The sequence below is a fragment of the Rhinolophus sinicus genome, linkage group LG05 (genome assembly GCF_036562045.2).
Source record: "Rhinolophus sinicus isolate RSC01 linkage group LG05, ASM3656204v1, whole genome shotgun sequence".
Classification (NCBI taxonomy): Eukaryota; Metazoa; Chordata; class Mammalia; order Chiroptera; family Rhinolophidae; genus Rhinolophus; species Rhinolophus sinicus.
In genome coordinates, this window is record NC_133755.1 from 124,333,066 (window position 1) to 124,909,781 (window position 576,716).

Below are 576,716 nucleotides of genomic sequence, written 5' to 3' on the forward strand. Positions count from 1 at the left end.
TTAGGGTAAGGATAGAGTGATTATATATTATACATATGGTATTTAGGGTATATGTAATGCATATGTTGTGAAAGGAGGCAGTATTATACCAGGATTACTGTAACATATAGTCAGCTAGCTACAGAAGAATAAAAGATTTTAAGCAGGAATATATTGAGATTAAACTTGCATTTTTAAAATATCAGTCTGGAAGCTGAGTAGAGAATGGATGGAAAGATAAGACAGGTGGAAGTCTTACAGAAGGCACTAGAAAAAGAAGTTAGTCTAATCTGGGTAGCCGTGAGTATAGGAGAGAGAAGAGAAGATGTGAATATTTTTTAATGGATGGAAAACAAAAGATGAAATTATTGTTTGAATATATAAGAGTGGGGAGATGGAAGCATCTAGGACCAATCCTGGTTTGGGTGACTAGATAGCACCACTAGACAAAATGGAGAAAAGAGTAGAAGGAATTGGAAGTTGGAGTGATGCTGTAAACAGAATATTTGTTTTTCTCTCAAATTCATATGTTGAAACATAATCCGTAATGTGATGGTGTTTGGAGGTGGGGCCTCTGGAAGTCATGAGGGTAGAGCCCTCATTAGTGGGATTAGTGCCCTTACCAAATAGACCCGGAAGCCTTCCTCTTTCTATTTGCCATGTGAGGACCCGGCGAGAAGGTGACTACCTATGAACCAGGAAGCAGGCGCTTGCCAGATACTGAATCTGATGGAGCCTTGATCTTGAAATTACCAGCCCTCAGAACTGGGTGAAATAAATGTTTATTGTGTAAGCCACCCAGATATGGTAGTTTTGTTACAACAGCCCAAATGGACTAAGACAGGTTGGGAATGGGCCACGCGGAAAGTTAATAAATTTGGTTCTAGCCATATTGTTCCTCAGATTCAAGTGACTGAGAGATATTCATGTGGTGATATTTAGTAGAAGTGGGATATAGGAGTCTGAGTCCAAGGGTGATATCTATGCAAAAGTTACAGATAAAATATTTAAAGCAATGCGGTAGATGAAATTGACGGGGGAGATTGTACAGAATGAGAGAGTTGAGGACAGATTCCTTGGGGACACAAATGTTTAGGGGGTGGCTTGAAGAAGAATCCCTCAATGAAACTTATAAACAGAGTCCAGAGAGGAAATGGTATCCGAGCAGCAGCAGCGAGCTTGGAAGAACAAGTGTTCAAATGGAAAGACAGCAGAGTTTAAGCTATGTGATGTGTAGAAACTGTTCACTGTGTTTGACAATTAGGTGACATTAGCAAGAGGGTGGATATAGAATAGCAGTAAGTTACGCAAATTGCTCAGTACACATTGTAGGTTAATAACAAATCAAACTCCAACCCAGTGTCTCTTCACTTAAATTCATCCTTGCTGCGCATATCACATGGAGGGTATTCTGTGTGACATGGATAAGTGAGTCCTCATGACTCATCGTCGCTGATCTCAAGGAACATATGTAATCCCGTTTCTCACATGGGGATAACCTTCTGTTCTTCTCTGTTGCTGTCATTCTAGAATGTCTAGTCCAGACCAACTCCTGATATGGCATTTACCTTATAATTAGGAAATTAGAAGCTGGAAAAACTAGGTAGTAAAATAGAATTATTTGAAATATTAATAGTCATATATTTTCAGTTGAAAATGTAAAGAACAGTATTAGAGTTGGAGTATGCTAAGAATAAATATTTTCTAATATGGTATTTTCTCAAGTTTAAAATTTCCTTAATTTAAGTTCCTTGGAGATAGTAGGTGATACGGCCACCTGATAGTGTATTTTTAAACTCATTGTTAGACAAGAGTTCCGCTAACCAAAATTATTTTCCCAAATAATGCATGTGTTTCAGTGTTTCCAGGTATAATGCACAATATATTGCCTTTAATATTGGTTAGGAAGTTTGAAAATGAAGTTAGGTGACTGGCTAGAATACATACTGGGAGCCAAATAATTTTGTTTTGTCTCTTGTTCCCTTTGGAACAATCCTGGGCTTTTCTACATCTGCTTCCTCATCAATAAAATCATAGTGTTGAACTATACAACCCTTAAAATCACTTCTGGCTCTTGACTGTGTGATTCAATTGTAGACTAGTGTCCACAGCAAAGAATGGGAATCAATAAATGTATTTATTCTCCTACTGATTATATACTGTTAACCTTCATTGAAGATAATTGTTCTTGCATGCTCAACAACTCAGGTCTACCAGTTCCTAAGTAAATATTTTTGTCAATGAATGGATGGATGTGTCCAAACTCAGGAAACCATTTCAATTACACTGTAAAAAGTAACTGCAATTCTGTTCCCTCTTGAACTTTGGCTGCCCTCACTGGCTAACCTCCATCTCTTGGTCAAACTAACCATTTGTTTTTTTCTGAATAAAGAAAATCATATCTCTTGGTTTCTTAACTGTGTACTAATTTGTGATTTTTAAACTTGATTGAGCTTTCAGTATCACCTGCCAATCTTATACTTATCTCTAGGTGATCCGACAGCAACAACTCTACATTTTTAGCCCTCTTCCAAAGCTCCAAGCTAATTACTTTGACCTTCTCTTTCCCTGAGAAGACAGAAGCTATCATATGGACACCACTCTACAAATTCTTCTTTTCCTCTCACACCTTTACCTAAGATTTCTATCCATCTTTCTTTTCTTATTTCTTCTTTCCCTTCTCAATGGAAAACAAGGATTTCCTCTTTTCTGAACTGTCCTGATCCACTTTTACTTTTAATTTCATACCAACCTGTCAACTTATAATTTTGCTTCATCAGTTCTTTTTTTTCCTTTCTTAAGCCATCCAGTTTGTCCCTCCACACTCTCCTTCTCCTCAGCCCTCAAATCTACTCATGTCCACATCCCAGCAGACCCTTCCTGAGGCTCTACTCCCGCCTTGAAGTAATGGACTCTCCATTCCCTAATCCCATTCCTGACATCCCTATCTGAGTGTTCTGACCATATCTGTCCTGTAACCTCCATCGACTTAAGCTGACTGTAACATTATTCTGACCAAACTGTGCTCCTGAAAGTCACTAGTGCCTGAAACTGTCAAAAGGCTTGACTTTCTTCACTGTATTCTGGATGACACATCTGAATCCTTATATACTTTGAAAATCACTTCCTTGAGTTTTTTTTTTTTTTTTTCTTTTGGTGTCCAGAAACTGACTTCTCCTTGTCTAAACTTAGGATTCATTTCTGATCTACATTTTACCCAAAAGTTTGAACTTACAAAGCTTTGCTGTTTCTTTGTAATGACTCTGTTGAGGAGTAATTCATATGCAATATAATTATTTACAATACCGTAAGCTACAGATATGTAAAGTGTCCTATTTGATAAGTTGAAATATTTGTAAACTTGGAAAACCATCACCATAATGAGAAAATGAACATATTCTTCACCACCAAAAGTTTCCTCACCCAGCTCTGCCCTTTCTTTGCCTCATCTTTATCCCCGGGCAATCATTGATCTGCTTTCTGTCACTATAGGTAACTTTGCATTTTCTGGAATTTTACATAAATTCATACATATACAGTATGTATTTTTTTTTTTGGTCTGGATCTTTTACTCAACTTATTTTTTTGAGATTTGTTTGTATTGTGTATATCAATAGTGCATTACCTTTATTGTTGAGTAGTATTCCATTTTATGGGTTATCAAAATTTTTAAACTATATTTAGCTGTTAATAGACATTTGGGTTATTTTCAATTTTTGGCAATTACAAATAAAGCATCTATAAACAGTCATGTATAAATCTTTATAATCATTTGATTTTATTCCTTTTAGCGAATAACTAGAAGTGAAATGGCTGGGTTGTGTGATAAGTGTGTGTATAACTCTTTAAGAAACTACCAAATCCTTTTCCAAAGTGGCTGTACAATTATGCATTCCCACGTGCAGTGTATGAGAGTGTTAATTGCTTTACATTCTTGCCAACACTTTTCATGTGTTTGTTATCCATATATCTTCTTTGGTGAAATTGTTTTGAAATTTTTTGCTGACTTTTTTTTTTTTTTAAATAATTGGCTGTTTGTTTTCTTGTATTGAGTTTTGAGAGTTTATATATTCTGGATACAAGTCTTTTGTCAGATATACCATTTGCAAATATCTCCCAGTCTGCTGCGGCTTTTCTTTTCATTCCCTTACCAGTGATTTCTTTTTCTTTTATTTTTTTTTAAATCAAAAGTTTTTTATTTTACTGAAGTCCAATTTATCCCCTTTTAAAAATGGATAGTGCTTTGCGTATTTTATCTGAGAAATCTTCATCTAAACTCAAGGTCACAAAAAATTTTCTTCTGTATTTTCTCCTAGAAGTTTTATTGTTTTAAATTTTAAATTAAGGACTATAATGTAAAGTATGGATTAAAGTTCATTTTTTGAATATGGATATCTGATTGTTCCAGTATCATTTATTGAATAGTTTATTCTTTCTCCACTGAGCTGTCTTTGCCTTTTTAATGAAAATCAATTGACAATATCTGTGTGGATCTATTTCTGCACTCTTCATTTTCTGACCTCTTTGTCTATCTTAATACCAATACTGCGCTGTCTTGAGTGCTATAGCTTGTAATGTCTTAAAGTCAGGTAGTGCTGTCCTCCAACTGTGTTCTTCTTTTTCAGATTGGTTTGGCTATTCTAAGTCCTTTGCATGTTAGTATGAACTGTAGATCATTTTGTAAGTAATGGATATGGTGTATCTCTCCATTTATTTACGTCTTCTTCAATTCATCTCAGCAAACTTTTATAGTTTCCAGTGTACGGATGTTGTGTATCCTTTGTCAGGTTTATCTCTCATTGTTTTAATTTTTTTGCTATTGTAAATGTCATTGTCTTTTTAATATCCTCCCCAATTTTTTGTTAGCAGTATATAGAAAGACAGTTGATTTTTGTATGTTGGTCTTGTATCCTGCAATCTGTCAAACTCATCTTTTAGTTTTGTAGCTTATTTGTAGATTCCATATGATTTTAAAAAAATGTCACATCATCTATGTCACATCATCTATGAATAAAGACAGTTTTATTCTTCTTTTCCAATATGGAGGACTTTTTTCCCCCCTTGTTTATTGCACTGGGCAGGATCTCTAGTACAATGTTGAATGGAAAAGATGATAAAGGACATTATTGTCCTGTTCGTGATCTTAGAGGGAAAGTGTTAAATCTTTCACTGTTTAGTATGTTAATAGCTGTACAGTTTTCATAGATACTGTTTATCAGGCTGAGGAAGTTCCTTTCCATTCCCAAGTTGATGAGGGATTTCATTTTTGTTTAAGATTAGGAATAGGTGTTGGATTTTGGATCTTATGAAAAGCTTTTTCTGATCTAGAGACACAATCATATTGTTTTTCCTTTTAGTTTGTTAATGTGATGAATGACTTTTATTAGTTTTCAAATGAGAAACCGACCTTGTATAATTTACAAAGCAAATATTGTAATTCTTATTTCTAGAATTTCAAATTGAGTCTTTTTATGTCTTTGATTTAAATGTTTAATCTTTCCTCTGGCCTCTTGAATACATGAAATCCAGTTATAATAGTACATTTTTTAGTGCCATCTATATCTTATCTGGGTTAGTTTTGATTGGTTGACATTTTTTCTTCTCATTATATATTGTACTTTCCTTCTTTTTTGCACACTTGATATTTTTTTTTATGGATTTCAGGCATTGTGAATGCTGGGTATTGTTTATGTCTAAAAAAATATTCTCGAGCTTTGTACTCGAATGTGGTTAAAGTACTGGGTAATAGTTTAATCCTTTTGGGTCTTCTTTTAAGCTTTGATAGGAGGGACTAGAGCAGTGTTTATTTGTCCCTACTCTTGAAGCAATACTTTTCTCAATTCTTTAACTGATGCTAATGAATTTTGAGATTTTTCATTTTGGTTTGGGACAGACATTATTCCTGGCCCTGTATGATCTCTGAATACTGTTACCTTTAATTCTTCTGGGTGATTCTTTTCATGGCCTCAGGTAGATTCCTCACATGAATGCACTGGTTGCTACTTAACTGAATACTCAGTAGTGGTCATCTGCAGACTTCTGGAGTTCTCCTTCTATGTATCTCTCTTCTCTTCAAATATGCAAGTATGTATATGAGTATACATGAGTGTGTCTGTCTATATCCCTTACATTGCACTTACAGCTCTGGAATTGTCTTTTTTTATACAGCTGAGAGATGCTTAGTAAAAGATTTTTACAGCAAAGAAAGGTTGATTAGGTTTTACTTCAACAAAATGAAGAAGATTGATGCTTAAAACGTAAGGTGCTACCTGCCCAGCCTTTATTCATTCTGAATATTAATAAGTATATAAGTATGATTGTTGAATATTTAAGAAAAAATACTATTTCTAAACCCAGAAAGGAAAAATCTACAATAAATGTTAAATATCTCATGTATGTTTCTTTATAATTTCATTATGAAAATAAAATGTATTTTGCAATTACTTTGCAAAATAAGTATGTGAAACACATATATACCATGTTTCCCTGAGAATAAGACCTATCCGGACAATCAGCTCTAATGCATCTTTTAGAGCAAAAATTAGTGTAAAATCCGGTATTATATTATATTACATTACATTATATTATATTATATTACATTACATTATATTACATTACATTATATTATAGACCTGGTCTTATATTATAGTAATATAAGACTGGGTCTTATATTAATTTTTGCTCCAAAAGACGCATTAGAGTTGATTGTCCGGCTAGGTCTTATTTTCAGGGAAACACGGTACTTGTATTTACTACCATCACAGTTGGAAAGAAGTCTTTAGAACAGTTATGTCTGCTCCTCCCAGCTGCATTCAGAGTTCCAAGAGACAGGCCTGAGAGAGAGCAGATCCTTCTCTAGCGAGCATGAAATTTGGTAACCTTAACTCTGACCTTTAATCTGCTAAAGCAGTGAGACAGAGACATTTCTCTGGGACACTTGAGAGGATACAAACCATTAAAATTAACAGTGGATGAACTCGTTCCATTACTTTTAATAACATTATATCTGTGTTTGTCTGCTCAATGTAATGATAACTTAGTGAAGGAGAATTAATTCCACGTATTATCTACATAAAGGATAATGAGGGAAATCAGTTTCCTCTAAGGAACTTTCATTAAATTTGGGTATAAGCCAATCTACTTTAGATTGGTCCCTGGCTTTTGGATGACTTTCAAGCCTTGAGACTATGAGAGAACATACAAGGCCATTTTTGAATCTCAGGAAAGCAGACACAGAAGTTTTCAGAAGACTGTTGTCACTAAAATTCCCTTCCCTTCTGGAAAAGCAAACTGCTAGTTTGTTGACCATCAGGTGCAAAATACAATTTCCCCCCATGTATCTACATTGTGTCTGCTGAGATAGTTTTAATTCATATGATTTGTGCCTCAATTATTTGATCTGTGGGTATGATGGCTCCTTGAGGCATTTCAACTAATGAAAACAACAAACAAGCCAATAAATAGTGAATTAATAAATATTCAGTGTCAATAAGGAGAAATATTTTGCAATTTTTTTTTAACACAGGAAGGTTAAAGCAATGTCTTTCAAGTTAGTTACTGCTGCTGAAAATCTATCCTTGTTGAACTCACACTAAATATTGACATTGCATATAATGCTAATGATTCTTGCAGTAAAATATAGAATATTTAAAATAGAATAGAATATAGAGCATGGAAGGAATAGAATATTTCTATACCTATTTGTTCATGTAGATATAGAATCCAAAATTAACTGAGCAAACAATTTGATGTGTCAAAAATAACAAAGCAAATTCACTAAAATATGTTTACTTTAAATTGAAAACAAAATTTCATCAAAGGTAAATTGCACTTAAATTATTTTATTTAGAAAATGTTTATGATCCCTAAACTATCTCCTGTGTACATAATATTCTTATGTACTCAAACACTACTAACTCAGGTCAGATGGGGAAGAGCAAGTCTAAAATAGCAAGCATGTTGAATTAAAGGATTTATTTTAATGGTAATTCAATTTATTACTTCTCAACTCTAGCCATGCTCCTTATAACGACGTTTGGTTAAAGAAGGACCTCACATATGAGAGTAGTCCCATAAGATTGTAATAGAACTGAATTTCCTCTAAGAAATGGAGGGATAGGTAGTTCAGGAGGAATTTTTTTTTTCTTCTCTGATGGGAACAATATCTGTGTGAATAGATTCCTCTCACTCACAGCACCTCCATTTTGAGTGCTGTCCCAATCAGTCAGCCACTCAGAGGGTGCTGCAACCCTCCCAGATCTAGCTTGATGATCTTCAGAGTACATTGCTGTAAATTCTTTGTTGAGGACCTAAGATCCTGTACAAGGACACAGGTCCACAGGAGCTACCTTAACAAGTATTAAGTGTCACTGCCACTTTATTAAAAGCTTTCTGTGGCAGTGTGGAGTCAGCCTTTCCCTGTACTTTGCAAATATGTTCAGATTGTAATGATATAAAGCAGAGATAAGTTTTATTTCTTCCATCAATTCAATGTCAGAGAGAGCTCGTAAAGTTAAGGGCCGAATAAAGTTAAGGGAACCAAAAACAAATTTCCAAAGTCAAAATATTGAGTAGTCAGTTCTACACTCTCTCTATGTTAAACACCCTCTTTTTAAATGGCTACCACAAAGTTTCTTAATCTGACCACTGCTCCAACATGCAATAGCCAAAACCTCATTGCCGTGACAATCCCTATGTTCCTGTATCTCTCCATCTTGATTTCTCACTTCTATTGATCCTCAGGCCACCTTTCACTCCCTCCTGATGGTGCCTATTAAGGTGATCTACACCTCACTCAACCAGTTTCTCCTCAATATTTCCAATCAGTCCAGCCCACATCCCTGCTCATGGAGCAGCATGGATAGCTTCTACAATCTACTTCTGACCCTGTTGGAAGGAAGCAGGGAGGGTTTGTAGGACAGTGTTTATAAAGTGTACAGTAGTGTACAGTAATGTTCTAGGTCTTCACATTCACTCACCATTCACTCACTGACTCACCCAGAGCATCTTCCGGTCCTGCACGCTCCATTCAAGTTAGTGCCCTGTACAGGTGGACCATTTTTTCTCTCTCATACTATTGTTTTACTGTACCTCTTCAATGTTTAGGTATATGTTTTGATACACAAATATTTACCATTGTGTTATGTGTCTACAGTGACATGCTGTACAGGAGTAGCCTAGGAGCAATAGGCTGTACCATCTTTGCTTGTGTAAGTGCACTCTGTGATGTTCACACAATGATGGAATCGCACAAAGACACATTTCTTAGGATGTATCCCCATCCTTAAGTGATGCATGACTGTACTATTACAACTAATATAATAATTATAATTCAGTAAAGGCTACAGGGTTAGTGTGGAGTGGAAGTACTTATAGAATAAAATAATAAAATCAGACTTGAGGGAACCCCTGAATCAGAGTTGAAAGAATCCTGCTATTAGGTGGGATGCTTTGCTAAATGACACTAAAGTAACTGGATGAATATTTAAGTACTTTTTACTTTATAAACAAAACAAAAGATTTCTTCCAAGTAGTTTGTCCTCAAGGTTTTTTTTTTCTCCTTATAGTTGGTTACAAAATTAATTGCTCCAACCTATTAAGAAGGACATTCTAATCAAAGATTACCTTTGCCTTTCATCTTGTGTGAATTTCTTCAAATTCCAAAGTGGTGGAGCCCACATGAATAAAGTCTTGTTGTATTTACAATTCCAGAATAAATAACACAGCAATGGAATGCGAGTTTCTTTGGGGACTTGAATTATTCACAAAATGAATGATTGAGCTAATATGCTATGTAGATTTTAAATTTACAATTATTATGTGCTTAGTTGCTATGGTTATTTAGGAGCAAGAAGAATTTACTAAAAGGACTTTATGAAAATGAAGCAAATGTGGAGGATGACATAATATGGCTAAGAAAGGGTTGTAGTCCAGTAAGTCCTGAACAAAACAATTGTTGATTGATGGTGAAAAGTTTGCATTATCTCTCACATTGGGCTCGTATGGCTGAAAACAGTCAAATAGGATCCAGAACAGAGAGGATATTAATTGTTTTTTATATGTACTATATGTTTTTGTGTGTGTAAAGAACAATACAAAAAAGATGCCAACATATTAGATAATTATATTTTGGGGCTAAAAAATTCAGTTTCACCATTCCTAAGCCAGAGTAACTATTATAGATTATCTAAAGGATGATAAAAACATTTTTTTTCCTGTGCTGTCAGTGTATAGTACTATACTCTATTTGCCTTAAATATCCTCTTTCTCCTCCTCATTGTTAATAACTATTAAATGGGTAGAAAGAGGTCTTATCGCTAGAAAATTTGCTGGACTGACTTCTGTATAAATCATGTGACTACAAATCTATGGACACTCAGAAGGAAGCAGAGATTTATGTTTATCGCCATGCAGTCACCACATATATGCCACCAGCAATGAACGGGCACATACTTCCCCTGAGGAAGGCCCTGGGGAGTGGCTCTGAGAGACAATAGTGATGATAATGATGATGGCAACAATGAAAGTTATGGAGTAGTTGCTCAATAAGCATTTTTTGAGCACCTACTATGTACCAGGGATACTTCTAACCTCTGGGTGTATACAGCAGGGAAACCCCATGAGACTCACATTCTAATGAGGAGAAAAAGAAACCATAAGTGAATAAGTATATCCTAAGCCAAATAATGATAAATGCTTTGGAGAAAGAGGGAAAGATGGATGCAAAATGTTGAGTGTTTTGTTTGTTTGTTTGTTTGTTCATTTTTTGTAGGAGAATTAGTGAAGGCTTCCCTGTTTATGTGTAAAATGAATATCATTGACAAAATGAGGAAGAAAGCCACAGAGAAATTTGGGAGAAGACATTGTCAGGCAGAAGAAAGAGCCAGCACAAAGGTACTAAGGGAAGAGTGTGCTGGGCTTGTCAGAACAGCCAGAGGGCCAGTGCAATTGGAAAGAGGTGAATGAGGGGAGATGAGGTCAGAGAAATTGGGTGACGCAGGAGTAGGGTTAGAGTATGGGACCTCATGGGTCACTGACAGGATTTTGGTGTCTTGACAGAGCCATGACAAGGGCAGATTTAGTTTTTAATGGGATCATTTTGCCTCCTGTATAGATAAATGATTCTGTGCAGGCCACAGAGAAAGCAGAGAAACCAGTGGGAAGACTTTACAATTACCTAGGATAGAGTGCTTGAGACCAAGAGAAGCAGGATTCTGAAGTAAAAGCCAGCAGGACTTGCTGGATGACATATGGTGTGTGAGAGAAAGAGAAATGTCAAGGAGGACTCCAAGGTCTTTTGGCCTGTACAGCTAGGAGGATGGAGTTGCTTCATACGGATAGGAAGGATGATGAGGAGTTTGACTTTTATGCATGTTAAGTTTGAGATAGTTAGTAGTCATCCAAGAGAAGATGTCAAGGCAGACGGAAGAAATGTGCCTGGATTCAAGGGAGAAGTACTGGCTAGAGATGTAAGTTAGGAAGGCTTATCAGCATATCAATGTCTATTTGAAGAGAGGACCTAGGATGAGATCACCTTGGGAGTGTCTGAAGATAGGGGAGAGTTGCGAGGCCTGAATCTGGGCCTGTGCAGGTTGGAGGGATGAGGAAGGAGCCCCCAAGCTTCTGGAGAAGGAGTGGCCAGTGAGGTAGAAGGACAGTCTTACATTTGTGCTGACCCTGAAGCCAAATGAATAAAGCATCTCAAGAAAGGGCAAGTGAAGTTGAGCCTTAGAAGGAGAGAGTGTAATGGTGGTTACCAAGGGGTGGTGAGTGGGGGAAATGGTGACAACGTGTCAGTTATGCCAGATGAATAGCTTCTGGAGATCTAATGTACAGCCTGGTGACTATCGTTAGTAATATTGAATTGTGTACTAGAAATGTGCTGACAGCAGGTCTTAATTGTTCTCGTCAAAGAAAGATAACTACGTGAAGCAATGAACACATTACTAATTGACTGTGGTAATCATTTTATAATGTCTACATATATCAAAACATCACCTTGAGCATCTTAAATAGGTACAAGTTTTTTTGTCCGCTGTATTTCAATAAGGCTGAAAAAAGAAAAGAAAAAAAATGGCAAGTGATAACCGTATCATGTATTTTTTATGATTGTAATACCTGAGAATTAACTATTTAGCAGTGAAGACACCATAGAAGACCTTGAGGAGCCACTGGCAATAAAAGCCTGATTGGCCTCAAGACGAGGAGGTAAGGTGCTAAAGACAAGCAGAATAGAGAATTCTTTTCAGTGTTTCGTTATAAATGAGAGCAGGAAAATGTAGCCATAGCTAGAGGTGGATGTGGGATCCACTGAGAGTTTTTTCTTATTATTCATTGAAATCAAAGCTATAGCATGGAAAATTCTGGCATATTCATGTATTGATGGAAATGATCCTATAAGGAGGGTAAAAACTGATTATCAAAATGGGGGGAGTGGTTGCAGTGATGTACTTGTGTAGATGAGCAGTGATGGGGTCTGGAGAATATGTGGAGGGGCTGTCATTAGATGGAAGCATGGACCCATCCCCAAAGTAACAAGATGGGAAGCAGATTCCAGATGTTCTGATGCATGGGGAGGTAGATACAGTGGTTGTGTGAAGAGAAGTTGGTTTGTGCTGCTTCCACTTTCTTAGTAGACAAGGAAGCAAATTTATCAGCTGAGAGTGAGGAGAGACACATATTGGAGACTGGTGGCTGGATAGAAAGATGTAACATAGTCATCTCAGAGAGAGTAATGAACTCTACTGAATGAATGAGCTGCTAATTCTTTAAACTTATTATCTCAGTTGCATCCACACAATGCCCCTGAAAGGCAAATGTATTTATCATTGTTTACAGATAAGAAAATATGGCAAACTGACCTAAGCCTATATGTGTATGCTAAACTGTTAGGTTCTTTTGGTGGAAAATGGTATAAAATTAGTCTGTAAACTAGTCGTAGTTTGAAGTCATAGATAAAGATATTGAAATGCAGTACCCCCTTCTGGAGAGTGGCCCTTTGGGTTAGAATGGGAACTGACCACTCTTTGATGGCGCTTTCTTGATAGCATGTTAGCTGTCCATTCCTTGAATTAAGTCTTAAACTATTTGGCATTTACATATTATCATGGTGATAACCTGAGGTGCTTTAATGAAAATTACAGACATTATCATATTAAGCATCTCAGAGAGGCACAAGGAAGAGTCCATGGCTATGAAGGGGAAGCCCTGGGATTTGAACCTAGATATGGCTGACTTCAGAGCCCGTGATTTCCATACAAAGCTATGTTGTTCCACGTATAAGATACAGCTCCTGAACTTCAGAGCCTACACTTGAAACAGACAGGCAAGCCATGGACATAACTAACAATCTCACAAGGTATGACGTCATGATTTGTGTCTAGTCAAGGTTCTTGCTGTCCAAGTTTGAGGGAAAAATATTCACTCTGGCTAGTATGCAAGGTGGGCTTCAAGGAGGAGGAAGGACTTACACTGCATTCTGAATGATGACTGGGACTTGAAAGTATAGAGCGAGGAGTTGCATTTTAAGAGGGAATAAAACTCTTCATAGTGGTATTACTCTAGGAAATGACACTGCATGGAGGCTGGAATTCTTTATTTACCATTCGCCTCTCTACATTTTTCTGCAAAATTTGCATTTCTTCTGGTGGGATTAGGGAGACAGTGTTGACATATCTCCTTCTGACCTTGTTTTCCCGAAAATAAGACCTAGCTGGATAATCAGCTCGAATGCGTCTTTTGGAGCAAAAATTAATATAAGACCCAGTCTTATTTTACTATAATATAAGAACCGGTCATAATATAATATAATATAATATAATATAATATAATATAATATAATATAATATAATATAATATAATATAATATAATATAATATAATATATATTATGTAAGACTGGGTCTTATATATAAGACCCTGTATTAGATAGTATAATAATAAGACCAGGTCTTATATTAATTTTTGCTCCAAAAGATGCATTAGAGCTGATTGTCCAGCTAGGTCTTATCTTCGGGGAAACACGGTAATTAAGTATAGCATTGACTTCCTTCTATTAAGGAAACACAGTGTGTCTTTCACTTGCTACCCATGAGATGGTGGGCAGAGCTCTGGGAATTGAGTTTCTTCATCTATAATACAGGGATCTTAATACATTTCTCACAGAGATGCTCTGAGTATTAAATAAAATAGTACATAACAGTGCTTTGTAAAGTGTAACCACCCTATAGATATATTTTAGATGGTGTTATTCAGTTTCATCAAGTACAGCAATGCTTGAGGAAAAGACAAAACAAAAATAAGAAATAACATTTCCTTTGGGGTCTTCGCTTATGGCCCTGTACCCTAGTTTGGCTGAAGGATCTTTTGTATGTTAATATAATAGCTTTGAAGAGATTTGAGCCCTATCACTCATATTAGACATTTCTATCCATTTATGGAAGCACTGTGCTGTATCCAACCCAGCCGCCAGCTGGCCCTATGGAATACAAAATAGTGATAGGACCCCAGAGCTATTCTTGATTGACCAAAAGACTTCGAAAATAAAATAATTCAGTTCTGTTATTTTTCATTTCCTGCGGAACATGAAAGCTAGCAAGTTTGGGGCTTCCTTGCTATTATAAGGAAAGTCAAGTTGAATAGTCCCTTTAGCCAAACACAGAGCAATCCAATAATTTTTGTTCCAGAAACCTGCCACTTACAGGTTAAAGACTCCTTCCTCAGCAAAGGGTTCTCTCTTTGGGGGGGCTTTCCAGAAACGCCCTGCTGCATGATGCTGACCAATTTGATCTCCAACATTCTTCACGTGGCACTTCACCTTAGTTTTTAGGAGAGGCAGAAAGTCAGCATGCTATCCACTTTTAAAGTTGTCTAAAGAAGTCCCTTTAGCAGCCCGGAAATTTAGTTGTTCAGTTCAATCGGTTAAGAGGCTCTCACGGTCATGATTAATCTCTAAAGAGGACACACATGGTAACTGATCTCTCAGTCTGTATAACCAGAAACTTCACAAGTGCCTCAGCAGTCAGAGTCCAAATACTGTTTTACTTCTCCTCCTCTTCCTCCTCCTCCTCCTCCTCCTCTTCCTCTTCCTCTTCCTCCTCCTCCTCCTCCTCCTCTTCCTCCTCCTCCTCCTCCTCCTCCTCCTCCTCCTCCTCCTCCTCCTCCTCCTCTTCCTCCTGTTCTCCTCCTTCTCCTTCTTCACTTTTTGGTTTCTCTTTGCTTTAAATATTTCATATTATCCTTTGTACGTAATAACTCATTCTTTTAGTTTTGATATTCTCTAAGAGACCAGTGAAGTCAATTAGAAATGAATTGGATCATGTTCGCTAGAAGCCATGAGTATAAGTAGGGTGCACCCAAGAGCTGATAAACTTCCGAGTCTCTAGCATTCTGCTCTGCATACCACACTTATTAAGCTGCTCTGGGTCAATTTAAGGATTTTCAGCATAAACCGTTAAGAGGCTCTCAAAGTTGTGATTAATTTGTTTACCAGGCTCTCCTTTCTTTGCATGATCCCCTGTGTGTTTATAGTTCACCAATAATCCATGACCCACTGGAGTCATTTCAATTCCAGCCTAAGACTACTAGTCAATGCCAAACTACCATGGAAAGAACTAGAGGGAAGAGATGTGAAAAAACCTGGTTCCTTGGTGGCCACATCCCTTTCCCTCCTGCTGCTTACGGGATTCAGCCTGTGGCTGCCACTTGGTTTAAGATGGAAAGAGGAGTTCTTCTCAAACTTGAATGTGCACAGAAACACCGGAGATCTGGTTAACATTCAGAATGTGCTTCAATAAGTCTGGGGTGGGACCTGCGATTTTGCATTTCTAACAAGCTTCCCTCCCTGGTGGTGCTGATACTGGGGGCAAAGGACCACATTTTGAGTAGCAAGGAATTAGAGGACGTATTTGTCATGGAGGCACTTAACATTCCAATTTGACTCAGGCTCCAGTAACAGTACATGGCCTAATATGATGTATAGCAAAGACATACTGTCTTTTTAATGGCATTTTTTTTTTTTTGACGTGTCCTCTGGGATCCAGCATAAAATGATTTCACTATATTTATCAAATACTCTCTGCAAAATGTATTGCTATAAAAATCAGTTAAGCATTTGTGACCAAATAAAATGACTAAAGTGCTATAATTGTCTAAAGAGTGATATACGAGAAATTCACCAGCGCTATCAGGGTGCACAGGATCTTATAGCCTCTTTCATCCATCAAAGGTTTTCCTCCACAGATGTCAGCCAGGAGGTTATCTGTATCATAAACACTATGCAAAGCTTTTTGGATCCGTTCTCTGGGACAGGTTGCCTCCATTGACTATGTTATCAATCAGGGTATAAACCACAGCCATAATGTTATCTGAGACTCAGAAGTTCACCGTGGCACACTAACTGCTGAGGAATTAGGAGTCGTGGGATTGCTCTAACATAGAGAGTATTGTGCTGTGAAGATTACGAAATCTTATTAGAAAAAGCTCTGCCCCAGATCTGCAGCAGTTAAAATCAGAGTATTTCTTTCAGATACCTTAGGGAAGATGAAAAATGTTGGAACCTGTTTATATTTACTCATATATACTCCCAGGATGCAGAGCCGGCAGCAGGAGCTCAGCAGTCCTCACTTATTAGTACGAATTTCCCCTTTGGGGGGTTATTTAAAAATATTTGTACATATTTCAAATACCTCAATCTGGTTTGTGGCAAATGGTTGCTTAAGCAGCTTCTTAATTATTTCATTTGAGTTTTTGTAGAAGGACTGTTGCAGATATTTGGCACAAAGCTTAGGTTTTTTAAGGCCTTTTACTACCTCCTGAAGAGATTTCAGGAAAAGGAAAAAAAAAAAATCAAGGGATGTTAAATTATTACTCTCTTTGTGTAGTGTGCACAAATAGAATTGATTGTGGACCTTGGTACAGGAAAGAAAGGCACAGCTGCAAGGTAATAATTTTTATGTGTGTTAAAATTATGTTCTTGCTATTTTGTCATAATATTCCAGAGTGAAGCTTTGGAAGAATGGCATGGTTATAATAGTAAATGGAGTCACTTCTAGATATCAGGTAATAAATTATCTCATGAACTTGGGGATAAAATGTAAGCAAAATCATTTAAAATCTAGGGTAGATAAATGGGAACAACTAAAAGTAAGTGTTATTTTCCAGTAATATCAGGTAGAATTATTCATGAGGGGAAGCAAATGAGTCAGATGCCAAACTTGGACTTGAGCAAATTTAGATAGCAAATGTATGCCCAGGCTTTGTTCCTGCCTTTATATGTGAACTAGCACGAGCAGCTGGAAAGATGTGCAACACGTGTGGAGAGATACAGCCTAGTAGAATGTATGGACTGAGGATGTCTCAGACCCTGGGTCATTCTGGATTGTCACATGGACAATTTATTCTTTGTAGCCACGGGGAAAATGAGATGGTGTCACACCCTAGTTGATCCGATGGTGGCCCATTTGACACTGCTGGGCTAGGTACAAAGAGATAACCTCAAAACTATCTCCCTGCTTTCCTAGAGATCTAATCATGCAGCCTGTTGTTTTTCATTCTCTATACTTATGCATATCCGTATGATTTATAAGTATAGGAAAGACCAGTAATACGAGGCGGGATCAACACTCAGCATTGTGGAACTGCCTTCCTCTCACAGGTTGTACAGGATACAGCCAATTAGGAACTATAATAATGCAAGCTTCACTTATGCCCTCTGTCTTCTCTCACTTCACATTGTGTATTTTGGGTAGATGTGGCTGTTCAGGAAGACCACTGAGTATTAGAGTTTAGGAAGAAACACGAAGTTTGAGTGATTGCAATGCCAGGATTTGGGTCCTTCTGATTATAATTATGCTGAATGATGCTCTCAAGGGATTAATGGTGCTTTCTGGTAAATAAAGTTTTCAGGGCAAAACAAAGTGAGATTACACATACATGTATGTGTATGTATGTATGTACACATGTGTATGTGTATGTGTGTGTACACGTGTGCATGCGTATATGTGTGTGTGTGTTTGTGTATGTGTATATGTATGTATGTGTGCATTTGTGTTATGAGTATATGTGGGTATATGTGTGTGTATATCTTGCACCACATGAGCACCTTGAAAACTATCTCATTGACAATGAGGAACAAGAGGTCCAAGTTCCTGAGCTTGGGGAGGAAAGGAACATCAGGGAAGGCAAAGATAGATGAGACAACAACGCCAAAATAACATTTTTGTTTTGCAAAAAAATCCACCATCTCCATCCTGCGCAGATCATTTTGTGGTCACTGCTTTGGCAATGACAAACACAGCTCTATGCCAAAACATTTTCACGGACCTCAGTCCATAGACATCAGCTTTATACGGAACATCGAATGGTCTTTGAACACCTAGTGTGCACTACATTCATTTTAAAGGAATTAAACAAAATCCCATAACTCCAAGCCATGGACAGAAACCCCTGTCTGGCCCAGTAAGAGATTTAAGTTTAGTCTAAGCAGAACATGTCTTCAGGTAGCCTACAATCCGGTCAAAAGCTTAAAAAAAACAATCAAAACCAAATAGCAGAGCTTGGAGTTTTCATAGTACAAATAGTTCATTTCCACAAAGATGGAATCTGAAAGACAGGCTACGCCAATTTCCCCAAGTCACACAGTTGTTAAGTGGCATAGCTGAGATGACAACCCAGGCATTGTGACTCTACAGTTTGTGTCCTTGAGCTTATGCAATATCGCCTATCCCATAGAAGCCATGAGCTATAGGAGTTTCTTTGAAATTTGTTTTAAATGTATGCTGTTTCTTCCTTGCTTTCACAATTTGGCTGCCTCTATATGTAATTCTTTCTGCTTGTGGGGTAGGGGAGGCAGTCATGAATCAGTCAATTATCCAACAAATTACTTATTTCATTATGAAAAATACTTGGAAGCAAAGGGGACCATGAGAGTCAATGACAGGGGTGGGGGTAGGGGGTCCTAACTAAGGCCAAGGGTTGAGGAAGGAGTCCTTGAGGAGGTGATATGTGAGCTGAGTACTGATGGGTGAGGAGGCATTCATTGGGCGAAGGGGCTGTGGACAGTGTAGAGGAATAACAGAACTCCGCGAAGAGGGAACAGCTATGCAAAGACCTTGAGGCAAAAGGAGCATGGGAGGGTCAGAAAGAGGACCAGCATAGCCGGTGAAGAGAATGCTAGGACACAAGGCTTACAGGCCAGTGGGAAGGGATACAGCAGGGCCTTGGAGACCATGGTAAAGAATTTGGTGTTTATTCCTAAGAACAGTGAGCTCTTGACACTCATTGAAGGGTGCTTTATCTCTGTCCACATAATAAATACTGCAGCAGGCGAGAAAAAAACTGAGGTTTAAGTATTTGGTTTTCCCTTGGAATTTAAACTGCGGATTCCCCCCCCCCCCCCCCAGATGATCTAAGGCAGGAGAGTCAGTGTCCTTTCAAAGCAAGGTGTGAAACTAGCACTTCCTATTATTCTGACAGAGAAAGGAAGGACCAAGCCTTAGAAGGGGCAAGATGTGAGCTGGTAGGTACTCAGGATGTTAGAAATCAGGTTCTGTGCTCTCTGGAATCTATCACCTGAGAACTGTAGTTCCCTTCTCCTTCCCCCATCTCACGTTTGAAGTTTGGTATAACAAGGTTTGCTTTCAGACAGCCCTTAATCTTTTATTTTCAGTGGGTTCACAGGGTCATTCAGTCAATGCCTAAAAGAAGTCCCCAACTCATAAACTTTCATTTTGAAAGTTTTGAAAGTTTATGTAACAGAAGGTGGGTGACCTTGGACGTACCCCTTCAATCACTGAATAGGTGTGCTCTCCCGGGGTGCCTGAATCTGTGCTCTAGGCATTGGCTTTCCTCCTAGAAGTGAGGTTATAAATGGCAGTTCCATTCCTAGGCAAGCCCACAATTGCATTAACAACCTAATCTTCTGAGCCCAGGGAAAACAGACGATGCAGCTCAGAAGGGAGGAAAAGAAGAATAGAATTTCCTTCCCTGTCTCCTGGGTGTGATTTAGAAAGAGGCACATTTTTGTCAAATTAGAGTGATAAAAGAAATCCTGCCTGCGTGGGGAGAGGGAGAGCTGCAAGGATAAGCAAAATCTCTGTTATTGAAGGGGGTCTGCAGAGTAGGACCTCCAAATCGGCTGGTGGCCAGCGTTGGAAGGGCTGTGATGGGCACTGCCTCTGGCTGCAGGTAGCCTGGTCCTGCCACTGCTCTTGGAACCTGTTCAGAGTCCCCTTGTGGAAAAAGGAGGGCTGGATGACAGCTCCTTTGTTTCCTGACTTTCCAGAACTGAAACTGATCGCATGTGGGTGACTGGGTTCTCTGTCTCTTTGCCTTTTCTGTGTCTGAGGCCTATTTTTGCAAAAAAGGTGGAATTATAGAAGCAGTCTTTACTATTTCTAGGAGAGAGAGTCACTGCTGTGGAGATGAAAGGGAAAACAGCAAAAATCACCAAGCACAGCTCCAGGGGTGGCCCCAGCCCTGCCCAGTGAAAAAGCCAGGACAGAGATGATAGTTTCAGGTGTGCCAGAAACCATGGGAAAATCCAGGGCAGAGCCACTGCAGGGTCCCTTGGGTGCTCCTTAGGGGGTAGGAGAACCACCATTGATCCTCAGTCCTTAAAGTCAGAGAATAAAGCCAGAGGCTGAGCCTATAAGAGCAATCTCAGAGATAAGAATCTAGGCTCCTTGGGAGCAAAGACTGTGTCTTATGTCTCTAGAATTCCCAGATCCTTTGTCCTGCAGGCAAAGGGAACAGTCAGATCCCAGAGACAGGAGGGGGCAGAGGGCAGTATACTCAGATGAAGTGAGGAGATGGAGTGAGAGATTGTTCTGTCTTGTCCACAGAGCCTTGAAAGGGGTCTCATTCCCCTGGGCTGGTGGGGCAAGCCATTAAGAAGGAAGTACCTGTAATTATACTGGAAGATTACAAGAGATATTTCACTTTCCCCAAAGACAATATTTTTGGAAGACTTGAATATCTTATGTACTGGTTTCTGAAGTTACCAGGCTGACCAGAATGGCCTGTTTGGAGGCTTTGTGACAAGCATCCCACCCACTCTAGGTCAGGGTTTTCTGTTGTGTGTCCCACTAATTAACTGTTTTACTGGGGGTTCTTCCAAAAAAAAAATAATAATAATAATAAAAAAAGAAGAGAAAGGGTCCTTTGCCAAATACCTGAGGAAATGGAGTGGACCACACCCATCCTTTAGAGATGCATCATCTGAACAGCATAGAAAGCTCTAGATTCAGCCAACAGGCTTTGTTTTGTTAAACCTAGAGTCTCCTAAGCTTGAATAAAGATAGGACCTCATTGCCATATAGCAAATAATTCCTACACTTTGGAAAATGTCCCTGCTGTGGCATGGTCTTAAAAAGCAGATTGGGGTTTTATCTCTTTGGGGCAGATCACGGAATCACAGGAAGTTGAAATTTCCCCTGAACAATCTGAACAACCTCTGGAGCACATGCCAGAGACAATGGCTCCCTTTCTTCATGGATCTGGCTCTAGAGACAGATGAAACCCAGTAAAATCTGTCATTTTGATCTTCCTGTCAATAAAGGAACTAAGACAAATTGCTTCCCTGTCCTGTGTCCCATTTCGTCACATGCCCTCTTATATTCCTTCCCTCGGAAGGGTGTCCAGAGAAGGAAAGCTGTGTCTCATTCAGTGAAGCCTCATTGAGGTTTGTTGTAGTTAAGCAGAATTAGCATTTCCTATTTACAAGCATAATCCTTCTTTGCTATTCCAAACAGCAAGTTCTGGAGAAGTCAGACGGCATTCTTGGCGTTTACAGATGCACAAAGCAGTGCACAGAGCATTTAGGGGGGATAACAGCGTTCCTAGCTGGGCATGTCCTTTCTTGCCTTCCTCTAAAATGGGTTGTTACCCTGACAGCTCACAGAATAGGGTCATGACCCAAGAGGAATACAGCTGAGCTCGCTTCTTGAAACGACTCTTCACTCGTAGTTGGGTTTGCCAGCTTTGTGGTGATTTGTCAGGAGTAGCTTCTATTTTCATTACCGTGCTCTTTGCACAACTGAAAGACAGGCCTTTTGAAATAAACGGAGACATTTTTCCACTAGGTGGCGCTACATCCTTTGTTCTCTGATGGATGCTTTTTTCCCTTAAGTGTTGGGTTGGGGTGAAAACTCAGCAAAGAGTGTACATTCTTCATTTCTCTCACCTTGTTACGGGAACTACAGTATTTTGATTGAAAAATGTATGGAGAATGGACTTGTTTGCATACTGGGAATAAGAGCTACAGTGCGTTAGGATGCCCTGTGAAATACGGCAGATAGCTGAGTGGAATCAGACTTCCTCGCTTTTGAATTAGTTCCATGACTTGCTAGAGCCACAGAAAATGGAAAGTTATTTAACCTGTCAGTCATTTTATTTCTTATCGGTTTCTTTATCTGCTAAATAGTTGCTCCATAAGGTTGTGGAGTAAATGAAACCTATGCAAAGTACTTAGCCAATGACTGGGGACATGTTAAGCCCTTGGTAAGTGTTAGTTGTTGCTGTTATATGTATTTTTGTTTTTCATTGACTCGATGCCCACTGACAGCTTCATGTTTTCATATGAAAATGGGAAATCCAGCAAGATTTGTATTTCTGACAGGACTGCCTGGATGCCTTTACTCCCCTTTGGGTTCCTGCACTCCTTTCACCTTTTTCACCCCTGGCATGATCTCTCATTTTCTAGAAAATGGTGTTCCTCAAACTTCAGTATCAGCAAACCACCTGGAAGGCTTGTTAAAACTCAGATTGCTGGAAGAGGATCTGATTCAGCAGTTCTGTGACGGGTCATTTCTGAATGTGCATTTCGAATAAATGTCCAGGTGACTCTGAGGCTGCTGGTGCCAGGCCCACGTCCACTGCCCTGGAATGAATTGTTTTCACCCTGGCTTCCCCATCCCGTGACAGGCTTTTTTATGGCAGAGTAGGCTGCTCCTGCCCCGGCTGGCTCCTTTTCTTAGCTTGTCCTCCTATCTAAAATGCACATGTGTATCCTTGAAAAAACAGATTAATCTCATTTATCTGCAACCCCTCCTTGTCATTTCTTATCACCACCTACCCCCACTACAATTTTGATCGGACTCGCATTAGACAAACACAGGGCTTCCCAACTGAGTGCTCTTGGTGGGGGGTGGGGGGGTCAACAGTCGGGCAAGAAATAACAGGTGATTCCTCTGTATTGAAAAATGACCTTTTGCACCACGCATGGTACATGGTTAATGTTCAAATGTATTTGCTGAATGAATAAATGCTCTGGGGAAGACGCGTATAGTCTAGGAAAGGAGACCACCAATCAGAGAGCTTTCCATTTGCCAGTTGTGTGGCCATAGGAGTCACTTTATAACCAAAACATGTCTTACAGATATTCGATGTTATTGTGAATTACAGCCACATATTGATCAGGATGACATTCTTTTAGGGTGAACCATATAATATGGACTCTCTTTGACCATCTTTGGTTTATAAAAATGGCAGCTTTACATGATTCAACCTAATAAAATTTCTGTATTTTAAATTAGGCACATGCTTGATAAAACTATTTTTCCAATATGCTTTTAATTCTGAGGAATTGCATTTTTGCTTCTCTTTCTCTCACCACACATACAAATGTTGAGGGAATCTTTTAAAAATAAGCGGGATGTTGGCACTGTAAAAATTCAGTTTTATTCCTGTCTAAGATTATCCTTCGTCACTATTTTCTCATTGGAGGAATAGTTCTCCTCCATTTGGAAGCAACTGGCAGATGTTCCCTGCTGAGCTGGCTCTGGGGTTTCCTGGAATGCCATGGTGTTGAAATTCCACTGTGCAGAATTCTTTCTTCACGCTTTCCACCCCCTGCCCAGAAACTGCCTCCATTGCCTCCACCCCACTCACAGAGTATTACTAGTCTTTGTTTTAATCTTCTGCAATAGTATCCATGCCTTTTCTCTCTCCCTTTATAAACAATAATTACAACTATCTTGAGCATAGGCAAGTGAGATTAGCCTTGCAAACTGTACAATATAACTCATGTTATTATTTAAGTTACGCAAGGACCAATGGGAAGGTTTTAAGTCTATCAGCTGCAAAATCCTAGAGCTTTTGGTGCTGGAAAGTCAGTAAGATACTAGGGGACAAGCAATGCCTTAGTACTATTCAATGGTCATTCAATAAATACTTACGGAGCACTGACTATATTATTATATGCTAGGATATGTTTATTGGAATATGTGTATTAAGTCATTTTTACAACTGACAGCAGGCTCTGTTAGGGAGAAAGGTAAAGAAAAAAAAAGGGGGGATAGTAGTTGCCAAAGGCTGTGGGAGGAACTCTCTAAGGAGGCTTCAGCAGGACGTAGGAAGCTACAAAGTAGACAAATTTCTGTATTTCATAATTTTGCCTCATTTGACCATGTATAAGGCTAACAATTGCTGAAGGCTGAATTAGCTGTATAATAATTTGATGTTTTAAACCAAGGTATTTATTACACAAATCTCTATACAAGAGTACCCATGAAGAAGCCCTACCCCCACTTTGAATCTTTCCACTGCTCAATTGCTGGGTGACTTTGGGCAAGTTACTTAGCTGTTCGATGTCTCAGGTTCCTTATCTGTAAAAATGGAGATAATAATAGTAATACTTCATAAAGTTGTTGTGAGAATAGCACAAAGTGCTTAGAGCAGTGGCAAACAAATTATAAGAATGTAAATATTAGTTATTTTTAGTTTCAAGAATATCCCAGAAGATGCTAAAAATATGTCTTAATAATAGCTATATTCTCCTCTAGGAGCTGTTGTAGCCTTGGCCTTTTTAAAGGTCTTCTGTATTGTTTTTTTCCATAAATACTCAGTTTCAAATGGTTTTGAAAGCATTATTTCTTTTAAAAATCACTCAATGCCCTAATCCAGTAGGTTTATTATCAGTCAGTTCTTTTTTCCCACTTGATAGTTAGACTAAAACTTCTCTCTTCTTAATTCCAGTCTATTTTTCCTCATTAACATCCTTATACTGTGCTGGTGACTTTTTTTTTCTTTCTTCGTGTTTACCTCTTCTTGATATTTACAGAAGTACAAGAGAGAATTTGTGAACTTAGGCAAACTCTTCGGCGAGAACTCCCCAGGGAGCTTTTACAGACATCCCAGTTTCCGTTATACCGTCTGTAGGCAGCACAAGCAGACAGCCATGGAAACTCTGGGGATTTCTCATGAATAAAAGCAGAGAAAAATCAAGAGCCACCCATTTGTGATTTAGGAAGAATGAGGTTCTAGCCTTTCTTTTGAATTTCTTCAAGGGCTTTAAATTATGAGGTACACTCACAAAATACTATACCGTCTTCAGCATTCTTGCTGCTGTGTTCAGAATTGGGCCAGGGAGGTTAATTCTAGCCGCGGTTCACCAGAAATTTCACAGTGGGATAATTGGGGGTCTCAACGATCCTACCGTCATTTAGATTTTTTGTGCATATTGAAACTACATTTTGTGCTTTGACATTCTGTGATTATTTCATTTAGTTGTATCAGTCATATTAAAAAAAGCTAAACTAAAACTTACAAGGTTTATTTATACTTCCTTTGCATTTTATACCATGGTTCCATTCTGGAGTCTTTTAAACCCCAAACGTATATCTAGACCTAAGCATTGAGCTTTATGAGACAAATTTTCATGTCTAGTGAGTTTTCATAATTTTCCTGTGTATCATATTGTTTATCAGAGTATTTATTTCAAGATGTCATGTTCAGAGTTTAGTGAGGTCAAGTTTTAGCATCTGTTAAGAAGTTAAATTTTTGTTACTTTTCTTAAAAAACAAAACAAAAATGATTTCTTATCTTTGATACCTTCAACAAAGGGAAAAATAGCACTGTTTTTATTCTATTACATAATTGACCATTTTAATTTTGAAGAAATCCAAGAATTTTGAAGAATCAGAAACTATGCAAGAGATGTGAAACTGGATTCAAAAGCTACATGTCGATTTATTCAAGCAAAAACTCTGACTTCTTTTATGGTTCAGTTTTTATTCTAGCTTCTCAATAAGTCTTTATCCTTAATACCCATCTGAGGAGGTGGCTAGGGTATGACATCAAAATACTTCCATTTGAAAGTATGAGATTTCCTTTTTCTCTCCTGTGCCTTCATTTTATCCTCTATTTTATGTTTAAGGCAAGTTGGGTACGTGAATTACACTTAGTGCAAAGAGGACACAAAGTGAATATCATGTTGGTCAAACCAACTTATCTAAGTCAAGGGCTACCAGCCTCTCTGCTCTGGCCCTGAAGTCTTGTGGCTCCCTAGACTGCAGTTAGGGGTTGGTGGTGATAGTGGAGATAGTGGTCAAGTAATGGACATGGGGCCTGAGGACACAATGCCCCCTGGGGTTACTGATAAGGTAGTAATTTATGGCAATGGCCTCCTCCATGAGAGTGTGGAAACCAGCAAGCTCCAGATTTTCTTTTCCCCCCAGCTATCCATACCACAGCTGGCATGAGCATTTGCAAAGCAGGTGGGTAGGCCATCTTTCCATTGTTCTGTCCTCCATTTACATGCGCCTGGCCAGGGCTTAAGTTCATAGATGTTTCAATGAGGTGCCAGATCAACTGACATATCTCAGTTGGTGGGATGCTTGGAGTGTTCTGATAAACCTGAAAGCTTAGTCTTGCTTAACTAACTCTAGGACCTTTTAGCTTAAAAAATGGAATCAGGGCATCAGGCAAAGGTAGGCAGACAGCTGAAGGAGGTATTGTGACCTTGGCCTTGTGATGTGGTTTGTTCATTTAACTGCCTTTTGTAAAATAGTGAACATCAATCTAATCAAGATTTTAGCACTAATGGAACAAAATAGCCACATCGTTATTCCTGTGCAAGGAAACACTGAAAACCAGACAACTTCAGCTGCTGCTTCATATCACAAACAGTAGAATAGACAAGGTCACACTTGGAAATCCCTCTTGCCTTGTTATTAATCTATTCCTGCAAGCTGCGGACATCATCCCCTTTAGGATATGGTGAAAAGAATAAACTATTTCCTGGATTTGCTATAAGATTGAAATAGATTTGATTGTCTAAAATATTTTTTCTAGAAGATCTGCAGCACTAGGATGAATGCTGAACATTTCTGAATTCTAATTGTAAGCGCTAATGTTGTGCATTAGCAATTAGCCTCAAGAAATTCTTACTTTGGGTGCCAGATTAAACTAATTTACACTTACTAACTGACTAAACATTTTTTTAGTTCAATGCTCACATTCCTACCATAATATTATACTTTACACTTTTCCTACTATTTTATAAAATTGTGGGAAGAGTGAAATATTTCAAGCTTTGAACCATAATTCTTCATGGCCTCCTGGAGGGCTGTGATACAAAGACCCTAAAAATACTAATACTGTCAGATGATACTATAAACTGTCTCAATGGATGGCATAACCTCCTGAGTAGGATGTCGCTACCAAGAGGAATATCCTGAAACATGACAATACGGTAACATTCTTTTTTCTAGAATTTGTCTATGTATACTATTGCTAATCTGTCAACCCAGCTACATGCGCTATGCAATGTTCTTTAAACAAAAAATGTCACAGAAAATCAAGCCAGTTATGTATAATATGGGGAGAAGTTCTGTATAAGTTGGTTTGGGAAGATCACCCAAAGTCTATCTATATTTAATCAGAGTCTCATCTAGATTCAGTATTCTACCCTATAATCTTATTTATTCTCAGAATGAAGCACAGTAAGCCTGCTTCTACTTGAATTTGAGCCTCTGAAGGTCAACTATAAGCTTCAGAAAGTGACTCAGGTGAACAACTAGATTGTGACTTTCATTCTGAGCTGGTGCCTGGCCATTGCTATGGAAAGAAAGACCACGTCTTGGTCATGAGTCAGGAAAGAGTAAAGGACCTTTTAGGATGATGATTTACCTGGCTGAGCATTAGTCACTCCATGCTGGACTTGGAACACAGGATGTTTCATTAGCTGTGGGAAGTATAGCATGTTTTCTGACAAATATCCCCTAGAAATCAGATTCCAAAGCCCCCTTTATCCTTGGGTGGTTTAACGCTCCACACACTCTCTGCCTTGCTTTGTTAGAGCCTGGACCTCTGCCATTCCTATGATAAAGGCAGTGGGGAATGTCTCACCTATCTTGGTAATTTGAGCTTTTGTCCCATTCTCCAGGCAAGATTTCAAACTTTTAATTACCCACTTAGTAAAACCCAGATGTCCCATTTCAAAGACCTATTCCCATTAGGGAATTTTCATTTCCAAGCAATAGTTGGATGAAATCCTAGAGTTTTACTGCATCCCATTTCCAGCACTTTAGCTTCACTTTTTTTCCCTGAGTAAATAGGACCCTAAACTTTTAATTCTAAAAACCCATTTTAGATAGAATTGGGAGTATACCACAATCCACTACACTGAAGCTTTCCATCTAAGCCCTAACTGGTTCTTTTCAAAATATTTCTTAGCATGCATCTGGTTCATAAACCTTCTTGGGGTGCTAAGAGGATAAGTGACTTTCAATTTGAAAATACATTACAAAGTGTTCCATCTCTTAAAGTTTAAGGAATACCCTAGTCAAGGTCTTAGAACATTTACCTGACAGTGATTTTGATAAACGGATTCATCACTGGGTTGGAAAAGGGCCAGCGTGAGATGGCTCTTGGACCAATTTACTGTGGTCATGTGTATTGGCAGAGAAGTATGCGTCTTGTGCGACCTTGTTTACACAGGATATTTTCACAGCTGTGCTAGCTGAAAGTCTCAGCTTCAATTGCTATCTCCATCGACCAAATTGGCTGGTCTAATCACCTGTTGATGGTGTTCTGCATCAAATAGCCATTTTCTAATTTCAAGAGAAGATAACTTGGGAATTTAAACTGGTTATATTGATGTGTAGGTAAAATAACAATGAAAGGATTTAGCGTTGATAATCACACTGAGATTTAAATTAAAGCAGAGATAATTAAAACTGCAACTTCGAGATGTCCTTTCTATGACCTAGGGATGAGTGACTGTACTTCATAAGGGCAATTTCAGGCTAGGATGCAAACTGTGACCATTTCTGGGTAAGAAGTGATATTGTATACTCTGAAAGTTGCTTGCATAGGCATGCAGGATCACAATAACTTTATTTCCCACAACTGGAATATGCACAGATATGAAGACCTTGAATAGCTGGCAGAACCACAGGTTTCTAAAGGGCAGGGTCATCATTCATGTTAAACTATGTGTAAGTGGTATCCTGGGAAGCACAGATGTGCAGAGGGCTAGGGTGGCAATGCAAAACTTTTCAATATATTATTAAAGGTAGATCAGAGTTACTAGCAAAATAAGGGAGTCTTGACCTTCTGTATACTTTATATTTTAAAAAGTCAGAAAATTTGCTGATTTTTACTCATTTCAATGGTGAATCATGTAACGTGTTCCATGGGTAGATAGGTAGGACTCTGATTTGGAATGGAAAGTTCCATTTCTATAGATGAAATCTAAAAGACCCTTACAGAAACCTGCAGGTCCTCTGTTATGTATCAAAGGACAAATATTTTCATGTGGAGACTTGAGACAAAACTAGTCTCAGTGGGCGTGGCAGCTTAAGAGTCAACAGTCTAATGTTATGGCTTTTATGAAAAATAAGATTTAACATGAGAGAGACAATATCAATTTCTCATTTATGTCGCAGATCCAGCCATTTTCATTCCTCTGATCCCAGGCTTTGCCTGCCTTCCTGCAACTGCACATGCATTGATACCAACTCACTTTATGGAATACTTTTGCTCTCTCCTAGAATATTGGTTTTGTGAAAAAACAGTACCAGTTTTGTCATTCCTTCCATGTGATAATTTAACATTGTTTGGCTAGATTTTAAGGAAATTCATGATTTGTAAAACAAATGTACTTATTCAGAAAATATGTTTGCTTCCATGGCATTTTATTTGCAGTATGTTTTCTGTAAATTATATTTCAAATAATTGATAACATGTGAGAGAAGCTATATATAACATTGTATGAATCTTCTGTGTGTCTTAGTTGTGAATATCCAAATATTCATTTTAGGGGGGTGACTTTTTTATCGATAGTTAAGCATCAGGAACATATATATGCTCTGAAATTGATAAATGTATATGTCTATAGAAAAAGTGAAAATAATGTTAAGCACTATCTTTTTTGTAGGTATACCAGCTTCTGAAGCTGATATCTGGCACTGTTTCTTTTATCCTGCTGTAGAAATTGAACCCTCCTTATATGATTAAGTTTTGTGGGGATGGGTGCTATTAAGGAACATGGTGTTTGATTATCACTTGCAGATTTTCTGAACACACTGGCAGAGGGGATGGGCCATCTTTAGGTAGCACGTGCTCTGGTCTTAATGCATATGAGTTTGCAGCATTTCTTTAATTGTCCAATTTGTTTTATATTACCAAGTGGTTTTGATTAATGAACCAAAACAAGTGAATTTGTGTACAGAAGACAGAAAGAATTATAACTCAGATGGTTGCTTTTAGGTCAGTACAAGTTACAATAGAAATACATAATCTTGTTATTGATGCAACATTAATTCCTTCCATATTGAGGGGGATGAAGTACCTAATTAAAATTCCAACATTTCTTTCCCCCTTTTTAATCTTCCTACACACTAGTAAAAATCTACAGAACCATGAATGAAATATTTTAGCTTCCCAGACACTGTGGATATTCATCAAAAACAGCTTCGATGCTACTAAGTACTGAGCGGTGTAAGCAACGAATGGCCTTTAATCCCACTTGTGCTTCTCCTGCCTTTTCAGGAGTGGAAAGCAGGTAGCCTCCTCTGCCCTGAAGTACAGGAGCTTAAATTCTGTGTCTCCCTATTTCTGTTGTTTTTAAAGACATTTTTATTTAAACAGCTTTTCTTTCCTCTCCTTATTTAATAAGCACAAATATTGTGCTTACTGTATGACCAGAGTGTTCTAAGTGCTTTACAAATATTTATTCTCTTCCATTCTCTTATGTGTTCTTTTGTCCCTTCTTATCTCTCTGTTTCAATTACATTTATGTGTTACCAACTTCAGAACATTTTTTTTCCCCTCTCAGCATCAGGTAAATTCAAATAGTGCATCACTTTCTCATAGGATGTATATAGGAGACAATGCAAAGGTATCTCTGTGTAAGGATGGTGGGAAGTTCTCTGGGGTCTCTGGATGCCAAAGAAACGCACTGATCTTTGTACGTATTTTGTATTTTGGTAAGATCAAGCTTTCTCTTTTCCCAACTGCATCCCTTCACTCAGTTTTACCTGCATGTTTAAAAGGCATCTAGTCAAATAAAGTTGGAGAAGCACTGCCTCTAGTAAGCTGCTTGCCTGAAAAATCATAATAAATGTTTGCTTATTAAGAGTTCCTACAATCAAGGGATCTGTTTGTAGTATGGCATTTCCTCAAAAAAAAAAAAAATCAAACACTGAATTACCATATGATCTAACAATTCCTCTCCTGGGTACGTACCCCCAAAAAAATTGAAACTAAGGACTCAAACAGATATTTGTACACCAAGTTCCATGGCAACATCATTCACAACAGCCAAAAGGTGGAAGCAACCCAGTGTCCATTGACAGAAGAATGGATAAACACAATGTGGTGTGTACATACAATAGGATATTATTCAGCTTTAAGAAGGAAGGGAATCCTGACACATGCTATAACATGGATTAAACTTGAAGACACTATACTCAATGAAATCAGCCAGTCACAAAAGAACAAATACTGTACAATTCCACTTACATTAAGCACCTAGAGTGGTCAAATTCATAGAGACAGAAACTATAATGGTGGCTGCTAGAGGTTGCAGGAAGGGGTAATGGTGAGTTATTGTTTAATGAGTACAGAGTTTCAGTTTGGGAAGATGAAAAATTCTGGAGATGGTTAGTGGCGATGGTTGACAACAATGTGAATATAGTTAATACCACTGAACTGTCCACTTAAAATGATTAAGACGGTAAATTTTATGTGATACATATTTTACCAGAATAAAAAAAAGAAAGAAATCTGTTTTAACCTAGCATTTCCCAGTTTATTTGATCATGAGACACTTTTTCAAGGAACAAAGTTTTTGGAGAAATAATAACATAGTTATGAAAAACCTGGTCTATATGCTCAGCATTGAACCGAACAAATATGAGCTGTGATAATTTTTCTACCATACCTGCAACTCTTCTATTCCTCCTTAATTCATCGTTTAAACTCCCTGCTTGTATACAAGCCTAAGTTATATCTGACAACACCTGTATATGTCCTCAACTTAAAAAAGCCTCAAATTAAGAGAAATGTGGCAGTTAAAATCTATACAGCTTGATGGTGGTGAAAGAAGAAAAGGAAATAGGTAGAGACTGTGCAGAAGCTTTAGTCTGGGTATATGGTAGGTGGGGGCTGCCATCATATAAAAGGGACCATAAGGGGGCAGAAGTTTGGGAAAGCAGGGGATAAAGAGATTGGTTTTGGTCATGTAGACTAGACATCTTGTAGGGATGTTAGAACTCCAGGAGAAGGGATAATATGACCAGGGTCACAGAACACAAGGCTCTTTGGAATCAAGAGGAAAACTGAAGGGTTAATCTTGGCAAAAGATAGAGGGGGGTCTCTCACACTCGGATATGAGTTATCTAAGTCCCCTTTTCTAAGGTGAATTTACAATTAATGAGATGAAGGATCTGGAAGTAGCAAAGAAAATAATGCATGGTAAGAGTGTCTGAACTGCTTCCTCTTACTCTGAATAATTTTCTGTTTTTGGAGGGCCTTTATTTTTCATTTTCAGAAATTCAGTATAAAGAATACATTTTAAAGGCTTTAATTGTGTCTACTATTATAAAGGCAGTACAAGAAATTAGAAGCATGATTTAAAAATAATTCCTCTGATTTTGTTCTCTCATAACAAAAACTACATCAAACAATTAGTCTTCAGATGTTAGGAGTTAAGAACGCAGTAGTTTATAGTCAGACAAGAGGACAAAAGACATCTCTGACCTCTGGAATAAAGTATACTAAATGCCCTAGCCTTGCACCAAATGAATTAAAATTGTCTAGTTTTCAGTCACAATTTGAAATATAATACTCGTTACATGAAGACATCATCAAGTTTTAAGCAAAGGAAAAAAATTATATTCATGCTGAGCCTATTGCTACGAGTGATGTGGGAGACAATAGCAGCGGATTTGGAATAGTGTAAATGAGGATAGATGACAGCCCTGTGTCCCTTAGGTTCAATGCCTAGCACAATGCCGAGCACACAGTAGGTGCTCAAAAATATTTGGCGAATGAATGGATCAATGATGGAATTGGTTTCTGAAGGTTAAGAACTGTTATCATCAAAGAGCTGAGCTGCAATGAAATGTGTTTCCTGAGTGCACTTTAATATTTTCACTGACATCTAAGAGTTAGGGGAGGGATCACAGGGTGTAAAAAGTGTTAGCACTCTGGAGAGAAAGGGATGGTTTATTGTACTTCCAACAAAGGTCAGTCCTGGGGAGTATTAATTGTAAGTGAAACTAAAGAACATTTGGGCTGAATGTCAGGGGGAGTTTTTGAAGAGTAAAGTGTGTTAAGCTTCATAACAGAGCCAGAGGTAGAAACTCAAGGGAACCGAAGGAAATCTCAATGTCTGGAGAATTTACAAGGAGACTGGACCAAGTCCTGGAGGAGTGGTGGGGGAATCCTGCCCCTCAAAGGGGCATGCACTAGCAGAGCTTTCAGGGTTTTATCTTGTTTCTCTGTTGTGTACTGCTGCACTGGAATCTTCTAATTAAAATACAAACAAAAATATGCATATGTGTGGTCTGGTAGAGGGGACTTAGCAACTTGGGGAATATCACAGTGATAACAATACTATAAAGAGTGTGCATTTGAGAAAAGACGCTATGATCAGGCAAGATTCTGAGAGAGTAAGCAAGAAGCAAATGGTTCATTCTGCAGTCCTTTGAAATGGTGGATTTATCAACAATTCATATGATTAAATGTAAATTTCTACAACAAAATATAGTATCCAATGCTAATTAGAAAAAGTGAACTAGTGAATTCCTTTTAGGTCTATGATTCTTGGAAAATTAAATTTGAGGACAGCGATGCCACATAGCTTAAACATGCTCAAAAATCTCTAATGTCTCCTGGAGCTAAAAATCTTCTAAAATCAGCCTACATAATGAAGCCTTTGTTATAGATCAAATTTGCTTATATTATATTGAGAGAGTGCTTTGTGCTACATATTTTGTATGTTAATTTAAAAATTTGAGCTATTCTCATTCAGAAAGTAGAAATTACAGGTCATTCCGTAGAACCCAATAAGGATTTTTATTATAACATCAAAACAGCTTTAACTAAAAAATTTTCAACTCAACCACAATATAAATCTGCTGCCTTCAGCTTCCTTGTGTTACTATCCAAGTTCACTTGTCATTATAAGAAGGTCTGCTTCAAAAGACACTATATCTCTCTTCCCGATTTAGTATTTTACAATTTTAATAAGTAAGACATGAGGCATGTGATTAATTTCATAAAACAATAGTATTTGTGAAAATAAATTTGGATGTCATTAGTTTTATAGACAAATAGGTATATAGATAGATATAGATACATAGATGAGAGAGAGAAAGGGAGCGAAGTGGGGAGGAGAAAGAGATATAACTGAGATCCCCTAATATATGTATCCTAAGAAAATTGTCATTTTGAATACAATAGAACCTTTCTACACTGGTTCATGATTTAACAGTCGGTTTTTTCATTGGTTGATAAATATATCATACCACATGGAGAATCTTTTTAAAAGACCAACTTTGCAGTGAAATATGCTAAGTAAATAAGACTAAGTATCTTATTTTAAATGTAGTATGTGGGAAAAATCAAGAAAGATTTTCAGCAACTCTAGGCTCTGTTTTAGATGGTCTGACATGAAATGCAGGTTACATGAAGTGTCCAAAATTCATGTTATGAAATCTGTACCTTTCTGGGGTGGGTAAGAAGTGCAGAGCTAGCGCGAGGGTGTCTGAAGGCGAAGTTGTATTGGTAGGAGGAGAGTCAGGATGGCTCAGCCCTCTTGCAGTTCCGACTTCCTGCGGGACGTCTCCTCTGGGATGTCTCAGTGGCTCCTCAAAAGCAATCATACTTCCTCTCCCAAACAGGCTGCTCCTCTTCTAGTCCCTGTTGTAGATAATGGGAACTACCTGCCAGGCGCCCAAATAAAAGCCTAATCGTTAAGGCAGATGTACTCTGAGAGGCTCGTGTCCCCAGCACTGATTGGGTGGGGGCTGCCATGCCTCTGTAAGTGCCAGAGAGGACACTGATTTCCAATACAGCCCTAGTGCACAGTCACTTCAGTTTGTAGGTGTTGATTTGAATACAAACGGCTTTGAACAGAAATGCAAATGGTATTTACAAAGTATCTACAGGGTGAAAATAGCCATTTTATTTTTTTTCCTGAACAAGTATACCATCTGTTGGGTGATTTAAATATTTTAATTATGAAATGGCAATCGTAAATGATATCAATTTTTACTAGTTTTCACTCTGCTTTTCCTTCTTTGCTTTGTTACCTTCAGTAAGCAATACAATTTTATGAGTTGAGGAACGGCAATATCTGTGATAGTTCCTTATTTCTTGACTGGCTTTGACCTTGTGCATCAAACAACTTTCCTGAGGATGCAAGTGACAGTAGATTCTGTGTTGAGATACCCCACAGACCTGTCTATGGCAGAGCCTTGGAGCCTGCGATTTAATCATGCTCATTCTTAATTTCATCAACAGTTCCATCAATGATTTGTAAGTCATCAGACTAGATACTATCAGCTCTTTACAAGACTGCTCAAGGTTGCCCATTTCAAAGGATGAGGTGACCTGGTTTTCTTTTCTGAGTCATGACTCCATATTTTAGATAATTTTGTGTAAGTGCTCAGACACTGCCAAGTTCCCTTTTGACATTATTTTGTATATAAAGAAATCTAAGAAGGTTGGTTCCATTGGAAACATACATTAGAATTATCCAACTCCCATACTACTCTCATAATACATAAAAGAACTAATAATCATAACACTTCATGTATGTTTCTTTGTAGCATAACCACAACAAAAGAAATAGGTCTCATGATAGAGTTCTCTTTTTAGCATTCTCCATAGAATACATCAGGAGTAGGCTAAAGCAGATCTCCAATATCCAGTGAAATGAATAATCTTTTGTGAACAAAGAGGGAAACATGCCTTTAGTTTCCATCAAATAGTTGGGCCTTAAGAAAAGCAAAGGCTATAAAGATGGCTCTCAGAAGCCTCATCTTACCCAAGGTTGTGAGATGGTAAAGGCATCCTTCCCAGCTTGCTTGGCAACCTATTTCTTAACAACAGTACCATGAGGCATGTCCCAAGGTAAGCCACGAGTCCCCAACCCTACCGCCCACTAAAATTAATTTCATTGCTGAGTTCAATGAGAAAGAAGGAATGGAAATGCAACAACAATATGAAATGTAGAGTAACTTTTTACCATCTACTTGTTGGACTATATAATATGTTTGTGAAGTTCACTATAACCTGATTCTTATCCTAAACATGTGGATTTACCACGTCTATGGAACAAGTTTAAGGACCATCCTTTCCCCGGTTCTGCCCCCTGGGTAGGCTTGCTGTCCCATTATGAAAAGTGCCTGTGCAACCTGGGGAAGGGCCCTTTGATCTTTCTTTGAAGCCCACATGAACCATTAGAGGAAAATCAAACTGAATCAACCAGTGCAGAGATACCTAACCGTCCCAAAAGGCTCTCTTCCTGCTTTCATGCTCCTGAGAAGCCCTGGCTTTCGGTACTTTTGGTATCCCATATTACAGAGCTCACAGAAAGATGGTTGGTCTTGAGAATGCTGCTGACAGGACCGCCCGTTGGCTGTTCCTCCAGGCCTGTCTTCACTCAAAGGCCTCCACTCTACTGCCCATCCACAGTCAGCACTGGGAGGCTCAATGGAATTTATCTCCCCAGCTTTTCTAGCTGTAATTATAGTTTCTCATTTACAATGGAACGTTACACTCTTTTTGGAGCTACTTCATATACTTGGCAGCCAACTAAGGTGATCATATGTCCTGTTTTTCTTTCTTTCTGTCTTTCTTTTAAAACCGGGACAGGTCTTTGTTTTTGCTGAAGTTTGCCGTTTTCTCCTTGTTACTGATGTGCAGCCTCCTTTGTGCTGACGGCCAAGAAAATTCTGGACTGCTGCCCTGTTTGCCTCCAGAGACTGATGCAAAGTCTTCAAAGTAAAGCCAGTGTTTTTTTTTTTCTTTTTCTTTTTCTTTTTTTTTTTTTCTTCTTCAAAATAGAGTTTACCAGAAACAAGACATCTTCATGCTTATGAGGACCTTGCTGTCTCCTGCAAAACTTTCAAAGACTGACAGCCTGGACGTGTCCTCTCTGAGATTTGCAAATGTTCTTGAAACCACTTGACAAAAAAAATGGTTTCAGCAAGGGCAACAATGAAGTTAAGCCTTCATTTTTCTTTATTTTATTTTGTTTAGTTTTTCATTTGGCACCAATAGAAAATGTTTAAACATATTTTCAGTGGGATGCTCTTTGGGCAGGTCTTGAAGAGGACTTTCTATCCGTTCTTAGTAAGTGTATGGTCGTGAACCAATTTGTTTAACCCAAGTTCCCCTAAATCTATGTGTGTTGCCACTGTCATGAAAAAGCCTATCAGATGCTGTGTGACAGGCTCTAGGTAAAAGAAGCATGAACAGTTCCTTCTCTTATATTCACTGCAAAGAAGGCAGGCCGCTGTCCTTTCCTGAAGCTGCACACGCTATACCTGTCTTATTTACCTAAGACCTGATCTACCTAATTACTGACATAGAAACAAACAAATCATCCATTCCTCTCCTCCAGACCATTTGAATACATTATCCATTTATTTGGTGTTTGGCTCGGGTTTTAATGAGTCATTTAATAACCCATTCCCAGCAAGTTAAGTCGCAACCAGCTGGCAGCCACCACTCACAGAGCTGTTAACTGTTGCAGCCAGGATCAGACCCCGCTGTAGCCTTCCTGTAGGGTATTATGTAGGTTTGTTCCAGCTATCATGGCAGGAGTTTCAAGCAAATCTGTGCCTTAGGTAATGAAATGGCCATGAGAACTATAAGGGTTTTGGAAAATAGGTGTCAGTTTCTGTTGTAATGACTGGAAAGGCTATTGATAAAGCTGTTTGAGGCCAATTATTGTCAGAGAGTGAGGCTTCAATCGACTCATGAGGACTTTAGGGGATCCACAAAAAGCTCAACCGTTTGCATCCACAGAAAGGTCATTTTGTATGGAAGGTCAATGGCACTCAGGAATGGAGAATAGATGACAGAATGGTCGTAAAGGAGGACAAAATGCTTCCACAGCAACTCTGTGCTCTGTAGTTTTAAGAACAGCTTTTGTTTAATGGCATCCCTTCTCTACTCATTTTTTTTTTTTTTTAGTAATACAGTTTATCATTTTTTACTTTGATAATTAATTATTTATTATGCTTATTGTTTATGGTCTTTCTACCACTTCACCCGCTGCCTGGGATTTCCAACCCCAATCTCTACCCTCGTTAGTCTATGCGGTACATAGGAGGCACTCAAAAAACAATGGTTACATAAATATGTGTAGTGCATATTCATTTTTTAAAAAGTTAAAAATGTAGAAACATATAAAAAAAGAAATTGCCCGATAATAAAAGCCATCCGTTTATGCTAACCCATTAAACAACATCATTACCATTGTGGGAAGGCACATATGCTTGCACCCTGCTACAGGGATCTAGGTATAAATGTGTGTACATCAAAATTAGTATTTTTTAAAGCTTCTCTCTTATTTATTTCTGAGAATTTCCAAAGGGGGTCTCAGTCTGGTTCCTCACCAATAAATCTACAACAGTGGATCTCAACTGGATTGGTTCTGCCCACCCCAGCCTCATGGGGACACTTGACAATGTCTGGAAAGATTTTTGGTTGTTGTTGGGGTCGGGGGTGGGAGTGCTACTGGCATCTAGTGTGTAGAGGCCAGGGATGTTGTTAAGTTTCTGACAGCATACAAGACAGTCTCTGCTCCCCATTCCCCCCACTGACAAAGAAATGTCCAACCCAAATGTCAGTGGTGCTGAGGTCAGAGACCCTAATCTACATTCTTCCTTTCCTGCTCTGCTCTCCTGGTCATGTCCCCAAATCCGTGAAGCCGACAAGTGAGGTCTCCTTTCACTGCTTCTCTGTTTATTGTGCCAAGACTGAGGCCTTTGCGGAGTGTGCCATCACCATATCCTTGCACTGGTCACTCACTGCAGCTGCTAAAGCTTCTCAGAGAAGTCTCCTCTATTGCTGGCTCTACTCAGTATAGAAAAAGCAGCTCTTGCCAAGGGTGCCATCTCCAATCCTCTCAGCATTTCCAGATGGCTGGTGCCAAGCAGGCACCAGTGCAAAGACAGTGAGAAGTGCTCCCTCCTGCCCCCCACGTCTGTGCTCTGCACATGGACACCGTGATTCATAGGCTACTGAACTTGTGCCAGAGACTCAGAGAGATTTGCTTCTGACCATCATTTATTGCTTATTTTATTAATGGAAACACCTTTTCAGTTAATTCTCTTGGATTTTCTAGGTACTTTTATATCATCTGAGAATAATGACAATTTGTTTTCTCATTCCCAGGACTGTGCTAGCCTATAAGTCACTTTTGTGCAGACAGGATAAAAAAGTACCTTATCTAGGTAGATGTCTCCACAAGGGTGGCTGGTTTGCTCCATGGAAAGAGCTTCTATGAAAAGTAGAACCAAGTGCTCCTCCTTTGGCAGATGCAACTCCCTTCCCCCCCCCCCCCCCCCTGCCCCAGGATACTGTGCATTGAGCAGAACAATGGCTGTATTTCAGCCCCTTTTCATCTCTGGCTTGAAATCCTAGTCAGGGAACAATCTGCTCACATATAGGAGGGGGTCCCACCCAGACCTCTTCCTTTGAATTTTAATTTCCCCCCTATTTCATGTGTTATTACTTTGGTCCAAAGATGTTGAACAAGGTTAACTAGGAAAGGCAATAACAATAATTAGCTATTTGTTTCTTTAAAGTATTTGAAACTGCATTTGTATTTCACCATTAAGTAGGTTGACTGGTGATACATATTTGCTGATCGGAGACAGGTATGGGTTTGTATTCACCTGCATAAATAAATCAATGGCTTTCCTATTTTCCAATAGTGACTAATTAGAAAATAGAAAATAGATCCTATCAATGACACCAAAAAAACATTAAAATAAACTTAACAAGAAATGTGCATGATATACATGAAAAAGATCACAAAACTTATTCAGAGCATTAAAAAAAGCTTTAATTAGTGGTAAGACATACTAATTCCTAGTTGAAAGGACTCCAAGTTGCAAAGATAATCAATTCCTCATAAATAAATATGTAAATTCAATGTGTCACAAATAAAAATCCCAGGAGGACTTTTATGTAAACTGATAAGCTGATTCTGAAGTTCTGGCAGAGTAAGTGCTCAAGTATAATTTAAAGTTGAGACACTTCAAAAGGCGGTACTTGCAGTATGAAGATCCAATGTGTATAAACTATAATAATTTTGAAAATGTAGCACTGGTGCAAGAAAAGCAAATATATCAGTGTTACTGAAATATTTGAGAGAGTCTAGAAATATGTGTGTGTGGGTGTTTATAAAATTCATATATATATACATATACATAACAATGTTAGCCTTCCAAATCAATGGTAAAATATAAACTACCAAATAGATGAATAAAGAATGTTGAAATAATTGTCTATCAATCTAACATAAAATAGACACATCTACTTCATATCACACACACACACACACAAAATTATCAAATGAATTTAAAACCTAAACATAAAAAATTAAAATTAAATTATAGAAGAATTAGAATAAAACATGAGAGCTTTAGAGAAACATATAATTTAGAATATGCTAAGGTTTTTTTTAAAAAAAGACATGAAATCTAGAAACAATGTAGGAAAAAAACCCAGAGTTTTATAAAAATGATTAAAATTGACTAGAAAAATGACCTGAAAATTTAAGGTAAGTGGCAAATTACAGATTGGGATTAAAAAATAGAGCACACATAGTAAGCAAAAGGTTAACATCATGTATATGACGTTAACATCATATATATATATATATATATATATATATATATATATATATATGAGCATATATTTGGAGCTCTCTCACAAAGCATGATGACAAGTACTTTAGGAATAATCTCTTAATCACCATAACAGATGAGGAACTAAGGCACAGAGGGGTTATGTAACTTGTTCAAGTTCATACAGCTCAAAAGTAATGGAGACTGGATTTCAATCCAGGCAGTCTCTCCACAGCTGTACTCTGAAATACCATGACTTCTTTCTCCCAAGACTGAAGCTACCAGTATTGTGAATTTAGGCTTAAAGGAATTTCTCGTATACCGTACATGAGAGTTTCAATCGACACAAACTTTTAGAAAGGAGATTTAGTAGTAGTTAGAAATATTTAAAACCTAAAGTATGTTGATCCTTCAAATCATCAGTTCCCCTTGTTCTCATCAGGGCACAAGGACATTTCTATACTGTGTTTATACTTGGTGTCTAATTTGATAATATTCTGTCTCTATCTGTAACTGTATCATATAAAGTTTTATTTACACAATGAAACATACTACAGATGTATATCTGTGTACCTACCAGTCTGTTTGTTTATTTCTTTAAAGAGTTCTGTTATTTCCTTAAAGAGAATACACACAAATCTGCTGCCAGTGCTTACCTCTTGGGAGGTGACAAATGGGAGATGCAGGTGTGGTTAGGGATGGGAACGTTCACATCTTAACATATAGATTTCTGCATTGTTAAATGTTACAGTGATGCTGTGATATTTTAAAAAAATAATTAAAAGGGACTCAATTTTTAGTCAAAGTTTTTAAAAGAGGCTCTTTTAAAATTGAGCAATGCATTTCACATATTATCCATTGTTTTTTCCCTCATTATCATGACATAGTTTTTCTTATTCGGCTGATTGATTTGAAATGAAATATTTATAGGTTTTTCTAATATTAGATGGTCCTCATATTTATAAGATAAAGTCTTATTATTTTCAGAACTTGATGTTCCACCAATATATGCTTAAATTTTATGGCTACTGTTTATTTAGAATTTTCAGATCTATTTTCACATACAAAAATGAGTCTATAATTATCTTTTATGTGTGATATTTTTGTTAGGTTGTTACAGCATTAATGCTGGTTTTTTAAAATGAATTTGGTAGCTTTCCATTTTTTTATACGCTGCGCCAAAATTTGTGTGATGATGAAATTAGATGTTACTTAATACTTTGAGGGAACTCACCAATAAAATTAATTTTTATAATTAGTCTTTGTTAAGTAAAACATTTTTTGTTTTTTTACTTCCAGTTTCTGGTTCTGCACATAAAGACCTTGGAAGTCACCACTTTGTTCTAACAACAGATACAAATATAAACAGACTAAAAATTCAACAACTCTTCTTGGATCTGTAAGAGAGGTGAGGACACAGGGCAAACTGCTGTCCCCAAGGTTAGAGAGACCGACAGGTGAATATAGGGAGTTGTGGTTTATTTGAGCAGAGACTCATGAACAGAAACTGTCGTAGGAACCAGTGCTGAGGTAGGAAAACCTGAACTGTAAGTGATGTAACTCTAAGAGTTAAAAACTTCAGGGGGACCCAGTCACAGGGCCCCCCATAATATTGAGAAATTTACTTCTAGGAGCTTGACAATATGCCCACAGTAAATATTGGAGGAAAATGCCCTTGGACTTTTAGCGGGTAGGGTCGGGGAGGAGGAGGGACCATTTTTCAACATACTAGAACATTCTGTTCTTCTTAACAAGACCTGCTTTCATTGTAATCTCATTAACCAGAGCCTAACCCATTGGGGTCCTGCCACAGCCTAACTGACTTAGGGAAAGGAGATACCCAACTCCAGCCAATGGTAGCCATCTCTCCCACCTAACGGAGGAGCAAAAAACAAGAAACACTTGTGAAGTTTACAATCCAAAGACACAGGGTCACTAAAAGACTGAGACCTAATCAGAAGACTGCGGAAAGCTTCCCCCTCACACACCTGATGACCACAGCACTAAAGTCCTATTTACAGCAGTTCCTTTTACCCAGTACATCGTGTCTGGATATTAAGAAAAAAATTACAAGGCATACCAAAAGACAAAACACATAATTTGAAAAATCAGAGCAAGCATCAGAACCAGACATGGCAGGAATGTTGGACTTATCAGACTGGGAATATGAAATAACTATGATGAATGAGGTAAGGGCATTAATGAACAAAGTAGACAGAATAAAGAACAGATAGACAATGTAAGCAGAGAGATGGAAACTACAAGAAAGAACCAAAAAGTAATAGTAGAGATCAAAAACATTGAAACAAAAATGAAAAGGGCCTTTGATGGGGTTATTTGTAGACTGGACATAGTTTAGGAAAGAATCTCTGAGCTAGAAGATATATTAATAAAATTCTCAAAAATAGAACAAAGAGTGGAAAAAAACAACAACAACAAAAAAACACAAACCCAGAACAATATCCAAGGACTGTGTGACAACTACAAAAGGTGTAGCATACACATAATGGGAATACAAGAAGGAGGAAAAAAGAAGATATACATGAAACAATAATGACTGAGAATTTCCCCAAATTAATGTCAGACACCAAACCACAGATCCAGGAAACAAAGAGAATAACAAGCAGGTTACATACTACCCAAAACTGCATCCATTTTCATACTATAGGACATCAAATATAAGAAAAAAATCCTGCAGGAAGCCAGAGAGAAAGTCACCTTACCTATAGAAGAACAAAGATAAGAATTATATCCACTTCTCTCAGAAATCATGCAAACATCAAGAGAGTGTACTGAAATATTTAAAGTGTTAAGGAAATAAAAATGCCACTAACCTAGAATTCTGTACCCTATACAATTATCCTTCAAAAGAGAAGGAGAGAGATTTCACTTTTCTCAGATAAAAGAAAAATTGAGGGAATTTTTTGTTAGTAGACCTGCCTTGCAAAAAACGTTTAGAAATTTTTAAGAGAGAAGAAAAAAGAATATAGGCCGAAAACAGATCTACATAAAGAAAGGAAGAGCATCAAAGAAGGAATTAGTGAAGGTAAAATAAAAAACAAAACAAAAAACGTTTATTATTCTTAATTGATCTAACACACAATTTGTTCAAATAATCATAGCAACAATATATATGCTTATGTATGCTTACTTGTAAGTGAAATGAATAACAGCCGTGACACAAGGGACAGGAGAAAGGAATTAGGATTATTTTATTAGTATGAGGTATTCACACTACATGTGAAGTGGTACAGTGTTATGTGAAGAGGACTTGGATTAATTGTAAATGTATACTGCAAATTCTAGGGCAATCACTAAAAACAGTGAAAAAATTAAGTATGACTGATACGTTAAAAAAAAGTAGAGAAAATGAAACTTTGATAACCTAGATGAAATAGACCAGTTCCTCAAAAGAGACAATGTACCATAACTTACACAAGGAGAAATAGACAATCTGACTAGGCCTTTCTCTATTTAAAAATTGAATCAATAAGTAATAACCTCAAAAACAGAAAGCAGCAGGTCCAAATGGATTCACTGGTGGATTCTACCAGACATTTAAGGAAGAAATTATACCAATTCTCTACAATACCTTTCAGAGGATAGAAGCAGAGGGAATACTCCTAACTCATTCCATGACATCAGCATTACCCTAATACCAAAACCAGACAAAGACATTACAAGAAAAGAAAACTACAGACTATACAGACCAACATCTCTCATAAACATGGATGAGTTCCTCAACAATAAAAAATCCTCAACAAAATGTTAATAAATTGAATCCAAAAAGTATAAAAAGAATTATACACCACCACCAAGTGGGATTTATCCCAGGTATGTAGGAAACTTCATTAAAATTAAACACTTCTGCTCTGTGAAAGATAATATCAAGAAAATTAGAAGAGAAGCCATACAGACTGTGAAAAAATATTTGCAAAAGACTCATGTGATGAAGGACTGCTATTCAAAATATACAAAGAAGTCTTCAAACTCAACCATAAGAAAACAAACAGCATGATTAAAAAATGGATCAAATACCTTAACAGACACTTCATCAAAAAACATATACAGAAGGCAATAATCATATGAAAAATGTTCCACATTTTATGCCATGAGGGAAATGCAAATTAAAACAACACCACTAGACACCTGTTAGAACGGCCACAATTCTAGAACACTGACAATACCTAATGATGGCAAAGACGTGAAGTAAAAGGAACTCTCATATGTTACTGGTGAGAATGCAACAGGATACAGCCACTTTGGAAGACAGTTGGAGGTTTTTTATAAAACTAAACATATAGGAATACTTCGGAGATAATGTACGTTGTGTCCAGAGCACCACAATAAAGCGAGTATCTTAATAAAGTGAGCTGTAATCTTTTTTAGGGTCTTGGTTTAGGGTCTTGCCTTCAAGTTGTCAAAATGAAGGATCTGTGAAGTTCAATAAAGGGAAGCACAATAAAATGAGGTTACATCTTGACTTTTACCATATATTCCAGTAGTCATGTTCCTTGGTATTTACTCTAATGATTTGAAAACTTATTTCAATACAAAACCTGTACATGGATGTTTACAGAAGCATTATTCATAATTGCTAAAACTTGGAAGCAATCAAGAAGTTCCTCAGCAGGTGAATGAATAAATCAACTGTGTTACATCAAGAAAACAGAATATTATTCTGTGCTAAGAATAAATGAGCTATCAAACCATGAGAAGACATGGAGGAAACTTAAACTCATATTACTCAGTGAGAGAAGCCAATCTAAAAAGCTTAGATACTGTATGATTTTAACTCTATGACATTTTGGAAAGGAAAAACTATGGAGACAAAAATGGCCAGTGATTTCCAGGGGTGGTAGAGTAGAGAGATGAATAGGCAGAGCACAGAGGATTTGAGGGGCAGTGAAAAGATTCTGTATGATATTATAATGATGGATTATACTTTTGTCCAAACCCGTAGAATGTAAAATACCAAGATTGAATCCTAAGGTAAACTTCAGACTTTAGGTTATCATGATGTGTCAGTGGAGGCTCATCTTTGGTAAAAAAAAATGGTGAGTGATGTTGATAACTGGGGAAGGCTATGCATGTGTGGGGGCAGGAGGTCTATGGGAAATCTCTGTACCTTCCTCTCAATTCGGTAAACCTAAAATTGTTCTAAAAATAGTCTTATTTTTTTATTTGTATTTTTTGGTATCTTCAGAGTGTCTCCTACTTCCTGAATTATTGATTACATCTATTTTACCAAAAAATTGAATTTAATTCAATTTTTTAACTTTTATACCTAGTAGTTCCTTATGATTTATAATTCTCTCTATATCCTGTAGCCCTTTGGGAATTTAATTTTTATTTGTACTCTTCTTTCATTAATTAGATTTTCTAGAGATTTGCCTATATTCCTTATTTTTTTCTTCCTAAGAACCAACTCTTATTTTTTTAAGGATTCAAATTAGAGTATTTGCTTTGATTTACATTTTTGGAATATTTAGTTTTTGACATTACTCATTAGTTTGTTTTCCTAAAATAGCATTTTTAGGAAATATGCCTGTGTTTTATTTTCCTCCCTTAGATTTGATATACAGACTTGATGTTAATAATCTCATTTTGTTTATGCAAAACTGGTCATCCACAAAGTTAAAATTGTGCCCTTAGCTACTGTCCCCATTTCATGTAGAGTGGCAATTCTAATGAATATGTAAATATGGTGATTACTTTTAGAACGAAATACATATATGTTTACAAATAAATAGCTCCCTTTTTGTTGTTGTTCTTACAGAATCATAGAGGCATTAAATGGAGCTGATTATAGAGTGGCAGATATAATAAAATAGACAGTTTACTTAGGGGGGGAAAGCATCTCAGTATCTTAATAGAAATTTCTAGACTGAAGGAAGCAATTCTTATCCCCAGCTAACACCTATACAGTGAGGAAGGCAAAGGGTATGCATTTACGTAGAATAAAAAGATAGGAATTGTGCATTTTCTTTTTTCTGAGGCAGCTCCTCTGCTACCTTCTTTCTCATGTGGTGGCTGATAAAACATGTCTGAGTATTTAGTTCTATTTAAATAGCTGAAGTTCTCGATGGTATTTCAGAACAACCTAGCCCAGTGTTTTTAATTCATTCAGTTAGGTGGAAAGATTTGGAGCGTGGTTTGGAAAAGCCTTTTTGGAAACATCCTGAATTCTAGATAAGAGAGAAATGCCATAGATGCTAAAAGAACAAATGAATTAGCACAAGGTTATGGGAAGGTTCTCAGATTGAGAGTTAGTCAGGGTTTTGCTTAATCCTGGCCCCTGGACTTTAGGACGATAACTACGGGCAAGATAGTGAACCTGAACTTCATCAGCTTCAACTGATAAGGAAAAGTACTTACCTTTCAGGGTTCTTGTGACGATTACATGTAAACTATATGTAAAACATTTTTAGAACTTTATATAAAACCCTTTTAAAACACTGCTGAATAAGTGTTTAATCTATTTTTACTATGATGATGTGACTATCTATTATTTCAAAAAACGAGATCCAATGTCTTTTGTGATTTCCAACTGAAGGCATTCCTGACATTCTTCAGTCATAGCCTTGGCACGCTTCTGTCATTCAGCCCTGTAATTACTTTTACAACACAGGCAATTCAGTTCCACAAACATTTACCAAGTGCCTGTTCTGCTCAAGACTAGAGTTTAGGTGGTAGAAATACGAGAGAAATGAGGCTCCTTTTAATAAATGTAGATTCGTATTCATAAATTCACACGCTGATTATTTGACCCATCAAACAATTCTGATTGGCAAACACCATATGTCCGACACTGTCCTCTAAGTTCAATTTGCCGGAGGCATTACTCCTCTGAGTACCACGGAATTTTCCTACTCTCATCCATTAAACTTGTCTTACTTTTATGTGAAATCAGATGTGAGAACAGGAAGAACCTGGGAAGAACTTTTGGCCCTTCAATGGTCCAAAGTGGAAACAGTTACATTTTATTAAAAATGAGGGAGTTTAGCAAAGCGTTTTAAAATAGAATGGTATGGGAGCTCAGCAGGTCATGGAAATGCTTTCAGAGGAATTTGCACAAGGACTCTCTTAGGGGGTAAAGATCAAAGATCAGCCATCCACAGCATAAAGGGTGCAGTGTTTTTCATCTTAGCCTGTTCAGTATCATAAATAAACAGGGATATTGTGTGCATGGCTTGGTTGCGGCTCTCTGGATTTGTGAGGTAAGGAAACATATAATTTCTACATATGAAAGGAATGTGAGGGGGATGTAATAAACTTTCAAATTTCAGGGGTGTACGAAGTGGGCTTCCACTCAATATTTATGTGTAATCCTCCAGGATTCTGTGAATTAGTCTTTCCTTTCTATTGTGACATGTTTGATTTAAAAGGAATTCAAGTTCGTGTATTTAACAAAAGTTACCTTCACTAACTGTTTTCTTTTCTCTGTCAGAAATTATTAAGAGAACCAGCTTTTAAAATGAGTTTATAAAATCAGAATTTTCACACATTCAGTTAACAGCTCCACACAATACAACATACAGTGATAATCCAAAATAAATATGAAAAGACAATTTAGGTCAGAACATTTTGATTTTCTTCTACGACCGAGTAAGGAAGAAAATACCAGGTAAGGCATATAAAAATCTTTGGTACTCTTTCTTAACTAAACTCTCCGGACAAGTAAGGGAAATCTGGATTAGACTATTTCCTTTCAGTTATCTGTGGGCATGTATCTGCTTGGGTTAGATATAATCTTAAGTAAATAGAGGCAAAAATGGGTGGGTGGGAAGTTTAGAATGTCTACTTACTCTGTCTGTATTATGCAAGTATCGAGTGTGCCAGTGTTGTGCAGAATGCTCTGTAAAACAGTATTTCTAAGCTATTAATTGGTATTAAATACCTCTAAAGGGTCTCGCTGTCAAATGAGTTTTAACTAAATTAAAGAGGTTTGATCAGTGTATTCAATATTCAATAAACCTTATGAATTTCCAAGAAGTCAATATAATATCTGTTATTTCCTAAATTTACTCAGAGAATTTGTGTGTATAATTTTTCTAGATTTTTTTTTCCAGGATGTGCTACTTGGAGACACAATATTACAGATACAATTCTTAAACTATTTACTTATTACAATTCTTACTTTTTTCTCAATGTTTGGCCTTCTCAATTTTGTCCTTGGTAACATTATGGAGTAGAGTCAGACCGTCTGCTAGCATCACATCACATGACTGATTAAGGAAAGTGTTGCTGTGGACTCACCCAGTGTTATTTGAACCATAGCATTAGTCAGAGGGAATCTATGGGAATACTCTACTCTATGTTAGTTGGACAACTACAGAGAGTTATATTTGTCCTGAGGAATGGATTTTAAGAGGTTTACATCTAACAGGAGTTTAAGTTCATAGAAAACAACATAATGATGAGTACCACTCAAAGCCTTCTAACAGAAAAATGTGGAAGGAGTTGGAAACATTTAACCTGAATACAAAACTACTTAAAAACTACTAAGTCTTTAAACACTTGTAAGAATGACATTTAGAAGAGTAATTACAAGTGTGTCACAAGAGACAAAACTTGATCTAATATGTAGACATTACCAGGTTGCAGATTTCTGACTTCTAGGTAACACTTGCTTGTTGTCAGAATTATCCAAGTATGTCTGTGTGCCCTTAGGAGGCAGTGTTGCTCAGACTTCAGCTGAATGAGTGCTCGCTCAGCAGGAACATTTGACAGGGACATGGGTGTAGACTTAGTTAAAAAACCGAAGGATGAGATGACAAATAAGATCCTCTTGACCTAAAGATTTTGTAAATTTCACTATAAATTGTCACATTAAATTAGAATCCATGTAAAGAGGAATTTTTCGTACCTCAATTCACAAGATTCTTATTTCAAGCAGTTTCGTAAAAACATGGTATTATTTCAACAGATGCATTTGAAGTTCTTTAGGACTCTTCTGTGTGTATTTTTGTAAATAATTTGGAGAATAGAACTTTTAAGTAAATTGTTCAGTCCTTTGAGAAGTAGAAACGAACTAACAAATGACTTCAGATTTGATAAATGTTTGATTTAGTGACAGAGTAAAGAGAGCCATGACAAAACCCAGATTATATAGCCAGAGCATAGAAAGACATTTTAAAAATCTGGTATTTTTATAAACTAAATTCAGCTACTGTCCTAATGTCATTAGTATAGTCACCTTGAAATAATATTGAAAATAATAGCTGTCTTTGTTTTCTTTTCAAGGCAGCTTACCCTGAGCCAGGCACAGTTGTGCCTCGTGGTAACCCAGTGGAGTAAGAACTATTATTACTACAAATTACGAAGCTAAGACTATAAGAAATGAAGCAACTTATTCAGTCACCGTAGTAGAAATTTCTAGTTGTTCCAGAAATATCGCTTTCCTCTTTGGAGTAAAAAAAATATTTCATGTTTTCCATCTTCCCTTGCAGTTAGATATGGACATGTGACCTAGTCTATGTGGACTAGAACTTATATGGACATAAGTTTTAGTCTATGGAATGAAAGCAGAATTGAATAGGGCCATCTACACATCATGGCTTTTCAAAAGCAGATTTTTCCCTCATATGTTCTTTCCCTTTCGAACAATCAATTGGGTACAAAGAACAATAAAGCCCTGAACAATTTGAATCCTTAAGATAGAAGGAGATGAATCACCACCAGGAGGAAGGCCACCCTCCTAACAAGCAGAAATATTTGCCTTGGACTATTACGTGAGTGAGAAATAAACCTCTGGTATACATTTTGAGGTCTATTTATTATAGCAGCTAGTATTACCCTAACTGATATGCCACATGGCTGGTAGATGGTGGAGACAATTTTTAGACCCAAACTGTGTGATTCAAACACCATACTTTTCGCCACTAAACTAGCCCTCTTTTTTCCTAATATTGATTGTGATTAGTACTGAAACATTGACATTTTCACCTTTTTGATCATCAAAATGCATTTTTAAGATGGCTGATCAAAGTGTACTTGTTAATTCTGTGATCACAGAACATATATTTTTCAGGACAATGATAACTGATCCTAATTCCAGAACTTTAGTCTCATTTAGTTTTACATTCAAGAAGTTGGAAAACCTTTATTTTATTGAAACAAACAAGTTATCCTTAGAAAATAAAAGAGGAGAGAATGAAGGAGATAAAATAAAGAAATGGATTAAAAATATAGCCCTGTTTATTATGCTTATGCAATGTTCATATATTATTCATAGTTCATAAATTTATTATTTAAAATTATAAGCACTTGTGATATTGCAATTTATAATAAAATATAAACATGCATGTTTGTATATATTTGGTCTTTCTCCCCTTTTCTGGCACAGGACCAATAGAATTTCCTAAGTATTGAGAGCCATAAAAGTGTTTTTTGTTATGTCAATGAGGTGACTTTTGAAAAGCACCTGAAGATGGGGTCTGGTTGCTAGGAGAACCACTTATGTAATTAGAGGATTAAACCATTTAGTCTCACCCCCCTGACCTCTGGGGAGGGGAGGGGAAGGAAGTTGGATGTTGAATCAATTGTTAATGGCCAATGATTTAATCAATAATGCCTGTGTAATGAAGCCTTCGTAAAAACCCAAAAGAAAGGGGTTCAGATAGCTTCTACGTTCGTGGACACATGGAGTTTTCGGGACAGTGGCCTACTCAGAGAGGGCATGGAAGATCTGCCCCCCTTCCCCATACCTAGCCCTATGCATCTCTCCCTTCTGGCTGTTCCTGAGTTATGTCTTTTTATAACAAACCAGATTCTAGTAAATACAATGTTTCTATGAGTTCTGTGAGGCACTCTAGCAAATTAATTGAACCCAAGGTGTGTGTGTCAAGGTGAGGGGTCATTGGAACCTCTAATTTATAGCCATTTGGTCAGAAGACCAGGTGACAACTTGGTCTTGAGATTGGCATCTGAAGTATGTGTGGAGGAGTCAACCTTGTAGGACTGAGCCTTAACACGTGGAATTGGATGCTATCTCTGGCTAGATAGTGTCAGGACTGAGTTGAATTTTAGGACACACAGCTGGTGTGGGGACGATGCTTGTTGGTGCTGTGGAGGCATGGTCCCCAACACCACACATTGGGAATTAGAGATCAGAATCCTCTAGCACCCAATAGGTGTACTATTATTATGATGATTAAAAGTGTAGTATTATGATGATGATTCTCATTTTATGCTTAAGAATGTTAAGGCACAGATTAGGTCATTTTCCCAAGATTATACCCAGATAATCTGCTTTAGAAGCTCTGGTCTCAAACTCTATGGCAAACTGCCTGAGATAAGTATGGCAGGGAAGTCAAAGTATTATGCTCCTTAATCTGGAGAGAAAAGACAGGGACGTGTCAATAATTCTCCGTTAAGTATGTAATAGATTTATACAAGGAGAGTGCTGACTCTTACTCTTCAGTAGGAAGTGACCTTATCATTCTTGTGACTTATTTTATAAAGCATCATCATATACATCTTTACATTAAGGATTGCTGAAGGCTGAATTAGAACACAGAGGAGATGGAAAAATTTTCTTTTCTGAAACACATTTTTAAGAGTAAGATAAAGAATAGCATCCTCATGTATTAGGTGGTTTATGTGTAGTTGAATTGGCAGTTTAGGGAATAAACTAGAGCTTTGGGTGCTTATGTGGGAGACCGTGTGAGATACCAGCTAATAATATTACCCCTTTTACTTTATGTAGGCTTTGTACCATGTTTTGGACCACATGATTCTGCCATTATGCCTGGCTAATTGAACAAGGACTGTCACCAGGGGAAGGTGTCTATGACTTGGCTAGTAGTCTTTCTACCTAAGAAGTTCTGTCCGATTAGAATACCCTCAAGTAAGATGGCATATGGTCAACCTAATGGGAAGCCTTTTTCATAGTAAATATAAATATGAGACATAAAGAGGAATAATCAGCAAATACTAGAGAAACAGATGCTGAGGGACTCATAAAAGCAAAACAGTAAGTGAAGCCCTGAAGTGGAAAAAAGAATTGTGACAGTGTTATATGACTATTAAAAAATAATAGCTGTCTTTCTTCATGTCCCCATGTTATTTATATATAAGCACCATGCTCATTAATCAACTATATTAGTTTTCTATTACTGCTGTATCAAATTAGCACAAACTTAGTGGCTTAAAACAATAAAAAAGTTATTATCTTACAGTTCTTGAGGACAGAAGTCTGAAATGGGTCTTATTGGGCTAAAGTGAAGGTCTCAGCGGGACGTGTTCCTATCGGGAGACTTTGGGGAGAATCCTTTTTTCCCCCCGCCTTTTTCAGCTTCTAGAAGATGTCCGTATTCTTTGGTTCATGGTCCCCTCCATCTTCACAGCCAGCAGTGGCTAGTCAACTTTTTCTCATGGTGCCATCTCTCGGGTTCTACTGTCTCTTCTGCCTCCTCCAGTTAAGGAACCTTGTGATTACCTTGGTCCTACCCAGGTAATCTAGGATGATCTCTTTATTTTCAAGTAATCCTTAGTTATATTTGCAACCTTAATTTCCTTTTGCCATGTAAGATAACATACACATAGGTCCTGGGAATTAGGACATGGATATCTTTGGGATACATTATTCTGTCTACCACTCAAGTATTATACAAGTGCTATTTTTTTGTAAATATTAAACTGCAAATATTAAATTCAACATCTTGTTTCCTTGCAAGTTTCTACCACTGAAACTTAGTAATGAGATTTAAGGCTCTATGATATAAGTGGTCTAATAGTTAACCTGTTTAGATAGACTATGGTGTTTAAGTAAGGAGCCCAAAAGGAGGAAGACAGTGGAGCAATCCCATCCTATGTGGCTCCAGTATGTCCCGAATTTGAGTATATTAGATGATAATTTGTCCAGTACTCAGAATGATGGAGTGTTATAATAAATTGAGCATCATTCAGATCTAAGTGACAAATAAGGTGTTATAGTTTTTTAGTAAATATTTTGTATGCTAGTATTCGCAAGAAAGTAAACATAAACATGATTATTCTAGTGCACACTCAGAAGCACACATTTTTTTAACAGAGTGTCATAGTGAGAGTTTGAATTGACTGTGTAATTCTCTACTAAATTTCCCAAGTGTGGCAGTGATTCCCTTATATGATTTTCCTAAAAACTATTCTCTTCTGATAGCATCTATCAATTAATGGGGGTCTTATTACCTTCATGAGTCACTGCAGTATTTTGATTGTTGTCTGGGGTGACTTATGCATAAACATATCTGATTGAACATGTACGTTTATCTCTGTTCCATCCCTAAAATGACAGTAAGAGACTAAAAAAAAAAAAGAAAAAAAAGAGGCCAACCCATAAGGATACACAAATGGAGAAGAAACAGTAGATAAGAAAGTAAACACAATTTTGGAAGATGAAGAATGAATGAAGAAGTGGCAAATGACTTAAAAGAAGAGATTGAAACAAAAGTGCCTGTAGAAGGTGGTGAGGATGAGAAGCAAGGTGATGAGCCCCGCAGAACTCCAGAAAAGCCCAGGACATAATGGCCTCTAGTATTATGAAAAGTGCAGGAGGCTACCTCATGGCAGATGGACTGACTGGAAGTTGTTTACAAAGCAGTTAGACTTTCCAATCCCCATTCCATGTTGAGTTTCTGGACTCAGTGACACCAGGCATAATAGAATAACTTGCCAATGACTCTATTCCAAATTCTAAAGTCAACATGCTCTGTCCATTCACACAGAGCTTTCAGTCAGGTTTTTAGTGTGTCACTCTTTATTTTCAATTTTTATTAAATTTATTGGGGTGACATTGGTTAATAAAATTATATAGGTTTCAGGTATACAATTGTATAAAAATATGTGGTACATATATACGATGGAATATTAGCCATAAGAAAAGATGAAATACCTCCATTTACAACAACATGGATAGATCTTGAGAATATCATGCTAAGTGAAATAAGTCAGATGGAAAAGTGGAGAACCATATAATTTCATTCATATGTGGGACATAAAACTGGAAGCAACAAATGAATAAGACTAACAAACAAACAAAAACTCATAGACACAGACAACATTTAGTGGTTACCAGAGGGAAAGGGGGGAGTGGAGTGGTAGAAAAGGGTAGTGTCTTTCTTTTGATTATAAACAGACAGTCACATTTGAGGAAATCCTCCACCACAAAACTTTGAGATCAAAATCAATAAAAGAATTGTGCACAGAAGACAGACTACAGAGAGAGTAGAAAACAAAACAAAACAAAAACTTGAGAACTACCATTAAGCTCAAAGAGAAAATAGTGTATCCAAGAAACAAGAAGGACAATTGAAGAATAGTAAAAGGCTCATGGAAATCATCGAAGAAACAAATCATTAACATATTCTAGATTACAAAGACATGAGCCTTGGATTGAAAGAGCTCACCAAATACTAGGCATGATTAATAAGAAATAAGCAAACGAAAACCCATATCTAGAAACGTCACAGAATTTTAGACCCCCAGGGATTAAAAAGATGATCCTAGGATCTTCCCAAGGGGGTGGGGTGGGGGGTAGGCCCCAAACATATGTAAAAATGAAAACCAAAATTGCAATAGCAACACTGGATATTAAAAGAAGGTAGATCAATGGCTACAGAGTTCTACGTGAGTAAGATTTATTTTTAACCTGAAATTCGCTAGCCAGTACTATAGCAGACAAACACTTAGAGTGGCTGCCATGATCCCTGACGCCTGGCATTCCTGCCCTTGTGTAATGTGTTTCCCTTCAGAAAGGGTAGGACCTGTGACTTGCTTCTAACCAACAGAATATGGTAAAAGTGATAGGATGTATATGAGTGCTTGTATATGTTCTACAGAATTGTAAAAACTGTCTTTTTTTTTGCTAGCTTTGAGAAACCAAGCAGTCATGTGGGGAAACCCATATGACAAGGAACTTCTTGGAGCTGACGGTGATCTCTGGCTACAGCCAGCAAGAAACGGAAACTGTCAGTCCTTAAAGGTAGGGACCTGAACCCCGGTAATAACCTGTGTGAGCTTGGAAGCCAATCCTTCCCTCATCAGTTCTCAGATGAAACTGCAGTTCTGGTTTACACCTTGACTGTAGCCCTGGGAGGGGCCAGTTAGTCTGTGCCCCAACTCATGACCTACAGGAACTGTGTGTTGTTCTAAGCTGCTAAGTTTGTGGTAATATTATTTCACAGCAGTATTGTTTTATAGCAAATTTATTTAAATGGGAAGGTAGAATTAAGGTATTTTCAGACATATTTGTCTTACACAATCTTAAACTTGACTGAAAGTCAACTCCTCAGAGCTCTACATCTGTCGAACATGGATGGTATTCAAGCAAATCTAAGACGTGAAAGAGTACTACAAAATAGGCAAGAAAATCAGACTGACAAGTGGTACTTATGGTGGGGAACCCTTCATCGTGAGCAATATCAGACTTCTGAGAAGAAAGTAAGAACCACACAATCTATTTCTTTGTAACAACACCACACTGTTCAGAGTACTGTGCTATGTAAATAGTACATAAATAAATAGATGAGTAAGAGAATTATTGAAATAGGACTATAAGAAACTCAAACCAACCAAGCAGACTGAATTTGTAATTATAAATATAGACTTATAAATATAGCCAACAATATCATAAGCAGTGGTACCTTGGACTTAAAAGAAGGGTATGAGAATATTTGTATGAATTCTAGTTGTTCCATGCTCATCCTGAATCCCTAAGGCTGCCCCCCAGCAGGCAGTGATGCTTCTTTGAATGACATGAATTACATCAAATCATTCCTCTGCTCTTAAACTTCCCAAGGGCTTCCACATTCCCTTCGCTCTAATCAGAGTTTGTTCCCTCTTTAGGGCCTTTGCTCTTACTGTGCCCTTTGCCTATACAGATATTTACACGGCACACTCCTTCACATCATCCAACTTTGTTTAAGCATCACCACCTCAGAGAAACTCTCCCTGGTTTTGCTGTCTCAAGTAGTAGCCACTTACCTTGATTTACTCATATTTTTCGTTGGTGCTCTTACCGTTATTTGTTAATCTGATGTTCCTTGCCCCATGACCACCACTAGATTGTAAGATCCCAAGGGAGGAATGTTTTTACTTTTGGTGATCAATTAATATTTAATGAATGAATGAATGAAAGGATTAAATTTCAAAGTAAAACATTCAGGTTTCTTCACGTAAAGATGAGATATGATAAGACAATAATCTAAACCAGGTTTTATTCTATACTATTAAAAGCTCTAAATGTGCACATTTGTTTCAAAAAATTAAATGCAAGAAAGCTGCTCATCAATTATAGACAGATACAGTTCTGAAGAAATTCAGCATACCGTGTTTCCCCAAAAATAAGACCTACCCTAAAAATAAGCCCCAGTTAAGATCGTCAGCCAGACGGTATGACGATGTTCCAGAAGATTACACGACTGTATTTGAATAAATGTAGATTGTTGTACATGAAAAAATAAGACATTCCCTGAAAATACGCCCTAATGCGTCTTTTGGAGCAAAACTTAATATAAGACCCAGTCTTATTTTCGGGGAAACACGGTAGTTAGAATAGAGTACATACTTTCCATTGTCTCCATAATTGAGAATTCATATTATTTTAATCATCAATACACTGGGACAACTATGTGATCTTATACTCATGAAACATGAAAATAAAGGCAAAGGTAAAGATTGGTGTTATGCTACTGTCTTTTGACATTCTGGGCATTATTGATTTGAAAAACAATAATGTTCTGTTTAATGTATTGGTGAGTTAGGCAGGCTATAAGAGAGAGAACATTTACTCCTATACTGACCATAACACTTAATTGAAATTAAGGCATTGCACTGTGCATAAGGAGTAGATAGAGCCTCTGAAGTAATTCCATCCCCCTCCTAGTTAATTCTTTTATTTTTTTTTAAAAGTTAGATCTCTACTTCATTGCTTGGAATTAATGAATTTTTAGTAATGTAAAGAGCAGATGAGAAGTGAAGAGCTAGATTTAAATGAGTCGAGAAGCCAGCAGGCCACTGAGGAGATGAGGTGAGCGTGTAAGCTCTTCCCAGTAGTTACAGCTAATAGGACACAACCAAGTGAAAGGAAGGGTGGCTTTTCAAGAGCCATTGTTAATGCCGTATAGATTCTAGATGGGCTTGGAGATAGGGCAGGCAGTGTTGCTGTCTTTACTGGTAATACTGGGGTCCTAATTCAATTCTTTCAACTCGCCTGTGTAGTTCTATAATTTAAAAAATGTGAGCAATTATACCCAACTCTCTTCAGTGTTGCAGTGGAGAAAATGTTGAAGAAAAGCATAATGATGAATACTATTATCATATTACATCATGTTACACTCATACAAAACTCAGCTAAAATTCCTGCTGATATTTTATAAACTCAAAGTTTAGATTTCAATTAGGGTGACCAACGATCCCAGTTTGCCCCAGACTTCCCTGGGTTTAGCACTGAAAGGTCTGCATCCCAGGAAACGTCTCAGTCCCAGGTAAACCAGGACAGCTAGCCGCCCTCAGGTACTGTCCTGAGCTCCAGTCTGGCAGAACCATCATTAAGGCCACGGTAAGTTGTTTGGAGTTAAAAACCCTGTAGTTTGTCCTTCCAGAAGATCCTCTTTCCATTCCAATCACCTTCACTTAACTCTTGCTGATAGTTTAACTACAAAGAACAGGTCACCACACTGCTTTAGCCTAAAGATGAAAATTCAACACTTATCAAAACCTTTTATCCAGAAATTCTTTTCCTAAAATTTAGAGGAAAAACAAACATGTACATATAAAACTACTCATTATGTTATTATTCATTTTTAATAGCAAAAATTAGGACTCAAATGTCCACAATGGGGATTAATTTAGTAAATTACATTATATTCATATAATGAAAGAATACATAGCCATTAAAACTACAATTTTTGCAAGCTAGCCAATGACAGGGGAAAAGGCTTCTAAAATAATATTAACATAATAATAGCTATAGAGTTGTAGACACTGTAAGAACAAAAGACTGAGAGGAAATATATGAAAATGTTAATAATAGTTTATCTTTGGATGGCCATATATATTTTATATTTTCTTTATAGTCACCATTAGAAAATAATTATTGAGAAAACCATTATCATCTAGATTAGCAGTTCTTCAGCTTAAGTTGCCTAAAGAACATCCTTTCTGTCATATTTTTTGGCTCTTTCTTCGAATATTCTGAATCGAGGTCTAAGCGAGGCTCTTGAAACTTCAGTTTAAAACACCACCCTGGAAGATTCTAATGAATGTGCCATGAACTACTTGGGGTAACACCAGCTAGAGTGTGTCTATCTTTAATCTACTTGTTGATTCTTTTAGCAAGTTTGTCTAACATGCAGGGAGAAGAGGTGGTTCTATAACTGGTGAGATGTCACGGTACCATTAGCTGCCCAATCAAAGTCACCCCAACCACTGATTAATGATTGAAGGTTTGCCATTGGATCTTCATCCCTTTAGCCTGTCATTTACCACTGAGGGGCTGCATCAGAATCAGTTTTGGAGATTTGTGAGTGCCTGCACACATGTGTGCATGTATACACACACACACACACACACACACACACACACACACAGTTTCCCAGGTCATAGTAAGGCCACAGTCGAACCTCTGGAATCAGAATCTCTGAGTAGGAGGCTGAAAGTATGTGTTGACATGGCTTCACACTTGACTCTGATATTCACCCCTCTTGAACAACTACTGTTGTGGCCTAAGATTCAAGTTGTTGTTAAAACACAAATACCTATAGGGTAGGACTTTGAAGCTGTTATTAATTATAAGCATCTTAGTAAAATGGAATTTGTCAATTCTGTTCCTGAAAGCAGATTATGATGAAGATAGAGGGAAAGAACTTCAGGATCTTGGTATATGAAGAAGAATGAAAATGAAAACCAAAAATAGCCTTAAAAAGTGGGTACTGGAAGTCCAAAAGATTGGCTAACTGCCAACCTCAGCATTTTGCATAGAGGAGCCCCTGGCACTGCAAGGATACTTTTACCAACTCCAAAAAGTAATTAGGTACTATTGGTGAATAAAGTTTAAAAGTTAAATTGCTCACGTTTTAACAATAGCTAAATAGTCAATGCAGCAGAAAGCAGCCATTTCATTAGTGCTTTTTGCAAGACCAGTAAGTGGTTCATTATCAATTATGCAGCACTTATGCAGATTTGCTTTAGACTTATACCTCCAAGGCCACACTTCCCAGTTCCTTAATTTTCTCCTGGATTTCAATGGCTGGTCTTCAAATCTGTGCCTCTGATGTGTTCTCATTCCAAAAAGGTGGGTCAGTTCAGAAGGGAAAGAGGCAATTTCTGCCACAAAAAAAACCTATTTTTTAAAAAATGGAATACATTTTAACTTCTTACCTGCTAGGTTCCAAAGCTAGTTCACTCTTTTGAAGAATGAGGTGAGAAATAGATAAGTTTTCTAATACCTGAGGTGGAGGTCATAGGAGCTTTTCATCAGAGAATAATGGTTGCCTCAGAACCAGCCTGGCATCCCCTTGGAGACTCAAGAAATGCTGCAGAAGCTCTGCATGTATGTCACGGTACAGAAAAATAGTGTGGGTGGCTATAATTTGTGCTGGGACTGTTCTTTATTCAGAAACTTAATCTACTTTCTCGTCTTTAGTTTGCCGAAGAATGGGGAGCAGTATTTTTCCTACAGAGTTGTTATAACACTGAGTCACTTAAGTATAAAAAGACAGAGGAGAAGGCTAATTGTTCCATAGAACATGTTCATTCTTAGGAATTGGAGTAATGAGAATAGGAAAAGGTCACTGGGAAAGATAGTGCATGATTAAGTAAAGAATTCATCAGTTCTATTCAAACTCGCCTTCCACCTTCCCAGTGTACACTGGGAAGTGACTTGTATTAATGGAACTAGTTAACAAAGCCAAATTAATGGGGAAAGTCAGGGAATCATTAAGTAGGGCTATAACTGAGTTATTTTAAGACGATACAAGCCTCACCTGAGAAGATTTTGGTAATGCATGTGTGTACCTGACTCTGACCCAAGGGACATTTTGTCGAGAGCACAACACTTGAAACTGCTCCAATTGCAGGAGGCTGCAGCCTTCTGTCTTCTCTGAATACCTGGAGTATTCAAGGTGGGGCACTCCACTTGTCTCGCTTTTCTGGGCTGGATCATCACCTGCCTCACAGATGCCACATAACCTGAGTTGGGCTCTGGATAAGCCTGCGTTGAACGAATGAGCAATTCTAGTAAGCCCTTTTTGGGAAATCACATTTGTAAGAACCTTACACACATAAAACATTCTGGGAAACCAAACATTTTGCCGATGATCTGACAGTCAGATAGCAAGTTAGAGCCGGAAAGGAACTCCTATGTTGGAGTTTGTTAGAGCTGGAACCATTTCACAGATGAGAAATCTGAGTCCTGAGAGGTTAAGATAACAATGTTGACACGGAAACTTAATGTATAATCTAAAATAGGATATACACTTTACTAGAGAATTGATTATGTTATCATTAACTTACAACAGTTTCCTGAGCGGGGTAAGATAATTGCCATTTTCATAAATTAAAACCTGGGGCTCAGAGAGAAGTCAAATAACTTAAGAGCGTCTAGAAAGGAAGTACCCAGAACTTGATGCTCCTTCTGTTTGTATCCAGAGTATTCCTTTCCTTCTGTGTAGGTGTTTCTTGAGGTTGGCTGATGTTCAAAAGCACCAGAGAGTATAAAGCTGATTTGGAAACACTGTCCTCCACTGCACCACCCCACAGCATTCTGCCTGCGGTCTGGAGGCATTTAGAAAGCTGGATAGGGTTTGCATAAAGACACATAGACTCCTGGACCTACTCCATTTCACACATCCTTTGTTTTGTGCTGTGCGTCCTAATTTATCTGAACTTCGACCCAGAGCCAGTGACCGACCTTCCATCTCTAGTGCGATTTGAAGTCAGTCTCACTCGGACCCCCAAACTCCAGGCCACCTTTGATCTGCTTCCTGTCTATAGATTTGTCTTTCTTGAAGTTTCATATAAATGAAATCATAGAACATTCTGGTCTCTTTCACTTAGCATAATATGTATTTTTTATTTTTTTATTACAGTTGACATTTCATATTATATTAGCTTCAGGTGTGCAGCATAGTGGTTAGACATTTATAAAAATGCACAGTGATCCCCCAGATAAGTCTAGTACCCATCTGACACCATACATAGTTATTACAATATTATTCACTATATTCCCTATTCTCTTACAGCCCCATGTCTATTTTGTAACTGCCAATTCGTATTTCTTAATCCGTCCCCCTTTTCACCTCCTAGTCTGACTGCCCTCATATGTGGCAACATCAGTTTGTTCTCTGCCCATCTATGAGTTTTTTTGTTTTGTTTATTTTGTTTTTCAGAATATTTTTAGGTTCATTCACACTATAGCTTGTTTCCGTGGTTTGTCCCTTTTCATGGCTGACTACTAATCCATTGTGTCAGTGCGCTTTAGGGAAGAAAGCCCAATGTCTTTAGCTCAAAATGTAAATCCTTAGTAACTTGACTGCTACCCATACATGTATCTCCTCCTATGGATGTCCTCCCACCTGCCCCAGCCTGACATTTTTCTTTAGCAACGCAGAAGTACTTGCAGCTTTCAAGTGTACTATGTTCTTTTCAATGTAGCTTTTAAAATAATAATAGTGATGTCAGCAATGTAATAAAGCTCTATCTGCTTTGAATATGCTTATGCTGCTTTTGCGCAACTCTAATCGTATCCTGCACCACATCTCTTTGACTAATTTTTTTTTTTTTTTTTTTTCAAAACTCAACGCAGGAACCACCTGCTCTAAAAAAGCTTACCTGACAAATAGCCATTCCCCTCCAACCATGGGCTGACAGACAATCGGCAGGTGCTCCAGTTTTCCACAGATTCCTCTTCATATCTCATCATATTACAAACACTTGTTCACTGGTTTGCTTTCCGAGGCTTGTCATTATAAGGTCACTGAAGGACGAAACCCTGTCTTTTTATCTTTAGCATTTAGCACATTATGGTACATAGTAGGAATATCTTTGAAAATACAAAAATTCTATTTGTTGTGTCTGTCTTGTGACTAAACATTCTAAATGCTCCTAAACCAAACGAGGGGAGACTCTGAGCCTCATCAACACATAAAAAAATGGCAATTATTTCCAAATGCAGTAATTTCGTGTAATATTAATAGGCTAGAGTTACTATAACCCGTATTGCAAATTATTTGTAAGCACTTCAGGGATTAGATTTTTTTTTTCATGAGCTTGTTCTTACTTTAATTTGAGTGATTATTAAGTTAAAAGGAACCTCAGGCATTACCTAATTCAAGCATCTTGTTTCGGTAATGGGTATTTTTCAGGTCCAGAGAGTGAAATGACTTGCTGAAATTCACACACATTGTGGCTTAACAGGAAATGGAAACTAGCTTCTGTGGACTGTTCTTTCCATGGCAACAAGCTGTACCCCCTTTCCAAAAGATGGAAACAATGAGTGTAGCTCCCCAGACGATGAAAGGATCTCTCAGGTCAGACTGCCTGTATATCCTCGCTCTCCCACTTACATGCTGTGAGAACTTGTGCAAGATGCTTTACCTCTCGGTTACCTCAGCTTCCTCACATCAAATGTGGGTTGTTAATTACAGCTCCTGTGCCAGTGATTTAGCTATTGTCTCCTGGCTGCGGTAGTCTGCTTTGGGATGTTGGGGCTAGGATATGTCTCCTTTGCTGCCTGCTCCGTTAGCAGGGGCCGTTAGAGAGAATCTGAGAGGCTGGAAATAAAAGAAGGGACACATCCCTGTTTTGATTTCCTGTTGTTACCAGCTTCATACAAGCAATATTTTTCACTCTAAGTAGCGGTTACTTCTAGTAATTTATTCACTGCACATAGTCATATATTTAAATTTTTTCAGCATAGTCAGAAACAACCTCATTGAGCCTCATCAGAAATATTAGCACCAGCCAAGCAGTGTCCCCCTCTTCAGAAATTTTGGTTTTTGCTCCACAAGATCCCTCCATCAAGTTTGTAAATTTTAATATTAATAATTGTAAACTAGTCTATCTGTTCTCACCTTGGTGGAGGTAGCTGCCTCCGGTAATTACTACCTCCCTGCTTCCTTCTGTCTTTTCAGTTCTTCAATCCCTAGTTAGCCATTCTTCTTATTAAATTCTCTCTGTTCAAATGCATGATGTGGTTTCTGTCTCCTGACTGATGTATCTTCTTCATAGGGTTGTTGTGAACGTAAGAATAATTGTCCATAGAAAGGGCTTAAGAGGGCCTGGTGCATTGAAAGGGTTCAGTGAATATTATCTATTGGTATTATTAATTAACTATTCCATTGCTTAATAAGAACTGTGTATCTATTGTGAGTTTTTCCTTTTATTCAGTTTCTTCCGCAAGGACAATAAAGGAGAGGCTAATCTCACAGGTCTCATGTTTGTTTTGGATTTTTCTATTCTCATGCATCCTTTTGGAATTATTTCAAGTTTGTGGGAGGCATGGGAATCTTGGTCTCCGATCAGCTTTATGGGCGTTACTTAGTCCTCACAATAGCATCTCTCATGCCACTAACTACGGCAAGAAAAACAATTATCTAGAGGAAGTGTTATGCCTGGGATTCATCCCCACTAATTTTCAACACAGCAAACTGAACAGAGAGGTGAACATATATAGAAAATTGGCTCATTCTCTTTGAGGTTTGTTTTTTACAAAAAATTGAATCCCAACCAATATTATGGTTTCCATATGCTCCCTGCTTCCTGGGTTCTTTGTAGTTCGTATACTGTCTTTTTAAAAAAAATTCTGTTTCACACATTTCTGCTAAACATTCTAACACATCCCTTTTCTTATGTATAGATGTTTTCAGGTGCTTCTCTGGTTAGACGAGAACTCTAGATTTTATTTCTTCATTCAGTAATTCCAATGGATTGTCCCCCAAATGCTTTGCTGTATAAGTGGTCAATGTACTACTTATACTTAAACCAACCTATAGAAAGAAAAACAGGATAAATTTGTTGATTATTGTTCATCTGAGAAGTACTAGAAATTGTCCTTTGTGTTATGGAACTATGGGAAAATAGATATTGAGAGGTTTGCTTCTATTTCTAGGTGTACTTATTATTTATGAGACTTATTTGGTTTACTAAGATATGTAAGTTGGTTCTGCCCTTACTTATTAGTCAACACATTAGCGTTTTAGCTAGAGTTTAGGTCCAGGAGATGAAGATGAAAGATGCTGCGTGTGTGTGTGTGTGTGTGTGTGTGTGTGTGTGTGTGTGTGTGAGAGAGAGAGAGAGAGAGAGAGAGAATGTGTGTACATATTTGAGAATGGAGGTGGGGCTGGGGGAGCAGTCAATGACTGACCACAGCAATGATTGCCTTGCATTTAATTCAGGTAGCCTGCTTTAGTCATACTTAGTAGCCAAAACAGGCCGTTTCAGCAGTATTACTAAATATGCCGGTGAGGCCCTTTGAAATGTTATACTTTAGCAGTTTTATCATACTTTGTCCAGCTTTAAAAGATACACCCATAACTATGAATCTAAGCAATTTCATTATGGAGGGAAATATAATTTTTTATTTCCTTCTGTCTCAAGTATGTCCCCATAATTGAGCTAAATCTAAACTGAAAGAAAATTAATAAAGTTGATCAACTTGAACTCAAGCCAATCAAAAGAAAGCATTTTCTCCACAATCAAGGTTTTTATCCCATGAAGGAATAGGAATATGTAAACAGAGATAGAGATAGTTAGAGAGAGAGAGAGAGAGAGAGAGAGAGAGAGAGAGAGACAGAGAGAGTTCTGCTGAAATTTTCTCCCTTCTCCGTAGATCCAGAATGGAATGTACCACAGTGGCCCTCGCAGGGTCTTTCTTGTACTCTTAATATAGAGAAAATATTTCACAGTCAAAGAAATGGGAGGCAAGCAAAACTTAATTTATATTTCTTAACATGTGTTCTTTTCTCCTTTAGTCTCCTTTGGGAAAAGTCTTTCCCACGGGCTTTTCCCCTTTCATTTCCCACACATTAAAGGATCTTCCTTCATTGTCTAGCCATGTGCTGTTTTGGCTCTTTTTTATAAGCTTGCCAATTTACTCCCACTGTCTCTTAGCATTTAATTATACAACTACCTCACAATTAAAAGTCATTCCAGCTGCTGAAGAATTGCACTTACTTCTCTCTCTCTCTCTCTCTCTCTCTCTCTCTCTCTCTCTCTCTATATATATATATATATATATATATAATATAACATATGACTAACGTCTAGGGCTTCCTTGATACATCATATTTTTAATTCCCTAGTTATTCAATACTAATTGTTGACAGTGGGGGAAACAAACAAACAAACAAAAACATTGTAATTAAATCATTGGTGACAAATTTTTCAAAGGTTGAAAATAATTAGAAAAAAAGAAAGATTTAGAAAACTAAAATTCAAATGGTCTGATAAACATTCAAGGAGAACCAACTGTTGTTATGCTAGTAAAACTTTTAAATATCTCATTATTGCATGATGGAAGAGTGAACTCTGAGGTCACAATTATTTAAAATATTAGGAATTTTAAGTTCTCTTACTTTCTTCTTGACAACACATGCCTGCACAATTGAAGTCTGGTGACATTCTGCCCTTGAACTAGTTTACAGTCTCAGTATCTCCAAGGTGTCACAGTGCTAGCCATCATCCATCCAAAAGCTTAATGATATTCTCTCTGGAGCCCATCTGTGAACCATTGTATCAGATGGGAGGGTCACAACTGAGTAACATGTTAAATTAGATTTTGCATAAAACATTCCATCTTTTCCAGGTTGAGCTCACAGTCTTTACTTGTTTCCATGTTATTTGTCCTGGTTTAGAATCATTTCTAAAGAATATCATTGGGTCACATCTGAGTACATAACACATCTTGAGATATTCTGCTGCTGCTCCACCCAGAGAGTTGAGTGTTCCTCTCAAGGATTGGCCTATCCCCCTCAGAGGAGAGAGGTCTGAGTCAGAGAGTTCTCTACCTCAACTGTTCTCCCCAGGGTGGGAAAGTTTGGTATTCTAAATCTGATATTGAAGAAGTCTGATCATGGTTGGCATTTAGCAGACTAAGGAGGTAAATGAGATACCTTAGGGGCTGGTGGAGAAGTCTGCTCTCCATTTTTCACTGAGTCCCCCCAGGCAAGACCCTTCAATGATTTTCTCCAAATTAAGAATCTTTTCTTAGACTAATTCTTGTTTCAAGAAAAGGATCTGCTGCTGTCTCCAAGCTGAAAACAAACTGTTAAGTACTGTAAATTGAGAGGCTGAAGTAACAGCTCTGGTCTCCTTACTTAGCAGTAAAAAAGAGTGAGATTTCAGCATTTCTCTAAATGGTGTACAGATGAGAGTCTGCTATCATATATTTCTAGGATTCTCATTTGTCCTGTTGCAGTGACATTTTCTAATGACCATAGTTTCAGTATGCAAAAGTTGAGATAAATTTGCCTTTCTTTGGTCATTAACTGCGTGCAAACAATTTGTACTTTGTAGGAGATCAAACGGAGTGTCATGCACAAACATTTCCATAAAGTTTTTTCTCATGAAACTTTTTCAGTAGTGGGAACAAATCAATGGTTGTAGTAGTTAGCAGAGGCATTCTAGAAATGAGGAAGAATTAAGGACAGTTAAGAGAAATTAAATGATAACAAGTTGTTAGAAATGGAATTTTAAAGATTCCAGGGTCAACTTACATCATTACTCTTAGACTATCACATAAATATTATACAATTAAGATACTTTTCCTTGATGTTTATAACAATGGAATATGAAATGACATTTGTTGCATTCCTAGAGGAATTGTTGAAAACTTATCCCCCTCAAAAAAAAAAAAAAGTTACTAAGAATGTTTTCCTTACATATGGAAATATTTTGTTTCTACAATAGACAATTTATACTAAAGTATTTAGTTTATTTCAATGGTGGTGGCAGGGACTTAGAACAACATGATTTCACACTGATATGACTTTTAGTGAACTTGGGATAACAGCCCTTGAATTTTGTGAAACCAGCAGGATAAGGCATCAAAGTACTTGTAAGTAATATATTTTCTCATCAATTGTAATTTATCGACTCTGAAATACTTTATAAAAATCAAATTATTTATTTTTCTCTGCTCTTAAATATATCATTTACATTTTTCTCTCTTTCCCCATACCCATAAAGCCAAGGCTAATATGTATTAATTTAGTTTACTCTATTTTGTAAGACATGTTAATATCCTTTTTCCCCCTCCTCTGCAGCATCTTCTAAATATTACTAGTTACTATATTTTTGAATATAGAATATTCGAATACCAGGTTTTCTGTTGTCTTTAACCAAATTAACACTACCTGGTAACCATTCCACAGATGGTCTAGAAACCTCCTCCAGGATGATTATTGCAAATGCATCACCTCGTAATCATTTTTCATAGTTCATGTGTGGCTTTGTGAACTACTCCTTCTTCTACTGAACATCTTCTCTTAATTTTGAAGTCATTGAATAGTAACTTGTCTACCCCAGTGCCACTGCACCTTTCTTTCTTCAAGATTATCTATGCGTAATGCAATATTTTATTCACATGTCAGCAATTTTTATTCATTAATAGCAGCCACACTTTAAATGGTGATTCACAAAGTGGATGGGCAATGATCACTGGGATAAATTGTGCGTGTGTGTGCATATGTGTGTGCATGTGTGTGTGTGTGTGTGTGTGTGTGTGTGTGTAGATGGGGTGGGTTGCATATTTTGAAAAAGCATATTCAATATATCTATTCTATTTTCTTCATAATATAAATTATAAAAAATAATGTTAAATGAAATTTTAGTAGGTGAGGATATTTAAAAGATAGGGTAAAAAGTACTGGATGGGATATGGATGAAAAAGAATAAGCAAGTGATTTGGGGCAAGAAGTCATTTATTAGTTGACATGGAGGTACTGGTGTGTGCTGCATATTGTTATTTTATGACAATTAAGTTTTTATTTTTACAACTGCCATAATTACGATGTATTTATAAATTTGTATCTGCAGGCACATCATTGGGAAAACAGAAATATGGTACAAATGATTTAGGTTGTCATATCTATTCTGTGACTATGGGGACAATTAATTCTCACTATGCAGATTTTTGGTTTCTCTTGGCTGACATCATATTCCTCGGTCATCTCAAACCAGCTACTGTGTGTTCAGAGAATATAAATCAAGGTTACTAAGAAGAACACAGTAAGAAGATAAATCTTCTTTAAGAAATCAGAAATACACCTGGAACTCATACAATATTGTATATCAATTATAGTTTATTTTTTTTAAATTTATTGGGGTGACAATTAGTAAAATTACACAGATTTCAGGTGTACAATTCTGTATTACATCATCTATGAATCCCATTGTGTGCTCACCACCCAGAGTTAGTTCTACTTCCATTACCATATATTTGATCCCCCTTACCCTCATCTCCCACCCCCCACCCCCTTACCCTCTGGTAACCACTAAACTATTGTCTGTGTCTATGAGTTTTTGTTTCTCATTTGTTTGTCTTGTACTTTTGTTGTTTTTGGTTTATGTACCACATATCAGTGAAATCACATGGTTCTCTGCTTTTTCTGTCTGACTTATTTCGCTTAGCATTATACTCTCAAGATCCATCCATGTTGTCACAAATGTTCCCATATCATCTTTTCTTACCACCAAGTAGTATTCCATTGTATATATATACCACAACTTCTTTATCTATTCATTTATCAAAGGACGTTTTGGTTGTTTCCATGTCTTGGACACCGTAAACAAAGCTGCAATGAACATTGGAGCACATGTGTCTTTATGTATAAAAGTTTTTTACATTTATTTTTACATTTATTTACAGATTTTTTGGGTAGATACCCAGGAGAGGATTGCTGGGTCATATGGCAATTCTATTCGTAATTTTTTGAGGAACCTCCACACTGCCTTCCATAATGGCTGCACCAGTCTGCATTCCCAGCAACAATGCATGAGGGTTCCTTTTTCTCCACAGCCTCTCCAACACTTGTTACTATTTGTCTTGTTGATGATAGCCATTCTGACTGGGGTGAGGTGATATCTCATTGTGGTTTTTATTTGCATTTCTCTGATGATTAGTGATGTTGAGCATTTTTTCATATGTCTATTTGCCATTTGTATGTCCTCTTTGGAGAAATGTCTCTTTAGGTCGTCTGCCCATTTTTCAATTGGGTTGTTTGTTTTTTTGTTGTTGAGTTGCATGAGTTCCTTGTGTATTTTGCATATTAGCCCCTTATCGGAGGCGCTATTTGCAAAAATCTTCTCTCATTCAGTTGGTTGCCTCTTTATTTTGTTGATGGTTTCTTTTGCTGTGCAGAAGCTTTTAAGTTTCATATAGTCCCATTCATTTATTTCAGCTTTTACTTCCATTGCCTTTGGAGTCAAATTCATAAAATGCTCTTTGAACCCAAGGTCCATAAGTTTAGTACCTATGTTTACTTCTATGCACTTTATTGTGTCAGGTCTTATGCTTAAGTCTTTGATCCATTTTGAGTTAATTTTGGTACATGGTGACAGATAGCAGTCCAGTTTCATTTTTTTCCACATGGCTATCCAATTCTCCCAGCACCATTTATTGAAGAGGCTGTCTTTGCTCCATTGTATGTTTTTAGCTTCTTTGTCAAAAATTATCTGTCCATATTTATGTGGTTTTATTTCTGGGTTCTCAATTCTATTCCATTGGTCTATGTTTTTCTGCCAATACCATGCTGTTTTGATTATTGTAGTGCTGTAGTATAAGCTAAAGTCAGGGAGTGTGATACCTCCAGTATTGTTCTTTTTTCTTAAGATTGCTTTGGCTATTCGGGGTCTTTTATGGTTCCAAACAAATCAGATGATTTTTTGTTCTATTTCTTTAAAAAATGCCATTGGGATTTTGATGGGGATTGCATTAAATGTGTATATTACTTTGGGTAATATGGTCATTTTAACTATGTTGATTCTTCCAATCCATGAGCACGGAATGTCTTTCCATTTCTTTGTGTCTTCTTTAATTTCTTTCAAAAATGTCTTATAGTTTTCAGCATATAGGTCCTTCACATCCTTGGTTAAGTTTATTCCTAGGTATTTTATTCTTTTTGCTGCAATTGCAAAAGAAGTTGTTTTTTGTATTTCTTTTTCTGAGATTTCATTATTAGTATATAGGAATGCACTGGACTTTTGTACGTTGATTTTGTAGCCAGCAACTTTACTGTATTCGTTGATTGTTTCTAATAGCTTTTTGGTGGAGTCTTCAGGGTTTTCTATATATAACATCATGTCATCTGCAAAGAGTGATAATTTAACTTCTTAATTCCCAATTTGATGCCTTTTATTTCTTTCTCTTGCCTGATTGCTCTGGCAAGGACTTCCAACACTCTGTTGAAAAGCAGAGGTGATAGGGGACAGCCCTCTCGTGTTCCTGAACGTAGAGCAAAGGGCTTCAGTTTTTGACCATTAATTATGAGATTAGCTGAGGGCTTGTCATATATGGCCTTTATTATGTTAAGGTATTTTCCTTCTATACCTATTTTATTAAGTGTTTTAATCATAAATGGATGTTGTATCTTGTCAAATGCTTTTCTGCATCAATTGATATAATCATATGATTTTTGTCCTTTATTTTGTTTATGTGATGTATCACATTGATGGATTTGCGGATGTTGAACCATCCTTGTGTCCTGGGTTGAACCCCACTTGGTCGTGATGAATAATCTTTTTAATGCATTGTTGTATTCGATTTGCTAGAATTTTGTTTAGGATTTTTGCATCTGTATTCATCAGAGATATTGGTCTGTAGTTTTCTTTTTTGTGTTGTCCTTACCAGGTTTTGGTATCACGGTAATGTTGGCCTCATAAAATGAGTTAGGGAGTACTGTCTCTTCTTCAATTTTTTTGGAAGAGTTTGAGCAGGATTGGTATTAGATCCTCTTTGAAGGTTTGGTAGAATTCACTAGTGAAGCCATCTGGTCCCGGACTTTTGCTTTTGGGAAGGTTTTGGATGACTGATTCAATTTCGTTACTGGTGATCGGTCTGTTTAGATTTTCCAGTTCTTCATGGTTCAGCCTTGGAAGGCTATATGTTTCTAAGAACTTGTCCATTTCTTCTAGGTTATTGAATTTGGTGGCATATAGTCCTTCATAGTATTCTTGGATGATCCTTTGTATTTCTGTGGTGTCCGTGATAACTCCCCCTTTTTCATTTCTGATTTTGTTAATTAGTGTCTTCTCTCTTTTTATCTTAGTGAGTCTAGCCAAGGGTTTCTCAATTTTGTAAATCTTTTCAAAGAACCAGCTCTTTGTCACATTTATTTTTACCATTGTCTTTTTGTTCTCTATTTCATTTAGCTCTGCTCTGATTTTTGTTATTTCCTTTCTTCTGCTGACCTTGGGTTTCACTTGTTCTTCTTTTTCTAGTTCTTTAAGGTGTAACATGAGGTTATTTATTGGGGATTTTTCTTGTTTCTTGAGATAGGCCTGTAATGATATAAATTTCCCTCTTAAAACTGCTTTCGCTGCATCCCAAAAATTTTGGTAGGATGTATTTTCATTGTCATTTGTTTCTATGTATCTTTTGATCTCTCCTCCAATTTCTTCTTTGACCCAGTCGTTCTTAAAAGTGTGTTGTTTAATCTCCATGTATTTGTGTTTATTCCTGCTTTCTTTTTGCAGTTGAAATCCAATTTCAAAGCCTTGTGATCAGAGAATATGCTTGGTATGATTTCAATCTTCTTAACTTTACTGAGGCTGATTTTATGTCCCAATATATGGTCTATCCTTGAGAATGTTCTATGTACACTAGAACAGAATGTATAGTCTAATGTTTTAGGATGAAGTGCTCTATATATGTCAATTATGTCCATTTCATCTAATGTGTCATTTAGGGCTGCTATTTCGTTATTTGTTTCTGTTTGGATGATCTATCCATAGCTATCAATGATGTATTTAAGTCCCCTAGTATAATTGTGTTTTGGTCAATTTCTCCCTTTAGTTCTGTTAGTAGTTGCTTGGTATATTTCAGTGCTCCCTGATTGGGAGCATAAATATTGATGACTGTTATGTCTTCTTGTTGTATACTCCCCTTCACCATTATGAAATGTCCATCTTTGTCTCTTGTTATCTTTTTCACCCTGAAGTCTGTTTCATCTGATATCATTATGGCTACACCTGACTTTCTCTGGGTACCATTTGCTTGGAGTGTCAATTTCCACCCTTTCACTTTGAGTCTATGCTTGTCCTTGTAGCTGAGATGTGTCTCTTGGAGACAGCATATGGTTGGGTTAGGTTTTTGATGCAAGCTGCTACTCTGTGCCTTTTTATTGGTGAGTTCAGTCCATTTACATTTAGGGTGATTATTGATATGTGAGGATTTCCTGTCATTCTATCTTTAGTTTTCTGGTAAGGCTGTGTCTCCATTGTTTCTTTGCCTTTTTGTTGTTGTCTATTATTTCTGTGTGGTGGTATTCTATGATGTTTCCCTCTGTTTCTTCTTTTATTTCAGTGTATATTTCAGTTCTGGATTTTTTTTTGAGTGGTTACCCTTAAGTTTATGTAAGACAAAGTTTGATATTTAGACTATTCTATTTTCTTCAGCACGCTTACTTTCTCCATTCCCATATTCCGGTTCAGGCCTTTACTCTCCTCCTTTTTATGTTTTGGTTGCCACAAATTGTCCCTGTTGATGGTGGTCGAATAGCCTCCTTTAGTATTTCTTGTAGTGCAGGTCATGTATTAGAAAATTCCCTCAGCTTCTGTATGTCTGGAAAGGTCTTTATTCCTCCTTCATATCTAAAGGATATCATTGCTGGATATATTATTCTTGGCTCATAATTTCTCTCTTTCAATAGTTTGAATATTTGGTTCCACTCCCTCCTGGCTTGTAGAGTTTCTGCTGAAAAATCTGATGATAATCTAATGGGCTTTCTTTGTAGGTTACCGTTTTCTTTTCCCTGGCTGCCTTGAGGATTCTTTCTTTGTCGTTGACTTTAGACAGCTTCAATACAATGTGCCTTGGAAAAGGCCTATTGGGGTTGAGGTAATTAGGCATTCTATTTGCTTCTTGGATTCGAGGATCCAGTTCTGTCCACAAGTTTGGGAAGTTCTCATCAACAATTTATTTGAATATATGCTCTGTTCCCTTCTCTCTTTCTTCTCCTTCTGGTATGCCCATTATTCTTATATTGCTCTTTCTGATGGAGTCAGAAAGTTCTTGTAGAGTTCTTTCATTTCTTTTAAGTCTCAAGTCTCTTTCTTCTTCCATCTGTGTAATTTCCAGGTTTCTATCTTCGATGTCACTGATTCTTTCCTCCATCTGGTCAACTCTACTACCTAAGCTGGTTATTTCATTCTTAATTTCTTCTATTGAGTTCTTAATCTCCAGAAATTCTATTTGGTTCTTTTTTAAAATTTCAATCTCTTTTGTAAAATGCTCATGTTGTTCTTTGATTGTGTTTCTGAGTTCATTAAACTGCCTTTCTGTGTTTTCTTGCATCTCGTTGAGTTTTTTCAGAACTGCAATCTTGAATTCTCTGTCATTTACGTCACATATTTCCATATCTTTAAGTTCCTTTTCTGGAGACTTTTCACTTTCTTTCTGAGTTGTCTTGTTGCCTTGGTTATTTGTGGCAATTACTGATTTATTATTTCTCTTCCTAGACATCTACAGGAGTGGCTTCTGCAACAGGTTGATAGGAAGAGGTCTTTCTTTTGTTTTCTAGTACTTGTTGGTAGAATGTTTTATTTTCTCTCTGACTGCAGCCTTTTTTTCTCTTTCACACGGTAGTGCTATGTTTTCTCTGCACTATTCCAGCTTCTCACACAATGGGGGGATTCCCTGGGAGATGGGCTTCTCCTCTGGTAATAGTTCACCTGGGTCACAGGTTGCAGTGTTTGTGTGGGTATGCAGAGAGCTTTTGAAGTTTCAAAGCTCTTCCTGCACCAGATTCAGAGCCCATATGTTTCAGCAGTTCTGTTTACTCCTGCAGGGATCCGCCCAGATAGGTGGGGCCAGGGGCAGCTGGTGAGTTGTAAGAGGTGGCCCAGAGCAATGGCAGCGACAACCACCACAGCCAGTCCAGCTTCTGCAGCTCCCTCCCCTTTGCCGGAGCTATTTGGGCTGCGAATCTGTGTCTGCGGTTGACAATTCTCAGAACAGCAAATATTCTGTTCTTTTGATCTGACACTGCTACTGTTCCACTTCTAGCACCAGGCTGGTGGGGGCGGGGTGAGCTCTGGGAGGGTAGGGAGGGGTGGCCAGTCTCAGTGCCTAAGGCTTCCGTTCTCTCCTCAGCAATGAGGGCTTAAACCACCGTTTTCAGCCTTCTTCCCTCAGTCTTTTCTCCGAGGTCTCTGCCATGAGCGTTGGGTTCAGCCGTGTTATATGCTGCCCCCTCGACCCTGTGGGCCATAAGCAGAGCCCTAGCAGTCCGAGCTCTTCCCTCTCCCGCAGCTGCGGTAGTTCTGGGATGCATCGAGATTGGAGAACTGAGCGAGGTCTGCGTCCTGTGCCTGCGGCTCTGTCTCCGCACTTCTCCCTTCCCTCCATCCCTGCTCGAGGGATTCATCCACCTTTAGGTGAATTCAGTAATGGGCCTTTTCGTCTTGCCTGTCTGCTGTGCAGGGAGTCCTTTGTGGAGTTATAGTTGTTCAATTAATTGTAAATTCCAGGGGAGATTTACAGACGCTCACCTCATACCGCCATTTTGATCACAACACTTTATATAGTTTAATTTTAAAAAGTAAAAAAAAATATATATGTAATTGGTCACTCAAAAGTAAAAAAAGAAAACATTTAAATTTATGTACTCCACTTTTCAAAAACATTAGAGAGAAAAATCTGCAATCAAATTTACTGGCTCTCCTTTATCTCAGAATTGACTGTTATAGCCCATTGCATCTTTTCCTTCTAGGAGCTCTCATTTAAGGTTTTTACCCTTCTAAGCATCATTAGTTAACACTGATCTGAGGCACTAGGAGAAGTAATGAGAGTTGAAACAAAATGGTTATTAGTAAGAAGCTATAGTAACAACAACAACAAAATGTTTTTGAGAGAAAAATTTGAAAGGATTTAAAAAATTACAATTTGTGATTATCTTTGATTTCTGCTTACCACTGTATTATATTATTATAATTCATGTAAGAAATTCACCATTGAAATTCCTAAAATTAAAATGTATGTTCTTTTAAATTTATAGTTTAAGACGAAACTTCAGACAAATGATCATATTTATTATACTTAAAACTTATTTTTGGATATACTACCCAAAGCAATCTACAGATTCAGTGCAATCCCTATCAAGATTCTAATGACATTTTTCTCTGAAATAGAACAAATAACTTTTTTATGTGTGTTTGTATGGAATCACAAACCCCCCTAATAGCGAAAACAATCTTGAGAAAGAAGAACAAAACTGGAGACATCCACTCCCTGATTTCAAACTATATTACAAAGCTATACTAGCTAAAAGAATATGCTATTGGCATAAAAACAGACATATAGATCAGTAGAACAGAATAAAGAACCCAGAAATAAACCCACACATACATGGTCAATTAACTTATGACAAATGAGCCAAGAATATAAAATAAGGAAAATATTCTCTTCAATAAATGGTGGTGAAAAAACTAGACAGTCACATGCAAAAGAATGGAACTGGACCACTATCTTACACTATACACAAAAATTAACTAAAAATGGACCTAAAATTCCTAGAAGAAAACAGGCAGTAAGCTCCTTGACATAGGTCTTAGAGATCATTTTTTGAATCTGACACCAAAAGCACCAGCAACAAAAGGAAAAACAAATAAGTAGGGTTCTATCATACGAAAAAGCTCCTGCACAGCAAAGGAAACCATAAACAAAATGAAAAGGCAACTTACCAAGTGGGAGAAAATACGTGCAAATCATATAGATGATAAAGGGCTAATATCCAAAATACATAAAGAACATATACAATTCAATAGTAAAACCAAACAAACAACAACAACAAAAACTGATTAAAAAGTGGGCAGAAGATCTGACCAGACATTTGTTCAAAGAAGACATGCAGAATACAAATGGCCATCAGGTACATGAAAAGATGTTCAACATCATTAGCCATCAGAGAAATGCAAATGAAAACCACAATGAAATATCACCTCACACCTGTTAGAATGGCTGTTATCAAAAGACAAGATATAACAAGTGCTGATGAGGATGTGAAAAAAGGGAAGTCTTGCACACTGTTGATGGGAACATAAATTGATGTAGCCACTATGGAAAACAGTATGGAGGTTCCTCAAAAAATTTAAAAATAGAACTACCATATGATCTAGCAATTCCACTTTTGTGTACTTATCTGAAGAAAACAAAAACACTAACTGAAAAATATATATGTATGCCCATGTTTATTGCAGCATTATTTACAATAGCCATGATATGGAAACAACCTAAGTGTCCGTCAATGGATGAATGGATAAAGAAGATGTGATGATAGAATATTATTCAGCCATAAAAATGAATCTTGCCATTTGTGACAACATGGATGGACCTCAGGGTATTATGCTAAGAGAAATAAGTCAGACGGAAAAAGACAAAAATATGCTCTTTCTTATATGTGGACTCTAAAAACAACAATAACAACAACAACAACAACAACAAGAAAACAAGCTTATAAAAAAGAGAACAGACTAGCGGTTGCTGGCAGGGGGATGGGAGGGTAGAGAATGGGTGAAGGGGTCAAAAGGTAAAATAAAAATCTAAATGAAAGATTATTTTACAGATATTACACAAAAATATACATTTATACAGAAACATATACAACAATATACGAATACTGAATGTGTATGTTTAGATAAGTTTATATACACAGTGTAAGTAAATATGTTCTTAATACTTGGCTCGATTTGGCATTTTTCCAGAAATACGTGTGTTTTTAAATTATCTGATTTTATGTTCACTTGATTGTCCCTTTGTTAATTTACCCAGATGTAATTTTAAAATACATTTGTATAAAAATTATAGTAAAAATAATTTTCAGGAACATATCTTTTGCATTAAGTTAAATTATTTGCTACTCTATCCTTTAGGGAGCTGTCTCCTTAAAGAATATAGTGATTAATAAATGGGCAAATGGTGATCTTTTGGTCTTACCAACTTTATTCATTATTCAAAAAGAATGAAGAACTGTTTTAAAAGATTAGATATACAGATCTCTAAAATCAACACCTTCTGCTTTCCCATCACAGAGACTGACCCATCGCATGATGTTAAATATTACCAGAAAAGGAAATATTTTTAGTGTAATCATGAATGAAAAAAGGAGAAGCAGGAAAGAAACTGACAGCCTGGCTTTTAGCTTTAGAAAAATGTCTCCTCTGTGACCTTTCAAGGACATTTTCTTTTGCTCCAAATATTTTGATAAATAAAAATAAAAACAGTAATTACCTACTCATGAAATAAGTCAGTTCTCTCTCTTGAGAAGTAATCACTGAGCCAGCAGGTTGTTTAGCTCCTCTGGAGGGGGCCGTGATTTAGGGGCCTCCAGTGTTCTCTGTTCCATAGGGGCATTTGTTCTGGAAGAGGGGCTTCTATTGCAGTTTTACTAGAGAAACAGCCCACCAAGTGGGTGCTAAAACCGCCAGCCTGCTGTTCTCGGAACGAAGGCTGCCACAGAACCACAACTGTTGTTGTAGCTGGAAGCTTATCCTGCACACGTGGGCTCATAAGAACTCTTGGCTTTCAGACTGCACCCAAAGGGCAGGGGCTGTAGACTACAAACCAACCAAGGACTTTAGAACCTGTCCCTTCCTGGGATCATACTTCCATGTACATTGTTCATTTGAAATGAAATGAAAGTTAATCAGCTAGGCACATCTATGTTGGAGACAGAAGTTTTTAATGTGGTTTGTAATTTTTTTTTTTTTTTTAAGTTTCTAGGGGGACAACGGTTAGTCAAGTTGCAAATGTTACCTTTTAAAACAAGAATTGCATTACAGTGGGAATGCAGTGCCTTGCCTCAGCCCCTTCTACATGGCCTTTCCTACATTCTCAGTCCCTGATGGAAAGGAATTAGTAAAGCACTCATGGTTTGTATCACATGGCCGCATCCTCTCGGCCATAGTTGACGCATGGTTATTCCACTCAAGCCCAGCCAATTCTTAGGCTGGCCAGCCAACTTTGGTGTTAACCAGCACACACATGTACACACAAAACTAAATCAATTTACACCAAGGAAAACCCTGGCCAGGAGTCCATTAGTAATGGGAGGCAAGGTTACACTGTCTCGTGTAGAGATAGGCAGGTGAAGCTATGTTGAGTGTATTAGTTTTCCTATTGTTGCTATTACAAATTACAACACACTTAGTAGCTTAAAACAACACAAATTTATTTTCACACAGTTTGGAGGTCAGAAGCCCAAAATCAATTTCACTGGGCGAAAACCAAGGTGTCTCTGGACACTCTAGGGAGGAATCATTTCCTTGCTTTTTCCAGATTCCAGAGCTGCAATACCCACCATTCCTTGGTTCATTGCCTCTTTCTCCGTCTTTGAAACCAGTACTGTAATATCTTCAAATGTCTTTCTGCTTCCATTGTCAGGACACTTTCTGTCTCTTTGATCTCCTGCCTTCCTTTTAGAAAGAGCCCTGTGATGATATGGTCCGCCTGGCTAATCCAGGATAATCTCCCCATCTCAAGATCCTTAACCTAATCACATCTGCTAAAGGCTCTTGTGCTATATAAAGTAACATTCATGGGTTCTGGGGATTAGGACCTGGGCATTTTGTCAGGCCATTATGCAGTCTGTTACCTTAGGTACTGTGTATAGCCAAGTTATAAAAGAGCCAAATTTATGAGTTAGCAAAATGTATGAGATATAACATACCAAGGAGTGCAGAGGAAGGAGAGCAGCTGTGTCAAGGGGAAGGCAGGCTGGCCTAGAGTGACAGTTCCTGGGTTCCTGGGGTTACAGTCCCGACAGCTGAGGAAACACTCCAGTGCTGAGAAGTGAAGGTCAGCTTTTTCTATGTGTGAATATCCTGTAAATAAACTGCTGCTGCTGGAGGTAACTTGAGGTTATCTCTATACTTGTAAGCAAAAGGACCTGACTAGTGGAAGAGGCATAGTTGTGATTTTTTCCCTTAAAAGTGAGTGGCAGGAGTTTGTGGAATTGTAACAGTTATATACGATGTCAGAGGGGTAGCAGATTGGTGGAAGGATTTTATCACTTTGTGAGGGGTGAAATGTCTATTATATTGTTTTGCATACCTGAAATTATTATTATTTTTTTTTAAGTGAATGGCAGGGAAAGAAATGCTTGCTCATTGTTTTGGCATGTTACCGAAAAATTATTATACCAGTTTTCTAAGAAAATTGGTGGGTTTTTTGTTTGTTTGTTTGTTTTGTTTTGTTTTGTTTTCCTTTTGAATTTTCACTGGCAACAGCTGTAATTTAAGGAGAAGAGCCCTGGCTATGGCCAAGAAAACTTGCCATTACCTAGACTTTGGCTCTTAATAGCTGTGAGACTTGGGAAAAATCAACTGGCCCAAATCTGTTTCTTGTTTTCTTTGATGGCCATAATGGGGAAACACTGTCTTTCCAGATTGATGTGAGCATTACATGTTGGTGAACACAGAAATCCTTTGAAACCATAAAGAGCTGCTCTTTATTGTGTTTGCCACAGAAGCCCAGCTGATGGGTTTCTCATCATTTCTGAGTATGGCAATATCTCTTGGAATGATATATACGTTTTTGATAAATATCAAGTAGGAAGTACTGTTGAGATACTGCAATTTACAAAAGAAGTAAAGTTTGTGGACAGACCAACTTAGAAATCAGAATAAGCGATAAAGTGAGAAAAAAACATATGTGGCAAAGGTCAAATTTGATTTATGGTATGCGATCATTTGCCAGAAAATTGTATAGGGACAGGTAAATGGGAAAAGCCTGAGGTCAAGACACAGGCTGCGGTGTTCAAGGCACTGGGGCTCCAATTACGGTTATTGCCAGTTGTCTCCTGTGAGAAAGTTGGAGGCTACTTAATTAAGCTATGATTTTATATCTAATAAAACACTGAAATTTCCCATGGCTCTTATTTTGCTTATATTTTGAAATTGAAAAAAGAATGAGAAACACTAAGGAAATAAGACAAAAGTGCCTTATCCAAATTGGGAAAGAGCAAAACACTTGGAAATGAATGAGACAATCTTATATCCTATTCGAAAAGAAATGAAAAGCATTTAACCTTTCTCTGTTTGTGAAAATAAGCTTCCAAGATATTTTCTGGTAGCATGAAGACACAGAACTATAGTCACCAAGCCCAAAGGAGGCTTAGCACATAAAATCTGTGATGAAAATTCTAGAATTTGCATAAAAACCTTTGACATAATCTTGGCATGAAACAAAACGTCCAGCTGAGTGAAGGCAGCAGGCCTAGGAGCTCTCAGGCAAAGTCTGACAGAAGAAAAGGCCATGATTTCCTTCTTATAGCAGTCAAACCAGTCCAAGCAGACCTCTGAGGAGCAGAAGCTTGACTGTATCGATGCTAACGCGATCTCAGGGTGGAAATGTATCTTGAGAGCGGTGGAACTCTGCTTTATATAAATTGCTTATCTTTTTTTTTTTTAAAGATTTTATTGGGGAAGGGGTACAGGACATTATTGGGGAACAGTGTGTACTTCCAGGACATTTTTTTTTTTTTCCAAGTCAAGTAGTTGTCCTTTCAGTCTTAGTTGTGGAGGGCATAGCTCAGCTCCAGGTCCAGTTGCCATTGCTAGTTGCAGGGGGCACAGCCCACCATTCCTTGCGGGAGTCGAACCAGCAACTTTGTGGTTGAGAGGACGCGCTCCAACCAACTGAGCCATTCGAGAGCTCAGCCACAGCTCAGCTCAAGGTGCTGTGTTCAATCTTAGTTGCAGGGGGCGGAGCCCACCATCCTTTGTGGGACTTGAGGGATTGAACTGGCAACCTTGTGGTTGAGAGCCCACTGGCCCATGTGAGAATCGAACCGGCAGCCTTCAGAGTTAGGAGCATGGAGCTCTAACTGCCTGAGCCACCGGGCCGGCCCCTAAATTGCTTATCTTTTGAAATACTAATAATGGCACACTCACTGAAAAATCACTCCACTAACCTGTCTTTAGCATTGTTTTCACAAAAAGGTATAAGATATAAAGTATCTTAGAAAAAGGTATTATCCTTACATTTTCTAAGTGGGTGTAATGGACTGCATGTGTGTGCCCTTCCCAAATTCATGTGTTGAAGCCCTAACTCCCAGTTTGACTGTATTTGAAGATGGGACCTTTAAGGAAATATTTAAGTTTAAATGAGGTCATAAAGGTGGGGTTCTTATCTCCTACTGTGTTTTCCTGAAAATGAGACCTAGCCGGACAATCAGCTCTAATGTGTCTTTTGGAGCAAAAATTAATACAAGACCCAGTATTATATTATATTATATTATATTATATTTATATTATATTATATTTTATATTATATAAGACTGGGTCTTGTATTATAGTAAAATAAGACCAGGTCTTATACTAATTTTTGCTCCAAAAGACACATTAGAGCTGATGGTCTGGCTAGATCTTTTTTTCGGGGAAATACGGTGGGACTAGTATCCTTATGAGAAGTGACACCAGAGAGCTTTCTCTCTCTGTCTCTCTACACATGCACAAAGAAGAGGTTTTGTGAGCACGCAGTGAGGAGGTGGCCATCAGAAATCCAAAAGGAGAGGTCTGACCAGGCACTAACCCTGCTGGGTACCTTAATCTTGGACTTCCAGCTTCCAGACTAAGAAAATATGTGTCTGTTGTTTAAGCAACTCAGTCTGCACTTATTTTGTTATAGCAGCGCAACTAGACTAAGACAGGGAGTAACCCCACTTGCTTCTTAGAAGGTGGGATATAAAAGTATAAAGTAAGTAACCTACAGCTAACTGTAAGCTAGAAGTCTTAATCTACCTCATTTCATTTTTGTAATTTGTGCCTATTAATAGTAGAATCTACACAGGATTTATTGACTTAAAATAGATAAGAATATTATGGCAAACATCAGAGACATTGCAAAATGTAACTGGTGTGGATTTGGATGTTTTTGCTTTTTTATAATTTATTTATGCTTGAAAATTTACATAGTTATTTTCTGACCCATTTTTTTTCTCATCAAGGAAACAGGAAGGAGAGGTACCTATGAAACATACATGACCTCCTGCAGAAAATTCATGTGAGTTGTCTAAGAAATAAGTGAGGGGAAGCTAGGATGTTCCCTCTCAGTTGGGATCTTTCAGGGAACAGAGACATCATCATACGACCTCCAGGTGATGCTTGTGCATTGTCCAGGAAATAACGAAGTGTGCAAAGCCTTGTAACAAATAGGCCTCCTGGAAAACTGGAGCATTGTTCAGCATCCCTCAGCAGCTCTAACAGTCTGTTATTCTTGTGCCTGATGGCTTCCTCATTCTATGTGGCTCATGTGTACCTCTTTCTTTTTTGGAGTCTTTCTGCTTTTCTCTTCCCCTTCCATGTGAATGTCTCTATTTGCCGTGCATTCTAGCTTCCAAGAAAGGACTTACTAGGAGAGTTTGTCCAGTGTACTCTACTCCCACTGGGTATGGTACTTGAGCTGGGCCACATGATAGACCACTGGCCTCCCTCATATCAAGCTTTGGAACAGGCTCTGATTCAATGTGGGCAAACCTGCATGGTTATATGACCCAAATCATGGCCATTTAATTGACATGGGTAGATATTAAAGACTTGCTGTTAAATGGACATATGTATGTAGATAAGGAGAAAATTATGGCTGTGTATACATACCAAGATCTGACTTCCACATCTCAATAAAAGTCAAGCCTATATTCCTGTCCATTTTGGGGCTCTGTACCCTTCACTATTGACTCTCGCTCTTAACTATAATGAAGAAATATTTTTTTTCTTTTTGTGCTTCCAATTTCATCTACTTCCTTTTCATCTCTGACATTATGGCTGGGCATGACCTGTTTCATTCTAGTAGCATGAACAGATCAGAGAGGACCTGGGGCAGGAGCCAGTTGGATCAGGGACAGGCTTGGAGACAGGAGACAGCGATGTGTGTGGGTGCAGGTGCCAGGAACAAGTCAATTCCCAGCAAGCTGAGCAGCCTTTTGGTGCCATACCAGAAAATAGTCAGTTGTTTAGCATCTAAGTACGGCTCCATCTTAAAGTAGCTGTGTGACCTCGGGCAGTACCCAACCTCATAAGCTAGGAGGAGGAGTTTGGATTTTATTCTAAGCATATTGGGAAGTCAAGGGGAAGTTCTAAGCAGAAGAGTAACAGATGTGAACTGTGTTTAGAAAAATCACCCACCCTGCAGTGTGGGCAGTAGATCGAAGGTAGAAAGAACAGAAGCAGGGAGAGCAGGTAGGAGGCTAGCGCATCTGGGAGGAGGCCTGTCAAGGGAAAACGGACACTTCAGACCCATCGGGAAGATGATGATGGCTAGCAACCCAGGTGTGTGGGCAGGAGGGGGTATCTCAAGGTAGATGGAGAGAAGAGGACAGATTTGACATATATCATGGGGGCAGAGACAGAGAGACTTTTTCATGCATTAGAATAACAATAGTCACAAAACACCTTCTTAAAACAGCAGCATGACCTCGGGGCAATCTGTCTTTCCATTCCCTGCTGCTTTCCCTTTCTCTACCCTTTGCCACCAGGCCCTCCATGCAGTTCCTAGGGGCCCCAAGGAGCCCTCCAGAAGCACTGCGTGCTCAGATCTTTCTGAATACACTTCTTGTGATCACTTCTTATATCTTCAAGTCTCACTTGGCTCTATGCAGTGACCAAAGTTTATTTTTTAGAAAGGTATTTACCACTAAATACTAATGATTTCATATACAGCATCCCTAAGAAATAAAATATCTGCATTTTAGCACAGCATAATTCTTGTTGAAAGGTCAGCCATGGTAATCAGGTCCTTAGGAGATTTGTGTAAGTGTGGGATGACCCTTTAGTACCCCCAGAATGATACTGTTTTTTTGTAAACTCTTACTCAAAGTAGTTCCAGCCTGGTATTGGGTATTGCTCGTCCGTGAATTCTGTACATCCGGTGTGTGTGTGTGTGTGTGTGTGTGTGTGTGTGTGTGTGTGTGTAGCTTATACAAAGAACATTCACCTGAAAAACATACACTCCTGAATCAGAATCTCAGGGGCAGGGCCAGGAAATGGTATTTTCATACGTTCTAAAGGTCAGGAGTCAGCAAACATTTTTTCCTCTCCTTTTCTTTCTTCCTTTCTTTTCTTTCAATGATTTTTATTTTATTTTTTAAATTTAGAAACATTTCTAATTGAGGTATAATTGACATGCAACATTATATTAATTATGTATTAGCAAACTTTTTCTTTAAAGGGCCAGATAGTAAGTATCCTAGGCTTTGTGGGCCATGTGGTCTCTGTCTCAGCTACCCAACTCTGTGGTGGTTTCTCGAAATAGGTCAACAAGTGAGTGTGGCTGTGTTTCCATAAAACTTATTTACAAATCGGGCAGTGGATGATGTGGCTGTAGTGTGCTGAGCCATTCAGGGGAGACAGCATCACATGGTTTTCCAGCCTCACAGGTGGCCCTGCATGTCTGATCTTAGTTTGGGAGATTTGCATCAATCCTTGGTCATCTGATGAGCCAACAATTTATTTCTTGAATGTTTATTATGTGCTTGACACTTAGAATAAAAGTACTGGCTCCTGCCTTCAAGGAGTCATGGTTGCTGGAGAAGGCAAAGACAGAGACAGTTAGAAATGGCAGGATAAGGGTAAGTATCCATTTCTATGGAGAGAGAAGGGGAATTAAAGCAAATGCTGGTGGTAAAAGGAGGCTTTCCAGAAGAGTTGACTTGTAGGCTCAGATCTGGCCCAAGGTCCCAGGGCCAACTCTGGCCCGAAGAACAGTTTTCTCTGAAGTCCTGGCCTCCGGCTATTGGACTCCTGCCTCAGTCCCAGGCTGTAGCCCTACTGTGTGCTTGGATCATTGAACTGTGTTCTCAAGTTCCCTCCTTTCTCTGGCATCAATGATTTGATGTAATTCCAGTTTCCTTACCACTCTCCTCACTCCGATAATGTAATTCACTGGGTCTTGCTCTCTATGGGTCCAGAGAATATTCTGGGACTCAGTGTCTAAAGACTGATGCCAATTTTCCTCGTGCCAGGCTGCCAGGGTCTGAATTGTTGCTTTTCCCTGAGAGACCACCTTCCGGATGCAGGCTGTCTGGACATCACCCATTCAATGTAATGTGCTCTTGTCTCCTTTCAGCCCATCTCTGCACTGGTTCTTAACATTTTGCCTATCACACTTTTTAAATTGTCTGCTTTTCCTTTCTGCCCATCCATCTAGTCCATTTTTAAGAACTGTTCTGTAGTCCTGCTGCAAGCATGGTTTTGTAGCCGTTACTTCTCTCTAAAACTCCTCAGCAAGAAGCAGTTTACCTTCTAGAAGTAGTGGCACCTGTATAGACCTAAATCCCATTTTACAAGCTTGAGAAATAATGATCCTTCAGTGATTATTTCTGTGCTTTCTATGGTTGGTTTTGAATGCTTTGCCACTCTTGGAACTCAGTAGTGGGCAGTTGTTCTGTTCTCTATGATGTCCCTTGATGTCTATGAAACTTAGTAACACCACAAACAGTACGGCCTCATTAGCTCTGGGTGGAAGCACCTCCAGGAAGCAGGCCCCTTGCTTACTCTTTTGGCCTGGAAGCCGTCATGGTGCACTGGCATGGTGAGCCTGGGGGTATTGCCTCTAATGATAGTCAGAGGTTGTCTGAGCCGAGTGAAACATGGCTTTGGTGCTGGTTAAAGCATCCTTCCTGACCAAAGTGTCAGCTAATTTCCAGAAAGATGAAACAACCCCTGCATACACAAATGTTCAAAATTCACAGGCCATCTGGGGTTCCTGCATCCTCACATGAGAGACCCCAGATGGATTGTAAATTCATCCCTGTGGGTAATATAGTACAGTCTCTCCTCAGTCCTCCTGCTTTTTCCCTGTGGCACCTGATACTATGGCCATGATGAGGTTAATTTATGTGGCTTGATACACTTCATCATCTGTCATTTGTACAGCTCTCACTGTGCCATCTGGTGTCTCAGAGGCGGTTTCGGGAAGCAGCATGCATAACAAGGTATCTGCATTTGTGAATCCTTTCAAGCATTTATAGATAATAGCTAAAAGATATTTTGAGAAGCCAGTACGCGTCTCTGCTGCGGATCAACACTAACATGGATAATCTGACATGAGGTTCAAACAAAGCCTGCTATGTTTTGCAGGACAACACATCTGAATTAGTCTGCAATCACCAATATTGATGGAACCTATTTATTTTGAGACCCTGAATGTCTCTATCAGGCTAAGAATATCTGACTGGGCTCTTGTGCAAATGAGTAAAAGGCAGAGGCGATGGCTTACTATCAAACATGACAGATGATGAGACAAAACAGCACATAGTAGCAGGAAAAAAAAATGGTTTAAATCAAAACTCCTGCAGCAAAATGCCTAAGTGCTCCTATTATAATGATTTCATATCTATGTCTCATTTTCAGCAATGTGTTGGGACCTCAAGAGAGCACAACAAGACATTAAATAGACAAAACATCAAGAAACAGACAGAAAATTTACTAAGGGGAAGTGGGAACGGTATTACTATACCATGTGGCTGTCCTGTGGGTTGGTCAGTCAGGTTGTCATACTGCCTGGTGCCACAGTGATTATGAATGTGAGGGACCTTGCTCTTTAGACATTACAATGCATTTTGGGAGAGTAAGCTAATCATATATATATATATATATATATATATATATATATATATATATGTATGTATATATATATATATGTGTGTGTATTAGGTTGGTGCAAAAGTAATTGCGGTTTAAAAGCTTAAAAATAATTGCAAAAAAGTGAATTACTTTTGCACCAACTATATATATATATTATATATATATATATATATAATATATATATATAATATATATAATATATATATAATATATATATATATGTATGTATATATATCTATATTGCCAAAAAATGTATACACGTTTTAAGAAAGGAAAAAAAAAACTTGTATTATTTGTAATACTCAATATATACCAATAACAAAAGAATTGCAAGTCACGTTTGACTTCTGCAATTACAAGAGGTGCTCCAAGTGGTTACCATCAGCGTCCAGACACTCTGATTATGGCGAACTACTGCTTGAGCAACGCTGACTAAAGTGTCCACTTGTATACATTTTTTTTGGCACCCCCACGATTTTAGTAAATACTCAAGTAGAAAAGAAGAAAATCAGGGGATATTTTGAAAGGGACATTGCAGAGTATGGCAAAGTTCTTGAAATAAGTTAGTGTTAAGCCAGGTACTGAAGGAGTGAAGAATGGTCTTTAGAAGAGACGCTGGAGAGTGTGCAAGAGCTGAACCTTCCCGTCCAGCTTACAGCCGGCCTTTGGCTTGAGCAAAGCACAGGAGTTGAGCATGTGAGATAGAATAGGTAAAGCAGAAGGGGGCCATTTAGTGCAGGTTGTAATTTAGGCAGAGATTTTGAAATTTAATTTAATAGGCATCATGTATCCATTATATATTTTCAGGGAGGTGGTGAATAAAAGTGGAATTTGAGGAGAAAATTATTCTAGCAGCAGTCTGTGTTAGTATTTCTAACATGACTTGGAGAATAGTAAAGACCCATTGAAGACCTCTCTAATTCTTGCAGCTGAATTGCAGTTAAAACACACTGGTAAGGTAGCTCTAGTGCAGGGGTGTCCAGACTTTTTTCAATGTTTTTCACAAAGGGCCATATGCGGTAAAATACACAAACAGCCGGACCACTCACTCGAGGTGAAGTACATACTGCCTCACTTGGTTTATATAAGTAAACTAAATACATTTTTGGAATTTGCTGTGGGCCAATTAACAATGGATTATGGGCCGCAGTTGGCCCACGGGCCACAGTTTGGACACCCCGATCTAGTGCATGGAATACCAAATGCAATCCACTGTTTGAAAAGCAATTTTTCAGCCCAGTAGTGAGTTTCCAAATATCATGAAGCCTTATCCCCTTCCTAGTCAATGTCTTCCAATCTCTCATTATGTCTCTCTGTATTAGAGGGCTAGGAAAACACAAAGCAACAGTATTCCTCAAAGAGCCAAAGACTGAAGAACTGTAGTATAAGGACAGGAATACATTAGTGAGTTCAGTTGGAAAGTCAATTGATTAAAAAGCACCCACTGAAAGCCGAGTCTGTGTAGGACCATTTCTTGACACTTTCTGACTATAAATTTCTAGAAAAGAAAAATCTAGATTTCCTGTTTGAGTGACACCTCTCATTGTGAAAGGCTGGCTGAGACAACACTGTTTCTGACAATGGCAAAAGTAAAGACTTTGTCAGGAAGAGAATGGGTTGCTCTTCATGTTGACCTCTAAAAGGGTGAAGAAGCGGCTTTTATCCCCCAGTTCTTCTGGATTAGAAATTTGTTGTAGCCATTCAGATGCCTAATGCCCACTCAGCCCAGCCCAGAGCTTGGAATACAGGAGGGGATCAACAAAAGTCTGTGAAATAACATATATGCTTATAATGCAGGACTTCCTGGGGAACAGACATTTCTTTCTCCTCCTGAACTATCATTATTCAGACCTCTGACTGTGCAGCCTGAGAATCTTGGAGTGATTGTTGGGGGGACTCATTCTTATTGTCAGATGGTTCCTCTCTGTGTATTCTGCTAATTAAACATGGGTTTGTTTTTGTTTTTGTTTTTTTCCCTGTTTTGTGGCTCTGGGTAACTCATTACTTTCTTTGGCAACCTTAGCCATTTATTCCTCTTTTATTTAGTACAGAGGTCAGCAAATTTTTCTGTAAAAGAGCAGGTAGCAAACAATTTAGACTTTGTGGGCCAAATGGTTTCTCATAACTATCCAGCTCTGCTGCAATAGTGTGAGTACAAGCCATGGATAACACAGAAATAAGGGGCATGGCTGTATTCCAATACAACTTTATTTACAAAACAGGAAGTGGCTGTACTTGGCCTTTGGGTTGTAGTTTGTTCACCCAGTTTAATCTCTATGTCATATGATTCTTAATTTTTTTGTGTTCTTGTATTTCTCCAACATTTATCCAGTGTCCTTTTCTTTATTTTTTTTGTACCAACAATTACTTTTGTATTATTATTGTGTCATTGATCACTTCTGCACTTGTGATCAAACAGATGGATGGGCTTTGCCAACTTTTGTTGTCTATACTCAGCTTTGATCACTCAGTTCTTTTAGCACACAACCTACTGTGTCCTGTGGAAGCCAGTTTTTTGTTTGTTTATTTTTTTGTTTTGTTTTTTCTGTTTTTTACAATAGTAGGTGATTCTGGCACATAGTGATACAGCAAAGTGCAATGAAGTTTGGTCACTTCCTTTTTTGGAGCTGTCACTGATCTTGTGAATTGTTTTAGCAGAATATTATCTTGCAATTTCATAGTCAGTAATTAAGCTTCACTTGGCTCTTCTGATGCTGTAGACTCTCTAAATACTCATTTTATCATATTTTTGAACTTCTTTAAAGAACTTAGCCCAATAACTGGCCATTTATCTTCTTTCGGTTGTTGTTGCTTGTCCCTAGGTTTTGCACTTTCTGAGAGAAGGGAAAATTATTCAGTCAGTGGTCATTAAACTATCTTTCATTAAGTATCAAGTTTCTTTGAATCATCTTCAGGAGGTTTTTTTGAATGCTAATTTGCTTATGAAAAATCCATTCCTTTCATTATCATCAAGATATGTGAGAGTGGGAACCATAGATATACACTGTACATCGGAAACTTCACAGCATGGAAGGCAGTTGGGGTAAGGGTTTTCTCCAGATTATATCAATCTTGAGACATACAATCATGACAAATGTTTTCTCAGGTACCTTGTGTTTGCAAGCTTTTCTTTGGTGCTGTTTTAATACTCTCACTTGGAAATATTGAGTTGTTACAAAAACCAACGTACACCTATGCCAGAGACTCCTTTAAAATGTTATCTGTTACCATATATTTGACCCCTTTTACCCACTTCATCCTCCCCCACTCCTCGCCCTCTGGTAACCACCATTCTGTTGTCTGTATCTATGAGCTTGTTTTTGTTTGTTTTATTGTTTGATTATTTTTTTTTTTTAAATGTTATCTGTACTCTTCTTTCTGTTTTTCTCAGGCAATCGTGGTTGATCCACTTCCCCCAGGAGTAAGAAGGCTAGATTAACACTGCCCAACTAATATGTTAAAAGATAGCTTATTAAATACAAAATACCATTCCCAAAGCAATGGTAGTTTTATTGACTGACATATAAAAAACATGTTGATTAATGTATAAATAAATAAAATATGAGGAGAAATTAAAATCTCTCTTTCACAATGGGGAAAAAAAAAGCTCTTGCTTTTAGTTGCTGAGATTCTCAGTGAATGGTTGTCTTGGCCAAAACAAATAAACAAATAAAATTTAAAAAAACATCCTCGATGAATGCAGCCTATAAAAATATCACAGGTCCCTGATCAGTGAGCTAGATAAACTCTGAATAAAGGATTTCGTTTTGTGTGTTTTCATTCCCAACTCAGATGCACACATTTCCTGTTTTCCACCTTTTAAAACCCCTAGACCTTTCTCACTTAAAGCTTATTTATAAGCAATGGAACCTGCATACATTCGCTCATGAAGGAATCTACAATTCTAGGTCTTAGGTCTTTCCAAATTTGGCCATGTTGTCTTACAAAGCTGGCCAATTCTACCAATCCCAAGAAACTAGCCTGAAATACTAGATTTAGAGGTGGCTGAGGGCATTTCCCATTTCATTAACATTTAAAACACATTAAGCACTAGTAATAAATATAGCATAGTCACTGGGTTTCTCTTCCAAGCTAAGAAGAGAGGAGAGTTTGGGGGAGACTTCCTGCTCTTGAAGAGTGATAAGGTAGAAGGGTCTTACAAATCCCAGATCTCAAAATAAGAACACTACACTGGGAAAAAAGTAGGAAAAAAAAAAAATCTTGTTAAAAAAAAGTCCTGCAGCTGATGGAGATGTTATCGTGAAAAATTTAGAGCTGACTTTTGGATGTGGGAGAGTGGGAAGGGAGAAATGTAGTAATCACCCTGCTGTTTCTCTTGGCCTTTGAGAGAATGTCAAAATAAACACGTCAGGGTCCTCACACAGAGGCTGTCAGCAGTCTGGGCACTCTGGGGATCACATGTAAAGGGAGCTGGTGGTGCACAGACGTGAACGAGTCTTTGTTTCTGTGATTCTTTCAAAGATGGAAAGAAAGGAGAAAAAGTGTATTCGTGCATGCGGGAACAAATGTAAAAGCTAAGAGTAGATACAGAAGCAGACTCTATGGGCAACATGATTCGTGTTTCAATTTAGTTTGATCTCCTTTTCTTAGCTACACGCTTCCATTTTTTAAACGTGGTGGGGAAACGGGACAGGGCACATAAATGTAGCCAATAGAGGAGAAAGGGCTCTTGTATTTTGTATTAACATTAAATCCAGGGTATCAACTCTATAAGTATCAAGTAATCTGTCTCTAAAGCAGAGCCAGGCATTGTGAGCAAGGTCGCAGGGTTCAGTGGCTCAGATTTCTCAGAGTTGTTTGCTGCCCAAGGAGAAGGAGGAGGCTCTTCTCGCAGCACCTACTAGGGAGCATGATTAGAAATGACAGGCAGTGAAATTCAAATGACCTGAATGACATGGTCTGATCTGATTTGACTAATCCCATATCCCATATACTCAGCAAGGATATACATATTTCATGGAAGAAAATGCTTAGCTAATTAGTGAAAACTTACTCAACATGCATTTCCCATGGAAATACTTTAATTGAACACTTTCTATAGTACTATGCTTCATTCTGATCTCCTGTGATTGACAATAGCTATCAGAAATAAAGGTAAATAGTTTACATTCATTTAATGAACTCCTTCAATGAGTTTGATTACATTTTTTTCATTTTTATAGGTTAAATTATATAACATACTCAAGAGCACACACAGCCAGTAAGTAAATGAAACAGGTGGAATTGGACTCCAGATCTGCCCAACACAAAACGCTTTCTTCTAATCACTCTGCATAGTGCCATTCTTCTGAAATTCCACTCACTCTTTTCTCCACCATATTTAAAGTTAAGTTGAAATTTCTGTATTCCAGATTGCAAGTGAACAAAAGACTAACTCTGTACATGTTCCTTGAGAAGTATTCCTCCATCCTCAGTGTGCTAATAAAAAGGGGCCGCTGCCATCTGAGTGTAAAAAGAGCTCGACTCTCTAATCCTCCTCCCTCCCACAATAAGATACATTTTTTATTTTTTCTACTTCTGCAAGCTGGAAAAGTGAGTTTGGCTAAATAGTGATTGAGTTCTTGATGGAGTTGGGGAACGTGGTGAAAAAGAATGGAAGATGGATGCTTCAGTGCCCTAGACAATATTATTACTATAGCTAGATATGATGCTGCAGTTATAGTTCCCATAAAAACAAAAACGAAAACAACAACAACAAAAAAATCATGCTCAAGACCCTATTGTTATAGATACAATACATCCTGACATACAAGAAGAGCTGTTCTTCCTTTGCTTGCCTACTTCTCACCTTCTCTCTTCTTGGCCGTATGCGTGGGGAGGCTTGTGGTGTATTGAAGGAGACGTTGCTGTGGAGCTCTTATTGAAGATAAAGAGCCTTTGGTTTGTGGCCTCTCGCTGCTAACAGTGCTGGGCATGCCCTTTGGAGTCCTGGGCCTGCTGCAATGAGAAGGCTGTCTGAATTCATTTCACCAATTCTCCCAACCGCTTCCCAGGCCAATTGCAGAATGACAGACTTGAGAAAGAAAAAGGGCATTCAATAGACCATGAGCAGTTGGATAGAGTTTAAAATTTTCAAAAAGATAATATGAGAAAAGAAGACAAGGAAAAGAAAGTGATCTGTGTTCCTATAGGTAGACAGTGAATGGGTCAGTGGTTCAGGCACAGTGGTAATTCTGGACAGAACCTACCCAATGTGTGATTTATCACCATCAGAAATAAAAATTGCCTTTGCATTTGTCATTCTACTTCCTTATTCTATTAGCTAAAGTCAACAGTCTCCTTTTTACTCTTCCCACTTCTATACTTTATGAGACCTAGAGTGGGTAAGCATTTTCCTCTATGCTGACCCCCAGTAAGTTGAGAATATACATGGCAGTTGGGATAGCAAAATACACAATTTTGCAATGCTAGTGATATCTGCGTATCTCAGCATCTTTGCAGTGACATTGAGCTACCTAAGGACCTGTCTTTGTTCACCCAGCTTTTGATTCCCTGCCAGAAGGACATTCCACCACATCAATCCCACAGATAGCCTGTCTGTGTAGATGGATTTTTAATCCATTGACTAAAAAACCACTAAAACTACCTAATAGTTATCTGTTGATAACCATTATATAATTCCATATTTCTTAACTCTTAGCAACATAGTTGACATTCTTTAAAAGGTACTAAAATTATAAAAAATATTTTTAATATTTCCCCTGTATAGTTTTAATATATTTAATTTCCCAATAATTAATTTTATAAATTAATAAAAATCATATGTATGTTAACAACTTTCAAGATCTAAACACATTAATTAAACAATAATATAGTTACATTTAATAAATTGTTTATTATAAGTGTTCAGATACAGGGAACCCTCAGAGTAACTGCTGAAACAAGTAACTGCTGAAACAAGTTTACAGTTTATCAAATAAGATTATACTTTATCAGTACACCATAACTGTCGAGCATTATGAAACATCCACCCCTAACTATGTCTATTTGATGGATGTTGCTTATATCTTAAGTGTGATTCTATTTTACAAGACAGAAAAAACCCATGCACCAACAGGCAAAATCTATATACAGGACTCTGACTCCTCTTAGTTAAAAAAACTTTGGGGAATAAAGAGTAGTAGAAAATGCATTCTGAGTCTATGCCGTAACTGTGAAAAACAGGGAGACTATTTTGAATGCAAACATATTTTCTTTCAGCTGTGGTAAAGAATGTCACAGTTGGACTGAAGTCTTGTTAGCTATTGTGTCAAACTGAAATACTGTTTCTATCAGACCATGTCTTATTTTTAAAAATATGCATTTTAACTGTAAATGTTGGCAGACCCATATCTCAAATTGGGCAATAAACTAGTTTTTACAACTGATGAATTCTAAGATTCTTTAGCAGCAGAATTTATTTTCTCTAATTTCTAGATCAAATAAAAATGTTTTTGTGAATTCTTTCAATGGTTTTAGGTTGTTTGTTTAATTAATATTCCTATTTTTCAGTTAACCAGAAGAAAGACACTTGAACACATATCTGGCTCAAAATGATGGTGGACAACCTAATAAGTGAGAAGTAAAGTATGTGAGAAAAGGTGGGGAGTAAAAATTATTTATTCTGCCACCAGTTTCATATGTGATGATTAGAAATTTATTAGAGTAAACTTTGACTTAAAGAGCAATAATTGGAGCCATGAACTGACTTCTACTTTAAATTTTGGAAGGAGGTCGTTAGAGGAGAAAATCTAGATTTGTTTACTAAGTACCATAGCTGTTCTATAAGTCATGAGTATGTTTTCTCTCAATAAAATTAAGTTAAATATCATGATTAATCTATGTGATATCATCACACACATACATTTGTATTGAGTACAGCGAGTGATGCTTGGTGATAAGCTGAATGCAAGTACATATCTCAATGAATTATCTATATCCTTCTTGCTAAAACCTTTCTTTGTTATATTAATTTTGTATGAAATTTATCATTAATTTATTTTAAGTTTTTTCCTAGCTCTGCATTTCTTTTTTCAAATTGTGACTAAGAACATGCCGATTTGAGTCTTTATAAAGAATATCCCGTTATACACAAAGAACTGAAAATGTTCAAAATACTTTTGAACTTAAAATGATTTTTTTAAGTGTCATATTCACTGTTGCGTGGGCTAGTAGACAGGAATTCCTGGAGGACAGTTATAGTTTCCTTCTACTGTACCTAAGTCTCAGCAGAAAACTACTTGGGAATTATTTTCCTGAGCCCTTTTTCTGAGCTGAAAAAGGTTTTACAGTGTGTTTAACTAGAACACAATCCGTTTATCCTGAATGGAATAACTATAGTGTTTTCTTTTCATGGTTTCTTTAAAATTCCTTTGCTGACCGCAGCAAAATTCCTTTGTTGACCACAAAGTTGAGAATGCAAAACCCTCCCCTTCTAGTGCTGAGCTTCTGATGATGGTACATTGTATATTGTTCACCATCCAGTTCTTAATGCTGTTCTTTCTTTCTTTCTTCCTCCCTTCCTTCCTTCCTCCCTTCCTTCCTCCCTCCCTCCCTCCCTCCCTCCCTTCCTTCCTTTCTTTTTTCCCTCCTTGCTTCCTCTTCTTTCTCTTCTTCCTCCTCTCTCTCTCTCTCTCTCTCTCTCTCTCTCTCTCTCTCTCTCTCCCACACACACACACACACCACCACGCTTCTTCTTGTCTGAAAATTGTGAATTATGAAGAATATAGATTTGGGTGCTGAAAGAACTAATTTCAATGAAGGTTCAGAAATTTATTGTAATTGCTCTTAAAATTATATTCTTATGTTTTGAGCTGTTGACTCTGTCTTCTTTACCCATACAAAATATGTTGTTTTTTTCTTGTTTTGTTTTTGAGGAACATAAACTTTGAGTTTTTATCATGAAAACTCTCCTTTATTTTCTCAATTAAAGATGTTCTATAGATTACTTTAAAATGAAAATGTTACCTGGAGGTATGGGCTGAGGGTTCTGAGTTTTCATCTGATAATAAACGGCATTACATATGACCTTAAAGAAGGACTTGACTTTATACTTGCCTATCTGTAGAAGTAGGGGTGATACAAATGCTTAATGATGATTAAAAAGCTTTGATGCTATGAAAGTAGGTAACTACATGCTTTAAAATTAAATACTTAAAATGGATATAATTTCATTACTTTTCATTATTTCTTTGTGAAGCAAATGTGTTTTAGGAATTATGAAACTTTCTTGCACACAGATATGATAAAGTGTAGAGTTGTTAATGAACTTCGGTAGGAAATTAATAAGGAGTCCATACTTAAACCCAGGTTTACTGACTTTTAATTCCTTTGGTTTCAAATATTCCTTATTATATATTTCACAAAGGGGAATAATGAGAGGTATTATTATTTACAAAAGTGGGGTGTGTTGATTTTGACTGTTAGGTCAAAATCCTTATCAAATCTGCCCACGTTCTGGTTCAGAAATGCTTATGTAACTTAAGAAAAATGCAAATCTTTTGATTCTTAGTTTCCCCATCTGTAGGCCTTTCATAGTTTATTAATAACACAGGACTATTAGGTTGTAATAATATCTGCATCATAAGGCATATTATGAGTATTAGATTAAGTAATAGATATAAAATGCTTCTGAAACACTAATGGATTATATAAATATAAGGCGTTATTTTTGAAGGTAGTGTGTGGCCAGAGTATAGAGGACAGTAAATATTAGGCTTACAAGTGTTGAATTACTTTGTTATGCTATGGAGAACGCTTACCCTTTTCAGAAAAGACAGTAAAAATCCAAGAGAGCTTGAAGATCTTGTAGAAGCCTGTGTGATGGCCCAAGAGATAAAAGAGATTGAGGGGTGTGGTGTGGGAATAGATATTAATAGAAGTCTAGTACAATAGTTCAAGTGAAAGTTAAAGAAGAGTCTGAATAGGATAATGACTCTAATACTAAAAACAGACAGAAGCAGATGCAAAAACATTTGTAGAAACAGAATCCATGAAATCAGTTAAAGAATGAGGATGGTAGGTAAAGTAGAGTGTGGAATATAGGTTTGAGGATTCAATTTCAGGTATATGAGAAAAAATTAGGAAACTTAGGAGATGACATTGGGTGTTTTTAACAGATGGAAAACTAACTTTAGCATATGCTGACTCTGAGGAATTGTCAGGGCATCCCCAAGGGTGATGACAAGCAGACATTAAGAAGCATTGAATTAAATCAGGAATTGGTCAGAGGAGAAAATGGTCAAAGTCATTTTCAAAGAAGCAATAATAGGAGTCCTGAGAATGGGGGACTTTGATGAGAAAGATGCTATTGAGACAGAGGGATATATACTCTCATATTAATTGACTGTAAGAACGGAGACTCCAGAAGGGGGCTAGAGGGCAGGGTCAGGGAAATAAAAGAACCAAAAATATGTCACATTATGGATGCCAAGAAATGGGAGAAATTGATATTTTCATGAAAATGGACTGTTCAATATTTTAAGGTATTCTATTAGAGGCCAAGAAGGACAGGACTGTGGATAATCATTAGAAATGCCAATTTTGAGGAGATGATTGGTGAAGCCTATGAGTGTAGAAATCATTTTTTTTTTCTTTACTGACTCACCATCACCTGGTAGAGGTCTCTTGCATGAGAAATTTAGTAAATATTTCTGTGAATAAATGAATCATGAAAACCAGATTTTGCAAGTTCAATTAAGTAGATTGGTAATAGAGAATTAAAATTAGAGACTGTAGACTGCATTTCTAAGTCATTTGCAGTGGTACAAAAGATTATTTCATGGGTATGTTACTACTAATAGCTAAGATTTATTTATAGCTTACTATTATCTCAGTCAATCATCTCAGAAACCCTATGAGAGAGGTACTATTATCATCTCCATTTTAAAGATGAGAAAACGTTGGCACTGAGAGATTAATGTTAGCTGAAAGTCACATAGCTGGTCATGGAAGGACCTAGGATATATCTGATTGTATCACTTCTCTACTTAAAATTCTGCAACAGCTTCCATATTGAATCTTTAGTGTCTACAACCGTGTCTGGCACACTGAAGTATTTATGACCTTCCTACTGATAGAGCGAGAGAAAGACATAAAATTATTTGCCCAAGATCACATATAGTCAATTAGTGGTAGAGTTAAGAGTTTAAACTCCGGCACTCCGATTCCAGAGCCCCTGTTCCTAATCACTATACAAGACTGCCTTAAATTACTTTATGTTTGACACGGCTCCTATGAGATTGAGCCTAGGTAGGGCATTAACAAAACCAGAAAAAGAGCTGGTAAATTGGGAGCAAAGAATCAAAGCATTTCATGATGAATAGGAAGTCTGGTAGGAGTGACAGAGGGGGAGAAATGGTAGATAACCAAGTTCTTGGAGGAACAGAGGTTCTCAGTGATGCTGAGCTCTGAGGTATGTGGTGCTAGTGGATGAATGAAGATGAGTAGAACTGGAGGTCACTGATGTTGAATATTCTAAGACTGATAAGATGAGGGTGTTCAAAGGATGAATGAGAAGAGTTTCAGGAAACAAACCTGGGCAAAGGAGACATCTCTTTTCCAGGCACAGTGTCTCAGAATTATTGATGATACACACGTTACATATCAATGGTACCCACAGGATGAGGTATGACACCCTTGGAATTCAACTATGGAAGATGTTAAATCCCATGTTTGCTTCATTCAATTCTAGAGCTTTGAGGCAAAAGACATAGAATTTGCTTTAAAAAAAATCTTCTATAGAACTTAATCCAAAATTTGTATGTGGTAAACATTCAATATATGTAGTAAACATTCAGCATGATGGAGATTGTGCCTGGAGAAAAGGCTCCTCTCTCTTCTGAGGAAAATATTATGTCAGGTACGCCTCCAGTCATTAATACTTTCTTAACAGATGCTGATGAATAATTTTCTGAAGGGAAATCACTTAGGGACATGTATTCAGTTCAGATGTAATGGATTCAGTTCGGAATTCTGACTGCCAAGTTTGAAGATCTCATGGGTGGGATAAGACCCCCTTATATTTTGGTGTTCTGTTCAAATGGGACTTTCCTAGAACCTATTGTCATGCTGAAGCGCTACTTTAAGACCCGGCTTAGAAAAACCAGAAGTTGTTCCCATTGTTTTGAAGTTTCTTTCCTACTTCTGTGGTGAGGCTACTTAACCTATTGGTATGGCTGCTGGATTATGGAAACGTAGCAAGGATTAGTAGTAGCTATAGCTGAGAAGACATAGCCTCACTCTAAGGGGAGAACTGCATTTGGGGTTCATTATTCCTGCAGGCTGGATTTCCCCCCTTTTACCCACACTGACACACGCACACGTGCACACACATACCCTCTCCTCCATGAATCTTCTTCTTAAAAACTGACATTTTTCTAAGGCAGGCTGCACATCAGAATACATGTAGGACCCAGCGAGATATAAAACATAATTCCCCTTTACCAGGAGACATTTCTTTAGATTCTGATTTATTACCAGTTCAGTAAGTTAGGGAAAGAGGCAATAAAAGGCAAAAAGGAGCCACATTTTCACATAACAGATAGTCAACTTCCATAGACTTTCGTGTCCTTCAGAGGTGTGTTTTTTTCTCCCTCTTTGAAACTTTTGCAGACACAGTTTTTAACTATGCTGTATTAGCCTCAGTGATAACCCAGCCAGGGTTAGTCTACCACCGCCTCTTGGGTTGCAAGAGAACAGAAGTTAGAGTAGGACTAATAGCAGGCAGCGAGTTCAGTGCTTTTGCTGCTTTGAAGTCTACCTGTCAATTTTTCTTAAAATACACACTGCCTTTGGTTCTTTCGCTGCCTGATTAATGTGACTCTCTTCCTCCAAGGCTAACACATGCTGCACTCGCCTTGTTTCTAGCAGCCAAGCCCCTCTAGCATTGCCCAAATTATACCTGGTTCTTTCCGACAAATTGTTGTGATGATTAAGAAAGTTTGATGATATATCATTTTTTGGATTCCAGACCTCCTGTCAGATAATAGAGTCAGCAGTGTGGGGTGCTGCAGTTATTCCATATCAGTGCTCCGAGTTCAAATAAAGTGTCAGGATGACTAAGTACAAGGGATTTGTGGAATGCTTTAATGTTGCCTCATTTCAAATCACTTCATAAGCAGCCTGGTAATGAGCTCAATAAATTCTGTTGGAGGAGGAAAAAAAAAAGAAAAAAAAGAGCCCTGTATTCACTACAGAAAAAGTAGGTTGCTATTTTATAATTAGGCCTCTGGGCTGGAGGGAAGGAGTTTTATTTCCTGTTTGAAATCCACTTTGTTAACTCTGTGATGTGGAGATGGCTAAATGAGTATGAAATATTATAATTAAGGACATCACAAGCTGTTTATCTTATCAGCAGTGTTTTCCCTTAAACGCTGCCTCGTTGACCACTTGTGTATTATAGCTGCTTTCTTTCTGGGCTTTGCCAGTTGTAACCAACAGAGGTTCTGGCTCTAAGAGGGAAAAGAGGAGATGTGAACAGCAACCAGAAACCAGAAGTCACAGGAGAGATCTAAATTGCTTTTATTTTGCCTGGATCAGGTATTCTTTTCATTAACTGCACTAGGCTGTTTGTTTATGGAAATAAACGAGATTATAAAAACTTGACTAAACCTGGTGAGAGCACGCTGTCCAGGGCTGGGCAGTGAGGTGCTGTCTCCCACAGCCTGCCAAGCACCATGTTTTCATTTGGAGACAAACAAAGAAAACCAATCCCGCTTTGGAAAATGAGAACTGGTTTATTATTGATTGGGTGGAAAGCAAGTGGCCAGATCTGTAATCTCCACTGTGCTAATTTTTTGACCTGCCAACTTTCTTGTTTTCATTCACTGCTAGAAAGTGAGCCCTGCTCCTTTGTTATAGACCGAAATGACAATTCTCACCAGGTTTTGCTGCAAAGGTCTGGATAGCAGTTATTTGCCTGGCAAGCCATTTGACTGAGCTCAAAGAACAAATCATAGAGTCACTGCACCTTGCTTGGTGTTGATTTCTAAATGACCCTAGTTCTCAAGTGACAGTCAAAGACTAATGTGTTCATAAGGTTGGAATCAGTCTACCTGGACACTGAATGTCAGTTGGCCCTCAGCAAGATGATGGAGGTTGAGAAGTTTTTCTTCTGAATTCTATCCAGAAAGCTCCCATGATCCTAGAATCTGAAAGTTTCTTCCATATTCATGCTGTTGCTATAATTTCTCCATCAAAATTCTTTTAAGAAAATATATCACAGACAAGTCCACAGAATAATGGTAAAGTTAGTCACGCTGGAAGGATTGAGGTGGTCTGCCATGGTTTGATAGAATGCTTGGGGCCATTGCTTCTGGTTATGCTCTTTGTGCACTGCCCACAATACCAAACTGAATGGTGAACAGAGAATGGAATCCAATCCACTCATTCACCCAGTCCTACCCCTTGGACACCTTTGGATTTGCCAGTAGGCATGGGTTGCTTTTTCTAATTAATTGCCTATAGAGGACATCTGTGGTTAATTTGCGGAAAAGCACCACATGAGTTAGAATTGGGCCCCATATTATTTCTACCTCCAAAGAAAAACAAAGGAATCTGTTATTATAGCCTTTCTGTTATCATAGAGGTTATTCGAATAATATGGCTCCTGAAATAAGCTCGTGTAGACAGAGCTGACTTTGTTCGCACATATAATTATTAAACAAACATTCACATTATTTGTACAAATTGCCAACATGTACGCTATGGAACTATAGCCATGTTCTAGAGCAGGTGTTGGCAAACTTTTTCTATAAAGATTCAGACATTAAATATCAGAAGCAGCCTGAGACAATACATAAATGAATGATCATGGCATTGTTCCAATAAAACTTTATTATTGGATGCTGAGTTTTAAACAAATCTCAGCATCCAATAATAAAGTTTTATTGGAACAATGTAATTGTCACATGTCACCATTTAAAAATGTAAAAAACATTTTTAGATCAAGGGCCACACACATATAGTCAGGCTGCGAGGGCCAGCTTTGGCCCATGGCCAGTAGTTTGCCCCTTGGCCAGTAATTTGCACATCCCAAGATCCTTATTCTCTAGTAGCTTTCGAGGAAGGTCTCTTTCTTTTCCGGGGCTGATGTGGGGGTAGGCTTCCACTGAATGAGTGAGCATTGTAACCCTACTGGCACACTTTAAGATACTGTTAGATTATCAAAGGAGAGAATGATAAAGAGATGAGATTTCAAAAAATCTAATTTTTGTTCAATTTTATGTTTTGAGATTTTTTAGGTAGTAAAGCATGTTAAATATTACCACTGAACTGTAAGAGCGGATTACCACGAATTGACACGTACCCATTTGGAAATCATGCTAATTGCAGTACAACTGCTGAGTCTTACCTGATGTCAGCAGGATTCTTTCACTCATGTATTCACTAATTGACTCAACAAATACATATTGAGCTCCTACTTTGTAGAAGGTCCATGAGATACTTCAAAGGAGGGAAATGATTTCATGGGATATATGTATGAAATTCTAAGAATTCCTTAAAGCGGAACATTGCAGAGGTGGGGTGGAATAGCTACAGAAGGGTTAGGAAACGGCCACAAACAGATGACTTGGCTTCTGGGTTTTCCCTGTGAGTGACTGTGGCACACACCTTAGGAGGAGAAGAGGGAGCTCCAAGTAACAACTTAAACAGCAACTCAAAGCCACCTACCAAAGCATAGCTTTCAAGTGTGCACATGCGGCTTTTAGCCACGGAAACAGATCTTAGCAGTTCAATCTTTCAGTATGAAGGAGTTATACCTTCTATACACATTTGTTGATGAAAATAGACTCAAATCTTTTGCTCTTTCATCCTGAGATTTTTATATTTTTAACAAGTACCTCTTTCCATCTGTAGTTGATTCTTTTTTGTTTTTTTCCAGTTATGCTGGATGCATTCCTTCATTGTTTCCAGGACAGCTAATCTGCAGTAACACCCTGTCACCCGCCCATGCCATCATTACCACCACTTCACACGCGGGTAGAATTCCCTGAAAGGGAAATTTATAATTGAACCTTGATTTCTCAATTGAAACATTAATTGAACTGAAAAAAGATAAAAGTTAATGTGACTTATTGTAGTCAGCCAGAATTCTGGCAGTCCTAACAGAAACGCAATGCGTTAGGAAGAAAAACATTATTCTGGCTCCAAAGTGACAAAACATCTGGTTGAAGCATGAAACATGAAACATGAAAAATGCAGTTAACTGTCCAGATATTTTGTCTTCTACATGACAAGCATGTTATAGTTACTGATTTAGCTGCCTTAAAACCTATATGAAAATCTATCTAGAATGAGGTAGTGTCATAAATGCATTAACTCTAACGTTTGTGGAGGTCTTCACATTTCTAAGTACTTTTTCATATACTTTATTTTACTAAAATTTTATAACTATCTAGTATAGTAGTATTAACAACAATTCCACATTACAGTTGTGGTGACCGAGGGTAAAGGTGTGCAGAAATTTACCCCAATTCAATCAGTCCATGGAAGTCAGACCTTCCAGTTATACTGTATTATCTTTGCATTTGACAAAATTGCAGCAAGGCTGCCTTTAGCTCCCTATGTGAGTGTAGTTAAGGAAACTAACCACAGTCTCTGATAAATTGCTATTATTTGCAGAGCCTTTTGTTGAGAACCCTGCCTTGGTACCCCACAGGCTCTCTGCTATGCTGGTCCCCCAAACGTGAAATCCTCGGCCAAGATTTCTAGTTGTTGCCTGATGCTTCTCTCTCCCAAGGACTTAAATGACATGGCATGTTGTGTAATGTTTCTAAATACCAAAACACTCAGCAGAGCTAAATGTCTTGCATAGTGTTGGGCAGACCTATCCTTTGCATTGGATGTAATAATTTATTATTATGGGAAGATGTATAATTATCATTCTTCATGAAACAGAGATGCAAACTGCATGTTTGCTGTGATTCAGCCAAATGACTTAACATGGTGCAGTTAAAAAATGACATGGATCAAATATTTGGTTAGTGGTCTGTGACGGAAACCAAAGTCTATCTGATTGCAGCCTCCCAATATTTACCAATAACTCGCCTCCCAATATTTACCAATAATATTTACCAATAACTTCTTAATTTGGTGCTCAAAGACTGCTTGCAATTAAATATCAGTGATTGCTTTTTAAAAATAAAATACTTACTTTTATATTTTTGTTGCTGATGGTTTCTATTTTCAAATATCTGGAATCCCTGGCTTGGTTGACTCATCGTATTCTAGATTTAATCTCTTTTAGGTCTTCTGAATACAACTGGGCACATTTTTGGTGCATAATAGGTATTTGTCAAATGACATTGAATAAAATTAGAAACTGTATCTGCTACCAGCTTAAACTCGTGTACTTTCAAGTAACAGATCATTGTAGCTCAGCAATGTTTTAACTACTAAATAGAAGCATCCAGCTTGGACACAGTGGCTGTCTTTTTATTATTTCTTGTTTTGATACTTTTCTTATTCTGTTGGCTATCTTATTAGTACCTCCTATTGGGGAATATTTTTCTTTAGCATAGTATCTTTATCTTAATAACCATCGAGGTGGCTTACTCGGGGTTTCCTAATGCTCAGCATGCCCAGGAATTGCAATGTGGTAAATATCATGTGGGTAAAGTGACTGCATTAAAAAAAAAAAAAAAAAAAAATCCATCACTGACTGAATTTTTTACCTATTATTTAGGCACATTGATAATATACAGATACAGTCACCCTTAGAAATATGATTTCTGATAGACAGAAAAATCTTTTCTTACATGTAATAATTTAGAATAAAAAATAAGGCTCTTTAAAGAAATCCATATCTAAAGTTGGAAGACAGAGTTTTGTAATTTCAAACCTATTAGTCCATTTTTAGCAGTACCTTGTTTGATTAAGCTCATTAGCCTGGGTATACGAGAGAAAATCATTGTAACTGAATTAATATTGTATAAAACAATTATTGTTTTTATCAGCTTCTCTTTCAATGTGTTCTCCTAAGTGACTATTTTGCTAGAAACAAATCCAAACACAGTTTTCATCTTGTGCAGTGTACAGCATGACAAGGTATATATTTTTGTTGTACTTCAAGTGATTTTTTATTCTTTAATTCCAATATAATTTTTACTTATACAACCATTATTTAAACAGTGTATAGTTATATTTATTTTTTCACCCTTCTCTCATTCCTCCAAATCTTTGAAGCAGCTTATGATAATACATACAATGGTAGGTGATACATACTTCATCACTGGGCCAGGTCACCAAGAAGCTGCCAAGTTAATTCAATGCTGATAAATTTTGGAAAGATAGTAAATACCTTTTACATTTAGGAATTTCTGCCATTCATAATTCTGAGATTTCAGGTCACTGTGCCTGTTTTTCCCCCCACTTAGATAAGAAATCATAGTGGCAGGTAAAAATTTGCAAATGGCTAATTATAGTCAATTCCTGATTATACTTGGGGGAGTCATTGCTTTCAAGTTCTATTGACATTCAAACAGAATGGGCTATAAAGTCATTTGTGGTTATTACTCAGTAGCTTTTGTCTAATTTCCTTTTCCCATGCAGCCTATCACCCAGCAGGAGATATTTTATACCAAAACACTTAATTACTACCCCCAAATCAGTGAAATTTAAAAACTAAACAAAAACAACAGAAAAAGCAAATATGGTATATTTAGAGTCTTTCATGATTTGTGTTTTCCTGTTTGACCTGAGGTTACTTGCAGAATAAAAAGGATACTGAAGCTGATTTGCAGGCACAGTGAGTCTAAAATATTACTTCCTGTCCTATTCTTGGGGCTTCACCATACTGGAGGTGGGGGGATTCATGAGACAATGATTTGGGGAAAAGAGGTACTGTGCCTACACATGTGCTACAAAACCTTGATGTGTGTGAGAGTGCTTCTGTGTATGTGTGTGTGTGTAAGGATATACATCAGAAGACAGCAAACATATCTTGTGTCTGTATATGTGTGTGCATTATATGTCAGTTTGCATGCATACGTAAAAATAAATACAAATAAATAAAATACGTCAATTAAATGCAATTCATGGCCTCTGTGTACAAGTGATGAAGACCTGTATCCCATATTCTCACATGCTTGTGTCTTTATCTAGAGCAGATAAAACCCAATGGATAAATAAATGTAAATCTTTATTCTCTAGTAACAGCATATTTTTCTTCAAAGGAATTTTTTTTTTTTCCTTTGTAGCTGTGAAGGTTTTCTGGCTAAAGGTCGAGGAAAACTTCACGACTAAAAGGTAAGCTTCTTATTTTTAAATGAAGATTTGCACCCCTAGCCCCACCCATGACAAAAACAAACTGTTTCGTGTTTCTCTTCTGTGCAATATTGCACATAGTGAATTTCCTATGAAAGAGGAACTTTCCCCCTTTCCTCATCAAGGCTTTTACTTACAGAATACATTGTTGGTTTGGATGCTGTTATTGTTGCCGACCTCTTCCCCTTGTTTTTAGAAGCACCATGTGACACCCCCCAACCCCCCACCCCAGAAAGCAGTGTTTTAAGTGTGTTTCTTCTTCACCTGCAAGAGGATCTAATGTATTTCATCATTAGACTCCTGTGGAAATATACAATAAAAGTAGGGGATTTGGTTAGCACCGGAGGCAAAGTACTACTAACTCATCCCAAAAGATTGCTTTTTGATTAAGGGGCTCTTGCTGTAAGGTGCTGAGCCTTTCTTGCAGCTGATATGAACTGCTATTCTTGGCTCTGTATCCTAAGTTGAACATCTGATTTTTTCTTTTTTAAAGAAACAGCAATTATATTAAGGAGTCCTCATGTAAGGTATAATTCCTTGAAAATTTCAAATAGAATTCAATAAGCAGACTCAACATCATGTCATAGAGTTAGGCAGAAATTCATAAGGCAGGCAGAGTTGTGGGGAAAGGTGGGGGTGATTCTGCCCAAAATGATGGGGCCATTTCGAAGTCAATTCAGAATAGAAATCTTCCCTACTTTAAGAAATTGAAAGGTAGTCAAATGAATAGCTGAGCTTAAAAAACAGATAACTTTTTCCTTTTCTCTCAGATAGCCTAAAAAGTTAAAATAGCTTACCCTTAGCTTTTTTTTTTTTTTTTTTTTTGAGGGAGAAGAAAGTGAAAGGGAGAAGGGGTAAGCCTAGGGCAACTATGTAATTTATTGTCCAAACTGGGACACTTTTGGAGTTAAAGGTACTCTATTAATAATTATACCAGAGAAAAGGCATAAATCGGGACTATATTGCAGGCAGAGATGTTTGGTGACCCCTGGGAAGTACAATTAATAGGGCTTTATGTCCCTGGTCTTGTGGCCTTGCTGTGACCATGAGCTCACAGTAGAAACATCATTTCTATTGATGGCTTTTTTTTTTTCAAGATTTCTGATCATAAATTGTCTGTGGTCTAGGCAATCTCAATTACACTTTGTTGTAGGATAGGTTTTCTGTTCTCGGTGTTCTGTTATTAGATTAACAAGCATTTTTTTTGGTTCCTTTTGTATATGGTCTTTTCATATTTGGTAGAATTGGAATGTGAAAAAAAGAAAACAACATATTTAATAGGACAGCTAAGAAAAGAACATCAAAGCCCACTGTTTGAATTATCTTTAATTGTTAGCTATCTTTTTTCTTCAGAGCCGTCTATCTTTGAATCCTGCCTCTTTGCTTTTTATAATTATATTGTTTTTTTCATTTTCACTGGGAAAAGAAGAAGGAAATTTGTGATGACTGTTTTATAAAAATCCTAGTGATTTTTTTCTCATAGTAGGGATTTTTCCAGAACGCCATGTATGGTCAGGAAATATTCTTAGCCAAACATGATAGCTTTGCTGCTTCTCAAAGTTTGAAACTGAAGAGATCAATTTTAAGCAAGAGTGATTATATACTAACATTAAGAAAATGTACTTTTTGATTCCATTAATCAGCTCGAAGAGCTTTTAGGTGGCAGTTTTTTGTTACATTTGTTAAAAATAAGATTTCCATGTAAATGACAAGGAAGTTCACTTGAGAAAAGGGAACTATGAATCAAGATAAGTTTTAATTTAAAATACTGTATAGTCAGAATTCTTGCAGGCATTTTAGACATTATTTTTGTCAGAGAAAATAATCAAGAAAATAATCAATAATCAATATTTCAAGCAAAACAATCAAGAAACCAAAACAGTTATGTCTACCAATTATTAAGAGCTCATAAAATGTCAGACCTTGTGCTAAGGGTTTTACACATCTATATTACCTCATTTAATATTTAATCCTTACACAAAACCTATCATAGGTATGAGATTAAAAAAAAAATCTCAACTTCCAGAAGGTGAATTACTGGACCAAGTTCACAGAGCTAAGAAGTAAAGAAAGCAAAATTCAGACTGAGGTTGTATTAAACTGGCACAACAATCTACTATTTATAAGTGAGAGGATTTACATAAAATTTTTAAAAGGCCAAAGTATGCTTTTTATGATTCATTTGCTATTCATGTTAATGAATACTGAATATGTATTTTAAACACTAGTATTTTAGTCATTTAAAAGATGATTAAGAAAGTGAAAGGTAAGAGAGGTTAGTGTGTCACTAAAAATTTCATTTATCTCCTTCTTTAGTTGCACAAACTTCTCCCCCACCTTCTTTACAGAGGATGTCTTTTCCTATTAGAAAAAGAATGATATCCTAAGACTACATTTAGCCTCTCTGTTCATTCTCTACTCTGTAATGACTATTCCCTATTCATCATTTCAGCCATCTATCTTTTTCCATGAAGATCCTGAGAACTCCTCCTCCTTCAAAGCCCCATTGGCTTGGTAACGCCCACCAATAAGTGAGTTTTGAATTACGTTGACTAAACTGATTCCCATCTTTCCAGACCCTAGTTTAGCAACTGACTTCACCATTTCCTGTATCTTATGTCTATTCTTCCCAGAAGAAAACTGGAAATCAGAAAAGAAAGAAAGGAAGAAAGAAAGGAAGAAAGAAAGGAAGGAAGGAAGGAAGGAAGGAAGGAAGGAAGGAAGGAAGGAAGAAAGAAAGAAAGAAAGAAAGAAAGAAAGAAAGAAAGAAAGAAAGAAAGAAAGAAAATGTTTAATAAATTCCTAAATCTCGTTATAGAAAATAATCACAATGTATTGATGACATTTGGGGCCGTGGCTTACACAAATGGCGACTCAGTGAGTGTATGGATTGCAAAAAGGTACCCCCTCTGGGCAGGCTAATTACAAAATGGAGCTTCCTCTAGCAGGATGGAGGCCAGGTGTGTTTTGACCCCTCCTCCCACCCCATAGAAGGGCTAATACTGAGTTTTGTGCCTTGGTGAGCGCTCTCAGGGCTATGGTGTCTGTGAGTACATTTTTAGATTTAAATATTAAATAATGAGGGTATAGAAGAAAACATTTTCATAGGTGACTAAAGAATGTTAATTTGTAAAGCCACCTTTTGCATTATTTATGTTTTGGAGAAAGATAATGAATAGAATTAATTATTGCATTATTAATAAGCATTTAGCAGTATAATTTTGCATCAGTCAGATCTGTGTTCAAATCCTGCCTCTAGCACTATTAGCTGTGTGACTTGAATATGTTATTTAACTTCTCTGGTTTCATTTTTACTCATCTGGAGATGGGATAATAAAGTTCTACCCCCAGGGTTGTAGGTGAGGATTAAATACATGAAGTTTCTTTCTGGCCAGGAGAATGCATTGTTTTTGCTTATTAGTATAAAATGTGAATATGCCCAGCTTCTGATTTTTAAGAATGTGCTTATGTCTTTCATATATCAATAAGCTCTATTAAACATATCAATAAGTATTACTAAGGAATACTTAGTATAAGTATTAATAAGATGGCAAAAAAATATTGCTAAATTACAGTTTTAGAGTGGTAGTCTATGTCACTTCATGATTTGTATTTCTTTTTGTCTTACATAAACCGAGGACTGTGAGTACTATTACTTCTTCATGATGAATGTGGTTCATTGCTCTTCATCATGTTTGGCATAGAGATATTTAGGTGGAAACTGTATTTCATATTATTCAGTTACATCTAACATGTCAGTTACACTTACTCAGTAAAAGGAACCCTCTTAATAAATAACTTTAAAGAACATTGTGTTTTAAAATGTAGTTATTAGAACATTTTCTGGGAAAACCTTTTGTTTGTATGTTTGGTTTTTTGTTGTTGTTCAAGTTAAATTCTCTCCATTTGTGATGAGCACTTTATTTGGTTTCTGTCACTTTTTTTTTTTTTTTTTTTAATATAGAAAGCCTTACTTGTGGAGCTAATGACACAACCAAATTGCATTCATAGTTAAGTGTTAGGAAATACTTCTAAAAGACTGCCTTTATGAAACTGCTAATAAGTTGATGTCTGTTTTCCATTAATAACCTGAAAAACAAGCGGAGTCTGTGGCATTTCAAACAAAACTGTGTTAATTACAGTATTTCTTGTATTTTATGCAGAAGAGAATTCCTTTCAGTTATCACATGTATGTGATTAAAATATGTGTAGATCCATTTTGAAATGTACACAATATTGTTAGAATTATTTGCTGGGCATTCTTTTGAAACTAAGAAATGGATTAATATAATTATTTAAAGAAGATTATGAAAAATGTATTATATCAATAGAGAAATTCTTAGCCCTGCCCTGACTTAAATGAGCAATATGACTTTTTATTAAAATAATGGGAATATGTTTATGGTATTGTCCTATAAGCTTATTAACATTACTACTTGCTTATTATACAATGATAAAAGTATTAGTTTATAAATGCTATTGTTTTACATTTGACTTTAGGGAAAATGTAGGTTGGATTTTTAATATCAATGACATTTCACACGTGCATTTTCCTACATTCATGGCTCCAAAATAAGTGGTGTGTAAATGCAAGAATAAAAGAGAGACCATGTCAGATTTGCAGGAGATAGACTTAGACTTGCCTGGATGACGGGTGGGAATGCAGCCATGGCTCTCTATAGCCTGACTTGCCACTCAGGGAAGCTCTATCATGGGAGTATAGTACTTTTTCAAGCTGTCTGATGAGGACTTTTAGCTCACAATGTCTATGTACTGCAGTGCCTTCTTCTCGTCACGCTTGCTAAAAGCACACATCCTTTTGTCAGGCTACAGAATGTTTTAATTCCCAATGCAAATCTGGGTGACATGTTTGTTATGCTAGCAGATATACCTGACAGACCTTATGCTGAGTTTTCCAGGAAAAAACACACGGCACCACATTTGTGGGATATCAGTTCTTTTCTGTGAGCATAGCATGCCTTTTAGTAATTGTGGAAACCATTTCAAACCGGAGTTGATTTCATATAAAAATAACTTGCAAGTTGTATTTGTGTAGTTCCTAGGGTAAGATCATTTTAACAGATCGAGTTGTTAGTTATAAGAATGGTTTTATGGTTTGCATGAAGCAGTAATAATAGTAAAGGCAAATAAAAATAAAGCTTTCATCACACCTTTGTTAGCTGTTAGAAATACATTCATTGAGTTTTTGGGTTACTGACACTTATGTATACAGGATGTGTAAAGAATTACAGTGTATGCATTCAAAAAACCTCTAAAACAGAACAATTACATACACATGTTTCTCAAACCATAAGTCATAGGTGTTCATTAAAGTACACTGAAGTGTATTTAATAGTCAATGAAAAATATAGATATCAAGAAAGCTTTCCTTGAGATTTAAACTCCATCCTTTATTTATAACGAGATGCATTGCCTGTAGCCACCAAAACACAGGTTCAAATTCTGGTCACTTGGATTTGAAGAAACCTACCTGAAATGAATTGTTGGTTACAATATTTAATAATGTTATGGGTTTGACTGTGAACACAGTGTCTCCAGGTAATAAAGTTCCTTGGACCCAAAAGCAGATTTTAGATCATATTACACAGTATCCCAAGATTATCCATTTCTGTTTTTAGAATTAAATGAAGGAAAAATGCAAGTTAAGCCTGCTTATGAAACTTTTTATTAATTTTGCTTAGTACCACCACAAAGATTTTAAAAGCACTTTTCTCAACTACAAAGTATTAGTATTTGTGTGGTTTCAGCAGTATGCTTACTTCCTTTCTTTTTCGCCCTTTACATCTTTAGCTTGCTTTTGTTTCTTTCTTATATAAGTACCTGTATTTTGAATTTATATTCCTCAGTTTAGTATTTATCTGACAGTTTCATACATGTAAATGTGTGAGAAGCTAGTACTACCAAAGTAGGTGATAACAGGTTAGAATTGAAGATAGTCTCTTAATCTTTTCATCAAAAATGCAAGTAGGTTATTTAGAGCATTTTAATATATTTGAATTTCCATACTCAAGAGCAAAATTATGATACAGTATTTAAATTTCTATTTGCAGCCCTGATTATGGTATGTAAAAAGAAGCGTATCTTGTTTTAATTTGCAGTCCACCGGAATCTATTTTCCTCTCATTGTAGGTACAAGAAAGACTGAGCATCTTGCCTTACTGCTAGAGAGAATATTCTTAGATTCCACAAACTCACTGAAAGAGAATGGTGAATTGACTATGGTTGTTCTGCTGTATTTTTACTATTTCACTGCCTTATAAGATATTAAAATATATTGTATTGTTCTACTGCATTATTTGCTGTTGTGAAGATTTGGTGAGTCACTGAAGAAATGCCTTTTGAGTTTTCACTTTTTCTTTCTTATTATAAAGTAACCACTATAGGGCTTAGGTATATTTAGGTTAATGTGTTCCTGTCTTGGTACCCCCAAAACAAACGTGAGATCTTGGAAGGGTCCTATTCACATCCTGGCTAACAGTAATTGCATGGGGTGAGCACCTGCTGAAGAGGTATAGGCTTCACGGTGGAGCAAGAATGGGGGGAGAGAGGCTTTAAACAGAAACTTTAACTGTAAAAGAAACAAGTTTTCTTCAGGGAAACTACTCAGAGTCCAATACAAGCATATTTTTCTAATTAAATAAATTAGTTTATGCCTTTGGCCCTTAAAGGAAAGTCCTTCGATTCACAGGCCCCTGAGGTATAACTACTTATATTTCCCAGGTTAATGCTCTGAAAATTAAATCTGGCTCTGTTTCTTACCATTTTGTCCCCGCCCCTTTATTTCCATTTCCATTTCTGTTTTCACCTCCAGTTCATTTCCTTTTCTCTGTTTATGATCTGCTCCCCTTTCTCTTTCCCTTCCTCAGTTCTCCCACGTATTGAAATGGGACTGGCACTGACATTCCCTCTCTATCCTGTCTCGCGTCAGAATGAAGCACTACATAGCCTGTGTTCCGTAGGACTCCTTTTAGCCCATTTCATATGTACAACCTTTAACTGCCTGCCTTGGACAACCATACTCATTCCTCTGACTGCACCGAGGGCATCTTGAAGGCAAAGGAACAATTTGTTTCCTTCTATCCCCCGAAGTCACACATAGGCTTTTGCCCAGAGCAGGTACTCCAAAGAGGTTGCACTTAATGTCTGTGGTTAATCCTTATCAGCAAATAAGCCCTTAAGATCTGTGAAGAATCATCTTCCTATTTCTTTTTAAATTAACAGTCTCCCTCTTTTTCTTTTTGTCTTTTTACATCCACCTCTTTATTTCCTGTTCACTCACTGAGATAACCCTAAGTGCCACTACAGAAAAGAGTAGAGATGTCTGTGTATTTGGAGTGTGTCTGCTGTGTGTGTGCTGCAGACACACGGGGATTCACTGGTCCCCAGAAGAGAGCTGAAGAGAGACCAGGACTAAGAAAGAAATTGTATTGTACTGAGAAGTAATCACTGGGAAATCATTTTAAGACTCTGACAATAATTTCCCAGCAGTTGGTTGTCTAGAAAAGGGAAGGAAAAAAGAGAGAAAGAAATAGTATTTTATACTTAATACCAAATAATTCCATACGACAATGCAAATCAAGTTTGAATGTCAAAAGCATAGAAATTAAAGCCCACTCATCCATTAGGTTGTCTGTCTTGATCAAGAAGGCATGGAGAGTCATTGCCTCAGAAAAACAGAGTGAACGAAGTGTAGAAAAGGAATTTGAAAGTGAGAGGCTTAAAATAAGAACATTTTGCTGTTTGTTCCAAATGAAAGCCACTGCGAGTCAGTAACACAGTGCTAATGTATCACTAAAATGGGTTAAAGTAAACAAAATGTTAGATCAGTTCCTGCCATTTAATACTGGGGAATTCATTTGATAAAAAGATGAAAAGAAGGAGGCATTAGGATCCCAAATAGCATGGCTTTATGAAATGGATCACTTAGAAGTGTGGTTTGTGGCTTCATTTTGTATGACACATTGGCATACGTACATAAAACAAATTGCTCTGAGTATTGTACCATGCAATTCCAAGGTCTCCTGCTTTGGGTTTGTGTTTTTCATGAGTGATTTCTATGTTTGTGCCTTTACTGATGGGAATTCATTTATAACCTGTTGCAGTGGACTTTTTGACTGTCCTTTTTGATGAACTGCTTTTCAGTTTGTAACATTTTTTGTTGTTGTTGAGGTTTCTGTGTCATGAAAGTCTTATTCAAATGATACACATTATATTGTAACAAGAAATTGAATCAAGGAAGAAAGTTGGAGTCAAGGTTAGATAAAGAAAAACAAAACATTTCTATTTCTTCCTCCCACATTTCTTAAGCCAGTTGATAATGGGTACTGGTTTATTTTGTAGTGTTGCAAAATCTGGGTCCAAAGGAAAATTTACTGAGAAAAGTAAATGGGAGTTTTCAATTTTTAAAATATTAATGCGGTTTACTAAGAGATATACATTGACTAGAGGTTGAGTGATTGGCAAGACATCAAGGCCAAGGTCAGAGAACCACTTTCAACATTATCTATAGGTCATGTTACAAAAAAACAACAAAAACAGTAACAACAAAAATGCGTGCATGTGTGTGTGTGTGTGCTTATTGAGGTAACATTGATTAATAACATATAAACTTCAGGTGAATGACATTATAGTTTGGTATCTGTATTTTCTATTGAGTCCTTACCACCAAAAGTCTTCTTTCTTTGCATTACCACATATTTTACTCCCTTTACCCATTTTGCCCCACCCACCTGCCCTTCTGGTAACCACTGCTCTGTCTTCTGTTACCTCTGAGTTTATTTTTGTTAGTTTGTTTGTTACTTTTTGTTTTCTATTTCATATATGAGTGAAATCATACAGTTTTAGTCCTTTTCCATCTGATTTATTTCACTTAACATAACACCCTCATGATCCATCCATGTTGTCACAAATGTCAGTATTTCATCTTCTTATGGCTGAGTAGTATTTTGTTGTATATATGTACCACATTTTCTTTAGCCATTCATCTATTGATGGACCTTCAGGTTGTTTCGATATCTTGGCCAGTGCAAATAATCCTGCAATGAACCTAGAAATACATTTAGCTTTTTGAATTAGTGTTTTCATATTTCAGATAAATATCCAGAAGTGGAATTGCTGGATCATATGGTAGTTCTTTTTTTTTTTTTTTAAGATTTTTATTAAAAATATAACTAACATACAATATTATATTAGTTTCAGAGGTACACCATAGTTATTCAACATTTGTATGTCTAAAGAAGTGATCACCATAAGTCCAACAACCATCTGACATCACATTATGGTATCACAATATTATTGACTATATTCTTTCTGCTATATATTACATCCCCATGACTTATTTGTTTCATACCTGGAAATTTGGACCCATTATTCCGCTTCACCTTTACCGGCCTTTTTACATTTTTTGTACCAGCCTGGAGCTAATTAGCAAAAGTCTCAGAGCACACCAAGGCCAGTTGCCACCTGCCTGGGGCCCATGGACTCTGATAGTTTTCCAATAAAGAGTGCAATGTGGGCAGAGCTGGCTGCTTGTGGAGAAGCTCCGCTGGGAGCCAGCCCCACCCACATTTGGGTGGGGCTGGCTCCCAGTGGAGCTCACCAGACCAATCAGATTCAGATTTGGCCGAGTGGGTAGGGCTCAACACAGAAAAGATGGTGCCCAACTGACTGCCGGCTGCATGGGAGAAGGTCCCCTCACAGGAAAATGGTGACTCCTCCAGCCCTCACCACAAAGCCACACACCTCAATCTGCACCCCATGCGCCTCCGATCTCCTCGTCACCGTCCGTTTGCTGGAGTCCAGGGTGAGTGCATGCGAGCGAGCGAATCTTTGCGCGGGCAGTTTAAGAGGATGTCTGGGTTCTTTGGCTTTCCATCCTACCTGGATGGCCAGAATCCCCACTGTTTTTCACAGCCAGATGTTATGAGGGTTCCTCTTCCCAGCACCCCAGGCTGGGGAGCCCAGTGTGTGGTTGCATCCCTCGCTTCTTTGAGGGGAAGCTCTGTGACTGAGATATCCTTCCTGATTCTCAGCCACCACACGGAGGTTTGGGACCCATTTCGTGTCTTTGCCCTTTCTACCAGTACCAACAGGGCTTCTTCTTTATATTTTCAGTTATAGTAATTCTGTTCTGCTAGACTTCAGATGGTTCTCCAGGTTGATTGTTCTATAATTTAGTTGTAATTTTAATGTGTTCACGGAAGGATGCAAGCACAGTGTTTTCCTACTCTGCCATCTTGGATCTCCCAGTAGTTCTTAAGTTTTAAAGATACCTCCATACTATTTTTCATAGTGGCTGCAACAATTTGCAATCCCACCAACAGTGCACAAGTGTTCCCTTTTCTTCAGATCCTCTCCAACACTGATTTCTTATCTTTTTGATAATAGCCATTCTAACAGGTGTGAGGTGATAGCTCATTGTGGTTTTGATTTGTAGTTGCCTAATAGTTAGTCATTTTGAACTTCTTTTTCATATACCTGTTGGTCATCTGTAGCAGTAAGGTGGCCAAAATGAGTCATATCCCAGTGTCTCAATCGTACCACCACATGAGAGCTACTTGAGAGAAAGAAAAAAAATGTGGTCTTTCCCTTTTTCCAATTGGGCATCAGAGGGAGCCCATCCCAGCTTTTGCAAATGACCCCACCATTGTTTTCTTCTTCCACAGCTGATTTTGTTTATACCTTTGCTTCAGCTTATCTCTGACTGAAATAGGTACCCATGCTCCTACCTCTTAGTAAATTCAAGAGACTCAGCTAAAGTCAAAGCTTTAACATTATGGTATACACTTCATTTATTTTTAATAGATCAATAAGGCACTATAACATCTTAATAAAGATCTATAGCTATATATTTTACATAAGCTCCATAAACAACCCATTTACCACGAGAGCTGCACTAGATACTTACGCACATCAACTGGGGGGCGGGGGCAATTCACATCTTCTCGGAAGCCTTCCCTGGAAACTGCCAAGGAAGATATTCATGAGCTATTCCTCCCCCCACCCCCACTTTCCACCCCCATACTGAAAGCCTATTGTGATATATTTGTTTTCTGTAGCACACAATTCATTATAAATGACCATGTATTCTTCATCTAGAGGTTTGACTTGCAGCACTAAGGTAAATCTCCCAGCACTCAGTTGATTGATTCCAGAAGAAAGGTGCATATTTATGTAAAAATGGAGGCAACATTTATTAAGTGTGCAGAGATTTATTGAGCACCTACTACATACCACACCGTAAGTTAAGTGCTGGGCATACAAATGTGGATAAAAACTTTACAAGTTAGTAGAGAGAACAGATTTATAAACAAATTTCCTTTACTCAATATACTATAGCCAAAAATACACCCCATACTGGGGTTACCCAGAAATATATGTGATGATTTCTACCCTGGATTCAGAAAATGGTATCAGGAAGTCTCCCTGGAGATTTTTATCTCTTGGTTTGGCTCAGAGAATGACAAGGATGTTTGTTGTTGTTGTTGTTTTTGCTGACTTTATTTAAGTGGATAAGTAAAGGAAAAGACAGCCAAAGCATAGCCACAGAAGTGTGAAACAGCACATTGTGTTTAGAAGCTAAATAGACTTCTGAACTCCTGGAATATAATTATAGAGAATGGCATTAATGGGAGGGAAAAAAAAGAAAACTAGTAGATGAAGCTGAACAAATAAGCCAGAGATGTGATCATGAAAAACCTTGCATGTCACGCCTGGGAACAGCAGATTACAATCAGCCGAGTCACAATGAGAGTAGCAAGGGATCACATCTGACAGGAATGAAGAATGCACAGATAGAAGACCCTTAGAAGTCTAAAGCCTGGGGCCACTGGTGTCCAGGCAGATGGCTTTCCAGGACTCAATAACTCCCACACCACAGTACAGTGATTGAAATGCAGAGTTGTGATCCCAAATCATCAAGGAAGGGAAAAAGTATGTGCAATAATCTACATTTATGAAATCAGAGAAGTGTGTAATAGAGTTTAGAATGCCATCAAACACCAAATATTAGAAATAATATTTTCGGGTGCTTAAAGATGTGTTCGTTTATAAATGTATGCATCCTCTTACTCTCTGAAAAGGCCAGCTCTGTTAAGCATTACTGTAGTCTATGCTATTTCTTTATATCCACATTAGGCTAGTTTTACCTTTGAGAATTTAAGTTCCTTGTTGACAGATTGCTTACCTCATTCTTCCCTACAGCTCGGAAGCCAACACTGTAGGTCTTCAATAAATCTTTTATGATTGTTTCTAGACCATGGTTCTGCACTTCTGTCCTGCCTTCTGTTCTTTGCGGACTCATTTATGGGACATTTCAACCTAGTCATTGAAACTTTCTGCCTTTTTTCCTACAAGGAAAAAAATCCATTAACTCTATCTTAGTTTGCAGAATAATTAGTGCCCACAAAGCTGACTAGCTGAAGATGACGTGATGAAAGGGAAAGAGTAGGATTGTCAATTTAAGACCCACAGAACCTTGGGTTTGGATGCCACCCACCATTCATTTGTAGGGTGGCCTCAGCCAAGATGCAATAGTCATAAGCCTCAGTTTCCCTTTTGGTGAGCAGACAATAGATGCAAACATTCTGCAGAACACTTATAAATAGCAGAAATTATTTCTGTAAAACACATACTGTTTAGCATAAAGTAGGAATTCAATAAAGAGTAGCTATTCGTATTTTAAAGTCACACTTAAAAACATTATTTTTAATAACACATCTAAAAGGTACATGAAATAATTTTCAGAAAGGTAAATAATATTAAAAGTAGTTCACTAAACATGAACCCAGACTAACCTATATTATTTCCTTTTCACCACTGACATTTGATACCAATGGCACTTTACTTTGCTGGAGGTCAACAGTCCTCTACAATATTCTGAATTAAGATAATATAGACTACATTTTAACTTTGCTTTTAGGAATTTTTAGATGTTTGACTATGACAATCCTGATGTAAAGTGAATAAAGAAAGAGACAGAACTAACAGACTAGCAATTTAAAATATAACAACGGAACCCAATGGAGAAGTAGATTTCTTAGAACACAGAAGAGCTGACAGAGGCTGAAAGGTCTGGAAGGGAAGGAAAGATATTGACTGTAGAAGCAGTTCTCAGAATATACATTCTGTAATAGCTAACTTATGCTAAACACATTTCTTACTTTTATTTTTGTGCTCTTCTTATTACAATTTCAAAATTTCCTGATCACAATCTCTCTCTTGAGTTCCAACCTCCCACTTTTCTATAGAAACACAGGATACTGTTTGTGAGCAACATTTGTCACTTTCTTTTCTGATCTCTTCACTGTAAATGCATTTTTACGTCTGCATTTTCAGAAGTGGGTGTTTTTTTGTTTGTTTGTTTTTGACATTGATGATTAAGAAATGGCAATATGACACCTGGGCTTCTTTCTCATGGTCAAAAAGAGTAAAGTACATATTAGAGTGACTGCCTATTTTAAATCCTTTTTTTCTTTGTCTGTCGAGCTGTCCGTAATCATCAGAGTGGAAAATAACTTTGAAAGCTCAAGCTCGGGTCAAAATAAAAAATAAACAAACAAACAAAGCAAAAAACAGCTTTAGTGCCTCAACATGGCAAAAGGACTGGCAGTCAGAAGAGCAGCTTTTTTGAAACGTAAGTTTGACCCAATGTCTGCAAAGTTCTACAAAATGCACAACCGCATAATATAAATATCATATTGGTCTGCTTGACCTGCAGCTTTTCCTGTAAATGTTGTCTCATGGTCAGCTAGGGAGAGAGGATGTGGTTGGTCATGAGGAGACAGAAGGAGAGGAAGGGAGGGGAGAGGAGAAGAGATATTTACTCCAAACCAAAAAAAATTGAAGGCAGACTTGCTTCTGGCCTCGGTTGGACGCAATTTCATAAGTGACCCTAGTCTGTTTGCCTCAGCAAATTCACCCCATATATTTTGTGCATGAAAAATGGTGCTTCACATTTGCCCTGGTTTGCTTCTCTTCAGTTTCCCTTCCATGGTGTTCATTCTGTCGTCTGTCCAGACACTGTGAAAATACATCGACATTCTTTTCAGGCATTGAAGACTTATTTTCTTATGTGCTGAACCTAATCTTTTCCAGCTCCTTTTCTATTAGGGTTGTACAGAGGTTTTAGTTATTTTTCTTTCTATTTCTTTTCTCCTGCTCATGCATTTGTAGACACACTGTCTCGTTGGTCTCTAAGATGTGATATATTATGCATGTCCTTTCTAGTGGACTGGAGTAGGAAGAGCAACAAAGAGATGGTGAGTTCTGAGAGGTGATATGAATTCCTTCTCCAAGGAATGCCCACTGACGACAATGCTGACTGACCACAATGGTGGAGGGGCTGGTGGGGGTGGGGTTCATTTTCTTTCATTCGGGAATCTGAATGAAGAACCATCTTTCTGTTTGTTACAGTGATGGGTAATTTGGAACACTTCCCTTTGCGTGAAGAAATTTGCTATTCTAATCAAAATCTCCTCCCTTTCTACAAACCATTATAAGATACTTATGAAAATAGGCAGATTCAGATTTCCTGTTTGAATTTTTGTCAGCTTTCACTTTTATGCTCATTTGCAGAATCACATAACTATGAAAGCCAATTAGCTCTAAGTCCCCAGAAAGTGACAGAATAAATTGCTTTCTTCCTAGCAAATCAAGAATAATATTGTGGGTGCAGTGTAAAAGTGTCCACCCAGAGATTTCAGTTCATTTTATCTAATAGAGCGGCTTCAACCCGCCTTCTGTGACTCATACTTCCAGTGTACACTTTCCTGTCAGAGCTTTTATATAACACTTTACTATTTCCATGCTAAGATAGGATAAATCTGTAAATTTGAGCAGCACATTGGTCAGGATGCTTAGTGTAGAATAGATCTCTCATTCTAGTCAAAGTTTATTTAAGTTAAATGAAGGAATTCGTAGAATTCTCTTTAGCAGGGTTAACTGTCACCAACTGAATATCCCTTAAAGCAGCATATCGGTCATTTTTTTTTTTTTTCCACAGAGGGTAGTTGGGAGAATGTCATTGTTAATTGCAAAAGCTATGCAAATGTGACTGGAGACCCTAACGTTATTGCAATTTTCAAAGTCAAGCCACCTCAAAAGAGATTCAGCCGATTATGGCTTTTCTGAGACTCTGTTCCTCGGAACATGCATATGTGAAAGTTGCCTCCTTTCTCCCTATTTCTCTCTGTGCTCTTCTTTATTTCTTAAACATCCCCCCCTCTTTGAGTTGCCCTGAGCAACTCTGCCATACTGGGGAAGCCCAGGGCTCCCCAAGTGAGAGAAACAATTCCTTAAGCTGTAAGGGAACCACTGGGAATGGGCTCTTACCATGGTCCTGAACAGAGGCCATGCTCAGCCCCTAAGAGGTGTAGGAGTCAACTTAAGTTTGGTCACTGAGGAAGCAAGTCATCTCTGTTGTTTCATACTCTCAAGGTTTTCACTGAAAGAAGCTTTGCTGCTTATTCATCATTGCCAAGAGTATTATTTTTGGTGCCTTATAAAGGAGAGCAGACTAACAAGGGACTTGACTTAGAATTAGTGTTGAATTATTTTGTTTTCCTAAGTCCATTAGCTCTTACTGAAAAACAGTGAATTGCTAATCATTTATTGTTCACATGTGGCACCTACGTTGGTATAAATGAATTGTATTCAATCAGCGATGTTATAATAAGTAACATATTTATGTACAATAACTGGGTATTTAAGCTGCAGACTGATTTTTGTTGTTCAGGAGAATGGATACGGAACATTTGAGCAATTTCGTTCTGGATTCCCATGGAGTTGCATACAACATTTAAATTAATACGCAATGGGTTTGACATGATTAGTGTCATTGTAATGAATTCCAAAGGGATTAATGAGGATTTGCTACTTGTAGGGAGCTGTTGCCGTGCAGACTGCCATTGTCCAGTTCCAGGGTGGCCTCATTTGGTCAGAACTTTTGGGTTAGAGATATTCAATAGAAACATATGTAAACTGTTATCAGATTTACATTTGTCTCCCGATTAGAGAGGATGTTGCTAACTCTGCTGCACCACTGGGGCGCATTTAATCTAATGGTCATTTCAGCAAGCATTTCATAAAAAGCAATTATTGAATTAATTGTGATGTTTCCAGTCCCGTATTCATTTATGATATCTTTCCACTTGTAAACCCCTCCCTCAGTTGTCTTGTATAGGTAAAACTGGATTATTTCACAGCGTATAAAATATGTGTTGTTTTTTTGTTATTATCACATTTATGACAAGAACTCTACTGGTAGAGAACATACAGTTCTGTGTCATTTTGTCCTGCTCTAGGGAAATAAAGCTTTGTCAATTTACCAGGAGATAAGTTCATTCAAACTCTGTGCCTACCTTTCAGCTGTCCTACCTTGAAAGGGCCCCTTCACACACCTTCCTGCAAAAATTCAAAAATTTGCTGAATGTTTTCTTTTGAGTTATTTTTAACTATATCAGAAAAAAAACACGAATATTCTGAAACTTGAACATATTTATAAAAAGGAAAAAAATATTTAGTTTTCCCAAATTCTTACACATTTTTTTTTTTTTTTGACTGAAGATTCAAAGTTATATTTTTGTTTGGCTTGTGTTATTTCCCAAAACATCACAAGGTTGAGCTGGGCACCTTCATTTCTAAAGTTTATATTTAAGCAATTCCCTAAGATGTGCACTGTATAAGATGGAAGAAAAGAGCAGCAAAGATGGACCAGTCTGGTAACGAGCGGTTTTGGAACTGAAATGCCTGAGACTGAAGCACAAGTTGTGAAACACATGAATAAGGGTCCTCATTTGATTTATATGTAACTAAGGCTCAGCATCCAGTGGCTCAGTATTTTCACGTCAGAGTTTTCTCTTGTACCTGCAGACCCCGTAGATCAATCATGCATCCGTTTTGTAGCTACACTACCAATACCACTTACCCTACTTACTTGACAGCTTAAAGTATAGATTAAGCATTCACTCATCCTAAAGGAATGTATTACTTCTTAAAATAGCACGGGTTGAGTCTAAATAGCACGGGTTGAATCTGAATGTGCCAATGTTTCAGGGGCTAGATCTGAAGTTAAACAATACATAGCTATGGAGTTCTGATAGAGGAAGGCGTGTATAAACAAACCTTGCAACTAGAAGAATCATACAAGAAGTTCTACTTAAACAGAATCACATTAGTATTTCAAAAATGTCAGTGAAGAGCAATACTTGGAAGAACTTTTTGAAACAATTCAGTTCACCTTAACCTTTGAGAAATGAATGGCCTCGCGGACAGCAACCTTCAGGAAATGAGACCCACTGCACTAAAGGAGCAGTGATCACATGAGTCGCAGCCAACAGTATTTACTAATTCTAGCTGGAATCCACAGCCAGTTTTCCTGTGGTTCAGAAGGGTTCCAGGAGACAACCAGATGGCTCCCTCACATGATTCCTGGTGGTGCTCAGTTAAAAATAACCACTATATGGGGGAGTTGTGGTAGTGATGAAATTGTTTTGTATCCTCATTGTGGTCATGAGTATACCAATCTCTTCATGTGTTAAAACACATAGAATTGTACATCAAAAGGAATGAGTGTCACTATATGTAAATTAAAAAGGAATAATAAGAAGAGTGATAGCTAAGTTACAGTTTAGAATTGTTCTGTTGCTTGTCAGAGAAGAATAAGAAGAGGAACTTGATTGACAGATTAACACATTAACATAAAAGCTAAGAGAAAGAAAATCATGTAATAAGATATAGTAGAAACAACAATTATATTTTCAAAGAAGACATTGAAAAATGACTAAAAATTGAATGTGCAAAGTTATTTGTAAGGATGCCCCATCGGCGTCTAACGAAATCTGACTCCCGTGCCAAGCATTCAGACCTCTTATATTATGCTCCCAACCCACCTTTCGGGTTGCATCTTCCTGTACAGACACCAAATGTTTAATCCACAATCCATAAATCTCAACATTTCTGAACACTGAATGTTTTTCCATGACTTATTTGGTGTTAAACCCTGATCTGACTGACATGAGGCTATTTTTGTCTCGTGTATGTCACTTTGCATGAATATTTGCATGTTTGATGGAGAAATATGACTGTTTGATTACTAGGTGCTGCCCAGAGCCTGCAGGGTATATTTTAATAGATAGTATATGAACTGCATTCCCTTTTGAAAGTCTGAAAAATGTTGAGTCCTAAACATATCTGACCCCAAGAGTTTTGGATGAAGTATTAGGGCTGAACAAAGCAGATGGTATCACCTACCTCTGACATGCTTCATGTGTTAATGCTAGACACCTTTGCTAATAATAGTACTGTCCCCTTCTGGATGTATGGTTCTCTTAACTGAGCCATGTGAAAGCCAAGTTTAAATGACACTGCCTCGAAGAAGCCCATCCTAACTGGGCTTGCCAACTCTTTTTTTCTTTCTGATTATATCCTAGATTGTAATTTTCATGAGGGCACAGACTACTCTATAGCCATGACAGTCCAGGGATGGTTATTATTGCAGTAAGGTTTGCACAAAGGATGTGGATTTATGACTAAGGTTGAGAACAGAAAATCTCTGGAGCTATGGTTAAGATCATGACCACCTGGGCCAGGATAAAGGCCAAAGCTCCTGGGTCAAGGCTAGACATAAAATATTGATTGAAGTTGGGAACTTACAATGGGGCTTGGCAGAAATAGGTTGACATAAACATGGTAAACTTGGTAAGGACACCTAGTAAAAAGACTAGCTGCCATGCACTAATGACTAAGTACCAGAGTCTTTGCAGACACTTTAGAGTCATTATTTCATTTAGTCCTCAAATATTTGAGTAGTTCTTAATATCTCCATTTTATAGGTGTGGGCCTAAAGCTTAGAGAGGATGAGACCTTGACCAACATTGTATAACTAGTAAAAAGCAAAGCAAAGATTTGAACTGAGTCTCTCTAACATCCCAGTCCTTTTTTTAACCACTCTGTTATACTGCCTTTTCAATTGGAGCAAACAGAGATGGCTATGGGAAATTAGATTTGGGTGATATAGCTGCTGGAGTTGAACTTAGACCAACATTTGGCATGGTTTTCAATGCATGCCATTTTACAAATGGTACACTTCAATTGTAACATTTAACAGCAATCAATTTTTTTTCTAATAAGCTCTAAAACTGCACATCTTTCTAAAAACCTTACAGTTCTCCTTCTATGAGGGAGGGTTCTATATTTGAGGCATCAAATATACCTAAGATTACTCTCTATATGACATCATAGGAGGTAAATGAGAAGAGCAATTAAGCCAGGTATGGGAGATTAATGGGAGACTGAATACTTCAAAGTCTTAGAGTTCTTTATAGGTCTTTTCTTCAGGATATTACCTCTTTTTGTGTCCTTGAACCTGACAGGGACCATATCATATTCATTCTCATCCCCATAGTAAATAATAATGTCTTGAATATAATAGAAAATACAGAATTATTTATGGAATGAATTACTGTTAGCAGATATCAGTGGAGTTGGAAAGCTTGATAGGAACATATTGTTAACACCTATTTTATAATCTTGAGACAGTTTCCTTATGTTTGAAGTTTTGGAGATTTCAGAGTAAAGTTAAGCTATTTATAAATGTTCAAAAAAGAACTAATAAATTTTATATTTCTTCAGTTGGACAAAATGTTGGAAATCATGTTAATTTCCCCCAGCATTATTTTATGGTTTCTGCAGGCTGGAGTATTTTTGATGTATTGGATCCAATGGGAGAACATCCCAGTAGTGTCAACAAAAAGCTGACATTCCATATTCTGCTCAGTTCAGCCTTTCATTCTGAATCCTATCTGTGCAATCAGCAACTTTCACTCCAGGAAAGGAGATGCAGATGAATTAATGAGAACGAACTTAGCATAGGTCCCCCACAACAATTTATAGCAAGTAAATTAAAATCACCTGTTGGTTTAGCGTGCTAGCGTAGCTGGCTCTTTGCTCAAACCCTTCAGGATTAGTTTAAGCTCAGAAGGATAAATAGGCATAAATAAAAATGTACTTTCTCCATCTCTTATTTCACAAAGTTATAGAAATAGTTGAGAACATTTCCTTTCCTATTATACTTGGCTTCCATTGTTCTTGAGAAGCAGAAAATAAAACGTAAAGAGGATAACAACTTCTACTGCTTTTGCTCTCTTATGTACAGACATACTCAAACACAGGTTGCTCCATTATTAGCCAGTAAAAATTAACAATGGAAATATTTTATTATGTAGCAATATATTTGTTACATAGTGGTTAGGAGGTTGACTTTGAATCTCATCTGACTTCTACTCTAGGAGCCAGCTAGGGAAAGACCCTGGATTCTCCACATTGGTATACCAACAACTGAGTGAAGATATTTTAGAAATCTCTGAGAAGGACTGAGACAATGGACTCTCCCAGCCTGTCTTTGAAGCATTGGGGGTTACACCAAGGGATATGAGTGTTGCATGTAGTGATCTGATTTCTGGTCAGAGATGGGGATCCTCAGGAATGTAAGACTCCTGAATTTTACATTGACCCGGCTGTTTCCAAGTGGAACCACTGAATCAGAAATATTTGGAATTGTTGTTAGAAGTATAAATTTGACGGCTCCAACCCATATCTACATTGTCAGAATCTCCATGTTGAGGCCAATAAACCTATTTTAAAATAAGTTTTCTAGGTAATTCTGATGAGCAGCCAAATTTAGGAGTCAATTGCTAGTCCAAACCATAATCCATTTATTCTACAGATATTTATTAAGTCTCCATGACTAATGGTCAGCCAGAGTCTGACTGGTCAACCAATTTGTATATCCAAGAAATCATCTGCCTGCGTCTCTAGTTTGCTCAAGGAAAGTGGTATTTAATATTTAAATAGAATACACTCAAACCTTCATCTTGCATATCTTGAGAAACCTAACGTTCCCCCACAATGTCTTTGAGGATTATGTGGGAATATATATTTAGCCTAGTCTTCTGTCCTTCAGGTTTCTCCATTTACTCCAGCTTAGTTTTTACCCTATATTTCCTTTATCCTTTCCTACATAGATCTTTTCTACATCTCATCACCCCACTATTTGTATAGAAGCTGCTATCCAAATCTGTAATTCTCCAAGTTACCACTGACAAAAGTCTGTGGGTGAATTCCTTCACTCTTTGTTATTCTGTGATATTCCATCTTCCTGAATCAATTAGTTTTACTTTGCTGTGTAAAACATTTTAATTTTCTTTGACTTCTCAGAGGCCTGCCAGTTCCAAGTGTCCTGGTTGTATCCTGCACAGCCATGGCAGGTGCCGTTCACATTAGAGTCTATTGAGTGGCAGCGCTGGCTATTGAGAAATTCTCAACCTCTTTGGGCTACCTTCCCACTAGCCTGCCAACGCTCCCAGGACTATTTTATCTCTCTCATGCTACGATAGCTAAATGTTTACCATACAATCCAGTTTGTCTATGTCCCAAGCAACACTGTGGGCCATTCAGTTGACAGGAGAATCTTTTGAAACCACACTCCTCGCATTATTTTCACAATGCTGTTACAGCTCTCTTCTGCATTGTGCCCTCTGACCACGTGATCATTAAGTTATTTCTGTCTCCAGGACTCTGTCCATTTGTATACCAGAATGTGATGCTTATCTTTTAGGAAATATCCTGGAGGTGGGCTCTTCCACCAGATGGAGATAGGTAAGGAATTCAAATGTGAACAATTGTCTGACAGTACAAGGGCGTAGAGGCTGGTGACGTGAACCCAGCAGAGACTGTTTTAGCTCTGTTGTCGCCTGCTCTGGCAAGTCCTGTAATCTTGGGGAGACTGAGGTATGAGGTGGGATCTGAATAAAAGAAACTTGTTGGAACTTGAGTCAAGGGTAGAACCAGTCTAACAGGAGATTGACTGTTCTAAATCACTTGAGACATACAACCTCAGATCCTAAATTTCTCTTCTCTGAAGAATGGATTTGTTCTAGAGCTTAATATTTTGATGAAAGTCAAGTGACGATACCTGTCCTCTTTAATAAGGTAGCCTGTAGCATATTGAGAACGTGTAATGTAGCTAGGCTGAATTGTGGTGTGCTGCACATGTAAAATTCACACTAGGTTTGGATAATTTTTTGGTAAAAATTAATGTAAATATCTCATTAATAATAGCTTATACCGATGATATGTTGAAATAAATATTTTAGATATATTGGATTAAATAAATAATTAACTTCATCTCCTTTTTTCTTTCTATTTTAATGTGGCCCTTAGAACATTTAAAATTACATGTGTGTCTTGCATTCTATTTCCGCTGGACAGCACTGCTCTATATTCAGGACTGAAGGCACAGGAAATAAGAGAGCATTCGATTTCTTTTAATCACTATTCAAATCTTTCCTTCTCCATCCCCAAGTATGATTTTTTACCAATTTTTTTTAACCTGGCATCAATTATTTGCCAGGTACTTTAAAAGTGCTATTTCAAATTTTCATAATAAGCCTCCCATAGATATTGCCATAATCATTTGTCAGAGGAGAAAACTGCTTCTTAGAAAGAATAACAGTAAATTGTAAGAGCTAATATTTATGGGATGCTTACTATGCATCAGACATTATGTTTATTATATATAAAAATATGCATTATGCCAATTTTACACATGAACAGAATGAGGTTGAAAGAGGTCAGTCTTTGTCCCAGATCATGCAGCCCTACGTCATTGCACCAGGTTCCAACTGGGGTTGACTCCAGAGCCCTTGCTCTTTCTACCATTTACACTGAAAAGCAAGTCCATATTGTTTTCTGAACATTATTATTTAACAGCCTGCACTACAAGTAGATAAAGTGACTGGCTTTCATTTGATCAAATATGGCATTATCCTTGGTTTGGCACTGTTTGAGATGGAATTAATATTGTTCTTCTCTCATTGCCTATCACATAGCACGTGCCATTTGAGACACCAAATAACTTCTTTGCCTTCGCACTCCCTTTGGCTGAATTAGGTTCTGATGAAAGGCTTATTCTGGCCTTGTGTTCATTCTGTCCCCCAACGCAGCTGTTGCAGGTGTTCAGCTGTCTTGGAATACAGTGTAGGTATGTGCTGGTAATAGCAATAGCCATGGGGAAAAATGCACCTATTGGTAACTAGCACGACTAACTAGTGTCCTCTGGATGATGAGTCAGTAATCCAGGGCCAAGTATTTGGATGAGTAATCTACCTGCGGGCCTCGGGGTAATGGTAGTGGAGTGTGCAGCTGCATGTGTGCTTGCATGGGGGTGAAGGCATCAGGAAAGTGGCCTTCCTGCTGGTCTGGATAGACCAGTCAAGGAGTCGTTATAAAATTGAGCAGTAAAAGAAATGCCTCTTTATTGTGGATCCAAGTTGGTGCAACAGGACCTATTGTTCATAACAATATACAGAATACAAATAGAAAGAATAATAGCGGATGATACATGAATACCTGCCATGAGCTAGCTTTTGTGCCAGATGCTTTACAGATGTCAGCTCGAATCCTCACTGTAACCTTGAAACGTAAATACTGCTACATCTAGGCAAAGTGGGATTTTTAGGCTAACAACAACAGCGATTCTCAGAATGGAGTTTCCAGCCTATTTAGAGTTTTGGAAATGTTTTTGTTTTTGTAATGCAATTGATTTTACAAAAAATGGAAACTGAAACAGTAGAGATTTAACGGTTGTTTACTGTTTTTACCTTTGCTTCTGGAAGCACAATGGCATTGTTATAATTTTCTGAATGTCAGAGTGCAATATATCTGAGTTGCTTTTGGGATACGAAACAAACAACGTTCAAAGAAAATCTAGTTTATTTTCCCCCTCCATAATTGTATTATGATATCTATACTTCATGCATCTTAAATGTATAAAAAGAGCAAAAATTAAATCTCAGTCCCCCATTTCCACCCACCTTAGTTTTATGTGCAAGAATATACTGTACTAAAAGGATATTGATTTTCACTAAATTTAGATTATTTTTTCTAAATTAAAGGAAACTGGCAAGTAGAAGAAAAACTTGGGAGACACTGTTTGGAATAAAGTATATGTAAGGAGTTAAATAATAACACTCTTAAAATAGCATTGATAAGTAGCCACATGATAAAATTGAAGACAGATTGTTATGTTTCAAAATGGAAGGCTGTTTCACATATAGTGTGAAACTAGGCAACTTTAAAATATATGAAACTCACAAACTTTACTGCAGTAAAATTACATTTGGGAATTCAAAATAAGTCCTTTGGCAGATATCTAGACCCCAAAAGTGACAATTATAACATATGAAGAACAAATGTGGGCTTTACTATGTTCTTAATATGCCGTAAATTAAATTTTCTAATGTGAGTTGTTTAATATTATAAAATTTGCTTTTCCTATGGGTCGGAAAATGTAGTTAGCATTGTACACATGTAAATATTAGTTACTGCAAAAGAGGAGACTTTAGAGCCAAGTTATTGAGGTTTCTAGAGGGGTTATGTTACATCAGTGAAAATCAAATCTCCATTTATCTGCCACTGCAGACTGGTGTAGCAGAAGGAGGTCTTAGGAGTTGGGTCTGCTTCTGAACCCTTACCCTTCCATTTTCCAACCGTATCATCAATGACAAATTGCTTAAACACTTTGAACCTCAATTGTTTGAAATGAAAAACGGGTATACTACACCTATCCTCTTGTCATGAGAGTTAAATAAGTTAAATGAAACTCCAGGTAAACAGTAAGAATATGAAAATAAAAGTAATTTCCCTCCTTTTTTTGATCAATTCACTTAGGAAAGCAAATTAAGATGGAAGTTAAAATATCTAAAGTTATTCTATTTCTTGTTATGAATTTCTAGAATATTTTAATTTTACAGTATAATTGGGATTATTTCTATTTCTAGAATGTTTCCCTAAAAGCAATATTTAGGGACATTTAATATCCTTGCAAACTGATTGCCATATATAGTGATTTGTATTTATATAAAAATGCTTTGTATTTTTAACTCCTGTTCTTTAATCAGTCATGTATTTGTAGTCATGTATCTTGTTCACTAACTAGATTATAAACTACTCACGGTCAGGGATTTTGCCTAGTATTCTCCTATAAGAAGTGCCTGGTTTATAAGCAAACACATTAATCATTTCTACTGGGAAAATAAAAATATGTGACTTGCACACATGTTTAAAACTCTGTTTTCTAAAGAAAACCTTTGAACATTTACTTCTCTTTAATAAATCTCTATTGCTCATGAGATGGAGTACAAAGCCTGATTGAAGACCATTTAGATTATGGATCCATAATCGCCTTTCACACATTCTTTCTTACAACTCTCATAAACATATCTTATTTGCTACAGAGAGGACTGCATACTGCTGAGGTACTATGTTCCATTACTAAAAGTTGTTGAATCTTTATTCAGACTGATGCTTTTAAAAGAAGTATCCTATCCCATTGCTACCAGTTGAAATCTTACCTCATTCTTCCAAGCCCATCCCAAATTTGGATATCACCTTCTCTATTTCTCTCTCTCCTCTGAAATCCCCTTCCACTTTGGCTATGTTTCTCCTCCAGAACTAACAGATCACATAGACCTATAATAGACTTTAGAGATGACTATTATAAACCTACCATAATCAACTAAAGCTATAGAAAGAGACATTCTATTTTACCTCTCACTTGGCAAAACAGGGATAATTCTATTGGAACAGGATTACTGCATGGTTGAACCTGTATCCTTCCCCACCCCTTCAAGCCTGGGTATGTGGGTCCTTAGCTGTCTGCAAACACCTCTGACATAACACTTGTCAGATGGCATTGAACCTCCTTGCTAGTTTTCCAGTGCTTCCATTAGTCCAGGGGCTCCTGTATGTCTTTTATTGCTGTCCACACATAGCCTTGCAAAGTGCCTGACAAATAGATGACACTCAATAATTGACTGTAGAATTACTGAATGCATCATCTGGTTATTGAATCACTCTCAAAATCAATTTGTCACCAACATGCCTCATTTAAATAGAATTAAAATGGAAAATGTATCATACTATATCTGAGTTTGATTCATAAAACTGTAAATAAAATTCTTTTGTTGTCTGTCTTGTTTCTCTTAAAAATGCAAAGGCAATTTAGCTGATTACTCCATAAGCCGTTTTTCTTCCCTTAGTAATTTTTGCTCTTGCTTCTGTCAATGGATGCCCAAAGAAAGTGTGTGTGAGTCAATGGGTGGTTTGAGGCTTACCTTTACAAGTATCAACAGAAGCAGTGCAATCAGTCAAAAATCACTGGTGTCTCTTAGAGTGGTTGGATTTTCATTTTATTCTTAAAATGCATATGTCTGTAGGAACTCAAAAAATGTTCTCAACTTTCTACAATGAAGAAGTTATATTTTTATAGTAAGAAAATGCCCGTAAAGTTTTTGTTTTTGCTGTATGAGATAATTAGAAGGTAGAATCAAGAAGACTTGGTAGTTGACTGAATATTAGGATGCAATATAGACACAGAGGAATCTAGAGTAAATTTCAGTAACTGTTAATTAATAAACATGTAGTTTCTACTTCATTATTTTTTCAATTAGATTTAAGTTAGATCTGATATTAAAATTTACATTTGTTGTTTACTTAAGACAAGCTTCATTCTGAATTTCTGTATAATATTTTATTAACATAAATCATATTATTTCAGTGATAATCATTACAGAAAATTTCATGTTATATAATAAGTATGTTTTTGTATTAAAAATATTTTTACAAATAGAACCACTATAATACAAATGAGTTCACTCTTTAAAGTAACTCTGAGCAGGAAGATTTATGAAATATGTTGCAGTATTAATAATGAACACCTTTATTTATCTGTAGAGCAAATTTAGGTTTTCATTGATTATAATTTGTTCCAGGAGTGTTGTAAAATGATTTTATTTTGCTGATATAATTCATTGTGAGAAGAAAGAGAACATTTCTTTGTACAATCAACAGAATTTTTTTTTTAAGATTTTATTAGGGAAGGGGAACAGGACTTTATTGGGGAAGAGTGTGTTTTCCCCAGGACCCATCAGCTCCGAGTCAGGTTGTTGTCCTTTCAATTTTAGTTGTGGAGGGCGCTGCTCAGCTCCAGGTCCAGTTGCTATTGTTTAATCTTAGTTGCAGAGGGCGCAGCCCACTGGCCCGTGTGGGAATCGAACTGGCAACCCTGTTGCCCAGAGCTCACTCTCTAACTAACTGAGCCACCTGTCTGCCCTCAACAGAATTTTTAAAAACTGAATTTTCAATTTTGTGGCTTATTATTGATCTGTTGATTGTGTTAGTAAATTCTCTACCTATTACTAATTACTATTGCAACTTTTTGGGTCCTCCTCCCAGTACCCACTGTTTTCAGAACTCTGGTCTAAAATGAAAAGTTATAAATTGTGAATTTCATCATAAGTTTGTTGAAGAATATAGCTGTTGTCATGTGCCACATAGTTGCCATGGAAACTAGGAATTAAGAAAAAGACATGGTCCTTGCTTTTTGAGAAGATATAAAAAAATATATATATACTATATCGGGTGGTAAAAATGAGTGTCGCAGTGAAATAGAAAGCAGGATAAAAGGCATGGGGAACACTGGTGTGGTTGGGGATTGATATTTGTATAGGATGTCAATAAAGCCTCACTCATACGGTGACATTTGAGCAGAAACCTGAAGGCAATTAAGGAGAAAGCCATGTAGGCATCTTGGGAAAAGAGTTCCAGACTGAGAAATTAGCAAGAGCGAGTGCCTTGATGTATGAGTATGCTTGGAGTGGTTTTGTCCACGGATTCCGAAACAAGCTGCACAGCCGGAGAAGAGTGGGTGGGAGAATGGGAGATGGGGTTAGAGAGGGAGAGAGGTGAGCCACACGTGCAGAGCATGTAGGGTCTGGCTGACTTACATAATGACAAACAGTTCATGTAAGTGATACCTGACGGCAGTGTGGGACTAAGAAGAGAATTGCCCTGATCTGACTCACATTTTAAATGGGTGGTTCTGTGTGCTTCTTTTTCAGAATAGATTGCTGGGAACAATGATGGAAATAAGGAAAGCAGTTAAAAAGCTATTTCAATAACACAGGTGGGTGAGAGATGATGGTAGCTCAGATCAGAGTGGTGTAAGTAGCAGTGGTGAGAAGTGCTCTGAATGCATTTTGAAGGTAGAATCAATAACATTTTCCAAACAGAAGATGAGAAAAAGACAAATCAGACTCCTCTTTGGCCTGAGAAATGGAAAGGATGGGCTTGCCATTTACTGTGATGGAGAAAATTAGTGAAGAGGAAAGACTTGTTTACCTGTTTGTTTTGGGGGATAATGAGAACCAGAAATTCATTTTTAGATCTGGTAAGTTTGAGAGTCCAGTTATATTTCCAGTTGGAAACGTCAAGGATAAGCAATTGAATGTACGTGTATGGATTTGTAGTCTAGAGAGAAAGTCTGAGCTGGAAATATACATTTGGGAAACATCATCATCATTTAGATGGATTTTGAGTCATGAAATTAGCACACATCATTGAGGAGGACACACTTGATAGAGGAGAGATCAGAGAATGCGAATTTAGACATGGCTTTCCAATGTTTAGAGAGCAGACAAAGAAGAGCAGCAAAGGAGCTAGGTAGAGAACCAGCAAGGATGTCATTCTGGAAGCCAAGTGAAGCAAGTGTTTCAAGAAGGAGATGGTAATGAAGTGTGTTAAGTACTGCTGTACTGACTATTAGTTATAGCAGGGGGATTAATTTTTTATTTTGACTAGATCTTTTTTTATAGTGGTAAGAATGACTGGAGTGTATTTCAAAATGTATGGAAGGAATGGGTTTAGAGATGGGGAGCATAATTAACGCTTTTGAGCAAACTCCTATAAAGTGTGGTAGAAAAATGAGACAGTAAATTAATATTTTTAGTCAGAGAGATTATTTTGTATTTGATTAATTATGGGAATCATCCCATAGATAGAGAGAAATGTATGAATCCGGAGGGAAAAGAGACTTGTTGGAGTAATGTACTTGAGAAGGCAAGAAGTGAAGGGTTGTACCTTGAAGGAGGAACCAGAGGGTTTGCCTTAGACATGGCTGTGGGGAGATCATCTACAGTAACAGGATAAATGCCTGAGTGTGTGGGTACAGAGGCTGGTCAGTTGGCAAATAGGACAGTGGGAGGTTATGAAATTGGAAACAACGTTGTCATCATGAAGTAAGACCTCGGAGGGAAGGGCTGGAGATTGAGGAGGGAGGTGAAGCTCTGTCATGTAGGAGGAAGTGAGATGGAATGGACTAGGAAAATGAATCAGGATTTCCAGGCATCAATGAGGGTCTGCTTATTTGTGTCAGAAATTGTTACCTATTCACCAAAATCCATGTTCTTTCTTTTTACGGCAGACAAACAACATTTCCCAAGCTCCCTTACAATTAAGCATGGCCTGATGATCAGAATGTGAGTGGAAGTGATGTGTTTTACTTTCAGGTCTAACTTCAATAGAACTCCCATGAGCACTCCATTCTGTTTTCCCCTGTGGCTGACAGAAGGGAGAGAAACTCCAGGATGACCTTAGAAGACCACAGATTGAAGAGCGCAGGGACTTTGTCAGCCAGGGGACCCAAAATGGGAGGAAAGTTCTCCCCACTGACCTATTCACCTAACTAGTATTGTTAGGTGAGCAGGAATTCAACCTCGGCTGTTGTTGAATGTGCCTTTATACATTATTTGTTAGGAAGTGGGGAATGGGTGTAGAGAGGTTCGTGTCTTACAGCAGCTACATAAAAAGGAGCTAATTGATCTTTATTATGTTTGATTCTTTCCTTGTGTTTCCATGTTTTATTCACTGATTTCATTTCTTCTTGTATTTAGATTCCTTGTCAACAAGTTAATTTCTAAAACTGTCTAAAAAACTTATTCAAATTAAATATAATGGAAAATATTGTAAACGTTTATAAATAAAAATAACTAATGCAAAGAACATATTACATTATATTTTATACATATTTGTGTTTTACGTATTTATTTTTCTATTTTAATGTATTAGTTTCCTAGGGCTGCCATAACAAAATAGCACAAATTAGATAGTTTAAACAATGCTTTCATTATCTTTGAGTTTTGGAGGCTAGTGGTCTGAGATGAAGGTGTGGGTTGGTTCCTTCTGAGGGCTGTGAGGGAGAATCTGTTCGTGCCTCTCTGCTTCCGGGGCTTTGCCGGCAATCTTCAGAGTTCCTTCACTTATAGACTCATCACTCTGATCTCTGATTTCATTTTCACATGACATTCTCCCTGTATGCATGTGTCTGTGTACAAATCTCACTTTTTAAATGAGGATACCAGTCACACTGGACTAGGGCTGACGTTAATGACTTCATCTTAATTACCTCTATAAAGACCCTATTTTCAAATAAGGTCACATTCTGAGGTAGTGAGAGTAAATACTTGAACTTGAACATACGTTTTTTGGGAGGGAAATGCAATTCAGTCTATAACAACATTATAGTAGGAAGTCCATAGCAGAAGGGCGGGAGCATGCATGGGCCCTTGAATTTCGTGGAATGAGGTTGGAATCCCAGCCCTGCCACTCACAGTCTTGTGACTGAATGCCAGTTATTTCAACTCTCAGAGCCAGAGTTTCTTCTTTTGTAAAATGGGGGTTGGGACACAAACTTTATGAGGGTTAAGTTAAATATTAGGCATTTATTAGGCACTCAAATGGTAACTATTATTCAGATAATTTTCAAATAATTATAGTGATATGTATCATAATAAATAACTGCTGTGATCCAAGTGAACATTATAATGCTCTATTGTTGCTATGGAAACATTATAATGGTAAAGGATGATCCTAATATCTTATAAAAAATCCAAGTAACCTGTCTTAATTTAATAACTATTAATGCCATCGTTTCAATATAATCTTGACTATGAGACTCACAATCTCAATTTATTCTTTATTAACTGACACCTGTACTTGCATGCTTGTCCTTAGCTGAGTTTTATTTGATACGAAATGATGGATATGTCATGGGATTAGCTACTTACTTCAAAGTCATGTTCTTTCGTGATTTGTGTGTTGAAAAGAATCAGTTGTTTGCAGTTGAAAAGCTAATGAACTGCTCACAGCACTGAAAAGTTCCCCCGAAGTTTAGAATTCTGAAAGTGGCCTCTGCATCTGTGGAGCACACAACCAGTTCCCTTGCAGATACCACCTTGTCCTTGAAATAGAGCACTACCAGATTTCACAATATAAGTGCATGCATGATTCTTTGATATTCAGACATTCTCTATTCAATCTCTTCCCAGAACAGTAGCTCTAAAAGCATGTTCATTTTTCCTTTTACCGTTCTTTTTTTTTTAAACTTGCAAAGTTTATGCACCAGGATGAACTGAGTAAGAGACAGCTGCTAGGCTAATAGTAGGAACAGCTGGTTGTATTATTAGTTCAGTTACTGCATATACCTGGGTCTGTTCACCTACAACCCAATAAGTTGTATTCTTAGACACAAATGCTAAATCAGAAATGAATCCGTAGAAAAGCAAAAGGAAAGAAAAAAAAATGAAGTCTCTCAACTTGGAAGTGGAGGTACGGGTAAGAGGAAATTGTAGAAAGCAATTGTAATACCAGATGAATCAGGATATGATTATCAAAAGGAGCAAAAAAAAAGGGGGGGGGGTGCCTAGGCAGTTAAAAGAAAACGGCTGTATTTTCAGACATTTACACTGCCTTTTGTCCAAGTGGATTAACGCATACTGTAGCCCCTGGCAGCATTTTTCCACTTACATTTTTCACCTGTCACTATACAATTTGTTTCAGACTTAGCTTTTAGAATTAACTTAAAATGGATTCTGGGGCTTCCAGTAAGGGACAAAAGAGAAAAACCAGCTGACATGAAAGTCGCCACAAATCATTCACAGCTGTAACTGTACCGCCCATGTCCCATTTTCTATTTACCAAGCTGTGTGCTAAGTACATTCACGTCCACTCTACACTCGTTCTTTATAAGGGCTGTAAAATGCTTGTTGAGCTATTAGCACTCACTGCAACTAGGGTTTCATTAAGGAGAATAGATACTGTACCTGGAGATGTCAGTCATAAAACTCTATTCAGAGTACAAACAGTGCTTAAAAGAGGCAGAAAGACAGCAAAAGGAGAAGATGGTGTATGGCCATTAGGCTGGGATTGGAGGGGGAGAAGCAGAAAGGAACTGAAGCAGAAAATTAAATGGTCTGATACTGACTTTGAATAATAGCTCTGGGTGCTCCTGAATCTTACTACTGGAAGTATGCACATATTAAAATTCTCCAGTTGTGATCAATTTTCTGTGTGCAAGATATTTCCCCCTCTAAATGTGCTGTTAGGTGAGTAGGAAGAAGTCAGTCATTTAAAAAACACAAAAAAACTCTTGGAGACTCTGCATCCATTTTACATCCTTGTGAAATCAGGAGATTTCCTCTCCTTTCATTAACTCCTCCAGAAACATTGGCCCTCGTGTGGGTCCTTCACTCATCAGAATCTAATTATTGTCATCCATTCTGGTTCGGCTGCCCAGACCTAGTGCTCTGAGCTCACAAGGGAAATCAGGGCTGTGGAGGTATTTGTTAGCACTGCCAGATACATCTCCATGGGGACGTTATCCCCCACCCCCCCTTTTTATTAACTCTTCTTTTGTTTTAAAACTTTCCACCCTTTTCCATCTTCGATTATTTTCAACAAATGATTAACCACAAAATGAACCCCCTCTTAATTGTGGAACCTTAGTATTTAGGTTTATATGCTTTATAGTTACATATTTCCGCTAAGAGTGCTGTTCAGGTAAAGACAGCTCATTGTGTCTATGACTCTTATACTATCTTAGATGTAGGCTTTGCTCAGCTATTCCTTTTATATTTAGGGGGAACATTTTTCCTGAAATAATATCTCTTTAAGATAATTTTTAAAAAGCAATTCAAGGTATCCCTGAGAAGAGAAAAATATACCTTTATAAAGAAGCATAGAGAGTGAGACCCTCAATTGGATTTTTAGTTTTCAGTTTACTGGGCAATAGAGTCCAGCACTGTACTGTTAACATCTAGCCCAAGTTATTTCAGATGAACTAGAACATAAATCTGGAAATTGAACATTTCCAATATTGAATATTCAAATCAAATATTTGAATATTCGAAAGGTAAGTAGAATACTGAAGCTGTAACCACAGTTTTAAAAATTGTTTTATATTAATGATTTCTAAGTATGCATCTCTTACTATTATACAGAATGCAAAAAATAAAGACAAAATTTTTCTTTATATTGAGATTAAGATATAAACAAGAAAAGACTAAACAAGTTATTAAATTATAATATACAAAAAAAAAGATAATTTTTTAACTCCCAAGGAGCCCAACTAATATCCTTCTACTTCTTTCTTCTTCCCGCCACTAGGTCTAGAATCACCACATATATGCCATTTTCTCCTTCACAGATGAGCTTCTAAGTCACATATTAAGAACAAGCTTCCACAGTCCCTTTAGAGTGTCTGGTTCTTTTACCTGAGTGGATCTAATTAATACCCACTGTATTAGTTTGCCATTGCTGCTGTAACAAATTACCACAAACTTTTAGAGGCTTAAAACAACACAAATTTATCATCTTACAGTTCTGGAGGTTAAAAGTCCAACATAGGTCCGACTGGACTAGAATATAAGTGTCAGCTCTCCTGCATTCCATTCTAGAGGTTCTAGGGGAGAATCTGTTTCCTGGCCTTTCTCAGCTTCTAGTCACTGCCCACATTCGTTGGTTTGTGAATCTCTTTCACCCTCAATGAAAAAATGGTCAGTCAAGTCCCTCTCTAATTCTGACACGTCTGCCTCCCTCTTCCCGATGGAGGCCACTTGTGTTTACATTGTGCACACCCAGATAATCCAGTATAATTTCTGCATTACGATTAGCAAATGTAATTTTATCTGCAACCTTAATTTTCCTTAGTCATATAACATAACACATTTACAGGTTCCAGGGATTAGGACGTGTACATTTTGGGGAGGTCGTTATTCAGTCTATTACACTCACCCACTTAGACACCTGAAGTAAAAGAGGGATGAAATTAAACCTTGAGATCACCCTGGAAATTTCCAATTACATCAACCTGAGAACTGTATTATTTGAAGTTAACAGTTATTCAAAAATTATATTCAGTACAATTTAAATTTATAAGTGACTTCTCCTTTAGTTCCCTGCTTTTAATGATGTGTCATGAGTTTGGATTGGAAACTCAATGTGATGTAAGGGAAAGAATATGATGCTTTGGGATCTAAAGAGCCAGTATTCAAATCCCTGCTGCATTACTCACTGAGCCTCGGTTTCCTCATCTTTATAAGAGGGACAAAGATGTCTATTTTGAGGACTGTGGAGAGGACAAAACTATGCATACAAAATTCTGCAAGTAAAATGTTGCAATATCTGTATTAATAGTGATGGACTACATAACTCCTTTGAAAAGTATCTGACACATGGCAGCTGTTTGGAATATGACATAGCCCTCCTTAGTGCTCAATGTATAAAAGAGTGCCACTCACCGTGTTTCCCTGAAAATAAGACCAGGTCTTATATTAATTTTTGCTGCAAAAGACTCATTAGGGCTTATGTTCAGGGGATGTCATCCTGAAAAATCATGCTAGGGCTTATTTTCCAGTTAAGTCTTATTTTCAGGGAAACGGTAAGTATCACCACATTCTGGAGGCCAAATCTGAACTAGTTCTCTCAGGACTCACGACACACAAATTTTGGGTCTGGGTTCCTACAAAAGCCTGGGGCCAATTCCAGCCTTTGGTCTCAGTTTATCGCATTGAGATTTTCATGGAGTTCAGATTTGCCAAGTATAGAAAAGTTCTGATTTTTCCCAAATTGCATAGTTCACTCCCTGGCAGTGATTTCAGTCAGGGAGCATCCAGCCATTTAAAATTGATAATTTACCCCTCCTACTTATTGCTGTATCTCTTATCCTTTTTTAAAATCCCACTGTTAAATATAGCATGAGGAGAAATTATCTTGACTGGGATACATAGGAGAAATGCTCATGTAATATTACATAATTCAAATTATTATAAACTGTATCATAATGTATGGAATATATAATCCTATATATCATATGTTATTTAATCTGTATTTTAGATACATAAACAGTATAATAGATCTAGGATAGTAACAATAAACTATTACATTCAGCTATAAATGATTACATGCCATGGTAAAGCAGAATAATAGTCCCCGAAAGATGTCCACATCCTAGTCTCTGTAACCTGTGAATGTTACAATTCAGATTGCTGATCAGCTGACCTTGAGATAGCGAGACTATTGTGGATTAGCTCGGTGGACCCAGTTTAGTCACATGACTCTTTAAATGGGGAAAAGAGAAGAGAGAACCAGAGGTAGTCATGTAAGAGGGACTGGACCCGCAGTTGATGGCTTTGAAAATGAAAATTCCATGAACCCAGGAATGTAGGTAGCTTCTAGAAGGTGGAGAATGAAGTAAAATAGATTCTCTCCTACAACCTCCAGATTGGAACACAGCTCTGCCAGCATGTGGATCTGAGTCCAGTGAGATCTCTGTTGGTCTTCTAATCTATATAACTGTAAAATAATAAATTTGTGTTGTTTTAAGCCATCCAATTTGTGATCATTTGTTAAAGCAGCTATAGAAAACAAACACATATACTATATATCTAAGTTGCTATAGTGGTTTATAGGCTAAATAATTTAAATAAATCGTTACATGGAAATAACTTTAAAAATATGTTCCATGTTACTATCCCATTAAACACTAGTCCACTATTATTTTATTTAATAAATTTCTTCCCAAATTATATACTTCATCGGTAAGGTTTTCATAAAATCATCCATAACAGGTTGAGGTATGATAGACATTTTTAAAGGAGACTGTGAAGCAAATGTACTAAATTGCAGGGCATTGCTATTACCTAATTGCATACAAAGAATTTTATTTTAGATCCTATGACAAATGAAAAACAACAATCACCTTTGATCAGGACAAGTGACATTCATGTTTTTCAGATGTGAGAAAAAAATCAATTTATCTTTAAAAGCTGTTTACTACTGCCTGTGTCTATCATACCTATGGTCTAAATTATTAAAGTTTTCAACTCTACAGGATTTCAGGAAAACCCAGATTACTGTCACGAATATACTCCCTATGTCATTAAGAGGTAGGAAGATAGTGCTTTCAGATGATTATACCATCTCACTATTCTGCCAACTCTGCTAAGTGGATGGCGAGTAGTTTGGAAAAATCAACATATGCCTCTCTCACCCCCACCCCTCAAAAGGGCGACGGGGTCTGGATCAAGATTATGTATATTGTTCCAGGTCATTGTAGAGGGCTGGGTAGGATGGAAAGTGAGCCTGTGTTTGCTAGCTCTAAGGCTCACATTTTCTGCTTTGCCTAGTTGTAGTGTCTCTTTTGTGAAATGAGTTCTTTCTTCAAGCTCTCATGCAATGGTTACACTGTTGTCCCTTCCCTTTTGCTTTCTACTTTAAAAAAGACAAATAAGGACATGGAGAAAACATAAGTAAGAAATACTTCAAAGTTAGTTTTCTGCTTGTCATAGCCTAAACTCATCTCTCCATGCCTGAGAGAGACTTGCTAGAAGACTGAGGTTTCACTTGAACATTTAAGAATGTTCCAGAAATGTGCTTTGTAGCAATGCCCCTGCAGAAAATGAATGCTCACTCTGCGAGCTGCTGTGAAGCAAGGCAGTGCACACAGAGAGGCATCGTTCATCTTCTTCTGACTCCAGGGACCCTTCCCACCAGCCTGTTTGACATATAAAATTTCCACCTCACTTGGTGGTAAAGCTGCCTGCTGCTGCCTCTGTATAGGGAAAAGTTGCCTGAGTTTGGTAAAGGTGAAGAAGTTTACTTCTGTGAAAGAAAAGTACAGAGAATGGAGTGGGAAGAAAAGTAGGAAGAGGAGAGAAAAAAGTAAACTAGGAACGAATGAAAGATGGGAATAGAACGAAAAGGGGATCACTGTGTAATCTTACAGATTTTTAGGGACCACATTTTAAAGTGTCTAATGATTGAGTTAACCCTCACCAACCAGGTTTCTATATAAAAGCTGTGCTACAATTCCTGCTTGTACATAGGCAGAGAATACAGCTTCCTGCCTGTTTGAGGTGCACTTCCTCGTGTATGTGCATATATAAACACTTTTACTTGGTAGTTATTTTTTATCATTATGATCACTGAATGCAGGTACAACTGGAAAGCACTTGCTGGTTTGAAATACTGATTGCATAATTAAAAATCCCTCTTCCATAGAATCTTTTTTTTTTTTTTTAATTAAATTTATTGGGGTGACAATTGTTAGTAAAATTACATAGATTTCAGGTGTACAATTCTGTATTACATCATCTATAAATCCCATTGTGTGTTCACCACCCAGAGTCAGTTCTCCTTCCATCACCATATATTCGATCTCCCTTACCCTCACCTCCCACCCCCCACCTCCCGCCCCCGTTACCCATAGAATCTTTAAATCTTCAAAGTCCTTTCCCTTCTCTGACCACCACCTGTGAAGTGGGGCTGTTTACATGACTGGAACAATACTAGTTTACATCACTAAGACTTGTGTATATTTCCTGGATCTAATCTATCACCTAAAAGATTACATATATATATATATATATATATATATATATGTGTGTGTGTGTGTGTGTGTGTGTGTGTGTGTGTGTGTGTGTGTGTAATCTTCTCTGAATCCTGGTTTTCTCATTTGCAAAAATGGTGGTTATGATTGGCAGGGTTCTTGTGAGAATTAAATGAGATGATATACGAAAAATGTACCATAATCCCAGGATTTAGATGCTCTCTAAATATTAATTTTATACCCTTTTCTACCTTAAAATCTTTCTGCTTTGCTGATGTGGTCCTTCTTTATTATGATTATCCTTCTCTTTGTCATCTCTTCTTAGTTCTCCCCCCACAGCTCTCTTTTAACTTGTAGCTGGATTTCTGAAAGTCCTGACAAGCTTAAAGTGGCAGGCTTACTGTGTAACACCCTAAAGAGCTGTTCTATTTATGGATCACTCACTTGAGAATAGTTCAAATGATGGACATCATCATAGTTCTAAATGTAGGTTACCACAAGAATCACCCCAGTCTTTGCCCGTCTTTATTTGCACATAATAGTCTGAAATAGAGAAGCAAAAATATAAAACCAGGGAGTTCTATCACTGTGTCTCTGACAGGACATGATGATAGTGAACTCCCAGGTATGACACTTACATCATCATTTTCTATTTAGTTACCAATGACAGAAAATGATACAACTCTCAGGAGCATCATGTGAGACCCACTCAGTTTTCAAATTAAGCGATGACTATTTATTGAATACATAATGTGTGTGTTAAAAATCAGAGATAGCATGGTGAGTAAAATGGACGCAGTCTTAAAGTTTAGATGAGCATAAAGAAACCAAAAAATGATGTCAATATATGTTTTGTGCTTTTTAAATTTTGTGGTAAAATACTAATCGCATAAAATGAGCCATCCTAACTATTTTTAAGTGTGCAATTCAGTGGCGGTATATTCATATTGTTGTTCTACCATCACCAACATCTATCTACAGAACTCTTTTTTTATCTAGCAAAATTCACACTCTGTGCCCATTAAACAATAAATCCCCATTTCTCTCTCCCCAGGACCTGGGACCTGCCATTATGATTTCTGTCTATGAACTTCACTACGCAAGGTACCTCACGTAAGTGGAATCATACGATATTTGTCCTTTTGTGTCTTGCTATTTCATTGAACACGATGTCCTCAAAGTTCATTCTGTTGAAGCATGTATCAGAATTTCTTTCTTTTTCAGAGTCGAATAATATAACACTGTATGTATGACATTTTGTTTATTCAGCCATCCATCAGTGGACACTTGGGTTTCTTCTGCCTTTAAACTATTGTGAAAAATGCCGCTATAAACATGAGTATGCAAATACCTTTTCCAGATCTAGCTTTTAATACTCTCAGGTATATACCCAGAAGTGGGGAAGGGGGATCATGTGATTATTCACCTTTTAGCTTTTTAAGAAACTGACATACTCTTCTCCATAGCTGCAGCCCTATTTTACATTCCTACCAACTGTGAAGGTTTCTAATTTCTCCATATCCTTGTCAACACTTGTTATTTTCTGTTTTTGTTTGCTTGTTTGTTTTTCTTGTTGATAGTAGCCACCTTGATGGGTGTGCCTTAGCAGTATCTCATTGCGGTTTTGATTTGCATTTCCCTGTAATCAGTGATGTTAGACATCTTTTCATGTGCTTATTAACCATTTGCATGTCTTCTTTGGAGAAATATGTATTCAAGTCCTTTGCTCATTTTTTTTAATAGAGCTTTTTTGTTGTTGTTGTTGAGTTGTAATGTTTATATATATTTAAGGCTAAAAAGATAACAAGATTATTAGTTCATTATGAAAGTGCCTTTTATCTACTGTTGTCGCAAACTTTCTAAAGTTTACAAATATATTATATTCTAGATAAATACCACCTAATTTGTAAATATATTTTATTTTATATGTTTCAGTTTAGTTTTATTAATATGATTTCAATAGCTCAGTCAAAACTAGGCCTTGGGTGGGATTTATCTCATTGCGTTATCTGGTCACAGAAGTTCAAGTTAGGTCTCTTTAGAAAGAGACCTTCTGAACCGTTCCTTTTTTATGCTCTCAGGTTTTGAAGGTGAAATTTCCCAAGCTTACTCACTGCATTAATGGAAAATCAAGTTCCAAGGTGTTTTGAAGGTGGATTAAAAAAATAGTAATTTCTATTTATTGGAAGATTTTAAAAGGTGCCAAGAAACAAATTGCAGACACAGATCCTTTAGGCCACTACACCACTTTTAAGAAAGAACATTGTTTAGATGTATTAGTCAACATTATTTTAATCTTCTGTTTTATGATACATCAACAGAAGCAATCAAGTTTTCACTATATCCTGAGCATACTTCAGGCATGTGGATGACTTATATATTCTAAGCCACTCTTCTGCCTTATGTAAATATACTTTATGCTATTTGCTTGCCCACAGAAGAATAAAATGTTAATGCTTTGGCGAGTCCCTGCAATTTTACTATCCATTTCTTCCTCGTTCTATATAACATTTAGTGAGCACTAAACCCTAAAATATTCAGGAAATTCAGTTTGAATAACCACTTAAAAATACATATGCTTACTTCAAATAGCTGAGCTACTTGATTCAGGAAAATGAAGTTGAAAGATCCCTGAAGACCAGACTCATAACATAGAAGGTTGCAAACTGACTTTCATTTGTATCCCTGGATATTTTTTCCCAGAAAACTACATTCACCTACATATGTCTTTACATAAATATTTTCTATTTTTCAGAAATGGCTAGAAACTCATTCAGGATAATTTAAGCGCCAGTCTACCTAGAGTTTAAGGGATTAACGTTTTATATTCTGTTTTATCATTCTATTGAAGCTTTGTCTGGAATTTCCTTCTTTACTCATATATACATTGTTAAATTAATTTAACTATTTTATAGTGAATATTTAATATATAATAGTACAGTAATTTATTTCGATGTACTTAACATACAATAATATATAAACTATAATAATATATGGTGATCAAATATTATACATTTTAAATACTTTTAAAATATTTATTGAATGAATGGTGTGCCAAGCATTGTCTTAGGTGTGGCATAGCCTCCAGTAAACGAGACATAAATTGTCCATGTCCTAATGAAGTTTTCAGTGGAGAGGAAAGACCATAAATGAGTGAAAAGGCAAACAAGCAAAGCACCACATAAATACATTTTCTTAAGTGTTACAAAAAAAGCAATATGCAGAGATGGAGAATAATGTTGGTGGAAAGAAAAGGTGGTTAGAAAGGCCATCCCTGGCTTTCATCTAAGATATGAAAAATGAGATAAGAACCAGTCATGGAAAGTGTGTGTGTGTGTGTGTGTGTGTGTGTGTGTGTGTGTGTGTTGGGGCTAAATGTTCAAGTAGTAGGTTGTAGTGTTTCAGAGAAAAGGTAAAGCATCAAGGGAGCTCCAAAGAGAGAAAAAGAAACCAAGATAACAAGTAAAACATAGATGGAAAGTAACAAGAGGCGAGTTGACATATGGACCATGAAAAGATGAGGCAGGGTCATGCAGATTATTGTAAAGATTTCATATTTTATGTCATGTTCAATAGGAATACACTGAGGAATTTTAAGCAGTACAAGGGCATTATCTGATACACATGAAAACAACAACAACAACACAACAGATTATCCTGATTGCTGTTTGCAGACTGGATTAGGGAGTAGAAGTGGAAATTGAGAGTAATATGAACGTTATTTTGATGGCTTGACCTGGAGTTTGCAGTGGAACTAGAAGGAAGTAGAAGAATGTCTATTGTTCCACTTTTACCTCTTCTGGATGAACTTCTTTTTGTCAGTGGTCCTCTAAAACTGAACAAAACACATGTAACTTCTATTTAGGATGTAGAAGGCCACAGAAAATGTTACTTCCTCTCTAAAAATGATAAAAAGCTAGATAATATGCAAAGCCATCATAGAGTTGAGGCTAGTTACGAGATGACCAGGTAAACTAAATTCTGTTAAACTCTTGGAGGAGAGTAGGACTTACGAAGTTTAGCCTTTGGGAGATCACAGAAGGAAGAGGAGGCAGTCAAACAAATATGAAGTTCAAGGAAACAATGGAAATTATAATTCATTTTAAAGGTGGAGTGTGTGGTAGCATGGCAGTTTGAATCTGTGGGAACCCCAGCTTCAAATAGGAGACAGAGGAGAATAGGAGAATCTGTAATTCTTCACCACCCTTTTCCATGAGCCTTCACTAGATATTAATGCAAAGAATTAGGGACAGGGCACAAGACCTCAGAAAGGTCCTTTCAGTGCTGCAGGTGGTAATGCTACCTAGTGGCGGTCTTCTATGGTTAACAGGAACACACTCCACTTGCATTCTCGACCCTTCTCTTACATGAGGCAAAAGCTGTTTGCTGCTGAGCAAGAGGCAGGAGGCATTCTGTTTCCCCCAGTAACACAAAAGGACTGGTGCTGCTGAGGGTGGGATAAAAGTAAAAGCTATCTGCCACTGAAAGTGGGGAAGAAATAATACCAATTTTACACAAAATTTATAGAAAATTTTAAGGAATCTACAAAAATGCTACCAGAACTAAGAAAGGAATTCACAAAGTTGCAAGATACAAGAGTAATGTATATATTGAACAAATCAATAGTATTTCTATATATTAGCAAATAACAATTGAAATTTAAATAACAAATTGAATTTTAAAACAAACTACCATTTACAATAGCATAAAAATATGAAGTACTTAGGGATAAATTTGGCACAATTTGTGCAAAGCTCGTATACTGAAAATTACAAAACATTGCTGAAAGAAATTACAAAAGACTTACATAAATGGAGAGGTCACAGATGAGAACTCAGTATTATTAGTTGTTAATTTTCTCCAAATTGGTCTATCGCACTCACAATCAAAATCCCAGAAACTTGTGTGTGTTTTTTTTTTTAGAAATTGATAGGATGATTCCAAAATTTATGTGGAAATAAAAAGGACCTAAAACAGTCAAAATAACTTTGAAAAAGGGACAAAGTTGGACAGCTCATCAAAACTGTGCTTTTGGTGTAAAGACAGACATATGGATCAATGGAACAAAACAGAAAGAACCACACACAAAACCACCCAAGAAATCACTTCTTCACTTCTTTCACTGAAGAAGTGAAAATCTTCATTTCTTCTTCATGTACATTTAGCCTACTGCCTTGAATTATGGGGTTTTTAAATATACATTTTATATTTTTGGATTATGAAACCATGAAGGACTAAGAATACTCTTTTGTATTTCTTGTATTTACCTACAGTGTCTTGCTTTACCATTAAAAATTCTGTACCATAAAGTTCAACCTTTTTTCTAATATTCTAATACTTGCTCAACCTATTTTATTAACTTTGTTAACAGCATGTCATCTGAAGCATAGTAGGTGATCAATAAGTATTTGTAAAATTAAGAAATGAAAAATAAAAATTATGTCTAATTTCTTGACATAGTTTATTTCCACTTTCTTATGTAAAAGGCAAGTGAACATGGCCTATTCATAAAAACAAAAACAAAAAACAAAACCTCTATATATACGTAAACTAAGCAGCATTCATTAACTTATCTGACAAGAATTTATGGAGCAACTACTGTCATTCAGAAACTTTTTAAATAGATGGAGCACAAAGCAATGTTGTCTTACATTGGTGAAACAGCCCAATCCCTGGGTTCACATTAAAAATTTTGTTTTCTTAGTGTTTAACTATTACATCACTTGGTTTAATGGATATGTGCTCATGATTATTATATTACTCATCATGTGTGTTCCCTCTTGGGTGAAGCACAGCAGACATAAACAACATGACATAAAAAACAAATAAGTATATAGATATATGTAATGTATGTATATTTATGTGTGTATATATAATCTAGAACAGAAAAAAAAACAGAATTAAAAAGTTTATTTGTTTATTTCTGCCTAAGCTTTTTAGAAACTAAAGTTACTATAGACCTGTGGTTAAAAATGTAAATAAAAATTGCTAAAACTAATACTGCTTTATAAATATAATTTATATCCTGCTTTATAAATGTAATTGCATTGTTAAAAGTTAATGAAGAATTCAGAAAAGATCTATGTTACCATATTTAAAAAATTATTCTCAAAACGCTCTTATTCCAGATTATCAGACATGGTTCATATTTGTAAAAGTGACTTGAGGAATTTAAAGTAGAACACAGAAAACATTTGCAAGTATTTACCCATCTGCCATGTCCTGTTAATCTTATCGAAAGAATGCATTTTAAAATAACTGCAATTACGTTAACATTTTTCAGCAGGAAAAAAAGGCAGAGATTGAGATTAAATTTGTTCGAAAACTAATTTTTCAAATTAGATGACCATGACTCCAAATTACATATGTAAAAAGGAGAAAAGATTGTTCTAATTCAGGAAAATACATTATTCATCAATTTCTATCACAAAATAGATCTACAATTTAAAATTTATTTATTGGGAACTTCTTTCAAACATTCAATTCACAAATACTTACTGAGCATCTATCCTATACCAGGGATTTGAAATATATCAGTAAACAAAATAAAGATTCCAGTTTGTGAAGCTTGTGTTTTAGCAGGAAAGAGAAAATTGACAATAAATGAAATTAGACACATGCGCACACACACATACACATACACACACACACACACACACACATCCACATGTTAGAAAGCAGTAAGTGCTATAAAAAAAAAAAGAAAAAAGCAAAGTTAGAACAAGGTAAGTGGGCATGGGACACTGTGTTGAGAAGGTACAGGAAGTGGCCATGCGTATGTCTGGTGGAACACTGGTCCAGCCAGAACAAAATGGTCCTGGCAGAGGGGACAGCTGTGCAAGTTCCTAAGGCAGGGCAGTGCCTGAGTTTCTGGAGTCTTTATGGATGAGGCCAACGTGGCTGGAGCAGAGTGAGCAAAGGGGGAAGTAGTAAAAGTGGAAGTGGGGAGGCGGAGTTGATCATGTAAGGCATTTTAGGCTGCTGTCAGGTCTATAGCTTTATCTTGGATGAAATGGGATTCAATAATTCTTCCCTCTTGTATTCAAGGAAAGTAATAAGTAAGGACCACCTATGGAATGGCCTCTGCCTCACTGAATGCCCAGTATGGCCATCTGACCCACCATCTGTCCCAGTTTCTCCAGGCAGCCTCTTGGATCTTCCCAGGCCTCCTCTGTACTCAGTAGAGTGTCCTGGTACAGGGATCACTTGATTTGCGATGCAGAATTCCCATTACATCTGCTCTTTATGCATTTATTTAGTATTGTCTTAAATCTCTACATATATTACACATCTCTTAAAGGTAGTGAATTTGTTATCCTTCTCAGTATAGTTGCCTTGCTCAAAAAACTCAATTAATAGTTTTTAAATGAATAGGGTCTCTTGACTTTATTAGAAATGTCAGTTTCCACACTGCAGGAGATACCTTACCTAGAACAAGCAACAAATAAATGTACCATCATCTTGAAATAAGTGTCTACCAAAAAGTGATATATTGCACTTTTAATTTTTTTCTCTGTTATAAGCAAATGCTTTCATGACATTTCTAATTATTGAACTTTTTTGTGAAATGAAAATACTTTTCTCATCAGATTCCCTTTAATCATATTGTTTAATAAACTGCTAAGTCTCACATTCCATATGGATCCTCACTCTTCCTTGAAATATAATACTTGCCTTTTAAATAGTTATGCTTTTAAATAAGATATAAGGTAATATTCTTATACTATGTCTACTATATTTTTCACATGAAGTTTTATGTCTGACTACTCCATTTTTCTCAATTATATATCTTTTCACAGAGTTTAATATTTTTCTTTTAATGAGAAGCTGGTGAAAATCAAGTTACCAACATGATTTGTTGTTCTACTAGGGGTACATTGTGGTAGGAAGTTCAATTATATGTCAATTCTATGTCTTTATCACAGTTTTTCCTACACAACATCCTATATTTGGAGAGTCATTCATGGCCCATTGGAAAGGTTAGAACTATAATTAGACCTTTTCTCTAGACACTTGAGCGATGGAATGCATGAAGGTTAGTAACAGCTTCCCATTAATTGCTCCCTTGTGATTTTACAGTAAAGCCGTTAACTTATGTATTGGAGCTGCTACCCACGGCATCCTTGCACTGACATTTGAAGCAGTGATTAGAATGTCATTGCTTTCCAATACTTCATTGTTATTCAGAGGACACATCTGATTTCTTTCCCTCATCCTGCAAGGATCACAAATTCAGACACACACAAAAAAATATCATCTCTGTTTCTTTATCATCAGAATAGGGCTTTTGAAAGTGGGTTTCTTCTGAATACAGTGTTCATACTGGACTCTGTTTTGCGCAGTGTCACTGTCTTGTCTTTCGAACTAATGGCAACAAAGCAGAATCATTCTTTATGTGTAAAGCAGTGCACCCGGAGGGCAAAACATCTATCAGTATGAAAAATAGTCAAGTAACAACCAAGAAATTGTGTTTTGGGGAAGCTCATGGGTTTTATTGTATGTTTGAGCCAGTGTACTGCCATGTTAGTTTTTTTTCTAATCTTTGAACTTAATAGTTTCTTATTCAAATGTCTTTCTTATCATTTATACTGCCTGAATTCAACAATTCAGTTTGTCCTCTCAGTACTCGCCTGTAACTCAACTAAGACTGAGATTTACTGAGCTAGAGAGCACAATTATCCTTCTGTCTCAGAAATAAATTACAGATCCAAAGCCCTGCTCTTTCTTCATTCCACCTACTCATTAAAAAAGAAAAAGAAAAATGCAACCTAGCTTCCCCTCCTCTTTTTTCTTTCCTTACTCCCTCTTAATGTGTGTGTGTGTGTGTGTGTGTGTGTGTGTGTGTGTGTGTGTATGTGTGTGTGTGTAGTGCAGGTATAATATGTATATGATTATATTTGTTTTATGTAATTCTCTTCACATTACAGATTCTATAGAGGCAAATGCCCTGACATTTCTGATCTTATAATTAAGGACATTTTAGACATTTTCTTTAAAAAAAAAGAAACAAAAAGGTTTTATATGTGTTATACCTTAATGTATGTATGTGACATATTGCATTCTTGTGAAAAAACAAACAAACAAACAAACAAACAAACAAAATTTTCTGCCATCAGAAGTGGTTGAAGAGTAGCTACAAAATTGAAATGATCATGATGAAACTCGGTAGCTCATGGTCAAGGGAAGTAGAAAGATTATTAAACAGCTGAAAACCTAGACTGAAGGGGAAAGGTCCCAGAAGTGAGATTATTGAGGGCATAAAAAAGCAGGTTGGAATGGAGACTATATTTAAGTGTCTCAAAAGTTAAAATTCAGAGTTTCTAAATAGTTCACAGTGTTCACCAGCTATGGACAAGAGAAAAATGGGCATAGAGTTCTTAGGTTGATATAAAATTATTCCTATAGGTCAACACTTAAAGCACTGAAATTTTTAATGTAATTGATGAGATTTTAAAGAAAATTCCTGTATTGAAATTATTTTTCAAACTTGCTTCATGGTTGTAAGATAAATAAGTTCCTTTAGTCATGAATGTATTTCTTATCAGCCATCAGTGTTGCGGTTCATGAAAGAAGATTGATTTTAGAGTTCCTGGAGACAAAGAGATAGGGGTTGTGGATAACCTTTATTGGCATGGGAACATGGACATAAATGTTGCAAACTACTCCATGTAAAATAGAGGATGAAGGGACCTCTCAGAGGAATCTAAGTAGTTGGGTGAAGGGATCAAACCTGTCATCCAGAAAGTGTAGATCAAAGAGGATTAATTAAGATATCATGTAATACTCTGATGCCATGTCTACTATATCTTTCACATGAAGTATTATACGTTTGACTACTCCATTTTTCTCAATCATATATCTTTTCACAATTTATCTATTTATTTATTTATTTATTTATTTATTTATTTATTTATTTATTTATTTTTAAAGAGAAACTGGTGAAAATCAAGTCCACTGTAATTTGTTCTACTATGGGTGCACTGCATTAGTAAATTAAGTTGTGTGTTGATTCTATGTCTTCATCACAGGTTTTCCTACACAACAGGGGGAGGCTGGACCATCAAGAGACCAAGGTGGTGGTGGGGTCGTGAGAGTTTTAAAAGGTGTGCCACGAAAATTAGCAACAGGGTCTAAGAGCCTTAGGATTCTTGGGGCATTACATTAATTTCTGGTCAGTGCTCAAAGTTTGTGCAAGCGATGCAATAGGCAAATGAAGGCACATGCACAAAAGTGCTTTCTCACAGAAAAACACAGGCAGATTGAATTGAAAGTGCAGACTCTTAGAATGAGTGTTCCAAAGGGAGGGCTCAGTGGGTATGAAACAATCAGTCTAGAAATTAAGATAGTCACTGATATTTCAGGCCTCTTTGATCTTCAGACTTGAGAGACTATCTCTTGTTTCTACATATTGTAAAGATAAAATAATATATAAGAATTATTGGAGGTTGAAAGAGAAATGTTAACATTCTTTCATTCATTGTTTATTTATTGAGTGCCTGCTCTGAGTACACAGTGCTCTTCTAGGTGCTTGGTATTTATCAATGAATAAAGAAGACCAGGATCTCAGGCTACCTGTACCTTATGTTCGAGTGTCGGTAGCATAAAGCAGTGAATAAACCAGGGCTAAGATAATCCACTCTCTTGTGCTCCCATTTATTATATATAGATGGGAAAGCTGGAGAGTGAAGAAGGATGATAGGAAAAAAGTTGATTCATTTGAAATGTGGTGTTGGAGGAGAGCTCCGTGGATGCCCTGGATCTCCAGAAAGATGAACAAGAGGGTTCTAGAGCAAATTAAGCCTGAAACGTCCCTAGAGGCAAAAATAGCAAAACTGAAGCTGTCCTACTTTGGGCACATCATGGGAAGGCAGGGTTATTTGGAAAAGACAATATGCTGGGGAAAATAGAAGGCTGCAGGAAAAGAGGAAGAGCAAATATGAGATGGACTGACTCCATAAAAGGAGCCATAGGCATGAGTGTACAGGAGCTGAGCAGGGCTGTTGAGGATGGGACATCAAGGACATCACTCATTCATGGGGTCGCCAGGAGTTGGAGCTGACTCAAGAGCGCATAACACAAGACAAACTAGTCGTGAGGAGGTAAATTGCGTAGTATATAGAAAGTACTGAGTGATACTGAAAACGTAAAATTAGAGTAGGGTGAGGGAGATCAGCAGTGCCAGGAGAAGGTCAGATTGCTGCATTAAGAGAGGGCTGAGAGTAGGAGTCACAGACGAGGTTCAATCTGAACAAGGACTTGCAAGAGGTAAAGGAAGTTAGTTTTATGGGCATCTATGGGAAGAGCATTCCAGGAGGAGAGAACAGCCTGCACAGTCTTTAAGGCAGGAATCTCTTTGAAGAAACGGTAAGTGTGACTGTTGCCAAATGACCTAAAGGAAAAGAAGTGGGAGACAATGCTAGAGATACAGGTACTTTCTCAAAAGTTTTAACCCAAGTCAGTCTTTCAGCTATTGAACTCTCAGAGAGAGAAACATTCAGAGAATTAAAAGTTTTAAAACCAAAGATTCACTATTAAACCGAAAAACTATTTCTTGAAAATAAGAATTACCTATCTAATATTATGATACAGCTTATTTCACAAAGGTCTGAGAAGATAACATTTTTAGATTATAACAAGAAAGTGAATTAAGAGATGCAGCCCTAAACTTTTTATGTTGCCTTTTATTGGTTTTCACACATAGATATTTTTTAATTCCTCATATTTAAATTCTGGATTTGAAATTCAACAGCCTACCCTATCCAAAAAAAAAAAATATATATTTTCTTGATATTGATTATTCCTTTTAGATAGCATTTAACATATCTATTTGCCACAACCCATTTTGCCATATTTTCATTTATAAAGTAGCATGATTGTAATTTCCATTCTCAGATGTGTAGAAATGCAACTTTATTTTCTGGAACTCAATTCAATTTGCTGTTGAATCACTATTTATAATGGTATTATTTTTCCTGATGGCTGTGAAAAATATTAAAAAAATTAAAGGTACCATATTCCATGCACCTTCAATATTTTATATAAATATTTGAATTCAAGCTTCTTCCCTTTCTTCTTTGTGTCAAAGGCAGGTACAGCTAACATATTTTTTCTACCCTCTCCATATCTTGTGCTGGTTTCTCTACTGCTGGTTTAACTTGTGGCTAGTGATCTCCTCTTAGTGGCCCATTCATCTCCCCATGTTGGCCAGGTTTCCATGTCAGCTCTTGATGGGAGTGCTTCCCATCAAGGAGCAGTCAGAGAGAAGTCACCTCTCTCCTGAGATTTATGTTCCATCCCACCACCAACCTGTGGTGACAAGTCCAAGAAGGAGGAGTAGGGACAGGTCCCATACTCACATTACAAATCACAACCATTTTGCTTCTTTCTCTTTCCCACTACCTGCTTCCCAACAGTTTTGCCCCCAATCTATCCCATAAAATTCTTATTTTACTTTCTCATAGGACAGGTAAAACTGCAAGTATTTTGCATCTAATATCTTCCTTAATATTATTATTAGAAAAACATTGTTCTCTTGGGTTGCCAGCCTCTGGTTCTTGATATTTAAAGGGAAGTTTCTGGAATTTGTCTCTCTTAAGTTTTAGCTCTTGCAAATAAAAGCATTGGCTATCACAACCATTGCAGCTGAAGTAATTTTTAATGCTCATTTTATAATTCAACCTTGAAATTGTAATCACGCAGACACTGGATGCTTCAGCCCCAGTGGGTGAAGGTCTATGAAGCAGCAGGACAAAACATAACCAATTTTTCATAAAACACATATTTAGCTGAATTCTTTGTTTATTGTCAGTGCTTAACAATTAATACTGACTGCACTGAAATGTACTTGATATGCTGTAAGGCAAATCACTTTACACTTAATCTAAAGAAGTTGAATATTCCTTCATAAATAGGAGATTAGATTGTCATTTTGCTTCTCCAAATTATTCTGAGATGGATCATTTGCAGATATAATTCTGCTAGATTGTGAATGTTTAACGAGGACAGATAACATAGTCTTATCTTCTTTTGGTTAAACTACCCTATGATCTGTACACCAGAGTTGCAAAACAAGTGATTTCTTTCAAGTCGATGAGGTTGAAAAAGAAGTATGGGCTCGGGGAGAGGGCTATAAGATCTGGCTTAGAATCCTGTTTCCTCATTAAAAACTGTAAAATTTTATAAAATTGTATATTAAGTCTCAGTTTCATCATTTCTAAAATGAAGCTATAATATCAATTGTATGTACTATTTGTGAGATTACCTAAGGTAATATATTTCACAGTTCTTTGTGAACAATTTGTAATACAATATGTAACCATTGATTGCTATGATTGGTAATAAAAACATAATTACCAGGTTAAAAAAATAATTACCAGGAAAGGTTACACTTAAAAAAAATAACAAGTTTGGATTTATGTAATTTTAGATGTGAGTTACTTACTATAATATAGCCTTGGAAATCGTCTGTTTTGAAAGGACTTCAATCCATTTTACTGAGGATCTACTGTGTACTCAGAACTCTGCGGTACTTGTCGAGTCATAGACACACCATACAAATTGTATTTATTTTTTTACCCTCTTGTGGACAAATAGTGTTTTTAGACTATAATAACTAAAAGAGAAAAAAATGAACAATGGACAATATCCTAGTCTAGAAAACAATGTTAATTTATTTGAACTTGAACTATAGAAATTGTATATCAATGAATAGGCAACTGAAATAATATCTATTTCTTTTACAAATCCTTTGTGAACATTTGTTGGCTTTCATAAGATCTGTTTCTCACTTATTGAGTATATAAAGTATAGAATTGTGTATTCCACTATAGTATAATTTATTAGTAGTAAGGAATACAGTCATGTGTCACTTAACAACAGGGGATATATTCTGAGAAATGTATTGTAGGTGATCTTATCATACACAAACATCACAGCGTGCACTTACACAAACCCAGATGGTACAACCACCACATACCTAGGCTAGACGATACAGCCTCTAGCTCCTAGGCTACAAACCTGTACAGCATGTTACAGTACTGAGTGCTGTAGGCAATTGTAACACAATGGGAAATATTTGTGTATAAACATATCTAAACACAGGAAAGGTACAGTAAAAATATGGTATACGTAGAAGATAAAAAGTGATACACCTGTATAGGGTACGTATCATGAATGGAGCTTGCAGGACTGGAAGTTGCTCTGGGTGAGACAGTGAGTGGTGAGTGAATGTGAAGGCCGAGGATATCACCGTACACTACTATTGATTTTATAAATGCTATACACCAGCATCCCCACAAACATGAGTGTAATGCATATGCTACGATGACAACGATACGATGACTATAATGTCCTAGATAATAGGAATTGTTCAGCTCCATTATAATCTTATGGGGCCACTGTGTATATGTGGTCCTTTGTTGATTAAAATGTTGCTCTGTGGTACATGACTGTGTAGAGTAAGGTGTTCATTATCTAATATCTTTATCCTCTTATTATTCTTTTAAAACTTTTGTAATGGTTCCTATAACTAGGCCTGGGTATAATTCTACTTCAGTGAGAGGCTCCCTCCCAAGACAAAGTTTTTAAAATTAACTGGACAATAGGGAAATTTTTCTGGTTTTTTAACACACATATTTGTAATGACAGGATATGGTTCAGACATATCATCAACCAACTACTACTACTAATTATTATAATTACAATTAATATTTACTGAAGGCTTACTATAAGAGTCTCTTTATGTGTTGTGCTTCACATGAAGTATTTCAGTTACTCTTTAAAGCAAAGCAAACCCATGAGATAAGTACTAACATTATTTGGCTTTCAGAGAAACTGAGGCTTAGAGATATGAAGTAGATTGTTTATATTCATACATTATATGAATTTGGATTTAGGTCTGTTTGACTTCAAAACATATTCTTAACTGCTATGATATATTGGCTGTTTTTTTCTCTTTGGTATTTGGGCTATCCAACAAAGTGAGAGCTACAGGTAATAATGCATTCTGAAGATATTTGGAAGGATATATATATAATGAGATTTTTTTCAGAATATTTCAGTGGATGGCACCATTCTATCATTGTCATGAAACGACCTTAACATGTAATTATTATTAGTTATTTTAACTCTTATTTTAAAGAGAGAATAATATGTCCATCATTTTTATGCCTGTGCTATAGGCTTTCCTTGATAACACATTCAGTAATGACTTTGGGGACATTCGGCAAACGTTATCTAGAATCCACATATCCAATATCTTTAGAAAGTCGGAGTTGTGAGGATAGAGTGAGTGTGCAGCTAGTCAGAACAATTATTTGGTGCTGCAGGCAATTTGTATGTATCTAACTGGAGAGCTGTTATCATAAAGCACCTCACTGAGCTTGAAAAGGTTAGAGGATGTTAGGGGGTTATCACACCCAGCTTCTTCTTCTTGCCTGAAGTCATGTTATTTGTGTCCACATAGAATAAGGAATGGAATGGAGAGAAAATGTGCTTGCTGGTTCCCAATGGTGGTCATTTGATTTATTCAATCTCTGTACTTTAATTCAGCGGGGGGACATCTTATGAGAGTCCAACCATCTGTGTTTTAGAGGTGTTACAGTATCAGCCTGGGTCGCATTTTCTATATCTCTTTTATAATCTGCCCGGCTTCCGAGAAATTATTGCTATTTCCTTCTTCCTACAATCAAAATGTCAGTGGCTCCCACCAAATAGTTTTCGCTCCTTGACTATGAACATGTAGACCTATAAAAAAAATTCATGTGAATCAAGTTTATAGTGACAGTGCAGAGGCCTTATTTTACATAAAAATACAAGAGCCATTTTTTAAAATAGATAAAAACAACACTTTTCAAAGGGAAGAGCAGAGTGTTTTACTCCATCAACAGATCACTTGCTACAGCTTTGGCACAGATACAGAGCAATCACTGTGTGCAAAGTGGGAAAAACTGTCCTATCATCATAAGGAGGATCAGGTTTTAAACAATTGTGTGCAGCTCCTTCAAAGCATTTGAGAATATTGTCACCCAGCATAAATGCCATTTTGTTAATTCTTCTTAGACACCTCTCTGCTCCCATTGTTGGGTTTTTGTTTGTTTGTTTGTTTTTTTCTCCCCAGTATCATCTTCCTTTGCTGTGAATGAAGGAAGCTGCAGCCAGTGGAGAGAAAAGAAGCAGAATCACTCCACGGTTCCCCTGTGTGGTGGATTCAGGCTGTACAGAGCCCTCACACAACAGCTAAGCTTGGAAATACCTTGGCCACCTTGAAAGAAGAGGATGGTGAGAAACTGGCAGTCACTATTCTAACATATTTTTAGGGCACTTGGAACCCAATTAGAGCAATTGAGGTTAGGCAATTGTATATAAAGGTTGGATTCAGTCTGTTCACTTTTCTAGTCATTAAATTTTAGTGAGCCTGTTCTCACTCCGCTTCTGACTTTTTTGTGTGTTTGTTTTTGGAAGTCATGAACAGTTTCTCTTCCTGTCACTGACCACAAGGTATTCACGCTGCCAAAAATAAGATTGTTCTTGTGTTTGTTAAGGGGACATGAATGGGCCTGGCCAGTAGGAAGACCTGATATTCTTATCAAAGTTCTTGTCCACTGACAGCACCATATCCTTGTAAATTAGGTAAAATGCTTTTATATTTTTAAGTTGAAAACTCACAGGCAGAAAAAGTTTGAAAATAATCAAAATCAAGGCATATTTCTTTCACTTACTGTAAATTTTCACTTGAAAACAATTTATTTTACAGTCCTAAGTGGAATCGTATTCCTGTTTGGTATCTCATCTATTAATCTCCAGGTACCTTATGGTATTAATAGCATTAATTTTTATGCATAATGTAAGTTTAATACTCTGATGTGTAAATTTTTAATGATATAAGTTAAATAGTGGCATCTTCAGGGGTCGACAGATGCATGCAAACTTGCTCAGGAAAATCATGGTGCTTCTTAGAGTGAGAATTATGATTATGAAATTTAAGGAAGAACTTAGAAATAAAAGGATTGAATTCCCATGAGCTTGCCTCCCACGTAATAAATGCTTGTGATTGGGTGGTAGTTAATCTAGTGATCCTTCTCTTGGTCCTAAGGTACCTATCTTACCGCTGACTCCTAGAGCTGTCCGGTCTCACACCTTTTACTCATAAGCGTGCCCAGATTCCCAACACTCCCTTAAGCCCATATATATAGACACACACACACACACACACACACACACACACACACACATATATACATATATATGTATATATATATATATATATGTATATATATAAACACAGTCAAAGGCAGTGTAGTCTGGTCAAAAAATGAAGGAACAATTTACAAATTAATGAATTAGTCCATGTTTAAACTTCCAGCAAACAAGGTAATTGTTTATTTACCTAACCAGCTGTAGTTTGATTACAGGCCATTATTGGCCATTACAAAAATGAAACTGTTTGTGTATCTAAACTAGTTTTGTATTTTCTGTTCTATTTCACATCAAGGAAACACTTTCCAAAGCTACAACTTTCATTAACACATAAAGTAGATTTTTTATAAACTAACATTTAACACGTGGAATTTAAGTATAGAAAAACCCATGTGCTTATTTATTGTTCTTCTTAGTATATAAGCTAGTGTAAAGCATGATATAATGAAAATACAGATGGTCCTTGGCTTAATGACAGCTTGACTTAATTTTTCAACTTTAGGACAGTGTGAAAGTGATAGGCATGCAGTAGAAACCAGCGAGGCTAAGTTATGATATTTGGTATGTTAGGTGTATTAAATGCATTTTTGACTTATGATAGTTTCAACTTATGAAGGGTTTATCATGACGTAACCCCATCGTAAGTCAAGGAGCATCTGTAGTAGAGAATCTGGATTGAGAAGGTCAGGATTCTTATTCTAGTACTACCACTTTACAAGCTATGTGACCTTGGGCAAATTAACCAACCTCTCTGAACTATACAGACTGTGCTATGAACTAATAATACCTGAGTTACCTGCTGTACAGGATTTCAGTCAGCGTCAACAAAGACTGCAAACAACTTGAGAACAAAGATTACAAATTAGTCAAGAATAACAAATAATAAACACTCAATAAAAATAATAAACACTCAGTAAAAATATAATGGATTGATGAGTAAATGAACGAATGAAATAGAAAAATGAGATAAATTTTTTTAATTCAATTCACTTTTTGCCTTTAACTTGTAATATGCATACAAATTCTTGATACGATAGTTACTTGAGGAAACTAATTAGGTAACAATGGTGGTCGATTATGGTTTCCAGTTTTGGTTATATACAGAATCACTGAGGCAACTTGCTGAGAGTACAGAATCTTCATCCTGTGCCACAGAATCTTATTTAGTGAGTCCAGGGTGGGTCCCAGGAACCCGTTTTTAGCAAGGACCTATGTTGATTTGTATACAATAATATGAGTCTAAAAACCAGTGTTGGGAACTACTTCATGATTTTCTTTTGAGTTCCTTAACATACTTATTAAATTTCATTTAACAGACACATATAAAACATTTGTTATGGGACAGATACTGTTCTGAATGCTTTAAAAATATTAATTCATAAATCTTCATAACATGAAGAGATAGGTACCGTTCTCATCATCCCTATTTTTCATATGAAGAAACCATGGCACAGGCAATGTACGTGCCATGCCTGCTTTCACACAGCTACAAGGCAGCAAAGCTGCCATTTGAACCCAGGCAATCCAGTTCCAGAGTCCTGCTCCAAGCCATTATACTGTTCTAACTCTCTTATATTGCTGTCTTATAATCTTCCTGAACAGTTTGTGAAAATCCTTTGACTAATTTGAATAAGCTTAGAATAAATTGTTTTGAATCGTAACTTTTGTTGAGCTCCTGCAGGTATAAGGCTTTATTCTAATTGTAGGGTATACAAAGATGAATCTGACTGTATCCTTCACTTCACACGCATCACAAGTTAATCAAGGATCTAGAGAGAGGAGCTATTTCCCCCACTGACCTAGGACGATGGTGTCTTAGCTTGTTTTTCCCAGGAAGCAGAGACTGGGACAAGGCGTTGCATGCAGGGAGTTTATTTGGGTCAGTGATCCCAGAGAACAGTGGGGGACTGGGAAGGGTGTAACAGAGAAGGAAGAATAAAGCGAGGGTATGCCACTGAGCTGGTCACCACTGTGGGCGGCCAAGATTCTGTTCCACTGGGACGCTCTGAGGAGGTGTGGAGAAAGCGCACTTGAGTGTAGGCAGAGGAGAGGATGTAAAGCATCCTCTTGGCTTCTGTTCCCATTGGTTGAGGATTATTATCTCAAGGAGTACCGTGTTTCCCCGAAAATAAGACCAGGTCTTATATTAAGCTGTTCTTCAAAAGACGCATTAGGGCTTATGTTCAGGGGATGTCATCCTGAAAAATCATTCTAGGGCTTATTTTCTGGTTAGATCTTATTTTGGGGGAAACAGAGAATTAATGCCCTGACACTTGCAGGTTTGTGCATGCATCAAAATGGCTGAATGGTTCCACAGGTGCCATAGGCAGAAAAAAAAAGTGGGCCTTAAAGCCTTGCTACTCAATGTGTGGTCCAGAGTCCTGCAGTGTCTGTGTCATTCAGACTTGTTAGAAATGCAGGACCTCAGCACCATTCCATAACTAGTGAGCCCCAGTCTACTTTTTAACAAGATTGCCAGGTGATTTATATGCATATATGAGTTTGAGAAGTACTGGCTCCTAGGATGTAAGCTGGGGCTCCAGAGGTGTCTGATATTTGCAGCCTATAAAGCCACCAATGATCCGGCTCCTCCCTTCTCCAGGCTCCTTTCTCGCTGCCTCTCCTAGAGCTGTGCCCCAGCCATACAGTGGTTCTCTGGTCTTACAACCTGTCAAATTCTTCCTTCGCTCAGGGCCTGCGATGTCCTCCCTCTGTCCTTCACAAGCCCAGCTCTTTTCTTATCCTTTGGGTCTCAGTTTAAATAACACCTTCTAAAGATCCTCCCTCTACAAGCCATATAAATTAGGATCTGCACTGTTATTTTCTATTTTAATAATTGTTTTTTTCCTAAATAAAAAAATAAATAAATTGACCTATATTCTCCCACGTTTTTTTCTCCCACATGTTTTTTGTTTTGTTTTATAGAATGGGAATGGGGGAAATATACACACCACATACACACACACAAGATATAAGCTGTGCCCTCAAGATTTTCACACTTTTTTTTACATGAAATTAGTGATTATACATCAACCGTCACATTGACAACAGTATTTAAACATGAATTAAAATGTTTGCAAATTTACCGGAAACTTGTATTGACCAGAGAGTTTGTGCTGATGAAAAGTGATTCAATTCTGAATAAACTCTTTGATAAGCAAATATAAAAGTTACTGGACCATATTTTTCATGCTTCATTTTCCCCTGGTTACTGAAGAGTTATGCTCAGCCATAGCTGTCTAAATTAGGACACTCACCGGATATGAACTTAATGTAAATGTGAAGTGTTCTCTGGAAAAATAACTTAGTTAACATGTAGTCATATTTTGATTTGGATTTACTATTTTTGTTATGCTTTTAGAATAAAAATTTGTTACAGATTCAGGAGAGATGGGGGCACAGACTAATGGAGATGTTTTCCAACTTGCCCACATAAGAATTTAACACAGAAAATTCAAACCCCTGGCTACATTCATTGACAATGACTAATGCCTTGACTGTGTTCACATATCTTCAAATCCAACTATTATATGTGATGCAGCCAGGGCTTCTTAGTACCTGGACTAGTTCCTTACAGCAACTCTATGAAGTAAGCTGTTGTCACTCTTTTTTTTTCAGACAAAAAGATTACTTCTGACTGATTTAAAACTTATAATAATATAAATGATGTCAGAGTGTGAATATGAAATGTGGCCTCCAAGTCCAGCCTTCTTCCTCTGTATTGCTCTGACCTGTCAAGGCGAGGTCATTAGTGATTACCACTTTCTTTATAAACTCTACATGCCCAGGAGTATTAGTAGGTTGGGGAGGAAAATCAGATAAATAAGCAAAAGGAACTTAAAACATTTTTAAATATTTTCTGTGAGAACTTAGATATTATAATAAAAGTGAGCAATAAATCCATAAATAAAACTACTAGTTTTTTACCGGCTTGACTCTAGCTCTGCAATTATATACTAGGACAATCATATTACTATAGATTTAACCACTAAATGTTCTTTAGAGACATTTCGTCTGTTTATCCTTAGACCATTTTCTGGGAAAAGGTTGGTAGCATTATTTTGAACCTCATGGTGAGAAAACAGGTATTAGTAGAGCACATATTGCCGGAAGAAGCAGGTTGTAACGAGTCACAGCCACAAGGATGTGCTACCTGGTAACTGTACCTTTTCTCTCTGTAAGTTACTTCACTTCTGTCCATCTAGAGTCTTTCATGAATAATATATCTAATCAGATTACATGAAATGCAGTTCAAATTTGTCTCACTTGTCATGCAAGTTATTTTTGTTATTTATAATTTTTCCTTTAAGTAAGTAATCAGCGACAATAAAACTAGTTCTAATGCATGTTTCTTATGCTGAGGTGGTCCTAGTGATAGTTTCATTCCTTCAGATACTGGCACAGTATGAAATTAAGGTTATCTATTAAAACGAATACAGCCCCTCTGTGTTTTTGTTACTTAGCTGAATATATTTCATGTGTGTCTGTGTGCGTATATATTTCCGTTATGAATGTTATATTGCTCAATCACTTTTAATCAGAACTGTTTGGTTCTCTATATGCTGCTACCCACTACGGCTGCCTGAATATAATGTTTCTTATAGTAAGTAAAGGAAGTAGACCTAGAGCTTTTTTTTTTTTTTTTCAGTATTTTTCTATCTTCACAACTCTAGTTTATTTCCAGGAAAAAATATAACTCTTTCCTCCTTTGTTTACTTGCTTTCACTACCTCGTTATTGGTGTAAAAGTAACTTTTATGTTCTCATTTATTAGCATTACAATACCGAGGAATACAGGCCAAGTAAACATTTGTAGATGGCTAGCTTTTTATCTTCATATTTATTGAATATTGCTGACCCAGGCCCTAAATCAGCAGGGTATGCAGTAGGATTTATTAAGATGTTAAGCTATTTTTTTAATTTTAATAAATATCCAGAGAATTTTTACCTGTATGATTAATATATACCCTTCTAAGTATCAGGAAAGTAAAGTCAGCCTCTCAGAGCCTGAGGATCATCATATTTATTATTTTAGAAATCACTCAGATGCTCAACTGTGCAATAGAGCAGAATTAATTCAGCTAGAAACAGAAAGGAACTGAGCACTGTTGCAGATAATCTTATGATTTCCATAGGCATAGACTGTTAAACATGACCCCGAAGAGATTTACACTGAGTCTCATTATGGTTCAGGAAGACGTTTGCATTCATAAAGATGAGACTTTTAGGGATGCAGTAATAACACCCTGCAGATAGATTCACCATCCATAATTTTCAGTTTATGTCTTGGTTAGTTTTCAGTTCATAACTGGAAATTCTCATGTAGATGTATAGCTAGCTGGACTCACTATTTTCTTCTAATAAGGACATTAAAGTTATCAAGTAGTTTATTTTATAAAAATAAAGTGAGGCACCTAGTAAAAAGATAGGTTATTAGAAAATATATTTGATTATTCTGATATCAGAGGACATGCTAAATTTGAAGTAATGATGGTTTATTACTCGTGATTATCAATTATTTAAAATGCAAAATTACTTTAAATAGAATGGTAATTTAAAGTTTCCTAAAAAAATATCAGAACTAGCAGTGCCACAAAATAATTTTTCAATGATTCATTATTTCATGATAAAAATAGATAGCCCTTCAATTTTTTACAAACAAGTGCACAGTGTACTAAATGAAGATTTAAACTCCACTGGAGTGTTTCATAGTCTCTGTAAGTTAATAGACCCTACAGGTAGCCTTCTTGGGCTACATATGCAGCTAGGTTGGCTCAGTATAGTCATATAGTTGTATTTGCATTAATAATATTGAACAAAAATGTAAAGGCAAGACTGATCAAATCTATTTGGGGGAAGCATTTGGAATTTTGAATGTGAAGATAATTTTTTCCCCTGGGGAGACAAAAGACTATCCTGTTAGAATGATATAATATACACCTCTGGTTTCTTATTACACATAGATACTAAATATAGTATAAAAATTTAGAGTCTCTGGAAATCCTTTCTTCAAAGCAAAGTCACTTAGTAGATCTCCATGCATTCTAATTGGATTATTGTGAATAATTTAAAAGGGGCTTACCTAAAGAAGATGCTCAATAAATACCAAAGTAATAGAAAGAAAATAACTGGAAATAACTTAATTCAAATATATTTACCATATCAGGAAAAGAGTTTCACTTAGTAACATTGCCCATCATTGTCACAAAGCCAAGATAGCAACATGGAAAGTTTAAACCCATACTTTCATGAAAATTACATATCTATATATCTACACCATAATTATAAAATATCTTAAAAGATCTGTACGTTGATGACATTTGTTACTTTTACTCTGAATTCTATTGAAATGGCTTAAAAATTAGCTGAATTATATTTCAGTTAGGACATAGTTATACACTTGTTCTTAATACAAAGTGATTTCTCTGTGAATTTACATAACTACATATTTTATTAAAACTGTAATTGTATGTGTAACTTGGGACATGATTATACATTTTGGTTATTTATTACTATTAGTTATAAGGATTCCACTCCTGATTTACTAATCTTTTCCCTTATTGACTTTCTCTACTGTTTGACACGCTCATCATAACCAAAATTACCCACATTATACTGACTCTGGCTTCTACTTAGATCTGAATGGCAACCTTGTTCTACATAGAAGTCCTTGCTTCCTTGTTCCATTTCATGTTTTCCCATCCTAGCCACCAGGCAGAATTTCTGTTGCTGTCAGCTATGGCAGGTTTATGGAAGTTTTGTTCTCTTCAGCCCCACTTCTCACTCATTCCTCTCCACCTCTTGTATAAGCAGCCTTGGTTTGCCTAGGCCTCAGCTGTCTATCTGATTGCACTACAATCAGGGATACCCTCTCTCAGCTCTTTCCCTGTTACCACACTCCTTCTCTCCTTCATGGAATGGCAGAGCCCTGCCTTTTCCCCTCAATAGATAGCAGTACCAGCTGAGATGTCGCACCATGAAGATGACATGCAACTGACTATATGGAAGGCTAGTGAAATCCACAAACATAAAGGAGATCTGTGAGCAGTTATTAAGTACACAGAAGAGCCCCAAGTGTGTGGTGATCTCCTAATAGTCAAACGGAGTCAAGTAAACCAGGTTCACATCCTAGCTTATATTAGTGGTACCACTCTAGACAAATTACTTAACCTTTCCAAGCTTCAATTTCTTAATTATAAAATAGAGCCAATATTTCCAATCTTTAAAAGTTGTTGGAGGCACTGTATCTCGGTGCCTAACACATAGCCAAATGAAGAGAAATAGACTTTCAGAATAAATTCATGTTCTTCATCTAGACAAAACTATTCCCAAATGAACTCAATTAATTATTTTCTTTGAAATGAAAAAATAATGAGTCGTAGCATGACCCGTTCAAGGGTCCTTGTGAAAACAGCTGTAATTGAAGTCATTGGATAGCTCCTTATTTGTCATGTCAAGACTTTTCCAAATAGCAGTAATCTTTTCATTTGAAGACAGATTGCACACTTAAAACACACAATCAAAATACTAATGCCTGCTTGTAAATTACCTAGCAATAATTCATTCTTCTTTTTCAACACGCAAAAGATATTCAAACAGATTTTTATTTTATATCCTGATTGTTTTCCCTAACTGCCTTCCAACCTCTGGTAGATACAGTGGGGTGATTCACCCAACTTCACTCCCACTCCCTGTAGCATGACTTTATGCAGGCCAAAGGCTCAACAAGACCCCTTTACAGCTCAGCTTCGGAACATAATTGAGCTTTCACTAAACAGAAAACCCATGGGGAAATGTGAAAAGGAGCGATCAGTGTCATGAAGCAGAGGCCACACTTCGTGCGCTGCTTCTGCTCTTGGCTGACAAATGACTGCATGGAGGGTTTTGGTACCAGCCATGGCAGAAGTCTGAATGCCCATCCTTTAAACCCATGGGTGTAAAGGAGTGGGGACCCTGGCAAACATTTGGCTGGCGCAGAGCCATAGGAGGGGTGTTGTCTTGGAAACAGCAGTTGTAGTGCCCCTCGCAACCCCCGTGCATCCAGATCAGGGCAGAGGCTATAGTTCTGTAGACCCTTTCTGGGTGTTCTAGCAATTGTTCGTTAAAGCTCAGTGTAAAATCTGCTCCCCCAGCCCTTCCAAATACTTTGTCACTAAACCCTGACTAATATTCCATTTAAGTGAAAAAACATTCTAGGATAGTAATCTTTTTCCCTCTAAAAACTTTGTAAATATTTGAAGACGTCAGAAATTGTATAGTCAAGTTATTTTTTGTATAGATGTACTTCACTTTATTTTGATTAACAAATTATTATGTTTAGTATTATGCTTTCTTTTTCCCATGTGTCTCTTTTAATAAAACATTTTAAGATATATCCCATGGATAGTATATAATTTTGAAGAAACGATTTTCCCTATCAAGAAAAACTTACTTAATTTTCACAGTAATTGTTTCCATATTCCTTAAATTATAATCAGTGTATATATGCATATATACTGCATATATATTGCATATAAACACTTCATATATATGTGTATATCTAATATTCCTTTTATTTATGTACTTGATACAGAATTTAAAAGGAAAATTAAAAGTGCATAAAATAGAGAAAAGTAAACATTATAAAATGGCAAAATTGAAAGGAGGTAGCCAAGAGGCTTTTTATCATAGGAGCCAGAAGAACTGAGATTGGATTTTGACTCCTTTTTGTACTGGCTATTTTAATGGAATTAAAATAAGTCAAATAATTTTTCTGAGACTAATACCTACATCAAAAAACAGTTGTGAGAATAAATTAGAAGACAAAAATAAAATGCATGGTGTAAAATGAATACTTAATAAATAAGTGAGTAACAGAATGTTATAAGAGGAACAGTTTGTCTCAGTTTCTACTGAGGTTCGAAATCCGTAAAAAATAATATACGTACAAGTATTCTAGCATTCTAACCTGAAGGACACAGCCCCTCTGTAGGCCATGCTGTAAGGTGTTATAAAACTATTCCTCCCAGTCTTAGTCACTGTTTTTCTTCAAGGGTATATAAGGGGGAGGCAAAAGACTCATGGCAGCTTAGAGTTATTGGAGGTTGTAGCAAAGACCATCAACTGTAAAACAAAATCGGTTCTTTCCTTCCATAAGGAGAGAACTGTAGCTGGGCACATGGCTGGACTGCGTTTCTCAGACTCTCATGCAGGTAGGTGGCCAAGAGGAGATGAGCAGAAGAGATTTGTGCCACTTTCCACCTAGGACTTTCAGGAGAGTGGATGTGTCTCTCCATTTCCCCCTCCTTTCCTCAGTCTGGATGCAAATGATGATGATGTACTAGACAGAAAGTGTCCGTGAGTGGTCAGCTGGAGAAGAGCCAGCCACTTACTTAAACCCCACCCAGGACCATTATAGGAGAGTGGGATAAATGTATTTTTTAAGCTACTAAAATTTGGTGTTCCATTTGTTATAATTTTCTTGCCTAACTAATAGAAAAAGCTTAAATTCTCTTGGAAAGAGTTGTTGGAGTCCTATTGCATTTCTCCTTTCCAGCTACTCATGGAGGTGGCCCGGGGGCATGTACAGCATCTCCAGTCAAAAGAGGGAGGGCTATGAAGCAATTCATTTGGAAAGCTTGCTTTATGTTCCCTGGGATCGGGACATACAGAGACTGTTGACCCTCTAAATCCTAGGGCAGATTACATGGTGACGAAAGAGAGAGACAGAGAGAATGAGAGACTGATTGAGAAGGATGAGGTGGGTTGTGTCAAGTTCTCTAGAGAGAGATGCACCCTCCACCAAGGGGAGCCAGCCTGCAGCCATCTCCATGGGGAGTCATACCAAATACGGGGTAAAGGGGTCAAGCGACCCAGCACTGGGCAGACTGCTGGAAGCCCACAGGCTTGTGTGACAGCGACCAGCCAGAAGCCATGTCACCCGCCTCGCAAAAGTCACGGGTAGTTGGAGGTCTGCACTGGAAGGATCTCAGAGGCATCCAGCAAAGTTCTGTAGAGAAAAATCAGCTTTCCATCTGCTGCCCACAGGGCCCTGAAGCCATGTGCTACCCACACAAGTCACGTGGTGTTTGGGAGTTTTCCCCCTGCCACCTCTCCTGTCTTTGCCCACTGCTTTGGAAGGGACAAGGGCAGTGGGGAGGGTGGAGTTAAGAATTTAGATACTAAGCATAGTCTCCTTGCTCTCTGTAGGATGAAAGCTGAGCCAGGCCCCAGCTGGGGAAAGATAATTTAAATTGTGTAATAGATTAAACTGTAAAGTTGGATTTGATGATGTTTTTAAATTTTTGAAATGAGGTGATCATTCTTTCTGAGAGGGACCAGGAAAGCTTTGGGCACCACTTGAGATTTTATCCTGGGGTGGGAAAGATCACCTTCAAAGACCATGATTGGAAGGAACTGAGGGAGGAGGATGTCTGCGCTCGATAATCATACAACTGAGTCCAACAATTTCAGTAAACTGACTAAGTAGCTTTAGTCATCGGTTAGAAGAAAATATAGTTGTTTACCGCAACTGCCTGTGGCCACTTCTGGCTCTAAAGGAGGGGCACAAAAATCTTTCTGGCATAGATGAACTTTCGTTTAGCAAAATGTCACGCTTATCATATGATGCAAAACCCCTAAGCTCTCATCCAGAACAATGCTCACAAAGTTGTTAACGCAAGCCACCTATGTGAGTCACATCCATCATTTAAAACTTTTAGTAGCAACATTAATTGGGTAAAGTTATCTTAATAACATATTTTATACAATATATCAAAAATATTGTCATTTCAACATATAGCCAATAAAAGAAATTGTAGAGATACTTTACATTTTTTAATGTTATGTCTTCAAAATCTACTATGTAATTTATATTTATAACAATCTTAATTTGAACCAGCCATGTATCAAGTGCTCAATAGCTATTATATTGAACAGCACAGAACTAGAGTTAGTTATCTCTAAATCTGCCTAAGAAAGGAGCAGAAATACTGGACTGCAGAGAAGATAGAAAAGAGGGCAGGGAAGAAGGAGAAAGAGTGAAAGTGACAGCAGGCAAATGTTGTTGAAGGAGAAATTCTGAATAGGTAAAGGGAACCAATGATATATAAAAACGGGAGGGTTTAGAATAATGTCTGGCCCATAGAAAGTACCCCATAAATGCAGACTTGTGTTACCTGAAAAATCCTTTCACCTTGACATTGACCTACATCTCAGCAGCCTTTAGGGTGGTGGTAACTAATTACAGATCCCTTTCTACTTTGCAAGTGTTTACCTTTTTAGCATTTTATATCCCGTCCATCTTTTTCTACTGTTATCCAAAGGCCTTAATCCAGACATGCCAGACCTATATTTCTGAGAATTTATTATCTAACAATGCTGCCAAAAAAAAATATATATATATATATGTTTGGTCTGATGAGACTTTTTATTAGTAAACCCATACTGTTTCCCAGAAGTTACTATTTTTGGTCTCAATTTTTACATCTTTCTAGTAATTAAATAAATTAAGGTCATTCAGAATATTTTATACTGGTATCATAGGATCAAATATCCTTAAAACCTTTAATCTCACAGATGCCATAATTTGATTTCTTTTTTTTGATAAAGTGTCGTAAATATGTAACCGGGCAGGATAGATAAAACATTAACCATCCATTGTTACTGTGCCCTGGAATGCCCTTTGCCATAGCTATATTCAGAGGTTCCCTTCCAGAAAACGTAATAAGGATCCACAGGATTATGTTAAATTAATATATAATGTTTCAGTTTCCCATGACTACTGTAAATAAATTACCACAAATCTGTGGCTTAAAACAACAGAAATGCATTCTATCACAGTCCTGGAATCTATAAGTCTGAAATCAGATTCACTGGGTCAAAATCAAGGTGTTGGCAGGACTGTGCTTCCTCCAGAGACTCTGGGGAGAATCCATTCCTTCCCTCTTCCAGCTTTGGGGTGCTGCCAGCATTCCTTGACTGTGACCACACCCATAGTCACATTATCTCTTCTTCTAGCTGATTTTTTTTTTCCTATGTCTGTGTGAAATCTCCCTATGCCTCTTTCTTATAATACAGGTCCTCCTAGATAATCTAGGAATATCTGTCTGTATTAGGTTCCTAGAATTGCAGTAACAAAGTACCACAAACTGAATGGTTTAAACAACAGAAATTCATTGTTTCACAGTCTGGAGGCTAGGAGTCTGAGATCATGGTCAGCAGGGTTGATTGCTTCTGAGGGCTGTGAGGAAGAATCTGCACCATGTTTCTCTCTAGCTTCTGATGGTCTGCTGGCAATTTTCGGCATTCCTTGGCTTGTAGACATCACCCTGATAGATCTCTTCATGTTCACATGGCATTCTTCTTGTGTTCATGTCTGTCTCAAAATTTCCCTCTTTCATAAGGACACCACCCTACTCCAATATGACATTATCTTAACTAATTACATCTGCAACAAGTCTATTCCTAAATAGGGTCACTTTATGATATATTATATGAATTTTGGTCAGACACAATTCAACCCATACCACTCCTCATATTAAGATCCTTAATCACATCTGTAAAGATCCTTTTATCAAATAAGACAACATTCAAAGGTTTCAAGAGTAGGACCTGATATCTTTGCCCAAAATAAACATGGAGATAACTCCAAATAAACATGGAAATTTCTTGAACAAACTTTAAAAAGCAGAACAAAGAGGAGGATAGAGGAAAAGGAAGTACAAAGTCCGGGTTTTAACAAATTTTTTATTAGGCACTGACTTCCTCCTAAGTACCTAATTCACCAAACTGTCTCAAATCGCTGCTCTCTCCTACTTGCCTTCATGAGGCACAATAGATGCCTCACACTATACCTGGAGCCACTATGACCCCATGGCCACTGTGATGGGGTCACTTTTCAAACAAGACAAACCTACTAAAATCTAATGCTTGTCCTGGACTCAACTCAGTGAATAACTGGCTATGGTCTAGGTTCTGAGAAATTTGTTTAGTTCCTGTACATCCACCACATTTTTGTTAGAGGGAATCAGGGGGATTGTGCTCCCTTGTGTTTCCTCTTCTACTCCTAGGTACCCTGGGTTGGCCCCTGCCTTGTGGCTGGCACCCCTGTTTCACAGACCAGCTCCTGAGAGACACCTCTACCCCCTGGAATAACCTGCCTGATAAGGGCGTATTTGTATACTGTGGGCTTTGGACCATGTCAGATAGTTTATGCTCACAATGTGATTTATGGTGAATTGCTGTTTTTGTTCACCTGGGATCCTGAGCCATACTGTATCAGTGTTACCTCTGAAAGGCCTAGAGACTGAGTAGCCAATGTCACTCATGTGGATGCTCTGTGCCTGCATAACTAACCTCCAATAAAAACTCTGGACTTAGGGTTTAGGCGAGCTTCAAATTTGTACATGTCACACATTATTAGTGGAGGAATTAAGAACTATCCATGCAACTCCACTGGGAAAGGACAACTGGAAGCTCATCCCTGGTTTCTCCTGGACTCCACTCTGCACACCTTTTTTCTCTGCTGATTTTAATTAGTCTCCTTCATAATAAACCATAACCACCAGTTCAACAGCTTTTCTGAGTTCTGTGAGTATTGGTAGCAAATCATCACACCTGAGGGTGGTCTTGGAAACACTTGTACAAACTATTTACAGTATTTCTTTTTACATAAATGAAAATTTTATTCAGAATTTAAAATAATACCTACGTATTCTAGGAGCTTTTAATCACTATAGCTTACTTGTTATGATTTTCCTAATTTTATTCAGTAGACATTAAAAATATTTGATTGAACTTGCAAGTGGAAAAACTAAAGTATTAATAGTGTCATATGACAAATACTCTGTTGTAAGGCAAGCATTTTGGATTGAATATTAAAATAAAATTGGACAGTCTACCATTTTAACACTGATTAAATAATTTCTAGAAATTTATACCAAATTCTTTGTATTTCCCTAAAGGGGAAGTGATTTGTATTTATTACCTCTAATAATCTTGAATTATATATGAATAAAGTGTGTGTGTATTTTTATATTCTATGAAACCTTAGTCATTCAAGTTTGATTTTTCTTAATGTTTCCTAGGTTTTCTATCCAGTTAATCCTAGGCTGCCCAGTCTAGGAATGAAATACGACATACTATTTATAGACCATTAGTTTATCAAAATGTTAACACCACCAGTATTGCCTTAGACATTCTGAGGAAATACAGCCTGATTTATATGTCTTAGAATCATTTCACAACATCTGAGATTCAGGTTATATATCCACCATGAGTGTGCAGCAGACAAAATTTGGCCTTCAATGTTCGTAGAAGTTTTATTTTCTTTTTTTCTCTTGTGACTGGAGCTTTCTGTTTAATTTACTAGTGAGTCATGGAATGTAGGTGTCTGCTTCTGCTGTACATCTTTTAGTAGGAATAGCTTGCCAGAGGTGGCAATCTGGAGCATGAAAAAATGTACTCATGAAAATATATTTAAATGTATACTGTGATTTGGCATTTACCTCATGTTTAAATAGTTTAACAATTATAAAAGTCACACAGTACTTAATGTGTCTTAATAATCAGAAAATCTTCAATTTTTAGCAACATTTTAAACATAAGAAACACACAGAAATATTTGTTTTTCCATAGCCATCTTAATACCGGGAAAAAGTAATGAAAGATTTTGAATCCAGTTTACGTTTTAAAGGACGCTCTTTCTTTGTCTCAAATTCCAAGAGCTATTCATCATCTTTACAGCCAGTTTTGCTTAAATGTTTCACCACATCAACCCAGTTCCATCCTCGAGGAAGTTCTCTTTTGTGATCTGTTTTATCTGCCAGTTTATGTTTCTGGGTTTACATGTTTGTTGCATCAATACAACTCAAATTAGAACAAAACAGTTTGATAGTAACTAATATTTCTTATGTGTATTTTAAGTCAGACTTTCTGCTAAATACTGTACAGGGAATACCTGATTAACTTTATCCATCAATCCAAGAATGAGAAAAGCTCTGAGAAGTTTATTAACTTGTGCAAACTCACACAGCAAAGAGCAGAGCTGTGAAGCAACTGATGCTAGACCGACTCCTAAGTTGCTTTATACTCACATGAACTAAGTTCTATACTAACCTAATTTAATAAGATAAACATTTACTTAGATGCTTTCCGTTATAAAATAACAAGTTCACTGTAAGGTTTGGAGTGTAGAGAGTAGTATGTCCGCCATTCAAGTTAATGTAAAAGAAGATGAACAACTGCCCGTTCAATAAGATCCAAATGAGAAGTGCATACTTCTGAGTCTTTTCCCTCTGACTGTGAGGCATTTTAAGATCCTCAAGGAGCGCTCTGTGAGAACTTTTATTTCTAGTCATAACTGGACTTGCTGTATCTTTTACCTTATGTTATCACTTGTTTTCATGCGCCTGTGTGTATCTACTGGAAACTAATTTGGATGGATATGTATGGTTTATGATAAGCTGAAGCTATTCATGGATTTCACATTGGTATAAAAAAAGTCACAAAGTTTGGCCTCTAATTTCTGGTAACTATTTCATTGTCTGAGTTTTCTTGCAGTTTCCATGTGTAGTATTTTAGTAACTCCGTTTTATTCCACTACATACCTCAGTAAGTTTAATAAACTTGTCTACTGGCTGAGCACCATGTTAAAAATCCCATGCACAATTTCTTCAGAGCAGCATTTTATTGCCAGTTTTACTGTAATGCAATATTAATATAAAATGATGACACTCGGACTGTAGAGGCACTATTGTGCATTTACAATAATATTTATACAAATAATTAAACTTTCACTTTATTGGATAGGGCATGTCTATGCAAGGGGATCAAATTAACTGAAAAATAAATTAAAAGACTGTATTGGCCACCGTGGTCTCTATCTGGGTTTTCTTTGATTGGACTGCAGGAAAATCTAGTTTCAAATATTGCATCTGTCATCTGTACTTCATATCAAAGAATTAATCAAAATGACGGTGGAGAGCGTTTTTTGAATGTTCATTATTTCAGCTATTAATTTTTAAAAGCAGCAAATGTTGCAAGTCAATAGCACCTGTAAAAATTGATTTATTGTGCAATTTCCTTCATACTCCTGGAAGCCAAGAGCCGATTCTGTATATCCAACGCTTTCTATTTCTAAGCCACTCTCTTCACATCCATTTTTTTAAGATAAATTATTTAGATGAAAGAAATGTAATCCTGTTTGAATTCCACTGATTTGAATTCATAGGAACTGACCACATCAAGGAAATGTGAAATTTAGCATGAAAAAGAACTACACACAGAAGCAATTACATGGTGAAAAATCACAGAAATGTAATTTATATTAAAAAGTGCAAAAGATACTTGATCAACCACATTACTTCTGTGATATAGGTAACCGCACATTATACTCTGATAGAGTTCCAGCACAGCCAGGACACACTGAGGCCATTTATACCACTCATGTCTCAGTTAAGACATATACAGTTTCCTTTATATACAGACATCTCATCCTGTAACTATTTACCACCAAATATATTTGCACTTCAATTTCAGAACTGAATTTAGAGTTGGTCGATCTGTGTTTCAATCCTAATCCTGGCTCTACTAATTGATAGCTATGTTTTCTTGGACAGTACTTAATCCTCTGCATTTCAGTTATTTTCTCTGTAATATGTAGATTACAAAGTTTATTCAATAGGTTGCTTTTAAGAATTAAACAAGAATGAATAAGATAATATTTGTAAAAGCATTTATCACAGTGCTGTTCTTTAAGTGTGATTATTCTTCCATCCAGATATGTTCAGGTCTCTAATAATATAATTCAATTGTAAGAAATAAGTAGTTCTTAAAATGCCATTTCCACTAACTGGTATTATTTCCTGTTTCACCAACAATGATTATTACAATTAGTATCTCTGAAATCCACAGGAAAATGTATGGCTTTTAGATAGTCCTTTGAGGTTCAAAATGAAGATATGAAATCTTGATACCAACCAAACATAAGGTCCGTACTCTCCTCCCATATGCTGCCTGCCCCTTACTACAAATGTTTCTATTTCCAAGGCCTAAAATGTCCTCTCCCTAATGTCTGAAAATCAAAATGATAGCAATTTCACCCAATGCCACGTATGATTTTCCAAACTAAAGTGAGGAAAGAGAACTGTATGTGGGTACTGAGGGGTAGGACTGAGCAATGACCTGGTTAACGCCTGCCATATTGCCACTGGAGAGAGCTTCCATATACAGCTGGCTTTACCCTGCTAAGAGAGACAAAAAAATCAACTGGTTTTAAATAAGGGTGAAACTCCATACACCCCTTTCGAAACTTCCTGCTGCTTACAACTCCATCCTAATGATTTATACACTATCAGATTACTATCCAGGCAAGAAAAACTCATGATATGTCTTAAATATTTTCTTCTCATTTTTTTCATTTATTTTGGAGGCCAAAAAATAATAATTATATCCACTTCTATAAGGATGAGCAAGAAGAGGAAAGTAAATAGGCATATCTTAAAGAATTAGCAGTCCAAAACAGGGGAGCCATTTTGAGTATTCAGAACATATGTTCTCCAGTAGATTACAATCGTTATAGGAAATTAGAAATGGGTTTTTAGAGGTTTTAGAAATTCTAAATGAGGCTCCAATAAATTTTACACTGACAAAAGAATATCTTGATATAGTGATACAGTTTTAAACTTTTTAAAAAATTTTAAAAATTTTAAGTGAGTTTTTCTAGGACCCATCAGCTCCAAATCAAGTAGTTTCAATCTAGTTGTGAAGGGTGCAGCTCACAGTGGCCCATGTGGGGATTGAACTGGCAACCTTGTGTTAAGAGCACCACCGTGCTCTAACCAACTGAGCTAACCAGCCACCCCATTAAAGAATTGAAATAATAATTATTGAACTGATTGAATGAATGAATAAATAAATAAATAAATAAATAAATAAATAAAAGTTCTCAAGGAAAGCATTTTCCATAGCGGTAGAACCAAATTAGTATATTGGAAGACCACAACTCAGGTGAAGGAAAAAAAAAAAAAAGGTGGAATGTAATTAGGGAAGTACAAGTGATGAAGGATATAGTGATATGATCCAATATCTGGGTAATTTGAATTTTGGGGGGAGGAGCAATAGACTTTACAGGAGAAAAGCAGTAATAAACTAAATAATACAATAACATTACCTGCGATGACCAAAGACCTGTGTATTAGTTTTCTATTGCTGCTAAAACAAATTACTACAAACTAAGTGGCTTAAAACAACTCAAATTTATTACCTTGTCGTTCAGTATGTTAGAAGTCCAACGTGGATCCCACTGGGGTATATCAAGGTGTCAGCAGAGCTGCATATCTTTTTAGAGACTCTAGGGCAGAATTTGTTTCTTGCCTTTTCTAGCTCCTAGTGGTTACTCACATTACTTGGCTCGTGGCCCCCTCCTGCATCTTCAAAGCCAGCAACTTTATATCCGTCTAGCCCAGCTCCTCTTGCGATAACTTTTTTGACCATATCTGGGAAAAGTTCTCCAGGATTATCTACTACCCATCTCAAGTTCCTTAACTTAATCACATCTGCAAAGACCCTTTTGCCATAACAGGTAACATATGCATAGGCTCCAGGAGTTAGAACGTGGACCCTTGAAGAAGGCCATTACTCTACTAACCACATCCTGTGTGTCCATGTGGAAAGAGTGCAGTGAGTGCAAGGCAAAATTAATGAAAGACTCATATCTACATATATCCTGAATTACAAGTACAAAGAGACAATTTAACAAGCATCAGATTTTAGTAGCTAATTATAGAAAAGAATAACATTATCATAAAACTGTGAAACACTATGATCCAGAAAACTGTCTTAAATTGGTTATGATGAATTACACAAGATGCTGTTACAAGACATCTCATCTCAGTGGCTTAACACAGTGAAAGTACTTGCTTATATGAAACCCAGCAGGTGTTTCTGAACAAGTCACCCTCCTTGTGCTCAGAGAGTCAGGCTCCTCCTTGGGCTCCACCTTCTTCTAGGTCTTTAGAATCCTCTTTTTTCAAAGTCAGTACCTAGATGGGAAAGAGGAGAGAGAGTGGAGAAACGTGAGGTTTTTATGGGGCAGGCATGGGTGTGACATCCATAGCTTCCACCTCACTTCCCATAACCCACATAGCCATGGTTAACTGCCCAGAAAGTTGAAAAAGGTATGTTCAGGGGGAAAACTAACTGGGTTTTGATAAAAACACAGCTCTCTTGGTGACAGGTAGTACAAATGGCTTTCTTAGGATAAAACACCAATTCCCCATAATTCTATTCATTGACCAATTAACATTCACTCGGGGACACACACACACACACGTTTTTAGATATGTAAGTAATTATTTCCATACCACTTGTAAACTCTTCTTGAAAAATTATCTAAGGAAATCAAATAGATGAATATTAGGAAGTACACCCTATAATCAGAAATCACAACTATCAATTATTTTTAAATACTCCAAAATATTCCCAGAGTAGGAATTGAATAATTCCTACTGTGGTTTGGGATTCTCGTGTAAGCCAGAGTATAATAATCTGAATGATAACATATAAACAAACAAACCAAAACATGAACCACTTGATAATTACAATGTGTCCTGTGATGATGAGGAGGCCTAAGTGAAAATCTGACTTTACTTCTTACTAGCTGTGTGATCTTGGGCAAGTCATTTAACCTTCCAGTGCCTTTTTTTACTGCAGTAAAAATGAAAATAATACTAATTATTATTTTATAAGCTTTCTGTAAGAACTGAATTAGGTAATTCATGCAAATAATGATAGCAACCTTTATAAAGCACATTGTGTGTTTCAGCACTTTTATGTATTATCTAAATGCTTGGCACATCATGCTAAATATTTTTATTAATTGAAGTAACTCTTATCAAAGATAAAACTGAATAAAAATAACAGTGTCTGGAAATCAAATGTAATAAGAAAATATAATTATAAGGATATATGTACATAATATATTTATAAATATGTTAATATAGTAAATATATTAATTTATCTATTAATACTATATTTACTATATTAATATAGTAAATATATTAATTTATCTAATAATAGTAGATAAATATATTAATTTATCTACTAAAAGCCCTGCAAGTGGCCAGGTAATGTGTTCTCAGACTTACTACACTGCTTTTGTTGTCCCTTCTTATTTTTGGAAGCAGAGATAGTCCTTCTTTCTTTTTCTTTTTTCTAATGGAGTGGAATTATTTTTTTAAGTTATGTTTTATCTGTAATATTTTATTTGTTTATTTATTTGTGGTGGCAGAGAGTAGGCGAGTGGAATCATCTATGCCAATTTAACATACCATATTCAGAGATGTTCCTTAAATACTTATATTAGAAAGATGCAATTTGACAATAAGAACAAACACACAAAAAAGAGCAATCTCTCTTAAAGATATGTAGCCATGCATTCATTAATAATAATTAAATGTTACAATGTACAGTAAATTATGGTAGAGATACTAAGATGATCCTAGTGCTAGTGGAGCTAACATGCCAGCAAAGTGAAGAAATCCTAAATAAAGTGCAGCAAATTGAAGCCAGTAAGATATTAAATCAATAACGCATTATGAATAATTGGATTTATCCCTGGAATTCAAAGATATTAGGATATATATTAAGTAAGTTAAAATAATGACCTATTGCTTGATAATATGATCACAGTATAACCCTCTGAAATGATGAGGCTTTTAATATCCAATTCTGATAAGAACATAGAGTATAGTTAATGAGTAGTTATTTAACATGAAGAGTTTCATTAAGAAACTAATAGTTGGTGCTATTTTGAAAGCTGAGACACAAGAGTATTACTATTAAAATAACAAGCACAACAAGGATGTCCACCATTCAACATAAGTCAAAAAATTCTAGTCATGCAATTAGAGAAGAAACATAACATGTAAATATTACAAATTAATATAAAAATTATTATTTGTAAATAATCTAATTGCCTAATTGAAAATCCAAAGGATTTAGTTGAAAAATCTTTAAAGTGGAGCCTTACTAAGCTGATTAGGGTGGGATTGCTGGATTGTATGGTAGGTAGTTCTCTTTTTATTTTTTTGAAGAATATCTATGCTGTTTTCTGTGGTGACTTCACCATTTTGCATTTCTGCCAACAGTGGTATAAGGGTTCCAATTTCTCCACATTCTCACTAACACTTGTCTTTAGTTTTTTTGATAATAGCCAATAGATATCTCATGTGATTTTGATTTGAATTTCCCTAAAGCTTAGAGGCAATGAGCATTTTTTGGTGCACCTGTTGGTCATTTGTATGTCATCTTTGGAGAAATGTCTATTCAAGTCCTTAGCCCATTTTTAATTGGATTATTAGATTTTTTTGTTATTGAATTGTATAAATTCTTTATGTATTTTAGAGATTAATCTCTTATCAGATATATGGTTTGCAAATATTTTCTCCCATTACATATGTTCTTTTCACTCTGTTGATCATTTCCTTTGCTGTGCAAAACATATTTTCCTTAAGCTTTGTCAATCTATTGGGTGTTCTAGGGTTATTTTAACTCAAGTAGCCATAGTCTCTTTGAGGTCAGGTGTGTAACAATTTTGAGGGTTTAATTAAAAACATAGCTAGTTTCTTATTTATTTGCTTTCAGTTAGCATCATGTGCCAGAACTCACATCCACAATGATTTCAGGGCTTGTTTCTCTACGTTTAATTCTGGGTAGCTTTAGTTTTTCAGCCTGGGATTTGGGAAAGCCACACCTCCAGTCTCTATTACCTGAATTTACTGGGTGCTAACAATCATTTCAGTTTTAACAATCTTGATTTGGGCTTTGCTATGATGCTGAGTTGTAATTATTCTTTGTCGTCCAAAGGTTTTATCTGTCCCTAGTTGGTGCTGAAAACTAGTTGCATCTTCTAATACTGTAATCTCAGTATTTCTAGACTTTCGTTTTTTCTCTATGGCAAACAAGTAAATTATTTTTTAAAAGTCATCTCCTTTTCCAAGTATCTTGCTAAATGAACCAAATAGTAACTAAGACATGCTAATAATATTGTTTCCTAAGATCTGCACTCACTAACACAACCCTTTAGTTCATAATCTAAGTTAAGACTGATATTTCACAGTCTCATGACATGAATCACCATCCATCCAGCTCAGATAATTTATTCACTGACCACTTGTCAGCCTTGAAGCAAATGCCACGTATTTTGTTGTTGTTATTATTTGTCACTTTGGGTTCAAGTTTTTAAATTATTCACAAACACCTAAGTTATGATAAGAAAATAAGTGACACCAAGCTATCATTGGTTCACAATGATAAAACTTTAGTTCTCACTCACATTATATTCATTATGGGAAAATTGTGGCTTTTCTCGGGAACAGTTTCTCTCCAAGAGCACTTTTCCCCAGGCACAGATTATCTCCAGGATATCAGTCTCATGGCAGAAGAAAAGAGAAAATGTAAATGAAGACTTAATTCTTAAAATTTCAGTTGAGGCATGTCACTAACTTCCACTCCAATTTCTTTGGCAGAGCAGTTTGCATAGTCACATCTGTGTTCCCTGGGTGGGAGGCATCCTCCTCCAACAGGGAAAAGCACCTTAGGAAAAGGCACTAAATATGGGGAAACTAATCCAACCTACCAATATAGGCAAATTACACGTAAACGCCAATGACTCAAAATATGTGGGAATTGGGAAGTCTCTCTAGAAATGCAATTTAAAATTGAATGAATTTTCACCCAAAATTTGGGACATAATTTTGAAATATGATAATATCCATTGTTTAAAAGGTGTGGGGAAAATAGACACTATAACACCCTTCTGGGGGATTTATAATACATACATTTATACAATTTTTAGGAAGGTATTTGGGCAATACTCAGGGATAACCTTTAAAGTGGGCATACCCTTTGTTCCAAAATTTCCCCTATTTAGTGATTCTCTAAGACAATTATGAGAAAATGCATGAATAAATATGGTTATATATAGAAAATATTTCATAACAGTCATAGAAGCATTATTCATATTAATGGAAAATTAGAAACATTTACAATGTCCAACCATAACTGTTAATTAAGGTATGATTTAGACTGGACTATAATGCAGCCATTAAAATAGTATGTTAATCCCTGTTAAAATAGATGTTTTTGTTATATTGTTAAGAGAAACACGATTATTCAACAGTATGTATTATGCTAATAGAAAATTATAAAGCCCAAATACTTTGATTCAGTCTTGATTAAAATTATGGTTGAAATCATATGCAGTAATTTTTAAATCGTGCTTAGTGGAAGACTTTGGCTTTAATAATCTGTTTTACATTGTGTATCTCTGAGAATGCAAAACAGTGACTTGGCTATTACCCTTTGTTTAGAAAGATAAGGAAGAAGGTTAAAGAGTATTTGCATTCCATTACCATAAATATTAAGTTCAATCTATGCTTTTCCTGTATCTTGTCACTACAATGTTGAATTCCTTTCTGTTTACTATAGAGGACAAAAGGCTTTGTTGTAAAATCCATAGATCTGCTGACATAGTTTTTGTTTGTTTGTTTGTTGTTGTTGTTTTTCCTCAAAAATTGATGGTATATAACCTTGACATGTTTGTTTTATGAAGCCACAATTGTAAGAATGTTTGTTGTGGAGGACTCTTGTTTGCTTGAAGTTGTAAACCACATCTGTCTTAAGTGGTTGAATTTGGTCACCAATTTTGTGACAATGAAGCTGACGTTATTTTATTGAGTGTTGTTCTATTTAACCAACCAATGCATAACAAGTGTCAAGTGATTTAAGTTAGAACTACATTTTAAAGTCTTGCTCTTTAAAAAAAAGGGGGGCGTGGGGAAGTAAGAAGTTAATTTTAAAACACAATACAATCTTACTCTGCCACAGCATATATGATTTAATTTATGTATTTTATGGATGCATGTATAAATAACCAATAATCTGTTATCTTCACTTAAAAATAGGTCATGAACATATGGATATTTCCGTATTAATAACAACCATTCCCTCAGTTCTAATGGTAGAATGTTTTAAATTACAGGTGTGAACTAAATTTTCATATTTTGAACATATACACCTAAATGTTAACAGTGGCTATATTTGAGAGAGTTTTTGTTTTCTTCCTTTTGTCTATTTATATTCTCTAAAGTACTTACTGTGAAGGTGTATTTCTTTTGTTATGATACATTTAACACAGAAAAACACCTCTTTTCTTGGTCACTCTAGTCAAAGGAGGCTTTAATTCTTCTTCAAACTCTTGTTTCTTTTGTTTTTTATCAGTTATATCTAATGCTCCTTTTTTTTTTCACGAAATTCTTCTCTGGTTCATCAGTTCCTTGGGGGCCGGCGCTACATTGTATACTTCTTCATGATACACAGAACCTTTAGCACAGTCCCAGGCTCATCGTGGTTCTTTTGAAAGGAGGTTCTACAAGAATGAATGTGTACAACGAAGTCACCTCCAATTTTGCATCGACTGCTTGGGCGACCCCCAGGACCCCCGTGACTCCCTGTGGATTAGCCAGGCCATGGCTTAGCTATCATAAAGCAAGCCCCTGTATCTCAAACAGCATAAATATTTGACTTGGAAATTAAAGCTTTGTCTTTTAAAAAGGTGATTTTTGAAGCCTCCTTCCTGTAGTCATCTGAAAATGGAATTTAAATGGGGAAAGCATTTGTTTTTCAATTCTCAGTTGATTAATTTTTTTCACTTTGAGATTGCTATCTTTAAACCCTTCTTGGCATCAGGGAGGAAGGAGAACCGCAGCCTTGCAAACCCATCTGTGTGCAACTCTCTCACCTCTTTGTTTTGATCTTAAAACCTATCTGCCCAGCCAATATATATATTTTTCTTTAACAAGAACAGATCTGGCCTGTCCACGTGATATTATGAGAAACGGATTTTTACGTTACTTTGCAGCTTCGAGACACCCAGTGCAGCTCAGAATGGAAATGCCTGCTCTCATCTGCATTTGTGTTTCCACCGTGCTTTTGCTTAGGGTGATGCTCCAGCCCTTTGGCCTCCTGTGCCTGGCGTGCAGCCCCCCTGATGACTTGAATAATGCTCAGCCAACTTGACTTGCAGAATTTATGATGTCTGAAGACAGTTCTTTTAAAAACTCTTTCATTGCCCTTATCTAAACATTTCATTAAATGGCAATTTGAAGTATTTTAGTTGGGTCTGAGTCGCAATAAGAAAAATATTTTAGAAAGAGTTTTCAAAATACTTCGAAGGGGCACTTAGTGGTGTGCACATTTTTTTCAAATACTTGGGTTACTTTGGGCTTCTTGTTAGTAAGATAACAATCTCTCTAAAGCAAAAAGCTTATGTTGTATAATAAGACCTTTTAAAAACTATTTATGTATTTTAGCTTTAGGCTTTTGTACAACCCTTGGGTGGGCATTTGAAGACACCAAAATATACCTGCAGGGGGTTTGTGGATTAAGTAATAAGTGGTAAGCTTCCAACGGAGGTTTTGTGTTTATCATTATCATCTTGGCACAGAAAATATTCAGACTGGTAATGATTCTGGGCTACCTGCTGTGGGGGATTTCAGCCTCCATGTAACATTTAATAAAACATTATCACTAGACTTCAGTGAGACAATATTGATAAGAACTGCCTTTAGAAGATATCAGAAGAGTGAGCTATTGAGGAAGAGAATGCAAATCCTAGAAGTAATGAAATAGAAACAGGAGACATGAAAGTAGAGATCAAATTTTATCCGAACTAATAAAAAACACAGTAAATGAAAAAACAACAACAAAAAAGAAACAAGCAACAATCTATCTAAAACACAGGACTTAAGTAGATAAAGGGAGTACATAAATGAAAGCCACACGTTACAAGAAAAGCAAGAAATGAATGGGGAAAATACATTAATAACTTAGAGCAAACCAAAATTCAATAAACAGGGACTGAAATATTGGCTCCGCAACATAATGGCCTAGGTCCTTGGTCTGGCGAAGTTTAGAATGGGGTAACTTTTCACTGTGTCAAGTTTCTCACACTTGGGCTTCGCTGACTGTACTGTATTGTTTTGCTAGCATCAGTCATCTTTACACTGTGCATATATTTATGCCTTTAATTTAGATTCTGTACATGTTAAAAATTCTGAGTAATTATTATACACAAAGGTCTTTGCCCTTAGATTATCCTGAAGTCTGCTGTAGTTGTCGGTTCAAAGAGCTGACCCTAGCTCATAAATCCCATTGTGTAGAATCCTAACTGCCTGAGAAACTGCTCTTCAGGGCTGAGTGTTTCAGCAAGAAGTTGTTTTGGGGCCTTGTAATGGCATGGTTTAGGAATCTTGTGCTAAGAGTTTACTGCTGAATATTCTTTTTACAGGAAAGCTTCCTTTCCCTAGTTCAATACATCCTCACTTAACCTTCAGTGCTTCAAGTAAGACACATTATCTTTAAAACTTATGCTCTGCTAGCTATACATTATTGGGTTGTTTCTACATCTGACAGGGTCTGAAGTACTCAGGAGACACATGAACTCTTACAGGTCATCCAGATACCATTTAGAACATCATTTTTTTTCATGTGGACTAAAAGCTGTGCTTTTGACCTTTAAGTCTAAATTTCTGCCAGCGTCCTAAGTGACTAATGATGTCTCAGCAATGAATAACTATTGAATTAATGTATTATTTCTTTTCATTTCAAAGATGATCAATAAATAAAAAGCTCATAGGTTAGATAGTATCTGTTTGCATTTTATAAGTAGTTTGAATTTCTGTCTTATATTTTGTAGAATAAGAGCAAATACCTCCCTTTATACTCTTAAGTACTAATTGTAGTTTATTGTATTAATAAAACAAAAAACAAACACTTATAGTACCAGTGTAATTAGAAATAAGAATAATCAGTTATTCTTTCTGGATGGTTGATATTTAGTAACTTAAGTCTCTGCATTTGAACTTTAGATACACATCTATCTGATGTTTCTCCAAGGGAGAACACATTTTTATCTTACTAGAGGCCTTTATGAAAAATTGTAGGCATTGTTATTTTAAGAGTATCTTTTAAAAGAATTTTTTCTTTTTTAGATAAGTATGAGCTGATTCATAGAACATATGACACTCTTTGATGGGTTCCTTGTGTAAATTTGAGGAAAGAATTGAATTCTCTAAACATAGCTGGCATACACATTACAGTTTTTTCTTGTTTACATAATGAATAAATATTGAGACCCTAGTATGTGTACGAGCCTCTCCTGGACGTTTTAAGAAAGCAAAATTGAGAAAGACAGATTTTGGGGTTAAGGTAAAATATCAACACTATGACTACAAATGAAAATTTAAGTAAAAGTAGAAAGACGTCATACTAAATAGAAGATACTAGCACAGGCAAAGATGTGTCTTGATGGATCGGCATCATTTCACCAGATTCTAAAGCAGGGATGGGAGGGATTCACATCAGACAGAGTAGTTTAAACAATGAACAGGATGGGTGGATGGATGAATAGATGATAATTAGCTAAATATAGAGTTAACAATATTATGATCAATGTAAATGGATTCATATTTCTTGTTTTTTATAATCGTTATTCATAAAAAGATTAATAAAATATTGATATACAACTTGCTCAAAGTCTTAATGCTATGATTTGAACCCAGTTCTGAAAGACTGAAAATATAAAACATGATTCTTTTCCATTATCCTGCCTCTATTGGAGCTTAATTTCTCTTTGACATTACTTTTTTCATATCAAGGATTATTCTCCTAAATAAAAAAAAAAATTATGGAAACAAAATAAGATCAAACAATGTTGCTCTTTCTGTTGTCTCTTTAAATTATAGCATTTAGTCCTTTTCTTTATTTTTTTTCTTTTTTCTTTTCCCCCTTTCCTTGTTTGTTTCTTTCCCTCCCTCCCTCCCTTTTGAAACCAAAGGTCCTGATTTAATGAATGATTTTGATGTACTATGTGGCCCCAACACTCTATTCAGTTTCTTCACAGCATGCCCTGCAAGCCTTAGTTAGCCCTTTCCCTTACTGGTCATTAACACCCTGAGGCAGCCAGAAACAATGGCCATGTTATGACTAAGGGTCACAAGGTATGGGTTTCTGTTCCGCTAAAGATGACATCATGGCCTGAGTTGTGTTTCAGCTCCGGTCCCTAAAGTAGAACGATCCCTGGCTGCATCCTCATGAAACCAGACTGAGGGACACAGTAGCTGACCTCAAGACCTAAAATTATGATTTACTGCCCTTTCCTCACTCCTCACAATCCGCAAGACCCACAACCTCAATCCCCTGACTCATGAGGACTTGCGATTTTGCTCCATAAAATCACTTGTCTGTAAACCAATGAAGAGTTCGGGCTTGTGAGCACTAACTTCCTATTCTCTTGGGTGGCACCATTCATAATAAAATAGCCAGCCTTTCTCCCCTGCATTTCTCAGGGTTTTGTATTTGGCTGGTAACACTTTATTCCTTGCTTGCTTCCTTCCTTCTTTCCCTTTTTTCTTCTATCTTTTATTAAACACCTGTTAGGTTACAGGAACTGCATAAATTTAGAAGGAGAAAGAACTGGTAAAGAAAACATTGGAATGATCTGTAGCTTGTTTCCAAGCTTATAAACGTGGTGGGGAAAATTAAAACCACACACACACACACACACACACACACACACACACAAAACCACTTAAGTTTTCTTTCTCGTTCTTTTGCACATCTTAGTTAATCTTAGGCTTAACCCTTTCTGGTTTAGTTTTATGTCTCTTTATTGTATGATCATTTTGTCCTAATGCAACATATATTTTATAAAAATAAGTTCATCCCATATATGTTTCCTCATTTTTATACCTTCTACTTCAGCAACTAGTTATTGTTCTCAAAATTTATTCTGAATTTATAAGCTAAGTTTGGCTGTTCAACCAAGTAGATTTATATATATATATATATATATATATATATATATATATATATATATATATATATCTCTCCAAAAATGTATACATATTTTAAGAAAGGAAAACTGTATTAAAATTGTAATACTCAATATATACCGATAACAAAAAATGAATACAAGTCATGTTCGAATTTTGCAATTACAAGAGGAGCTCAAAGTGGTTACCATCAGCATCCAGGCACTTCTGATTACAGTGAACTACTGCTTGAGCAACATTGACCAAAGTGTCCACTTGTACACATTTTTTTTTGGCACCCCTGGTATGTATACATGCTCTACTTTTTGGAATTAACCTTTGCCTTAGATTGGTTTATTTGAGAACACACTATCAGGGGGAGAATTGCACACCGAAGGCTAGTTGAGGAGAACTCTCTGGAGACACATTTTTAGGTAAGTGAGGACCATAGAACTTCCTCTCTCTACGATTTGATTGCAGCTAAGACCCTGACAATATTGCAGAAGAAAGTCTGGAGCTTAGATGACCTTAAAAATTGTCTTGAACTTAGGCAAAGGGTCTATGTATGTCAGCATCTAGCAGTTATAGGACACCAGCTGCTCCAGGGGAGGGTCAGCCTTGGAGGAGGAAGTTTCCTGACTGCAGAGACAACTGAGCCAGCAGCAGTGGATGTCTCAGTTGTTGGAGGACAGGTACCAAGGTCTTAAGAGGGGAGATGGATGTGTACTTCAATCTTCAGGTAGATCTTCTATGGACATTCTAACTTACCAAAATTTACTTATTCAAGTCTGAATGTTTCAGAAATACTTTTCTCATTTCTTTTGCTTTATGCATAGTGTCTTTGTTATGGAGTGAGTTTCTATGTCTCCTCCAAATCTGTATATTGAAATCCTACCCTCCAATGTGATGGTATTGGGAGGTGGGGCCTTTGGAAGGTGACTAGAATTAGATGAGGTCATGAGGGTGAAGCCTTCCTAAATGGGATTAGTGCCTTTATAAGAGTCACAAGAAAATGTGTTTTTTCTTGCCCTCTCTGGCCCCAAGTCCTCCAGATGAGGATACAATGAGAAGGCAGCCATCTGCATCCTGGAAGAGAGCGCTCACCGAACCTGACCATGCTGGTACTGTCATCTCAGATGTCCAGCCTCCAGAACTGTGAAAGATAAATTTCCATTGTTGATAAGCCACTTAGTCAATGGTAATTCCTGAACTAAGATAATCATACATAATAGTCTATGTTTCCCTTAATAAAAGCATTACTTTTATTTCTGTTACTTAAAAAACAAACAAAAAAATACCCTTTACTTTTTCCATATAAATAATAAGTACATATAAACTAGTTTCTTTACATTGACCACAATACACATATATTATCACATTTAATGAGTAGTGGTGAATGTGTAGTGTATGTCACCATTAGTTAATCAACATTAGTGGAGTGGGGAACCACCAAAGGCCCTGGGCTGGAAGCCAGAAGATGGGCTTTAATTCCATCATTTATTGTTGTAAGTATTTGGTGGAAGGCACCTAACATTTTAGAACATTTTTTCATAATTTTAAAGTAAGAAAAAAAAAAAATATATTTTTTTTCTACCTGTCTCACGGTTATTCTGAAGCTCAAATGATGCAATATATGCTGCTCTAAAAATTAAAAATCACTGTAGGTATGCTATGTGTCATTATCTAATTTTTCAAGCTAAGGATTACGAGCAAATACCAACAGAACTACAAGGTGAAGAGCTTTTACTTAACACATCTCATTGGCCACAACTGGATCGTGTGGCCATAGTCTAGGAATTATATGATAACAACTGGTTTAGCAAAAACAACAACTGGGTCTCAGTCACGTCAAACTATTTACGCTAGTGTGCTGAGGCCCTTGTTGCATTAGTCACTCGTCTTTAACATTCCTGGGAGTGATGGGAGTACAGGTGGTCCAATCCTCATTTTAAGGAGAAGAAAACTACAGCAAGAGGCTGCAGACTCAGTCAAACGCTGCTGGGATATTAATGCAGTAACCCAGTTCCTGCACCCTGCTCCTGGTGCCAAGGTGACAAGGACACGGCCTGGGGGTGGGGCAGGGCAGTGGGAAGCTGGGTGTGGAGCCCAAAAGACATGAACTCAGCTCAATACACAACAACAAATAATCAGTCCCATTTCTATATAACCACAATGCACGATTTGAAATAGGGGGAAAAAGTGTCACTTATGCTACCAATAAAAAATACGAAAATGTTAGGAATAAAAAAGAAACTCACTGGAAATTGAGTTTTTAACCCTTTGGTAGGAGATGAGCCCTACCGGGTAAGAAGAAGGTAAGAGGAGGTGGGAAGCCACGGCAGCCTAAAGTGTCTGCCACATGGGCTAAGAGCAGGCGCTAGAAAACAGAACAGGCAACTATCATCACGCCTGCAAGGACGTTTCCCCCAAAAGGGTCGTGATCACCAGCTTGGGAAGGGCAAGGTGTAAAATGTGAGGGCAGCCTCCAGCAGAGGCCTGGAGCTGAGCAAGCGTGAGCAGGGCCAGGATGGGAAAGAGATCTCATACGGCCAGTGCACAGTCTGGGAGTGTGGGCTCAGCCAAAATCTCCATTTGGACCTAAATCTAAGATGGTGTGTGTGTGTGTGTGGGGGGGAGATAGGGGGGGGAGGTGGAGGGGTGTGCATGTGATTATTTACTTCCTCTTTCTAAGAAGCAGTATTTGTTATTGTTTTTATTGTCATCTGGTTGTTTTTACAATGAGGAAAGGTTGAGAAGGGAAAGAAAAGTGGCAGATGACAAGTGGGTATAACCTACACCAGGGTTGATAAACCACAGCCCACAATCCCAATCTAGCCCTTTGCCTGTTTTTGTACGGCCCCAAGTCTAAGCATACTTTTACATTTTTAAAGAATCCAAACAGTAATAATATTTTATGACATGAAAGAATTCTGTGAAATTCCAATTTCAATTTGGTAAATAAAGTTTTGTTGGAACATGGCCATGCCCTTTTGCTTATGTATTATCTATCTCTGACTGCTTGTACTCTACAGGCAGGGCTGAGTGGTTGCAACAGAGGCTGCATAGCCTGAAAGCCTCAAATAGTTACTATCTGGCCCTTTACAGAAAACATTTGACATAAATGATGATTTTTCCAGGTATTGCTAAGGTTTACAACATAAAAATCCCTGGACAAAAGGTAAAAGCACCTACCTCTGTACTTACAAGGTCTGCTTCTATGCTGAAAGTGTGTTTATTTATGGAAATACTGAAGTAAGCAGAATGTACAGTGTCTGTTCTTGCACTCTGGTGGGAGAGGCGGACATTTAACAATTTTCTACACCCCAAAATTATCCTTTAAAAAGGTCATAATAGAGATCAAGGGCGCTGTGATTTAGCATTGTTTTTGAAGTAAAGGTGAGGCCTCTTTGAGGATGTAACATTTAAGGTGAAGAACGGCATAAGAAAATCTAGGCACCGCTTTCAGGCAGAGGTGAGAACAAGTGTAGGCAGGAGGAAGCTGGGTACAGGGTATGTTCAAGGAGCTTGAAGTGAGTCCATGTGATTAAAGCAGGTTAAGCACTAGGGGTGGATCAGGCAACATTTTGTAGATCAAATGGTAAAGATGCTGAGACTGCAATGGGAAGGCTTGGAAGGGTATTGAAAACGTAGCATGATTAGACGTGCACTTCAAAGCACTCTCTGATCTCCTCCTAAAGAGTAGACAGATATAGCAATAGGTAGAGGGGATGGATGTAAGGATATGGGGGATGGAAAATGATAAGAGTGAGTGTGGGCTGTTGAAGGAAGGATCTGGTTGAGAGGATGGCTGAAGATTCAGGAAGAAGGCCACCCCTGGGGGAGTGAGACCTCTGTGACAGAGTGGGAACTGCCTCCTTGGAGACCAGATGTGAGTGGGTCCTCCTTGCCACTAGAGGGAAGAGGAGAGAAGGATTGCAGTACAACTTTTTAAATCTAAAGCACATCACACGTTCTCTCTTCAAGGCTACTTTAAAAACTCTGGCTTCTTTCTAATTAGATGAAAGGTCTAAGGAGGGCGGTAAGCAGCCATATTTTTCATTAACATTAAGTCTTATCACAGGATATCTTAATTATGATACATTTTCTTTCTCTCCTCTTTTTTCTTTCTTCTTTGTTTCTTCTTCTTCTGGTTTCTGCTTCAGGCGCACAGAAAAATCCATTTATACTGTGGAGTTCTCTGGACATGTTTTCAACCATGTTATGATTCTCTGTCCTTCCTATTTTCTCACATCTTTTTCCCACTCTTTTTCATACATCCTCTACAGGACCCGTCTTTCTGTTTTGCTTTCTCATTGTCTTTGTCTCCGTCTCTCTCATGTTCACTCACTGCTCCTCTATTTCTCTGTTTTTCCCCTCTCATCTCTCTCTGTCTCCATCTTTTGATTATATTTGCTGCATTCCCTTTTTCCATTCACTGATAGTTCTAGCTATGAGGTACCAGAGAAAAACAAATACGTGTAACAGATATGTATCATATGAGTGTGTGTGTGTGTGCGTGTGTGTGTATGCATGGAACCTATATTTGTTGCCTATGTCATATACACAAATTTCTTGAATTATAGGTGGAATTTTGATAACCCCCATTTTAATAAAAATCTCTTATATTTTCTTATTTGGGGTTTTCTGTCTCTTCTATCTCCCAAGAAATTCAAAGGAATCTGGATTTCTCATTCCCATTTTAGTAACATTGTTATAATTTTTTTTTGTTTTTCAATTGTATGTTTATATTGTTTGTGTTTTACATCTGTGATTAATCACAATGTAACTTTCCACAGGGGAAGGGTGGAGGGCAGCATTATGCTGATTATTAGGTTTTACAGAAAACTTTTCAAATCTACTTAAATTAGCCAAATGGTGTATTTTTTCAAGTGATGACAAGTTAGAGTTAGTTACTTCCCTGTTGGGATTATTATATTATCCCTTGTTTGTCTCTGAAATTTCCACTAAGAACTCTTACTTCCCCCTTACATAAGAAACACCTGGGGTTAATGGTGAGCTGTGGTCAGAAATTTATAAGAGAACCAGGTGGACCCGGAAAGCCATGGTTTACTTTTAGCCAAAGTCAGATGGAAAAGTGGAGATGTTACCAGATGTAGCAAGTTTTTTATGACCTTGAGGGACTAGCTTATTGGCTGTTGAGTTTCTTCCTTTTCTATTCGTATCTGTTTACTTCTGAGTTTTGTTTTATAATATTACCGTATTCCTGTCATACATCTAGTTTCATTTGTCTACCTTTCCTGAGATTCTGATTCTATTTTTAACTCAACCCTGACAACCTGATTTTAACTGCTTGCCCATCAGCTCTGGTCTTTCAGACCTCAGACTGGGTTCTGTCTTACTACCACCCTGTCATAGGGACCCAGTGTCCTAGAACATTCCAGGGACACCTGGTATATAAATATGAAAATGCAGGTGCCACATCAAGTCCTGAGATGTCAGTAGCTGCAAAGTACAACCGTAGTCCCATTTATATTACTACTCAAATTCTAATGGCATCAATTCCCTCACATAATTGGCTCCAGTGTATCCCACCTTTTATGGTGCCCATTCTATCAGGCGTCTCCTTGCTATCCCAGATAAACCAACGTATGCTCATGAATCCATCATTATCACTCGCCCCTGAGGCTGAGTCCTTCTCGCTCATCAGTTGTACAGAGGAACCATTCCAAGAGCAAATTACGTCCTGTTGCCCCTGCTGCTGCTACGATCACTTCTGTGTGAGCTGGAGTTCAGTTAATGGCAGTAAGGCTGGAGTCACATCGCTCAACCTCTTGGCGTTACTCTTGCAATGCTAGAAGGAAATATCCCTTTTGCAGAATGCTCAACGAGGTTAGTGCAAGAGAGAGTTCCTCTGCAAAGCTGTTTGAGTTGTAAAGTTTTATAGCATTTACTACCACAACTTTTCCATTTATAAAATTAATTACCACATTCTCCTTAGCATAAGACATTTTCAGGGTTGATGGATCCAGACAAGTTTGAGTATCAGCTCTGTGATTGCTATTAGATGTGTCAACTTGGCTAGGTTGAACTGCAGTCCCCAGAACTCCATTTCTAACATGTTTCCAAAGTGAGAAGATGATTTCTCCTTTCCATAGATTTGATATCCAAATGGATAGTAAATAGTCGTGCAGGAGATTTATAAATAACTGTTTTGAAAAAACCAAGGAATCTGGTTGAATGGTTAGAAGGTTAAATGTGTTTTTCATGTGGCCAAATGGCATTTAAAGAAAATGAATGTAAATGGAGTTTGTCACTTGAAAATGGCTAACCTTTGTCATTTTCTTGAATTCTACTGCATCCCAAACAGATTGATTTGTGACTCATTGCTTATTAACCCACATTGTGCCAAAGTCAATGCCAGCAAGGTGTATTAATTATTCACTTGTTTTTGCGTAACCCTGACTTCATCAAAATGAATCCCATGCCCTGTTCAATTAATATGCTCATTTACCATCCTCAGAAGTGAAGAGTTAAAGTCACTGGGGAGCGGTCATGGTAACATGTCCCAAGAGAGAGTGATTTGGCCCCAGCTGTCCATTTTATTCTAAGGGCTAAATGCGTTAATACACACACACTATCATTTACATAGCAAGTGACTATGCAAGATGAATTATTTATTGTGTGGCAACTACCTAATACCCAGTGTACCACCAAATGCAAAGCCATTTCTTATTTGACCCATATGTAAATTTGCATTATAGAATTCATTACCTTCATATATGTGTCACATTGAAGTTCTGTGCAGCTATCTCTCCGGGAAGCTGCAGGGTACCTGTGCTTTGATTTAATTGTCTCTCTCCTTGTCTGGCTAAGCAGTCAGCTTTTGGGATGGAAGAATTGCAGGGACCCTAGCCAGGCAGCATGTGAAAAGCCTCTCCTTTGATACAGAGAATAAGGTGAGAGACAACGACAAGCCCAAATTTAATTAAAATGTTATGAGAGCTGGAAACCGGCACATGAGACCAAATAAAGGGGAGCCAGTTTTGTGCCTCCTGAAGTGTGGATGCTGCTAAGGGATCACCAAAGTAATACATTCAAACTGCTCTCCCCAGGCAGTGGGTGACCCCATCCTCTGCAGAGAGCCCTGTGTTTACATTCGGAGAGAACTGGGAGGAAGTTTGCTGGAATAAGAAATGGCCTCATTTCCAATTTATTCTTTAGTCTCTGGAATGTAATTTAATTCATCTTTGCAGTTTTCCTGTGGTTTTGCCGACTGTTCATGTCTGGATTATTTTCGCAACCTCTGATAATACGGTTCATCAGGGAGATTGGTGCCTCTGAACATAATAGTGTTCAGACTCATTCCCTGGCGGGGCAGAGAGCAAGCTTCTTACCCAGCTTACTGGGACATCAGAGTTGTAGGGACTGGAAATTTCTGGAACTGAAAGGAAGGATGGGAGCCTTCAGAGGCCCACAGCTTTTGATACCCTCCCCATGAGATTCTTAGTCAGTCGCTTGGGGCTCTGCCCAATTGGATGGCCTCAAGATTTGCTTTGCTTGTGAGATTTTTTTGTTACTTCCCAATTCCAGCTGGACTGCAAATACTGCAAGAAAATCCTTGCCTATTATTGGTATTTTGGTCCTTCTATTTCCCTGTCTTACTTGGAAACAGGCAGTGCAGAGGAGTGAGAAAATGAAAAGAACAATGGAAAAGGTAAGAGAATTGCACTGAACCCTCAAAGAGATTTGCTTTGACTTCTACATGAAGGTCGAGGCACCTATGAACGTCACCTAAGTCAATCCACATGTACCCGCCCGTCCAAATGTAATTTCAGACATGCTTTTTCTGGAGAAAAAGCTTTTTTGATATGAGATCTGTTGGAGTGTCCCTAAAATTACAAAGCTTCATCGGCTTTTCTCATTGGATACCCATGCACCTACACTAGAAATGGTTTTCTTTGCCTTAGTGAATGACACACTTGGACTTAAAGATTCATATTGTAATCTAGTTCCTTACTATACACAGTAGGATCTGGGGATAGGTAATATCAATATGACTTAGGAACTTCTTAAATGCCCCACCCCAGACCTATTGAATCAGAATCTGAATTTCAACAACATCCTCAGTTGCTTTGTAAGTAAGCATAGTAAAGTTTAGAATTCTGATCTATCCCACTGCCCACCAAACATTTAATTTTTACCTACACTGTATCTTTGCTTCAAAGGATTTAGGTGAGGATTAGACAAGGGAGGGGTGTGGAGTGCTTTCAAGCTGCCTATGTCATCCATTCCTGCTGCGGGTCTATGTTACACCAGAGCACCATGGCACACAGCACAAAAACACTAAGCCTACAAGATGTTACTTTAGGTCACAGCTGTTAGTGCTAATGTAGGGTCTTTAAGCCAGGTGGTTGGACTCCCATTTCCATTCTCTTTTCATACTGCCTGGTTCTGACACCCAGGATTTGCAATAAGCCTTTGAACAAAAAAATAAGTTGTGTCTGTGACTCAAGTTATTATCCAGGCTTTGCCACTCCCTGGACATTGAAAGGCACTTAAACACTTGTCTTTGTTGAAGAGTAAATTAGTGCATTACGTGTTTATAGCTCTGATAATTGCACCCTAGGCATACAATTGTTTGCATATAAATGTATGTATAGAACAAATCTGAGGTTGAACGTACACTTTCAGTTTTGATTATAAATGTTTTCTTAAAAGATAGTTCCAATTCAATGTTATGAAATCAATTCCAGGCCACTAGAGAGCTCACATCCCAGCTTTTTATCCTCTGAGCCTGAAAGATGAAAAGTTTTGGATGGAGTTAAGAACTGAATGTTTGTATTCCCCCCAAATTCATATGTGTCCTAACCCCCCAGTGTGTTGGTATTTGGAGATGGGGCCTTTGGGAGGTAATAAGGGTTAGATGAGGGTATAAAGGTGGGGCCCCCTGATAGGCTTAGTGTCCTCATAAGAAGAAACATCAGCAAGCTTGCTCATCTGCTCTCCGTGCACATACACAAAGGAGAGGTCATGTGAGCACACAGCAAGATGGCCATCATTGACAAGCCCAGAGAACAGACTTCAGAATGAAACGTATCTTGCTGGAAACTTGACCTTGAACTTCCCTGCCTCCAGAACCTGAGAGAGAAATTTCTGTTGTTTAAGCCACCAGTCTATGGTATTTTGTTATGGTAACCTGAACAGACTAATGCAGAAGGCATGTCTTTCATAACAAGTTGTTAGTGAAATCTGGACATTCTTGAGAAAAGTGAATAATAATGATAGGGTGTTGCCACGCAGCAGCCTACCCATCTGTCTCCTCGTACCTGCCCCTAAAGAAAGGAGAGTCTGTGAGACGGATCCTTTCAGGGACTTTGCTTCACCTTTGTGCTTGCACCTTATGCCTCCCTGTTTGGCCCCAGAAAGATGGCTGGTTAGTCAATGATGGGTAAGATTCCTCACGGGGGGATAACACAAGCCAGGAGCAGTCGCGTGGGGACCAACAAGAGAATCCACGGGGTTGATAGAGGTGGGCACAGCCGTCCCCCGCTAAGGAGAGCTTCTGCCTCTGTGGCTGCATTCCTTCCCACAACCTGCAGGGGAAGTGATTCAATGATGTGCTCTCCATCTATTCATATTTATAAAGGTTTTGTCCCTTGGGGAAGTACATACATCCTGAGACTTAGGGTTCAGCTGCCTGCAGGCAAGGGTGGTTGGCTTGAATCAGTTTCCTATTATAATGTATTGTATTCACAGATCTTGAGATTGACAAGCTTTATCCTCACCTAACTAATAAAAGCTATGCGTAGGCCCCATTCGGGGCTCAGTCCTTGAGGCTAGAGTCCCTTGGCTCCACTTGCACACTATTCTTGGGGTTAGTCTTTCTTAACCCTGCCCCGCCCTCCTCGCTCCCCACAACCCTCTCATGCGGGATGCGACAATAGGGTTCATTTGTTGAGAGCCTGTATGCAAGGTACTGCCAAGTACTGTGCCAGACATTTCATCTGCATTACCTTTTTCATCCCCACACCAATCCTTTAAGATAAATATTACCCTGGTTTTATCAACTACATTCTTTACAGGAGGAAGTGTGTCTCAGGCTCTCTTAGCATCTCCAGATTTTAGTATGGTGTTTGTTTTGCATGCAGTAGGCTCTCTAATGCTGCTATTGTACTGAAGCTTATGAGATGTGTCCAAGGTCATGCATTTACAAAATTTCAGATCTAGGACTATTCCCCCAAAACTCATTGTGGTAAATTGCCAGAAATGACCACACATTCTTCCCATCACTCTATGCACACCTCTTTGAAGAGCGATTTTTCTATTTCTGCCATCTAGAGGGGAAGTCTATCTTACCCCTCTTTTGAATGCAGGCCATCTTTGAGACTTGCTCTCTTATCAATGCATAATTAATCCCATCAAATGCCAATATGCCCATGGAAATAAGTTCTAGGAAATTAATTTAATTTTAAAGTGAAGTGCCATTTATTTGTCATTTTAGTTATGAATCTACCTGCATTATTCTGCACCGTGACTGAGTATGGTCCAATCACTTTTGATTATGGAGCCATGCTTGGGCTTTTGTTTCCTTTGATAAAAGTTTTTCAGACCCAGATGATGGGCCTCATATTTTGAAGTTCTGGCTTCAACTCCAGGAACCCTTGAGGTCTGATGTTGGTTGGACACTGATTCCAATTATTTTCTGTGCAAATTGCTTGATGCTTCAGCTTTGATTCTCCCTTTCACAAACTAAGGACATAATCACTTTCTCTCTTATCTCACAAGGCTCCCGAGGGAAACATTAAAGAGCTTTGAATATGAAAAACTCTGGATACCTGTGAAGGAGTGTTATGTGCTCATCTTTTTCCATCCAGTTCCCAGATAATATCAGGTGCCTCGTTCCCCAGGGAAACGAGTTAAGACACAGCCATCCTTGGTCAGGTCTGTGGGTTTTTTTTTTCCTTTTTTTGCTTCTTCTGAGATGCCCCGAAGCAGGCAGCAAGCATCAACCCATTCCCTCCTATGTAATTTTTTTCTTTTCATGGCTGTTTGCAAGTGAGATCCTAGCAGAATTATTGAGCCTCTGTCTTAAACTTTCCCCTTCACTTAATCTACTTGAAAAGAACTTTGCTACATACATTTATCCATATTACCACCCCAGAGGAGGACTGTGAGAATACACTTCTGTTCATCTGGCCTGCTTGGGGAAAAGAAAGGCAAGTCGTTTTTAGTACAGTCTGAGTTTAGATGGAGAACAGATATTTTCAGGATTAAAGTAAACTGGTGTTCTAATCACAGTACTTAAGACACACTCAAACTGAACATCATTTTTACTTTTCCTGCTGCGGTAAAAGACATCATCAAACTTGACAGGTTCTCTCCTAATGCAATTGGCCTAATCAATTCACAGCCAAAGGACAGCGAAGCATCTCGTGGAACGGGGCCTTTTCCAATCTATCTGTATCCCAGGATGAGAGAGGTTGAGTATGAATGTGCGACCACTTATTTATTCACTTAGATTCTGAAGCCCATACCCTGTCAATTGGCCAGAATTATGCCTAAGTGGTTCCTGTACCTTTGTTCTTGCCCTCATCTACCTATTCCGACACCCTTCTTGTCATTTTCAGGAGAGAAGAGTACTTCAGGTATATTTCTTTCATGTTGCTGAAGGGCTGAGATCAGGCATTGCTTCAGTAGGCCTTTGGAGTGAGAAAGCCCCACAGTTTACAGAAGAGAGAGCTGAGGCCCAGAGTGATTTCATAACATACTCCAAGTCTTATAATCCAGTTCTAGACAGATCTGGGACCACAGCCTGACTGTCCTGACTTCTATTCCAGGGTTCTGTCCATTACACACCCAGGAATAATTACTGCACCTCAGTCCCATGTGAAACAAAATCTGTTGATTTTGCCTTGAGGGATGTGAAAGCCAAGGCTTCCCATCACCCTCTGCCTGCACGCAAATACAAACCAGGAGAATTTCTACATTTTCTTTTTGGCTGTGGGTGGTCCTGGTATCTCTCGAGAAAGACAGAAGGAGCAATTCGTTTTCCACTGTAGCCCACGTTTCCCATTCTAGGGGAGCCCGGAGGTAAAACAGTATCATAGTAACAGTTAGGAAACTGTCTATCCGACTCTGGTCGGCTCACCTATGGGAATTCCCGCCCCCTCAAATTCTATCTAAGTAGCTTCGGGGGTTCTCACAGGTGGTTTCCCAGGAACTCAGATAACTAGTTTTTAGGTTTCATGGTTCTTAAGTCTCAATAGTTATCATAATCTCCCGGGAGCTGTCTAAAAATCAGATTTGGGAGCATAAACCCTAGAAATTTTGAATTACCGGGTTTGGGATTGGGCTCGGAAATATGTATCCTTTAGCTCCTCACAGCAATTTGATGATCAGCCAAGTCTTTGAACCTCACCTTATTTCCACAGGTTATTCTTTCAGTGTGTATTTATAGTCCACTATATTATTTTTAAAAATATTTTTATTAAAAATATAGCTAATATGCAACATTATATTAGTTTCAGGCGTACATGACAATTATTCAACATTCGTATACCTAAAGAATGACTACCGTGATATAAGTCCAGCAACACCATACTATGTTATCACAATATTATTGACTATGTTTCCCATGCTGTACATTACATCCCGTGACCTATTTGTTTTATACCTGGAAATTTGAAACTCTTCTTGCCCTTCACCTTTTAATCTCTTTTAAAATTTTCCATTTACAGTTGAAATTCAATATTATTTTATATTAATTTCAAGTGTACAGCATAGTGGTTAGACATTTATATAATTTAAGAAGTGATCCCCCTGACTAGTCTAGTACTCACCTGGCACTATACATAGTTATTACCATATCACTGACTATTCCCTGTACTGTACTTTTCATCCCCATTACTATTTTATAACTACAAATCTGTACTTCTTAATCCCTTCCCCTTTTTTTACCAGCACCCCCCACCTGCTTCCCATCTGGCAACTATCAAAATGTTTGCTGTATCTATGAGTTTATTTCTGTTTTTTTGTTTGTTTATTTAAATTCGATATGTTTGTTCTTTAAATTCGATATGTAAGTGGAATCATATTGTATCTGTTTTTCGCTGTCTGGCACTCTACTCAGCACAATACCCTCCAGGTCCATCCATGCTGTTACAGATGGCAAGAACCCATTCCCTTCTATGGCTGAGCAATAGTCCATTGCATATATGTACCACTTCCTCTTTATCAATTCTTCCATTGACGCCAGGCTGCCTCCACATCTTGGCCATTGTAAATAATGCTGCAATGAACGTATGAATGCACACATCCCCTCGAAGTAGCATTTTGAGTTTCTCTGTATGAATACCCAGAAGTGAGATTACTGGGACCTTTGTCTGTTGTTATAGCCTTTGTTTTAAAGTCTGTTTTGTCTGGTATAAGTATTGCTACCCCAGCCTTTTTGTTTGGTTTGTTTCCATTCTCATAAAATAACATTTTCCATCCTTTTACTTTTCATCTGTGTGTGTCTTTCAATCTGAAGTAAGTCTCTTGTAGGCAGCATATGTAAGAATTATTTTCTTATCGATTCAGCTCTCTTATGTCTTTTGATTAGAGCATTTACTTCATTTACATTGGAAGTCATTGTTGATAGATATGTTGCTATTGCCATTTTATTACTCATAATTTTGGGTTGTTTTTTTTTCCTGCCTTAAAGAAGTCCCTATAAGATTCCTTGTAATACTGGTTTGGTAGTGATGAACTCATTTAGCTTTTTCTTGTCTGGGAAGCTCTTTATCTGTCCTTTGATTTTCAATGGTAGCCTTGCTGGATAGAGTAATCTTGATTGTAGGTACTTGCTTTTCATCACATTGAATATTTTGTGCCAATCCCTTCAGACCTGCAAAGTTTCTGTTGATAAATCAGCTGACAATCTTATGGGAGCTACCTTATAAATTACATCATCTTTATATCACATTGTGTGCTCACCACACAGAAGAGTCGGTTCTTCTTCCATCACTATATGTTTAATCCCCTTTTATCCTGTTCTACCATTGCCCCCTCCCCTTACCCACTTGTAACCACAAAACTGTTGTTTCTATATATTAGGTAGATTTTCTGTCTCCCAGTCTTGCCCAGGTAGCCGTAGTATGTGCCCTGTGAGGCCCTGACACAATCTCCCTAGTCACTTGTTCTGGGTGCTCCAGGAATGTCCCTTGTGTGGATTGTTTGTACCCTCCTTTTATAGTTGAGTCTTGATGGCTATTGGCACATCAGCAGGTGGGACTGGCCTTCAGGCTGATTGGTTGTGGGGTTTGACCACATCCACAGCTTACAGGCTGCTGTGTGGGGATTTACCACGTGGAGTGGGACTCCCCCCACCTGGCTCTGATGCCTGTTGAGAGCACCCTTTGTGTATGCCACTTTTGGGGCTAATTGGATGGTGCTCTGATTCAGTCTGAAGACAACGTCCAAGTATGTTGGTTCTGGGGCCTCTTGGGATGTGCTCCAGTGCAGACCCAGGTTACCCACTGCCTGTGACTGGCTGGGGATTACGTGGTAGGAGCTATAATGCAACCCACAGTGGGTTTCTTCCTGTGTTAAAATTGGAGGCACATGGGACAGGCCACACTGAATTGAGGACAGCTGCTGCCAATACGGGGTTTGGGTAGCTCCACAAAAAGCCAGGACACCCCAAGCCTGCTGCCAGCTTTCTTAAGTTTCAGCCACTGATAAAGCTTTGTGAGGTACATGAGTTAGGTGAAGCAAGGACTCAGGAAGTCACTAGAGTGGGAAAAGTTCTGGTTTCCAGCATAACGTAGACTGGTTTGGAGCCAGTGCTAAGCCTGGAGCTACTTGGCAAGTTTCAGAGTAAACTGAGGCCAGTCGCAGCTCACCTGGGGCCCACAGACTTAGTTTTCTAAGACAGAATACAATGTGGGTGGGGCTGACTGTTGGTGAGAAAGTGACTCAGCACTGGGAGGAATTGGATGGGGTGGGATCCCAGTGAGTTAGCAGAGTGGAGCAGCTGAGCTCACCAGGCCAATCAGATTCAGATTTGGTCTGTGGGGGAAAGCTCAACACAGGAAAGATGGCGCCTTGCCTGACTGCTTGCTGCATAGGAAGAGACCCCTCACAGGGAAAATGCCAACGGTTCTCCAACCCTCACCTTGAAGCCTCATACCTCAGTCTGCCTTCTATATGTCTTTGACACCACCTCAGTCACCGTCCCTCTGCAGGAGCCCAGGTGAGTGCCTGTAAGCAAGTGAGTCTAAGCGCGGGCCGTTTAAGAGGAAGTCTAGGTTTCCTTCAGCCTTCCATCCCACCCTCGTCTTGAGGCCACACAGCTCAGTCTGCCTCCTGTATGCCTCTGATGCCCGCTGAGTCACCATACCTCTGCCAGAGACTGAGGTGAGTGCTTGTGAGCAAGTGAGTCTTTGTGTGGGCCGTTTCAGAGGACATCTGGGTTTTCCACAGTTTTCTGTCCTACCAGGATGGTTGGAATACTCTGTTTTTCACAACCAGATGATGTGGGGGCTCCTCTTTCTGGCACCAGTAAGTGCGGTCTGGGGCTGGGTTACCGTTCTCCTCAAGGGGGAACTTCTGCAGCAGAAATATCCCTCGTGATTCTCAACCATTACATGGAGGTTTGGGACCGGCCCATTTGGTGTTTCTGCCTCTCCTACCTGTCTTGACATGGTTTCTTCTTTATATCCCTAGTTATAAAACTTCTGTTCAGCTAGACTTTGGATGGTTCTCCAGGTTGATTGTTTTATAATTTAATTGTAATATTAATGTGTTTATGGAAGGGAGCTGGCACAGTATTTATCTAATCCTCCATCTTGGATCTGTTCTAATTTGTTATCTATAGTTTACTATATTCTAAGCACCACTCTAGGCCCTGGAGATAAGCATCGGAGAAAGTTCTGACCTCCTGGAGCTTTTACTCCACTGGAACCACAGCCAATACACAAATAAATAAGTAAATGTGTATGTAGTGAGTCAGCTGGTGACAGATATGATGGGAAAAAGCAAGGTAAAGTGAGTGTGGGAGCAAGTATGCTTTCTTATACAGGGTACTCAAGGAAGGTCACTTCCACCATGTGACATTTGAGCAGAGGTTGAGGGAAATAGGGAAACAAAGATATGTGAACATTTTTCAGAAGGATGTTCTAAACAAAGGGAGCATCCAGGACATAAGCTCTTGAGTGGGGAGTAAGCATGCCATGTTTCAGAATTATCAAGGAGCCAAATGTGCCTGGAGAATACAGTATGAGAGAGGAGGATAGCAGAGTCTGAGGGGAACAAGAGGAGGAAATGGTAAATGTGTAGACCCAGGCTTTTGTCAGGATTGTAGGGGGGGTGTTGGAGGATTTTTTTCTAGAGAGAATCAGGATCTGATACATGCTTTAGATGTATCACTCTGGCTGTTGGCTATTGTATAACGAGTCACATTAAGATGGCAAAGTTGGAAACTAGAAGACCAGTGAAGAAGCTAATGCAATCCAGGGAAGATGTGATGGAGTTTTGGACCAAGTGGTAGCAGTGGACATGAAGTAGATACTGAATATATTTTTCAGGATAAAAACTATGGGATTTGCTGATGGGTTCAATAGATATGGAGGGTGACAAGAAGAAAGATTAAGGGTGGCTCTAAGATTTTTGGTGTGGATAACTCAAAGAATAGGGTTGTCATTTTGGAGAAGGAAACAAATGTGGAAGGAGGAGATTTGGAGGAAAGAATCAAAATCTGATTTTGGTTATGGTAAATTAGACATACCTACTAAATATCCAGAGGGAACCATCAAACAACCAATCAAGAGATCTAGGGAGAAGTCGAGGTTGGATGTGTAAATTTGTAATTCATTGGGGTATGGCATGGTGGAAACCATAAATCAAATGTCATAACCTATGGAATGACTATGGATAGATAAGAGAAGAGCACACAAGACTAAAGCCCTCTTGCCCTTCAGTGTTTAGAGGTCGGAGAGAAGAGAAGGACCAGTTGAGAAGATGGAGAAGGGGTGGCCACAGAGGATCCACCATTTTCTTTCTCTCTGCTCGGTCTCACTGAACAGTGTGCCTTGTCACTGATAATCCCCTGAACTGTAATTAATTGACAAAATCTCAAAAGCATCAGTATTACTGTAGAAAGGACTAGGGCACTTTCAAGCCTGATATTGCTGCCATTATTTTCACCAGTTCTGTGCTGGTACCAAGCTATCGATATTTCTGCTCTTTGATGCCCATCAGGCATTAGAGAAAACTCTCTTTTTGGTTTTAATGTCACTTATTGGAGAATTTTAAAGAAAGGATTTAGGTAGCTATCTGGAAGCCAGTTAGAGTAAATGGGATATCCTAGCCCATTGTCCTTGAAATCAGTGCACATATTTCAAGTAATTTCAGTCTGAATCCTATGGTAAGCATGGCTTAGATTCCAGCCACATTGGAAAAACATGGAATTCTAAAGCAATATATATATTTTTAACATTGGGAGGCAGCTCTTGGGCATACATTTTGGGCATAAAATAAAATCCATAAAAGCATAAAAACGATAGAAGTTTGGTTTCAGATCTCATCCTAGCAAGAAATTGAAAGCTCACAGAGGGAGGCAATACAGTGTTCATACCCTTTCCAGCTACTCTCTACAAGTTTAGGGGAAACTTCTGTTATGTACCTTTTGAGGTGTTGGAGAGAGGGAAACAATTTAATTCAACAAAAGCTTATTGCATTAGCATAACTTATGGAAATAGTGCTATCGCAATGTGCAGTGCACATACAAATAACTTGTTAAGGAAACACTGCTTCTCTAATTTTCATTATTCTGGATGTTAGAATATTGATTTTAATAGTCCAATAGGCTCTGTCCAGGCATGGAAAGGATCTTTCATTGAAAGCTTTCTAAAGAGGACTAAGGCATGACAAAGCTTCATTCCATGACAGCAAGGGCTCTGGTTGATACTGCAAGGTTTGTTTCTGATTCAGTGTCATTATTATTAATCCTTGAGAAGTCTAAAGCTTTTCTTGTTAACCCCAGGAGGGACACAATGTTGCATTTCTCCGTCTACTTACCTTAAATACTCCTCTTTGACGTTTACCTGGTGGCCATGTTCCCTAAGAGAAATCAGATAACTTTTGGGTTCTCTACTAACTTTGAGCAAAGGAGGAGTTATATAGTTATTTTGATTAGAAAAAAAACAAACAAACAAAAAACAAAAACATTTTTAACTTGTAACTAGAATTGAACATGGATTTTCAGGCTATTTCATAGGTCAGAATATTAAATATCTCTGAGGCAGTAGTAGCTCTTGATATTTCTGTTGAATCACTCCATTTCTAATACCACAATGGCTACATTATGACCGATGCCAGCCAGAAATGGCAGATGAGTGTCAGTTGAGAGAAACTGACACTATAGCTATTCAAATAGCATGCTCACGTTCAGCACTGGAATGGAGAAACATTCGTTTTCCACTTCCCTTTAGTATTTCTTACCTTGATGAATAGCAGCACAATGGTTCACCTCATAATTGCAGCCAGACTCCCACATGCTTCTCTCCTGGCTTCATTTTCCACATCACACTAGGTTTGAATAGTCTTCATATCTCTCGAATTCATCCTCTCCTATCTCTGGCCAAAAGTGCCCTACTTCAGGCTTTTATTATTTCCTATTTGAAAAATTGCAGCAGCTTTGTATTGGTTCTCCCTATTTACAGTCTGACCCCATGAAATCTGTGCTATTTCTACAAGAGAGCTCTTTAGAAAAATAAGATTACACTATCCTTCACCCACTTCAAAACTTTCTTAGGTTTCCTCAGGGCTTTGGAGCTCCTACATCAGAATCACTGTTTTAACATTTACGTTTTTAAGAATTGGAATTTCCATTTATAACAAGCTTCCCAAGTGTTTCATACATACTCTGTACATTTAAGAATTACTGACCTAAATGACAAAGTCCCTAATGTTTACAAAATCATGTAAGATCTTCTTACAATGCTATGTCCTCAGCATTATTTTTCACCACGTGGTGTCACCTGTGTTACCATATATAGTTCTGGAATCATCATCATTGGTGAAGGAAAAAAAAATTAATTTAGGTCCATTGAAGGTCTGGCATTTCTGGGTCACTCAAAGTTCTTAGTAGTCATCAGCTTCAATTGGTTCAAACTGCTTGTGGTGAAACACATCGTTCGATTTTGCTATATTCTAGGCAAATGTTAAATGTAAGATTTTCTTTTTACACAGCGTTAAATGACAGAGGCAAAAATCCCTTCCCTCCAAAACTACACTGTTCAGTAGTCACTAACCACATGTGCAATTGAAATGTGGCTGGATTAAACTGAGATGTCCCGTACATATATTAGATTTTTTTAAACCTCATATGAAAAAAAGATGTAAATATTAATATTTTTTAAAAATACTGACTGTCAAAATCAGAATATTTTGGCCATATTAAGTTAAATGAAATATATTATTAAAATTATTTTCATCTGTAAGTTTTTAATTTGTTAATGTTTAACAATGTTTGCTAAAAATTTAAAATTATACTCCTGGCTTGCATCATATTTCTATCTGATGGCACTGCTCTAGGATATACCAAAGCTGAACATAAGCATATCCTATGTCCAGCGATTCTCCTCCTAGGTATATATGCAATAGGACTACATACGGTCAACAAAAGGCATATCTGAAAATATTTATAGCAGCACTGTACTTAATAGTAAAAAAACAGAGTTGTGGCTTCTTGGCTTCAACTACGGCTGTCAGAGCCCACAATATATTTCTGTTGTATGAATAAATGACTAGATAGCTGTTGGCAGCCTATCTCTGTGGATTGGGGGAGAGAGACGGGCTTTAAAGCAGGGGGATTTTTGTGCTCTGAGAAGATACTCCAGTAGGTATCTCTCGCAGAGGTAGGGAATACTTACTGAAAGCATGAATGAATTACCTTCCTTCTATGGCAGAAAACATATTAAACAGACTCCCTACTCCAAATATCCCTTTCCTCCCCAACCTCTGAATGATTTCTAACTATAAACAACATCCTTGCATATATACTTTGACTTGTTCGGTGTCTCCTCATGGTAAATTCCTAGGACTGAAAGAAAAGAAAATGCGCAGTTTATATTTTGGTTTGCAATCAGAGGCACCTTTCAGTTTATGGAAGATTCTGTAAAGCCCACAGGCACCAGCACTTCCCCGACCCCAGGGAAGCCCAGTCACTTGGCAGTGTGCAGCATAGCAGCTCGGCACTTCACCGGCCCTGATCACCTTCCCAACATTCATATCCTGTGGCTGAGGGGTGAGAAAACCCACCAGGAAATGCACAGGGTTTGTGTTTGAGAAAGTCCCAAGTTTCTGAACCGCTGATAAAATAACAACACCTCATTGTGAAGAAACTTTGCAGAATCTAGATATAAGAATGAAAATTACTTTAGATACCGTATCACAAAGTTGTACTCAACCTGCTCAGACTGAGATGAAAGAATGGTGCTCCCAGAGCAGCCATCCCCCAGAGCTAGACAGTGGCACACGCCCATTCTCCCCCATGGAGCTCCTCTGTGCAGTCTGAGGGACAAACCAAGCCCATATGCCCTCACACTTACTTCCCAGCAGGAGCTTCCTTTTAGACTGTAGAGGAAAATATATTGCTTTATTCTGGCACCTTCCTTCTTCTGGGAAACTCCATCAAACTTTGTGATCCTAGTTGGAGCCGTCATTCCCCTGGATACAGGAATGGATGTGTGATTCATAGTGGTGATTGTGTCAGTAATGGACTGAGGCCCAAGCTGGGCCAAGTAGAATTCTCCTTGAAATGCCCCTTCTAGAGCACCATGGACTGGCGGGAGAGGATGAAGATAAGATGCAGAACAATGAGGAAACAAGTCGTGGAGAGAGAGAAAGAGAGAGAGGGGTTCCCGATGGCACCGAGTTCAGGGTTCCAGGCACTCTTGAGTCCAGCTCCTCTTGTGCTCGTTCCAGCAAATGGCATGCAGTGTTAACACCAGCAAGTTGCTTAACCTCTCCAAGCCTCGGTGGTTTATAAAGTCCAATATGAACTGCTCACCTCGTTTGTGCAGCTTGCATCCTTACCCACCCCCCTGCAGCATACTGGGCTCCCCTTAGCTCTCTAACATCGCTAAGCTCATGCTCGCCTTAAGGTCTTTGCACCAGCCATTCTTTCTTCTCTCTCAACAGCCACCGGGCCTTGCATGGCTGGCTCTCTTTTTTTTTTCCTTCTAGAACTAAGGTCACTTCCATAATGACCATCAAATTTAAAATAGTCACCCCTTTACTCTGTATCACATCCCTTTTTAAAATTGATCGCATAGCATTTATCAAAATCTGATACTATTTATTTATGCATTGATTAGTTTGTATATTGTGTCATTTTTCCCATTTGACCAGGAGCTCCATGAATATAGTTCCTGGTACAGGATAAGCACTCAGTGGATACTTGTTCAACTAAAGAACAATAACAACAACAGCACCACCACCACCAACAATAATAATAATACCCAATATGTACTTTGGCTTATTATGTGCCAGACACTATTCTAGACATTTTATGAATTAATAAATCTTTGCATTGGTAGTATATGAGATTAATACTTTTATTGTCTCCATTTTATAGATGATGAAATGACAGAGAATTTGAGAACTTCACAGAACAATCTTTGAGCAAAATAAGCACTAAGGAATATTTTAAATATTTTATGTGTTGATCAGTAGAGAGGAACATAAGTAAATATATAGGAGGAAGAGAAGTGAGGAAGAGCTCTGAATAGTAAAAAAAAAAAAAAAAAAAAAAAACCATGGATGAGCTCTAATAAAAATCTAAAGCCAAGGAAAGATGGAAACAGAGAGTATATTAATTTGCTAGGGCTGCTATCATAACTACCACAGACTAGGTGGCTTAAACAACAGAAATTTATTTTCTCATAGTTCTGGAGATTAGAAGTCCGAGATCAGGGCATTGGTAAGTTTGGCCTCTCCTGCGGCCTCTCTCCTTGGCTTATAGATGGTGTCTTCTGGCTGTGTCCTCACATTGTCATCCTAGTCTATATGCTCTGTGTCCTAATCTTCTCATGTTATAAGACACTGGTCATGTTGGATTGGGGCCCACCCATGTGGCTTCATTTTACCTTAACTATTTTTTAAAGGCCCTTTCTCCAAACATAGTTACATTCTGAGTTACTGAGGGGATGGAACTTCAATTCATGAATTTGGGGTGGAGAGACACAATTCATACTATAACAGGGGAAATCAGTAATGTGTAAAAATGAGTGAAGATAAATGGAGTCAAGGAGAGAAAGAATGCCGGAGTGTAAAGTATAAAAGAAATTCTTGCATCGTTATACATTATGTAGGAAACAAGGGTGTAAAAAAAAAAAAAAAAAGTAGCTAACAAAGAAATAAAATAAATCAATGTGCTCAGTACATAAATTTTTTGAAAAGCAGAATAGCTGTACAATGATATAAAATAGAATACATAAAATATTAACACAGAAAAAGAGGCAGACCGGGGACAATGACATAAAAAATGGATAAAGAAAAGGAAAAGAAAAAAAAAAATAGGAATCCAGTTCTACAACACACTGAATATGCTGAATTTTGTTTTGTTTTCTATTGGAAGATGACCTGTCATTTTGTAAAGTTGAATAGTGTGGCATCTGCTTTCTATCACTAAAGACTTTACTGATTTGAAATATTATCAGAAGGCAATGCTGATATTGGAAATATCATGGAGAGAGATAAAGTCAGGAATACTTTTCTATTTGACAGTACTGATCTGTGTCACAAGAGAAAGTATAGCAGCAGCATTTTACGAAAGCTTTGGGGGCTTTAAAAAGCAAAGAAATTGAGATTGAGTTAGCTGGAATCTGACAGCAGGTTTAACAGGAGATACTGTTCTGCTACAGCTCTCACTAAGGGAGTTCAATTTCAACAGTGCTAATCTTTCCATAGCAGTGTAAGTTAAAATTTTGCATCCCTAAAGAAAAATTTCCAAAGTAATTCCCGTTGAACTTGCCTCTCAGAAATCCTTAAGTTCATGCACTATCCAGGTACCACACATGTTGGTCCAGGGGTGGCTGTAGCTCTCTCTCCACTCATTGAACCCTGAGCTGTTTGACATTTCAGATGCCAAATTTTCTCTTCCAGCAAAATTCAAGTTCCTACTGGTCTGTGAAATTTCTGGCATGGAATTTTAGGGCCAAATTATTCTCTTTTTTTAATTATTATTTTAATGTAATTTTGCTTGCCTTGTTCTCTGGTTTCTGGTGTTGCAAATTAGTATAATGCTTTTAAATATAACTCAAGATTTTATTTTAGCTCTATTGAAATGCATGAATATAACCATTTTATTTTATGGTTTTCCCCATAAGTATCTTCCTTTCCTGGCTATGCATATAAAAATAGTGTAACAACTAAATAGTCCTTGAGTAAAAGAGTAATAATTCCCTATATAAGTTTTTACTTATTTAAAAGTGAGACTGGATTCGTTTTAATTCCAATTTATGCTTGAATTTCGAATGTCATGTAATTATTGCATATATCAGTGTTTCTTTAAGTTGGAGTCCCTGGATCACCTGCATCAGGGTCACTTGTAGTGCTCGGAAAAATGGGGTTTTCAGGGAACCTCTCCATGTTTACTGAACCAAAATCTCAGGGGAGGATCCTGTGGAACCACATTAAAATAAGCTTCCCAGTTGATTCTTCCCCGTTGTTACATTTTGAGAATGATTGGCATATACTTTAACTATAAGAGCTAAAGTTGAGTCCAAATAAATTATCCTTCTCAGATATCAAACACTTCATTATAATTTGTTATACATGTGAATTTCATATATATAACAAATTATTTTGGTCCTCTTAAAATTTCCTTGAAATGATTTTCAACTTTACCTTTATCTGCTTTTCCAATGAGCATGTGAAAAACTCTTTTCTTTTCTTTTTTCTTTAGAGACTTTAGTCTAACAAGGTAAAGTCGATTTAATGAACCCAAAGTACCTTACACATACAATCAAATGCAGAGCAAGCCCTTCATGTCTGACTGTGGTCTTGACTTAAACAGAGGCTGGTTTGTGCCGTGCACCTTGGTATATTAGAAGGGAGGACTTGGGTCTTTCGAAGAAAACCTGCTCCACTACACATGGCCTCCAAAATCCACGTGAACTCTTTCTTTCTTCAAAACCTGATATTGTTGAGGAAATATAATTGAAAACAAAATCTTCTCCTAGTCCAGAAATCCTCTCCACAAAAGTAGTAGAGAAAAATTTTATTCATTTTTATTATTTACTATTTTTATTATTTTATTTTTAACTTACTTTTATTGTGAATAAGCATTACAACAGAATGTAATGCCAATCACAGGAAATCAATAAGGGATGGCAAAGAGAAAAAGAAATCTCACCTTCTTTTACAGCCAAGTAGGTAGCCCCTCCCCAATTCTATATATTTTGAAGATCAATAATAAGTAGTCTTCAAGTAAGATAACTTACCAGCATCGTTCATTTGTCACACATAGTTCATCCTAATTTCACCTGGTAATTGGAATGACCACCTGTGCTAGCTAATTGGCTTTATCCAGAGGAAAAACAAATTTATATATGTATGTCAGAACGTAGTTTTGCAACTTGGAGCAAGGTGCCCACTGAAGTCGAGTTCCTATCCTCCCTCAGAGACTGGGAGATAGGGGTACTATATCCTCCGATATTGACATTTCTTAGAGATGGTTCCTGGGTCCTTGAGAAAAGCATTCCTGGATCTGAAAGATCACAAAAGGCCTACCTAGTTTTCAAAAGTATATACTGTATACATATTTCCAAACCAGGAGAAAGTACTTACAATTTTAATTTTGCTAAACTAAATGCTCTAAGGAACTGGGAGAAGAGAGCAAGCTGGTTTTCCATTTTTAACAGGAAGAATTATTATTTTTAATTGTATTTGTTCTTGTAACCACCACTCTTAGGTGTGAATTCTTAATTAAGAATGATGAAGCTGATGCACCATCAGATAAAAGCGTTTTGGGTTTTCTTTGCACATGTATCAATAAGTTTATCCAAATTTCCTCCCTTATTTCCCTGATAACCAAGGGTCTATGTTTATAAGACAAGTGGGTAGGGTTATCAACACTCATCAGTAATAAAGTTAGAACTCAAGGGAACAATTAAATTTGTAAGCTTGTTTCCTAATTCTATCATATCGCCATAGAAATAGAAATACACATTACTGATGTTCAGTTATACATAGAAATACATACAATGTTCAGTCAGTTCTGGACTTTTAGTCACCAGTTTTGAACTCTAAGCTGAACCAAGTAACTTTCATTTAAAGAATGTGCATTCATTCAGTCCTGAGAGTCACACATAAATGTTTGTTCAGAATTCTGTTCCGAAAGCGGCACTCACACACTTGCATTTTACTTGAAGGGTGCTCATCTGGACGTACCCAGGGCCATCTGGACCCTCTTTCTTGGTTATGCTTGAATTGCTCGCCTTCGAAGGAAGCAGAATTACTAGTACAAGTGTTATTCCCAGTGCATTCCTTTGACTTTCTGCGTAAATAGGCATCATGATACTTTCTTGCTCCACTCCAATTTCTATCCCCTTAAAAAAATGTGCAATATGGATGAGTTGGGGCCAGAGGGGAATGTTCCTGATTTAGCAAGTGGCAGTGGGATAAGGCGCCCCATTTGGCTCAAGATGTTTACTCTTAAAGGGTTGGTTCCCAAGGAGTTGGAGAGATAGTTCTTGGGCTTCAGTCAAAGAAAAGAATAACACAGCTGCCCTCAGCAAGGGGGAATTCCAGCATAATGGATTGGCAATGGAAACAGTTTAAACCAATATAAATATAATAGCCACCCACTGAGAGGCAATTTACACGCACCAGGCCAGCATTGCAGTTGTGTGCTTGGCCAGTGTAATACACACAGGAGTATTTTATGAGGCTGGATACAAGGCAAATGGGTGGGTGGTGGGGGGAGAATGGAGCGTGGGGAGAGTAAGCTAGTCCAAATGGCACATAAAAATCACAAACTCCTGCGTCAGGGGGCACTTCTGCTTTTTGTGCCACAGAAGGAATGGCATCTGTCCTGGCTCCTTCTCTAAGAAGTAATTTTTTTCAGTACCAAACCGGCTTTGATTTCAATTCTGGTTATGTCCCTACATGGCTAAGTGGTTCAGGATACGTTACTGCCCCACTTAGCTTCAATGAAAATAAGGGGTTAAATGAGAGAGCCAGTCAAGAAGAGTGACAGAACCTGGACTCTGGAGCCAGGCTCTCTGGATGCAATTCTCAGCACTTCTCACGGAGGTTACCTGACTCTGGGTAAATTTCTTAACCTCTCTAAGCCTTACTTTGACATCCATAAAATAGGGGTAATAATCATACTTTCCTCATCCATTCTTATGAGTTTATTAAAGGAGATATCCAGGTGAAAACACTGTCATCATACCAAGCCCAGGATGAGGGCTCATTAATTTGAGCCCTCAACATCAGAGATTTCTACCGGTCTCTTCTAATCCTGATGTCTATGATTTTAATAATGTTTTGTCATTTCAATTTTATGGTCTGGTTTTACCACCTACAGGAAATTCCCTTTAAGAAGTCTACTTGATAATTATATTTTCTGTCTTTACATTTCTAGAAAGAAAAATTATTTTTATACCTTTAATTCTGAACCAATTAAACATTGATTCAGAAAAGCTCTCCTTTCCCATTATAAAGCCCATCAAATTTGCACAAATGAAGAAGTCTCTGAATTTGTTTACACCTCTCTTTACGTTTCAAGAGCTGCCTGAGCAGCAGTCATGTTTTGCTCCTAAATGAGGGTATAAGTTTGTAAAATTTCCAAAATGTTCACCAGGGTCTTTCTCTGTGCATGTATCCACATGAATTGGGAGCTTGGAAAGACAGAAATCTCATTAAATCTAAGAATTGCTTTACCTCATCTACTACGCAGCCAGTGAATAACTAAAGAGATAAGATTAGAAAGTATTTTTATAACTGTCATCGATAACACAGTGGACAGGGAAAAAATGAGTAGGTGAACATTGGAAACTTGATCTCACACATCTAGAAGAAACATGAACATGATTTATGTTTTGCTTCCCAGAATGAAATGAGACAGAGATGCATTACTGTCTGTAGTGTATGATATGCTATAAAACTGAAATGCATATGCATTTTTTTTGAAGATGTGGGCTCTCCATAGATTCCGGTAGTTCATTTTTTAACTTTTAAAAAATGAAAGTTCATTTCATTCCATTATCATTAACAAATAAGTTAAAAATGAACTTTACAAAAGTTCATTATTGTTATCATACTAAAATATTATTCACAAGAAACCCCTGCAGCACATACGTGTATTTCCAGTGTCTCCTTAATACAGAGTTTTATTTTTGTAAACAAATCGAGGTCGGGCTTAGTGCAGAATAGTGTTTTTAAAAGCAATTTTGGGGACGGTGTTAGTCTTAATAACTAGAGCATAAATAATCCTGTTCATTTACCTTGTCAAACATTTTTGTGGAGTCTAATGAGTACCTCAGAAACTCGGTCATCTTCAGCATGTTTTGGAGAGAGTGACCGGTGAATTTTAAATAAACTTCCTCCATGTCATTTATTCTTTATGTCTGCATGCCGCTAGGAAGGAAATTCTATGGTACATACCACTTTTACTGATGTGAACTAATTTTCAGTTAATGAAAATTTGTGACTAAAGAGCATTTTTCATTCTGTGTGTGGTAATAACTGCCTGTCAGTAAGGGACGGCCCCTCATCCATCTGTACATAATACGTCTCATATTTCTGGAGACGAAACCATGGATGATGCTTGGAGTTCCGCAACTGCTCACGGAGATATTTTACTTAAAAACTATAAAATCCAAAGCCTCACTATGTATGTGTGTATATGTGTTGCGTGTATTCATTTCACAGGTGTTTATAAAAAAGTGTTTCTCTGTAAAGCTCAGTTAAAAGTCATTGGAGGCATCAGGCATAGCACTCACCTTTTCCTCACAAAGAATGTCAGAAGCCCAGTGAAGTCCTTGTTTATAAGTCACAGTGTGACTCCTCAGAGGGCTCAAACCCATATTTGTGGGAGAGACACTGGATCACATTTTCATTTTAGCACCGTGATCAGAGGATTCATCTCTGAAAATATGTGTATGTGTGGCTGAACAGGGTGGGGCTAGGGGTTGGGTTACATATCTAGAAAACTGGAGCTCTTTGTCCTGTAAAGACATTGAGCTGATAAAGGTAAAAGCTTCTCCATAAAGGCGTTTTTACTTTCCTTTGACTTTACAATCTGAAAACAATCCTTTATTATGTTTAATTCAGGCAAATTATGTGAAAATGTTTATAGGACATAATTGAACAGTAAAGTACTTTCAAGTGACCTAATTGAGAAGATTATAATCTTTCTAAACATTTGTAATATTTTAGGGACCTGAGCAACCAGAATGAAGGCTTGGTTACAAAAGAAATTCCTGACTAAGCAGCCAAATTATTAATTACAATAACACTGTCTCAAGTTTGGTGAGAATATGATCAGATTCACTTGTAGTTTTAGCTTATACAGAAAAATTGCGTCATATTTTTTTACATTTTCTGGTTTCCACATTATCTCCTAAATTTCCTGCTCTCTTACTCACTTACGGGGATATTTGTTTAGGTTAACAATCTGTGAAACAGTACTAGTCCTACATCAATACATTATGAAAATCTAGGTTTGGGCACTATTTCACGCACTGTTACTCAGAATCCTCTTGTTGACATTTGGAGAGAAGTATAAACCTTGTTTTAAAGCCAGAGTGATCTGGGCTACAGAAATAAAGAGGTTAAAAGTGGTCCAGATTTGACATGACTTACACTATTTACCATCATTTTGGTAACTGACAAATGATTGACAGCAATACTTGACAATGACATGATTTCCCTAATGTGTTGATAAGAGCTGAAAGGGGTAATTTTGAATTAAAAAAAAAAAAAAGACTTTCTGGGTTTCTAATACCTACATGCTAGAACTAATCAAAAATCCTCTTACTGCAACTTTTATTGAAAGAAAATTGACAAAATACTGGGGTGAGGAATCACTGAGTCTTGGAAGATACTGTTTTAAATTATTTTATCTTTATTTCTTTTACTTTGCATTCTTTATAATCTTTTAACATAAAAAAATGATTTTAATACCAAAACTGTACAAATAAAAATCTAAGATGATCAGAAATTTTCCAAAGGAGCAAAAGGACCAAGCATAATAGATGTCAAGAGGCCCTTGGTATAAGTTACTATAGCTGGGCACTGAGAATGGTTCTAAGTTTTCTAGCAGGAAAGGCAAGAAGATAAACATATGGGTTTACACATTTTCTTTTTTCTTGTCTGACAGAAGAAAATAAACACATTCATCTATAGAAACAAACTTTTTCCTGAGACCAAATTTTAGGAGAAATTTATCATGTGGTTCCTTATATAAGTGGTGCCGAATAACGTAATAGACAATGTCTGCAAGAAACAACAATGCTGTTCAAATGGGCAGTTCTGGTATTGATTTACTTTACAGGCTGAGAACATAACATTAAATTGTACTCAGTGAAGGCCTTTCTGCAGGGGATAAGAGGAAACAGCCAAGGCATTCCACTTTCTGATGATTAAACTGGATAGTGAGGATTGCACCTGGAGCATAGGAGCAGGGCTAGTTAGCATGCGCATTATACTGCCTCCAACATTATCCGTCTTATGAGAGCCTTTGGTCTGTGTTGGGTGGCAGTTAACTCATGACTGAATCTCCCAGTTTCCTGCAGAGCAGACAGTCGATGCTGTGTGCTAAAGTGAAAAACTCAAGAGTTAAGAAGGGAAAGTGGTTACTGAATTGAGAAAGTTTAAGAAACTTATATTCTGGCCCAGACAGCAGGTCAACTTGATTCATCTTCAGTTGTGAGAACTGGGTTACCTAAAAGTGGTGCCAATTCTTTTCAGAAAGGGGAGTGTTTTATCTTGTAAAGCATTTCAAAGAGTAATTGGTCAAACCTCGGTGTTCAGTGCTGCATTGCAGAGACTAGATGGCTTCAGGATGAAGCATATTTATGGCAAGAGTCATCAAAGACTCTGTAGTCTGGTGAGGGTGAAAAGTCTTTTCATGGTCCTTATAGGATACCTGATGTTAAGTAAATTATTTGCATAAGTGATAGAGGATATGAAACCAACTTTAGATTTTATGCTACTCATGCTGAGTATTGAAGTATAGTGGACAAAGAGACGATGTCTTTGGAGTCAGAGAAACTGAATCCTGGCCCTGCCTCTGCCTAGTTTTCTGATTGTGTGCAGTTTCATCTTTCTGAACTTTAGGTTTATTTTATGAAAAATGTACACAGAATTTGGTTGGAGTTTAAAGTGAAGAAATGTGTACAGAGATTACCCATATTCACCAATCATTATGTACCATATCCCACAGTTCATTGGGCAAGTACCGGTAACTTGCTTCTAAGACATTAAGTCTGAGAAAACAAAACATCAGCACAGTTGGTTACACTGCTTTCCATTCAGCATGACCATGTCCCCTGCCCACTCTATCCCTCCAAAACACTAGTTGTGTATTGGAAAGATTCATACAAATGTATTATTTTTATCAGATTGCATATGCTGAAATCATAGAAGAAGCGATTGTTTCTCAAAGTGTGGATCCTAAATCAACTACCTCAGAGGCACTGAGGATGCTTGCCACATACCTTGTCACTATGTCTGATCTACTCATTTTAAAATTCTGGGTTCCAGGAATCTGAATTTTTAAACAAGTGCCCTGGAGCTTGACACTATCTATAGAGTTAGCTATGAAATGTCTGAATTCCAACTCCATAGAATAAACTGTATAGAGCAACATCCTTAATAATCCTAATCTCCTCCTCACCGTTTTAATAACCCACATTCTATGTTAAGCAGTGGGGAACATTATCAGGAGACAGGAGAGTTATATCTGCATATGTTATCTTTAAGCTTGATGTGGAAGATTGTGCTTTCCAAACATTGCACACAAATATCCCCCATCCACATGTCTTTTTACAATACGATGTTGACGTTCCTCCACCAAGAGATGGGATCTGTGTGCCTTCCCCCTTGCATCTAAGTGAGCCTGTAACTACAGCAGAAATGATGCTATGTGACTTCTGAGGCTGTCATAAGAGACATTATTGTTCCACCTCATCCTCTTGGGATCCCTGCCCTTGTCATCCAGCCACAATGCTGCGTGGAAGCCACTTGCAAAAGCCATCTATAGGTACTCTGATCACAGTGCCAGGTAAAGTTCCATTTGACCAGTCATGTAAATAAATGGGCCTTCATTTGTTTCCAGACCCCAGTCTTCAAGCCAACCCTGTTTATGCTAAGTGAAATAGAGTGTGTGAGAAAAATAAATTCCAGATTTGTGAGCAAAATAAGTGTTGTCATCGGTTTAAACCACTGCTAAAATTTGGGGAATTTTGTTATGCCTCAATAGATGAAAGGAATACCCAAATTGTAGGTGATTGTTTTATGAGGCCCAACTGGTGATACTATTTTCATCTTGTGCACATCTGGTATATTCTGATCTATGGTCAAATCATTCAATCAGTATGTGAAATTTCTACTGTAAGTTCAGGATTTCATAAAGACTGGATTGGGCAAATGACATTGCATGGTTCCTCTACAGTAAATATAGGAAAGTGACTAACTTTATACTCCGTCCATAAAAGGAAACTGTTAAACTGTATAAAATTAAAAGGAGGGTGGGATTTAATGTTACTAGTCAAAGGTTAAGTAACTCTATTAAAAAGTTGAAAAAGGTAATATCTAAGTAGATGAGAGAAAGATGTAAGATAAATTGGTAAGAACTTTTCCCCAAATGAAGCTGAATCCACTTTCATTTAAAAGTCACTCTTTTTAAGCCTCTCCAAAAAAAAGCAAAGCATTTTTCTAAGACCTGGGAAAATCCACGACTGGGTCTGATATTTCTTGCCCTTTAGGATATCACATTCTAGTTGAGGAGATATATAGGTACATGCATACATATTTCTAAGAAAGTTTGTATTTAAGGAGGTCATAGTATAGGTATGACAATAGGGAAGCAAGATTCATGCAACAACGCAGATTCCTGTCACAAAATTTGGATGAGATTTGACAAGAAGATGTTTTGTGATGAGGAAGAGATATGTCATTGAAGGTAGTTCTAACTTGAGAAATGGAGAAAACAAACGAATGCAAGTCATGCTTAAGGAACATTGATTTTCTTTGTGACCTGGAATGGGTTGACTGGTTAGTAGAAGATTAGAGTTGTAGGAAGAGGTCAAGGTCTTTACTGATTTAAACAAATGAGCTTTGTTTAACGTGGGAAAGTCAAAGCTTTTGGAAGGTAGATAAAGGAAGTAAAATTTGTTTTAATGATAATAATCAGGATAGTAATGCAAAGTATGAATTAGAAAGAGTGGAGTCAGGGAAACCTGTTAAGAAACTCTTGCAATAGTTAAGTTAATAGAAGCTTAAATTAGATCAATGGCCAGTAAGTAGAAGAATGAAATAGTGGCCAGAAGAGGAATGTAAAGAGTATGATAGATGCAAAAGATATTAAGGAGGTAGATCTGATGGGGTGTGGAGATTGATGGTCAGTCAGGGTTCAGTTTGTGGGAAGAAAGGGAATGGAAGGATGATAATGACACCATTAACAAAAAAGAGCTGTTGGCCTTGTCCTTGTTTGTTTGTGTATGTGGGTGAATGGGCTGTGTGGCATCTCCCCCACCAGCTTTTGAGAGGCGTGAAGGCAGCATCCCTCAATGCCTACTACGTTACACAAGGTGCTCAGTAAATAATTGCTGAGTTTAATTTAAATGATGAAGAAGGTGAAGGAAGAAGGAATGGCACTGACATTTATCAGACAGTGATGTACCAGAAGTTTTACATGCTGGGAGTTTTGCACATATATGAAATTTAATCTTTCCAAGAATGTTATACAGTAAGAATAATTATCCCTACTTTATAGGTGATGAAATTAACGTGCAAGCTGGCTACGTATAGTAACATGTCTAATAAGTAGGTAGTAATTGGCAGAGCTGGCAATGGCATCCCTGTGTATCTGACTGCATAGATTATGTCTTTTCTCCCCTTGCATTAAGACCTTTCTGTAAAATGATTTATCTCTGGGCATTTTCCAATATCCATTTCTTATAGGCCTGTGCACACACAAATTGAAGGTTAAAGATCAGGAGTAACTTAACATCATTACTATCTCTCTGATCATTAAATTACCTATTGTGTTTCCTCTTGGTGGGTGGCATTAGGGCAAAGAGAGCATTTCATAGATTACACATCACTTCCATGTGCATTTGATTTTCAGCCAATCCTATAAAAGACTTCACTATCATTCTGAGAATTGATGCACAACAGGGGACATACCAAATATTGCAACATACACTAACTTAATATTTGAGAAAGTCAGTACTTTCCAAGAGAATGTACTACTTAATAAATTAGATGAACTTCTGCAAAACAGAAGGGCCACAATTGTATTTGCTTGAATTTGTATAAATAACAGAAAAGATACCTTATTTTATAAATAACAGAAGGAAATACAAAGCACTAAAAATACGTGGCTTGGGTGCTTGGAATTATAAATATCTGTTCTGTCATGAAGTACATACTTCAAAATATGCTATGTATATATTTTATGGACAGACAATTGGAAGACAGGGTTAGAAGGAACTGGAGAAAACAAAACAAAATTCAAATAGACCACCAAAGTGTAGTGTGACTCATTGTAGAAGATAATACTACAGTTGCTGTCTTTCAAAGGGCATTTAAATGATTTTTGACATGTAGATTTTGTATGTTTCTGTAATGCTTCTGTGTCCTGGTCTAGTGGAAGGTATTATCTTTATAGTTTCCTCAGATCAGGAAAATTACAGGGAGCATTACAGACTGTTTACTCATTTAAAGACATAAGTGCTCCTGGTAGGTGTAGACCTCAACGTATTCTAAATAGACTTAGAATCGCAGATATATAACACCCTCTGAGTAAATTCAGACAACCTATGTGCTAGGAAATGGGGCATGACATTTCAGTATTGCTTTCTAATATTGGTCTTTAAATTTCTTAAGTGAAACTTTGACACTATTTTTTATAATCAGGTCAGTGACGACTATACATTAAAAATGTTTTCCTCTGAGGTATATGTCATATATATTAGAAGGTGCCAAAAAAAGTTTACATATTTTAAGAAAAGAAAACTGTATTAAAATTGTTAATACTCAGTATATACTGATAACAAAAGATGAATACAAATCACGTTTGACTTCTGCAATTACAAGAACGGTTTAAAGTGGTTACCATCAGCATCCAGACACTTCTGATTATGGCAAACTACTGCTTGAGCAATGTTGTCCAAAGTGTCCACTTGTATATACTTGTTTGGCACCCCAGTATATAAACTTAGTATTGCCCTGAAAGTCCAGAATTTTTCACACTAGCTCATAAAAGATTCCTTATTTATGGATAGATTAATACAGGTCTATGGAAAACATAACCATTGTTTGTATAACAATGACTAGCTTACCACATTTTAGAACACACCGTAACAAGCATTTCTCTGAAAATGTTTATTAAGCAAATTAACATTTAGAGATGTTTCAGTGCAATGTAGTAAATTATTGTTTATAGTGTTTTATATCTATCATACTTACCAAGTTTGGTTCTTCAGATTTAAGGTATAATAGCTGTTTTTATTTTATTATTTTTAAGGAGTGGCTTTATCATAATACAACAAACAGGAAGAGCTATGTAAAACTTGGAATGAAGAGAAGACTATAAATGTGTTAATGCTTTTTATGGAAAAGATTGTTTTTGGTTCGAAAAATCAAGCTATTGATTGCTCCATATCATCTGATAAAAATATGAGATTTTATTAACATATATTTAGAAGTATGTGACTATAACTTTACATTCTTGTTAACATAATAACTATGATTTATTGTGCTCTTTGTATGTTGTAGGAAGTTTGTATTTGTTACCTCCCAATTACCCTTTTGAGTGGACTGATGGGCAGAAACCACTATCTGGCCTGAAGTCACACAAGTATAAGGGTTAGAATTGAAATGGAGGACCAGAATGGCACATTCCACTCTTTTAGTTTGCTTCATACAGTTTTAAAATGTTTCTTGTTTGGTTATTTGTTTTAATGTTAGGTCTTTTCACAAGTTAACACAAATCTGTGGCTTTAAGTCTATGATGATTTTGGGGAGGATGATGCTTTTTATGGTGTGTTTTCTTGTTTCAGGCATTTTAATTACAGATCACATTACTTTTGAATCCAAAGTGGATTTACATAAAAGGAAATATAAACTAAGTCACTCTATCTCTTTGCAAAAACATAAAGCTTGCCATTATTGAAGCACCACCTTTTACTGCTTTAGGAAATATCAAAATTCTTAAGGGGATATTTTCATTGACTTTGGAGTGCATAAGAAAATTAGTGTCTCATGCAAAAACTGAAAATTACATAAGTGAAATTTAATTATTATTACTTACTCAAAAGTGGAAGTTGATATCCTCTCCAATTTTACTAGATTTAGTCATTTGGGGGATTCCAGGTTTTTTTTTGTTGTGTTTGTTTTTTTTAACAAAAGTATATATATGAAGACATTTAATACTCCAGGAAGATAAATTGGTATAATGAGAAACTGTTAGTAATTTTTTTTGTCTATCAGTTGTTTTTTTTTCCTGTGATCTAAATCCAAATTGTAAATTCTTTAACACACCCATAGTAAACTATGAAGTACAGTTATTTACCAGTGTTTTCAATCTATGGTATTAGTCATGACATATACTTTAAAGTTTTAAATGTTGATTGAAGAAAATGTGGAAGACAGAAAAAAGAAAAATAACATATGCATATTCACAATATATAACTAATATTACATTTAATATGTAAAATTAATATTATATTTAACATGTAATATATAGTGCATATATATAAATTTTTGTACTATATTAGTGTGTGTGTATACAACTAAATATATAGAAGAAAAATGACATTGAGTTTGGGGTCACAAATCATGTGACTAGTGTCAGGCTATTTCAATTCATTTAACTTGTATATAAAAGATATACCAAGAAATTTTGATGTAAGTCTATTTGTTAAGTGACCATGTGAGTTTTAAAGCCATACTGACCTAGCTGAATCCCCAATCTACATTTTAATAGCTATATAACCTTGGTATAGCTGCTTGATCACTAAAACTCAGATTCTTCATTGTAGAAAGGAGTTAAGACTGATGCCTCACAGGATTGTTGTGAAAATTAAAAGTGAGCTAGTGCATATAAAATGTTTGGCAGAGTAACTAGCACATAGTAAGTAGCTAGTTAATGACAGTTACATTTTACTTATATAAAATGCCTTTTTAGTGTGAATAAAATGTTTTTGGATTGGGATATCATTTTAGGTCACTTTTATTGATCAACAATGGGAAGAATCTTAGGAAAAAGTCAGTACAAACATCCTTATGGCAAAATAAAATTTGGAGAAGTTAGGGCAGTCCTTTTGTGGGGTGATTGAATATGTTAATGGTAAAATCAGCCTTGAGACACCCCCACCCCTGCTTTCTTGATGTTGAATCCAGTGGGGCGCCCTCTTCTGTTAAGGTTTTGTGGGACACGTAAGTAATTCTCTCAGTTCAGAACCCATTGAAACACAGGCGGCTGACGGAGGGAGAAAGAACTGAACGAATAATTTGACTATTATTTCATCACTAAATGAGATTCATTTGCTCACCCAGTCGCAGACAATGTTGGAACATGAGAGACCTAATGTGGGGGCATTGCCTTCTCTGTGATCCTAAGGCATAAGGGAAAGGAGACGGCCTGCTTCTCAAGGATATGCTGCCTCCCCCCACTCCAACCCACCCCCCAAAAAAAGAAAGGAAGAAAACACCTCTGAGGGACCCGAGCTGAGCAGGCTCAATTTCTTCACCTAGATTGACCCATCATATCAATGAATAAGAAGTGATGGCAAAAACTTCGTCTGGGAAATTCCTCCTGGAAACAGAAAGGAAGGAGAAAGGGAAAGACCTCTAGGACATACTAAAGATAAAATCCAGGAATTGCATTTTATTATATTTTCATATATAATGATGATCCATAAGGGCCCATTTTATATCATTAAGATAGATTTTCCTAGTTTTCTTGCAGTTTCTCCTTCCATTCCATTTTATGTCAGTCATTATAGCCATAAGCCAACTTCTGTGACTAATGAAGCTATTTACTCTCTTTCTCCAAACTTCATTGCATTTGAGAAGATCTGGCTTCAATCTTTTGTTCTCCATCACCCAACTGTCGAATCCTTTTTCTTTCTCTGCAAAGGCTACAATTTAAAACTTGATCTTAGCAGCTTTTCTTCAACTTTTTCTCTTACGAGGTTTATCAAACCTTTCTTGAAATATAACTTGGTACCACAAGAACTCAGTAAAGTTCCCAAGGCAGCATGTATGCCAGAAAAAGCTATGTGCTCTACCTTATTATTTTGATTAACTAAGATCGTATTTAAATAAATTTAAAATAGTGACATGAAAAGCAAAATAAATCAATTGAGAATGAATGCCAGTTTTAATAAGAAGCATGATCCAAATGTACTTAATGGTAAGGAAATGAAATATAATGCTAGGGAAGCTGGCTAATTTGAAATAACAAGGAGAAGATCTACTTCAGGGTATTTTATTTTGTGGATTAACATGAATGTGAAAAACATAGGTTGTGAAATTTGAGTTATCAAATATTCTGCATTGATTTTGAAGAACTGTTTTTACCTATTTCAAATACTTCATAATACATTGGTAAATGCATACAATACTCGGTAAAATTCGGGAATTTTTTTCAATAGTATTATCTACTGGATATTACATTTTTGCTGACAACTGAGGTAAGCTGTCAAGACCTTTCTGTGAAAATTATGAAGATTACCAGATTATTAGAAAGAATTATTAAAGTTTTATGGCCGTTATTATTTCTTCTTGGTAATTTTCACATTACCAGAGGCTGGTATTTTTCATGTAATATTTAGTTTTATAAGTAAATCAGCACTCTTCCCTGACTGTCCTATTTATAGTCAGCACCCCAGAATGAAAGCAATGAATATTAAAATACCTCTTTTTTTCACATATGGGAGCTCAATTTGAGTGAATATTGTTGACTTGAATTGAGTATGCCTGGAATTGCAACATTTGAGTTGAATAATCAATATATGAACTTCGTATTTAAAAAAACAAAAAGCAAAAACAATTGGCCCTCACCCCAGACCTTTTATTCACCATCATATGACTTTTTGTTTTCTCCGTCACACATATGTTTATCTCCCTCCCTCTGCTTCAAAGGCACATGGGTAGGGCCCTTCCAGATTTGAACTTCATTATGTCCCGTAGACATTGCACGATGCCTGAGATGTACAGACACTCATAGGCATTTGCCAAATGAAGAAACAGTTTCAGGCCACCAAGATTTTATGTGATTCACACACACAGAGTTCACTATAAACCTGGATCTTTTATTTGCAGGTATTATTAGAACGAGGTCTTTAGATGACAGAGTTTGCTCTCTGTGAGGTTGTGTTGGGAAAGCCCTGAGCCGCTTTGCTGGCACAAAGCAGGCCCTGAAATAGTCTACACCTGTGAATGTACAAGTCTCTCTGCATGCAGCTATGCAATACATAAATAAGTAAATAAATAAATGTGATTGAGTTGGGAAAGTTTTATTTGTCTCACCTATTAGCAAACCTTTCTTCCTCGACACATACAAGCTAAGAGCATCAGCATTTGCCTTGTAGGGACAAAGCTAGAGTTGGAAAGCTGGGGTTGGCAAAGTATAGGCCACTGGGTAGATCCAGACCATTAGCTAAGAATGTTTTTAAATATATTCTTTTTAAAAAATGGGGAAAAAATAATATACCACAGAGACCACAGGTGGCCCACAAAACCTAAAATATATACTATCTGGCCCTTTAGAGAAAAAAGTTTCTGGCCCCTGGAGGAGAGTATGGCTACAATTATAATACCCATCAACTCACTAAATGGTGTCATTTAACAACTAAAGTAAAATAAGTTTTAATAATAATAGATTTCAGTATTTTATAAACAGTTAAATTGTTTATTGTTACTATACAATTAATTAAAATCTTAAATATGTTTTACATGTATTCTTCATTGAGTTTTATTGTTTTAATTTGGATGAGCCTTGGATTCTCAATTCTGGCAATACAAATAAGAGTCATGGACCAATATGAAAACTATGACATTTTTCATTCCCATTTAAATCAATACTAAAAACAATGTATCTCTCTGACTTAACATTGTAAACAAGAAAAATGTTATAGCATGTATCATTTATTTAACTTGATTTTTCTTTCTTTAAAAATCAATGCTTATCATAGAAAGATGTATTATACAAATATTCTGAATGCCATTAAAAACAAGAGGATATTAATAAAACATATAAATGAGAGAACAAGAGAAAGGGGGATAACAACATGTGATCGGTATTTTTGGTTTAATTTATAACTCATTTTATAATATGAGACTTTCAGAGAGCATAAATTTAACTGGTTTCTTATAGATTTTCAGAAACGCTGATCAAATATCTTTGAGCCCTGGAAAATTTTCGTTTCAAGAAAATAAACTTTTCTTTTTGTTCAACTTAAAAGGTTGTTTCTATCACACCAATATATCTTGCTGTATGTATTTCCAGTGAAAAGAAATGATAAGTCTGTGTCGTCCAGACCTAGTCCAGGCCAGATTTGAAAGGTCACTTAAATTCTCAAATATTACTTATATGTAGTGATCAGAATATATGAAAAGTGGGTGAGTTTGAATACACAGTATATAGTGTTTCTTCATAGCAAAATCTTTGTCACAAGCTATAGATGTTTAGCTCTTTATGGGTTGGCAGGCCTGGTCGTTTATGTAAAAATGGAGAACAGCCAAGGCAGAAAGAGTTCTGGAAACAGACTTGCCTCAGGAGACCTGTTGTTTAGTTAAGCAAGCTTTTCACAATCCTGGGGACCTCATATTTGTATTACTAATAGCCCCTATGTTTAAGGGCATTGCCATTTTAGTGGATTGAATGACAATTAAAGTTTTTCCCTATTTCAGCTGTACAAATTGACCCATCGTAAGTAAAGACCACACCTGTTTTTTCTACATATCAGTTTCAAAGTGTTTATATGTGAATGATATTTAAAAGGCAAATATGTGACTGAAATAGGAAATCTTATACAAGTGTTCCTAGACTTGGAGTCCTAACTCTGGCACTGACTAGCTACATACTCTTAAGCAAGTTACTTAACCTTTTTTTTAGCATCCGTTTCCTTATCTTTGAAATTGTTATCATAACACCTATTTCATGGTGTATTAATCAAGATAAACATTTAGTGAGGGATCTCTTCTAGGCACTGGGATATGGTGGTGAAAAGGAAAAAAACCCTGACCACGTGCAGCTGAGGTGGTAGTGTTCAGCCATTAATAAACAAATGTGAAATCAGAGCAACAGAGGAAAGCTTCATTAATTGTTGGACTTGCAGTGCTGTATTTCTCCTGCCTGACTGTCTTCTCTCTTAGACTGACACCCCTTGATGGCAGGGTCTCCTACTTCCTTTGTCATGCTCTGGTCTTTAATAAATACCAAATAGTTAGGCTTTGTCTTTTAAATCTGTGGCAGCTTGACTGTGGTGAATCATCATTCTTGCTTTCAGTCAAGTGTTCTAACACACACACCACACACACACATACACACACACACATACACCAATCTTTGGGCTGGATCTGGAAAAATTATACCAGTTCCTCTGTTTTAAAGTGTAGAGGACAAGATGACACCTTGTGGACCTCAAGTCAGTTTTCCGTGTCATAAGTAATCCCTGCTCTTTCTCATCTCCCCTGAAATCATTGTCCATTGAAAGTAGGGGGGTGGGGGGTGGGAGATGAGGGTAAGGGGGATCAAATATATGGAGATGGAAGGAGAACTGAATCTGGGTGGTGAACACACAATGGGATTTATAGATGATGTAATACAGAATTGTACACCTGAAATTTATGTAATTTTACTAACAATTGTCACCCCAATAAATTTAAAAAATAAATTAAAAAAAAAAAAAACAGAAAAAAAAAAAAAAAAGAAAGTGTTTCCCTCCTGTATCAAGAAGTGGTCAAAGCCAAGGTTTTCTTCATCACTCCTCTCACACAGCCCTCTCACCACCCATGCCTACTTTATTGAGATCGGAAAGATGATTTGCAAGAGCTTTTCATTTTCCAGATCTCATGATAACTACAAACTTCAAATCAAATTAATTTGACTCATCCTCAAATCCTATCTCCTCCTTGTGCTCTATAGCAAATAAAATCATTCAAACTCCTTAGTATGGATTGCATAGTCTTCATAATGTGCCTTCAATCTACCCTTACAGTCTCATTTCAGATCACACTCTCCCAGTGATCTAACCACATTAAAACCTCAGTCTCACCACAGATTGCTGTTTCTTCTTGCTTTTTTCTTAGTCGGGAATGCCTTCACTGTCTCTTTCTAGTTGGTAGACTCCACTTTTCCCTTAAAACCCATCTCAATATTTTCTTCAGCTCTCATATTTGCCTATAGTACTCTAGACCAGAATTTCTTTACGCTTTTCTGTGCATGTGTATCACTTCAACCATCACAGTTTTCATATCACATTTATATTTATTTTGCTCATGTTTCCTAGTTTGCTAGATTCAGTTAAGGCCCTGTGCTGAATCTTCATCATTGTCTCTGCTACTTACTGCGTTGCCTAACACATTTTTAATCATTTTTGGGGAGTTCTACTATGCTAGTAGGAAAATCTATATAGAGTATTATATTTGAAATAGATGACATTTAGCATATCATATGTTTGCTTTAAATTCTCATCTTCACTTTGAACTGTACTCAGGCATTTCACTTTAATAACCTCAGGTCCTGAGTGCTTTCAGATTCTATTACACTGAAAAAGAGATATTTTCCAAGATCAGTCTAAGAGGTTCTGGGAACTGTGAAGGCATACTACACACTCACAGTTTGATTAACTTTTTGTAAAGTATTTTGATTTAAGTCTAACTTTCATTCACCTATTACTTTTTCATTCAAAACCTAAAAGGTTATTACCAGCTCAATTTCTGGGTATGCTTTCATATATAATGCAGAAAGATATAGCTTTTCAACTCTTCACAACAGATGGCATAGAGAAAGTAGTTAAACTTATATTGATTGGATGACCTAATAATGTTTTTGCTTTCCTAAATTAAGGAGAATGATCTTCATTACTAAGAATAATAAAGCACATATGGCAGAGATGTTAAAGTCCCTGAAATAGAAAGAGATAGTAAAGGAGTACTTTTGTGTTTTCAATGAGTTAGCTCCAAATTCAGATAAATTAGATTCTATATGTTCAACCAACATTTAATAAACATGTACTACACTGTAGACGCTGAGCTAGATACAGGTATCTAAAAACAAATAATGCATGGTACTTACTTTCAAATTAACCTAGGCTGGAATCTCGGCCTTCTCACTAATGTCCAAGAACTTTCCAATAATTCTGAATGCTATTATGGGTTATCTACTTTTTAGGAGTTATCTATTTTTTATTTTTTTTTGGCGCTGAAAATTCCTTGTATCTTAAATCTCTGAAGTTTCTAAAACAATTAGTAGATCATGTCAAAGCCAACCACCTATAATTTTGGAGAAATAATGGGAAAAAGAGAGTTCCCAGAAAATGAAAGCAATTAAGAATTATCTCATCTTAAAACAATGGATAGAGATATGAATTCCAGAGAATACAGTCTATAAAGATTAATATTGATTTTTGTTAACATTCTAGAGCAAAGGATGAAGTTATAGGTCTATGAGACCTTAGAATAACATATGTGGTTGATAGAAACAGGTATGGATACATTAAAAAAAAGTTAGATCCTCCTAACCTTATTCTCATTTTCGGTTGTACACTAATAGACATTCATATTCAGAAACTGTTGATTTAAAATATGGTGCTAATTTAGACAGAACTTACTGATGAGTCAGATGGCCTTGGTTATTCTGTTCAACAATTGAAAAAAAAATGTGGGAGAAGAACAATTTTTAGAGTCATGAAATGTTCAAGAGTTATTGGGAGAGTTTCAAGTGGGGGTAAATAAAATCTAGGGCTTTGAAAATATTGAATGAGAATATAATGTGGTTTTCAATTTTTTAGATGATAAGAAAGTAGGAAATATGTCCAATGCAATGGATGATAAAATTAAAATATAAATTGATCCCAATAGACTAAAGTAAGACTTTATAAATAATTATAAAGTTATGCATTTAGGTTAAGAAATCAATCCCATGAGCCTCAAATGAGAGAAATTTGACAAAACATCAGTTAAGGTAAAACTGACTTATGTTTTCATTGACTCCAACAAAATGAAGCTGATAGAAATTTAATATGATGTTATGGTGAGGAATGGGAGCAAGGTCACATGAGGGAATGGGTTGGCTCAACTCATGCAGACCCAGTGACATTCCAAACTATCACGTTCAGTTGTGGTAACCGTATTTCAGAAGAGGCATTATCAACTTGGAGTTTGTAGAGGATCTAGAATGGAAAGAAATATTTTTTTGGCATAAAATCAGTTTTAAAATAAATAAATAAATGACAGTATTTTAAATAACATGATTATATGGTTATTAAAAAAATACACTTTAGTGTTATAAAGGAGAGAAAGTCCAAGTAATTTTTAAGTAATGTTTAAGATAGACATTTAACCTGAGATTTGAAATACAGGATTACGATTTGAATGATTTGGGTAAACTTCCCATACTTTCATTTTAAGAGAAACATTTAAAAAAATCTATAAATCCCATGTTAAGGTATTTGCTTGGGTAACGTCACCAGCCTCCATCTCCCCTGCAAAATAGGCTTTTTTCCCCATTTTTTTGTGTGCTTGCTTGCTTTTTTTTTGCTTACCTTTTGGTTTTTATTTTTGCTTTTCATATGGACATTTTTTCCCCCTCATGCATTTCTAACTTAACTATACCAGAAAATAGATGTTTGCAACATTCTTACTACCCCTGGCAGACAGAAATTTGCTTCTATAACTGCTACAAAGAAATCAAGCAATATACAGTGAAATAAACCTTTTATTGTCTTTATTATTTTTTTTGCCATAGGCATTGAACATTATCATGTAATAGTCACAATTATAGAATATAATAAAAAGAAGTTTCCCTCTGAACATTAAACTTTAAAGGACAATTCTGCTTACCTTTGTATACATGTATAAAAATTATGTATATATACACATATGTAATTCAAATCATGTAATAACATTATTGAGCTGATGTTAAAAATATTAACATTTCAGGTAAAAAATAACATTTTTAAATTTTAATTAAAGTATAAGCTAGATATGAAAAACCTGATGGGGGAAACACAAGTACTGCAGAGACACACTATCTCAATTCAAAAGGTTGAATTTTGATGACTGAAGTGTTCATGGTTCTAGACAACAGAGCTGGGGAATTTTAAGTTGTTTTGTTTATGAAAGACTTTTTAAAACAGTTCCAAACTATACAATTGCAAACAATTTTAATGTTAACGAGATTTCTGTTATTCCATTGAAATAGCAACATTTTAAGAAAAAAAAATGGCGAAACAATCTATTTAAAGCTAAGAGAAACAATTGTGTAAATTTATGAGACATTGAATCAAGATCTTATGAGAGTTTATTTTGTCCTCCTGATGCTAACCAATTCTAACACCAACTGGTGTTAATTTAATTTAATTCTAAGCCTAACTACCCAGAATTAGCTTCTGCCTCCACAGGCTTAATGGTCAGTCCCACAAGACTACCCTCACTTCAGAAGCCATTGCAAGGATCAGGTTCCCGGGTTCCCTATACTTCTGTCTGATTTGGCTACAAAGGTGGCAGTTACTATAACCCTCCCCCTCTTTCAGGTTTGATAATTTGCTGGAATGGAAAACAAAAAAACAAAAAATCTCAGGGAAACACGTAACTTACTTTCATCAGTTTATTATAAAGGATTCAGATGAACAGCCTGATGAAGAGGTACATAGACTGTGTCCAGAAGGGTCCCAAGCACAGGTGCTTCTGTCCCGTGGTGTAGGGGTTTGCCACTCTCCCAGCACATGGATGTGTTCACCAACCCAGAAGCTCCCTGAGTTCAATTGTTTAGGGTTTTTATAGAGATCTCATTATGTAGGTGTGATTAATGAAATTGGTCATTGATGATTGTCTTAGTCAGTTTGGGCTGCTATAACAAAAAACTACCATGGACTGGGGGGCTCAAGCAACAGACATTTATTTACACAGATATGGAGGCTAGAAAGTCTAAGATCAAGGTACCAGCAGAACTGTTGTCTGGTGAGTCTGCTTCCTGGTTTGCAGATGGATATCTTCTTGCTATGTCCTCATATGGTGGAGAGCAAAAGAGAGGACACACGTTCTGGAAGGAGGAACACATTCCTCCCTGGAGGAAATCTGGAAGTGGGGTAGCGGGACTGAAATTCCAAGTTTCTAACCAAGACTTGGTCTTTCTGGCTACTAGCTCCTATCCTGAAGTTATCTTGAAAAACCCCAAGAATCCCCTCATTAGAACAAAAGAGGCTCCTATAACCCTTATTACTCAGAAAATTCCCAGGGTTTTGGGACTGCTGTGCAGGAACATGGGAAATGAGAGCAAAGACCTTATCTTTCTATGATACCACAGCTTAGTTTACTTAAAAAAAAAAATTAAAAATTAAAAAAATTAAATTTCTGGTGTGTTATTTAAGGATTAAAAATATTAATAAATCAGCATTTCCTGTTTATTGAAAGACTATGTTTTATGCCTTAACTTCTAGAAGAGTCTAAAACAATGAATGGAAATAAAAGATTTAGTCAAAAAGTTCTTTATCATCATTTAGGTCAAAAATTAAATTTAACATTTTTAATAAAGCCAACATTATTAGATGTGTGGAGGCAGAATCTTAAATTTATTTATCCAGAAGCCTAATAATTTAATTGCCTATCTTGTGCTAAACTTAAAATAAAAGATACCCTAAAAAATGGTAATATAGCAATAAAACCAAAATGAATTATATATATATGGTATATGAATATATAGAATAATGAATATATAGTATTATATATATATTCATATGTATTAAAATTACGCTGATTGTAACCAGTTTGAGCACCTCTTGTAATTGTGAAAATCAAACGTGACTTGTATTCATCTTTTGTTATCGGTATATATTGAGTATTACCATTTTAATACAGTTTTTTCCTTTCTTAAAGCACATATACATTTTTTTGGCACCTATGTATATATATATTTAGAAAAAATCAACTCTTATTTCTGTCTCTTTAATAGCAGTTTTGCTGAAGTCTGCAAGATGGCAGTATTCTTTTTTGGAAAAAAATCATTATTTTGGAGATGAATTCTAATAATAACTATAATATGAAATGTTAGTATATGTTAATTACTGTTACATGAATTATCTCACTTAATTGTTGTGACACTCTTATGAGAATCTCACTGGGCAAATAGATATTTAGAGTCCAGTTAATTTGCCCATGGTCATAGATAGTAAGTGGTGAAACCAGAAGTGAATCTAGGTGAGTGAGCTTTGCTCTTAAAAATGTTCTTTACTGCCTACTAAAATGACACTATTTCTTCATCAGTTTCCAGTACAAGATGTTAATAATGTTACACCTAATATCAAAATAACAGAAAATGAAATGAATTCTTGGGGAGTTGAAAGATTTTGTTAAAGACATTGCTATGATTGAAGACAAGAATATCTTATGTTATTAAAATGTTGCTTTCATTTTTTACTTAATAACATATTTAACAGAGCTATAATATATTCCCAGAAAGTTATATGCATTCTCATTTAATCTGAGTATCAACACTAACCATACTACATCCTAGTTAATGTAATCAAGAAAGTAATTTCTAAGAAATGCCACAGGCCCAGTATTGATTTAACGAAATATACAATGCCATATATAGGGGAATATATATATATTTTTTAGCTGAAATTTGTAATATGCATTTAAAAATACATTATGGGAGAGTAAAACTTTTGGGAAAAAATTGGTGTGTAGTCAACTAAATTTACATATTTATAAAAAGTTACTGGGTATTTTTTTATTTTTATTATTTTTGGTTGGGTAGTCCATAGCAAATGGGTTATTGTGGCTAGTAGTATTGCCTTTTATGGAGGAGGCAAGACTCCAGAGAAATCCAACTGAGCAGAGACCAATATAAATAGACTGGGACATAAGTCTTGACTGGCAGTGTTTCACTCTTTTGCATTATTTCTGTTGCTAATGATGATTCCCTTCTAGAAATATTATGAGAAGAGTAAGAATTCATTTTCCTTTGATATCCTTGGCAGGCATGATGAACATTCATTTGTTTAGGTGTGGAGGAGGAACTTTGCACTATCAATGCTTTTCATGCTATTTCTGGCACCAAGGTTCAGAAGATATATAGCTCCTTTATAAAAGTGTCGTCCTGAATCCAGAATGTTTTATTGTCTTTAGTTGGGAGCAGCCTCCCTGAAATTTCACTTTGAAGTGAAACAATTTCCAACTGATATAATCAGGAGACACTAAGTGCTGCTTTAAATTTTTTTTTTTTTCATGATTCTCATGAAAGCTATAGATGTATTGTTCTAAAGTATGAAACATGGTAAGTGCTTCTGGGACTCTAGTGTTCACAAATAGAAATATTGTTTTTGTATTTTAATTATGTAAGTTCTGCATATTGAGGAAGATTTTATCGGTGAGGAGAGAAAATTCGGCATTTTTTGGAACAATCTCCAATGTTTCAGGACGCAACAGCATCTTATATTCTGCCAAAAATGTTAATAGTATTTTTCTTTTTCTAATCATAAAAGTAGTACAAACATTGTAAAGACTCCAATAAGAAAGACAGTTTATTAAAATATCATCCATAATCCCATCACATCAAAAAAGCTGGTAAAGTCAGTTCTAAAAAACATGACATGCATTCTTAAAACTCACAATGCTATAATAAAGCTAATTAAGAGTAAATATATATATTTATAGAAAAGGGTCTCATATCAACTTTCGGTTACCCTTGCCTCTTCCGACTGTCGCACAAGCCTGTTCCTCAAAGATGCCATTCTATTAAAATAAGATATACTCCCAATTACTTGCTCTCTGTTACTATCCCCTGTTCATTTACCTTAGGCTATTTTTCCCCCAATTTCTACTTACATATTTGTATCTTTGCTTGTGAAATGCTGAGGGATACAGACAGATGTAAGAGCAACATGATTTACCATCTTGCTGTGTCAATTTTATCTCAAAGATTTTGGGGAACGTTTATTGATGTATAAAATAAAGCATAGAGTGAAATATAATATTTGCACTAATTTAAAAGTTAGAAACTTACCCTTCAGAAATATTTTGCCCTTCATGACAGTTGCTCTGCCCTTACATGTTTTTGGTTAAAAAAATCTGAGAATTTGAATATACAGCTTTAGGAATGCCAAATTCCTAGGCGGAGGATTTTATAAGTATTTTAAAGATATTATGCAATTGTTGACCTAAGACTTTATCCCAATTTGACATCTCCTCAGCAGTATCTCAGTATACTTGTTTTTCCAGTCAGACTGTAATCATGAGAAGAAGGGCAATTGTGAAATTACATAACAAAAGAGGTCCAATCTTGTTGGTTTTATAAGGGAAGCTTACTGGAGTTACTAATTTAATTGGACTTAAACTATATATTCATAGACTTCTTGTGTGTGTGTGTGTGTGTGTGTATGCACAAGCGTGTGCATGTTTTGTGTATGTGGTTTTATTTAAAGTGGGCAAGATTGAATCCTATGTGTTTACAAATATGAAGTAACTTGGATAAGCTTAGTAAAGTCTAATTCTTTCTCAGCATATTTTTCCTCTTAGTAAAGACAAGAAGGAATTTTTGTGTTACTTTTAAATGTGTGCCGTTTTATTTGACACAAAGCACCATTTCCAGTGATATATGCATTCTTCAGAACATTCTCTTCAGTGACATCTATGGACATCTTATAGTTCCCTTTTGTGAGCCTACATAGGTATCCCATGGCGCTGAACTATACTGACATTTTCCTTTGCTCTTATTCAGCTTGGCTCTGTAACATTTACTTTGTCAATTATAGTCATCTTAGTATTCATAGTCAATTCTATCACTTTGTGACTTTAATTGTATTTTGCTAAATTAAAGAGGCATTATAAAGTTGTTACCCTTTGATTTTTCAGTTTAATTTCATTTTTCTTTAATCTTTGGAGCACACTAGATTATCAATTAGCATAATAAAACAGTCAGTGTGGAATTTAGTAACTACATTGAATATTCCTCAAAGTAGACTAGTTTGTACAACACGAATGTATGCAAGGAGCAGTAAAGTGCTTGTCATTCTATTACTATACCTTAACAGTATCCCCATATGTGTCCTAAACTGATAGTATATTAGACCATTACACAAGAAAACATTGTTAATGTGGGGATAATATCAATGCTGTACACTTTAGTAATACATTTTATCCAAAGACCTTAAAGTGCTTCACACATGACAATTAATCAAGTCTTACACGCTACTCCAAGCAAGGTATTATTATCTGCTATTATAATTTAGATAAACTATCGTTACAGTTAAGAATGATGAAAGATTAAGTGGCTTGTCAAAGATCACATATTAGTTCAGTACTGAAGCAATATAACTCAGATTTCTGACTGCTGCTATTAACATGAAGCACAGCCGCTGTTCATATTATCCACTGAGCATGGCACCTTTCTTCTGAAATCGTTTGCTAGCAATGTGCTAACCTTTGCGAAGTTTAAATGAATGTGAATATAATGGCATCAGATCATGTATTCACACCCAGTGCCAAATTTGGAGGCAAGTATGTATGTAATTTTCTGAAAGATGGGGAAATGTTAAACACATTAGCTTTTTTTTTTTTATTAGAAAATGTTGCATTGCCTTTAAAACAGAGTTGCGATCTCTCATTGTTCCTAGTAACTGCAAATGCTTTGTTCCCCTGACAATAAGACCTAGCTGGGCAATCAGCTCTAATGCGTCTTTCCTTTTTTTAAAAAAGATTTTATTGGGGAAGGGGAACAGGACTTTATTGGGGACAGTGTGTACTTCCAGGACTTTTTTCCAGGTCAAGTTGTTCTTTCAGTCTTAGTTGTGGAGGGTGCCATTCAGCTCCAAGTCCAGTTGCCATTGCTAGTTGCAGGGGGCACAGCCCACCATCCCTTGCGGGACTGGAGGAATTGAACTGGCAACCTTGTGGTTGAGAGCCCGCACTCCAACCAACTGAGCCATCTGGGAGGCAGCTCAGCTCAAGGTGCCATGTTCAATTTAGTTGCAGGGGGCGGAGCCCACCATCCCTTGCGGGACTTGAGGAATTGAACTAGCAACCTTGTGGTTGAGAGCCCACTGGCCCATGTGGGAATTGGATCAGCAGCCTTCAGAGTTAGGAGCATGGAGCTCTAACCGCCTGAGCCACCGGGCTGGCCCCTCTAATGCATCTTTTGGAGCAAAAATTAATATAAGACCTGGTCTTATTTTACTATAATGTAAGACTGGCTCATATAATATGATATGATATGATATGATATGATATGATATGATATGATATGATATGATATAACATGATATAATATGATATAATACGATATAGTGTGATATAGTATGATATAGTATGATATAGTATGATATAGTATGATATAGTATGATATAGTATAATATAGTATAATGTAATATAAAATACTGGGTATGATATAATATAATATAATACTGGGTCTTATATGATGCAATATAATATAATATAAGACCAGGTCTTATATTAATTTTTGCTCCAGAAGATGCATTAAAGCTGATTGTCCAGCTAGGTCTTATTTTTGGGGGAACGCAGTGTGAGAACAATGGAAAATTGAAAGTGCTTTCCACTGATTGGGTAAGCAGAAGCTGTTACAAAGTAGAAGTTCTAGGATGAAGTCTTTTCACAATGCTATTGCTCAGATTTCATGATTGCATCTAACCGTTTGTGACAAAAGACCCCTTTGATTTTTATTTTTTTTTATCTCTCTTTATACTATGAGGGTATGGCCGAATTGCAAGTTTCTTGTTTGCCTTTTCTTTCTTTTTATTTCCCCAAGTCTACTATAAATGATTTTTTTTTTCTGGTAAAAGTAGTTTTATTTAGTTGTGGTCTTCTGATACTAACTCTTTTATTCAGTGCCATAGATTGTTCCAATGTCCATTTAGTGAGAATCGCGGAGAACGATTTGTGCAATTGATTGGTGACATTGAGCACAGAATTGATGCTTCGTTGTTTCGGGAGCCTTTCCTGGAGGAGACAGAATTGTCAAACAAAATGCAGGATAGCATTTCATCTGGGTGACACTGGATATCACAATTGCTGGAACCCAGCTTCTGAAAATTTTGCTTATTTTCTCTTCGCTTTTTGACACCACGCAGTGCCTAACTCCCCTGAATACTAGCATGTTTTATATTTGTATTCATAGTAACCATGCACTAAAACTACAGCAGATAATTTAGGTAATTGGCAAACCACAGGGGCACTTAGTCTGCTCACCTGCCTATTTTAGGTTGGCTCATCATCACTCTAATTGGCAGTGGGTAGTTGCTGGTCCATTTGCCATGTATTATGACAAAAGATGCTAATGGGCCCCGGCAGTGGGTGTGTTGTGCCTTTGCCCTGCTTCTGGCATGCAGAAAGCAATCCCACTGTTTTTGCATAGCAAGTAGCATGGCTGGACATTTTTCTACATCAAAAAGAGTTTTTTTTCTTTTTTAAAATGACAACTTCCCCTGGCAAAGGCCTTCCCCTGGCAAAGGTAATCTTGGAATTGACACGTATCCTTTCTCACAGCCACCACATTGCACATTGTCCCTAAAAACAAGAGTATATCAGTCAAGGTAGTTTTCATCATTTTCACCACATTTTTATTATCAGAACTCCTCTGAAGCTTGAAATTGAAATATGTTTCTTTTTTGACATTTTTCTCTATATTGGGCATGTAATTATGGGCCCAAACGAAGTTCAAGAGGAATGGATCAACAAAGCCCACAGCTAAGTACACTAAACTTTGATCTTGAAGGAAAATATGAATTCCAAGGTAGATTTGGACAGCTGTGCTATGAATGCCACAGTGAGCAAACGTGGAATCAGAAGAAGTATCCCATGGTTAACTGACATTTTTTTACATAAATGCAAGAGACATAAAAACAGAAATTCAGATCTCCCAACATAGGATAGCGGTTCTTTGCATTTTGAAGATAAGAATTCATTTTTAAATAATAAAAAAATGCTCAGGTGATAATAATTGTGTTTCTACACCTTATTGATTGTGAATTCATCAATATCACTTAAATAATTGGAATAAAATATTTATTTTATTAATCACGTAAACAAGCATATATGGAGAAGAAACAGTATAAGGGAGACATGTTATTCCAAAGACCATGATTTGTATAATATATAGATGGGCAAACCCATTACAATAGCCCTGTGGCGAATGGTTTGAAAATCACTGATGCAGGGCTTACAAAGAGAGACCTAGTTTAGTTTAAGGTTGTAACCAAACTGTGATAAACACTTATCAAGCTAAAGAAACGGGTTATGATGTTGTGACACAGCGTAGGATGTATTTATTGGTGTGTTTCCATCAGCTTACTAAAAATTAACCTAGAGCTAAGGAAAAATAATTAATATTTATTGATTAGAATTCTGTTAAATTACCTTTTATTTCCAGCCCTTTGTCAGTTTGAATAAAAGTTACCTGTAGTCATTAACATAAGTCAGCATAGTAAATTTTCATATAATGTGCTCAAGTTTTAGACAATATTATGGAATTCATTCAGAGGAAAGATTACAGGCTCTGGCAAGATTTTCATGAAATGACGTTAATAATTAGGCAGAGAAATTTTTTTTTTAAGCTTACACTTTAGGAATGCATGAATTATGCTCCTGTCTACATTTCTATTTTAATCAATTTTCCCTTTACCTGGACACTGTTTTCTACTTGATTATTAGCTGGGATATACTCAGGCACACTTGTATGTATTTTTTTTGTGTTTGAAGATGCTGCTGGCCATGGTGATTGTAATCTGTTGGTGTTTGGGGGAAAGCAAAGTTAGAGATAGGGCCCACAGCCATTTCTTCTCCACTGGTGGTTACTTCTTTCCATGCGTACAGGCAAAGCTTCAGGAAGCTTTAACAGTTCAATTGGAATTGGTCTATGAATGGCTGTCAATGAGTACTGGTAATAGTTGTGTCTTGAGGCTTGTCTGCCCTGTGGCCCACCTGTCATCCCTATGGATACCACATTATTAGCTATGTTGCTCCTTTGGGGTTGTAGGTATTTTTTCAAAGCACTTTGCTAATGGTTATCTCACTTCAGTCCATCTTTGGGGGTCTCACCAGCCATCTTCTCTCTGTTCATGCCACAAATGATACATCTGTGCTAGCTTAACTCTATTCCAGGATTTCAGGATGAGTGGTGATAGACCCAGTTTTTTTTATCTTGGCATGATTGTACTTTGGAATATAATATTTTGTTGTAGAGGATAGGCTGTGCATGGTAGGATGTGTGGCCTCTGCTCACTAGATGTCAGTAGCCCCCTTTGCCCTCTTTTCTGGGTTGTGGCAAACAAAATGTCTCAAGTTGTTACCGGTGTCCCACTGGGGACAGAATTATCTCTAGTGGAGAACCACTGCCCCAGACTGTCATATGATGCTCAATATGACCTATACATAATAATGAAGATCATATAAGGATGTTGGATGTGATATTCATAATGGGCTTAAAACATTTAATCACGGGGAAAGCGGGATGGTACTGGGACTATTGTTGAGATAACTTTCTAAGCTCAAGAAGCAGTTGCTTTTGCACAGGCTGCCACATCATCACACTGTTCATGTTCCTGGAAATGCTCTACTTGACCACAGGTTTGTTTTAAGTCCCCCAATCCCCAAATGCCACGCAACTCTGGGCCTTCTCACCCCAAACAAGGTTGACTATGTGGTTCCAGCCTCTCACATATTTCCTATTTTTCTCTCCCTTGTTTTGAATTCTTTATCTGATGAAAGCTTCCTGCCTTCTGCCCCATTTTGAAGTTTTCCAAAAAGAGACCGTTCATTTCATGAAGTGTTAAATGAAATTTGTTGCTATCACCTAAATTGTTTCCTTTAATCATTTTTAATGCCGTTTTATAAAATCTCAGTTTGGGAAGGACTACAGTGTCACATTGATTCTACAAAATATCATTCTATCTTTGAAAGAAATAACAAATGGATATATAAATCATAGACATACATATACTGTGTGTGTGTGTGTGTGTGTGTGTGTGTGTGTGTGTGTGTCTGTGTATGTAAGACTTTTCTCAGTATGGTCTCTCTGTAGGTAAATGTGTTTAAGACAGTTTTGGAAGTGTTTGGTGTTAATTTGTAAAATCATGTAGAAGCAAATTGCCTGTTCTATGGATTTGAAATTGAAAGGGATTTGTAAATGTTATCACATTGGTTTTTTTTAGCAGAGTTCAAACTTAGTAGGTGTATAGGAATAAACTATATTACTTTTTTCGTCTTTTGGGGGAAAACAAAACAAAACAGGAAACTCAGCCTAGTTGAAATAGAAACCCTATTGTTATATGACTGTAACAAGTTCCTGGTAGACCTTAGGAAGATATTGGAATCAGAGGCTACAAAGCTGTTTGGAGTATTTCCTCATTTGTTCATGCATCTCTCTCTCTCTCTCTCTCTCTCTCTCTCTCTCTCTCTCTCTCTCTCTCTCCCACCCGTCTCTCCCATCTCTTCCCAATCCTTACACTGTTGTTTCAGCCTTCTCTCTGTATCCCTAAAGACCAGTTTTATGTCCTTTGCAGTGTCTATGCAGAAAATAAATTCCCAACATTGCTCATAAATTTTACTTGCTTTCTGTATTAGAAGCCACTCCCAACTGAGAAAACAATTTCTTGTTGCCAACCACACATTTAAGAGGAAGAAACTCTGATTAGCTAAAGTGGGTCAGCTGCCCATTCAGGACCTGTCCAGTGTGCCCAAGGAACACATAAGTCTGCTGGGAGTTTTCCTCTACGGCCACGTGAATGGGGAGAAACGTTCTCAGGGAAGAAAGATTATGTAGATTTTTCTCAAAATATCTATACTCCAACTTGGAATGAACAGCTGAGTGATACAGTACAAACTGTAGATAGTAACTGGAGGAAATTGGTTCCAGGCCATAGATGGACCAGGGTGTATGGCTGCTCAGTGACATAACTACTCAGCTTCAGTGACATAAAAAATTAAAGAGAGCAAATAGAAGTGGGATCAGTATGAATAGATATGGTAAAAGTCACAAAAGTGGCTTGGGTAGTAAAAACCATATAGTAAAATGGTACCAAATGCTCTCCAACTTCCATTCAATTTCCAACCCTTCCTTATGTATGTGTGTGTGTATGTATGTATGTATGTAATGTATTTACTGATGCAATACAAACTTGGAAAGAAAGATAACCATGATCTTTGTTTCTCAGTGAAAGAGTTAAGAATGTTTTCTGAGAAAGACCAACAAGTCACCTGCTGTGATTGGCTAAGAGCAGTGTGTAACAGAGAAGGTCAGACAATTAAGTTCACGAACTCATCCTAGAAAAAGTGCTACATACCTCATTGCTGAATATCACTATGGTCACCTTCGAAGTACCCCCGTTGGGAAGCGATGCACTGACGCCAGTGCCTAGTTCACCCTTCAAAGCAATTTTGGAACTCTTTTTCTGGAATGGCCATTAGAGCTGTTGTCGTATTACCCTTGATGTCCTGAATGTCATCAAAATATTTCCCTTTCAATATTTCCTTTATTTTCAGGTAAAGAAAGAAGTCACTGGGGGCCAGATCAGGTGAGTAGTGAGGGTGTTCCAATACAGTTATTTACTTACTGGCTAAAAACTCCCTCACAGACAGTGCTGTGTGAGCTGGTGCATTGTTGTGATGCAAGAGCCATGAATTGTTGGTGAAAAGTTCAGGTCGTCTAACTTTTTCACGCAATCTTTTCAGCACTTCCAAATAGTAAACTTGGTTAACTGTTTGTGCAGTTGGTACAAATTCATAATGAATAATCCCTCTGATATCAAAAAAGGTTAGCAACATTGTTGCAACAAGTTCACAAACTTAATTGTCCGCCCTCATATGTTTTTTGTTTGTGGTATAATGATGCTCTTGAGTTTTTTACACATCCAAATATAATTAGTGTTTTCAACTTTAAATTGACCATGTAGAATACAATGTTTATTAAATAATCAGTGAAAAAAGTAAGCTAATTTAAATATCAACTGTAATTGTAGCAATTGATTAGGACTTACTTAAAAAAAAACAACACTATTTTTCCCCCCTGGGGAGAATGTTTTGTCACCATAAGTGCATGTTCATAATATAAAGCATATTGGCTTTTAATTCTATTATTCTCAAATTCTCTATATGTCATGCAGCTCCTCATTATCTATCTATCTATCTATCATCTATCTATCTATGTATCATCTATCTCTACATACAATGTAGCCCTGATTTTATATATATATATTTATCAATAAATATATTTATTGATATCAATATTTATCAACATGTACAATGCAGTAAATTGTATATATTGTACATTGTACTGGAGTAGACAGTTCCCCCACACCCTCTGTACCCTCCATTGGCATGCCACTGCTTCTATTTTGAATAATTTCTTCCTCCTACATAGTCTTTTGTATTTGCCATGTGGGGATAATAATAGAAACTACTTTTCACATAATTGTTTCATTTTATATGTTGTGAGGGTTAAATAATATATGTATGTGGCACACACTAAGAACTCTATTACTGCTACTTATTCAACGAAAAAAATGGGACATTTTTAGTACCTCACTCTTTTTTATCACAAGGCAAGCTATAGATTTCAACTGGATTGATTAAAAACTTGCTAAAAAAATGCTAAGAGTTCCAGCATTTTTTGAAGTTGCCATGTAGTGAATCAGATCACATTTTTATTTTCCTGGCAGAAATGCAAGGAAATACTTATTATAAAAATGTTTGGCACTATTAATAGAGGTTGGATCTACTTACAACTAAACACATTTTGATGATCTGAAAAGTTTGCCATGGTGTTAATGCTCTTTATTGTGGTAGAAATAATCACGTGAACATTGTTGCATTTTTTGTTGTCTTGTTTTACTAAGGTGTGAATAGCATTTTTAAGTGACTTTAGTTTTCTTTAGTTTATATAACCATATCCAAAAATCTATGATGCAAGTTTGAAGTTGAAAGCTGAATACATTTCCAATATTATTGGAAACTTATAGCTTTTTACATCACACACACACACACACACACACACACACACACACATACACACACACACCTGCACATGTACCTAAGGAACAAAATATTAATACCAGATAAGGTTGAAAAAAGAAAAGTTTTCCTAAGAAGAACAATTCTGAAACATTTAGGATTGAGGTGGTTCTGTTGCAATTTCTTTTTTAAAGGCTAATGAGATAGGATTGGTTTAATATGAAAAGATTACTATATGTAGACCTGGTAAATATGAGTTCTACTTGCTAAATGAATATGGGCATGAAGTTATTGATATACACTATGTACATATATGTGTGAGCGTAGTATAATACATTATAGTATAGTATAGTATATGAGGTGTGATCAAAACATATGGTGGATATTTAAGTTAAAAAAAAGTTAATACAGTAAGACACATTGCCATTAATCCCCCTCAAAATACTCCCCATTGCTTTGAACACACTTATCCCATTTTTCTTGCCACTTTCTGAAGCAGTTCTGGAAGTCCTCTTTGGTGAGTGTCTTTAGTTACGCTGTTGTGGCTGCCTCAATGGCCTGAATTAATTCCAAATGTTGACCTTTCATGGTCTTTTTGACTTTGAAGAAGAGCCAGAAATCTCATGGTGCCAGATCCAGTGAATAAGTACATGAGGACACAACACAATGTTTTTATTTGACAGAAATTGCCGTGCAAGAAGTGATGTGTGACACAGAGCCTTCTATTGTGATCACAAAATACTTGTACAGTGAATGCTGCTGCCGAATGCCATCCAATGAAAAGGTAGGGATCTTCAATACAAGAAGCAGCATGTTGAACTTTAGTTAACAGTGTGTGCAACTTGTTTAGTGCAGTCAGTTGGGCGTGAGCTACGGTTGAGAGAAGGCGTGTTTTAAAGTGGGCCATAAATCATCCTCCCTCATGACAATGCTTTCTGTCACACCTCATTTCTGGTATACGGCAATTTCTCTCAAAATAAAACATTACAGTGTGTCCTCATCCACCTTATTCATGGGATCTGGCACCGTCTGACTTTTGGCTCCTCCCCAAAGTCAAAATTATTGAGGACATCAAGGCAGCCATGACAGCACAACTAAAGACATTCACGAAAGAGGATTTCCAAAACTGCTTCAGAAAGTGGCAAGAATGATGGGATAAGTGTGTTTAAAGCAAGGGGTAGTATTCTCAGGGGGATTAATGGCAATGTGTCTTTTACTGTAATACTTTTTTTATTTAAACATTCACCATATTGTTTGATCACACCTCATAAAATGAACTTGCTGTTCATTAGTAGAAAGGAGGATTTCATAAACTTTCAGAACTTTTAAATGCATTACTGTTTCTCAGGGCATCTGTATTTAAAACAATGTATTGGTTAAACTGAGGCAGGACATGTAGCATAGGAAATTGATGACTCCATCCAGGGTACAATGTGAGGTACTTCACTGGTTACACAAGTAACAAAATGGCTGTATCCAGTACCTGCAGCTGGAGAAAAACAAGAACCAATTTCATCCACCTAGGCTGATCCCTACTACCTGGACCTGACCTTTAGCTAAGTATAATGTCATTATATTAATAATCGAATTTGCATTGTGGTTACTATGACTCCCATCATGCGTCTGACACCATGACAGTTCTGGAGGAACCAAATAAGGGAGAAAAAATGGAAAAAGGAAGGTCCTACCCAGGGGAGGAGATGAATAAACCACACCAATGCGATATCACCAACTCCCACATTGGGAGGGATAAATACCCCTGATCATGACTTCTTCACACAACACTTTCTCTGAGTTCACCTGCATTTTCCTGTCATATGTGTACTTTCATTTTCACTTTTACTTTGTTGCATCTGTCTCACTCTTGAATTGTTTCTTCCATGGAGACGAGAATCCAGTCACGGCTGCTCCGGGTTGAGTCCTCTCTTGGACATCCCTATGAGCCTCTCGTAACAAAACCACAGTGAACATACATCCTGAAGCATTCTAATGTATAAAATATTTCTTTAAAGCTGAGGTGAGTTAAATTATATTTAGTTAAAATAATTGGTACTTAGTTCTGGGGAAACCAGCTTGAGATGCATTTGTATCAACACTGTGTTATGAAGGCGCTGCTTAGAAAGTGTGTGTGCAAGTCTAATAGGGAAGCAAAGAAGGGAAGGAAGAGGACATATTTAACTATCATTATTTGTCAACTATTTATTCACATAGTATTACAGTGCATGGATTTTGCTGAGAATGCAGCTGCATTTTAGGTATGCTAAATCAGCATTTCCCACATGACTTTGCCAAGGAGCACTTTAAAAAGCATACTAACTACACTGATAAAATACCAGGAGACACATGCATTGGATTAAAATAGATTGCAAAACTATATAACAGATAAATCAGTTGCAGCAGAAATGGTGAAAACTTAGTTCACGAATACATTTAAACATTATATCAGAACAAAAGTAACACATTAGAAAAATAAATTCTTATTAAAAGGAAAAAGATGAAAAGAACATGGTGAAAGAAATTGTCCCTAGGTAACTTGCTGATATTCTTTAAAAGATCACAGCATTTCTTAAATTTAGATTATCATATAATGAAAGTATTTGAAATTGTGTGTCTTGGTTTGCCAGGATTTCCATAACAAAATACTACAGGGTGTTTTAACAGAAATTTATTTTCTCACAGTTCCATTGCCTAGAAGTCCAAGATCAAGGTGTTGGCAGGTTTGCTTTCTCCTGAGGCCTCTCTCTTTGACTTGTAGACAGTCACCTTCTTGCTGTGTCATCACATGGTCTTTTCTCTGCGTGTGTACATTCCTGGTGTCTCTTCCTTTTTATAAGGACATCAAACATATTGGAATAGGGACTCACCCTTATGACCTCCTTTAAAATTAACCACATCTTTAAAGACCCTATCTACAAATACAGTCACATTCTATGGTATTGGGGTTAGGGCTTCAACATGCGAATTTTGGGGGAACACAATTCAGTCCACAGTACTGAGCAATATTTGATTTATGAATATCACTTTAAAATAAAAAAATTAAAACCTGCCATTTACACCTCTTACTATCTCACATAATTTGAGAAATTCTTGCGTCGATAAACTATCAACTAACTGATGTTAATTTATAGAGTCTCCAACTGGGGATGAAAGTGCTAGCCCCTTCCTCCTTTTGTAAATAATGGATTATTTAGGTCACAAATATTTCTCTCTCTCTCTCTTTTTTTTTTTTTTTTTGATTTCCAGTATGATGGCTCCAATTTCTGCCTATATCTCTAGCCAGCAGATTTTTTAAAAAAAATAGTGTTAATATCATCTACTTAGACAAATGTTTTCTTGTGGAATTAAAAAAGCTTTTACATTTCTGAATGTATACCTATTCATCCAAATAAATCATAAATAAAGAAATAAATCAGCAAAGCAAAAATAAAATACTTTGCATATTCTAAACTTATTCTAAACTTTGATTTTGACAGTAAGAACAATATGAAAATAAAAATTAAGATAGCAAACATTAGGGTTATATAAAAAAATACTTCCATGGTCAATCACATGATTAACTTAGCTAAATCTTTTGTTCCCTCTATATTTATAATCCTGTTATTTACTTTTTTTATTTAATAAGAATTATGACCCTAAATGACTGCAACCTTATTTTGAGGAATAACAATAACATAGAAAAAATTATTGTCACTGTTCAATTATCTTTTCTAAATTGTCTTTTCATTGGAAACATGTCTATGTATAGGTCAGATTTGCTAATAATTGTTTAAACACACAGTATTTAGCTACTGGAATATAGTCTCTAGTCATCCTGGATAAATAGAATTTTTGCTGTTGTGACATTGATTATTTAGAATAAAAAAGTGTTACTTTTTTATTTAAACCACATATTTTTTTTAAAGACAAGGAGTGTTCCTAGGGTAATTTTTAATACCATATCAGGTACAATTTAAACTGAAAAATAGAGATAATGCAAGTGAGGTTTACTTTCATGAGCATTGTTTCACAAAATAAATTATGCAAACAAGACCAAATACATTATGCCACCAGAGTGGGTGGGCTAAAAATCATCTGAAAAAAATTGGGACAGTTTCTAGGTTCTCATTTTCCAGAATTGTTAAAAGTGTAGAAGTCTAATTCTGATTTTTAACTAATATAGGTACCACACTATCCTTACTTTTTGAGTTTTCTCTGTGTATTTTCTGGACCTGCCATGGCAACTGATAACAGAATTGCGTTTGGGGTAAAACAGAGATGACCAAGTTGGTTACAAAGATTTCTGAACTCTGTACCGTTGATCCTGCCGGCACAAATTGGTATTACCAGGAAAAAGGAATCAAATAGATTATATTAAAATCGTAACTGAGTTAGGCTTAAAAAAAGAAAAAGAGGAAGGAGGTGCTTACATTTCAGAAAATTCAGTTTTTATTACAGGAATATTCTTGAAGGGCTTATTTCCTGAAAGGAGGATCATGCAATGCAAGAAAATACACAAAAGTAGGAGTTGTAAGGCACAGAATTTTACTTCCTTTTTAGAGTTATCACTGATATATCAGAAACCTATATACATGAATTTAAATCACTCTGACCTGTACTTTCTTTAATTGTTAGACTGAGAAACATCCTGTCAACAAGTTCAGCAAAGATGGTATATATAAATTGATAAATCTATATTGTAATTAAGCTAATCAGGTATTATTATTCTAAAATAATGAGTATACTGTTTTAAGTAGTTCACATCATCCTTTCATCCAAGTGGTACAAAATATCCTAAAAGTTCCTTTTTCCTCTGTTTAAAGTAATGTTAAATCACATAAATGTTTTTGATTCTTATGGGAAAATCTGACTTTCATAGATTTGAAAAAAAATTATTTAGCCAATTTTAGTAGTTTTTTTAATTTTTATTATGTACACGAAATAGTTGTTCCATTTGACATTTTGATTGTATCAAATGCTTACTTAATGAAAACTTTTAAAATTAGCAATATATTATATGTTAGGGTGTGTTGATGTAGTCAGTAGATTATATGGAGTTAGAAATTTTCTAATGGCAATACTAATTATAGTAATAGTCAATATTTACTTAGCATTTACTAGGTACAGTGTTGAGAGACACATCTCTCAGGTTTCTGTACATCCTGTGTGCGAGTAACTGATTGCCGTTTGTTCCGGACCCCCTTCTCATGAAGATTAACAGTGAATAGCCCTGGGAAATAGAGATAATATCTTTCCCAGAGTAAAGATACGCATATTTACTGCTCATTATAAAAGATTTGGGTTTCCTAAATTCAAAGTTGCCCTCTTGTAATGCATCCCACTGCTCATGCCATTTGGCTCTGTTATCTTCGCCGTGTGGGAATTGGGGCTCAGGGAACTGGTACCAAAATGCTGATATTCTGGCCACTGTTATTGTTGTGAATAATAAGTGGTCTTCACCACTGACCTAAGAGTCTCGTGTCTTCTACCAGCATCCACGTAACTATAGCAAGCTAACTTGGAAGAAGGGTAACATTTCGGAACCTGCAGTTTTTGTCAGGAGACAGTATACTAATAACTGTAAAATTCTTCTCATTTTACTCTCTAAATATCCACAAGTTTTAGAGGTGCAGAAAAGTCCCATTTCTATAACTCAGCTTCACTTCTATGTTAAGCCCCTACCACAATTATCCCTCAATAAAGAAAAAATTAGTATATTCCAGTTTCTCAGTTATTAGAGTTTCCCAGTAATATATTAGGTATATTTTAGATTTAAACTCATTCATTTAGAAATCCCTCCCCCTTTTTTTCTTCTCTAGTGTGACACCTAAATTTCTAATTATTTAATGTAGCATTATGGCAGGGGGAGTGTTGGAAGGGTGACAGAATCTGCTCTTCAATTATTTGCATTTGTCTTTATTGATATCCCCTGAGTGTCTATATTTCCATTTAATTCCAACCTTTGATTCTGCCATATTCCTCTGCGAACCCTCTTGTCAGTCCCCCAAGACCCCTTCAGGTCTGTTGACACACATTTTTTCGCTCTTAACTTTTGTTCCCTTCTTGAAAACACCTAACATTTTGGCTGCTTTCCCAAGTCATTTTGTGCAGCAAGAGACACTGAGAGTGCTGTCCCAGGCTCTCTCTATACCTGGCATGTCATGCAATGTCTTTGTTGCTACCGTAGTTTTCTGACTATGGTGATGTGGACAATTTCTGTTAAAGTGTTACCTTTACCTTCCAGTGTTTCAGATAGGAAGCAGGTCCAAATTAACTCTTCTGTCTTACGATTCTCCAAACTTAGATGGTGATTTCACCACCAACCACAACCTCCTGTTAACAAAGGTTAACTCTTTGTTGGCATGTTGGAGGCTGTTCATAGCTCCTCAGACATCCCAGTTGCTTACAACTCTCTTGTTTGCTTTAGAGTATTCACTTCACTTTTCAGGCCATGGAAGTTTTATCAAATCTAGGATGAAAAACAAACAACAGACTAAATAAAAACCTGATTCTCATACCACCATTAAACAGTTGTTTCCAAATCAATTATTTATGGCATGAATTTGACTTTTGGTGATCCTTGATCAAGATTTTTTTTACTCTCAATCCTTTCTCGGTCACCTCCATTCCCCTCAATGGAGACGAGAGGCCTAGCTGCTCTGACGTGGTAATAGAAAAGAGGGGAAAATGTTACCAGGTAGAAGAGCATTACTAAATTTAAAACTATAGCATTGGTGATTATCAATAAATCACCCTGCTACATTTATGAATGTATTCATACCATTCAGTGCCATGCCTTGTACCTCTACTAGAATATGAGCTTTCTGTGGAAAGGGAGGCAACATGTAACGTTTTATTAGCTGGCATAAGATAGATACTCATTTGTTGATAAGTGAATAGTAATTGTTGGTAAATCATTTTTTATTGACTAATTTTTTTTTTTTTTTTTAAACTGAGTTTACACGTTTATGGTTTGTAGGTCTTCAGAATTCTAACAAGAACAGATTCATGGAAAGCAATAGTGATTTAGTTCTATCAGATGATTAAAATCTCAGCTATTTAATATTCATTTGATAATCAAAATTGATCTTATTTTTAGAAAATATGTTTGCTATTTATGATTTGCACATGTTCAGATTTCATACAGTTATTTGAAGTATTCTGTATGGAAAAATTGAAGGCATACACTGTGAAGGCAAAGAAATGAAATATTTGATTACAGCAGATTTTAAACTAAATCTCTCATAATTGATTGTTAATTCATAGTCTGATAAAGAAAATAACCTTTATTTTTTAAAGTCTACAAATTAACATGCTATCAACTATTGAAGTGAAAAAAATTTGTATATTTTCTTTATGTGTTTTTATATAGCAAAACAGACATAGAAATAAACCTCAGAAACAAATTTTCTACTAAAAATTTGTGAGGTCTTCCTAGATTAAACCAAACTCTTTTCTTTTTTATTTATCTAAACTCCATCAGGAGAAATCGTTTTTGTATGCTTTGATTTTTCTGAGTATTGAAGAGAGAGGCTGCTATATTACAAATTGCCACTATTGTTCAAAGCCATCAGACCAAGCATATAGAAAACTTGATAAGAACACTTGAAAGGTTCTTTTTTAGTGATAACTACAGTGGAGGAGGATATAGTCCTTGGAAATGAATATAACGTGTTACAATGCAGTGTTGTGGACTATTAGAAACTCTGTGTGATAGTTATAGTATTGGACTTAACTCTTAAATTAATTTCTGAATCCACTTCTCTTTGTCATGTTCCATACATGCATGGATTAGTTTGGATATGATGCCACCCCGATAGTATATTGATTAATATAATCGATGATATTGATCATATTTTTTAAAAAAGTGAAGGAAAATGCACAGAACATTTTTTTAAAACTATTGAAATCTATGAATTATGATCCTTAAAACTGTGGGAAGATAATCTTTCCTCAATTTATTACCCATCTTAAAATGGATATTTATTAGACTATTTTATTCTGGAAACAATAGGTTAAATAAATAAAATGATAATAAACCACAATGACCCTAACAAAATATCCTTTGATATAAGAGATATCAAATATTTAAATAATAGATAAAAATAGATAAAGAAACAAAGACAGTAATGTAGGAAGAAGTAAATAAATAAAAAAGTGCATTTGGAGTGTTTTAACATAACTATCAGTATTTGAAAGATCAAGCAGACAAAAAAAGATTTGATTAATATCTCAAATATATATATATATGTGTATGTATATATTCTTGTATGTACCAATATATATATGTGTATGTACCAATATTCTTATTAATAGAAATAGCTTTATAACTAACAGAATATACTTTATTTTTGAGGTAACATTGAACAATTTCTTAGGCCACAAAAGAAGTTTCAATAAGTAAGAACCACCATCATATATTCTATGTTTGGAGGTCATAATGTAATAACATTAAAAAATAAGTAACAACATAAAAGTGACAAAATAAAAGTCTTCATGTCAACAAACTAAAAACTGTCAGTATTTTGGTAAAAGAAAAATCATAAAAAAACCATGAAATACTTATGTTTGAACATCAATAACAGCATTATTTTTCAGAATTTGTGAGGTAAAACTAAAACAGTACTTAGAGATAAATTTATAGCTTTAAATACACAATGAAGAATAACTAAAAACAATTGAGCTAAATATTCCACATAAGTACTCCACTAGTAAAAGAGCAACCAGGTAAGTCCAAAGAAAAGGGTAAGAAAATAAAAATAAGAGCAGAATCAGTGGAATAAAGAATTACGCATATTGAAAAAAGGAGAAAAGTATATGTATTAAAAAAGGGAAAATTATGATACGAGACATTATAAAATATGCTCAACTCTGTAAATTCTAAGCTTAGACAAAGTAGATAAAGTTTTACAGGGAGAAAGTTAAAAATTGAATTCACTAATAACCTGTAAAGAATATTGAAATAGTAATCAGAGCTCCTCAGCAACAAAATCCAAAGATAGAACAAACAAAAAAAAAACAAAAAGCCAAGACTGCACCCCATACTCACACCCAGGTAGTGTACAGACGTGCTCTGCCAAACTTTAAAGAGACAGATTGCTCCGCAAAATAAGAAAAAGAGAGAAAGCTGTCCAACTCATTTTTAAGGCTAGTATAACCTTAGCTTTTAGAATAAATAATTGTTCATGAGAAGAGAATTATAGGACCACTTCACTTTAATCATAGATGCAAAAATCTAAGTTAAATATTAACTGCGTGAATGCAGGAGTGTAATAAAGCACTATGTGTCATGAAGCACTATTTATCTTACAAATATGAGAACATTCACATACCTATAATTTATCACGTTAGTGGCCTAAAAAGAAAATCAGCTGGTTATCTCAATAGATACACCAACAGCACTTAAAAAAAAAAAATAGTCAGTATTCTTTATAATAATCTCTTGGAAAGAAGTAAGAGGAAATATCCTGAAATTGTAGATTCCATCTAACAAAAAACTTAACATGATACTTAGAAAATTTCACTTTATGCCATTCTATTAGAGACCAGTAATAAGACAGAGCTGGGAAACAGTCTGTCATGGGCTCTCTTATACAGCCCTGCTGAAAGCCAAAATTGCAAGGCCCTGACTGTGTTTTCATTTGGGCTATTTGTTAGGTTTGTTGCAGCCTAAATTTCTAAAAGTGAGATGATGCCTTCCAGGAATATATCACATAGTCCTGCAATGCATCTTGTCTCCCTTCAAAGTACAGTTTTCCTAACTGCTGGTGTGGCAGATTTCTAATCACGGGGTTCTCACCTGTGGAGCACCCTATTGTGTACCGAGGCTTCACCTGGCACTTAGGACACCCTATGGGATTTGGGGCTTGGGGAACTACGGTGGTGATGTTAATACTCTGGCTACTGTTATTGGTATGGATTATGAATTCCTCTGTCTACGGCCCTGGAGTTTTATATAGTCTGTTAGCATCCATGAAGCAGAGGCAGACTACCTTGTTATCTTGAATAGCTATTTTGGTGGGAATTCTCTTACTTTTAGCTCTCCTCCGCATTGTCAAACTTATTTGGGTGGCTAACATCTTTTTTCTTCTTCTTTCTTTTCCCAAATACGTGTTTTCTTCTGAGTGGGTAAACTCTTGATACACAAGAATGCTATTGTCTAGAATAGCTGTTGTTGACCCTAATACTGGACAAAGATGAGAACAGGAAAAGAAGTAATAGCTATAAAAGAGACAAAATGGTTAGTATTTACAGATGTAAATAATCTACATAGAAGATTCATCAGAATTAACAGTCAGCAATCAGAACTAATAAGAAAATATACCAAAATTCTTAGATCCAAGGTAAATAACAAATTAAGACTGCTCCTCTAAGCCAAGAACAGAAAGCAAGCCAATAAGGAAGAAAATTAAAAACATTCATGAAAGAATCAAAACTATACAGTAATTAAGTAATAAGCTTATAAAATCATGCATGAAAACTTTACGGAAAAACTAAAATGCTTTAAAGGAAATAAAAAACTAAATAGTAAAGGAGATGAACAAATGGGAAATAACTAAATATTAAAAAAATGTATATATAATACAGGAAAAACTAAAATAAATAAAACTCAGTGAAGAATTAAACTATATTAATAGATGGCATAAATGAAAAATGTGAAGATTTTTAGCAATTCATCTATAGATGTAATACCATTCTAATTAACATTGAAGTAGAAATTTATGAGAAAATTGATAAACTGATTCTAAAATAAGAAAAGAAAACTACACATTCATGATTAGTTAGGTTAAAGAGGGAGACACACTGTACCAAATACTAACACATACCACTTAGACCACTGGGACAGAAAAGACTCATGTCTAAATGATAATACTGTCTCAGATCATGGAGACACCAATTCATCAGAGAGGCAAAGATGAACTGTACCATAGATTATATGGAGAAACTGATTATTTATATAGAGAAAAATAAAGTATAATCCCTGCCTGACACCATAATCAAAAGTCAACTTCTTTAACCTCCAGATTAAATACTTAATGTGAAAGGTGGAACTATAAACTAAATATAGAAGAAAGAAAATATAGAAGGATAGCCTCATGGCCAACGGATGGGAAAGAACATTTTAAACATGCCTTCTAAAACACGTATTATAAGAAAACCTAAATTGATTATTTTATATATTGACTATTTTATATAAAGCTAATTGTTCTATTTCTTTAACAAAATAGACAAAGAACTAATAGATGGATGACAAACATAATATCAAGAATGGCCAAGCCATTCTTCAATAAAAAATAGGCAGTGTTGTAAATTCACAGGAGAAGAAACTTAAATGGTTAACAATGGTATGAACAAAATGTTTAACCTCACTAACTACTAGAGATTCAAATAAATACAAAAAGCGAGATACCACTTTAAATTCATTGGAATGACTAATTGGAAAAATCATGTAATTGCAAGCATATCTATTAATGTTTTCTGTTATTTTATAAGTAACAGAACATCCATTTAACATTGGTTTAAACGACCAAGACATCTAAATATCTTACACAATGATGAGTCTAGAGGTAGGTGGCTGTAGATTGGTGCTGAAGTTCAGCAATGCCATCTCCTTCTTTCCTTCACCGTCCCCATTTGTTTGTCTTTTCACCTTTAAGTAGTCACTGCGAGGAGATAAGGTTGTTGCTGATATTCTAGGCACCAATCATATGACAGCATTCAGAGAAAGGAAGAGATGGGCCTGTTTAAAAACGGTCTCCTTGCATGCCTACCTCTTTCTATTGGAAAATGAAATATTTCCTAGAAGAGTCCCTTTTGCATCTCCTTGATCAGAAGCATGTCTCATGGCCAGCCCTTAGCAGCAAGGGTGCTGGAGAAGTATGTATCTAGCAAAGAGAAATTGAACAATTTGCCCGTGGATCTGTGCTCATTGTCAATCTATACAAAATTAGTGAGGAAAACCATGGATGGAGCACCTTGGAGAGGGTAATGATACTTCTGCCACCTTGACTGTTGTTGTAAAGATGTGGGGAAATGGAGATACTCACGCACTAAGAGTGAGAGATATGCAAACTGGTACAGACGTGGTAGTACTTAGAAATTAAGTCAGTATGTAAGCTTTGAGCAAGCAATGAACATAAAGGTGAGAAAAACTATTACAAGCTTCCACATGGAATGAATCCTGACATAGAGAGAAAAGGAAAGCAAGTAAGCTCAACTGGCAGCTGCAGATCTGGGTTCTATAACTAGCTTTTCTACATAATAACAGGGTGATGCTGAGTGAATTGTTCACCTTCCTGGACCTCGTTTGCTTCATTTATAAAATGTGGCAAATAAATTAGAGTCATAGTTCTCAAACTATACCCTTAAAAAACACCAAAGTTTTATGACTTGATCAAGCTTTTCTTTTAATAAAATCTATTATTGGTGGTTTTTACCTGGCATTTAACTATTTGAACTTTAAGTTTTCCTCTAATTATTTTTTCTTTAACTTTTGGTGACTGCTACTATTTTCCTATGGTGTGTTAGCAGATGACAAAACAAATGAATTCTACAAATAATGAAAAAAATCTGATATAACTTACCAAAGCAGCTTATAATTGTAATGGAAACATATGGCCTTGGTTGTGATGCCATATTTTCGCGTACATTATAGATTATATTTTTTTGCTAGTAAAATTGTCCTACATTTATATGAGGCCATTAGACATCCAAGTCTTCCTTGACATTTCACAGAGTACCCCAAATTTCAGATGTCTCCTTCTGAAAAAGTTGGAGAACACACTCTGGAACTCTTATTTTTACCTTCATTAGCCTGTCCTTTAAATCCTATTCTATAAGAATAATAATTACATATTTTTATAGCTTCTGACAAGGTTGAATAAATAATGAGCACTTCTTTTTATGGGTACAGAGATAGCCTAAAACTAAATTATTAGTATAGAACCTCATCTATATTCCTAGGTGAAATTATAATTGTTGGAATTCCTTTTTGCCAATTATCACAAGCCTTTCTATAATTTTTAAAAAGCAAACTTTTAGAACCTAATTATATGTAACTTTTATAAAGTTTGTAACTTATTTAAATTTTACAGTTTACCCCAAACAATGTATAAGTCCAACTTGTAAAACAATGGAGAGAAATAACAGTTTTCTTCTATCCACCATAAAGAAATAGAATGGCCCACCTTGCACTCTAACAAGATAGTGTTATGATTTCAACATTGGGATCTCTTTACTCATCAGGGAAAATGAACACATTATACAGGCAATTCTGGCAACTATCTGATTCTAAGATTCAATGCAGAACAGCTAATATGTTTGTTTTATCAACTGAGGAACTCTTTTTTTTTTTTCAAATGAAGTAGTTTATAAAACACAGGAAAACAAATGCACATGGAGCTGCTACTTGGGTCCTAGGAGTGAATGTAGAGAAAACAGCCCCATCCACTTGCCCTTTCAGGACTTTTTCTCTGGATCCTCCCAGTGGAACTGAAATCAAATGTGAGCAATACAAAGATTTAGAAAATCAAGTCTCTTCCCAAAGAAAGTTTCTCCCAAATGGCTTTTGGGAAGATACCGTGAGGTTGGCCCTTCCTTTCAGGGTGAGGGCTCATTGTGGAGGCTGCTAAGTAAGAGTATAGGGTCATATTGCTCTCCAAAGAAAGCCCAGAGTTTGGATTCAGGAAGGCCCCTGAGATAGTTTGCCTATCACATATGTAAGGACAACCACAAAGTGGTTCTGCTTAAGCTAAATTATTTAGAAAACTAAGAACTCCAATTTCTCTCATTTTGAGGATAAAGGAGAAACAACGGAACTTGGGAAAATATTGAAGGGACTCTTTTTCATATGTAAAAAAAGGAGCTAAATAACTCTAAGAGAATTTATTTTATTACATCCTAGCTGGAATATTGCAAGGGAGCTTATGGAGTCTTTTCACGGACTTAGAGTTTATGTTCGAAGTTATTCATGAGATGTGATAATAGTTTTTAAAACTCCCCTGGATCATTTGGACTTAAATGTTACAACTATAACATTGTTTACTTTTTAATATAGCAAGAATCATAAAAAAATCCAATAAATAGCCATGAGAGAGGAGAAACTTCTCATAATGAGAAACAGATTGGTCCTTCCCAATTGTGGACTAAATAATTCTGTTCATCTCTCATTTTAATGAATTGGTACATTGATAGTAACTTACATTAGAAACTTAATTTCACTGATCGAGTTTCAAAGTTATTAGGGACCATAGATGATATTACCATCTCTTACTCTCCTGATTTTGAGATTTGAAGATGCTGAGATGACCCTAAATCATCTTCCATCACAACTGACCCTGGTTCCCTTTTAAACCAGAAGTAAATTCTTCACTATCCAAAAATGAGATTTACCTCTAGTGCAAATACCCCCTTCAAACAAGGGAAAAGCAAAGATGTGACTATCTGTGTCTACAATATCTCTTTATTTAAAACTTCAACTGCCTCATAATTATCAAGAACATAAGAATTCTTGTCTCTTGGAATCATCCTGTTTTTCCTGCATAATTACTGGGTAATAGAGTAGTCTCCCCTTATCCACAGTTTCACTTTCTGCAGTTTGTTACCCACAATCAGCCACAGTCTGAAAATATTAAATGAAATGGTTCAGAAATAAACAATTTGCAACTTTTAAATTGCACACCATACTGAGTAGCATGATGAAATCTCCTGACCTTCCCTCTATCTCACCTGGGACAGGAATCATCCCATTTGTTCTTGGTATGCATGCCTTATATGCTACCCACCTATTAGTCACTTGGTAGCCAAGTAGGTTATCAAAGCAGCTGTTGCCGTATCGCCGTGCTTGTGTTCATGTAACCCTAGTTTTACTTAATAATAGCCCCAAAGCACAAGAATAGTGATGTTGACAATTTATATATGCCAAATAGAAGTCAAGTGCTTCCTTTGAGTGAAAAGGTGAAAGTTCTTGACTTAATAAGGAAAGAAAACAAAAACAAACAAACAAAATAACTGTATGCTGAGGTTGCTAATATCTATAGTAAGAACATATCTTGTATCAGTGAAATTGTGAAGAAGAGAAAAAGAAATCCATGCCAGTTTTGTTGTAGCACCTGAAAGTGAAAAAATTACAGCCACAGTGCATGATGAGTGCTTAGTTAAGATGGAAAAGGCATTGAATTTGTGGGTGAAAGCCATGAAAAGAAAATGAGTTCTGATTGATGGCAATGTGATGCATTGAGCCTAGATGAAGACTTCAGCAAGGGATCCCCTGTAATGAATAACTGTATTCACATAACTTTTATTGCCAAACATTGTTGTAATTACTCTATTTTATTATTAGTTATTGTTGTTAAACTCTTACTGTACCTAATTTCTAAATTGAACTTCATCGTAGGTATTTATATATATAGAGAAAAAACACAGTATATATAGGATTCGGTACGATCTGAAGTTTCAGGCATCCCCTGGGGTCTTGGAAGTGAATAAGGGGGCACTAGTGTAACTCCCTGCTCCTTTTGCTGACCTGTGTGATAAGGAATAGAAATCTACAACATGGTCATGGCCAGGGCAGAAGCTCACAGCCTGGGGCCATGTGGAAGCTTCACTTCTGCTTGACTGGCAGGTGGAAAGCCTGTTCTTCTCTGGCTTCTACAGCACGTAGACCTGTGGAATTGCCGCCCAAAGGACACTCTACAAACCATCCCAGAACTGAGATGAATTTCTGCTGGATTCTCAGCTTAGTGTTCTGATTCACTTTCCATTGCACAAAGGTAGCTATCTTAATTTGACAAGTGATAAAATCTCTCCTGCAAAACTCAGTATTAATTTCTTCACCATCTCTGGAGGATGGAGTCAGAAATAAATTGTTTGCCTAATCTGAAGATACTGTCCAGAGACAAAACCCCTCTTCCCTCCGATAAGACACTCACAATGTGTTGTTGTATAACAAACCATATGCTCACCTAGATGTTTTTACCTACCCAGTTGAATAAAAAGTTCTCCAACCTGTTGCTGCTGGCAAATTAGTATAAGGCATTTTCTTCTGTTAGTGTTATGATAAAGATTGGTGCTTCTAACAAAGAAAAGACCATAAAGTTGATTATTTTCTTTAAAATGTTTTACAAACCTCAAATTAAACAATTACCTGTAATAAACAAGTGTAACTCATATGTTGACTAGAAATCACTTCATATGTGGTTGAACTTTAATTCTTTTAATTATGAAAATGTGCTTCTTGAGGAAGTGGAAATGACCTTTTTGCAACACTTCTAATTTATCCTCTGCCTGGAGAAGAGAAAAATACTTTAGATAAACCATCTAGAAAATTTCTGATTAGTTCTATGAAAAAAATAGACATCCTGCTCAGAAGAAATAACCCAACTGGCAAGAGTCTTCTTTCCGTGGGATTGTTTCTTATGTAGACTTTATGATTATTGTAAGTGGAATGCTTGCTTATTTCTGAATGCAGCACCACATAAAATACGGAGAACACCTTCTACCCTGCCTTTCTATAAAATGTTTTGAAGTTAGTGTCAAGAAATATCTGTATGGTTATGACCAAAACAAAGTGAAGACTAGTGATAAATGTGTGAACTATATGGCTGTTTGCTCTTTTGTAGCCACAGATTTTAATAGGAAGGTCACCTTATTTGAGTATATTTTAGCATAAGACATTTTGCTGAGGAAAATTTTTGGTGCTAAATGCAACTTAAAAATTTAAAGACATTTCAGAAATGTCGCATTTGCCACACGATCAATTATTTGCACTTATTGTGTGCTTCCTTTGTTCCTGGCTCAGTACTAAGAGTCTTAAATGGGCACTAATCAATTGGGTACTAGTATCATCCCCATTTTACAGAGAATAAGACAGAGGTACAGAGAGATAAACTAACTTGCTAAAGATCATGGGACTAACAAGTTTTAAAGTTAGGATTTGAACCAAGCAATTCTGTTCTCAGAGACTATATGTAATTTATACACTATTGTGCCAGAAGCTTTCATAGAAACAGCAGGTTAGCTATAAGGATAGAAGTATATACTCAGTCAACCATTACTGTTTTAAATTATATAGTTTTAATTGGGAAATACTTTGTATTTGAACTTTAGCTGTGGTACATATCATTAGAGGTAATGTAAGCATATCCAAAATGGTGTGAATGGGAATAGGTGGTAACGTCACCTTTTATGAAGTAGAAGTAAAATAAAACAAAGTGTGATAGCAAATGAGCATGGATCTAGGATCTGTCAGGGCCAGTACAGGAGCTTAAATGGGAGTGGCTTAAATGGGAGTGGCTTAAATGGGAGTGGCTTAAATGGGAGTGGCTTAAATGGGAGTGGCTTAAATGGGAGTGGCTTAAATGGGAGTGGCTTAGCAGTGGCATTGTGGTCAGAATCGTGCCCAACAGCCAAACTGCTGAGGTTGAGTGGACAGAGCTGAGAGAAGACATCTGTCATTTAAACCCTCTCAAATCAGTCCTCTCTTTTCCATCTTCACTCACACAGCTTATTTCTGTGCTCTGTTATGTTTAGGTCAAAAGGTTCTTTGCTAGTCTCCCTTTTTCTGGTTTTCTATATCGCCATGCCCTAATTCACCAATCCATTTTCCACACTGCTGCTAGAATGAGTTCTGTAAAATTCAGATCTGCTTCTCTCATTTTTCTACTTATGATTCTTCAATTGCTTCCCATTGCCTTCAGGACAAAACCCAAACTCCTTAGTCTGACATACAAGGCCTTTCATGTGTGGTAGCCGTAAATATCCAAGTTACAAACTCTAATGTGCAAAAATGTAACTTACTTTATTTCAGTAACTCAATTTGATTTTCTGACTTTGGAATCCTATGACAGACAACTTAATCCGGACATTTTCCAGGTTGCTCTGTTCAAATCGTCTGGTTTTCAGTCAATTCAGGTTTGAAATACAATCGTTGTCAGGATGTTTCCCATATGTCTTCTCCTCTGACCGCATCCCTCAGTGGGATATTCTAGGGGCAGAGGATGAGCATGACAGAGGGAACGCTGTGTGTTCGTCAGATCTGAATGGGTTCTAGGCTGGCTTCCCAAGGGATACTGATGCCACTTCCATCTCAGGTCCCTGGAACCGGTGGTCCATCCTCCTTAGATTCTTATTGGAAACCATTTACCCCACGATATGCTGGGCAGTGTCTTTGGCAAGTCCCAGAGTCTTTTTCTCCGCTAATTCATCATACTTGGGGCCATTGGGAAGTTCAATATCCCTGCCTACCTCACCAGAGAGGCATTAGAGACTTTGGCAGGGCTCACTATGGAACTTCTTTCTAGACCCATCACACCACCCTCTCCGAACCCCCTCACTATGCCCTTGTGTCAAGGAGTGCATTGGTGAAGTTGAATTCCAGAATCTTCCTCTCTAAATATGCTCTCTTCCCAGGATGGAGAACATTCCTACTCTTGCTGCATAGGCCAGAAAAGAATTCTTTCGGTTTGGTGGTGTCTGCTTTCAAAATTATTCTGTTACTCTCTTATCATGATTATATCAGGTTGGGAGCTGAGAATCTAGTGTATTAGTTCTCTGGATTCAGCCTAACAATTTTTCTCTGGGTGACTTAGTTTTCATGTTTTGAGTGGGAGATGCTGCTGGGCAAGACCAGGAGAAGAATTGACAATAATCCACAAGTGGATATTCCAAATTATTATTCTGTCACACACATTCACCTCCAGCTTACTTTTTTAGCTGGATTTGTTTCCATCATCCATCTTGACATACACACACACACACACACACACACACACACACACACACCTGGTTAACTTTTAACAATCTTTTAATATTTAGCAAACAGGTTATCCTGTAATCTGTGGAATCTGGGTGTCTTCTCTAGCTGCCCACTTCACAACAGCCTGAGTTTGGCGTCCTTCTTATTGGTTCCATAGCAGCTTGTGTTTATCTTCATCATGACACTATAATGTATTAACACCATTTATTCACTTGCTATTTTTCTCACTAGACTATGAACACTTTGATTTCAAGAACTCTTATTTTATCTCTAGGTAACCCTATACTCCTAAACCCTCACATTTATCCCAATTACTGGCATTTATTAGTTCTTTGCATATATTGATTGGATAAATGATGAGTAAATTATAAACTAAACAATGATATTTAATAATGACATGAGAACAATGTAGGAAAGTGGTCCTCAACTAATTTTTTTGTTTGTGTACTCCCTAAAAGAATGTTAAAATTATTTCTTTCTTTGCATAACTTTAAAGTTCATTTTTAAAATTTTCATTGTAAGTTTAACTTTAAAGGGTGAAATTGTCAGAATGCACTAAATATTGAGATTTTAAAATAAAACTGTTGCATTATTTTAAGTGTATCAAATGGAATACAATACCACAGTGGTTTATTATCTTCCACTATTCATTTAAACACTATATAAACAAGTGCTTTATAAATAGTTGGAATTTTTATACCTCTTGTTTTTCTCCTTGAACTTATATTTCAATTTCAAATTTCTTCATAGACATTTATCCCAAAGTAATATCCTTTTATGCTTGCAAATTTTTATGGATCAGCTATCATTTTAAAAATATGTGGAATGAAAATTTAATTGTTTCTATTAACTTCCTGCGACCAAAACTCTAAGTGTTTTCTAAATCTGTTATTTGTATTATTATAACCATTATTAATAATATGAACTTGATCAAAGTATAATAAATAAGATATGTTGATAATAAAAATAAAAAGTAAAATTATTGAGAATACATCTCCTAATTAAAACTATTGGAGAATGCTTTTTACAGTCCTTCTATTAAAGGAGCTGCAAAATTTTTCCTTTGTTTGGCACTCTAGAGGTTTTTGCATAATGGTAAAATGCTGAATGAGGGTGCACCTTTTATAGCAACCAGGGAGAAATGTGATTGTGAAAGAGGAAGTGGGGAAGGAATATTTGAGGGCTGGCTCTCTCTCAGGGCAGATCAGTTTTTAGAAAGGACCATATGAAATTCAAGGATCTAGAAATTGGTTTTTTTAAACCAATTTTTTTCTTAGAAAAGTTTGTGTAGGTATATGTGTACCTGACTTAAAGTCAGAACCCTGATCAGGAAGGAACTGACATTATTCAAGAAATAGGAATCATGAAAGAAGTTTTAATTGATGAAATGTGTTTACTTTTAAATATTGGTAAGCAAAAAAATAGCATTATACTTCCTGTAGATATTTTGAACAACGGAGTTAATGAATCCAAGGGGATTATTTGACATCAGTGCATTCATGGATTTCATGCAAATAGGTAATCATATACTATATAATAATGCTTCATTCTCTTGGGTAAGGACGTTTTCAGATAACCTATGGTTATTTCTTGCTTGGCAATTTGCTTTGAAAAGATCATATTAAGGTACACTTAAATCTAATTAAATAATGAAAACCTCACAGCCAGTGGAGATTAATAAATAAGATGCCTAAATTATAGTTCAAGTTACCTATAAATGCATATATTGCATATTAATTTTTTTTTCTTTTTTAATTTATTGGGGTGACAATTGTTAGTAAAATTACAGATTTCAGGTGTACAATTCTGTATTACATCATCTATAAATCCCATTGTGTGTTCACCACCCAGAGTCAGTTCTCCTTCCATCACCGTATATTTGATCCCCCTTACCCTCAGCTCCCATCCCCCACCCCCTTTACCCTCTGGTAACCACTAAACTATTGTCTGTGTCTATGAGGTTTTGTTTCTCATTTGTTTGTCTTGTTCTTTTGTTGTTTTTGGTTTATATATCACATATCAGTGAAATCATATGGTTCTCTGCTTTTTCTGTCTGACTTATTTCGCTTAACATTGTACTCTCAAGATCCATCCATGTTGTCACAAATGTTCCCATTTCATCTTTTCTTACCGCCGAATAGTATTCCATTGTGTATATATACCACAACTTCTTTATCCATTCATCTATCGAAGGACATTTTGGTTGTTTCCATGTCTTGGCCACCGTAAACAAAGCTGCAATGAACATTGGAGCACACGTGTCTTTATCTCTAAATGTTTTCAGATTTTTTGGGTAGATACCCAGGAGAGGGATTGCTGGGTCATATAGTAATTCTATTCGTAATTTTTTGAGGAACCTCCTGGTGCCTTCCATAATGGCTACACCAGTCTGCATTCCCACCAACGGTGTATGAGGGTTCCTTTTTCTCCACAGCCTCTCCAACACTTGTTACTATTTGTCTTGTTGATGATCGCCATTCTGACTGGGGTGAGGTGATATCTCATTGTGGTTTTTATTTGCATTTCTCTGATGGTTAGTGATGTTGAGCATTTTTTCATATGTCTATTTGCCATTTGTATGTCCTCTTTGGAGAAATGTCTCTTCAGGTCATCTGCCCATTTTTCAATTGGGTTGTTTGTTTTTTGTTGTTGTTGAGTTTCATGAGCTCCTTGTATATTTTGGATATTAGCCCCTTGTCGGAGGCACTGTTTGCAAAAATCTTCTCCCATTCAGTTGGTTGCCTCTTTATTTTGTGGATGGTTTCTTTTGCTGTGCAGAATCTTTTAAGTTTCATATAGTCCCATTCGTTTATTTGAGCTTTTACTTCCCTTGCCTTTGGAGTGAAATTCATAAAATGCTCTTTGAACCCAAGGTCCATAAGTTTAGTACCTATGTTTTCTTCTATGCAGTTTATTGTGTCAGGTCTTATGCTTAAGTCTTTGATCCATTTTGAATTAATTTTGGTACATGGTACTGGACAGATAGCAGTCCAGTTTCATTCTTTTGCACATGGCTATCCAATTCTCCCAGCACCATTTATTGAAGAGGCTGTCTTTTCTCCATTGTATGTTTTTTGCTTCTTTGTCACAAATTATCTGTTCATATGTATGTGGTTTTATTTCTGGGTTCTCAATTCTATTCCATTGGTCTATGTGTCTGTTTTTCTGCCAATGCCATGATGTTTTGATTATTGTTGCCCTGTAGTACAAGCTAAAGTCAGGGAGTGTGATACCTCCAACATTGCTCTTTTTTCTTAAGATTGCTTTGGCTATTTGGGGTCGTTTTTGGTTCCAAAAAAATCTCATGATTTTTTTGTTCTATTTCTTTAAAAAATGTCATTGGGATTTTGATAGGGATTGCATTAAATCTGTATATTGCTTTGGGTAATATGGCATTTTAACTATGTTGATTCTTCCAATCCATGAGCACGGAATATCTTTCCATTTCTTTGTGTCTTCTTCAATTTCTTTTAAAAATGTCTTATAGTTTTCAGCATATAGGTCTTTCACATCCTTGGTTAAGTTTATTCCTAGGTATTTTATTCTTTTTGCTGCAATTGCAAAAGGAATTGTTTTTTGTATTTCTTTTTCTGAGATTTCATTGTTAGTATATAGGAATGCAATGGACTTTTGTATGTTGATTTTGTAGCCAGCAACTTTACTGTATTCGTTGATTGTTTCTAATAGCTTTTTGGTGGAGTCTTTAGGGTTTTCTATATATAGCATCATGTCATCTGCAAAGAGTGATAATTTAACTTCTTCATTCCCAATTTGGATACCTTTTATTTCTTTCTTTTGCCTGATTGCTCTGGCAAGGACTTCCAACACTATGTTGAAAAGCAGAGGTGATAGGGGACAGCCCTGTCGTGTTCCTGAACGTAGAGCAAAGGGCTTCAGTTTTTCACCATTAATTATGAGATTAGCAGAGGGTTTGTCATATATGGCCTTTATTATGTTAAGGTATTTTCCTTCTATACCTATTTTATTAACTGTTTTAATCATAAATGGATGCTGTATCTTGTCAAATGCTTTTTCTGCATCAATTGATATGATCATATGATTTTTGTCCTTTATTTTGTTTATGTGATGTGTGACATTGATGGATTTGTAGATGTTGAACCATCCTTGAGCCCCCAGGATGAACTCCACTTGGTCATGATGAATAATTTTTTTAATGCGTTGTTGTATTCGATTTGCTAGAATTTTGTTTAGGATTTTTGCATCTGTATTCATCAGAGATATTGGTCTGTAGTTTTCTTTTTTTGTGTTGACTTTACCAGGTTTTGGTATCAGGGTAATGTTGGCCTCATAAAATGAGTTAGGGAGTAATGTGTCTTCTTCAATTTTTTTGGAAGAGTTTGAGCAGTATTGGTATTAGATCCTCTTTGAAGGTTTGGTAGAATTCACTAGTGAAGCCATCTGGTCCCGGACTTTTGCTTTTGGGAAGGTTTTGGATGACTGATTCAATTTTGTTACTGGTGATCGGTCTGTTTAGATTTTCCAGTTCTTCATGGTTCAGCCTTGGAAGGCTATATGTTTCTAAGAACTTGTCCATTTCTTCTAGGTTATTGAATTTGGTGGCATATAGTCCTTCATAGTATTCTTGGATGATCCTTTGTATTTCTGTGGTGTCCGTGATAACTTCCCCTTTTTCATTTCTGATTTTGTTAATTAGTGTCTTCTCTCTTTTTATCTTAGTGAGTCTAGCCAAGGGTTTGTCAATTTTGTTAATCTTTTCAAAGAACCAGCTCTTTGTCACATTAATTTTTTCTATTGTCTTTTTGTTCTCTATTTCATTTAGTTCTGCTCTGATTTTTGTTATTTCCTTTCTTCTGCTGACCTTGGGTTTCACTTGTTCTTTTTCTAGTTCTTTAAGGTGTAACATGAGGTTATTTATTTGGGATTTTTCTTGTTTCTTGAGATAGGCCTGTAATGATATAAATTTCCCTCTTAAAACTGTTTTCGCTACATCCCCAAAATTTTGGTAGAATGTATTTTCATTGTCATTTGTTTCGATGTATCTTTTGATTTCTCCTCTAATTTCTTCTTTGACCCGGTCATTTTTTAAAAGTATGTTGTTTAATCTCCATGTATTTGTGTTTTTTCCTGTTTTTTTTTTTTTTTGTTTGTTTGTTTTTTGTTTGTTTGTTTTTTTGCAGTTCAAAGCCTTTTTTCCAATTTCAAAACCTTGTGATCAGAGAATATGCTTGGTATGATTTTAATCTTCTTAAATTTGCTGAGGCTGATTTTATGTCCCAATATATGGTCTATCCTTGAGAATGTTCCATGTACACTAGAAAAGAATGTATAGTCTGATGTTTTAGGATGAAGTGCTCTATATATGTCAATTATGTCCATTTCATCTAATGTGTCATTTAGGGCTGCTATTTCGTTATTTATTTTCTGTTTGGATGATCTATCCATAGCTGTCAATGATGTATTTAAGTCCCCTAGTATAATTGTGTTTTGGTCAATTTCTCCCTTTAGTTCTGTTAGTAGTTGCTTGGTATATTTCGGTGCTCCCTGATTGGGGGCATAAATATTGATGACTGTTATGTCTTCTTGTTGTATAGTCCCCTTTACCATTATGAAATGTCCATCTTTGTCTCTTGTTATCTTTTTCACCCTGAAGTCTGTTTCATCTGATATCAGTATAGCTACACCTGATTTTCTCTGGGTACCATTTGCTTGGAGTGTCAATTTCCACCCTTTCACTTTGAGTCTATGCTTGTCCTTGTAGCTGAGATGTGTCTCTTGGAGACAGCATATGGTTGGGTTTAGTTTTTTGATCCAATCTGCTACTCTGTGCCTTTTTATTGGTGAGTTCAGTCCATTTACATTTAGGGTGATTATTGATATGTGAGGATTTCCTGTCATTCTATCTTTAGTTTTCTGGTAAGGCTGTGTCTCCATTGTTTCTTTGCCATTTTGTTGTTGTCTATTATTTCTGTGTGGTGGTATTCTATGATGTTTCCCTCTGTTTCTTCTTTTATTACAGTATATATTTCAGTTGTGGATTTTTTTTTTTTTTTTTTTTTGAGTGGTCACCCTTAAGTTTATGTTAAAGAAAGTTTGATAGAGTATTCTATTTTCTTCAGCACGCTTACTTTCTCCATTCCCATATTCCAGTTCTGGCCTTTACTTTCCCCCTTTTTTATGTTTTGGTTGCCACAAATTGTCCCTGTTGATGGTGGTCGAATAGCCTCCTTTAGTATTTCTTGTAGTGCAGGTCGTGTATTAGAAAATTCCCTCAGCTTCTGTATGTCTGGAAATGTGTTTATTCCTCCTTCATATCTAAAGGATATTTTTGCTGGATATATTATTCTTGGCTCATAATTTCTCTTTCAATAGTTTGAATATTTGGTTCCACTCCCTCCTGGCTTGTACAGTTTCTGCTGAAAAATCTGATGATAATCTAATAGGCTTTCCTTTGTAGGTTATCTTCTTTTCCCTGGCTGCCTTGAGGATTCTTTCTTTGTCGTTGATTTTAGACAGCTTCAATACAATGTGCCTTGGAGAAGGCCTGTTGGCATTGAGGTAATTAGGTGTTCTATTTGTTTCTTGGATTCGAGGATCCAGTTCTGTCCACAAGTTTGGGAAGTTCTCATCGACAATTTGTTTGAATATATTGTCTGTTCCCTTTTTTCTTTCTTCTCCTTCTCGTATGTCCATTATTCTTATATAGCACTTTCTGATGGAGTCAGAAAGTTCCTGTAGAGTTCCTTCATTTCTTTTAAGTCTCAAGTCTCTTTCTTCTTCCATCTGTGTAATTTCCAGGTTTCCATCTTTGATGTCACTGATTCTTTCCTCCTCCATCTGGTCAACTCTACTACCTAAGCTGGTTATTTCATTCTTAATTTCTTCTATTGAGTTCTTAATCTCCAGAAATTCTATTTGGTTCCTTTAAAAAAATTCCTATCTCTTTTGTAAAATGCTCATGTTGTTCTTTGATTGTGTTTCTGAGTTCATTAAACTGCCTTTCTGTGTTTTCTTGCATCTCATTGAGTTTTTTCAGAACTGCAATCTTGAATTCTCTGTCATTTAAGTCACATATTTCCATATCTTTAAGTTCCTTTTCTGGAGACTTTTCACTTTCTTTCTGAGCTGTCTTGTTGCCTTGGTTATTCATGGCAATTACTGATTTATTATTTCTCTTCCTAGACATCTACAGGAGTGGCTTCTGCAACAGGTTGATAGGAAGAGGTCTTTCTTTTGTTTTCCAGTTCTTGTCGGTAGAATGTTTTATTCTTCCCAACTGCAGCCTTTTTGTTCTCTCTCACACGGTAGTGCTATGTTTTCTCTGCACTATCCCAGCTTCTCACACAATGGGGGGTTCCCTGGTAGGCTGGCTTCTCCTCTGGTAATAGTTCGCCTGGGTCACAGGGCACAGGGTTTGTGTGGGTATGCAGAGAGCTTTTGAAGTTCCAAAGGTCTTCCTGCACCAGATTCAGAACCATATCTTTCAGCAGTTCTGTTTACTCATGCAGGGATCCGTCCAGATATGTGGGGCCAGGGGCGGTGTGAGTTGCGAGTGGTGGCCCAGAGCAATAGTGGCAACCACCACCACAGCCGGTCCTGCTTCCACAGCTCCTTTCCCTGTGCTGGAACTAGTTGGGTTGTGAATCTGTGTCTGCGGTCGACAGTTCTCAGAACAGCAAATATTCTGTTCTTTTGATCTGACACTGCTACTGTTCCACTTCTATCACCAGGCAGGTGGGGGCGGGGCGAGCTCTGGGAGGGGTGGGATGGGGCGGCTAGTGTCAGTGCCTAAGGCTCCGTTCTTTGCTCGGCAGTGAGGACTTAAACCACTGTTTTCAGCCTTCTTCCCTCAGTCTTTTCTCCGAGGTCTCTGATGTGAGCGTTGGGTTCAGCTGTGTTATATGCTGCCCCCTCAACCCTGTGGGCCATAAGCGGAGCCTTAGCAGTCCGAGTGCTTCCCTCTCCCGCAGCTGCGGTAGCTCCGGGAAGCAGCGAGCTTGGAGCACTGAGCTGGGTCTGCGTCCTGTGCCTGTGGGGCTCCGTCTCCGCACTTCTCCCTTCTCTCCTCCCCCGCTTGCATGATTCTCCCACCTTTAGGTGAATTCAGTAGTGGGCCTCTTCGTCTTGCCTGTCTGCTGTGCAGGGAGTCCTTTGTGGAGTTATAGTTGTTCGATTTGTTGTAAATTCCAGGGGAGATTTACAGAGGCTCACCTCACGCCGCCATTTTGATGACATCTCCAAATGTTTTTAGCAGACCTTTTTAAATAAACTGAAAATAGTTTTTTGTTTTCAGCGTTTTTTTTCCTACTCTGAGCAACGTGATTTCATATGTATATTTGTTATTTGTTTTTACTAGTTACAACAAATATGAGGACATGATGTTAATGCAATACTTAAGAGTTGACTCTTAAGTATGTAAATGTGAAAATTAAAGAAACTATAGTCATGTGATGTTATGCATATAAGTTATTTACAAACTTTTACATATTCCTATAACTGTAATTCCTATAACTATAAAAATTTTCCAGGATTAGTTCAACACTTTATTACATATTACTATGTGTTCTTCATTCCCTTCCCGTACCTTATCCCACTTATGTCATCTCAGCCTATTTTATTTAACACTAACTCTTGGAGTAAAATATCTAGGATAATTCTAGTACAATTATTTTTACAATGCATGTAGACGTCTCCCAGTCTATTGTGTACCCCCCAGACCCCACCAGAACAACACTGCACCTATACAAATTATCTTCAATTTAAAATTATATATGTATATATAATTTTGTGTGTATATATATATATATATATATATATATATATATATACAGAATATAGACTGCGCATATATATATATATATATATATATATATATATACACACACACACACACACACAAACGCACACACACAGTCTCAATACATTCATGGATTCCATGCAAATAGGTAGCCATGCACTATGGCCCAAGATTCCTATAGATTTTTAAGTAAGAGAAAAATTATTATTGTTTGTAGTAGTAGTAGTGGTAGTAGTTAAGGTAAGGCCACTGTATGTTTGGATCTTTTTGGTGCTACTACCTTCAATACTATGAAGGGTCCCAGGATGAGTCTATAGTGGAAAAGAAAATCTCAGGGTAATGTGATTCCATGTGGCAGATGTGCCCCAAAATGTGGAATTTTTTAGATAGAATATATATACATGAAAAGACAGAAAAGACTAGCCTATTGAAGAGATTAATATTTTTAAAGAAATGTTGAGAGATAGAAAAGCTTGTGGCAGAAGTTAGGGCAGCTAGTGAACAGGTTTGTGCCCAAAGATGAGATAAATGAATTTGATGCCCTGGAGCAGTGCTTCTCAAACTTTAGTGTGTATCAGCATCACTGGGAGGGTCTGTTAAAACACAGATTGCTGAACCCCACCCTTAGAGTTTCTGATTCGGTAGATCTAGAGTAAAAATTGAGAATTTTTGTTACTAACAAGATCTCTGGTGATGCTGATGGTCTTGGTTGATTGGGGCCACACTTTGGGAACCACTGCTAGAGAGTCTAGAGACATGTGGGACATTGTCCAACTTGGTCTGTAGGTAGTTTCTCAAGGAAGAGTCTTGACCTACCACTCGTCAAGAGAGTTTGCAGCTGGACTGAAAAGACCACTCTAACCATGCATTGGATGCTGAACATGGGGATAAAAGGAGGCTGTTTTGTCTGTGAAAGCCAAGTCTTCATGAATTGTGCCAACATGAATTGAAATACGTGAGAGAGTATGCCCCTGTTAATAATGAATTCTGTTTAGAATCTGACCTTAAACATCCTTTGCATTTATAATAAAATAATCTTGTTTTCACATAATTACTAAACACCTGGTGAGCATTCTGTCTTCTAGTAAAATCTGTAAAGGAAACGGGGAAATTGCTGTGGATATTGGTCTTGGGAGGAGAGACGACTATATAAAATTAACACAAGAACAAAGGGCACACAGAAATTGAAGCAGGAAATCTTTTAATGGTACAACGTTCATGAACTTAATTGTCTTTCTGTCTATCAAATATAGATTATTTAGGACATGCTCACAGCTAAAAACTAGAAATCACTGCTTATGCAGATTCTGACCTGTTGACTTGTTTCATGAGCTGTTTCTACCAACAAGTCTGAAACTTATATTTTAGTAATCAGAAGATAAGTTTTTACTAGGCATTCTTGTTCTGACATTCACACTGCACTTGTTGGTCCCTAGAATGTGACAATGCTATTCTTTGTCACGGTAATACTAACATTTCTTAAATAATAATAATAATAATAATAATAATAATAACCTTCTTAATGATCCTCAAACATATGTCCATGTGGAATGTTGGATAAATTTGTTTATAAAATGCTTTAAAAATTCTATTAATTGTTGTATTATACTATCATTTGTACTTTAATTCAATATAGAGATTAAAAGTTATAACACTCTGACAAGTAAAATTTGATGTTGCCCGCTAATCACTGTTTTCCTTTATATAGCTTGTGTAGAATATGCACTTGGATGACTCAGAGATGACTGAATTTTCTATAACTGATCTAGAGATTGCTTCCATAAATGCCGTTCTTTTGCAACCATGAAAACTCTCACTTCTCGGGGGGCACTTATCCTCCATTTTAATTGTCTGAAAATTTATTGTATCATTTTGTTTATATGAATATTGTCCATCTCCTTTCATAGATTGCTAGGAACCATAAGTGAAGGATCATGTATGGGGCATTCCTCATGTTAGCCTCAGTGCCTTACACAGTACCTGTCTTATAAAAGGCCAAACATTTGGTGAAGGATTGAGGACTACTGAATAAAGGAGCCATGGATTGATTAATCTTATGCCATTTAATTAAGTACATATATATTTGTGTGTGTATGTGATTTGTACACACACACATATCACCTTGGCTAGCATTGTTTCTTACTATAAATTTTGCAGTGTTTTAACTGGCATTTGTTATTTCCTTTCTGTATTAACATACCTATAAGAATAATCATAGTCTTTTAACAGTTCATACCACCTCTGCCCAATTACCAATGCTATGCAGTTATATTTCTTTATATTTATTTAGTTACACTAAAAAAGTTTGCATAACCATTAACTCTTTTAGACACACAAACTTGGAACACTTCTTTTATTTGCAGTGTTTTGCTACAAATAAAACCCTGCTGAAAGGTTTTCTGTCAGTTTTTGTCCTTGGATGGAACAATTTGGAATATGTCCCTTTGCCTTTTGGTTTTGGTTAAGCAAGAATCTATTCTTTTGTAGTTGATTTTCCTTTTTTTTTTTTTTTTTGTTATAATAATGTTTCAGAAGCTTCTGTTCTCTTTCAAAAACCATTTGATCATGAGGGAATTGGAATGTTACATTTCAAAAATTGAACACCTCATCCCGAAAAATGAAAAGCTTTGAAATGGAGGTATCCGATGTCCTTGCATTTAGACCAGACCTCAGAGTCTGGGTTGACTTGAAAGCTGAGACATCAAAAGTATACAATTTAGCTGAGTTTTCTCAAGCTAATCTTTAAGACACCTAAAATGCAAGCTTTGCTCATCTGCCTCTTTTCAGTTCTAATCTCTTGTTCAATTTCGAAATATAAGAGTAAAGGTTATATGGGAAGTTATGTTAATTAAACCAAGGTTATTGAAAGAATGCACAGGCAAGTAACAACAAAAATTAGTATAATTTTGACAATTATTTCAACTTAACTTTCATCATTTGTTAATTTAAATAATTTATATTCAATATAATTTTTCTTTTAATTATCACATAATATGTTTAATATATATTACCTGACATATATCATATTCATATAATGTATAAGTAGTTATTTATACCTCTAACTATTGCTATTACTTTCAATGACAACAGAAAGTTTATGAAATTTTGTTCAAGGAATCTAATATACTGTTTTTACATCTTAGCTATTTTTTCTCTTGTTTTCGTTATAAAGGTTTTCTTGCGTCAACATATGACTACATACCCTTCTTTAAAAAAAAAACAACAACACTATCATAATGTAAGTGATAAACATTCATTGTAAAAATGTGCCTGAGAGACAATATTCATACATTTTTTAGCAAAAACATGTTTGTACCAGTAATCATATTTTGTCTCTTTTCCAATCAAAATGGTCATTTTCATGTTGTTCTTCTTAAATCAATTTTGAAGATTTTACTAATGGACCTTTGTTTATTCTTTTCTGATTATCAGAAATGCTCCTTTTCTTTCCCATTCGACACTAAAATAAAATCATGCCTGGAAATAACAATGAAGTCCCTGCTTTCATGAGAAGCATCTTTAACCAGTAACTTCGTTTTGATTTCTAATTGAATATATTGTTTGTACCATGCTTTCTCATGTTTAAAGCAGCAGATATTTCAAATCAACTACTATTTTTTCCTGAATTATAAACACTCTCAAGTGAGGCTTGTAACTTGCCCACAAAATAGATGTACATAAAATTGCGAAATTACAGATTTTATAAAAATAAGTAAAGCATTACAATCACACAAATGAATAACTTTTAGTGACACAGAGATAGAGAATGATGTGGACTGACATGCTTCAGTAATATTCAGAGTCTTTGGTGAGTAATTTTGGTGGAATGAGGTGGAGTCCAGGCAGAGTGACAATTTTACTGAGATGTAAGGGGCAGATTTTGTAATTCAGGGTGCTGGAGTGACAGGAATTTGCAGGGCAGGGCACAAAGGATATGAAAGATTTCTGTGGGGCACAGGGGTGCAGGTAGATGTCTATGTGGATGTTCACTGATTCACTACAGGTTTTGCCCAGACCCTGGGCTACACATGAACAGGAGAAACTTGCTAGGCCTTAGCAGAAGGCAGCTCATACAGGGATGACAGCTGATCAGAGATACCACAGGTTTTGAAGTTGAGTCTGGAGTTCTGGTGTAGCTGGACTGGAGAGACATCACTGAGTACTCAGGCATTCGGTTGAGAGTTCAAGAAAGCCAAACCTTAGAGGTGAGCACCATTTTAGAGTAAAGGCCGTACTCTACGAGGGAGAACCAAACTGAGCTACAACTACCCTAACAAAGAATAAAACAGTCATTCGGGGACCTGAGTTTCTTCTCTCTTGTGTCTCTTTCATCTTCAGCACTTGGCTCTCAAGGTCAGCATGCTTGTTTAGATCAAGCATCTGGAAGGAGAAAAATATGAGATAGCACATGGGAGATTTCAAAGGTCCCGGCATGGAAGGAGTCCATGTTATTTGTGTTCCTATTTCATTATCTAGAACTCAGGCTCATATCCATGCCAAACTCCACGCAAAACTAGGAAACGTGGGCTGGCTGTGAGCCTGTAAGAGATGGAATTGTTTGGTGTGTAATAAGCCAATCTCTGAAATAACTGCTACACATATTGAAGAGTGGAGGGCCTGTTGGGAGCTGAGGAAGGGAGAGAGATGGGAAGGCTTCTATGGCTGGATCAAGCTCTCTGGATCAATAGATACAAGATTCATCTAGTCTTGTATCCAGGAGCAGGCACATCCTGCTCATGGGTAGCTGCTCAAAAATTTCCCCTGCACCCTCAGAAAAACAAAAACAAAAACAAAATTGTATAAACTTATGCTAAGTGATTTCACTCTGGACACTGCTGTTCTGGCTCCAGAAAGTTCATTTTCCCTGAGCCCATGTATCAGCTGCTTTGGCTGAAGTTTGCTGTAGGTTCATATAGATGCATCTGAAACTTTGCCATTTTTATGCCAATGAGTATGTCTAAAATCCTTGCCTATCTAAACACAGGAAGTTATACACAGGTACTTCAGATACATAGCAATCAGCTATTTATAGTCATTTGAGAGTTAAATCAATGAACTTATATGAATGAGTCAAAGTAAATAATATGCATATAGGCAGATGGATGTAAAGACAAATATTTCAGAAGGCACCCATCCATGAATAGTAGATTCTTTTAACATCCTCAGTTAATTTTATTGCTAAAGAATCTGACACACCTTTCTCTGCTTTGCTCTGACTGGCACAGGAGTAAGATGGGGGACAGCAAGTTTGGGAAAAAGTGAGAGAAGATCAAGCAGATGGAAATCATCAGAGCAGGCAGTGTACAGGGCATAAATGGCCATTCTAGGTAAACTCGGGAAAATCCTCTTTGTCTTTGTTGATGGCAATGATCCCATTTGTGTGGAACATTAGAGAGCGTTTAGAGTGTCTCTTCAGCCTGGTTCCTAAAGCTCTTGAAGGTGCTAAGAGCAGAGAACTGAATGATGCCTGGGAGCTTATCCTGAGCTTTGAAGAGATTATCCCCCAAATTCCATGGTAGGCCTGCAGAAGGTGACCTGCCTGTTATCTCAGAACGCTCCACACAGGAGATCATCAGCACCACAATGGCCCTTACTGCCCACAAATGCCTTTAAGCAGCTTTAGATAGAAGATATATGGCCTGAGCCTGAAGCAGAAAATTTCATCACCACTATTTCTCTGCTGGGCCCTTGTTTAGAAACATTGCTCACATCTTTTGGTGTGACAGGAAAACAGCATCTGTTTTCTGATCATGCAGCCATCTGTTCTCTATTGCCTATAGTATTAACATTTACAAGAGCTAATACGTATTTTGAATTGACTTAGATGAATGATCAAGAAATACCCAAATATGTTTATGATAGTACCTGCCTTAAAAACTCCAAAGGTAGCCGCAGTTATTTAATATTAATTTCAACTCCAACTATTATAAGGTCTACCAGACCAAATTCTCTATTTTGATGTTTTAATAATTAGGAAGCAATAGGAAACTATTTGCTCTTTTTTTTTTTTAACTTAAATCTACTTAGATTTCCTCATGGTCAATTTACACGAAGCCTCCCTGACCAGTTCTCTCTATATAACACTCTCTTTTACTCAACAGGTATTTCAAAGTCCACTTAGTATTTTAAAATCTATTATAGTTATTATGTAAATATTTATTTATTTATTATTTTAACATTTATTTATTATATCATTTTTGTTAGATTAATGTTTAAATAATATGCTTCTGGACGACTAGGACTGTATTTTTTTATTGTTTTATTAAATGTGTTGAGGTGACATTGATTAGTAAAATTATACAGGTTTCAAGTGTACAATTCTGTAATATCATCTGTATATTGCATTGTGTGTTTACCACCCAGAGTCAGTTCTCTTTCCGTCACCTTTTCCCTCTTCTATTGCCCTTTCTCCTCTTATTCTCTGGTAACCACTAAACTGTTGTGTCTATGAGTTTTTGTTTCCTTGTTTGTCTTGTTCGTTTATTCCTTTCAGTTTTATATCCCATATAAGTGAAGTCATGTGGTTCTTGACTTTTTCTGTCTGATTTATTTCAGTTAGCATGATAGATCCATCTTTGTTGTTGAAAATGGCAGTATTTCATTTTTTTTCTTTCATTTTCATGGCTGAGTAATATTCCATTGTTTATATATACCACCTTTTCTTTATCCAATCATCTATCAAAGGATACTTTGATTGTTTCTGTGTCTTGGCCACTATGAATAATGTTGCAATGAACATAGGGGTACATATGTCTTTACAGATAAATGTTTCCAGAATTTTGGGGTAGATACCCAGAAGAGGGATTCCTGGGTTGTATGGTAATTCCATTCTAAATTTTTTGAGGAACCTCCATACTGCTTTCTATAGTGGCTACAACAATTTACATTCCCACCAGCAGTGTATGGGGATTGCTTTTTCTCCACAACATCTCTAAAACTTGTTATTTCTTCTCTTGTTGATAATACACATTCTAACAGGTATGAGGTGGTATCTCATTGTGGTTTTGATTTGCATTATCCTAATAGCTAGTGAAGTTGAACATTTTTTTCATATATCTGATGGCCATTTGTCTTCTTGAGAGATGTGTCTGCTCAGGAGCTCTGCCCGTTTTTTAATTGGATTTTCGTTGTTGTTGAATTGTATGAGTTCTTTATATATGTTGGATATTAGCCCATTATCAAAGGTTGTTTGCAAATATCTTCTCCCATTCAGTGGGTTGCCTCTTTGTTTTGTTGAAGGTTTCTTTTGCTGTGCAGAAGTGATTTTACCTTGATATAGTTCCATTCATTTATTTTGCTTTTACTTCCCTTGCCTTTGAGTTCAAATTCATAAATCTTCCCTGAATTCAAGGTCCATAAGTTTAGTAACTATGCTTTCTTTTATGCAATTTATTGTTTCAGGTCTTATGTTTAGGTCTTTGATCCATTTTGAGTTAATTTTGGCATATGGTAATAGAGAGCAGTCTAGTTTCATTCTTTTGCACATGGCTTTCCAATTTTCCCAGTATCATTTATTGAAGAAGCTTTTTTTTCTCCTTTGTATGCTTTTGGCTCTTTGTCAAAAATTATTTGCCCAATAACGTGGGTTTATTTCTAGGTTGCCAATTCTATTCCATTGGTCTGTGTGTTTGTTTTTCTGCCAATACCATGCTATTTTGATTATTGCTGCTTTGTAGTATAAAATGAAGTTAGGGAGTGTCATACCTCCAGTTTTGTTCTTTTTTCTTATAATTGCTTTGGCTATTCAGGGTCTTTGTTATTCCATACATGTCTGATGATTTTTCGTTCTATTTATTTTAAAAGTGCCATTGGGATTTTGATGCTGATTGCATTAAATTGTATATTGTATACAGTTGTATATTGCTTTGGGTAAAATGGGCATTTTAACTGTGTTCCTTCTTCCAATCCATGAACATGGAATATCTTTCGATTTCTTTGTATCTTCTTCAATTACTTTTCATAATGTCATAGTTTTCAGTGTGTAGGTCCTTCACATTCCTTGTTAAGTTTATTGCTGGGTGTTATGTTCTTTTTTGTTGCAATTGCAAAAGGATTTATTATTTATTTATTTATTTATTTATTTTTGTGTGTTTTTTTCCCTGAAATTTCATTGTTAGTATATAGGAATGCAATGGATTTTTGTACGTTGATTTTGTATCCTGCAACTTTACTGTATTTGTTTATTGTTTCTAATAGTTTTTTGGTGGAGTCTTTAGGGTTTCTTATATAAAGAATCATGTCATCTGCAAAAAGTACAATTTAACTTCTTTATTCCCTATTTTAATTATTTTTATTTATTTCTCTTTCCTAACTGCTCTGGCTAAAATTTCCAATAGTATGTTGAATAACCATGGTGATACAGGGGATCCCTGTCTTGTTCCTGATCTTAGGGGAAACACTTTCAGTTTTTCACCATTAAGTATAATATTACCTGAGGGTTTCTCATATGTGTTCTTTATTATGTTGAGGTAGTTTCCTGCTATAGCCACTTTATTAAGTATTTTAATCATAATAGATGCTGTATCTTGTTAAATGCTTTTCTGCATGTATTCATACGATCATATGATTTTTATCCTTTATTTTGTTAATATTTTGTATCACATTGATTGATTTGCCTATGGTGAACCATCTTTGTGTCCCTGGAATGAACCCCACTTGATCATGATGTACAATCTTTAATGTATTTTTGTATTCAATTCACTAGTATTTTATTTAGGATTTTTGTGTCTGTATTCCTCAGAGATATTGGTCTGCAGTTTTCTTTTTTCGTGTGTTACCTTTACCAGGTTTTGGTATCAGGGTAATATTGGCCTCATAAAATGAGTTAGGAAGTATTGCCTCTTCTTCAATTTTTTGGAACAGTTTGAGGAGGACCAGTATTAAGTCATCGTGGAATGTTTGGTAGAGCTCACTAGGGAAGCCATCTGGTCCTGGACTTTTGCTTTTGGGGAGGCTATGGATGATTGTTTCAATTTCCTAACTGTCTATTAGTCTATTTAGATTTTCCAGTTCTTCATGATTCAGTCTAGGAAGGTTATATATTTCTAAGAACTTGTCTATTTCTTCTAGATTGTTGAATTTGGTGGCATATAGTCCTTCATAGTACTCTTGTAGTATTATTTTATTTATTTATTTATTTTTTGGTATTTCTGTGGTATTTGTCATAACATCTCCTCTGTCATTTTTTATTTTGTTTATTTGTGTTTTTCTCTTTTATCCTTGGTAAGTCTAGCCAGGGGTTTGTCAATTTTATTAATCTTTTCAAAGAACCAGCTTTTTGTTGTATTAATCTTTTTCTATTGTCTTTTTGTTCTCTACTTCATTTAATTCTGCTCTATTTTTTATTATTTGCTTCTTTCTGCTGACTTTGGATTTCATTTGTTCTTCTCTTTCTAGTTCTTTAAGAGATCATGTTTGGTTCTTTATTGCAATTTTTCTTGTTTCTTGAGTAAGGCCTGTAGTAATATAAATTTCCCTCTTAATGCTGCTTTTGCTGTATGCTAATAATTTTGATATGATATATTTTCATTTTCATTTCTTTTTATGTATCTTTGATCTCTCCTTTTATTTCTTCTTTGACCCACTCATTCTTTAGTAGCATGTTGTTTAATCTTCACATATTTGTAGGTTTCCCTACTTTCTTTTCATAGTTGATCTCCAATTTCAAAGCATTATGGTCAGAGACTATGCTTGGTATGATTTCAATCTTATTAAATTTGCTGAGGCAAGTTTTGTGTACCAACATATAGTTTATCCTTTAAAATGTTCCATGTGCAAAACAAACAAAAAAGTATAATCTGGTATTCTAAAATGAAAGGCTCTGTAAATATCAATTATGTCCAGTTGGTCTAATGTGTCATTTAAGGGTGCTATTTTCTTATTGATTTTCTGTTTAGATGATCTATCCATAGCTGTCAATGGTGTATTTAGGTTCTCTACTATAATTGTGTTTTTGTCAGTTTCTCACTTTAGTTTTGTTAGTAGTTGCTTTATATAATTTGGTGATCCCTGAGTGGGAACATATATATTTATAAGTGTTATGTCTTCTTGTTTTATCGTAGGACTGTAGTTAATAATTCTACCTATTCACATCACCAAGCAATAGTTGAGTAATGTCTGGCCCTTAGTGGATACATCCTAAATATTTAAGAATAGACAACTGTGTTGTGGTCCAATTCTAAATAATAATAAAATAGTAGCAGAGATTTTTGCTCTTGTATTTGAAGGATGTAAATTTTTAAAATTACTGATTTACAAAACAAAATTTGTTGGAAGCCTTCCAGGTACAGTTATCTTGAATTACTGTAATATTCCCTCAACTTTTCTTTGTGCTTTTACCTTTCTCTCTTTCAGTTCATTCTCCACCTCAAAACTGGAGTGAACAATCATTCAATAATGCCAATCCATTCATGTTACTAACCTGATTAAAATTTTTTAAAGAGTACCTTATTTAATTGAAAATTAAGTGCAAATTTTTGGGCATGCCATTCAGAATTCATCATGATCTGGTTCCCATGGGCTTCCCTGCCCTGGTCATATTTTCTACTTTCACCCAGCTACATGTAGATGTTTATTTTTGTTGTGGTCTCTCATGCCTCCTACCTCTGTGCTCCTTTCTCTGTCTGGAATGCACTTCTTTTTTTTTGATCTAGAAAAATCCTATCAGACCATAGAGATTCAACAAAAGTATCTTCCTCCAACCTCTTCTCCACTGGTATTGGATTATATCCGATCCATTTGTTCTCATATTAACCAATATACCAACATCCATCTCTCTGCACCATGTTGCTTGTTTACTAGTTGATTCCCCCCTTATGTTTAAGCTGTGGCATTTAAGAGCCAGGCTTCCTTCACTCTGTTTCTAGAGTAACAGCAGATTCTGGTATTTAACAGTTTTTTAATAAATGTTTGGTGAAGATTTATAAATAAAATATTATAGCAACAATATTATTAATTACTGATCTTTATTAACACTTGCAACATAAGTATAAAGTGTTTATCATATGTACTGTATTATTCAATCTTTATAATAATCCTTGGAGGTAGGCACAGCCATTTTTTTTTTTTTTTGTCTCCAATGTATGCCCCAGTTTATACTTGGAACAAAGAAGTGTCTTAATAAATATTTGTTGAATAAATCCTCATAAGGATCCTCTAATATAAGCACTATATTCATTTCACTGGAATACACTTAGACTTAAAGAGGTTAATAAATTCTTCAAGATATGATGCTACTAAATATGATATTCAGGATTTTAACTGAAGGTTATATGATTCCCCAGTCCATGTACTTTACCAACCAAGATATACTATATCTCACATATTAGGTAAAATACTAGATAGATCCTAAGAGACAGGAGGACTGAAATATTAGGACAAAACAATAATTGTTCTAAAACATTTATAATCTATATTATAAGACAGAATGATGAACTTCATACTCAAGTGAAAGGTAAAGAAATTGTGAGCAGTCAGCAGTGAAATGTATCCTAATTATGTTCTTGAATATAAGGAAGAACTACTAGAAAAAATGGTATTAAATTGAACCTAGAATAGTGTCAAAGACATACATTAGGAAAGCCATGCTCAGCTTTGGGATCGCATACAAAATGCCATAGATGTATAGATTTGCCTGCAATAATCAGGATAGAGAGAGAGTGACAAGAGTGGACATGATAAGAGAATGAAGAAAATAACACCAGTTGATTCACAGAGCTGAGGAAGTGGTTTGAATTCTATACTAAAAACTTTTATACTTCATTTTATAAATACTGTGTAAGAGTATTTTTGATAAAAGGAGTAAAACACATCTGATTAATGAAGTTATATGGGACCACCTTGGAGGAAAAATTGACGGGAGGCAGAATCCACTGCAAAGGCCAGGTAAGAAATGATAAAGATTCAACGAAATAAATAGCAGTGAGGATGAAAAGAAAGGAGTAGTTATAAGCTATATTGCAGATTAAGAGTCCCTGGATTCTAGCTACAGATGAGTATGGTGTTCAGGGTAAGGAAATAGGAGGAGAGGATGGAGTCATAATGAATTCTGTAGCTTGTGGTGTTGTAAAGCCTTGAGCTACTTTATTAGAATTGAATTAGGATATTATCTCTCATCAGAGAACATATTGTAACCATAGTAACAATAGTCATTTATTATTGAAATGCATTTATATTACACCTGATTCCAAAGGTTATATGACAACCCATACTAACAATAATAGGCTTTGTGTTTTCAAAAAGGAAGACAATTATTCTTTTCTTGCCAGAAAGGGCAGGCTCAATTTATGTTATCACTTTCTTCTTAAGGAAATTTCATTTTCTTTTTGCTCCTTTTCTAATACCAGTTACCTGATAGTTAGCAAATTAAAACCTGGCATTCAATAATCTGCAAACTACCAAAATCTAACAAATAGAATGGGGAAACAAAGAAGCCAAAAAGAAGGTTAAAGTCAGGTGTTTCTGGTTACATAATAGAGAAGGGAATCAAAGAAGTGATGCAAGTGTGCTCCAGCATGATGTTTATGAAACTCAGGGTTATATAATTTTCATAAGTTTTAAACTGCCCACATTACCTCTGCAGGTAGTCCACAGGCAGATGGAAGCTTAGTTTAAAATCAATTCTTCCTAAGGAGAAATAAGAAGTGGCTCTAAATTCCTCGATTTAACTGTTTTAATTTTACTCTAAATTTATGTGTAATAATTGATAATTAATCATTTGAGTAGGATCTATGATATAAGTAATTTTTCCCCTAAAATAATTTGTTCTGATTGCAATATGTCAACTCAATGTATTCTAGTTGTGTTATGCTGAATAAAATCTTCGTATGTCTGCTTCTTATTGTGACATCAGTTTTCATTTTTATTTTTATTATACTATGATATATTATGCTATTTCATTATATCCATATACATATATATGTATACGTATATGTATATATATATATTGCTGTGCATCCCCTAAATAATGAACTCTTTAAAATAGTTTATTATTTAGAAAACCTTCATTTTAGTACACTTATTTTCTTCTCAGTTATAGATCTTTTACTTATTTAACTCTCTAGACTGTGTATAAAGTCCATGGATGAAAAATGGCAAAGGCCTTTAACCACTGAATAATGTTTAGGCTGTACCTCAATGCATAAGTTGGAATGTGAGGGCAAATGATAGTGGCTCCAGAATTTGTCCAAACATCTCTCCTTACCCGTTCCACTACCACCACCAAAAATAGAATTGGTAAGGACTGCGGTGCTACAAGGAAGTGGAAGCTTTTTAAAAATAAGGTGTCAGACTCCTCCTCCTTGAACTCATCCATCATTCCTTTATGTGCTGTTGGCATCCAATTAAATATTGCAGGATTCCTACTAAATAACTGTCCCGGCTGCTGAAGTGCACCGCCCAGATTTTCCTTCAGGATCCAAGCACCCATTTCCCCAGCTGCTGGAAGTGAAGCTGCTGACAGCTTAGAGTTGAGTCTTTCTCGCTTGACCAACAGAGCTGCTTCATCCAAGGTTATACCTTCTCATGGGGGGCAACCTTCACTCAGTGACAGGACCTTGTTGGGCTATAGTTCATGGCCCTGTTGGCTCCATTTGGGACATCTCTGCAGAGTCATCCCAACTGCAGAGCAAGCCACGGAATTTGCCAATTTGCTGAGGCCACTTTTGAAATTGAATCTCAGTCCGCCTTTCTGTTCTGCTCAGTCCTCACTCCCTCACAAGGTTTGCAACCGAGAGCACGCTAAGATAAAAATCTAATATGCAAATCTTCATCTCAGATTTGGTCACTGACAATAACATTTTTATTTTAAAGAAGAAAATTTGATTGTTCTATTATGTTTTCTATTCTTCCAAATATGATTGAAACAAACTTTGAGGAAGAAATTATCCCATGAAGAGAGAGTGAGAAATGCAAAGCTTACATTATTTGAAAACAGATATTTTGACTGTGTGCCTGAGATTACTATGTGACTGGGAGAGTTATTTACATATTACATGTACCTGGACTTACAGCAAACTCAATGGGAGTCATTATGAGAACACTACATCCCAGAAACTTAACCTATTACTTAGTTGGCTCAACCACAGTTTCTCCCCAGATCTCTTAAGGCAATTAAGTGAATTTGGGGGAAGAATGGTGCAAAGTTTATGATTTTATTAATATTATCTGGGGGTAGTCTGTACTTAGATTCTTGTTTTTGAATGTGTCTATCTTTAAAATAATATATTTATATGAAGAGTAAGGGAAACTTTTTCCAAGTAAAAGTAGTACATAAATCTCTACATAAATCTTAACATGGCTCTTGTGTTTTTAAAATTTTGTCAATCTAGTATACATACTCCTGTTTTTTGTTGGTGCCAACAATTTATGTAGTATAGTGCCTATAAACCTCTAACCCCAGAACTTAGACCAGTGTGAAAATTGCACTGAATTAAGATACAAAGTCGACATGTGAGATTTCAAAAGTCTTATATAGAATACTATCTCATAAAAAAGATATAAAGTATTTTCTTCTTGTTTGTGTAAAATAGATGTGACCAGCCTAAAAGCCAATGGTACTCATGTGCACACACAAAAACATACTTGTATTCACCTTCCACAAATAAGGAAAAAGGGTTAATTGGGAGTTGACTATTCACTGGAGAAGAGTGTCTATGAAATTTTTTTAGGGTTTTTTCTATGAGGAGAATTTATATAATGTATATTAACTGTTCTGAAGTTTCTTTGGCATTTTTTGTTTTTACTATCTTTGCCAAGCCTCATAAAATATAAATAACATGAAAGTTAGGAATAATAATGTGTGTGTACTTTTTCTGCCTACAAGTTATAAGAGTAATCATTAACTTACCTTACATCATCCCACATAGGGATGCAGAGAAATGAGAGAGGAGGAATACAATGGTAATATTTTAGTCCTTAGGCCCATTTGAAAAGTGTGATTAAGATACCATGATTTTATTCTAATCATTTACATGAGGTTATGAATTTTTATTTGTTGAAAATATATGTTCCAAGAGTAGCATTTCAATAGAGACAGTATGAAAGCAGAAAATAGCGGTAGCTGTAAGGTGAGGATGCTTTATGATGTAAAATGGAAAGATGAGATTGCTCGTGTTCAGTTCAGCAAAGACAATGAGTGTAATCAGCAACATGTGCTGTACTGAATTATCTCTCAAAATCAACTAGAAGCATTTTGTCCATGTGTAATTACTGCTGATAATTAAGTTACATTCAAAGAGTCTTCCTGGATTTTATGTAGTTTTCAGTAAATAGTAGCCATTCTAAAATCTAATACAATTATATATAATCGAGTTTTAGAGATAGAGCAAAAATACAATGAATTTTAATTTCCCTAAAAGTTGAGGGTTAGATCTAGAAAATCTGTTTGCTCAGTATTTATGACTAATTTTAATTGTTGTAATGCAAGACCAAATGAAACAAGAAGCCACCGTCAAAATAAACCTACACATTACCAAGAAAGACAAAAGAAACAAAAATCCCATGTAGCATGGGAGGAAAATTTTAATTAAGTGGCTGCCTAGCAAGACTTGCTTCTTTGCTCCATTACCTGTCCTTATTTTTATGGGGAAAGTTTTTCTTAAGCACACACGCATATGCACACACACAGCAAAAGAGAGAGACATTAAGGTTATTTTATATTTGTCATTTACATTGTACTTTGACTTTTTCTTTCCTTATCATGAGAAGAGAAAATCCAGGGGAGTAGAAAGAGCACTAGATCTGAAAATAGAATTTCTTACTTTGAATCATGGCTTTGCTCCTTGAAAGTTGTACATTCTTAGTAAAGGCATTAAATATTGACTCTTTTCCTCATATTAGGTAGGATAGATGATTCCTGATATTCCTACTAATTTTAATATTCTTTGAGGTTATAGAGTAATATTTTTGGAGAATTTAAAGCACAGAGAAAATACCTACCTTGTGGAAGACTTTTAATGCTGGACTGTTTGAAGGTAGGAAGAGGGAATCAAAATTGGCTGCCTAATTATAGGCATGATCCAGAGTTTACCAGGAACTTTGTATCAGCCTCCCTATATTCCCAACCATCTATTATAAAAAATAACTCTTTTGTCTATAGCCAATTATTTAGTGCAAAATTGTTCTGTTTTTCCTCTCAATAAAAATGGCTTTACTTTTCCCCCTAATAATATAAATACCTTCAACCTTGTCAGATGTAATATCTACTTTCTATAAAAATATTTAATAATACATTTATTATCCTTAAAAGAGATAACATGGCCTACCTACAAACGTGTATGTTTTTTTAAAAAAAAAGTCAATATAATTATCTGAATGTAATATAGAAGGAAAAACAAAAAGAAAATATTTTAAAATATTCATAAGTGACAGATGGTATTTGTTGTATTTTGTTTGTAATCACCATTTATAGTAGGGGTGGCTTCAAAAATGCGCTAGAAAATTTTCTATATTATCTGATTGAGAATAATTTAAATAATATTCTCACATTTAATAGTTATCTTAAAGTTTTATATTTAAAATATGTCTGTTTTTTTTAAAAGCTGGACCTCAAATGTGAGACTGAGCCAAATGTCTTTTTCAATTGGAGATCTTAATTACTTTGCCAACTATTTTTAGAGTAATTGGCTTATTTAAGTGGTCTAGTTCTTCTTGGATTAATTTTGGTCTTTTGACTATTGAATGAATTATTTTCTCTATTTTTAAAATGTTGACTATAAAGTTCCAAGAACGATCCTTTATAATTCTTTGTCTCAGTCATATCTGTAATTGTCTCTTTTCATTCTCAATCATGGACTACACATGTTTGCTTTTCGTCTTTCCTTAATCAGGCCCATATATTTTATATATTTAATTATTCACTTTAAACAAACAGCTTTTGTATTATTAATTATTATTAGTAGTATTAGTGTTTTTAAAGTGAGTTTAATTATACAGATTCTGTCTAGAGCTGGACTATCAGGTTTTGAATCCCGATTGTTCCACATATTGTGAGATGCAAGATACTTAATCACTCCGTATCTGAGTGTTTCTGTCACCTTCCCAGAAACTCTAACTTCAAAGCTTCCTTGTTAAATAGTCCATGTCTCACAAATCATATGAAGTTGTTTTTAACATTGTATCAACACAATTTATAATGGTTTATTTTGTTTGTCTGTTTATCTGTTTCTTCACACTTGTTTCAAGATCCTGATAAATTTTGGAATTGTTCCATGAGTGATTCACCCATAAAAATAAGTGTACCCTCAGGTCTCATTCATTGACAAAGTCAAGAAAAATAAAATAAAAATGTTAGGAAATGTGATCTGATCCAAAAGTTAGTTTTGACACCCTGGAAAGCTGCCGTGGTCATGAATTGTCTAAGTTCTGCATGCCTTCATAAGAAGGAAGATCTGTTGGACTTCCAACATTGGCCTGCAGCATCTGGTGATAAAGCTCTTGTCAGAGCATGTCCAAAGGGACTTTGGAAGGAAACCAAGTGAATCATAGCCAGGAGGCCTCAGCATTTCCTAACAAGTGGAAATATCTAGAGGTTCTTAAACATGCGAGCAGGGTATTACCTTGTTAAAAATTCTGCCTTTCCACCTTCTATTTTTAAGAAGAAAAAAAGAAAGGATGATTTAAAAAATCATTTTTGAATTGAAACCATATGAGATGCCTCTGAGTAAATAACCAATAGTAGATGCATAATTCAGAACTCAGTCAATCACTTTAATACTCATCCAAGCACTTTCAACCAGAGTGATTATTTTGGCCATTGTTTAATAGTTTTAAATTGGTTTTATTGTTAGTCTTAAATGAAATAATATCACTAGTGAAACATTTGCTAAGGACTGTTCTGAAATATAAGTTAATTAGGAGTATAAAAATGATACAAATTCTGATAATTCCTTTTATAATTTCTTTACTACATCAATATGCTTCATCAAAATTATTTTATAGTACATTAGGATGTCTCTAGTATTAAAAAAACGGAAAAATATTAAAATAAGAAAATATAGTGACAATTTACACAAATTGGGAATAAAGATTATTCACAAATCCTGTAATTGATTATTTGAGGAGAAGCACTTTGAATTATCATGTTAAAATTTTTCTTACATAAATTACAGCTTGGAAACAATAATCTAAAATTATAAAAGGGAATCTAGCTGACTTTTAAGCTGCAAAATGCAAGAATTTCAGACACCATATTTTAAATAAAATATATAGTATGTACAACATATATGCTTGTCAACTTTTCATATCATTGCATAATCTACATTTTAATATATATTTGGTTAAACATCCTGACAGTGCACATTGTCATTTTAACGTTATTTGTTGACAAATCAAGCTATGTATTTAATATATAATTTAAGTAATAACAGTATTCATCATTTTTAATATGAAAAAACTCAAAATTTATCTGTTAGCTGTCCATATATAGCTATTTTAAATAAAGTTAAGTATTCCCCATAAAGGTGTAATGTCTAACTATGACATTGCTTTGTACACCTGAAACTAATTAAAAAAATAAAAATAAAACAAAGTTAAGTAAATTCAAATTAAAGAAAATATAAAAATTAAATTTCTCAGTTGAACTAGACACATATCAAATGTAACATATATGGGAAGTCTATAAAGTGGTAGTTTTATAAAATTCTCCCAGTTCAATATGGTCACATAACTACATGTCTAGGGGCTACCATATTGGCTCATACAGAATAAAACATTTTCATTATTCCCATCATTGCAGAAAGTGCTGATTTTAATATTATGAAATTTAGTAATAAATTGGTCTTAAATGTTATATATGCTATATAATATTATGTTGTATATACTATATCTTTTATTTAAAATCATATACTGGGTGCCAAAAAATGTATACACATGGTTTGTATTCATCTTTTGTTGTTGGTATATAGTACTACCATTTTAATACAGTTTTTTCCTTTCTTGAAAGGTGTATACATTTTTTTTTTTTTGGCACCGTGTGTGTGTGTGTGTGTGTGTGTGTTTAAAAAGTTTTTATTTTGTAAGCAAACATAGTGATATAATTTAAAACTTTCTAAAAACCAGAGCAGTTATTCAGCTTTTTCATGTACTATTTTTTTTATGAGGGTAGTCTTTATAATCTAAATTCATAAGTGGTTGTAAATTACAATCCAAGTAATGCTGTAAAAATCAGTATGTTAGCTCTGCTCTTGGCAGGAGTTATATAGCAGTTTAGCAGATCATATAGAGTGGGCCTTGCCTAAAATTTAGTGCTCAGGTTTTTAGGTAATAAGTGTACACATGTGTTATAAAGGATAAAGAACTGGGCTAGTAGTCTGCATGGAGGGCTATAGAATGTCTGCATGAAGGATGTAAAAGAGGACATAAAACAGCCTAAAGACAAAACCAACAATATTTACGTAACATACTGCTAATTTTGTGCTCTGTTTTGCGAACTTTAATAGAAGGACCAAGAGTTCTGAAAAAGTATGAGGAAGACAACAATCAATTTTTCATTACTGCCATAAAAACTTTAACTTGACTCCTGAAAAATCTAATACCTTTGAGGAGGATTACATTCAGGTTGGTCTCCTAGGGTAAATATTCTTCAAAATGTACTTCCAGATAAATAAATGAGCTAATTTCCTGACTGATATTTTGTACAGAGAGGTGATGATTTTGATGGTTTTGAAAAAGTTGATGTAGAGCTAGTGTTTATGGTAATATTTGTTCAGAAGGGCAACAGAATAGCAGAGGATAGTAATCTTCCTGTTATGGCAGTGTATAGAAAAGCTAAATTAGAAATATAATGATTAGGACATGGCATTATTTTATGTCTCTTTGAATGAAAAGACTATGTCACAATTCACTCTGTCTGTTCAGTGACTTCCAGTGGTAATGCTTAAATGTCCAAAGGTATTAAGGCTCTGGGATCTATGGAAAGGCCATGCATCCTTATATGGAGATCAGAGATGCTCAGCATTGGTTTCATATTAGAACTACCTGTGGAGCTTTTAAAACTTCTGTTGGCCAGGTCTTGCCCACTTCATCTAGGGATGAAGCCCGTAAAGCAGTAGTGTCACAAAACTCCCCAGGTAATTCTAATGGGCAGCTAGATTTGAGAACTTCCCACTTAGATTAAAGGGTTTACATTTTTAGTTTTAGTTTTCAATATTGTATTAGACACCACACCTCATTCACCAAGACAGGCATTTTCAATTCTTTAAAATAACTTTAACATTGCATCTACTTAGTGGTAAATGTATTTTAAAACTACGTAATATTAATATACATTACTTTCAATACATTATAAAATATAATCTAACATTTACATTCAATGAGAAGCACATACTTTTAGATTCAATTATCTGATTTTTCTGAGCAATTAATGATAGCTTGTGAGCTTCAGCATATCAGCATTTCAGAAAGTCACAGTATTCTGGATTTCAAGGCACTACTTTTAGAACTGCACTTTACTCTTCAGCAAAGAATCACAGCTTGTTTGTCCTTTAACTAATTTATACTTAAGCCATTTGAATTGAGTTGTCCTAACTCAATCATAATTCAGGGAATGAGATTGACTTTGAAATCCTCTTTTTCTTCATATTCCTCTTTTTCTCAGCACCCCATCTAACTTGAAAGACCAGAAGAAATAACTGTCTTTAGCTTCCCATTACTTATAGGGTTATTGAATCACAGTTTTGGGTAGAAAGAAAACTGGAACTAGCTACAGACATAATTCTTTGTGGTTCTCATGTCTGGGTCTTCATTTCTGTCAGTTTATTCTCCTATTTATCTGTTTAATTAATACTTTGTTTAAATGCCCATCCTTAACTACAATTTACACGGTATAAATGCTATGTGGTTTATACACTGATTTTTACATGGATTTTCATTTAATTACTACAACAATGCCACAGATTAGGTATTATTCTTCTCATTTTTCAGATAAACAGTAGTCTTTAGAGAGATTAAGTTTCTTGCCTAAATTCTAACAGTTTTAAACGGTAGTGTTGAGATTTGAATATGATATTCTGACTCCAAGCCCAGTGATTTTTCTATTATGTCATGCAGTGATTTTTTTGACATTCACAGATATATTTTACAGCTTTTTTGCTTTTTCATGATCATAAAATGTGTTATTCACTGTATATTTCACGATATAATGCCACAATTTCTTTCCATAGTAAAGGAGGCTGATTTTTCTCCTTTATGTCTCAATAATAAGTATTCTATTATATCTTCCATATTTGACACAAGAAAGTAACTCTACTACATGCAGAATACCCAAATATGTAAGGCACAATACAGGAAACAAATAAAGACTTGAATTTTGGTGATTAATAGAATTAAAGCAGATTGAGAATTTCCAAGTTTAAAGTCTATTTGCTAGATCCATTATTTATAACTTCAAAAGAATTATCAACTAATTGGAGGATTTTCTATCTCATGGAGGGAGTTTTCCTTGCATCTTTAGATGGGGGTGATTTCTTCAGAGAATTCTTACCTTAGAATTATAGAACTATGTATGACAGAGCTTTCTGATTTATTTTTGGAGGATTTTGAGATTGGCGATTAAGTGTTGAATTTATTTACATAAATCCTAACAATCGCAAACATTTTTTGTATGACTTTTTCTGCACATTATTACTAACTTTGAAATCTTCTACTTTGTCTATTAATCTTTAGATACGTATTCCTCATTATACGCTGACTACTGAGTATCTTGCAAGCACCACAAAATCAGCCTGCCTGTTCCCTTCTGTTCTTCACTTACTCTCCTTTCACTGAAAACAAATCCATACTATTCCTGTACTTGAATTCCTTATCTTGGTGAATCACATCATCATTCGCAGGGTATACCCAAACTGTGAGCTTAGCTGTCATCATTAATTCCTTCAACATTTTTACCTTTAAGTCTTTCAATTTTCACTTGTTAAGTCTTAGCATACCCACTGTCTTCATCTCTCTTGAGAAATATCTTCTCTGTGTTAATGTAACTCCTGCCACTGTATGGGCTCAGGTGTTTATCTTCTTTCAACTGGATGTGTAACTGCACCCTCTTCATTGTCACTTTGCTTCTAGGTCCTTCTCACTTAATTGCAGAATCTGTACTACAACTTGTGAAACTCCTTTGAGTCTCTTTCCTTGTTATATCCATAAAATGTTTGCTATCCTTTTATGGTTAAACTTAGCATAAAAATTCTTAACTATCCATCTAACTGATCTGCTCTGATTTCTCTTATCATACAAATTTTATGATCTAGCTCTGAAAGTTTTCCCCTCATTCCTTTCCCTGATGGCTCAGTGCTACTTCTCATAAATGGCACTTCCTCAATGGGACTGTCCCTGACCACCTAAAGTGGTCCTTTCTATTATGTAACTTTTAATTATGTCCTTTTCACTCTCATAACTGATTTTTTTCCTGTGTTTGTTCAGCATCTGGGATGAAACTTTTAGACTTTCCATTGCTTGTTGATCACTCTATTTCCAGAGCATACGTCCCTGGTTTAAACACTGTAAATGTCAGTAAGTATTTATTGCTTTTCTGAATTTTGTTTTTCTGCTGAGAATGGTCTTTTCTTCTTTTCCTTCTAAAGAATTTTTCCTAAACATTTAAGACGTATTCCAAATATTACCTTATTCTTGACAATCTTGCTAGGCGTTATAAATTGTCCCTTCTCTTGTGCTCTCAGCCCTTGGTACATCCCTCTACCATAACTCTGATCAATTTCTATTATATTGTGTCTCTGTCTTCCATAGTAATTCTGAACTTTTCAATAATTCAAGCTATGAGTTGTCCATTGTTAATGGCTGATGGTGTCTATTTTAGTAAGTTCTCATAACTGATGTAGTATGTACAGGTACAAATAAATGGTTGAGTTTTGTATGTAAAATTTGTATGTAAAAGGGTATGTAAAATCAAAATGAAAAATGTCATAGGAAGTAAGGCTTTATATAAAGTTATAAATATATATGACGAATTGTAGAATCTAAACTGAAAAGGGAGAGTGACACCAAGAAGCTGATGTCAGTGAGAAATTGAGCAGATTCCTGTATTCGGGATTTAGAAAAGCTGAAGATCTGTGCTAGTGAGTTAAAAAAAAAAAAAAAAAAAAAAAAAAAAATTAGAGATATTCATCAGAGAAGGAGTTGCTTTATGTTAAGGTTTCAATGGTGGTCTAAATTTCAAATGATGATACAGTTAGTTGTTTACTAAGGCAGTGTGTACTTGTGGTAACAAAAGAAAATCTCAATGAAGATGATTACAAAGAACTGAGGGACTTATACATTAGATGATTAATCTACATGGATGAGAAAGTCACTGAGAAAGATGGCAAGAATTAGCAAGAAGACTGAGGAGAATCAAAGGGGGAAGAACTAGATCAATAGATGATAATAATGAGGGGCCTGTGTGAGAAAGGAGGAAAAGAGTAGCATATTCAGATGGCATGAGCCTCAAAGCAAGAATTTTCTTTATTCAGTAAGTACATTTACTATAAATTAAAGAAGACTCTTGTCCTATCTTTCATTCTGAAGTCCCTAGAATCTGAGAGAATATTCAAGTTACTATTTTAGAAGTTGGCACATGAAATGTGTTGTCAGGGAACAATTCTTTAGTGACAATGGTCTAACTTATAAGAAATACTTTACATTTCTAAGGTGATTTTGAAACAAAGAAGTCATTACTTTCTACTATGAAAATCTATTATACTTAGTTTCTTCATTTGCTTAATACAGTTTTCCCACTCAAATGTCATTTTAATGGAAAATTAATGTCAGTTTGTGCCAATTTTGCAAACAAATTTTCTATAAATTAAATTTCAATGTCACAAATAAAATTCAAACTATGCCGAATATTTTATTGGTTTAATTTTTATACTACAAAATATAAGTGTGTTTATACCTCTGACCTTTTATAGATCAAAGGAATACTAAATTGGAGTCAAAGGATTAGAGCCAACTCTTTAGCAGTTACTGATTTTTTAACCATGGACTGGTAACTTCCATGATACATTTTACTTGCTGTATCTAACCTCATGGGTTTGAGATGAAGAGTTAAAAATATAGTGATGAGTTAAAAACATAGAGTGAAATCATCTTTCAGTAAGTTCCACGGAAATAAGTTACTCTGTAAATTACTCTGTTTTCTCATGGAATCTAAAATATGCAGCAATAACATAGCACATAGGCTTCAATAAACTCACAAGCTGTGATTGAAGGACACATATGGAGGATAATGTCTGGGAATTCTACATTCCATGGAGTAGGACTCTAGCTGCATTTTAATGTAAAAGGGCCAATGCCATATCATGAGGTCGGTAATAAAGCCATGTTGCTTCCCTTAGTACCTAGAATGTCTTTATGAGATTTAACACCCTCTATCCAGGAGACACAGCTTCCCCAGGGAACTGTGCTGACATCACAGTGGGTTCTATTTCAGTGAGGCTGATGTGTTTTGAATTGTTGCCATGTTTGGATCTTATCTTGTTATTTCACATGTTTATATTGTACTAGCTGTGCATAGGAAAATGACCATGTGTCCAAATAGGATAGCCATATATGGACATTGCTTCAAAGTAATGCATCAAAATGTTGAGTACCATGGCACAGCTGTTACTGCTTTGGCGTTGACGTGGCCTTGACAATTCATGAATGTTTTGTCGACCACTGAAGGGTAGCATGCTAGCTTTCGCTAACTTGCACTTTCTTCTCATATTGTTATGAGTTAAAAGATACATTGACTTTCCATGGTGGCTATGTCATTCTAATAGAGCTCACATGTCATTGAAAGACATTTGTCTTTTTGGCACTGAAAATCTGACCAAAATGAAGCAAAATATTTGTGAAACAGTCCATGACAATGTACATTTCGGGGCTTATAACTACACAGGTGATTTATATCTTTAGCTGTTCTCCCCTTGAGCTCTTTATTTTCCTTGAATATCCAGATAAATTAGTGGCTTACGTTCATCCTAAGTGAGGCTTTTTATATCCTATCTATTAAACACCATAGTTCAAACATCACTATTGTCAACAAAGTTTCCAGACCCTCAGTTTACTCTCCTCCTGCAACTTCCTTGATCTTTAGGAAAAAAGAAAAAAGAAAAAAAATTACTGTTTCTCTTCCCTATAATTTAGAAACTTACTGGTCCAGGTTCCCCCTTTTCCTCTTTAAGTCTTGGTGGATTTGCTTTTCTTCTTTCTCTTTATATTCTGCCTTCTACTCTGGTATGTTCTGTAGTTCTCAGAAAATCTCTCCTCTTCAACCCAGATCTCATGGCAACTGCCTGGCTGCCTACAAGCAACTAAAGTAAAATTTGGATGTTTTCTTAGAGACCCAACTTTCCCTTGTCTCCCTCCACCCTCCTTAGGTAGTGGGTGAGGTTTCATATTCATGTTAGTGCTATATCATGATTCAACTGGGGAACGTAAGCTGCTAACTCAGCATTTGCTGGCAGGCAACACCAGCCTGGGTAGGAACTGGCATACCCTCCACGCTTCTCCACATGCATCTCTCCCCCAGCCTCACAAAACTGCTTATAGCTTGGTAAATGTGCCACGCGGGCACTAACACACTTTTGAGTCTTTGAATATGCAGTGTCCTCTTTTTGTATTACCTTCTGGTCAGATTGCCTAACTCCCTCTGGTCCATTAAGATTCAGTTTGTACCTCTGGATTTTTAAATATGTATTCTCTCTGCAACCACAACACTGGGTGCTTATTCCTAACAAAGCACATGTCATAAACTTATTGCAATTTTTAGTTTTTGTCTTCCATTAGGTAGAAAGATTCTTGAGAACAGGGATTGGATCATTTTAATCTTTTTATCCATATCACCTGGCTCAGTGCTTAGCTTATAAGTATTCTACAGTTACTATAAAAATTACTATAAAACATTGTACAATGAGGAATCTGAGAAACAGAGATGTGAAATCATGTGTCCAAGATTAGAGAGCCTTGGTGCAACCATCGGTTATATATTATGACTCCTGAAACCAAGATGCTAACTTCTATTGAAAGTCAATTAAAACATTTCTTCCAGAACCACATTGGCTCATTATGCATATCATTAATTAAATAAATGTATATTGCCTACTTTGTGTACTCAGTGATTCGCTGAACTCAGAGAATCAAAGATAAATCACAGTCGTAGTACCTGCTTTGAAAACAATGTTAAGTAGTGGAAATATGGGAATATTTGCTTTTTCAGCAGGCTTTCATGGAAATTCCAATAAAGTATATTCATTAAGTAATATGATAGTTTTAGTACTGAATATTAGCGTTACATGCTTTAATAAAGTATACATAATTTCTTGTTTTATTGTGTGTTTTTTAAATTGGGACTTTGTGTTGAATTTTGTTAAAGATATTTTTAGCATTTTTGGAAATAATTATATCATTCTCTCCTCATATCTATTAATATTGTAAATTATATTCATGAAATTTCTAATATTGAACCATTCTTTCATCCCTGGAGTAAATCCCACTTGACCATGAAGTATTTTTTAAAAGTGCTATTGGATTCTGATTTTTAATATTTTATTTAGGATTTATGCTTAGCTATTCACTAATGAAGCTGACCTGTAGTTCTGTAATTTTTATGATATCTTTATTAGGTTAGCTATGATTCTTTCTTATGTTTTGGAGAACTTCAATAAACATTGTTTTCTGGTATTTCAAAGCTTGGCAGAATTTCCTTGTAAAATCATCTGGGTCCGGTATATTTTTTATAATGCAGTTATTTTTATAGCTTTTTCTACTTATAATAAATTGATATTTTTAAGATTTTTATCTATTCTGTGTTCAATTTTGATAGATCATGTTTTTCTTTGAAACTAACACCTCCTTTAGGTATTCGTATTTATTATCATAGATTTGGGCATTGACGTTTCTTAGTTTTTAAATTCCCTCCATTTCAATGTTTATTATCTACTTACTTTGTATGTTTCTGCTTGTAGTTGAACATTCTGTGTCAGTTTTCTAGGTACAAAGTCCACCTTTTCAATAAGTAGGTGCAAGTTCACTTTTATTTCTGTAAAAATATTTCTGGATTATAGTTTTAACTATCACTCATATTCCTGTTTTTCTTTTTTTTTTTTTCTTCCATTCATGGACTCCAATTATACAGTCATTGGATCTTTGCATATCATCTATATCTATCACATTCTCCTTGATAAGTTTTAGCTGTTTCATTAACCTCCACAATGCTTCCTCTTGTATTTTGAATCAACTCTATTTTCTTTTAGTTATCACATAATTTAATCTTTAATTTAGTTGTGTCTTTTTTTTCTTTCTGTTTTAGTTTCTTTTTCTGAGGTCAATGAACTCTTTCACATCTTTCTGCTTTTTGTCAGCTTCCTTTTGATTAATTGAATTAATTATTTGATATGTTTTTGTATGTCTATCAATGTTCGATTAAGGAAAAATATTTTTTATTTATGTATAATTATTTGTGTATAATTTACATACATTATATTAGTTTTAGGTGTACAGTATAATGATTCAATGTTTGTATACATTGAGAAATGAATACCACAATAAGTCTAGATACCATCTTTCATCATAGATATTTACAATTAAAATTTTCTTTTCATGTGTTAAGTACTTTTAATATTTACTCTCTTAACAATTTTCAAATATGCAATACAGTATTATTAACTGTAGTCAACATCCTGTGTGTTACATCCCATGACTTATTTAACTGGAAGTTTATATCTTTTGACCCCCTTTACCCATTTTGCCCACACCCATACTCTCTCCTCTTCTCTCCCCTCTGGCAACCCCTAAACTGTTCTCTGTATCTATGAGTTTGGTTTTGTTTGGTTTGTATTTTAAGATTCCATATACAAGTGATATCATACAGTATTGTCTTTCTTTGTCTGATTTATTTCAATTAGCATGATGTCTTCAAGGTTCATCCATATTGTCACCAATGGCAAGATTTCATTATTTTTTACGCCTGAATAGTACTCAATTACATATGAATGGGTAAAGATTATCAACTGATGAACATTTATCAACTCATGGGCACTTAGGTTGTTTCCATACCTTGGCTATTGTGAATAATGCTACAATGAACATAGGGGTACATAATTTTTTGAATTAGTGGTTTCGTTGTTGTTGTTTTCTTTGAATAAATACCCAGAAGTGGAATTGCTGGATCATATGATAGTTCTATTCTTAATTTTTTGAGAACCTCCATACTGTTTTCCATAGTGGCTGCACCAATTTACATTCCTACCAACAGTACACAGAATTCCCCTTACTTCACATCCTTGCCAACACTTGTTACTTACTTCTTGTCTTTTTTATAATAGCCATTATAGCAGGTATTAGGTAATATCTTACTGTATTGTTTATTTGATTTTCTGGATGATTAGTGATATTGAGGATCTTTTCACGTGCCTATTAGCCATCTGTATATGTTCTTTGGAAAAATGTTTATTTATATCCTCTGCCCAATTTTAAAATTGGATTGCTTAGGAGTCTTGTTTGTTTGTTTGTTTGTTTGCTATTGAGTTGTATGAATTCTTTGTAATCTGTAGGTTACTTTGAGTAGTATGACCATTTTAACAATATTAATTATTCTAATCCATGACCATGGAATATCTTTCCATTTACTTGTGTCTTCTTCAATTTCTTTCAGCAATGCCTTATAGTTTTCAGTGTATAGGTCTTTTACCCTCTTGGTTAAATTTAATTTTGGATATTTTACTCTATTTGATGCCATTGTAAATGGGATTGTTTTCTTAACATCTTTCTGATAGTGTGTTGTTAGTGTAAATAAATGTAATGGATTTTTGTGTAGTGATTTTGTATCCTGCAACTTTACTGAAATCACTTATTCATTCTAACAGTTTTTTTTGTTGTTATTTGTGGAATATTTAGTGTTTTTTTTTAATATATAGAATCATGTCTGTATGATGATCTGGAAATAGTGAGACTTTTACCACTTCCTTTTCAATTTCAATACCTTTTATTTCTTTTTCTTGCCTATTTACTCTGGCTAGGACTTTCAATACTATGTTAAATAGAAGTGGTAAGAGTAGGAATCTTTATCTCTTTTCTGATCTTAGAGGAAAAACTTATAGCTTTTCACTATATTTAAAAATCAGGAGGTATATCTCAGCTAATTCTAAGTTAAGTCCTGCCTCATTTATTTTTAAATTCCTAAATCAGATGATCAGCTCATAACTGTGAATTTTGGGGATAGAATATTTCACTTATCTATGGTAGGCTGAAAATGGTCCCCAGAAGATATTCACATTCTAATCCCTGGAATCTGTGAATGTTACACTCTTGGACAAAAAAGTCTTTGCAGATGTTATTAAAATTAAGGACACTGAGATGGGGAAAATATAGGCCATAGGGGCTGGTTCTGAATGCAATTACATGTATCCTTATAAGCCAGAGGTAAAGGGGAATTTAAATATAAACAGTAGAAGAGAAGTCATTGTGACTACAAAGGAAGAGATTGGAGTGACACAGCCACAAGCTCAGGAATATCAGCAGCCATCAGAAGCTGAAGGAGGCAAGGAAGGGAGTCTCCCCTAGAGCCTCTGGAGGGAGCACAGTCCTATTGACACCTTGATATTGGCCCAGTGATACTTATTTCAGACTTCAGGTCTTTAGAACTATGAGAAAATAAATTTCTGTGGTTTTAAAATACCTAGATTGTGGTAATTTTTACAGCAACCACAGGAAACTAAGGCATCCTCCATTTAAAACCAAGAGTAAGACAAATGTCTCTGCCTTCTTTGTGGAATGAAAACAAGTGATAAATATGTTGATCACTTCATTGGTAAAACATAATCTATGGAATTAGGGGAAGGTCATATAGCTCTTAAACCTTAATTTAGAGTTTCCTTCTTTGCTCTATTCCAGAAACTTGTATGACTTATATCACAGTCAGTCCTTAATTGTCCAGAAGAATTAGTTTCCCAAAACTATGTCTCCAAAATGCCATATGTAATGGGACCATCCTAATGTTGATATTTTAACAGATTGCAATAATTTATTGCAATTGAAAGCTAGCTGCAAATGTATGTTATTTATATTCTTAGACTTCACTTTTATCCCGTAGATGTTTAGCTCCAAGCAACATCCAATTATTTGACTACAGACAAGTTTCAATAAGTATAACAGTAGTGGGCTCTGCTGCCTTTGATTCAAAAAGAATCTTTTGAGAACCATTGAAAAAGAAGTTTATTCTACTTCATACATTAGTCTTCTAAAGGCCTTTGATTTCTTTGAAGGTATTCGTGGTCTAAATAGCCACCCATTCTCATAGAAATAAGTAAAATCTGGATTCAAACTAATTGACACCTAAGGGAAAACTTTTTAAATGTAGTAATCTTTAGCCACCATGTAAAAGTTTTTCAGCTCAAACATTAAAGGTGAATAGATTATTTTTTTCTTTAAAATGAATTATTTAAATATGAGTAAAGATACCTATTCATTATTAAATAGGAAAACATCCTAAAAAACAAAGCTAACTTAGGTGGAGGAAACCTGTCAAAATTAGTCATACTCAAAATATACTCCTTTAAACTTAATTCAAGATAAGAAAAGCAAAAACAAAATAAAACAAAAAACACATGGTGTATACAAAGCAGTGACATATGATGAGTAATTTAACTAACAAGATTTTGTATCTTTTAACATAGCGCAATTTTTCACTTAAGTATAGATAGATGGGTAAATTCTTTGAAAAACCAGTAATTCCTATTTTGAGTTAAGGGCTCTTATGGGATTTTATTTTATAGGGAATTTCTCACTACTTAAAAAAATTCATTTTTCTCACAATTGCGTTCTTGCGTTTACTTTCATCAGTTGAAGTTCAAATCTTATTATACCTTAAGTCTGAGAAGGAAACTGATCTTGAATATAAGACATTTCACTACTGGGATCTCATTTCAGTTAGTAAAAGCCATATGGCTAAAGAATTACGACGTTCCATAGTTTAGAAGTGCAATAGATTGTTTTGGAATGACACAAAGGAAGCGTAGGTTCTTTTGAGGAGTTGGAATTAACGATGCAACTGAGAGTAGTCCTTGAAAGTAATGGGAGAACAATCATTTCTGTGGCTATTGAAAGGAATAGCAGTACACATTTACATTTAATATTGTGGCTTTTGAGTATTGGATAGATTTTGCTTCACTCTAAACTGAAATATCTTTGTATCTTTCTTATTGGTCTTAAAATTGTTTCACTTTAAGATTTATACTCCATGTGTTCTATGATTGTGAATGGTCAGTACAAAGATGGGTAAGGTATTATTTCATGGATTTGGCATACTTTCAAATTGTGACCATGAATTTCACATTTTATATACATAAATGCTTTGCATGACAGACCACATTGATTCCATGTGTATTCCTTTACAAAGGTAAGTGTGCCATCACTGTACATCAATTCAAACCACTGGCACACATATTTTTTTTCCAGAAACCTGATCCTGGAAAGTCTGTGTTTTAATGATTGCAGCTTTCTGAGTAACACCAAGTAAGATGGAATTGAATCAACTCATGATAAAGAGTATTTGAGCTAATAATACTTAAAATGGAAGAAGAATACAATTCAGGCTTTCCCAGGTAAACTTCTTTGACCATGTTGGTTGCAGACAACTTTTCAAATAAAAGAAAATATTTTGTTAGCATATTTTTAAGAGTGAGAATACATGTATTAATATGAACAGGGATCCCAGGAAAGAGAAAATGATCCTTGAATAAAGGTTGGAAAAGTTAGGGACAATAATTTTTCTTTTTTTTTTTTTTTTATGAGGGAGAGATTTTTTGAGAGAAAATAACTCTGGTGCCCTTCAAGCACATGGATGGAGTATCATTATGAGTAACTGACTGGTTGTTTCTTTTTAAAAAGTTTTTTATTAAAATATAGCTAATGTACAGTTTATATTAGTTTCAGGTATACACCATAGTTATTCAACATTTACTTACCAAAAGAAGGGATCACCAAAATAAGTTCAGCAACCATCTGACACCATACCATGCTATCACAATATTATTGACTATATTCCCCATTTTGTACATTACATCCCCATGATTTATTTGGTTTATACTTGGAAATTTGAACATCTTTTTCCCCTTCAACTTTTCTCCCCCTTTTTAAATTTTTCAATTACAGTTGACATTCAATATTATTTTATATTAATTTCAGGTGTACGACATAGTGATTAGACATTTATATAATTTAAGAAGTGATTCCCCCTGACTAGTCTAGTGCCCACTTGGCACTGTACATAGTTATTACAGTATTATTGACTATATTTCCTATGCTTTACTTTACATCCCCATAACTATTTTGTAACTACCAATTTGTATTTCTTAATCCCTTCACCTTTTTCACCCTTCCCCCAAATCCCCTCCCATCTATCACTCTGATAAATCTAGTATGCATCTGACACCATACATAATTATTGCAATATTATTTACTATATTCCTTATGCTGTACCCTACATCCCTATGACTACTTTGTAACAACCAATTTGTACTCTTCTTAATTCCTTCCCATTTTTCACCCACCCTGCCTAACTTACCTCCAATCTGGCAACCATCAAAGTGTCCTCTGTATCTATGAGGGTTTTTTGTTTTGTTTTGTTTTGTTTTGTTTCATATGTTCATTTTATTCTTTAGATTCCTCACATAAGCAGAATCACATTGCATCTGTCTTTCTCTCTCTGACATATTCCACTCAGCTCTATACCCTTCAGGTCCATCCATGCCCCTGCTGATGTCAAGAAGTCATTCCTTTCCATGGCCGAGCATAATTTCATTATATATATATTTATATTTTATTATATATATATACATATATATATATATATATATATATATATATATATATATATATATTATATATTTATATATTTATATATATTTCATTATATATGTATATATATGTGTGTGTATATATATATATACATGTATATATATATATATATATATATATATATATATATATATATATATCACTTTCTCTTTATCCATGCTTCCATCCACAGACACCCAGGCTGCCTCCACATCTTGGCCATTGTAAACAGTGCTGCAATGAACATATGGATGCACACAACCCCTTGAAGTGGCATTTGGAATTTCCTTGGATAAATACCCAGAAGTGGGATTACTGGGTCCTTCTTTCTCTCTTGTTGTAAACTTTGATTTAAAGTCTATTTTGTCTGGTATAAATATTGCTACACCAGCTTTTTTGTTTGTTTGTTTGTTTCCATATTCATGAAGAATCTTTTTCTATCCTTCACTTTCAGTCTCTGTGTGTCTTCTAATTTGAGGTGAGTCTCTTGTAGGCAGGATATGTAAGAGTCTTGTCTTCTTTTACATTCAGTCACTCTATGTTTTGAATGGAGCATTTAATCTATTTACATTGAAACTACCTGTTAATAGGTATATAGTTATTGCCACTTATTATTAATATTTCTGGTCTTCTTCTTGTTCTTAAAAAATGTCCCCTTACCAGTATCTTGTAATACTTGTTTGGCGATTATGAACTCTCTTAGCTTTTTCTTGTCTGGAGAGCTCTTTATCTGTCCTTTGATTCTAAATAATAGCTTTGCTGTGTAATCTTGGGTGTAGATCCTGAATATTTTGTGCCAATACCTCTGGCATGCAAAGGCTCTGTTTAGAAATCAGTTGATAGTCTTACAGGATCTCCCTTCTAGATAACTAATTTCTTTTTCTTACTGCTTTTAAGATTCTCTCTTTGTCTTTAATCTTTGGCATTTTAATTGTAATGTATCTCGAAGTGGGCCTCTTTGGATTCATCTTGTTTGGGACTCTCTGTACTTTCTGGGCTTTACATGTATTTCCTTCACCAGGTTAGGAAAGCTTTCTGTCATTATTTCTTCAGCTAGGTTTTCAATTCTTCGCACTCTCTCTTCTTCTGGTACCCCTATGACGTGAATGTTCGTATGTTTGATGTTGTCCCAGAGGTCCCTTAAAGTCTCCTCATTTTTTTGTATTCTTTTTTCTTTTTGCTGTTCTGATTGGGTGTTTTCTGCTACCTTAACTTCTAAATCACTGATTCAGTCCTCTGCTTCATCTAATCTGCTGTTGATTTCCTCTAATGTATTATTCATTTCAGTTATTGTATTCTTTATTTCTGACTATTATTTTTTTGTTGTTGTTTTCTATCTCTATTTTTATATTTCCTATATCTTTGTTGAAGTTTTCCCTGAGATCATTGAGTATCCTTATAATCAGTGTTTTGAATTCTGTGTCTGGTAGATTGCTTCTTTTCATTTTGTTTAGTTCTCTTTCTGTAGCTTTGTTCTTTTTTTTTTTTTTTTCCCCAGGACATGTTTCTTTGTTTCCCCATTTGGTTTGCCTCCCTGTGTTTGTTTCTATGTATTTGGTAGGGCTACTATGCCTCCTGGTCTTAGTAGAGTAGTACAGTAGTCTTATGTAGTTGGTGTCCTGTGGGCCTCAGTGGTGCATTCTCCCTGATCACCCTGATTCTCCCTGATCAGAGCTGGGTCCCCCAGGTGTGTCACTTGTGTGGGTTGTATGTGCCCTCCTGTTGTAGTTGAGATTTGGTTGCTGTTTTCATGTCAATTGCAGGGATCCACCCTTGGACTCATTGGTTGTGAGGACTGGCCATGACTATAATGGAGGAACTATTGTGCAGGAACTGAACCTATGGAGTAGGATTCACTTTAGCAGGTCTCTGGTGCCTGCCCAGCCTGCCCTTTGTTTTTGTCATCCTTGGAGGTGGCCAGGTAATGCTCCATTGAGTCAAAGGCTGGCCTCCTGGCCTGCTTGTTTCCAGGGCCTCCTAAGAGGGGCCCAGCTGCAGGCTAAGTTCAGCACAGCCTTTGCCCTGCCTGGGCCACCTGGCATGAACCACAAAGCAATCCACAGATGGACACCACCTGTGCTGGGCTTGGAGGTGCTTCAAGAGGCCCAGCCATGAACAGAGATTACTTGTGGGTGGTACCAGGTTTAGGGCTGCTCAGCAAGAGACATGGGACATACCAAAGCCAGATGCTTTTGTGAATCTTTGAGAGATTTTAGGGAAGTCTATAGCATGAGCCAAGGTAGGCTGTTTGTACAGAAAAGCCACTGAAAGCCTCTTAGGTGGGTCCAAATGTTGGGTGATTGAGGTCTCAGGGAATTACCAGGGTAGTTATAATTTTGATGTGGTCATGATAGGAGTTAAGTACAGCATTTACCTTCTCTGCCGTCTTGACCAGAAAAATCCTGGTTGTTTGTTTGTTTGTGTGTTTGTTTGTTTGTTTTATCACAAAAAAGAATTACCTGGAATAAATATGAAGAAAATTAGATAGGATGTTGAAATAAACTTCTGCAGGTCAGGTTGGAGAAGTCATAGACTAGATTTCCAAAAGCTGATTTGAAAGAGTCGGTGGACAGCATGAGGGAGAAACTGAGTTTGTGACATCAATATGTGTCTTTTCTTAAGACTTCTTTCCTATTGTCTGCAAAATTAAATGGCATGGTTTTATTTAAACTGCTGCCTGCCTTTGTCTGAAAGCTTAAGTATCTTTGGAAATTAGACATTAAAACAAAGATTATTTGCTGTAACATAAACCATATTTTGATCATCGGAATTTGTAGCAGTTGTTTCAGGGTATCATGGGACTTTCCTTTGTTTCCATATTTTCCCCTTAAATTATACACATTTCCTGACCTTTTGCCAAGTCCCTGGTAGTGAAACATTATTTATGAGATCAAGCACAGATCATATGAAAGAAACATCTGTTGTAGCTATTGTTTTTCTGAAGTTCAGGTTGCCCAAGAGGTCTACCAGACAGTATTTTCCAATCCTTGTTTCTATACAACTGGGGGATCTTGATGGCAGCAAAGGATAAAAGGGTATTAATTTAATGTTTGAGATGTTTGTGTCCTGAAGTTATTTGTACTAAAAATGTTTTGAAAGAAAAATAAATTCCATGGGACTGTTTTAATTTTTTCTGGTCTGTAGCCTACTAGGGCTATAAAACTCATCATTGAGTGTGAATAAGGAAAAGCCAGAGAGGAAGGGATGGAAAGCAGCTGTTGCTTTAATTGTTTCTTGATTTCCTATTCCTGTCCCTACCTATTGCTTCAATTGCCAACATGGTCCTTACCCAAGCCTTGAAGGCGATCTCATTTTCAAGAAAGGAGAAGCTTCTTTCCAGGCTGACATTCTTCCATACTCCTATTTCTTTTACCCCCTGCCTCTTAATCAGCTGTCAGGACTACAATTCTCTTTTAAAATAGATCAAAAAAGGGAAAGCAATTTCTATTTTAATGACAAGGCTTGGTTATGTGTTGGACACAGAGAGTTTATAGCCCTGGGAGGTAATTACTCAGGTTGAAAGGTGCTTCATCTGTTCAGACTGCAACTTCCAACAGGGTGATGTTCTCAGTGAAACTGGTGTTGGCAAAACCATCTGAGAAATCATGCAAGGAGATTTCACTGAAGAACATTTCCCGTGTTCTTCAATTACTAAATTTAAAATTCATTACAAATTTATTGCTTTCATTAAAAGAGTCTAGCTGAAATCCTTAATATGCTGTACAAAATTTGCTATGTGAGATGCAACAAAGGATTGTCGAAAAGCCCTGGACTGGGGATGCTTCATAGCAATAGCACTGAAAATCACTAGTTCTGTGACACTGGACCTGTTCTTTGAATTTTATTCTAGTTTGTACCACATATAATTCTATAGGATATAAGAAAAATCAGATTTCTTTCCCACAATTGGTCTGGTCTTTGGCATAGATTCCATTCTATTACAAAGATGGGAGAATCAGAAATAAGTAGGAAAATTACTTTCTTACTTTTACTGTTCATCTCTTAATGAAAAATGAACTAATTAATTCTCTCAGAATTATCATTATCATACTATCTGTGACACCCATTTTCAAAATATTGTACTATCCCAAGGAATAGGAAAATATTCTACTATTCTAAGGATCAATAAATGAGTCTGATAAAACATTATAAGGAAGAACTAATGATACTAACATTATAATAGGCATTTAGTATGTAACTTTTAAAACTTTCATTTAGAAATAACTTTAGGCTTATGAAAGAGTTGCAAAATTAACTCAGAGAGATTACACACACACACACACACACACACACACACACACACACACACACACATATATATATATATACTGGACCCAGCTTCCCAACATCTTGTATAACCTAAGTATAATTCTCAAAATGAAGAAATTAACTTTGGTGCAATATTCTTTACTAAACTGTGGATTTTATTTTAATTTCATCAGTTCACTAGTAATGTGTGTCTTCTCTTCCAGGATGCAGTCCAAGATACCACACTGCACTTAGTTTCGTCTTCTTTGTCTTTTCCAATCAGTGAAAGTTTTTTAGTCTTTCCTGTCTTTAATGATTATGATGCTTTTGAATACTGCTGATTATTTACTTTGTAGAATGCCCTATAGTTTGTGCTTGTCTCATCTTTGTTTCATAATTAGATTAAGGGTATGCTTTTTTGGCAAAGATGCTAAAAAAATGATGTGTTCTTGTAGCTGTATCATAATGAAGGATGCATGATGATATGAGTATGGGATGCTTGGTATTTATTTTATTCTATAGTTTATAGACTCATGCTATTTTTGTTAATTTTATTTCTCAAAATTCTCTAGCTTCGGCCAATAGCAGCTCTTTCAGGTTGGTTTTTATGACCACCACAAGAGTCTCTAGACTCATCTTGCCTTGTCTTTTCTCAGCTCTGGAATCCATCATTTTATCAAAGAGCCCTGATTCCTTTAATTAGAGACTGGTATTTAGAAATCAAGATCTGAGTGGTAGGAGTACTTATGGATATTAAAGTGTCATTGCATTTATATTTCTCAGTGGGGAGAACTTGTAAATGCATGTATATATAGTGACACAGACACAGACACACACACACACACACACACACATTTTAAGTTATTTATGTAGCTACATATTAGGGTGGTGCAGAAGTAATTGCAGTTTAATAGATTAGAAATAATTGTAAAAACTGCAATTACTTTTGCACCAATCTATATAGATCAGCATATATGGTATGAAATAATGAGTTCCTCTGATTCCAATCCACTGCCACAGGTTCACTCTAACTTTCCTCTATTCTTTAATTGTAACTGCTTTCTCTGATAAGCAGTTTAGTTTCATTATAATATACTTCTTTGTTTCTTCAAACATAGTATACACAAAAATTAGTTTCAGAATTGCTGACCCATACTCTTGCAAGAAAAAATCAGCTAAATATAGTAAAAACATTTTCTTACAGTTCTTTTTACCTATGACTTACACTATTCAGTCACAGTACTGAAGTACAAAGTAACGTAGGGTAGTATTTTTCTTCTCTATCCCCTTCATTGTGCATATTTTATTCATCATAACACAGTTGAGTTTATCTGTTGCAGTTTGCATTTCATTTTGTTTTCCCCTCATTCTGTTGAATATTTTCTATCTAAAGACTCCATAAACTACATTAAACTCTGCCTAGCCTGAGATCACAGATTTTCCCCTATACTTTCTGCCAGAAATTTTATGGTTTTGTATTTTACATTTTGGTTTATGATTCATTTTGAGTTAATAAAATGTGAGTCAAGTTTTATTATTTACACTGGACACACAAATATACAGTTTTTTTCCAGCACCATTGTTGAAATGACTATGCTTTCTTCACTGAATTACCTTTATACTTTTTTCAAAAATAAGTTGATTATGATGTGCTGGGTATATTTCTGGGCTCTGTTTCACTAATAACATGTCCTTTCACCACTGCCACACTGTCTTGATTACTGGAGCCTCATATTAAATCTTGAATTGGGTAGTAGTAATCTTCATGTTGTATTCTTCATTTTCAAAATTAATTGGACTCCTCTAGTTTTTTTGCTTTCCCATATGTGCTTGAGACTCCGATTATCAATTACAAAAAAGAGCCTCCTGGGAATTTAATTTTTACTGAGTTGAATACATGATCAATTTGGAAATACTTTATAACAACAATATTCAGTCTTGTAATCCATGAAAAAAAAAAATATATGTATATGTGTGTGTGTGTGTACACATACATATATTAAATATTCTTTGATTTCTTTCATCAGTGTTTTATGGTTTCAGCATACTTATCCTACACATATTTTGTTAAATTTATAACTAAGTATATCATTTTTCTGTGCTGCTGTAAAATTAACGTATTTAAAATTTTCACGTTATAATTAGTCATTGCTAATATATAAAAATACAAGTGTTTTTTATATATTGACTTAGTATTTTGCGAGCTGTTCAAACTGACTTATGAGATTTGAAAGCTTTTTGAAGATGCTTTAGGATTTTCTACACAGACATGTTGTTTGTGAATACAGACATATTTGTTTTACTCTTTCCACTCTGTGTGCCTTTTATTCTTTTCCATGTCTTATTCCACTATCTATAACTTCCAGGATAATGCTGAATAGAGATTGTGAGAAAGGACATCCTTATCTTGTTCCCAGTCTTCTGCAGGAAACATTCAGTTTTTCACTAAGTGTAATGAAATTCAATACACATAATTAATTTCATTAAGTATCATAACAACTCTCGTTTATAAGTAAAATCCCTTTATCAGGTCAAGGAAATTTTTCTTTATTTTTGGTTTTCTTACAGTTTTTATCATGAATCAATGTTGAATTTTGCCAAAATCTTTTTTCGTGTCTCTTGAGATGATTATACTGCTTTCTTCTTTAGTCTGGTAATACACTGAATTATTTGAATTGATTTTCTAAGGCTGTACCAAGCTTACATTCCTCAAATGAACCCTACTTAGTTGTAATCTATTACTATTTTTATATATTGCTGTATTTGATTTGAATATTTCATATGTACTTGAAAAAATGCATTTTCTGCTGTATTTTGTCAATAAGGTCAAGTTAATTGAACATGTTTGTTAGGTCTCTCATGTCCTTACCGATTTACTTGTTCTATCAATTCCTCAGAGATGGAGGTGTTGAAATTTCAAACTATAATTATTCATTTGCATATTTGTCTTTTCAGTTCTATTGGTTTTTGAGTAATATATTTTGAAGCTGTGCTCTGAAATACATAACATTTGATAAGATATTAATTAAATATAGACTGACACATATGGATGTCTCTCAAGATGATTAGATACAATAAATAAAAAAATAAATAAATTTTCATCCATAATTTTTGAACATGTTGAAATATTGGAGGCCTGTATCTTGTACTTCACATTAAATCAGAAAATATTTCATAGACAAAGCAGAAATTAAAAATGCCTTGAAGGAAAGCTAATCCTTTTTTAGTGTTTCTTTAATACTATCTGGTATTGTTAAACACTGAAGGCATTTATTATGTAACAAATGGTGTCAATTTTTCAGTGAAACTCAAGTAGTTTGGCTATTTCATTCTTGGCTCTAAAACTGACATATTTTATTTATTTTTAAATGTCTTTCTTTATAGACAATGACCTTTAGAGAAGGTTCTTGAGGAGTGTGGTAGGCAGGATTCTAGCATGACCCTCAAGATTTCTATCTTCTTGTATTCATGTCTTATCAAATCCCTTCTCCTTGAGTGTTGGCATTACATGTGTATGATAGCATATCATTTTCATGATTAGTTTACATTAAATATCAAAGGCAAAGAGACTTTCAGATGTAAAGACATAACTATGTTTTTAATCAGTAGACTTTAAGTTAATCACAGGAAGATTATTTAGGTGGGCCTGACTTAATTAGATGAGCCCTTTCAAAGAATATCTAGAGAACAGAGAGAAAAATACAGAGGAAAATGAAGCAGCAGATATGCTGTCCTGTTGGGCTTGCACAGCTCTTTAAATATTTGAGTTGCCATAAATTTCTTGTTATAAAACAGAGAAAGAGTGTAAATCTTAGGGAGAAATAATTATTGGATTTGATTTAGCATAATCAAACCCCTAGTTATATTTGCTAAAAAGGCTTAGAATATATATATTGCACCAAAATACTGAGAGAATTTTGTAGGTTAAGAAGGATGAACGTGTTGTAAACTATTGCAGTAGCTGCAATTGTAGTACCAGCAACCAGTGATTGCTGGTAAGTGCTGCTGCAGTTGAAAAGTTTCTCATATTTCAGTGGTTTTATTAAGCCCCTAAATGGCAGGATCAAGTAGTGAAACTTGCCTCAAAGTGAAAAGGTCAACATGCTTTCCATAATATTGGAGAGCTAGTGTTGTAATCAGAATGGTCTGACCCACAGGGATGTTTAGTGGTGCATAACTGATCATGGGAATTCTAGAAGTCTTTTTATAACCAAAAAATTCTAGGCCTAGAGATGTACCACAATGATAATAATTGCTATTTCCTCAATACCCAGGCCTAGATCAGCTCTGGAGCTAGTGCAGACAACAAAGTTTGGTTTGAGTTCAAGAGCTGGCAAGAATGGCAGCAAATAAGGTGACTTTCTTTTAAAAACTTAATGATATATTTTATTTGACTCAATTACACAAAATATTATCATTTTAACCTTTCAGTGGGGCCCAGTAGGAGCTAAGCTTACACTTCTGCTCAGAGGCAGTGAGGTAGTGAGTTAGTGCCCTACTTTTGCTAAGATGTTGTGGGTGGGACCCAGTGAGAAACTGAACGTAGACACCTATCCAGCCCCCCAAAATAGAACACCTGCTAAAAGGAAAGACAAAACAAAACAAAAGACTAAAGAGAATACATAATATCACAATATCCAAAATGTCCAGGATGCAATTTAAAAAATTCACTCATTGTACCAGAACTGAAGAAGTTACAACATGAATGAGAAAAGACAGTGAACAGATGCCAACACCAAGATAATATAGACACTAGAATTACTTGAAAAGGATTTTAAAGCTGCCATAATAAAAATTCTTACACAAGCAAATAAGTATTCCTGAAATGAATGGAAAAAACAGAAAACCTCAGTAAAGAAATAAAAGTTATAAAAAAGAACTAAATGAAATGAAAATATAATCACCAAAATTAAAAACATACTAAATGGGCTTACTCCCATGTTTCCCCTAAAGTAAGAAAGACCTAACTGGAAAATAAGCCCTAGCATGATTTTTCAGGATAACATCCCCTGAACACAAGCCCTAATGTGTCTTTTGGAGCAAAAATTAACATAAGACCTGGCTTTATTTTCTGGGAAATACAGTGGGAGATGATAGAGTATAATCAGTGAATATGAAAACAGATCAATAGAAATTAAGCAGTCTGAACAAAGAAGAAATGAACTGCAAATAAATGAACAATGTCTCAGGTACCTTGGAAAATAATGAAAAGTTACCTTTTTTTATCATTAAAGTCCTAGCAGGAAAGGAGAGAGGCAATGGAACTGAAAAAGTATTTGATGAACTGAAGACTGAAAGTTTCTCTAATTTGTCTAACAAAATACATATATATATATAGATTTAAGAAGCTTAGTAAGTCCAAAATAGGATAAATCCCCAAAAATCTACACTGACACATCATAATTAAACCTCCGAAAACTAGTACTGTGTATATATAGTACTATTATATATATATATATAATATATAGACTATATATAATATATAAACGTATAATATATTTATATTATATATAGTCTATATATCAAAATATATTTATATTATATATAGTCTATATATAGACTATATATAGTATTATATGCATAGTACTACATATATAGTACTATATAGTATAATATATTTATCTATTTATATATATAATATATACACATAATATATAATATCTATTTATATATTATATATAATATATATTATATATACATATACATATATATACATATATATTATACATATATATTATAAAATATGTATAGTTTTGAAAGCAACCCTAGATAAATTGTTTTTAGGGAACACCAATCTAATAATAGCAGATTTCTCTTTTGAACTATGAAACCAGATGGAAGTGACACAATATTTTTCAAATATTGAAAAAGAAGAAATGTCAACTGCAGATTCTATATCCAGTGAGATATCCTTTAGAATTTAAAAGGAAATCAGGACATTTTTAAATGAAGAAAAGCTAAGAGAATTTCTTGCTAGCTAATTTCCCATTAAGGATTGGTTAATGGAGGTTCTGTAAATAGAAAGAAAATTATAACAAAAGAAGACTTCATAAAGGAAAGAACATTGGGATGGGTAAAAATAAAGGTAAAATAATAGTGATCTTATTTCTCATGTTTCCTAAATCATATTTGATGGTTTAAGAAAAAAACTTTAATACAAATTATTACGCTGCTCAATGTATATAGATGAAATACTTAAGACAATTATGTTTAAAAACAAGGAGTTTAAAGAAACTTAAATTAAGGTTTCTATGCTTCATTGAATTTGGTAAAATATCAATTACAGGAGACCTATGATGTTATGTATGTATATTGTAAAACTTAAAGCAACTACTAAGAAAATTCAAAACTCAATAATACTATGAATACCAAGATGGAATCTTAAAGAAATGTTAAAATAACCCATGAGAAAGAAAAAAAAAAGAGAACAGAGGAATGAGAAACAGAGTATACACACACACACACACACACACACACACACACACACACACAAAGAGAGGGTGCCAAAAAAATGTATACACATTTTAAGAAAGGAAAAGTGTATTAAAATTATGCTATGGTAACCACTTTGAGTACCTCTTATAAATGCAGAAGTCAAACATGACTTGTATTCTTTTGCTATTGGTATATATTATTACACTTTTAATACAGTTTTTTCCTTTCTTAAAATATGTATACATTCTTTTGGATATATATAATAACAAGATACCAGACTTAAGCTTAACATAGCAATAATTATCTTAAATGTAAATATTCTATGTACATAAAAGACAGTGGTTGGCACAGTGGAATAAAAGATCCAACTATAAGGAACCTATAAAACATTCATTTCAAATACAATGACATAGGCAAGTTGAAAGTAAAAGGATGGAAAAATTTGGGGGATTTTTAAAGGCTAAATAAGGAATTCTCAAACTTGATACCAAAAGCATGCTACATTATACGAAAAATTGATAAATTGGACATCATCAAATTTTAAAATGTTTGCTCTGTGAAATACTCTGTTAAAAAGATGGAAAAACAAGCTAAACACTGGAAGAAAGGATTTGAAAATAACATAGTGAACAAAGAACTAGTATCTGAAATATTTAAAGAATTCTCAAAACTCAATAGTAAAGAAACAATCTAATGAGAAAATAGGCAGAAGACATGAATAGGTATTTCACCAAAAAGAATGTACATATGGCAAGTAACAAATGAAAAGTTTTTCAAGATCATCAATCATTAGAGAAAGTAAATTAAAACCATAATGAAATATTGGTATACAGAATAACTAAAATAAGAAATACTGAAAAGGTTATAGAAATACGGGACACTTGGGAATGAAGAAGTTAAATTGTCACTTTTTGCAGAGGACATGATTTTATATATAGAAAACCCTAAAAACTCCACGAAAAAGCTATTAGAAACAATAACCAAATACAGTAAAGTTGCTGGCTACAAACTAAACATACAAAACTTCATTGCATTCCTGTATACTAAAAATAAAGTGTCAGAATAAGAAATAAAAACTAAAAAAACAACATAAATAAACAATTCCTTTTTCAATTGCAACAAAAAGAATAAAATACCTAGGAATAAACTTAAGCAAGGATGTCAAAGACCAATATACTGAAAACTACAAAACATTATTAAAAGAAATTGAGGAAGACACAAAGAAATGGAAAGACATTCCATGTTCATGGATTGGAAGAATCAACATAGTTAAAATGTCCATATCACCCAAAGCAATATACGGATTTAATGGAATCTCCATCAAAATCCCAATGGCATTTTTTAAAGAAATAGAACAAAAAATCATCAGATTTGTTTGGAACCACAAAAGACCCTGAATAACCAAAGAAACCCTAAGGAAAAAGAACAATGCTGGAGGTATCACACTCCCTGACTTTAGCTTGTACTACAGGGCAACAATAATAAAAAAAGTATGATATTAGCAGAAAAACAGATACATAGACCAATGGAATAGAATTGAGAACCCAGAAATAAACCCACATAAATATGGACAGATAATTTTTGACAAGGAAGCAAAAAACATACAATGGAGACAAGACAGCCTCTTTAATAAATGGTGCTGGGAGAATTAGAAAGCCACGTGCAAAAGAATGAAACTAGACTGTTATCTGTCACCATGTACTAAAATTAACTCAAAATGGGTCAAAGACCTAAATATAAAAAAACCTGAAACAATAAACTGTATCGAAGAAAACATAGGTACTAAACTTATGAACCTTGGGTTCAAAGAGTATTTTATAAATTTGACTCTGAAGGCAAGGGAAGTAAAAGCTGAAATAAATTAATAGACTATTTCGAACTAAAAAGCTTCTGCACAGAAAAATAAATCATTGACAAAATAAAGAAGCAACCAACCAAATGGGAGAAGATTTTTGCAAACAATACCTCCTATAAGGGGCTAATATCCAAAATATATAAGGAACTCATACAACTCAACAGCAAAAAGCAAAGAATCCAATTTTAAAAATGGGCAGAAGACCTGAAGAGACATCTCTCCAAAGAGGACATACAAATGGCCAATAGACATATGAAAAATGCTCAACATCACTAATCATCAGAGAAATGCAAATATAAACCACAGTGAGATATCACCTCACCCCAGTTAGAATGGCTATCATCAACAAGACAAATAATAACAAGTGTTGGAGAGTCTGTGGAGAAAAAGGAACCCTCATACACTGTTGGTGGGAATGCAGACTGGTATAGCTGCTATGGAAGGCAGTGTGGAGGTTCCTCAAAAAATTATGAAATAAATTACCGTATGACCCAGCAATCCCTCTCCTGTGTATCTACCCCAAAAATCTGAAAACATTTATCCATAAAGACATGTGTGTGCCAATGTTGACTGCAGCTTTATTTACAGTGGACACGACATGGAAACAACCAAAGTGTCCTTCAATAGATGAATAGGTAAAGAAGTTGTGGTATATATACACAATGGAATACTATTCTGCCATAAGAAAAGATGAAATAGTACCATTTGTGAAAATGTGGATGGATTTTGAGATTATAACGCTAAGCAAAATAAGTCAGATAGAAAAAGTCGAGAACCATATGATTTCACTGATATGTGGTAGATAAAACTGAAAACAACAAAAGAACAAGACAAACAAATTAAAAAACAAAAACCCAGACACAGACAATAGTTTAGTGGTTACCAGAGGGTAAGGAGGAAAGGTGATGGTAGAAGAGGGTAAAGGCGATTAAAAAGAAAGAAAGAAAAAAAAAAAGAAAAAGAGAGAGAGAGGGAGAGGGAGAGGAAGATGGGGAGGGGGAGAGGGAGGGAGGGAGGGAGGGAGGGAGGGAGGGAGGGAGGGAGGGAGGGAGAGAGAGAGAGAGAAACAAAGAAACAAAGAAAGAAACAAAGATACAAAGAAACAAAGAAAGGAAGAAAGAAACAAAGAAAGGTAGAAAGAAACAAAGAAGGAAAGAAAGAAGGAAAGGAAAAGGAGAGAGAGAGAGAGAGAGAGAGAGAGAGAGAGAAATACTGGATTGCTCTTTTATTGTTGGGAATGTAAAATGGTAAAGCTAGTGTGGAAAAGAGTTTGGCAGTTTCTTATAAAACTTAATATGTAATTGTCATATTATGTAGCATTTATATTCTTGGGTTTTTATTCTAGAAAAAGAAAAAAAATGTATGTTCACACAAAATCCTGTATACAGATGTTCATGGAAGCATTATTCGCAATAGCCAAATCTGGAAACAATCCTGTTGTATTTCAATGACTGGATGGTTAAAGGATTAAACCAACTGAGATACTTCCATACCATGGAATCCTAGTAGATATGAAAAAGATCAAATATTGATACAAGCAAAAACCCGGATAAATTTCCAGAGAATCACGCTGAGTGAAAAAAGCCCAATCTCAAAAGATTATAAACTGTATAATTCTATTTATATAATTTTCTTCAAAGGATGAAATTACAGAAATGGAGAACAAATTAATGGTTGCCAAGGGCCATGGACAGGGATGGGGGGAGTGTAATGGATGTGGTTTTATATATAAAGAGATGAGGAATCTTTTTGGTTATGGAAACATTCTGTATGTTGACTGTATCAGTGTCAGGATCTTGGTTTTGATATTTTACTACAGTTTTGCAAGATGGTACCATTGAGGGAAACTGGGAACAGGGTGCACAAATCTCTTTACATCATTTCTTATATCTGCCTATGACTTAACAATTATCTGAAAAATCAAAGTTTAATTTTAAAAGTTATAAAGCATTTCAAACGATATGAGCACACACACAAAAATGCTATTAATTACCAGGCAACTCCATACCAGCATCCTTTAAAATACTAAAAATAAATCCAGATTTAGTAAAACAACAACAACAACAAAATCCCAGAAAAACAATCTTCGGGTACATCCTGTGCTTTGAGAGAGAGCATCCAGTGTTTTACTTCCAGACCTAGCATGGTTTATCTTTTAGCTCTTGAGGCTGTTGAAGTGTATGTGCTAAGGCATTTTACACTCCTCAGCTTACAACATTATCGTATTTACACTCTTCCCACCAAAGCAGTTGCTCAAGTGTTTGTTCTCAGCCCTGCTTCAGGGGACACATTCTTACAGACGGCCAGTCAGCTGTGGAGGTCATCATAAGTCTCCTGCTCATGACTCTGCCATCAAGGCCACTATCAGGGGAGCACTGCCAACAGGGTCAAGATGACAATACAAACTTCCCTCTCATCACAGCTGTGTCTGCTCTCCTGGGGTGATGTTTCCTAAGGGATTATACTCCCTTGGTAGCAACTTGATAAGCACCTGATGCATATCTCTTTGCTCTCTCTTTCATACTCATTCTGCATTTACCAAATCCTCTGTAATTATGTCCACCTGCTCTGTCACCCCAGTCTTAGACCAGCGCTTACACGGTGGAACATGTAACTTCAACACACTTTTCTCTGGGTTAGGCCCTCTGAATCTTTCCAGAACTTCAAGTTTATTCAGGGATGAGGGCACAGAAGGAATTCTCTATTCTCTTTCTCTTACTTAAGGAGAACATCTCCCTGTGTATATCAAAATATATTGAACCCCCTCTGATAATCCAGATAGATCACCCTACTCTTCTTATACCTATGCTGCCTTTCCCTGATGGGGTTGAATTACGAAAGGATTTGCCTAAACCGTCTTGGAGGAGATATAACTCTGGAATTAATTTCTCTTAGAAATTTATTTTCTTTTCCATGTTTTGATATGAGGACTATGATAAAACTTCCAGACATGTACTTTGATATATCCAGAGAATACTAATAATTTTTTTGCCTCCTTTTTGCAGGAGGAGTGCCTTATCTAAATTCTGCTGTGTGTGTGTGTGTGTGTGTGTGTGTGTGTGTGTGTGTGTGTGTTTAGCCTTATCTGAATATTTTCATTCTGTTTAGTGAATCACTACATTTTAACAGTTGTTGGTGGCACTTTGATGTTTTGGAAATGGCAGGCAAGAATTCTACCAGTGAACCACCAATGCCTGACAATTTTGTTATAAATGGTTCACTACCATATATAGGCCTTAATCACCTCCTTCTTAGTCCAGTAACGACATCATTGCTGAAGTGATAGATCTGCTTGTCAGGCATTAGGTTTACTTCTACTGAGTCTTGGTGTATGACTTTATGAAAATAAGCATACACACACAGACACACACACACACACACACACACACACACACACACACAGGTACATACATTTTTGGCAATATCCAAAGGTGTTAGGAAGGTGTGCTTTACAACCTTCCGAGTGATTATGACCTGGCTCGTATCCATGAGGGGGAAAGGAGAAAACAGTGTTTGTGACGTTGCTTATCACAAAAATTCATCTGGAATCTGGACAACATACTAATTTTGTGGTCATATAATCGCTGCTGTAGTGGACAACATTATTTTAATTTGCAATGAACCACTCCAATGTTCTATCCTGTTATACAAAAAAATAACAGATATTAAATGGAAAATTAGACGTCACTAAATCCCTTCTCTTCTATGATATCGGTGGGCCTGTGATTTCTTCCGTTCTACTAGTAAGAACTAATGATGAAGTTTAACCACAAGAGCAGTGGGGGCAAATCTGGCATTTCCAGGGACCCATGTTGTAAACTGGCATTCTTTAATTTCCTAGATGTAACTGTCCATAGTACATAATGGTTGGGCTACTACTATGGACAACCCTGCCTTATACCTGTTTTTCATGTGGACTCAAGATGAGTTGCTGTCTAAAAACATGTTTTTAAGCAAGGAACTAATTTCAGAGGGATCAAAGTCTATTAGAATGACAGTCACCTGTCATTTTTTTTCCCCAAATGCCACAGTAGCCCTCTCCTAAACTCCGATCCACTTTCACAATATTCTGGCTTGCTATCTCCTAATGGCACGGTGACACTGCCCTGGTCTTAGTGGCATTTATTCCAGTTATTCCATAACGTATCCCTTTTAATTCTTGTGTTTTGCTAGGGCATTACAAGTTGATTCATGAATACTTGTGGCTTTCTTTCTGTTCTCTCTCTCTCTCTTTCTCTCTCCCCCTCCCTCTAAATTTGTTCAGTATTTTTCCACTCTCTCTCATTAGATGATAAGTGCTTTTGTAATCCCCCACAGTTCTATGTATAGTCAACTCTTGATTATCTGAGCTAATGGAGGGGAGCATTAGCATGGATGATATCAGAGGACAAATAAATTTCCCAGGGGTTTGTATAAATTCTATGAAAGCATCTGAGTCCTAGAGGCAGGCAAACTAAAATTTAAGAGAAGCAGAGAGCAGAGAAGCATTCTGAATGAAAGAGTGTGATGTCACATTCTCACAGGGCCATGAACTGTTGCTGCAGCTGCTAGTGAAATTTTGTTCTACCCTGGCCAGGCTGTTGGAATAGTCTCAAGAAAGGGGCTACAAAGATCTTTGGGCTTGAGTACTTCTCCACTGACCCTCTCCCTTTGGGATTCAGCTCTTGGCTTAGCACAATATCAAGCCAGGACAATAGAAATCCAATAAATGGATGCAAGAGGAGTAACAAGGAAATCTTGGCAGAGAAATCACCAACACGGAGGCTTTATGAAGCAGGGAGGGGAAACACTGTTAGTGAAAGGTCTTACCTTGAGGAGAATACATGTTAATTTGCAGGTGCAGTGGTCTTTCCCTTCCCTTCAATTCCATCTTCCAGTTCATACCTTAAATATAGCAAGTGCTTTATCAGTGTTGGAGGAAGGTGAACAAACAAGCAGGCAGAAAGAGAAAAGAGAGATTTATAAGGAATAGAAATTTCCTGAGTAATCGGGAAGCTACTATTCACAAAATTTACTTTCTGTATAATTGATCATTCTGATTGTATACCATTGATATTTTAGGAATAGTTATAGGAAGGCCCTCTGGGTATCTGATTAGAAATGATTTTCATTTTTTAATTGTTGAAAAACAAATCTATGTAAAAGTAGGTCTGTTTGGGTGCCTGGCAGGAGGATCAAGGTAATTAACATTCTTTGAGCGGCTGCTGGATTCCAAGAGAAGCTGATGTTATGAGAGTACTGAAAGTTTATTTTGTATTTACTCTTGACATTATAGCATTTCCTTCTCATTGGCATCTTCACCAGCAGAGAAAGAGCATATGGTTTGTTTCCTGGGAAAGTTGTCCCATCTGGCAAGAGGACCTCTCCATAGTCTCCTTGGGCACAGGAAGGAAGCTGGCCACCTCTGCAGGGAGAAGGTAACGTGAGACATCGAGTCACACAGAGGCAGATGGAACAGGCACCTTTCCTTACCCATGATAAGAAGCTGCATTGGACATCTCACCCAGCATCTTCCACTTTCTCTTACTCCCCAATTTTCCTTGGGACAGTAATGTCCCGAACATTGTCTCCAGAGGTTGGAGAGTAAGTCAGATGGTCATTATTCGACAGCAAGAGGAGAGAGAACCTCTACCGGAACGCTTCCCCTTTCTAGTACCCTTGGTATAGCCAAATCTCCATCCTCCTTCAGAGTCTAGGTTGTGACCCATGAGCTGGCCAAGGTGGCATCTCTCAGTTACTCCTTAGGAAATGATACATAGCCCACATGAAGCTTATCCTATAGGGCCCAGTGTCACCCATAAGAGACTCCTGGGAAAAACTCCAGCAGAAGCCCAGACTCTGTATGATGAGCCACTCTGTCATGATTCTTCTTCCATAGGCCCATCCTTCCATAAAAGAAAAGGAAAAAAGAAAGAGTAGACTTTAGGTTGACTATTGCTTAAATCTACTCACTACTTATTCTGTGATTTGATAACTGCTTAACCCTTGCCAATGGTGGAGTGTTAGTTAGCAGTACACTGTTTGGAAAATGTATGAATATCATATTTTAGTAATGATCATACCTGCCAGGAGCCCCGTAGTTTTCCAGGTTTGAATCCTCTTGACTGTCTCTGAATATAGAGGTTGGTTCTTTGACCTTCTTTCAAGGTTATTGGGTCTTTCTTTGTACTTTTATATCCTTTCAAAATTTTCTGCTTTCTTTTTGATTTCACTCCTTCTCAATTTATTTATGTGTGACAGCCTCAATCATCCATTTATCAATTCAGTAAAATCTGTCTTGCAGAATGTTCATTTTTATCATTCAAGCCTGAAATCTGTTCTGCAATCCTTTTATTTCCCTCCTGAATTGCTTTCAAAGCCCTCTAGGGAGCTGGCCTGCAAAAATAGAGAATTCTCACATTGTTTCCATGAAAGGTGCTATATAACCACACAGCAGGATTATTGTTCCCTTTTCTCTTTCATTTTGGTCACCCTGACTGATCTGCTCTGCATTGTGAGCGCAGTGGCCTTTTTTCATCTTAATTTTATTCACTGCTGTGGTTACCTTCTTTCTTTTGGGGACATCAGATAGGTGTTAAGTAAAAGACAGGCAAAGGTGTCACAAGGAAAGTCTAGGCACCTCCCTTCCCTTGTCACTGAATTCTAACACTTTGACCATTCAGCTGAGCACAGCTGCCACTGCAATGATCTCTTCCCTGACTAGGCTCAATTTTCCTGGGAGTTTTTGCTTTGTGCATAGAACTAGCATAACCCAATCAAGGCAAACTGCAAAATTAAATTAATTTAACTCGTTCATCTAGGTGTTTAATGTAATATTTTGACAGATCTGCATAAACTGAACTTCCTAAATTTGGCATAAGGGAATAAAATTGATGGATTCAAATTCATTTCTGTTGGTGAAATGCAGAGATTTGTAATCCATCAGCTGTTCTCCCTAATGCACAATCTAGACAGCTCACGCTGCCTTTAGTTGGCATTAAGTGCAAACACCTCTGCTTAAATAATAGTAGCTGCATAACAAAAATTAGCAAAAAACAGTTGTAAGTGAAGATTTGTCATTAAATCAATACGTTTAAAAACAAATTGAAGCCAGGAACGAAGATGGAGATTAAAAATTGTGCTATTTTTAACCCAAGAAGGAGAATTTGATATAGCTTATAAAAAACATTGACTATTAAAGCCAAAGCAATAAAAAACCCAATGAAGAAAGTCTTTGTGCTTGTGGGGGGTGGCATATATAGATGTGGCCAGATGTTGGCTCTGTGTATAAAATTCTGTGTCTATGTGAATATGTACATCCACCTTTTTTTTTTGTTTTGTTTTCCTAGAGAGTTTCCTTGGGTAATTAACCGAAATTGACTATGTGCAGAATATTGAAACACAAAATAATTAAAAAGGAAATGATAGAGCAGTGGAAGGCCTCACAATACTTCTGAGGTGGGGGAGGGGCCCAATAAATATAGTGTTTATTTATCAAGATGAGTCATTATGTTTTGAGTAAATATATGGTGCTGAATTCATAAAAAATAAAAATCTACCGTGGTGTGAAAGGATATGAAAAGTGGAAAACTATTTATGTCTAGGTTTTCACAGTGTGTATTCCGTTCATGCTGAGTAGAGAAATTAAGCTTTTATTTGGAGAATTCTAGGTTGAGGATTCTTTCCTCAACCACAAAAGAATGTCTTCAGTTAAATATGTATGTTGAGTGACATTTCAGTTAGCCATGTTTGAAAACATAGTGTAAAGATTTGTATGTCAATTATGAACCTAAACAGCCTGGATATTTTGACCTACAAAATGATTAACAGGGATCATATAAGTGATTCACACAAGTAATACTATTCTATAAATGTTTCTCTTTTTTTTAATTCAAAATGTTAGGAAATGGGTAGTAAAAGAAGTAACTTAGAATCGCAGAATTGTGAGGCTCAAAATCCATGTATTTCAGTGAATCTAAAATACTTTGGTGTTAGTGCTTTCTCAGTCCTCCCAGAAAGTATCAAGGGAAGATTTTTATTTTGTTTATGTCACTCAGAACCACACTTGACAGGGATATAAAATGCCATTGATTTTAAGATGCATCTCAATTTCAGAGAGTTTAAAATGTGTGTGTGTATGTGGGGGGGGGGGTGAACAGTTTAGAATTGATAAAATAGGGTCTCATAGAGATCAAACCCAGTTAAGTCATTTTACAAAGAATGAACTTAATTAAGGTCCAGAGTGCCTGAAGGTTACATAATTGCTTAATCATGAGGCATGGCCAGATCCCCTGGCCATCTGCTCGGCTTTTCTGATGATGCCCTGTACCCTGCCCTATGGCATTTTCCCCACTTACACTGTACTTACTTAAAAGTTAGTAAACTGTTCAAGTACAAATAAGCAGCTAAATAACTTAAACATATTTACCAGTGTGTATGATGTGTGTGTGTGTGCGTGCATACGCGCATGTACACATGTACACACACGTGATTCATCTATTCATTCATTCATTTAGGTTTACAGAATTTCCCAATGTCTCCATAAAGAGTGTTATCATTAACAATATTTTTTAGTTCTAAATTTTCCCTTTCCATGTATTCAGCAACCACATTTATTCAGGTATTACATTCATTACTCAGGATTTTTGAGCATCCTCTTTGTGTCAGAAACTATACTATATACCAGAGATGCAGCATGGGTCTATGCTTCAAGTATAATTACTAAAATGATTATGTATTTGCAATCATGGTAAAAGCTGTGAAGGAAAGTAAGTGCTCTGAGTGTGTATAACAGGGAAGATAGTATTATTTACACCTCTCTGAAGAGGTGTTACTCAATCTGACATCTGAAGGATAAAGCTAGATGGAGAGAGGGGAGGCAAGCTTTCCAGGCAAAACGAACTGCAGGCGTAATTGCCTGGAGACAGGGAAAACCTGAGTTTGTTAGTTGCTGGTATGAATATAGAGATCCATGAGAGGGTTTCAGACCGAATGTATCCTACAAGGCAAAAGGAAGGGGAGAAGATCAGGTATTGATTTTTTTAAACATCAGGCCAAAACAACTAACTGGGTCACTGAGAAAAAGTATTACTTTTGTGAACAGAGAAACAAGGACGAGAATGTACTTGAGGTATTTCGTGTTGTGTTTTTTTTTCTCCTTATTTATCTACTGCCTTCATCTCAGTGGTCTTGAATGCTTTATTCTTTACTTAATGGAGTTAAGAGCAATAAGATCAAGAAAAGTAGAGAAACAGTAAAGCATTCAAGAACATTGAGATAAAGTTGCGGAAACATGCTTTAAAACCTTCAGGGACAATGTGGTAAAGAAGTGAAGAAATTCTGAAAGAACACCAATAAAATGCACCTAAGCCATCACAAAAAAAAAAAAAAAAAGTGAAGAAAGTAGTAAGATCTGCCTTAAACTGATAAATCTATTGATCTAGTAGTTTCGGTTTTGCCACAGGGCTTTCCCGCAGTTTAATTTGGCCTACCTGTCCTTCAACTGCTTTAGTTAACATGATAATGACTAACACATACTAACAATGAGTCAGATTGGGCTGTACAAAATGGCAGCCATTAACCACATAGGGCTATTGAGCATTTATCTGGTTTGATATATGTATAAAGGTAATATATATATATATATATATATATATATATATATATATATATATATATCAGATTTCAAAGACAGTTTTAAAAAACAAATTATCTTAATACTTGTTAAAATTCATTACATATTGATATTATAATATTTTGGCTATATTGGGTTAAATTAAAAATATTATTAATATCAATTTCACCTACCTCTTTATACTGTTTTTTCATGTGCTTCCTAGGAAATTTAAAATGACACATATGCCTTTCATTACATTTTTTTTAAAGCATATAAATATATATATATATATGTCTATATATGTCTCTATATTTTTTTTATTAGTTTCAGGTGTACAAAGCAACATAATAGTTAGACATTTACACCCCTCACAAAGTGATAATGCTCCCCTAACCATTGATTATATTCCCTATGCTGTACTTTACATCTCGTGAATATATATATATATATATATATATATATATATATATATATATATATATATATATATATATATATATACACATGTATATGTATATATATATATTTAATTATAGTTGACATTCAATATTATTCTACTTCAGCTTCAGGTGTGTAGTGCAGTGGTCAGGCATCTACTATACACAATCTATGAAGTGATCCCCCTGATAAGTCCAGTATCCATCTGGCACCTTATATAATCTTTACAGCATTATTGATTTTATTCCCCATACTATATTTCATATCCCCGTGACTATATTGTGACTACTAATTTGTGCTTTCTAATCCCTTCACCTTCTCCCCCATCCCCACCCCCCTCCTTTCATTACCTTTTTGTTGGACAGTACTGGTGTAGTTTCTGGGGAAGAGGTGCATATGTAAACATACAAAGTCCCCACTTTCATGATGCTGACATTCCTAGTGAAGACAGACAATAAGCTGAAGCTCAATAAAGACCAGGTGCTATCAAGAAGGATAAAGTACATTTACAGGGTAGAGGGATTCTGGGTGACATTTTGTAAAGTTGATTCAGGGGTATAGCTCTCTGGTTGGAGCAGAGACATAAATACTGAAAAGGAGGGAGCCAAGCAGTTTTGGGAGAAGAGCATTTAAGGCTGAGTGAGGAAGTCCAGAAACAGAGAGACCCTAAAATGGATGTACAATGTAACTGGTATGCAATGAAGAAGAAAGAGAGAGATAAAAGGTAAAGTTGGAAAGGTGGGGAGTTACCAGGTTACTTTTGTTGGTAAGAGTCTGGATTCCTGGATCTTATTCTGAATTCAATAATGTAATAGACTGAATGTACAAATGTAGTAATTATTCCTCTCACTATAGGGGAATAATTATTCCCCTCACCATAGCCTTTGTAGGGTTACTTTGTAGTTCTTCCTCACAATGAATGTAGGTGGAATTTATGACTTGTTTTGACCAATCATTTGATTTCTGATTCCCATGCCTAGAGCTACATAGGCCTTGCAGAGTTCTGCTCTGTTGGAATCTTCCTGGCTGCCATCTCAGGTCCAGGCTGGCGTGCTAGAAGATGAGAAATCATGTGGACCACAGGTTCGTCTCCTTGTTAGTCCCAGCTGAGACTTAGAATTTTAAGTAATAATAATTGGATACTATTTTAAGCCACTAAGTTTTAAAGTGCCTTCTTTGCAGGTAAAGCTATATGCATGGAGTTTTTGAGGTTTGTAAAATGAATTACATGTTCAGAGATGATAAAAAGTGATTCAATTTGAATATATATTTGAGATTAGGGTCAAAAACATTTTCTAATGGAATGGATGTGAGGTGTGAAAGAGAGAGAAGACAGGATGGACTCTAACATCTCAGCCATAGTGACTGAAAGAACGGTGTTCTCATTGCTAAAACAGGGAAAACCTGAGAAGCAATATTTGGGTAGGGAAATTTAAGAATCCAGTTTTTCACATGATAAATGAGAGATATTCATTAGGCATCCACGTTGAAATGTCAAATAGAAATTTGGATAAAGAGTTCAGGAGTGAAATCTGGGCAGGATTTTTAATTGTGGGAATAAGCAACATTATAAATGGTAAACAGCCATGGGGCTAGATGAGAATGTTTAGTGAGTGAAAGGCCAACGACTCAGCCTAGAGTATTTAATATTTGGAGTTTGGGAAGATGAGGAATGTGTTGTATAAGAAGCTGAGAATAAGGGCTCAATGAGGGATGGAAATAACCCAGAGAGAAGCAAAGTGAACGTAGAGAGTTTCAAGAGAAACTCATCAACAATATCGATAGCTGTTGATAGGTCAAGTAAGCTGAGAAATAAGAAGTGTATTTTGAATTTGGCATTATAGAGATTTTTGTTGAGTTTGATGGGAGCAGCTTCTGTGCAGTTTGACAAAAGCCTGCTTGAAGTGGTCTCAAAAGAAAAAAGAAGGGAGCATGGGGGAAGAGAAGACAGCACTCATTAAAAAAATGGTTCAAAAATTTGTCTGTAAATTGTAACAGAGAAAAGGGACCCAAACTAGATGGGGGTGGGGTGGAGTTTCATTTTATTTTTTTAAAGATAGGAGTTTTTATGTTAGAATAAAGAACTTTTAGAATGCTAATAAAAATGACCCCATCTAGAGGTAAAAATTGGTTATAACCAACATAGGGATAACGTAGGGAACAAAGTCATTGACTAGTGAGATTAGATGAGAGTCAGAACACTGACAGTTCTCAGGGGTGGCAGCAGGCAAAGCAGGGTGGGCACACCTCTAAATAGGCAGGAGAGGGGAGACTCACTGCTGTAGGAATGTGGAATTTCTTTTCTGATTGCTTCTGTTGTCTCAGTGAAACTGGAAGCAAAACAATCACGCAAGTGTGAGAACTGAGGTGCAGGGTTAGATGCTAGAAGATAAGAAAGTAATAGTCTAGAAAAATAACAGGGAATAGACAGGAAAATTTAGAAGAGCTACCAAAGAACCCGAGGTTCTTTCTTCAGATTCATAAGTGAACATTCAAGCTAAGACCATTCTGCCTGGTTGTGAGCTTGGGTGGACAGCTGGCTTTCACCGGGGTTGTGATTCAACTAAGGAGTGTCGCAACAGAATTGAAAGTTTTTGATGGGTCATAGAATGTAACTTGGCTAGACATCAAAAGGGAGATATGAGAGAGGTGATGAAAGGAGTAAAGATGAAAGGTCAGCATACATAGTTATTACATTATTGACTATATCCTCTATGCTGTACTTTACAGCACTGTAACTATTTTTATAACTGCCAATTTGTACTTCTTAATCCCCTTCACTTTTTTTGCCCATCCACCTAACTCCCCCTCCCATCTGGTGACCATCAACTTGTTCTCTGCATCTATGAGTTTGTTTCTGTTTTATTCATTTGTTTTTTAGATTCTATATATAAGTGACATCATATGGTATTTGTCCTTTTCTGTTTGACTTATTTCACTCAGCGTAATACCCTCTAGGTCCATCCATGTTCTTGCACCCGAAACCAATGATATACTATTGTATGTCAACTGTAATTAAAAAACAATTTAGAAAAAAAGAAAAAGTAAAAAAAAGAAAAAAAAAACAGAAAGAAAAGGTCAGTGGATTTGAAATTCTGATTTGAGAATCTTTTCTTTTCCTTCAAGTTTAAAATGCTGGAGGAGTGACCTAGACATATGAGGTAGTATTTGGAGAGGAGTATGCTTGAAATAAGATGTCTTAGGGAGTGTCATTTTAAGTAACAAGGTCTAGGGCACTGTATTTTAATAGTAATAATACTACACTCTAAAGTTTTTTGGAAATTTTGCAGGCAGTTCTTATTGTCACAATAATTGGAGGTAATGCAGGAATTAAGTGGCACCAGCAGGAAGATAGATGTGCTTTAATGTTTGGAACAATACATCTATATGTGTTGGCATGTGGCCGTTGCATTCACAGTAATTCTACATATATATTGATGTATTTATTTAATTTGCTTTAAAATGTTAATTATCAGGTGATTATTTGAAATTGGGCTGTAGACTGGCCTGCAAATGAACACTTACCAATGTATATACATTATTGTCTAATGAAGTAATCATCCTGTCAAAATTAAGTAAACATTTACAAAGAAATATGTTAACAAAGTTAGAAGGCATATATCATATTTCCAAGATTTAAAGGAAAAGTTTGAAAAATTTCACCTTATTTCTGAAATGATTAAAAAAATTCTTCTAATAAAAAGTATAATTTTCTGCTTGCTTCATACCTGTGCATACATGATCACAAGTGGTAACTTTCACAATATTGAGAAAAAATAATTTTATAATAATTGTAATATTAATTATTACAAATAATTTATACAAAATGTTTTGGTATGCTGACCAAAGAAATCCAAGTAAAATAATTTTTTTCTCTTCCACTGAGCAAAGATACTGTTTGAAGAATAAGAGATGAGCTAGCAAAAGATGTCAAAAATTATCTGTGAAATGAACTTTAGTCTAAATGAATTTTCATTACAAGTAGATGAAACTTCCTTTGGATAATGAGGCTCTACTGCTTGCATTTGAAAGGTTCACATGGAATAAAAAAGTCATAGAGGAAATGTTATTTTTAAAATTACTGATAATAAATATGAAAAGGTTGTCCATATTTGAAACACTTAAATATAGTTTCATGGAAAAGGATATTCTCTGTTTTGGGGTCATTGATTCTGCTCCTGATGGGTATGCCAGCTATGGGTTGTTGGCAATGTCGGTTTATAGCTAAATTAAAAAATTGCACCAGGTGTTTTAGCAATCCGTTGCATTATTCATGAACTACATGTAGTTCCAAATAATTTTTTGAAAAGCTCCAGAAATCAATGAATGTTTTTAACAATGTTAATAATAAAATCCATAATAAATCTTTTAGTGACTATTTCCTATGGAATACACTGAAATAAAAGTTTGAATATGTTATCCTAGACACGAAAATAAGGTAGAGCTCCAAAAATGTAGCTGAAAACAGATTCTGTTCACTTTTTAATACTGTTTTATTTTAAAAATTCTACCAATGAAAAATGAACACTAAGACTGAGATATTGTGAATATATGTGACAGCTTTTTTATATATGCATACTTGGTCACCTTAAGCTGCAACAGAACCAAGCCAATTTCATTAAAATGAAATATATAATCATGGTATTCATCAAAAATCTTACACTAGTTAAAGATGATCTTGTTGCTGAGAATTTTCAAAACATCTGTCTTGGTAACACTGTAGACATTAAAGATATTAGTTGGGGATAGATTACTTTTATTTTATTAACAAATAAGATAGGATGGTTAGATTTTAAGTTCTGAATGAACTATATAATACCATATTTGGTGCTTAATCCATTTGAAATAATTGTGGAACATGTTAGCCAAAATATGCAAAAAGAGTTAATTGAGCTAAAATACAACTTTTAGACCAAAGCACAATTTAATTAGTCTAATTATAAAAGGATTTGGCTCCATTTTAGACTTTCTTACCCACATCTTTGAAAAAAAAGTCAAATTACCCATAGCTTTTTCGTCTTTATAACAACACATGAAATCAAAGATATTCCAGATTTGTAGCAGTTTCAGCAAAAGCAGCCAAACTATTTACTAAAATGTAATAGATGGAACTTAAGGGTTCTTTTAAATCCTTAGAATCAAATATTATGAACTTAATGGAGCCACACTACTGAAAGTTATTTTAAAACCACTTTTATTTTAAAAAAATTAACACACGGTGAAAGAATCTGTCGTGAGAATTATGTATTGCATATATTTAGATTGTTTACAAAATTTTTTTTTTCTATCTGAAATTGTCCCAAGAGGGTTACATCATTATTTCTATACTACTTCTTTTATTACTGTTTATATTTCCAGTCCATCTTCAGTTACCCTTTTCTTAAGTAAGGACACTCTCTCCAAGAATGTCTGAGTTCAGAGAAAGAAATTTGTAATTCAGAGACTGAATGCATCCTTGACCATGTGGTTGACTCCATGATAAGAAGTGTGTTTCCAGTGGTACTTCCCTGCACTGTAACATAGTGAAGTGTTTTGAAAGTGCACTTCTAAATAGCACAGCTAATTCACACAAATATCATGCTTCCACATTTTTTTCAACATTGATAGACTGTAATTTACCTTGGCATTTTATCTATACTTCAAATCAGGTTTTTTTTCCATTTATCTGTTATGATATACAGATAAGACTGATGTGTTATTAGTTTAGAGTCTAACTCTACCTTTGCTCTTCCACTTCTCCTGACCTTCTTGTATAGAATGACTTCTCATCATGCTCTCCTATGATCCCAAGTTACTCATAATTAAGTAAAGTGTAAGAATAAGTAAGACTATAGTGTAGTTATGAATGCACATTAATATATTTATTATAAATTACTTTATTGTTTATTTAGAAATTCAATTAAATAGTTGAAGTAAGAGGGGTCTACAGAATTTTTAAAGGGGAGGTGTTGGTTCTAAAAGGATAGGTGTGGCTATAACTTACCAACAGTTATTAGCAATTGAATTAATGTTAACTTTGCTAGTTCTGATTTACGTCTTCTTGGCAGAGCTATAACACATTATGGACTTTGTGTCTTAGGTGTAGCATTAACCACATTTCATGTAGCACCTTATATATATGATATTCAGCAGCCCATCTTTCTAAGTGAAAAGATAAAAGAACTCTGGATGTGCAAATTCTTAGTTGGTTATTCCCTGCTCTCTCCCCCTTCCACTAATTTGGTTAGAGGTAGCCTGTACAGGACATTCTTTAAATGTGTGGCTTAAAGATTAAAACTCAATTCTTAACCATGACATATTTTCAGGACTCACTTTAAATTAATTTTAGGCTATCATGAGCAATGTATGGCTATTCTCAGATTTTTTATAGTCTCCTGTTTTAATGACCTTTTTGTGCTTTAGTCCTGTTGTTCAAATTTATTCAGAGTTAGAAAATATGGTAATTTTGAACAACTTCTTGGTAATTCTGCAAATATAAAGGAAGTTTTAAAAAGGCAGATTTTAAAAAAGTGAATCAATTTGATTCCAAAGCTGGTATTAGCATATTTTAATGCAGGGGAAAGAGCAAGATGCATCTTAAGGTTATTAAAGGTCCGTCAAATTGACCTGTATAAGCTCACAGAAGTTACATGTTTCCGAAGGCCAAGGAACTGTTTCATGACCTTGAAGGGTATATTAGTATTTCTATTTAAGTCATTACATTTTCAAACATTGGAACTGCTCAGATTTGGTTCAATGCACAAACCAATCATTTAGAATGTTAAAGAGCATGACTTTGGTCTCCTGGAGACAGCTCTTCTGTAACCGAGCCCTCGTTTGCATGGCCTGCCTACCTTCCCTGTTAATTTTTTTCCCCCCATGTCAGCCTACATTATGAATGCAGCTGATAGAACAAACACCAACACCTACCACTGGAAATTCTCTCCCTAGAACTCATTTGAAACACATGCTGAAGTTCTCAAATGGCAAGTTTTATAAAATGTCAGAGCATTTTAGAGCTGAAAGTGATTGTTGGATGCACATTACAATCACATGGGGAGCTTAAGAAAACACTAATGCTTCAGCCCCACCTTCGAAATTCTGATTTAACTTGTCTGCAGAAGATTGGGGACATCTATATTTTAGAAAGCTTTCCAAGTAATTTTAATGTCCAGCCAAGTTTGAAATCTACTGGGCTAGTCTCATTCAATAAGATCAAAAAAGAAATTCAGAAAGGATTTGACATAGCAAATGTCACACAACTAGTAAAGCTGAGACTAAAATTATACTTTTTTAAAACTACCCTTTGAGAGGTGTCATCCCACAAAAACTTCAGTCATTAAGTCCAACATGATGTACTTCGATTTTGGAGCCATATACAGCTAGACATCCCTCCTTAAGGGATCAATTTCATCTGATATAATACACTGAAATCCAGTCACATTTAAAAAAATAATGCTAATACTACAGTTCCCATAAAAAGGGGAGAGGGTTGTGTTTTGTGTTGGTTTATAAAGCATAAGTATAGTGATCTCAAATAGTCTCTACCCTTGAAGAGAATTTTCAGAAAAATAGTATAATCTGTACTATAGTTCAATCCCTTTGAGTCCTGGGACCTGGCAAAAAAATATCTTGCTAAGAATTTATACCAAATCAATTTTTAACTGTATTATTCACAACACATTATTACTGTTGATTGTTCAGATGAAAATGGCCTCAGGATTGCAATGAATCATCTGCTTTTATAGTGAGAGAATTTACAACTGCAATAGAAAGACGTAAAATGGCTTAAGGGTTGACATTTAGCCTTTGTTTACAGTATTCTTTTAATATTGATGTTGATCTTTCAGCATCCAGAGCTCAGATGGACAATCTCCACAATAGCAGTTGAAAATTATGCTTGTTTTTAAATTTTTGTTCATTTGTGTTCATATTATTGCGAGTATTAGGGTTGGTGGTGTTTTTATGTTTATATTTTTGTCAATGATGTTGTAGCTAAAGAAAGAGCACATTTACACTCTGAATGCATATGTCAAATGTAGAATTATACATGGAATTATTGCACCTTGACATGTCATTCTGTTCTCTTTCCAATAAAATTTTTCCCTTGAGCCTCCTTTCCCCTGATCATATGTTTAAAAAAAAAAAATGGGTTAGTTCAACTATCTTGAAATTGGCAAATGTCTAGTTTGCTGAACCACAAATGTATGCTCAGCTTAAATGTTTGGTTCATTATTATGGACTTCTAGAATCTGGCAAACCTCTGAACATAGGAAAGCAAACTGGAAAAAAAAAAAAAAAAGCTTAAACTGTTCTATCTCCAAGTTATAAAACTTCATGAATAGTTGAAAGGAGGAGGATACAAGGATGAAAAGAGTGGAAAATCCTACTAAAGTAAGAAAAACAATGATTAAATGATATGCAAATGACTATGCAGACATTTTTAAAGCTTGTGATTATTTTTTTAAAGTATGACTAGTAAAAAGGATTTGTTAAAAGTTCACTTGAATACTGCAAATTTGAATTTCATACACAAAACACACATATAGTGAGGAATTGAAAATTAATGAGAAATTAAATATCAGGAGAATTTAAACCAGTTTTTTTGTTTGTTTTAAGAGATTGCTAGAGGACAGAAAAGAAAGAGATGCTTTTGTTTAAAAGCAGAGTTTGAAACCACTAATCTAGGATACTGGCATCAGCACACATGAATAAAAGAATAAAGCTTGGGAGATATATATTAATATATATCAGCAACCACCATTTGTTATGTGTTATTTGATTCAAAATAATAGAATGGGAAAAGATGTATACTTTTCTTTGACTGTGAGGAAAAAGATTTAACTATTTGGAAATGGGCTGAGCATCTTGTAAATAGGGGACTTGACTATGAGTTTATTTGATTCGAATTGAGAAGAGGTTTGAAAGTCACCTCACCCAGCCAACCAATTCCTGACACTGATGCAACTTAAACAGCAAATTCTTTCATGCACATTGAATAAATTATCTTGACATATTTTATATTTTATAATTAGAGTAAACATAGACAAAATGATTTGAAAGCCTAGTAACTTTCTCTTCTTGGTTTTCTGTTACCAAAGTCCTCAGATATTTTTCTTTTGAATTTGAAATATTTAGAAGAACAATCTAATATGAATGCCTTTCTTCTAGATTGTAAATTCCTCAAGGGCCAGGATCAGATCAGGTTTTATTTTTCCCCTGTATTCTTCTAAACATGTATTCTTCTAAACATTTCAAAACCTCACCCTCTGTGTAAGTTCAATTCCACAGCTTAGATTCTCATTGTTTTACTCTTGACTCTTTTATCCTAGTATCCTCTAAGCTGTGCATAGCACTTGACATAAGGCTGATTCTCAGTACTTAAGTTTGTTTCATAAATGAGAAGATGAATGAATACATAAATTATTAATATTGCTTTTTCCCCAAGATCATGTACACAGATTGTATTTGTATATTTTTATTTGTATTTTTCTCCTTCCTATCTCTACTTACTCCACTGCCAAAAGAGACTCAAATGCTACTCAACATGAAGTGATTGGTATGTGTAATTTTAATGCAGTTTTCTGCATCTTCAGGCTGGGGAAGGAGAGGAGAGAGAAAAGGAAAAAGCATGCTCACGTACACAGTTTAGAAGGGAGTGGAGGCCTTCCCTCTTTACCTTCCCAGCAGCCCTTATGTGACATTCTTAAGCCAAAACAGAGAGGATAATTACCACTAATTGGGTGGATGGTAACAGTATATAGAGAAAGCTAAGCCTCTTGGACAAGGGGAGACTAAACTACAGCGATACATGATGGTTCAAATCATACTTGTCACACATTTCATCTTTGAAACTCTTCTTGGTAATCTCCATGCTTGGCATGGACAGCCCCATGACTTTTTAAAGTTTCAATCAATACGTATTGCTGATGACACCTACTTCTTTGCCTTTAGACCAAATTTCTCTGCTGAGTTTTCATCTCATATATTCAGCCATCCATTGTGTATTTCTCTTCTGGTACTTGGCATCTCAACTGCATAATTTCCAAACCTAAACAATAGGCTCATAATGAAAAATTGCTGATCTGATCATAATTTCTTTTTTGGTTGGGAATGCCTCAACCTACCTATTGAAGCAAACCAGAAACTTGATTCTAAATAGAATCCTTCCGCATCTTCTCCAATCACATTATCAATTTCTAATTATTTTATCTTTGAAACACGTTGCAAAACCTCACCCTTTTATTTAAGTTCAATTCCACAGTTCAGATTCTCATTGCTTTACTTTTGTATCCCAGCATCGTTTAAGCTATTCTCAATTTTTGTGTCATCTTCTTCAATAAGATCTTCTTCCCCTTCTACTGTGATTTACCAGAAATGCAAAACAAATTGTGTTCTTTTTCTTGTAAAATTTCTCAGTGACTCATCTTTGACCATCTCAAGAAGTTCATGCGTCTTCTTAACAGGACACACACAACTCTCTGGGCTGGCTAGTGATTTTGGAGATTTTTCAAACCTCTTCTGTGAGTCTGCCCACTCCACTCCTCCCACTCTATCTTAGGTGTGTGTGTGTGTGTAGATAATTTAGGATTCTGTGCCTTCTCTCAATTATTCAGTCATGTCAGGGGCTGAGATCATCCTGCTATCTTTCCCTAGTGCAGTGTCTTGAAAAGCTGAGGTATTGGGTGTAAGCTCCACTTCTTTCCCTCCCTCCTGAAGGAGCTGTCTTAAGATTGTGCCCATTCTCCCCCCCTACTCTCTGGTCACCATTAATCTGTTCTTAGTATCTATGAGTTATTTTTGTTCTGTTTATTTGTTTTGCTTCTTTTTGATTCCACATAAGAGTGAAATCATATGGTATTTGTCTTTCTCCATCTGACTTATTTCACTTAGCATAATACCCTCAAATTCCATGCATGTTGTCACAAATGGCAAGATTTTTTTTTTTTTTTTTTTTTTTTTTTTTTATGGCTGAGTAGTGTCCCATTGTATAAATATGTACCCTTTCTTCATCCATTCATCAATCCATGGTCCTTTAGGTTGTTTCTTCGTTCGTCTGGCTATTGTGAATAACGTTGCAATGAACATAGGTGAATATATCTTTTTTGAGTAGATATGCAGAAGTGAGCTACCTGGGTCATATGGTAGTTCTATTCTTAATTTTGTTTGTTTGTTTGTTTTCCATGGTGGCTGCACCATTTACACTCCCACCAACAGTGTTCATGCAAATGGTCTGCATTGCTGGGTTGCAGGGTTTTTTTCCTTGGTGAGACTGTGTCTTTGCCTCGCCTTTCCGTCTCAATGCTGTCATTTTATTCTTTGTTATGGAGGCTCTGATCATCTAATTTTCAGATCCCTTTCAGAGGGAATTAATCCATATGTAGTTGTATATTTGTTGTGTCCCTGGGAGGAAGTGAGTTCAGGATCTACCTACACTGCCATCTTAGAAAAGTACTGGCTTATAGTTTTGTTTTTTGGGTTTTTTTGAAACTATTAAATAGTAAGTTGCAAGTGATGGTGAAACCAAGACCACACACAGCTCTTCTGTGAGATATGGTGAGCTCAAGTCTCTATTCTTATTTCTTTTGTAAGGAACAATAAAGAAAAACTGGAAAATAATTAAGATATTTCTGAACATTACCTAAATTATGTTAGGCAACATCTAGTTGTGATTAAATTCCTAAGTAAAATCATAGTTTGAGAGATTTCTTGAAATAATTAATGTTAGTTTTAAGTAAATGAAATTAGAATTTCAAAGAGAAAATGGCATAATGAATATATTCAAATAGGGTGGGTAAAAAAATATGTCAAAAATATTTCCTCTACTTCTGGTTGTTTGCCATGAAATAGTGCTGTTAGACAAAAAACACGCACACAAACTCATTTAAAGAGGAACACACTCATGGGACTGTGTAGTGTTATGCCTTCCAGCTTCTGATTTCAACCTGCTTGATTAGACTGTCTTTTTAGAGTATTATGCGATGATGACTGGATTACTCTATACATTTCATTGCATAGCTTGTACAGACATCTATACATCAGTTCGTATAATCAATTCAAACTAACCCTTTTAATTATGACCAAGAGCTTTGCATATTTTTTCTATTTGATCTTTAGTGCTTCTTCTAGTACTTTGTTTAGCAGAGAAACTAGTTTTATATTAAACCATGGGGCTCTGTAACTGTTTTATTATCAAGCATTTATGTAGCATTTTATGTCCTCCAAGGTATTTTATAGCCCTTATTCCAGTTTTTTTCTATCCAATCCCTTTGGGCAGTAACCATAATGTTGTTATTTCCATTTTTACAAACTTCAGAATGGCGGTTATGCAAGGGTAAGTGACTAGCAGAAGGTCAGATGATAAGTTAATAGTCAGAAAGGTATTAGAAGTCATGATCTTTGGTTTGCCAGGTTTTTTTCTTCACTTTCTGCTATACTGATCTGTTTCTGGCCTTTTGCTGATTTTTCTGTGAAGAATTTCTGTAGCTCAAAAAAGGATGAATTTCTTAAGTGATAGAGCATAACATGAAAGGAAGCAGAAATACTAGTATAATTTATTGTAAAGTTTCAAAGTAATTACATGGTTAGTGTAGAAAAAATATTATATTCAAAAGTGTCTAAACTGCTTATGCATTCTTAAATTTGATTAGCCAACATGAATTTCTTTAAAAATACTAAGAGGCTTGTGTGGTCAAAGCTGTTCAATTGGCCACCTGCTTAGATACATAATACTCATTTTTGGGGAAAAAATAGAAATCAGAATAAAATTCTATAGTCTAAAATTATATAAATAGAAAAAAAATGTCAAAAACACACGAAGCCAATAAAAGATCAGTAAAACTTAATAAATGTGAATTTTGCATTTTTCAAATGGTGGTGGTAAACTAGAAGAAGCTTTAGGTTCTCTGAAATTAAGACTCTAGGCGGATGTTTAAAATCTCTCTTTTTAGTTTGTGTGTTAAAACACAGTTTAGTTAAAAATCATAATCTCTTAAATACTTTCATGGTTCAGATGCTTTTTGAAGGCATTTGTTCACAAAAGAAAGTGCTCACTTTTATTATCAGTTTGCTATTAAGTTGGAAGGCTTGTATTTGCATGAAATTCTTTCTCCAGAAAATGTCAATAGAAACCAGAATGTAAATAAGGGCAGGAAGCTGCTCAGATATTTTTCTGTGGTCCTCATTGAAAGGAAAATCTTATGTACATATTCAGTGGATGAGCCTCACTTGCTCCTAGGCTCAATTTTCAACTAATTAATGTCATTCAAGCATTATATGCCTTTGCACTGGCATTCGATCGAATTTCAAATCCTCTATTTGAATGAATAGCACCTTGAGAAGAATTCATTTTTGTATTTTATTTAGCCTAGGCTATGTTTACATTTAATCTCCATTCACTTTAAGTAAGTTTTTTACTACTCTTTTGGAGCAAGGAAAAGCCTCTTTGGTTGTGGCAATTTATTCTTTTCTTAGCTCTTACATTATATATGTTTGTGTGTCTGTTTGTATGTTTGTGTGTTTGTATGGGGTGATCAATATGTTACACAGAATTGATTGCAAAAACTTCTCTATTACTGAAATGACTCTGAAACCTCTAAATAAAATAAAATATATTAACTTTGTTTATATTCAAGTCATGCTAAATATTAATAGAGTCACAAGACATTGTTCTGGGAACTATCCTTGCTGGTAATTTTTATTTTTTTATATTGCCATATGTCCCAAATTTCCAAAAATAAGAGAAAGTAAATAAGAGCTAAAATTCATTAAACATTATCTGTATAACGTTACATGCATTGTCACATTTAATCTTTTCAAACACTCTATTCATTACTATTTTTATCATTGCCAATTTGCAGGTAAGGAAACTGAGTTTCAGAGAAAACAGAATATCTTGTCCAAGGTCAGATAGATAGGAAGTGATCCAACCATTGACAGAGTTGATAGCCTAAAATTTTAATACCTATACTGTATTGAATAAAAGTCATTTTCTAAAGAGGATAAAAGTAAATGATATATTTAAAAATGTATATCCATAAAGTGTTTGGTAAAAACAAAACAAAACAAAGCAAAATTACCCACAAAATAATGTCTTTTGATAGATTCTTCTATTTCTTCTATGACTTCCTTATACAAACTTGAGGCAACTTTTATTTTCCAAAGATGGCCGTAGAAAATTCCCCTATTTCACATGCTCTTAGCTTAATGGATGCTGCTTTTCCTTTATCAAGAAATGGAGTCTTATCCTCTTGTTATTTAATCTAGGTGTGCTGGCAACTGCTCCCATAAACAGAATTTGGTGGAGATAACACTACATGATTTCTGAGGCTAGATTTTGTAAAGGAAAATTTATTCTGACACTTGGTGAAATGATAAGGGAAGACATTATTCAAGACTACTGCTATAGGGAAGAGAGACTGAACTCAACTATGAATACAGAAAAGATTGCTGGGGATTTGTAGACAATGAACAGAGCAAGGGGATCAATAGATGGAAAATTACTAAGAGAACATATCAAGGGTAGGGATTTCTTGATAAACTGACCTAACAGGATTCTTGCCAAAGGTGGGCCAAGGACTTAGACATCAAGGAGTGGGGGATACCTGTGAAAGTGACTTAGCAGGATTCTTTGCTGAAACTGGATTTGGCAGGCCCAAGACAGGACAGGGACAAGAAAGAAGCCTCGTTAAAAAGAGGGCTCAGAGAAGCCTGCCTAAAGTTTGGTCAAAGGGGGAATCTTTGTCAGAAAACGCCATGCATCTTCACTGAGATACTCAGTCTCATAAACCAACCATTATGCTGTGAGGAAGCCCACCATACGTGAAGAAGAAATGTCATTTTACTGGAGAGTTCCACTCACCAGATACCTGAGTAAGCAAGCTTTCAGATGCTGCTACCACCCAAATACTGAGTCATCATTCCTCACCCTTTGTATCTTTCCCACTGAGGCCCAGACATCATGCAGTCGAGGCAAGCCGTCTAGCTGAACCTTGTTCAAATTCTTGATGCATAGAATGCATGAGCATAATTAAATGACTTTGTCTTACGTCTCTAAGTTTGGAATGGGATGTTATGCAGCAATACCAACCTCTTCTTACTATCCTAATTTAAGCCAGCATCATCTTTCTCCTGGGCTATTGCAATTATCTCTAACACTGCTCTCTTCCTGATTTCACTATGGCGCTTCCAGTCTTGTCTCCACCTAGCAGCTCAAGTTAGTGAATGACACTCTCACAACCTTCCAGTGGCATCACGACTTTCACAGAATGAAAGGCAAAATCTCTTACATTAGCTGTTTCTTAGGCCTTTGTCCTTCATCTGCCAGTACTCTCCCCCTGGTGCCCCGAGTCCTAGCCAGTGTGGTGCCCATATTTTTCCTTGAACACATCTATCATGCTCCCTACTCAAGCATGTCTCCTTGTTGTTCTCTGTGACGCAAATGGACTTTGTCCAGAAACCTACATTCCTTATCTCTTGCTTGCTTTGTTGACATAAGAAACATCCAAACCTATAGGAATTTTTTATGAGTTTATTTGAACCAAACTGACCACATGCCAGAAAGCAAGATCTCAAATGCTCTGAAGAATGACAGTTTGCAGTTTCTCTTGTATAAGCATCTGGAATTATGGAGGGAGCATAAGAAAAATTACATGAAGGTGGGAGAAAGCAAGGTGGGGATTGGATTACCTGATGGTTAACAAAATTACATGTTCCCTTGAGGACGGTTATGCCTCTCAGGAGTCTGAGAAAGAGCATTACTCTGGCACTTCAAAGGTGTGTTAACCTAGATATACAAGAGCAATGGACAGGACTTGCTTAAAAACCTTTCACTAAAGAAGTTACAGGCCTGGGGCCTAACTACCCACCATGACCTGACCAATTAGGAATTTATAATTAGATTACCCTGTGAGGTTATTTTCCATCACTGGATTTGTCAGTTGTATTACAGAACCCCCTTTTTATCCACACCATCATGCCTTTGATTAAATGTCACCTTACAGAAAGACTTTCACAGATATTGTATATAAAACTTACACCCTACCGTAACATAACTATCTTATCCTGTTTCTTTTTTCCCATAGCATTTACCACCACTTAAAATATGTATTTATTTGTTAATCTGTTTATCATCTATCTCCCACCCTCCTGTGGATTGGGGTCTTTTGGGAGCTTATATAGGTCTCCTTCAATGAGGAAATTTGTTTTGTTCAGAGCATTAATGCCAGTGTCTAAAATATGCCTGGGATAAAATGAGTTTTTAATAAATATTTGTTGACTGAATAAATTTGAATTACAGGGATTATTTTAAAGAGCTATTTTTTTATATTCCCGGAGATGTTTTTGTCCATAGAAATTATAGCATTAGGTACAATTTTAATTTGTTTCAGTATCTCATTGTACTTTCAAACAAACTTGGAGACAATAGAAATGTAATATATATAATGATTTTTTTAAGTTTCCATTTTACATAATATTTATAGAAAATTACGAAAGAGGGTTCACCAGATCATTAGGAAAAATGTTGGTCATGTTTTAGTTTAACAGGTAAATGTGTTGTGCAAAGGCTGTGGGGTTCAGGTTTCTGACAAGGGAAGAGAAGTAAGCATTCAGCCAAGGTGTCAGCTTCTTATTAATGAAGGTGAATGAGGCATCAGATGCAGTTAGAAGTGGAAATTTGACCTGTGCAAGTTATTAGCTCCTTTGTGCCTCAGTTTTCTGAAATTAATAGCATATGTTACAAATGTAAAAAGGGATATACTTTTGTCAGAAATTAATTTTTTAGACCATATTTGATTTCAGCTTCTCAACATTAACCAGGAGAGAGTAGTGTTTCATCCCTAGGCAAAACAATGTGCTCGAGGCCCAGGCTGTGAGGAGAGACAAGGTTTGCTGTGTTCTTCTAGCAATCTCTTCTCTCTCACTTTTATTCCTTTAGCCAAACCTGGAGTTGAACTAGGTCACAGTGTTCTGCCAACGTGTACAGAAAATGACTTTTCTGCTATTTAATAACAAAGCCATAGGTTTGCTTGTCTATGGTATAAAGAGCATATGATATGGGAAAGCTAAAACAGAAGATCTCAGTCCTGAAGAATTACAGAAAGGATGGAAAGGAGACGGGAGAGTGTGAAAGGACAAAACATGTCCGGATAGTCTTAATTTCCTGTCGTCAGGCTTGGAGAAGACATGCATTCGAAGAATTTAGGGGTATATCTAGTATGGAAAGATCTCTCTTTGGAATTCTAGAGGGAATCTGTAACATCAAAGGCCAACCAATCTAGTTAAAAGAGTGAAGGCTGGGAGAAGATCTAGTTGGCCTTCCTCAGCCTCTCAGTTCATTTGTGGAGTGCATGCTGATTAAAAAGCCAGTGGGCTTGTCAAGTACCTGCAGTTGATCCCACAATCCAGGCTGGGTAAACTGACAGACATGGGAGTAAGAGGGTGCCTACATGTCTGCAGTCAGGAGAGTTGAAGGGAGTTCAGGTTATTTTATTCCAGGAGCATTGCCCAGGCCAAAATAAAGAACTGCAAATGCCCTAGTCACAGATTAAAGCTTCAAAAGTCAAAAAGTAGACAGGAATCATTGCCCCAGAATCCAGGAGACAATTACGAGTGTAGACCCAGTGATTATTAGCTTGGTGCAAAAGTGATTGCAGTTTAAAATGTTAAAAGTACTTGCAAAAATCACAATGACTTTTGCACCAACCTAATAGCACAAGGTCAGGGTATTAATCCATTTTTCAAAACTGTAAGGCCAAGTCACCCACACACTCCTTCTCTGGTACCTAATCTTTGAGAAAAGACAGGAGGCGAGGGAGGCTCGCTGAAAGACTGAGCCCTTTACCCCAACTAGAGACCAGGCCCTAGAGGTAGTGTTTACATTATCAGATTGGATTAAATTTAGATTGGGCATTTAGTTAGGTTTTTGCTCTTTTCTTTTCTTTCCTTTTCTTTTCTCTTTTTAATGCTAACCAAGTGTTGGGAGTTTTCCCAATTAATTATCAAAACTAAATGACATTTTATTTTTACATCTGACTTTTTATCAGTGTTCTTCACCATGACAGAGGATTATTGAGAGAATTTAAAGTAATGTTTACAGTGCTTAGTATAGTGCTTGGTATTTAATAGTTGCTAACAAAATGGCAGCTATTACTATTTTTAAAAGTAAAGCAACATTCTTATATCGGGAAAAATATAATAACGGCCAAGGGATTAGTAGCAAAGCCACTGATTGGATAGTGGCCTTGGCTTTCAGGAAACCCGAACTCCCTATCTTTTATACCCCATCCATTTATCCTTCACATGTCTGTGACCTTTAAAACAATAAACACACTCCAGTAACAAAGGAAGTTTTGGAAAACTTTAACCTTTAAATGTAACCTAAAGATGCCATATTTGTTATTTCTTCGCTCTGCATATACAGTCATTTTCTATAATCTTGATTAGTATTTAATGTAGATGGGTTTAAAAAATACAATTTTTTAAAAAAAACCAGTGCTTCAAAATGGATAGCTAAAGGTACTGCTACGCAGTGACAATATTCCTAAAATTAGTGACGTGTTGTGTTGCTGATTTGATTTCTACAATAATATTTAAAACACATATACCAGCTATTGACCCAAAAATACATATACCATGATGACAAAGGCAAAATTTTTTGAGTACTTTTACTTTTTATGGCCATAAGCTATGTTTCACAGGTATCATTTCATTAATCCCCACAATTCTGTTCTATAAATACAACCATGCTCCTCATTTTACAGATGGGAAAACTGAGACACAGAGACTTTACATAACTCTTCCAAGATTACATAGCTAATAATCAGCACTGGATTTTGAGTTGATGCAGTGTGATTTCACTATCGTTGTTCTTAATTGCCATGCTGTAGAGATTTGTTACTTTATTGAGGACAATCTGCTTTGCAGCTTACATTTTGCAATAGAGTATTGACTTTGGTACATTTTCAACAAAAAATGCCTTCTGCTTTCAACACAAGAAAGAAATATTTTAAAATACCCCACAGATTAGGTTTTAACAGATAATCATTTTAATTCATCGTTTTGTAGATAATATATCACACAAAAAGTGCTTTTGGTGTGGGTGTTTGAAATAGGATTTTGATAAAATTTTAACAAAGTTTTATCAGCAGGTTCTTTGCTTTAAAAAATCTACTCATCAGGAGATATTGTTCCATTAATGTAAGTGGACCAAATTTCTTATAAAGAGAATTTGAAGGTGCTTTTTTTCCCTATGGTATCAACATCTATAATTCCATTTCTTTATTAAAGGTGATTTGACACAATGAACAAAATTCAAAGCTGTTCAAGCATTAGAGCATAACTGATACATTTCCAAAATGAAAGCACATTTCTGAAAAGTTGAGGGAGTTTGTATAAAAAAGTGATTGCTTCATGAGAAGAGGTGATAAAGTCCTTCTGGAATAAGAATGCAATTTTCCTGTGAAAAACCACATTTTTTTTCTTAAGAAATTTTGAAAGTAAATTAAGTGAAAACATATTAAGATAAGTTGTCCATTTTTTATAATAATGTTTCCAATTTTCCTTTTATTATTAAAGGGCTTCATGTGTAAAAAAATGAAAATTATTACAAATTGGACATCTATCACATTCTTGCTCTATTTTAGGCACTCTTCAAGACACTTTACATATATTCAATTACTTAATTCTCATAACAGCTGCATAAGGTCCCTCTTTCATAGACAATGAAACTAAGGTACAGAGAGATTAAGGAAGTTGTGCAAAAGTGGCCCAAGAGTGTATTGTTTGGATCCAGAGTTGTCTCACTTAATTGCTATGTAACTTTGCCCTTAACATAATTCAAGAATATTCTGTTTCTGATATATTTTCAAATTTCCACAAGTTTTTCACTCATTGAATATTATTTTATCAAGAATAAAGCTGAATTTTACATGATTTTTATAGAAAATACAAGACACAGCTACTTCAGCTATTTTATCTATTATTTCTCAAAAATATTCTGTGTTTGAAATCATAACTTTCCCCTACAGAGATGTAATTTGTTTTAATTAGGTCATCTAAATGTCAATTATTTATGTTGACTACAGCAATTCCTAATTTGGGAATTTCACACGCCTTCACTCTTACCTGGCACTCTGGGAATCTTCTCTGTTTTGCATAACCTTAATTATATTACTTTGTTGAAGAGATGCAAGAAAAATGACATTCTTCTAGAGTGACTTCTCAATTAAATCAAAGCAATCTGATAAGATTAAAGAAAATGCTGGCAAAGCACTGAGCAGTGAGAGAGAGACTATCCATGTTAAATGAGTTATCAGGAATAAAGTACAGAATTATATCAGGACACTATTCATTTAGCATAATTAGTAGTTTTTGTTACTAATGTGCTAAATGATTTATTAGCTGTCAATGAGAAGTTGAGGTGCTATAACAATTATTCCAAAATATTGTATCATGATTTATGCACCAACTGTATTTCCCAAACATTTTAACTCTATTTAGCCCTCCCCATGTTTTGGTAAAATAAGTAAGAACAAATATAATTCCAAATATAAAGATAGAGACTGAGTCACACAGAGGTTAAGTAACCTCAGGAAAATCTCACAGATACAAAAGTGAGTCTAGAGTTTTGAGGTCTGCAAATTCCCAGTCATTGTTCCATGCCTAAAACCATGGTCTCTGCACAGAAATAGTTTCATGTTGAGAAGAAAATGGCGAAGAAAGAAAGGAGAGGGAGAGAAAGAACAACTGAAAATTGTATTATTCATTTTATAGAAACACTGGGAAATAGATTATCTTCTATAAAAATAGAGCTGGTTATGAGTAAAGGAGAGCATAAAATGGTTTCCTTTCAAATGCTCTAAAACTTTTATTTATTTTTTTAAGCTATGTAGGAATAAACCCTATATGAATCTTTTCTTAAGGAATCTTGTCAGACAAAGAAGAAATTATAAATTGCAAACAAAGTGTGAGTTCCTGCTTATGAAGATTTTTGACTGTTAAAACATTAAAATGATATGAACTGTACAAGGGACTACTGCAGTTTCTCCAGGTCAAGTATGTTTTGCTAGGAGTACAAAGGCCGTGGGGTACAGAGCAGTTGATCAAATTTATGGACTAATGTCTGTGATGCTGCATGGTGGGAAAAAGAATTATATAAGTGTTACATCTGCTCCTTAGGAAGTCATCAATGAACACTTCCTAAGTTTTTAATGTCTATGTGTGTGTCACATGCATCACAATGAACTGAATCCCTGTTCACTCACTCTCTTGTATTTGGGGTGAGTACTTGCATTACTCAGCTGCATGTTGTGGGCTAAAATGTTCTCATGCACTAACCTTTTAAAATACTTCCAAAACATATAAAAGATGTGATTGGTGTTATTAGAATCAGACCTGAGGTTATAAGTGAAATCTGATTAAATGTAACGTGATCATTAGAACCCAGACATTAGTCTCTGCTGTTTGTGTATGGTAGTAATTAGTATTCAACAAAAGAATGTCCCCCAAAAGAAAAGCTATTAAGCAATCTAAGAACTTTTAAACTGTGTTTTGTACAACTAAACTCAAGCTCAGTTTGAGAAGTTAGGAAACCAATTAAATGACAAAATACCCCAATTTCCTTTCTTTCTAAGGAAAGATCAAATGGAATGCACTCATTTATCATTTTCTTAGGTTATCTGTATATTAAGTTTGAATTCTCGATGGAGTTTGAACAAAATTTGGTCTAATAGATTATCTTGACTTCTTTCTCAGGATATTGAGTATTTTCACCTAGACTTGGTACAAAGGAAATATTGTTTTTTAGACTAAAATCCTATTCTTTATTATTCTCCCAAATGTGTTTACTTTTCTAAGGATATTGCCTAATCAATATCTGTATTCCAGTCAATCTAGGAGAGCATTATTTAGGAATCATAGAAAATTTGGCCTGACAATAGCCTTATGTTAATATTTCCATGGACTGCCAGATCATCTAATTTTATTTGACTATTCTTTAGTGTTGTGGAAAACAATGAGAAGAGGTATGTTATCAGTCCGATATTATTTAATTTGCCTCTATCTAGCTAAGAAGACAACATGGGTCGGGAATGTTGGGAATAATGTGTTTTTGGACAAGACCTTAACACCATGACTTCAAAAGATTTTAAACATCATCAAAAATTAAGCATATCAAAGTTGTCGTGTATGGATAGAGTGACTTTGGTGCACACAAAATAAAATTAATGTATTTAAAATTGAGTACCTTTGTAGTTTTGGAGCCACCGGTGAACTTACAATAAAGCCTACTGATCTTGTAGTTCAGGGAAAAATTTCTCAGCCTAAGATTTCCATAAGAAATCCAGATCAGCAAGCTATTTGTGAGCTCTCCTTTTTGGGTAGTCCACTGCCAGTGATTCACTGGAGAGCATAGTTGTAGAACAATACATGAATGGATTAAAAAGAACAGTGCATCATTCTAAAGGGAGATGGAATATGGCATCAAACTCTAGTTCAAAAGGGATGCCTATGGAGGACTGAATAAAATGTTACAACATATTCTTAACAGAAGTTTGAGAACTAGAAAATAGAATGTTTTTGAATTTTTCAGCACCATAGAACACCATGTAAAAAATATGAGAAGAATAAACAAAAACAAATTGACACATAGTCATTTTTGTAGTGCAACAACAGTGTATACAAAAATAACTGACAAAGTTTAAAAAGTAATCAGATAGAGAAGACAAAATTGACTCCAAGTTAGGTCAAATATTTCTATCATGGTTTCATATTCTATCTTTTGTTTATTGTTCTGGTAAAGGACTGATTTCTAAAATATATTACAAAACAAAACAAAACAAAACAAAAAACCTCTTGAAACTTAATTATAAGAAAACAAGCAAGATTTAAAAATGGGCCAAAGACCTTAACAGACACCTACCTCATCAAAGAAGATATACAGATGGCAAATAAGCATATGAAAAGATGCTCCATATTACATGACATCAGGGAAATGAAAATTAAAACAACAATGAGATAACATTACAACTATTGGAATGTGCCCAAAATCTGAAAAAATGACACGAAATTGCTGGTGAGAATGTGGAGCAATAGGAACTCTCATTTATTGCTGGAAATGCAAAATTATACAGTCACTTTGGAAGACAGTTTGATGACTTCTTGCAAAACTAAGCAAACTCTTGCCATAGGATCCAGAAATCACACTTCTTGGTATTTACCCAAAGGAGCTGAAAAATTATGTTTACCCATAAACCTGCACACAGATGTTTATAGCAACTTTATTCCTAATTGCCAAAAATTGGAAGCAACCAAGATGTTCTTCAATAAGTGAATGGATAAATAAACTGGAGTATATCCAAACAATGGAATTTAATTCAGTGCTATGTAAAAATAAATGATCTATAAAACCATAAAAAGATATGGAGGAACATTTAAATGCATATTATTAAGTTAAATAAGCCAATTTAAAAATAAAAGAAGCAAAAACTATAAACTGTATGATTCCTGATTCCAACTATATGACGTTTTGGAAAAAGCAAAACTATAGAGACAGTAAAAACACCAATGGTTGTCAGAGTTTGAGGGAAAAGATAAATAGGTGAAGCACAGAGGATTTTTAGAGCAATGAAAATACTCTGTATGTGAATGTAATGGTAGTAGATATGTATCATTATACATTTCTTCACCCCATACAATGTACAACATTATGAGTGAAAAATAGTATCCTTCAGGGTGCACTGAGGAACCTAAGCCATGTGGGCTCTAGGCTAGTGCAGACTGGGAAAGTAAGCATCTCACATTTTCAGCTTCCATTTTTAAGGATGGTCTTTACCTCACACTAAGATTTCTAATAGGAGGGGGACTATTTGGCCAAAAGAATGACAAATATCCGTGACAAACAGGAACGTGAAAGATTGACTATTATCATTGCTTCTACTCTACACTTACAAGATGGATATAGTAAGATGGGAAAAATAAATAACAGCTAAATAGATTGGGAAGGAAGAAACAAAGCCTTTTGTATACACAGATGTTTTGAGTGGACAAAAAAAATCTAGAAAATCTATCTATAGCAACCATTTGAATTAATAAAGTTTAGAAGCTTTACTGGAAACCAATCCGTATACAAGAAATCAGTGTTTTTCCTATTCTCAGTGACAGTAAATTAAACATGGAATTTTAATAAATATTTTATTTACAATAGCAACAAAAACAATTAAGTACATAAGAATAAATATGTGTTGTTAAAAAACTCTTAAATATGACATTATTGTGGGACCTAACAGAAGATCTAGAAAAAGAGGAGTTAGTTCTTATTCATATTCAAGCACAATAAATATTGCAAAGATAAAAATTCTCAGATAAATTTATATACTCAATGCAATTCCATTTAAAATGCCTAATGTGATTATATATATATATATATATATATGTATTTTTTTTTTCAAAAAATTGAGTATGAAACTCACATAAAAGTGTAAAGAGCCAAGAGATGATTGTAAAACAAAATTAAATCACTTGATGATCGAATCCAAAGTTATGCTTATGTCCGTACTTATGCATGTAATGATGTACCATTAAAATAAAAGTTGCTGTAGGCTTCTGATAACCTTTTTCAGATTAAAGAAGTTCTGTTCTATTTCTACTGTGCTGTTTTTTAAATCATAAAAGGGTACTGAATTTTATAAAAATTTGGTATCTATTGAGATGATTATAAGTGTTTTATTTTTCTCCTTTTTTAACATGGTGAAAAAGTTTCATGTTATTAACCTTTTTTGCATTCCTTTAATTAAATCTGTCTTCTTGTAATTTTAAAAATATTTGATAGTTTACTAATTTTATTATAGGATTTTTTCATCTAATGTCAGAAGTGAGATTTGCCTCCATTTTCCTTTCTAGTACAGTACTTACATAGATTTTGGGGAAACTTTCTTCTTTTTCAGCTCTCTAGAATGGTGTTTATCAAGGAGGGATCTTGTGGTCCTGGAAAGATTGGCAGAACTCACCTACAAAACCTGAATGTGATTTATTTCTATTGTTTTGTGGGTAGATTTTAAACTACTGATTCTATTTATTTAATGGTTTTAGATTTCTTTAATGATTTAATGGTTTTAGATGGTTCCACATTTCCCAGACTTTAATTCCAGCATGACTTTGAAAGAAACTTGACTAATACCATCTCCATCCTCTCCAGCTCCTAAAACAATCCCATTTTACCCTCTGGAAGTCAGTAATTAGTAACATCTCCTAAATCTTCAGCTGTTTTTTTGAACATTCCCTTCATGTTCTTGTTCTAGTTAATACCTGGCTGATCCCTGGAGATACTGCCTCCTGTGCCACCATCTTGAGTCCCTGTAATACCTTCTTCACACTCACAAGCCCTAAAATAACCCACTGTGCTCTCTGGAAGGCACAGTCAGTAATTATTCAGGACTTCAACTCTTTTTCCCTGCTGCCCTCAGGAATGCTGCCCCTTGTGCAGTCCTCTCAAATGATATCTCCTATTCTTCTCATGCTAGGGGTGATATTTGGTATATATTTCAGTCCTTACTGCTGCTTCTAGAAAATTCTCCCTACCCATAGTGTCACTAAAATTTTAGAAATCTTATATCATCAATATGTACTGCATATTTTCTGAGATGCACCAAGGTAAGTGGGGATGCGGTCTTCTTCAGATTCAGGTAATCAGAGTGTTCATAGTCTGTAGAGAATTAAAATGCAATAATAAAACCAACACAAATGCCAGTATGTTTTTTTATCACTACCGTGCACCTACAATTCTAAACAATGCTACACTTTTGGGTACACAATTGCACACTATCCTTTCTTGCAGTAGGCACCTACCAACTCCTAGGCACGCCTTTTATTCAGTTGAAGACTAACTCCTAGGTCACTGTCGGTCTCTCCAACATGACCCCTGTATTAATTTTCAAGAACTCATAACTCAAGTGGATAACCTTTCAACACACTGGGTTCTCAGTTTCAACTTTCCTTCAATGATTTTGTATTCCACGCTACTTTAGCCATCTAATTCCATTGTCCCACACTAGTCCTTTTCATGGCAATGGCAACATGTTTATAATCTTAGTTTCAAGCACTCCACTCTCTCATAACTACGTCCTATATTTCCAATTTATTATAACAATTCTATCCAATCATACTACTTTTTAACTACCCCTCAGACCCCTTCCTTCCTCAAGTTAAATTTTTTAGCCCATCTGTATAACTACTTCCTTCAATATAGGGTATGCAGAGAATTAATTCTCAGAAGGGTAGCCTTCAGCCAATAGGGCATAGGATGTCCCTGCTTCCCTGTACTTCAGTGGGACAGTTCTGATGTCCACTCTCCATGGATCTTTAAAGGGATTCTAGAGGAACTGAACTCCAGTTTCCCAAATTGATAACAGGCTTAATAACACACTCTTTACTGGATTTTATTTTATTTTTTAACTTTCCTTGTTCAATTCCTCCCTTCTGCGTCCTAAGATTTCTTAACAAATAAGCTACCTGCATAAAATTCTTATCTCTGGCTCTGTTTTTAGGGGAACCCAGATTAATCAACTATGTATAAACTCTCTTTACTTCTAGCTAATGTCAACTCCTCCACTTGGTACTAGAACCCACTCCCTTTGTCTACTCAAGCAACTTGCTTCAGTAATTCTCCCTTATTTCCTTTATCATTCTCCCTCTTCTCAACTAATAGAAATTCCCATTTCTAGTTCTAGCTATTCTCTGATTTCTTTCCTTCGCTTAGAATCACACTGAGGGAGAGGGTTTTTCACAAAACATATATTGTCTTTATTTCTCCCTCTCTTCTTTTCTTAAATATAATTTAAATCAGTTAATGGCTCTCTACCTCTATTCTTTTTTTTTTTTTAACTTTTATTTATGTGTGTTTTTCTAGGACCCATCAGCTCCAAGTCAAGGAGTTATTTCAATCTAGTTGTGGACGGCACAGCTCACAGTGGCCCATGTGGGGATCGAACCGGCAACCTTGTTGGTAAGAGCACTGCACTCTAACCAACTGAGCTAACAGCCCACCCCCCTACCTCCATTCTTTAGCCCTGTCTCTATATCCCCAGCCCCTAACAACTGCTCTTATAAAGGTTACATGTGAAATCCTTGTTGCTAAATTCAGTGGTCAATTCTCAGTCTCCATTTTCTTGATTTACTCAGAGGGCAGCTATATAATCATCACCTGTTTTCCTCAAGTCCCCACTTCGCCAGGATTCTGGTGCTACTCGGATTTCTTCCCACTGTGGTTGGCAGCTTGGGCTGTTATTATTCCTGGTCTCAGTGATGAAGAATCAATTCAGTTTGCCTCAGGGCAGTGTGGGGAGAGGTGCGGACTAAACATAAACATTGTCTTCCAACCTGTATTTTCACTGCTTTCCCTGGACACCCATGGCTTTGAGTTTCGCTTTTCTCCATCAACCTCTCAAATCCCTGCAGTTCTACTAGTTTATGGCAGAATTCATATTCCCCAGGGATTTTTCTTTTCTAATTTAATTATTCTTTAAAATTATTCTGATTTATGATTCTGTCTGGGTTGGTGTGGAGGAAGGAGTCAATATCTCAAACTAATCTTCAATCTTAATGGGAACCTGTGAAATAAAAGATTGCCTCTGCAGGCTAGGGTTGCCCAAACCCTACACATTCAAAACAAACAAACAAACAAACAAACAAAAACAAACAAACAAACAAACAAAAGCCTGTCTTCAGGAGAACTGTCCCTTGACTTGCTCCTGGGGATATAATCTCTGAACCCCGAGAAGAGTATTTGAGCCTCACAGCGTGGGCCTGGCTGCATCTGTTTGACCACAAAGTTGATGTTACCAAAGTGCTTTTAGTGGATGCCTGTTTCTGTGTCCCTGAGGCTCTGGGCCACACTGTGTCCCTTTGACCTCTTGGAGGAGCTGGAGGCTGAATAGTTAAGGGCTGTCATGTCTGTGTTGCATGCCTGCGTGACTAATCTTCAGTAAAGTCCCTGGAAGCCAAGGCTGAGGTGAGCTCCCTGGTTGACGGTACTTCCCAAGTGTTGTCACATTTCACTGCTGGGAGAATTAAGTGTGTCCTCATGCAACTTCACTGGGATGGGACACTTGGAGGCTTGTATCAGGTTTCTCCAGGACTTTGTCTATGTGCCTTTTCTCTTTGCTTATTTGAATTTGTATCCTTTACTGTAATAAACTAAAATCATGATTGTAACAACATTTCAGAGTGGTGTGAGCCCTTTGAGTGTATTCCTGAGCCCAAAGGTGGCCTTGGCAACCCTGACACGAACCAGATTATCTATAACAGGGAACAAAAGGATTGGAATTTTGAAGAGAAGGGAAGGGGATGTGAGGAGGATTTGTTTGGCAAGACTTGTGTTGTGGCTTCTATTTGCTGCAAGTCTAGTGAGAAGAGTTTACCATGATTTCTAAGATAATTTAATATGTGTCTCCTAAAGTGGGGCCATTCCGGAGGATCAGTGTTTGGCTCTCACTTCAGATATGTGTCTTTGTAAGTTTCCCTGGAGGTGAGAATGATGATAAAGTTTGCTGCTGGGCAGAGCTTGGTGTGCACTCTCTAAGTTTGTTTAAAGTAATAATAGAACATGAGTATTTTCTGTGCACAATATGGCCCATGCCAGAGAGAGAGAGAGAGAGAGAGAGAGAGACAGACAGACAGACAGACAGACAGACAGACAGAGAGACAGAGAAGAAGCATGGAGTTTTTCTCATCCTGTCCTGGTGGGCTGTCCATAGAAGCAAAGGCACCTGAGCAAAAAGAGAAAATTCTACCGAGTTCTAATAGACCAAACTGAAGAGCCTGCATTAACTGTATCAAAGGAAACCCAGGTGACAGATCATCTCTGATAAAAACCATAAAACTGTTAGGTAGAAGTTAGAAAATGTAGGAGAAGGAGGATTAACTGCCTCCTCCAGCCACATACCTGTTTTTACAACAGATGACAAGAGGTGGTCTGGAGCAAGATAAGGATTAGAGTTAACAGACCTCTACCCATTTTAGGAGGTCGCACCCTCCTCCTATGGAAGAACACACACCACCTTTTCCCACCAAATCAATATGTAACTCCCTCACCCCACCTGGCAATCTATCGAGACAAGAGCTCTCACCCACTTTTTTTTTTCACCAGCTCTCTTGCCCATGCGCTCGCTGTCTCTCTCTCCTCGCCCACCTCAGCTAGGCCCATTCTCTTCCTTGAGAATGCATCACTAATAATCCCTGCTTGCATATTAATCAGCTTGCTGACTTTTGATTCTTCACTGTATCAGCAAGAAAAAGACTCCCGTAACAAAACCACCCACCAAACATGCAGTCAGCTTTAAATACATGCCAGATCCAGGGAGCACAAAGCAAACTTAACAAAATTATCCATCAAGTAAGAATTTTTCTGCGTTGACCTTTCTCCCCCACCCCCCATTTATGCCTCATGGGAGGTGACGACACCCTGATGGGGAAGATGAAGAGAGGCCTTGAAGCCTAAGACAGGAAGGAAGAGAAGGACCACAACCCTCTTCCCTGACCTACTGCTTGATACAGGTCCAGGTAGAGTATAGAACAATTTTTAACTTCAAACCAAGTTTTGAATTTTGATTAATTCTAAGACTAGGTATTTTTGATAACTACGTTGAGATTGAATTGTAATTACACTATAGGACTTTTTGTTGTATAAGACTGATCAAAAAGCTATGAGACCATGGGAGTTTTCATCCAGGGGCAGGGAAGAAATTTTTCCTACTAAATACATTTTAAAGAGCTGTTGCGAGAAAAACAGCATTGTTTTACTCTTATACCCAAGAGTCCTTCTTTTTTACTCTATCTATAACACATACATTGGACATATTTGTGAAAGTGTGGCTCAGGTTTTAACTTCAAATCTTTCCTCCCCTGTGGATTAATACAAACTCTTCAACAGGAATGACTAAAGGGGGGAAAAAGGGTCTTTTGTTCTGAGCAATATTTTTATTTGTTTTCTTTTGACTTTCATTTGCTGATTCCTTTCTGGATACAGCAGCATCAAGGTCAGCAGCATGAACTGATATGGATAGTTTGTATCATATCCCTTTCACTGTGCTCCTGTGGTCTGACACGTCTGCCCTGTATTTGCATTGGATGCCCCTGGCATGATCTGAGCATCATGATTGCAGAAGGGCCGTAGGACCTGTCAGAGGAGAAATGGTTTCCAGTGAGACTTTAGGGACATGCTCTCAAACTCCTTATTTCTTCCCAGAAGTCTAAGCTCTTGGGGAGTAAAGCAACCAGTCTGAGCAGGAGAACTGAATGATAATGGTCCCCAGTAGAATGAAGGGAGAAAGGATGCTGAGAGAGAGATTTGACAGTGTGGTATCATAATGCATCACAATTACTGGATTTTTCAGTGGGCCTTTGAAGAATTAAGTAACATTCTGAAAGACAGAAACTATGCTGCTTTTTTTTTTTTTTTTAACTACCAAGAGTTAGCTATTAGCTTCGTTTAGTTTTATCCCTTGGAAAAAAGGGAACAGGGCCTCTGTTAGCAGAGTAAATTCTAAGAATCTGCCAAAGCAATAGGAAACCTTTGGAAGAGACAGCCAGGTAGTTGGAAGGAGACTGTTACGAATCATAAATTTACTAGGCCCCTCACATGGAAAAAGTTGACCCTTTTGGGTAAGTACAGACTATGAGAGTTTTATACTTGAATACTTACCTAAGTAGGGGCAGGTTGAAGTGGAGTTGAAGTGATGTGGACGTTGTGACCCTCAGTCAAATACCACTTTTCAAACTTGATTTGTCAGTGGCAGATGGGGCCACACAAGTAAAAACTGCTTTTAAGTTTCATTATACCAATGGAGCCCCCAAATACAATGTTTATATATTCAGGGTGGATCGTTGATGGATTTTTCCTATATTAACCATTTAGGTAAGGTAATTATTTGCCATTCTATGACATTTAATTACAATGCTATGACTGATCTACATAGTTGAGGGGAAAAATTGCTTTATGTGTCACTTAAGATTTGTATGAACACATTTAAACCGCAGAAAAGATTGCTTGGGAAAATACAGAGGTGGCTCCCAAGAACTCTCGATTACATTCTGTATCAAGATCATTTTTTAAAAATCGGCTGTATTATCACAGCATAATTTCAAGGTGACCATCTGTCAAAGAGCTGCTGGGAAAATATGTAAAATGTCTCTCTGTCTTATTTGTGCATTTATTTTTATAAACATTTCTAATTTTCCAGAGGGCATTATAGGCTAGAATTTTAATGGGATTGTAATAGTTGGCAATGAGTAAATAACATGAATTCTCAGTTGATGTAAATTTCATGCCAGGTTTGAATGATGAAAGGAAAAGCTATCATGGAGACTGGAAGCACGTTTATTAGCAGATGTTTGTTGGGTGGGAGACATCCACATGAATAACAAAGCGCGCCCCATTTGTATTGAGAGCTCTCAATTTCTTCTTTTGCCAGGAACTGCATTGTACTCTGGACTGAGTTGAGTCATAATTAAGCTGTACTAAGAAAACATTCAAGTGACAACGATTTGCAAATGATCAAATTATTGTGGGCTTAGCTTAGGGCTTCGCCAGCTGGAGTGATTTCTCTATTATAACCATATGTCTGTTAATAAATTTGATTCAAATGTAAAACAATTACAGATATTTTAGAGATTGGGCGGGCCAATTAAAAACAAATAAGGTTGTTCTTGTGACTTGGTGTTAACATGAATGAGGAAACTAAAATGATGCCATGATGACTCTAAATGCTACTTGGCTAATGATTACAAGCTGAGAAGAAGCATTTAGCATGTTTTGAATCTAATTGTCTCAGATATTATGTGTTGACCCATCACACAGGATAGCTTAATAGAATAGAATTTAAAACATATTAGGTACTGTGTAGGCTTGAAAGGAATTCCTGTGTTATCTTTCTGTGTTTACTTTCCAAATGTTTCAATGAGAAGGGAAGAGAATAATCATTAGCAAAGTGCAATTGCAGAGTAAATCCTTTGGAGCAAAATGCTGTATTTGACTTTTAAAAGAATATTGGCTTTGGTAATGATAAAGGTGAACAAAGGGACTATCTGGGTTATTCTTTCATTATGGACTAACTCATCGAAGGAGAAAAGTTTTCATCTTTCCAGGAATTTGTTAATTTTCTCTTTTCCCTAAATCTGCTCTTTGATATACATTAATCTGCAATCTCACACTGTCTCCCATCACGTATCCCAATTTAAATTACGTGAGAATGTTGGCTACAGTTCTGTGCCATCTTTATAAATTCATGATCTTAATAAAAAGATGTTACCGAAACTGCTGACCTCTCCCATCCTCACATCTTACAACAACATACTCCTGACAGCTGTATTAGCAAAATTGTAAATCTAGTAAAGTACATATTAATATGGAAAGGTCAGTACATGTCAGAAATGGTAAAGTGTGGACAACTGATAGAAAATCACAAACTGGGAACTGCTTTGAAAAGAGACACTGACTAGTTCAATATATTTGAACTTCTGAAAATTTGTTTAAGGACTTGACTCATTGTGAATCTTTTGGAAATTGATCTAATGATTCATTCCTTTTTAAGGGGGTACTTTTAACTCTTTGTTTCTTCTTTCTCACAAATTGATTTGTTATTTTCTTAGATTTCCTTTTTTACAGCAAATCACTTATTTCCTCATTGTAGAAAACGAACATGGTTTCTGGAAGGAACAGTTATTGTTTACCCAAATGTTGGGAAATTTCAAGGGATAAATGAACATGTGATGGAAGTTTTTGAGTTTCAAAAAAAAAGCAAAATGAAACAACAAGAAAACACATTGAGTTCTGTTTTTAAAAACAGCAGTATGTATAGGTTTATAAAACAGTAAAAATTACTTGTTATCAGATGAGCAGCCTGTGGACACAATAAGTATTTAATAATTGTTTTTGAACAAATTATTTTTGATTTTAGAAACTAAAGGCATGGATGAAAAGGTATCTCCCTGGGTGAGATAAATTAACAATTGTCTATTCCAAGAATAAACACTGTGCTGCTCTTATTTTGTTTTCTTAATGATCTGAAAGAGGGACAGCCTAGGGAGAACTCCAAATTTTGGATGCTGATAATCTCCTTCAAATAGTCAGCAGCTAGCTTCTGAGGCTGAGCTTCTGGATTATGTAAGGTAATTAGAATGTTACTATTACATTGGGATCATTGCATTTTTATGTTAATTTTCTCATTTGTTCTTTAGAATAACTGTTTGCAATTTGATTATATAGGCAGGACAGTTATTGTTGCTTTTTTACAGGTAAACAAACTGAGGCTGTGAGAAGTAAAGGATTTGCCAAGTTCCTTTAACTAGTAGGTGAAAGAAAGAGTGCAGGTTGAAACACAGGATATTTGACTCCTAGTTCAATGCTGCCTAACACAACAAAAGCATCAGAGGCCAAAAAAATGTAGTTCACAAAGGATTTAGATAAATCCTTAGATGTCAGACCCATAACACATTAGCAAAGGTCCTCAGGTGTTCTTAATATACACCCCCCATTTCCTCAGGCTAATGTCATGGAGAGCAGCCATGCAATCCTCTAGAAAACCCTTTGCCATCACTGTCAGAAATGGAGTCCTGGACTCCAGGCCCATTGGCCCGTCCCGGTGAGCCATTTCTCAAGTTTTTATCTTTTGGATACAGAAGCATAGTACTAGGGAGTGTGAAGGGGAATTGAGTTTAATCTTAATTGCCTGCATGACAGTAGTTTTAAAATGATCTCACTCTGTAAAATATAAAACCCTGCCACCACGACAGAAGTCACGAATCCTAGAGCAGAGCACAGGTTATTAGAAAAGAAAAGCCACGCTTGCAGTTACTCTGTCTTCTGTCCCTGTGAATTTGCCATCAAAACACAGATGCAGTTCCAAGCAAATCATGGCCAGATTTCAGAAGGCACAGTCTGTGCAACTACTTTATTCCTGCTCAATTTGCCTGCCAGGCCAGGCCAGGTATTTATTTAAATGTTATTTCATTTTTCTTTCTTTCTCAATGTTAGAATGATCCTCTAAAATCTTTGTTCAAATAATCTCTCTATGCAAATAGCTCAATGCAGATTATGAGTACAATACATGAGGCTTCTTTTATGATAGATGTTTCATTAACTAACATTTTAATGTTGCTGTGATCATGCCATGATTAAACTAGTTACTTGACCTTGTTAAGAAGTTACCCAATTTTCCAAATCATAGTTTCAAGCACTGAGCATTTAATGTTTTTGTTAGCCAATATAAAAATGCAACCGAGGCTTCGTTAGACAGTACTTATATTCTGATGTTTATGCATTGAAGTAGTTTATATCTTAACAAATAATATGTTATGCTTTCAGTTGCGTGTTTGTACAATATTTTGTGATTTAATATCATAAAAAGAAACAATGAACAAAAATGTGTTTAATTCCTAACATCCTGTGGAGGTGGCATGGGGGGATACATGGCTCTGGGTTGGTTTCACATGCCGACAATTAACCTGACTCAGAGCATTATTGCTCCCAGTCCTGAACAGAAAGTTCATGACTAACGTCTGTGTACAAGACACTGCCATTTCTAGGACCCATGCCATTGTTGAGTTTTAAACATTTTCTCCAATATTTCAGTGGTACAAGCTATTTTTCAGGTTTATAATAATTTCTGATACATTTCATGCTAGCTGGGGAAGGTGATCAAGTATATAAATTCCATAACATGTCAAATTTCTACTCACACATATATTCAGTGCACATGTGCTTTGGAGCCAGAAGATTTGGATTTGAGCCCTGGCGAGTCCTGCTGCTTATTTGCCCTGTCATCTTGGGTAAGTTATTTTAGATCTCGGGTTCTCAATTTCATCATCTGCAAAATGTGAAAATAAAATCTGCTTTGATTAACTTATATATCCCCAAACGTTTAGCAAAATTCCTGAAAAAAATAATAATTACTATTACTAATATTATTTTCATTGGCATTTAATGTGACAATACATGTGAAAATACTCTGAAAACTTTAAAACACTATGTACAGTCAGTTACTACTATAATTACTATTTCAAATAATCTTAACAGTAATATGTACTAAGCAATATGCAGAATTTAAAATATATGAGGTCTGACAATTAAGTTCATGAACTCATCCTAGAAAAAAGACTACATACCTCATTGCTGAATATCACTATGGTCACTTCCCCTTGGGAAGTTATGCACCAATGCCAGCAGCTAGTCCACCCTTAAAAGCATTTTGGAACTCTTTCTGTAATGGCCATCAGAGCTGTTGTTATATTACCCTTGATGTCCTGGATGTCATCCAAATGCCTTCCTTTCAATATTTGCTTTATCTTCGGGTAAAGAAAAAAGTCATTGGGGGCCAGATCAGGTGAGTAGGGAGGGTGTTCCAATACAGTTATTTGTTTACTGGCTAAAAACTCCCTCACAGACAATGCTATATGAGCTGGTGCATTGTCATGATGCATGAACTGTGAATTGTTGGCAAAAAGTTCAGGTCGTCAAACTTTTTCACTCAACCTTTTCAGCACTTCCAAGTAGTAAACTCGGTTAACTGTTTGTCTAGTTGATACAAATTCATAACGAATAATACCTCTGATATAAAAAAAGGTTAGCAACATCTTTGCAACACATTAGTGAACTTAATTGTCATATATATGTGTATTTAACATTTTAAACCTGTTTTAAATCATCATGTGAAAATATTTTATTTATATATGTATGTATATAAAATATGTGTATATGTATATATAAATTTAATATCATTTAGCAGTGGATATTAAAATCTAGAAATATTACTGTGCGATCTTGGCCAAGGTTCTTTCCTTTGCTGACCTGAACAGTTTTGTTTTGTTTCTTTCTATTTTATTCATTAAATGAAAATTCAAACAATCTGTATCATAGATTTGTGCGGAAAATTAAATAAAGCAAGTATACTTAGAAATAAGCCCTCGATAGACCCTCAATAATTATTAGTTGAATATGGATCTGACAAAGTGAACTACAGCTGTTAACTGTGAAATCATCCTTTTCAGCTCTAATACTCTATTACTCTCCGCAAGGAGACTAAACTTTGGGTGATGAGCACACAATGCAATATACAGATGATAACTTACATCTCATTATCCAATGTCACCCTAATAAATTTAATTTAAAAAATTTAAAAGGAAAAAATACTATACATATCAGAAAGAATAAGTTGATGTGGTAGAGGCAGAGCATATGTGTTTTTATTATGGAAGACCATGAAATCTTTCATTATTTCACTAACCTGTGGGCAACAATGACACTTTGGATTTTGTAACTGCCTAACCAGGAGCACAACACATGGAAGCTTTTCAGTATGTATTGTTTGATGGATTCCTGCACAATTTAAATGAGAGCAACACTATCATGGAAAGGAGCATTGGAATTACCTGAGGGCATCCGTAGCTCTTGGGCATGTTTTTTTTTCCTAGACAGCTGCGGGTCTAGGCAGCTTTCAGTGCCTTTCAGTGCCTCCCTATGGGGATAGCACGCACGTGCAGGCACTTGCAAAGTGGTAAGAAAGCCTGCTCCCACAACCTCCTCCCTGCCCCAGGCCAGACCTTCAAACAGTTTAGTAAGTTGTGTTTACAGCCTGTGTGTGCTGTAGTATAATGTCCTCAGGCCATTGGAAACAGCACAAGTCCCTGTACAACCCAAACGGGGCTACTCATAAAAGATGAGATCATTGGTGCAGGCCCAGCATTTCTATCCATGGGAGGGTTAAGGAAACCTGCCATGAGCCTACTGTTCATATGGCTCTTCCAAATTAAACCCTCTCATTGGTTCAAAAATACCAAGTCAGGACACAGAGATACACTTGGATCTCTAAATGTTTTCTTCATTTTATTTTTCCTCAAATCTGAGCAACTTTTATAGGTCTCTTCTTTTTTTCTAAAAAAAAAACAAAACATATTTAACATATGTCTATTTCATTTAGATCCCAAGCTAAAGGAGAACCATGTTTTCTAGCAACGATCTATGTTGCCTCAGGGCTTGGGTGAATTTAATCATTTATTTGGATCTGTAGATAATTGCCTAGCTGATAAACTTTGATGTGGGAATATAAATTATTGCATTTGAAGATTGTATTTGAAGAGTTTATAATTATGCCTAAATTTTAGGATTTCTGGGAATACTTTAAAGTATATGCTGGAACAGAATTTTTTTTTTTTAACTTGCAAGTTTTCTAATAAGCCATGTGTTGGGAAAATCGTCAATCCTGAATTACTTGATGAAACAGATTTTGCTTCTTTCTAGAGGGTTCTCTTAAAACTGTCAGGCATGATTGAGGTGGAAGTGAAGCTCAAGAAACCACATCAATTGGACAATTTATGACCTAAGATGTTAAAAATAATTGACAACATAACTGCTGCCTATTATGTAAGCATGTCTTCTAGGGATGGTGATTAATGGAGTAAGATCATTCTAAACAGAAGCCTGCAGTGGACAGGATACAGGTATATGATAACATTTGTATCAGTAATGTGGTTAGTTAATATAAGGCATTTTCATCAAATTTGTGAATAATCATAATTGCTACCAGTATAACTGCCACCATGCTTTGAATAATTTTATCCTAGGCTCTCTCATTTTATTTGCACAACCAAGTGCTAAGCTAACCATTATATCCTCGCTTGGCAGAGACATAATTTGAAAGGTTAATTTGTCTTAGGTCATTCATCTTAAAAGTGGTAGAGTCAGTACTTAAACGTATGTCTGTCTGATTTACAGCCCATGAGGTAACCTCTCTTATGACTTACTCAAGATTAAAAAAAAAAAAGTAATAATAGTAAATAACAGCTTGGAGCTTGGAGTGCATGATGAACAATAATAAGAGTGAATTAAATTAAAATAAATATGAAGCCTACACTTATCTTGAAAAATACAACTGCAAAATGTATAAGATAAAGATATTTAATTAGTAAAATTTCATGTGAAACTGTGGTGTGGCTTCCTAAAACTTTGACTATGTTAACAGTGCTTGTCCAAGGGCCTGTTGTTAGCATTTGGGCAGGGTGATTTCATTGTACAGAATAGTCTCTGTTTGGCAAGAGATTTAACATCCCTAGTGCCAACCCAGTAATGCCAGTAGTACACTCAGGCAATGAGAGAATGCCTCTACATATAACACCCTCTGTATTGGTACTGCCTGGGTTGAAAGCTGCTGTTTTAGTAGACATAGTCAGGTTAGAAAAGAGGAGTTGGGTAAAGTTTACTTTGAACTGGTCAGAGATTATTGAGGCTATTCTCATTGCATTTAAAAAAGAAACTGTACTGTCAAAAGAATATCCAGAAGATAGTTGATTCAAAATTGTTGGATTTTGTGAAACATCCAGTGTTTGTAAAATACATTTCCCTCTTTGCCTAATTAGTTTCCATTTTATTTCCATCGCAACTAAACCATCCTAACAAACATTCTAGCACAAAATTCCTAAGACTTGAAATTGTATAACATAGTATTTCATATAAGAAATGCCAAAAGAATTGGGATTACTTAGTCTGAACAAAAGTTGACATAGGATATAGTGTTTTCCCAAATTTGATAAATAAATGTGGCTGAGAAATTAGATTTATGTTGTGGGCCCCAGATAGCAGAATTGAAACCAGTGGTTAGGTGATAAAATAATTAGGAATGGACAAAAATAAAAGAGCAGTCTTGGAAGGTGTGGCCTCCTTCATCCTTCTTCTATGTGTTCAGTAGGGGGCTACATTCTGAGATAGTGACTATGAATGAGATGGGAGGGGAGACTCTTGATGTCTTATGCAACGATTTTAGACCTTGTGATTCTATATCTTTTTGGCATATGGTCACTGAGATCAGTTATTTAAAAATGTTTTTTAATGAAATATCCTCCTTTCCCTGCTACATTCTCTGAATATATATCAAGTAGTACATTCTCTTGAAGACCTATTTTTAGTTGCACAGAAACTGCATAGATTTTGACAGAGATCAAAATAGTCAAGCGGCAGCACATCAGGGTCCCCAGAGTTTTCTGCACCTGAAAAGAAGAAAAGAAAAATCCAAACACTTTATTAGCGACTGTACACTCTCCTTAGCACACATAGGCTTAGCCTGCTGTGTTCCCAACACTTAGTCTTGCCTCCTCCGGGGAGGCACTCAAAGCCAAACTCATCAGGGCTGCAAAACACTCTGGAAGGAACAAAGCATTCATGGTTAATGAACTGGTCCAGCAGGACTAGCCTGCTAATGGGAAACTGGTCCCCTTTAACACTCAGGTGAAAGATTTCCCCTGATCTCTTAGCTTCCTACTTTTTCTTGTTTAACAGAAGAAGGAAAATCTCTTTGATTACTATTCAGTTCTTATGAGGCCGTGGAATCTCCTACCAGAATCACTGTAACTCTGTGACACACAGAATTGGCCCAACTGTTCTGTAATCAGCAAGAATTACACCAGGTACAACCACTTTCCCCCCATTTCTCTTGGCTCAGGGTGCATTGATTGCCTTCAAACTAGTATATACCTGAAAGAGGAAATAGAAGAAAACATCATGAGAGATTTGGTTTAGTAATGTTTTCAGTATTTTACTTCTAGAATAAGTATCTGAGTGGAAGAACTTGGACCATAGGCCACACTAAGAATAATCATGTCTAACAATAGGCCAACCCTGCTTGCCTCCCCTGTAAATAAGAGGATCATGTCTTTGTTCTGCTGCGTGATTAATCTCATGTTGCTCTCTTATTGCCATCTCTTCTTTTGACGGCCCAATTTTTAACTTTTCTAATGAGAGTCCCATAGACTGTCCTATAGACCCTCTGCTCTTCTCTCTACTACAGTCTCTTAAGATACATTGCCCTTTGGTAATATTTCTGAATAGTATTTCCGATGGTGATATTTCCTGTGGTAATACTTCCATCACAATAGCTTTAAACTGCGGACTTCACTATCCATTTCTGGGATGCAAACCTAGTCCAAGACTGATTTCTTACGTCTTCATATAGACTCCTATTCTCATTGCCATACTGTGCAACACAATGTTTTAATATGTATCAGAAACACTGCGGATAAGAATGTCCAAAGTTTGACAGGCAACAGCCATCTGTCCTCTGAGGCAAAAGAAAACAAGGAGTATTTCCATATAACTATTCGTCCCCAACGACTGTAAAAGATCTGTCCCACCAAGCTCATCAATACTGCCCTCACTTGTCAATAGTCATGCATTCCTTGTGTTCGTTGCTCCTTAGTCCTGGTAGAAGTCTCATGTCCAGGATATTTCTCAGCCTTCACCCTTTTTCTCATGAACACATGGTTAAGTCTCTTGTGTAAGATTTAGGACCTACACAGAGCGACAGCTGAATCTGGATCTCGGTTATATTGATTCTCAGCCAAGCCTTTTCTCATATTGGTTTGCTAGTGACGCCAGAACATATTGAAAATAAAATCTAATGACATCTCAAATTCCCACTTTGGCCAAAATGCAAACTAATGATGGAAGAAATTTCTGATGAAAAAGAAAAGATTCAAAAAGGAACAATCAGGCTGTAAGATGTCTCCACAGAGAAATTTCACTTGACTTTGAATACTTGATTTATAGGTTAAAGATTGCTTGTGATATTCCATCACTATTATGTAATCAAAAGACTAAATACAATTTGAAATACTTAGCAGATGCATCAAACATGTGTAAACTATAAAAGGGACCTATGATGTACATTGATGTAATTCAAGAATTATAAATAAGACACAGAGACATGGGAAGGATCAATGAACAAAGCTTCAGTAAATGATGACTGATAATGTGAAAAAAAATACATTTTATAATATTATTCAGAAAAAGATTAGATCTGGTTTGTATCAAATATATCATCACAAAACTGTAATATGAGTATATCTCTTGAAGCATTTGTACTTTGGGGAAACTTTAGCATTTGGAGTTTGGTTGGAAAACACTGCAGTTTTGGGACTGGAACAGAATCCATATGAAAAGTCTGGGTTTCCTATGTAAATAACATGCCCTCAGGGATTTTTCTACATGGCTTAAGCATAGGAGCGACCTAGTGCAATGCGGTCTTTCCTTCACCTGGCCTCGTGGATTTGTAGAAGTGCTGCAGAGCCTATCAAGAGAGATTTGCCTGTTAACTAAACTTTCTAAGTTTAGGGCAGCTGTCAGTCAAGCTGGCTGCTCCAATTCTTTCTGCTGAGAGGATTCTCTTTGCTCAGTGTTTTTGAAGGTCAGTTCTGAAGTGTTGAGTTAGGAATTCTTGTGCGGCCTATGTGGCGCATTGACTGTTAGTGGGGATGATAGTACAAGAACATTCCCTTATTTTTTAATCAAGCTAGTGTGCATGAGGTTTGTTTTCAAGCTATCGTTGGCTAACCCCCAATTTTGTTTTGGAGCTGTCGATTAGCCAGTGGAGTGTCGTCTTCAAGCCCACAGTCAAGACTGCACAACATCAGAATGACTTCTTATTCTGATACCAGGCCTATGAATTCTACACATCAAATTTGCTATCTGATTAGTGGAATCCTGCTTCAGAACTTAAATAAGAAACCATGGGTTGGTGTAGACAGAGTGGGAGACACGTTTTCCTAATCTACCATTAAGTGGTGTCTTCATTAGTGTAAATTTGTCACTGTTTGGGGACAGCCTCCCAATTTGTTCTCTGGATTTAAGGCACAATAGAGTTTGAGATTTGTAGGTTTCAGGGAGGCTTTTTATTTTTTAAATACCATTTAAATATCATCAGTGCTAGTAAGATCTCTGACTATGGCAGAAAAGCCTTTTTGTAAGAAATAGATACAGTTCTGTTATTTCATTTCAATTTTTACGAAGACGGGCTTTGATATAGTTTCTATAGGAAATGCAAATATACTCTATGCCAATTTTCTTCTAAATCTTCTAGAACATGTGGTTTAATCTCTAAGAAACTGAAGAAGACAGTTTAAATAAGAAATTCTCTTTTATAAGAAAGATTGAACTCAGTTCTAGATGCTTCCTATCTAATCTTACTTCAGCCAGTTTCAGGTTTTAGGCCTTGTAAATTGCAACCCTCACTCCTGAAACAAATTTCTCCATTGATTAATTTCAAGCAGCAGGAATACAACTCAAAATATTCACAGTGTTTTGTAAACAAAAGGGGACATTTATTTTAAGGCTAGAACCCTGATACAAGCCCGTATATATGATTGCAGTTGGTTTTCAGGAACAAATAGAACAAATTCTCTCTCAAAAAAAAAAGTAAAGAAAAGAAATGTCTGTTTCTTTGTCTTTCTTTCTCAGGAGCTCATAATAAAAGTTACAGAAGTACAATCAGGGCCTCCTTAGAAGAAGAGGTGAACATCTGATTTTTCTCTGTTTACTCCTCTTACTCACACCAAGGTTTTGTGTGGAGAAAAGAATCAAATGATCAGAGGAGATGTAAAAAGGTGTTATAATTTTGGAGGTTATACAAGTTTTGAGAAAACAAAATTTTTAGTCAGGTTGGGATGGGGCATTGCCCGATTCCTAGGCATTAACTGTACTACGACGCAAACAGAATTTTCAAAGATTCTTTCAGCCAAACATGTCTGTCTTAATTTATACTTCTGAGGACCTTGTAAAGTAATTATAGATGCTGGAGGATGAAAAACAATTAGCTTCACATTTTTTGTTGATAAGTAAATCTATAACCTAAGCCTTTGTTTTATACTTAGATGGGTATTTTAATCAAACCTATTTTAGTCCCTTTACTTTGGGTCTATTCACAGAGATCATTCATAAAGAAATAACTGTAACATAAAGAAAAATGCCATAGTTTTTATTATAAAAATCACCGGCTACCCTTATATTATTGTATCACTAAATTAGCTACTGTTTTTTTAAATTACAATTGACATACAATTTATTAGTTTAGGTGCACCACATAGTGATTAGACATTATATAACTTACAAAGTGATCACCCTGAGAAATCTAGTATTCATATACATTTTTATTCCTTATGGATCGGCAGCTACACGTGATTTATTCTCAGGACTGAATTGCTGGAGTAAATAAAGATAAGCAGAAATACTTATGTCTTTTGTGGCCTTTGCCTGGAACTGGCACATTCTCACTTCTCCCACCTTCCCTTGACCACGTGTGTCATATCAATTCCAACATCGGTAGGACAGAGAGATACTCTCTGCCTCTAGCAGAGGACCTCTGAAGTCATGGAAAAAGTTGTGGACGTGTAAACCTATTTAAGGGACGGTGTGGAGAATCCACTGCAATGATTCAATACCACCCTTAAGGGAGAAGAATTCTGCTGCTGATGTTTGAAATATCTTATATGTTCTTCCTTGCAGCACTTTTGTGGCAGTAATGTAACTGTGACTTTGTTCTTTGAAAAATAATTGCTGGGATTGGGTAAGACAATGAAGTCTTTGCAGGACATAATCTTGGGACTTGCCAGAAATCTAGGCTCATGCAAAGGAATGTAGAGACCTCACATAAACAACAGCATGTGGATACTGGTAGAGAATTATTAAAAGTCAGCTTAGTAAATGACTTTAAGTGTCCAATTATTGAATCAGTATTCTGTCTCTACCCACTCTATGTCCATAAGCCATTTTCCCATTTTCAAGGGAAAATCACGACTCTGACCCAACTTTCCTTTTAAATCGACTAGTGAAAATTGAAAAAAAACAAAAGAAAAGAAAAGCCAGTCCTAGCCTACATATGTATCCAAACTTGTTTCACTTGTCCTCCAATCAGTGACTTATGTTAAAATCAGAGCATAACAAGTTCAAATTTCTCATTTTCTATTAAAATAAGAATTTTGCATTAAAAGCAATGTTGGTCACTGCTAGATGGTAGTAAAGTATTATGAAAAGGTCATCAAATAGCGTAATTAATAGTTTTTTTAAAAACTCCAAAGGAGAGCTAATTATTTTCATTTCAAAGTTGCATGACTAAATCTTTCTTTTGTGTTTTAGTACCTATGTGCACAATTTTGTCTTGCATGTTACAAAAATACAATAAAAGAAAACAGCACATGGAAGCCATCTTTTTAAAATATGTGCATGACAATAGTCAAAGATACTACAATGTAATTCTGAATAAAATCCTTTTTTAAATTTTTTTCTTTTGGGAATAAGTTAGTATCAAGATTATTCTGGAAAATCACCTAAGTGTAATTTAAACTGTCTTATTTTCTCATAAATGGAGCTTAACCAAGAGACTGCAGTGGAAAACATGAATGGAAGTTATAGACAAGTATGCAGTTTATTCCTTGCAAGGTAAGTCAAGTGAAATGAAACAGAAGAAAAGACTTTTGGGAGCAGTAACTAAGGTATATTTAGATTTAGGACATGTTTTACTACTTCATTATTATTATTTTTAAAAATTGAGATAAAATAGTGATTACTATGATACATACAATAAGAGAAATGCTTTTGACTGAAGTTCAGCCAAAATCATGTTGGGGACATCTATGGGGATTTAAGAGGTAGCGGTGGATGTGCTTCTAAGTATTTTGGTCCAGTTCAATGAAATTCAATTTTGAGAGTACCTATAGCACACTAGACTCAAAGTATAGGAGACCAGAAAAGAACAATACTTTTTTTCTGAGACCTTAAGAAACTTATAGTGATAACAGTAAGTTGAAAAGGCAAGTGGTTGTTATTTGGCTGGAATAAATTTGGTTTCTCACTCTTTTACTTAGGGACAGACAAACAAAACTACCAAATAGCTGGTACAGAGATATTTTGCTAGATAAAATGTCATGACTATGGGAAGGAGGCATCTACTGGGAAAGCAAGTTTCACAGATGATAGCTCTTGACTGAGCTTACCCAAGAGAGTGCAGTTTTAACTTTTACTGTTCTACTTATGTAAGACAGAGAGGCAAGTATGAGTTTGCCGAGCTATGATAATGAAGTGGAAAGTAGAATACGTGTCAAATATTGAGCCACCCGACTTTCCTACTATTTAAGCTCAATCGTGTTGGCTTGATTCCTTTTATAAAATTTAAAGTTTTCAGAAATGGAAATTATAAAATCAGGTAATTGTTTTATAATGAAATCAACTCACTAGAACCGAAGTAACCATAGATCCCAATAGTAAAATTCAGAAATTTTTCTGAAATTGGTTTTATAAAAATCAGCTTTATTTTAGAGTTTTATCCCCAAACTTCCAACTAATGTCTTGCGTTTAGTATAAATTCAGTGTAATTTCCTACATCTCTTACTTCTGCAGGTAGTGCAAGCCAAGTGAGAATTAGTGTTCAAAGGGAAGACTCCAAGGCCCTGAAAGCTTTTCAATCATCAAAGAAGTTCCTATCATGTTTGATGTTTCCTTCTTGCAAAGGTAGAAAATAGGACTGTTACATGTTTAAAAAGTTATGGCCTGCAGGTTGTAGTTTACCTTAAGTTAAACAGAAGATAGCACTGATCTTATATATCACTATTGGAGTCCAGCCTTGATTAAATATTCTGTATAAACAATTGTGCTTTCAATTTTAAGGGCCTGTGTATCTAAGAACTTATTTTTAAATTGGCAATTGAATGAGAGTTTAGGATTTCGAGAGCTTTTTGGATTTCTGTGAGTATGATCTTTAAAACTTATTGAATGTTCAGCTTTAATATTCCCCTGGAAGTCTGGTAAAAATGTGAGGAATCGCTTGCCTTCAGCTGTAAGCATGAACAACTCTTCTTCCAGGTCAGAAACACTCCTTGTTCTCATGGCCAAGTATCTTCCTGGAAAGGCCTTCCCTTAGCACCCAAAATAACATATCCATTTCCCTGCCAATCTCTATTCCCCATACCTGGCTTTCGTTTTCTTCAGATTGCTGACACCTTATGTGCTCATTTGCTTGGTTCTCCCTCTCCTGTCCCCACTAGAATGAATCTCTTTAGGAGCAGGGACTTTTTCTTTTTTTTTTTTTTTTTTCCTTTCACTCATTTCTGTATCCTCAGCACCCAGAACAGTGCCCAGCACAATTTAGTGGTCAATTAATATTTTTTTCAATGAATGAATAAACTTGGAGAGTAAATGAGGCTAGTTTATTGCTCAGATACAATCTCAACTCATCTTTTGTTTTGAACATGGTAGTTCTCATTGGGGCTGAAGAGGTAATTTAAATTTTTCTAGTTCCTTTGACTGAATTTTACAAGGGGAAATACATACTGTGGTGGTGCCTGAAAATTCTAGGAAGTTATGAATATCTTGATATAGATCTCTGGAATAAAGGTTCGCTTTAGTAAAAAAAAATATAAATCTTTACATACATCAGTACAGTGATGCACACATACATATACCGTAAATATTGCCTTAAAAATGTACATGTTGGATATTTTATTAACTAAATTTATAATCATTTCTTCCTTTCAATTTATCTAATATTTATTTCTGTTACCCTTTCTTTCTTGCACAAATTGAACTTTTTACACTGTGTGTTAAATTGATTTAATATAAAATCCAGTTTAATTATTAAATTTAGTTCAATATTTAATTTGGTTTAATAAAAGTGATCTTGCATATAATGTATGCATTTAATTGATATATTTAGGACAGGATAATTTTAAATAGGTTAAATATTTAATGTTGAGTAATTTTTTAAATTATTCAGGACTAAAAATAGGATAGATCTATGTTATCAAAGTAGTGAGCAGATACATGTCATGATTTAATAAATATCTGTTCACATTTGTGAAATTCTGCCATTGCTTAATTTCTGATCACCGATTTTTCTTTCTCTATGGTCTAACTAGGAACTTTATTTTATTAAAAAGGAAAGAAACTGAAGGTCTTCAATATCATACATTTTTTTTCCTTCTCTTTAAGTTATGTAATACCAATATCATTTTACCTACACTTTTTCACTTTTCTTATTCATTCAGATTTGTATTAATGCATTATGACTATCATAGTGTCTTTTTTTTTTTTTTTTTTTTTTAGATTTTATTGGGACAGGGGAACAGGACTTTGTTGGGGAACAGCGTGTACTTCCAGGACTTTTTTCCAAGTCAAGTTGTTGTCCTTTCAGTCTTAGTTGTGGAGGGTACAGCTCAGCTCCAGGTCCAGTTGCCGTTGCTAGTTGCAGGGGGCACAGCCCACCATCCCTTGAGGGAGTCGAACCAGCAACCTGTGGTTGAGAGGATGCGCTCCAACCAACTGAGCCATCCGGGAGCTCAGCGGCAGCTCAGCTCAAGGTGCCGTGTTCAATTTTAGTTTCAGGGGGCGCTGCCCACCATCCCTTGGGGGACTCGAGGAGTTGATCTGGCAACCTTGTGGTTGAGAGCCCACTGGCCCATGTGGGAATCGAACTGGTAGCCTTTGGAGTTAGGAGCATGGAGCTCTAAACGCCTGAGCCACCGGGCCGGCCCCCATGGTGTCTTTTAAAATATAAGATTTTCAAATGAGTTAGCACTTCCTTCTCCTTTATTATTCCTAAATTACACTTCCAAAATTACTCAGTGTCAGTTCCCTAGACACAACTGAAACCCCAGTCTTCCACTTTTTATGTATAAGCTTTCTTCTCAAGTCCACAAATAGTTGCTGATTGGTTCAGTGTCATATTTGATTGCTTTCCCTTTTTCATCCTCCCATCCCCGCTTAAGTCCAAATTTTGTCTTCTCAATCCCCACTGGATAGCTAAGGTTTCATCACCTTTCCTGGCTATATTATTACAGTTGTCTCCCAAATGGTCTGTACTGTTAGTTTCTTCTCTGACTGCCATCATTTCACTGTCCTGTACCCTGCTGGTGGTGGAATCCCATGCTTCTCCCTTGCTCAAATGAGGCATTCATATGACTGGGCACAGCAGTCAAAGCCTTTCAAAACAGCCCTTATCTACACGTAGATTCTCAAGGCATGGGATGTATTCTAAAGTTCCTTTTGTTATTTTCTGATTGTGATTAAAGTGAAGAAAGATAAAACAGGCATTAGTCTGCTATTTACAACAACCTACGTTAAATATAACAGTCTTCCTTTCTTTCCCCTCTTCCCTTCTTTCTCCTCCTCCTCCTCCTTCTACTTCACTCAAACAGACATGTACCAATGATCAGCACTTTGATGGAGCTGTAGGGAGGAGAGATGAGGAAGTATAAAGAAGCTTGGCCCCAATCAGAGGATTAGACTGCTCATACTAAGAAACTAGCCAATGGGGGCCCAGAAGCAATCCACTCGTGGCTCAGGAGGAGCCATTAACAGCATATCCATTACCAGCTATCTCCACCTATATAATCTATATCCAGATGATGGTGATTTTCTATTTTGGGGTGAAATTTGGTAATCAGGAGTTGGTTAATTTGTTGTCATTTATAATTTTTCCTTCACAGTCAAATCTACAAATACAATGCTTTATTTTTTCTCCTTTTAGTGCCTGCAGTTTAAGACGGTGTGCATGTGTGTAGACAGGGATATCTTTATTGCATTGCTATGCCAGACAGACTCTAGCTCAAGCCTCTGTGATCTTATCTCCTAGTATTCACGCCTTTGTAAAATGTCCTCCTCTGAGTGCTGGCGGGACCAGTAACTTGCTTATAATCAGAGCAATATGGCAAAGGTGATGGGATAGCTACTATCATGGTTGTCATAATATATATATGGATATATCTATAAATACATGTGAATATATCCAATTCTATACCTATATCTATCTATATCTATATCTGTATCTATATCTATATTCATGTCTTGCCAGCAGCCTTGTTGTAAGGATTTTCCTCCTTGCTGGCTTGATAAAGTAGGCAGCTATTTTGGAAAAGCCCACATAGCAAGAATTAATAGTGGCCTCTGAAAATTACAATGTCCTCTAGGCATGTGGGTGTCCTCTAGGAATGGAGGAAGGCTTCCCGATGTCCAACAAGAAGCAATGACCTTTAGTCCCACAGCCAAAAAGACCAAATTCTATCAACGGCCTGAATAAGTGTGGGAGTGACCTCTCTCCTATCTAGTCTTCAGATGAGAATGCAGCTAGCTGACATCTTGGTGGCAGCCTTGAAAGACTGAGCAGAGGTGCCGGTTGTGCTGTGCCCAGACACCTGACCCACAGCCACTGAGATGATAAAGGTGCATTATTTTAAGCTGCTAGCTTATGGTGATTTGTTATGCAGCAATGGAAACTATTAGGTTGGTGCAAAAGTAACTGTGATTTAAAAGGCTAAAAATAATTGCAAAACCGCAATTACTTTTGCACCAACCTAACACTGTGTTTCCTTGAAAATAAGACTGGGTCTTATATTAATTTTTGCTCCAAAAAATGCATGAGGGCTTCTGTTCAGGGGATGCCATCCTGAAAAATCATGCTAGGGCTTATTTTCCAGTTAGGTCTTATTTTCGAGGAAACATGGTAATACAGTTGTGTAAACTAAATAATTTAGGCCAGGAAAAATTCCCCAGAATTCATATCACTATATCCTACCATATATACCTTACCCTCAAGCCTCAAAAGCTACTTGTTGCAACATTAAGACACTTATTCTTCTCTGACCATGGGATGTTTGTTCATATTTCTATATCTGTATTCAAGAGGGCTTATGTTATAAAGTTTCCAAAAGTGGGGACCTATTACACTTATCATAGGCTAGACTTGGTACGTTTATAGCATAGTATTAAATCAAATTGTATCACAACTTGGAAAAGTTTTCCTTTTTTTATATTCTTGGCATCTATCTTAGTTTGCTTGGGCTGTCATAACAAAATACCATAGACTGGGTGGCTTAAATAACAAAAAATGATTTTCTTATGCTTCTGGCTGAAAGTCCAAGATCAAGGTGCCAGTTAAGTCAATTTCTGCCTAGAGCTGTCTTCCTGGCTGGAGATGGCTGCCTTCTCACTGCATCCTCACAGGCAGGAAGGGAGAGAACAAGCTCTCTGTGTCCCTTCTCTTAAGTGCCCTAATCCTAATGTGAGGGCATTACCCTCATGATCTAAAACTAGTTATCTCCCCAAAGCCCTGTCTCCAATATCATTACACTGGTGGTTAGGTTTTCATCATATGAATTTTGAGTGGACACAAGTCATATTACAGCATCCTTTTGTTATATCTTCAAACAAGTCTTCAATTTGTCTCAGTACCTTGTGTGAAATATCTTTTTTTGAGAAGGAATAAAGACCTGGGCTGAACCTGACTGTTCAGTGTCTTTGGTAACAGCAGCAGGTACTAAGTAAAAATGGCAATTTTATCTGTTTTCAACATCTCTATTTTTTAATTTCACCATTTCTTTGTGTCAAGTGATAATGGTTTTTCATTTATGGAGGTCCTGCCAAGTTTTCTTCTTAGGTGTAAATATTTAATAAAACCTGAGACACATGAAGGGAAATATGAAATAACTATTAACATAGGTATTAACATAGGTCTTAGATGTGATTCATAACGACTAAACTTTAGTAAACATCATCATTTGCATTAAATCCCTCCTTTCCATGTGTTCCTCAAGACCCAGCTCACATATCCCCTGCTCTGAAAGACTTCCATACCCGACCTTAACTAATTACACCCTTACTCATCCCATAGAGCATAGCTCAAAATATTATTTGAGCATGTCAATTTATTAGAACTTTGTTTCTCTTGATTTATTATAAATTCTTTGTAGATAAGCAATATCACGTTTAATTTTCTTGAATATTTTCAGCTGCTGACATGGTGCCTTGAACATGGGAGAAATGTGTGAATCATTTTAAATAAGAGACGACGACGATGACGACGACTACTATTACTACTACTACATACGGCCAAGATATAATACTGGCCGTAGTAGTGCTTATATAGATCAATAAGACCCCTTCTCTGCACCGTCTAACCTTAAAATAAAATCACCTAAGTTAATCTTATTGGTAAATACATAACAAGAGACGGAGAAGACACAATTGAATAGGAGTGCACATGATAGATACAAAATGATATGAAATATTGTCTATTAACTTCAATTAACTTCACGGTCTTCTTTAAATTTTCCAATGAAATAACTTATTTTACTTTCCAAGAATTTTAGTTACGAAGCAAAAAGAAAGAATTACATATAAGAAAGCTTTAGCAAGTTGATGAAGCTGTTTCCTTGTCACTATTTCTTCTGTAATAAATCTAAAAACTTTCAAAGTTTCGTTACCTTTAATGCATCAACCACTTATTGTATTCCTACTAGTTGCAAAAAAAGATACCAGCTTCTTTACAATTATTAATGTAAACATAGTGGTAACTGATGAAGAATAAATAACCAATTGACATAGGAAAGAATAAAGAGATGTAATAGTATTTCTCGATACTTTTCTGAAAACTATTCTTATAAAACTATTTATTGGTAGTATTTATCTAATGTGTCTATCTCAATTAGGCTGAATGTATTCTTCCTCTCTCTCTCTCTCTCTCTCTCTCTCTGAAAAAAGTCCTGTGTGTTAGTAAATAATATATAATGTACAATAGCAACAAAATTTTTTTACTGTCTTTTACTTCTCAAAAGAAACAAGGAAATTATTTCTTTTTTCCATTTAAACCAAAGATATGTCTACATAATACCAAATATTTGAATTTAAAACGTATAGAAAATTTTATGTATGTAAGTCAACATGCTTTCCACTATTAGAAACAAGAGTGTTATCTAAATAAATTTAATCTTCAGGTTATTCTAGACAGTGGAATGCTTTGGCTGTAGTAGATGTTTGTGGAGGAGAAACTATTTGTATATGCCATGTGAAAAACAACAGAAGGGAAGAAAATCTGCTTATATTCAAATGCTTTAGCTGAACAAATGCCAACCTTAATGAAAGAAAAATATCCAAATTCCAGCTATATTTTTAAAAATTTGAGACCAAGTATTTAGAGCCTGAATTCTTCCTCCCCCCCCACCCCCAGATCCTGAATTCTTCCAATTTTTATCATTGGATTTTGTGATCATGAGACACTAACTTGATTCTATCCATGTTGAGAAACAAATGTGGGAGCATTTCTGAAATTATTCTCATTATTTAAGAATGTTAATTCAGAAATCGTCATGCTATGATTGGTTTAGCCACAATGTGCTTGTACTTGGTACTATTATCGATGCAGTTTGAATAAAAAGGATGCAGATATTCTCCAGTATAATAAATGAAAGGAGGAGATTGATATAGAAATAGTAATATTTAAAAGTACTTAGCTTGAGCAATGAAATTAAATTATTATAGTGTTTCTCTGTAATGAGAAAGGGAATTTCCCTCCCCTTACTATTATAGATCTATGTGGAGACAAAGGGCAAAATAAGTGAGAAATGTGGTTCAATTGACCCTGGAAGGGAGAATTTATTTCATATGTCGGTAGAGGTTTAAAACTCATTTGCCATGCATTTCTCGTTACTGCATTTTAATTATAGTGAGTACACATATGCTGACAGTGCATGAGATCATATTTGTTAAATGGACCTCAACTTATGCAGCCCTCATCAGAAAGCCTCCGGGATTATACAACATATAGTCTTTGTTAAGCTTACAAAATAAAGGACGGCTCTATTAGGTATTATTTCAAGGATAAGGATATGAACTCAGGAAGTAAATTTAAAAATTTTAAATAATTGGAAAGCAAGAAGACCTAAACATCTTCCTCAAAAGGAAAGTATATAGATTAAATAACTTTTATGGGATATAAATCACAATAGTCATTTGATGGTAGTTATCTTTAATATCTATATAAATCGATATAAACATCACACAATAGAAAATGTTATGCAGGATATATACATTTACTAAAGTGAGTTCAATTTCAGTTTCTGAGAGAATTAAGCTGATGAGGTCAAAGCTGAGGATTAAATCTCTGTGTGGACCAGTTAGCCTTGTTTTGTTCTTTTTTTATCTTTTTAAATGCAAAATTTATTTTATTATTTTTTATTATTTTTTAAAATTATTTTTTCAGTTACAGTTGACATTCAATATTATTTTATATTAGTTTCAGGTGCACAGCATAGTGGTCAGACATTTATATGATTTATGCAGCGATCCTCTGCCCTGTTATCCACAAGTAACTTCGACAACTGTGCATACTCATAAAACATTTTAGATATTCACAAAGGTTTAAGGAGTGATTCAATAAACATCAATGTACCTCTCGCATAGTTTAAGACATAAAACATTACAGATATCATTAAAACCCTCTATGATCATGCTCCACACTTGACTTTCCCTGGAAAAGAAATAGCCATTCTAAATTTGAGATTTATTATTCTTAAGCATTTATTTACTACTGTTACTACATGAATGCGCCCCCCCAATAATAAACAGCAGTTTTATCATTTTTAAAATTTATAAAAATCGATGTCATACTTCATTTTCTTTCTGAAGTTTCCTATGTGTTTATTATTTTGTGCTTTATTCCTGATTTATACAGATCTGATTTGCAATGGTATATGATATATCACTGTATGCTTATTTCAGTGTGTAATTTATTCTTTTGCTTGATCATGAATATTTAGTTTCTCACTGTTCAATCCCTCCCAGTTTTTCACTGTTATAAACAAGACTCAAGGGTACACATATTGTAACCACCCCTGAGTTGGTTATTCTCTTTCGGCCACTTCAGAGATATTCCTGGCTCTACTCAGTGCTCTGTCAGGCTGGACTTCTATTGACTATATCAATTTGCTCCTTGCTCTCTGGCTTTTGAATGGTTTGGTCAATGCAAGAACTAAAAATAGTTAAGACTGAGAAATTAATTAAAATCTCAATCGTATATTACTAATCATCTGCAGATTGCTTTGTGGCTTATGCCATGTTGCCGTGGGGCAGGTACAGGCCATGGCTAAACTTGGCCTGCAGCCAGTCCCTTCCCAGAAGGTCCTGAGCATGGCATACCTGGTGGCCAGCTTTGGACTGAGTGGAGCATCACCTGGCCACCTCCAAGGATGATACACCCAAAGGGCAGACTGTGCAGGTACTAGAGTCCTACTAAAGCAAATTCTGCTCCATAAGTTCAGCCCCAGCACAATAGCTCCTCCACTGTAGTGACAGTGAGTCCTCACAACCAATCAGCCTGAGGGTCAATCCCTCCAATTAACATGCAAACAACAACCAAGGCTGAACTACAACAGGGGGGCAACACAACCCATAAAAGAGACACACCTGGAGACCCCTGCTCAGGTGACCAGGAAGACTGTGATGCTGGGATCTACAGGACACTTACTACATAAGGCCACTCTACTAAGACTGGGAGATATAGCAGCTTTACCTACTACATAAAAATAAACACAGGGAGTCTGCCAAAATGGGAAGACAAACATGTCTATGGGGACAGAGTCCCAGAGAGCAGTTTCTAGTCTCTTGGTCTCATGTGGAAAGGTGCTGGCTTGGTTATTAGATAGCCATCAGCTATAATCAGATGGCCATCCACTGTGGCTGGGTGGCCGTAAGCTGTTACTGGCTAACCATTAGCTACTAATGTAACTGCTATGGCTACGCTAGGGAGGTGGGTTGGTTGGCAGAGAAGCAGATGGCAGATTGTGGCTAGCAAGTGGGGTAAATTGGTTGGTAGAGAAGAGGTCGGCAGATTGCGGGTCATGTGGTTCCTGCTTCCTGTGTCTCCAACCCAACCGCCAGCGAGAATATAGTGGTATGACTCCCCTATCTATGGCCCCGTTGTTGTTCCTTTTTGGCCTCACCATATCCTGTGTTCTTATGAGGGGAGTGGGAGCTGAGACCCTGCATGACAATGTCCCAAATAAAAGAACAGAACTAAGCTCCAGAAAAAGGAAATAAATAAAATGGAGAAAAGCAATCTACCAGAAACAGATTTCAGAACACTGGTTTTAAAGATGGTCAGTGACTTCAGGGAGAACTTCAACAAAGAGATAAGGAACATAACAATGGATATAGAAAATAAAAAAGAACCAGTCATAAATAAAGAATACAATAATTGAAATGAATAATACATTAGAGGGAATCAACAGCAGATTAGATGAAGCAGAGGACTGCATCAATGATTTAGAAGATAAAGTAGCAGAAAACATCAAATCAGAATAGGAAAAAGAAAAAGGAGTCCAAACTAATAAGGAGAGTTTAAGGGGCCTCTGGGACAACATCAAGCACACCAACATTTGCATCATAGGGGTACCAGGAGAAGAGAGAAAGCAAGGAATTGAAAACCTATTTGAAGAAATAATGACGGAAAACTTGCCTAACCTGATGATGGAAATAGACATACAAGACCAGGAAGTACAGAAGTCCCAAACAAGATGAACCCAAAGAGACCCACACCAAGACACATCTTAATTAAAATGCCAAAGGTTAAAGACAAAGAGCAGCAAGAGAAAAGCAGTTATCTACAAAAGAGCTCCCATAAAACTGTGAGCTAATTTTTTAACAGAAACTTTTAATGCAGAAAGGATTGGCAAGAAATACTCAAAGTGATGATAAGCAAGAACCTACAAAGAATCATTTAGAATCAAAGGACAGATAAAAAGCTAGACAAGAAAAAGCTGAAGGAGTTCATCACCACTAAAGAAGTATTACAAGAAATATTAGAGGGACTTCTTTAAGATGAAAAAACAAAAGAATAAAAATGTAAATAATAAAATGGCAATACATATCTAGCAACAATTACTTTAAATGGAAATGGATTAAATGCTCTAATCAAAAGACATAGGAGGGCTGAATGGATAGGAAAACAAAACCCTTACACGTGGTGCTTACAAGAGACTCACTTCAAATTGAAAGACACACATAGATTGAAAGTAAAGAGATGGAAAAAGATATTTCATGAAAATGGAAATGAAAAAAAAAAAAGCTGGGGTAGAAATACTTATATCAGACAAAATAGACTTTAAGGTTCAGCAGCTGATAGAGCCATGTATGGTACACAAGTTGGGTGAGGCAGCGTCTCAGGGAGTCACTAGAATGGGAAGAGTTGTGGTTACCAGGTTAATACAGATTCTGGTTTGGTTCCAGGGATGAGCTTGGAGATGCTCAGCAAAAGATTCAGGGTGCACTGAGGCTAGTCCCCACCCACCTGGGGCCCGTGGACTCCAATAGATTTCCAAAAATAGTGCAATGCAGGCAGGGCTGGCTGCTCATGGGAGAAAGTGCTTCCAATGTTGGGGGAGTTGCAGAGAGTGCGTTAGGAGTGAGACAGCAGGATGGAACAACAGAGCTCACCGACCAATTAGATTCAGATTTGGCCGTATGGGGGAGGGCTCAACACAGGAAATATAGCGCTGGCTTAACTGGCCCCTGCTGGGGAGAAGGCCTCCTCATAGGGAAAATGCCAACTGTTCTCCAGCCTTCGCCTTGAAGCCTCATACCTCAGTCTGCCTCCTGTACATCTCTGACACCCCCTCAGTCCTTCCGCAGGAGCCCAGGTGAGTGCCTGTCAGCGAGTGAGTCTATGTGCGGGACCGTTTAAGAAGATGTCTGGGTTTCCTGTAGCCTTCCGTCCCACCCTCGTCTTGAGGCCACACAGCTCAGTCTGCCCCCTGTATGCCTCTGATGCCCCTTGAGTCACCATCCCTCCGCTAGAGACCGAGGTGAATATCTGTGAGAAAGTGAGTCTGTGTGTGGGCCTTTTAAGAGGACGACTGGGCTTCCCACAGTCTTCTGTCCCATGTGGATGGTTGGAATACCCATTGTTTTTCACAGCTGAAGCTTGTGGAGCCCCTTTTTCCAGCACCAGTACTGGGAGGCATGTGTGGGGCTGGTGTTCCTCGCTACTCTGGGGGGAACCTCTGCGGCCAAGATATCCCTCCTGATTTTTAACCACTACACATATAATTGGGGCGGGCCCATTTCATATCTCCACCCCTCAGTCCCACCTACCAGTCTCAGCATAGCTTCTTTATATTCTTAGTTATAAAATTTCTGTTCAGGCAGACTTCAGATGGTTCTCTAGGCTGATTATTATATAATTTAGTTGTAATTTTAATTATATTCATGGAAGGAAGCAGGCACAGTGTTAGCTCTGTTTCTAAATTTAAACAAGTTATTTCAATCACATGAAGTTCTTTGAGTGGCATTCATTGTTTATACTTTAAACTGGAGTTGAAATGATTATAGATTTTGCTCTTTTTAATTAAAAGAGGGAATGTAGAGTTATGTTTAGGTTATATTTATGCTACTTTACTATGTCATTACTGGGATTTAAGATTAATGATATACATTAATAAGAAAGATCTTTTTCAAAGTCTCTGAAGGCTCTTGAACACCTTTATAATATATGGCATTTTTCCTGAATGAAATGATAGTATCATCAGTTTCTCCTGGAGTTTGAATTTTCATCATTGATACAAAACAATTTTCATGTTTGGTTTAAATGACACCAAGGCACACAAAAACTTTCCACATTATTTGTAGAATTTCAGAATTTTAGAGATTGGATAAAGTTCGTAGCACTTCAAGTATCTGTTGAATTCTCTTTCAAAATCAAGAAGCACTGTAACCCTTGGGGCCCCTCATTTCATAGTAGAATACATTTAATTAAAGGTTTAACTTGGAAGTCAATTAAGGTATTCTGTCTATTTTTGAACAAGAGCAGATTTTGCATCCCTCCAAACTCTCAAGGAACTTGGAGCAGGGTGTGTGCGTTGCAGGGATGAGTTTACAACTTTGTCTCTGTATGAAAGCTATGCTTTTGCTGAATTGGGTTACTTTGTAATGTTTGTTTTGCCTGGGTTTTTTCTATTCCATTCATTAGAAATAAACCCTTTTCTTGATGTCTACAAGGAATTAGCACTTGCGCATGCCTCTGTGTATATCAGAGTTTACTGAAGCTTTGGGGAGGTAGAAAGGGTTTTCTTTACAACAACTTAAAGTACTTGTAAGTGTCCACAAGAAATTTTAGAGGGACTTCTTTAAGATGAAAAAACAAAAGAATAAAAATGTAAATAATAAAATGGCAATACATATCTAGCAACAATTACTTTAAATGGAAATGGATTAAATGCTCTAATCAAAAGACATAGGAGGGCTGAATGGATAGGAAAACAAAACCCTTACACGTGGTGCTTACAAGAGACTCACTTCAAATTGAAAGACACACATAGATTGAAAGTAAAGAGATGGAAAAAGATATTTCATGAAAATGGAAATGAAAAAAAAAAAAAGCTGGGGTAGAAATACTTATATCAGACAAAATAGACTTTAAGGTTCAGCAGCTGATAGAGCCATGTATGGTACACAAGTTGGGTGAGGCAGCGTCTCAGGGAGTCACTAGAATGGGAAGAGTTGTGGTTACCAGGTTAATACAGATTCTGGTTTGGTTCCAGGGATGAGCTTGGAGATGCTCAGCAAAAGATTCAGGGTGCACTGAGGCTAGTCCCCACCCACCTGGGGCCCGTGGACTCCAATAGATTTCCAAAAAATAGTGCAATGCAGGCAGGGCTGGCTGCTCATGGGAGAAAGTGCTTCCAATGTTGGGGGAGTTGCAGAGAGTGCGTTAGGAGTGAGACAGCAGGATGGAACAACAGAGCTCACCGACCAATTAGATTCAGATTTGGCCGTATGGGGGAGGGCTCAACACAGGAAATATAGCGCTGGCTTAACTGGCCCCTGCTGGGGAGAAGGCCTCCTCATAGGGAAAATGCCAACTGTTCTCCAGCCTTCGCCTTGAAGCCTCATACCTCAGTCTGCCTCCTGTACATCTCTGACACCCCCTCAGTCCTTCCGCAGGAGCCCAGGTGAGTGCCTTTAAGCGAGTGAATTTATGTGCGGGAATATTGGGGAAGATGTCTGGCTTTCCAGGGCCCATCAGCTCCAAGTCGTTGAGTCCATTCAATTCAGTCTGCCCCCTGTATGCCTCTGATGCCCCTTGAGTCACCATCCCTCCGCTAGAGACCGAGGTGAATATCTGTGAGAAAGTGAGTCTGTGTGTGGGCCTTTTAAGAGGACGACTGGGCTTCCCACAGTCTTCTGTCCCATGTGGATGGTTGGAATACCCATTGTTTTTCACAGCTGAAGCTTGTGGAGCCCCTTTTTCCAGCACCAGTACTGGGAGGCATGTGTGGGGCTGGTGTTCCTCGCTACTCTGGGGGGAACCTCTGCGGCCAAGATATCCCTCCTGATTTTTAACCACTACACATATAATTGGGGCGGGCCCATTTCATATCTCCACCCCTCAGTCCCACCTACCAGTCTCAGCATAGCTTCTTTATATTCTTAGTTATAAAATTTCTGTTCAGGCAGACTTCAGATGGTTCTCTAGGCTGATTATTATATAATTTAGTTGTAATTTTAATTATATTCATGGAAGGAAGCAGGCACAGTGTTAGCTCTGTTTCTAAATTTAAACAAGTTATTTCAATCACATGAAGTTCTTTGAGTGGCATTCATTGTTTATACTTTAAACTGGAGTTGAAATGATTATAGATTTTGCTCTTTTTAATTAAAAGAGGGAATGTAGAGTTATGTTTAGGTTATATTTATGCTACTTTACTATGTCATTACTGGGATTTAAGATTAATGATATACATTAATAAGAAAGATCTTTTTCAAAGTCTCTGAAGGCTCTTGAACACCTTTATAATATATGGCATTTTTCCTGAATGAAATGATAGTATCATCAGTTTCTCCTGGAGTTTGAATTTTCATCATTGATACAAAACAATTTTCATGTTTGGTTTAAATGACACCAAGGCACACAAAAACTTTCCACATTATTTGTAGAATTTCAGAATTTTAGAGATTGGATAAAGTTCGTAGCACTTCAAGTATCTGTTGAAGCACTCTAACCAGCTGAGCCTGACACACTCATTTATGACATATTCAAGTGCTGTGATATACCTTTGGGGAAGGTCAAGTCTATTAATAAGTTAGAGACAGTAGAGCAGTAATGAAAACAAAACCAAGTTTGGGAGTTCAACTCTTTTGTTCAAATGCTGGTTCTGCCAGTTGCTAGATATCTTAGACAATTATTTCACCTGCCTCTATTTTTTTGTTCTCAACTATAAAATTGGGATAATAATAATTATAGAGTTGTTTGCAAAGACTAAAAGAGTGAATACATATAAGATGCTGACAACATTAACTATCACATAATAAGTGCTTAAAAACTTATTATTTTTAACTTTGAGGTCCAGTCACTCCTTATATTGCTTGATTAGTTAATGAGGGACTAAATATTCATAGAGGGATAAATGGATAAAGAAAATGTGGTATATATACATAATGTCAAAAGAGAAACAAGAAAAAGAAAAGAAAAACTAGTTTTGTAGAAACAGAGTAGAATGGTAATTACCAGGGACTAAGGGCAATAGAAAATTGGGAGATGTAGGTCAAAGGGTACAAACTTTCTGTTATAAGATGCATAAGTTCTGAAGATCTAGTGTACAGTGTAGTAACTGTAGTCAATATGGTATTGTATACATGAAATTTGCTGAGAGTAGATCTTAAGGGTTCTTACTACACAAAACAGTTAACGCTGTGAAGTGATGGACGTGTTAATTAACTTGAACTTGGTAATCATTTTACAACGTATATCAAATCATCATGTTCTACAGTTTAAATACAAAAAGTCTTTTGTCAATTATTCCTCAATAAAGCTAGGAAAATGAAGAAAAAATATTTGAAGAAGATTAAATGCAACGTAAATATAATCAAAATAATTCTTCCAAGCATTGTTTAAACCCACAGGAGGCTAGTAAAATAGTGGTTTCTGGGCCTCACCCAAGAAGCAAGGTCCAGGTGCTTTTATACTGAAGTTTGAGAGTGGACCATAGCCATTTTTTCCATGACAGAAAATGATGATCTGATACTCATTCATAGCTAGATTAAGTATGTTGTACAAGACATAGTGGATTTTAGGTTATAAATTCTAGTCCAGTTGGTTCTAGATTTTTGATTCTATGTAAAAGTAATAATAGTTGAAAAAATAATACAAGATTTTACTAGCTGTAGAAATTTTTATTCAAAAACGGTATTAGAGAAAAACATTTGCAAATTTCCTCAGATATACCGATAATAAAACATGATGTTTATGACAGTGAAACAAATACTAGAGAATTTATAAGATTTTGATTTTTTTCACTGGTTTTACCATTTCGTAGTGTCATGCAAATATATACGTTTGAGGAAGAATTTAGATCAACTAATTGATGAAAAAAATTAAAAATATTGATCAGGAATATGGAAAAATCAATTGGATATTGATGAATAGTTAGGTCATGTAAGCTAAACCTGATAGCTTCGGAGAACATATGAAACCTCTATATGTTGAAATGACATAAAAAATGATGTTTATGATGACTTGTCTATGAATATTTATGATCTTCAAAAAAGTAGCATTTACTGTTTCCATGATTAGGCTGGAAGTGAAAGGAGGACAGTGGGGATGTGGTGAAAGTTGTCATAACATGTTAACTTGCTTTGCTGTATCATTACCAAGTTCATGCTTTTGCTGAATATTTAATGATATCAGATACTAAACGTGAAGTGAAGGTCCAGCATTTTCAGGTGGTAGGAAAGATAATAGTAACTAACTGAAAATCATCTGAACTCAGAAAGGGTTTTTCAAGCTACACGAGTCAGTAACACATGGCTGCATTAATAAGAAGCCTGAAGTTTATTTGAGGCACTGAGGGATCAGTGTGTACTTCTTCCCCTCCGAGGGATTTAGTCATTTGGCTTGAAAGGCTTGTCATTTCAAGATTGAGACAGATTTAAAGTTTCTCAGAGCACGACCTTTTTTTAAATTCTTGATTAACTCAGACTGAAATTGAAGGCATAAAGAAAGACTTGAGAACAATTTCAAGCCTTTTACTTAAAAAAAATCTTTTCAAGCTGCCATGCAGAACATTCTGCTAACTTATTTTTACTTTCACCTTCACTGTAAAGTTTAGGGAATTTAACATCCCTCCTACCCTGGGATGTAGCTCATATAAGTGCTCTTTTACACTAACAACACATTGAAACTATCACTAATGATGAACCAATTTGACAATTAAATTAACCTCACACATCTTTTAAAAATAACATTTTAAATAGGCTGATGGTCTATAGAAATAATATCCCATTAGTTTAACTTTTCTCTAATAGATGGATGCAATTTATGACCAGAGAGGCATTTAGCTGTCTAGTTTTTGTGTGCCATAACTCTATCTAAGCTTGAAATACAGTCTTCTTGACAAATGAGGTTACTAGAAACTAAACAGGAATTCTTATTTGCCAACACAGTGGTGACATGAAGAATCACAGCCTTTAGCTCAGGGCTACTAAGCTCCTAATAATGAGAGAAAGGTGTTCCATCTTTACCTACAGTAGAGCCACTATTACAATGAACAAAAATAGCTGCCAAGGCTTCTCCAAAACATATTCATGACAGAGAGAAAAATATTGATTTTAAATGCCAAGAAATGAAATATCTTCTAAAGTGTTCATTTCAACCCAACTATTATTTTCCAAAAGAAACTGAATTGACTATAAAGTGTTTCACAGTGCTATTTCACATTTAACGTTTTTTTTCAAGAAAAACATCCAAATCAAGAACTTGCAATTTTTCTCTCACCACCCTCTCATATGCACACATTCCTTCCCTTTTCTCTTGCTCTCCCCCCACCAAAAAAATCAAACAACAAAAAAAACTTCACAATATGTAGAAGGACAAATGTTATTTGAGAATAAAAAATGGATTTAATTAATATTTTATTTTAAGCAGAGTATTCCAAGTTAAATAATGTCTATAAAGTATGAAGTATGCAGAAGGAATATTACTTTGATGAGGGCATTGTGCATGAAGTTCTAGCCTCATGCTTCAGTGCACAAACTTAAACTTCTCTCTCTTATCACATCATTATGTTATTATATGAGTCGTACAATATTAATAATCTACCTTTATAGAACCAGTTGGGATTAGCTATTTGTCACATCTTTACACATAAATGATGAAATTATTATGACACACTGCTACAAATTGTCATCTTTTTTGCAATTGATATCTTTAAGTGGGCTCCTGGTTAAAGGTAAAAAAGAAATTTAGTCATTTAAAAATTATTTTGGACTCTTCTTATGCATCCCTTCAAATCCTTAGCTCCAACTTCAGCCATTGCAATAGTGATTAGTTATGTACAGGCTCCAACTGGGTTCTTACAGTTGTAACCTGAGAGCATGTCCCTGTAGGCTTGTGCAGTCATACTTGCTTCTTTGGTGCTGTCCTGGCTCCTGCTAAAGAAAACAATTAGTGTTCACCCATGAACAACTTGGAAGTATGAGGGTACTGATGTCCACAAGGGCATTTTGATCAATGGGGACAGAAGTCCATGGTAATGCTTTCTCTTTTTGTCTACTGTGTGGGTGTTTCAGAGATGCATTTCTGAAGGTTCCCAAGAAGGTCCAGGTAAAGGTACACGCAGCTGACCTGTAGAAGTAGTCAGTGTTGTAATGCAGTCCTGATTGGCTTCCCTCCTTCTATTCTGCTTGCTCTCCACTTCCCCTGTCCTCCTCCCTGATGTCATATTATGAAGCTACCTGCACACAAGACTTTTAATCTCTGCCCTTGGGAGATCCCAGGATAAGACAAACTGATTTCGAATCAGTAATATATTTTTTCAGCATTGAAGTTCATGTAATCGATTACTTATGTGCTAATAAATTTCAGCAATTACAATAACAAATGATAACACTGAGATGGAAACTGTGATGGGAGGTGAGTTATTCCCAATACCCTCTACCCATGTCTATATGAACTGGGGCAGAATTGATGAGAAAAAGCCCTCTGCCATGGCAATTTGGGAAATGCCTCTAAAGCCAGAGCCTTCCCTGTTCTGAAATCTGGAAAATGCAATGTGAGAAAGTACTATTTCTGCCATGCTTTTAGACTTAGCTTAAAGTTTTCCAAAATTTTCAGTAGTGGGAATAATTTATAGTTCACACATATCATCTGCAGAAAGCCTAAATGATAACGCTAAAGGATATAATATGATACATCCAAATTATAAAATACCTTACAATTGAACACTTGAATGGCGGATGAGCTTTTAAAAGACTAAAAAAAAACCACATTTTAAATTCAGTTTGTTTTTATATTTTTAATCCCCTTACCATTGTTTCCATATTATTACTGTGCTTGGTTTTACATCTATGATTTTTGTTTCAAGAATTTTTTTCTAATACAAGTAACCGCCATATATAACGCAACACTTCTATTACATACACAGTTTCGCTCTAACACGGTTCAAGAATTGGGGAAACCCTTGTACAACATGGCATCCTAGAACACGGTTTCATTCTAACACTGTTTGAGAATTAGATAAATCCCTGAACAACACAGAATGTAATAAGAGCTTTTAAGAGCAAAAGGCATCTCATTCGAAATTAGGAAAATCCCCGAACCCATGGAATGTGATAAAAGCTTAGTAGTGATGATGAAGAAAACATTATTTAATACACTTTAATATGTTATACTTTTGGTGAAAATTGCTTTAATAAAGATATCTCTCTTAATTATAAAAATATAACAGTATGTTTTTAAAATTTTTGGAACCTAATCCCCTTTTTGTACTAGTTCTTTGTTTCATATAACATGGATTCACATAACATGGCATTTTTAGGAAACTAACAACCGTGTTATAGGGGGGTTGCCTGTATAAGTTGAATTTTTGTATTTATCATCATTATAATTTTAAATGGGTAAAAATATAGAATAAAAACATTTCAAGTATCATATTGAAGGGAACTCTAATTTTAAAAGAAAATGTTTGCAAATGAAATTCTTAAGCTAAATCACCACATTATTCTTTACAACTGAAAGTCAAGTGGAATTTTTTTTAAGGAAATGAAACAATTATCCTATTGCTTGGACTTCCATTTACATGATGTTAATAAGTATAGTCCAACAATTTTGATACAATGGATTATATATATAATCACCTAAATCAAAATGTTAAAAATGTTGTATCAGGATTTACATTCAATTCATTTAAAGCAATTGGCCGTAAGTGGAATGTGGCTCTAGAACTCAAAGTTTAAAATATAGCACTGCAGATGTTATCAAGCTAAGGTTAACATTCAGGTATACTAAAATTCTAATTTGTTAAAAGTAGGATATAATTTAAAGGCAATGAAGACCCCTTCTCCCCGAAATGCTCTTCTTATTTAATTCTACCTGATAAGTGGAGTTGAGGTAAGAAATAAAATTAATATGGGTAGATAATTAAGTCTTGTCCATGGCACATACTAGGCCTTTTATAAATAATGATTATAATTATTATTGCCATAATCATTTTTATACTTCTGAAAAAAGCCGTTTAGGAAGGAATCATTTCGTGAATAGATGCTCTGGCTTTTTATTTTTAAGAAAAGGTGAATGAAATCCTTTTATTTCTCATCCTCTGATAACTCAGTTGAGTAGAATACCAGGTAATCAGAATGTCTCATTTTTTAATGTGTTGTGAACTTGAGCCTACAGCATTGGCGGAAGGTTTAATACCCCCGCATAGCAGGCGCAGCTGAGCTGCAGGAGCTCCACCGACGTGTGAAACTCTGAGCTGTGGGCTGTGTTTTCATTAAGTGAACTTGGCTTTCCTGCTGCTTTTCTTTCTAAGCTCCACCCTGAAAAGCACAGGCCTCTTTAGCAAAACTAAGGAAAGACAGAGTGATCTCTCTTTGGGCAGTAATCGTGTGAAATAGATTAAGAAATACTCTTGCTCATGCCAGCAGGCAGCAAGTACAACTGACAAATGTTCACATATTCAAGTCACAGAACAAAGACAGTGTGTGGTGTGACTTGTCTTCATCTTTACCCACAAAGGTATACGTGTGTGTGGAGGTGGGGTGGCGATGAGGGAGTAGCAATTTCTCCCCAAAGCAGAAAAATAACTTAAAGGGCTATAGGGGAAAATGGTAGTTTGAAGAATTGATTTTTTTTCCCTGTCACAATTGCAAAGAATAATTCCACCTAAAAACGTAGTTTTATGACCAAACTACTATTCCAGAACTAATCTAGTAGTCATGTTGCTTTGAATACATCTCATAATAACCTTAAGTGCAGTTGCTGATGATTAATTGTTCTCCTCTTGTATCACTATGACCAGATTTTTCTTGCAAGGGAAATATTTTCCTAGATTTAGGCAAATTAGGGTCATACATGCCTACAGAGTAGGGTGGCATTTTGCCAGTTTACATCAACTTCTTCTTTTTAGATGTTGGTTAGGGAGGGAAGAGAATAAATACATTGAACAGACCAAATATGGTAAGTTATTGTGGCATTTTGCTGGAGCTGACATCAGAAAAATTAGAGCAAGCTGAGGGTACTATTCTTAGAATGGTGTGTGTCAGAGCAGAAGCTTCTGGACAGTATTTCCCTGTCACAGTCGCAAAAAAATCTAAGATTCAATTATTTAATACAGTATTTAACAAAAGTTTATTGAGGGTCTCTTCACTCACCTTGACAATCCCTGAGTAGGCATAGATTTGTCCCTTTGGTAAAGTAAATACAGCTTTATTAAGAGACAGGGAGCACATCAGAGTTAGAATGAGGTGTACTTTTTAATGAGAGTGTGATCTCAGAAAGAGGAAGGGCATCCATTCAGTGTGCATCCAGCACACTACATTCAGTGCATGAGAGAATGAGCCTCAAGATCAAGGTATAGGAGACCATGACTGGAGCTCAGGAGCTACGGGAGCTTTATAAGCCTCAGGAAGAATCACATGAGGTCGGACAATTAAGTTCATGAACTCATCCTAGAAAAGGATACTACATAGCTCACTGCTGAATATCACTATGGTCACCTTAGAAGTACTCCCCTGGGGAAGCTGTGCACCAATAGATAGCACCACCTAGTCCATCAAAGCAAGTTTGGAACTCTTTCTGAAATGGCCATCAGAGCTGTCATCATATTACCTTTGATGTCCTGAATGTCATCAAAATGCCTTCCTTTCAATATTTGCTTTCTCGTTGGGTAAAGAAAGAAGTCATTGGGGGCCAGATTTGGTGAGTAGGGAGGGTGTTCCAATACAGTTATTTGTTTACTGGCTAAAAACTCCCTCACAGACAGTGTTGTGTGAGCTGGTGCATTGTCGTGATGCAAGAGCCATGAATTGGCGAAAAGTTGAGGTCGTCTAACTTTTCACACAGCCTTTTCAGCACTTCCAAATAGTAAACTTGGTTACTTGTTTGTCCAGTTGGTACAAATTCGTAATGAATAATCCCTCTGATATCAAAAAGGTTAGCAACATTGTTGCAACAAGTTCGTGAACTTAATTGTCAGACCTCATAAATCCAAATAACAAGGAAATTCTTTCTTGATATTTAGACAGTACCATAGAGGCGGGAGTATACTCTCTGAAATATGTGGGTTTGTGTGAAAAGACACCAGATGAACCAACTAATGGGGTGCATCTGATCAATCTCTGGAGAATCTAAGCCCAAGAGTAAGACCACTGGCCATCAGCAGGGTAAGGGAATGCTGCCATCTAAGGAAGGGACCTGGGCAGTATAGGGCAAGACTTCATGTGTTGGAGGACTAACCCCTTCTGGAAAACCTAGAATGTGGTTGTCATGATGGGTGGTATTTGTTTCCAAAGTATGTTTCGGAAATTTTGAAGGCATTTTTGGTTGTCACAAGATTGGAGGAAAGACAGTCATTTTGGACGAGTGATTTGGGTTGCTAACCAGCCAGCATTGCACAGAAAAAAGTTCACATTGCAAATTGTCTTAATTTTTGCAGGATTTTGATATATATTATCAAATATTTTTTGGGAGTCATAAACCTACTTTAATTTTCTGAGTCTAGAACATAACTCTTTTATACATATAAACACAATGTGATTTTTTTTGCATGGTCACAATATATACTGAATTACCCAGAATGCAAATATTGTGTAACTCTAGGGAAGATTGCACTTTAATTTGTCCAAAACTTTACAATAGTTGTTTATCATATAACAGAAAATCACATTACCAACATAGTGGAATTTCTGTAGCCAATAAAACACACCTAAATCCGTAAGCTTTTGTGGCTCTTTGATGTAAGCTATTAGTAATAGGTGCAAGTATATAACCACTTCATTTCGTATTCTAGTATAGTTGTTCTCAAGTATATACATGTAAACTATACATTACTTTTTGATAAATTATATTTCTCTTATTTCTCTTTTATATGTCATAACATTATATTGATTCTTTGAAATTGTATGTACTGGTAGATTGTATTATCTATGAATTTCATTTCAGGATAGTGGAAAGAATGTCAAATATTTGTAATAAAAGGAGATGTAGGCCTGATAAGGTTGAGAATACTCTCCCAGGTTTTGTAATATTAGAAAACACTTTAGGAGACATTGAAATATGAGAGGACACCCCAAAACTTCCGTTTCCTGTACCTCTTTTCTATTGCAAGCCTAGTGTGAGGTCTATGATGAGTGACTTCACAATGTTTTTCTTTACATTTCCCCAAGACAGTTTTAATTTGTGGAACTTCTGGTAGTTTTGCTTCTCTTATAGGTGAAAGTTTTGGGGAATTCATTAGGTTATGCCTTTTAGTTACATTTTCAGAACACAACACAATTGTTCTGAAAGAAAAATGCACAGTTACTTTATATGTGAGAGAGTATGTAATTTACTGGTGTAAATTGGAGGTATCATTCTCAGCTGTGACTTTGATGATAAGAAAGAAATTATTTTCCCAAACCTGGTATTTATCCCCTATCTGAGCTTCCCTGACATGGGGTTGTTAATGATGGAATCACTGAGACTTTGGGAAATACACAGTTGACTACTGTGCCTGCTTTCCTGAGGCTTAGAGCCTACACTTAACTATTATTGTAGACTAAATGTGTCCACTACAATTCATATGATAAAATTAAACCTAATCCCCAGTGCGATGGTATTTTGGGATATGACTAGATCATAAGAGTGGAGCCTTTATAAATGGGATTAGTCCCCTTATAGAAAATGCCACAGAGAGCTTTCTCACCCCCTCTGCCATGTCTTTTGAGAAAGACGGCATTTATAAAACAGAAGAGGTCCTCACCAGACACTGAATCTGCTCATCAGACATTTGATCTTGGAGTGGTGCCCCCACACTGTGACACAGAAATTTCTATTGTTTATAAGTCACCCATCCATGATATTCTGTTGTAGCAGCACAAAGGGATGAAGGCAACTATATTTCACTTTTTACAATCTAGAGAAGGTGGCTTGAAGTCATATACGTTCATCCTTAAAAGACTAAGTATTGTATAACCAATATGTCTCCCAAATAGTGAAATGGGGCATGCTGGTTAGACAATATATACTTTTTGGTCATTTTATTTAAAAGTTCTGGTCTTTTGAGTAGTTATTTCTGGAGAAGATGTTTTTAAGCTATTTCATTGGTAGAGTTGTTCATTTTCTTGAGATTCAAATTAGGGCTATATGATATGTATAATATTATAATCTAGATTCTGAATCTTGGATATCTGACACATTTTTCATATGTTCTTAACAGACGTGAATGGGGGCAGAAAGCCTATTTAAATTAATCAAACCAGTTAAATTTTTCCTAACCATCTGCAAACTGAACTGTAACTGAAGAAAGGACTAAGGACAGATGAACCTGGTAGGGTAGGCTGGGATGGTTTGAGATGGACTGGAGTAGAATCAAAAGAGGGTACTAAAAAAATATGATTGAGTGATTCATAGCCACACCTTACTTGGAATGTCAAGCAGCCGAAAAGCTTTTCCTGATCTTGCCGAAGGTAGGAAGGTGGATTTGATAACTTTTGTTATTCTTTGGGCCCAGCCTGAAATGAAAACAAATCATAACACAAAATTTCACACCCAGATGTTTGTATATTTTTACTTTTTGTTTCACATATTTTTTCCATATTCTGATTCCAATCTCACATTTTCACTCAGGAGCCAAGAATTTTAATATAATAGTAAATGAAGTGATTGTAATAGGGTCAATAAATGAGTTATATGGGGAGTGAGCAGCAAAGGCTAGAAATAAGGCTGATTTCTCCACATATGCTTTCCTTGAAATAGAAAGAAGAAAAGAATATTATATGGTTTATTTTTCTTGTTCTTTTTCCTGTTGGTAAAAATTTAATAGCAAGATTTCAAACTACAATAAATTTAAAAATATTTATAAAGAGGATGAAAATTTTTATAATTCAACATAGAGTGATTTTAAGGTTTTTTTTATTACTCATTTATTGAATAGAGCATATTTCCTAGTTTTGGAATTAGATTCTTATTTGGAATTAAACTAAGAAGTATATCTCATAAGTACATGACTTGTGTTATAACTAACACTAATTATTTTATTTATTCATTATCAACATTTATTAAGCATCTATTACATGCCAGGTGTTCTGCTGGAGATATAACAACTGACAATACATATCTTATACTCAAAGAGTTTATAAGAAAATCTTATGAATGAGACAAGGAAATAAACCAGTAATTATAATACAGTATGACAAGTCCCACATCTGAATTCAGTAATCTATGGTATTATAGGGACATCACAATCTCTTGAGAAAAGTTTGGGGAGGAGTCAGGAAAGGATTCTTAGACACCTAGAGAAGAGAAGCTAGAGTTCACCTACGGGAGGTTGAGAGGAAGGGGATAGAATGTGCGGGGACCTGGAGGCAAGAATACACATATCAAATTCTGGACACTGTGAGTGTCTCAATATGGCTGGAGCAGAGATGACAAGGCAGATAAGCAACGAGCTAGAACAGCAGGGGATTTTTCAGTCATGTTAATAATTTTGAACTTTATCCTCAAAGCTTTGAATGCTTTGAGGGAAGAGAGAGACATGATTGGATTTGACTGCAATGTGGAAAATGTATTTGAAAAGGCAAGAGTAGAATCCTGCAGCAATTCAGGTGAGAGAAAACAGAAGCTGGAGCCAGGTAGAGGTGTAGGTAGAATCACCCTGTGAAGTGGGAGCAAAGCGATTGTTCATTCGCGGCCCGTGGATCCTCACCTCTGTATGAAGGCCTTTTTGGACACAGATAAAACAAATTGCAAGTTAGTAATCTAATTTCAGAAGGGACAGATCCCCGGTGTATATTTCAGAGTGCCAAAGCCTATTCAGAAAGTGGATACCCATGTGGCATTCTGGATCGAATGCCATGTGTGTTAAAAAAGCAGACAGGTATTTTGATAAGCTAGTAACAGATTTTAACCACAAAAAAATCGATTTAATGAGGAATCTCTGCCACACCAGTAACTTTTATGAAAACAAAGATTGGTCTGTGTATATCTATGTGTCAAATGAATATTCATGCCTCATGAGTCACTTTAACATTTTCATAGTCTGACCTTGAATGAAGGGGTCTGCTGCACCACTCATTAAAAAAATGATAACCCTCTTTTCTTATGAGCCTACTTGGTACTGCAAATTGGAATTTGTTCAGTCCCTCTTGAAAATGATTCTTCAAATGAAAGTATATTGGGGTTGGAGGTAAATATTCATTATGACTGGAGAGCAGAAATCTACTTTTTTGCAAGTCATTTATTATGTTTTAATATTTTAGATATAAGCTACTTACTATGTCAGTCCAACCTGAAAGGAAAGCAAGTGAGAAAAAAATGCCAGTGTGCTTTGAATGAAGTCAACACCTATAGCTATAGTAACTTACTTTTTAAGCATTCCTTTTCTGTAAGCATATACTTGTATATGTGATATACACACATTATATAGTTATATGGAAAATACATATGTATATTAATAGATGCATAAATGCAGAGAATGAGTAAACTGAGCCACTTGAGAACAGAATCTTCTTCTAATACATTCCATATAAATTGAACAAAGAATTAAAATGATTCTTTGCCAACAGGGTGGTTGATATGATAGGAAGACTGCTTTCTTTTGCTGCTTCCAGAACAAATTAACATTACTGTGGGGAGAAAAAAGAAGTGGTTTGTAGCAATTCATACAATAAATAGCCATAGTAGCTGTATCTATTGTCACTGAGCCAAAAATGCTTTAATTTAAACCATTTATACTAATTACTGAAATTGCAAGGGAATCATTAGGAATAAGTAGTCATAGAAATTCAAAAGGGAAATTTAGTGGTGCTATAGATTCCATATTTGTATTCTTTATTTCACTTTATTTTTCAATGTTGTTATGAAGAGAAGTTAGTCTGGGGTTTAGAAAGACAGGTCAGGATGATTACAAACTGGTGATCTGTGTATTGGGGTTGAGGGTAAATATTCATTATGACTGGAGAGCAGAAATCTACTCTTTCGCAAGTCATTTATTATGTTTTAATATTTTAGATATGAGCTACTTATTATGTCCGTCCAGCCTGAAAGGAAAGCAAGCAAGAAAAAAAATTATGGACCACTTACCATGTGCCAGACATTGACATATCATCTCATTCAATCATCACAATTATACCGTGAGTGGTTACAATTAATATCATTTTCAAATGAGCAATCCTAGACTTTAAAAGTTTATACCACTCAAAGTTCTCGGGCCACTAAGTCCTAGAGGTGGAATTCAAAACAAGGTCTTTCCAGTTAGATCTCACAGTCTCTGTAGGAATATCATCACAGCAATCTCACTGGGTGGCTGAGGATGTCACCTTTCTAGTGTAAGATACAACTGTAATGTAAGAGCTACATAACCCAAATCTGTAATTTGCAATTCCAAAATTGCAGTTTTTGAACTGGAACAGAGTTTGGAGATCTTCTAGCCCAAGGGCCCTACTTTACAGAGAAAGCAAATGAAACTCACAGAGGAAAATTGATTGACTTATGTCATTCCTATTGTTAGTAGTGGACTTGTGACTAGAATCTGCATCTCTTGGGCCATGCTAGAAATCCGTTTACTCTGCTATAAATTTTTAATAAAATAAACAAATAAAAACTAATGGTCATGAGATTAAATGTATATCCAAACCAAACATGTCCTGTTTTGCCATGCTTAAATTTTCAGTTTTCTCAAAAAATGATGGTCTATAAAGATTTTCACATTTTGCCATTGAGTTTCTTTTGCTGTGTCTTCTCTTCATTTTACTATTGTAGCACTATGTGTCCAGGAAAACTCGTGTTTCATGTAAAATGGGATTAGAACCCGCTTTCAATGTATTTTCCATATCATTACTTTATTTGGTTTTTCAAACAACTCTGAGGATTAGACAGAGTAGAAATTATCATCACAATTTTGCAAAAATATTTGTAACCCAGTTCCACAATCAACTATAATTTTAGGGACCACTTAAACACTTTTTTAATGTTTACTTATCTATTAATATAAAGAAAAGAAAGCTACTTGACAAAATAAGTGACCCATGTCTGTCATCTGTTCACTGACTTATTCGAACTCTAGTAAATGTTTAGTACTCTCAGATATTAAGTGATTTGCTCAAGGTAGTCATTCTAATGTCTGTTGCTCTTAGTATTATACTCAGTTTCTTCTCTTCTTCTAACTTCCATGGTTCTTTCTTTCAGGTTCCCATTTTATACATTCTTTTCAAACTCCTGAATCCTTCCCTTCTTGTTGCCCTAAGCATCAGCATCCATAACCTCCATGGTTTCCTCCACAGATGACTTCCTCTCTAAGCAGCAGGTTACCTTCCCTCACAGGAAAGAAGTTGGGGTATTTCAGTCATCTGGTTCTGCCGTTTGCAAGCTTTCTAGTCTGCATCAATCAGGTTTCTTTTCTCTAAGGTCTCTAATTTCATTAGTTGTTCTAGGGGTGATTGGATAAGATCATCTCTCATAATGTTTTAGGATTGCCCCTTACACACAAAGGGCATGTGAAAATTAGCAATATGGTTTCTAAATTATTATTTTTTTAATAGCACATGGAACAATGTCTGAAACATAGTAAGGCATCAGGAGGGTAACTATTTTAATTATCTGGAGAAAACCCCTAACACTATAAGTTTAGGAAAGTTAGGTTAGAGGTAAAGATAATTGTGAAATATCTACATATTTCTTAGCTCTTTAAAAATACCTCCTTTACGTATGTTAATTAAAATGAATGATTTGGAACCCATGAGAATCCTCATTTCATTTAAAGAAAACTTAGTTTTTGTGCATTCATGGGAGTCCTGTAGATTCTAACCTTGTGAAGGTCTGTTATGGTTTATTCTCTTATGTGTAAGGTATATTTTGAAGTAAGTTCTGCCATTCTGTGTGTTAGGCTAAAACTGAAGAGGTCATGGTTTCCATTCTTTTTTTGCTTTGTGTGCGTTGCCATCAGCTGACTGAGCCAAAGTCATTGAGAATTGAGTTAGGGGCAGGGAAGTATGAAAATGAGTTAAGTAGCCTACATACAACAGGGCAATTAACAGCTAAAGAAACAGTTAAATTAAAAGGAAAGTAACATAACGGACAGAGTAGGAATTACATTTTTTTTTTTTTTTAATCTATAAACTGGGATACTGCTGAGATAGAATCTTGTTTTTTTTGGGGGGTGCATTTGGTAAGTTACTTTAGAATTTTCATATGAGAACAAGATGAAAATGCATTAATGTAACAACATCCAGGCAAAAACAATTAGCTAACTTTTGGATCTAATAGAAACGGTACTTTCATTCTTGGTTCCAAAACGTTTTGAATTAATTGATGAGTTCAGATATATATCAGGCTCTAAAAGTAAATAACTCAAAATCAATTTTGTTCTGAAGAAAGAGCTGACGCCGTCTGTGTAATCAGAGTTCTGCTCCACAGGAGCCTTCCTCCACCTCCTCACACCTCACCAAAGTCTAGGTTTTTTTTAACGTAGTTTTTAAAACGTATATATTATAGTCAGAAGGGTTTATATCAAGGATAAGCCATCAAGGTGTAGGGGGATGAAGAATGAAGGCCACAACCTTTCTATTTTATCTTTCTATTACTCCCAGTCTAAAACTGTCTCCTGGGGTAATGCCTATTTCTGTAAGAAATTCGTTTCACTGATCTCTTTTCTGTGATCCTTATAATAGGCTACATTCAAGAGCATGTAAGCATCTCATGTACATGCACTGAAACTTCTTCAAGGGAGAAGAACCTGGCTCCTGAGACCTGTGGGCTTCCACTTGACACCAGAAATTCTGAAGTGTTGGCACTCCAAAGAAATCATTCTCTTCCCCGGTGTCCTGATTAAAGAGGGCAATTCACAACTTATTTTAAGAAGCCACAGACTCTAGAGGCAGGGCCTACTTTCCCTCTTCTCTTTACAGGTGGTTTGTAGAGTATAACTTTGCCACATTTTGCTGTGTTTTTACATATTATTAAGTAAATGCAGCCTGATGCCTACAGTATATTAAATGCCAGTGCTTTCATTACTCTGTCCTTATGTGTATGTACATATGCAATGAGAGCTTTAAAATACAAATAGAATTCTTTGACAAGCCTGTTTACTAAAAATTAAGGCATATATATGTGTAATATATAATATATAATATATGATATATAATATATAATATAATATATAATATATATTCTTTTGGGAGGCTCACTTTAGTTCTTTTCTCCTTTTCCTTCCTTCCTTCCTCCCTTCCTTCTTTCCTTTCTTCCTTCTTTCCTTCCTCTTTCTGATATTTCTGTTTAGCTCAGTCTAGTCACTAGTCATTAAAAACCCTGCCAAAGTGTATATATTCTTTAAGGCTGAGATATGCTTATGTTTAAAAATTTCTCGGCACAAATCCCTCTACTTCTTGAATATCGTATTATAATTATACATATGTAAATGACAGCAATTACACAGGTGTACTATTTGATAAATGAACTATCTCTTAGCTTGCCTTTCATAATCACATTTTCACTTCATTTTGTTCCCTGCCATCTATCTTTGAGCCTTTGATTTCTCTGTTGAATTGTATAAAATCTTCTGTGATTTGAAATTATTTCATCTAATGGCAGAGGAGTTTTTTAACCCCTTTTGGGTGTGGCTTTGTGAGCAACTGAAATGTCTGCTCTCTGCTTTGTAACTCCATTCTCTGAAAAACTTGTAATAGATTTTGCACCATAATAAATCACTAGATTAGCTTGTTTTATGAATTTAAAATGAAATAATTTATTGAAGAAGAAATTTCTTAGTAGTGTTTTCACTTATTATCTCACAATCTCAAGTATGTTATCTGAGTTTAGATAATTTAGAAATAAAATCTTATGAATATAAATAGTCAGATGGATAGGCAATTTGTCAAATATTCTTAATAGAACATGACCATTACCTTATTTCACATTAACTCATTTTATTTCATGCCTTTTTAAATAGGGAACATGGATAGTTTTACCTTCATTCCGAGTCCTGTAGGGATTCTGCATCACAGAGATTATGTCATTTGCCTGAGGGTGCTACAGCTAAAAAGTAGAATACCCCAGATTAAAAAATAAATAAATAAATAAATAAATAAATAAATAAATAAATAAATAAATAAATAAAAATCCAATAGCAAAGCTTTGTTATGAGTAAACTATGTATTTACTTTATTATACTCATTAAATTTAAATTTCTCTAGTCATTGCAGCCCCCATCTTTTTTTTTTCACTGTTTCACAGATGCATGTGTGAAAATGTTAATTTACAAGGAACGTTAGATTGAAATGTTTATCCCTACGGAGATTGAAAGGTCTATTCCTAGGGAGGTACACATGATTTGTATAGTTTATATTTTCTTCTTTGTCTCTTAGTCTTCCCTCCCCTCCCTTTTTCCTCCCTCATTGATTCATTATTTAAAAAATCATATTAGGTACACAATTTATTTGAAATATGGTTCTAAGAACAAAGAAACCAAGTTGAATGAAAAAAAGATCCTTGATCTCAAGAAACATAGTCTAATTAAAAAGGCAAATAAATCAACTATTACCATAGAGCATGCGAAGAGAACAAAAGGTAAAGGGTTGGATGGGTTTTGAAATCGCAAGTGATGTGTGTGTATGGATGGGGAAGTTGTAGGTAATGTTTTACATCTCTTATTTTATATTATTCTACGATAAGTACCCTTAAAATGAATTACATCTATTGACTGCACTTTATCTCATTGTACTTCATATATTTTAGATTATAATAATAGTAGGTACCTAGGGGGAGATAAAATTTAGATTCTTTACGTAAAACGTTCTCCATGCCAAGTTTTTTTTTCTTTTCCCATTTAAATTAAGCTTGATAAAAAAATAAGGTTTTCTTTTCTCCTTCTTGCCACTCACTAATACAACATCAGAGAACTTTTCTTACAGGAATTATTTTCACATTATTTTGAGGACTTGAAGAATTAAAGAATATATTATTTACTAAGAAACAACCCAAATTAATTTCCATCTTTGCTTTAACAATGTCATTTGTCACGTCAAGTAAATGTGATATATAACAATTCCAACTAGTTATTTTATGGATTGCTTTTACACCATAATTCTGAGGAAGAAGCTTTAAAGTAGCTTGCAATAAGAAAAAGCATGAATTGAGATGATATATATTACTCTCAATTCAATAAAAGAACTGCTATATATTGTGGCCATTCTTTCTTTTGATGTATTTGCCTGGTATTTTGCGCACCACAGTACACTGGGGTTGGTTTTGCAAAGGAATGTATCTGACTGCATCATGGGTCAGAGATTAAAATTTATGGCCACTATCTAAAGTAGTGTCTTTAAGGCTATTAATGGAATTTTTATTTGACCACTTAAAATATTTATGTACTTTTGAAACTATAAAATCACCGTTAACTTCATGTGAGGTCTTTAGAAACATAACAAAAAACCCATGGATATTGAAGGCAAAACAGATATACTTGATTGTTCCATTTTATTTTATTTGTTATTAATTAAAGTCTATATTTTATTCAGATTTTTAAAGTTTCTACCTAACGTCATTTTTATGTTTCAAATTCCCATCTAAGATACCATTTTATCTTTAGTTGTCATGTCTTCTCTTGGTTGTGATAGTTTCTTTCTCAAACTTTCCTTGTGTTTTTTCTTGTTGTTGTTTGTTTTAGTTTCAGGTATACAAAACAACATAGTGAGTAGACATTTATATACCTCACATAGTGATAACCCAATAAGTCTATTACCCATCTGACATTGTATATAGTTCTTATAATATTATTGACTATATCCCCTACATTGTAGTTTATATCCCTATGACTATTTTGTTTTATAGTTGACATTTAATAGCATTTTATATTAGTTTCAGTTGTACAGCGTATTGATTAGACATTTATATAATTTATGAAGTGATCCCCCCAATAAGTCTAGTATGCATCTGACACTATACATAGTTTTTGCAGTATTATTAACTATATTCCTTATAGTTTACATCCCCACAACTATTTTGTAACTACCAATTTGTACTTCTTAATCCCTTCAACTTTCTCACCCCGCCCCCACACCCGTTCCAATCTAGTAATCATCAGTTTGTTCTCTGTATCTATATGTCTGTTTCTGTTTTATTGTTTTTTTATTTTGTTCTTTAGAGTCCACATATAAGTGAGATCATATGGTAATTGTCTTTCTCAGTCTGACTTATTTCACTTAGCATAATACCTTCTAGGTCCATCTACATTGTTGCAAATGGTAAGATTTCATTCTTTTTTTATGGCAGAGTAATATCCCATTGTATACATATACAACCTATTCTTTGTCCAATCATTTATTGAGAGGCATTTCAGTTGTTTCCATATCTTGGCTATTGTAAATAGCCAAGTGAAGAGGAGTGCATACATCTTTTCAAATTAGTGTTTTGGATTTCTTCAAATAAATACCCAAGAGTGGAATTGCTGGGTCATAAGGTAATCCTATTTTTAATTTTTTGAGGAACCCGCATACTGTTTTCCATAGTGGCTGCACCAATTTGCAATCGCACCAACAGTATACAAGTGTTCCCTTTTCTTCACATCCTCCCAGCACTTCTTGTTTGCTGATTTATTGATTATGGCCATTCTGACAGGCATGAAGTGATATCTCATTGTAGCTTTTGTTTGCATTTCTCTGATGATTAGTGATGTTGAGCATCTTTTCATATGTCTGTTGACCATCTCTCTGTCCTCTTTAGAGAAATGTCTATCATGTCTTCTGCCAATTTGTTAATTGGATTATTTGGGTTATTTTTGGTATTAAGTTGTATGAATTTTTTATAAATTTTGGATATTAACCCCTTAGGAGATGTATCATTACGAATATCTTCTCCCATTCAGTAGAATGTTTTTTTGGTTTTGTTGAATTTTTTTTTTTTGCTGTGCAAAAACTTTGTTTGATGTAGTCTTTCATATGTTTATTTTTTCTTTTGTTTCCCTTGCCCAAAGAGATATATCAATAAAAATATTACTAAGGATAATATCTGAGTGTTTACTGCCTATGCTTTCTCCTAGGAGTTTTATAGTTTCAGGTCTTATATTTAAACCTTTAATCCATTTTGAGATTATTCTTGTACATGGCATAAGAAGATGGTCCAGTTTCATTTTCTTGCATGTATCTGTCCAGTTTTCCCAGCATCACTTATTGAACAGATTGTCTACCTCAATGTAAATTCTTGCTTCCTTTGTCATAGGTTAAATGACCACATAGGCATGGTTTATTATTGTTTTCTCTATTCTGTTCCACTGAGCTATTTGTCTGGTTTTATGTCAATACCATGCTGTTTTAATTACTATGGCTTTGTAGTATAATTTGATATCAAGTAACATGATCCTTCCAGCTTTGTTCTTCTTTCTCAGGTTTGTTGTGGCTATCCAGGGTCTTTTATGGTTGTGTATAAATGTTAGGATTATTTGGTATAGTTCTGTGAAAAACACCATTGGTATTTTGATAGGGATGGCATTTAATCTATAGATTGCTTTGTGTAGTGTGGACATTTTAATGATGTTAATTCTTTCTATTTGTGAGCACACTATATTCTTCTACTTATTTGTATCTTCTTCAATTTCTATTTTCAGTGTCATATAATTTTTTGAGTACAGGTCTCTTACCTACTTGGTTAAATTTATTCTTAGGTGTTTTCTTTTTTATTTTTTTATGCGATTATAAATGGGATTGTTTTCTTAATTTCTCTTTCTGAGAGTTTAAGTTTATTATTGGTGTATAAAAATGCAACCAATTTCTGAATATTAGTTTTGAATTATGCTACTTTACTCAATCCATTTATCAATTCTAATTGGTTCTTTTTCTTTTTTGTGTGTGTGTGTGCATCTTTAGTGCTCTTTCTCTATAGTATCATTTCATCTGCTTTAATTCTTCCTTTCCAACTTGAATGCTTTTTATTTCATTTTCATGTTGTCCTGTGGTGGCTAGTATTTCCAATGCTATGTTAAATAAAAATGGTGAAAGTGAGCATGCCTGTCTTGCACCTCATCTTAAGGCGAACACTTTTAGCTTTTCCCCATTGAGTATGATGTTAGCTATGGGTTTGTGATATATGACCTTTATTATGTTGAAGTATGTTCCCTTTATTCCCACTTTGCTGAGAGTGTTTATATCATACATACATGCTTGATTTTGTCAAAACGTTTTTCTGCATAAATTGATATGATTTTTATTTTTCATTTTGTTTATGTGGTGTATCATGTTAATTGATTTGTAGATATTGAACGAAACTTGTATCCTAGCAACAAGTCCTACTTTTTTGCGGTGTATGCTCTTTATAATGTATATTGCTGAATTCAGATTGCTAATGTTTTGTTGAGGATTTTTGCATCTATGTTCATCAGGGATATTGGCTTATAGGTTTGTTTGTTTGTAATGTCTTTGGTTTGAAATCAGGGTAATGATGGCCTTGTAAAGTGAGTGTGGGAGACCACCCCCCTTGAATTTTTTGGAATAATTTGAGAATAATACGTGTTAATTCATTTTTAAATGTTTAGTAAAATTCACCTGTGAAGCAATCTGGTCCAGAACTTTTTGTGGCTTATTGATTACTGATTTGATTTCATTAGTAATAATTGGTCAATTCAGATTTTCTGTTTCTTCTTGTCAGCCTTGGAAGATTGTATATTTCTAGGAATTTATCCATTTCTTCCAGATTGTTGAATTTGTTGGCATATAATTGCTTGTAGTATTTTCTGAAATTTCTTTTGCATTTCTGTGGTTTCCATTGTCATTTTTCCTCTTTCATTTCTGATTTTATTTATTTGGGTCCTCTCTCCTTTTTTCTTTTTTTCTTCTTGTGGTTAAAGGTTTATCGATTTTATTTACCTTTTCAAAGAAACAGCTCCTGATTTCATTGATATCTTGTGGGGTTTTCTTAGCCTCTATTTTGTTTATTTCTGCTCTGATCTTTGTTATTTCCTTCCTTCTACTCACTTTGGGCTTTGGGCTTTGTTTGCTGTTCTCTCTCAGTTCTGTGAGTGTAAAGTTAGATTATTTACATAACATTTTTCTTGTTTCTTGATGTAGTCCTATATTGCTATGAATTTCCCTCTATGGACAGCTTTTGCTGTGTCCCATAGATTTTTGGGTTGTTGTGTTTTCATTTTTGTTTGTCTCAAGGTATCTTCTGATTTCTTCCTTGACCTCATTATTAACCCATCCATTGTTTAGTGCATTGTTATTTAGCCTCTGTGTGTTTGTGTGCTTTTCATTTTTATTTTTCTATAATTGATTTCTAGTTTCATACCACTGTGGTCAAAGAAGACACTTGATATGATTTCAGTCTTCTTAAATTTATTGAGACTTGTTTTGTGGGCTAATATGTGGTCTATCTCAGAAAATATTCCATGGGTACTTGAAGAGAATGTATATTCTGCTACTTTGGGGTGAAATGCTCTAAAAATATTAATTAAAACAATCTGGTCTAGTGTGTCATTTAAGGATGCTGTTTCCTTGTTGATTTTCTATCTAGAAGATCTATCCATTGGTGTCAATGGGATGTTAAAGTCTCCTACTATGATTGTCTTACTGCCGAGCTCTCCCTTTTTGTCAGTCAATATTTGTTTTATGTATTTAGGTGCTCTTATGTTGGATGCATAGATGTTTACTAGGGTTATGTCCTCTTGTAGGTTTAATCCTTTTATCATCATATAATGTCCTTCTTTGCCTCTTATTACAGCCTTTGTTTTAAAAGTACTTTGTCTAAGTATTTCTATCCCAGCTTTTTTTTTTTTTAATTTATATTTGAGTGAAATATCTTTTACCATTCCTTTACTTTCACTCTGTTTGTCTTTCAATCTGAGGTACATATCTTGTAGACAGCATATGTATGGGTCTTGTTTTCTAATTCCTTCAGCTACCCTATGTCTTTTGATTAGAGTATTTATTCCATTCATATTTAAAGTGTTTATTGACAAGTACATGGTTATTGCCATTTTAGTGTTCATATTTTTTGTCTTCTTTTGTTTGTTTGTTTTCCCCTTTTTCTTAAAGAAGTCCCTTTAATGTTTCTTATAATACTTGCTTGGTGATAATGAATTCCTTTAGCTTTTCCTTATCTGGGAAGCTCTTTAATTGTTCTTCTATTTTAAATAATAACCTTGCTGGATAGAATAGTCTTGGTTGTAGGCTCTTGTTTTTCATCACTTTGACTATTTCCTGCCACTCCCTTCTGGCCTGCAAAGTTTCTGTTGAGAAATCAGCTGACAGTCTTATGGGAGCCCACCTGTATGTAATTAGTTGTCTTTCTCTTGCAGCTTTAAGGATTTTCTCTTTGTCTTTAAACTTTGCCATTTTAATTATGATGTGTTTCGGTGTGGGCCTGTTTGGGACTCTCTATGCTTTCTGGGTTTATATATCTATTTCCTTTGCCAGATTAAGAAAATTTTCCATTTGTTTTTGCTCTGATTGGCATTTTTTGCTACCTTGTCTTCTAAATCATTTGATACTCTGCTGTATCTAATCTGCTGTTGATTCCTCCTAGTGTATTCTTTATTTCAGTTATTGTATTCTTTATTTCCAACTGGTTCTTTTTTATGATTTCTATGTCCTCTTTTATACTTACCATCTCTTTGTTCAAGTTCTCACTAAGTTCCTTAAGCATTCTTATAACCAGTGTTTTAACCTCTGTCCCTGGTAGGTTGGTTGCCTCCATTTAATTTAGTTCTTTTTCTGGGGTTTTCTCTTGTTCTTTTATTTTGGACATATTTTTTTGTTTGTTTGTTTTCTCATTTTGGCTGCCTTTCTGTGTTTGCTTTTATGTAGTAGGTATATCCCCTATGTCTCTTAGTCTTTGCTGGGTGGCTTAATGTAGTAGGTGTCCTGTATTGTCCAGTGGCACAGTCTCCCTAATCACCCGTGCATGTGTTCCAGGAATGTCCCTTGTGTGTGTTGTGTGTATTTAACTGTTATAGTTGAGCCTTGATTGCTTTTGGTGCATCAGTGGGTGGGATTGAGTCTCAAGCCAACTGGCTGTGAGGGTTGGCTGCAGCCATAGCATATGAGCTACCGTGTGGGGCCTGACTCTTCAGAGGGGTCCTGTTCCAGTAGGCTCTTGTGCTTATTGAGACCACCCTTTGTGTGTGCCACTGTGGGGCTAATCAGATAGTGCTCTAGTATGGTCTGAGGCTGGCCTCTGGGTGTATTGTTCCTAGTGCATACTGGAAGGGGCTCCCATGCAGGCCAATTTCAGCTTTGTTTGTGACTGGTCCAGGGCTACCTGCTAGGAGATACAAAGATATATGTAGTTTGTGCTGACAGCACTGGACCTAAAGGCATCTGGGGTGGCCTCACTGTGAACTGAGGCTAGCTGCCACCAGTATCAGGCCTGGGGAAGCTTAGCAAAAAAGCCCAGCGCCACCCTTGGCCTGTTTCTACCTGTAGTGTTCAGCTGTTAAAAGACCCTTTTTAGATGTATGGATCAGGCTGGTTGACCTGGTATTGACATTGACCCTGGCAATACTGCCCGAGTTGGTTGGAGTGGGGTGGGGTCCCAGTGAGTCATAGGGTATGGCTGGTGGTGTTTACAAAGTTAATGAAGATTCCTTTGTTGCACCAGGGCTGAGCTTGTGGCTACTCTGCAAAACAGCCAGTTGTCACTCACCTCAGGCCACAGAATCCCAAAAGCCACCCAAGGAAGGCTGCAGTGCAAGCTGGGGTGACTGCCCATCACTCAAAGTTTCCCAGGATGTTGTGGGCTGTCTGCTGTTGTACCAGCATCCAACAGCTTGTGGGGTGGGACTGGATGCACAGAAGCTTGGCAGGGCAGGGTCCTAGGAAGTCACCAAGATGATGCACATGCGTAGATTTTACAAGATCAATGTAGTCTCAGATTTGGCCCTTTAAGGGAGGGTTCAATACAGGAACCCCCTCCTGTAGACTATATGTGAGACAGGCTTCTCACAGGGACAATGGCAGCTGTCATCTAGCCCTTGCCCTAAAACCACACAACTCAGTCTTTCCCTGTATGTCTCAGGTACCTCTCGAGTTACCAACCTTCTGCCAGAGCACAGAGTGAGTACTTTCAAGCAATTGAGTCTATGCATGAGCCCTTTAAGAGGACAACAGAATTTCCAGCCATCTTCTGTCTCACTAGGATGAACAGATGAAATCCTTGTTGATTTTCACTGCCAGATGTGGGGGCTCCTCTTCCTGTCAGAGCATCCCTAGGTTGGGGAGTCCAGTGTGGGGTGAGATCCCTCCCTCTTTAGGGGGACCTCTGCTCTGAGGTGCTCAACCACTACCTGTGAGTTTGAGGTCAGCCTGTTTCATGTCTCTGCCCCTCCTACCAGTCTCTGCCCCTCCTACCAGTCTTGATGTGGCCTCTTTTTTATATCTTTACTTATAGGGGCTCTGTTCAGCCAGTCTTCAGATGATTGTCGAGATTGATTGTTTTATAATTTAGTTGTAATTTTGATGTGACCCTGGGAGGCAGCAAGCATAGCATCTACCTATTCTGCCATTTTGGACCTCCTTCTATACTTGGTTGTTTTATGTTTTCAGGGACTATTTCCAACAAAGTAAGTCATTTAAAAATGTCTATTTTGCCCAGTTTAGAGATGAGAGAATAATATTTTATAAAACATTTCTTTCCATTTTTTTTCTCATTTATTTGTTGTTATCCCAAATAAAATTTGACAGATGGCAGGTATCAAAATCAATATATAGTGATATTCATGCCTATAAATTTCTTTGCTCAATTATTTAAAATCTTTTAAAATCCACATAAGTTAATTTAACTGATATACATCTGAAATATTGATTTTTAAATATAATATCAGTGCTAACATAATCCAGATGTAGATCAGGATGCCCTCTGCATGTGGTATAATCTTCACATTTTTATAAGTGTGCTACATTTTATTTAAGGAAACAAGGAAAACTTGAAATATTTCAACATTTCTGTCTTCCTCTAATCCCTAGAGATTAGAATGAATAATGCAAGTAGATTTAGCCACATCTCTATCCGATTTAGTCTAGAGAGAGAGCACTTACCCCTGAATTTAATTTAAATGAATCTTTGATTGGAAGGATTGCCTTGAAAATTTAGATTATACTATTTACAATAGTTTTACCAACTTTAAATATTTTTTATACATCTATAAGTAAGGAAACCAAGTTTTGGAGGCAATTAAAAGTTTATCCAAAATTATGCTACTAGTGGATGGCAGAGAAAAGATTTAAATCATGTAGTTCAGTTTCTAAGGTGAGTGATCATTACAGTCTTCTATACTTCCTTTCACCTCTGGTCTTTTCCATCGCTGACCTGGTAAGAAAACACTATTTTATGAAAACTGTTGGTAACAATATATGTATTCTGCATTGCCTTGTGCATGTAGAACAAATTATGCCATTGGCCATCGTACACACTAATAAGGTCAGTGAAAACAATGCCTTTTGAATACTGAGCCAGTTTTATACCACATACCAATCTTGTGGCAGGCATGAAGAAATTGTTTTTAAATTTATTTTACATTCTTATTCAAAAGTGTTTTCAAATCAAACATCCTTCAGACGTCCTTTAACTATTTTGCTGGGGCTTAGGAAAAAATGCAAAGCAATACATTTTCAGGTGTACACTCTACAGTATAATTTGCATACAAATGTGTTTTTACTGAAAAAGATCAGGGCAGCGTTTTAAATATGTTTCTACTTGAACTTTTAGGCACTGTGCAAAGTTAGATATAATATAACATTTGGAATTCTTTCCAATACTACACACTTCATATGGAATAAGTTTTTGTTTGCTGGTAGCTGAGCGCTAATTTCATTAAAACTGTCAGAAAAAGTCATACACACACTTTAAACAACATTAATGAATTGAATCATTTAGTATATTTCTATGTTCATGCTTAATCAAGGACTTTCATAACCAAATATTAATCTTTAATGGATATTTATAGTTGGGGATCTCTTTGGAATGAGGGGAGACTTTTTTGTAAATGTCATAAGACATTACTAATTATATATAAGACTTACAAAATTTTAGTATTTCAGTATAATTTAGTATATTAATGCATTAAAAATGATGTGAAAAATAAGAAGAAAATAATATTATCTACAAACCAAACAAGATGAAATGCATATGGAGCACTTCTTGAAATATTAGGGAAGCAAGATAACCCAGAGGAAATATAACAGCTAAAGAAGACTTATTCAGTTAAGGTAATTTCAGGGTCAATGAAGCTGGTAAGAGAAATAACAATAATTGAAAAAGACGTCTATAAATTTATATTTTTAGATAATGATAGAATAAAAAGTTATGTATGCCATTCCTTCAGATTAGTATAAATCTAAGTACTAAATAGGATAACTGCAGAACTGAAAAGGTGAAAACAAGCTACATAGATATAGATTAGAAAGAAATGGGGAAAGTGGCATTTGGGCAAAACACCTTGAAAATGCATTATGTATTTGTTCATACATGTCATCCAAAATTCATTCATTCAGGAAATCTTTCTCAATAATGTACTATATGGCAGGCACTATTCTAGGCACCTGAGATGCACTAGTGAGCAAATACAGGTCTCAGAGTGTTTAGGATGACTGACCTCCTAGAACACTTACAGGATTGAGAAAAATAATTGTGGAATCTAGCTAGCTTTCTCTTATTAATAGCTTTATTGAGACATAACTGATACATAAAAAAACTGCATTTATTAAATGAATACAATTTGATGGATTTGAACATACACAATACCTGTAAAACTATTACCACAACAAGGTAATAGACATGTCAATCAACTCCAAAGATTTCTTAGTGTGGTGTGTGTGTGTGCGTGTGTGTGTGTGTGTGTGCATTAATACCACTTAACATGAGATCTACTCTCTTAAATTTTTAAGTGCAAAGTACAACATTATTGACTATAGACACTATACAGCACAGCAGATTTCTACAACTAATTAATCTGCCATAACTGAAATTGTATACCAATTGAACAACAATTTTCAATTTTCCTTGTCACCTAGCCCCTGGTAACACTGTTTCTCTGTGTTCTATTTTCTGCTCCTCTGAGTTTGACTATTTTGGTTATCTCATATTAAGTGGAATCACACAGTATTTGTAATGAGACTGGCTTATTTCACTTAGCACTACATCCTCTTGGTTCACTGATATTGTTGCAAATGTCAGGATTTTATTTTTTTTTAAGGCTGAATAATATTCCATTATAGGTATATATCACATTTTCTTTAAATATTCATTCATCAACAGATACTTATGTTGTTTTTATATCTTGACTACTGTAAATAGTGTTGCAAAAAACATTGCATTAAAGATAGCTCCTGAGTCTAATTTCAATTCTTTTGTGTATATTCTCAGAAGTGGGATTTGTTGGTTATATGGTAGTTCTATTTTTAATTTTTAAGGAAACTTTATACTGCTTTCTATAGTAGCTATATATTTTATATTCCCAGCTATAGTGTATAATGGCTCTAATTTCTTTACATTTTCACAACACTTATCTTGTTTTGTTTTTATGTTTTTATTCCCTTTTATTTTCTTTTGTAATAGCTATCCTAACTGGTATGGGATATATCTCATTGTGGTTTTTATTTGTACTTCCCTCATGGTTAGTGATGTTGAACATTTCTTCAATACACATGTTGCCCATTTGTAAGTCTTTTTTGAGGAAATGTATATTCAATTCCTTTGACCATTCCTTCCTTCCTCCTTTCTTTCTTTCTTTGCTATTGCATTATAGGAATTCCTTATACATTTTGAATATTAACCCTTTATCAGATACATGTTTGCAAATATTGTCTCCCATTCCATAGATTGCCCTTCATTCTGTTGATTGTTTCCTTTGCTGCACAGAAGCTTTTTGTTTTATGTAGTCCCACTTGTCTATTTTTGATTTATTGCTTGTGATTTTAGTGTCATATTCAAGAAATCATCAGCAAGATCTATGTCAAGAAGCTTTTCTCTTATGTGTTATTCTAAGAGATTTACATTTTTGGGTCTTATATTTAAGTTTTTAATCCATTTTCAGTTTACTTCTGTGTAGAACATAAGATGAGGTCCAATTTAATTCTTTGCCTGGTGTTTTGTGCACCACGATACACCATTTGTTGAAGAGACTATCTTTTCCCCATTGTGTATTCTTGGCACCCTTGTTGAAGATCAGTTGATCATATATGTGTGGATTTAATTCTCAGTGGTATTCTGTTCCATTGCTGAATTCAACAGCACATTAATAAGATTATACACCATGACCGATTGAGATTCACCGTTGGGATGCAAGCATGGTTGAACATACACAAATCAATTAATATGATACATCACATTAACAGAATGAAGAATAAAACCACATAATAATCTCACTAAATATAGAAAAAACGTTGACAAAATTCAACACCCTTTCAAGATTCAAAAAAAAAAAAAAAGAAGAAGAAGAAGAAAAAAAACCTCTCAACAACTAGGTATAGGAGGAAGTTATCTCAACATAGTAAAGGCCATAGATGGAAAGCCCTAACTCACATCACACTTAATGGTGAAAAACTATCATTAACAAGATAAAGATGCTCACACTTACCATTTCTTTTTAACATAGTATTGGAAGTCCTAGATGGGGCAATTAGGTAAAAAAAAAGAAAGAAATTAAAGCCATTCATATCTGACAAGAAGAAGGAAAATGATCTGTTTGCAGATGACACAATCTTATAAGTAGAAAATTACATAAATACCATCAGCTATTAAAACATAATGCTACTGACATGAAGGCAGACATTGAGTTAGCGCTTCATATAATAAATGGATGTGATCAGGTGAGGTGACTATTTTAACTATAGAAGGAAAGTGACTCAGTTTAAATGTCTATGGCATTTAGTTGTGAGGCTATAAAATGATTATTGTCTGATTTTTGCTTCCAAACTACTGTGGACTAGATATTCCTAACTTCTAAAAACGTCAGTTTAAAACATGCTTAAATGCATAACTGAACTGACTAAAAAATGAGGGAAATTATTAAAGGCCAAAAGTTACTGGAAAATTATGATACATGAGCACTGGGACCTGTGCATGCCCAGGCATCTACCTATGTCATATGGTCCACAGCATTTCCTGTAAAAAGCCATGTTATCAGAGGGCATAAGAAAAAGCCTAGAGCCTCAACAAAGTCAGAACTTCTTAAAGGGGACACATTCAATAAAAAGAGAATCTAGGAAAATAACCCTATATTATAGAAATAATTTAAAAAGTATTAATAACAATAACATATTTTAAATAAAGATATTTATCTATATTTTTCTGGACATTGATACAAGATGAAAGGAAAGAAGGCCTCCCCTGAGAATCCATTCCATAATTTTGCCCTCATGGGGATTTGAAGCCAATGTTTATACTTTGTTTGTCGCCAGAATTAAAGCAAGTCAAATATTAAGATGTTGAGCATGTTGAGTGAACTGGAAGATAGACCTAAATAACTGACAATTATTACGTCATGAAGAAAAAAAGTAAGATGCAAAATAGTGAGAGGAGACTGAGAGTCAGAGCAATTAAAATTGACAGGTCCAGCATTCATCTAATAAGACCTCCTTTAAAGAGAGATTTAGAGGGAGTGGTTATGGGAATGGAGTACTAGGCACTACTTGAAAATGTAACAGAATTTTCCAGAACTGAAGAAAGATATGTATTCTCAAACCTCAAAAGCCCAACAGATCCCAAACAAAATAAAGTGCTAGAAATCTATACTTACAAATATTGTAGAGAAACTCAAGAATATGTAAGGAAAAAAATACAATGTTAAAGTAGCCAAAAGAAAAGACAAAATCCTGACTAGGGAATGACAATTACTTCCTTGATAGCAACGATGTGAGTCAGAAAGGAATGGAATAATACCTCCAATACCCTGAGGAGAAAAATATATAATTTGAATTATATTCCTGGCAAAACTATCAAGTGAAGAATGAAATGAAGATTAAAAAAAAAAATTCTCACAAAAATTGAGAGAATTTACAACCAACACATTCTTGCTAAAGGACCTCCTCCTAAGAACCTCAGGAAAAGAAGATTTTCCAGGATAACAGAGTGAGATGAAAGTAGGAATATGTAAATCTAAACAAATGTTGACCTTATAAAATTATAACATCATTAACTTGTGTTAAAATGAAGTAAGATAGAAGTAAAACACTGGAGATGGTATAACTTAGGAGAGATCAAAATAAAAACATTCATTTTTTTTTAGTAATAGGCTAAAGATACAGTAAGGACTTTGGTAAGTTATATGGTATTCTAAATTTCAAGGATTGCCATTAAAGTATTAGAAATACAGTGTTAGTTTAAGGTTAGCACAGGAGAAAACATTGAAGGGAAAAATCAACAAAAAAAGGAGAAAGTTATAGAAATATATAGATCCAAAAATACAACATATGTCAGTAATTTAGTGCATGCCAGTGGATTATTCTCTGAAAAACAAATATATTCAGAATTGATTTTAAAATTCTAGTCTCATACTATTTATAAAAGATACAGATGAAGCAGTAAGTTGTAAGAAGTTGAAATTATAAGAAGGGAAAAATAACATCAGAGAAAAACAAAGTAATTGAAAATTGTGGTAGTTAAATTAATATAAAAATGCACTTTAAGTAAAACACATATCTGAGAAACTGTACAAGTTTCAACTCAACAAGGAGACATTGTGTACATTGTGTACTATTAATTGACATATTAAGAAAATGGAAGTAGTAAGATTTTTCACACAGCACAAGTAGAATTTTTGCACAGCACAATTAACAAGTTTGATTTCATGTATATTTATAGAATACTGTACACAAGAAATAGAGAATGCAACTTTTTTCAAGTATACTTAGACTTTCCCGAAAATGGACTATATACTAAGTAATGAAAACATCAAAGAATTGGAATAATATTAAAACAGTCTGACCACAATGCTCTAGAGCTGGAAACCAATATTAAAAGGTAACTTTAAAATTTTGTATATTTAGAAATTTAAAAATACAATTCCAAGTGGCTCATATCTCAAAGACTAAATCATGATATAAATTAGAAAATAATTATTAATGAATAATATTTAACATAAAATATTTTTAAAAATAGGATGTAGCTAAAAGGACAGAAGAAAAGTAGCTTTAAATGCTTATTTTGTAAAAGAAGAGAGGCTAAAAAACTCATAAGTGTTCAATTTAAGAATTCATAAAAAGAAAAAACAAATGCTAATGAATCAATGGCTAATAAAAATAGGAGAAATTAATTAAACAGAAAAAATAATATAGAGGATTTATGAAGGTACGCGACTGCTCTTTAAGATTAATAAAATTGACAATACTTTGACAAGATTGATAAAGTAACAGAGAAAGTGTTCAAATAACATCAAGAATGAAAACAAGTTTATAACTACAAATGTTGCTGAAATTAAAAAATAATTAAAGAATGTTATGAAAAAATTCATGCAAACAGATTTGAAAGCTGAGTCAAAATACATTTCTAGAAAAACACAAATTACTAAAACTAAATGAGAAGAAATAGAAAAATTAAATAATCCTGTAATAGTTTAAAAATTGAATCAATGGTTAGGAATCTTCCCACAGAGATTATAACAGACACCAATAGTCTTACAGTAGAAGTCAACTGAAAATCCCAGGAAGAGTCAACTTGATAGTACACAAAATCTTCCAGAGAATTAAAAAGGAGGGAATACTTGACCACTCTACTAATGGAGCTATTTAGCCTCCATTCTTAACCAGACAAGCACAGTATGAGAAAGAAAATAAACAGGTCAATTTCACTCATAAAATTAGATGCCAAAATTCTTTTTTTAAAAAAGAAAACAAACCAAATAATATTTTTAAAAAGACAATATCATCATGTACAAATGTATAAGAAATGTAATGCTGGTACAATATTAGAAAATCTATAATATAATTCATAACATTAACAGATTAAAAGAGAAAAAAACATTCAAATGTCTGAATATATGCAGGGAAAAAATAATAAAACTGCTCACAGACTAGGAATAGAGGGAAACTTCCATAATCTGATGAATCTATGCAGATCTGCAGCAAATATTATACAGTGAACTATTAGAAACATTTTCTTTAAAATGAGGAATACGATTTGATGTCTACCATCTACACTTCTATTAATGATTATTCTGGGCTTCTTAGCCAGAGCAGTTAGAAAATAAATTTAAAAATGACAAAAAAGAAATAAGGATTAAAAAAAAAAAAAGAAACAAAGCTATTGTTTTGGAAATTGATGTGATAGCCGAGGACAGAGCTCAGCAAACAATGGCCTACAGGCCAAAACTAGCTTGCCACCTGTCTTTGTAAATGAAGTTTTATTGGAACACAGCCATGCCATGCTTATTCATTTAGGTATTGTGTATGGCTGTTTTCATGCTACAGTGGCACAGTTTAATAATTGCTAGAGACCATATGACTCTCAGAGTCTAAAATGTTTACTATCTGGCTCATTACAGAAAAAAAAAAAAAGACAACTCCCAGTCTACCGTCTAAAATTATTAGAAATAACACAATAGTTTAATAAATTTGCAAAAAAAAGGCAATAAAAATTAAGTGTATTACTTTATATTTACGATATGGCCTTAAAACGTGTTGAGATACACATGTTTATACACACAGTCACAAAATATTTTATAAATAGAAATATAAGCACCAAAATGTCAGAAATCATATTTTCAAGACTGTTAGTAACATCAATTAAAGTATTTGAGAAAGATTACATAGATGGAAAGAGAAACACCATAGTCAGAGGAAGGAAGATCCAAAATCGGAAAGATTCAAGTCTGTAATCTCCCCCAATTCAACTTGGTTCCAATCAAAACTGCAACAGATGTTCTCATGGAACTTGAATATATATTTTAAAAATCTATGAAAAAAAAGAGAAAGAATTAATAAAATTTAACATTTTTCAGAAAAAGAAGAAAAAGATTGGGCGATATTATCCTACCAGATGACACATTATGAAATAACATTATTTAAATCAGCACACTATTGAGTCAGAGATAGAAAGACAGACCAGTAGAACAGAAAAGGAAACTCAGACACATATAAATATGGAAACTTGATCTGTAACAAATGTGACATTTTAGTGAGGAAAATATGTAATATTTAGGAAATAGTAGAAAGGAATTGTTTATCAATAAACATATAGAAACAATTTTAGGTAGATTAAAAAATTAATTGTACAAAACAATATCTAAAATTACCTAAGAAGAAATATTGGACAAATCTTAATGAATCTAAGGTAGAAAATTATTTCATTAAAAACACAAAATGCATACAACATAAAGGAAAAAGTTATTACATCTAAGTATATTAAAATTAAGAATATCTGTTTATCAATATGCACCATAAAAATAATCAAAGCACAAATAATGGCCATAGAGTGGTCATTTCCCACAGTTAATCAACGTGTTAGTGTCAAAAATATGTAAAGAACCACCCCCAAATTATAAAACAAAAAAGGGAATTTCAATAGGAAAATAACCTCAACAAAGAAAAGAAAAATGACAAGTAAACTTGTGAAAAATATGCTCAACTGAATAGTTAACATTGAATACAAATAATAAATACAGTATGGACCCTTTTACATCTACCAGATTAGCAATTTAAGAGACTGAAAATAATGACTCAGAAGCTTTTATTCCGTGTTGTTGCCAGTATGCATTCACACAGCAACTGCAGTCCAGTAGTTTCGTTCCTAGATTTACACCCCAGTGAAACTCCCAAGTGCACCTGTAAACATGCACAAGAATGGTTAAAGCAGCAGTGGCTGTAGCAACAAATTCCTAGACGGGATAACGGAATGAACCGTCCGTCAGAATAAATCTCCAAAGCAGAAAACTGAGTGAATAAAGCAAGCCACACAAGAGCAGAAACAGTATGATTCCATGAATAAAATATCCAAAAACATGCAAGACTAAAGCTAATAATGTTTAGGAATAATAGGATATCAGGTAAAACCATGAGAAACGTCACGGAAATGGGCAGTCTGAAATACAGTTCAGTTGTTGACTTCCCTGGGCAGAAGAGCAGGAATATTGTTTATAATGTTTTCTTTCTTACCAGGAATGAGTAGAAGCTGCTCGTTAACTTTGTTGTTTTAATCTGTACATATCGATTAGCCACACTCTTTGGTACACATGGTACAATTTTATAATACATAGTTAGAAAATAATTTGAACAAGCTAGACACATGGTAAATAAAGAGCACATTCCTACAAAAGGTTGAAACGTTTCTCCTTCAAATGAATAATAGTTCATTCTCAACATCGCACATCAACAACTAGAGATTCACTTACAACCCTCCATTACAGCTGTATACCACTCCACCCCACTCCCACATATGTGATCACTACCAATTTTTTGATAGCTAAAAGCTTTGATGTGGCATTCCACCTCTAGATTTTACATAGGGTAGGCTAAACAAGAAGAAAAACAAATACCATCGCATACTATTTGTAATTCTTTGTTTTTTAGAGTCACATTGGAAAATGTGCTGTATCCATTAACCTTTTTGCAAAGAGCAGAAGGTAAGCTAGTTAACATTTGACAGCTTTGCAGTCCATCAGCCTCATGAAAAATGCACTGCTCCCTCTGTTTTCTGTATACCTGTCAGTTGCAGAGAGTTTGTTACAAGGAGAGCCATTACTATCACTATGTTTTACCTCTCCAATCCCCCATATTCTGTCAGTAAATGTAAATTGAGGGAGATCTTGACTTATTACCATACGCATTTTAATTTTCCCACTCAGTAACCTCGTATTGACCAGTTGTTTGTTAATGATTTCTTCTGTGCATAATAAATAAATTTTGCAGTTCTTGTATAGAGTGCCTGATAGTGATCCTGTAGGATAGTCCAGAGTTAACTATCTTGTCTTTAAACACTGAGCATGAAAAGGCTAATGGAAACAACACATTCCTCTCTGCCCTTGGAAATTATGGGAACAGCATGTTCCCATAATCACAAAATGATTAAAAATAATGATGGTATCATGGAATATTTGTGCAAGGGACAAAGATGCAGGTGCCGTAATAATAATATGGTGGCAGAGTCCCAAAAGGAAAAAGGTGAGAACAGTTTCCTGCCTAGAGTGTAATCAATCAGTAAGTGGATGTCCTCTCTGGCATATAATTAATAGCCTGGGATTTCACTCAGTAATTGGCTATTACGTAAGCCTTCACCATTTGCTGGTAAGTAATTCAAAAGTCCCCAGAGCTCATTGTCAGTCCTGTACAAATGCAGGTAATAGAGCATATACCCTTTCTCAAGTCGTTTTTCAAGCACTCTGTACATATCTGTATAATTCTCAGCATTTGTACCAGTTAGGATGAATTCGACGTCAGGTAACTGCCTGAATTAACTTATATGTATATTTCTATCACATAACAAGTCCTCACATGAGTTTCCAAGGTTAGTTAGTTCTACATCTGTACAATATCAGTGAGGAACCAGGTTTCCCCTATCTTGTAACCTGGCCATCCTCAGCCTCTTGACATTTGTTTTCAGGCTTATCCCTTTCTAGCCATCAGTAACCCATGTATCATGGTCTCAGATGATAATTTCCAAACAATTGAAAGGCAAAAGACAGATTTAATTTTTTTTCTAGCTTTATTTAGGCATAAAATGATACGTAACTTTGTGTAAGCTTAAGGTGTACAATGTAATAATTTGACATGTATATATTGTGAAATGATTACCACAATAAGGTTAGTTAACACATACATCATCTCACACAGTTACAACATTTTTTAACTGTGGTGAGAACTTTTAAGACCTACTTTCTTAGCAATTTGCAAATATACAATAGAGTGTTGTTAACTATCATCACCACATTGTACATTACATCCTCACAACTTACTTATTTTATAACTGAAAGTTTATAACCTTTAACTACCTCCTCTTATACATATTTCCCTCCTCCCCTGGCAACCACCAATCTGTTCTTTGTTTCTATGAGCTTGCTTTATAAAGATTCCACTTATGGGATTATTCAGTATTTTCCTTCCTCTGTATGACTTATTTAATTTAGCCTAATACCCTCAAGTTCTATCCATATTGCTGCAAATAGCAGGATTCCCTTCTTTTTTATGGCTGAGTAATATTCCATTGTGTGTGTGTGTGTGTGTGTGTGTGTGTGTGTGTGTTATTTCCATGTCTTGGCTATAGCAGATAATGCAACAATGAACAGGGGTGTGTAGATATCACTTCCAGATAGATTTCATTTCCAGCAGATATCTCGTATACCCAGAAATGGAATTGCTGGATCACATGGTAATTCTATTTTTAATTTTTTGAGGAAGCTTCATACTGTTTTCCATAGTGTCTCTGACAACTTACGTTCCCACCAACAGTGCTCAAGGGTTCTCTTTTCTCCACATCTTGATATCTTCTTTCTTTTTGAGGATAGCCATTCTGACAGGTATGAGTTGATATCTCATTGTGGTTTTAATTTGCATTTCCCTGATGATTAGTGATGCTGAGTATCTTTGCATATGCCTATTGGCCATTTGAATATATTCTTTGGGGGGAAAAAACAAAAAACAAAACAAAACAGTATCTTTTTAGGTCCTTTGTCCAATTTTTAATTGGATTATTTATTTGCTATTAAGTTGTATTTTGGATATTAACCCCTCATCAGATATGTGGTTTGCAAATATTTTCTCCCATTTGTAAGTTGCCTTTTTATTTTCCTGATCATTTCTTTAGCCATGCAGAAGCTTTTTAGTTTGATATAGTCCTACTTGCGTATTTTTTGCTTTTGTTGCTTGTGATTTTGGTGTCATATTTATAAAATCATGGCCCAGACCAATGTCAAGTTGCTTATCACCTATCTTTTTTTCTGAGAATTTTTATGACTCTAGGTCTTACATTTATGTTTTTAAGCCATTTTGAATTACTTTTTGAGAATAATATAAGGTAGCGGTCCAGTTTTTGTGTGTTTTGTATGTGAATACCCAGTTTTCTCAACTCCATTTATTGAAGAGCCTGTCTTTTCTCCATGGGGTACTCTTGGCTCCCTTCTCAAAGATTAGTTGACTATACGAGGTTAGACAATTAAGTTCGTGACCTCATCCTAGAAAAAGTACTACATACCTCATTGCTGAATATCACTATGGTCACCTTCGAAGTACTCCCCTTGGGAAGCTATGCACTGACGCCAGTGCCTAGTCCACCCTTCAAAGCAATTTTGGAACTCTTTTTCTGCAATGGCCATCAGAGCTGTTGTCATATTACCCTTGATATCCTGGATGTCATCAAAATGCCTTCCTTTCAGTATTTGCTTTATCTTCAGGTAAAGAAAGAAGTCATTGGGGGCCAGATCTGGTGAGTAGGGAGGGTGTTCAAATACAGTTATTTGTTTACTGGCTGAAAACTCCCTCACAGACAGTGCCATGTGAGCTAGTGCATTGTTGTGACGCAAGAGCCATGAATTGTTGGCAAAAAGTTCAGGTCATCTAACTTTTTCACACAACCTTTTCAGCACTTCCAAATAGTAAACTTGGTTAACTGTTTGTCCAGTTGGTGCAAATTCATAATGAATAATTCCTCTGATATCAAAAAAAGTTTAGCAACAGCATTGCAACAGTTTGAGAACTTAATTGTCATTAGACTTATATAAAATAGAGACAATTTCACTTCTTCCTTTCTGATTCAGATGACTTTTATTACTTTTTCTTACCTAATTGCTCTGGCTGACCCTTTCATTACCATGCAAAATAGGAGTGGTACAAGTGGGTGTCCTTGTCTTGTTCCTAATTTTAGAGGAAAAGCTCTCAACCTTTTACTGTTGAGTATGAAGTTAGCTGTGTTTCCAGACCAGGTGGTGCTGCTGGCTGGCCTCTGTGCTCAGGCAGGGCTGTGGGCGGGGCTTCACAGTTGGACAAGGCCTTAGTCTGTGCTCTGTGATCAGGTGGGGACACAGCTGGGTGTGGCTGTAGGTTGTGTTCTATTGATGGGCAAGATGGGTGGCAGGGCTTTTTAGAGGGAGGAGCCTCCAGCTGTACCTCACAGTTGAGTGGGGGTAGAGCCTGTGCTCTGACAGTTGGGTACGCTCACTGTACACTCCTTTGTTGGTGGGGGTGGGGGGCAGAAAGCTATGCTTTGTGATTGGGCAGGGCCACTGGCTGTGCTACCTGGCTGGGCCAAGCCTCAGGCTACATTCAACAAGATTCAGCAGGCTGCATTCTGTCAAGCTTTGCAACTAAGCGTTAGTAGTAATTTGTGCTGGGTTCTGAGACTGTTCAGGCTCCTTGGTTATGGAAGACCAGAGGCTATACTGAATAGTTTGGCCGTACTGCTGGCGCCCAGCCCAAGTGGGGCTGCAGCGTGGCCTCTGCTGCTCCGATTCCCTTGTCAGATGATCTGGTCAGTAGAACTAGAGGTTACACACGGCGTTTGGGCAAGATTTCAAATTTGTCTCTGTCCAGGCTGAGGTATGAAACAGGCTCCATGGACAGTATGGTTTGTTCAATGGGGACCAGAATCAACAGAAATGCCAACCAAGCCCTCTGGCCAGACAGGGCCACCAGCTCAGCTCGGCAGACTGGCAGAGCCACTGTCTGGGATCTCTGTTTAGACACTACTACAAGGAGGAATGCAATCTGCCAAGATCTGAGTGCCAGTTGCTGTAAGCCCTGCCCCCTTTGTCTGTCTCAATATGATCCACAGTGGTCACGTCCCATAGATTTCCCCAGTGATCTCTGTGAAGCAAGACCTAAGAGGACCTCCCAGGAAGCATCCTTTAATGCTGGAGGAGCTGGATGTCCACCTTGGGCTCTCTTTTCCCACTGGAGAAGCCATAGCTTTCTGGGGTCTTGTTGGTGTGGCATTGTGCCAACTTGTGGGATGGGTAATCTGGTCAGAGTGTATCCACTCCTTTCTCCTATCTAATGGAGTCCTTTTCAGTCTCTGTTGTCCAGGAGTTTGCTTCAACCTCCAGGTTCTAGGATTCTTTTCAGTGGTGTCTTGTCTGTGGAGAATCAATGCCGTCCTTCTTGTGAAGGGGACCACAGTTGGGAACGACCAATATTGATATCTTGATGATGTCACTCCCTCTAGACTCATACTTTGTGTATCTTTTTTGGAGCAAAAAGTCTTCCCAAGAATACCTCCCACCACCCCCAATAGGATTTCTCTCATTTTTCATGATTCAGAAATGGGTGATACCCATTCCTATATCAATAGCAATTGATTAATTTAGACTAAGATTTACTCCCTGACCTGCTGTCAGCTGAAAGGCAGGAGAATCTGCCTGATAAAGGAACAAACTCAGCATCTTCTTGGGTACATGGCTGCTAAGTTGGGAATCAAGAGTGTCTGCCACAGAAATGGAAAAGTCTTCTAGAACGTTCTATGTAGAGCCATTACCTAAATCTACATAAAACCCAAGTTATCTTTATTCATTTGACTATTATATCAATTCTTTTCTTAATGATTGAAAACCAAAAAAATCATTATAATTTTAAAATACGTTCCAAAGTCTCTAAGTCCCTTTGTAAAATAATTTTTTTCTTCTATTATCTCCTATTTAGATGTAAGCTGAAGAATGCTTTAGATTATAGATTATTTGTCAAAGATTTAAAAAATGCAAAAAGAAAAAAGAAAAACAACACAAAGAACAATATCTAGATACTTTGTAGTACTTCTCAAGGAAGATATTTAGACTTGACTAAAAGGAGAACATAGGGCAGAAGGAAACAATCCCAGTTTTTGAAAAAACAAAATCAACATTCAGTGGAAGAGGGATCCAATAGGAAATTAAGGAAAAGAGAGTGAACAGAAATTTGATTTTTATCTAGTCATTATGCTTACCTCATCATGCTCTTAAATGAAAATGTATACTATAATCTTATTGTGGGGTTTGAAGATAAAGAAAATGTATGACAAAGAACTCATTAAGTTTCTAGAAATAATCACAAATATTTATTTTTTTTCTTCTTTTAATGCCTGCTAAGTCTCTAAGTGGCTCAAAATGTGTAAAACAGAAAAGAAATATGGGGAAAACAAACTAATGTTTATGGAGTACCCATTGCACGTCAAGTGCAGGACTAGGAATTTTTATATACCCTTTTAAGTGTTCTAAGCATAACACATTTCAAAAATACATGTGAAGACTACCATATTTTATTAGGAGATATTGTTGATCAGAGAAATGATGTGATTACCTTATTGCTCACAGGGGCATGTGTGACAGAGTTGGGAATTCAACAAAAGTGTCTCTGACAACACAACCCATACCTGTCCCAGGACATAGAAGGTCTCAGCTCTCTGCCTTAACTTGCCACATTACCGAAAGTGTCTAAGGAAAGAGATGAAACAAATAAAAACATTTTGTGCACTTTGATAGATAACAATTGATTAAGCCTATGAATTAAGTAATGGTAATAATGGTGAAGTGAAAAAGTTGCAAGTGTTTTGTCAAAGAGGTCTCCAAATTTCTATTCTCCTTTATTGCTGTAAATCAAGAATATGAAAGCAAGAGGCAACTATATTTCTTTAATATCAAAATTTGATGTAGACATTTCCTGCCTTTTAGAACATCCATATTTTATGTCTATGGTTATAGAACACACACTTTTGTAATGGAATGCATACTTTTGATGCATATTTTTTAAATAAGAAAACGGAAAATATAAAAATGATTACCTTCTAAGATAGAGTGTGGAAAACAAAGTGATGAGGAGGGTTGTCAGGGGAGGGTAGTGATGATGGTGGAGACAAAATAACACCTTGAAGGGAAGCTGTATCAAGCACTGTCCCCACATGTTTCACATTGTAGCTTAGTGTGTCAGCACCAGGCTGCTCACTACATGACAGAGGATAATGTGAATCTGAGCACCACTGAAATGGGAACTTTTCCCGTGTCCCACAATTACCAAACTATTAAACAGCAAAGTGCCCTTGATTTAAAAAACAGCACCATAATGTGCACTTAATTCTTAGGTTCACAGACTTTGTCAGCCTGGTATATACTGCACTGTAAGAAAGCATAAATAAATAATATGAACATTAAAAACAATTTTAAAGATTTTTATATAGATTATTGGAGGGTAATACAAATGCATGAAAAAGTGTTCATTCATTACCCTATACAATCGTATTTTCTTCATTTGCTGATTCTATGAGATGTGTAAAATTATAATGGCATAGAACTGATATTTGAAGTTATAACAAGTATGCAAAACAAATTTAAACATATAAAATTATAGTCAGGAATACAAATACAAGTTATTTGGAAAATTAAAGGCATTTGCAAGAATAGCATATTAAAAAGCACTAGGGTACTGGTCATTTAAAGTTTTCCTTAACAAGTTTTAAGTTCTAATAGAATAATGTAAATAATAGAGATCATTATCTTGGCATACAATTAAACTAGTGAAACTGAAAACTTTCTTTTTTATGTTTATAATTTTTAATTTTATTTTTCATAAGTCATAGATGTACATGATAAAAAAAAACCAATAAACCACCCTATCTTCCTGGCGCTCTCCTCTAAAGCAACTGCAGTTACTAATTTAAAGTGTATTCTATGAATTGTGTGGTTTTTTCAGTTCTTTTTTTGTTGTTGATTTTTTCTATTTTTTAAAATTAAATTTATTGGGGTGACATTAGTTAATAAGATTATATAAGTTTCAGGTGTACAGTTCTATAATACATTATCTGTGTTCCATTGTGTGCTGAGCACCCAGAATTTCGTTTCCTTCTGAAATTTTGTTACTGTGGAACCTGTCACCACCATGAGAGAGATCAGGGAGTGTCCTCCATGTCCAAGGAGATCACATCATTAGGAGTACATTTTACCTATTTTATCTCTTTTTTTGTGGTCCTTCACTTCAAAGTTATGGCATATAGGGAGATGTTATATAGAGGATAGTAGTAGAAAAATCCTTTCTAGTTTTCATTGTATTTTATCTGAAAGGTCTTTCATTTAATTATCTCAGCTGGAAAGAGGCCACCTCTTGTGAAGCAATTTCTCTGTACCATTCCCATGGCCCTCAGCCCTTTAACCTTGATTTTGTAGACTTATGTGCATATCACTTCCCAAATGTAAATTTTATGGGGGGCAGGACCCTTTTCTGTTAAGCTCATTTAAGAAACAGTAATTGATCCTGTGACAAATGTTGTAGGAACTTAAAGATGAATAAGACAGACCACTGGTGGTCTAGTTAAGGAGAAAGACAGGAAAGCCAATAATTGTGACCATACCAGAAGAGATATGGATAAGAGTAGTGTTTCCAAAACATAAATTTAGCAATATCAGATGAGGGTAAACAGGGGTCAAATATATGGTGACAGAAGGAGAACTGACTCTGGGTGGTGAGCACACAATGTGATATATAGATGATGCATTACAGAATTGTACACTTGAAACCCATGTAATTTTACTAACCATTGTCGCCCCAATAAATTTAAAAAAAGAAAAAAAGAAAGCAATCTGACAGGAAAATGCAGAACAGATAGTTGCCAACTCTGCTCAGGGGTTAAAGATGATTTCACAGAGGAAGTTGCCTTTAGGATAAGTCTGAAAGATAGGCATCCAAGGAAGAAAAGGACTTTGAAATAAACAGCATTGATAAAAATACTACATTATGACTACTGTGGCATGTCTAAAGAACCGGCAGAAATTCAGTAAGTCCATAGCGTAGGGTACCCAATGCTAGAAAGTTTGCATTTTATCCTGATTCTACTGAAGAATGTTTAGCTGTGACAAAATTGACTAAATCAGATTTTCTTGGAAAGAGAATAAGATCACTCCTATGTCTTGCGGTAACTATAGAATATGTGAGGTCAATCAGACTGAATTAGGGAACTTCTGGTTGCAAGTAATGGAAAATTCAACCCAAGTTTATTTATAGCTTAAAGATGATTAATCGTCTCATAACCAATGTTAAAGTAGAATCTCTATATGTATTCAGTCAGGACTTAGACTCCATTTCTCTCTGAGTCTTCAAGGGGCTCCTCATGAGTTGACTTTTCTTCAGGCTGGCTGCCAGGTATAAAATGGCTGCCACCAATAACTAGGATTATATAGTTACTCTTACACATTTGAGGAGAAGGAACATTTTCCTCACAATGATTAAATATGATTCTGAGTTTCAGTTTCATTAGCCCAACTTGATCACTACAGCATGAGGGATGATATCATGCATGTTAATGTATGTCCATTAGTGCCACTTAGAGCTGATTAGTCACACGGATCCTAACTGTATTGGGAATGGGGGTGGGGGTGGGGTGAGGGATAGCTAAACAATGGAGGAGACTTAGTTTCCAAAAGGAATTAAATTTATATATATATATATAGATAGATAGATAGATAGATAGATAGATATAGATAGATATATGTATATATACATATATCTATCTATATCTATCTATCTATCTATCTATCTATCTATCTATCTATCTATCTATATATATATATATATATATATGAGATATAGGAAAGAAGAATGGCTGTTGGGTGGGCAACCTGCAAATGTACATAAAATAATATACTCTTGTTATTGTCCAGGCAAAAAAATGACTGGAAGTTCAATTTATATATTTGAAGTAGAAATAGGGAGCAGTGGAAACTTTTGAAAGTGTCAACTGATTGACTTTGACAAGTGTGGAATAAGGGGGAAATGAAGAATGACTCCAAGTTTTGTGGTTTGGGTAAATGGAAAATTGGTAGTGGCATAAATGAAGGTAGGAAAAATAGAACAAGGCTTAAGTTTAGAAAAATGAGAAAAGGGTAAGATTATGAGCTGTTTGGAATATATTGAGTTTAAGGAGCTTGTGTGAGTCCAAATTGGCATGCTTAAAAAGTAATTTAATGGATAGTTGTGAATTTCTACATACAGATCTTGAGTAAGACAAAGACAAAGGTAGAGATTAATGGTAATTTATACAAAGACAATGAATGAGAGTAACAGCGGTAGACTTGTTAAGTGAAAGACAAACTGTCCAAATACAGAACCCTGACAATGGTTAAATTTAAAAACAACCAATGGAGACAGAGAACGACATATGCTTAAAGCAGAATCAGAAGAGTGTATTATGGGATGTTAATGTAATGATAGTGAGAATATCAGGAAGGAGAGGGTGGTCTTCTATGTATCATATAACTTTAGATAATATGTATTATTAAAAAACATGTCTAGGACAAAAGTAGGCTCATTATGATAAGGTGAAGCCTCTCTGAGGTGATAATTGACTGGAGACTTAATTTTAAGCAGTAAGGAAACATTCAAATTTTGGAAGAATATTTTTTTTGGCAGTCAGAATAGCAATTTAAGTGAGATTAAAATGGGTAAAGAATGATATAAATGCAAATATGGCCCGAGACACTTTTAGAAAGGTAAGTACAGATCAGAGCAAAGGGGGACTTGTCTACTGTCTATGGAATTTAGACAGTAGACTTTACCCCAAGTGTAATGGGAGGTTATTGAAAGATTCTCAGCAGAAAAGTACTATGATCATATTTACATTTTCAAAAGAATATCCTGGTTCTTACAAGAGGAAAGTCTACGAAGGAGAAAGAAGGAGATTAGTTAGTCATCTATTGGGGGAATCCAGGTGAGGATGGTGGTGGAATTACCTAAGATGTTTGTGGTAGAGAGGTGAAAAGTTTTTGTATTCAAAATCTATTGTGAAGGTGGTAAAGTTTAAAGCATTTGCTAGAATAGAGTGAAGAGAAAGGGAGGAGGCAAGGTGACTTGTAGGTGCTAACCTAAATGGGAACACTAAGAAAAAAGTTAGTTGGAAGAAGAAGGAGTGAACATTTCTGCTTTGGTGCAGATGCACTTGCTTTCTATGTTTTGTAAACACTCAAGTGGAACTATTAACTAGATAGTGTGACAATATAAATATAAAAATAGGGGATAGTTTGGGACTAGAGGAAATTAGAACAGCAGAGATAAACAGGTGGAGGTTAGCAGATTCCATATGTAGAGTTTTGAAAGATCTCAAAAAGGAGACTGAGAAAATCATCTTTGTAGTAGGAGGAAAACTTTGAGGGTATGTTGTCCCAGTGGCCAAGTGAAGACAGTGAAGACAGTGCAGGTAAGGAACATCTTCTATTTTAAATGCTTCCAAGAGCTCAAAAACAGAGAAGGAAATCATTCAAGATAGATAATTCATTGAGAGAATTTCATTGGGTTGTTGGAGATAAGATGTTGGAGAAGATTATGAAAGAATGGGAGAAAAGGAATTGGAGGTAGCAAATACAGAAATCTTGTTTTTGATATATGTTTTTTTTCTATAAATGAAGATAAAAATGGGAGCTGAAGTTTAAAAAGGTAGTGAGGTCAAAAAGTGTACATGTATGTGTATGTGTGTGTGTGTGTGTGTGTGTGTGTGTCTGTGTCTGTGTGTGTATATATATATATATATATATATATATATATATATATACATATTTTTTTTTCCCTGTAATAATAGTAAAGCATTAGTAGAGCATGCTTGCTAATGATGGGAATTTTCTTGTGGAGAAGGATAAATTGATGATGCAACTTCAAAATGTTTGAGTGGACCAGAGAGGAGATGTCAACCACAAGTGAAACAAGTGGAGGGGTTGGCTTCGTTGTTGGGACCATTTATTCATCTGTAAACAACACATGGATATAACTTTAGATAGAATGGTAGATTTGTTAATGGGAAGATGATTAAATTATCTTCCACCTGCTTCTGTTTTTGTCAGGGAAGCAAGAATCAAATTATTAGTTGAGAGTAAGAAATTTTTTCTGGAGGGTAATCAGTTTGGTTTTCAGTTGGAAATAATGGCAATAAAGTTTCTATTGAAGTTTACAACTGGCTAAAATTGGTAGAGATATACATAGATAAGGTGTAAAGATCAGAGTTCACAAAAGATTGAACTAGAACAAATTAAAATTAATTGACATAGTTAACATCAAGATCCTAGTTACTTTCCTTGACAACTAACTCCTTGCACTCTCTTTATGTTTCCCCATATCACTATGCTTTTTTTCTTTCCTTCTTTGAATCATCTTCTCCAGTAGAGAATTAGCAGAAAAATATAAGAGACTATGAAGGTTGAATTACTTTATTTTCATGAGAAATTTCTACAGAAATGTTTGTCTGGAAAGATGACTCACATAGTTGTACTCCAGACTTATTTGTGGATAAAATTTATCCATGCTAACTTTGTTCCTTTAAAAATGGAAAATCAAAAGTTGTTTGTATCCCTATATAGTCATAGATTTTCAATAAGAAAAATGAAACAATAGTAAAAAAAAAAATCTCCTGTGATTTAATTATCTAACTGAAAAGTCTGGATTCCTTTATTGTAAGCACACCTTTGTTCACTATACAATGCCTCTTGATGAACTCCCCTGGAAATTATAGCTTTAGCAATCACTCATGCAGATTCTGTAGACTTGCAGCACAACAATTTGACTCTTCAAATACTTTACCTTTGAACATGTGGCATTTAGATCAATGGCAGAAAAAGTGAATCGTCAGATTTCTGGTGAACATAAGTAAAAGGGCACTACCCCAGTCTTGGTACACACAAGATGATTGCTGCTCAGTCTTCCAAGACACATTTGCATGTTCTGAATAATGTCTTAGAAAGACAAAGGATACATTTTTTATGCATGTAATTCTTGCAATCTCAGGGCAGGGATATATGTTAATATACTTCCAAGGTGTTTTAATGGATACTAATTTAATAGAAAGGAGTTTACCACTGTCACTTAGTTTGGCACCAATAGGTAAATTAAAGCTAATGAGTAATCAGATACTTCCTGAAGGGCAAGATAAAGAGCTCTTGTCTCTCTGCTGAAAGGCTTTTCAACAAGGGGTTACTACTCATGAGTAACTACTCACAAGATGTCTCCAATTTTCAAATCATATTTCAATGAACATAGTACATATGGCACAGTACAGTCTCAGTAAAATTTTGACATGTGAAGAAAAAATAACTACTCCTTTTTTAGTGAACAATTTTTTTTTTTTACATTTACATATAAGGTTTTTTAAATTTATTTTTTTCCTTCTATGGCCATGGTATTTTATTTTCAAGGGAATCTTCTGCTGAAGGCAGAAAAAGAGGGAAAAATAAAAGATGGGAACATTTTAAAAATAGCAAGATGTTTGCCCTAACCTAACAATATCAACAATCACATTAAATGGTATAAATATCTCAGTTAAAAGGCAGAGATTGTTCATTGAATTTAGAAGCAATACTCAAATATATCTTGCTTATGAAGAACTCACTTTAAATGTAAAGACATAAGTAAGTTAAAATTGAATAAATGAAAAAAGTTATACTACGCACATTAATCAAAAGAAAGCTGGAGTGGTTATAGTCAAAGTAGATTGCAGAAAATAACATTACTTAGATATAGATTGTTCATCCATAATTGTAAAAGGGTCACTTAATCAAGAAGGCAGAATGATCCAAAATGTTTATGCACCTAATAAGAGTTTCAAATTAGATAAAGGGAAAGAAAATTGATAGAACTGCAAGGAGAAAGAGATAATTTTATGATTAAAATCGGAGATTTCAATACTTTCCTCTCAATAATTGATAGCTCAGGTATACAGAAAATCAGAAAGGATATAAATGACATAAACAACTAAACAACACTATCAATAAAACTGTCCTGATTGACAATTTTAAAATACTCAATCCCAAAACAACAGACTACACATTGTATTATATTTGCATGGAACATTTACCAAGATCAACTATAAAAACAAGTCTTAATAAATTTAACAGATTTAAATCATTCAGGGTATGTTCTTGTACTATAAAGGAACTAAGTTAGTAATTAATAACAGAAAGATATCTCGATAATCCACAAATATTTGGAAGCTAAACAACATATTTCCAAATACCTGTGGATCAAAGAGTAAGTCAAAGTAACATCAAAATATTTTGAACGGAATAAAACTATGGTCACAGCATATCAGAATTTGGTGGATGCCACTAAATAATACATAGAAAGAGATTTATAGTTCTAAATTACTAGATTAGAAAATAAGAAAGTCTCAAATAAATGACATCTGCTTTTACTTTAAGAAATCAGGGGACAAAAAAGGAGAAAATTAAAGCCAATATATACGAAAGGAAATGCTAAAGATCAGCATGAAAATCAGTGAAGTTAGAGAATAACAACAATCAACAAAAAGATAAAATCAATAAAACCAATATATATTCTATATAAATTCATATACAAGTTGGAAAACACTGTCATTAGTTATTAGAGAAGTGACCAATTACAACCAAAATGAGACATCACTTACTGTGGATGGAAGCTTTGTGTCTCCTGCAAAGTATATGTTGAATTCCTAACCCCAATGTGACAGTGTTTGGAGGTGGGACCTTTGGGAAGTAATCACATCATGAGGGTAGAGCCATTATGATGGGACAAGTGCCCTGATAAAAAGAGACAGGAGAGATATGATCTCTGTGTTATCCCTGTGAAAATACAGAAAGAAGGTAACCATCTGAAAACCAGGAAGAGAAACCTCACCAGGAGCCAATTCTTTGGTTTTTCAATCTTAGACTTTGCAGCCTCCAAAATATGAGAAATAGATGTTTATTTGTTAAGCTACCCAGTCAATGGTGTTTATTTAATCAGTCCAAACTGAGACACCACTTCACACAAAGTAGAATGGATAAAATTAGAAGTACTGATCTTACTAAGTGTTGGTGAGAAAGTAGAGATCTCGTAGTCTTTGACTGTTATTTACAATGGCAGCACAACACTGAAAAACAGTTTGGCAGAGTTTCTTAAAATGTTACCCATACTCTTATATGATACAATCATTCCATTTGTAGGTATTTACCCAAGAAAACTGAGAGCATATACCCATACAAAGACTTGTACACAAATGCCCCTGGCAGCTATATTTGTAATAACCCAAAACTGGAAAAAAAAAAAAAAAGTGTCCTTAAGCAGGTGAATGTATAAAGAAACAGCAATGTATACATATAGAAGAATACTCAACAATATAAATACACACAAGCACATTATCATACTAAGATAAAGAAGATAGACAATAATATACTGTATGTTTCCATTTATATAGAATGCTAGAAAATGAAAACTAATCTATAATGTCAAAAGCACATTGAAAAAAACAAACAAACAAACAAACAAAACACACACACACACACACACACATTGGTGTTTGCCTGGGGTTAGGATAGGACATATTAAGGATCAAGGGTAAGAAATTACAAAGGGTCTTGAGAAAGCTTCTGGGTAATTGATATGCTCATTATTTTGATTGTGATAAAGTCTTAACATGCGTATACACTGGTTGCTATTCTTTTCATGTACAGTAGCAACATTTTGTTTAGAGCTACTGCATCCTATGGAGGGTCATGGATGAATTCTTTTTCACATCTATAATGATAAAACACCTATAGCTAAATTTTTCTAAGTGAAAAATGACTTCCTTCCAGAAACACAGTCTCAAAATATAGTCCTGCTCCACTGTGTCCATTCTCTCTTTCTCCTGATGGTGGCACCATCACTGAGCTCACTGTTTCACTCACAACGGTGTCACTCATATACAGCCAATTGTATCAATTATACTGCATTGAGCCACTTCTGACCATATGACCCCTCAGCTTCAAAATATTTAAATGAGGATTCCAATATTTACGAGATTTTGTTCAAAATTTTCACTGGGATCAAGGCTTTCCAAAATCTTTTCTCGGAAAGCATCAAGACCTTCAAAGTGTTCAGATCTCTGGCTAATGCAGGAATATTCTCCATTGATAAAATTATCTGTGGTACTGGTCATTCCTCCATCTGCTTTCAGGAGGCCAGCTTGAAGTGGATAGTGTGGGCTGAGTGATAATGTCTTTCTCCTTCATGAGATCATTCTGCCAAGAGTGAGAGAATGTCTTTTCTTTAGCAATTTTTGCGAAGGCTCCAGGATACCAGTGCACTCACATGTCTAGTCTTTTTCTAACATGGTTCCAAACTCAGTAAATATATGATATGATGTGAATCCCAAAATACAATTAGAAGACTGTTTTGCTGCCACCTAACCAGGTCTGCCAACGTCCTGGCTTCAGTGAGCATTCTCAGAGCTCCCTTCCTCATTTCACTCAACTAGTTCCATATTATCAAATCATCCCTAATATTATTATCTATAGGGTAAGATTTGTCATAAATATTTATTAGACCTTACTAAGTGTCAGGCACTGTTTTTAGTATGTACATAAATTATTCATTCCTCTTTAGTCTTTGAGTGAATTTCAATTATTGTCTTGAAAGAAATCATGGTTTAGAAACCTTAAGTAACATGCACAAGATCACAATCCAAAGCCATTCTCCTGCACGTTGCTCTACATACATATTTCCTTCTTATCATTCAATTTATTCCAAAATGTATCAAGGAATATATTAGTCCCCCTTTATATGTGGATTCACTTTCTGCAGTTTAAGTTACCCAAGGTCAATTGCTGTCTGATAATATTAAATAGAAAATTCCAGAAATAAACAATTCATAACTTTAACATTTTTAGTTGCTCTAAGTAATGTGATGAAACCTTGTGCAGTCCTGCCTGGGAACTGAATCATCCCCTTTGTCCAGTGTTTCCACACTATACACACTATTCAATGTTAGTCACTTAATAGCATTTCTGTTATCAGATTTGCTGTTGAGGTATCACAGTGTTTATGTTCAAGTAACCTTTATTTTACTTAACCAAAGCACAAGAGTAGTGATGCTGACAATTGGCATATGCCAAAGAGAAGCCATGAAGTGCTTCCTTTAAGTAAAAAGGCATGTATGTATAAGAAAAAACATAGTCTATATAGGGTTTGCTACTATCTGCAGTTTCAGGCATCCATTGAGGATCTTGGGACTCATCCCCTGAGGATAAGGGGGGGCAGGGTGTCTACTACATGTTGGAAAATATATATCAATATTGATATTACTATAAAAACACCATCAACAAAAACCCTGGCTTATTGTTTTATATCATCTGTCCCTGCAGAAAATTTTGTTCAAAAATTATATTTTATTCTAACCATATAGAGACAAAGCATAGAAATGCCCTAATTATAATGGTTGTTCACTTTCTCTTATTCTTTCACACTGCCTTTCTTGTATGGGCCTTGCTATGGTTGTGCATTTCCCACCAGAGGCCATGAGTCAACTGAACGCTCAAGCATAGATTTAAAGACTAGTTTCCCTTCATAATTGCAAAGGACAGTTCTCTAGCTGTGAAATGGACATGTACATTCTTCTTAAGCACCAATCAAAAGAAAACAGAATGGGAATCTTCCTTAAGTAAGGGATAATTTTATTGTCTGTCTTTATCTTATTTCTTAAATCTATTTCCTTTTTATCGTTTTCATGACCACCACCTATTTTAATTCTCATTGTCTGTTATATAAATTATTTCACTACCTATTAATTGGTCTTCCATGTTTAGTCTCCTTTTAGTATTTTGTATGCATGACACAAGCCAAAACTTTTTAAACAGTTTATCATGACACCTCCTCTCCCCAAACTTGGAGGAGTCCTAATTATGTCCTCCTGGCGCTAAGGGCGTTTATCATTTATTTTTCTATTCAGACTGACAGAAAAACACAGGAACATTGCTATGCTTGTCCTTGTACATATATTTTGTAAATGAAAAAATGACTAAATTATTGAGAATGAAGTGTCAGATAATGGATACATGACATATCAAGTGCATGTGATATTTAATTGTTCTTTTACGTTTTTGAAATACTGTTATGACAAATTCGAGAGACTTAATCAAAATCTCCCTAGTGGATGTAATTTGAATTTGTTTTCATTACATGTGAGCACTGCCAAAGCCTGCAATTTTGAGATTCACATACTAAGCACACACTTTTTGAATCTTTGATAATAATCCCATTTAAAGGTGGAGTTGAATTCCCCTCCCCTTAAGACTGGATTTGATTCAGTGATTTGCTTCTATTCTAATGTATAGAATATGGTGAAAGAGACAGCTGGTGACTTCCAAGAATAGGTCTCTCTTGGTTCACGCACTCTGGGGAAAGTCAGCTGTCATGTTTTGAGGACACTCAAGCAGCCCTATGGAGAGGACCATGGGGCGGAGTGGAGGTGGGGGACTGAGGTCTCCAGACAACAGCCTGTGAGGCTGAGTCCATCTGACAGCATACGTGTGAGTGAGCTTGGAAGCAAATTTCCCAGCCTTGCACAAGTCTCCAAATGACTGCAGTCCTAGCCAACACCTTCATTGCAACTTTATGGGAGATTCTAAACCAGAATCTTCCAGCTAATCTGTTAGGTTGATGCAAAAGTAATTGTGGTTTTTGCAATTATGTTTAACCTGTTAAACCACAGTTACTTTTGCACCAACCTATTACTTGTTTTTCCAACCCATAAAAATAATGAAAAAGTAAATGTTTATTGTTTTAAGCCATTGCATGTTAGAGTAATTTGCTACACAAGAATAGATAACTAAAACAGCACTGGAGGCAGATTTTATTTTGAAATGAGTGTGTAGGGGGATATAAGAAATCCCTGTATGGTCAGAAATAATTGATCTTCTCCTCTCTCCAATTTTTTTAAACGTAGAAATTCATAGCCATTATGTAAAAATATCGCAACACTTCTCATGGTGTATTTGGGTTGAAAAGTTAGAAAATACAGACTTACATCATTATCATTATTATTACCAAGTGGTATTAAAAATAAACTATATTCAAATTCTATTCTTGTATTCAATGAGTTTTATAAAGCCATTGAATAACTTATCACAGTTCTTAAGGACTCAGAGAATATAGCCTTCTTTGTGTCACAAGTATTCTTCTTGTAATCTTGTTTATTTTCCTTCCTTTATTTTTATAAGATAAACTCTATATTCCATTATTCGTTGTGGAATATATTTTCATAAATGAGATAAATGTTTTGGTAGTGTATATGAACGTGTATAGAATGACTGATTGATATTACAATTGCAAAGCATGTTTTCAAGTTCATATGCCACCCTTTTAAAAATTGAGCTTAAATTAGATATTATATTTTATTTTATATCATACCAGATAATGACAAAACGATTTCTTAGCATATGGAAATGTTTTTACAATTAGCACAATAACTTCGTAAAGAGGAAAGTCATAAAATAAGATGGACTCTTTAGTCAACATGCTATTTTATGTGTTTATTTATAAAAATAGATATAAATTATGTTTCTGTATTCCAAATGCTTTGTGCTAGAATGAAACAAAAGAACTAAATTTTTTAAAGAATGCACATGAATGAATTTTTATGTCCTTTTTCAAAGCTCATTAAACAGAGCAGTGATTTTATCCATTCTTATTTTAGACAATTGCATTTTTTCACCCTCCTTTTACAGAAAAGTGAGTCTAACCAACAATATTCAAGAGGAAACTAATCAGCTTTATGGAGAGAGACAGTTTGTCATTCTCCACTTTCCATAGCTACATTAATTTGGTTTTATTAGGTGTGGTTTATACTTATCCAGGAATTGAGGCTTACAATTATTTGTTGAGAATTTTTTATTTAAAAATCATAATTGAAGCTTCAAAAAACATTCAATCCACTAATGTCCCAATTTTAGTCCCCTACTCGTTGGGGGAGAGCACAGGGATTTTTCCTCCTGTCTTGCTGCCTACACTGCTAGCCAGGACCCTGCGTTGAGGAGGCCAACTTCCAGACCTCCTGCCCAGCTTTTGAGGGAATTCTAAATACGTTTTCATGGCAAATAGAAAAGTTCCAAGTTGTGTACAGGAATAAAATCCTCAACTATGGTAAGACTCCATCCTTGTGCTGTAGAGTTACTATATGCATGCTCGTTTTATTGTTTTTAATTTGCATATCTTCAGTCTGTCCTTAAATTAGATGTGCGATCTTAATAATTTCACTTGAAACTCAAAGCCCAGATTCTGCTGTGTGAGGAAGTTTCTGAATAAGACATCAAGTTTCTAGCCATCAGAGGATAATTTATTGATACTTGTCAAAAGGAAGTATCAGTCTAACAGAAATCAAGACAAAAGGAATGCCTGATGAATTTTCTTTGAAGTGCCTTTTATAAAAGTCCTTGGTAATACATATTGATGAGCTCCAAATTGTCTTGCCTGAAGGGAAAAGAAAGTAGACTGCTTTACACTGTCTTATAAATATTCATCAAAAGAACAAGACTTATGTTTCCAGGCGTGAGGTGAATGATTACGGTTGTATGATTGCCTTGGAATCTGGATAATTAGTAAAACAGCCATTGACAGTTGGAGAATTTTAAACTTGGTATTTTGCTGTCACTTCATTTGGAATCAGAGATAAACTTATTCCAAAAGGAAGCAGTTTTTAGGGGATGATGGATCGATAATAGTTCTAGCCATTAGTTGCTTCCATTGTTGGCTTATTTGTTTAGCTGAAAATTGAAAGAAAAATAATTAGTTTTGTCTTATTTCATTTATGTTTTATTTATTATTTGGTAATTTATTTTGATCTAATGAACGGGTACCACCCTTACTAAGGATGATTTGTTGGATCTGTGTTTTAATCAAAACTAAAGCACTGTAGAGTGATAGAATGACTTCATCCAAATGTCCAGAGGGAATAGTTTTGATTTTATTTTTAGTGAGATTGTTGTCATTTTGCTTACCAGACGCACTTTGGGACGAGCAATTGATTATGTGTTTTTTTGTTTGTTTTGTTTTGTTTTGCTTATGGAGCCTGTCTGATTAAAGATGAAATTTGGTTAAATGTGTATGAGATATTTGATGTTTGGAGAATACAAGTATGGTTCATATCAACAATCAAAAAATATCATTTTCGAACTGGTTGTAAATTTTTTCTAACCTTTGTTTCATAAGCCATTCTCTCACCAGTTAGAAGGAAAATATTCCTTCTCAGGGAACTCTATCCTTTACAGTGTTTAGCACTCAAATGCAATTAAGCAAATAGTTGTTCATCTTAAGTAACTGAAACTAATTATGTCTGTGGAATGGAAGACATACTCAGCAAGTGTTTGAAGAATGCTGTCTTCATCTTGAGTAGAAATAAGCACCTATGTAGCCATTATGGTCAGAGGTCCACTCTACATTCCACATCTAACAATTGATAGCTCTATGTGGACCCAAAGGTTAAGAAAGTAAAATTTAAATTGATGTGTCCAGAAGTAAAATGAGATAGAGGGAACAAAAATATAAAGAATAAGGGAATGATAGATTGAGTAAATTATTCTCATAGAAAATGTTTATGTGTTTTCTCAAAACTATCCCCTTTTTCTAGGGGAGATTTTACTGCTTCAAAGACCTTGGCCAGAAATAGACAGAGATTTTGAATTATCCTACGGCATTGAGCTGTGATAAATGTAGAGCGTGACAATGATGGTGATGAAGGCATTGGTGATCTTGAAAAGGTAATTGGATAGTTTGGTAAGAAAAGTTTTTTCAAAAACAAAGGAATCATCTTGCACTCACTCTCTTCTTTTTTTTTTTTCCCCCCCAATCTTGCACTTTGTTTAATGTGCTGTATAATTCATCTCATTCGGAATCTATGAAAAGTAGTTTGGAAAAAAAGACTCTCATAAGGCATATGGTGTCAGCAGTCTGGAACATTTAAATCAATCATACAGAACATCTAGACGAATTCAATATGGACTAGAAACAAACCAAGAACAGCCTGCGAACTGAAGTGTCAGTATCTCTGAGAAAACCTATTATTTTTCTTTTATTTCTGAGAAACCACCACTGAGAGACTTACCAACTATCTATGATATCATTTTTAGGCCATTTTTCCAAGTCTCCAAGGAACAAATCTCCATTTAAAATATAAATGGAGGATTGCAGGGCAGAGAAAGAGAACTGACAATAAAATATTTAAAACTTTGTTTTATTTGCCACATTAACCTGAAACCATGTAATGTCAAACACTGCCTCACAGTATGCAACCAGTGGTGCATAAAAGTATTATAGTTGAAATATTTCAAATGTCTAGATGCAGAAAACCACAAGGGAAAGGCTACTATCTAAAAATAATAGCTACTATTAATATTTGGAAAATATGGGGGAACACAACACTTACTAAACCACAGCCCTGGTTGGATTTCTTTTAGGGCCCAGAGTGTAATGTCTTATGTGAGACAGAATTTACAGTTGTCACTAAGAGGCCATATGATGCAAGGAAAGTGACTGGGGCTATTTAACTTTACAAAACTTTCCCTGGTAGTGACTGAAGAGACTTATGTTCTGCTCAGTGGTTCGTTGAAGAAAATAATGAGCTTTAATTATATTCAGTGATAGTAGGGGGTGGGACAGGTCTAATGAGGTCTGCATTCACAGGAGGAAGTGTATAGAGGAGCATAACACATATTCACATGCCCCCCAGAGTCACATTAATTCCCATTAGTACAAAATATACACAGAAAGTTGTAATTTGTTTACTAGAAAATAAAGGAAGGATAGACACAACAAGCTGGCATGGCAGAGTCAACAGGCTTTTATTTCACACTTGTTGGAGTGAAATTTGCTGCACATCTTTTCAGTAAGTATAAAAATCCGAAGAGGTAAAACAGAGCATAGTCTTTGACCAAGAGAATCCACTACTAGAGATTTATAAAAAAAATTAATAGGAAATTGTGTCCAGGTGTATATGTAGTAATGTGGAGAAGTAGTACTTAAATAGAAAAACATACTAGAAAAAACTCAAAAGATGAAAAGTAGGGAACTGGTTAAATACATTATGTTAAATCCAATAATTGTGTAATATTTATCAATTAAGAAAATGTTACATAGATTGTTATTTATATAAAAATCATATTGAGAAGAGGATATATATGTGTATGTTTAGTTCTATCTATTAACTATCTACTTATATAGATGATTTTATGAGCTAATTGTGTTCCCCAAATTCATATGTTGATGTCCTAACTCCCAATATCTCAGAATGCAACCATATTTGGAGATAAGGCCTTTGAAAAAGGTAACTATTGTGAAATGAAGTCATATGAGTGGGTCCTAATCTGTTATGACTACTGTTGTTATAGAAGTGGTGATTATAAACACACACAAGTACTGAGGGAAGACCATGTGAAGACACAGAGAGAGGGATTTCTGCATGCCAAGGAGAGAGACCTCAAAAGAAATCGAATATCTGACACCTTGATCTGGGATTTCGAACCTCTAAAACTGTGAGAAAATAATTTTTTGTTTGTGAAACACTAGACATTTGGGAATCACTCCAAGAATTGTATTAAGAATTAAGGATAAAACACTAAATTTATCTCTTTGTTCACATGCACTCCTGCTCAGAAGCTTACTTTTGTAAGTTTTTGCTGTCATTTCTTGCTTCAGGTGGAATCAAACATTTCAATTCAAATAGTTTCACTTATAGTAACCACATCAGAGTTGACTAGGTGAAAATAAATGGGATGATATTTTTGTTGCTAAGATCCTAAATTCCTAGTCAGCAGATGCCTTGTGTTTTGGAACTTTCCCCCATAGTACCTAGCAGAGTTCTAGACATGAAATAATCCTTCATAAATATTTGCTGACTTATTTTAAAATGAGAAAGATGAACTACTTCTCAACAGTTTACTTTGTTCAGCATTTTATTAATTGATGTTTGTGTCCATTGTGGTAGGATATACTAGAAATCTTCAGGTTGTTGATTTTAAAAGCCACCCATCAAAACAGAATCAGGGATATGTCATTTTTTCCTCTAAAAAAAAAAAATGAATAAAACCCAGAGTATATTGAGTCAGAGAATTTGCCCTGGAAATGTCAACATCAGATATGTGATAGAGAGTAGGACATGGAAGTGACAGTCAAACTGTATTTAATATGGCCATTTATCAAAAGTTTGGACTGCCTTGTGCGTAGTATATTTTTGATTCTATAGGCGTGTAATGACGAGCGGAGGAAAAGAAGGAGGAGGAACACACTAGGGAGGGGTTAATTAATTTATTTAGCAATATCTAATCAATTTATTTCAAAATATGCAATAGCAAAAGACAAAGGCAATTAATAGAATGTGGTAATGACAGAAAGTAAAGGTGGTTAAGACTAAATTATAACATTGATACCAATGTCATGTCAAAGGAGTACACATACATGTAAGTTTAAGAGATCCCAACATATGTTTACTATAGATCAAAAATCACTTGGCTAAATACACAAATAACATCAGTAAGGAGTATCCAAAAGCAGTAGAAGGCTTTATAGGATAGTAACTATTGCAGTAGATGCCACAAGCTCACCAAACTGGGGAGAATAGCACTGGGAGAGTCATAAATCAAAATCTTGTCAGATCTGTAGCTGAGAGTAACTCAGGCGTCTCCCACACCGCTGCTTGTTAGTTCCCAAGAATGTTGTTGTTGTTGTTGTTGTTGTTAGAAGTCAAGGCATCTTCTGATGTTATAAGCTGCAAGCTGCATACAAGATTTCTAGGTGTTAACAATCTGAAGAATGTTGCTGTTGTTGTCATTGTTGTTGTTGTTGTTAGAAGTTAGGACGTTTTCTGATGTTGAAGCTGCAAGCTGCATACAAGTTTTCTAGATGTTAACAAGTTCTCAAGAAGGCTAACCGTAGGGAACAACACTGGAGAGGCCGGGAACAAGCCAGACCTCACCAGGCTCCTGGCAGAAAGTCAGGACGTCCCCTGGTGTTGTAAGCTGCATGTTGCTGAAAGTCTTCAAAATGTTAGAATGAGGAGAAATCACCCAATGACCAAATGATGAAATAATAACTAATAATTACACTGCCAACTGAGATCTGTCTTATATATTTTCTCAGATGTACCTTAGAGCCTGCCGCCCCCTCTGGGAATGGCCAGTTCTGGGAGGGTCCGGCAGTTACTGATATGAATGTTGCCCATACAGCCAAATGGCCAATTCATCTGGACAAGCAATACTTACTGTTCTTGCTTGGGACCATCAGCCCAAGGTCTTCCAAAGCCTCGCAACATGCCTGTCGCATCGTCCTGCTATAACTCAGCTACTTCTTCACTTCATCTGCTGATGTGGGCAGAACAGACAGAACAAAGGGGGAATTCTCTCAACCCCTGATAAAGGATTTCTTTAACCCGAAGCTAACCATCACCTCATAACACAGACAGAATGACAATCATCATCTCATATCGCCCCCACTCAAGAGAATGAGACTAAACAAAAAGCTCATCTCATGTCTCCCCTGCTCGGGAGAATGAGACCAAAGGGGGAATTTACTCAACCCTGATTGAAACACAGAAATCACCTCACATACAGGAACAGATAAAAGCTAATAGACAAAAGCTCACATCAACCAATGAAGGCAAATTTTCCTCAACATCTTCCCTACAAGGAGAATTCATGGTAATCTCATCTTCTGAATCCAATACATTCTCTAAAATCACTATAAATATGTTAGGATTTAAAAGAATGTAATTTTATGTATAAAGGAGAAATATACAAATATATTTCAAATAAAAATATAAACTTCAGGAAATGTACCATTGAAAGCTTCAGTAAAATACTTCAGACAAGGAAAATAATTTTCTTGACATTGGCTGTTTAGTTTAATATAAGATTCTTGAGAACACTATGCAATTATTTATAACCTATTAGCTTTCTGACTCAGACATTGTGTATTTGCTTTAGTTAACTGTACATAATATGGTTTAAATTACATCTATATACACTTTAAAACCCATGCATGTTCACTTCTTGAAAATAATAATGCGTGATATATATTATATATGTAATATATATATTACACATATACACATTAATATATGATATTATATATGTGTGTATGTAGATATACATATATAATATATAATGCATATTATATGTATATATATTATATATGTATAACAAATATAAATGTTATACATATATACATATATACATATATTATATAGAAAGAGAGAAAGAGTTAATTCAGAGTAGATGTCATCTCCATAGGATACCAATCTTACTTGTTTTCAAATAGTCAATCAACACTTCAAGTGTCATTATAAGAAGATGATAAAAATGTGTGCTTTCTTCTGAGAAAATACCTATACAGAAATTTATTTAAAAATACAAGTCACATTACAGGGAAAGTGTGTATCAATCAAAACCACAATTTTTCTGATATGGCCTGGAGGATTGTCGAGTTCCTCTGTATTTCCTTTTTTTTTAATTTTAAAATTTTTTAATTAGTTTTCAGGTACACAAAACAATGTAATAGCTAGACATTTATCATTTATATCCCTCACACTGTGTCAACCCCCCTCCCCCCATCTACTATCCCTCTGACATCACACACAGCCATTATATTTCCACTGTCTCTATGCTGTTCTCCATTTCTTGTAACAACAACAACAACAACAACAAAATATATATATATATATATATATATATATATATATATACACATATGTATATATATATATATATGTATATATGTGTGTATATATATATATATATATATATATATATATATATATATAAACTTGTAGTTGACATTCATTATTGTTCAGGTGTACAGTGAAGTGATCAGGCATTTACATCTTCCCTGAGGTGGTCTCCCTAACAAGACAAGTGTCCATCCGATACCCTACAAAATCTTTACAACATTATTGATTACATTCCCCAAATTGACTTTTGTAACCCTGTGACAATCTTGTGGTTACTGATTGTGCTTTCTAATCCCCTCAACTTCCCCCTTATCCTAACCCCCCTGTATTTCCTTCTTGTCTTTTGGTTATTAGAGATTTTGACTGGCCACCTCAGCCAGCCACCCTGTGCTGACCAGCCTCACTCTTTCCTCTTTATGTCTCACAGGAACCACTACTGCCACAACTTGCTCTCCTAACATCCATCTTTACCAATTTCAACTTTTCACCATCAGCCTGACTTAGTTTAAGGCACTTATGAAAATTACATTTCAGAATTCACAAATACTAAGAGCTTTTACCATCAGTGCTGCAAAAACATGTCACAAATATATTAAATTAAGAAGTATGCCAAGAAAGGCTGCAAAGTTTTGACTCCGTTAAAGCTGCTAGATTATAAACACATTGTCCCAGAAATCTTAGCTGTATATAGTTTAGATGTATAAATGCTAAAACTTACTCATATATAAAAGTTCACTTGAAAGTATCATTATTTACATTTAATAAGCACTTACTGTGGTTTTTACAATTTTATTGAAATTTTTTATTATTAACTTTTGATTTTAGTCTCTCTAACTAAAAACAACTAAGTAAAGCAAAAATTTTAAATGAAAAATTGTAGTATTCAAAATTCCAAACATATAATAATCACACCTAATTAAATTTTCAAATGTTGTTTTTAAACTAAATTTGTAGTATTAAACTTTTGAAGTTATTAAAATGTAAATCTGCCCTGAGACTTTTGGGATAACCTGGACTTCAAAATTCTTCACTAAAAATATACCTGGGGTGCCAAAAACAAACAAACAAAAAGTATACACATGACTTGTATTTATCTTTTGTTATCGGTATATATTGAGTATTACAATTTTAATTTTTTCCTTTCTTAAAATGTGTATACATTTTTTTTTTGGCACCCTCTGTATAGTTCTGTAAGCATCTAAACAGAGGAAAATAGGAATATATTATGCCTGCTCCACCTATTTTGTTCTACTGTCCTTTAAAAATTGCTGAAAATTATTTTGCAGGACAGTGTCACTGGCTACAGTTATCCAGAGACTGAATATCATAGAGCTGAAGGGAGCAGTCCCAGGTCATGGGTCTGGTTCATGAAGGTAAAGATTCCCTGGACTGCCTTTACATTTTCTTTCTTACTACATAAAAAATTATGTTGATAAAGAATTATGGACTATATTTTTATCATGGTGCCTGCATACCTAATATCTCCTTTGACTGAAGTTACCTAACCCACAACTCTTGCTCTGAGTAGCAGCACCAGGCATTTCCTTTGCACAATGCATGGCTCTTGTTTGGACTGAAATGAGGACCTGTACTGCCCTAGCCTGTAGAGCAGGCCCTGCTCTGGCTTCCTCTGCTACATCACTCTCCACAGGGAAGGAGAATGTGGAGAGAGGCCTCTGGGGCCAGAAGGACTTCACTTGTACCACATTTGGTCCTAACCACAGAGTGACTTAATGATAAATTGTCGGTTCACAAATGAAAAAGAGTGTCATTTTCCTTGGGAGACATTTTCATGCACCCTAAGATTTATTGTAGTCCTGATCATACGTTAGTTTTCTGACTTTTGTATCTGAACGCTTTCTTGATCTATCTATTGTACTTGCTTTGAAAATGTTATGGTGCCATGTCTCATTCTCACAAATATTTCACCTACTCAGTGACCTTTTCTTATGTATTCATAAACCTATACCCTGCTTCTCATATTCTTACATAATTTCATATGCCAGGTACTTTGCTTCCTTTTGTCTATTTTTGAGAGAAGAGATGGAAATAACCCTTGCTCTTGGAAAAGAAAAACGAACTTGTATGTATTAGTAGGAACTTAAAGAAGATTTTCCAAAATATGTGTGGGAGCAGTGATGCAGAAAGATATATATATATATATATATATATATATATATATATATATATATATATATACACACATATGTATAATTATATATACATATATATAATTAGATATTAGCTATAAAGAATATACTGGTAATATGAAGAAAATTGATTATTTACATAAATTAGTTTAATTTTTTCCTCAATTATTGTATTTATCCATGCTGTGTAGATTATCCCTTTATGATGCTTTAAATGTATATTTGGAAAATTCCAAAACTGTCTCATTTGTTTCTAACATTAAATAGTCCAGTTCATATTAAATTCTGTCTCATGTTTGATCAAAATTTTTCTCCCAGTACAGGCTGAAGGTGTTGGAATTGGGCAGGGAATGGGATCTACTCTTTGTCTCTTCCCACTTTAATACCTTGAACAATGGAGAGATCTCAGCCAGGCTGTGGGTCATTTCCTTTTCTGGATCTAAGTCTTCAAGAGTCCTGTGTAGAGAGAAAGGGGAGTAGAGGCAGAGATGGCATTTGACCAGGTGTATGTTGGTGAGGGAAGTATTCCTTACCTGCACTCCAGTTTGAGCCAGTTCTGTCTGATGCTAGTGGTTTTCACAGGGGACGCTATGTTCAGTTTCCTCAAAGAAATGCTCATCTCACCTCATCTGTCATAAGAAAAAGTTCTGTAGAAGAAGTTTAGGAACTCTGTGATCTTTCCAGATGTCATGCAAAAAACCCCTCTGTCTTGTGAGGGTACTCACAACTGTTGCTTGGTTTGGTAGCCCCCTGTTCAGCCTTCTGATTTTAACCTAAACTCCATGATCCTTCACTTGGATGAAAGGATATTGTTGTGGTCCTCTTTTCTGTTGTTTAAAGTATGTGAAGAAATGAAAAGGAGGTCCATGCATCTTTTACTTTTCAGGATCCCTATATGATGGTCCTTTCATGATTTGCAGGCACAGATTTGTCCAAGAGGCCTCTAGCCCTTGAAAAAATAAGGCAAAAAGAAGGTTCCATTTAAAAAAAAATAAGAATAATAAGAATAGGCTTTTTCTTTCTGATAAGGAAACATGTTATATAGCTTGGACAATTAAAATCAACCTAAATTCAACAGAAGAATAGTGGAATAGAATAGATAACTTAGAAACAGGTCCCAGGAAAACTATTTTCAAGTTTAGGGACTGCAAAAGTCACCTATAAATTTTGCTGAAAATTGCCAAATTTTGGGGTTCTATTTGAAAGTTTTCTAAAATGGCATTATTTACAAGTACCCAAAGTGATTATGATGTATATGGTCTATTTATTATTTTGCTACATAATAAAGCAAGTATTAAACCCACAGAATGGAAATGTTTTTCAAAGATGTTGATAATTATTGCTTTGAAAGAGAAAAAATATATATTCTTAAATTACTGAAAGTAAATAAAAATAAATTATATATATATATATGTATATATGTGTGTGTGTGTATATATATATATATATATATATATATATATATATATATATATTGTGACAGTAAAAGCTAATGTAAAAACATATAACTCCATGGTTCCCAAATTTTACTCCAAATAACCCCAGTGCCTTTCAGAGGGTCAACTCAGAAGGGCATCATGGGATATTTTAAATTTTCAAGGGAAACATAGCAATATTTGACATGTGTTAGACCTGTCACAAACTCCTCATTAAAGTGCACAGTCTCCTCATTAGATTAAGGTACATTTGTTTCATTGACATCCTATCTTTTTATCACAGTAATTGCTGTAATAGAAGCAAATATAACTCAGTGTGTGTCAGGAAGTGAAGGTGGCAGTGTTCAGTCTGATTTTGAGATTTGAGAAGTTGTTCAGTACTCAGTAAGCACACCTATCCCAACACATTACATTAGTAATTGTAATTATACAAGAATAAAATAAAAATGTTTCCAATTTATGGGTATTTTTACAAACAGCTAAGTTTTTAATAGGATATAAATACGATGTAAGACAATTAAGTTCACAAACTTATCCTACTAAAAGTGCTACATACCTCATTGCTGAATATCACTATGGTCACCTTCAAAGTACTCCCCTTGGGAAGCTATGCACCGATGCCAGCGCCTAGTCCACCCTTCAAAGCAATTTCGTAACTCTTTTACTGGGATGGCCATTAGAGCTGTCGTCATATTACCCTTGATGTCCTGAATGTCATCAAAATGTCTTCAATATTTCCTTTATCTTTGGGTAAAGAAAGAAGTCATCGGGGACCAGATCAGGTGAGTAGGGAGGGTGCTTCAATACAGTTATCTGTTTACTGCCTAAAAACTCCCTCAGACAGTGCCAAGTGAGCTGGTGCATTGTCGTGATGCAAGAACCATGAATTGTTGGTGAAAAGTTCAGGTCTTTTCCGTCTAACTTTTTCACTAAACCTTTTCAGCACTTCCAAATACCAAACTTGGTTAACTGTTTGTCCAGTTGGTACAAAATCGTAATGAATAATCCCTGATATAAAAAAAAAAAATTAGCAGCATTGTTGCAGCAAGTTCACGACCTTAACTGTCAGACATCATACTTCCTAAATTGTTCAGACCTAATAACTTAATAAACAGTAGCAGTAGATATTGCTTTTGATCTAAGGGAGCCCTGAAAAAATTACTTAGACACTAAGGGAGCTAGCTACGAACCCATAAAGTTTATGTAACTTGTAAACAAAAAAAAATATGGATTTATTTTTAATTTATCTTTGTATGAGAAAGGCCTATCCGACCACAGAATAGCTATAATAACATTCATAGTAAAACTAATATTTATGTACTGAGTGCTTACTATTTAAGAGCCTGTGCTTAAAGGTTTATATGAATTATTCAATTTATTACAATAATCTTTTAAGGTAAGTTTTATTTTAATATCCATTGAGATTTAGCATAGTTAACTTTCCCAGGATGAGATAGCTAGCTGATATATCAACCCAAGTATTAAACTATAGCACAAGTCTGTATGCAGCAAATATATCACACAGCTAATAATATATAAAAAGTTGTCACTCGATATTTTAAAAAGCACACAAAAATGTCAATAGAAACATTAGTAAAAAACTGAATAGTTAACTCACAAAAGAAATGACACAGAAAGAAATACAGAGGGAAAAATTACCTTATTAGTAATACAAAAATTCAAATTCAAATCAACAATTTTAATACCATATTGCAAGCCCCATCATAACAGCAACCATACATTTTTACTTCTGCATTTATCATATATCAGACATAATAGGTATTTTTCAAAAGAATGAACATTCTGACTCTTTAACTTAAAAATTTTAAAATGTATTAATTTGAGGACATCATAGGAATGGTGGCAGTGAGGTGGTCTTCTTGAGTTCTCCTCCAGAACTTACCACAAATTGAACATCTATAACCGATTAAAGGACTCTCTGCTCATCCCACAGAACAGCTAAGAGACTCGTAGGAGGATTACTTGAAGGTGGGCAAACTGGGCGAGCAGGGGAAGAGGGAAGGGAGCGGAATGGAGACACGGCCCGCATCCTTGGCTGTGGAAATGCAGGGGTTCCCAGGACAGAACAGAGACCACAAGAGCCAGGAGGTGGGCTCTTTCCCTGTGTCCCACAGCTGATCTCTCCTGCTGAGAGAGCAGCATATCCAGCATTTGAGGCGTAACCTCAGCTGAGACCTCCAGCTGAGCCCAAGGTCAGACAAAGGACATAAACACCTTACCTGAGCCCTTCCCCCCACTCTCCCAATCCTAACCCTGCCCATCCAGAGACTCAGGCTGGCCCCTGAACTGAGGAGTAGTGTCAGATTACAGAAGAGCAGCAGTGCTCAGGATCTGGGAGGACCCGGTTTACAGCTGCTGTGACCCAGGGAAGAGGCTGGGAGACACTGCTGGGTTCAGAGAGAGAAGACTCCTCCATCTCCAGCACCCACCTTTTCTGGCTTGTGGGAAGAGTGTGACACTGCTGGGCTGGGAGAGAGAAGACTCCTCCATCCCCAGCCTGATCTGCCTAGGGCAGGGCAATTACAACTGCAGAGACACTCCCAGGGGTCAGCAGCAGGTGGAAGAGACAGCTTGGGGTTTTTAGCAACTCAGAAATCTCGCACCCTCTACACACACAGACACACACACACACACACACACACACACACACGGAAGAAGTGCCCTAAGACTCAGGAGACCTGGGCACAGGGTTGACTGGGTTACTCTCAGTGTGCATATATGCAGGCAAGAGGAGAAACTGCACTGACTTAGTAAAACCTACCATCCAGACACCATAGCCCCACTCATATAAAACTGCAATCCCAGGGTCACTCTGGGCACCAGGTGACCGGGTCTGCCTGAACAAGACATAGAGGACTCTTTGATACAGCAGAGGACAACCAGGAGATTACTTGATGGGCTTAAGCCGAGACTGGTGCTGCTTTTTTCGTTTTGCTTTGTTTTCGTATTTTTTATATTTTTGCCTGAGTGTGGGTTATCGGTTGTTTTTACATGTGAATGTATTTGTTTTTTTTCTTTATTGATGTTGTGCTTGGTGATTTGCTTTGTTCTGAAATTGCCCTACACCAGGGCCCAACTTAAGAGGCACAAGATTCAACACACCCAGAGGCCAACTCCAGACCAAACCAGAGTATTACCTGGTTTGATCTACAAGTGACACACCCAGAGTGAATTCTCTACAGGCACAAGAGCCCATAGGGACCAAGCCTCATTTGAATGGTCAACCATCACGCAGCAGATCATCCACTGTGGGCAGAGCCAAGTCTCACAACTAGTAAACCTAGGAGTCAATCCCACCTACTGACAAGCCAAAACCAATTAAAGGTCAACTTTAACAGGACAATACACACAGCACAAGGGTCACCTTTGGAGCACATGCACAGGAGAATAGGGAAATAGTGCAAGTCAAATATAAAGGACACATACTACATAAGATAACCCAGCACAAACCAAGAACCCTAGGAGATCTACCTAACACATTGAAGCAAACACAGAGAGTCAGCCAGAACAGGGAAACAAAGAAACATGTCCCAAATAAAAGAACAGAAGAAACCTCCAGAATTAGAGAAAAATGAAATAGAGGTAACCAATCTATCAGAGACAGAGTTCAGAACACTGATGATAAGAATGTGTACGGAGCTTAGTGATGACATAAAGAAGAATAGAGAAATCATAATGGACAATCAGTTAGAACTAAAGAGCACAATAACTGAAATAAAGAACCCACTTGAAGGAATTGCCAACAGGTTAGACGGGGCAGAGGATCGAATCAGAAACTTACAAGACAAGTTAGCAGAGATCACCCAAGTGGAATAACAAAAAGAAAAAAAACAATCAAAATGGTTTAAGAGACCTCTGGGATAACATCAACATGTGCATCATAGGAATACCAGAAGGTGAAGAGGGGGAGCAAGGGATCGAGAACATATTTGAAGTAATAATAATGACCGAAAATGTCCCTAACCTGGTTAATGAAACCAACATACAAGCCCAGGAAGTGCAGAGAGTTCCAACCAGGATAAACCCAAACAGGTTCACACCAAGACACATTAAGTTAACATGGCAAAGGTTAAAGACAAAGAGAGAATCCTAAAAGCAGCAAGAGAAAGACAGAGGGTTACATACAAGGGAACTCCCATAAGACTATCAAATGACTTTTCTACAGAAACTTTGCAGGCCAGAAGGGAGTGGCAGAAGATACTCAAAGTGATGAAAAACAAAGGCCTACAACCTGGATTGCTTTATCCAGCAAGGCTGTCATTTAAAATTGAAGGAGAGATAAACAGCTTCCCAGAAAAGAATAAGCTAAAGGAACGTATTACCACCAAGGCAGCATTGCAGGAAATATTACAAGGGCTTTTGTAAGCAGGTGGAAACAATTTAACTGCAAATAAAAAAAAAGGCAATAACTATGTACCTATCAATAATCACTTTAAATGTAAATGGATTAAATGGTCCAATCAAAAGACATAGGGTGGCTGCGTGGATAAGAAAGCAAGACCTTTCCATATGCTGTATACAAGAGACTCACCTCAGATCAAAAGAGAAACAAGCTGAAAGTGAAGGGTTGGAGTAAGGTATTTCATGCAAATGGAATGAAAAAAAAGCTGGAGTTGTAATACTTATGTCTGACAAAACAGACTTTAAAATGAAGAATATATTAAAAGACAAAGATGGGCGCTACATAATAATAAAGGGATCAATCCGACAAGAGGACACAACCCTAGTAAACATCTATGCACCCAACATAGGAGCACCTAAATATATAAAACAGATATTGACTGACATAAAGACAGAGATCAACAGTAACACTATCATAGTAGGGGACTTCCACACACCTCTGACAACAAGGGACAGGTCTTCCAGATAGAAAATCAATATGGAAACAACGACCTTAAATGACACATTGGACCACTTGGATTTAATCAATATTTTCAGAGCATTTCACCCCCAAGCTGCAGAATACATGTTCTTTTCAAGTGCACATGGAACACTTTCCAGGATAGACCACAGGTTAGGCCACAAAACAAATCTTGATAAATTTAAGAAAATTGAAGTCATACCAATTGTCTTCTCTGACCACAGTGCTATGAAATTAGAAATCAACTACAGGAAAAAAGAACAACTGGAAGACACACAAATACATGGAGGCTGAATAACATGTTACTAAATAAAGAAAGGGTCAACAATGAGATCAAGGAAGAAATCAAAAGATATTTCGAGACAAATGAAAATGAAAACACAATCACCCAAAATCTACGGGATGCAGAAAAAGCAGTCCTAAGAGGGAAATTCAGAGGAATGCAGGCCTACCTAAAGAAACAAGAAAAATCACTAATCAACAGTTTATCTTCACACTTAAGGGATCTGGAAAAAGAATAGCAAAATAAGCCCAAAGGGTGTACAAGGAAGTAGATAAATAAAGATCAAAGCAGAAATAAATGAAATAAAGACCAAAAAAACAATATAAAGCATCAATGAATCCAAGAGCTGGTTTTTAGAGAAGATAAACAAAATCGACAAAGCTTTAGCCAGACTCGTCAAAAAAAAAAAAAATAGAGGACCCAAATTATTAAAATCAGAAATGAAAGAGGAGAAATGACAACAGACACCACAGAATTACAAAACAATTTAAGAAATTACTGTAAGCAACAATTTGCCAACAAATTAGATAATCTGGAAGAAATGGACAATTTTCTAGAAGCATACAACCTTCCAAGTCTAACTCAAGACGAAATGGAAAACCTGAGTAGATTCATTATCACCAGGGAAATTGAATCAGTAATCAACAAGCTCCCAACAAATAAGCCCTGAACCAAATGGCTTTACAGGTGAATTTTACAAAATATTCAGAAAAGAATTATCACCTATTCTTCTCAAACTATTCCAAAAATATCCAGAAGGAGGGAAGGCTCCCAAATACTTTTTACCAGGGCACTATCACCCTGATCCCAAAATCAGACAAAAACATTACCAAAAAAGAAGACTACAGGCCGATATCCCTAATGAACATAGACGCAAAAATCCTCAACAAAATATTAGTGCACAGAATTCAGCAATACATTAAAAAGATCATACACCATGATCAAGTGGGATTCATTCCTGGTATGCAAGGGTGGTGCAACATCTGCAAATCAATTAATGTGATACACCGCATTAACAAAATGAAAAATAAAAATCGTATGATCATATCAATAGATGCAGAAAAAGCATTTGACAAAATCCAGCAGCCATCTTAAAGTGGGAATAGAGGGACCATATCTCAACATAATAAAGACCATATATGATAAACCCACAACTAACATACTCAATGGGGAAAAGTTAAAACCATTCCCCTTAAGATCAGGAACAAGGCAAGGTTGCCCACTTTCTCCACTTCTATTCAACAGAGTGCTGGAAGTTCAAACCACAGCAACCAGACAAGAAAAAGAAATAAAAGTCATCCAAATTGTTAAGGAGGAAGTAAAACTGTCATTATATGCGGATGACATGATACTATATAGAGAGAACCCTAAAGACTCCACCAAAAAACTTTCAGAACTGATAAATGAATTTAAGAAAGTAGCAGGATACAAAATTAATATTCAGAAATCAGTTGCATTTGTATATACCAATAATAAAATATCAGAAGGAGAAATTAAGAAAACAATCCCATTTAGAATTGCTTCAAATACTATAAAATACCTCAGAATAAATTTAATCAAAGTAGTAAAGATCTGTACTCAGAAAATTATAACACACTGAAGAGAGAAATTAAAGAAGATACAAATAGATGGAAACACATACTGTGCTCATGGATAGGAAGAATTAATATCGTTAAAATGTCCATACTGCCTAATGCAATATACAGATTCAACGCAATTCCTATCAAACTACCAACGACAGTTTTCACAGAAATAGAACATATAATCCTAAAATCTTTATGGAACCATAAAAGACCCCAGACAGCCTTGGCCATCTTGAGAAATAAGAACAAAGTGGGAGGTAGAACGATACGTGACATCAAATTATACTACAAGGCTACAATAATCAAAATATCATAGTACTGGCATAAAAACACATAGATCAATGGAACAGAATAGAGAGTCCAGAAATAAATCCATGCCTATATGGTCATTTAATCTATGACAATGGAAGCAAGAATTTACGGTGGAGTAAAGACAGTCTATTCAATAAATGGTACTGGGAAACCTGGACAGACACATGCAAAAAAAATGAATCTGTACCACCTCCTTACACCATATACAAGAATAAATTCAAAATGGATTAAAGACTTTAATGTGAGATCTGAAACCATAAAACTCCTAGAAGAAAATATAGGAAGAAACTTTATAGACAGTACCTGGAGCAAGATTTCTACTGATATATGCCCTAGGGCAAGAGAAGTAAGAGAAAAAATAAATGTGGGATTATTTCAAACTAAAAAAAAAAAGTTTCACAGCAAAGGAAATCATCAATAAAACAAAAAGGGATCCTAATGAATGGGAGAAGATATTTACCAATGATATAACCGATAAGGGGTTAATATCTCAAATTTGTTAAAAAACTCACTCAACTCAACTCCAAAAAAGCAAACAACCCAATTAAAAAATGGGCAGAGAACATAAAGAGACATTTTTCTGAAAAGGACACACAGATGGCAAAAAGACATATGAAAAAAATGCTTAACCTCATTAATCATTAGAGAAATGCAAATAAAAACCACAATGAGATACCACCTCACCCCAGTCAAGATGGCTATCATCAATAAATCAACAAACAACAAGTGCTGGCAAGGATGTGGAGAAAAGGGAACACTTGTGCACTGTTGGTGGGATTGCAGATTGGTGCAGCTACAATGGAAAACAGTATGGAGGTATCTCAAAAATCTGAAAATGGAAAATCAGCAATTCCCCTCCTATGTATCTACCCAGAGAAATGCAAAACTCTAATTCGAAAAAATTTATGCACCCCTATGTTTATTGCAGCACTATACACAATAGCCAAGACATGGAAACAACCGAAATGCCCATCGGTAGATGACTGGATTAAGAAACTGTGGTACATTTATACAATGGAGTATTATGTAGCCATAAGAATGAAATCTTACTATTTGCAACAATATGGGTGGACGTAGAGAACATTATGCTAAGTGAAAAAAGTCAGACAGAGAAAGACAAATACCATATGATCTCACTTATATGTAGAATCTAAAGAAAACAATAAATGAATGAACGAATCAGAAACAGCCTCAGAGACACTCAGAGACATAGAGGAAAAACTGAGGGTTGCTAGAAGGGAGGGGGAGTGGGAATAAAGGGGAAGGTGAGGGGATTAGGAAGCACAATTGGTAAGCACAAGATTGCCACGTGGATAAGAAAGTTAATTTGGGGAATGTAATCAATAATGTTGTAAAGATTTTGTAGGGTATCTGATGGACACTTATCTCATTAGGGAGACATCCTCAGGGATGATGTAAATTCCTGATCACTGCACTGTACACCTGAAGCTGAAGCTGAACAATAATGAATGTCAACTACAATTATATATATATATATATATATATATATATATATATATATATACACACACATATATACATATATAAATAAATATATAAATATATATATACATATACAAGATATATATATATATATATATATATATATATATATATATACACACACACACACACATACATATACAAGAAGTGGAGTATAACATTAGGAATAGAGGCAGTGGAAATGTAATGGCTGTATGCGATGTCAGAGGGGTAGTAGATGGGTGAAAAGAAAGAACTAACTATACATATATATATTTAGCCATAAAAAAGAAGGAAATCCTGACATTTGCAATAATATGGATGAATCTGGAGGGCATTACATTAATTGAAATAATCCAGACAAAGACAAGTACTGTATGATCTCATCTATATGTGAGATTTTAAAAAGTTGAACTCATAGTAACAGAGAGTAGAATGGTGGCTTCCAGTGGCTGGATCGGGGCCAGGATTAATAGAGATGTTGGTCAAAGAGTACAAAGTTTCATTTCTAGGATGAATAACTTCATGGGATCTAACGTACAGTGTGGTGGTTATACTTAACAATACTGTATTGTATACTTGAAATTTGCTGAGAGTAAATCTTAAGTGTTTTCACCATACATAAATAACTAAAAAAATGGTATTAGTTCACATCTAATAATTGAGTGACTATAGGTATGTAATCATACTAGTCCTTAGATATGCTAAAGAACAGCACAGACAGCCCTGTCCCTGATGGAGATCAGTAATTATGGATCTCAGCAATGCTGAATACAGTGACATATTCATTGTAGGGGCAGAAAAAGTGTTCTTTTCTCCTAGGTTCTATTGGCTGGTCTAATAATTAAATTGACATAAGATAGAATGACAGGAGAAAAATAAATTTAATTATGTGTGTACAAGAGCCCCGTAACTGAAACTTATGTGCCATCTTGAACTAAGAAGACAAGGGCGTGTGGCTTCAAAGGAGTAGGGTAATTCACAGGATAGTAAGAAGAGCAGATATTTGGTAATTAGATATTTGCCAGACCATACATATAGGTCATTCAGATAAAAGTTGTCTCTGGTAATAGCTCTCTTTCTGAATTTTTCTACAAAGTTAAGGGAGAGGTAAAAGTTTTGTTTGTTTGTTTGTTTGTTTATTTCCTTGAATCTGCTGTGTCTTGATTGACTTCAGCTCAAAATAATCCATATGCCAACGTGGAACATTTTGGGGAAACTTGTTTTGAACACTTCAGCATTGTCATACGTTGACATTGGTGGCAGTGCAATTGAATACAACCTTTCTGAAAAACACTTTAACAATATATGACAAGTCTGAGGATGGACTCACTCTCTAATTCCGCTTTTAGGAATCTTTCCTAAAATAATCAGAATGGCAGTAAAATATTTGCTTTCAGGGATTTTCATCACAGAATTATTTATCAGAGCAAAACTTTGAAAGCAGCCACGGTCAATAACCACTGAATGGTTAAGTGAATTATGGCAATCCAAGGGATAGGACTATTAGGCAGTCAATGAAAACCATATTTTTGAAGAATATTTAATAGTGAGGAAATTGTGCTTTGTGGAAAAACAAAATATAAGAACTATTACCAATCAATTTTTAAAAATAAAAAAAACACAATTGGAAAAAAGGAGGGAGCATATAGTTAGAATCTAATATTAACGTGAGCATACATACACACACAAACATAGTGCTGAAAAAAGATTAGGGATTCAAAATAGTTACATATGGGCATTAAATTTGGGACTATGGGTGATTTAAATTTTATTTTCTCCTTTTTTATTTGATACTACAAATTTTCTCCAATGTGCATGCATTGCTTTTATAATAAGATAACTTGAATATAAACTGTAGTAACCAATATCAAATAGAATTTAATACAAATAGATAAGTAAAAAATAAATAGCAATAAAAAATAACTAGTGGTCAGTCAGTTAAACATATGGTTTTAAGGGTTTCAAAAGTATCAAAAGTAAGTTTGTATAAGACTAAATTATTTAAAGTTAAAAGATAATTTTTTATTCAGCATTTATTTAGTACTTACTTTGTACTAGCATTGTATTAGCCAGGAGCTAAGTTGGGGAATTATTTTATAGTCTAATGAAAGAGACTATGTTATTATTTTATAGATATCAGTATTTTATTGAAGCATAATTAATTGGACAGAGACAAAACTCAGTTGGTCTCCAGTTCGGGGAGAGAACAAAAATGAAAAAAAATATTTTTCTTCCTCCAAAAATAATTATTGCATTATTTCCTGCAGGCATTCTCAATCTTCTTGGAAAGATAAGGAAAATATCAGAATGGACACAATGGATTTCCTGAGTAGTTTGTTCAGAATTACCCATGAACACAATAAGATCAGCGCCAAAATGATTGAGAATGATATAACACCAACCTAAATCAATGCTCACAGTAGTAAAACATCCCACAGTGAGGGGTTGAGAAGAGGAAGGATAAGATGAGGGACACTAGGCAGCTTTTGTATCCTGAGTTGTAGTGGAACAATTGGAGAAAGATACATTTCAAGGTTGCCCTGAGGCAGAGTTTAGGATTGTGGACTAAATAAACAACAGTAAGTCCACAAGCAGAGGTGGGTCAGACTCTTTAAGAAAACAATTGACTGAGTTACAAATAGTGTCAGTGTCAACACTAAGCAACTGTAAGCTGAGATAAAAGACACACTTTTAAGTATTTGCAGTCTGGAAAATATGGATTCCAATATAAACTTCTCCACTTGGACCAGAATAGAAGGAACTCATCCTTTCTGAATTATGCAGCATAACAATGAAAATACCATATTCCCTTTATTTAAAAAATAAAATAATTTCTAACCCTATTTCTATATGAATTGTCCTTAAGTTTTGTTTTAATTACTTTATATCTAATCACTTTATAACACAACCACCATCACTTAACCATCATCTCCATCTCGCCCATTCCTACCACAGCATCTTGTAACTCTGAGCTGCAAATAAAAAATCTGCTAAAAATTAATAACTCTGGTAAAAAATTAAGACAATTATTCCAAAAGAAGATAATGCTACTCATTTCAGACAAAGTTCCGGGCAGATTTTGTACAAACTCATCTAGGAATGTCATACAAAAGAGAAAATATTTAAGTATATGAAATTGTCATCTCACACATCTATCTGCAAATAGACTGGGGTATTATTTTTAGAGAAAAAAATCATTAAGGCCATCAAGCAATATAAATCAGCTCTCATAATAAACAAACAAAATATTGCAATGCACTTGAAGAACAAAATATAGAACAGAGAAATAATTTTCAACCTTGCTTGATAGCGCTACTCTAGAATACTGTGATTTATTTTAAGGTTAAAATTAGCCTACAAATTGTGATTTTATTTATCTGCAACACTATTTATGAAGGTTACATTGGCTTTTAAGGATTTTCTTCTTTTCCCTTTTATTGGAACTCCTTAAAATATTTTTATTGAAAAGAAAACATTTCTACCTCACTCTCTTATGAATTATTATTCTGATTTTTTTTCCTTCTTTTTATTTTTTAATATTTTAAGGGATTTTTCTACTAACTTCCTGCCTCTTTTTATTTCCCCTTGTGTCTGGTGCTTCACTACATAGTCTATTTTTAAATTGATCGCCCATATCTAAAATGTTTCCAATAAGTTTTCCATTTCTGAATTTAAAAGAATACCTTAAGTAAACCTTCTCTTGTGTATCATATCTATTTTAAAACAATGTATCTTAATCATAACAGTTTTGTAAGTAATTTAGTTGTGGAAAAATACAAAATTCTAATATTTTGTTTTACTTTTACAGTTGCTTTTAGAACTTTCTCTAAGCTTTTATTTAAATGAATTCTTCAGTGTTTACAAGTCAAATAGTTTCCATAGGAAATTATAATGATATGTTGATTGCATGCATTTTAAATATATTGATTTAAATAGGTAGAAAATGTTTGAAAGGAAAAAACAAAAATAAAGCTACTTTGAAAAACATTACTGAATAATTTGTGTAGTTTTCTAATTTCCACCTTCTTTTCCTAAAAATAGTGACTTTCAGTCAGTAAATCTATCTATCTATCTATCTATCTATCTATCTATCTATCTATCTGTCTGTCTGTCTGTCTGTCTGTCTGTCTGTCTGTCTATCTATCTACCTACCTGTTTATCTATCTATATTTACCTAAGTAAGAAGCCCTTGTAGTGTAGTTTTTGGAAAATTATAATAAAAATAATATATTTCCTTAGTTCTGTATGCTTATAAATATGAAGAGCAGTAGATATTGAATAAAACATTATATAGTGAATAAAGATTAAATATTCTATTATCCAAAATATAGTCTATAAATTACTTAACCTCTATTTTATTTTCATAAATATTAACAGTTATAGTTTAAAATTAGGGTTAAATAGTAGAACCTATTGGTATCACTGAGAAATTAATATATTCCTTTGTTAGGTCTTAACATAATCATAAAAATATTTTCTGAAAAATTATTATTATTATTATTATTATTATTATTATTTCCAGCAAGTTACATTACTGTTTGGGTATTTTATTATGAGAATTCTTCATGATTCAAGTACCTTATGTCCCAAAAGTTGATTAATAATTCTGTCAGAAGCTGTGTTATATCCTTAGGCCAGCCCATAAATGCCAGTTTAACTCATGTTATTAAAACGAAAATATATTTTATAAAAAAAAAAAAATAGCAGAAAATAATTATAATACTATATGTAAAAGAGAAAAATAATAAAGCTAAAAATCAATAGCAAAAATGGCTAAACTTATTTAAAGGTAAATGTATACTTATTAAGATTCTAAAAAAAAATTGTCAAATGGATAAGCTTGAAGAGTGAATGGTATTTATTCTTTATTATTATTCATTTTAAAATCCTGTGGGATTTTTGTTTTGTTTTGTTTTTGTGGTAATTTGTCTAAAAACATGCTGCCCCTCCAACCCCCAACTCAGTGAACCAGGCCTTCTGGTACTTAGGTATCTCAGTCCTCTCCCACATTGAACCTGAAATGGTACTATACAGCACATAGAAAGCAGTGAGAGTCATGCTGCATGCCATCTGAGGTTAGATGGTAAAAAGCTAGTATGTAGCTTGTGTTTTGCTTTTAGAACACTTGTTCTGGGCAGAAGATAGTGCCCATGTAAAAAGTCCAATCCCTCTAACAAGAACATGCTATCATGAGGAAGTCCAAAGTAGCCATACAAATAGGTCATCTGAAAAAGGAGGGAGAGTGGCATCATAAAAATGGTGACATGAGGTGAGCCTCTGGAAATCTCTCCTGGAATTTACAACAAATTGAACAACTATAACTCCACAAAGCACAGCAGACAGGCAAAACTAAGAGGCACACTACGAAAATAACCTAAAGGTGGGCAAATTGCATGAGTAGGGGAGGAAGGAAGGGAGAAGTGCAGAGATGGAGCCGCGCAGGCACAGGACGCAGACCTAGCTCGGTGCTCCGAACTCGCTGCATCCCGAAACTACTGTAGCTGTGGGAGAGGGAAGAATGCAGACTGCTAGGGCTCCACTGATGGCCCACAGTACTGAACGGACAGCATATAACATGGCTGAACCCAATGCTCATGGCAGAAACCTCGGAGCAAAGACTGAGGGAAGAAGGCTGAAAACGGTGGTTTAAACCCTCACTGCCAAGCAGAGAACAGAAGCCTTAGACACTGAGCCTAGCTTCCCCCTCCTTAACCCACCAGAGCTCCCCACGCCCCCACCTGCCTGGTGCTAGAAGCAGAACAGTAGCAGTGTCAGATCAAAAGAACATAATATTTGCACTTCTGAGAACTGTGGTACCCAGACACGACTCACAGCCCAAATAGTTCTGGCAAAGGGGAGGGACTCCTGGAAGCAGGACTGGCTGTGGTGGGGGTCACCTCCATTGCTCTGGGCCACCTCTCACAACCCACCCCACCCATCCCCACCACTCTGGGATGATCCCTGCAGAAGTAAACAGTGCTGCTCAAGCACACCAGCTCTGAATCTGAGGCAGGAAGACCTTTGGAAGCACAGAAGCTCTCCACATCTCCCCACAGAGTTGGTGCCCTATGATCAAGGACAACTGTTCATAGAGGAGAAGCCCACCTTCCAGGGAATCCCTCCAATGTGTGAGAATACAGAGTAGTGCAGAGAAACATAACACTACAGTGCAAGAGAGAATAAAAGGCTGCATTCAGAGAGAAAATAAAACATTCTGCCAACACCTGCTGGAAAACACAAGGAAGACCTCTTTCTATCAACCTGTTTCAGAACCCACTCCTGTAGATGTCCAGGAAGAGAAATAATAAATCATTAGTGACCATGAATAACCAAGGCAACAAGACGGCTCAGAATGAAAATGAAAAATCTCCAGAAAAGGAACTTAAAGATATGGAAATATGTGACTTAAATGACAGAGAATTCAAGATTGCAGTTCTTAAAAAAAACTCAACGAGATGCAAGAAAACACAGACAGGCAGTTGAATGAACTCAGAAACACAATCAAAGAACAACATGAACATTTTACCAAAGAGATTGAAATTAAAAAAAAAAAAAAAAAGAACCAAATAGAACTTCTGGAGATTAAGAACTCAATGAAAGAAATGAAGAATGAAATAGCCAGCTTAGGTAGTAGAATTGATCAGATGGAGGAAGGAATTATTGACATCAAAGATAGAAATCTGGAAATGACATGGATGGAAGAAGAAAGAGACTTGAGACTTAAAAGAAATGACAGAACTCTACAAGAACTTTCTGACTCCATCAGAAAGAGCAATGTAAGAATAATGGGAATAGCACAAGGAGAAGAAAGAGAGAAGGGAACAGAGAGTATATGCAAACAAATAGTTGATGATAACTTCCCAAACTTGGGAAGTTCCTTGAATCCAAGAAGCAAATAGAATGCCTAATTACCTCAACCCCAATAGGCCTTTCCAAGGCACATTGTTCTGAAGCTGTCAAAAATCAATGGCAAAGAAAGAATCCTCAAGGCAGCCAGAGAAAAGAAGACGGTAACCTACAAAGGAATGCCCATTAGATTATCGTCAGATTTTTCAGCAGAAATTCTACAAGTTAGGAGGGAGTGGAACCAAATGTTCAAACTATTGAAAGAAAAATTATGAGCCAAGAAGAATATATCTAGCAAAGATATCCTTTAGATATGAAGGAGGAATAAAGACCTTTCCAGACATTCAGAAGCTGAGGGAATTTTCTAACACACGACCTGAGCTACAAGAAATACTATTCGACCACCATCAACAGGGACAATTTGTGGCAACCAAAACATAAAAGGGGGGAGAGTAAAGCCTGAACCAGAATATGGGAATGGAGAAAGTAGGCATGCTGAAGAAAATGTAATACTCTAAATATCAAACTTTCTTTTACATCAACTTAATGGCAACCACTCAAAAAAAAAAAAATCTAAAACTAAAATATATACTGTAACAAAAGAAGAAACAGAGGGAAACATCATAGAATACCACCACACAGAAATAATAGACAACAACAAAAAGGCAAAGGAACAATGGAGACACAGTCTTACCAGAAAACTAAAGATAGAATGATAGGAAATCCTCACATATCAATGATCACCCTAAATGTAAATGGACTGAACTCACCAATAAAAAGGCAGAGTAGCAGACTGGATCAAAAACTAAACCCAACCATACGTTGTCTGCAAGAGACACATCTCAGCCACAAGGACAAACAGAGACTCAAAGTGAAAGGGTGGAAATTGACACTCCAAGCAAATGGTATCCAGAGAAAATCAGGTGTAGCTATACTGATATCAGATGAAACATACTTCAGGGTGAAAAATGTAACAAGAGACAAAGACGGACATTTCATAATTGTAAAGGGGACTATACAACAAGAAGACATAAGAGTCATCAATATTTATGCCCCCAATCAGGGAGCACCAAAATATACCAAGCAACTACTAACAGAACTAAAGGGAGAAATTGACCAAAACACAATTATACTAGGGGACCTAAATACATCATTGACATCTATGGATAGATCATCCAAACAGAAAATAAATAAAGAAATAGCAGCCCTAAATGACACATTAGATGAAATGGACATAATTGTCATTTATGGAGCACTTCATCCTAGAACATCAGACTACATTTTTTTCTAGTGTACATGGTTCATTCTCAAAGATATACCATATATTTGGACATAAAACTAGTCTCAGCAAATTTGAGAAGACTGAAATCATACCAAGCATATTCTCTGATCACGGGGCTTTGAAACTGGATATCAACTGCAAAAAGAAAGCAGGAAAAACCAAAAATATGCAGCGATTAAACAACATACTTTTAAAGAATGACTGGGTCAAAGAAGAAATAAGAGGAAAGATCAGAAGATGCATAAAAACAAATGAGAATGAAAATACATCCTACCATAATTTTTGGGATGCAGCAAAAGCAATTTTAAGAGGGAAATTTATATCATTATAGGCCTATCTCAAGAAACATTAAAAATCCCAAACAAATAATCTCACATTACACCTAAAAGAACTAGAAAAACAAGGACAAATGAAACCCAAGGTCAGCAGAAGAAAGGAAATAATAAAAATCAGAGCAGAACTAAATTAAATAGAGAACAAAAAGATGATAGAAAAAAAATAGTGGGGCAAAGAGCTTGTTCTTTGAAAAGATTACCAAAATTGACAAACCCTTGGCTAGACTCACTAAGACAGAAAGACAAAAGACACTAATAAACAAAATCAAAAATGAAAGAGGGGAAGTTATCACAGATGCCACAGAAATACAAAGGATAATCCAACAATATTATGAAGGACTATATACCACCAAATTTCAATAACCTAGAAGAAATGCACACTTTTTAGAAACATATAGCCTTCCTAGGCTGAATCATGAAGAATTGGAAAATCTAAATAGACAGATCACCAGTAAGGAAATTGAGTCAGTCATCCAAAACCTTTCCAAAAGCAAAAGTCCTTGACCAAATGGCGTCATTAGTGAATTCTACCAAACCTTCAAAGAGGATCTAATACCTGTCCTGCTCAAACTCTTCCAAAAAATTGAAGAAGGGACAGTACTCCCTAACACATTTTATAAGGCCAACATTACCCTCATACCAAAACGTGGTAAGGATAACAAAAAGAAAGAAAACTACAGACCAATATCTCTGATGAACACAGATGGAAAATTCCTAATCAAAATTCTAGCACATCAAATGCAACAATGCATTAAAAAGATTATTCATCATGACCAAGTGGGGTTTATCCCATGGGCATAAGGATGGTTCGACATACGCAAATCCATCAATGTGATATATCATATAAATAACGACAAAAATCATATGATTATATTAATTGATGCAGAAAAATCATTTGATGAGATACAACATCCATTTATGATTAAAACACTTAATAAAATACATATAGAAGGAAAATACCTTAACATAATAAAGGCCATATATAACAAACCCTCAACTAAATCATAATTAATGGTGAAAAATTGAAGCCCTATGCTCTATGTTTTGGAACATGACAGGGTTATCCCCTATCACCTCTGCTTTTCAACATAGTGTTGGAAGTCCTCGCCAGAGCAATCAGACAAGAGAAAGAAAGAAAAGTCATCCAAATTGGGAAGAAGTTAAATTGTCACTCTTTGTAGATGACATGATGCTACATATAGAAAACCCTAAAGACTTCACCAAAAAGCTATTAGAAACAATCAACGAATACAGTAAAGTTGCTGTTACAAAATCAACGTACAAAAGTCCATTGCATTCTTACATACTAACAATGAAATCTCAGAAAAAGAAATAAAACAAACAAACAAACCAAAACAATTCCTTTTGCAATTGCAACAAAAAGAATAAAATACCTAGGAATAAACTTAACCAAGGATGTGAAAGACTTATATGCTGAAAACTATAAGATATTTTTAAAAGAAATTGAAGACACAAAGAAATGGAAAGACATTCGGGCTTATAGATTAGAAGAATCAACATAGTTAAAATGGACATATTACCCAAAGCAATATACAGATTCAATGAAATCCCCATCCAAATCTCAATGGCATTTTAAAAAGAAATAGAACAAAAAATCATCAGATTTGTTTGGAACCACAAAAGATCCCAAACAGCCAAAGCAATCTTAAGAAAATAAGACAATGCTGGAGGTATCACACTCCCTGACTTTGGCTTGTACTACAGGGCAACAATGATGAAAACAGCATGGTATTGGCAGAAAAACAGACATGAGACCAATGGAATAGAATTGAGAACTCAGAAATAAAACCACATAAATATGGACAGATAATTTTTGACAAAAAAGCAAAAACATACAATGGAGAAAAGACAGCCTCTTCAATAAATGGTGCTAGGAGAATTGGAAAGCCACTTGCAAAAGAATGAAACTGGACTGCTATCTGTCACCATGTACCAAAATTAGTTAAAAATGGATCGAAGACTTAAGCATAAAACCTGAAACAATAAACTGCATAGAAGAAAACATAGGTACTAAACTTATAGACCTTTGGTTCAAAGAGCATTTTATGAATTTGACTCCAACGGCAAGGGAAATAAAAGCTAAAATAAATGAATGGGATTATTTCGAACTTAAATGATTGTGCACAGCAAAAGAAACCATCGACAAAATAAAGGGGCCATCAACTGAATGGGAGAAGATTTTTGCAAACCGTACCTCTGATAAGGGGCTAATATCCAAAATATACAAGGAACTCATGCAACTCACCACCAAAAATTGAACAACCCAATTGAAAAATGGGCAGAGGACCTGAAGGGACATCTCTCCAAAGAGGCCATACAAATAACAAATAGACATATGAAAAAATGTTCATCATCACTAATCATCAGAGAAATGCAAATAAAAACCACAATGAGATATCACCTCACCCCAGTTAGAATGGCTATCATCAACAAGACAAATAGTAACAAGTGTTGGAGAGGCTGTGGAGAAAAAGGAACTCTCATACACTGTTGGTGGGAATGCAGACTGGTATAGCTGCTATGGAAGGCAGTGTGGAGGTTCCTCAAAAAATTACGAATAGAATTGCCATATGACCCAGCAATCCCTCTCCTGGGAATCTACCCAAAAATCTGAAAATATTTATCCATAAAGACAAGTGTTCTCCAATGTTCACTGCAGCTTTATTTACGGTGGCCAAGACACGGAAACAACCAAAATGTCCTTTGATAAATGAATGGATAAAGCAGTTGTGGTATATATACACAATGGAATACTATTCGGCGGCAAGGAAAGATGAAATAGGACCATTTGTGACAACATGGATGGATCTTGAGATTATAACGCTAAGTGAAATAAGTCAGACAGAAAAAGCAGAGAACCATATGATTTCACTGATATGTGGTATATAAACCGAAAACAAAAAAAGACAAGACAAACAAATGAGAAACAAAAACTCATAGACACAGACAATAGTTTAGTGGTTACCAGAGGGTAAGGGGGGAAGGGGGTTGTAGGTGAGGGTAAAGGGGATCAAAAATATGGTGATGGAAGGAGAACTGACTCTGGGTGGTGGACACACAATATGATTTATAGATGATGTATTACAGAATTGTACACCTGAAACCTATGTAAATTTACTAACAATTGTAACCCCAATAAACCTTAATTAAAAAAAAGGAAGGGATAGGAGAAAGGGAGGGGAAGAGGGGAAAATGGAAGAGGAGAAGGAGGAGAGAGAAAGAAAGAGAGAGAGAGAGAGAGAGAGAGAGAGAGAGAGAGAGAGAGAGAGCCAATTTCCTGCTGTAGTTTGAAACATCTCCGCTGAAAAGTCAATTATATGTGATAAGAAGCCCAGATGGATGTCTAGCCCAGTTGAGATTTCAAATAACTCCAGCTAGTCCTAACCACTATTTTACTTTAAGTTCTTGAGAAGTACCAAGCAAGACCACCCAGCTGAACCCCGTCAAGCCACAGACTATGGAAAGTAATAATACAATGTTGTTTTAAGCTACTGTCATGCAGGGTGTCATGCAGGGTCCCACTCTCCACAAAAGAATGCAGGACATGGTGAGGCCAAAAAGGAACACCCGTGGAGCCATAGATAGGGGAGTCATACCACTATAGTATCTCTGGCGGCTGGGTTGGAGACACAGGAAGCAGGAGCCACAAGATCTGCAGCCTGAAATCTGCTTCTCTGCCAACCAACCTCACTTGCTAACTGCAATCCCCTTGCTAACTACAATCCGTCCTTGCTAGCTTGTCAGTGTAGTTGACAAGCATAGTTGTCATTGTAGCCATGGCAGTTATATCAGTGACTGATGGCTAACTGGTAACAGCTGATGGCCATCTACTACCAGAGCCAGCACCTTTCCACGTGGCTGAGAGCATGGAAACTGCTCTCTGGGACTTTGTCCCCACACTCCACCCCTACAGGATCTCGCCTCACAATCTACATGACAAGTGTCTTCCACGAGGGGCCCTGTGTCAGGAACCCAGTTCATGAAAAGAAGTCCCAGTCCAGTTCAAGTAATGTCCCCAGGGAGTGTCCCTCAATGTCCACCTACTTTCTGTGCTCAGCCAGATTTCCTGGCCACAACCAGTGTTCCTCATAAACAAAACTTTAGTCTGCGCCAATGTCAACTAGGGCCAAAAAAACCCTCTGCACATTAGAAGGGGGCCAATGTATGGACAGTTCCACGTGGGGCCTCCGGTCCCCACTTGTCCCCTGCAAACAGGGACCTTGGTTCCACCCCTAATCAAGCTGAAAGGAGTTGGCCTGAAGCAGCGACATGAAGTCCTAGAGGGACACGGGTCGCGCTTTCCTGGACTTCTCCTTTAGGCTTCATGGGATTTGCTGTTCCAGACACAGGTGTTTCCAAAGTTCCAACAAGAGTGCATTGGGTTGTCGGTCTACTTTTTCCTGATCAATTCCTGCTGCCACGAGACCACGCCACAACTGTGCGCATGCTACTCTCTGAGACCCGCGACCTTGCCCCCATACTTTTGATTTGGGCTTCCAGGTCTTGACTTCTTGGACCTCCTGTCTTCCTTTGCTGCCAGCTTTCAACATCCCCTAGGGTGGCCATGGCAATGGTAACTTCATGGATCCGCCATCCCACGTAGGGCATAAGAATGGCAACCAAGGATACAAAAGCACTTGCAGGGGCAGTATCCAAAACAAGATCTCTCATGCTGGCTGTAAAATGCTTATTATCCGGCCCCTGCCTACTAGGGTTGAACATAACATGTCTCATACCCATTTCACGGATGACTTGAGTAAATTCAGAAGATTGCCATTTACTCACAGTGCCTGGCAGTCGCCAGCCTGTCCCCATACTGTGCGTACTGCACCAGTGAGCAACTCCGTGAGAGTGTGGTTCCCCTGGTCTTGGGCCAACCTATGGCAATTGTGTAACCTTTGTCTCAGGGACAGATGCCCCATCATGAAGGCTAGCTTTTCCATTTTGCCTGAGGAGCAGAGAATGCTGCCTGCTCCCTCATCCCATAAACTTAGTAGCAAAGCCAAGACTGGCTCTCCAGAGCACTCTCCGCACTGCCTCCCCAGCTCCTGCAACTCAGTGGGAGTGTAAGTGGTGTAGGTTGTGAACTCAGTCACAGCTGAGTTACCGGCAGCAACGCCCCCGGGGCCCAAAGGTTGCTCACGTTTTACCCTTTGCTTCATAATGGGCTGGGCGTTGGGATTGGGAGCTACATTGTCCCCACTAGCGTAGTCCGCCTCTGCCTCAGAGTCTCCACTGTGGGGCTCATCCTCTAACAGGCGGACCCGAGCTTCCAGTGCCTCCCACTGGGACACCTGGTCCTGCACCTGGGTTATTCCAGCAAGCGCTTTCTCCAAGTTACCATGTACCACGGTGAGAACCTCCTCCAACCTATGGTCCCTAGCTTCCAGCGCCTCCCCGTGGGGCTGTTGGTCCTGCACCTGGGCTATTCATTAAGCCCATCCTCTGTGCTACGATACAACACGGCGAGGAACATCCAGCCCACACAGCCGGCTGTACCCTTCGTCTCCACCGGCAACCACTCAGCTAGAACCTGCAGGGCCCTCTCCACGCTGGCCGGAGAGCCATCTATGTCTTCCCACACCTCTTTGGGGGTCTAACTCCCGAGAACAGTGGCTACCGGGTACCACACACTGTGAGGGGTCACCTGTCCTCCTGCCCAGAGTCAGACACCATTCCTACCTGGCTGGAATCCTGCTCGCTGCGCCAGGTTCCAACTGGGTGGAGGCCTGGGTGTAAGGTGTCCACAACTCTAGGAGCCCACAGCAGCAGCAGACCGGGAGGAAGATGATGCTTGCTTTGGCCAACAGGGCAGCATGTCATCTGGAGGCTCGAGAGGACCACCGATTCACCGAGGGGTCACGTTTCTCCGAGGCAGATTGCGCCTCCTGTTCCCGGCGCAGCTCCTCACGGGCTTCCTGAGACTGAGTGTTCATATGCACAAACTGCTCCACCGTCCTTCGGAGAGTTCTGACCAGCACCATACCCTGCTTGCTGCGCCAGGGGTCATGTGGGTCTCTTAGGGAGGTCTCTGGTCCCGCTCCCCACACAAGAATGCAGGACATGGTGAGACCAAAAAGGCACACCAATGGAGCTATAGATAGGGGAGTCATACCACTATATTCTTGCTGGCAGCTGGGTTGGAGACACAGGAAGCAGGAGCCACACAGTCTGCAACCTGCTGTCCGCTTCTCTGCCAAACAACCTCACTTGCTAATGGCAATCCACGCTTGCTAGCTCAGCCACGGCAGTTATATCAGTGGCTAATGGCTAGCTAGTTACAGCTGATGGCCAACTAGTCACAGCTGATGGCCATCTGCTACCCGAGCCAGCACCTTTCCACATGAGGCCAAGAGCCTGGAAACTGCTCTCTGGGACTCTCTCCCCACACTACTAAGTTTGTGGCTTTGTTGTTACGCAACAGTAGAGAACTAGAATAGTTTTCCCTTGTTAAAGGTATAGCACCAACACTAAATTGCTTCCATCACCTAAGTTTAAAAGGGCACAGAGAAAGGAAAATATTTTCCTTATTGTCTATGCTGAAGTGAAACGCAAAGGTGGTGATGACTAATTTCCTGGGTGATTTAATTGCTGTCTAGATGGTTCTAAGCAACCATTTTATGGATGCAATGATGATAAACCATCTCCAAAACTTTAAAAATGTCTGTATTTTGGAAATTAACCTTCTTGATTTATAAAACAGGACTTCCAAAACTTTTTAGTAAAGAAGTACAGGAAAAAAAAAAAAAACAACACCTACAGAGTCATAGCAAAGGTATAATGTTATTATAGTCTCCTTGTCAATGACAGGTCACTGATAACCACTCAGATATATTTGTTGATGAATGCAAATACAGGCCTTAATATAGTCATTCTTCAACACAAACACAATCCTGCACCTTAGAGAGATTTTAATTCAGTTCATGAAATTTGAATCAGATGATTCTGTTTAATCCAACCTCTTTTTTGAGGGGACTATGGATTTATCTGGAAAAAAAAAAAACTTGGAATATTATATGTCGTATTAGAACATAAAATTAAATTCAGCTATCTCAGAGGATGGGTTCAGATTTAATAAAAATAAATGTGACTGCTCATTCATTCAAAGAAACATACTCTCATTTTCCTACAGATGCTTTAGTAAAGAGAACACTAATCTAATTATAGTATTAAAAAATAAATTGTCTTTGTGCTTGCTATAAAATAAACAACACAGCTGCAGGGCCTGCTGTGCTTCATTTATTAAAGAAAATACCTTTTGATGATTAAGAAAGGCAGATTTGTTTGAAGCATGAATATGCTCACTGGAGTCTCCTGGATGGAAGGGATATTCAGAAAGCAAGGATTTCAATGAATTGAGACAAATGTAAGCGCAGATAATTAGAGTTAACTAAACTTTTGCTCTCTTTTGATTCATGCTATTGGTATGGGTGAAGGATAGGGGGTAGAAAAGAATAAAGGATGGCAGAAAAATATAATATTGGTTTCCCAAAAAATAACATCTATTTTTTGACATGAAACTTTTATAATTAATACCTTTTGGGTAAAAGGGCATAGTCACTGTAACAATGCTAAAACAATATTGCCTACATTAGGTACTGGAGAGTTTGGCTATTAATCTGGGGTGAGGTTTAGCTACAGATCCTTGAGCAGGTAAGTCTTACGTCTGGTCACTGCTAGAGGGTTATCAAGACAATGATAGTGAGGAAGTTTCCTGTAAAGTGGGCATTTGGCACAAAATCTGTTTGGGTATCATCCAAACTGGGCTGTCTTTGAGTGAGAAGTGGGCACACTTAATAATTAATAATAATTTTGCTGGGACAATAGGCATAAATTGTCACAGTCTCTGACAAACCCATATATATGATCACCCTACATAGACGTAATGTTGTTAGTCATTGGCAGGGTCTTCCTGTGTATAAGAGGATAGGACAAGCGTTTTTATTTTACAGATAAGGACGCAGAAGAGGATGAAATGCTTTGTTTGAAGCACAGTTCACCAGTGGCAGAATAGAACACAGGACTCTTAGTTCTTTTCTGAATCCACTACAGCCAAAATTCCTGCCACTGGTCTAGGTAAAAGCTTACCCTTAGAGGTATTTCTTTAATTTGTGGGTACACATTACAAGAGATCTTGCCAAAAATATAAACATTATCTGCGTGGTTATGTATTAAACCAAAAGCACCAATGTCTCAGTTGTAAGGATAAATTTATCATATTAGCAATCTATTTCTTCAGAAAGCAGGGAACAGTGTCCCAAGGAAATGGATCATATGACAGATTTTTTTTTTTTTATGGGAGCATCCATGTTAAAGGAAACACCAAAGCATTAGTAGGCATCACATTAGCAACAGAGTAAACACCAGGATACCCCAAAAGCCATTTCCCCTCTCATAAAGCTTATCAGCTACCTTAGAATAAACTTCCTCTAAACACAAAGAACAAAATTTCTATAGCATTTTTTTATTGTTGTTGTTTTACAACTATCCCTATAGTTTCTTGTCCTTGTCTCACATTTCCTTAGCATAGGTCATAGATTATAACAAATCTCTCCTATAAATACTTGAATTTCACTGTAACATAAGTGTAAGAATAGATTAAAGAAACTGAAATCTGAAATAAACACTACTTCTTTGACAACAGTACTAGGTTTGTTATGCTCTGATATATACTCTCTTAGATATGGTTCAAGTTGGAGAGTTCACTGTAAGGACATCTGTGGAAACACAGCAGGGAGGTTTCCATGTGGCTGCACCTTACAAGTACCTGGAAAATGTCATACTATCTGGTTTCGCAGGAAGAACAAAAACTACATATAACTAGAACTTGTTCAAGATGCTTGGTGGGTGTATCAGAAAAGTTTGGAAATAAGAAAGTTCCAAACATGGACCTTCCAGTTGTTCTATCCCTATGGAGTCATAGAAAGTACTGACTCTGCCAGAAACAAAGTGTAACAAAACAGGGAATACTGCTAACTGAGGAAGTACACCTGAGCCTTCAATCCAGAGTTTTTATTGGGGTCTTATCATGTAGGCACGGTTGACTGACCATTGGCTGACCTTAGTCTCCAGTTGTTCTGGAAGTCTAGCTGATACCATGTGACCCAAACCTCCCCCCCCCCCCCAACACCCATCTAGCCCGCCACGACCCACATTGTTAGACTATCTGGCATGGCCCAAGGTTTCCAGGTAAACAAAGACACTTTTATGAGGCAGAGCATCCAAAGGTTTAGAGATTACCTTACAGGAGTAGAAGGCAACAGCCTGACTTCTCTTTGAGCAAAGTTAAATTCTTTATTGCACTCTTCTACAGAAGACTTTTCTGAAATCGTTCTTCAGAGTGCTGTATTGACATAACTCTACTATTCCCATTCTTATCCACCACTTACACACCCACTCACTGCTTCTCCTGTGTCTATCTTTTAGTGCCCCTACCAACTGGTAGACTTGTTTACAAACTCCAGCTCAAATTTCTAAGAGAAAGGATTGGTCTTGTTATCACCATAATGTGTGTGAGTGTGAAGGTTTGTTAATTACCCCTTCTTGGACTCCTGACTAACCCAACAAACCCTCCATTTGGTTTGTCAATAGATAAGATCACAGTCCTCATCCAAGCAGTGGTGGCAGAGAACAATGGATCATTGGTATTTAACCAATGCAACCTCCATAAGTAATTGTCTTAAATGCTGTCATTTGCATAATAAAACTTATGCATGCCTTGGAGTAGCTGATTTGTTGGTGTCAGGTATGGAAGACCCAGTATGACATCATCTAAATTTAAGATTGATAATAGAGTAGTTTGATTTCCTAGGGCTCATAAAAAAACATGTTATTTTGCTTCATAGCCACACTATTGATCTTTGGCTTTGAACCGTGTATAAATGATATTTACAACCTATATTTGTCACTGAGCATCAAAATGATCCCAATTCAAGACCAATAATTATTTTTTTTCATTCAGCAGGTATAATATCTACCTGTAATAATCTTTTGAAATGAAAATAATGGAAAAGCTTATGCTCTATCATGAAATGTCAAAAGTAGCATTCATTTAACTTTATAATGAGAAAAATGGGTATCCTAGTGTTATGGACTGAATCATATTACTCTAAAATTCAGATATGGAAACCCTAACTCCTAATGTGGTTTTATTTGGAGACAGGGCCTGTAAAAAGGTAATAAAGGTTATATGAGGTCATAAGGTGTGATCCCAATCTGATAGAATTGATGTCCTTATAAGAAGAGAAAAAGACACCAGAGTTGTCTTTTCACACACACCACAGAGGAAAGGCCACATGAGGATTCAACAGGTAGGAGGCCATCCGCAAGCCAGAAGAGAACTCTCACCAGAAACCAAATCTGTTAGAAACTTGATCTAAGACTTTTATTCTCCAGACTGTGAAAAATAAATGTCTGTTGTTTAAGCCACCCAGTGTGTGGTATTTTGTTATGGTAGCCTGAGCAGACTAATACATCTCAAATTATGACTAAATAAATAATTGAATACATAACTGAATTGATAGTGTTATTGAATATGAACTTAATGTTCACTAATCAATGAAAAAAGTAAGTAAAAAATAAGGATTTAAGTATGTTTTACTCTCAGAAAGATCATTTTTATTCTTCAGTATAAACTCACAATGTCCCAGTGAAGGACCTAGAAATTTAGGAATGCTTTGATTTGCCTTAGGCCTATACAATTTATATAATTTTGTCATTGATGTATTAAGATTTTCACCTTTAGTGAAGACAATTGGGAATGAGAAAATTCTGAATGAGAAGCCATCTGAAGATCAAAAATCAGTGAAGCAGCAGAAAGCATTAGTGAGTAAGAACAATTCACCATGTGACCATCTGTCCCACATTCTGAATCCAAGAAACTTGGCAAGTCTGTAAAAATATCATGGGTGAACTTTCCTTAATGGTATAATTTTTACTGCCAGATATATTAATTTTCAATTGCATTTCAATGAGGCATTAGTGATCACCACTTAGACGAAACCAAGATCCTAATGGATATACAGATATATATATCATAGACTTCTTTTTCATCTTTAAAGGCAACATCAAATTTATACCACATTGTTCAAGAATTCATTTATTTATTTTATATACTTTATGGGTATTGTGATACCTCATAAAATTTCATACTAGCTAGGATCTCCTGCTAGGAAAATAATATGGTGGTTAACTTGCATTTCTTTACTGCAGAAATGAAGCTTTGTATGTTTGTGTCATTATACAAATTTTCATGCATTTTATAAAACCTCCTCACTGACAGAAATGAATTGGAGTGGAGAAGTCAGATCATGACCTGATATTTTCAATACGATTTGCATAAAGTTACAGAAAATAGAAGTGGCTTAGAATTATTCTAGTGGTATCTGGACAAATGTTCTGATATGAGAAACATACATACAGACCAAGGCATCATAATTACATGAAGGAACATATGTGTTCTGCATTTTTTCCTGGCCTCCTTGATGAGCACTGGAGATCTAGGAGGGACAAGGTCACTGTTCAGAGGTCAGGAGAGGTGATTAAGCTGATTTGCTCCTCCCCTTGCTTTGCAATTCTAAGATTTATGAGGGCAGAGACTTGGTCTCTTTCCTTCAATGCTTTATTCCGAGAGCCTATATTCCACATATGTTGTAGTTTTTCAAGAAATATTTATTGACTCATTGACTGGAAGAAAATTAAACCAAATGCCATTCACACTGCTCTGAGGGGGGAAAAAAAAAGGAGACAGGGAATATGCTAAATTGTTGAGACTTTTCTCCTCTTTAAGCCAATTGTCTTCTCAGCTTCAGAGATCCTAGAGAAAAAGCCCAGAGATAAGTGGGCTATACATGACAGCTTACCACACTCTCTTGAAGTCAGAAAAAGAATAGGCATTTTTTCTATAGTTTTTCTACATCTAACTACAAATTAAAAAAAAAAAAAAAAGAATAAGAAAAGAAGGTAGAGCACGCTAATATTGGAGATTAGCAACTCAGTGTGGTACAAGGCACCTCGGGCAAGGTAGAAGTGGAATCAGGAATGTGCCTTGCCAGACAGAAAGGGATATCTGGAGAAACAGCCCTGACTTGAGGATGGCATCTCAGTTGGTGAGGAGCCATGTGACTGCTCAAACCATGGCCTCTGCTGAGAGAGAGAACAAAACATTTCCAGTTCTTAGAACACTTTGGCTTCCTTGACAGAGTTTTCCCAGGAGTTACTCATTGTGCCAGAGGAGACAGGCGGAGAAGAAACTTCATGTATCTGACATCTGGATACTGTCTTTTCCAAGGGATCCAGTAACAGGGCAGAGAGGCCTAGACTCAGAATAGGAAATATTTCAGCCTGCTGTTGCTATGTAGGAGGCAACTGCATGGCTTTAGGGTAGAAGAAAATTCATAATGAAATCGCAAACATTACATGGGAAAACTGAACATGCAAACTAGATGGTATATCAAACCAAACTGATAATTAAAATTGCTTTGATATTGCTAAAAAGTATATATAGGAGGGGCTTAGGGGACAATGATTTGAACAGAAGAGGGCAACCTAAAGCTGTGTTTGAATAACACTACTACTTAGATGGTATTTTACAGACAAAAAATAGTCTAAAAATGCCTTTATTGACATTTGTAAAATATTGAGAAAATTTAGATTCTCCTATACAAAGAATGTTATTTTTCTCTATTTGGAATGGTTTGACGTGTTGATGGTGATGTCACTGATTACTTGCAATATAAAATGAAGGTGTAAACAATTAATTTGTTTAACAATAAAAGTAATGGTTGGAAGCAAGTTGACAGGGAACCAGAAGTGACATGAATGAAGCCACTTCCAACCAAAACCTTTTAGATATCAAGATCAAGCATCACTAAAGTTATGATGGAAATTTAAGTGAAAATGTCATTCTATTTATGCATTGCTTTCTCAGAAATATACTCATTGTATATATTGAGTTATAATATAAAATGTCAAGAAAAATAAATAAATGTTCTGGAATAAGTACTGAACACATTAATGTGGAAATGTTAAGAATTAAAATACAATGCTTTGATTGATGTTTAATGTGATATATTCACTATACATTGGGCTCCATTCTTTCCTTTGCATAGGCAAGTGGGCTGGCTACCTTCCTATCTAGAGAGAGTAAACAGGCCACTGCTTAACTTGTCCCAGACATTCCGAGAAAGGATAACTGATGGCACTATTCTTAAAGAATATATAATCTTATCTACCTACCAAATTTACTAAGTTGTGTCTCCAAATATTTTATATATTTTATCTTGCTATGGCCACATTTGTTGAGTTTGTGGGATAGTATATGTGAGGTCGTGGGATGGTTGAAGGACACTGATCACTTTATTGGTATTTACCTTGTTAAGGTACTTGCTCTCTTTCATCTTCTTAACTCTTTTTTCACCCAGAACAAATCTATTTCTGGAGCTTTGAGTCGAATCAATGTTTACTAGAGATCCTGGAGATGCTTTTACCTAAATTTGCTCAGGCTGATGGAGATGGAATTCATGAATGTAGATATACCCATATTTTAACTATTATTCATATCTGTTTATATTGCCCTCAAATGCCAACTATCCTGTTTACTGATTGTAATTAATGTTAAATGTTGAATTAATGCTAAATTGTTAATGCTAAAATGTTAAATTAATGCTAAATGTTAAAAAAAACTGACTTCTGGATTCAAACCACAGTTTCTTAGTAAATATTAATGATTTAATATTAATTTATTATTATTAATGTTCCTGTGTATGGAGAACTTAATAAATCTTGGCAGCTGATGGAATCAAGGATATATTTTAGGTAACTTGATCTTTCAGCAACCACAAAAATGACTTCAGATGAAAGGGAACATATTTTGCGCCACATTGTACTCCATTTTGGAGTGCTTATATTTTAAGCCTCTGGAAGGAGAAGTTAGAGTTAAAAGAAAGAAGGGGGAGGGTTTATAATCAACATAGAGAGTCAACACAAGAATGCGTTTAATATTCAGTTGGCTACAAACTATTGATAGAGTCAGAACACACAGGAAACTGAGAGGATGGTATGATAAGATGCTAGAAATCCAGATAATGCTGTCCTGAGGATTTGCGGATTTGTCTGATGAGAAAAGAATTTGTGCTGGAGGTGTATAGTCAGATTTGACTATTACAAAGATCACTCTGAGAAAGAATAGATGATGTATTGATGCAGGCACGTGAACTGTGTAGGTAATTATGATTGAACTATTGTATTAGTCTAGGCAAGAAATACACTTCAATAGTGAGAAAGAAGGTAGAGAACAGAAAACAGATTTGAGAGCCATTTAGGGGATAGACCAACAAAGATTCCCATGTTTCTGACTGGGAAGATCAGCAATAATTGATGATATTTACAAAAATTGGGAATTCAAAGATAAGGAAGAGCAGACAGGGAAATGAGGGAGAGAAAATGATGAGCTCATTAAGTTTATGGTACAAATGGAAAACTCAGGTGCAGATGTTCAGATAAGAAGTCAATTCGATGATATAATAGAGGGAAGTCTAGGCTGGAAATATCGGAAAACAATGCAAATAAGAAATGAAGAGAGCATAAACAAAGGCAGTAGCAAGGGAAATGATGAAAATGGGACAGAATTAAAAGACATATTGAAGTTAGATTCAATAAGATTAGTGCCAAATTGATTTAACATTAGAAAAATCTATTGCTCTTACCAAGCACCAGAGCCAGTACTGTTAAAGGTATGTAATTCTGCAAGTATTACAGAATTCTAACCTTTAAACAGAACTGTGATTAAAATTTAGTTTTATAGAATTTTTTTTTCTCTATTAGCCTATTAAATGTAAACTATAGGTCAAGGCACATGTTACCCATTTTTTTTAGGATCCAAAGCAACTTTTACTATGTATATGGCCAATGCATGTTTGTTGAGCCAAATTGACATATCTATGCTGCAGCTTTCATTATAGCATATAATTTTTTCAGCATATACTTACTAAACGTATGCTATGATCAGGTCCTGTGTGTTTTGCTAAGGATAAAAAGATAAAAAACAATAATATTTTATACTCATAAAGTTTAGACTAGACAAACAAAAAACATATATAAGATGATAATTGTTATGATAGAAGTAAGCACAGGATGATATGAAATCACAAAAGATGGACATATCACCCAGTGATCATCTTCTCATAGGTGATGACACATAAGCCAAATCTTGATGTTGAATAGGAGTTAGCCAGGTTTTCTGCGTGGATGGGGGGGTGTCAGTTGGAGGTATTAAAGGCATGAGAATCATCCTGTATGAACAGGGAGTAGGGGCTAGGAGATCATAGAGCTCCTTGAGTAATACTGACAAAATAGTGAGATAATGGAAGGAGGAAAGAGGAGAGAATAATGAACCACACAGGTGAATATTCAGGTAGGGACAATATGTCTCTATCCATGCTTAGGAATCTAAGGAAGAGGAAAAAAATAGGAAGAGAGGACAGTTTCAATGAATAAGCTATAAGTTCAACATTGGGCTTATTGAGTTGGACATGTGTATTAGTCAGGGTAGGTTAATGCTACAATAAATAACCATTTCAGTAACTTAATGTAATAAAAGTTTTAATTTCATCACTATCACAACCCAATGATGGGCATGTGGAGGGGGTCTATGCTCACTGCAGTCATTCAAGCACCAAGACTCTTACCATCCATTAGTCCATCCTCTTCTAGGTCCTTAGAGTCATCTCCCTGGAGCTCGTGGGTGAGCAACAAATGAGAAGATATAGGTAAGATGTTTCTATGGGTCAGTCCTAAAAAAAGACATATATCATATCAACACCCGTTCCATTGGTCAGAAGTTAATCACATGATCATTTATGACTCTGCTGGAGACTGAGGAATTTAGCCTCTCTAGATGTCCTGCAGGAAAAGGAAAAAGCACTGGCAAACAAGTTTTTGTCTGTGAGATAGACAAGTAGAAATAATAAGTAGATAGCTAAGTTTGAAATCTATTAATATACTTACGAGTCCTGAACATAAACAGTGGTAATGTAAATCATGGAAGTGATTGAAATCTCCAAGTATATTGAGAAAAAAACATGAAAAATGAACTGAACATAAATGGCCAGAAAAGTAGAAGGAAGACTAGGAGAGAGAATGTCAAAGATATCAAGGGAGGAAAGAGTTGAGAGAGAGAGAGAGAGAGAGAGAGAGAGAGAGAGAGAGAGGATTATGTTAGTTGCAGGGTAGCTAAGTGAGATAGAAACCACTGGATGCATTAGAAAACTTTACTTCTACTTGATATGAATTCATCACGTCATTTAGACGGTTGAGTGACCTACAGGAAGGGGACTATGACTGTACCTAGAGCAATAAATTGCTTTGATTTATGATGTCTCAACTTGTTTTTATTAAAATTTATATATTGTACATATTCTTCATATGTATATGTGTATATATCCTCGTGAAGACATCTAATTAATTTTAAAATAGTGACAAGTAAAAGCAAATTATGTGAATTCCTTGCTAAACTTCTTAAGGTTATGTTTTAAATTATGAAAACCCTTGATGTTACTGATAGGAAATTGTGTAGTTTCAAGGAGCAATAAATCCAATAAAGACAAACAAAACCACAGGTATTGAACTCATGGTATATACCAGACACTGTAGTCTGTGGTTCATTTGGATTATCTCATTGAATGTAATTGCATATCATTAGCCTATGCACTACGACCTCCATACACTTAACCATATTTTATATATAGGAGAGAGATTCAATTTGTTAAGCGTCTTGTCTAATGTCAAAACTGAATGTTGGTGGCTAAGCCAGGATATAGACTCCAGCAGTTTAACTCCAGAACTGGTGTTCTTAACCACAGCAGACTGTGATTTTTTTTTAAACCAAGAAAGCTGAGGAGTGCTCCTCCCCCAACACTCATCTGTGAAGAAGACACAGCCTCTTTCTTCCATTTCCATTTCCAGTGATGTCAGTTTATTAGAAGGATAGCTAAAAAACCAACAGACAAATTTGAATATGCAGAATTTGTTATGTAAAGTAGTATATTTTTCTTCCTTTTTTTTTTTACAATTTACAATATTGAACAATATTAACAAGAAAATTCCTCAAATGTTTGAGTTGCTGTGGTTTTTATTTCTTTTATCTTTTAAAGGCAGGAATAAAAAAAGAAATACAAAGAACACAAGGAGGTTATGTGTCTACTACTTTAAAGTGAGAATCACAAGGACATTTGAAAATTATTATCATACGTTCTTTCTTAGTCTTTTCAAAGCCAGTGATTTTTGATTCATATAAATATTTCACATAATTAAGGTATTGCAAAAATTCCCATTTCTCAATCACTCTCTGTCCATCAGGCCCTTATTTATTTCTTTACCCAACTGAGTTTTGACATCCATCACAATAGTCTCTGCCTTGCTTAATTCTTAGTCCAACACATCACCTTCTTTCTTTATTATACTTGCTTGCTTGAAGCCATTCGTAGTTAACCCAACTGCTCATGAACTCTGAACCTTGCACCCCCAGAGCTGAATGTGGCTGGAGACAAACACTGTCATACCAAGTGGTCTAACTTTAAATTCATGATTAATTGGGCCCTTAATATTGCTGGACAATGGTGCTATATATGTATTTGCTCGTTTTCCTAGAGGACTGTATATACATCCTCCTCAAACTGCCATCATCTTTACTCTCACTCTCATTCACATTTGCTGACCGTTTTTCTCCATTTCACTTGGGAAATATAAGTACACAGAAGAGAACTTCCACATCTGATGTCTATCTGAATTATCTCCATAAAATAATTATTTTGCTGTTCATGCCCAAGCAAAAGCTAATTCCTTCTCTTGTGCATGAGGCCCCGTCCCCTCTCATCTACTCAAGAAAACCTCTTTAACAGATCTCCCTATCTCTGCTGAACCATCAAATTTTTCTTCTCTTGTCAATCTTTTTCACTCGTGTATAAACATTGTCATTGCTTTTCTGCCCTTAAAAATCTGCTCCTTAATAAATTTTTCAAAATGTTGATAAAGAGCAAACTTGGGTAATGGGTGTCTTTGGGTACGTTGTACAATTCTCTCCATATTTGTATACAAGGTCTGACAATTAAGTTCTCAAACTTGTTGCAAAGACGTTGCTAACCTTTTTTGATATCAGAGGGATTATTCATTATGAATTTGTATCAACTGGACAGTTAACCAAGTTTACTATTTTGAAGTGCTGAAAAGGCTGCATGAAAAAGTTAGATGAGAATGACCTGAACTTTTTACCAACAATTCATGGCTCTTGCATCATGACCATGCACCAGCTCACAAGGCACTGTCTGTGAGGAAGTTTTTAGCCAGTAAACAAATAACTGTATTGAAACACCCTCCCTACTCACCTGATCTGGCCCCCAATAACTTCTTTCTTTACATGAAGATAAAGGAAATATTGAAAGGAAGACATTTTGATGACATTCAGGACATCAAGGGTAATATGATGACAGCTCTGATGGCCATCCCAGAAAGAGTTCCAAAATTGCTTTGAAGGGTGGGCTAGGCACTGATGTCAGTGCATAGCTTCCCAAAAGGAGTACTTCAAAAGTGACCATAGTGATATTCAGCAATGAGGTATGTAGCACTTTTTCTAGGATGAATTCATGAACTTAATTGTCTGCCCTCATACAATAAAAAATCAATAATGCAAAAGCAAAAATAGAAACAACAAAAAAAAACTTTATTGAACTTTCAATTCCTTTCAACATTCCACCTCCATTTTCTCATTTGCATTCACTTTTTTTCATTCCTCAAATCTGTTCTTTTAGCAAATTTTGTCATTCTTAGTTTCAAAATATATTCAGAGTCAACACTTTACTACCTCCACTGTTATCCACCTATCTGGCCTAAATCACCATCAGCTCTCATTTGAATTATTTCACCAACCTCCTAATCCTGTCAATTTGTCATCAAGAAAATAGAATGATCTTTAGGAAGATCATGTCTAACCTCTGCTTCAAACTATCTACTGCTTCAAACTCTCCATTCCACAACTAAGTCCTTAATTGCTTTACAACCAAACAAGGCTAAACAAAAACAAAGAACTGAGTTGCCATTGTATAAAGCAGGATCAACTGCCTCAAATGCACAGTCTATACCATCTAACAATTTTATCATATTTTGCTAATGAGACTATTTCCCCATCTTCCAACTACCAAATAGCTGTTCATTTTCCTATGTGGAGCAGTTTCCCTGATCCTTTTCCCAACCCAGATTAACAGACTGCTCAAAGGGGCTCTTCTGGTGACCAAAAAATACCCACTGTTTTATCCTTCTAGCATCAATGTTTTCCCAAAATGAATTCCGCAGTCAGTCTTGAAAGTAACTAGTTTTCCTCCACTATACATCAAGGAAAAACAGATGTAGCAACTTAAAATTTCACACATTTCCGAATAATGTACAGAAATTATTTTCTCAGCTTGTACACAGTTTCAAAATGATGATGAATGGTACATGTCATGAAATGTTTCTGTAAGATCAATATTCCTTTGACAATGATGTGTTTTAAAAAAAACATAACAACTTCATAGATGTGCAGGCCTCAGAGATCCCATTATTTTATAATCTCATTGAGAAAATAAATACTTAAATAGATATAAAAATGATTTAAATACAAGATATTTCATTCCTGTGCTTAAGCTAATAATCTTTTTTAAATTTAAAATATTGTATTTCCTTATTTTTCCCATCAAAGTTCTTTGAGAATTTTTGTTTAAACATTCCTTTTTTCCTATTTCTACATACTTTATTAAGTCATTAATTACTATTGTTAACAATAAATATGTTAAATTACATTTTAAAATATAATGGCATTTAACCTTCTAAAAATAGATTTATCATCTATCGGAGACCAAAGTACAATATAAATGATAAAATAGACTTATTTCATTGATATGATTAATCTGTTAGTGATGAGGTAACTAATCAAATTTACAAACTGAAAAATCAATGAACCATTATATGAGCAGAACGATTTTGCTACGAGTGGCATAAATGGACTTGGTCTACTTCTATCAGACAGTAGTAATTTATTGGCTAACATAACCAAAATAACGACAGAGTTGTAATAAGAGCTGAGGGATAAGTATTATCCTCCTTACTCTGTTTCTCTCCTTCTGTTGACTTCTCCCATACTTGCTATACACAATGTTACTGGCAGTCTCTACATTTATGTGCCCTAACATATGAAACCAAGGAGGAGGTAAAGTTCTTCCATATTGTCCCAAGTTTATAAATCTCAAAGAAAGATTCTCATTGATCTTGCCTAAGTCAGATAATAACTCAATTAACAATAATCATAATGAACAGGGTATCAGAATCTGTAAAAAGATGGAGGCTTCCTTTGGAACTATCTAGTTACTATTGGGGCAAGGAAACTGCTAAAACACATTGGTGGGGGGAGGGGGGGTGCACAAGTGATTAATTGTTGTACCAGGCAGACAAAACAAAACAACAGATGTTTTTTAACAACTATTTGTTTTGTCTTCATACTTTCTAATTGGAGACTATTGTCCTACAAGCTTAATTGTACTTACCCACTTTTTGCAGCACAGTAAAAAAGCTTCCATAGTAGTTTTAAGGCAGCAAACAGAACAGTTTAATTCATGTCTTGTCAAAGTTACACAGAAAGGAAAACTCAGGTTAGTTCCAAAGGACCACTGTTCACTTGAAACAACTTAAAAGGTTATAAAGCTTTCCAAAGACAAGTAAATTTGTGATGAGATAATGGACTAAATGGTTGTGTACCCACCCCAAATTCGTATGTTGAAATTTAATCCCCAATGTGATGGTATTTGGAGGGGAGCTTTTGGGGGGTAATTAGGTCACAAGGTGGAGTCCTCACAAATGGGATCAGTGCCCTTTTAAGAAAAGGCCAGAGATCTAGCTTTCTCTGTTTCCATCATGTGAGGACACTGAAGACAGCAGTTTATAACCCAGGGGAGCGCTCTCACCAGAAAGTGACTATGCTGGCACTAATATCTCATATTTCCAGCCTCTGGAACTGTGAGCAAATAAATTTCTGTTGTTGATAAGCCACTGTATTTTGTGATAACAACCCAAGCTGATGGAGATATATGATAGCTAAATTGATATCAAGAAAAGTAACTTGAAGATTTTAATGTCAGGAGTTTTTCGTATGCTCAAAAAATCTTTTAAAAATATAGTAGCTTAAAGAGAAACTCTAAGATACAATTATATTTGTAAATAAATAAGTATAGTAATATAAATAAGTAGGTTGCTATGGAGGCAAAGCTCAGGAAATAATTACTTTTTAAAACTTTCAAGTAAACAGGATGTTTTCTTTTCCATTTTGAATATATTCTGTTTACTTTCCAATGATTAACATCTTTCTTTTGTGCCTGAACATTGAGCACTACGACTGTAAGACAGTAGAATCCAGGTAGCAACTTCAGGGAGTTAGGAACTAGCTATAAAAATGATCAAATGAATTTTCAAAAACCCAGGTGATTCTTTTTTTTTAAATCCCTTTGTTATTATTTAAAAAAAATAGTATTAATTTTTAAAAAATTATCTTATTAATATTGTATTTTGCTCAAAGCAATTATTAGGTGATATGGAATCCCACTATACATATTTAGGAAGCATATATTGGTAATTCATTAATATATAAGCTCTATGAAAGAAAAGGTTTTTGTCTGTTCTGTTCACTACTTTACCTCTGATGCCCAGATCAGTGCCTGGCTCATAGTAATTGTGCCATGATTTTACAAAAAAAAAAAAAAAAAAAAAAGAAAGCTAATCTTTGTCATATTGTAATTCTAGAATATTTTCTATTAGTGTATTTTAAAACGTATCTTGCCATTATTGTGGAATGGGGTCCAGCTCGAGTTAGCAAATATAAATTATATATATATATAATTTTTTAGCAAATATATATTATATATATATATATATAAAAAGATGAAGAAACTTATGTATTTTTTGATATTACTTTCACATCACATTTCTGAAAATCATGGGGCAAAAAAGCCAGAGTTAAATTTAACCAAATGGAAGAATAATCTTATACTTGGCCATCATGCACACGTATGAATGATATGGATCTATCCTGTGAGAAAAAGCCTTAATTTTTAAGATTGGATATTTATAAGAACTTAGATTTCTCATCAGAGAAGTCATATATTAGAACATCACATAAGTTTGCTTACTTAATTCCCCAACAAAATAAGTCACCATTTTAGTAGAACTTCTGTGGAGCCATGTTCAGTTATTTTGTGTTTTTGAGCTGTCAAAAAAATTTACCTTTGTCAACAAATATCAGCCATTCTAGAAGCACTGATATGTTTTCCACTATTTTAAAGCAAATCTTGAAGGAAATAGCAGCTATGCCATTTTCATGCAGCGTGCAACTGAACAAAAGTATAGGTGTCCATTAGTGAAGCCAGCTCCTAGCCTTCATCTACTGTGTGCATATTGTAGCCATCAAATAATTTACATTTTATAAGCCCAGTTTGGAATCTGGAAAGAATGTCAGTGTCTTCAAAATGGCAAAAAGCTTCTTTGCCAAGGAAAGCTTCCACCAGAGGATACATCTTGGTGTTCCATGCGCAGGTAGAACACCTGTGATGCTTGGCAACACATCTGATTTGGCTGCTTTCTTGAAGAAAGGTGCTTTACATGCCATAATGACTCACTGCCTTCTATACTGGCATGCAATGTCATAGAGACTACCATCAATTCTGAAAGAAGCTTGCCCATTGCCATGAAAGATCAACTTTATCAGAGTCAAGAATTTAAATCTTTCATTTTTGCATGTTTTGTTAATGGAAGAAAGAAAAATACAAACTTCTTTACCACATGTTCCAAAAGAAAATTAAGTGCTTGATTGCTTTTTTGGGAAACAATTTAACCTTTTTTCTTATCTATCTATCTATCTATCTATCTATCTATCTGTCATCTATCTATCATCTATCATCATTTCATCATCATCATCATCATCATCATCATCATCATCATCATCATCTATGTACTTATTGGAGGGGGACAGAACTACTTGCTCAGAAGGAGTCAATTCATATCTTGGCTAAGGGAAGGACTTTTTTGACAACATAATTCTTTCAAGACCAAGCCTTAAATTATAGATGTTGCAAAAACAAAACAAAACTAAAATACCATCCCATACATATCTCAAACCAACGTGAAAAAGCTCAATAAGTGGGTGGAGCCTCATAAGCTGACAGCAAATCAAAAACATTGTCATTTTGAAGTGTCATCTTCTCTTATTCTACGCAAAAACAATGAACACTTTCTCGATCAGATTGTGACGTGCAATGAAAAGTGGATTTTACACAACTGGCAATGACCAGCTCAGTGGTTGGATCGAGAAGAAGCTCGAAAGTACTTCCCAAAGCCAAACTTGTACCAAAAAAAGGTCATGGTCACTGTTTGATGGTCTGTTGGCGGTCTGATCCACTATAGCTTTCTGCATCCCAGTGTAACCATTACATCTGAGAAATATACTCAGCAAATCTATAAGATGTACCAAAACTGCAACACTTGCAGCTGGCATTGGTCAACAGAAAGGGCCCAATTCTTCTCCACTACAACGCCTGACCGCATGTTGTACAACCAATGCTTCAAAAGTTGAACAAATTGGGCTACGGAATTTTGCCTCATCCGCCATATTCTCCTGATCTCTCACCAACTGACAACCACTTCTTCAAGCATCTCGACAACTCTTTGCAGGGAAAACACTTCCACAACCAGCAGGGTGACAAAAATGTTTTCCAAGAGTTCATTGAATCCTGAAGCACGGATTTTTCATGCTACAAGAATAAACAAACTTATTTCTCATTGGCAAAAAAATGTTTTGATTGTAATGGTTCCTATTTTGATTAATAAAGATGTGTTTGAGCCTAGTTATAATGATTTAAAATTCATGGTCCGAAACCGAAATTACTTTTGCACAAACCTAATACAATGTTCTTCAAGAGTCAAGGTTTCTTAACAGGGTTTACAAGGTCCTGTATGATCTGGCCCTCTGCTCACTTTTCCAACATTATCTATCATTCCTATCTTGTTTATATGTCATATTCTAGCTCTTCGGAGCTTCTTAGAGTTCTGCAACTACTCTTTTTTTGTAACCACACCTTCCAATGATGTGTTTCCTATGCTAAAAACAAACTTCTCCTTCATCAACTTGCTAATGCTTAGTTCTCCCTCAATTTTCAACTTAGAGGTCATTTCCCCTGGAGATCTTTCTTGATTTTTTCAAGTCTCACTAGATGTTTCTCCTACGTGATAAGAGCACACTGTATCCCCAGTAAGTAAATAGCACCAGTCATGTTGCATTATAATGTCTCTTTACTGTTCCATATCTCATTGGAGAGGGACAAGGTTTATCTAATTTCTTTTATATATGCTACACTCTGCCACCCTCTTGTCTGTTACTGTGAATAGCACATTGTAAGGGATCACTAATGACTTACAATAAGAATCAATTGCTCACATCACTTAGTTTGAATTTATTTTAACACATTATCTTAGGAAGAGTTCATAACTTTCACCAAGTTCTCAAAAAAGTACATGGACTTAAAATGGCTAAGCATGCTTACAGTACGGTAACTGTCAAAACATCTTAATATACAAGAGTTTATAAAAATAAACTCTCCCCCTCCCCACATATCTGTAGCAATGATTATTTGAAATAACTACAGATCATTATCCCTTCATCTCAACAAATACACAAATCACTGCCCCCAACATACATATGCACACATACCCACACAGCACAATACCCTGTTTGGAAACTCTCTTTGTGTCAATGGACAACAGAACTGCATGACAAATCTGAAGGCTTTCAAGAACCTATGTTTCAATAACACAGGAGGGAAAAGCTATGGGAAAAAAAAAAGTTCAGTAATTTGGCTCAGGGACAAAATTAAGATTGGGTTAGTTTACTTTTTTTTTAAAATCTTTGTTTTGCAATACACTCACAAGAAGCTGCAAAAATAGTACAGCGATGTTCAATTACTCACCACCCAGATTCCTCCAGTGGTAATATTTTATAAAACTATAATGTATTGTCCAAACCAGGAAATGAGTTCCTTTTTACTAGTTTTCCAGGTAGAAAATATTGTTTTCCATGATTGAGTCTCTTACTTTCACTATGTAAAACTGTCAATTCAAAACTCATTTGACTTACATTTATTGAACATTTTAACATCTATCTGAAAATATATTAAATATTTCAAATTCTTCAAATTAATAGTTTGGAGTAGATACTTGTCATGCGGTGTCTCGGCTCCCACTCCCCGCACAAGAACGCAGGATATGGTGAGGTCAAAAAGGAACACCCACGGAGCCATGGATGAGGGGTTCATACCATATAGTCTCGCTGGCGGCTGGGTTGGAGATACAGGGAACAAACATCCATCAGTATCCCAACAAGGGGTCTTCCAGCACCCCAGTCTCACTGGCAGTTGGGCAAGACACAGGAAGTAGGATCCTCATGATCTGCAACCTGCCATCTGCTTCTCTGCCAACCAACCAACCCCACTTGCTAGTTAGAATCCTCCGTCCACTTCTCTGCCTGCCAACCAGCCAACCAACCAACCAACCAACCAACCAACCAACCAACCAACCAGTGTAGCCACGGTAGTTATATCAGTGGCCAGTTGGCTAACTGGGTACAGCTGATGGCCAACCAGTCCCAGCCAATGACCATCCACTACCCGAGGCAGCACCTTTCCATGTGAGGCCAAAAGCCTGGAAACTGCTCTTTGGGACTCTGTCCCTATAATACTATATTATCCCTGTATATAAATCATGAAATGAGGCATAGATAAGTTGAGTAACATGCTTAAGATTACACAGGTAGTAAGTATTAAGACCAAATTTATGAATGCAGTTTTGCCTGACTTCAGAGACTGCAGGCAAAACCACAACACTTGAATGACAATCCACTTCCAAAAATGCTTTCCACCTCTGGAAGAGTTAAAGATTGATTGAACATCTCTCATTATAAGATTACACTGCTTATACACTTGCTTGCATTCTTCTTAAATATATCTAAGATCATCTCCCATGAGGAAGAGAGAAAAGTCAGGAAAGAAAAAAGAAAGTAAAGATTATGTTTATCAGGCCTGGGTAGAAGCCTGGGATTATTATCAAGCAGAATTGCACACTGAGGGTGGGTTACTTCTAGGGAGCCTGTGAATGAGGTTCCTCGAGGATGACAAGAAAGCGATAAAAAACTGAAGGTCAATATCAAATATTTTAAAATATTGCTCAGAACAGGTACTGAATCCAGGAAGAATTCAAGTCTTTTCATCATGCTCTTGCAACACAGTGCCTCCAGGATCTAGACTCAAGACAGTCTATCAACCCATTAATCGTTCATTACTGATTTTATGGGTCAGTTCTGACTCTGATTATTCTGGTCTCATAGGTTTCACACATAAAACATAAATACCTTGGAAAGGTCAGTATTACGCATTACCTTGACAAAATACTCAAATTATGTCTCAATTTTTCTTAGCTGATTATTTTACGGCAATTCTGACCCACATCCTGGTCCATACCCTACATCTCCATGCTTTGTCCCTTCTGTCACTATAAGGTCAACTTATTTAGATTAATTTAATATTTCTGTGGGGACAGAGCCAGGAGAGCAGTTTCCAGGCTCTTGACCTCATGTGGAGAGTTTGCTGGCTTGGGTAGTAGATAGCCATCAGCTGTGACTAGTTGGCCATCAGCTGTTACTGGTTAGCGATTGGTCACTGATATAACTGCCATGGCTGAGCTAGCAAGCACAGATTGCAGTTAGCAAGGGGTTGTTTGATTGGTTGTTTGGTTGGCAGGCAGAGAAGCAGATGGCGGATTGCGGCGAGTAAGTTGGGTTGGTTGGCAGAGAAGGTGACGGCAGTTTGCGGATCGTGTGGCTCCTGCTTCCTGTATCTCCAACCCAGCCGCCAGCGAGAATATAGTGATATGACTCCCCTATCTATAGCTTCATTGGTGTTCCTTTTTGGCCTCACCATATCCTGCGTTCTTGTGTGGGGAACAGGACCAGAGACCCTGCATGACATTTTCTCTAAATATAGAAACAGTTATAACATTCTTTTACTATGAAGCTGTATTTTGAAATCCTAGCAACGACTTTCTATATCACTTTGGGATTAAACTGTGCAGAAGATAGGAATTGGTTGTTCTTTCTGGTTTGATTGTAAATGACTAGCCCTTAAACATTTTCGCTACAGAGTACGTAGTTCATGGCAAGGAAAAATCCATCCTTTCACTGTCTAGGATAGTTTGTAGTATATATTGTAGGATAAACTCCTCCTTTGTCCTGTTCTTGGCAGATGTCTTAATTAATCTTTTTTTCATATTAATGAAAGGCTCAACTGCAGGACTCACCCAACTCTTTAAAAACAACAAAAAAACACTCCACTAAAGTTAATAACCACAGAGAATTTGCAAAGCTGGTATGGAATTTACAGAACAAAGCTGTGGAGAGCCACAGGCCTTCTCTAATAAAGACATAGCTTGTTTCTACTGCACAGTTTTGCTTACACAGCTTTATAGATGTTCTCTGTCTTGAGGGTACTAAGGCAATTCAAATGCTCTATTTTTCTTCTAATTACTTTTGAGCCACTGGCTTGTTAGCAGGTCTCTCTCTCTCTCTCTCTCTCTCTCTCTCTCTCTCTCTCTCTCTCTTTCCCTCTTCTTCATTATTTACCACCACCCCAGCATATCCATCTGCTTCAGGATATAAGAAACACACTGTTTCTTAAAAAGCCTGCAGAAATGTGCATATCTGAACCTTCGTGCAACATTTATAAGCGCTGTCAGTTTCTCCTTCTCTTTGTATTCTGCGATATTCAGCACTTTCTGCAAAGAATGTAATGAAAAATAATAAGAAGATCAAAGAAGGTACTTATCTCCAGCGATATGTCCAAACAGGCACTTTGGCCCTTTCTAATATGCTCATCTAATTTGCTCTTGAGCCCCGGCCTGGAAGAAAAGCATCTTGAGAAAGTTTTCTTCCACGGGCTGAGCCATCTGCTAATACGGGCCTGTGCCAGTAATTTACAAATAATGGTTTACAGCTGTGAACCCTGGCTTCTGAGCTGTTTTGGTCATTTAGTAATTACAACAGTTTCATTAACATTTAAAGGGAATAGTCTGCTCAGTATCAATTAGGGACTATCTGCAACTGTGTGGCTCCATTTTCATATTTGCATTTGACATTTAATATTCTGCATACATAAATTCTTGGTTTTGAAAATGCATTGCCACAGAAGGTCAAAATTAATCCAGAGCCCATTTCTACCTAGCTCTACTAAGCTTTAGGAAATATTTCTGCAGAGAGTGGGAACATAAATGGTTATTTTGGGGCAGTTTTCCACATCTGAACATTTAAGTACTTTTTCCCACCACTAAAGTTAAGGTTACAGAGTTCTCCTCAATCCTTCTCACAGCTCCTGTATTTTGAAGACATTCCAAACTTATCTGAGGCAGATTTGCATAGTATTAAGCAGAAAGGTGATACCTATTATTTGTAAATCTTACGTAAGTGTAGCGATATTTAACTTATAATATTTGAGGGTATAGGGAGTGTTGTGGATTTCAACACTTAATAATAAATAGAACGAGACTATGACAAAAAAAAAAAAAATGCCTTCCTAAAATCATTTACATCAGGGAAAAGGTCTTGATCTCTAATTAAATTGTTGAGCAAAGGGTGATTGTGCTAGGGTTTATCTCAGAAGAAATAAAAGCTCCACGGTAATTTGAATTTTATGTGGCTGTGGATAGATAGTGCAAGGATTTGATCTCTGATGGTAAGTGATACGTGTAGAGGACAGAGTAAGAGAGCAAATTTCCAGTGGGCTGAAGCTCTTTAAAGGAGTAGAAAATCGGAAGTTCCAATAAGAAGAGAAAGAAGTGGTTTGAAATTATTAGGGTTACATAGCAGAGGATGTCTCTGTTAATGGTTTGAGTGACAGAGGTTAAAAACAGTTCAAGCTGAAGTCTGGGGTTTCTTTTGGCTCTCGGTTCCAAGGATCTGGCTATGATACGAGGTGAATCATTGAACATGGACCATTATTCTAAGCGTCTGAGGTAGGGAAAAGCCCACTGAATGAAGGAAGAGTGATGAAGAGGGTGTGGAAAGAAATTCCGGGGGTTGGTGAACTGTGTTCTGTGCAGGTATGTGTAGCTATGAAACCATGACTTAGCTGATGTAGCAGAGTCTGCACCTTGTAATGATTTAATGAAGTTTCATCTGTTCAAACTCTAAAGCTCAAGCTAAATCTTGGGCTACTCAAGCAGATAGAATGACTTTAGGAAATTTAAAAATTAAGGCAGGGAGGGGAATTTGTATGTCCTAGACTTTGACGTTTGGAAAAAAAGTTCTACTTCCCACCTCCCAGGATGTCAGCCTCAATCACGCATCTGTAAGGGGTAAAAGGAGCAGTAAATAAGACCTAACTGGAAAATAAGCCCTAGTATGATATTTCTGGATGACATCCCCTGAACATAAACCCCAATGCATCTTTTGGAGCAAAAATTAATATAAGACCCAGTCTTCTTTTCAGGGAAACACGGTATATCTGATCTATTAAAAATAAGGTATACTTTATAAAACAAGTCATTCAGGGTCAGTTTTATTCAGCACATATAAATGACTTGTCTCATATTCCTCAGACAATGGCTTTCTATTGCTTATTAGACCAATCCAAAAATTTTGTTCCCTCTTGTCAAATACTATGTGATTATCATCATTTCACTACACATCTCCAATTGGTTTGAACATTTATACTTTGCTCCCCAACTAGAGTATTGGCTTCAGGAGGACAGAGTCAGAATCTTCTGCTTTTCTATCCTGGTAGTTCCCAGCTTGGACCTAGGAAATTATATCCAGTTCTCAAAGTTTCCTAAGGCAGACAAACAGGAGAACTTGTGATAAGAGACATCAATACAAATAAATACATTAAGAAAATCTAGCCTCCAAGACTGAAGACTAGGAGTATGACTTTAGTTCCTGAAAATCTAGAGCTTAGAATAATGCAGCATCCCAGATATGGGAATTGGGGATCTGGTTTTCTAGGTAAACATGGAGCTTGGGACCAGAAGTTTCCTCTGTTTTCCAGATCATAAGATATGCAACTTATTCCATTGGCCCATGTTTAAGGAAGGAGTATTCAGTGTCTCTTTTTGGAACTTCAGGCATTTAAGTGCTCAGCAAGTGGTTGGAACTGGTGCCCTGGTTCCAGAGGTGGTAGTCCTGGAGCACTGGAGAAAGATATCTTTCCAAAAAAGAAGAAATAAGAGGATTACAGAATATGTGGACAATCAACATCATATTAGAAGGCTCTGTCTAGATACCGTAGACCTTGGTAACCATTATGCTAGCTGCAGTATCTACAGCAAAACTATCACAGATCTAGGGTCTTGGAGAAGTTTGTGATACAGAGATCCTACAGTGGCTAGTAAGGACCGGTTCAGAAGCTTGGATTGTAAAGAACAAATATATCACCCCTGGAAAGAAACTGAAGGAAAGAAGCCAAGGAAAGGCTCAGTAATGTGATGAGGGAAGGGAAGATGATCCAACATCCAAGAAATAAATTATTATGTCATTACAGGAATAATAACGCACCTGATTCCGAGTCCATGGGGATTGACCTCTCGCTGCTCAAGTTTCCTGTGTCACAGGTCAGGGTGTGCCTACATTGTGGGTAAGCTTGAACCCATAGGATAGTGGCTTTGGCCAAGCTGGAAAGAATCTCAATCACTTATGATCATAATCGACGGTTGATCAAATTGCAATCCTAACCACAATTTAAAAAGCAATATTTTTTTTAAATTATAAAACTTGTGTGTGCTTGCAGTTTTCTCTCTGCAAGCAAGGTGACTAGCTGCTGGGTCATATAAATGCATTAAGTCGCAACAGTTTAACAAAATAGTGGCTTGTGTCTTACTCATATATAGTCCACTCATGACTCCATGCAGTCATATTCAGGGACCTGTCTTTTTCCATCTTTGGCTCCACTTTCCTCTGCATTAAAGTAGCACTGGGGGAGGAACGAGAAGGGAGGACCAATGCAGGGCACATACCAGTCAGAACCTAGCAGGTGGTTGGAAACAGAGCCCAAATATGACACTGGGGGAAAAAGTTATTTCCTTATTTCTGTTCATAGCAAAAAGAAGCTGAGAAATGTAGTCTATCTATGCACAGAACAGAAAAAGAGATTGGTTTAGCAAACAACTAACACATTCTCTCTTGAAATTATGGAATGCACAGATGACTAGAGAATGGAAGAAAGTGAAAAGAAACTTGTATTGAGTTTTGCAAATGTTATAAATTTTATTTCAAGTTAATTCAGAATCTCTCAGAGATAAAAGGCATGGACAAGAGAAGCATGAATTTGTCCAGTATTCCTCACAATCTTGCAAAGACTCTAACTACTGCTAGGTCCAAACAATATTCCTTTCCCTCTTCTGAATCCACTAAAACTGAACACCAGATGCTACTGGTCTAGTTTCTTGTATTACTTGTCCTTTTGTCACTTGCCCGTATCTTAGCTGTAAGGGAAGCTGGAGAATGAGGCTCCTATGATGTCTGCCTCTGCTATGACTCATAAGGTATGGAGTTTCCCAAACAAGAAAGTGAATCCAGGATCTAGGTGATAAAAAGAGTGTGGATTGTCTACAATACCAGTCTTTCCAATACCTACCTCACCCTGGAGTCAGATTAAGGGGATACTCCAGAATTGAGGACAGATGTAGACAGAGAAGCCTCAGATGCAGACAAACAACAGAAAATGTGCGTTATAAATTTGAGAAATCAATACAGGTACAAATACCATATGTATTCAGTATCTGTTTGCTCAAAACTTTTAATGAATGATTAATTGAAGGAAGAAAGGAATCCCAGAAAAACTGGATTTCTTCCTCTCAACCAATTTTTCGATAAATATCTGTCACTGATTTCACCTAAGCTTCCCAGAAACAAAACAATCTCCCTCGATTCTTCCTGATGGGCACTAATGAAACTCCCTTACACTGTCTCTGACTGAAGTAGTCTGTGACCCTATTTCATACAATTTTGACTGTTTGATCAGAAGTCAAGAGTAAAAATAAAGGAAAAGAGTCCTTTATTCAGATCCTCAAAATTGCTACCCTGGAATAATAATAACTCATTTAGGAAGTGAGCTGAGTAAATAATAACAAAAGAGGATTATTTGTCTAAGAAAATTGGTCCACAGAGAAAGACCGAGCATGCCATTATCCCCTGAGTACATTTTTTCTCCCAATTTTCAAATTTTACAAAGGGTGATAGCAGTTAAAAACTACAGAACCACTGAATTACTTTGGGGAGAAAAAAAAATCAAAATCAAATGACAGATAGTAAACCTTATGATATCAATTGAAAAGATACCTTAAATAACTGATGATTTTTTTCTCCCAGGTTATTGATCCTTGTTGCCATCAGCTAAAACCTACTCTTTAGTAGAGGAGTGGTAAAAATTATATGAGTTGAAAAGTTTATATAAATATGTTTATTATGTGAAAGGTTGAATTCTTATTATTTATATTGGAGTATATTTTTTTAATGAAACTCCACAATAAAATGGTTGTTTTTCCCAACATCACAGTAAAAAGTATATTAACAGACCTGAGAGTTGCAACAATTTTCAACATCGCTGGTATGTTAATATGTCAACAGTCAGTGCAAATTTAATTTTGATGTAAATTTTAATGAGGTCAACTCTTAGACATTTAAGATTAATAATGACATACTCTATCTGTGTTCTTTTATTCACTTTCATCTTTTTTGTGTATTTTGTTTATTTAATTTTAAATTTTTACTAATTCATTTATAAAGTAGTGTTAAGATTCTGGGAGGATGGCACAGTATGAAGCACTAGAAATCCATCTTCCTACCTAAATAACAATTGCATATGATGTAACTATTTTGGAACTCTGGAGACTGTTGAGGCTTGCAACTTCCAGGGGAAAGCCTGAACGGTAAATTGTGGTTAATTATAATCAATTTAAGCTCTTTTCATAGAAGCACATCTCCTTATCTCCAACCATGTGGTAGGCAGCTGTGCATGTATTCTTGAAGCATCTTACTCACAACTTGCAGGAGCCAAGGTAGGCAAAGAGGAACCTATCCTCCAAATATCAGGGCTCTGTGCTCTGATCACTGATTGCTACTTGTGATAACAGAGGTGTAGAAAAAGGAGTAGGCAGTTGTTGTTGCACCTCCTTCTATTCTAAGGGTGGACAACTGTATTAAATTCAAAAGTCCAGGTTTTATTTAAATATAGAAGGGTTACAAAGGAACAACAAAGTATGACCCATTTAAAGGGGAAAAAAAATAAACCAACAAATACTGTCTCTGACAAACTCTTGATGGTGGATCTACCACACAAATATTTTTAAAGTATTGCCTTAAGGATGTGAAAAGAACTAAAGGAATACATGGAGAAAGCCAAGAAAATGATGTGTGAACTAAATGGAAATATCAATTAAAAAATAGAAAATCTAAATAGAAACCACAAAGAAATTCTGGAACTGAAAATTGTAATAATTAGAAAAAAATCACTAGAAGGATTAAAAGACAGGTTTTATCAGGCAGTAGAAAGAATCAGTAAACTTGAAGAGAGGACAATGGAAATTATTAAGTCTGAGGAACTGAAAGAAAAATAAATGAAGAAAACTGAACAGAATCTAAAGGACATCTGGGATACTATCAAGTGGACCAACATATGCATTAGAGGTATCCCAAAAGAAGAGAGAAGAAAAGAGGTAGAGAGAATATTTAAAGAAATAATGGCCAAAATCTTCCTAAATTTGATGAAAGACATAAATATAAACGTATAAGAAGCCCAACAAACTCCAAGTAGGTTGAACTCAGAGACCTGTGGAGGCACACTATAATAAAACTATTGAAAGCCAAAGACATGGAGAGAATTTTGAAAGCAGTGAGAGAGAAGTGATTCATCATCACATATAAGGAAAACTTCAATTAGACTATCAGTAGATTTGTTATCAGAAACTTTGGAGGCCAGAAGGCGGGGAACTGATACAGTTAAAGTTCTAAAAGAAACAAAACAAAATGAAACAAAGCAAAACAAACAAACAGAAAAACCAACAACCAATAAACCATTTGACAAAATAGTCCTTCAGAAGTGAGAGAGAAGACATTCCCAGGTGAACAAAAGTGTAAGGAGTTAATTAACACCGGACCTGCCCTGCAAGAAATGTAAAAAGAGTTCTTCAGATTTAAATAAAAAGACACTAGATATTAACTCAAAGACATATGAGGAAATAAAGATCTTAGTAAAGGTAAATATATGGATGATTATAAAAGCTAGAATTATTGCAACAATAGTGTTTAACTATGTGTTATGCATGGTTTAAGAAACTAATAGATTTAAAAAAAAATACTTTCAAACCTAGTATTATTGAAACTTTGGTTTGTAACTTGACAATTTGTTTTCTACATAATTTAAGAGATAAATTTATTAAAATGATTACTTTTTGATTTTTGGACACACATTGTATAAAGATGTAATTTGGGGACATCAACAAGTAAAAAGCGTGGTGAAGGGGGCTGTTAAAGGTACCAAATTTTTATATGCTATTGATTTTAAACTGATATAAATTTAAATTAGAGTGTTATAATTTTAGGATTTTAAATGTAATTTCCATGGTAATCACAGAAGAAACAGCTAAAAAATAAACACTAAATAAAATGTTGAAGAAATTTAAATGTTTTGCTACAGAAAAATCAAGTGAACATAAAAGAAGCTATCATGCAGTTAATATGGGACCAAAAAGCTATAAGTCATATAGAAAAACAAACAAAAAAAAAAAAAAAAAAAGAAATACAGAAATTCTTTTTATCAGTAATTATTTTAAATGTAAATGGATTAATTTTTCAATGAAAAGACATAGATTGGAAGAATAAAGAAAACATTGTGTAAGTATATGCTGTCTACAAGAGACTCACTTTAGATCCAAGGACATAAATAAGTTAAAAGTGAAATAATAGAAAAAGTTACTACATGTTAAACAAAAGACAGCAGGGGTATTCATACTAATATCAGACAAAACAGACTTCAAATTAAAAAAAAAAGATTACAAGAAAAAGTAAAAGACATTATTTATTAATAAAAGTTTTAATAAAGATAAAACAATTATAAACATTAATGCACTTAATAACTGAACATTAAAATATACGAGGTTGGACAATTAAGTTCTCAAACTCACCCTAGAAAAAGTACTACATAGGTCATTGCTAAATATCACTACTCTCACCTTCAAAGTACTTCCCTTGGGAAGCTATGCGTCTAAGCCAGCACCTAGTCCACACTTCAAAGCAATTTTGGAACTTTTTCTGGAACAGCCATCAGAGTTGTCGTATTACCCTTGATGTCCTGAATGGTATGAAAATATATTCCTCTCAATATTTCCTTTATCTTCAGGTAAAGAAAGAAGTTGTTGGGGGCCAGATCAGGAGGAAGGGTGTTCTGATACAGTTATTTGTTTACCGGCTAATACCTTCCTCACATACAGTGCCATGTAAGCTGGTGCATTGTTGTGATGCAACAGCCATGAATTGTTGGTGAAAAGTTCAAGTTGTCCAGCTTTTTCATGCAGCCTTTTCAGCACTTCCAGGTAGTAAGCTTGGTTAACTGTTTGTCCAGTTGGTACAAATTCATAATGAATGACCCCTCAGATATCAAGAAAGGTTAGCAACATCATTGCAACAAGTTCTCGGATTTTATTGTCAGACCTCGTATGAAGTGAAAATTGATAGAATTGAAGACAGAAATAGTTCTACAATAATTATTGGTGACTTTAATACCCTACTTTCGATAATGGATAGAACAACCTGACAAAAGATAAGTAAGAACATTGAGGACTTGAAAAACACGATACATCCAACTAAATCTAATGAACATGTACAGAACACTCTATCCAACAATATCAGCATATATCCTCTTTTCAAGTACACATGAGACATAGGATAGACCATATGTTAAGCCACAAATCTCAACAAATTATAAATGTAGATATCATACACAGTATCTGCTCTGACTACATGAGATAAAGTTAGAAATCAATAACAGAAGGAAAACTGGAAAATTTACAAATTTGTGAAAATTAAGCAACACTTTTAAGTAACCAATGGATTAAAGAAAAATCACAAGGAAAATTAGAAAATATTAATGAATGAAAACAAAAATAGGACATACCCTAACTTATGGACACAGTGAAAGCAGTATGAAGGCAAAAAAAATATTGCTACAGCTGCTTATATTAAAAAAACAAAAATAATCTCTTAACAACCTAAATTTACAACATCAAAACATAGAAAAAAAAGAACAAATTAAACCCAAAGCTAGTACAAGAAAGGTAATAATAAGGACTAGAACAGAGATAAATAAAATTTAAAAAGAAAAAAATAATAAAGGAAAACAAATAAAACCAAAATCTGGTGTGTTCAAAAAAATAAAACAAAACAAAAAAACAAATTGACAAATATTTAACTAGGTGGACTAAGAAAAAGAGAGAGTAGACTCAAATTACTAAGAAATGAAAGTGGGACATCATTACCTATTCTATAGAAATCAAAGTATTATAAGAGAGTACAATGAGCATTTGTACAACAAATTGAATAACCTAGATGAAATGTGAAAAAAAAATTCCAGAAACACCAAACCTAAAAGACTGAATTGTGAAAAAAAAAAAAAAAATCTAGATAGACGTATAAGACCAAAAACAAATGTTGGCGAAGATGTGGGAAATTGGAACCCTGTGTACTATTGATGCAGATGTAAAATGGTACATCAACTGAGGAAAACAGTATGGTGGTACCTCAAAAAATTAAAAATAAGGTTAGCATATAATCCAGCAATTCCACTGCTGGGTATATACTCAAAGGAATTGAAAGCAAGGTCTGAAAGAGCTATTTGTACATTCATGCTTATAGCAGCATTATTCACAATAATTAAAACATGGAAGCAGTTCAAGTTGTTTATAGATGAATGAGTGGAAAAACAAAATATTGTATGTACATGCAATTGAACATTACTCAGCCTTAAAAAGGAAGGCTATATGGTAAAACATGGACAGTACTTGAGGACATTATAGTAAGTAAAGGCACAAAAGAGAAATGCTATATGAGTCCATTTATATGAGGTATTTAGGATCATCAAAATCGTAGAGAAAGAAAGTAGAATGGTTGTCAGGGGCTGAGGGAAGAGGGAATGGGGAGTTATTGTTTAATAGGCATAGAGTTTCACTTTTGCAACATGAAAGACTTCTGGAGATAGATGGGAGTGATAGTTTCAAAACAACGTGAAAGTAGTTAATACCATTGAAGTTTACACTTAAAAGTGGTTAGGATAATAAATTTTATGTATATGATTTTACCACAGTAAAAAATAAAATGGAGTAAAACCTTGGTAGGAAGAAGAAAGATTGATACTACTGAGTAATAGGTTAAGGCTAGGCTATTTTTCTCAAAGAACGTTATATCAGGGTCCTGGACTAACTAATGGCACAGTCAGGTGAAGGAAATCGGGAACGTTTAATAAAGGGATTATCTTCCAAATTGTGAACAGATTAAGGGAAACTGACAGGGATAGCGAAGCCTCCCAGAACCAATAAACTGGGGATGCTATTACTACCATTTGTCTGAATGGCAAGGGGAGGAAGCAGTTACCAGGATCCAGAGACAGTAACTAGAGCTGAAGGCAGTATAATAAAAAATGCTGTGATCTTTGCCAACTCAAGGCCTGGCAGGGAAGGAGCCAAGGTCGTAAACACACAGACTCAATCTCTTCCTTGTCTGCATTTTCTGTTACTGCCTGCCATTGGTCAAACCCAACCAGAAGTTGGAAGGCAAAGGAACCCAATTAATATACTCCATGGAAGTCAGCCTCCTTGGGCACAGAGCAGTTGGAAATCGGATTTCTAGGAATTAACGAGATATATCCAAGGAAGAATTGAGGGAGAACTCAAAGAACTGAGGTTGGCCTTTGGCCAACAGTTGGCAAGAAGGTGAGGCTCTCAGTCCAACAGCTCATAAGTAATTGAATGCTGCCAACAACTATACTAGCTTAGAAGCAGACTCTTCTCCAGTCAAGCCTCAGATGGAAGCATATTCTTGGCTGACATTGTGATTGAACCTTTGTGAGACCCTGAAATGGAAGCTCCAGTTAAGCTGGGCCCAGATTCTTGACCCACAGAAATTGAGCTATTAGATGTGTGTTGTTTTAAGCCAAAAAAGAAAGAAAAGAAAAAAAAAAAAAAAGGCAATGTGACCAAGCTATAAAAATATATTAACTGGAATAATGACAAAAATAACTCAGTTTTCTTCTACACTAATAGAATTTTTTCACATTTATATATTTCCTTTCAACTCTCCTTTACCCACATATCCTTTAAAGAATATTTAAGCATAATATTGAATGATTTTATACCACTGAGTTTCTTTTCAACTATTTTCTTTTGTGTACTAGGAACTATTAGAGATTTGGGGCTGAGAAAGTTTAACAGTAATTGTCCATTCTACCAACCCTTGACCTTGAATAAAGCTTAATTTAGAGAGAGGGTAAAATTATTGGCTAAATATTATGACATTAATTCTTGTCTCTCATCTCTAATCACTTATATGGACATTTGCCACATTTTGATACAGAGAAAGTGTTTGGGTATTTTTTTTAAACCTTTGCTTTTAGTAAAAGTGAGAATGAACATCAACGTTTTACAGTTATGCCAATAAAGTCAGGATGAGTTTGGTTAAGTGGTGGTAACAAACAACCCCCCCAAATCTCAATGGCTTAACAAAATGAAGCATAGTTTTCAATTACTCAAAGCCATCTATGAGTCCAGGGCAGCCACCTTTAATAGGTGAGTTGGGCTCCTTCAAATTTTAATGAGGTCTCTTCTACAATCAACCTCAAAAAGGCAAGAAAGAGCTATAGATTTGGGCTCATTCAAATTTTAATATGAGGCCTCTTCTACAATCAACCTTGAAAGGCAAGAGAGTGCTAGAGATTTAACACTGATAATTAAATACTTCAGATTGAAATATTTCACTTTCCTAACATTTAAGTAATGAAAGACGGTCTCATGATCATTCCTGGTTATACGGGAAAGGGCAATCCTACTGTGTGCCCAGAAGAAAAGGAGTCCTGGAAATATTGGCAAGCAGCTATAATATTGTCCACAGTTTCTCACAAATACTCTTACATGTTTATTGTTAGCAGTGGGGTAAAATAATACCTGAAGACAAAGCTTTATTTTTAGATTCTCATGCCCTTATTCTTTTATTGAAATCTAGGAAGTCTCATATAGATCCAGAGTTTTTTGTTTGTTTTATTTTGTTTTTGTTACCATGAGGATACAGATTTCTTCCATTTACAGTCAATTGCTATTATTGTAAGAAAGGGAATGAACACCTATCTCTTTCTCATAGTATCAATGGGAATGACTAAATATTTACAGATAATTTTGAGAGTTAACAGTCACTTTCATCCTCATCAAGATCAATGCTAATGACACTGAGAAGCCAACATTTCATTAAGTAAGTCAATAAGAATGATATAGATCCATATAAAATGGGAAAACAAGAACTATTGCACATTCTTTTGAAACTTAAAATAAGCATAAATAAGATTTATATAAAAATAGCCAATATACATTGAACATAGCTACATGTAAATAAGACTTTTTTAAAAAAAATGTTCAAGTTTAAAAAGTTTTTTGTTGTTGTTCATTTCTACTTTAAAAGTTCTGTTACTTAGTTTTCCCACAGCCTCTGGAGGCATCATTCTTATATCCATGCTTTTACCTAGGCAGTGGCTGAATAGACCTAGATGGACCTCAATCCATTGAAAAAAACAAAACCAACCAGAATATCTCTTGATAATATAAATATTGAGATGTATGGTGGTATTTGGATTTGAAATTCCCAGTAAGAATCAAAGGTAGTGGGAATTTAGGACTATCTGCAAGAAAAGGTAGGTTCTGGAAGCTGCTTGGGCGATCTATGAGAATGAAGCAGAAACAGGGAGAAACCAAAATGACATGGACTGTTGGGTTTAAAAGATTGTTATTTGGTAAGCCTTATGTCCAGATGAATTATGTTTCTTGAGCTTATATACCTGTTAGCATTACAATAATCTATTTTATTGAAGCTGTATTGACTAGGTTTCTGTTCTTTGCAAACAAGAATTTTCATTATAGCATACATTGAAAGTCACGGTAGCTTACAAACAGCATTTTATGGTACCTATTCTGAAAATGTTGTTACACAAAACACTACTAAAAATTATCTTTTATTTGCACAGATTTTGTTACTCTGAGATGAGTTGCCTATCATGTGCTTAATTGTAGTAATGTTAGTAATAACAACACAAGCTTTATCAAACATTTACTGTGACAAATGTTTTTTAAGCATGTTGCATGAACTAACTCATTTGATCCTTACTTGAACTCCAGAAAGCAGAAATTATCATTAGTTTGTATTCAACTGAGACGATGAGGCATAGGGATTTATAAACTTACCCAAGCTCATATAGCAAGTGGTAGAACTGAGACTTGAAAACATAACTATGATGTATAGTGCACCTCATCCATGAGAACATGGAATGTCTGTTGCTGCATTAACTTGTTCACTCAGAATCAGATTTGGAAGGCTCTATGATATTTTTTTAAAGGCCTTATTATTAATTACTAGTTTTATGTGAACTATATTTCTTATTAAATTATAATATTTATCAAATATTGTATTTTTTCTTATAAAAATGATGTTTTGAAAATTGTTTAGTGCTGATTTTCATTTATGCAATGGAATATATTTTCATTAATAACAGAATTTTATGAGGACAAATCAGAATTATACATGCTCATTGGTTAAAAAGAAACAGAATTGCTTATCTAGTCTATATTTTAAAAGAGCAGTCATGGGGTCACTGATTTCTTGGTATATGATTATAATATTCAATGGGAAAACAAAATAAAACAACCATGAAAAGGGAAGCATGGTGTGGAACAGGCAGATTCCTGAAAAGGGAGAGATATGAGCATCTTATAAGGTTGGTGCAAAAGTAATTACGGTTTTTGCAATTATTTTAAACCTTTTAAACACAATTACTTTTGCACTAACCTAACAGAAGAGTTCCTCAGCTAAAATCAAATATTACCTTCTCATAGCCAAGTTTCTCCTTGCCTCTTATGCTATTACTGACTAATTATTTTGGATATTATACATGTGGGTCTTCAAGAATCTGTTTTTTATTTATTTCTTTATTTTTGTTTTGTTTTTGTTTTATTATCAATTTCCATTGGGTGGGACATTCCCTGCAAACATTATCTACCTAGAACTGTGGGAATGGTAACTTTCCTGTAGGAAAAATCAGTTAGAAGGAACTAGCCTTCTCTACGAGTATCTGATATCCAGGATAATTAGATGATGAATGGTTATGAGTAACTGCGGAAAGAGGAAGTGGGATGAAGTTGAAAGCCGTTTTCATGAAGCGTTTTTTTCACTTTTTTTAATGTAAATTTTTATGCTAACTATCATAGCAGACAGGGCTATACTGTTAGAGACAGAGCAAGGAATTTAAAGAGCCTACGTGTAGAGACAAGCTGGGATCAGAATCTTGAATTGATTCCAACTTGATCAATAACCAGTTGTGAGAGCTTGGGGAAGCCAGTTTAATCTATCTATGCTTTTCCCTCATGGATAAGATGAGAACAGTAACATCTACTGAAATGGAGTAAATTTATTATAGGAAGCATTTATCCTACCTCATTGCTTGCCTTGTGTATGCCCTTTGTATGCATATGTACAGATGTATTTGTAAAAACAATTATTAAGGGTTTAGTAAGTTGTGGGAGCTATACTTTATATTCATTATCATACTTAATCCTCAAAACAACCCTATAGTGTAGGTTCTATTTTTATTTTGTTTCACACAGAAGGAAGCCAAAGACTTAAAAATGAAGGAAATTTCCCCTAACCTCACTGCTAAGGACATTGGCAACTGACTCCAGAACCTACACTCTTAATCACCTTATTATGGTGCAGCCCAGATTTGATATTTTGGGAAATACAATATATTGCATATATGTATATATCCTGGATCGATTTAGTAGAAAATAATTGTCCCATCTTAAACAGGATGAATATATACAAGATGGGGATAAAGAAAATTGAAGACTTCCTTTTAAACACCTAAAATGATCACTCTCGTATAATCCTACAGCCCTGCTCACAGTCTAGACAATGATTTTAGCCCCTTGGACTGTTCCTCATCAGCAGACCCCTTACTAAGCCAGACAGAGTAATCCTTGCCCCACTAGTGTTTTGTATCATCTCCGAAATGCTGGGGGGCGGGGAGGGGGAAACTGATCCTATACTTCTATGGCCACCACAAATCATTAAGTGAATCAGCCTAAAATAGTAAAATATCCAGGACCTGTCTGTATGAATAACAAATGCACATCAAACCCATAGCTCCAGGCTTTTGGAAGTATTCCTTCTTTAGGACTACAGTGGGCGTTAAAGAAGGAATCCGTACTAAATGGAGAAGAGATGGAGGAGAAATACCTTTCTATTTATAGCAAGGTATCTGTCAACCTGTAGAGGGATGGCTCAGGATGCCCCCAAATGCTTGGGTCTGACAGAAAAATCAGCAAATGTGAGGAAGACCCAGTATCCCTGGAGGTCGCTGCATTAGTAAAAATTGACTGAGGGCTGAGCGAGACTAAGAAATTGCAGATAACAGAAAGAGAAGCTCATTTTATGATTTCCTATCCATTGTCCAAAGACTTCAAATGGGGCCTTTAAAGCAATGTCATCGGGCCCCAGTGTTAGAGACCTGTCTGCTCCCGTCTTTACCTACCTATACAGGTCATTCTGATACACCTGTTCCGAAGCGTTCTTGTGATGTTGAGATATCTTTTGTAAAGTGCCGAGAGTTTACATATGAGTAGATATTGAACTAAAGTTTCATTCACATTACTGAATTTCTGCAAAAAAAATGTAGGTTTGCTTTTACATTTATGTGGCACTTAAATTAAAAGTAAACTCCCCTCTTGTATGTTCTCACCCTCTCCAGAGATGACTGTCATTCTTATTCCATGTGGGAGAAACTGAGGTGCTGAGGGCCTGCTCAGACCGACACACTAGTTCGGCTGATAAGTAGTCCAAGTCTGTTAACTCCCTTTGCAAGGAGGAAAGCCTGCACCATTTTGTCTTCAACAGATTAGTGCATATAGCAATCTAGCCATGTCTCCAATACTTTAGCCTAGAATAATATCCAGGTTCTGAGATTTGAGCACCAATTATCTGGAGGTTCAAAGCACTGATTTATCCCAGTCCCTGCTCCCCCTCAAGCCCTGTTCAGAGCTCTAATGATGAGCAATTGAGCAGCAGCATCTTTCCTCATGTTCATTACTCTCCAACAAGGTCTTAACTTGATAAGGCCACCCTGAAAAGGCTACATCAGCTCTAGAAAGGGTAGCAGGTGCATTTGTCAACTGCTTTTGTTTGCTGAGTCAGGGATTGCTGTGGTTTTTAACTGCTGTTGTTGTTGTTGTTTTCCTACTAAAGATGTTACTTACTTTGTGTGTGTGTGTGTGTGTTTCTGTTTAGTGTATCACTAGCTATTCGTGACAGAGTTTTCCACTATGGTACTTGACGAAGGCGTTTAACCTTTTCTCCCAGTTTCTAAAATCATGTCTTTTCAATAAATTGTAGGTATAGTGTAACAAAATGCTACAGAATTGTCTTATTACTGCTCTTTCTCAAATACTAGCATATGGCTAATTAATACAAGGATATTCTATAAATCATAGGTGCCAAGGAAAAACTGTGTAACTGGGGAAAACTTTACAGAGAATATCAATCAGATCCTGGTACTTGTCATTTAAGTAGAGCACAAGTCTTTCCAGGTTTATGGGCCTCGCTCACAGCACCAGCCACAGCATTTAGAAACATTAACTCCTGTGCTCCCCATCCTCAGAATAAATGAACTCCAGCTCCTCTTCTTTTTATTGTTCCTATTTCTGGGGGGAGGTGGGATGTTTTCACACTGGTTTGCAAGTCAAATGAGTAAGTTCAAAAGAGAGGAAATGCTGAAAAAAATCAACACAATGTCCTTATTTGGCCGCCCTGAGTTTGGCTAATTATTGGGTACAGGTAGGAAATGTGGCTAATAGGGCTTAGCAACAGATGGGGAACCGGTACAAAGCTGTGGGTTCTTCCTCTGCCTGTGCTGGGACTTCCTGCCGTGTTGAACAAGTCATTCAACTGGTTTTTGATTCACTTCCCTTTAGCTAAATTATGGATAATAATGCCTACTAGGTATGTCATACATTGTTGAACAGAATAGCTCATAGGAAGATCACAAAGCACTTTCAAAGAGTTGAAACGCTCCATAGGCACAGGCTCTGCAGAATCAAGCTGAACAGGAGGCGATGCCCCTTTTAGTCAGGTCCTCTCTTCCCCATTTGAAACCGAAATGAATGCAAATCTGAAAGTGACTTTGCATTTGCCACGCATCCCCTCTGCCTCTCAGGCATTTTATCACTAACTGATTGTAACTATGCAAATGATACCATTATCTGTGGCACACACTGGCGATTGCACTGCAGCACCAGCAGTTTAAAGTGCTTGATGAATCCAAGGCTGATTGGCAGCTCCAAACTTATCCCTGACCTAATTTGTGGTCAGGAAGTACATGCAGATTTGGATAAGGGCAAAACCAAATAACAGCAGGCTTTCCTTGAGGTTTTAAAAGACTTCAAGTTTGGTTACCAGGGATTTAAATATATATATATATATATCTGCATCATGGATCTGGATTGAAAGCAAAATTCTTCAAATGCACCAAGAATTTTGAAGCTCTAGAGAGCTTCCCAGAGCAAAAGTAATCCCGAGATAAAGAATGGGAAAGATTTTTGCTGCAGTTGAAGTGATTGAGGAGGGATGATCAGTGTTGATGATTTCCCCATTGTTACAGAAAAGGGAAATCGGCTGGGTCCCCATGGCAAAGAAGCAATGGATTTACTTTAGTAATTTCCAGGTGTATTAAGCACTGGATCCAGTACTAAAATAAAAACAAAAAGCATATAAATAAATAAGTTAATGTTTGATTCTGTGGTGTGAGAAGGAAATCAGAGAAGGACGCTAACATGTATTGATTGCTGGCTGGGGTGACAACATCATCTCATTCTATAGACTGTGGTACTGAACGACATATACAGAGGACAGGTGACTTGACCACGTTCTCCGAGGAGGTAGGTGATAGAGCTAGGAGGAAAACACACAGCCTCTGCTCTTTTCACTTTCCCAGGCTGTCTCTAGAAGTTGTTGTCTGGACCTATATGCCAACCATGGAGAGAAAGAAGACCAGCTGGCCTGTGCACTACCCCAGGCCAGATTACAAGGGGAGATCATTTGGTTGACTTGCCCAGCCACTCACTGTTTGCTGTTTTGCGCATTTGCCTCATGGGAAGCTCAGTTGTTTCCATTCCTCTGAGCAACCTGTTCTCTGACTGGTCCCTGCCAGCACTGCCTGTTTGCTGCTACTTCTTCCCAGTGACCAACAGCTATTTTATGTTTTCTCCCATTGTGCTTCACTGCACTTTGTAGTCCTACTGCCCACCTTCTGCGTGAAGCTCACCTTCATGTTATTGAAGAGTGGTTTTGGTTGTGGCCCGTTATTATGTTCTTGAACAGCCCTATGAAGTGGAACTTAAAGGGGCCAGGTTGTAGAGGAACACACACTAGGCATCACTTCTCTCCTTATCTCTCACTTTCACTAGGACCTTTATGATTACTGCATATTTGGAAGTTCAAACCCAAAGTATATATTTTTTCTAACTCATTAGTTAAAATATATTTTAGCTAACATTAATTGAGAACTTATCAGCAAGGTGTTATGTTAAATGAGTGACATAATTTTCTCACTTAAATCTCAAAATCAGCCTGTGAGACTGATTTTAGTATGAAGTCCATTTTACAGACCAAGAAACTGAGGTTTATGGTGATGAAGTAGTCTTGCTAAGGTTACAGAACTAATAACTGCCAGAAAAAGGTCTCCACCTTAGATGTGGCTCACACCAAAATCCTAAATCCACTAAAATCTTAACTCCATCCAATTCTTAACTTTACAAATTTTGTGCATCTCTGTATGTTAACATAATTCTTGGAATTCTGATCTGTTCCTTCTCTGTATCCACAGTATTTAGTGTACTACCCACTAAGGACTCAGGTAAAATGGTCACATCTATATTGTAATAGAATAATTGAGAATCAAAATGCAATTTTTTCAATTACTAGCACAAATATGACACCTATTTGTTTAGTTAGTTTATAAAATGTGGATCAAGTCCCTTATTGTTTTTATATGCTCGTTAGGGTATTCTCAACAATCTTTCTGTAATCAGACAAACCTGGTTTTATTATCTAACAGACTCCGGTCCTTGCTGTGTAGACACAATGATCTACTCAGTGGTACCCTGGGTTAACAGAGGGAAGTCTGTTGTAGTACAGACATGCGTGAGTGAGCCAGAGCAGAGCTGTCATGCTAAAAATAATGCATCACGATGCACGTTCTGGGCAACTTTAATAACGCCCCCATGGGTGTTCTTAGTTCTCTCTCAAAACGCCCTCACAATAGCACTTACAGCTTTCCGAAAATAGTTGAATATTGTGTACGGCTGGAATTGCGGGCCTCGATTAAGTTACATAGGTAAATAAGAGATAAATAGCTCCACTTCTAATTACTCCATTTTGCCCATTAAATTTCAGTAGCATTTTATAAGTGTCAGATTGCATATTATCTTCAAGTGAGCTGTTTTCCTGCAATTGCTTAAATTCAGCAACAAGCTCTGAAACTTACTTTCACAATTTAACTAGTGAAAATGCCTCTTACTTGTTAAAAACTCGAAGCCTGAGCAATGATCTATCTAGTGGTAGTAGAGAAGCACTGCTAAATAATGTCTGTGTCTTGCAAACATATCTTATTGTTTTGAGCCATTAAGTGCTTATACAGTAGTAGCCAGAAGCATGCTTAAGCAATAAGCCATGACAAGGACTCTTCCCTGCATGCTGCCTGGGCTACGAGGTGGGAGTTTTCTAATCACGCAAGAAGGAGCAACTCCCAAACATATTACACTAACTGGCTGTTCCTTTCCCATATTATGATAATCATCCGGATTGTTTATCTGTTAAAAAATTATTATCTAAGTCAAGAAAAAGCAGATCAAATATTGGCACACCTAAACAATTAAAAGAAAACATAAGGATGACAGTGCTCATTTTCTGCTTTGGGTGTTTCAAGTATTTGTTTCATTATTTCATGCCCTCAGCTCCCTCCCGCCAGGGATTTTGTCCCTCTTGTATCAACATTTCTTTCACCTCCATCTGCAATAACACTTTCTTTTTTATTTCAGATTTTTAAAAAGCTATCTCAGGAATTTTGGTGTAGCTCCTGATTCAGCTGCATTGATGGTAATTGAGAGGGGAATACAAACTGAACTCAAGTACAGCTCCACTTAAATTCACCTCCCCTGAGAGAAGACTATCCAAAGCTACCTGTCGAAAGGATTCTGTAAAATCTGTGTTTGTAAGAACAACCCTTCATTATATTTTATTCTTTTTGAAATGATCTAGAGTATTATAAATATTATCACAGCATCCAAAGGGATGGGTGAAGTTTGTCTGTGTTTAAGAGAAAACTAATGGGTCTTGAGAGCTTTCCTTTTTGTTTAAAAGTAAACACTGATATCACTGAATAAAATATCGTGACTGTACTGTCATTCTGTTTATAGACCTCTCTACGGGGAATTTCTTTTGCGTTGAGACAGTCTGTAAAGATCATTGCTCTTTTACGTTTAAAGATGATGGGTAGCCCCTGATCCTCTTCTATCTTTTTTCTGTATCTCTGGATAGAAATGTGCATATTATAGACTAGAGATAGATATAGATATTAATATTGGTAGATACAAATATAGATATGAATGAATTCAACAACGAAGAAGTCTGAGGGATTACTAATGGTCCCTTTCAGGGATTTCTGACTTTTGTGAAGTGTGTAATCTTTTCTGTAAAATATGGCCATAACGACCCTTAAAATAGATGTCATTTTGAGTGACAAATCATGTCATTATTACCATTTTCTTATTCTGCAATAGCACATTGACATCAAAGCTGCCTGCAAAGCTCGGGAATTGTTGAGTTGGATAAGAAGAACTAGAGAATAGATTTCTACACACGCATGACTGCAAAATTCAATAACAGGCCACATAGTCAGTGTACATGAAATCAGGGCTGGGATAAGTAAGAGTGTCACGAAATTTGCATGTTCAGATTAGACAGAACTGCAAATGAAAATTCTTATGAGGGAAGACTTCATGGTGGAAGTTGCATTTCAATAACAATTTGAAGGAAAGGATAACTGATGAGTTGAGAATTAGTAAGATACCCCTGCATGTGATTTAAGTAAAAGGTCAAAATTAGAAACGTTATCTAGAAATTTTGAAAAAAAAAAAGTGTGCTTTTTAAAAGTATTACACTTTTGCTGTAAGCATTAGTTGTGTACTTAATCACTCTCTTGCTGTCCACGACCGTGATTTGCTTTAATGTGGAGTCACATAAACCCAAAGAGCACTGAGGACAATCTCCTAGGTTAACACTATCTGAGAACACTTATGAGTACCAAGTGTAACAGAAATCACCCCACCTGCCCTTTGATGGGTCCAGTTCCTTCTTTCTCTCTCTCTGTCTGGTTTCCAAGAAATATCCTTTCAAAATAATTTAACATTTTCTTGAACTCCTTTTTCCCTACCATAGTTTCCTTTCTTCATGTTGGGACAATTCTAATCTCCTCATTGTTAATTCTTTTTTGACCACTTCTTCTTAGTCATTAAGTCATTTTTCAGTTTACTAAATCATGTAAAATATTTTCTTACACTGTCCTCTCTTTTTTAGCCTCTTCTACCCCATGGGGCACCTGGCTCCATGTTGGAATTCTCTTTCTTCTGTCTTTTCTTTGTTTCCATTTTCACATAGGAGGAGGCAGAGATCAAGAGATTACTATAAACAAACAAACAAGCACATTCCATCTTTCTTATCAGCAGTGGTTTGTCTCTATATTACCCTTATTAATTAGTTCTGCAAACAGTTTGGATTGATGTTGAACAGGAAAGGGAGACTTTCCTATTCTCTTAATGAATATTGTCTCCTTACAGTTCATGATATTTATGAGGAGGGCTACAGGGGAGTTCAGATAATTAAGCTAGTACTGGAGAAATCAAGGGCAAAATTGAGATTGAGTCAAGATCAGATGGGGGGACACTCTCAGAAAAAGAAAGGGACCTGATACTCATTGGGAATAGTTCAAACCAGGGACTGAATTGAAGGTGATGCTATTTGCACCCATGTGACCCTCCTTCAGAACTGAGGTACTTATTCTTCAAGTTACCGAGAGTGTTAGCTGCTGAGAGCTCACTGTCAGGTCCTTCTCCAGGAATTGTCCTTAGCAGAAAGAGCGTGCCTTGCTTAATATTATGCCCCTTTTATGAGAGCAGCTCACAGTCAATGACCAAACTTGATACAAACGTCAGTGTCTCAGAATCTGATGTCTAGGAAAACTGAACTCTGACATGCGTATTCCGAAATGAATATGTGGTAATATATTACATTTATATAACATCAGTATGTGGTGCATATTTTCACATAGTTTATAAAATAGAGTTTAAAGAATAGATATCCATACTGCCTTTTCTCCAAGACACTGGGCATGAAACCATAAAGCAGTAATGTCCCATACTTTGGGGCAGGGGGTATAATAGTGTCAACACCGAGTGCCACCATCCTATCACACTGTTCAAACTGATAGGAAGATGTCTGTGTGAAGTTCTAGCCCTGTCTAAGAAATGATTCTTCCAGCTGAAAAGGATTCACATTTTAAATCCTCTCACAAAGAGCATGCTGATCCCAGTGAGAGCTGACACAAACCACACGATTTTAACACAGAGCACTTGGTCTAGAGTCAATGAACCATGGCATCGCCGAGCCACTCAGCACAGTGCAGGGCATATGGGAGGAAGGAAAGTCTCCCACAGAGACCAATGAGTAATTACCTCACAAAGCCTGTACTTTGATCAAGGACACATTTAGAAGATTAAGATATGTCTCAAAGTGACCCAAGAAAACTTAGTTATACACAACTATTAGGCTATTTTAGATAGTTATATAGCTGCCACTTCCTATACTTCCCATCCAAGCAACAATGACAGCCAGTGTCAGAGCAGAGCCTACTACCTACGTAGACATAGAGTAAACAATAATTTGTTAACAAGCAGGCATAGAACATTTAAACAACTTAAGTCTGTAAGATGCATGAATCCTCAGTCTTCCATATTTGTAGTTCCTACCAACATGCTTTGCATGTGAGAGACACGTGTAAATATGACAATATTCTAGAGACTAATGGCTGGACATAAGACTACTAAGGCATAAAGTCTCAATCACTATCCCTATGGGTATGCTGTAAAGAGCTTGCTAGACTTTTATACCCTGTTCATAATAAAGTAGAGGTTGTCTCTGAAATAATTAAGCCAATCCACATATCTGAATAACATTAATTTTATCACAGAATGGCGATTGCCAAAATTCATTAAAATACATTTCATGTCACTAATTTTACAAATAAAAACCTATCTTCAAAAATGAATTAAGCTAAATAGCTAGGCCTCTACATTGATCAAACTTATTAATTGCTGAAGTTATTATATTAATTGGAAACATAGGAAACTGATAATATTCAATCATGTTTGATCAACAAAAATGGCATTTGGGAGTGTTATTTCTAATTAGATATTTACTGACCCTTGGAGTGAATTTATAAGTAGGGCAACTGACAATCTTTAAAGTATCTATCACATATATGTCCTACCCTGAGGTATTTTTAAGTGAATTCAATTCATCCTATGAAGTGATAAATAAGAACATTGGAAGACTGAAAAAATATTCTTGATAGTCTTTTTTTTTTTTTTTTTGTAGGAGAAATAGGAAGCGGGTGAACCAGAAAAGGAGTGAAATTGAACCACAATCATTCACCTAGTCATGACACTGATAAATATCACTGATTTGTTGTTGAGAAGAAACTAAAGAACATCAGAAATTACCACCCACTGTCTAGGGTTTATTGTATATGAGTCCAAATCTCATTAGAGAGTGTGGGTTGAATCAATCTCCACAAATTCTTTGATTATCTCCATAAATATTTGAGTTAAAGGAGACCTTCCCATTATTTCTCTGTGTATATAAGTGGACCTATCTGACTATTCCATCAATAGCCACTGCAACTCAGAAAGAGCTGTCTTATTGAGGCTCTTACTTTGTTTGGGTGTGGAACAGAGTAAGCTATAGAATAACAGAAAAAAGAGTTGAGGCCCTATGGTTAAGAGATTTAAGAGTTAATACTTTTTATAAGATCATCAAATTGCATTTTTGAACTGTAATTACAGATATAATAAAAACTCAATCAATAAAATAGACGTAATGAGACTCACAAGACGACCATTTATTGATTTTGTATGTATTGCGTTAGTATATCTGATGTGCTTGGTGTCTCCAAGTATTAATGAGTCAAGAGTCTGTTCAAAGTGAAGAAATGCTAAATCAATCTTGAGGATGGTGACATTTGTACAGAGTGATTGGCCTTTGAATATCATTTATGTCTCATAGAGAAAACACATATTAGTACTAATAGCTAAGGACTAGATAGGTATATATCAATATAAAAACAATTCTAAAGAAAAAAGCAATCTAAGGGAACATCAAAATCATCTTAAATTTTGGAAAGGAGCACCTTCCAAAGGAATAACACTACTTTTCAAATATCTTTTATCTTTAGTGTTTATTTTTGGTATTTATTAGGCCCAATAAGAAATATGGCCACGTAATAATAATAATAATAATAATAATCAACTTACCTGGCTTTTTCAACATTTTTTCTCAAACTCTATGAGTAAAGATTTCTGAATAAAGATTATAAGACTCATAGTTATTCTCATCTTTTGTTCCATAATTGCTTTATGGGGACATACCTTTATCTGAAAGATATTGAAACTAAGACTTAGAGATGTTAAATGAATTGGTGAAGGGCACATAGTTCTGTAGTGCTTTTTTCCCACATGCCATGTTTAAATAAGAGCTTTTCGTGGCTGAACCCATTTTGCTGCAAGAAACTATTCAAAAAAGGGAACAAGAAATATTTATTGTGTAACATCTATGTTAGGCACATTTTCATATAATTTATAAACTGCTTGTTATTCTCGTTTTGTAAACATTGATGTTGTGATTCAGTGTAACTCAACTAACTAGCCTAAGATCACAGAATAGCTGGGAGCTCCACATCAAAATCTAGTTATATCTGGCTCCAAAGTCCACACCCATTCCATGGATTTTAAACTTCCCTGTCAAAAACATAACCTGTGCCCTGGTCTTCTATATATGTTAATGTCATCCCTGCTTTTCCTCTCCCAGGGCAGGCATCAGCACTCCACAAAAGAAATATCTGCTATGATACTTGATTCTCCTGCTCTAATTCTTCAACAATGAAATATAAAAGGTGGAAGCTAGGAATAGAATTGAATAGATTACAAATGTCAATGGACTATTTGTGGGACTGGTGCCTCATCTAAAAGCTGCTTTCTCCAGCTCTAGAATTATGCTGCACACTGATTAGCTGCTAAATGAAGTTAAAGGTGGTGGAAGCCATCAGCATCTCTCATCAGGGCACACAGCCTTTGTCCCCACCTTGTCAGGACTGCTCTCAAGACCAGAAATGCCATGACCAGTTTTGGAGCCATTTGAGAATCTAAGTTGGCTTCACACAGTAAGGGATTTGTTTGTTCTTCATGTTGTGCCTGAGGCCCATTTGGCAGTCATTCTGTGTGACCGCACCAACATGGCTCTGCCTAACTTCAGGGAGGGAAGCATGACACTCACCTACTTTTAACAGGCATTTTCTTGCCAGTCAGTGCTGCCACCCAGGGAGATTCAAATTAGGCCAAACCACTTTTTGAACTCCATTCTTATTTTCAATGTTAGGGAAGTATTTTTGTTTGTTTGTTTGTTTGTTTTTCTTTTTCAAGTTTCTTTTTTTTCTGTAGTTATTTCCATAACTGTATATACTTGTTTATTTTTCTGATTTAGACATTATAGATGAAGTCTTGTTTTTTAAAGTGCTGTAGAGGTTAGGGGGAGAAAAAAATGTATTAAATTATTTTCTATTCTAAATAATAAATACAACCCAAACCCCCAAAAAACCTTTTCTCTTTGACACAATGTAATGAAAAGAAAGTCAGGCAAGACTGCCATATGAGATTGAACATCTCAGACCCTCTAAGTTTATCATTTCTAAAAGAGGAAAAACAATTTACCTTGCAAAGTTGATAAGAGCATTGAAGATGATAAGGAGTTTATCACAAACAACTTGTGGATAGCGTTTAGTTAATTATGGCTATTGCTATTTACCTATTATTACTATTGTTATTTCCTACACAGATCCATTAAGCAAGTTACTGGACCAGAGATTTATTAGATGCAGAACCATGAGCTGGTACCTGGCTGAGATGGAGCAGGCTGTTCATAGTTGCTATATTCCAGCAAGCTCCTGCATACAGCACCCTTTCCACAGGGCATGCCAGAACTGCTCTCCTTGCATTCTTCTCTCTCTTTTCCAAGGTTTCAGTCTCCAAATCATCTACTTCATAAGTGAGTAGTTTGAGACTTAAAACCAAAGTCTCTTGGCTGCAGATGTTCTTTGTATTGCATGAGTACGAAAGTACAGTGGAGGCTGGTGTTCCTATATTATGAAGCCATTGCATTCTCCACACTATGGCTACAGTGAGATTGGAAGAAGTAGTTCATGTCACTCCCTTGTTTAAATTCATCCCCACTTAGTATAAAACCTGAATTCTTCAACACGGCCTAAAAGTCTTTTTATGACTTGGATCTACCTGTGTCTCTATCTAAGAGCATCTCCCATAGGACACTTTATTCATCTTGCTCTAGTCACTTCTTTTCTTCTCTTAGAGCCTTGGCTGTCTCTGTTCTCCGAAGTGAAATATCTATCCTCTTGCTTCAAATGGCTGATCCTTCTCAAACTTCCTATCTTGACTCAAATATCACTCATTCCAAGACCTTATGAGACTTTCTACTCAAAGGCACCCTTCTCCTCACTATTTCATATCTATTATATTATCACTTATTTTTGCTGTGTGACTCTTCTGAGAATATGAAGTTATAACTTATTTCCTGTCATTCCTACCCCCTCTATAATAATGCATTTGAGGGCAAAAACCACCCAGACTAGTACATAGTATGTACTCAATAAAGTCAATTGATTCCATATTCCTGGAATATGGATGTATCAAGAGAGTGGAAAAAGATGAGACTAGAGAGAGAGAGACAGACAGGAGCTAGGTCATAGCAGGTCTTATTCTACATACCAATCTAAGGATTTTTTTTTTTTTCTTTTTCTTTCTCTTATCTTTTCTTAGAAGGAATAGAAATTGAAGGATGAGTAACATTGTTAGATTTGTATAATATCTCAGGTATATGAGTTATGCATGGATGGGGCAGTGGTATGGTACATAAAGCAGAGGTAATGGAACCAGACATTTTAAAAATGCAGACTTGATAGGACTTGGTGATTTCTTTGAATAAGGAGAGAAGAAGGTAGTGGGAAAACAACAACAACAACAAATATATAAATATATATATATATATATAAAATATTGGGGAAGGGGAACAGGATTTTATTGGGTAACTGTGTACTTCCAGGCCTTTTTTCCAAGTCAAGTTGTGGTCCTTTCAATCTTAGTTGTGGAGGGTGCCATTCAGCTTCAAGTTGTTGTCCTTTCAGTCTTAGTTGTGGGCTCAGCTCAGCTCCAGGTCCACTTGCTGTTTTCTAGTTGCAGGGAGCACAGCCCACCATCCCTTGCGGGAGTCGAACCAGCAACCTTGTGGTTGAGAGGACGCATTCCAACCAACTGAGCCATCCGGGAGCTCAGCGGCAGCTCAGTTCAAGGTGCCCTGTTCAATCTTAGTTGCAGGGGGCGGAACCCACCATCCCTTGCAGAACTCGAGGAGTTGAACTGGCAACCTTGTGGTTGAGAGCCCACTGGCCCATGTGGGAATCAAACCGGCAGCCTTCGGAGGTAGGAGCATGGAGCTCTAACCACCTGAGCCACCGGGCCGGCCCTGGAAAATAATTTTTGATCATGAATTGTTGATTACTTAAAGAGTTCTATTTATTCCCATAATTGATTTAAAAATTAATCTTTAATGACTGATCATATCTTTAAAAAGAGAGTCATATTTCTTCCCTATCCAGGCATAAGCTTTTCATATTTTATTGAATGTCAGCTTTAGGGATGATTTTAAGAATATATGGTAATATATATCTTAATATATTTACATATATGTGTATATTTTTTTTTTTTTAAACTGATCCGATATCATAATATCATTTCAAACAACCTCACAAACTCAGCTTGAGCCATAGTTCAGCTTCGTACCTTTGCATTGATTTAATACTCTATTACTTCCCTTCAAAGAACAACTATTTCAGTAATTTATTACTGAGGCCACCGGCACTCTTCAGTGGTCTGTACATGTATTGGCGTCTACTATGACAGAAATGTTTTACAAATTTTCTGTTGCCTGTTCTTTACATTTTAACACGTTATCTAATTATCTTTTTCCTTAAATTGTAAGAAAACACAAAAGCAAAACAATCAAACACACAAAACAAAAAATGAACTTATGAGAGAAAATACCAGGTTGAAAGAGCTGTACAATCCCATTGCCTTGTCCCTCTCTTGGTTTCACAGAATTCGTTTTAGAGGTGATTGGAGGCTGGCTTTATAAATAAGTCTAGGAGTCAGCGAAGTATACTTCTGGAGCTTCATAGATATGCTCTTGCTCTGTTATAGCAAAAGAGATTTTAGATTCAAGACTTGGGGCTTTGTTTGAGTTTATCCAGCCATCAGTTATATGGACACTCATTGTACAACTTGGGCTTGAACAGGGACCGATCTTATCTGAATATTGTTGAGCTTATTACCATAAGATCTTTGAATTGCTGTCCCTTATATTGCATGTTTCTCCCTCCTTTGTTTTCTTTATTTCCCCTGACTCAAAAAATTTCCTTCCTTGGTGAGCAGAAAACACAATATTTTCCTAAATCAAAAGTTTATGGCTCCAATGAATTATCTATTGCGTTCACATTTTGTGACTGAGGGTAGTGCTTGGTTTTACTTTCCTCATTTCTACTACAAAGGGCAAGTCTATAGCTGGAAAATGATTTTCAAGTTAGGACCATAATGACATTCAATAAGGATAGTAGTAATTTTACTTTTCAATGATTTACTTCCCACTCCCCCATTCTAAATCTTATTTAAAATACATCCCATCAAAAAAAGCATTTTTCTTTGTATTTTTAAAATACTTCTTATCTTAAAATAAAGGTGATATGTAGCTTTATATTGATGCATTTGGAATATTGATGTATTTGGAAAAACAGGACAAAAAGGTAGAAATCACTCCATGTCTCTCTCTGGCTTAACATCTTTAACTCTTATACTGAAATTGAACTTCTTGTCAAGTCTTGGGACGTAACGTGCTACCTCATTGACTCACCTTGTCTTAGTTTTTGCCATTTTCCAGAATTTGGGACTTCGTGTTCCTTCCTCCCTGAATGTTCTTTTCCCAGAACTGCATAGCCTTAATTAATTCTTGTATTTCAAATTTCAGTTATAAAATCATTTCATCAGCATGGCTTTTCCAACTATCCTATTTGACAATCCTATCTGAAGTTTCTCTAAATCTCTCAATGTCTCAGGAAAATCCAGAAATTTGGATTTTAATTTTACAAAAAAATTTTCATCTTTTAAATGCCATCTAGTTTACACTAAAAACAAAACAAAACAAAAATAAGAATAAAACAAACTAACAAACAAAAAAACAAATGCCTTGCAAGCCAAATAAAATTGACCATCTGCTAGACATATTTGGCTCACTGGTGACCAATTTGAGACTTCCTACTCATCACGATCTCATCATTTGTTTCTTTTAAAGTTATCTCCCATTGGAAAAGAAATTCCAAGAGAGCAGAGGCCTTATTTAAGTTTTTCTGGGGTATATCTTCATGCCCTCACTTGCGACAGGTATTCAAATAATATTTGCTGAAAAAATAAATCTCAAAAGCTGAAGATAACATTTCAGTATTTATACAGTATCATTTCCTGTAGATAAACATTAGCAAGAACAACAATAACAATGTGAATTTTTTACAGTACCCATATTTCTGGTAACTTGATTTTTCACAATTTATTATCCAATATTACTATATATTTTTCTACATTGTAGACTCTGTTATCAGTTTTTAGCTGCTATATAGAATTGCTAGAAGATTTTGTTGATTGCTTTCTACCCTCATTACTCCATAGGTTCAGCATTTATATGCATTATGAACATTATTAATTTGTTTGTGTTTAAATTGTAGCTCCTCTTGAGTTTTTTTCATGTGCTCCTGTTTCCATCTTTAGGCTAGATATTCTTTATGGGGTCAGAACCATGGTCTCAAAGTATGTCTGTGTGTGCAGATAGAGCAAGTTAATGGACAAGTGTAGTCTGGTTAGATGCATTGTTGGCTGTCATTTACAAAACAAAACACAACGTGAGCCACTTTTGGAGGCCTGAATTCAAGTTGTTGACCAAGAGACCTGTGTTTTTATTCTAGCACTGCTACTAACTATATAGATATAATCTTTCTGGCCCAGCATTTTTTCATGTATGAATAAATGAATTAGAGTCTATTGTATCTGAGGCCATTTGGATGGTTATTATAAAATAACTGAATAAATAATAAGTGTTGGCAAGGATGTAGAGAAATCGAAACATTTGTGCACTGCTATTGGGAATGTAAAGTGGTACAACCACTATGGAAAACAGTGTGGAAGTTCCTCAAGACACTAAAAATAGAATTGTCATAGGATCTAACAATTGCATGTTTTGGGTGTATATTCAAAAGAATTGAAAACAGGATCTCAAAAATGTATTTGCACACCCATGTTCATAACAGCATTATTCAAAATAGGTGAAAGGTGGAAGCAACCCAAATGTCTATATGGATGGACAAAGAGATAATCAATTCAACTTTCTAAAAGAAGGAAATTCCGACACACACTATAGCATAGATGAATTTTGAGGACCTCATGCTAATTGAAATACTAAGGTGTGACAATTAAGTTCACAAACTTGTTGCAACGATGTTGCTAACCTGTTTTTGATATCAGAGGGATTATTCATTATGAATTTGTACCAACTGGACAAATAGTTAACCAAGTTTACTATATGGAAGTGCTGAAAAGGCTTCATGAAAAAGTTAGATGACCTGAACTTTTCACCAATAATTCATGGCTCTGGCATCACGACAATGCACCAGCTCACATGGCATTGAGGGAGTTTTTAGCCAGTAAACAAATAACTGTGTTGGAATACCCTCCCTACTCACCTGATCTTGTCCCCGATGACTTCTTTCTTTATCCAAAAATAAAGGAAATATTGAAAGGAAGACACTTTGACGACATTCAGGACATCAAGAGTAATATGACAACAACTCTGATGGCCATTCCAGAAAAAGAGTTCCAAAATTTCTTTGAAGGGTGGACTAGGTGCATCGCTTCACAAGGGGTATACTTTGAAGGTGACCATAGTGATATTCAGCAATGAGTTGTGTAACACTTTTTCTAGGATGAGTTCAAGAACTTAATTGTCTGACTGTGTAAGCCAATTGCAAAAAGAAAAATACTGTATGATTCCACTTGTATGCGATATCTAGAGTAGTCAAGTTTATAGAGACAGAAAAAGAATGGTGGTTGCTAGGAGCTGGGGGTAGAAAAGGATGGCTAGTTATTATTTAATGGGTTCAGTTTTAGGTTTGCAAGATGAAAAGAATTCTGGAGATAAATGGTAATGAAATTTGCACAACAACGTGAATGTACTCAATACCACTGAATTATACATTTCAGAATTATTAAGATGGCAAATTTTGTGTCATGAATTTTTGCAAAATTTAAATAATTTACAAAATTGTGTCAGAGGATTCTTCTTCTTAGAATGTTTTATTTCTAACATGCAAAGAACTACCTGCAGGCTGTTCCTCAGTCAATCTCTTTCCTCAAGGAAAACCTGGCTTTGTGGCAGGGCTGGGCAAATGGTCCTCAATGTCAGTCATCTATCTCTCTCAGTTGTGTGGCCCAGGAGACAAAAGGGATTCCTTCTCATTCTCTCCACTCAGATTACATGTTTCCATGCAAATAAATAATTAAAGTGATTCTTGTATATTATTTTTTCTTTGACTTTCACATTTTTCCGACTTTGACTAACACATTTCCCGGTCCTCACCCTCACCAACCACCCAGCAAGATCATGGCTATTTTTGAAGGCATTTTATCCTTGCATCTCAAAGAATCAATCTACCCTCTTCTTTCTTGCTCCTCTTGCACATTCAGTTCCCCTGAGCTGTGTTCAGCTGTCAGCCTCAGTGATGAGCAGCACTGATTCCCCGAGTTATTAGGGAGCACTTGGAGCGTCTCTGCAGCACTGCTACTGACAGTTGAGCACACAGGAGCAGCTGGCTCAGTGGGGAAAGGAAGGGGGGTGTGTGGGCATAGTGAGAGCTATTCATTGCAGTGTATTTATAACTTGGCCCCGAAAGCAGGGATGGCAGTATTCAAATAGGAGAGGGTGAAAAGACATTTTATCCTAATTAAAAAGGTAATTAAGTAACACACCGAAGAATTTAAATCAGTACTCTTGGTTTTTATGACAGGTCTGATGGTACTATAACTACCCAGAAACCTTTCTGGAACAACAAATGTTGCTTCTTAAGCTCTGTTGCTTGCTGAGTGGCCAACTATGGATGATACATTATAGTAAGAACCCTGGGCAAGAGTGTCTGAGACAAGTAAAGGTCTCTCTCAAAGGAAAACAATGCATACAGGCATGAAATCTCCAACTAGCCAAGATTAAACCTCGTGATCAAATCATCACCGTTTGCAACACTTATTGCCCCTGGTCTAAACTGGCCCCCTCAATCTGAGCCGAACCTAGAAGATCTAGACTTTCCATAGCCCTCTTTTTCTACTACCTGTTCTAAATATGGCCTTTCTTGTCATACTCTTTACTGGGTTTTTGTTTCCAAATATATTCACATTAAATGTAGTTTTATTATTATGTATGCATTTATTTTAACATTTGATGCTATATCTCTCTCTCTATCTTCCTAACTATTGATATCAATATCAAGTTTAAACGCATGATAATGCCCAACCAACAGCTGGCTAGACTTTAAAAATTTCAGATGTCTCTTACAACTTGACTCAGGGTCTTGAAACATTGATTTATTTGTATCTTCCAAACAAAGTTATTTTAATCAGGTATACTTAAAAACTTCTGATGTTATAGAATATCATAACTACATTATTTTTCATTCATTCAATTGTTAACTCAGTTCTAGCTACTAGTATGTTAATAGCATTGAAATAATTTTCTTTAGATTACTTTATAACAAATGTATATTATCTTCAAATTTATCTGAGTTAGTCATATACTGTATGTATATACATATTTTTCTACAAATGAAAATATAAGACATAAATGCATATATGTGCTCATATATAGTGTCAGGCCCAATATAGTTATATATAACAAATATTTTATCTTAGGCTATTTAACATAAAAATATGGACAAACCCTTAATAGGCCAAGATTATAATGACAATAACACCTTAATGTGACTTACCATAACAAAACCTAATCAAAAGACTTGGAAGATACTTATTCCTATCTAACAATAGTCCTCATTAATTGAAATTCTTTGGAACACTTACCGTGTTTCCCCAAAAATAAGACCTAACTGGAAAATAATCCCTAGCATGATTTTTCAGTATGACATCCCCTGAACATAAGCCCTAATACGTCTTTTGGAGCAAAAATTAATATAAGACCTGGTCTTAGTTTTGGGGAAACATGGTAGGTAACCCAGAAAACGTTGAGAGAATGCTTATGATATTGCATTTATTTCTTACAAGGAGCACCTCACAATGTAGCATACAAAAACTATGGGGTGTGATGAACACTAAATTTGTTAACCGTCAAAGAAAAGAATACTATTAACAGTTTCAGTCTCACCTAACAGGATTTATCAAAAAAATAAATACAGTCAATTCTTATTGTGTTCTATACATCACAATGAACACTGAGTTAGTGAGTATGAAGCCATTGCTCCTAAGGGACATACAGGATTAGGTTCTTGTGAGCGTCTGGCCACAATATTTTCACCAACTGATTAGTACATTACCTTGTTTCATCTGTGTTTCTGTTCAAAGACACTTTATTTAGTATGTATTACTGGTTCATTACCAATGAGCTCACAGCTGGCAGCACTATAACTGCTGCCTGCACAAAGCTTACCGATAATACATATTTTCTTCGTAAGGCACACTGCAGCCTTCTTGTGCTTAGAAACACTAGACAGCACCTTAGTAATATGTTTGGAGACAATTTTTAATAGCAAAGTAACAAAAAAAGCACAAAGAGACAAAAACCTGACACTAAATAGAATTCGGGAAGAACACTTATTTAGTGTATCAGAGCAGAAACATGGCAGAGCCAGCCTTCTTCCACCTCGGCTGGAAACATGCACATTGGACAACATAAAATTTTCTCTGTTCTATGCATGAATGTAAATGACCATGAAAGTCCTATTAGCACTGATTAATTTAGTAACTATTCAAATTTTCAAATATAGGAGCCATGAAAAGTGAGAATCAACTGTACCTCTCTTTAAGTCTTTGGAAAGGTATCAAATTACCATAACAGCTTTTATTTTTGTTAATACAATAACCTATTTTATCCATTTACAATTATTTTGATTTTATTATAAATGACAAATTAAAAATAAGAGAAGATAAAGAATATAAGTATTTGACAAATGAAAATTACTGGTCCTAATAAGATTTAAGGTTCTCTTGAATGTAGTCCGTTATACTGAATTGATTCCAACTTCTTTGTCAGTAACTACATTGTTTTTCCATTTTCACAATAGTTACAAATTATTTTGAGAATTGTAAATGGATGCTTATTTTTATAGTCTGAACTAAAGGTCTGAATGGCCTCAGTGGACACATCTGGAATGTGGAAATTTCAGGGGACTCTAAAGGCCGAATCTCCCCATATCTTTAAAATGAGCAACCTTACTGACCCCACATTTTTAATAGCTTTTTATGATTTCAAAGATAAATTGGTAATGCCTTTATCAAGTGCAATAATAAATCAACTTGAAAATTTCCAAAATAATAAAATATAGGTAGTTACAATGTTAAAGACATCTTTTGATGATTGGGCTTCTCCTCTGATCCCCAGGTAGATTGTAAAATATGGTTATATATCCTTTATGTATAAAACTTACACATATAGTCAAATATTTTAATCTATAATTTGCATGGATAAGAAAAACATATTTTTGCTTTCTGGAAAAGCAACTTTTTTTGTAGTGTCCAAAGGTGTGTATATACTTGGGATCATGTTACTTTTGGGAAATTTGCTTCAATGCACTTTCATTTAATATTTCTATGGATTATAGTGTATGGGCTTATTTCTATGAATTATAGTATATGGGTTATAGTTGAATGTGGCCCACGGCTTCTGCTTTATAGACCACCATTCAAGGTAAGTGTCATTTTGAAGAAAATAGTGTTTATATTTTTCTTTTCCTTTTTTTCCACAGCAATACAGTCAGTCCACTTTATCAGACGGTTCCATAGCCACAGAGTCAACCAACCATGGGTAAAATGAATTAAGAAGTATAAATTGGTAGTTACAAAATAGTCACAGGGAAGTAAAGTACAGCATAGAGAATATAGTCAATAATGTTGGAATAACTATGTATGGTTAGAGAGGGCTACTAGACTTATCAGGGGGATTGTAAGTTATAGAAAAGTCTAACCACTATGCTGTACTAATATGATATAATATTGAAACTAATATAATATTAAATGTCAACTGTAATTGAAAAATAAAAATATAAATAAAAAGCAAAAATAATTTTTTTTTTAAAGTCACTTTAAAAAGACATGTACTATGTAGTTAGGCCTGTGATGGTTGCATCTGTACTAAACATATGCAGACTTTTTAATCTTGCCATTAGTCCCTTAACAATACCATATAGCAACTATTTGCATATCAGGTGTATGCAAATATTGCGTCATTTTATATAAGGGATTTAAGCACCTTCAGATTTTGGTATCCACATGGGGTCCTAGAACCAATCCCCTGCAGATGCTGAGGGATGACTGTATTTGTGCCCTGAAAGATGCTTTCAATTCTTTTCAAAACTTAGGAACTAGACAGAGAGTTGTTTTGCTTTGTTTTGTTTTTTCATTTCAATCTTGTTTTTATTTTCTCTGAATTTAATCTAAAGGTAACACCAACATTTTCCAAAGAAAAGCAAACAGAACTTGCACACGGCATTTCTTTTCCTCTTATCTACAAATCTCAACAACAGCAACAACAACAGAAGTCATTAAACCCTCTAAATTCTAAGATAAAAATATTGGCAGTTTTCAATGTATTTTTTTCTCTGCATCTCAAGCCTAATGAGGGTGAACTGTAGTGAGTTCATGAGCTTCTCCAAGTGAGCCTAGAGGGCCGAGCTTATCCCTGATGAGCTGTTCTCTGAAGCTCTGGTGTTTACCAAATGTGTCAGATGGATAATGTTCATTAATGAACCTGACTATCTTGAAGCAAAGCTATTCCTCCAAATATTATGATGCTTTAATGACACTTGTAATAAGACCGCCAAAGACTACAAGCCGCTAACAAACACATATTTCCAAATGTAACATTAGTGAATGTTTGAATGCAGCAAAACCTTAAAACTGGCATATGAAAGTCTGCTTCCTATGCCTCCTGAGGACCTTGGAAATGACTAAGTGATGAGCAAGACGGCCCTGCATGCAGCATTGAGGAAATGGGGCACAATGGCATTTCCAGCAATTTGCATTTAGTATATAGAAAAGGGAGGAAAAAAAATAAACTTGGTTACACAAGTATAGAAGAAAGCAAAAACAATACAAAAGGATGAAAATATATCAAATTATATTCTTTTATGGGAAAGAAAATGAATTCCTGTAGTCTCCCAAGAATCATCATGAAAATGTTATTGAAATGCCATTGTCTGGTCCAGCTTCTGTTGACATCCTTACACCAAAGCATTGCCCTGGGACTACCTGTCTGCTTGTGACATTGCTTTCTTCCTTCTACCCAACTCCACGGTTTTGATAAGCACTGAGTTCTCAAGTCAGTCATTCCCTGACTCCACGGACAAAAAAACAGTGCATTCAACTTTTCAGTGCATCTCTGTGGAATTTCATTTCAGCTTTTATATTTTTGAGCCAGTGTTTTCACAGTTGAATATGGTAGTTTCTTTTATTACTAAGTAACTGACATGATATTACTTGGAATCCATGTCTGTTATTATTTTTTTCACAGTAATTTTTACTGTAAAGATACTAAAATCTAATAAATCTAATTTGTGCTTCCCCATAGAAAGATTAGTGAAATATTTTCTGAAGGGTAAGTAAGAACATGACTATTAATGATGTGTAAGATGGATGTCATACTCTTCTTACTATTTTATTTATTCTCTGAAATAAAATGTATTGTAACTATCATTCATTCATTCAGTAAATATTTAGTGAGTGCCTATTCAACATTTAGAGATGTGTGGATGATTTGTAAATTATTTATAGTTCACATTTATTATAGACTACAAAAGCCATAAAATAACTGTTGTGCACTCTAAAATTTAACTTCTTTTAGAAAATCAAATTACTATCTACCCTCTTAGTGAGGCTTTCACATATAATTGTGTATGTAATGTTTTCTAAATATGAGACAAACTTTGTTTCTTATAAATGTGATACTGTTCTTGGTCCTTCTGTCCATGTTTCTCTTTCTCTTTTTCTTTCTTTGTGAACTCTAATGATCTTTCTTGCATATAGCTACTAAGAAATATTTATTAAAAAGTTTACTTGCTCCCTTTATGTTATATGGATTTGAGCTCAAATTTTAACTCCCATGTCTGTCTATCAAGGTAGTTATGGATTGAAATATACTCATTATGTAAATAACACAGAATATGGTAGACCCAGACCCTCCAACCCCTGCAGCACACTGTTCTGCTCCATCAGAGTGTGTGCTTATCCAGGAAGACCCTCTGAGTCTTCCATGTGCTATTACTAAAGATTATAATTATGTATCTGAAATTTATGGAAACAAAGATTAATTAGCCAAATAATTTATTATTTTGCTCACTCATCTTTAATCTTAAAGACAGCTAAAAATATCTAACATCTGTTTCTATTATGTCTTTACTAAATAAAAACAAGCTTATATTTTGTCCATAATCATTCAGCAGTAAGTAATTATGTTTAATAAACATTTTTTATACTTGGCAAACAATACTAGGGTTATGATTTGCGAGTAAATTTAAAGAGAAAAAACACTTTATGGATTTACAGTTTGTTCTCCCTTGTTATCTTTGCTTCTAAGTGTAATACATCAAAATGTAATACTATCAAATTAATAATATTCGGTATTTTAACTCTCAGAGAAATTAGTTAAGACATGGTATCTAATATCTAACAAAATATTTGTCCCGGGTTTTTCTTTTTTTGTTTGTTTTTAATTTATTTACTACCTCAGTGAACAAAATATGACATGAGTCCTAAAATCCATTATCAAAGACTCTAAATTTTATTTCTAAACTCTATTTTCAGTAATGTGGCAAAACTTTGAGCCTAACATACCTTCATTTCTCACCACTATGTTCACTAGGATATATTCCTTTTCAACTCAAAAATCCAAAAGTGGGGTAAAATTTTTTCTTGCTCCCCATTGTCATGATTGTGGCTACCAGTTTCTTCTGGTGGACTCATTCTTGGCATCACCATTAGAAACTTCTGTGTTTATACTGATGCCTTTTAACACCCTGCCCTCTCAAATTCTCAGTGTCATGTCTTCCAATGATCTCTGTGTCTGTTCAGTCCCCCACTGGTAAAACCCCATATCACAATTGCATTAATAAAAATGACTAGTTTCCAACATCTTCTTTGAAATTAATTTTCTGTGAATTTCTATTTTTATATTCTTCATCTATTTACTATTGAACATTTGGCTTAGAAGGCATTTGACTCTCCCCCCCGCCCCCACTATCCCCCCAGTTTATCAGGCTCATCTTGATTTCATGTACCCGCCTCTCTGCTGTGAAGCCCTTCTAAGTTATATTAGTTATTTACTTATGACCAATAAAGACTGACTCACTCTTTTACTCTTGTGCCAGTGATAGCCAGACAATCTAGCATTGGATATTCCCCACTGTCTAATTGTTTTTGTTCTCCAATATTCACTTCCCAAGTGTGTCTAATACAATTATGTATTATATTTTATTTGTACTATTTATAACATTCCGATTTTAACTTCAGGTCTGCTCTTTATGGAGTTTCTCTGGTCTTCCCAGTCAAAAAACAAAAAAATGACAAAAACAACAACAACAAAAACCTTAGAATTCTACTTCAAAGATTCCTATTCAGAGGTTTATAAAAGCTGATCCAGTAGAGTTTTTCAATTTGACCATGGAAACACTAGCTAGCTCTTCACTAAAATTCATTTTCTTCTGTTTTCAGGCCACAACTAAGATCTATTTCTCGCCTTCTTTGGCATTTATGTGTGTCCTTGCTATTGAGTTGTAACCAATGGAGTGGAAGCTCTATGTGCTATTTCTGTTCCAAGGCTTTTAAGAAGCAGATGGAGGGGGAAAGAATATGCCACCCCAATAATGTGCCACTTTTGCATGTGGTCTTGAAGGCAATCAAGACCCAGCAGATTTAGAAAAGGCTTTTACCTTCTCTTTAACTGTCTAAAATAATTTAATAATGGGTCCTGTAACAGGAAGAGAGCTGTTACCAGAGATAACATTTTCATCTGAAAGACTTATCTGCATGGCAGGGTAAATACTTATTTACCAAATATTTGCTCTTCTCATCTTGCTGTGAATTTTCTTCCTCCCCTTTGAAGCCCACTTCGCCCCCCCCCCCCCATCCCTTTCCTTAGCTCAGGATGGTACATAAACCTCAATTGCCTGACTGCCTTTGAGTCTCATATTTTTATGGGGCTCCCGTACATTGAAATTAAATTTGTTTTTCTCTTGTTAATTTGTTTTATATAAATTTAATTATTGGACCAGCCAAGAAGCTAAAAAAATATAAGGAAAATTATTTTCCCTCTTCTCCACAGGTATGTGACCTGCACCTTTTCTTTCCCCTTGTGAAGACAGATGAAAATGATAATGAGGCCTTAAGAGACCTGTGGATTCATTAGATGGGAAGATACTGCATCCCTGAATCTCTACGTGCAAAATGTTCACCTGGTTGAACTTTTATGTATATGAGAAATTATCTTATTTTATGCTTGAACCACTGTACTTTACTGCCTATTTTCTGACTCTTCGCAAGACCGTAAGTAATACTTTGTTTATTAACTAGACATCAACAATTTTAAAAAGGTGCCTCAAAAATTTTTAATATTTTCATTTTTTCTCTTGTATTTGCAAAATTTTCTCTCACTAGATTTTAAGTTTCTTGGTAAAAAAAAAGCTTTTTGAACGTATCCATTTCATTCATAACAAATGATGGTGCTTCTATAATTAGAAATAAATAATATGTTTTATAAAAATTCTATGAAAATCCCTTAAGATTATATATTAAAAACTGGCACATAATCACCCTCATCTTAAATATTCAATGAAAACTGGAACAAATTATTTTTACCTAAGGTAGCATCCATGAGAAGTATTAGATCCATGAACTATACGTATTGAAAGTGCTTTATTGTGTCATTTACTCTTTGCCAACTATTCTAATTATCATAGTTTTAATAGTTACGTACCATTCTTAAAAATCACTAGGAAAAATCTGATATTGCCCAGTTTCTGACTATATATAGCACTGATCCAATCAGAAATTACGAAAAACTCTAGCAGGGTATTTTACTTTAAAAAAATTCTGCAGCAAGGCACCTGGGTTTTTGGTTTACATGTAATCTTGCATTCTATTCTTTTGGTAAATGAATTCACTTGGGCTATATATCATTAAAGATTTTGTTTATGAGGGATTCAGAAAGAAATAGCTAACATAAAGTAGCAGTGGCAGATAATGAAACAAGTCACGAAGCGTATGACAACAAAGGTTTGAAAACCAGCTTATGGATGATCTGCTATCTGTGAACCCTCTCATCTAATATTTGTAAGCGCATAGCTGGCAAAGCTTCCTGTATTTTTCAGCGCCTTTATTGATTTAAGTAGGAATAACAAATAGGGCCCATGGCAGACATTCTCCTAAAATCGTGTTGATATCATAAGGGAATAAAAAGTATTTCTTGGTTGGTCTGATTTGGGGCACAATCTCCTTAGTGTGTGAAGCATTAAGTAACTTTAAAGCAAGCCTCTTATGGACCACACTGGAAGCAGGAGGAAGACTACTTCGGGTAACAAAATCATTCTGGAAAATTTGAGATTTAACAGCCCATTAACCTGCTATTAAAGACCACTGATGGGAATTTCTCAGAGAAATGAAGTTGCATTGTGCAAGAAGTTAACAATGACACCACAAAGGGAACTTGACAGTGGGAGGGGGAGAGAAGGGAAGATTCTTATCAAAAGCCATGCTATTAAAGAAATGAAATTGGAGCTACAGAAAGCTAAAGACACAGATTATGGGTAATGGTGCAGAACCAGGTTACATCAGCATTGAGTTTCAGGCAGTTCCCATTTCATTTTATCTGTATTCGTAGAAAGTTGAGGCAGTGTCAACTTCCACTTAGAATGCAGTTGATCACAGTGCTGAGGAAAGTCAAATTGACAGTTAAGAGGAAGCGAAAGGTTCAGGGTCATGTCTCAGCTGGATTTTAATTTATTCTCATTAGATACACTAATATAGAAGAGCATACAGTGGTGGCATTTTCTTCTTCTTTTTTTTATTTTTAAGACCATGGATCACGAATATTAATATATTAATATACGTAGTTCTGTTCGGGTTGCCATAGAGTTTACAGGATGGTGGTGGAAGGGGAGATAGGCTGCCACATTATCATGTTATTGGATTTGTTTAAAAGAAGGTTCCTGACATGGTTCTGCAAATGCAGCCGGGTGAGCAGCCCCCGCTCTCTTTGTGTTACATAACGTCCCATCTGTGCTCACAGAGTGTGGCTTGATGAGGATGCCATCAGGTGATGTTTCTGACTTAATGGTATTTTTTTTAGAGCTGAAGCAATAAACATTAAGGGACCTTAATTGTATTCTTTGCAGTGGGAGCAATAAACATTAAGGGCCCTTATTGTACCCTTTCCCAAAATGTCCCCCAAGCCCAATTTGGGGAATGTCTTGATAGCCAGTTCTAATTTCAAATCCTCCCTCCCATTCCATGTGTTTTGAAACTGGGAACTGGACAAAAACAAAGGAATTAAATTAATAGGCATAACTCCACATAACCAGTTTCTGGAGAGATGCAGCAGTTCTTAATAATTTACCTGACTTATCAGAGCCCTGACAGAACAAAATAAGATGAGCCCAATGATTTGATTTGTTTTTCTATGATGCCAACTTTTGATAAACTGCAGCTAGCAGCTACAGAGCTTCGGGGGTAAATTTTTACATGGTGCATAGCGACGATCCATGGGACGAAGGATTAAATTGCCTTGAAGATTGAAAAGATTATAGGATTTTAAATTGAATCAAGCATGAGGTGATAACTCATGATAATCCCCTACATATATCTGTCTTCAGTTCCACCCCCATTTTTGGGGGTGGGACAAATTTTCCAAGAAGTGAGAGGAATCCTACTTTATCATTCAACATGCTAGCGAGGATGGAAGACAGTTTTATAATTATTTTAAGATCTGCACCTGACATTTTCATATCAGTGACTGGTTAGATTCTAATGATTTTGCCAGAATCAGTGGTACACTTGTTTTACTCTTTTTGTTGTTCTGATTTTGCTCTCCTCTCTTTACCACAATTCTGTGTGTCTCAAGTATACTTAGGTCTATGAACTGGTGGGTGGTAGCATATAATTTTAAGTGATAATCCCATAATTTTTTCTATTGTATATTTTAACATAATTCACCATAAATGAGATATTTAGCTAAGGTGAGTTACACATGGAAAATTCGCCGAAGAGTTAGCTTCAGGTTAGATATTGTGTAGTATGCAGAAGCTTTCTGTTTTGTTTTAGGGCTCTAAATGAGCAAAATTAAATTGGCATAAATACAATTGGATACTATACTCTGAAGAGTTTAAATAATCTTAATATGATACTAGTTTGAATATTACACTTTACTCCAGGTTGGAGAGTTTTGTTTTCTTTTTAAATCTGTTTAAAAAGATTGTCACTTCCTATCAAAATGGGGAATGAGCATGTAAGCAGATATGAGCAAAGAAAGTAGAAATAAATTTCTGTTGATGATTTTATTTAACACTGTGATTTCTCACACAAAGACATTTAATTCAAAGTGCTTTGACTTGGCCACAGCCGTAATTGTGTATAATATCCATTATCTTTTAATTGGAATTATTTTTTATCTTTGGCTACATTTATCTGAGGATCCCTTCAGAAAGCCCACCAGAAGCTCAAATTCCAATTTGTTCTCTCAGCTTGACTAATGATGAAAAGTATCAAAAACGACTATTATGTGTTTATAAATCACCTCTTTTATCCTGATGTGGTTCTGGGATTTTAGCCTGTTAAGTACCATTTCTCTGTGGAGTGTAAATGCAAAAATAACAACAAATTCAGCATAAACAGTGGCACAGAATAAAAAGGAAAAAAAACATCTTTAAAGGAAGCATCACAAAAGCAGAGTATGAAAAGAGAACAGCATAAAATATTGATAAGAAAATACATTTCTCACAGATTAAAAAAAAAACACTATGAGTTAAAAATAGTCCCCATTCCCTTATCATCTAACAGTTCCATTTGGAAAAGCATAAAATCTGTGGCACAAAATCAAATATATCTTAATGGGGCCCACATTCATCCACCTGTCACACTTTTTTTTTAGTCACCTTGAATTTGTCTAACAACACTTGTTTACCTTCCCTTGCTAGCACAGTAGAATTTATTTCATTTTATAAAATAAGAACTATATCCAGTTTACAGTATTGAGGATAGAGTGGCCAAGAAACTTTAGGTCAGCTTGTAGAACGCAACAATAAACATATACTTCTCAATGTGAAGTATTACCCTCAAATCATAATGGGCTACCAAACATCCTTGGTTAATCAAATCATTCATCCAACAATTATTTACTGAGCACATGCTGTGTGCCAGGAAATCTGTGAGGAATTCAGGATGAAAAGTGCACAGAGCATAGCCCCAGCTTGCTTCCCCTCACCCCCCTCCTTTGTCTATGTTAGCTTCTCACCATCACGTCCATTGACCTCCCCCTTGCATAGGTCTTCTGAGAAACTGCTGGGAATGGTTTTCCTCATGGATGAAAATATATGCAATGGAATTACCATTCCTATCTTTCTGCCTTTGATGACACAGTGATACCTGAAACTGAAACAGCCAACTGCTATAGAGAGAGGAACAGAAAGACGGAAAATATGGTTTCTTGATGACATCATCATTGAACTGCTGAATTAAACAAACCTGGAAGGACTCTACCTCCAGACTCATATTATGTGGAATGATAAATGATCCTTATTCAAGCCAGCTGAGTCAAGGTTTATGGTTTGCTGATGAAAGCACCCTAACAGATCCAACTATAAGTGGAGAGGGTGATGAACATTTCGCAACTCAAAAGTTTGTTTGTGTCTTAGAATTTGGTGGGGTAATCCACTGTCAAGCAAGTAGAAAGGGAGAAGTAGTTGGGACTAAGAACAAGGCACACATTCAGTCAAAAAATAGCTTAATGTTCTGGTCAATCTGCATGTGGAGGCAGAGCGAATTACGAATTACAGTGTCAAGAGATAACATCTTTGGACTTGTTTGAAGTCTGGCAAACTTCAGCCCAATGATAGCACCAGGGATGTCAAGGTGAGATAATGAAACACCAGAAATTAGAAAGATCACACAGATATATTTCTGTGCAAGTAACTCTCAGTCGCATGGGAGAGCAAGCAGAACCTCATCATCTGAGATGTCAGTTCACAAGAGGTGAGGTCTCAGAGTGGTCCTGCAGTCCGTGATAGGGAACATTGCTATTAGATAGAATAACAGAATGAAACTTCTCCATTGGAACTAAGGCCTATGTACTCAACCAAGATGGAAATGTGAAGGGATATGAGTTATGACTTGGGAAAAACAAACAAGTTGGTAAGCATCTTAAATCAGGGATAAGAAAGGAGAAAATAATAAGCATAATATGTGAAAACTAAGCTATACACACATTTTAGAGAAAGAAGAATTAGGATTGACACACAGAATGACTGAGGCGATACCATTTCCCTGTGCTGTGATTGGGAGATGCACTTTGTGACACTATACTGTGCTGGGGATAAAAGATGCAGTATCCAGAAAATGAGGCCAGAGGGTTAGTGGGGTTTAGTTTTGTTGTGTCTAAACCCATCAGAAGAGACTGAATGAAGGACCCCAGTCCTGCACTTGTGAGTCCATCTCTTGGCAGCAGAGATGGCTGCCTCTATTATTGCAATAAGGCAAAATCCTATTACTTTAAAGCTTGCAGTCCCCTCTAAGTACTCTCTTTGAGGTCTAGAGGCTCAGGCCAACTGCTGCTACAGGGGACTGCAGTATAACAAGCACCCATAGTCTTTACTGGCAGTAGTAAGTATCATGTCTAGTTGATGAGAAAGGGGATACGGGAAACAATGCAGGAACCCCATAAACATCAGTGAGCCACTGAGAAAGTGATTTAATATTTAGTCTCAGAGGTTATGGAAAACAAGGTTGCTGATGGTATATGGAGGGTGCACACTGTCCATACTTATATAAACTCGGAGCTCAGTCGAGAAGATGAGGAATTATGATGGGAAGACTATGCCAGGGTTTGGCACCCCTAATCTCTGCATCATTTAATGGTCAATAGTATATATATATATATATATATATATATATATATATATATATATATATAGTACATATGTATATATGTAAATGTAAGATACTTGTTTCTAAACATGTTCTATAAAAATCTTTAAACATAAAGCAACACTGGCACAACAAATACTTGTAGACGCTCCATCTAGGTTCATTAACAATTAACATTTTGGAAAATACATATGCATAATCACATACACACATACACACACACACACACTCACACGCACAGCATACATATTTATGCTTCAGTATTATAATATCTCCACATATTTCAGCATGCATCTCCTAAAAGTAAGGACATTTTTCTACATAACCCAAATGACATTATCATATTTAGAAAACTTAACAATGATTCTCTAAAGTCATCTAATATCCAAATCATATACAAATCTTCCATTTGGCCTACATATTATTATAACATTTTTTTCCTGAACTTGGGTAGTTTACATATTGCTTTTGATTACCATGTCTCTTAAGTTCCTTTGCTTTCTCCTCTGCAACTATCTTTTAATTTATTTTTCTTAATACTGTGTTTTGAGGAGTCTAAGCCACAGGTTTTGTAGAATGTCTCAGGTTTGAACTTTGCTTGATTATTTTCTCATTGTGTTTTGCTTCTTCATCTCCTATATATCTTGTTAATCAGAAGTTAAGTCTAAAGGCTTAATTAGATTCCGATTAAACATCATTGTGTATACATTATATTGCCTTTCTTTATGAGCTGCAGAATTTCAAGTAGTCCTACTATTAGTTATAATAAGTTAGAACATTTGATTAAGATTTTTTCAAATTTTTCTATTAAAAAATATAGTTTTAAAAATTATTCCATAAAGAATGTATATGAAAACCTACTTTATTTCCATTATTGCACTTGCTTTAAAAAAACTAACCCCTTTCGCTTCATAAGTCATAGCCACAAAGTTTTTTTTGTTTTGTTTTGTTTTTGTTTTTTTAATGTTTATTGCAAGAGCATTTGAAGTTTTACATGAATATGCTATTTTTAAAGCTGGTTTAAAATGTTATTTGTATTTTTATTCTCTTACATATTAATATGGTAATTTTGTCTTTTAAAATAGCTCTCTCACATTTCTGAGATTACCTTTCTTGTTTTGGAGAAAACATTAGTAGCTTTCACAGTTTTTCATTGATGTGTGGTTATAATTTTTCTAACAAGGTAACAAGTGAAGTAAGTGGTTGGTGCACCGCTCAGCAGTGTCTCAGCATGAACCTCATCCCAGCAGGAGGCTGAACTGATCAGTTACCCTACTGATTGCTCAAGCTGCTGAAATATAAATTATAAAGGAAAAACTTAAAAAGTGAGTCAGTATTTTAGTTGGGAAAATACATGATTTAGATTCTGAAGGAAATTTGTTTTAACCAAGAGAAAAATAGAAGTCTCAGTTTCTGTATAAGAAAGCTGAAACCAAAAGGCCTGTGGGATCCATCCTGTGATATTGCTCCATTATATAAGTAATATGTACACTTCTCTAGAAAACTACTAAACAAATAAATGTTCAAACATTTTTACCTATAACTATTCAACATTTAATTTGAATGTTAGGATTTTACCTTTAAAGAGAATTATCTCACCATTTTTAGGGTCTTAGCTTTTCTCTTTGGATAATGTATGATGGACATAGTATCTCCAAAGTCAGTTGAATCAAAAATGCAAAATTATGATGCTGATGTAAAATATTTTTTACGTGTTTGGGAGATTTGATTTTAGGGTAAGAGCGTCTTATTTAGAGACACCACTTCTTTTGCCTTCCTGGTCACCATTCAGTCTTTGCATTAATTTTTCATTAGCAATGCTTGTCCTCTCAGAGGGTGATCATTGCATGAAGCATAAAGTAAGAAAATATGGTTGTGAGGTTTCTCTTCATAACTTTTTCTCTACATAGCTTTTTAAAGCTGTCTTGATTCTTGTGTAAAGCATGGCAATACATGAATATATTTCTTCAATTATATTAAGGAGTATTTGTTTGATGTATTTTATCCTCAGACATGACAGCTACTCTTCAAAATATTCCTTATTTTAGCTGTTATGGCCTTTGTGACTGTAAACACTCATTGTTTGATTCAGGTAGTCCATGCAGTTTCTGAAGCTTCAGCATAGACATGCTAATACATTTATTCCAAGTCAGTGGACTTTACTGGCACTGAAACTTCACCTCTAGAGGGGAGGAAATATAGGTTAATTAACTTTGCCAATTACATTTGCTGATCATGTCTTTCTGTTTCCTTTTATACACATTAGGAATTGTAAGGAAAAATATTTAAAAATTGGCAACAAAGTTAAATAATCAAGTCTACAATGGTATTTAAATGGTACCTAAGGCAATTTATAAATTCATGTAGCAAACAAATGACCAGCTAGTAGAAATAAGGATTAGAGTAGTTTATTATTTACATTTTCCTTAAGATAGTTTACTCAGAATAAACTTTGATCGCATAAATCTTTCCCTCTGCACTCCCATGTGGATACACTCCAAACCACCTATGTCACCTTTATATTGAGTATGTTGATGTTATTAGGCCTTAGACCAAATGGTAATGATGATGTTTCTAGCTTGTCAAAAACTTTAAAGCACATACCACGTTCCATGCTTCATTAATGTCTAAGTTATTTATAAACACCCTTAAAGTCTTTCCAGGTGGGCATGATTCACTTCCATAAATCCTCTTGGAGAGAAGAGAGATGCATCTTATTTTTTCAGTGGGATGGTACTTAGTGAGCTATGGGTAGAAACATCTAGGTTTACTAAAATTAATCCTTTTTTTTAAATGTTCTGTATGAGCTGATACTTGCTGCTAACAATGATCACACCAACATTTAGTGACTACATTTTTTAGACCATGGTTGTATGGATGGGCACTCTGAACGAGACTCAGCTGGATGGTTCTGGTGATCTGTGTTAGTGTACACATCTGTATATTTGGGTATCTGCCCTATCAGCAGATATCTGGCTGACAGTTGACTGGGATGCCTTGGTCTTCCTTCACATGGCCTCCCACCATCCAGCAGGTTAGTTTGGGCTTGCACTCACGGAATGATTAAGGTGCAACAGAACGCATACCATGTTTCTCCGAAAAAAAGACCGGGTCTTATACTATATTTTCCTGAAAATAAGACCGGGTCTTATATTAATTTCTGCTCCAAAAGACACATTAGGGCTTATTTTCAGGGGGTGTCTTATTTTTTTGTGTACAACAATCGACATTTATTCAAATACAGTGATGTCATCTTCTTCTGGAACATCGTCATAATGTACTAAATGTGTCCATTTGGCTGATGATCTTAAATAGGGTTTATTTTCGGGGTAGGTCTCATTTTTGGGGAAACACAGTAGCTTCTTAGTGACTAGGTTCAGAACTTGCATATCATTCCCACCAAAACAATGTACAAGTCCAACTCGAATTCAAGGGGTGGAGAAATAGACTCTATCTCTTGATGAAAGGACTTACAAAGAATTGTATCATTTTGCAACCTACTACATACCTAAGAAAGTGGGGGAATTAAAAAAATATATATCTATGTGAATATTTTACCAACTAAATACTTATATATATGTGTTACCATGCTCTTGTTATCATTTTTTATTTATGCAAACTAGATGTTTATCTGTTAGAATCCTAAAAATAAAAATACCTGCTACTTTCAGACTAATCTTTGCTTTGCAAAATATCTCACATTATTATGCACTAAAATTTCCATAAAAATTCATGAGATAAGTGAGATCATTATTGTTGAAAATACTAAGTGGCTTAAGAAATAGTTGGACACCATTCTACCTGCCTTTTTTCTATGCTCATCAAAATTTCAGCTATCCTTTAAAAAAGCATTCCCATAACAATTTACCTCACACATGATCCTGAAGCATCTTAGATAGAGATGGCATCTTTAACAGAGTAGGAAAAGAATCACTAAAAGTACATAGCTAAATCAAACCACTAGATAATTGAATTTTAATATGTACATGCAAAATAATTAAATTGAACTATTATAAGCTATAATAGGTTTGCTTAGTATAGTGAAAAAAGGTAGGAGACAAATTTATATAAAAGTTGAACCCTTGTATAAATTCTTCTAACACCATATCATTCTAATTTAGAAATTATTGCTTGTTTGTCTTTACTACTATATGCAAGAAAGCTGTGAGAGTAAGTAGCAAGTGTATCAGATTCACTATAATGTCCTTAATCTTTTGCCTAACATATAATAGATAATCAATAAATGCTTTGCAAAGAAAAAAAAAAGAGTAGAATTATTTTAACATTAAACAACATAAATTACAAATAGTATGATATATGAGTATTAAGTATCTATATTATGTTAAATGTTCTCACATTTAAGAATATATCAGATTTATTTCTTATGGGTCAATATGTCATTGAAAATATATACTTATTTGGTTGATTTTAAATAACCTAGGAAATGAATTAGATTAATTTAGACCAGGGTGTATAGCCTTATATTTGAATCGTTATTTTATTTTATGACCGGTATAAGTATATTTACTATTGAAAGTAAATTTTATTAAAATAATTTTGTTTCACAAATTGAAACTGTTTAAAAATATAAATATTCTATTGAAAAATAATAAAGCTATCGAATGACGTTATAAATTCAAGATAGGAAATCTATGACTTTAAAAAATCATCATCACCATCAACAACAACTCATGGGAGAGTGTAAATAATCAATTTGTAATTACTGAGATTGACTTTTAGATATTTAAAAAAAAATTCTGTGGAAAAAAGTATCTAAATACCTATTATGGAAGAAAGGGTTTCAATGTCAAAATGTTAGGAATATGCTGCATACCACAATACTTTTACAGACTTTAATTCTCATTAATGCATCAAAATGTCCACAGTTTAACAGTGGCTCCCTACATTTTTGGACCATGGTACTCTAATAATAAATGGTAACATAGTTCTACTAATATATTTTTGAAAATTAGAATTATAGAAAATAAATTTCTGAGTTATACAATACATTAGATATCAGACTAGGAGACTCAATATGTTCTGAAAATCTGTTGGTGACAAATATCAAATACAAATTCACTTTGAATTGCTTTATATATATATATAATATTTCCCCCAAAATAAGACCGGGTCTTATATTAATTGTTGCTCCAAAAGATGTTTTAGGGCTTATTTTCAGGGGGTGTCTTATTTTTTCATGTACAACAATCTACATTTATTCATGTACAGCAATCTATCTTTATTCATTTATTCACGTACAAAAATATACATTTATTCAAATATTCATGTCATCTTTTTCTGGAACATCATCATAACTCTCCAAACCCCGAATTTCCGGCTTGAATTTCTTGCAACTCTATTTCCTGTACAACCATTGGACCCAATCACTCATGTCCAGCAATAGAGCTCTCCTTAAATGAGCACTTCTTGTCCATGTAGCCTGCTCGTAGTGCATTGGCAACACAGCTATCAGTGATTTTAGCTCATGAATTCTTCACCAACTCACGACATCTTGCAGGCTAGGCTTCACAAAGTTTCCATGTTGATTTCTCTCCATTCTATTTTCAATATAGTCATTGATTTCCATGCACAAATTGTCCTTGAATGACTCATTTATTGCAACATCAAGAGTCTGGAGATAGGCAGGCATTCCTGAGGGAATCATTATTTGATCTATTATTCTCTGCAAGGAAGTTCTCTATTTCTTTAGTGCGGTGAGTGCTGGCTGATTCCCAGACTAGCAAACTTCTTCGGCCACCTTGCAAAACAAGTTTAAATTGACCCAGGGCTTATATCAGGAGCGTCCTGAAAAATCATGCTAGGGTTTATTTTCTGGTTAGGTCTTATTTTTTTGGAAAACGATATATATATATATATATATATATATATATATATATATATATATATATATATATACAGGAAACTCCCATATAACACTGCACTTCTATAACAGGGTTTCGCTCTAATATGGCTCGAGAATTGAGGAAACCCTTGAACAACTGGGAGCATAATAAGAGCTTTTAAGAGCAAAAAATATCTCATTTGAAATTAGGGAAATCCCCAAACAACACGGAAGGCAATAAAAGCTTTTAAGAGCTAAAGATATCTCATTTGAAATTTTTCATTGAGCATGGACGTCATATCAGATTTGACTGCAGAATTTTAAAATTTATTAGAATTTTAAATCTGTTTTGTTTGTGGAGTATTAAGTTCAGAAAATGAAGATATCTTGTCAAAATGAAAACTCCCTCAGTTGATGGTGCTTAGTAGTGATGATGAAGAAAACATTATTCAATACATATTAATATGTTATACTTTTGGTGAAAATTGCTTTAATGAAGATATTTCTCTTAATTATAAAAATATAATAGTATGTTTTTTTTTAATTTTTGGAAGCTAATCTGCTTTTTTGTACTAGTTCTTTGTTTTGTATAACATTGATTCACATAACATGGCTTTTTAGGAACTTAACAATCATGTTATACAGGGGTTACGTATATATATATATATATATATATATATATATATTCTTTAATTTTTGAAAGGCTTAGCCTCATTTCCTTTGTTAAAGATTTTTATCAAGATGTTTCTTAACAGCTGGCTTTCAAATGCATAAAGTGTTAAGGACTGTCATTATAGTATGTTTCTACTGTTATTTAAATGACAATTAAAGTGATAGTTAAATTTGCTGAAATGAAACTCTTCCTCTAGAAGTGGTTCTTGTATTGAGAAACACTTCCAAGACATCTTTTGAAGATATGTCATGCTAAGCACAGATATGCTTCAAAGCTATAACTACAAACTATTATTTCTGAGTGTTCAGAAGTTACTATTTGAGCAATATTTTAGAGTATTATGCAAAACTACAAATAAAAAGATGTTACTAAACATTATAGTGGAATTTCAGGTGTTATTTATATTCTCAGATATGTGAAAACTTCTATTATTGTAAGTGGGTTTCAATTTCAGGAGCTTGGTGGTTTAACAAGTATAAATTATGTTTATGTGTATTGTTAGAAACAAGCTTACTCTTTTTTATCTTAACTATTCAATGATCCAATATCTTACATCTATCTATACCAATCTGAAAGAATGACAGAGGCTAGAATTATATTATAATGTTTGATACAGTTATGATTAGAATAATTGTGTAAATTCTTCTACTACTATAGTTAAAGTAACAGATTTCTTTCTATTCTTAATGTCACTAATGACAGACTAAATGTGACACCTTGTGTAGGCCACATTTCTTAATTATTTTTCTTTGTAGTGAATTTCCAATAATACCAACCTGTATCATTTGATTATTCTTGAGACCAGTGAAAGAATTACCAAAAATATTCTAACATACCTGGTTGAGAAGAGCCACAAGAACTAGAAATTCTGATATGTAAATCCCCATTCAATCTGTCTTCTATATATTTTAGAAAACACAATGTATAAAAAATTAAAGTGATGTTCCAAATGTTAAAATCCTTTTTTTGCAAATACTAAAGTTCTCTGTAATTCCAGGTTACTTTATCCTTTTGGATAACAATAATAAAGGACATTAAACAGGATATACAGATGGTTGTAAGCAGATATTTTGGTTTCCTAGTTTCTAAGTAAGCATAGTTGGCAAAGAAGCTGGTATCTTGGCATTCAAGACCTAGTACTATAGTTGAATTTTAGCTGACCAAGACACACTACCCAACAAAATTGTGTTAATTTGATATACTGATGTCAAATAGCCAAACAGATATATTTAATGTTATGCAGAAGTAGAAATAGATTTGATTCAGGCAGTGTTCTGTGTAAAACACTACTTCCTAGATCCACTACTCTATAAGATTGTATTTTTCTTAAATTATTAAACTTTGGGGGAAGATGTCATCAAAATGGTGGCGTGAGGTGAGCCTCTCTGGAAATCTCTTCTGGAATTTACAACGAACTGAACAACTATAACTCCACAAAGGACTCTCTGCACAGCAGACAGGCAAGATGAAGAGGTCCACTACTGAATTCACCTGAAGGTGAGCAAATCGCGCGACCAGAGGAGGAGGAAAGGGAGAAGTGCAGAGACAGAGCCGTACAGGCACAGCACGCAGACCTAGCTCAGTGCTCCGAGCTTGCTGCATCCCAGAACTACTGCAGATGCGGGAGAGGGAAGAACTCAGACTGCTAGGGCTCCATTTATGGCCCACAGGGCTCAGGGGACAGCATATAACAAGGCTGAACCCAACACTCCTGGCAGAGACCTCAGAGCAAACACTGAGGGAAGAAGGCTGAAAATGGTGGTTTAAGCCCTCACTGCCAAGCAGAGAACGGAGGCCTTAGGCACTGAGACTAGCCGCCCCCTCATTACCTTCCCAGAGCTTGCCCCACCCCCACCTGCACAGTGCTAGAAGCAGAACAGTAGCAGTGTCAGATCAAAAGAACAAAATATTTGCTGTTCTGAGAACTGTGGACCACAGACTCAGATTCACAGTACAACTAGTACTAGCAAAGAAGAGGGAGCTGTGGAAGCAGGACTGGCTGTGGTGGTGGTCGCCGCCATTGCTCTGGGCCACCTCTCACAACTCAACCTGCCCCTGGCCCCACCTATCTGGGTGGATCCCTACAGGAGTAAACAGAGATGCTGAAACATACAGGCTCTGAATCTGGTGCAGGAAGAGCTTTGGAACTTCAAAAGCTCTCTGCATACCCACACGGACACTGCACCCTGTGACCCAGGGGAACTATTAACAGAGGAGAAGCCCATATCCCAGGGAATCCCCCCATTGTGTGAGAAGCTGGAATACTGCAGAGAAAACAGCACTACCATGTGAGAGAGAACAAAAGGCTGCAGTCAGAGAGAAAATAAAACATTCTACCGACAAGTACTGGAAAACAAAAGAAAGATCTCTTCCTATCAACCTGTTGCAGAAGCCACTCCTGTAGATGTCTAGGAAGAGAAATAATAAATCAGTAATTGCCATGAATAACCAAGGCAACAAAACAGTTTAGAAAGAAAGTGAAAAGTCTCCAGAAGAGGAACTTAAAGATATGGAAATATGTGACTTAAATGACAGAGAATTCAAGATTGCAGTTCTGAAAAAACTCAACGAGATGCAAGAAAACACAGAGAGGCAGTTTAATGAACTCAGAAACACAATCAAAAAACAACATGAGCATTTTACGAAAGAGATTGAAATTTTAAAAAAGAAACAAATAGAATTTTTGAGAATTAAGAACTTAATAGAAGAAATTAAGAATGAAATAACCAGCTTAGGTAGTCGAGTTGACCAGATGGAGGAAAGAATCAGTGACATCGAAGATAGAAACCTGGAAATGACACAGATGGAAGAAGAAAGAGACTTGAGACTTAAAAGAAATGAAAGAACTCTACAAGAACTTTCTGACTCCATCAGAAAGAGCAATATAAGAATAATGGGCATACCAGAAGGAGAAGAAAGAGAGAAGGGAACAGAGAATATATTCAAACAAATTGTTGATGAGAACTTCCCAAACTTGTGGACAGAACTGGATCCTCGAATCCAAGAAGCAAATAGAACACCTAATTACCTCAATCCCAACAGGCCTTCTCCAAGGCACATTGTATTGAAGCTGTCTAAAATCAACGACAAAGAAAGAATCCTCAAGGCAGCCAGGGAAAAGAAGACGGTAACCTACAAAGGAAAGCCCATTAGATTATCATCAGATTTTTCAGCAGAAACTCTACAAACCAGGAGGGAATGGAACCGAATATTCAAACTATTGAAAGAGAGAAATTATGAGCCAAGAATAATATATCCAGCAAAGATATCCTTTAGATATGAGGGAGGAATAAAGACCTTTGCAGACATACAGAAGCTGAGAGAATTTTCTAATACACAACCTGCACTACAAGAAATACTAAAGGAGGCTATTCGACCACCATCCACAGGGACAATTTGTGACAACCAAAGCATAAAAAGGGGGAGAATAAAGGCCTGAACTGGAATATTCGCATGGAGAAAGTAAGCGTGCTGAAGAAAATGGAATACTCTAACTATCAAACTTTCTTTTACATAAACTTAAGGGTAACCACTCAAAAAAAATCCATAACTGAAATATATACTGTAAAAAAAGAAGAAACAGAGGGAAACATCATAGAATACCACCACACAGAAATAATAGACAACAACCAAAAGGGAAAGAAAAATGGAGACAGAGCTTTACCAGAAAACTAAGGATAGAATGACAGGAAATGCTCACATATCAATAATCACCCTAAATGTAAATAGACTGAACTCACCAATAAAAAGGCACAGAGTAGCAGATTGGATCAAAAAACTAAACCCAACCATATGCTGGCTCCAAGAGACCCATCTCAGCTACAAGGAAAAGCATAGACTCAAAGTGAAAGGGTGGAAATTGACATTCCAAGCAAATGATACCCAGAGAAAATCAGGTGTAGCCATAATGATATCAGATGAAACAGACTTCAAGGTGAAAAACATAACAAGAGACAAAGATGGACATTTCATAATGGTGAAGGGAACAATAAAACAAGAAGACATAACAGTCACCAATATTTATGCCCCCAATCAGGGAGCACCGAAATATACCAAGCAACTACTAACAGAACTAAAGGGAGAAATTGACCAAAACACAATTATACTAGGGGACTTAAATACATCATTGACAGCTATGGATAGATCATCCAAACAGAAAATAAATAACGAAATAGCAGCCCTAAATGACACATTAGATGAAATGGACATAATTGACATTTATAGAGCACTTCATCCTAAAACATCAGACTATACATTCTTTTCTAGTGTACATGGAACATTCTCAAGGATAGACCATATATTGGGACATAAAATCAGTCTCAACAAATTTAAGAAGATTGAAATCATACCAAGCATATTCTCTGATCACAAGGCTTTGAAATTGGATATCAACTGCAAAAAGAAAGCAGGAAAAAGCACAAATACATGGAGATTAAACAACATACTTTTAAAGAAGGACTGGGTCAAAGAAGAAGTTAGAGGAGAGATCAAAAGATACATAGAAACAAATGACAATGAAAATACATCCTACCAAAATTTTTGGGATGCAGCGAAAGCAGTTTTAAGAGGGAAATTTATCTCATTACAGGCCTATCTCAAGAAACAAGAAAACTCCCAAATAAATAACCTCATGTTACACCTTAAAGAACTAGAAAAAGAAGAACAAGTAAAACCCAAGGTCAGCAGAAGAAAGGAAATAACAAAAATCAGAGCAGAACTAAATGAAATAGAGAACAAAAAGACAATAGAAAAAATTAATGTGACAAAGAGCTGGTTCTTTGAAAAGATTAACAAAATTGACAAACCCTTGGCTAGACTCACTAAGATAAAAAAAAAGAAGACACTAATTAACAAAATCAGAAATGAAAAAGGAGAAGTTATCACGGACACCACAGAAATACAAAGGATCATCCAAGAATACTATGAAGGACTATATGCCACCAAATTCAATAACCTAGAAGAAATGGACAAGTTCTTAGAAACATATAGCCTTCAAGGCTGAACCATGAAGAACTGGAAAATCTAAACAGACCGATCACCAGTAACAAAATTGAATCAGTCATCCAAAACCTTCCCAAAAGCAAAAGTCCGGGACCAGATGGCTTCACTAGTGAATTCTACCAAACCTTCAAAGAGGATCTAATACCAATCCTGCTCAAACTCTTCCAAAAAATTGAAGAAGAGACAGTACTCCCTAACTCATTTTATGAGGCCAACATTACCCTGATACCAAAACCTGGTAAGGACAGCACAAAAAAAGAAAACTACAGACCAATATCTCTGATGAATACCGATGCAAAAATCCTAAACAAAATTCTAGCAAATCGAATACAACAATGCATTAAAAAGATTATTCATCACGACCAAGTGGGGTTCATCCCGGGGCATAAGGATGGTTCAACATCCGCAAATCCATCAATGTGATACATCACATAAACAAAATAAAGGACAAAAAAATCATATGATTATGTCAATTGATGCAGAAAAAGCATTTGACAAGATACAACATCCATTTATGATTAAAACACTTAATAAAATACGTATAGAAGGAAAATACCTTAACATAATAAAGGCCATATATGACAAGCCCTCTGCTAATCTCATAATTAATGGTGAAAAACTGAAGCCCTTTGTTTTACATTCCGGAACACGACAGGGCTGTCCCTATCACCTCTGCTTTTCAACATAGTGTTGGAAGTCCTTGCCAGAGCAATCAGGCAAGAGAAAGAAATAAAAGGCATCCAAATTGGGAATGAAGAAGTTAAATTATCACTCTTTGCAGATGACATGATGCTATATATAGAAAACCCTAAAGACTCCACCAAAAAGCTATTAGAAACAATTAACGAATACACTAAAGTTGCTGGCTACAAAATCAACGTACAAAAGTCCATTGCTTTCCTATATACTAACAATGAAATCTCAGAAAAAGAAATACAAAAAAAAATTCCTTTTGCAATTGCAGGAAAAAGAATAAAATACCTAGGAATAAACTTAACCAAGGACGTGAAAGACCTATATGCTGAAAACTATAAGACATTTTTGAAAGAAATCGAAGAAGACACAAAGAAATGGAAAGACATTCCGTGCTCATGGATTGGAAGACTCAACATAGTTAAAATGGCCATATTACCCAAAGCAATATACAGATTTAATGCAATTCCCATCAGAATTCCAATGGCATTTTTTAAAGAAATAGAACAAAAAATCATCAGATTTGTTTGGAACCACAAAAGACCCCACACAGCCAAAGCAATCTTAAGAAAAAAGAACAATAATGGAGGTATCACACTTCCTGACTTTGGCTTGTACTACAGGGCTACAATAATCAAAACAGCATGGTATTGGCAGAAAAACAGACACATAGACCAATGGAATAGAATTGAGAACCCAGAAATAAAACCACATAAATATGGACAGATAATTTTTGACAAAGAAGCTAAAAACATACAATGGAGCAAAGACAGCCTCTTCAATAAATGGTGCTGGGAGAATTGGATAGCCATGTGCAAAAGAATGAAACTGGACTGCTATTTGTCACCATGTACCAAAGTTAATTCAAAATGGATCAAAGACTTAAGCATAAGACCTGACACAATAAACTGCATAGAAGAAAACATAGGTACTAAACTTATGGACCTTGGGTTCAAAGAGCATTTTATGAATTTGACTCCAAAGGCAATGGAAGTAAAAGCTAAAATAAATGAATGGGACTATATGAAACTTAAAAGCTTCTGCACAGCAAAAGAAACCATCGACAGAATAAAGAGGCCACCAACTGAATGGGAGAAGATTTTTGCAAACAGTGCCTCCGATAAGGGGCTAATATCCAGAATATACAAGGAACTCATGCAACTCAACAAGAAAAAGACAAACAACCCAATTGAAAAATGGGCAGAGGACCTGAAGAGACATTTCTCCAAAGAGGACATACAAATGGCAAATAGACATATGAAAAAATGCTCAACATCACTAATCATCAGAGAAATGCAAATCAAAACCACAATGAGATATCACCTCACCCCAGTCAGAATGGCTATCATCAACAAGACAAATAGTAACAAGTGTTGGAGAGGCTGTGGAGAAAAAGGAACCCTCATACACTGTTGGTGGGAATGCAGACTGGTGCAGCCGTTATGGAAGGCAGTGTGGAGGTTCCTCAAAAAATTACAAATAGAATTGCCATATGACCCAGCAATCCCTCTCCTGGGTATCTACCCAAAAAATCTGAAAACATTTATACATAAAGACACGTGTGCTCCAATGTTCATTGCAGCTTTGTTTACGGTGTCCAAGACGTGGAAACAACCAAAATGTCCTTCGATAGATGAATGGATAAAGAAGTTGTGGTATATATACACAATGGAATACTATTCGGCGGTAAGAAAAGATGAAATAGGAACATTTGTGACAACATGGATGGAGCTTGAGAGCATAATGCTGAGCGAAATAAGTCAGACAGAAAAAGCAGAGAACCATGTGATTTCACTGATATGTGGTATATAAACCAAAAACAACAAAAGAACAAGACAAACAAATGAGAAACAGAAACTCGTAGACACAGACAATAGTTTAGTGGTTACCAGAGGGTAAGGGGGGTGGGGGGTGGGAGATGAGGGTAAGGGGGATCAAATATATGGTGATGGAAGGAGAACTGACTCTGGGTGGTGAACACACAATGGGATTTATAGGTGATGTAATACAGAATTGTACACCTGAAATCTATGTAATTTTACTAACAATTGTCACCCCAATAAATTAAAAAAAATAATAAATTATTGAAAAAAACAACAACTGATATTTCCTTATTGGTTTTCTGTTTGGATGACTGAGCCATAGCTGTCAATGAGATATTTAGGCTCCCGACTATAACTGCTTTTGTCAGTTTCTCACTTTAGTTCTGTTAATAGTTACTTTATATATTTTGGTGCTTCTTGATTTAGAGCATGTATATTGATGTGTTATGTCTTCTTGTTGCATTGTCCCCTTTATCATTATGCAATGTCCATCTTTATGTCTTTACGTTTTTTAACCTGAAGTCTGTTTCATCAGATATATGAGTAAGTAAGCCTAGGCCCGCTTTTCTCTGGATGCCATTTGCTGGGAGTATTGTTTCCCACCCTTTCACTTTGAGTCGATATTTATATCAGGATTTTGACAGCAAATGCCACTTGTAGTCCTTCTGGTTCACATTCATTTACCTAACAGCATATGCTGGTTTTCATTCATCCATTATTCTCCCCTTCTTTCTTTCCTTCCTTCCTTCCTAACTTTCTTCTCTCCTTTGTTATCCCTTCTTTTCTCCCTCCCTCCTTTCTTTCTTTCTTTCTTTCTTTCTTTCTTTCTTTCTTTCTTTCTTTCTTTCTTTCTTTCTTTCTTTCTTTCTTTCTTTCTTTCTTTCTTTCTTTCTTTCTTTCTTTCTACTCATGACTTTATGAGGAATACGAAAGTATCAGTGGAAGAAGTAAACATTTATTACTGAAACAATAATGCACAACTAACCATAACAAGACCAAATATATAATAATACATTTAAAATACTATGTAGCCTAGTAGAGAGTTATATTTAATGGAATTAACAGCAATATTATTGAAATATTACCTACATAAGACTCCTTGATATCTTGGTGGGCATATTTCAGCCTATTTTAATAAATTTTCTTTGTATGAAAAAGAAAGTAATTTAAATGTTTGAAATGGAGAAACTATGTATGTCAGTTTGAAAGATTAGTATACATACTATAGAAGGCATATAGTAAAGAAAGGCTTTATCCTTAATAATAGAATACTCAATTTGGGGCAAATTGGTGAGATTATCTGTGAATAGAAAAGTCAGAAATTTATTTTTGTACATCTTACCTAATACAGTCCCCAACAAGATTTTTATATAGGTAAATTAATAATCATACTTTGTGTGAATATTTCAGATTTCATAGGCTAGGCACACTTAAATCATATAATTCACAATGCCACTTGCCAGGAAGAAAATAATAGCTTCTCTATTATTTTTCCTTTGCTCACTGCACCATACCCATCTTGCTAATTAAATGCTTTAACCTTGAAGATAACGATATTCCAATATTTTTATAAGAAATAAATTTGAAGATAAATTTACATATTAAATAAAAAACTAAACTTCTGAGAATAAAACATCATAATATTTGCTTTTGCGACAGAATAAAGCTCTTTAGATATAGAGATTAATTTAGTGGTAGTAAAATAAAATGTCCAAATATTGGCAATTATTAATAACCCTTGAATTTTTGTCTAGGCCTCTAATTAATCATATACAATTAGTAAAGATTGCATGTTTTAGTATATCTTTAGTTTTATGACTTTTCTGTGGGAAAAATAATACACAAGTTTATTCACTCTTATTTATGCACTCAAAATATTGAGGATTTTATGGAATGTTACCCAAATCTGAATATTAAACAACATTTCTGAAAACAAAGCAAAGTAAACCTCGCAAGTAATGAGAAGTGTAGTTGATTTCTCAAATAGATACTCTTACACAAACAGAGCTGTCCACATTTAAGAAAAAAATTAATTCTGAACAAATTGTAGAACTCCAGGTTATTTATTATATTAAATCAATAAGAATCATAGTGTGTTTGACTATCTTACTAGTAGACTTTCATTAGATGTTTTAACTTAAAATAATTTGATTTCAAATGTAATAAATAAGTGAAATAACTCAAAAACAAAGTAACTATTTTAATATAAAATAATCATAAATTTAACAGAAATAGATCTAATCCTTAAAATACCCAGCATTATCTCTCTAGTAATATGACAGTAGACAGTACTAAGCAGAAAAAACACAAAAATTAAACAAATAGAAGAATTAAATCTGTGAATATGAAGTTGATCTTAGCAAACTATTGTCAAAATTACCCTACTAGCTTGGGATGAAGGATACTGGTATCATTGCCTCTTTTCTTTCCTTCATGCCCACATTTTCCAATCCACCCAGTCTTTGACCTTCCATCATATTCCACATTCTAGTGTTTCTAGAGACTCTGAGATTCATCAAGATTTAATGATTTCTACAATTAAAGATTTCTCCAAATCAGTTACAGTTTTAGCTGACAATATGTTCTGGAACATTCTGAAGCCTTCCTTAATAGTTTGGGGTTGGCTAGCTGGGAACCCAGCAGATACACCTCTCCAATGTCAGCTTGCCAGAACTAAAATAGCCCCTAATAAATCAAAATTTTCAAATAAAGTTAAGCATTTGTTTTTTGAATGTCCCTAAAACATTTAAAATATACTGTACATAGAATATTAGTTTGAAAGAAAACAACTGGAGTAACACATCTCTTATGTCTAAATATTTTTAAATTATAAATCAAAAACTGTTTTATCTTTCTACCTTGACAAATATACCTTCATAATGAATATATCAAACAAATTGGTTCAGCTATGGTATTTATGTCAACAAATGCAAAGACAACTGAACTTAGATATTTTTGTTCATTAGTAGGAACCATTAATGGTTTGGTGGCATTTAGATAAGGAATAAAATAAAGATATAGATAATCCCGTAAATTATATATTATTGCATAAATGTATATTTCTTGCCTTTATTTCAGAAAAAATTATCGTGTTATAATAATTTATTATTTTTTTGTTCTGTTGATAGTAATGTGGACATTTTGAATACAATTATATTTTCTTCTCTTTTTTAACAGAATGTAAATTAAAAGTAAGAAATCAAAATTATTTTTCATGTGTTCAAAAATAAAGTACAGACAGTCCCCTGCATGATGATTATTTGACTTATAATTTTTCAACTTTATGATGGTGTGAAAGTGATATATATTCAGTAGAAACTGTACTTTGAATTTTGAATTTTGACCTTTCCCTGGGTTAGCAATATACTGTACATCCTCTCTCATGGTGTTGGGCAGTGGCAGCTAGCTGTAGCTCCTGGTCAGGCTCCTGATCATGAGGGTAAACAACCTGAACTGTATTGCCAGCCTTTTTAAAATGTTGTATTCTGAACACATTTAAGGTAAGCTAGGCTAAGCTCTGATGTTCAGTAGGTTAAGTGTATTAAATGCACTTTTGATTTAAAATATTTTCAATTTATAATGGTTTTATTGGAACGTAATCCTATTAAGTCCAGGATCATGTGTATTCAAAACTTATCTATGAAAAATATAATGTTCAAAAAAAAAAAAATATATATATATAATGTGACAATTATTGAATAACATATTACACAAATAAATGTAGAACTTATATGTCTTTAAAATTAATTAATTTTTTTATAATATGTGTATACAAATAAAACCATTCATAGTTCTAGCCTGTCTCTTTAGGTGGCATTGTTAGGAATTGGTGTCATACTTTATACACACAAATTCAAGATTAATAAGAATATTTTATCATTGCAAACGTTTTCTCAGCTGCTATATGCATGATATGCTGTTTTCAGTGTTCTGGAACCATGAACTGGAATGTGAACAGAAGCAAGAAAACGAATACTCAGCACTACTGGGAAACATACTTTGTCATGCAAGAAGCTCTTGCATTTCTACTATCTGAGAGGATAGACAAGTTAATTAATTTGAATTTTTCTTACCTAAGCACATCTGCAGCTCAATTATTTTGCCCTCTGAAATACTGTCCATCTATAAATTCAGCAGGATTATAAGTCACAGCCCTTCATTCTAGTCAAACGTGATTACTTTTTGTTTGGAAGAAATAAGGCAAAAAATGTGGAGTAGTGTACCTTTGGAGCTGGAAAGATGTTAGTCACCTGAGAGGGTGTGTGGGGTCCCAGGTTGTGCTGTGTGCCTATGCTGACTGCTTGATACTGAGTAAGAAGGGCATCAAAATCCTGCCATCGATTTATTTTCTGTGGGTTTGTGATATGCTGAGTCCCCTAAAACACAGGATGGCAGGGGATTCTCTTACCTGGGTCTATAGTGGTACATACTTAATAAGTATACAATTCCATGAAATGGGCTTCTATGGCAAATGCAGAAGGATAGTGTCCTGTAGCAGTGTCATATGTATACATATGCATATACCGAGGGTGCCAAAACAACACATTTTAGGGAAGGAAAAAACTGTATTAAAATTGTAATACTCAATATACACCAATAACAAAAGATGAATACAAGTCACGTTTGACTTCTGCAATCACAAGAGGTGCTCAAAGTGGTTACCATTAGTGTAATTTTTAATACAGTTTTTCCTGTCTTAAAATGTGTATACGTTTTCTTGGCACCATCTATATATGTATATACAGGAACATATGTATCTGTGCAATTGCAATCTATTTATACCTATTATCAAAATGTGTTTCTCTTAAAAAAAAAAAAAAAAAGTTGTTTTAGGACTAAGAGAAAATACTACCTGAAAAATCAGAAGATGTTGAGCATTTTCCTTAGGAACAAAGGGTAAGATTAAGGAAGGAGATGGGGAATAAAAGAAGGAAATACTTCTCATTGAATTTGTGTACTACCATAAAAGATATGGTAATAGAGCTTTTGACCCATATGTTTAAAGGTAATATCATCAGTTCTTCTATATTTATTCTCATTTGCATTCTTCCTGAACAAATTATAGGTATATGTGTATGTGTGTGTATATATGTATGTATATGTGTATGTGTGTGCATATGCATATGTTTATGTGTATGTGTATGTGTGAACATCTTTATGTATATGTGTATGTGTATATGTATGTATTTTACTCCCCGGTTGTTACCCAAGATGTAGCTATGATTGGAAAGATAGGGAGGTTGCTCAGAAGTATTTCTTTTTAAAACCTAATAGGAAAATAGAGGTGTCTGTATTTAATGCTTATGGTATTTATCACTTATGCTTTTGCACCAACAGTGTATGTATGTACTATGAAATAGTTGAAGAGAAAAACTCAAGAGTATCTCAGCTTTCTTCTTGGCAGTATCACCATAGCCACTTATTATCATCAATTGTCCTGGCGAAGGGACACAGAGGGTGGCATCTTTGTGGGAGTTATGCTAGACCATTACATTTTAGCAGACAAATCAGGTGCAAAAGTCCTGACATGGAAGGAGACTAAAGGCTACAAATTCCAGGTGGGGGATTTACAGATAGACGTCAGGAACAATTAGAGAGCAATTCTCTGAACCTAGTAATGCAGCTTTCGGGGAGAAAAGAAGCTTGAACAAGGAGTTAAGTGAGAGATAGTCATGGGAAATTGCAGGGTAGCTGGTATAAATGAGTTAGTGAATTTAACCTATAGTGAACCTTCTTAAAAATTCTCGAATCCAAGCTGTATATTTTACCTCTAGGTTTATTCAACCTGAAAGCATCCTCAGATCCTTGGGGAATAGCATTTTTGCCCACATTTGTGTGCTCATGCAGCATCACAAATAAAAACAATAGTTAATGTTATATTGGGGAAGCTAAGCATTCGAATAGGTGAGCAGGGATTAGCTGCCTTCTGATTATAAAGAGGGCTCTTAGAGCTTAATCCCAGGAGCTACTTGCTCCAGTGTTTTTAATGGCCTATAATAGCTCAAGCTTGCATAGAACACATATGCATGTATTTATATTTGTATTGATACATATTTCATGTATCAATTTCTATTCCCTAGCTAGAACTTGTGCTATGAATTACTATAGTACTCTTTTGTCTAAAATGTAATTATCTAATTATGTGTTCTGGGAGATGGCATAGCTAGACTCATAGAGCACCAATTCACAAGCATTTAATTTTTGTTTTTAATAAGAGACTATGAGAAAAGGGATCTTTCTCCCTCTGGAGGGGACACAGTACTTATGCTTAAGTGGTACTTTTAGAATTGGAATTTTCCTTGCCATCCCCATTTGGGCATCTCATTAAATGTTTCTAGTACTACACGGCAGTTGTGCTGTCCAATGTGACCCTTAAAGAAATTCTGTTAGTAAATCACAGTCTAAGAAGTCATGCATTGTGAACCTAAAGTAACAGTGTGACATCAAATAATGCTATCAAGACGTGGTCTTTAATTTTTTAAGGACTATAAAAACCTATGTGAAGTATTTTCTCTTTCAGTTTCACTAAATTAGTAATATTATGAGCCAGCAATGATTCATCCAAATGATTTGGTGGAATCAAAGGAACTAGTGGAAGCTTATGTGATTGGCCAGTAATCATAAAAAAAGATAAAAATGGGCCTCCATGGAAGTACATTTCCCTCCACTACCCCCCAAACACACACATATGCAGTGGACTTTAAAGAGCTGAATATTACGTCTCTTTTAATAATGACGGCTCTGTTAAAACTATGTTTTGACACTTCGATAGATGAGTAAAAACCTACTTAAAGTTGGTATATCTAATACTAAATGTCACATTTTACTGGTTGACTCACATTTATCACTTCATTACCCAGTACAGCAAACAACTTGTAACTCACTATTTACTATGATTGACAGCCGCCTTAGGCATTTCTTAGCACTCATGTCTGTATTGCATGAAGTCAAACTTTCATGATAATTGGCTTCAACAACAACAATAATAATATAAATAATAATTCCAAAGTTAATTTAAAGACACAAAAAGAAGTAAGTCAAATATGAGGACAATAAATTATGAGAATTTCTCATTTAAGTAAGTAACAGGTTTAATAGCTTTTTCTAAATACTGAGATCATTCAATTGAACATCTGCTTTCCAGCTGTGCATATTGATATATTACCAGGTTTTTATTCCCTCCTACTCTAAATGTATCCATAAGTTTTTAGGAGTTGCACTACCTGACTTTTTGACAAAGCCTTGATTGTGAAAGATATAAAAATGTCAAAAATTCTGTCGGTCATATTATATTCAGGATATTATTTTTCAATTGACTCCAAAGACAGATGTCCATGAACAATTAAACCATTCTCCAATCACACCTTGTTCCAGCTGGGATCAGAGAATTAAAAAGAAATCAGCCCTTATAATGTACTTACTGCTGGAGTTCCTATAGTTTTCTGTAAATAGATTGTAATTAAATAATTTTATCAGTGGAAAAGTTGTATTTCTGTTGCTTGAAATTCTGAGGTTGGCTCTTTGATATTAAAATTAGTATTTTGTCTTTTATAATAATTCATATATTGAGCAACAACTTTCAGATTAGGTTCTCTTAACTTTGCCATATCCCAAGTCAAGACTTAGAGAATTTAGCCATAAAGTACCACACTGAAACAATCTGTACTGAAATAAAAAGGAAGACTTGCTAATCAAAATGGATGTAACCCAATATCTTGTCTAATAGGAAAACATGGAATGCGTTCTTCCCTTTCAACAACTAAAAATCCCAAATAAGATGTTATCTTATTCCAATCAACCTTAATCGTTACTGTCACCATAGCAACTAACTAGCTCAGAGTTGCAACCTAAACACGGGAGCAAATAACATGAGCTTATGAGCCACTGCATTATCAGTGTTCATAAGATAGTAATTCAAAAATGCTCAAGTCATACCCACAAAGGAGAAACTTTTATTCTCTCTCTGACCAAACATACAGTTAATAAAAATATTTCACCATGTTCTAGGCTTTATGGATTAAACAGCTTAAGATGTGAGATGATGTAACCTGAAGGGACCATGTACTCATTCCAGTCCCAGGATTCACTTCACAGTGGCAATCTTCTGGTTGGCAAAGTAACACACAACCAAAGATGAGATTTATTGATTGATTGGTTTAATTTTATTAAATGACACTAAAGGAACATGGTTGTTCCTTCTTTTTCCTTAACAACATATGTAATTAGGAGAATACCATACATGATAATATAAAGTAAGACAGATTTGGACTGCTCCAAATGACTTCTATAAATAACAGACCCTTGAGCCACCAAAGCTCAACAGATTCTTGAAAGAACACTAATCTGTGAGATGTTTTCAAAATTCTACTTTATTATTATTCAGAGAGCAATAAGTTTCTGGGTATTTACACACTTTAGGTGCATATCTATGAAAGGTTAATAGTAATAATAAGGACGATAAAATTAATAATAGCTAATAGTTCTTGCATACCTTATAACATGCCACTTACAATGTATGATGTCTTTTAATTCGCATACTTGTTTTCTCATATTACAGGAAAGCACATCATTTCACAAAGAGAATAAGTAACTTCCCAAGTTTAGGAAGACCCAGAGCTAGAATTTGAACAAAGGCCCTCTGACTCCAAAGCATACTCTCAACCCCTATGTACTGTTCAGATATTTTCGTCTTATACCCAGAGTTCCCAATAGATTGGCTAAAAATGCAAATTTATAAATACGAGGTGTGACAATTAAGTTCATGAACTTGTTGCAGTGATATTGCTATCCTTTTTTTATACCAGAGGGATTATTCATTATGAATTTGTATCACCTGTACAAACAGTTAACCAAGTTTACTATTTGGAAATGCTGAAAAGGCTGCATGAAAAAGTTAGACAACCTGAACTTTTCACCAACAATTCATGGCTCTTGCATCACGACAATGCACCAGCTCACATGGCACTGTCTGTGAGGGAGTTTTTAGCCAGTAAACAAATAACTGTATTGGATCACTCTCCCTACTCACCTGATGTGGCCCCCAATGACTTTTTTCTTTACCCAAAGATAAAGGAATTATTGAAAGGAAGACATTCAGGACATCAAGGGAAATACGATGACAGCTCTGATGGCCATTCCAGAAAAAGAGTTTCAAAATTGCTCTGAAGAGTGGACTAGGTGCTGGCATCAGTGCATACCTTTCCAAGGGGAGGACTTCGAAGGTGACCATAGTGGTATTCAGCAATGAAGTATGTAGCAATTTTTCTAGGATGAGTTCGCTAATTCAATTTTCAGACCTTGTGTGTGTGTGTGTGTGTGTGTGTGTGTGTGTGTGCACGTGTGTGTGTGTGTGTCCTGATCTCCTTTTATCACTATTTATTGAACATGCTATCTTTTTCCATTATGATTAAAGCTTCTTCGTATCTAATTTATACCTATTTTAAGCTCAGTGTCTTTTCATTATTCTTGGAAAGATTAATTTTGGTTACCTTCCATAAACTTATATTTTTCAAATGGTAGCCTTTGAACTCTTGTAGCATATAATATCTATGTATTTAATATTTAACATAGCCAATTTAATGTTGTATTTCAGCTTTTGAGGACAGCCAAAGTTTCCCTCTTCACCTTCTTCTCAGAAGAAAACCTACAGATAGAGAGGAGATAGCAGACTGGATCATCTCCCAGTGCCCTGGTCCAAGGGCTTCCCCAAAAGGTAACTTAAAGCCACTGAATTTGAGGTGATGAGCACTAACAAGAAGAGATTTCTAAAGGTAAATCTTAATGTGAATCAGAGAGAAACAAACAGTTCAATAGCAGCTCCATTCCAGCATTTCACACTGTATGGCAGGGAGAAAAAAATACCAGTCAGAGATCTGAAGCATGGGGCTTCTCCAACAGGGAAGAAAACAAGTCTTTCTCTGTGGTTGACTGTGGATAAGTGGCATCTGAACTACTGCAATTCCTTCCTATAAAGAGACAGTTTAGTGGGAAATCAGAGAAATAAATATGAGGGCTCTAGCTATATACACTGTGGTTACGTTACCATAAATTATATACTGAAATAACGTATGAAGTCAATTTACTTCTCTACAAAATTCTAGATGCATTCCCAGGCACTTAACAGCCAAAATATTTTTTCTCCCTTTACAATGAACTAAGATGCATTTTATAAATAATAAAATAAATGAGAAAAGTCTTTGTGTTTTTACCTGAAAAGGGTTAAATTTCTCCCTGATAAAAAAAATTCTGGAAACAGGCTAAGCTGCTCTACCCAAGACAATTGTCATTCTAAAACTTCCAGGGCAATCATGGAGAGAGAAGATCAGTCACACCCAGGATCAGTGAGACACTTAGATGCAAATGGACGGTGAGAAGTTACAGTTCATTAAGTCCTGAAGGTTTTGCAACTTAAATAGGAAATGAAGTATGAAGAGCCCATGTAATTACAACACAGTGTGAAAAGTTCTATGTTAAAAATGTAAGTGCAGGATACATAGAGAATTCGTATTCCAGCCATGATGGAGGAAAGAGGGCTGAGGAAGAAGAAGGCAAAACTTGATCGAGAAACCTTCTTGGTGGATGTGACATCTCAGTTACATTTTGAATAATGAGAAGGAATTTGCCAGCCAAGGGGCTGTGTGAAAGAAGAGATACTCTACACAAAACGTTCAGTATGGCACTTTCAAAGATCTTTAAATCGTTAAGCAAGCGTGGATGGTAAAACTTCATGAGTCAGGAAAGTTGCGTGTGCAGACTTTAGCAGACACCAGATCATCAGCATACTTGGCTATGGTTTGCAGTTTGAATTTTATCCTGAAGGCATTGGTGAACAATGAAGAAGTTTTAGCAGTGAAGTAACAGCTCTTTAGGTTTTTCAGAGGTTTGAATTTTAAGTTTGTCTTTCAATATGTGGGATGTAAAAAAAAGCAGAAGCCAAACCAACCTGGGTCCTGGAAGACCAGCCACAACGATTCAGATGAGATACTATGCAACTGAGAAAAGAGAGAAGCTGTGGGAGTCAGCAAGAAGAGATGCAGTTTGGCATGATTAAGAGTCGACATTGATGCGTCTTGCACACCCCTGGGAGAGAGAGGGCAGAAAAGCAACAGATTGGAAAGAGCAGTAGTGTGAAGCCCCATTAGTCCTGGGACACAAGGCTTTTCCAGACCCTCAGCTCCTGAGCTCCTAACCTGTAGTACAAAATATCTACAAGTGAGGATATGTCACTGCAAGAAAACTAAAGAATGGGTAGTAGTAGTGATGTCTCATGAGGTTAGCCAGGACAAACTGCACCTTCTTAGAAAAAGGAGGAAGATGAATGTGGCATTTTTTCAATACACTTTCCTTCTCTTACCTTTTTAATTCAGAAGGAAGGAAAAAAAAATCTGAACCCTCATTCAGTGTTCAACGAGAAGTATATATCCTAAGAATAATCCTGGTCTTGTCATTCTGCAAAAAACAACAACATACATTACAATTTTAAGTATCTTTTCTTCTCAGCTAGATTTTTCAGGGTAAGGACTGTGTCTTATACCAGAGTAGCTGTGGAAGTGGGGGTCGGGGAGGGAGTATATTTTGAGGTTAAATCTTTAAAGACGATCTCCTTCAAGGCTTGTGAACTCCACTCAGCTCATCCCAATGTTAATACAACATTTCAAAGTTGTAATCATTCACATAACAAATATTTATTGAGCATATAAAATGTGCCATGCACTGTTCTAGGGGCTAAGAATATAGCAGTGAACAAAACAGGCAAAAATTTCTGTCTTCAGAGAGCTTACATTTCAAGGGGAGGACAGATAAATAATAAAATATACAAGGAAAATGCACAGTATGTTAGATAGTTGTAAATGCTGAGGGAAAACGGGAAGCAAGGAAAGGAGGCAAGGAGTGTCAGATGTGGCTGCAATTGTAGATAGATTGGCCACATCTGGTCTCAATGAAAAAGTGATATTTGAATAAATATCTGAAAGAGGTTAAGGATCAAGCAATAAAGATATCTGGGACAAGAACCTTCCATATAGAGAGAAACACATGCAGAGAACTTGAGATCTGAGTGTGTCCGGTGACTTTAAGGGACAATAGGAGGAGAAGGTGGGTGGGCAGAGAGAATGCAAGGAAGAAAAGTAGAATATGAAATCAGAGAGGGAATGAGTAGCCATATCAGTGAGGCCCAGCCATGCTCAGGTAAAGACTGGCTTTTATTCTGAGTGAGGTGAGAGCAATTGGAGGGTTTTTAGCAGACTAATGATATGGTCTGACTTATGCTTTAACAGGCTCACTCTGGCTGCTGTGTCGAAACTAGGTTATAAGAGGGAGGGCAGGGGCCAAAGCAGGAAAAAAATTAGGAGGCTTTTGCAATTAGCTAGGCAAAAAATGAGGGCAGCTCCATATTTGGAGCAAGACTGTGGCAGTGTAGGTTAGAAGTAGTCAGTTTTTGGATATACTATTAAAGTTTTCATGCTAAAAGTCAGAAGTCTAATTGTGGTGACTTGGTTTAAAAATGATCCAGGATGTACAATTGGCTAACTGGAGACCCAGGAGAGTCGACGTGTGGTTCCAGTCCAAAAGCTGGCAGGCTCAAGACCCAAGAAGAGCTGATGTTTCAATCTGGCCCAAAGGCCAGGAAAGACCAACATTCCAAATTAAGCAGTAAAGTAGGAGTTCCCTCTCATCAGCCTTTTTGTTCTATTCAGGTATTTGAATCCTTGGTTGATGCCTACCCACATGAGGGAGGGCAATCTGCTTTACTCAGTCCACCAATTCAGATGTTAATTTCATCTAGAAATATTCTCACAAATACACCCAGAGTAATGTTTGGTCAAATGTCTGGGCAGAAATTAATCATCACACCTAATTTTTGTTCTGTCTATCTTTAAGAATGCATGTGTATCCAGCAAAGGAAACCATCAATAAAATGAAAAGTCAACCTACTGAATGGGAGAAAATATTTGCAAATCATATATCTAATAAAAGGCTAATATTCAAAATATATAAATAACACAACTCAATAGTAAATAAATAAATAAATAAATATAAAGAAGCAACTAAATTTTGAAAAGATGGGCAGAAGATATGAATATAAATTTGTTTCCAAAGAAGATATATAGATAGCAAATAGGTACATGAGAAAATGCCCAATACCACTAATCATTAGAGAACTGCAAATCTAAACCACAATGAGATACCACTTCAAACCTGTTAGAATGGCTATTATCAAAAAGACAAGAAATAACAAGTGTTGGCAAAAATGTAGACAAAATGGAACCCTCGTGCTCTATTGGTGGACATGTAAATTGGTGCATCCACTATGGAAAACAATATGGAGATTCTTCAAGAAATTCAAAATAGAACTACCATATGATTGAGCAATTCTACTTCTAGGTATTTATCCAAGGAAAATAAAAACACTAATTCGAAAAATTATGTGCACCCCCATGTTCATTTCAGCATTATTTACAATAACAAAGACACTTAAACAACCTAAGTGTCCACCAACAGATGAATGGATAAAGAAGTGGTAATATTAACAGACTATTATTCAGCTATAAAAAAACAAAATCTTGCCATTTGTAACAACATAGATAGATTTGAGAGCATTATGCTAAGTGAAATAAGCCAAAGACAAAAACTGTATGATCTCATATATGTAGAATCTAAAAGAATTTCAAAAAAAGGAAACTTGAGGTCATAGATATAGAAAACAGATTGATGGTTGCTAGAGAAGTATTGGGGGGTGGACAAAGTAGATGAAAAGGATAAAAAAAGTACAAACTTCACAGCTATCGAATAAGTAGGTCATGAGAATGTAATGTGCAGCATGGAGACTATGGTTAATAATACTTACAGTGCATTTGAAAGTTCATAAGAAAGTCGATCTTAAAAGTTTTCATCACAAGAAAAAAATTGTAACTGTGTAAGGTGACTAATGTTAACTAGACTTATTGTGGAGATTATTTCACAACATACACCAATATTGAAACATTATGGTTTATACCTGAAACCAATATAATGTTATATGTCAATTATTCTTCAATTATAAAAAAAAAAAAATGTATGTGCTTCTAAATCAGTCCAAAAAATCAGTGCTTGTTTTTGGCTACTTGCTTTCGTGGGGAGAGTGTGCTGCAGAGCTAATCTGGAATTTGTGTTCACACATTGCCTTAAGGTCGCAGTAGGGAGCGGAGGATTTCAACATTTTAGTGTATCCTGTCCTGTAACTATAACCCCAGGGCAGGACAAAATGGAGAAAGTAGGAAGTCAGAAAGAAGATGCAAGCTTTGTTCCATGGGAGGCAATAACAATAAACTGAGAAAAGTTACCTAGTAGAGAAAGCTACCTCTTTTCATACTTGAGACTGAATGTAATATACAAAATGCAGCTAATTTATTTTGATTTTAACACAGAAAGGATGTTTGGGTCTGAACCCACATAATGGTTCTTGAAAATACAGGACCATAAACTTTTAGAAACTGACCTTGATGTTACATTTACTGCCTTATTGGCACCAACCTGGGTTTGAAAATCTATCAACAGACAGTCAGGGTATCTTGGTATGCTTCCTAGTCCCTTGCCTATTTGTGCATCATTTAACAGGATACTTCTGAGGCAGCAAAATTTAGCTGAAGATATTATGGTTCGTTGTTTCCAGCAATGGTTTTGGTTTTACTTAAATTTTTTGATTGAAATTGAAATGACCCTGATCTTATTCAACCTGATAGTCAAACAAGGATGTGACAACTCTCTAAAGTTTTAAGATGTATTGTTTTCTTTGATAGTGTACCTTTTCAGGGGACTCTCATGTTGGGGTTGTAAACAGGAATTTTTTGAGAGTTGATTTAAAAATGTTATAAAGGTTAGATATCTTTTGAATTGGATGCATACGAATGAATAGTATTTTAATACTAGAGCACTTTAGCTCTGGCTAATATAAAAGTACTATCAAATGTATCATTATTTATAGATAAATGATGGCACAAAGACTTTTATCACCATTTCAATGGTGTTAAATTATCCTCCTCGTACTTGGAATATCCATTGCAACATGCGAGAATCATGAAATTCAAAGCCAGAAACAGTATGGCTTTAACATGTTATAATGAAACATTTGGCAAAATTCGGTATATACATGATTTTGGAGCTCTGGTAAAGAAATATTACAAAAATTATTTGGCAATATGGACTGTAAGGCTGAAAATTTTCCATCATGTGTCCTGAGACTTTTATTATTTTTTACTCTCATGAAATATTAGAAATGTGGACCAAATTTTAAATACAAAGATGATCATCACAGCATTGTATGAGTATATAAGAATAGAAGTGAAGAGTAATTTTAATTATGGAATATTTAAATAAATGATGGCATATTAACACAATTAATTTTAATGCAATGAATATTATAAGCCACTTACATAGTGTTTCCAAAATATTGATAAATGAAATCATATATATAATTTCAAGTATGTGTATGTGTTTGTGTGTATGTGTATGCAAGCAAATATAACAAAATGTCTACATTGATGGGATTATAGGTGCTTTTTATTTCTTCTTTTTGTTAATTTTTTGCCAGTTTCTCCAATGATGCATACAATGTAATTAGAAAACAAAACAAACCAAAACCAAAACAAAGCAAAAAAAGCATGATATTTAAAAAATAAAGCATGAGGATATTTTTTCACCCAAGAAAAAAAGAAAATGTTTCAGTTGTTAATTCTGTACCATTAATAGAGTAAATAGAGAATTTTCAATCTTATTGATAAGCAGATGTACCTAGAAAGATCCCCTGTGCTTACTTGCTTAAGAACAAGTTTTACGGTGATACTCTAACAAACAGGGACAGAAGCTCTTGTACTTGGGGATCCCCCAGTACAAACACCATTTATTAAGAACACATTAAGTTACATTCTCTGACATATTTTTTTTAGGAATTTAAAAATTAAATGAGTAAATATTTCTCTTTTGAAGTCCCCATAAGAATTAACCAATACTAGTGATATAATCAATCTACTATCTCAGTATCTTCTGAATTTAAATGGCACTTGTACTAGAGTAACAAAAAGCAAAGAAACATACAATGTTGACTAAATCAATAAATACCAAGCAGAGGAAAATACTACTCTCCATGAAGTATCACATGATAACAAAGGCAGGCATGATGTCAACTTATATGGAAGTTTACAGTTTATAAGGCATCGACTAAACTGAAGATATTTGAATGAGAAACATTCTAGTCACATCTGCCTCAACAAGAATTTTGCTCTGTGTAATATTTATTGACATTATATGTTTCTTGGTTTAACAAGTCAGGAAATCATTTTATTTGAGTGTTTTTGTATATAGTATGAAAGTACTTCATTTTTATCACTCAACTGTTTACCAAGGTTTCATTGTGTCTGAATGTCTGTTTTTTAACCTCATTATTGCTTTATCAGATTTTCACTTCAGTGAATTCCTCAGTGAAACCTGACAGACTTAGTAACATTAGGAAGGAATGAAACTCTGATGCTGGGTAAGTCTTAGGTCTTTGTTCCTTAGGAAATGTATAGGAAACGCACTTCTTTCTTGTTAAACACATTTGATATTAAAACTTAGTAATCAAATCGGTAAAGGAAGATTATTAGTCCTAAACGTTTTTAAAGGTAAAATAGAGAAACTGTCCTGTATTTGAGAGTTTTATCAAAAATAATTCCTCGAATTGAGGACCTGACACTATTTAAAGTCTTACTTAAAAGTATAGTGTGTCACAATAATTTTGACGTTATCTGCTTCTTTAGTTAACAATTTTGCTGTCATTGACACAGTCAAGCAGACTAATGACACCAGAAGAGTTTACTAATATAGCTTTTTTTTCCTCATAAAGCAGTTTTTGTTTTATTCTGAAACAATGTCTTTCTAAATTACATAATCATAGCAATCTATAGTTCAAATCAATCAAATGTAATGAAAACAAAACAAACATGTTAAATGATATTAAAAGATTTTTATCAGTTGAAATGGGTAAGACCTAGGGATATTGTCTAACTTCTGAGGGATTAGGAGTCTGCTCAATGAATTTCATTTTTAATATCTTGTTTACACTATTCTGCATAATTAATAAAAACATTAATTCTATAAAATGGATTTTCATCTCCCATCCCATTTATCAGAATATGATTGCAGAATTAGGAAAAGAAGTTTGTTGCAGAATGGGATGGCACACTGGTGTCACATGGCCCATAAATCTACTCTGTGAAAATATTTGTTTATCCATTAATAGGAGCACAAACACCATTTATTAAGAACACAGTTTTGTCTATGTGAGATAATAGAAAATACGTATTGGTCGCTGACCATGGTTCCTGGCACAGGCCTCCTGAAACCCTTGTAATTTTGTGGGTGATAGG

General features: G+C 36.0%; 1 long non-coding RNA gene across 1 annotated transcript; it reads left to right on the plus strand.

Annotated features, from left to right (window-relative positions):
• Positions 1-48,089: 48,089 nt before the first annotated feature.
• LOC109453500 (uncharacterized) lies at positions 48,090-359,258 on the plus strand. The gene is made up of 8 exons (XR_012496936.1): positions 48,090-48,297; positions 55,930-56,042; positions 83,221-83,276; positions 95,369-95,457; positions 107,056-107,104; positions 109,575-109,653; positions 145,756-145,814; positions 357,885-359,258. It is a non-coding gene; the product is annotated as an uncharacterized LOC109453500 (long non-coding RNA).
• The last annotated feature ends 217,458 nt before the right edge of the window (positions 359,259-576,716 follow it).